The sequence below is a fragment of the Lepidochelys kempii genome, chromosome 8, assembly GCF_965140285.1.
Source record: "Lepidochelys kempii isolate rLepKem1 chromosome 8, rLepKem1.hap1, whole genome shotgun sequence".
NCBI lineage: Eukaryota > Metazoa > Chordata > Testudines > Cheloniidae > Lepidochelys > Lepidochelys kempii.
Window position 1 is genome coordinate 97,475,735 of NC_136387.1, and position 576,716 is coordinate 98,052,450.

Here is a 576,716-nt window from a genome sequence, read left to right on the forward strand (position 1 = left end):
CCAGTGGCACCTTAAAGACTAAATTGCATCTGAAGAAGTGGGTATTTTATCCACAAAAACTTATGTCCAAATAAATCTGTTAGTCTTTAAGGTGCCACCGCACTTCTTGTTTTTGTGGATTCAGACTAACACGGCTACCCCTCTGATACTTGACTCCCTTCAATAATTTCTTATGTCTCATCTAATAAAATCAAAGAAGACCGCAAATCTCAGAAGAATGAGGATTTAGAGAGAAGGAAATCACAGATCCACATATCTTTCATGAAAAAATTCTTATAGGAGGATAAATGTTGAAGGGATTCTTGATAGGGGGATCCTGTGCTGGAAAGAACTATTGCATATACCCATGAGAAAGATGTAGTGTAAGAAGGGGAACTAGATAATTTCCATCCCAGAATACTGAAAGAATTGGTACATGAGACTGCTAGTCTAGTAGCAAGGGTTTTTAATAAATCCATCTATCTTGGGGGGGGAGGGGAGGGTACCAGATGACCAACAGCTACTGTCATATCTATATTTAAGAAAGGGGAAAAAAGTGATCTGAGCAATTACAGACCTGTTACTCTGACCTTAATAGTAAGCAATGCTTTAAAACAAATCTTGAAGCAAAGAATAACTAAATTAATGGTGGCAAATGATAAAGGGGACATAATGCAACCTGGGTTTACCAAAGATAGATTATGCCAGTCTAACCTGATTTCCTCCTTTGAGAAAATAAGTGGTTTTTTAGATATGGGAAATGCAGTATATCTAATATACTTAGCTATCAGTAAAGCATTTGAGACAGTACCACACAGGAAATTAGAAGATTAATACAAGAATTGTAAGGTGGCTAAGGAACTTGCTGAAGGGGAGACTGCTACAGCTTTTGCTGAAATGTGAACTATCAAACTGGTGGGAGGTCATTAATGGAATTCCTCAAGGATCGATCTTGGGACCAATCCTATTCAATATTTTTACTAATGACCTTGGCACAAAAAGTAGGAGAGTACTAATGACATTTGCTGATGATACAATGTTAGGAAGCATCATCAATACTGAAGAGGATTGGAATATTATGCAGGAAGATCTGGATGACCTTGAAGACTGGAATGACAGAAGTGGGATGAAATTCAATAGTACAAAGTGCAAGGACATACACTTTGAGTCTAATCATAAGAATTTCTGCTACAAGCTGGGAGCTCATCAGTTAGAAGCAACAGAGGAAAAAAGGCACCTGGATGTATGGGTCGATCACAGGATGGCTATGAGTCACCAATGTGCTGAGGCTGTGAAAAAAAGGTAAATGCAATTCTAGTATATATCAGGCAAGGCATTTCCAATAGAGATAGAGAAGTATTAATCCCATTCTACAAGGTTCTGGGAGGACTTCATTTGGAATACTGTGTACAGTTTGGGTCACCCAAGTTCTAGAGAGATGAATTCAAACTGGAACAGGTACAGAGAAGAGCTACTAGGATGATCGGGGTGGAGGGCCTGTCTTATGAGAGGAGACTAGAAGAGCTTGGCTTATTTAGCGTAGCAAAATAAGGCTGAGGAGGGATAAGATTGCTTTCTATAAATGCATTAGGAGGGTAAAGACCTATTTAAGCTAAAGGACAGTGTTGGCACAAGAACAAATGGGTTTACACTGGCCATGAACAAATTCAGACGGGAAATTAGAAGGTTTCTAACAATTAGAGATGTGTTTCTGAAACAACCTCCCAACAGGAGTTGTGGGGGCAAAGAACTTAATTAGTTTTAAGAAAGAGCTGGACAAATTTATGAGTGGGGTTGTATGATGGTGTTGCTTATGTTGGTAGGGTGCAGGGCTCAGCAGCCCTGGGGTTCACTTTCAGTTCACCTCTTATGTTCATAAAAGCTCACGCTTCATGGTTTCAGCCAGCTACCTACAGGGGTCAGGAAGAGATTCCTCCCCCACACACACACACAAAAAAATGTATTCTGGGATGGAGGTTGATCTCCTTCCTCTGAAGCATCAGGGATGGCCACAGCTCGAGATGGGACATTGGATGGGGAAGGCCAGAGCTCTAAGGTGGGACTGAGCATTCTCTCGCACATGCTTGGCTGACTGGTTCTTGCTCAAATGCTCAGGGTCTAATTGATTGTCATATGTGGGATTGGGAAGGTATTTTCCCCAGGTCAGATTGGCATAGACTTTGGGTTTTTTGTTTTTGCCTTTCTATGTAGTGTGTGTGGCCGTCACTTTCTGGGATTATCTAATATATCCCATGTAATCATTTTCTTGCATTGCAGGCTCCTCAGGCACGGGTGCACCTCAGTCTCTCCTATTCTCTTTGTCACACATAGTGGACTAGTCTCCTGTGGACTGTAATAGTTTGGTCCAATATTGATTGTTGGGTTTAGTTTGTGGGTGCTGAAGGCCTGCGCTACACAGGAAGTCAGATTAGGTGATCTGGTACAGGGAAACTGAAACCCACTGAAGACTAGAACTCATGAATGGAAGCTCTCCATCCTGTACTCTGACCACTAGGCTACCCTACATCTCAGAGGTGAAAGTTTATCTCAATGCTGAATATTTAATTTAATCTGTATAACCAAGAAATGAGGCAAAGGTATATGACAAAGGCATAAAATGTTTCTCTTTGCAAGGAAAAGGTGTATGTCTGACTAGAAAAAGACATTTCCTTTGCTGTCTCTTCAAACATTTTAGCTTGTTTCCTTTTTGGAATCTCAGTTCTGTTTAACTATTTTGTGGGGGGTGAAGCCATTGAGATAAAGTAGGAACTCACCTAAGCCTTCACCCCCCAAGCCAAAACTGTTATGAAGTTTGAACACATTTCCTACAAAGTCAATGTTACCGTGATGTTTGTGGTATCTTCTTTACTTGGGAACAAAGGCAATTTAGCCCTCTTCCATAACCCCTGAAACAAGTTGAAGATAAAGAGGAATAATACTGGATCATTAAACTATAGTCATGTACACATCCTTAAAGAGTCAGATAAATATCTTTTCTCTCTGATTGTGTTCTCTAGCCTATTTCTACACCAGTCGAAGCTTTGCTTTATGCATGTATGCAGAAAGATTTAATAATTTCATATTCAAGTTTAAGTAATTGCTGTTCCTGTTCTTCTCCTCCTCTCACTTTGTAGTTTTGTTTTTTTTTTAAACAGCAGCTTTTTGCATATCATGTCCTTTTTACACTATAAACTCTGAAGGGCTGGTACTGTCTCTCACTACATGTTTTTACAATGCTTTGCTCAATGAGCCTTGAACTAAATTGTGCCTCTGAATACTATTTAAAGATAAATAATAGGAAGAAAGGATTGTTGTGTAGTTAGGTACCAGACTAGGACTTCAAAAGATCTGGATTTTAGCGTGGATCTGCCACAAACTTCTAATGTGACCTTGAGTAAGTTTCTGTTCTCTATCAGTAAAATAATGGTAATAAGAATTCCTTTGGTTCTTGCCTATTTAGCATAAAAGCTTTTGGGGCAAAGACTCTTTCTTACTGTAAACTTATAAAGAATTTAGGAAGATGGAACCCTGATCTTGGCTGGGCCTTATAAGTACTAAAATAATACAAATCATAAACATTTGGATAATTTTTGTTCTCACTGTTTATTTTCACACAAGGAATTTACACACGCTGACTGGGGCTGGAATTCCGAAGCACTGTATGGTTCTGATGGTACTCCTGGTCCAGCCAGAAGCTGGAAGTACTGGCAATTTTTCACAAAAGCATTTTCTGCAGAACAAGGAAGTTCAGATAATTCTGATTAGGCTCCAGATTAGTATGGTTATGCTGAGTGGTATGAACACAGGACTTGGAATTAGGAGACACAGATTCTAGTCCCATCTCTAAAACTGATTTGCTGTGTGACATATAACCTGTCTGACCCAATTTCCCCAACTGTAAAGTGAAGATAATATTTACTGCCCTGGCAGTGTGACACTTAATGTTTGTAAAGCACTTTGCGAGTGTCATATGAAAAGTGTGCTAAATATTATGATTAAGATAATTTTCATATTGCCTGAACACTTGGGATACTTATCTCACTGAAACTATGAACCTTTGAGTTTGAAATTTAACTTCAGATCTTCATCTGCTTAAAAATGCTCTAAGCCCACTTCACACTTACTCACATGCCATTAGAAGATCTCGAAACACTTTATAAGCGCAAATTAGCATAGCCTCACAGCATACTTTTTACAGACAGGCACAGACTCTCAGTTCAAGTGACCTGCTCAAGGTAACTTGGGAAATCTGGCTAGAGCTGGGAATAGAACTTACTTTTATCCCCTGATTCTAAGACCTATATCTTATATCATGAGCACAAGCCCATCCTATTTACTTAGTCAAATAAAGCCTTTCCTATGGCTAGGACTGCAAGGCCTAAAAAGATAAGAGTATGTTAGAGTAAAGGTCAGCTGGAGTTGCAGGAGAGTGAAGGGGTCTCTGGAAGTTACAGATTCCATTACTTCTGTGATTGCCGTGACATAACTGTAGCCTTATTGATAGGTTGTCTGGAACTGAACTGTAATCTAGGTGAGGACATATCAATTTACAGAATGGCATCATCATTTTTTACTATAATTTCTATCCCATTTTTGTACATTCCAACATCTTTTTTTTTTTTTTTGAATAATTGGAGTACATTTAGCAGATGATGTCATTAAGCTGTCCACTCCACAGAACTGCTCAGGTCTTTTTCCTGAGTGGTTAAAACTGAGAACTCACACTTCATATAAATTCAAATTATTTCTTCCAGTTTGCATTACTTTGCATGTTATCAGCATTATACCATTTATTGTGTTGCCTATTTACCCTGCATTGCTAGATCCTGCTGGAATTCTTCTCTAGACTACTGTAGTATAAATAATAAGACCTCACCTTATAAAGTACTAAGAGTGCGCAAGTACACAAGGAAGATTGTGATGGTATGGGAGCAGAGTTACGATACATAGATTGTTAAGGCCAGAAGTGACCACTATGATCATATAGTCTGACTTCTTGCATGACAGAGGCTATAGAATTTCACCTAATAATCATAGAATCATAGAATATCAGTGTTGGAAGGGACCTCAAGAGGTCATCTAGTCCAACCCCCTGCTCAAAGCAGGACCAATCCCCAACTAAATCATCCCAGCCAGGGCTTTCTCAAGCCTGACCTTAAAAACTTCTAAGGAAGGAGATTCCACCACCTCCCTAGGTAACGCATTCCAGTGCTTCACCAGCCTCCTAGTGAAAAAGTTTTTCCTAATATCCAACCTAAACCTCCCCCACTGCAACTTGAGACCATTACTCCTCGTTCTGTCATCTGCTACCACTGAGAACAGCTGAGCTCCATCCTCTTTGGAACCCCCTTTCAGGTAGTTGAAAGCAGCTATCAAATCCCCCCTCATTCTTCTCTTCTGCAGACTAAACAATCCCAATTCCCTCAGCCTCTCCTCATAAGTCATGTGTTCCAGCTCCCTAATCATTTTTGTTGCCCTCCGCTGGACATTTTCACATTCACAATTTTTTCACATTCTTCTTGTAGTGTGGGGCCCAAAACTGGACACAGTACTCCAGATGAGGCCTCACCAATGTCAAATAGAGGGGAATGATCACGTCCCTCTATCTGCTGGCAATGCCCCTACTTATACAGCCCAAAATGCCATTGGCCTTTTTGGCAACAGGGGCACATTGTTGACTCATATCCAGCTTCTCGTCCACTGTAACCCCTAGGTCCTTTTCTGCAGAACTGTGCTGAGCCATTCGGTCCCTAGTCTGTAGCAGTGCATGGGATTCTTCCATCCTAAGTGCAGGACTCTGCACTTGTTCTTACTGAACCTCATCAGATTTCTTTTGGCACAATCCTCTAATTTGTCTAGGTCCCTCTGTATCCTATCCGTACCCTCCAGCGTATTTACCTCTCCTCCCAGTTTAGTGTCACCTGCAAACTTGCTGAGGTTGCAATCCATGCCATCCTCCAGATCATTAATGAAGATATTGAACAAAACCGGCCCCAGGACCAACCCTTAGGGCACTCCACCTGATACTGGCTGCCAACTAGACATGGAGCCATTGATCACTACCCGTTGAGCCCGACAATCTAGCCAGCTTTCTATCCACCTTATAGTCCATTCATCCCATACTTCTTTATCTTGCTGGCAAGAATACTCTGGGAGACCGTGTCAAAAGCTTTGCTAAAGTCAAGGAATAACACGTCCACTGCTTTCCCCTCATCCACAGAGCCAGTTATCTCGTCATAGAAGGCAATTACATTAGTCAGGCGTGCATCAAGCCCACAACTTCTGGTTGAGTTAGCACATATCTTTTATAAAGACAACCAATACAGGGAAGACTGTTCCAAGACCATAAATATGCATTTTCATACCTTCTCATCTTTTTTTTCTTTTCTGGGAGGAAGGCCGGTTGACAATATAAATTAACCTTGTTTTAGAATTTCCTTATTTTTGAATGTCAGGGGGAGATAAAAACCCTGAAAAGTAAATTTTAAGTTCTTTTACATTCTGCTACTTTCTCAACTGTAACTCTAGGTTAATGAAGCTTTCTGTTCAGAATTATATAAAAAGATGGGCCTTTTTCAACAGCAACAGGAACCCAAAGCATAGCTAACTTAGTAGGGAGTGGTAAACATAGCTGGGTTCACTTCTGTTAATCACTTCCTTGCTTTGTTCAGCTGGTGTTAAATGGTTGCTAGCTATACAAGGAGGCACGTGGCTGTGACCCTGGCTTACGACTTTTTAAAATTGTGTTACTAGAAACACAGTAAATGCAAACCCCGAGAAAGGAGATTTTATTTTCCAAAAAAACTCTATGACAGGGGACTCTTCAGCAGCCCTGTCTTGGGTCTGCTTAACCTTGCATCCCAATTCCTATTATCCTCTATGCATTGGGAGAATGCTCAGCATTCATTCAAAGCATCACACTTTGGGGTTAATTTTTTTGGTTTTGTCCATCCTAAAACACTCAAGGCATTTAAGAAATTCCAAAGCTTCTTTTTAGTTTTAAATACTGCTCCACGCTAATCCACATTATGAGATTGCACTCTATATGATTTTATGAAAATATGCTAATGAGTGTGAATATAATGTAACTGGAATATGCTTCATGCAAAAGGTCTCTTGTAAGGTATCATTACAAAGCTTATAATCTACTGAGTGTGGTCATCCAATTTGTATAAATGTAACATTCTTGTATCTGAAACTAGAAATATGAAATATAACTCTGAGGTCCTACTGTAATTATGCAAAGTGTGGGCCATTAAAGGTGGCTTGGAATCTTGATGGCTCTCATTAACCAGGACAATTGGTTGTAAATGGCTCTGTTTACTTGTAAGTCTTCTTGTATAGTGTGTGCTGACAAGTGGGTAATGAAGTCTTATAGTGACATGTGATCATGTCACCTGAACTAGAATCCATCATAAACCTGGGGCTTTTCCATTTAAAAGGGTGGGTGGGAACCCAAAGAGACAAAAGATTCCCGCCTTGTGCCAAAGCTATATAAGGGGGTGGAACAGAACAATGGAAGCTGCAGTCATAACAAATCCCCTAGCTACCACCTGAGCTGGAACAGGGATTGTACCAGGGGAAAGGATTGGGCCCAGACTAGGAAGGTGTCCAGTCTGTGAAAGAAACTTATTGAAACATCTCTGAGGGTGAGATTTTATCTGTATTTGGTTTTCTTACTGTATTTGGCTTAGACTGGCGTGTTTTATTTTATTTTGCTTGGTAATTCACTTTGTTCTGTCTATTATTTGGAACCATTTAAATCCTACTTTTTATATTTAATCAAATCATTTTTACTTATTAATTAACCCAGAGCAAGTATTAATTCCTGGGGGAGCGAACAGCTGTGCATGTCTCTCTGTCAGTGTCAGAGGGAACAATTTATGAGTTTACCCTATATAAGCTTTATAAAAAGAGTAAAACAGACTTATTTGGGGTTTGGATCCCATTAGGAACTGGGTATCTGGGTGTTGGAGACAGGAATACTTCTTAAGCTGTTTTCAGTTAAGCCTGCAGCTTTTGGGGGACGTGGTTCAGACCTGGGTCTGTGTTTGCAGCAGGCTAGTGTGTCTGGCACAACCAGGCAGGGCATTGAAGTCCCAAGCTGGCAGGGAAAATGGGCTCAGAGGTAGTCTCAGCACATCAGGTGGCAGTTCCCAGGGGGGTTTCTGTGAGCCAACCTGTCACACACCTCTTTCCTGGAATTAAAGGAAATCCCACTTGTACTTTTGTTTCTCTTCTCTCTCAAAGAGCAGTCCATTACAAAGTATGCATGGCTCTTCAAAATATTCAACAGCAATATCTCAGTTGCAGAGTTCAGCACTACAATGTTCTGGTATGCTAGATGTTGAATAATAGAGTGGTGAGCGTGCTGATGACACGAGCACAGAGGAGGGCAGAATTAGAATCGAGAGAGACCTTGAGAAGTTGGAGAACTGGTCTGAATTCAACAAGATGAAATTCAATAAATATAAGTGCAAAGTACTTCTCTTAGGAAGGAAAAATCAAATGCACAACTACAAAATGGGAAATAACTGGCTAGGTGGTAGTACCGCTGAAAAGGATGAGGAAATTACCTACCTTTAACTGGCAGTTCTTCAAGATGCGTGGTCCCTATTTGTATTCCCAATGCGAGTGCACATGCACGCCATGTGCCGGAAGATTTCTGTAGCAGTGTCCATTGACCTATACGTGCATCATATATAGCCCTGAGTTCCAGGCAAGGTTATATGAGGCTGCACAGTACAATGCCCCTCAGTGACCCTCTTACCACTGAACAGTACAGTCCGCAGCAGAAGGGATGGTGGGAGGGTACTGGAATTCAAATATGGACCACACATCTCGAAGAACCACCAGTTACAGGTAAATAACCTCCTCTTCTTCTTCAAATGATGGGCCCTATATGTATGTCAAACGGGTAAATAGCAAGCAGTGATCAGCACAAAGGTGGATGTGAGGATGCAAGAAGTATCACAGTCTGCAGGACAGCACAGCCCATGGCCGCATCATCTGCCGCCCCCTGGTCAATGGTGTAACGAGCGGTGAAGGTGTTCATGGAATGCCAGGTCCCTGCCTGGTAGATGTCATGCCAGGATATGTCTGCCAGGGAGGCAGAGGTGGTCATGTGTGCCCACGCTGAGTGCACCGTAATCCAGTTGGGTGGCAGGGTGTTACACAGCACATAGCACTCGCAGATGCATGTAGAGACCCTCTTCAAGATGCACTGGGAGGAGAGGGCTTGGACCCAGGACCTGACCGCAATGGCCACAAACAAGCATGGAGAGGCACAGAAGATGTGGGTTCTCTCCAGGTAGAATGCAAGTGTACGATGGACATCAAGCAAGTGCAGGGTCCTGTCTGCATGAGTGGTGTGCGGCTTAGTATGGAAGTCTGGGAGTTGAATCGACTGGTTGAGGTGAAACTCCGAGACCATCTTTGGGAGGAATTTGGGGGTGAAGGCATAAGGAAACCTTCTCATTATGAAAGACCATATAAGGGGAGGAATCACCCATCATGGCTGCCAATTTGCTGACCCACCAAGCGGAGGTGATAGCTACAAGGAAGATGATCTTCATAGAAAGAGATCACATGGCCGGGGGCTTGAAATGGGGGTCTGGTGAAGGTGGACAGCACAAAGTTGAGGTCCCAGAGGGGCCAAGGTTTGAGAATGGATGGGAAGCTGTTTAACAGCCGCTTCAGGAAGCAAGCGGTGGTGGGGTGAGTAAACACCGAATGTCTGTCCACAGGTGGGAGGAAGATACTAAGCGCCACCAAGTGGACCGGGACACAGCTGAGGGAGAGGCCTGAGGTCTTAAGTTCCGGGAGGTAGTTCAGAATGATAGGGATGGAGATGACGTTGAGGGGGAGGCGATGGTGCTAAGCTCAGAAAGTGAAACATGTTCATTTCACCGCTGCGATGACCATGAAAGCATTTGTGGTTCTCATGTTTAAGTCTGTCCTGCACTGTCTGTACTGCCGGATGCAAGGCACAGGATGTGCTAGGCAGGATACTTACTGCCAGTGAAGGGCAGTGCACCACCAGGTCCGACAGTCCCAAGTTGGACTGTGCATGTGGCCTGAGAGCCTCCTCCATGAAAAACTTATGGAAGCGTAGCAGATGAGCCTTGCGGGTCTGTGGCGAGAAAGACCTACAGAACTCACAGAGAGATGTACTTCCCGAGGCAACAAAGGAAACATTGGTGGCTCGTCACTCACTAGGAAGCAGTGAGGGTAAGAAGCACAATTTTTGAACCCCAGAATGTGGGGCATAGTCCCCAGAAGAAAGTGGGGCTGGGCCCCAAGCAGGGTGAAAGGAAACTAAATACACTACCACCACCACCTATACAAGCAAAACAAAAAAATTATGCACAGTAACAAACAAGAAGGCTCTCACAGTCAAACTACAAGCACAGAGATTCTGATTCCGAGCATGCAGCAGTAAGCGGTAAGTAAGAGGGCATCATCATACCACAGTCTCATATAACCTCGCCTGGAACACAAGGCTACATACGATGCATGTGGGGGTCAATGGACACTGGTACAGAAATCTTCTGGCTCCAGCACAGGGTACATATGCACACCTGTGTTTGGAATACATATAGGGACCATCACTTGAAGAAGAACTGGGGGGTATACTGGATCAAAAATTGAATATGAGACAACAATGTGATACAGTTGTGAAAAAAGGTTAATATCATTCTGGAGAGTATTGACGGGAGTGTCACATATAAGGCACGGGAGTTAATTGTCCTGCTCTACTCAGCCGTGGAGGACTGCATCCAATTCTGGGCATTTTAGGAAAGATGTGGATAAACTTGAAAAGGTTCAGAGGAGAGCAACAAAAAGATGAAAGGTTTAGGAAAACCTGACCTATGAGGAAAGGTTAAATAAATTGGGCATGTTTAATTTTGAGGAAAAACAAAAAGACTTGGTGGAACCAGATAGTCTTCAGATATGTTAAGGGTGGTTATAAAGAGGATGGTGATCAGATGTTCTCCATGCCCACTGAAGGTAGGACAAATAGTAATGGACTTAATCTGCAGCAAGGGAGATTTAAGTTAGCTATTAGGAAAATCTTTCTAACACTCAGGGTAGTTAAGCTCTGGAACAGTCTTCCAAGGGAGGCTGTGGAATCCTCATCAGTGGAGGTTTTTAAGAACAGGTTGGACAAACATCTCTTAGGGAGGGTTTAGGATTACTTGGTCCTGCCTCAGCCCAACGGGCTGGAATTGGTGACTTCTTAAGGTCCACTTCAACACTACATTTCAAAGATTGTTATGTATGGGGTGAAATGATGATTGAGTTGCAGATGTCCCTGTCACTGAACTCATATCAGCATGTCCTTCACTAGTAAAATATAAATGGGGCCAAATCCAAAGTGTAATTCCACTTGAAGTCGCTCCAGAAACTAATTTGACATTTGTTCTGCAGGCATCAAAAATGGCTTTGTTTTTTCAAATAATTTATTAGATAGCCAACTGTACTGTCCACCAGGCCACATGGGTCACTAAATAGATGAGCAACAGGCCTTTGCCATCTCTTAGAGGAAAGATGGTTTGTTCACACCACACAATTTACCATAACACCAGTTGCCTTCACAAATCCATGGAAGGTGGCAAGATGTGTTTAGCAAGGGGAAATTTTTGTTGATTCCATTTCCACTTCTGTCAGGAACAGGTGGGTTTTTATTTTCTTACAATTACTATGATCTGAAAATAACTCTAAAAAGGTAGTGGGAGGGCCGGGGAAACATATATACAACAGCATGAGAGTGGGTTTGTGTGTGTGTGTGTGTGTGTGTGTGAAAACCTGGATTTGTGCTGGAAATGGCCCACCTTGATTATCATACACATTGTAAGGAGAGTGATCACTTTAGATAAGCTATTACCAGCAGGAGAGTGGGGTGGGGGGGGGAGAGAAAACCTTTTGTAGTGATAAACACCCATTTTTTCATGGTTTGTGTGTATAAAAACATCTTCTATATTTTCCACAGTATGCATCTGATGAAGTGAGCTGTAGCTCACGAAACCTTATGCTCAAATAAATTGGTTAGTCTCTAAGGTGCCACGAGTCCTCCTTTTCTTTTTGCGAATACAGACTAACATGGCTGCTACTCTGAAACTGGACAAGTTATGATTTAAATATAGAAATAGTGCTTGAAATGCTGCAACTAGCACATGACTTGATTACATCCTGCCTTATGACTGGCCTTCAGCTAGTTGCTATCATAAGGTTAAAACACTAGTTTGCCTACAGCCTGTATTCAGAGAAGCTGCTTTCTTGTTAATCAATAGTCAAGCTGCAAACAGCACACACATTTTAATACTCTGAAAAGTAAAGCAGTCAGCAGTAATGACATGAAACACCCTACATTATAAACTAACCAGGGAGGCAGTTATTCATGTATATTGCTCTCTGTGGGACACATTATTCATATGACAAAAACAATCTTTGTGCCTTAGGTGATTTTTACCTCAGTATCTACTTAAAACAGACTATCAGAAAGGGCAAAAGCTTAGTGATGGTATTCTGTACTCCTGTTCATGAGGCCGCTGTTCAGTTTTGAAGCCTTTCCCCAGGCCACTATGGAGATCCATAGAGGTAAGGTGGTCAAGTTCAACAATAAGCCATTCATCTAACTCCAGAGTACTACACAGGCTCTGAAGAATGCCTTAGGTAGACCTGCTAAGGTGAAGAGATGCTGAGGTAAGCTTAACCAACTGGCAGTTTAATTACAAAATTTATGACTAGAGGTTGGGATGGGGGAAAATAGGGATGGTTCTGAGTGGTTACTGAACATGTGGTCACAGGTCACTTTGTTTGGAAAGGGCCTCCACAGTTCAGGAGAGAGAGAGTCAGAGTTGTGCCCATGCTTGCTCTTCACTCCTCTGATATACATCACATAATGAGTGTGGGATGGCTGATCTGAGCCCAGACTCTGCCTCATGGGCCTGAAGCAAGGCTTCAGATCTGCTCAGTCCTAAGACAACCTCCCATTGTCCAGTGACAGAAGGCAGCAATGGAGAAAGGGATACTGGATGGGAAGGAGGAGAATGGGGCAGTCTCTTTTCCTTCCTGATTCCCCAGTTCCCTTTCCTCCTATCTCAAACAGAGGCTTCTTCTAGTCATCCCGACTGTTACTGTTCCACTCACCTCAGCTACTTTATGGTGCCATCACCTCAGCGGTATTCCCAGGCCCCCTTCCTCTCCACTCCCAGCCACTGCTACTGTCCCTGCGTCTCACACAGCCCATGTGGGGGAACTTCATGGTGTTTGCTGCTTCTCTGTGCACCCTCTTCCCCCACCTTCCATGTCACTGTCCTTCCTCTGCCCTGTGCACCCTTATGCCTTGCCCCAATCAACCTGTTCTCACTGATAGAAACAATGTATTTTTATAAAGAATTTTTTTAATACATATAAATAAAATTGTAAGAGAGGATGAAAGAAGGATTACTCCGAGGGGGGCAAGAAGTGGGAGACGACAGGGACACCACTTGTGTTTGAAGCAGCCCTTGAGAGAAACTGACAAAACAAATGCCCCAATATGCTATCAAGCTACCCTCTAGAATCAGAAATGAAGACTGCACAACCAATCTCAACAACAAGGTCTTGTTCTTTGGACCTGTCCAAAACTATCCAGAAAGGAAACTGATGACAAAGGAATGGCTTCCTTTATAGTTTGCAAAGAGTCAAGGACATTGATGGTGCTAATGAACCATAATGGACAGAATCCTGGAGACCTTGCTCTATTTTACCCGAATAAAGATTGCATTAAAAATGAGTAAGAACTTTAGAGTTTGTTTCATTTAGAAAAACATGGAAGTTTTTACCTTGGTGGTGAGCAATCTTGAGGAGGAAAAGGATAATGAGAAAATGATCCAGAAAATCCAGCAGGAAGGCAGTTCTGGCTATGGTAGAGGGTATAGAAGATGGTTTGATACTTGAGGACCATGGAACAGAAGAGGAAATGAAATGGGAATTAAAATTAAATGTGGAACTGAAGGCAATTGGTAATGCCACCTTTAAGACCAGCACAACCAGAGTGATGATTGATACATGTAGTGATCAGGAGAGTGGCTGCAGAAATTAGGAAGATAATAAATAGAGGGTGTAGTATGAGTAAGAGACAAGATATCCAAGGTACTCTTAATAATAAGGTTGAGAGCAAGTGTTTACAATTAGCAAGAGGATATTGAGGATGGTGAATCTGAATTATGAGTAATGAAAGGGAAGCAGGTGGTCAGTGAAGTGTAGGGACTCAGATTGCACAGATCAGAAACACCTTCAGCAGAAAGAAAAGGAGGACTTGTGGCACCTTAGAGACTAACCAATTTATTAGAGCATAAGCTTTCGTGAGCTACAGCTCACTTCCTCAGATGCATATCGTGGAAACTGCAGCAGGCTTTATATATACACAGAGAATATGAAACAATACCTATTCCCACCCCACTGTCCTGCTGGTAATAGCTTATCTAAAGTGATTTCCAGCACAAATCCAGGTTTTTCCACCCTCCACCCCCCCACACAAATTCACTGTGAGTGAATACTGCTCCTTTGGGTATCTTAAACAACCTGCTTCCTAAAAGATGGATCCACAGGCTTACAGACTTCCACTTACTGGTTATTTAGGTGTTTTGTTTAAACTTGGATTCTGTAATGAGAATTTCAGCCCACTGAAAATGTCATATTAACCCCTCAGAAATTACTAGAGTTGAGCAAATAACTTTCAGCAAATAGTGTTCAAATTTCCATGCTTTTTTGTTTGAAAATTTTTCAAGCAGTCTGATTTTTCAGTTATTTGAAATGATACATTATCTGTGAATACAAAAATACCTTAATCTCCGTTTATACTTCTGCCTTTTATCGGTTGTAGGGAACAATCCTGCATTGGCAGGATGTAATTATCTGCCTTTTCCATCTCTGAGTTCTTACAGTTTATCTAATTACTTTAAAATAATTTTACAATTCAACTGTTCCTCCCCATGTTTTGAAATGGGCTAAATTTTCCAGAAAATATTTCAGCTATTATTTTCCTTGTAAAGGGAACATCAAGATTCTAATGGATAGATTCTAGCCATAACATTTCGAGTCCCACCTACCCCCACGTAGTTAAGACTATGTTCAGAAAATAAATAAATGCATATACCCATTCTACCTGCACGTTAGGTAGACTGTATTTTGCTGGTAGGGTCGATAGATTATAGAGGTGTTGCATAAAATTGCACTGAGACATTAAGCACAGTGGTGCCTGTAACAGGAAAGTGAATTTTCTACATGGGATAGCTTGTTCCTTGAAGCAGAGGCCGTTCAATGTAGATGTACTATAAACACCCTGGCTGCTGGCATTTTTCCACTATGAAAGCAGGCCCTTTCCATAGTTTTATCTGCATAAGCATTTTACAAATTTTGCATTAAAATGTTTGACATAAATTAGAGCTAAACATCTTTTATTGTTTCCTTAATGGTTCAGAGTACCACAGCCGAGCATGTATCCTTGGTCCTGTGTCATGACTGCTTATCTCATCCTGCTTGCCTTCACTGTAAACAATGTTACTCACTGACAAAGAGACAGAATAGTTGATTCTGGATTGAGTGATGATATGGGATGCACTAATTATTTCAAACTGTTTGAGTCATTAGACTTACTATGATTTCCAGTGGCCAGTTCTTGTCTGGCCAAGCAAAATCTTCCTTCAGTAACCACTATGGACTATTATCAATTCAATGCCAGGCTTTTCTTGCCTTGAATAATCAAGATGATGATTTAGTAGAGAGGTAAATAATCAAAACATATCCATGGAATCTTTGTTAGAATTTGAAAATGAACTTGCTTTGATTCCGTTTCTGACCTGTGTTTTGCTTCTTGCAATAATTTTAGAAGTTTAAGTTTTACTGGTAAAAAGGTTAACAGGCATCGCATTTCAAACTTATCCATTGGAATGTTTGCAACAATTAAAGTGGAAGAAACATTTTTAAAATGTCTGAATGATAAATCTGAGCAAATTGTGATCTGCTGAGATTGTCGTAGGGTTGGTGTTGCTTGGTGGATGTTGAGGCCATAGCAGGGTAAGGCTTCCCAAGTTTTACTTCCCTTGAGACCCTACAAAACCTACAGCATGCCCCTGTGATTTTAGCAATGAATAAATAAGCCTGTCTCATAGAAGTAATTATATTGTACTTTTGTTTATTAATCTGGTGCCTCTCTGTTCTGTTTTTGCAAAGTTAAAACATCACCCCACAGCAAAAAAAAAGATTTTTGCAGTGCTACCAAGTTCGTATGTGTAATAGTGACCCTGACCTATGTACATATACTTGTGCCCACATGCTTAATAGTGAGTGAGGTTTGTCCACTTCATGCATCAAAACAAAACTGAAGTCCTCTGAGCTGGCAGTTATGACTTCTGAAGACTCTGTGTTCACCACCCCTGTTGACTGTTTCATAAGATATAGTCTGTGCCTGCATATCTGTCTAGCTTTCTTGTATTCATATTTCATAGTGGAAGGGAGATACGGACTGGAAAAAAAAATCATTGCATAAATACAGTTGCCTTGGCGGGGTTAATTAGAGTGCCTCTACTAAGTGAAAAGAAAAGGAGTACTTGTGGCACCTTAGAGACTAACCAATTTATTTGAGCATGAGCTTTCGTGAGCTAGAGCCCACTTCATCGGATGCATACTGTGGAAACTGCAGAAGACATTATATATACACAGAGACCATGAAACAATACCTCCTCCCACCCCACTCTCCTGCTGGTAATAGCTTATCTAAAGTGATCATCAAGTTGGGCCATTTCCAGCACAAATCCAGGTTTTCTCACCCTCCCCCCCCCCCCCCCCCCCACACACACAAACTCTCTCTCCTGCTGGTAATAGCCCATCCAAAGTGACCACTCTCCCTACAATGTGCATGATAATCAAGGTGGGCCATTTCCAGCACAAATCCAGGTTTTCTCACCCATTCCGCCCCCACACACAAACTCACTCTCCTGCTGGCAATAGCTCATCCAAACTGACCACTCTCCTTACAATGTGCATGATAATCAAGGTGGGCCATTTCCAGCATAAATCCAAGTTTAACCAGAACGTCGGGGGGGAGGGGGTAGAAAAAAACAAGGGGAAATAGGCTACCTTGCATAATAACTTAGCCACTCCCAGTCTCTATTTAAGCCTAAATTAATAGTATCCAATTTGCAAATGATTTCCAATTCAGCAGTTTCTCGCTGGAGTCTGGATTTGAAGTTTTTTTGTTGTAAGATAGCGACCTTCATGTCTGTGACTGCGTGACCAGAGAAATTGAAGTGTTCTCCGACTGGTTTATGAATGTTATAATTCTTGACATCTGATTTGTGTCCATTTATTCTTTTACGTAGAGATTGTCCAGTTTGACCAATGTACATGGCAGAGGGGCATTGCTGGCACATGATGGCATATATCACATTGGTGGATGTGCAGGTGAACGAGCCTCTGATAGTGTGGCTGATGTGATTAGGCCCTTTGATGGTGCCCCCTGAATAGATATGTGGGCACAGTTGGCAACGGGCTTTGTTGCAAGGATAGGTTCCTGGGTTAGTGGTTCTGTTGTGTGGTATGTGGTTGTTGGTGAGTATTTGCTTCAGGTTGGGGGGCTGTCTGTAGGCAAGGACTGGCCTGTCTCCCAAGATTTGGGAGAGTGTTGGGTCATCCTTCAGGATAGGTTGTAGATCCTTAATAATGCGTTGGAGGGGTTTTAGTTGGGGGCTGAAGGTGACAGCTAGTGGTGTTCTGTTATTTTCTTTGTTAGGCCTGTCCTGTAGTAGGTGAGTTCTGGGAACTCTTCTGGCTCTATCAATCTGAGTATCAAGCAGTATTCTGGGTGCTGTGCATTTGCAAAGTGGTGTAAAAGTTGGATCAGAAGGATGCAGAAGCAAGGATTACACATTTTTTCCCCAAGTACATGTAGCAGGGCAACTCCTTCATATTACAAACTTGCCTTTACTTCACATCTGATCACCTTCCTCTCAGGTTTAAATGGCTGTTTAAAAATACCTGTTAAACGTTCTAAGAAACTACAGTTGTTAAAAATACAGGTTAATGTGTTATAACAAATCACGTCAGTTTCTAATGTTTTCCCTCCCCCCATCTTGGTTTTCAGTGAATGTAATGCTTGTGAAAGGTGCCAGACTGATAGCACTAGAGTTGCAAGTGCTTTCCTTCTGCATAGATTAGGTACAGCGTAGGCAGCAGTGCAAGCGTCCATGTGCTGTCCTGCCAAGCCAGTATGCCTCAAATGTGTAGCGAGCACCAGCAGGGATAAGATTCAGGTTCCAAGTTCGATTTCTTCATTGGCCTCTCTCCTCAGGCTGCCAAAAGGGAGGTCGATTGCAATGCAAACACTTCCCTACTGAACGGAAATCACCAATTCATTTCACATCAGTAACCAGCCAAATATCAAATGAAAATAGAGACTAACACCACAGGTTCTAATTCTGCAACATGCTCTGCATGGGTGCACCTCTCCACCCATGCAGAATGAGTTGTGGAAACCTTAGGTACAGTGTCCAAGTCAGAGACTTATAGATTCATAGATATTAAGGTCAGAAGGGACCATTATGACCATCTAGTCTGACCTCCTGCACAATGCAGGCCACAGAATCTCACCCACCCACTCTTGCAAAAAACCTCTCACCTATGTCTGACCTATAGAAGTCCTCAAATCGTGGTTTAAAGACTTCAAGGAGCAGAGAATCCTCCAGTAAGTGACCTGTGCCCCATGCTACAGAGGAAGGCGAAAAACCTCCAGGGCCTCTTCCAATCTGCTCTGGTGGAAAATTCCTTCCCGACCCCAAATATGGCGATCAGCTAAACCCTGAGCATATGGGCAAGATTCACCAGTCAGATACCCAGGAAAGAATTCTCTGTAGTAACTCAGATCCCACCCCATCTAACATCCCATCACAGGCCATTGAGCTTATTTACCATGAATATTTAAAGATCAATTAATTGCCAAAATCATGTTATCCCATCATACCATCTCCTCAATAACTTATCGAGTTTAATCTTAAAGCCAGATAGGTCTTTTGCCCCCACTGCTTCCCTTGGAAGGCTATTCCAAAACTTCACTCCTCTGATAGTTAGAAACCTTCGTCTAATTTCAAATCTAAACTTCCCAATGACCCGTTTACATCCATTTGTTCTTGTGTCCACATTGGAACTGAGCTTAAATAATTCCTCTCCCTCTTTGGTATTTATCCCTCGGATATATTTATAGAGAGCAATTATATCTCCCCTCAACTTTCTTTTAGTTAGGCTAAACAAGCCAAGCTTCTTGAGTCTCCTTTCATAAGACAGGTTTTCCATTCCTCGGGTCATCCTAGTAGCCCTTCTCTCCACCTGTTCCAGTTTGAATTCATCCTTCTTAAACCAGGGAGACCAGAACTGCACACAATATTCCAGGTGAGGTCTCACCAGTGCCTTGTATAACGGTACTAAAATCTCCTTATCTCTACTGGAAATACCTTGCCTGATGCATCCCAAGACCGCATTAGCTTTTTTCACGGCCATATCACATTGGCGGCTCATAGTCATCCTATGATCAACCAATATTCCGCGGTCCTTCTCCTCCTCCGTTACTTCTAATTGATGTGTCCCCAGCTTATAACTAAAATTCTTGTTATTAATCTCTAAATGCATGACCTTACACTTCTCACTATTAAATTTCATGCTATTACTATTACTCTAGTTTACAAGATCATCCAAATCTTCCTGTATGATATCCCGGTTCTCTCTAAATTGGCAATACCTCCCAGCTTTGTATCATCTGCAAACTTTATTAGCACACTCCCACTTTTTGTGCTGAGGTCAGTAATAAAAAGATTAAATAAGATTGGTCCCAAAACTGATCCCTGAGGAACTCCACTGGTAACCTCCCTCCAACCTGACAGTTCACCTTGTACTGAAAAGACTCAGTATTCCATTGCCAATCCCCAGAAGCCTCAAACCTGCACTTACCTATGTGTATCAACATTTTGACATTCCCAGCCTAACACATGGTCTTTAGAATAGATGAGATGTTCTCAGATTGTAGCCTGTGCAGCGCCTGCTGGTGGTCCCTGGAGAGCTGGTCACATGGCACTGGCTCTTCCTTTTTCTCCAGATGCTAAATTGCATTAAAAAGAAACTAGAAATACATTAAATACTTTCTAATATTACTTTTCCACATAACCAATTGCTCTAGTATCCACAAAGATGTTGCAAGAAACAGAGAAGCCGTGTGACAAAGTTGGAACACAAAGTTTGGAAAGCCCTAGAATAGATCTTGATTAGTTACATTAGTCTTGTTATTTTCTTGTTATTCCCAAGATATAATTATTTTTAGGAAAATAAATGAACTCTCTTTAAACGAGGTTCAGAGGGACACGTTCCTCTATCATGCGTGAGAGGCTAACAGATAGTCATGTACCAAGACAGAATCACGTGTAGTAGAGAGGGTTCAATGTAACAAGCTGTAAACAGATAGACTTCTAGGATAAATACTGAGAAGACTTTGGTTTCTGAAACAATTGTGTTTAACTGTCATGTGGAACTGAAACAGCTTGTGTAACATTTGCACTTCCTACAGTACCTTTCACCCAAAAAAGTCTCGTAGTGATTTATATATTATCTGAGCCCTGCAGTACACCCAAGTGAGACAAATAGGTAGGAACGCCAGTTGTACAAACAGGAAAACCAAGGGATTGAGAGGTTACAAGACTTCCCCCCAAATTTACAGTGAATCAATGCCAGAGTCAGAAATAGAACCCAGTGTCCCAGCACTCTGCTCTATCCAGTAGCCCACATTCCCTCACAGCCTACCAGCAAGACCTGTTTAAGAATCTGTCTTCGATTGCTCTACTTGGCTACCCATCTGTTGATGGGCAGAACTACCCCGTTGTTTCTTTATAAATCCACGAGGTTCTTCAGTCTCTGCAAACTGGTGTTTGAGGAGAAAAAATACGTTACTTAAAGGGAAAGTTGCACATACTAAGAGCTTTTCTGTTTTAGCAATTATTTCTGTCAGTTGCCATCACTGGTTCTGGCTATTGTCATGATGTGCTTCCATTCTGCATCCTTGAATTTACTTAGGCAGGATTGTTTAATTAGTATAATCTTGTTCCTCAGAGCCATCTGTTTACTTGTTTAAGACAAAACAAGAGTGCTATCTTCAAATGATAGCAGAGCAGCCAGCCTGGAATCCAGCCAATTTCAGTAATAGAGAACTTCAGCTTCACCTATTCTTAGCCCTTCAAAGGTGACAGAGCCCCCCAATGACTAAAGGAACCAAGAGCAACCCTCCTCCAATTAGAAGATTGGTTTTACAGTAATTCACCTCTGGTGTAATAGACTTCCTGCATTGGTGATATACCAGGAATGAATTTAGTCCATTGTTACAAACAGCAAATGGATTTGGCTCACGTCCATTTTCTAATTTTAAGACATCATCTTGGTGTCACACTTTAATCTCCTTTTTTGTATAGTATCCCTTTAATATCAGATACGTTATTGAGCCCAGGAATATGCTTGAAGGGGGACTTAAAATGTTCTATGGAACTTTGATTGCTTCCAATGCATGCTTTTAAAGTAGTTAATGTTACTGCTGCACCTTACAAAAGAAGAAGATGAAAACCGTGTGAAATGGTCCTTCAATTGCAGAGTCATATTTTTCAGTGACATATACAGTTCGTGTTGCATTTGATGTAGCTCATGCAATAAAGTTTGTCAACATGAGTTTGGGATGACCACATTACTCTCAAGATGCATGGCAGAGACTTACAAAACATGTCAAAAGCAAGGAATTAAAAAAAAATAATTTTTTTTAATAAAATGCCAGTAAATGTCATTCTAAGCTCTATGTTCTGATTTACAAACCAAACCTTCAGGAAAACTAGTGAATATTACTAATAGATAGGTCCAATTAAGAAGGAACCCTCAGGAGACAAAACTAAGAAATATCCTTTAGATTGAAAAATTGAAAATCAATTGTGACAAAATCAAAATACAACTCCAATTTTTCATTGCATTTAAAATATTTTATATTTTTAGTAACAGCAGTATATGCATTTTGTATTTATTTGAAATCAGGTGTATTATGCATTTAGTTTGCCCAACATATATGTCGCCTTAGGCTGGGGGGCAGGGACCCTTTAGCAGTGGGAGGGCTTCCGCCCGCCCACTTCCTGGATCCCAATAGGATATATGTCGTCAGTTGTCATCAGTGATCATGTAGACTTTGTCCAAAAGATAATCTTTATTTAGCTGACAATATTTATCAAACAAAATTCCACTTTTCTTTTTTTCAAAAGCACAGACTACATTGCGAGGTTTCAAAATTCCCTTACTTGCTCAAGATATTTGATAAAATACCAGTAGCAATACCTACCACTTATGTGTCTGATGATTTCAAAGTAATTTTTGAAAATGTACATTATCCCCATTTTACAGCTCTAGAAACTAACAAAGAGAGGTTAAGTAAATTGGTCAAAGATGCACAAAAAGCAAGTGGCAAAGTTAGAAACAAAACCCAGATCTCCCAAGTCTCATGCTCTAATCATAAGCAAACACTGCCTATTCTATTACCACACATGATTGGAGTTTTTCTTGTTTCTTTATTGGTCAGGATTTTGAAACTTCACTAATGCAGTTTTATTTACCATAATAGTGTATTACAGCTGGTAAGATATGCAATAAGCCAGTTAAAAAGTTCACTCCTAAAGCACACATTATTGCAATTGCTAGAAGGGTTACTCACCAATCTGGAACCAGAAGTCTCTCAGTTATCTATGGTATTAAATAGCATGAAATGGCCAGGTGCAGTAACCTTTTTGTACGAAACAATGAAAAGCATGTAATTGTTTGGACATTTAGGATTAAAAACCAAGATCAAGACTGGTATTATATGCCATGGAAAAAATTTCAGGATACTGGTAATTAAATAAGCCTGTGATAGAAGCTCTCACTCATTCTGTACAAAAATGAGCTGAATATGGAGTAGATTAGCTATGAAAATCCATGAAATCCCATAGCACGTATTGCAGACTGTGTACACTCTTTTCCATTGCATACAAATTCAGGGGTAGCAAACTAGTAATATATCTCAGTCTTCAGTAGTAAATCAGATGAAATTCCAATGTTTTATTTGTCCAGGCCTCAGGATGTTCCCAGAGCACTCAATAGCCAACAGAGTATAAACCTAAGATAAGTATTTTTGGGATTTTAGATTGTTAGTAAAAAAAACATTTAAAAATATATTTATCGTTTATATTTATGCACATGAAATCCTAAAATACAAGAATCCGGTTTAGAACTTCTCCCTTGAACCTGTCAATCCCCATTCATTAATTTTTCAGTGATTACTGTATATTTAAGATTACCTCATATCAATTGAATGTACAGCTAAGGGAGTGTTGGTACTTACATCTTTTTCACTTCCTCATTCAATACATGATAAAAGCCTCACTATTGCCATCACAAAACAAAAATGCCAAATTCACCTTTTCTCATTGCTGACTGTAATTTGGCCTCTGTGTATTATTTTACATGCCATCACATATGTAGTGATTTTTTTTTTTTTGGCATGGCCTGGTAATTCCTATTTTAGGTCACTGATGTGCCATCTTGCCTTAAGGAAGTCAACCTCTCAAACCATTTCCTGCCCTCATCTGGAAATGGAGAAAAATATTAATCTACTTTGTCCAAGCTGGCTAGACCACAGGGGTTGCATACCTCTATACAAGCGCTAAGTATTTATCTTTCAGTCATCAAGATGCTTCACTTGGTTTAATTTTGATCATCCTCCTATCTAATTTTATAGAAGGCACAACTATCTCCAGCCTACATTTCTGTTCTGCCTTCTTGGTGTTGTTTCCAACCCTTCTTGGTATTGTTTCAGTCTTTAGTCATCTATGAGCAAGTACTAAGTATTATATGGTCTCTTTAAAACAGAGAACATGCCTGCACCTCCTAATGATGTAAAAGTTCCTTGAAATGAGTCACCAAGCTTTGCTTCACCTCTTCACCTAATATTCTTGCTTTAATAATTTCTTGATCTTTTATTTTTTTCACATTCAAACTGACATGATTTTGGTCTTCTCCATGTTCATCCTGATTTTAATATTCAGCTCTTCTGTGATTATTTCAAAGATGATTGTCATCTCCAAATTCTTGATTTTATATTAATGCCTTTTACTTCTCATTCAAACATCCTGAAGGTAATCTCGAGACAGGAGACAAGACTCTGGAAAGAACACTTTGCCTACCTATACAGAACAATTAAGCCCCTGTATATACAGATTCAGCCTTAAACCAAAATTTCTTTGGTTTTTGCGGCTTTAAAAATTAAAATCTTCATGTCAGCTGAATTTCAATTTTTATGGTTTAACAGTCAAATAAAATTAAGATGATTAGATTAAGTCTAATTTCAAAGAAGAGGAATATTTTGGACAGCATAACAACATGAACCATATAATTCTTTAAAGGTGGTGGGGATCAAAGGTCAACAGCATAAGGGTGTTTTTTTTGTTAAAAAAGTTAAAGAACAACCCTTTTGTAACACTTTGGAAAGTAATGAAATCTTTTATATTGCTGATAACTGTGCCCCAATGAAATGGGTTATACTGTGAAATGCTATGCCTCATGTGCATGTGTGTGGGGATTTTTTTTTTAAATGCGTACATGCAACGTGCTGCAGGTCGCATGTGATGCAACCAGGATTCATTACCAAATTTGGTCCACTGGTTGGATCATTAGCTTCCCCGGCTTGGGCCAGGTACTGATGGGGTTCCAATATCTAAAAAGAACCCGTGAAAAGCTAAATGGTATTTTATGCTAATTAAAATGAACAATTATAATTACAAATGGAAAGTATGTGTGGCAAGAGCCAAATTACTAGTTCTAACAAGAGCTCCTTCATCACAAACTACATTTAAAATTGTTTTTTAAAGAAAATTTGAGGCGAACTTTCTTCTATTGTATATTTTGTTACAGAAATATATTAATTGAAGCTTGGTAATTTTATGACTTGATGCTTTATTTCAAGACCCAGTATAGCAAAGGAAGCATGTCTATCTTCCCTGTAGACAAACATTTGCGTTGGGACAGGTCAAAAAGTAAACAACACAACCTCCCAGTTTTCTTAAAGACTAGCTGAGATCAGTGGGATAAAGCGGAACCTAGGCAAAATGGAAATGATGCTGGAGAGAAATGGAGAGTGATGTCAAGGACTTGCCTCCTCTTTAACATCCTCCAAGACTAAGGGCATCTGCCCACAGATTGTTACATCAGTTTGTAGCCTTCAGATCCATTTAGATGCTTTACTACTACTTGACAAACAGCCACAGCAATGAAAAACTGGCCACTTCCATCTTTGGCGGGCCAGAAGATTGCATAATTTATTGGGCACAGAATTAGCAGTGGAACACCCACTTACAATCTCCAGCTTGATTATTTCAGTTTATATCTAGGAGTAAAGCCACACCTCTGATACAGCTTCAGCTGGTATAAACCACAACAGCCCATCTACAGACCATCTCAGGTCACCACGAGCACATAACCCAATGCTTCGAACTCTGCCCTAGCATCCCATGAATAGAGTCCAATTCAAGGTCAACTTTCCCTCCCCATCCATACCTTTTACAGCTATGTTCACTGCAACACCACAACTCTCATCCAGAAGCAGAAGATTCATGAGCACAGTTTTCTCAAGAGTTGGATACCACAACCGTGTAACTCGCTCCCAAAGAACTAAGCTAATATTGGCTTATGCAATCTAGATTAGCAGGTGCTGTAGTCTACCTAAGCAAGGAAAGAAAAGGGGTGTCATGTAATTCAACAATGATGTCTTGGTCAAGGGAAGTAATGACTGCGTTCTTAAATAGTCTTGTGTAGTTATCCTTCAGAATGGACCACTGAAATGAGTTGTAAAGAGGAAATCCTCAGGGCTCCAAATGGAGACACTGGATCCCATAGTGTAAAGAAAACCACACACCTGGCACCCTTTATGTAGTATTCATACATCTCAAAATTAGGCACCTGTATACTGCACATTCAATTTTCTATACTCCTGTCTGTGTGCACCAAGGTTGTTCCAGTCATTTCCTAGCTATATTTAAAGGAACATTAGCTATTTTCCACAAGAGCCTTGGTGGGTTATTTTCAATTAAAATCAGTTTAATGGATTTCTATAAGCTTTAGCATTTCAGCAGCAAATCAAAAGTGGTCAACAGCTTTTGGATACAGTAAAAAAAAAAAAAGTGTTTACACAGCCCATATAGTTTGCTGGTTTCCAAACATTGGTAAGCAATGATGGTTACAATGACCAAATAGCAAGAATTAAAAAGATTCTCTTTTGCGCATGAATCAGTAAGTCTCATTACAAACTTACCAAATCATTTTTACCCCAGATTCTTACTGTTTTTACTCTTCCAAATATTTTTTACCACACTTTCTATTCCAGAAATCAATGCTTTATACTACAATATGTGGATTTTCAGTAACTAAATGATTGGTAGTGAAAAAATATGTTGGATATCTGTAAAGTCAGTGCAGTTGCAACTTTTAAATGTTCTTCATTCATGCCACTTAGCTAGTGGAAGTGCTCCGCAAAGCTGAAAGATTGTTTCCTAGTCTCCTTTCTTTGCTCACTGGGCCAGAAGAGGCATTGGAAGGGCAGTCTGCTCAGTTTGTATGCGTGTGAAAGAATAAGAGATTTTCATTAACCAAGAGCAACAATCTGCAGAAGGTTGGAGTAGCCATGAGAATGAAGGGAATCCCATCTAGTACTAACAGGAAAAGGGGAGGAGAAGGTGAGAATCCTCAGGGCTTTCTCAGAGTATTGCAGGATCTATCCCAATCCAATAAGCTATCATGTTAGCTATCAAACGCAACATGACAATGAATGTAATGCTATTTAAAGCAGTAGCTGCATCAACACATTCCTCAGCAAGTGCTACTGGGAGAAGGAAATGACACACAAGAGGGAACATTTCCTCTTTTGTATTGTTGTTTTATTTTGTAGTAAGATCCATGTATTATATAAAATATAACAGGAAAACTGAACAAGTCTATAAAATAAATTGAGTCCAGATGACAAACCACAAGAGCTCTGCTTTTGCAGTTTACGTTGATGTCACTAGAACTCTCATATACTGATAGCGTTGTATTTTACAGTTATCTAGTGTATGAACCTACGTAGAAAGCTGATATGTCTCAGAATTAAGCTATATTTAAGATGACAGATGTAGAGAAAAATGGCTTTCCTAAGCCACAGCTGCCCTTGACACAGGTTAACAGTGATGCCAACTATGTTGTAATGCAAGTTACATCAAGCACCTTCAAAGAGCCTCTGACAAAGGGATTCACATTGAGCATTTTGAAGGAAGGTTCAGAAAATACTGCAGTATACCAGTGATACCTCCAAAGTCCTCTGCATGCCTACAAAAGGTTTGTGGTATTTAATAAGCTACTATAGCCATGACACCAAACCAAGAGGTAGGTTATAGGCAAAGTTAGATAGGCCAAAAAAAATCCCTTCAGAGTCATTGCACAAACTGCCCAGCAGGAGGCTACAGCAATATGATCAACGACCTCTTTCTCTCACATTAAGTATTATCCGCAAGACACTCCTAATTTCTAGTGCCCTGGAGAATGACAGTGCCGTGTCAGCTCCTAATGGCTGCAGTTATGGCACTGGAACAGCTCAAAGTCCTTTAAGCAACAGTATGTTACTGTGCAAAAGTAATGCACAGAACTGTTACCAACTGGATGTCCAAGTTCAAGAACTGACTCAGCCTAGCTCTTCTGGATGGTAGAGAGAACTAATCTCTGAAAATTAGCAAGTAATATTCCTGGGAAGTACACCCACATAATCAAGAGGAGAACATACTGCTCAGTCTATGTGGAATGGGTTGAACAAACATCAGTTCTATAATAAGGGACTCGAAATGAAGGCTGATAGAGTTGGCGAAAGTTAGAGGAGGAGTAGAGGGAGACAGCGAGAGATAAAGGAATTTTAAAAAGGAAAATAAGCAAACTCTTCTAGGTCTGATTTTTAAAAATGTTACCATACCAAACAGGCTGTAAATATCCTGTCTTTGGTATCATTTGGAATCAACATGAGGTTGATAGCAAATAGCATGTGAACATTTTCAACATGGAAGAGATACATATTTGCAAATACAATAGTTAACACAGCAAATTAAACCCAAGTCTTAATGGCAGAATGCCTTGAATTAATGAAATGTGGACAAGTAAGACTTTCACTTTTCACTGCTTTCTGTGCACTATTTGGTGGAAATAAAAAGTAACAACTGTAAAGATTTGCTTTACTTCTACTTCTGAGAGCAAAGGGAAGGTTAAATAGAACTGTTCTCCAATTTGTTCTCCACTATACGTACACCCACACCATACACATACGCACATGCACACACCCTCAAACTGCACTGACATTTCTTATATTTTGACCGAAAAAGTAGATCCTGGGAGTAAGTGCAAAATGCAAAATCAACTGACAGAAAATGCTGAACAAACAGCATAATTAAAATACAAAATATTTATATTACTGAACTATTAACAGGTGATGTTCTCTGTTTCTGTAAAACTTTGGAACCACATAGCTGATTTCTTAAATCTAGTCCATGCCAGCTTCCAGAACTATTGATGATTTAATTCGCTTCATTCTTTGATGCTTCATCAAAGTTTTCTACGAGATCTGAAAGAGATGGAAATATTTAATAGTCATTTCCCCAATAATGCTGTCTTCATATTTTTTAAAGAAACTATGTAACTTTATCTAAGATACCGAATATTTATTAATTATGCTTAATGATTACATAGTGTTTTTCACCTAGAGATTTCAAAGGACTTTGCAAAAGGGGTATCATTTGCAAAGATGAAGAACTTGAGGTACAGGAAAGGCAAGATCTAAATTTCTAAAACATCCACTAACTTTGGATGCTCAACATAAGATGCCTAGATCTCATTTTCAGAGGCGCTCTTGCTGACTTCACTTGGACTGTTGAGGGCTTAGCACCTTTTAAAATTAGGATCTAGGTGTGAAGTTGGGTAGAAACTTTAGAATAGACCTATAGACCATCAAGGTCACACAGCATGTCAACTCCAGAGACAGAATTTTGGTCTCCTGACTACCTCTTTAGATAATAAATTACACTGATGAATAGAGAAGATAATTGTGTTAAAAACACAAATTAATAGTTTCCAACAATTTACCCCCAAAAGAACAAGTCTAAAAACAATGGCATATGGCTATAAGTTCCCAGTTTAAGATTCTATTTTTTTTCCTTTAAGAGAATTTTCAGAACCTGGAAGTAGGTGGAGCTTAGTACCTCCTATTACAGATATGAGCATGCATTTAAACAGTCTGATCTGAGAAGGTAATCCAATGATTACTACTGAAAATTCATATAGTATTTTACATCCTGAAGCCACTGTACAAATATTAAATAGTTAATCCTCCCAACCTCCCTGTAGCATTTATCCTTATTTTACAGATGGTAAGACACAGATAGGTTAAGTGATTTGCCCAAGGCCACACAGTAAGTTAGTGTGAAAGCTGCAATTCAGGAGTTCCTTATCTCAGTTCCATGATCAGTCCATTATACAAAACTGCCTCTCTAAATGCAAGAGAAATACAGTTGCACAAATCTAAACATGTATCAGAATGGTAACTAAATCTCAAATTGAAGAAATAGAATGAGCTAGTGAACCTACCGGGGACATCATCATCTTCTTCATCAATGTCTTCAGATTTTGTTGCTTTGCTATCCAACACTATAAAAAAGTTTTGTACTAAGTATATGCTTTAACACAACAGTTAGTCCCATTTATACAATACTTGTCTCTCACAAAACAAAAGCCATAATTTACAGGTTAAAACAGGAAGTGGATATCTTCTGATTTCTCTTGGAGGTTACTACTGCAAGGAGAGAACATTCTGAAAAATACAGCATTCCCATTCAGGGGTCCATAAGAAACCTATCATTCCCCTGTAAGTTCTATTTAAATAAAACTACAGCTTTAAGACTACTGGAGCTCTCAACATATAGCATACCTGTCAAATGTACTCAAAAGTGTGAAAAACTACAGAATAGAACAATTCCTTCTTACCAGTTTTCCTTCCTGTTACTCAGATGAATTCTGTAACATCTTAAGAAGTGTCCTAAATGTGGACTGGTTGCAAGGATGTTTAATGTATCAGAATGGGCTCATGTCTCCATTTGAAATTTAGACAAATTGGATTTTTTCTCTTTATGGCTACTAGTAACATAGAAAATTATTTGGTGTTTCTGTCTTGACTTGAACTCTTGGCTCTTCTAAAACTTAGGGAAAATAAGGAAATTAAAATATACATTTAAATTGTCTTGGTTCTCTTGGGGATGGGTAAATTTGTTGGACCTTAGAACAAGTAGTAGGTATTACCTAGTGCCATTTTACATCTATATATTTTTATGCTTCCTTTAGAGCATGTTCAAAAATATTTTAAAAAGTATGAATAAAAAAGTTTGAAATTAAGAACTGGATTTCTCTGTTTGAATGAGTGTGGCAGCAAGGACTCTAGTTTCATCAATGCACAACATGAAATGAAAAACTATAAACTCCAATATGGGAGTTTACAACAATAATGACAATAGCATTGTGCACAAAGTTAAACTAACTACTGTGCATGCTCAGCCTCTGTTTTTAAAGCTTAAGCCTCCAATATTTTAATTAGAGATGATGAAAGAATGCTCACTGTTGAAAAAGTGACTCCCCATTTCCACCTTTTTTTCCTAAGAAAGTTGATTGATAGCCTAGCAATTGTTAAGCAAGTTCAAAATTGACAGGATTTGAAGAGCTAAGATGCATTCCCCCAAATAGAATGTTCAATTCAAAACACCAGTTCCTGCCCCCTTGGCCACACATACCCCTTCCGGTATTCCATTGTGATGCTACAATACAACTGCATCAAGTACTGTACATCTTTCAGAAAAAAAAAACCTTTAAACTGTTACCGCATATCACAGTTCTAAAGGTTTTACAAAGTGATGAGACACTGGGACATTAAATATGTGCAATGAAAAAAGGAAAAATGTAATTTAGTTTCATTTTTTGATGATCTGAGAGTAAGTTTGAAGTGTATGGTTGCTCTTTCAAGGAAGATGGGAGGAGAGGTGGTGAGGAGAGAGGGGGAAAAACATTTTATATAAGCCTATGATTACCTCAAAATGAATTGCTAAACAGAAGAAACTGAATCCTACATCCAGGTGAGCCTTGAATTACTGTTAGTTTTATGTATTTAAAGCAGCATTTTAGGTAAACATCTCACTACAGTAAGTGTTCAATATTGAAGTGTAGCATTATCAAAGAAAAAGATGTTTAAAAGTATCAATTAACTAGTTTATTCCAACTGTTATACTATGCATTCTCCTCACCTGATTTTATGGCACCAGCATTTTTATCTGTATAGCTATCACTAACCTTTTATTCTGCCTATAGAAGTTACTTCAACTCTTGCAGAAATTTCTATCAAGTTAAAAGTTTCAGTTTAGAAATAATAATTTATATCAATCTACCTTTTTTATATTTCATTCTATATTCCTAAAAATAGAAGACATGCTTCATCAAGTCATGAAACCATATACTTAATATTGCAAGGTATTTTAAAACACAGTACTACTGACAAACATGTCTAACTTGTAACTGAAAAAATGTGCCTTTTTTTCACATAGCCGGGCCGATGTAACAGAGTCTTGAAACAGACTGAAAATAGGCCTTTCATTACATTACAACAACATTGTTAAGTGGATAGCAATATTAAATGAAGAGCAGAACAGTTTATATCACGGTGATATTTATGAGAATAGAAAGTGGGTTTGGAATTTATAAAAATCCAACATCTATCAGCAAGCCAAACAGAAAATACATGGAAAGCTAATGATCACAATGTTATAGTTCAGGGGGATTTAAGGTGCCTACTCATATCATAAAGTAGTAAAGCATAAAGTCTAATGCAGTGATATTTAGTTTCAGATACACTGTGCTAGTCAAGATGTTAGGAAAAGTAGTATAATTAATATAGAAGAAAACTGTATTGCATGAGAAAGTCTTCTCTCATAAGAACAAGTGAAGTTTACTGTGAAAATAGTTTGGGTGATTTATTTGGATTAGTAAAACACAAAGTATTAGGCCAAGTATAAAGTTTTCCAGAGAGCCTACATCACACTAGCCCTTTGGAAAATTTTACCCCAAACCTTTTCCAAAAGGTGATACAACTTTTTAAACATCTTCAATAAGATGATCCAAATAGGGACACCCACCTTGTCTTGGGAACTGTTCAGCTAACTTCCTGAGACTTGTTAAACTGTCAGCACCAAGCTGGCTTAAGATTCCCGGGAGCATTTCTGTGATCGGTTTAGCCTCTGCATGACCAGTAATTGCAAAAGTGTTAGCGGAAAGGGAAGCTTGGACCTTGGGGTTGTTGAAATGAATAACTGTTCCATCATCTTTTATCATATTCACCTATTTAAATACAGAACAATTAGTACATTTCATGCATTTCACTAATATACTCTAATAGTTTTGTCTGTACAAATGCTGCAAAACAACATTGTTTATATTAACATTTTTAAATATTCAAGCCTATATTTAGAGAATTTAGAAAAGTCTCTACAATTCTTAGAGAGTAATAAAAATGAATTAAAAAGTTATAATTAGCCAAACCTGTAATGGAAATGGAATATAGGTTTATAGCAGAAGGACATGTACATTGAATGGAAATGCAAAAGTTGAGAGCTGAAGTTCCTTTATGAAACTAGTATTCAGATAAACACGTGGCAATGGATTACTGTGTTCTATTGTGTTATCATACAGTTAAATTAATTGTTTTGGTTAAAAAGTGACCTGCCAAGGACAACAATTTATATAAATCATCATGCTCCAGAGCATAAGCCAATTATCATCTGGGAAGAGATCAGAGGGAAAAATAAGCGTCTCCTACTTCCATGGTAAATACTTGAAAACTTAGGTCCAAATACTGCAATACGATGCACAGAGATGGATCCCTATACCTGTACGAAGTCCTACTGAAGTCAAAAGAATCCATGAGAGTGCAGGGGTCCACCCATGCACATCATAAGCCCCTTACGCCTCAATTCTCCCAGCACCGACCTCTATGCCCACACAATCACACCAATGTCTTGACCATAGGTATGATGAAGATTTTCACTTGCTTCTAAATCATCTGGAATTAGCCACTGCCAGAGGAAGGATGCCTGACTAGATGGACCACTAGTCCATTTCTGCCTCTAAACAGGAACAGTATATCTGGGTTTTGTCATGTTTTGTTTTAAACTAGATGGAGAAGGAAAGAAAATGAAAGGTATTTTTTTCTGAAACTGAGAAAGAATGAGTGTAAAATAAGAGTGTTTTGGAAATGTCTTTATTTTAAATAAGGAAAGAAAAAGTCCTGGTAAACATAGTCAATGGCAGCATATTTATAACATTGTGTTTTTTTGTTTTATTATAGTCATTCAATTTGTTTTTAACTGAGATGTTATGGGGAAAAGGCAGAGACTAAGCTTAAAAACAAATACTGAAGATTTGAGTGCCTAGGGAATGTTCCTACACAATAAAGATTAATTTAAAATAATTTAGAATTAGACTCTAAACCTGTTTTTAGACAACAGTCTCATAAAGCTGCATGATGTCCTTTATGCCTGGAACTTGTTTCAGATCTCAGTGTGCATGGTGATCATTCTTACTTAAACAGTTCATCATTCTCAACCCACCTTACTGATAAGCACTCTCACACCCAGGCTTCAATCCTGCAAGCTGTCCTGCACAGATAGAGCCCTCTAAAGTCAATGTGGGTCTGGCCAAGAGGAACAACTTTCAGGAGTGAGGGCCTAGTCATTAAAATGGAAGCCAGCAGTGTCCAGATAACATCCCTTCAGTTTCCCAGAACAGTTTGTATCTAAAGAGTTTTGGCTGTGCATTAAGATTTTAAGCTCTGGGTAAAGGGGAGCAAGGACTGTGTTTATCTTTGAGTTTTGTACAGCACAGAGCACACTAACTGTGCTCAAACAAATAGTCAAAGAAAATTAGGATAATTCATAGTCACCCTATGAGAGGCACTAGGACCTCTTGAAGGAGCAGGCCTCCACATACACAATACAAAATTTAAAATTAATCGAATGTTTTATGTTTCTTCAGCCAAATACTGCAATAACTTTTAATTTATGGTCACTCCCCTCTACATATTATCTCAGCATTCTCTTCATTTGTACACAGTGGCACATGGGAAGGTCAATTTTCTTAGGAAGGTCAATTTAAAAATACTCCGACTTTCCTGTAAAATTTGTATTTTTAAAAAAGATATTCTAAAAACATCGAAGAGGTTCCATTACTGTCTAGTTGGGCCAGATTCAGCTAACTGGGATCATAACTTATATGTAGAGAGAGAGTATTTAGTGTCTTTGAAAATGTAAAAAAAACAAAACAAAACCCACAACTGCTCCTTGTGATTGTTAATCAATTCTGTTTGTTTCCATATAACAATATAGTAGCCAAGTCTTGAAATCTAGAAAGAGGTCCACATTATGTTTCTCCTTTACATTTTGTACAGCATCAGGCACGCTGTTTTGCTTACCAAGTAACTTTAATTTAAGAGTCAGAAATGTTTAACTGTAATCAAATTCAGACAAACCAATTTTACTAAGAAAAAAAAATCATTTGAGCAGATTTTGTTTTTAAGCGATTCAAAGGTATATGCAACACAGGCAGCCAGCCAGTTTCCAATACCAACAGCTTAAAGTAATTAGGGTGCAAAATCTGTTACCATTTACACCAATTATGTAAACCTGGAGTAACTTCACCGAAGTCAGGGAGTTACACCATGTGAGATGAGAATCAGACCCAACTTTTCTTAGCATTTCAACGTCTAGCCAGCTGTCAATTTTAAAGTGAACAATTTTCAGAGTAACAGCCGTGTTAGTCTGTATTCGCAAAAAGAAAAGGAGTACTTGTGGCACCTTAGAGACTAACCAATTTATTTGAGCATGAGCTTTCGTGAGCTACAGCTCACTTCATCGGATGCATACCGTGGAAACTGCAGCAGACTTTATATATACACAGAGAATATGAAACAATACCTCCTCCCACCCCACTGTCCTGCTGGTAATAGTAAAAAATGGTAAAAGTGAACAATGTAGACAGGGCAATTAACTTCTTATACCACTATACCTCTTCAATGCCAGCGATATTATTTACTGCCAATTTTTTGAGTGAACTCTGAAGTTTTTTGTCATCAGCTGTCGCTGTCCTGTGCACCACCTTCTTCTTTCTGCGAGCTGTACCCTGAAAAAGTCAGACAATGCAAGAAACATTAGTCAGCAACTCTGAAGATCGGACGCTACAGTCACATGTACCATAATATCAACTAACTAATTTAAACAAAAAGAAGTTGCTGAGTACTGCACTTAGATTGTCAAAGCTGCTCTGATAATTATCAAGCCTGGGTTGACAACCTGGCCCAGTTTTCCAAAGTTCACAGCAAATGATACAGAGCTGAACAATTCTCTCCCAGAAGATACACTATTCCACAAATTTAAAATCATACTACCCCAGTATGCTCCATCTCTCATTCGCTCTAGAATATAGAGAAGTCCCATGACCCAAAGTTCTTTACAGTTTACCCTTTATAAAATTTTAGTATGTTAGGCTTTACTTGGACAAGCTTGTTCCTAGGGTTTTTTTAAAAGCATAAAGTCATTGGATAAATTAATATCAAAGGGTCCAGTATAAGAGATTTACACTGGCTTATTTACAAATCAAAGTGTTTCACAGCAAGTTCTCAATAAGAGGAAACATTTACATTTTCCTTCTTTTTTTTTCTTTCCTTTCTCAAGATGTTCTCTTTCTTATTTTCCAAAAGTTATTTTAAGAAAGGCACAAAGTTTGTTTTACCAGAAAGACAATTCATCAAGTATCTTAAATATAAGCAAATCTTACAAATATGGCAAAAGTGTATTTTTCATATTTAATTAAGTTTATATGCTACAAGCTTCTACAAACACCCTTCTACCCTTAGGCATTAAACTGATGTACACTGAAAAGATTAAGTCACCGAATAAAATATCCATGTATTGGCAACCAACTGTTTTGGGTTTAAAGAAAGATACTTTCCAGACTCCAGTGTGCTATGAACCTGATCATAACAGCAGTATTATTTCAGACCACTAAAATATACAATGAAAATAAAATACGGCAGGTCTCTCTATGAATTTAATGTTGTTTTCCTCTTCTTACCTTTCCGCCTATTCGGACCTGAGCTTGAAGCTTGGCTAACTTTTCTTGATTCATGATGCTGTGTCTGAAGAATAAGTATACCGACCATATTAGCATGATGTTAAATTTTAAGTTTATTGCACAAATCAGCTCAATTTTTATATGACACTACCTTTACTTAAAAATATTTTTAAATGTACATTATAAATTTTCAAGTTCATAGTAATGTCCTTTAAAATAATATCATAAGCAACAAAAACATTCGCTAACAAGAGCTCAAGACAATGTAAGCCGTATCATCTAAATCAGTGCTTCTCAACCAGGGATCGGGGGCCCAGAAGCAGGTTTTGGGGGTCCGCCAAAAAAAAAACAAAAAAAACAAAACAGAGTAGGGCCGGTGTTCAACTCACTGGGACCTGGGGCTGAAGCCAAAGCTTTAACAACTTAGCTTTGCGGGCCCCCTGTGGCATGGGGCCCCAGGCAATTGCCCTGCTTGCTACTGCTAATGCCAGCCCTGGCTTTTAATCTACTGGATATGCAGAAAACGAGTTGTGGAACAGGCAGGCTGTGGAGTTTTTATAGCATGGGGGTGGGGGGGGTGTCTCAGAAAAGGTTGAGAACCCCTGATCTAAATGACATAGAATGCAGAAGAAAATATATGTTAGGAGAAGGGACGGCATTCTGATACAAACTGACAGAAACCAGGAAATTCAGTCACAGTTAACATATTATTCTAATTTTAATATTAATTTACCATCCTATCAGTGTATTTGTCGTGTCCCCCCCACAAAAAAAAACCTCTAATAAACTTACAATACAGCTGAGTGACAGGCAACTCAATTTACTTTCTAAAACAGCATGCATTTCACAAGAGTCATTTCTAAAACTACTGCACTTTAATAAAGTAAAAATGGCAAGGTGACATTGGAAAAGGAAGTCTTTCATAAGACTGCTTTAAAATGTAAGCTTTCTTTGCCATTCCCATGATTAATCTCAATCAGTTCAGTAATATTGCAGTACATTTTGAATGAATAAATTTTATTAGGTATTCAGGCTACACAAATACCATGGTCTCACAACACCCTTCACACAATAAAGAGCTATGATATTCAACTCATCCATTATGAAGTTAAAGTATCCACTGCATAAAATGGGATGATTACTGTTTTTTCTTAAAACCAAAACCACCACAATTAGAAGGAGAAAGCACCCAACACCTTCTGCATACAGTAATTTTGGGAGTCTTTTAGCTGGTCTGCCCCAGGAAGTCATTAATGTTTCACTGTTCAGCAAGGAGAAACCCCTCACAACTTCCATACTTGGCAAAGAAAGAAAGGTGCTAGCCTCAGGTGGTAATGAGGGGGAAGGGATGCCAGAGCCTCCAAATACATTCACAGGAAGGAGTCCCTATAATGGACATGTCCTGAGATAGGGGCTCCCCACAAAATCCAGCTGGAAAAAAGGAGGTGGGAGAAAGATGTTTGTTTTCTACAGGAGAGAATTCCCCATCATTTTCAGCAGGAGAGGGGGTGCAGAAGAGATCCCCACAATATTAATTGCCCCCGACACCTGGAGGGAAGCAGGGTATGCCCCTGAAAAGGAGAAGGGGACAAAATCCAGCCTTGGGGAGTTGGGAACTGATTATAGCTAAGTGGAGCAGCACCCCCTCCCCACACAATATCCAGTCCTGGGGAGGTGGGAAGCGATTATACCCCCAGGAGAGCAGCACCCTCTCCCCACACCATATCCAGTGGGTCCGTGCCTTGGAAAGGAGGCGGCCCTCCCAATATCCAACCCTGAAGCCCACGGGGTCTACGGTCGTGGAGAAGACCCCCTCCCCCACATCCAGCTCTAAGGGCGGGAAAGGTCCCTGCCCTGGGTCGCCCCCCATGACTAGCCCTGAAGGGAGGGGGAAAGACTCCGCAGAACAAGCCGAGCTCCCTTCAGGCAGCGGGGCAGGCCCATGCCCCTCACAGCACGGACCGCTCCTCTGCCCGTGCGAGCCGGGCCGAGCCACTGATAGAAGGGGGGGGGGCAGAGGGTCCGGTGCGAGGACGGGGGGATGGAGAAGCGGTGGAGGAGGGGAGGAAATAGAAAGTTCTCACCTGAGTCCGGCAAACCCTCCGCAGCCAACACGCGGCGAGAACAAGATGGCGGCCACGCCAAGCAAGGAAAGAGACAAGGGGCACAGAGAAAGCAAGGCCGCGGACCACGGGACCCTGGGCCCCGCCCACTCACCTCCGATTGGAAGGAACACCGAGTTATTTGCATAACATGGAAAGTTGTAGGTAGCTTCCTCTTCTTCCCTTTCGCTTTGCACACACACGCTGCAGGGGGAAACTACAAGTCCCAGCATGCAATGCACACACACACACAGGGACTGTAGAACCAGGTCGAGGTAGTGCATCCTGGGAGCTGTAGTTTCCGTAGGAGGAGACGGGGGTGGAGGTTGTTGCGAGCCTCTGCCTTAGTCCTATGTATTCTATTACGGACTATCCTCGTGTAGAATGGAGGAGGGTATTGGTTTATTTCTGCACTGCCGTAGGCAAGGAAATTGCTTTCTCTTAGGTGCTGAGTTTGTTTGTTTTGTTGCAAAAAAGAAAAGCCGTGGTGTTTGCAAAATGGGAAAGTGCCCAGGGTTGCAAACCGAGGAAGTGTTTCCCAAGAAGATACCAGTCGCTAATTGAGCGGAGTTAGCAGCATGTTGGGATAGTTCTCAGGATTTCAGGTTTTAGAGGCTGGCTGGTCAGCATTTGTACAGTAAGGCAGACTTTAAGAAGCAGGTTTTTAAAAATGTAAGAGCTCTTGGAATCCCACAGCTTCCAATTTGTAAAACATATAAATCAAGATCTGCGATAATCCAGCTTTTACTTTCTCAGTTTGCAAACAGCTAGGCGTTAAATGTATCCAACCCCGAAGATCGTTCCGCTTTGAGCATAGTGATATATACGCTCCACTTTTTTTTTTAACAGAATAAAATAAAACTGAAATCCACCCCCCGCTTGCAGGTACTGAAGAGCAACCAATCAATTTCGATCAATTCTCTGTCAATTGTCCAAGACATATGTAGACTGGGTTAGTTAAACATTAAATCATGCTGGTAACAATTATAGCTTTAACCAAAATCTGGATTTGAGCAATATTACTACTCCTCATGAGGGGCTGGCGGTAAAACCAGTTTGCATGTGTGAATTGGATGAGCTCCCCTTTCAAATCTAGATGAAATTACTATTTAAAAGCCTCCCCCACCCCCAAGGCAATGTCTCTTCTCGAAAAGTGGCCAGTTTGGAACCAAATATGCAGAGCTGAAGCTATAGATCAGAAATAATTTTGCTAAGTCTCTGATTCAGATTTTGGGGGATCTGTTCCTTTTATTATTAACCTGATACAGGACTCTGAAGCACCACCCACATCCGCCTAACATCACTTCCTGGGTTAAAAAAAAAAAACAACACCCTAAACCTGATTTGATCTGATCTTGCTGACTGTGGCCATCGAGAAGTATTCATTGTGCTGCCGAGGATCCAAGTTGACACCATGAAGATTCAATTAACAGCAGCACTCTCCAATCTCTTTTTTTGCCTGATTTTCCTGGTGCTTACCACATCCTCTGCTGGAGAAGGGCTTGGCAAGGGTTTGGCATCTCTCTTATTTTTGCTTGTATTTAAGCTTTATGATTGCTATAAATAAATAAGTAAATAAATCCCTAAGCAGGAGGGTCCCTTCCGCGCACCCCAGAACTGTATTTAATATTTGCAATAATGCATTCAAATAGTAATCTTGATTATTTAGGTAAATTTCATCGGTAGGGGGAGTAAGGAGATAATCACTTTAGTGGTAGAACTGAGACTGAAACCTACAAGATATTATGGTGCCAGGCCATAAATTGATTATGAGCAATAGCAATGCAGCTGTGATACAGTAGGAAATGCCTTAATGTTGTGGAGTGGAGAAGAGGGGCTTAGCAGGTTTATTCTTTTTCAAAACTGTCAATTGCTGGTTGTAGCAGACCTGCCAAGTCTCATTTTCATTTAGAAGAAGATTTGTTAGTTCTGAGATAGTTTTAAGGCAGTTTTTAAAATTTCTTTGCTGTTGAAGGATTTTGTAAATGGTCTGTCAATGAAATCTCAATTAAATTTTTAATTTCCCCTTCAGATTGTCCCATTTTGACATCCCTACAACTATGCAACATAAGCACACTGGGTTATGGCTAGTAAATAGGTGATCAAGTAGATATTGTATGGTTTGTCCTATAGTTTTTATCTTTCACTACTGTTCAAATTCCAGTAAACTGTACTTCCACTACCATCCCCTCTCTTGTCACTTGTTCTGACTCAATCCCTTCTATCCATATTATCTTACCTATTTACATTATTTACTGATTTCAGCTTTTCTTAATAAACCTATAGTTGTTCGACTATCCTGTACCATGATTTGGATTTATCTTTCCCCAGCTCTGTTCAGTCCACCTTACTTTATTTCCCTATCTTTGTTCTGAAGTCTGGAATTTGAGGAGCAGGTTTAGTCCATTTATAAATGTTCTTGACTATGTTCTTCAGTGACAGGGAAGAAGTATCTTCATTATTACTAGTTATCTTTTTTTGATAGTTGAATTTAAACTCTAGAGGTCCCTATTTTTAAAAATAAGGTTATTTCATAAGCTGTTGATTGTTGCATTTTGTTAGTAACAGAATTCCATTCATCGTGGAAAGGTAGTTCTTAATTTTTTTGATAATAAAACTATTAATATTAATCAGGTCATGGGAGCGAGGGAAGATTGTAATGATTTTATTTTTAATGAATGTAGTCATCCTTGCTTACTAGAAAGAAATGTGATCTAATGTATATTTAAATATCATTGATTACAAGAAATAATGCTCCTCCTCATCCCCCTGAATATTTTATGTAAGGTTCCCTTGAGCTAAATGTACCCCATACCCCCAGTCTTGTCCCCATTGACATCAGAGACTTCTACTGCCTGTTTACAGCCTGATTAAGCTAAATGCTTAAGCACGCATATACTTAAATCACATTGAACTAGACTTAAGCATGTACTTAAAGTAAAGCACACAGTTAAATACTTTTGCAGAAAAGGGACTTTAATAGGCAATAGAATTTGGTCCCATACAGAAATATATTGTACCAGTACGGTTATATTTTTAATAAATGGCAAAGATGCCTGGACGCCTGGATAGGCACACTTATGTACTGTTTAACTCTAAATAGAAAAATAGCATAGTGATAGGTGAAAGCCATGCTGTTGTATGGGTGTAATTCATAATGTGTAAAAAAAAGCAAAAAAAAATGGCTGAGAACTTAAACATTGGACAGTAACAGGCTGCGAATCCCAGTGGTGATTGAACCTGGTGATATTCTATACAAAAAGAGCTCTCAGCTCTGTTTGTATCTGTTTCCATCGCTTCACACTGACTTAACAGACATTCTAAACTTTAGAGTGACACAGACAATCCTGCTATCTTATTCGATGGATAGTGCTGATAGCAGATCTTGGTGCCATTCTGCATCCTCTCCTTGTCTTCACTTCAGGATACACAGCTTACATTGCATGTCTGTTAATTACAGAATTGGTGGGACTACTTGTATGAGTAAGGGCATGCAGAACTGAGCCCCCATGTTCTTTAATAATTGACCAAAATATTAATATTGGAATTTTCCCCAGTCTTCTTAGACCTTGCATTATTATGAAAGAGGAATATGAAAATTAACTTTACCCAACAAATCCAATTATGAGCAAATCTTGCCTGTGCCTGCTGTGTGTCAGCTCCCTGACTACCCCAGCCTCTGGCAGTGTTCCCCGCCAGGGCTCTGCAGACAGCAATAGGCACACCCGTCTCCTAAGCCCTCTGAACGCTCTCTGTAAGGTCCGGCTGCTTATTCACTGAATTACTTAGAATTACTAGGCCTGCTGTTTCTAAAGGAACAGTACCCTATAGCTTACTAGTTATATCTTAGAACACAGCTCTGCTGAATGCACAGCACGTAGGTATATGTATAGTGAAAACAAGAGTAAGTTTATTATCCAAGAACAGAGATTCAAGTGATAGTGAGTATGAATATTGAAAACAAATGGTTACATATAAAAAATGCTTGCTAAAGAAGGGAAATAAAACTAGTTGATAGTGTCAGAAAATATATTTATCTGTCATTTGACATTTTAAATTATGCTACTTTTATAAACCTTTCCCTTTTCTAGGTTTTGGAGATCACATTCATTGGAGGACACTAGAAGATGGGAAGAAAGAGGCGGCAGCCAGGTATGTTATACAATTTAAGTTCACAGGGTGGCTTTACATTAAAAAGAGAAAAAAGATTCTGCATTGATCCTATATTTAATCAGAGCTAGTTATGTGTAAAAATATCCAGGTGGTATAGGAGAACCTACAGACCCAGATAATACATCAGAGAGAAAATATTTAACATTTGAGAATGATAAGCTTTGATACTGCAATCAGATCTTCCAGGTAGATACATCCTTGAGGCCGTGTAGATCTTCATAGGTTTACATAGATCTACCCACAGATCCATTTGCTGGATTGAGGCTTTATTGCATCATTGAGCTGAAAAGAAAATTCTCATGCTTTTTGACAACCTACTACAATATAGAAAGAGACATGGGCCCCAGTCCTGCAGACATTTAAACTAGTGCTTAACTTTACATACATGAATAGGTTTTTTGGAACTCAGCAGGACTACTTGCAGTTGCATGCATAAATGTTTGCAGGACTGAGGCCATAGAGTTAATTGAAAAGATTATTTTATATCTGTGACACCAATCTGGAAGTGTAAAATATTTCCTTATTTTAAAAAATATAAAAATTACATACTAGATTTTTATGAAAAATATAGCTAGAATTTGAATTTTGCATTCAAACTGATCCATCTGTTTTCTCCCACTCACAATATGAGAATGTGTAGTGAGGACATAAAATTAACATAGCAGGTGCAGTTAGAGAATTCTAAGGTGGCACTTAACTGTACGTAATGGTATCCATGCAGTATGCCTTTCCAAAAACCACTTTACTGCAGTATTTGTGGTAATTACTGCACTATTGTTTTTCCATAGAAAAGTATATGTGACCTTACGCAGTTCGCCTTACATTTAGTGAGACAACAAGCTAGTGGGAGGGAGGTTGTCAAGCCTTGGCAGTGAGATGTCTCTTCCTTAGTCTTGGCTAATGCAGTGAATGGTCAGTCAGTGAATTTCACAGCCCCATCTTCCATTGCTGGAAGGGCAGACCCAGGTGACATATCTAGCCAGATTCTGTAGTATCTGAGTGCCTGTGAGTGGCAAAGCTTGTATGAGACCAAGGAGTACATAGGTGAGACAAAACCTTGTGTGTAGGTGAGACAAAATCTTTGTGTGTGTGTGCGCGTGTGCGCTATGGGGTGGCTGAGCGCTGTGGCCTGCGGTGGCACCATGGGGTGGCTGTGCACTATGGAGAAGCTATGTACAATGGCCCGGGGTGATGCGCTGTGGGATGGTAGTGCCCTGCAGGGTGACTGTGTGACCTGGGGCGATGCCCAGTGGGGTGGCAGTGCCGTGGGGTGGCTGGCTGCCGTGGCTGGTTGCTATGCGGTGGGGCGCTGTGGCTGGGCCACACTGTGACGTGCTTCCCTCGCCCCCAGCCCTCCCCTCCCTGCATAGGGGCGTTAGAGCCTGACATCGCCTCGCGCTGAGGGCCAAGCTCTCTTGTGGCCCTGGGGCCGGGAGTGACGTTCGTTGCCCGCCCCGGATGTGCTTGCGAGGGACTTCCGGGTTATAATGGCGGCGTCCCTGGCTGCGGCCGGAAGATGCCGCTCGTGGTGCTGTGCGGGCTGCCGGGCAGCGGGAAGAGCCGGCGGGCCGAGGAGCTGCGGGGGGCGCTGAGCGCGGAGGAGCGGCCGGTGCACGTGGTGGGGGAGGCCGCGGGGGGCCGCGCGGCGCTGCGGGCCGAGGTGGAGCGGCGGCTGAGCCGGCGGGACGTGGTGATCGTCGACGCGGGGAACGAGTTGAAGAGCTTCCGCTACGAGCTCTACTGCGTGACCAAGCATGCGGGCACGCCGCATTGCCTGCTGCACTGCTCGGGGGGCGCCCCGCATCCGTCCGCCGGCCCCTTCGAGACCCCGGACTCGCGGAACCGCTGGGACCGGCCCCTCTTCACCGTGCACGGGCAGGAGCCGCTGCCGCTGGCGGAGATCCGCGCCGCCCTCTTCGAGAGCAGGCCGCCCCCGCCCAACCAGTCCACCCGCTCGCAGCCCCTGCAGTCCGCCGGCTTCCTCCACCAGCTGGACCGGGTCACCCAGGAGGTGCTGGCTGCCGTGCTGGCCGCCCAAAGGAGCGGGGCCCAGCCTGGGGAGCTGATCCAGGTGGCTGGGGCCAGCGAGGGGCTGGTGCTGAGCCGGCCCCTGGGCATGGCTGAGCTGAGTCGGCTCCGAAGGCAGTTCATCAGCTACACCAAAATGCATCCCAGTGAGGAGAACCTGCCCCAGCTGGCCAACATGTTCCTGCAGTACCTGAGCCGCAGCATCCAGTGATCCCTGTAGTCTCCCTTGTCCAGTGTCTGAACAGGAGGGCTGGCTAATGGGGTCCGGTCACCGAGAGCCTCCACATCCCCCAAAATAAGAGTCTATGCCAATGGGAAGTTGGCTCTTCCTAGTCCCTGGTCTCCAGTGCCTGGACCAGAAGTCTGTGCTGATAGACAGGAGGGCCCTGCATTACCCATCATCTGAGCAAGAGTATCCAACTAGAGCGAGTATGGAGAACTAGCTGCGGTGGTCCACGATTTCTGCTAACCGGAGTAGTGGGTGTGCACACCCCTCTCCCCCCCCCCCCAAGTAGCAGCCTCAGCATCTGAGTAGGAATGCCTAACAAGGGCAGCTACAGGCAGCTAGCCATTGCATCCTCAGGCATCCCAAAAGTCTACTAATGGGGGCTATGGAGAGCCAAACCCCATTAACCGTATAGTCTCTGCAGTGTCCAAAGAGGAATGCTACAGGGGAGCTGAGCTCTCATGCTGCTGCAGCATCTTGAGGAACGATAATCTTTCATCTGGGTTTTTTTGTGCCTGCCCTAAATAAGGCAAGGATAAAATGGATTCATCAGACTGTACAAAGGAGGCCTTGCTACTCCAGGATTGGGACTTATAGCCTTTTTAAAAACTGGGGGTGTTTTCAAAAGTTTTTCTGAACCCAGGAAATTAATCTTCAGTTTGGACAGTGGAAATATGTTTACTTTGTGAACTCAAATGTCTGTCTCTCTTTTTGAAATCCTGTGCCTGGGATGAATTTACTTTCAAAACAATTATTTCAGCAACTTTCTGTGGCTTCCTTTCCAAAGTCATTGGCAGATCCTGGGCTAAATACACTAATTGTTCAGTTAACAGCAGGTGCTCTCACAATGAGGATGATCTGAATTGTACTTCATTATTACAGTATCTGCTCTGATTGCATACACCCCTTGGAACTCTTTTATATGCCTTAATTAAGAGATTATATGGGGAGTTAGTGCATGGCAAGCTGGGGTGTAAATCTACATGCTGTAGCATGCTTCCCAGTACCTGTCTGCTTGCACCTCCTGCTGTGCACTAAAATTTCCTTAGTGCTCTGTGAACAGTAGTAGGTTAAAAGCACACTAGGTAATTTTTAGTGAGCACCAGCATGGGCCACACAGTCAGTGCATGGTATACTAGAGCGCTGTAGATTTACACCGCGGCTTGCCATGTACTAATTCTGCTGTGTAGACATACCTGCTTGCTAACTCAGTTTTGGATCCTGTCCTTCTGTTTAACCCTAATCTTAGTATGAACCCTCTCTCTGCATATGCATACCTGCTTCTCTTTGCCTTTTGAGGAAGGCTTCCCTCCCTGTTAAACATTCATTTATTTGTCTGGAATGATGGCATAAAGTGGGGGGCGGGTCACTTCAGTGAGTACAAAAGTTCATATGCTCTGACTACCCAATAATATATACCAGTCAGTACGTGGATTTGTATATTGTGAGACTGAAAAATGACTATAGCTGCTATGTAAAGAGACCCCACTTTGCCCCCTGTGGGCAATTAAATTGGAAAGAATAAAAGCTGGGAAGTGTGTGGTCAAAAGCAGTAAAACATCTCTGATACCTGATTTGCTGAGAATTCTATTTTAGTAATTATAAACCCCTCAATTCAAAATCTGTCTAGAAAAGTTTGCCCTTGATAGTAGTGTGTGGTACTAGACCAGGTGCTGGCTGGCTGGACTGTGTTCACTTATTAAATGGGAATCATTGATACTGTTATAACTTCAGTATATCTTTTGGATAAATCTGTCACCCTACTGCTGAAGAAAATTTAAAGAGCAAAATCATGTTGGGCTACATGAAAGAAATCAGTGAGGGTGTAACATTCTATTTTCTCAACATCCCTTAGTTCGTTTGATGTTCTAATATTAGTTTGGGCAGGAAAATGTGTGCCCATGTTCTGTGTATGCTACAGAGAAGCAGCTTCTATGCTGATAATATATTTCTGTGGTTAAAATTGGAATTGACCGTATATGCATCTCTTAGCACAATTTCCCCCCTTTCTTGGTACTCAGGACTATAATTGGTTATAACTGGAAGGACGCTTCCATTCATACCTCTCATTCTTTTCTATAAATTTAAGTAATTCAATGCCGTCATCCACTGCAAGTTGGAACAATATAATGTAAGGAACAGTCTCGTTTAAAATGAATCAAGCATTAGCACTGCCACCACTGCCCTGGGAAGACTTTTACAGTTTTATAAGTTTAATTGGTAAAAATCCCATGCCACACTCCTCTAACATCCTGGCTCCTTGCCTGCATCTATTGTGTGCTTTCTCTGGTGCCAGATTGCCTTCTGTGCTCTCCATGTATCAGCTGTCCCTGCAAAGATACTGTTACTCTCCACATGGGAGTATTTCTTGCCCCATATCCCTCTGGCTGCAGCAGCCTCTGGCTCTGTGAAGGGATTTGGGATCTTATCTTACTAAGGGTGTGTGGCCATTGTGATGTGGCTTTAAAAATCCTTCTGTTACATTTTTCCTTTTACATGCCACTCTCTTGTTAGAAACAGACTATAAGGTGCAAAGAGACACTGTCAAGACTCTTAGAGGTGTGAGGTAGAAAAAACCTTAATGGATCAGCTCTCTGCTAATGCAAACCTGTTCTTGGCAGAGCATTTTGTTTTGTCCTGTCTTCAAGTATCCGAAGTGATGGTGTGCACTACTTCATTTAAGACATTATTTCCACAGCTTAATGTATCTAACTACTGGAGTTTTTTCTCCCTGATATTCAGATAAATTGTCCTTTTCTCCATCAGATTATTCCTAGTTATAATTCCATACTTTCTTGCTTAGTTTTTCTTGTATGCAAACAAGATCTGGATGACCCTATACAGCTGATAGACTTGCATGACTTTTTTTAATTTGTGTAAATAGTTTTTATAAAATTTCCTTGCAGTGATAACAGGCCAAATGTTATAGCATTATACTGTTTGCATGAAAACCTGAAAGTGATTATAAATAAAAGTGAAACACACTTTCATCTCTATAGTGAATCATCCAAACTGAGGTATCTGCAGAAAATGAACAACATGAGTGGAAATGTTGCCCCTGACTGAAGTAATGAGCAAGAAATTCAACTTCTGAAATTCTTACTTTTAATGTAAGGTGTCAAAAAATGCTATGTAAAACTTGTTTAAAAAATTAGAGTCCACCTTATAGTGACCCCCCTGTACATTTTTCCATAAAATTTTGTTTTCAAGAAAACAAAGGTATTTACTTTTATTTTCATTAGTAGTAGCAGCTAGCCAGTAAACTTACCTCCATCAAAGCTGTTTTGGACTACCATGATTCATATTTAATTAAAAACTTCATGCAGTGTAACTTCTTACTCTTGTTACCCAATCACAATTTGTGTCTAAATTGACATTTCTAGCGGCCCTTTCCTATGTTCTGCACAGCATGATATGAGATATACATAGCTAGAAATCTAGATACCACACCAGGCATACTCCCTCCCTAAGGCTAACGCTTTCAGGTTCTGTCTAGAATGGCTTCATATTCCTATACCCAAAACAACTTTAAAAAACAACTTGGTGACTTAAAATGCAATATTTTGAGGTAAAGGGAAGTCAAGGCTTAGCTGATATACAAATCTTGGGGGAAATATTGTTTGCCTGCATATTTTCAAAAAACCCCTAGTTTACTGAAATAATCCATTCCAATCAAATCACATGTGTTTGTTTGTTTTTTCAATTCTACCTGTAATTCTGCCAATTTCTGATCATGTGTTAGACCATGTCATTCAGAAATATTTTAACATACTGCTAAATTTCATACTTCCCAAACTGGAGAAAATAAAGACATATATTAAACCCCCAAAAGTCTACCCTAGAGACGGCGGCTTTCTAGTGCGGTAGAATCTTGCTGTCTGGAAAGTGTTTATATAATTGTGAGATGTTAGTGAAGAAACAGAGGTGCTTTCTAGGACAAGATTTTAGAAGAACTTGTTTGCTTGGAGTTAATATATGAACAGGTATTATCTTTGTATACAGAATAAGTAGGACCTTTACTGGAACCCAGTGTCCACACTTTGGAAAGGGCTCAAAAAAGAACTACTAGAATGATTTGATGTCTAGAAAACCTGTCTGACAGTGAAAGACTTAAGAAACTCTATTTAGCTTATCCAAGACAAGGTTAAGAGGTGACATTATCTACAACTACCTGCATGGGAAGAGATTTCTGATAGCACATGACTCTTTAATCTAGCAGACAAAGGTATAACAAGATCCAGTGATCTGAAACTGAAGCGAGGCAAATTCAGACTAGAAATAAAGTGCAAATTTTAAACAGTTAAGTAATTAAGTAGTGGGACAACCTGTATAGGGATATAGTGGGTTCTAAATCACCGGAACTCTTTAAGTGACTATGAGATGTATTTCTAAAAGATATAAAATTTTTATTAAAGTTAATGTTAAAAAAATATATAGGTTGGGAAAAGAGTGTGTACATCTGGGTATAGTGGTTAGATTATTCACAAAAATGAAGTTAATTTTTAAGTCACATGATACATAGAGTACATAATCAGCAATAACCCAAATTTAGGTGAATAGATTTAAGAATACAGTTTAGATACTCGAATCAGAGTACTCAGGTACATCACTCATGAAAAGTTGCACAGAGATTTGGTTGTGGAAAGCAAAATATATCAATGAGTGGAGATTGTCCCTCAGTAATTGAGAATTGGGTTGGTTGTCCACTTAGAATATACAATCCATGAGGAAAGTATTCGTTACGTTCCTGACTGCACTTCTCATTGGCACTCCAGCTCATCCCTCCTGGTATTGCCGATGTCCAGTGATGTGTTCTATGTAGATGTCCCTCGACCACCTGATTGTGTCTGACACCATGAGTTGCTGCATCAGCCAAGCATAGTATTGACTGATTCTGCATTCTAGCTCAAACTGAAATTATGGGTTTGATGTAGAAATTAGTGGGTGTGGCTCTGTGACCTGTGTTATGTAGGATGAAATAGACTAGAAGATCATAATGGTCCCTTCTGGCTTTAAAATCTACAAACATAGGAGAATAACGTTTCTACTTTTTCTTGGGAGTCTTGTTTAGTAATAAGTATACATGAAGTAACTGGCAAATCAATATTTGGACTCTTCCTTTGCAGAAAGTTTCAACAAAAACTTCTAGTAGTTGATTGTTTAAAATAGGGGTTCCCTCAATGTCCTTCATATCATGAGCCCACATCCTGCAGCTCTCCACACTTCCTCCTCAAGTGGGCCCCAAGATACTTTTGGTGATTCCCACAGTGCTTCATAGAAAGGAACATAGAAATCAACACTGGTTTATGGAATGCTTCTGATAGTGGACTGCTGCTTCATCAGAAAGTCTAGAGAAAGGGAATGGGAGTGGGCTCGTGAAATTATCTTTTGATAACCTTTTGCCAGAAGCTGAGACTGGACAACCTGATGATTGCCCTGTTCTGTTCATTACTTCTGAAGCATCTGGTACCAGCTGTTGTTAGAAGACGGGATATTGGGCTAGATGGACCATTGGTCTGACCCAGTATGGCCATTCTTATGTTCTTACCATTCTGTTGCCACGACATCATTCCTGTTATAGTAGATGATTGATAGATTTTTAGGATCTGACAGAGTGACCAGCTGCAATGTAACTATACCAATAGCCATCATTACCACTTAGAGAATGAGATTGTTCTGGGCTTCAGCCATCAATCAGCTTATTCATTACTATTTTTTAACTGCTTCATAGTTTGTTTTTTTTTTATTATTTTTATTTTTTAAACTGTCGGCAATAAATAGAGTTTGCCATCTGTGTCTACTGAATTCCTGGATTTCCTATTACTGCTACCACTGGTAGCAGACACAGTGAGCATGTTAGTGAAAACAGGGCTCCAGGTGGCTGTTGGCATAGTAAGCACTATGTCTGCTAGCCTTTCTCAGAGCAGAGCTGTGTGACATGGTGGTTAAACGTCCTACATGCATGCCTGTTATTATTTTTTCCTAGCTAGAAATGTGAACATCATATTTATTACCTAGCTATAAATGTGAACATCACATTTAAAATGTAGCAATGTCTCTTTTGCTCAGGGCAGTTTACTGTAGTGCTCCTGCCGGCCCTACCAGGTGCCTCCTAGAAACTGGGAAACGTTAGGAAAAATCTCTAGTGCACTCAAGGTCCTTCTGTCTAATTGCCTAACAGATTGAATTTAATGCAAAGGAGGTTAGAGAATTTGAACGCTGGAAAAGTTGTTGGATGGCTGTAACATACCCTGAGGCTACAACCTGGAAAGGATGGACCACTGTGCCCCCTTAACACTCCTCCCTGGGCTGTCTCTTACAATGCCGTGCTAGTGACAAGTAGCAAACCCCTTCAGGTGCTCTGATCACTCTGCCAACAGCATGCAGAGACATGCCCAGCTAAGTTGCATGAATGCTCTCAAAGCTACTCATGAACTATACAGAAAGAGAGACACCAGCAAATCTCTCAGCTCCCAAGCCTTCCACCCCAGAAATGTAACCATCTTTTGCTGTTCGAGACCTTCTCTTGAATGATGCAAATTCATTAATTAGTACACTACTTTGTCAAAGGATAGTGGATGTGCCCCAGCCTTTGTAATCTGAGCAGATTCCCCAAGCACTTCAAACAAATTCACTGGTAAGGATAAAACATTAAAATAAGTTTATTAACTACAGAAAATAGATTTTAAGTGATTATAAGTTTTAGCATAGAGGTCTCAGAGTAGCAGCCGTGTTAGTCTGTATTCGCAAAAAGAAAAGGAGTACTTGTGGCACCTTAGAGGCTAACCAATTTATTTGAGAATAAGCTTTCGTGAGCTACAGCTCACTTCATCGGATGCATAAAGTGGAAAGTACAATGAGGAGATTTTATACATACACACAGACCATGAAAAAATATACATTGTAAGGAGAGTGATCACTTAAGATGAGCTATTACCAGCAGGAGAGTGGGGTGGGGGGAGAGAAAACCTTTTGAAGTGATAATCAAGGTGGGCCATTTCCAGGAGTTAACAAGAAAGTCTGAGGAACAGTCGGGGGGTGGGGGGAATAAACAAGGGGAAATAGTTTCACTTAGTATAATGACTCAACCACTCACAGGCTCTATTCAAGCCTAAGTTAATTGTATCCAATGTATCTCTCGTTGGAGTCTGTTTTCGAAGTTTTTTTGTTGAAGGATAGTCACTTTGAGATCAGAAATCGACTGTCCAGAGAGATTGAAGTGTTCTCCGACTGGTTTATGAATGTTATAATTCTTGACATCTGATTTGTGTCCATTTATTCTTTTGCGTAGAGACTGTCCAGTTTGTCTAATGTACATGGCAGAGGGGCATTGCTGGCACATAATGGCATATATCACATTGGTGGATGTGCAGGTGAACAAGCCTCTGATAGTGTGGCTGATGTGATTAGGCCCTATGATGGTGTCCCCTGAATAGATATGTGGATGTAGTTGGCAATGGGCTTTGTTGCAAGGATAGGTTCCTGGGTTAGTGGTTCTGTTGTGTGGTGTGTGGTTGTTGGTGAGTATTTGCTTCAGGTTGGGGGGCTGTCTGTAGGCAAGGACTGGCCTGTCTCCCAAGATTTGTGAGAGTGATGGGTCGTCCTTCAGGATAGGTTGTAGATCCTTGATAATGCATCGGAGAGGTTTTAGTTTAGTTTAGTTAACTGCTAGTGGCGTTCTGTTATTTTCTTTGTTGGGCCTGTCCTGTAGTAGGTGACTTCTGGGAACTCTTCTGGCTCTGTCACTCTGTTTCTTCACTTCAGCAGGTGGGTATTGTAGTTGTAAGAATGCTTGATAGAGATCTTGTAGGTGTTTGTCTCTGTCTGAGGGGTTGGAGCAAATGTGGTTGTATCGTAGAGCTTGGCTGTAGACAATGGATTGTGTGGTGTGGTCTGGGTGAAAGCTGGAGGCATGTAGGTAGGAATAGCGGTCAGTAGGTTTCCGGTATAGGGTGGTGTTTATGTGACCATCGCTTATTAGCACTGTAGTGTCCAGGAAGTGGATCTCTTGTGTGGACTGGTCCAGGCTGAGGTTGATGGTGGGATGCAAATTGTTGAAATGATGGTGGAATTCCTCAAGGGCTTCTTTTCCATGGGTCCAGATGATGAAGATGTCATCAATATAGCGCAAGTAGTGTAGGGGCGTTAGGGGACGAGAGCTGAGGAAGCGTTGTTCTAAGTCAGCCATAAAAATGTTGGCATACTGTGGGGCCATGCGGGTACCCATAGCAGTGCCACTGATTTGAAGGTATACATTGTCCCCAACTGTGAAATAGTTATGGGTGAGGACAAAGTCACATAGTTCAGCCACCAGGTTTGCTGTGACATTATCGGGGATAGTGTTCTTGATGGCTTGTAGTCCATCTTTGTGTGGAATGTTGGTGTAGAGGGCTTCTACATCCATAATGGCCAGGATGGTGTTTTCAGGAAGATCACCGATGGATTGTAGTTTCCTCAGGAAGTCAGTGGTGTCTCGAAGATAGCTGGGAGTGCTGGTAGCGTAGGGCCTGAGGAGGGAGTCTACATAGCCAGACAATCCTGCTGTCAGGGTGCCAATGCCTGAGATGATGGGGTGCCCAGGATTTCCAGGTTTATGGATCTTGGGTAGCAGATAGAATACCCCACGTCGGGGCTCCAGGGGTGTGTCTGTGCGGATTTGTTCTTGTGATTTTTCAGGGAGTTTCTTGAGCAAATGCTGTAGTTTCTTTTGGTAACCCTCAGTGGAATCAGAGGGTAATGGCTTGTAGAAAGTGGTGTTGGAGAGCTTCATAGAGGTCAACGTTGGTTACATAAGAAATTTAAAAGAAAATTGCAGTCTAAATTTGACACTTTATCAGACCAAGATTTGAATCCAGCAGTTTTTCTCACCCCATTGGATGTTCCAGGCAGTTTACAGTTCTTATTACACAGGCTGAATTCTCTTCTCAGCCTGTCAATCTCCCCAGTTCCAAGTCTTTGTTTTCCAAACAATCTTCCAGATGTTGAATGGGGGAGGAGAAAGGCACAGTGGTGATGTCATCGACCCTCATTTATACTTTCTCCAGGTGCTAGAAAGATCCTTGCAGGGACATGGGGGTTAAATAGCCCCCATTGTGTACATGCCCTCTCTGAGGAGTCACTGGGAGAATGGATTCTTCTTAATGGGTCATAAACACATCTGACTGGTCCTGATGTAAATCTGTCTTGTCAGTGTTAGTTGCTTCTTTGTTGCCAATGAAAGACTAGCAGTGGGCGTTTCCCAGATACAACATATTTCAGTAACACACACACAGCAAAACTTCATAACTTCAGATACAATGGTAACACATATAATTCAACAGAATAGTAACGTTCAACCAATCATAACTTCTCAAAGGATACCTCACAAGGTATACTTTGTACAAAATATAATCCGATCACAGTGGTGATATGGGGGTTCCAGAGTGCTATTTTGAGGTACAGAGTATCACAAGGCATTTTATTGGATTATTTGGTGCTGATGGTTATAACTTGGGAAGACTTTAGCAAGGAAATGAAGCTTCGGGAGCACAATAGAATCAGTTTACATCTATGACTTTTTCCAGTAGGTAGGGCCTTCTTTAAAAGTTTTAATTACTGGAAAGTGCATTTTCAGAGTTTCATTCAGGAATGCAGTCTTGTTAAGTGTCTTAGAATTGATGTCAGTTGTGCTTTGTTTTTTTTCTAAAGTGGTTTGCCTCTAATGATTATCATCCACAAGTCCTGGTGTGGCGCTTGCAAAGGTATGTGAATTTAATTCTAGAGCACTTTAAAATCCTTAATGGAAGGTTTCTTTATACAAGTCTATTATTATTTACATTTGAAGCATAGCATGTGTAGTATTTTGCTTTTTGCTCAGATCAATATAGTAGTGCACAAATAGAAATCTTCAATGCAATAAATTAATAGCTGTCCAAATCCATGCTATAAATTGGTTATTAAAAAAACACACCAAATGGGAGGTACTTTCCATTTCTATTGAAGGCTTAATCCTTGGTATGGAAAATTATAAAAGTTTGAAAGAACAGTAAACTTGCATATTCCAAACTGGACTTTCTCAGTGGATGGTTAGATTTTTGTCTTGTTCAATATAATGGAGCTGGCTAACCATAATGACATAGGTCTAAAAATTTAGGTGAGGTGGTTTGGGTGACTGGTAATGGGACAGAGAAAGGTTTTTGCTTCTGTACCATTGGTTCAAAAATTACCCATGTGACTATTTTTGGCCAGTATTCATCATCTGACTGATCACTGAGGATTGGGCTGGTTAACTTTCACTCTGTGTTATGGGTTCAGTAATTTAAGACAAAGATTCAGTTACTTACTATTCAGAGTCAAGCACCTAACCTCTGGAAGAAGGGATGGAGTGGTGATTTTGGTGTAGGCCTGAATTATGATTTTTTTTTTCTTACACAGTTTTCTCTTTTCTCCCCCACCCTTCTTTTTCTTCTTAGCTTTAAAGCCAAAATTTGCTGAATCCAAGGAGATCTCCGAACTTGCCCATAATTTTATTATGGTAAACCTTGAGGTAGGCTTCCCTACAGTTCATGTCCATACTACTATTTTGTAACTGAGCATTTCCCCCTTATTTCTTATAATTATTTATTTCTCTTGACTCCATCCCTTCCTAACTAAATTCTTATAATTATTTAAGAGATACAAAGTATTGACTGATATAACTGATCGTTTAAAAAATAAAACCTTTACTGTATTGTTATATGGTTTTATTCATGCAGCTGATTCCGTTCCATTTTTTTTAACAACAATCTGTACATTATACTATTCCCTAATAATAAGAAAGGAAATTGCTTTTCTATACAGATTTATGACCTATAAAACATTCCAGATACCTATAAAACTCCAAAATAGTGAGTCCATTTAATGTAAACTGATGAAAATATTTGATTTACAGTTATTTTTAAAACTGTTACTTGTTGGGTGACCTTTTTACTTTGTTGGCAAAAGTAGAGGATTTTGCACTCATTTATCTTCTTTTCAAGCTGTTCATGTTAGTTAAAACTACCATTTTATAACAACCATTGGAAGAAAATAGCTTTAAAGTAAATGTTACATTTTGTTAGATCCCTTGCTTAGAAAGGAGAATTTTGTCTTACATCTGTCTTGCACCCATAGGATGAAGAAGAGCCAAAGGATGAAGCTTTTAGCCCTGATGGTGGTTATATTCCCAGAATCCTTTTCATGGGTAAGGCATGCTCACTGTTGTTACAACCTCTTATAGGACTACTTTGTCATCTTCACCACTTACACATTTTAATCACTTTCTCGTTTCACAGATCCCAGTGGGAAAGTCCATCCAGAAATTATTAATGAGAAAGGAAACCCAAGCTATAAGTATTTCTACATCAATGCTGATCAAGGTATGCGAGAATGAGCTCTAAATTTGAATTGAGTGGGAGTGCATTGCAGGTATGTCATAGGAATGGCAGCTATTGTGAGCTTGTTTTTTGAGTGGAGGTAACCTATAGTTCACAGCAGTTGTGAATTATACCTGATACGTCACGCGCAGTTCGAGTCTAGGTTGAGGCACGTGAACCAAGTCCACAACTGCAGAGTTCCCAAAGATACTAAGTTTATTATGCTCGAGCGTGGTGCCCCCCTGCTAGTCAGAAGGGGACCCCGAATGCAGGTTATACAAAGATTATATACCTTGTAGCAAAGCATATTGCCCTCGTGCATCGGAAACCTTAGCCAATAGACAAACCGTTCCCTTATCTACCACCTATCCCTGCTAGGTACATTCCCCGTGTTAAACCATTACTTCAGCTACACAACATGGTCCTAAAGCAATGCATCAGTAACTTTTCTTATCAGGATGGGAGGCCCACATCACAAGGCCAGGAGGCAGGGAGTTAGGAACAGACAAAGAACAGAAACCGGGAGTTGAAACAGGCTGGAAACAAGGGGGAGGTTTTCACAGGAATGCAGTATCTAAGGAACACTCCTCCTGGTGCATGATGTGCTTGCTTTTAGACAATGGTGGGCCCCAAACCAAAATGGAGTCACATATGCTAACTTTTCCTTAACACAGCACAACTGGAAGCTGTTACAAATAAGGTGAATGAGTGGCTTTTTTGCACCTTGTGGGTGGATGGATTGACCTCTATTACAGAATCATGATGTAAAATAAAAGCATTTCTGATCATTTAAAATTCAGCCTTTGATGTTACATATCCATCTGTGACTTCTGATGTAAATGTGGACGCTTCTCCATTTGTGTGCTTTCCCTTTTCACACAACTGTAAGACGACAACCTCATTTAAGAAGAATTAATTTACCTTATGTTTTCTATCTCTTCAGTAAAGTATCTAAATAGCCATTAGGACCAGGTGCTAGCTGTGAGCAATGTGGCCCTGTTATGTGTGATATAAGCTGGTTAATTAACAACGCTGTTCTCAAATCAAGAAATGTCTAATTGTGAATCTTTTGGGCTCTCTCTTCGCTATGGAAACTTTTTCCAAAAATATCTTGCCAGCCCAACTCTACCAGTATAAGCAACCTTCAGAGCCCTAGTATAGGCCAGTTGCTGCTAGAATTTTAAAAATCGTGTCATCTAACCATGTTAAGAGCGGGTCTGATTGGCACACCTTTAATCAGTGTCAGTCTATATTATGGAGTACTTGTGGCACCTTAGAGACTAACCAATTTATTTGAGCATAAGCTTTCGTGAGCTACAGCTCACTTCATCGTGTAGCTCACGAAAGCTTATGCTCAAATAAATTGGTTAGTCTCTAAGGTACCACAAGTACTCCTTTTCTTTTTGCGAATACAGACTAACACGGCTGTTACTCTGAAACCTGTCTATATTATGACTTCCAAAATTGCTAACACCAGTGGAGATGATCTGGTGGGAGATTGTAGACATGGCCCTAAAATAATCAGTTGGGAAGAGTAGTGATTCTGTTTTTTGGAGGGTGATGAAGAGGAATAATAAGGAAAAAAAGTGACCTCTCTAAGGGTTTGCCAGTCCTATAGTCCATCACATCAGCATCATACCTGATCTTAAGGAAAACTAAGCCCCACTTATAGAACGTACTTAGCTCATCATGCAATTTACTGGTACATTTCAAATAGTGGTGTGTTGGTTGTCTTGGATACTGAATCACCGGTATCCACAAAACAGCATGTAGAGCAGTGCAGGCTTCCCCATGCCGGCTCCCTTGTTTACCTTGACCCTGGAGAGGCCACCTGCCTGTGAAAGAATAGTTCAGGTTCACTGCTCACCTTGCTGTTGAGAGAGCCAACAAGGCCGAGAGCTGTGACACTGTGTTTTGTGCATGGTAAAGGAGAGGGAATCTTTCTAATTATATTCTGAATGTAAAAATCTCAATTCCTCTTAATTGTTCTGGTAGAGATTTTTTCAATGGCGCCTGAGAGAAGCATGCACGAAACTGCCATTGAAGTAACGAACCACAGCAGAATGGCTTAGGTGTGCTGATGGGGATAGATGCAGGCAAAGCTTTGTTCTGTTATATTAAAGGTGACCCATAAAAGAGAAAAATAGGTTTCTGTTGAATTTTGCGGCTGTGACTTTTTAAAAGAACAAAACAAAAACACTCTCAGGCTTTATACAAGATTTTTTTTTTAAATTTATCTTTTACCTTAGAAATATCAGGAATATCAAAACTTGCCTTTCTTGGTAATACTGGAGAGGGTCTTAGAGATGTGGATTGTTAGGGGAGTGCTGAACTTTAAATACAGATACCCAAGTGTATTTCAGCCATTTAAGTTGTGAGCAAAAAAAGTGATTAAAAATTACTTCCCTCTCAAATTATCAGGTTTCATGTGCCTATTATCTGATGTCATAATCCTGCTAGTTCTTTCTTTGTCCATAGAGTCTGCCAACAAAAATAGGGTAGATGAGGCATGAACTTAAAAAAGGTATGGGAAAGGGAAGAGAGTACGAGTGGGAGATATTTAATGCTTCTTTATCCATCAAATAGAAGCCAAAAAGAGCATAACTCTAACTTTTTTCTTTTGCAGGCTACTTCCAACGGGTTTATTCTATAAGATTGCACCATTGGTTGATAAAAATTCTTTTCATTATGCACTTCCTTACTTGATCCATATCATGTGTAGTAATGATCCAGCTGATATTCTATGTATTTAATTTGACAGTTATCCAAGGAATGAAGGAAGCCCAAGAGAAGCTGACAGGAGATGCTTTCAAACAAAAACATCTTGGAGATGAATTATAATATATATATTGAACGTTCCTTTTCCATCACCCTGAAGCTCTGAAACGATAAATAATTTTTTTTTTTAAACCTTTAAACGTACCAAGAAATATACTGCACTGGAAGGACGTAATTCTCCTCTCACTATCTGATTTTTCACACACCTCCATCAAATACAGTGTTATCTTCTCCTCCCCGTCTAGTTTACACTTCAGTGCTTATTTATAGCTGATGTACTTGCATACACAACCTCATCTTGAATGGATATGTCAGATCTGTCCGTGTAAACAATGACCACTAGTATCCAGAGGCCTAGATCTTACCCTCTTAAGAGGAATGATTTTTACGTTTTCAAATTGCCAACACTTGGTCTCCAATCAGCGCTTGCTCCCCCACGTCTGACTGACATTGTCATCCCTTTGATTTCAGTGGGGAAACTCATGAGTAGGAGGATGTGACTCAAGCCTGCTCTATTCTGAAAAGCCAAAAAATATCAAACCAATAATTTTGCCATGAACACTAACACAAGTAGAGTTATTTTCATTAATATCTAAGAGTCGCATGTGGAATATTCACTCTGAACATTTTTTTTCTTGTAGGAACTCTTTGTGACTTGACTTTACTTGCATTCAGGTTGAAACTCCACCTATCTATTGTATGTTCATCTTTCAATTGTTTTATTAAGAGAAGATGGATTATATCGAAGCATTATGGGGTTCTCCCCCTTTTTGCAGAATGTTTTTGGAGAATGTCTTGCCATCGCATTGTACTGTATTTTTGTACTACGGTGAAAAATAAAAATGAAACTTTTTAAGAATAAAATGCATGGTGAGGTTTTTGGGGGGAATGGAGTAATTTTCCATTCCTTTTAGGAATTGGGGGACTTAAATATGTTTAAACTGTGGTAGTGCTGATGTTGAATGTCACAGATTAAAAAGATTTTCACTTTTTTATGAAAAATGACAATCGCTGCTGCTTTTCAGTGGTTGAAACAGGCCTATTTTCTCAACGTTTAATTATTATCCAGCCACTTTTATGCTATTTAAAAGAAGTTGGGAACAGAAAAGTACCAAGCAATTACCTATTGGAACTGAAAAGAAAATGTTTTTTAATGTATCCTAAAAATATATATCGCTTACCCATTTTGCATAGAAACATTTGTTGAATGAGTTACCATTGTTCTTGACCTGAACACTGTGTGTTTACTGACTGGGGAATTATCGAGTGAATCTATGGCCAGGTCTGTCTCTTTTAAAAGGCCGAAGGAAAGAATGCAAGAGAAATGTGTTGTAGAACTATGCTTTGCTAAGGCCTGGCTTGTCACGGTTCGCATAACAGTACATGGGATTTTTAACACTGTTAGTGAAAGAACTCCTGAGCAGGATTGTCCTGTTGAGTCACATAGCCATCAGCAGCAAGTACCGTTTGTGTAGCCTGCGTACATTCCACATGCTGCTATCCCCTGTGTGCTGCCTACCAGTTGTGGAAGGGAAACTGCTCTTATACCCACGGAGACTGTGCCTCTACGACAGAGTTACCATGTGTAACAGCTTGAGTGTTCCCATCAACTTGACCCCTGCCCAGACCCAAACCCCTCTGTCATGTTTGGTGGTGGTAGTAACGCCAGTTGGCAGGCATGACCAGGGGTATAGGACAGTTCTTGAGTGAGCTGCCCTTGTCAGCTGTCCATGTAGCGTGAATGTAGGCTGGAGCTGACACAGCTGAGGGCCACGAGTCCTCCAAAGCCTTCCCACAATTTCCGCAGGGCCCTCTACGCTGTTGTCTATTGTGTCCATCAGTGCTGTTGTCCGTGGAGTCTGTCAGCTCTACACACTCCCATCTAATCTGTCTTGGTATTTATAACTGCACTCATCACTACAGTATGTCAGTGCCTGGGCTTTGTTCCTCTTGCACACACACAGCTGATTGGATTTCATGTGCAGAGCTGAGCAACCACACTTGCATTTCATATTTCATATCACAGTTGCCTCTATATATTTCACAGTCAGTGCTCTTTTCTAAAATGTACCATCTGGTTTACGTCTATGGATTTATGTCCAGTGTTTTAAGTCTAGGGGTTTTTTTTTTGAGTATTAATGCAACAAAACCCAACTGAAGCAAAAATAAAATATGTATTGAAAATTCCTGCAGTGTGGTACAAATTATTTCTAGAGAGCTGTGGTGGACCCTAAAATTTTCCCTCACCCCATACATACTAGGAATTCAGCTCTAGGAGTGCAGGGCTGTAGAGTTGCCCAGCAGGCCCTAGAAGTCTCACACTTGCCGGGAGTTCATCATAAAGAGTGAAGGGGCTTGGAGGGGCCTTTTTTTTTTTTTTGGTAATGCAAATTATTTTTAAGGACTGATTTTATAAAAAAGTGTTTACTCCTTAGAATGAGTCAGTTTACCTAAAAATAAACAGCAAAACTTAGGATCTCTGCAAATAAATACATAAATAGAACTAACAATATAAAAAAGACCTGAAGAAGAGCTCTGTGTAAGCCCGAAAGCTTTTCTCTCTCACCAACAGAAGTGGTTCCAATCAAAGAGATTACCTCACCCCACCTTGTCTCTTCAGTATCCGGGTCCAACAGGGCTACAATAACATTGCATAGAGTACAAGAAGTGTGGCTATGCTAATGAGACTCTACTGCAAGCCCCATTCCACAGCCTGGCAGCTCTGCTCAAACAATGCCATCCAAGATCGCTTGGTCAGAGCCATCCCACCACCTGTGGGGAAGGTTGCTATGAACTCAGCCATCCCTGGAACAGACAGCCAACTGCGACTGGACATTGTCATCACCAACGAGGAACAGAAGAAGATCATCATCAGTAGTTCCTCACAGTTCCCTTTGAAAACAGGACCCCGGCCTTCCACGATGCCCAGTCTTGAAAGTTGGAGAAATACTTCCCTCTGGCAGACACCTTGAGAGCTAGGGGCTACAAGGTTCAAACTTACCTGCTGATCGTCGGAGCCCTGGGTGCATGGGACCCCAGGAACGAGTGAGTTTTGTGAGAATGCAGAATCAGTCAACATTACGCTCGGCTGATGCGGCAACTCGTGGTGTTGGATGCCATCAGATGGTTGAGGGACATCTATCTCAGCACATCACCAGACATTGGCAATACCAGGAGAGCTGAGCTGGAGTGCCAATGAGAAGGGAAATCGGAAAGTAACTGAAATACTTCTCAGGTTGTCCCTTAGTAGATATAATCCATCAATCTCAAGTGCTCAATTACTGAGGGACAGTCTACACTCATTCCTATATTTGCTTTCTACAACCAGCTCACTGTATAACTTTTCACGAGTGATGTACCTGAATACTTGGATGCTAATATCTAAATTGTATCATTAAATGTATTAATCTTATTTGGGTTATTGCTGATTATGTACCGTATATATATATTGTATTACTTTTAAACCACGCTTTGTACTTTGGGATAATTTAAGCACTATACCCAGATGTACAGACACTCTTTCCTTAACCTTTGTATTATATAATTTTAATATTAGTTTTAATAATTTTTTTTAAATCTGTTCTAAAAAATAAATAAATAAATAAAAAGGTGGCTTGCAGCTTTCCCAACTGCCACCCGGGGGAGCAATCTGCCTGTTCATTCTAGCTGCAATGAGTAGCTTCAGTGAGATAGACTTCAACAAGTTAAAATGCAAGTTTTTAAAAGATTGCACAATCTTTTGCCCCTCTGCTATTGTGCACTTTAATGCGCAGCTTCTTTTCATAATCACAAACAGCCATCACACATTTCAGGATCCTAGTAATGGCTCAAACCATGGTTCCTTATGGTTTGTCCCACAAATGTTGTAGTGGAACCCACAGCAACCCTAGCCTCTTTTATTTTGACAGTGAAGCCACAATCAATGTGATATGAGACAAACATTCCCAAAGACCTGGCTTTTCAGGATGTCCTGAGGTCAAAATAATGTGGCCACAAAGTCATTTTAACTGACTTCTCCAGCCGCTCAGTTTTCCTTTCCCTGGCAGGTGTGAGGAACTTGCTTCAGGCTAAGATAGTTGTGATTCAAGGTGGTCTCCATCTCTCTTTCTCTTTCCTTTGCTTGCTTTCCTTTGTCACCCTGGGCCTTCCAGCCATAATCCAGTTACTTAAAGAACACATGCTTTCTTTGACCTGCTTTCCCTCCTACTATTTGTTGCTTTCTCTCTTTGCATTAATTGTCAACAACTCCCTATTCTTTGGTACCTACTTAATCTCTTTCAAATCTGCCCCAGCGACCTTCTCTTAATAAAAAAAAAACCACCTTGACCTGCTCCCTCTTCTTCTTGCTTCCTTCCTGGACAGGCTTCTGTCCCTATGTGTCCCTCTACTCATTCCCTCTGGTGGTGTACCAAGAACCATCTCCTTCAGTGCCACAAAGATCAATCTTTGGCCCTCTGCTTTTTTCTCTCTACGTAGTCTCTCTTATTTTACGACTACCTCTAGATTTAACAACCATCTTTATGATGCCGATACTCAATTGTATGTATCTTTTGACACCTTTAATTACCTGGCCATACTCACTCTCTGTATTGAGCAGGTAAAATTTGTGGATTTATCTCAGCTTGCTTCATCTAAAGGTGTTGAGTATGAAATAATTTTTCTTAGGCAAAAGAAGTACGTATTGTAAAACACAGCTCTAGACTTTCTTCATCTCTCTTCTCTTTGAACATGTATTTTCTCCCTATATCTCTATTATTGGTCTAATACCTCAGTGCTTTTATTCATTCCCCACACAATTTCTATACACCATGGTACTTTACTATTTATATCCAAGAGTGGAGGATGTTTGGTATTTAATTCCATAAAGAGAGGGACACATTTTGAAAGATGATCTGAAGAATAAGACCCTGATTCCACAAATGCTTGTAACATGAGTAAGTTTATGCATGTGAGCAGTCCCATTGAATTCAGTGGGGCAATTCAGGTGTATAAGTGTTTGCAGGACTAAAGCCTAAAGTTGTATGATGTGCTGTGGCAAGTGGTTAGCTTTTTGGTCAGCCCAGCAGTGTACAAAAATTAAAGCCTCAGAATTGTTTATCTGTCATGTTTCTTTGTGTGTCTCTCTCTTTACTGATGGTTTTGGTTTTGCTGTCAGGGCAATGATGATTTTTTTTTTTTGAAAGCTCAAAAAAAGTCTTAATAGAATACGGAATTTTCTTTAGCATTTTCCCAGAGATCCTCTGGGGTCTCCAGTTTCCTCTCTGTTGTATGAGTGGAACAAATACTCCAAACTCCACTCCAGACTCTTCAATCTTGATCCAGTGAAGTGCCCCTGGTAATCAACCGCCCTGAAAGAAAGAAACAAACATGCTGAAGAAAATCCAAAAGTTAATTAAACAGTAAATCAACTGCAGCTTCCCATCTGGCAGGCTGGAACAGAAGTTGCTCTATGCTTCTGGGGATGAACAGACTTTTGCTCAAATAAATGTGTTAGTCTCTAAGGTGCCACAAGTCCTCCTTTTCTTTTTGTAGATACAGACTAACTACTAACTAACTAACTAACTGCTACTCTGAAACCAGACTTTTCAGTAGGTGTCAACTACAAATACTGAAATTCCTCCTTCTGAATTACTAAACAACAGGAACTAGCCAGTGAAGCTGGGACAAATGTGCAATATACAGGAATTGTAATAATATGGGCTAAATCTATAATCAATTTTTTATAATGGCCAAAGCTGTGATAGGTGTTCACTGCAGAGGGAAAGACAAGACCCTAACCCCTTCTCAACTAATATTAGACAAATTGCAAAGAGGCTGTGAGGGGGGAGGAGGTGGATGAGGGAAAAAGAGTGGTAACAACATAATCACAGGGTTACTCAATGAAGGCTAGTTACAGCATGGCAAGGGGAAACACTATAAAATAAATAGGGTTCAGAGTAGCAGCCGTGTTAGTCTGTATTCGCAAAAAGAAAAGGAGGACTTGTGGCACCTTAGAGACTAACAAATTTGAGCATAAGCTTTCGTGATGAAGTGAGCTGTAGCCCACGAAAGCTTATGCTCAAATAAATTTGTTACTCTCTAAGGTGCCACAAGTACTCCTTTTCTTTTTATAAAATAAATAGGTGTCGTAGATGGCTAATTTCTTGTTGGAATCACAGCAGGGTCTTATGGAGAGACTGGAATTAACAGACTGATTTCAGTGTGGGTTACATCTGCTCATTGTCTTCGTGCAATTAATAGGGAAATCATTACTGTCTTTTATCATGGAACCCAAAGGTTCGATTTACAATGGTGGTTAATAGCCTACAGCCACACTTTTGAGTGAGCCATCTCTAAAACTGATCAAACTCTCTCAACACTGGATCCTAATCAACGGCCCTAAGATTCTAACCCTGGGTTTAAATTTTGCTATCTAAAATGAACTCTCTCTCTCTCAGATTTTCTATCTTCTTCTTGAGTGCATCCCAAAGGACAGCAAACATGGTGCGAGTCCAGGAACAATTGTGGCCTGGTGTAGTAAAGTGCTATTTTTGTGTCATAGTGTGATATTAAAGGTATTATGCAAACTTAATTTGTAATGAATGACATACTATATATACAAATCAAAGGGAATGAAATTCACAGCTGGGTTGGGGGCCAGCATGAGGCCTACGTGGCTCTTAAGTCTTCCTTGAAATAGGGCTTTGTGCTGGCTCTCTGCATTTTTTTCCCCCTGGCAGTGGTACATTTTCAAAGAACTTTGTCTAGTGTGGCTTCGGTGTCAGGAATATTTCATCTAGTTTGGAGTTCTTAATGGTCCTGCCATTTTAACTTGTGATTATGTCTTCTGGATGGATTGACGCTATACGTGCACTGGGGAACAAATATACTTAGGTCTAGCTGAGGTAATAAGCTGACACTACTAACTAGTGCGCAAAACCTGCTTATTTTACCATTGCCTTGCCCGCCCACTTCTACCCTCTGCCACATTTGTTCTGTTGTTTCTTGTTATAAGCCTAGACTATAAGCCTTTTGGGAAAAGGGATGGTCTTCTGATTCCTGCTCTGTAGAGCACTTAGCACAGTGGGGCCCTTAATTGGGACCCTGAGGTGCTATTTTAACACAATAAATAAAATAACAATAATAATATATTCCTTTAAAAAGAGTTAGCAAAATAAAAGATTAAAATAACAATATGAAATTAGTGTCTTAGGTCAGTTGTAATATGTAATAATGCAATTAATTAATTAGCCAATTTAATAAAATCAAATTAAAATACGTAGGAGTATTCAGTATCTTCCGCTTGATACACATGCTCACAGGACTTATGCACAGGCATTGAAAGAAGACCCGACACTATATCATTAAAAAAAATCACATCTGGATTTTCTGCACACTTCCTGTGTGAGCTTGGGGAAATTTCTTCCTTGCTTTGTCTGTTTGCCCATCTGTAGTAATACTTAACCAGCTCACAAGGTTGTTGTGAGGGGTAATTAATACTACTGTACAGTGCTTAGAGATTCTGGATGGAAGTACTATAGATAGTACTCCAAAGACCTATAGAAGAAAGTAAAACCTTGGCCAAGACAAATTCCCATGTTCCCTTGATTTAGTTTAGTAGTCCACTATACCCTATAAACTTCTTGTTCCACTCGCGCTATCCCATCCCCCCCAGTTAAGCCCTGAGTCACACAAGAGTCTAACAATAGAGACGCTCTAGTGTGGTTGAATGTGAATTTTGCAATTCCAGCAACTTTGTGAATACGCACAGTCCCTTTGGGCTGTTGGGCTCTACAGTGGCACAGTGCTCATGTGCTATCAAGAAGATTATCAGGGGATGTTTGGCAGGGTTGACTTGGAGACAGTGCCACTAGCCATACTAGGTCAAAATGTGCCCTCTCTGAAATCAGAGATAGAGACTGCGTGTGCTTCAGAAGGCTGTCTGTTTGGAATGCCTTCCTAGCCTGAGTATCTGGATCCTTGCCTTGAATTAATGCAAGCCAGTGAGAGAGAGAATATTAAAGAACAGCAACGCCAGCTGTGATGAGACAAAGCAGCAAACACCCATTATGTACATTGGCTGTTCTGGAACGTAGTTTTTGGAGAGGGATGAGGTGGGTATGCTTCCTCGAGCCAGAGGTGGATTAGGGATTTGTGGGGCCCTGAGCCAGAGCAAGTGGTGGGCCCCCTCTCCACCCCTTCTGCCTGCAGTCGTCTCTCCTTCCCCCCTGGCACTCCTGGTCTTCTAGTCTAGTCCCTTGCACTCAAGGCAGGACTAAGTATTATCTAGACCATCCCTGACAGGTGATTGTCTAACCTGCTCTTAAAAACCTCCAATGACGGAGATTTCACAACCTCCCGAGATAATTTATTCCAGTACTTAACCACCCTGATAGTTAGGAAGTTTTTCCTAATGTCCAACCTAAACCACTCTTGTTGCAATTTAAGCCCATTGCTTCTTGTCCTATCCTCAGAAATTAAGAACAATTTTTCTCTCTCCTCCTTGTAATAACCTTTCAGGTACTTGAAAACTGTTACGTTCCCACCTGAGTCTTCTCCAGACTAAACAAACCCAATTTTTCCAATCTTTCCTCATAGGTCATGTTTTGTAGACTTTTAATCATTTTTGTTGCTCTCTGTCTCTCTGTTTTCCACTCTTTTTATGGGCCAGATATGAAATGGTCCTGATTTTAATGTAGAGCTTTTCTTCATCGAGCTTAATGCCAGAAGGGAGCACTGTGATCATCTTGTCTGACCCCGTGCGTAACACAGACCATTTAGAAGTACCATTGTTTTCCAGTCTGCTGCAATGGCTTCCTCAAGATATATAGATATGTCTAAGGTACACAGACTCACTGTGTCCCCCAAGTCCTAACAAACATCCACTTTTCTACAAGAAGGATATAAACGGAGACCAGATTAGCTTTCCAGGAGAATCCTGAAACCAGAATCCATCAGTAGCAAGATATGTTTCCTGGCGCTAGAGACACTGTGGGGCAGATTCACCACCAGAACCTAGCAGAGCTCAAGTGCAGTGGGGACACAGGACCATCAGGGCACTGGTTGTGGCTCCCTAATCTGAGCTGCCTGGCCCTGGAGCAAGTTGGAGCTCTAATGTCATCATCATCGGCAATCCTTCGATAGCTCTAATGTATGGCACTGATGGAAGGTCCTTTAGGGAGTCTGCTCCGTCAAACCCCTTTCTCTCCCCAACCCTGGCACACCCCTAAAACAACTTCTTCCCCCTTTCTGTTGAGGGATGGCTCGTGCAGGATGTGGCAGAGCCCTCTTCGCCAGCTTTTCCTGGCTGCAGGTTCCTCTGCACAAGGGGAATCCTCTATCCGCCACCTCTGCAATTTTAAATTCACTTTGCACCAGCCAGTCCAGCCCTTAATTTTGTAAATGAAAACTGAGGTGATGCAGCACGAGATGGCAGCCTTTATGGGCCAGTCTACACAGGGTATAACTACAGAGGTTTAAACTCACATCACACCTTACATCATAGTGGTCAAAGTCCTCATGTAGACAAGCCCTAAGATAGGTACTGATTTGCAAAGCTACTGTGCAGTGAGTCAGAACAATCCAGGTCTGGGGAAGGGAGAAACTGTCAATCTGCCATTCATCTGGATCAATGTAAATGATTCCTTCTCCTCTTTGTACCTCTGCAGCCCTCTATTTATGGTAAAAACCACCTTTGGTCTGCAATGTTCCTATGGGAACCATGATTCCCCTCCTCTCCCTGGCTTGGGTAAGCAATCCCCCCTCTTCCTCAGCTGCTGTGGCAAGAGATCCCCCTGATGTGTAGGGGTGGAATATGAATGTGGATGTGAAGGGGCAACAGAGAAGGGGGAAGACACGCAGTTGTAATGGGAATGTAGGAGATACATGAGTGTAACGTGTGTGTGTCCAGGTATGCCTGCGTATAATTGGTATGTGTGTGTATGTGGATGCTCACGTTCACATGGGTATGGTGGGGAGCAGAGAAATGCATGGGTATACCCTGGTATAGTAGGGAATGTAGCTGGTGTGTGTACAGGAGTAATGGTGGTCTATGGCTGTACCTAATGCTCACGCATGTAGAGAGGGCATGTAACTGGAGTGTGTACAAGTATATGAGGGTGTATGTGTGTAACTGATGTGTGGGTGTGCACAAGTACACTGGGAGGGTAACTACTGTGCTTACAAATATAATGGGGGTGTATAGGTATAACTGGGGCATGTGTGTTTGTAGAGGGGGCGTAATTGGTGTGTGCATAGGTATAATGGGGGTGTATGGGTATAGCCAGTATGTGTATACTGTGTGTGTACTGGTATTGCAGGCATGTAATCCGTGTGTGCACAAGTGTAATGGAGGCGTATGGGGGTAACTGGTGTGTGTGTGCATAGAGGTATAATGAGGGTGTGAGGGTATAATTGGTGTGTGCACAGGTATAATGAGGGTGTATGGGTGTAACTGGTGTGTGTGGGTGTGCTCACAGGTATAGCCCGTGTGTAACCAGTGTGTGTGTGCGCGTGCAGGTATAATGGGCTTGTGGAGGTGTACCCGGTGTGTGCGCGTGCACAGGTTTAGTGGGGCTGTGGGGTGTAACCCATGTGTATGCACACAGGTGTAGCTGGGGTGTAACCAGTATGTGCACACACAGGTGTAGCGGAAGTGTAACTGGTGTGTGTGCACACAGGTATAGCGAGGATGTGGGGATGTAACTGGTGTGTGTGTGCTGGGGTGTAACTGATGTGTCCACAGGCGTACTGGGGTGTAACTGGTGTGTGTGAGTGTGCACACAGGTGTAGGAGAGGTGTAACCGGTGTGTGTGTGCACTCACATGTATAATGGGGTTGTGTGGGGGTGCACAGGTTTAGCGGGGGTGTAGCCTGCATGTGTGTGCACACACAACTATAGCAGGGCTGTGGGGGTGTGACCCATTTGTGTGTGCACAGGTATAGCGGAAGTGTAACCAGTGTGTGGGTGTGCACAGGTATAATAAGGGTGTGGGGGTGTAACCAGTATGTGTGCACACAGGTATAGGGAGGCTATGGGGATGTAACCCATGTGTGTGCACAGAGGTGTAGCTGGGGTGTAACTGGTTTGTGTGTGCACACAGGTATAGGGGGGATGTAACTGGAGTGTGTATGCACACACAGGTATAGCAGGGGTGTAACCGGGATGTGTGTGCGTGCACAGGTAGGTATAGCTTGGGTGTAACCAATGTGTGTGTGCACACAGGTGTAGTGCAGGTGTAACCAGGGTGTGTGTGTGTGCACCGGTGTAGCGGGGTGTACCCAGGGTGTGTGTGCACACACAGGTGTAGCGGGGTGTACCCGGGGTGGGTGCGCGCGCACAGGTGTAGCGGGGTGTACCTGGGGGTGGGTGCGCGCAGACAGGTGTAGCGGGGTGTACCCGGGGGTGGGTGCACGCGCACAGGTGTAGCGGGGTGTACCCGGGGGTGGGTGCGCGCAGACAGGTGTAGCGGGGTGCACCCGGGGTGGGTGAGCGCGCACAGGTGTAGCGGGGTGTACCCGGGGTGGGTGCGCGCGCACAGGTGTAGCGGGGTGTACCCGGGGGTGGGTGCGCGCGCACAGGTGTAGCGGGGTGTACCAGGGGGTGGGTGCGCGCGCACCGGTGTAGCGGGCTGCACCCGGGGTGGGTGCGTGCGCACAGGTGTAGCGGGGTGTACCCGGGGTGGGTGCGCGCGCACAGGTGTAGCGGGGTGTACCCGGGGGTGGGTGCGCGCGCACAGGTGTAGCGGGGTGCACCCGGGGTGGGTGCGCGCGCACAGGTGTAGCGGGGTGTACCCGGGGGTGGGTGCGCGCGCACCGGTGGAGCGGGGTGCACCCGGGGTGGGTGCGCGCACACAGGTGTAGCGGGGTGCACCCGGGGTGGATTTGCGCGCACCGGTGTAGCGGGGTGTACCCGGGGTGGGTGCGCGCGCACAGGTGTAGCGGGGTGCACCCGGGGGGTGGGTGCGCACGCACCGGTGTAGCGGGGTGTACCCGGGGGTGGGTGCGCGCGCACAGGTGTAGCGGGGTGTACCCGGGGTGGGTGCGCGCGCACAGGTGTAGCGGGGTGTACCCGGGGGTGGGTGCGCGCGCACAGGTGTAGCGGGGTGTACCCGGGGGTGGGTGCGCGCACCGGTGTAGCGGGGTGTACCCGGGGTGGGTGCGCGTGCACAGGTGTAGCGGGGTGTACCCGGGGTGGGTGCGCGCGCACAGGTGTAGCGGGGTGCACCCGGGGTGGGTGCGCGCGCACAGGTGTAGCGGGGTGTACCCGGGGTGGGTGCGCGCGCACAGGTGTAGCGGGGTGTACCCGGGGTGGGTGCGCGCGCACAGGTGTAGCGGGGTGTACCCGGGGGTGGGTGCGCGCGCACAGGTGTAGCGGGGTGTACCCGGGGGTGGGTGCGCGCGCACAGGTGTAGCGGGGTGCACCCGGGGTGGGTGCGCGCGCACAGGTGTAGCGGGGTGTACCCGGGGTGGGTGCGCGCGCACAGGTGTAGCGGGGTGTACCCGGGGGTGGGTGCGCGCGCACCGGTGGAGCGGGGTGCACCCGGGGTGGGTGCGCGCACACAGGTGTAGCGGGGTGCACCCGGGGTGGATTTGCGTGCACCGGTGTAGCGGGGTGTACCCGGGGTGGGTGCGCGTGCACAGGTGTAGCGGGGTGTACCCGGGGTGGGTGCGCGCGCACAGGTGTAGCGGGGTGCACCCGGGGTGGGTGCGCGCGCACAGGTGTAGCGGGGTGTACCCGGGGGGTGGGTGCGCGCGCACAGGTGTAGCGGGGTGTACCCGGGGGGTGGGTGCGCGCGCACAGGTGTAGCGGGGTGTACCCGGGGGTGGGTGCGCGCACCGGTGTAGCGGGGTGTACCCGGGGTGGGTGCGCGTGCACAGGTGTAGCGGGGTGTACCCGGGGTGGGTGCGCGCGCACAGGTGTAGCGGGGTGCACCCGGGGTGGGTGCGCGCGCACAGGTGTAGCGGGGTGTACCCGGGGGGTGGGTGCGCGCGCACAGGTGTAGCGGGGTGTACCCGGGGTGGGTGCGCGCGCACAGGTGTAGCGGGGTGTACCCGGGGGTGGGTGCGCGCGCACAGGTGTAGCGGGGTGTACCCGGGGGTGGGTGCGCGCACCGGTGTAGCGGGGTGTACCCGGGGTGGGTGCGCGTGCACAGGTGTAGCGGGGTGTACCCGGGGTGGGTGCGCGCGCACAGGTGTAGCGGGGTGCACCCGGGGTGGGTGCGCGCGCACAGGTGTAGCGGGGTGTACCCGGGGTGGGTGCGCGCGCACAGGTGTAGCGGGGTGCACCCGGGGTGGGTGCGCGCGCACAGGTGCGGCTGAGCGCAGAGTCTGGCCCTGCCCCTGCCCGTACCTGCGGGCTGCGCCCGGGTCCCCGCGCTGGGTTTCCCGCAGCAGCGCAGCTGGCGGCTCCGCGCGGGGGACCCAGCAGCAGCGCCCCCCCCCGTGAGCTGCCGCCCAGCGGGGAGGGCAGGCGGCTGCAGCCGCCTCCAGCGCCCCTAGCTCCGCCCTCAGGGCCGTCCCAGGTGGTCCGGCTCTCGGCCTGGGCAGGAGCCGCCGGGAGCCTCTGCTCAGCTCAGCTTCACGCAGCGCCGGGGAGCCCTGCACGGCGCTGGCTGGTGCCTCCGCCCCGCCGGGTCGCTGTGCTCCTGCCCCCTCTGAGGCTGCACCCCTGCGCCCAAGGTAAGAGCGATCGCGGCTGGCCGGGCTGCTCCAACTTTCCCCGGGTCCTCCGAAGCTGGGGGCGCCGGAGAATCCCATCCGCTCCTCTGGGCGCAGAGCTGGGGCGAGGCTGGAACCCTCCCGGCAGCTCCCAGCCCCTCCAGGCAGCCTGGCATGGTCAGCGGGCTCGGGCATGGCCTGGAGGTGCTGGGTGTATTTCAAACCTGGGGCACCGGCCCCTGCGAAACGACGAGACGCTTCCAAAGCTGCCACCGCCCCGCAGCAGGACTGCGGAGTGCGAAGCCCCCCGGGGCTCTCTGCTGCAGGAGGCGCTGGGACCCTGGAGAACTGAAGCCAACGCGCTGTTTGCTGCCACTGACCCCTTTTCTGAACCGAATGGCTAAAAATCCCCAGTGACTCCTGGCAGCCGCTGTGTGTATTCGAACAGAGCTGAAAAGAAGAGTGTGATTTAACTTCCAGAGTTCTGAAAGGAGGTTATGTAGCCTCCTCCTGCCTCCTCGCTCTCTCTGCCTCGGGACAATTTTTAATTTAACGCGGACCCTGTGTATTTCCCGTTCTTCAGGTACTATTATTATTTGTCTGGTAGTGTCCACACTGTACTTAGTTGCTTTCCTACAGAAAAGCAATCACTGTATTAGACGTATATGGAGACTGCCCCATTCCTATAAAAGAAGGCTTTATCTTGATACGGTGAAAATGTACTACTAATAATGCAGATAACAAATACTAGAGTGTAGACTTTGAGCAGGATTAAGAGTAAAGTCTGAGTTATTTTATCAAAAGGAAAAGCAGTTTAGAAACCCGCTATATGGTGCCAGGTTTTGGGATTGTGCAGCGTTACTCTGTGTGTGTGTGTTTGTTTGAGAGAGAGAGATCCACCATTTGGGGCTAAATGAAGGATGAATTAAAGAAGTGTCTGCTCTAACTCTGACTTTCCTTGCTTACTTGCCTTCTACTGTAAACCTGATTTCCCCCCATTTTAAAATTAATTTGCTTCATTTTGAAACAGTTATAAAGAGAGAATGGGGAAAGGAAGGAGTGAAAGGAAATCCAAGGGTACCAATGTCACTACCTTGTGCTTCTGTTTTAACCCATGCTATAGAGATGTTGTGATGTGTATGGAGAAGCACTGAGATTTGGTACACCTGGATGATGCCCCTGTTATCAATCCCAATGTGCTATGGTGCTGATTGAAAGTAGGTTCGAGAAGGATTAACACCATACATTGTGTCAATGACACATCCTTTGGGCTGAGAATTTCTATGCCAAGTTTAAAACCCAGGTGAGCATTTTTGAAGTTATAAATCGTAAACAAAGGGGTAGTCTGGGAATAATGTAACACAATACAATGTACTGAATTAAAAATAAAAAAAATATATAATTCTTTAAAGAATCCTTAGAGTCATGGTGACTGATGAATTGGAATAAATACAGCTAGGATGACTTGCAAATTTTTTTTACAGATATTGCTTGATCAGTTCTATATTTAAAATTAATCTTTAGATTTAGTCCTGTAGTCCTTACTGCAAGCAAAATTTCTATTGAAGTCAGAGGAAATTTTGCCTGATTAGGGACTGTGGGATTGGACTATTTATAATATTCTGTAATACTTATAGTATTAAGGGGGAAATCTCAAAAGTGATGTAGAAAAAATAGTGTATTTATATTCCAAAATGGAAAAAATTGTATTCCGAAATGGAAAAAAGAGTGAAGGCTGAAATAATATACTTCAAAAAATTCCAAATATTGGAAAGTCAGGAAACAAATAGTTAAGAGCTCACTTAACTGCTTTCCCATTGCTGTGTAATCGTTCAGCAATTTCTGTCATGCCACATGATTTTCACTCTTGTCCAATCTTAACGTCCCCCCTAAAATTTTCAAAAAATGCAGAAGTGAAAAACATCAAACTACTAAGAGATGTAAAATCATTTTTCCTGTTTGAGAGGAATAGACTTTCTCTCACTGTTGCACTAATAGGATTATTATTATTCGCTACAAAACATATGTATGTACACCATTACACAATACAGTTAAAAATAAAAACTTGTAAACTCTCTGTATCTGCACATTAATCTGCAACAGCATGTAATCAGCAGACTGTATAAAACAAAACAGATCAATCATTCCAATTCTGTTCATAAAAATACTCTTCTATTCTGCCAACCATTTGATCAAAAAAATGTATGGCACTCTGCCATGGCTAAATGCACTCTGGAACTATATTCCTTTCAAAATCTTTGCATTTAATATACATACATAAAAATCAGCAGTAGGCATCCAGCAACATTTTTGCGTTACTGAGCCAAACAAGGGAAGAAAGTTACGCTTGGATGGATGATGGAAAGCATGGAGGATGATAAAGTGAAGAAGAATTTATAGATAGTAGGGAAGAGTATGGATCTCTTTAACTGTTCATTTCCAGACAACTGAGTTTGAAAACTGGGTTTACAATGGGAAGCAACTTCAGCTTTAACTATGGGGTGGCTACTGAAGCTTCACTTCATGATCTACCGGCCTACACAAATGAACTGAGAAACTACCAGTTTTCTTGTGCAGCTGCCATTTCACCCGGTCCAGCTAATCACCTGTATTGGAGACATGCAACAAATCAAATGCAATCAAATGCAACAAATCAAAATGCAACAAAGCCGCTATTTTTCAAGTTTTTTCACCCATGTATACCACCATCATGTTATCATGTCATGTCTGATGCCAATATTATTTCCTGTAGGATCAAAGGCAATGTCACACTAAAATTAGAACAAATCTTCTAGTTCTCTTCTGGATAAAATTAACAAATAAGGCCCAGTTCTGCAAGGTACTGAGCACCTTTTGGGAGGGCAACATAGTCTCAAATCCACTGAATTTCATAAGAGTGGAGGAGGCTCAGCCCCCTTGGCTCAGAGGCCTGATCCTGCATCCAAAAATTCAATGGGAGTTTTGCCACTGGATTCCAATGGCGCAAGATCAGACCTATATACCTCTATGTGCAGGAAATTAAACAAGCCTTTCTCCTCTTTATAGTTATTGAGGCTCATTACCATGTAAGGTGCAGTATATGTATTTACCCTGACCTTGGAGTAATCGCTGTCTTTAAGAGGCTTTTATACTAGGGCAATTTATAATAATGATTTAAAGCAGATTAATGTAATTGTCAGGTAATCCAATTTTATAATCAAGTTTGTCTTGTAATTTTGACAAAGCTGTACTGCACTCTTTGCTTGAAAACGTATTAGTACTAAATTGTGATGAACTGATGCCACATGGTGCTTTAGTTCTTAGTAACACAGCCATAGTTCCTCCTCCTGCTTCCAAGGCATACCTTCTTTCAGGCATCACAGTCCTTGTAGAATACTGTCTGTTAATATGCAGTGTACTCAGTAGCAAGGCAATTGCCATTTTAGGTGGGATTTCATAACATTCAGGTCAATTGATTGTTCATGTTGTGAAGTAGGCTGTTGTGTTGTGATTGTCCATCAGATTTTCTTTAAATAGTTCAGGCTTAGAAATTATGGTATTAAATATTTTGGGACATTTCTCAACATTAGTCAGTAAAAGCCGGTATTAAACGATAACCCTGCCCTTTAAAAAAAAAATGTATACTGTGGCCAGAGTCCCAGGGTACTCAATGCATGTTTTCAAAAGCTTGTTCAATTCACTGTAATTGAGTTGAGTCATCATCGCCCAGTGTCAGGAAATATTTGATCTTTTGTATCAAGCAGTGAGACTTATTCATCCCCTATATTTGGGGGGTATTATATTATATATTTGGGGACTAATCGAGTATGGGAGGTGTCAGGATTCCTGGACTTCTATTCTCATCCTGTCATTGGCTTGCTGTATGATTTTCAACAAGACCTATAATTTCTCTGTGCCCAAGTTTTCCAGTCTGTATAAAAGGGGAGTATAATTTTATTGTCCTTGCATGTTTGTGATTGGTGTGTTTAGTGCTGATCAGTCCATAGAGTAAGACTCATCTCAGAAGACAAAACTAATTAACAGTTCACCTCAAAAGCAGTAGGTTAGCATGTCATGGAGATGCAGAGTGGTGCAGGAGATTAATGTAGTTCTTGTTTTTAGCATTTAATACATCATAGGATGGGACTCTTGAAATACGTGCCTTTTGCTCAAGAGTAGCATTTTCAAAAGTCCTCTCAAGTCCCATTGGCCTTTGTGAAAAGTTTAACTCCATGCCTTCTAGAAGAAGTAGTATTTTAAGAGGATTCTCGTTCACTATATACACTGAACATCTGTCCATACCCTTGAGTACAAACTGTTCAGTGTTAGAAACAGCCATTCTTCTAGACTGTTTCACCCAAGATAATTCCCTGTCAGAAGGGCCAATGATAGTGCACGGGGTCAGTATTTAATACTGTTTCTTTGCACCACTTAGTGATAGGACATATTGTACAGTTTAAAAGCCTTTCAGGCTATGCTACAGGTCAGTTCAATGATGAAGATCTCAGATTGTAGCGCAAGATGTTGGAACCCTTGCTGTGTTAGTTAGAGAAGAGATACATTCCGCAAAAGTCCTGAGGGATGATCCTACAAGCCAACCTTTCATAATCAGATGGCCAAAAGTATATATGTTGTAACCCCATGATAATTCCAAATGTAAAAAAATAATCCCCCATTAGTCCATTCTTTGCAATTTTTGGGTTTTGTCTCTGCTTGTCTATTCACCATACTACTTCTTGAAACACACTTCTGAATGACTTTTTTTACACGTTGTGTGATTTCTGTTGTCATCGCTGATGGAAAATGTGGTTAGCACATGTGACTGTATCAGACTGGGATAATGCAGCAAAAATATATAATTTCTCAAATTATACCCTACTAAAGAAAAGTTATTGCTCTTCCAAATATACAAAGGATTCTTACAAAGGGATATTTGTGAAACTAACTCAAATACACCTTAGATTATAATAATATAATAAAATAATCTATTCAACAGCTGGATATTGCACCATGCAAACAAGTAAAATTCAACTCCAGGTATGATTTCTACCTTTGACATGTCTGACAACAAGGCATGACAACAACAACATGACACCAACGGCTGAGGCCAGGAGATGTCACACTAATGTAGCTCCAGTCTAGATCCCCACCCCTGGGAAATTGCTGGGTAGGGAGCAGTCTACCCTTTAAAGACACCCTCCACCCAAGGCTGGATTAAGGCCTAGGCATTATAAACCCATGCCTAAGGCTTCAGTCACATGATGAGGTCAGAATCCCAGTTTTCAGTGGTTTTTTCAACTGAAAGTTTCGAGACCTCATGATTGTGAAGAAAAACCCTCAAATGTGACCTGAGTGTAACTAAGCAGTGTGAACTATCCTGTGCATCGGAATGGAGTATTAATCCTATGACCCACTGTGTTGGGAGGTACTGCCAATAGGGCTCTGGGTTAAACGTCTGTTGTAACGCAACTCTTTTATCTCAAAAGTCAGTGTGAGAATTCTCGGGGATATAATACGTAGCGCTCATATAGCACTTCATCCCTGGAAATCAAAGCCCTTCACAACAGATCCTAGATTGGAACTTTTGAAAATTAGTCAGTGATTTAACAAACCCCTCCTAGCTCTGAAGAGCACCGCCCAGGGCCAAAACCAAAGCTGGAGGGCTTCAGTCCTGCGCGGCAGGGCTCAGGTTGCAGGCCCCCTGCCTGGGGTTGAAGCCCTTGAGCTTCAGCTTTGGTCCCCTTGCCCAGAGTGGTGGGGCTTGAGCTTTGCCTCCTCTCCTGCCCTCCCCTCCTATCTGAGGTCGTGAAGTAATTTTTGTTGTCAGAAGGAGGTCGCGGTGCAATGAAGTTTGAGAACTCCTGAAGTAAAACCAGGTAGTGGCAGTACCAGCCCCTCTGCCCGCTTCAGTTAAACACTTTAAAAAAAGAAATGGTAAATGTAGTTTAATACAGATTAACGTGAAATAATTCATCCAGAAACAAGGATTTGTACTAACACACATTTTCTAAATGCGGCTACTGTCCAGCACATGGGTCATGATAAAGATTTGGGAGCCTCTGTGGGCAAACTGGAACAAATTCAGACCAGGAATAAGTAGGTGCAAATTCATTACATTTTACATCAGGTCTGAATTTGCCCCCATGTTAAAAGTTTTCCTACTGCACAGGTACAGTATAAAGTCAAACAAGATATTAGGGGGATGGTGTCTTTCCCTTTACTCCTGCGGAGTTGCATCAGAGATAAATTTGGCCTCTAGGTTTAATTAGAAGTGAGAGAGGGCCAAATTCTGGTCACTACCACTAGTGTAAATCTGTAACAATTGACTTCAAGGTATTATTTTATATTTAGACCTTCTGTAAGTGGAGTAACAACTACTTTTGCCAAGTCCTACTACATTTGGTCCTCGTAGCAGGGTAACGGATTAGAATTTGACCCAGATAATGTACAAAACCAAAGTTAAATATATATGGATGTGTTTCAAGGTGTTTTTTTCTTCTTGGTTCAATTTGTTTCACTGCCTGTCTGCAAGAAACATACCACAATTCCCCTTACAGATGTCAAGAACTTACCTGGAGGGTCAGATTTTTGGTTATACAACCTAGACCGTGTCCGTCTAATCATGTTATGAACTGGTATCCCTAAATAGATATTAACTGAATATCTATATGAGAGTCTATAATTCAGCCTTTGGTCCTGTTTTATTTAAAATAAATGGAAAATTTTCCATTAACTTCAATGAGACCAGGTTCAGGCCCACATACAGAAATGTTTTCCTAGTATAACTTGTCCATTTATTGCAGTTGATCTATTCTTATATAATATTTTCTTTATCTATCTTTATCATATACATTGTAATCCTTTTGCTTCTACATCACAGGTTCAACAGTGTGACCAATCTTGATTCATACACTCACAGCAAAGCCTCCATCTGTCTCATGGATTATAGATCTAAATTGGTAACTATCATTTGCTTGCAGTAATTATTACCAATTATGTTAACAATTCATATGTTTTCTGCTTTTGCTAAGTTTCCCTTAAAGTACTATATCATTTGCAAAAATTTGCTTCAGGTTATGGTATTCTTTTTTATCATGAACTTTATTCTTTAGGTTACATACCTGGGCTGTAAAAATCCATTTTTGATTGAAACTTGCCATTCAGGATCTGACCAGGATTGAGCTTTATTCCTGAGAATGAGTAATTTAAAGAAAGATTATTTTTCAGTTGCTCCAGTGCCTAAGACTCAAATTTATATAACTGAAAAATGATTTAAATGTGAGGGGTGTTTAAAATAAATTACCTAGTCCATAACATGGATGAATTTTTGGATGATTTTTGGGAAAAAAGTAGACATATTTCACTTTTGAAATGTGATTACAGTACTTGTGATTAACATTTTCTCATGGATTTTTACTAGATTTGTAAGTCCCAGGAAAAGGAAGGAATCTCTTGGGTTATATAGTCCATTTCCGCCCCCCCCCCCCAATTGCTTGACTACAAAATAATTTTAATAACTTCCTTGTAGCTCCAGTAGCTTCTTGTATAGTCTTGTCTTGAATATCTCCAGAGAGGTCAGAAATGCAGCCTCCCTTGACAGTTTGATCCATTGTCTACTTGAACTTAGAGGTGTGGGTTTTTTCCTAGCATTCAGTTTTCCTGCTTTAGTTTAAATGATTCTGCTTTGACAGTTGACAATAACCCTTCCTTTCCCCATCATTATTTACAGATACCCAGAAGTCAAAATGGTAGGACTCTACTCATCCCCATGTCCCTTCCCTTGATAGCTGCTGCTAACTCTTTCTCCTTCCCATCATGGCTCCCCGTCCCTGGTGACAGATATATTTCTTTCCCCCTCTTCTCTGTTGGCTCACTTTGAGCCTTAGCCTTAGCCTAGGAGTAATTGGACAAAAGTATATATAAAGAAAGGAAACTTAGGCTGGAATAAAACAGGAACAGCTGCCTAACAGTGACAGCTCTATTAGGCTGCAGAAAGTTTCTCAAGAAGAGGGGTGGAGGCTCAACTGTTTAGAACATGTAAAACTAGGCTGGACAAAGCACTCGAGAAAATACTGTTGTAAAATCTTTGCGCAGCCTCAAGGGATGTATAAAATGCCCTAATATATGTCTCTCATCGCTACCTTTTGAAATCTTAGCCAGAATAAAAATGCAAATCATCTGGGTGATAAAAGGTGAAGCAGTTAACTATGTTGACATTTAATTTGTCATTATGGTTCAGAGTCAATATCCCATAGAGATATGGGGGCAATTCACACCTCTCAGACCCATTGTTTCTCATTATCTGTTTGCACATTTAGAAGAACATCATTCTGTCAAAAGAAGAAAAGGAGTACTTGTGGCACCTTAGAGACTAACCAATTTATTTGAGCATGAGCTTTCGTGAGCTACAGCTCACTTCATCGGATGCATACCGTGGAAACTGCAGCAGACTTTATATACACACAGAGAATATGAAACAATACCTCCTCCCACCCCACTGTCCTGCTGGTAATAGCTTATCTAAAGTGATCATCAAGATGGGCCATTTCCAGCACAAATCCAGGTTTTCTCACGCCCCCACCCCCATACACACACAAACTCACTCTCCTGCTGGTTACCAGCAGGACAGTGGGGTGGGAGGAGGTATTGTTTCATATTCTCTGTGTGTATATAAAGTCTGCTGTAGTTTCCACGGTATGCATCCGATGAAGTGAGCTGTAGCTCACGAAAGCTCATGCTCAAATAAATTGGTTAGTCTCTAAGGTGCCACAAGTACTCCTTTTCTTTTTGCGAATACAGACTAACACGGCTGTTACTCTGAAACCTATCATTCTGTCAGTTTTTATTCAGACCACCTTTCCACCCTACAAATGTTTTTTTAAACACAGTCTTATATTATTATTTGGAAACTAATAGATCCTCCAGAGCAGTACACTAGTAGAATTCCATATAGCTCATACTCACATTAACCCATGTAAATAATTTAACCACAGGGTCCCCCCCCCAAAAAAAGTTGGCTTTTCTCTGTATAGGGGATATTCTAAGCCAGGCATTAGATTGGGTGGGCATGTGAGATGCACAATACTGGCATTTTCCTGGTGCCCCAGTCAGCTTCTGCATTGCTTTTTGCTGTCTCATACTTGCTTTAGACAGCAATAAGAACAGGAGTACTTGTGGCACCTTAGAGACTAACAAATTTATGAGAGCATAAGCTTTCATGGGCTACAGCCCACTTCATCGAATGCATAGAATGGAACATATAGTAAGAAGATATAGATATATATATACACACACACACAGAGAAGGTGGAAGTTGCCATGCAAACTGTAAGAGGCTAATTAATTAAGATGAGCTATTATCAGCAGTAGAAAAAAAACTTTTGTAGTGATAATCAAGATGGCCCATTTAGACAGTTGACAAGAAGGTGTGAGGATACTTAGCATAGGGAAAAAGAACAGGAGTACTTGTGGCACCTTAGAGACTAACCAATTTATTAGAGCATAAGCTTTCGTGAGCTACAGCTCACTTCTTCAGATGCATATCGTGGAAACTGCAGCAGGCTTTATATATACACAGAGAATATGAAACAATACCTATTCCCACCCCACTGTCCTGCTGGTAATAGCTTATCTAAAGTGATTTCCAGCACAAATCCAGGTTTTCTCACCCTCCACCCCCCCACACAAATTCACTCTCCTGCTGGTGATAGCCCATCCAAAGTGACAACTCTTTACACAATGTGCATGACAATCAAGCTGGGCTATTTCCTGCATAAATCCAGGTTCTCACATCCCCCCACCCCCATACACACACAAACTCACTCTCCTGCTGGTAATAGCTCATCCAAACTGACCACTCTTCAAGTTAAAATCCAAGTTAAACCAGAACATCTGGGGGGGGGGTAGGAAAAAACAAGAGGAAACAGGCTACCTAATAGCCCAGCTTGATTGTCATGCACATTGTGTAAAGAGTTGTCACTTTGGATGGGCTATCACCAGCAGGAGAGTGAATTTGTGTGGGGGGGTGGAGGGTGAGAAAACCTGGATTTGTGCTGGAAATCACTTTAGATAAGCTATTACCAGCAGGACAGTGGGGTGGGAATAGGTATTGTTTCATATTCTCTGTGTATATATAAAGCCTGCTGCAGTTTCCACGATATGCATCTGAGGAAGTGAGCTGTAGCTCACGAAAGCTTATGCTCTAATAAATTGGTTAGTCTCTAAGGTGCCACAAGTCCTCCTTTTCTTTTTGCGAATACAGACTAACACGGCTGTTACTCTGAAACTTAGCATAGGGAAATAGATTCAATATGTGTAATGACCCAGCCACTCCCAGTCTCTATTCAAACCCAAGTTAATGGTATCTAGTTTGCATATTAATCAAGCTCAGCAGTTTCTCGTTGGAGTCTGTTTTTGAAGCTTTTCTGTTACAAAATTGCCATCCTTAAATCTTTTACTGAGTGGCCAGAGAGGTTGAAGTGTTCTCCTACTGGTTTTTTGAATGTTATGATTCCTGATGTCAGATTCTTTTGCATAGAGACTGTCCGGTTTGGCCAATGTACATTAGACAGCAATAGATGTTCTGAAATAAACAAAAAAATTGCTTTTTTGTTTATGTTCAGTACAACATTAATCCACATTATGAAAAGGTAGTAAATATCTATCTATGCTACAGAACATGAGTTCAGAGCTATTGCTTTATTGGGTATGTATGTATGTGTAATATATAATGACTTCATGAGGGACTAAATAATTTGGGAATTGAGATATAGAATCTTTGATTTGTATCTTGATAGTTCAAATCTAATCTGAGTCAATAGTAACTGAAAGTTGTTACTATCTGATGGTGTGATGGCTGCCATCTTGGTGGACACTAGGGGTTGAACCAGGGACCTCTAGAGCTAAACACATAAGCCTTTACAGATTGACCTGAAGAGCCAGCCTTTGTAGCTGGGCAGTAGCAGACTTGCATACACTGTGGATCTGGTGCAGAGCAGGACACACAACACACACTGAGCCTGACCAGTAGTGGGCTTAATGGCTCTGTGATCTATGTGAAATGTATATGGCTGTTTCAGTCCAATTCCCAATGAACGGACATCCATGCTGGGAAAAACAACACTACAGTTGACATTGTTGCTGGCACTCTCAGTGGAGATGGCAAGAACTGAATAGATGATAGAGACAAAATTACACTCTCACCCTAGAGAGGATTAATGCACATTGATAGGGGAGAGGTGAGGAAGCTGTCACTGCCACTAGATTTTCTGAACTTCTGATGGAGAAGATAGAGGATTTAATTCCCCAGAGATTTCCATTTGCAACTTTTCACTAGCACTAAATTCACCTGGACATTATTAGTATGAACCACTATGGCAATTCCTACTCGCTTACTGGGAATCAGGGCACTTGGCACTACATATGTTCCCTTAATGCCAGCTTCCATCCTAGTTGGGATTGAATATAATTTGTGCTGCAGCTGTCTGACGTGCTTTGTTATTGCAGATTCCCCTGTTGTTGTGCTTGGAAGAAGTTACTATGGCTTCCCACACCAATTAATTGTACACAGCTTTTCATTTGACTGATCATTCTGGGCATGGCTCAGAATGTCTGAGTATTTTATTCACAGGAGGAATAACACTGAGTGATTGTGGGCATTATACTAAAAATATCATGGCTCCACAACACAGTATCACACAGACACACCATAAGGAGTAATCTTCACAATAACATGGGCAGATCATATCTTGAGAATCTTCCCATTGCTAATGCATTTTTCTAAAATAGGCTATCTATGCTAATAATGCTTTTACCTGAACAGAAGTGGCTGGTTTGGGCGAACAGACCACACCTCTTGATTTCTTTATACGATATCTTTGATGGCATATGACTTTCAACAACTTTGCTTCTCAGGCACAATGAAAATTACTACAAGGGTAAAGCTCATCTGTGTGGGAGACATTTCTCAGGGGCTGCTCCTTGACTGTGGAACAAACTGGCAAAGGAACTAAGGTTCAAGACAACCTTCACCACCTTCCACTGCAAGTTGAAGGCGCATTCCTTCGACCTTGCCTTGTCTAAATGTGAAGCTCTGTGTGTGTGCGCGTGCACGTGCATGTAATTAAACGTTTATGTGAGAAGATCAGGTGTGTTTATGGAAAAATAGCCAGAATGCCCAGGGATTTTATAAAAGTGTTTCCTTTGAAAGGGCCATGGTGCAAAATGTAGCCCTCTGGTCAGTATGTATGCCCAATCCGCAAAGGATGTGGATTTGTTGCAGCCTCCAGCCATAGAGCTTGGATCTTTAGCTCAGCCTGTACAGACTCATGCGTTTCCCTGGTATCAGCCAAGAGGTGGCCATCACACAAGGATGGACCAGATAGTGGACACCACTTACTTGCCATGTAACCAGGGTCAAGTCCTCTAACCTCTCTGTACTCCTGTGGTTCACTCATAAATGGAAGAAGGTATAACACTTACCTTCCTCACATGGTATTCTGAGGCTTAATATTTATATTAACTCTAAGATTCACAGCTGAAAAATCATAGAATCATAGAATATCAGGGTTGGAAGGGACCTCAGGAGCTCATCTAATCCAACCCCCTGCTCAAAGCAGGACCAATCCCCAATTTTTGCCCCATATCCCTAAGTGGCCCCCTCAAGGATTGAACTCACAACCCTGGGTTTAGCAGGCCAAAGCTCAAACCACTGAGGTTCAGTACAAGCCTTTGTTTACCAAGTTTACTACTCATTAGTCATGAGAATTATGGACTAAATCCTGCAGTCCTAAACCAAATCATATTGAAGTAAATAGACAGATATCCTTATGAATCCTTATAAATCAGATGGTTAGAGTCTGTTTTCATTTACACATGTTTTGAAGTGTCAGAGTTACTCCAGGTGTCCACCAACTGGGGTAAAATGAGATTAAAATGTAGTCCATTGTTTCTACAGGTTTCATTATGAGCTTTGCTTTTTTAGGATTTAATCTCTTACCTGTTTCAAATATTAAGTTATGAGATCAGATGCATTTTTTTAAATTGCAAAAATTATTTAAATCTGAGTTCTTAAGTAGCAATTTAAAAAAAATTCTTGTTTCAGATTCTCTTCTGCCATGCTTTGAGCCAAACATGGTTTTAGTTAAAAAAAAAAAAATCAGATGGAGTCAATTCTGAATATGGATTATATCTTTATCTGATTTTACAATTTAGAAAATAGCATATTTAATGGCACTGTAAAGGGAAGGAAGATGTGACATTTGGAATCATCCTAGAGAAAAGTGTGTAAGGTTTCTCTCAGAAGGGGAGTAAATGTTTCCTCAATTAATTCTGCTGTCTGTTTCTGATATTCGTGGTCTGACAGATGGTATTGCATAGGAGCACTTTGGGAAAGTAGACCAAGCTGGTGCATCTACGTGTGTTCTCCTATGGTAGCTGTCTGCAGTTCATACTTCTCATTGCTTCTGCCTTCTACAATAAAAGTGAAATTCCCCCTTGTGCTAAGGGCCAGCATGAGGCCTACACACCAGCTAGGCTGCACTTAAGTGCCAGTCTGGTTTACAGTTTACTTCTTCAGGGAAACATGATAGTTGAAGCAAACAGGCACAGGCTTTGCAAAAGGGATTTCTAAAAACAATTAGATAGCAGAAGGGATATACGTATCTATGTAAAAAGCAATAAAACACCTCATCACAAGATGGCTGGCCCCTTTGAGGGAAGATGGAGTCAGCCTCACAATTAATGAGATTCTTCCGGGCCTGAAGAGATGAAACTGAGGAGGGTCAGGTAATAGCTTAGTGCAGTAATCCTCAAACTTTTCACATTGTGCCCCCACCCTTCCACCCCTTCGGGAGCCGTGGTCAAGAGCTGGGGCTGGAAGTGGGGCCATGGCTCCTGGGGGAGGGGAGGGAGGAGGGGGCTTGTCAAGGTTCCTTCCCCACTCTGAACTCTAGAGTACAGATGTGGGGACTTGCATGAAAGACCCCCTAAGCTTATTCTTACCAGCTTAGGTTAAACGCTGCCACCACCAAAGTGTCTAACAATAATAACATGGGAAGTGCCCACTTGGAAATGTCTCCCTCCCCCAAAATCCCCCCAAGCATTACACCCCCTTTCCTGGGGAAGGCTTGATAAAAATCCTCACCAATTTGCATAGGTGAACACAGACCCAAATCCTTGGATCTTAAGAACAATGAAGAGCAATCAAGTTCTTAAAAGAAGAATTTTAATTAAAGAAAAAGTAAAAGAATCACCTCTGTAAAATCAGGATGGTAAATACCTTACAGGGTAATCAGAATCAAAACATAGAGAATCCCTCTAGGCAAAACCTTAAGTTACAAAAAGGTACAAAAACAGGAATATACATTCCATTCAGCACAGCTTATTTTATCAGCCATTTAAACAAAACAGAATCTAATGCATATCTAACTAGATTGCTTACTGCCTTTTTACAGGAGTTCTAAACTGCATTCCTGCTCTGGTCCTGGCAAAAGCATCACACAGACAGAGAGAACACTTTGTTTTTCCCCCCTCTAACTTTGAAAGTATCTTGTCTCCTCATTGGTCATTTTGGTCAGGTGCCAGCGAGGTTATCTTAGCTTCTTAATACTTTGCAGGTGAAAGGGATTTTCCTCTGACTAGGAGGGATTTAAAGGTGTTTACTCTTCCCTTTATATTTATGACAGGGCTGGAGCTGCAGCCAGCCAGGAGCTAGGGGCCAAGACCAGAGCTGCAGATCTCGGGCTGACATTAGAGCTGTGGCTGGATTGGGGATGGCAGCCGGGGCTGTGACTGGGTGCAGATCCGCAGCTAGGCTGGGAGCCAGGGGCTAAGTCCAAGGATGCAGGTGGGGGCAGGGCTGGGGCAGAGTGGGGCTGGGTAGTGCTTCCTCCCTACTTCCTGTGGGGGCTGGCCCAGACCCTGCTGTGCCCCCTGGAACATTCCTCTGTGACCCCTTGGGGGGCATGTCCCACACTTTGGGGATCACTGGCTTAATGGACACCCAGGCCTTATAAAAGGGCTGAGAGAGCTCCAATTAGGGTGACTGGACAGCAAGTATAAAAAATCAGGACAGGGGGTGGGGGGAAATAGACACTATATAAGAAAGTGGTGGGGGGAGGAATAGCTCAGTGGTTTGAGCATTGGCCTGCTGAACTGAGGGTTGTGAGTTCAATCCTTGAGGGGGCCATTTAGGGCCATCTGGGGCAAAAACTGGGGATTGGTCCTGCTTTGAGCAGGGGGTTGGACTCGATGACCTCCTGAGGTCCCTTCCAACCCTGATACTCTATGAAAAAGACCCCCAAAATCAGGACTGTCCCTATAAAATCTGGACATCTAGTCACCCTAGCTCTATTCACACCCTATTTGAGGAGTGAAACCACAGAGAGTGGGTAGGTTCCTATGGAAGGCCTTGAGCCAGCGTCTGCAGGAGGCCAGGTACTCCAGGGGAACCAGCTTTGGGGCCCAGTGCTCTATACCAGAGCCAGGAAGGACACAAGGAACAGAGTCCAGGAAGGACTGAGAGTGGTACTGTAGGGGAACCAGTCTGGGGGATGACTGCTCTGTCCCAGAGCCAGAAAGACTCTCAAATGTAGCCCAGAAAGTGACTGGGAACAGGGCCCAGAAGGCAGACTGAAGAGAAGCCCCAAAGAGCAGAAAAACCTTTTTGTTTGCTGCGACTTCTTAGTTGGACTTTTGTAAAAAAGGGGTTAAGTTTTGTTTGTGACTTGGCCAGAGGTCTAAACCACATCTCCAGCACGGACTGGTGTGTGGAGAACTGAGGGAGCACCGGGAGTGCCACAGTTGGCCAGCAGTGGTGGTTATGTTGCAGCCACACTCTGACACTCATAGACCATAGCCTGCCTGAGATTCCTCACCACTCCTGAGTGTTCTTTGGGGTTTGGGAAACCTTGGCACAACAACAAATGGGTATAAACTGGCTATGAAGCAATTTAGGCTGGCAATTAGAAACCTTCTTCTAACCACTAGAGGAGTGAGGTTCTGGAACAGCCTTCCAATAGGGCAAACAACCTATCTAGTTTTAAGATGGAGTTTGATAAGTTTCTGGATGGGATTAGAGGGCAGGATTCCCTGCAATATCTGGAGACTGGACTTCATGATCCAGAAGGCCTCTTTCAGTCCTATATCCTCTGTTCCTATGATTTAATCAAAGTCTTCTAAAGGCAATGTTTCTCGATGACCGGTCCTTGGATAGGTGCCAGTCCCTGAGATCTCCCTGACACAGTTTTGGAAGACCGCAAGCTGGTCACTAGTATCAAAGAGGTTGAGAAACATTACTCCGAGGTGGTAGGATTCTCTTCCGCCCCCTTCCCCCTGGTAGCTCTTGGCTTCTTCTCTGGACCATGGAGTACCGTCTCTTTGACTCTTTCAGTCAGTGTTTACAGTGATCTGAAAAGAGTGGGGAGTCTTTAATCATCCCCACATCTGCAAGTCCCCCTGTCCAAGAATTTAACCTGCCCATCACCCCCAAATCAATCCTGTCCCCCCATCAATTTGGCTCTCATTTGCCTCAGCCTCACTTCTACTGCTCCTGGGGTTCTATGTCTCCTCTCCAAGGCCTGATGGAACTGGAGCAGAGTGCCCTCTGCCCCTTTCCAGGCCAGGTATTGCAGGGAGGGAGAGGGGAGAAGTTGTCCCATGGTTCACATTGTATGGGAGAGGGAGCAGAGCTGACAGGAGCCGCTAGGCTCTTTCTTCTCTCTCCTCCTCTCCTCTCATGTGAGAATGGTATCAGATTCTCACATGGGGGCTGGAGAGATTAAGAGCGAGTGCTGTCTGCTTCCTGCGGGACCCCTAATTGGTGGCGGCTCCTCTCCAGGAGGTGTTAAAGTAGCAATCAGAGGGGAGTTCCCGCCCCCCAAGGTAGAGCTAAAAATGTACACTCCCTCAGTGACCCAGCTTGCTATTCAGACATTTCATTTTGCTACCCCTGAAACCGATTGTGACCAGGTCCATTTTAAGCACTGCTTCCAGTCAGTGTCCTTCTGCTCTCTAAAATGGCCAGGGACAATACCTTCCTCTTACAACATTCAGACAGTCCCCTCTGTCAGGTGACCCCCTTGTCATCCTCAAATACCAGCCTTCTTCCTCCGCCCCCAGTCAGATGATCATTGCCTGGTTAGCGGGTCACCTGAGTGCGCTGGTTTTTCTGAGTGCTAGCTAGCTCATTGACATAGGGTGCCTCCATTTGAAGAGAAAACCATCAAAGTTTAATGACCCTGCCCCCAATAAATATAGAGAGTACGTAATATCAAACAGAACATGTAAGTTGCACAAAGATAGCTTTCCCAAACTGTCACGGGGGGCAAAAGTTTAAGCAAGAAAGTTGAACTTGAAAGAGTTTTTGAAACTTTGTGACCCCCCCCAACACTGCTGTGACTTTTAACTCCTCTTATGATTGCTGTGGTTCAGCTAACGGATCTTGAGTCCAGCAAAATCTCTGTACAACCCATCTAGAGTTGCTCTTCTGTGAAAACAGCAGAATGTACTTTCCAAGAATCACTCACTTTTTATTTTTTAAGGTGTGCTTCAATTGAAAGCTATACTGGCCAGTCACATTCTGTAATTGCTTTTTTAACAGAGATTTGAAAGTAGCATTTGTAGCTGTTTGCCCTTTTGATTATAACAATCTGTGGATCCAGGGATAGCAGCAGTACTTCATTTTAAAAACCATGTTGGATTTGGTGAATGGATTCCACAAAGGTGAAACCTGACAGAAGAGATTGATTCAGATTTAATCAGTGGGTCACCTGTCAGTTGAAGTCAAACTATAATTCTAGAAATGACCAGGCTTTAAGTGATGATGGTGATGAATCTGGTATGCCAAGTGCGTATGGGTAAATAAATAAAAGATATTACCTCACCCACCTTGTCTTTCTCTGAGTGAATATGAAATGAAGAAAATGATCTCCTGCCCATCAGCACATGTTCCCATTAGCACTGGTGGTGATAATGTGTATCAAGAAGAGTAGGTACTTTTAAATGTGAAGCCTCTGACTTTCTTCCATCGTGGGGATAAGTACACAGTGATTAAGACAGAAAAATTGGTGCATCTTCTTTGGTGTATAATAAATGACCAGATTTCCAATATCAGAAATTGGGGCGCTGTGTGTGTGTGTGTGAGTGAGCAGCTAGTTAGAACCTTTGATTTAAAATTCCGACTCGGATCCAAAAGTCATGAACAAAAGAATATTTTCCCGTTTGAGAAGAAAATTCATACTGTGTCTTGTTGGTGAGTTTGCAAAGGATCTTGGCCTCATTTAATATTAAAATAAAAATATATATAATGTGACAGAATCTCAGCCTCTCCTAGGGTAATTGTGCAGAAGTTTTTGCTGCATGCAGCGATATAACTAAGTGTTTAACTGTTGCTTTAGGTGCTCTTGAATAAACTGTACTCAATGTATAGTCTGTAAAACAGGTAGGCCTTGTAGTCCAGATTGCATTAGTTTAACTAAAGATTTGATTTTAAACTAATGTAATTAAACTGATGCAAACCCTTTCATGGACACTTACTTTGGTTTATACTAGGTTTATTTTGGTCTTGCATTTTGCTTAATTCCATAAGAAATTGATATAATCCTGGTTTAATTGGATGGGTTTGTTTAATTGGTTTTAAATGGATTTTAGTAAAACTGGTGGAATTCTATATGTAGATGAGGTCAAGTACCTTAGATCAAGTACTGGATAGGATTCCTCTGCTCCATAGCGCTCAACCTACCTGGGCCCAAATGTGGGTAGCAGTGTGTGACAAAGTTCCAAAAGAGCGGGAACACAACATTCTTCAAGCAGGAAGGTAAGATGCCATGGGATTCACTCCATGAGAGTAAACAGTCCTTTCTATCACTTCAGTGCAATGGTTCTTTATTTATGGTGTCAATAACTTTCCACAATAAATGGGAGGGGACACCAAAGGTGAATAGAAAGTAGGGCATTGTGGGACTAAAGGGAGTGACTTTTCTCTTGAAATGTGGGATGTTTGAAAGAGAGGCCCTGACTCTAGTCCAGCCACTGGGATTAAAGGGATTTAAGGAATCCAGGTTACAGGGGTAACTGGATTAAATTTAATGCTCTGTAATATACAGGAGGTCAGAACAGATATTTAATGGCCCCTTCTGGCCTTAAACTCCCTGTACCAGTCTTGGTTCCTCGCCTTGCCTCCGGCTGATAGGCAGCAGGCTACAATGACTTTTAGGGGAGTTGTGAGTCTTGAGGGTAGGGAGAGTTTAGTGCACTACGCCTAGCTCCTTTCACTGCCTCCTTTACCTGGCAGCAGGTTCCCTCTAGTGGTGGATAAGCAACAACAGGCTTCCTCATCCTGGGAGTAATAGAAGGGGAAGGCAGCATGATAGTGACCACTGTGGCAGTTTAAAAAAACCGAATGCTCCCTCCCTGGGGATCTGACTCCCAAAGACAATTTGTGCTCTGTACTATATGCTCAGGAATACAATGGGATAGAATAACTTTCTGGGATGAGTGGGGAGTTCTGTCTGTAGGGCCATCCAGTCCTTGACCTCTCTGACCCTGCCAGCAAGAAGAGGGATGTTAGAAGATGGCTGCCTCCACTCAGACTGTCTCATTTCACATAAACCACTGAACAGTCATCAACTGCCAGTCACTGTTGCCCCAGGCTAGATTTGAACCAGTGGTCTAGAAATGAAATACTCCACGTATCTGTCACAGGGCAAACTACTCCAGGCCCTCTTGCCTCTCCTCTCAGTGACACACACACAGTCCATAAATGAAAATGTTCCCCTACCAGGCTACACACAGCAGGGACATATACAACTTTTTTTCTTCAGGAGGTGGTGGCTGTAATAGCTGTTGAACATTGCTTTAATGGGTAGTTTTGCACCACGACTACATTTGTCCACTTTTGATAAAGTGAGACAAACAAACTTCTGTTCCAAAGTCACTGTTTCCTTTATTGATGCAATCCCTAAATTTGTGGAAAGGCTAAAGCCTGGCCCACATCCCCAGCTGTCTACATGAACAGCGATGAAAAGATAAACAGAAACCTCTTTTCTGACTGAGTCCCACAGTCTCCTTCTCTAGTCAGAGCATCCCCTGCCTGTTTTTTCCCGCCTTATGCAGTGTTGTTGTACCTGTATTGGTCCCAGGAGACCTGAAGAAGAGCTCTGCGTAAGCTCGAAAGCTTGTCACTCTCACCAGCAGAAGCTGGTCCAGTAGAAGGGATTATCTTTCCCACCTTGTGTCTCTTTTCCTGCCTTGTAAGTTAAAGCAATGAGCTATGGTTGCGTGATGAGTTCCAGCTACCTTGACTTTTCAGATAATTTAACCTTTTTCTGCATGGTCACTAAATCCTACCAAGGAGCACAGGAGAGGGAGGGAGTTTTAAGTAACTCTTCTCAGTTGGCCCCAGGGCCTGTATCCTCTGGAAACCCAGAGGGGTAGTATAACCTGTCACAATGCCATTGACAGTTCCTCTGAGCCATTCCATTCCACACACATGCCATTTTTATTAATTACTATTTTGAAAGCAGATAAATAATGGATGGACTTAGTGAGACTTTTTTTTTCTTCTTCAGTATTGATAGGAAACTTTAAAAGATCCTCTCGAGTGATAGACAACCCGCACACCTAGCACAGTTTGGTATTTAGGAAATGCTAGTTTTCTCCAGTAGTCGTTACTGAAACTATTTCTCTTTACCTGCCCACTGTAGCTGCCTAAATGAATTGTCCCAGCTGCCAAAGCTAGTGCATTGTAATGGAGATTTCACTTCTCAGCAGCTTATTGAAGTACGCTGTAATTTGAATAAGAATGCTGTTTCTCTGTTAATATTTGAAAAACCTAAAATCACCAATTTATTCCTTTGATGAATCCAGATCTGCACATCACATTTATAGCCTGGGCTTGAAAATTACACATGCTCTCAGCGTCGGTGCTGTGCATAAGCAGATTAAGCAATTACTTGGGGCCCCACGTTCAATTTTTTAGTATGAGTTGTGTGTAGGGAAGCCCCCCTCCCCCCCAATATTCCTGATTAAGGCCTCCAGCAGTGGGCTAGAGTTGCCTCTATATGCACTGGTACATGTTGGAAGCTAAAATTAGGCCCCACATAAGTGATTTCAAAGTGTATTTTCCCCCACTTAAATAAAATACTTCAGAAAGAAGGGATACATGCTAAGCATTAGGTGCTGAGTTGAGGACAGTTAACACTAAACTACTCTTAAATTTTCTCTCTGTCATTGTCATTTTCTTAGATGGCTTCAGTAACAGATACCAGATACAGACACAACGATGCTTCAGACCAAAATTTCGATTACATGTTCAAACTCCTGATCATCGGCAACAGCAGTGTGGGCAAAACATCCTTCCTCTTCAGATATGTTGATGATACTTTCACACCAGCTTTTGTTAGCACAGTCGGAATTGATTTCAAAGTGAAAACTGTTTACAGGAATGACAAGCGGGTGAAATTGCAGATCTGGGTAAGTGCTGGAACTTTCCAAATATTCTATTTAAACCTGAGCAAAGATATACCAGAAAAAGTCATCATAAATGCTAAGCGCAAAATAATTTGAAACATTTGGCTTTTTGAAAGTAAATTTTGGATTATTCTAGGTTGATTATTCATAGGGTTTTGTGTGGTTGTATCTTTTCCCCACCCTTGGAGACTCTAAATCTGATCAGCTCATATCCACCAAATATATTTGCATCTTCCTGCAATATTGCACCACTGAGCAGAAACAGGTGAGTTCACTCCAACTACTGAGGGTCCTCCCACAGATAGCTACAGGGCATGAGAGTGTGTGACACGGTGTACCAGGCTCAGAGGCCCCCTGCTGGAGGCCTCTGGGTCCTATCACTGGGGCTCAGTGTCTGTCACAGAGGTCGCGGAAGACATGGATTCCGTGACTTTTTGCGACCTCCATGCTTTCTGCAACTGCCGGTGTGGCTGGTCTCAGGGACCTCCTGAGCAGTGGTCCAGGGGCGGCCCCCAGCAGCTGGGGCTGCTGGCCCTCTGGTCCCCACCCCCAGCAGCAGCTCCCCAGCTCCTCCCAGAGCAGCACTCCCCCAGGATTTAGTCATGGATCAGTCACGGGCCATCAATTTTTGTTTATTGCCCATGACCTGTCCATGGGTATTTTTAGTAAAAATACCCATGACTAAATCGTAGCCTTACCTATCACACCTGTCACAGAAAAGGAACAGTAGAGAAGCCGTCCAAGTGCCATAGAGAGACTGCGCGGGAAGCAGCCATTGGCCACTGGGGAAGTGGCCTGAATATTTGACACACCACTGGAAGGGGTCCTGAACTGTTAGTGGCCCAGCTGGAGAGCTGGGGCCAGAAAGTACCAGAGTGGGCAAAACCATTGCCTCCAGAGAGGAAGGCCTGGGGGTACAGCTCAGAACCAGGCCTGGCACTGTGTAAAGACTGAGAGGCCTTGTGATAGGTCTCTGTTGGATTGTCTCTGTTCGTTTTGTTTGTATTACCCATAGATTGTGTGGGACTCAGCTGGAGGGCTGAGTCATTGAAACTGCTGACAGGGTCATAAGAAACTGAAAGAGAGTAAAGGCACATGCATGTGGCCAGGGGGCACTCGCGAGAGGTGGGTGCCACCCCATTAAAGGGTGCTAAAAGCCATCTCTGGTGAAACCACATCAAATGTTAACTGGCAGGAGAGATTCATACAGAAACCCTGTCATAGAATTTCTGCAATGAGCCAGAATTTCACTGACAAGTCAGCAAAAGATCTAAGATTCCTGAGCAACAGAGTACAGCACAGGGCTACATCTAAGCAACCATGCTAGGAGTTCATCATGTTTCTTTTATGAAGGGCAAATGTTTTAGAAACATTTTTTATTACACGTGACAGATGACTTGAAAAGCATTTATGCAGCAAAATTGATCCTGATAGTGTTTAACCCTTCAAATACCCCAGAAAATTTGCATTCAAACTGTGTTGGAAAGCTGTGCTCAGGCTTTTGTGTTCTGAAGAATTACAAAGCACCCACTTGGAATTCCCTAGCAAAATACTCCCATTTGTATTAAATACATGAAAAAGATACCAAAGAGGGAGAGATAAGAGCAGCTATCAAACCAACTTCCAGAAAGCCAGCTGCAGCAGCTTAAAATGGTTCTCTGTATAGCTTTGTCTCCAGACTAATTAAACAGAGGCACTGGATATAAGGTTTTAGAGTAGCAGCCGTGTTAGTCTGTATTCGCAAAAAGAAAAGGAGTACTTGTGGCACCTTAGAGACTCGCAAATTTATTTGAGCATAAGCTTTCGTGAGCTACAGCTCACTTCATCGGATGCATTCAGTAGAAAATACAGTGGGGAGATTTATATACCACACAGACTATGCTTACAGCTTGTGCCACACACTCTCAAAGAAACTGCGGAACCACCTGATCAACATCCTCTACAGTAAACAGGGAAAGATTAAGAATGAGCTCTCAAAACTGGATACTCTCATAAAAAACCAACCTTCCACCCAAACTTCCTCGTGGCTGGACTTTACAAAAACTAGACGAGCCATTTACAACACACACTTTGCTTCTCTACAAAAGAAAAAGGACACTAAACTATCTAAACTACTACATGCCACAAGGGGCCACAACAGTGGTTCCCTTAACCCACCCAGCAATATTGTTAATCTATCCAACTATACTCTTAGCCCAGCAGAAGAATCTGTCCTATCTCAGGGCCTCTCCTTCTGTCCCTCCACCCCCACGAACATGATACAGTTCTGTGGTGATCTAGAATCCTATTTTTGACGTCTCCGACTCAAGGAATATTTCCAACACACCTCTGAACAACATACTAATCCACAGAGACCTTCCTACCAAGACTACAAAAAGAAAGATTCTGGGTGGACTCCTCCTGAAGGTCGAAACAACAGACTGGACTTCTACATAGAGTGCTTCCGCCGACGTGCCTGGACTGAAATTGTGGAAAAGCAGCGTCACTTGCCCCATAACCTCAGCCGTGCAGAACACAATGCCATCCACAGCCTCAGAAACAACTCTGACATCATAATCAAAAAGGCTGACAAAGGAGGTGCTGTCGTCATCATGAATAGGTCGGAATATGAACAAGAGGCTGCTCGGCAGCTCTCCAACACCACTTTCTACAAGCCGTTACCCTCTGATCCCACTGAGGGTTACCAAAAGAAACTACAGCATTTGCTCAAGAAACTCCCTAAAAAAGCACAAGAACAAATCCACACAGACACACCCCTGGAACCCCAACCTGGGGTATTCTGTCTGCTACCCAAGATCCATAAACCTGGAAATCCTGGACGCCCCATCATCTCAGGCATTGGCACCCTGACAGCAGGATTGTCTCGCCATGTAGACTCCCTCCTCAGGCCCTACGCTACCAGCACTCCCAGCTACCTTCGAGACACCACTGACTTCCTGAGGAAACTACAATCCATCGGTGATCTTCCTGAAAACACCGTCCTGGCCACTATGGATGTAGAAGCCCCTCTACACCAACATTCCACACAAAGATGGACTACAAGCCGTCAGGAACGGTATCCCCGACAATGTCACGGCAAACCTGGTGGCTGAACTTTGTGACTTTGTCCTCACTCATAACTATTTTACATTTGGGGACAATGTATACCTTCAAATCAGCGGCACTGCTATGGGTACCCGCATGGCCCCACAGTATGCCAACATTTTTATGGCTGACTTGGAACAACGCTTCCTCAGATCTCGTCCCCTAATGCCCCTACTGTACTTGCGCTACATTGATGACATCTTCATCATCTGGACCCATGGAAAAGAAGCCCTTGAGGAATTCCACCATCATTTCAACAATTTCCATCCCACCATCAACCTCAGCCTGGACCAGTCCACACAAGAGATCCACTTCCTGGACACTACGGTGCTAATAAGCGATGGTCACATAAACACCACCCTATACCGGAAACCTACTGACCACTATTCCTACCTACATGCCTCCAGCTTTCATCCAGACCACACCACACGATCCATTGTCTACAGCCAAACTCTACGATACAACCGCATTTGCTCCAACCCCTCAGACAGAGACAAACACTTACAAGATCTCTCTCAAGCATTCTACAATACCCACCTGCTGAAGTGAAGAAACAGATTGACAGAGTTAGAAGAGTGCCCAGAAGTTACCTGCTACAGGACAGGCCCAACAAAGAAAATAACAGAACGCCACTAGCCGTCACCTTCAGCCCCCAAGTAAAACCTCTCCAACACATCATCAAGGATCTACAACCTATCCTGAAGGACAATCCATCACTCTCTCAGATCTTGGGAGATAGGCCAGTCCTTGCTTACAGACAGCCTCCCAACCTGACGCAAATACTCACCAGCAACCACACAACAGAACCACTAACCCAGGAACCTATCCTTGCAACAAAGCCCGTTGCCAACTGTGTCCACATATCTATTCAGGGGACACCATCATAGGGCCTAATCACATCAGCCACACTATCAGAAGCTCGTTCACCTGCACATCTACCAATGTGATATATGCCATCATGTGCCAGCAATGCCCCTCTGCCATGTACACTGGTCAAACTGGACAGTCTCTACGTAAAAGAATAAATGGACACAAATCAGACGTCAAGAATTATAACATTCAAAAATCAGTTGGAGAACACTTCAATTTCTCTGGTCACTTGATTACAGACCTAAAGGTGCCAATTCTTCAATAAAAAAACTTCAAAAACAGACTCCAACGAGAGACTGCTGAATTGGAATTAATTTGCAAACTGGATACAATTAACTTAGGCTTGAATAGAGACTGGGAGTGGATGGGACATTACACAAAGTAAAACTATTTCCCCATGTTTATCCCCACCCCACCCCCCACCGTTCCTCAGACATTCTTGTCAACTGCTGGAAATGGCCCACCTTGATTATCACTGCAAAATGTTCTCCTCCCACCCCCCGCTCTCCGCTGGTAATAGCTCACCTTAAGTGATCACTCTGGTTACAATGTGTATAGTAACACCCATTGTTTCATGATCTCTATGTATATAATCTCCCCACTGTATTTTCCACTGAATGCATCCGATGAAGTGAGCTGTAGCTCACGAAAGCTTATGCGCAAATAAATTTGTTGGTCTCTAAGGTGCCACAAGTACTCCTTTTCTTTTTACTGGATATAAGGTTAGTTGAAACAATGTGTTATCATTTTCCAGACATTTCTGGCCAATAGAAAAATGGCAGATGCACAGTGTTCTAATTAATCCATATGCAATGGATTCATAACTAATCCTTTTGTTTCTAGATTAAAATATACCACTGTACAAAGCACATCATTCTGAACTACTGCCTTCCTGATTTGCGAGTGGAGGATTTTTTTTTTAACTATAGCATTTTCCTTAGTAAATAATTAATTTGATCTCTTATGTCTTCAGGTGCAAGGTACAACAGATTTAATAGCAACACAATCTTTGCCATGTTGCTAGATTCTGGTAATAAAATAAAACTGATATATAGGTTGGCACAGATCTAGCTGTGAAATAATTTGATTTAGTGTTTGGGTTATGAGGATATTTCAGAGTTTAAAGCCATTACCAAATTAAACATGTTTCTCCTCCTGTGTTTGACTTTATTACAGGACGTCATGTCCCTGCTGTTAATGAAGTCTGTAAAAGGAAGACAAACTCAATAAAGTTATGTGAGGTTTATCTAGAACATTCTAAATAAAATTTTGAATTAATCAAAAGTTTTAAAAATATGTTTGAAATCTTCTGGAAAAGCCTTAAACCTGAAAAGAGATAATATACCACTTTTCAGAGAGAAGTCACTAAAATAGCAGGATTTGTAATATTAGAGTATTAACAACATTACTGTATGTTGACTTAAAAGACTATTTTAGAATGAAAAATTAAGTACTTAACAATTCCAAGGTGACATGCTTTTATTTGTATATCCCTTTCACAGATCCATAACATGAACCATGACTTAAGAGTTTTAACAAAGATTTTAAGTAGGTACCTTTTAAAACCACTTAATATTTCAACCTATTTTGAGCTCATTTGCTCATGTCATAAACCTGAATCTGTAATCTGAATGTAAGCATCAAACTAAGCACGGTAGTGGTGGCTATTAACAGACCAAAAGCTGAGCCCTTACAAGGCACAAAATGCAACTGAGTGCTCGTAGGTGGATGAAAGAAATTGTTTTCTTATAAATGTATCTCCTGGTGTTAATTTTACTACTTTTCTTTTGAAAAGTGATTTATAGAGCCTACATTAGGCTCTAATCTGCTTAAAAACTGATGGTACCACTCCCCATTGATTTCAATGGGACCATATGCAGAGAAAGGTACTACTCAATGTGAATGAGGGAGCAGGGTCAGGCTTTTCTTTGTATTAGTGCATGAGAAGCAGAACAATGAGTGAAACTGACTATAAACAAAATGAAATTGGCTATTAGCTATGAAGGGCAAAAAGTAAACAAACAGTTTACATCTTGAAAAATAATTGGAAAATTCTTTGTTTTAATAATGCAAAGTGTATTAGCAACAAAGGAAATAAGATATCTTATTTTGAAATTTGTGGGACCTGATTTTCTAGTGCCTTGAATCTTGTGCAGTTGTCTACATCTTTGTGAAGTGGGATGTAGATGTAAGGCAAAGGAGAATTAGGCCCATGACTTTTTACCTTGACAGTGTCTTTGGATAATGATGGGTGAAATTTATCACTGTGCAGAGTCGGCACAAAACCTACACACAGGGTGACTAGATGTCCCAATTTTATAGGGACAGTCCTGATATTTGGTTTTTTTTCTTATATAGGCTCCTCTTACCCTCCACCCTCTGTCCCGATTTTTCACACTTGCTGTCTGGTCATCCTACTTACACATGACTTAAATCCTATTTTGAGGGTGTAAGTAGGATGGGACTTAAAAGGTGCCCAGCTCTTGTGCTGGCCTTCTGCACGGGAATGAATTTCATCCTAAATGCGTTAGCTGTAAAAGTAGCCCTTGACTGATTTGGGGCATCAACACCTTCGACCACTTAACTTGAAAGAGCACATTCACTATACAGATATGTCTACACCAGCAGCTCTCCACTGGTGCAGGTGCACTGGGTTAGAACTAATAGAAGCTTAATAAGGCTTTGTTGGAGAGTTAAACAACACAGTAGTTAAAACCAACTGAGCCCTGCTGAAACTAGAGGCTTCTGGCCCTGTGGATCTGTTCCAGGAGAGGATTATGGGTCTGATGTTGGATAATATAAACAATGGCCAGGCATGTGGTATTCTGGATTAAATGAAACCCCATTGGAAATTTAACTGTTTTACTTTGTGGCTTTCCGGACAAGGTCATGCTAACTTTTTTCTTTTTATTTATATTATGGCCAATGGAACTTAGCAGCAACTCTTACTTGATCAGTCTTAATACGTTATTATTTATTGATTTATTTACTTAATTATTTATAATTTATTACTTAATTATTTCCTACTGTAAGAAGGATGATGCAATTATTTAAAGAACACTTTGAGTTTCCTTTGTGCGCGTGCGCACACACACACAAAATTTCATGGAGCAACATTGTTAGGGACTATGATGTTCTCTGCTTTCCCAAGGCTACATCATTCAATAGGGCTTCCTGACTGTCAAACTGAAAAAGATGGCAGACTGGAATTGTAGTGGCACTCGAGTGGCTATCTATAAAAGTTTTATCTGCTATCATGTGGGACATGGGGGAGGAAGAAATCCAATTGTAGTGAGTGTACCTCATAGTGATTATTAATCACTATGAATCAGAATTATTAGAACCTAGAACCACTCCCTCTTGGTGCTTATGGGGTTTGCCTTTTGCTTACATTGATCAAAACAATGGAGAATTTGGTGGGAAGCTCACTTTAGCAGTAGTTTCTTTGATTTTTCTTTTATGTTTTCAAAGATGAGAGAATTTCATACCTTTTTTGAGTGCCAATCAGTAAAGACCGTAAAAAGCTTGCCAGTCAGAGACCATTTTAACCTGGCTAATGTGCTTTGGCATTAAAATGTCTAGTAGAAATTGATCTGTGTTTGCAAGATGGAGATCTTATTTCTGTGCATGTTTGTTTTAGGAAGTTCACATTTTATGCACAAAGATTTAATGATTAGTTAGGTGTAATGATCAATAAAGGAGGGCCCTTATCAGTCTTTATAACAGGATTCCCCATAGCTGTTCTAGTTTGAGACAAGAATTTAATAAATGCTCCTATTTGGAAAATATTTGAGATCCGTGAATAGTGTTTTTACTTTTTGGGTTGGGAATAGGAGGAAACATATTAAAGAACAAAAACATCAATAATATTTTTAAAGACAAAATTGCTTTGTAAAACTTCTGTTACTGGAGTGCAAAATGGCTTATTTTGCCCTGAGAGGGAATAAGAAATGTAATCATTAAATTCAGTAAAAACAAAAAAAACCCCCACACCTCTGTGTACTTTGTTGTATGCACTGTAATTTTTACTCATCCAGCATATTGTTCTGCTTTTATTTATGAAGGTCGTTTTGTACAAAGGGTGGAATAAATTGCTTTAAATCAAAATTTTCCAGAAATGAATTGAATTGGTGAAGGATAATGAATAAGCCATTTTGTGTTTTAGGATTTCTCTATAAACACAAAAAGAAAAGGAGTACTTGTGGCACCTTAGAGACTAACCAATTTGTTTGAGCATAAGCTTTCGTGAGCTACAGCATCCGATGAAGTGAGCTGTAGCTCACGAAAGCTTATGCTCAAATAAATTGGTTAGTCTCTAAGGTGCCACAAGTACTCCTTTTCTTTTTGCGAATACAGACTAACACGGCTGTTACTCTGAAATCTATAAACATAGTTCATAAAAGCTGGTTACTGTGTATTCATTTATACCACTGGCATTTTTTAAAAAAAACCCCGCGTATCAGAAAGAACCTCATCTACTGCATATTTGTAAGAAGCTAATTTATAACCTTGCCATAAGTGTGTTTCAGGATTACCTGTCTCTTGACAAACAGTTCTGTATTCCCAGAGATATTAATTACTGATCAGAAAGGAAAGCCATTCTATTTGCGGTTATGGTGTTTCCTCATTATTTAAAAAAATAAATAAATCACAGGGGTAACTTTGTACATTCTTAACAAACATAGACAGCTACTATTTAGTACTGTGTTCAGGTTGCCTAGCAGCCAGTAAAAGGCATATTGTATAGATCCAGAGGGATGTCGCATGAATGAATGGAAGTAATTTTGATTTTAGGAAGGGATGGTGCAAGAATGGTTTTATTATTCTTTAACTGGTTTCCACATGTTTAATATGTTTATGTGACTATTGGTTTAAGTCACAATGGATATGTGATTCCTTGGGTTAATGGCACTTAAATGGTATGTAGGCCTGTGCTAGCAAAAGAACAGGTGAATTTCACTCCAAGTGCACAAACTGAAATTTGTGTGTGTGTGTTTGTTTTTTGCTGATTTTTCAGTCATGATCATCTTAGATGTTGCTTGTAACTGTAGTAAGTACAAAGTTTTCATATAGAAATGTAATTTTAAACTTGATGGTGTCCTTCTCAAAATTAACAATTCTGCCTACCAATTAATAACCTGTTATTGTTACAAGTAATACCTAAGATTATCAGATAAGAAAGACATTAGAGAAAACATTTTTTTTTAAATTCAATGTGTTTATTTGTGCATTGGACAGCACCTTGTCTTCATTCAGTTAGTCAGTTTCCCCAACTCTTTATGTGGATCTTTCACACAGCAGCCAGGGGAGAGAGGGAAAAAGGTCGTGTGTTTTAAAAACAAATAATTGTAAAAACCACAAAAATGATGTGACATTAAATGTTATCCCTTTCCTCCCCCCTTTGTTTGTCTTGTCTATTTAGATTGTAAACGCTTTGGGGCAGGGATGGTCTCTTGCTACGTTTTTGTACAATGGCCAGCACACTGCCATTCCATTCTCAGTTGGCTCAATAAAAGTGGTTAATAATAATTATAAGCACGATAAAATGAGCTAGGGGATTCAGCAGTTGATAATATAACTGAGGCTCTCTATACTTAAAATGCTGCAGTGGCATGGCTGCAGCGCATCAGTGAGACACATACAGCGATGGAAGGGGATTTCCCATCGCTGTAGGTAATCCCACTCCTTGAGAAGTGGTAGCTAGGTCGATGGTCAAATTCATCCATCAATTTAGCATGACTACACCAGTGGCTAGGTCGGCTTAACAATGTCTCTCAGAAGTGTGGATTGTTCACACCCCTGAGAGGCATAGGTATGGCAATGTAACTTTTCAGTGTACACCAATCCAGAAACTATGTTTAACTCTCCCATTGAAGGAACGGTTAGGTCTACCCTCAAAAGTTAAGTGGACCCAGCTACATTGCTCAGAGGTGTGAAAAATCCACATGCCTAAACGACATAACAGAGCCGCTCTAGCCCCCATATAGACAGTTTTAGGCCAATGAAAGAATTCTTCCGTCAACCTAGCCACTTAGGGTGGTGGGTTAACGACGCTGACAGGAGATCCTCTTCTGTTGCTGTAGTGAGGGGCTATGCTGAAGTGCTACAGTGGCACAGCTGTAGATTTTAAATTGGGCATCAGATTAAAAGGCAAAAAGGACTTGATATTCAGATGGACAAAGGATCTTTAGACTCCAACATGATTTCAGGATGCAGACGAACAGACTCTGAGGGTTCTAGAAAGTTTACAGTTTATTCCATTAGCAGAAGTTTTCCCAGTGCTAAACTGGCGAGACCTTTAGTGGGTATTAATAGCTTTGATGAATGTTAGGGAGAGACGCATTCTCCAGCACTCATGCACAGCTGTGAATAAGGTGAAAAGTAACGTCGTTCTGTTTTTGTGGAAAGGGTGCTGGCAAATCGAAACCTGACAACCACTAATTAAGCTGAATAGCTGTTTCCGTTTTTTAAAAAAGCAATCCAGCTGTAGTTGCCCGGAAGGCAAATATGTAATATTTTAAAAAGCCATTTGCATTAGTTGTCACTTGAATGATAGTGTTACTATGGAGCACACCTGATGGGGAGGAGACTTCAAGAAGTAATGCTGATAATTAAGTTAATTTTTCTTTTTAAAGAGGTACAAATAGAATGTCATAGTGCTTAATATAATTGTAAACTGTAATATTTTAATGTTAATTATACACTTCCCCAAGAAGATAATTATGCATTTTGGATGAGAGAGTCATCTGTTTCCACAGCTTCAAGTTCCCAATATATTTCTGATAAATTCTTATAAAAACCTACTCTAGATTAAATGCTGCTATCAACTTGTTTCTCAAAAAGATGCAATGATTCTCTATTTTAACAAATGTATGCAGTATTATGAATGACTCTAAAGATAAACTGGGCCTGATTCTGCCCTCGTACCACTATATCTGAGCAGGAACTCCATTGAAGTCAGTGGTGTGACAGGATCCCCGGGGTGCAGCCTGGAATTGTGGGACCGCTGTGCCCCCTTAACTCTCCAGCTTGGGCCGTCTTTCACAATGCTTTGCTAACCCCTCCAGGTGCTGTTATAACTCTGCACAACCACATGTGGAGCCCCACACCCAGCTAGATTTCATGAATGTTCCCAGAGCCACTCAGGAATCTCAGAGAGAAAGGCACCAGCTGAATCCCCCCAGCTCCCAGCCTTGTACCTCAGGAATATACTATCTTGTAAGTTTATTAATTGGTTCACCACTTCACCAATGGAAAGTGGATATACACCAGCCTTTGTAAACCTGAGCAGCTTTACCAAACACTTCAGGCAAAGTGGTAAAGATAAACAGTAAAACAAGTTTATTGACTACAAAAGATAGATTTGAAGTGATTATAAGTGATGGCAAAAAGTCAGAATGGTTACCAAAATAAAATAAAATATAAGCACGGAGTGTAAACTTTCAACCCTATTAGATGGGGCAACATCTAGATTAAGCAGTTTTTCTTACCGCACTGGATCTTGCAGTTCATAGTACACAGGTTTCATCCTTGAAACCTGGGCCAGTCTCCTCTGAGTGTCTTTGTTGCTTGCAGTGTAGGTGCGGGGAGGAGAAAAGGGCCAAGCATGGGGCCACTGTGTTCTGTTTTATACCCTCAGTCCCATGTACTTGGAGAACATAGGTCCAGGCATGTTTGGGTGGGGATTGCTGAGTCCCCAGGAAGGTTGAGCAATTCCCCTGGTGTGGCCTTATGCAGATGAGTCATTGAATTGTAATTCCCTTGCTTGACAATGGCTGTTGATGGTTGTTTAACACCCACCCAGACATTGGTTACTTTTCTTGCTGTTGTCTCTGGGGAGCTAATATCTGGCTGATTCCCCAGCTTACAGCATGTTTTAGTGACAACCATACAACACAAGTCTCATAACTTCCTACGCACTAATGATATACATATTTAGATAGAACAGTGACTTTCAGCAGATCATAGCCTTTCCCCTCATACCTTACATGGCATGCTTTATATGCAATATCACAATTATATATACATTAGGAATATGGGGGTTACAGGGTGCTCCCCTAAGATATAGAATGTCACAAGTGGATTTACACCAGTTTAACTCTAGTTATCAAAATCAGGCCCCTCTCATTTAATATCCAGAGAGAGAAAATTAAAATGGCCAAGATCATGACTGACAAAAGAACAAATTGGCCTACATAGCAGAAGGAAAGGATTTAAAAAAAACCCCACATCTCATTGTTGCAGCATTAAAAACTCTTTGGGTCATGAGAATGAAAAACATCTAGGCTCCATGGACATAAGAAAGAATAACCATGTTTCTGATTAAATATAAATCAAGCCAGTAGTTTTATTAAACAAATAAGCTAAGGCCTTTCCTTAATGGTAGTGTCCCAAATATTGCTGTGGCAGGAAAGAACCTGATAGAATTAAAATAACAGGCAAAAATAGCCTGGTAAATGTCACAGAGAAAAACACATTCACGTGTCTTTGAAAAATGATAAACAAAAGTGCTAAGTATGAGTAATACCTACAATTAGTGAAGAGAGAGACCTTGTATGCTGCCCTGAAAGGTAAGCTAGCTACTAATGAACACTATATAGAATTGTTCCTCTTCAAAACACAGCATAAACTTTAGCTAATGCAGCCCCACAGCATGCTAGTGAAGTAGTTAAATAATGTTATACGGATTTTACAGAAGAGGAAAGTGGGGAGGAAGGGAAGTTAAACGTCAAAGAGGAAGTTAGTGGCAGAGCCAGGCTTATTATTTTATTCATACTCTGTATTTTATTGATTATTTATATAGTATTATCATCATCCATAAGCTGTGTAGTGGTTTGTATAGTGACAGTGGATGTAGAAGAGTCACTGCCAACAGTTTGTAAGTAGCTATTCTAGTGGCTACATGTGCCCTCCAGAGTGAAGGATGGGTGTTTGAGAAGAGCCAGGCTGATTTCTGAGGTATGCCATTTCTCTGACTGTACTGTGAGTGAGTGAATGGTCAGAGTATTGATAACCAGTCATCTTCTATAAGTCACACACAACCCATTTCAATCACACTGCAGTTCAAGGAGAGTCCCACAACTTCTACATCTTAAGTAAATCCCTCAGGGAAAGCTAACATGGGCTAAGCTGCTGAGCCAATGCAAACATAGGGTGAAGAAGCAGGTGGACCCGTAAATCAGCACCTTTTTACTCCTTCTTCAGGAAGCAGCATTGGCATTTTCTGTGCAGAGGTATTTGTTTCATTGAACCCTGCCTAAGGAGTACCCGGCATGGGACAGACAGCGAAGAAATAGTACAAAACCAATTAAATCTGAGTATGTAGAGTACAACAGGGGTTTTCCCTTGTAGCTGAGTCCTTTCTTTGGTGCTGTGTATTTTTGTTAAATCAAACCTGTAACTTAAGACCTCTGAGGACTGGGACCCAATTTTTTAAATAGCTTTTTAACACACACATCAACAGAAACAGAGAGAGCTTCAACATATAGCTTCCTCAGCTGTCTACACTGAAGTTCTCACTGGGATGTTGTCTGGGCAATCTCTGAATTTCCTCTCTAGTCACACCCAGGCAAGGGCAGCAGGTTAAGTAGACCTAACTCTTCCACCTTCCAAACAAACCCCACTTCTTTAACCACTGATGAATCACTAGTGGAAGTAGCGATAGCAGAATTTCTTCCTCTGGCTCTGAAAGTGTTCCCAGTCCAGAAAGGTTCCAGGCCTAGTTCTCTTCATCACCTGGACTGCCAATCATGAGACTGGCTTATGTACCACAAGATTTTTAAAAAATAATTTTGAGGGTCTGTCCTTTTTTTGGTGTTTTCTGGTTTTTGAGCTTTTATGATTCACGTTTACAAGCTTTTTCACCGCAACCATGAGAGTTAGAAACATACTTTTTAAAAAAAAATTACAGTTGAAATTTTCACATAATAAAATAGCTATAGGAGCTGGAGCTGGAGCTTACCTCCCCCCCCCCCAGATTTCAAAAGACTCATAATAAAATTGCGAGAGTTGGCAACAGTGCCTCACATATATTAAACCCTTCTAAGTAAATGACATAATTTTGAATGACTATATATAAAATGTAGTAAGGGATATAAACTAAGAAAACAAGTCAGAACTGGAAAGTAGCTTTGTATAGTTTGTATAGTATACATTAGGTGAAAATGTAAATCTGTGGGTCTGGGGCCAATCTGTATAAATACTTCTGTTTACCCTGAATATTGATATTCATTACCGAACTGCCATTAGTTAATGTTTGTTCAATGCTTTGGAAATATAAAGTGTTATCTAAGTAGCGATGGGCTGAGAAGGTTGTATCTGGACCTGAAAAGGTCTGGGCTGAGGTTCCGGGGGTTGGTCTGAGACTGATTCAGGGATATGGGTGAGGTTACAGTCTAGCTGTTTTCATGAGATTTCAATCAAAATTGGCAGAAATATCATAAAATCCGCTGATCATGTAATATCTCTGCCATTTTGGGCTGGTCTCATGCGATTTAGACTGCATCCAAACTGGAACAGGAAAACAGTCCCCTTCAACTTAGAGTCAAAACCATAGAGACTGATTAGGACCGGGTTGGGCAAACTTTTTGGGCCGAGGGCCACATCTGGGTGGGGAAATTGTATGCAGGGCAGGGAGTTGGGAGTGTGGGGTGTGGGCGGGGATGTGGTGTGCAGGAATGGGGTCAGGGCAAGGGATTGGGGGAAAGGAAGGGTGCAGGGTATATGAGGGGGCTCAGGGCAGGAGTCCAGGAGGGGTGTGGACTGCGGGAGGGAGCTCAGGGCAGGGGGTTGGGGTGTAGGAGGGATGCGGGGTGAGATGGGGCTCGGTGCAGGGACGGTACAGCAGGGGGCTCAGGGCAGGGAGTTGGGGTGCATGGGGGTGCAGGGTGCGACGGGGGGCCCAGGGCAGGGAGTTGAAGTGCAGGCAGGGGGCTCAGGGAAGGGAGTTGGTGTGCAGGAGGGGTGCGAGGTACAGGCAGGGGGCTTAGGGCAAGGAGTTGGGGGGAGGGGTGCAGGAAGGGTTCGGGCTCCAGCCTGGTGCCACTTACCTAAAGCATCTCTGGAGTGGCAGCGGCATGCACTGGGGCCAGGGCAGGCTCCCTGCCTGCCTGCCTGCCTGGCCCCACGCTGTGCTGCTCCGGGAAGCTGCCAGCACCATGACCCTGCGCAGCCCCTGGGGGAGGGAGGGGGGCACAGGGCTCTGTGTGCTGTCCTTGCCATGCCTCCAGGTACCTCCCCCGAAGTTCCCATTGGCCATGGTTCCCCATTCCCAGCCAATAGGAGCTGCGGGCAGCGGTGCCTGGAGGCAAGGGCAATGCACAGAGCCCTCTATTCCCCCCCCCCCCGACCCCCAGCCCCAGGGATGTGGTGCCGGCCGCTTCTGAGAGTGGCGTGGGGCCTGCGGCACCATGGGGGGTAATCCTGCAGGCTGGATCCAAAGCCCTGAGGGGCCGGATCTGGCCCACAGGCCGTAGTTTGCCCACCCCTGGGTTAGGATCTAGGGATCTGAACCCAAAGCCCCTCAAAATTCAAGAGGATTCAGATTAGAGATTCCAGTTTTGCCCTATCTTGGTATGTAAGTGCTTAGTATTGTCATTATTACTATATTTCTTTAATAAAAACACAAAGATGTAGTTTCATGTGGAATGATCACAAAAAAAATTATAGAATGTATTTTTTTTCAGAAGCAGAATAATCCCTTATGTTTAATTAAATAAAATACAATATCTTCTTTTACATAAGTTAACAGGCTTTGTCTTTACATTAAGATGTATATAAAAAAACTTGCAGGAAAAATAAAAGTGAGTACATGTACAAAGCATGGATTTTTTTACAGTCTTTCAGTAAGAAACCCTGTAAATTAATGGTTTTGCATCAACTATGCAATTGTCCTATTTTAAATATGTATCTGCTTATGTTTTGGACGCTATTGTATTGATCTAACAACTTAAGCTTGCTGAGTAGGGCACTTTTGTGTATGCACAGTTAAGCAGTTGGCCTGCAAGATTTATTTCTGTTTATAGTTAATTGCCCCAATCCCTTTGCTATCTCATTATAAGCCTCATGCTGTAGTGCACTGAGAAGTATGGGCCAAATTAAACCCTAATGTAAGCTCTGCTGACTGCAGTGAAGTTGTTCCTGCTTATACCAAGGTTGTTTTTAACCTTATTACAAGCTACAACATCTTTTGCCTTGCTACTTTGACTATCTCTTTGCATGGTGAATATGAATGCAATATATTTGCTCTTTCTTGGTTCACTTCAGTACAATGACTCTTGTAAAATCATTCCAATATCTCATCCAGGGCCATATAACAAAAAGGGGGAAGAAGCAGAATGCAGATTCCAGTACATTATTATTTTATTGAAGAGGTGCTAATTGACTAAAGGTACAGACCTGTTCTAATGAATATGGTCTAATGTTAATTAGCTGCCCAATAGGAAAAGAGCTCTATTGAAAATTTTCTGTAAAAAATCTCTAGTAGGTTCCAGTTGGACAACTTGACTTTTGAACAGAACAATTGATCTACTGGCAATTGGGGTTAGTGCTTCTACAATAGAAACCAGGAGAGACCATGAAGGATTCCAATAGAGTTGAGTGGAATTTTCACGAGGGAGTAGATAAGGGAGTAGATATGTTTTTTCCATAGTGACTGGCAATTCAAAGTCTCCAAAAATATTTTGCTATCATTGACGATGATTATATTGTGTCTGGTGGTGGGTCTGAACCAAACCTCTCAGATCCCAGTGCTCTCCCTACGTTGTTTCAGAGTAGCAGCTGCGTTAGTCTGTATTCGCAAAACGAAAAGGAGTACTAGTGGCACCTTAGAGACTAACCAATTTATCTGAGCATAAGCTTTTGTGATCTACAGCTCACTTCATCGGATGCATTCCGATTCATCAGATGCTGTAGCTCACAAAAGCTTATGCTCAAATAAATTGGTTAGTCTCAGGTGCCAGAAGTACTCCTTTTCTTTTTGCGAATACAGACTAACATGGCTGCTACTCTGAAACCAGTAATTATGACCTAGTTGCAGGAAGACATCTGTGTCAGCCTAGGCTGCTGGTAAGGTAGACACTTGGTTAGTTCCCATGGTTATTAAAAATATTAACTATGTTGTTTGAGGCCACAGACCATGTTTAGGACCAATTATGTTACTAACTGGTCACAAACTCAGTAGTACCATTTATAAGGTAGACATGGCCTTTGGAGCCGCTGGCTGTCTCATTGGGCTCCTTGGCTTTTGTCACAGGTTGGGCTTTGCCATGTTCCCGCCTAAGAAATTTCCAGATTGGAATTCCCCCCTTCAGATGGTATCATTGTTCCTGTGACCCACACATTGTATTCAAGTGACCTCTGGCATGTATTGTGCTTGTCAGGTACTTTCACCTGGGCTGATAAGTCCATCAGCTCATTGCTAATTGTACTTCAGATACCCTTTGGCTCATTACTAATTTATGTTTTGGAAATTGAAATGAAACAAAGAAGGAATGAACATTAGAATTCTCAGAGAGGGGCAGCCTTCAGGGGAACAGAGGGATCTGTTGTGTTTTGGGGCTGTGGTGTTTTATTCATGTAACAAACTTCATACTACATACCACTCAAAATGACTGTGCCCACTATGTTATGAAAGGAAGGGCCAATGTTGTTGGATTTCCTCATGCCATAAGGCCAAATTCTGACTGTCCCTGAACAATGGCAAAACAACATACAGATTTGCACTAGTGCTAGAGTATAAAGTGACTGATTGTCATCTCAATACTGTCTTCTCCAGAAAATTGCAGAGAGATCATTCTGTAGTTCCTTTGGGACAGGAGTGATGGAAGGAAGTGGGCAAGGGGTGTGTGAGAGAGAGAGAGAGAGAGAGAGAGAGAGAGATGTACACATGTGAATTACCAATATGTATAAAAGAATATTAACTACAGGTTATTCTGACTGCAGGGAATGAGAGAATAAAATGCACAAAGTGTCTGTGTGTAGGACTGTTTTTGACATTATATTCATGTTAACTCTGCTTTTGCAGTGTATGTCTGAGTCTGAAGAAGGATCTTGTTGCTTCTTCCCCATTTGGCCCATAGATTGGTGGTAGTCCTCTGGGGTGCTGGACAAAGTAGAGGATATTCTGAAGTTTCTGCATGTTTTAGTGCCATGGTAACTGACTTGTTCTCCATTGACTACCAGTTGGGTGTGGAGCTCTTCCCAGATGTATAGGGAAAGAAACATTCTGAGAACCAAGTAGTGGTGGATTGGCATCTGTGTGAGGTCTGATGGACCCATGCAAACTTTTCCTTACCAAGTGGTTGTCTCTTTTTTTTTATTATTATTATTATTTATTTATTTATTTATATATTATTCTGCAGAACTCTGTTTGTTATGCATTTCCAGTCTAGAAATTGTTTTGCCTTTTGCCTTATTTGGTGATAAAAAGGACACTTTTTTTCCCATTTGACTTTACAACCAAGTGCCAAGTTGCTTGTTTACTGTACATCCCACTCTCGCTTTATGAATCCCTTCTATAGTGTTGTCCTTTCCTGTAGTTTTTACTCAGATTGGTAGTATCCATCCTGAGTGAAATGATGTACCACCTGTATAAACATTTTTGTATGAATTGTGAGGAAAGCTCTTGCAAACAGTGGCATTAGCAGAGTTTGTATTCGTGAGTTTACATAGGAGTGAGCAAGATAAAGAGAGCGGAAAATATAGAGAGGAAGTCAACTCATCCTTTTGATTCTGTTGTTCTGACAGTAATTTTAGGCACCTATTTCTGGTCCGTCCATAATCAGATTTATTTTTATAGAGGACATTTTGTGAGTGGAAAATTTTCTGATAGCTCTGTGTCAACTGATTGCACAGAATAATATCACTGGAAATTTACAGCTGGGCAAGGCTAATTAAGGAATTTATTTTCTTTAAATGGAAGCTATACCCATCAGTTAATATCCAGAGCTCCCTCTACAATCATAGATTGTCAGACTTTGGGCCTGGTTATACTCTTATTTACAGCATGACTGACTATATTGATGTAAGGTTGTAAAACAGGTGTAAATGAGAAGACTCAGACCTGCTAATGTTTTTATTTCTTTAAAAGAGTGGATCCCACTTCACTCCTGTTGTAACTCCGTTCATTTCAGTGCAGTTACAATAGGGATGAATCAGGCTCATGGATATTAATTTACAAAATGCCCAAGTCTGACCTGTGGTATATAGAAATAATGCTCTACGTGCTAACACTCTATTCTTTTTGGAGTAACCCAGCTGTGCACCATCTGAGTGCAGGGGAGAAATGGAGGAGCAACACGCTGTGTTTGTTTCTCCATTGTTGTGCACCTTGTGCTGTCTTGTGCACCTGTATAGAGTGGGTATAAAATGCTAACTTCCTGCTTTGGTAGCATTTTACACCCCCATGTACTTACTTTTGAAGGTGTAAATGACTGACTGACAGATTAAAGGCAATGGAGAACCAGGTCTCTGCTTTGCAGGAGCAGGTGTGGAGCTGCTTAGGGACTGGTGGGAGAGTTTATTTTCCCTGCAGTTACATGAGCTAGTGGGGACTGCCTCTCCATGTATGCATGTTAGTGATGATACTAACATGAAGAGCTGGTTTCACAGTCCTAGTGTGTGTACAGTAACTCCCTTATTTCTAGGGTGCTGTAAAGGAGCCCCCTCTCACAGATGTGCCTCCTTGTGGCTAGATCTGGTAATTAGGGGGCACCATACAGGGTGAAAGCTGTCAATGGCTGCTCACACTATGGTGCCCCCTCTCTTTGTGAACCTCCAACCAGGTCGCTGTACAGTCCCCTCCTTCTGCAGTATCAAACTCCCACCAGATAAGCTGCCCAGCTGCTACCTCAGACATCTCTCCATTTCACTTCTAGGTCCTGTGTCATTTCCCAGTGGGAAACCCTGGACTGCCCACAACTCCTGGGTTCTAGCCCTGGGACCCCTATGACTAGCAATCCAGGTCTGCTCAGTCTCAGTCCCTGTTTTCCGGGGCTCCTTCCTACCCCACCTCTCTCTGTCTCTGGGTTTACCACCAGACCTTCCTCAGGGCTACTTCACCGCTCTTGATCTCTTGCCAGACTCCCTAGTCCAAGGCAGACTCTAAGGGCTTACTCTCCCCTGTATTGCCTCTTTGTCCCTGACCAACTCCCTATCCCTCTGGAGAGTGACTACAGACCCCTTGCTCTCTGCTTCCTGTCTTTATAATCCTAGTCCAGCTCCTCCTTCAGTTGGTCTTTGTCTGCAATTAGACTTTATCAGTCCCTGGCTCCTCTTCAGGTCCAGCATATAAGGTTAATTGGCCCCTTCTGACCCACATTAACCTGCTCAGGGCTTGTGTGGGGTGAACACCCATTCACAGGTGCCCATGGCTGAAGGCTTCTGCTATGCACCTATCATCATGTTCCAGGGTGCAATCCACACCAGTGAGGGGCTGTGTCACTGCCTGGCCTGCAACCTTGGGTGCCTCACAATGCTTTGCTGTTGTAACTCCCAACTTGGTCCACTCACAAATAGCCTGCCAGCATGCAGGTCACACTTTGAGTGTTGGTGTATAGCTGCAGCCCTGGTCCAGCAGCTCTGGCCCCAGTGGCCTGTCAGCAACACACCAGTCATGCTCTGGCTTTCACCAGCCTGGGTTACTACTTGCAAGGTGACCCCAACACACTCCTAATCCTGAATTTTCTCAAAAACATGTGTTCTGCACTGTCCAGCCCTTTTCTGGACAGTTCAGATATTAAAAGTCTGTTGCCTCTGTAAAGAGCCAATATTCAACAGCTTGCTACTTTAACTGGACTTACCAAACAGTTCAATTTAAACCCAGCACTGGATTGTTTTAGATTAAAAAACAAAGCAAGTTTATTAAAAGAAGATAGGGTTTTAAGTGAATTCAAGTACCAGGTATTAAAGTCAGAAATGATTACAAGAGAAATAAAGATAAAATGCTTTCTAGTAGCTAAAACTTAATAAGCTAGACTTAGATCAAGGCAAAATCCTTACCACATGATCCCAGCAACATCGCTTACCAGATTCTCAGGTCAGGATCTCTCCCCAAAGTCAAAGGGCTGGTTCCTTTGTTGTCTTAGGGGTGTGTGTGTGTGTGTGTGTGTGAGAGAGAGAGCGAGCGAGCGCTTGGGGTTTTCTTTTCCTGTCCAGTTAACCTTTGAACTGGATTTTTTTTTGAGGATTACCTCTCAGAGCAAAGTTTATTCAAACAGTAAAGGGTGCAACATGGAGTCTCATGGTGAAGGAGGCTCCATGTTTTTTCTTCTTGCTTGTGTTGCTGAAATGCAAATTTGCTTTGTTGCCTGTCATTTCTTCTCCCTGCTGTCAGGAGGGCCCTGTTTACTACGTTATATGTAAATTGAGGTAAACACACCTTTCTTCGTTCAGGATGCTTCTGCCTGGGTATAGTTTGGAACATGTGCTAAGAACATCATACAGGAGGATTTCATAACTTTACATTTCATCATGATATTATCGACTAGTGAGTTATTAGTTTTCAAATGATACCTCACATGGCATATTTATTATAAAGATTATTGCATTAGTGTGTAGTTTATGAATATAGGGGTGCTTTTGGTCACAGAAATGTTATACTACTTACAAAACCACAGTTTTAAAGAACTGGAGGGAATTGTTTGTGGTTGTCAGAGAAAAAGTTCTGACTGTGTGCACCCTGTATATAGAGAGAAACTAATAAAATACTTAAAATGATCTAAGATGAAACAATATTGAACAATTTTATTTACTGTGTGTTTCTCCCCTCCTCCAACTCCAGGATATTGCACCAACAGTATAATACAAAAAATTAAAACATTATAAAATACCTGGGGCTGATTCTAATCTCTGATGCTGGTGTAAATCAAGAGTGACTCCATTTTACTTAATGGAATTACATCAGTATTAAACACGTGTGGAACCAAATCATGCCTTTTATATTTTACCAGGATTTTATTCTAAGATAAGCAAAGTATTATTTTTAATAATGGGGTGTGGGAAAGTTGAGCCTTTATACACAAGGCTCGATGTTGATTAAAATGGATAACAACTCAAGGAAGATATGCCCTTCACTGTTGTTTTCAAAGTGTGATGGGATGGTTTGACTTCCCTTCAGGAAGATCCGAGTCCTACACTACCAGGGCCAGTGTAGAGAGAGCTTGGTCACCTGCCTTTGTAAGGCATGATGCTGGGTTGCAGGGTCAGTGATATCTGAAAGCAGATGCCCACTGGCGTGAGGCTGAAAGTGGGGAATATTATAGACTCTGATTCAGGATAGCTCTTAAGTATGTACTTAAGCACCTTTCCTGACCAGAGATGTTTTCCTGAATGTGGGCCTTGGTTTAAAGTTTCTCAGGGACTTTGTTTGGCTTCTAGTGACACAGGCTAGTTGACAGTCAGTACTTAGTGCTGAAAATAACAATGTTTCTATGCTGAAGTTATTTCCAACTGTTGTAGTATAATTATGTTTCTCAGTCCTTTTGTCTGTTAAAGAGCCACTTATCCATATTACTTAAATTGGTCCACCTTTTATTGGTGTTGCCTTCATTTTGAAATTTATATTGCCGGAAAACTAGACATTGCAAAAAGCTGTAACTGGGGTAAGCTTGTGAGGGCTGCCTAGTCTCCATGAGGTTTTGAGGCTTTGAAATGTACTTAGAGCAGTTTTCTTTTACTTGTCTTGGTAAATAATTTATTGGGGGCAGTCATTTAAACAAAATCTTCAAAGGAGAAAACCTGTATAAAGTATGTTTTCCCATATGCTGTGCTTCTGTTTACAATGATCAAACTTGTTCATACGGTTTACTGACTAAATGATCTTATGGTTCTCATTGTAGACGCTCTCTTGCAGATATTTAAGAATTATTTAAAGTAATCTTGCCAGGCAAAATACTGCTTTATTATGCGCATGGATAACCCTACTATACCATCAAGAGACCCTGGCAGAAATCCAAATAGAACAAATATTTCTTCGGTTTAAAATCAAACTCATATCTTCCTTCTTTTTTAAAATATAATTTTCAATAATCTTCCACGTAAATAGGGAAATAGCATTTTCCAAATCCTTACTCTCTGAAAGAAAAATTTTGTCTGAGTAAGTAAAGGCTGCAAAATATGGGCTATAAAATATACACAGCAACACCGCTGTGTCATTGCATCACAGACTGACTCAGTGTCCCTTAGAGAGACCAGGGCTGAGGTAATATCTTTCACTGGACCAACTTCTGCTGGTGAAAAAGAGACGGTTTCAAGCTCCACAGAGCTCTTCCTTAGGTCTGGGTCAGTGTCACTTGGCACTCCTCCCATCTCTAGGACTTGGTGTGAGTACGCTCTTTAAACAGCCAAGAGACTAGGAAGCACTGTTGTTCCACTTGTGTGTCACAAACCAGCTAGGGTTGCTAAATGACAGTAATGTAGTTACCTAAAGCATCATTTATGAAATCCAAGCACTTAAAAGTGAAGAAATAAATAGTTAAGGACATCATAATTGTTACAGTGAGCACATAATTTTACTCATTAAGAATGGCATGTATGTTTGTTCACCCCAGTGCTGAAGGGCAGCTTAGGGCCTATATACCCCTTAATTCCCACTAAAGCCCTCAAACTTCAGAAGTTCATGGGGTTGCAGCCATTTATGCTATCTGAAGATCTGCCCTGCAAGTTAAATCTAACATTGCCCTGACATTCCATTTGAGGGTGAGTGTATGGGGCCAGGGAGCACAGTGTTTGCACTGTTTGTTGCACTACACAATATATGTGAAGTCTGTCTCCCTTCTGATGATACTTTAACCTTTGCCTATATTCCGAAGGAGATGTGCAGTAGGTAATTGAGATGCTTCTGTGGGTGTGTAGGAAGGAGAGACTAAATTCAGACTGTTGTGTTCGCTAAACACTTTGGTTTTGTTACTGGCGATGGGGTTGGCTAGGGATTTTCAAATCTGAGTACCTATTGATGTATAGTAGAAATCCAATACAAATATTTAATTGCCCTCATATTGCAGATGAGTCATGCATATTCTTCTGAAATCTGTCTCATAAGTAAAGTATTTTTTCAAAATAGTCTCAAAAGCAGACACGCAGAAATTTATTCAGAATCATGACTCACTGGAGCTCAGTTTTTTAATGGTGTAATTCCCAAGATGTTAATTTAAGATCTCATTTAGTAATTTTTTGATTATTATAGCAGTATCATTTGACAGTGTCTTAACACTTGTGAGATTTGTGTAGCTCAGGTTACTATGCTGGTTACTGTTTTCAAAGGAGGAGGAACGGTTCCGATTTCACTAGTGATGAGCTTACGCTGCAAACCTTGGGTCTAGGTTTGGATTTTGGTTTGACCTGATATAAAGATAACTTCTGTTTGAAGAATTCAGATGCTGATTTAAATCTAGGTCTGAGTTTTGAAGAAACCCTTGGCATCTAACTGATCTGATTTAAGCCATTTAAAATTCCTAGAAAGAACACTGGAGCAGAAGTGTTGTGCAACAAACTAAGTGCTTCATTGAATCAGGGCCTTAAGTGTGTGTTTAAGTCTCAATGAATTCAATGGGATTTAAACACAAGCTTAAAGTTAAACAAGTATTTTGTTGACTTCAGGCTTAAATAAGCGTAATGGGTGAACCTTCCCTTATACCTTCTGGCTCTCATAGAAAGAATATCTTACAGCAGTGGCTTTCAACCTTTTTTCATTTGTGGACCCCTAAAAAATTTTGAATGGCGGTGTGGACCCCTTTGGAAATCTTAGACATAGTCTGCGAACTCCAGGTTGAAAAAGCCCCATCTTACAGTAATTCAGGCTTTAGCTACAGTTCTCATATTATTGCTGTTTAGCCACATTTCATCAAGCCAAGCAATCTTTCTTTATTCCTCTTGAATTGCCATGGTTTCTCAGAAACTCTTCTTAAATTACTACTCTTCTGTTACTTTTGATTCTTGTTTTTCTTCCTTACATTTTTGCTAACCATAACTGACAATGTTGTTAAAGTATGACGTTGTGGATGATCTCTATTCTATTATTATTAGAGTTGGAGCACTAGACACGGCTATAGTTAAGGTTGTTTAACTCTTCCCATTGTAAAACCCTGCTTGGTGTAGCTTATAACTTCCCAAGACTTGCACCAGTGAAGTGTTGCCAACTCTCATGATTTCATCACAAATAACATGACCTTAGCTCCAGCAGGGGCCAAGATCATGTTTCTGGATGATGCAAGGAGCTACAACCTTTAGGAGAATTTCAGCTCTGCCAGAGGACAAAATTACTCTGATTGGCTGCCTTCCCCACTTCCCTGCCTCTGGGGAAGAGCAGCCAGTCAGGGCTGCTGTGTGGGAAGCAAGCAGAACACTAGAGAGGAATCTATGGATAGGGGAGGAAGGACACCATTCTCACAGGTGAGGAGGAAGGAGCAGAAAGAGTACAGAGCAGTTCTGCTCCTTCCTCTCCCACTGTGAATAATGGATCAGTCTGCTCTCTGCTCCTGCCCCTTCTCTTCCCCATCCCTGCAGCACCAGGCCTAGAGAGGGAGTGGGGATGAAGAATCCTGCAGCTACAGGAGGTGCAGAAGTGTCCTGAAGGGCATGGGGCTGATGTGAGGCTGAGGAGGCAGAATTGATGTGGAGGGCTGCACAATTAATTGCTGGGCTGGGGGAAGGGCAGATGTTAGTCGGGGCAGTGGGCACAGAATTAATTAGAATTGTGGGGTTTGGGGAGGAGCTGCAAACTCTGCCCTCTCAGGCAGCATTTTGTATAAATCTTTGTTATTTGATCTTAGTTGATTAGAGGTTTGGAACGAGTCCCATATGAGGAGAGATTAAAGAGGCTAGGACTTTTCATCTTGGAAAAGAGGAGACTAAGGGGGGATATGATAGAGGTATATAAAAACATGAGTGGTGTGGAGAAAGTGAATAAGGAAAAGTTATTTACTTGTTCCCATAATATAAGAACTAGGGGCCACCAAACGAAATTAATGGGCAGCAGGTTTAAAACAAACAAAAGGAAGTTCTTCACACAGCGCACAGTCAACCTGTGGAACTCCTTGCCTGAGGAGGTTGTTAAGGCTAGGACTATAACAAGGTTTAAAAGAGAACTGGATAAATTCATGGAGGTTAAGTCCATTAATGGTTATTAGCCAGGATGGGTAAGGAATGGTGTCCCTCGCCTCTGTCTGTCAGAGGGTGGAGCTGGATGGCAGGAGAGAGATCACTTGATCATTACCTGTTAGGTTCACTCCCTCTGGGGCACCTGGCATTGGCCACTGTCGGCAGACAGAATACTGGGCTGGATGGACGTTTGGTCTGACCCAGCATGGCCATTTTTATGTTCTTATGTTCTTAGTGGAGCTCTCCTGTGAGGGATTCTGCAGTGGGGGCAAAACACAGTGTACTGCATAAACCTGAGAGAGTTGTCAGCACTGTAATTGACCCACCCACACGCTGGGGGTGCGCAGAGGGAGTAAAATATCAAAAGACAAACCAAAAATATGAGAGAATCTTTTTTTATTTATTTTGGGGTATCACGAACGGGCTGGCCCTTTTGGGCAAGCCAGGCTCAGCCTTGCTTGTGACATACTAGCTCATCCCCAGCTGATGGTGATATGGCAAATCAATGATAATTAATGATCGAAGCTGTGAAAGGGTCAGGAAAAGACCATATAAACAGAGCAGAGAACTCAGGCAAGAGAGACCGAGGAGAGAGGAACAAGGAGAGGGAAATCTGCAAATCAGTTTGGAGTCAGGAAGTCCACCATTGGGGCTGCATTAACACAAGTGTGCAGGGCCGTTACTTGCCTCCTGCTGCGAAGGACTGTGACATAGCAATGTGCGCAAAATAGTGGATGATTTTGCGGCAACGGGATTCCCTAATTGCAGTGCGGCGATAGATGGCACGCGTATCCCTATTTTGGCCCTGGACCATCTTGCAACCAAGTACATCAATGGAAAGGATATTTCTCTGCGGCATTGCCGGTGCTTGTGGAATCACGGTGGGCGTTTAACTGACATCAACGCAGGATGGTCCAGGGAAGGTGAATGACGCACGCATCTTCAGGAACACTGGCCTATACAGAAAGCTGCAAGCAGGGCCTTCCTTTCCAGACCAGAAGATTCTAGTGGGGGATGTTGAAATGCCCATAGTGATCCTGGGAAACCCAGCATACCCCGTACTTCCATGGCTTATGAATAAGGCTACAATTTTGTCATGGAGGTCACAGAAGTCACAGAATCCGTGACTTCCAAAGATCTCCGTGATTTCAGCCCCAGTGGCCGGGAGCTTCAGGGTCCCCCACTGCCTAAAGCAGCGGGCCCCCAAGCTCCCAGCTGCTGTGGGCAGCGGGGCTACCCCACCATTCCCAGCCGCTGCAGGCAGGGGGGTACTCCGCAGCTCCCAGACTCTGCGGAGGAGAGGGGGACCCCGGCAGCTCCCCTGCACCACAGGGAGGATTAGGGGGACCCCAACAGCTCCCCACGGTGGTGGTGGTGGTGGGGATTCCCACAGTTCCTTATTGCTGGGGATGGGGCAGAGGGACCCTGCAGCTCTCCACCACCACTGGGGGCAGGGGGACCCTGGAGCTCTGAGTATCCACAGGTGGTGGGGGCCTCAGAGCTCCCAGCCACCCTACATCTGCCTAGTCCCTTCCCATTTTATTATGTATATTTTTAGTAAAAGTCAGGGACAGGTCACTGGCTTCTGTGAATTTTTCTTTTTTGCCCATGACCTGTCCCTGACTTTTACTGAAAATATCCATGACAAAATCTTCGCCTTACTCATAAAGCCTTACATGGGAAACCTGAACAGCACTGCATCTTATTAACAACCTTCCCTTTGGCTGAGGGACAGTGTAGTTCCTTGAGTTGCCTTCAGGAGTCGCTAGAGGATGACATGCCCTTCCTCTTCCTAAGGGATTGACCAAACATACTGTCTCTGCAGTGTTCCCAGACCCCTCTACCCTGGAAGCCAGATCTTTAATTTCTTAGGTCCAATCCTGGACTCAAGCACACAGCCTAAGTAGCGTGTTTGTGCTCTGAGGGTCTCCAGAGGGGCTGAGGTGAAGGGAGTCATCCCCTGATCCACTGCCATTCTGTGATGTGCTACCCTTGTTTGAGGGAGAGTGGATGGCAGGGATTTGCTTGTGTGATATCTTCTGCTTACCCCCTTCTTCAGCTGATATTTCCAAGGTGCACACTTCTACACAATGCAGCTAACACTTTGAATTCATACCTTGCAAGAATTTGTAATTGGGAGTTATTTCCAGCAGTGACTTCCGTTCCAGAAGAGTCTTTCCCTTAAATCAGATGTATTAATCTTACGTAAACAGTGCTCTTAGCTTAGTTATATAATGGTCTGTATGTACAGTTCAGTGGTCCCAAGAAAACCTTTTCCACTTACAGATGGGCTGCTACAAAACTGCATCCTTTTAACATGATTTTTTATAGCTGACCAGTCACTTCCGGTAATGAATGGAACAGAAAATGGTGTTTCTCTATTTTATTGCACAGCATTTCCTAAAAATAGGATATGACTAGTGACATTTTCTTTGACTTTTCTTTGTTCTTTTACTATATTAAATGTAAAGTAATCTTTTTTTTTTTCCCCTTTGGGTTTTTTCCACACATCTGTCATCTTGAGCCTGTAACACAGATTTTAGTGAGTCATCTAAGTGTTCTTTGGAGGTCAAATTAAGTAGATAGTGGAGAATGGATTCTCAAAAGGTTGTGAATGGGGATGATGTAAATTAAAGATTGAAATAATATGGAAGTCATGGCTGACCGCTTCTAGGGGCAGGAAATGTAAGTTACTTACGCTAATGCTGTTGGTGGAATAGTGACTTCTGCTTTTCATAAATGACAGCAATAGCCTCAACTGAAGCTTTAAGAGACAAGTTCATCTTAATTACTAGATAGTCTGCCGCTTTCATATCCAGTGCTGAAATCTGCCATCAGCAGATTCAATCAAACCCACTTGGAAGTGATTAAAAATGAATGGAAGCATATTTTCTATTTTCAGATCCACTCACTATGGAACTCAGTTTTTTAAATCTCCTTTTGCAGCATTTTGTACAGAGCATCCTTCAAATTGGCATTGCAAGGCACTTCGTTTAATCAACGGAAGACTCTGAATTTATGCAGAAATTTTTCTTGATTGTACATAGGAGAAAATTGGATTTTGAATAGGTATAGCAGGAAGTCATGAAAGTCAATGTGTCTTAAGCATTATTTGGAAATGATGCATTAATTTTTAGAAAGTAGTTAATGCGGCTTTTGAAATCAAAATGTATGCAGTTGACATTCCCATCTTGATTTGAAAAGGTAATGGAATTTATCTTCCTACAGAAGTAATAGGAAAAGCTTCACAATATTGCTATTTGTAAATGTTTATAGCTGACCAAAAATAAACAGTATGGTTCTTAATGCAGATTTTACCTGAACATTGAAATAGTCTGTCACAAGCCATAGCACAGGCTATCCATTAAAGGTCAGTTTCTGATGTCAGTATTTACACTTGTGTACTTCATTAACTTCACTGAAATCAATGGATTTACTCTCGATTTTATACTGATGATCAGAATCTGATCCAGAATGTTGCATATACATTCATTTTTATTTATTATTATTTATTATGCTAGTTTCTAAGAGCCAACAGAGAATTTGGTCCCAGTGTACTAGGCAATACAAAGCAATACAATCTCTACCCCAAAAGAGCTTACAATCAAGAGAGGCAAGACGGACGAAGTGGGGGAAGAAGGGATGTAACATACAAGCAGAATGATGTTTGGTAAACATCTTGTTAGGTTTTCTGGTGCTTTGTTATGAATGTCTATTGTAGGTAATCGTCTGCATTGGCAGGAGGGTAATAGATGACTCAACAAGTCTTTTCCATCTCTAAAAAGCTCTTTGGGGCAAGGACAATGTATTTGTTCTAGCTCAGTGGTTCCCTTCCTCCTGCTTTTCCTTCTTTCTGTTTCTCCATTCTCATCTTCCTTGACTTGTCAGCCACCTTTGACACAGCTGGGCATCTTTTCTGCTTGAAACCTTGTCCTCCCTTGACTTCCATGACCCTGTCCTCTTCCTGCTTCTCCTCCTACTTCTCTAATCACTCCCTCAGCATGTCCTTTGTAGGATACCCCTTGTCCATCCCTCCAGCTTTCTCAGGGGGTTGTGGTTGAGCCTCTCACCTTTCAATGTCCACCTCCTGGCTAAGCATTTGATAACAGCAGCTTTGCCTCTGTTTCCCTTTTTGTATCAGTTCAGAAGCATGACCTATAGTACTTAGCCTCTCTTTATGGCTCCAGCCTTCTGACTGGGTTGTTTGAGTCTCTCCCCTTTCGAGGTAGTAAGGGGTCTCAGTCCTAGGTCCTAAGGGCCCTCTGATGGGCTTCCAATCACTAGCACAATATTTCCCTCTCCCTTGGTCATTAGTAGGGGGGAAAAGGGAAGTCAAAACAGGGACAAAAATTAAGTCTTGTAGTCTTATATTAGAACTACCACCCCAAATCTGGGCCTTCGGCAGTCTCTGACCCGCTTTGGCATTGGGGGCTGGTAGTTGGATCCAGGCCTAGCCTCTCCTCTGGATTCCTACCTAGAAGTATTGTGTTAGGCAGTCAAGGACTGGCCCAGATTTTTAAGGCATTTAGTTATTGCAATGCCTAACTGATTTAAGACTCTAAATTTCATTTTCAAAAGGGATTTAGGCACTTAGGAGTCTAAATCCAATGCGTCTAAGTACCTAAATGCTTTCTGAAAATGAGATTTAGGTGTTGCAACACTGAGTGTAGCAGTACCTAAATGCCTTTAAAAATCTGGGCCTGTGTGCTTAACTCTTGTGCTGCCCCCCTCGGATGCTTCCTACCTATGGTCTTTGCAGGCATCTGCAGCCATCCCTGAATCCTTCTGCCAGGAAATTGGTCTCTCTGGGCAGCTTTTTTTTTTCCCCCTCACCCCCTCTCCCTCCCCCCATGCTGTGAAGCTCCTCCATTGTGGCTTTCAGCCTCTCCAACAGCCAGCCAGCTCAGTCTGGGTTGCAGCTTTTTGTCCCAGCTGTCGCTAACCAGTCATTTCAGCTGCAGCTGGGGGAATGACTGCTCTCTTCATTAACTCCTTGGTATCTTCTGTGGAGTCTATATACCCTGTCGCATGGTTCTGCTAGCTCTGTCCTTGGTCCCCCTCTGTACCTTATCGCTGGGTAATCTCATCTGCAAACACAAATTCAACCACCATCTCTGTGCTGATGACTCACAGTTCTGCCTCTCTGTTCTAGACCTGTCTCCTTCTGTCCATGATAAAATCCGAGCCTGTCTCTCTGACGTTCTCATGGATATCTAGCCATCAGCTCAAGCTCAACATGGATAAAACAGAAGTTTTAATCTTCCCTTCAAACCAGCTCTGCTCCCTTTTTTCTCAATCCCTGTAGACAACACGACCATCCTGAGGGTCACTCAGGCCCATATCTGGGCATCATCTTTGACACAGACCTCTTTCTAGGTCCCCACACATCCAGGCTATGTCTTAATCATTCAAATTCTTTCTGCATAACATCTCTAAAATGTGGCCTTTTGTATCTATCCATGCAGCTGACTCTCATCTAGACTTCCATGATCTCATGTCTCAGTTATTGTATCATCTGTCTCTCTGGCCTTGACAAATGTTGTCTTGCCCTACTCGTATCCATTCAGACTGCTGTTGCAAAGATCATTTACCTAGCCCTTCACTTTGACTATCTCATCTCTCTTTTTGTATCCCCTCATACATAAATGTTCTTTGTTGAAGGAAATTTGCTCAGCATTGCTGCTGGATATACAAGATAAGCAGGCTTTCTATAGAAATGTAATGCTGTTTTGGTATATGCTTTAGCCAGCAAATGGGGATTTGGATTGACTTGATTGGTTTTGATTACTAGGATGAGACTATGGGAATGAGAAACAATCCATCATGTATTAAAGATCCTCCTAGTTAATAGCATAGCTGTTACAGCGCGGTAGTGTGACATGCATGAAAATTACAACAAAATATTTGACTACTTTTAAATGTATTGGTTAATCCTGGATGAACTGTAGGACACACATTATACCACATGTAATTCGATAGCATGCAACTCTGAACCAGTACAAATAAAAATGTGTCTGTAAATATATTTCTTTACCTTAGGAAACTGACCACTTATATTTATTATGACACAACATATTTATTGAATTCCTTTACAGCCTTTGACTTGGGGTTTTTTATGAGAAGGTGGGGAGAAATCAATGTGGAAATATTACAAACCAGAAATATTGATCCTTTCATCTGACATCATTCACTGATCTTCAAACCAGGTTTCCTTTTCATGTATCCATTAAGAAATCTCTTTCCCCGTTGTAGCTGTCTACATGAAAGAAGTTTGCATAGAGATCAAAAGGAGGAGAAAAATGGAGTCAAAGAACTCAGCTTCTCCCTTTCAACCTTCTCATTTCATTCCGTATTGCAACCACCAGGAAATGCCTTACTGCAGTGAACACTGACCTAAAAGCTCGTGCGTGCTCAAGGTTTGAAATCCCTTATTTTATCCCAGCTCTAAGTCTCCAAGTTTACCTCATTGGGATACATCCTTTTGAAGTGGCATTTCTCTCTAAGTAACTTGTTACTCTAAGTTCCTGAATACATGTTACAAATGTACCATCAAGGCTTTCTTGCACAAGACACATGATGGCACAGTGTATGTGCTATCACTGGAATCTTTTGTTTCTTTAAAGTTCTTTTTAGGCCTTGTCTACATTAGGAATGGGATGCTGGCATAGCTATATCAGCAAACCCTCCTAGTAGAGATGCGGCTTATACAGAAAGACTTTTTGCCAATATAACTCCCTCTACACACTAAGACTTTTGCCAGCATAGCTATGTTGGTTTGGGAGTGTGTGATTTATTTTTTTTTCTCTCACCCCAATTAACATAATTATGCCAGCAAATCTTTTAAGTGTAGACTGGGACTAAGAGAATATATTGACTGAACAAACCACTAAACTAGCCTGTTTTTTATTTTATCAAAAAATAAAATATGGTAGAAGTTCTAGTGGAGATTTTTTTCAAAGGCACAAGAGGCAGTTAGGCATCCAACTCCTATTGAAAGGGAACGAGAACTGGGCACCAACTCTCATCTGATAGGACCTATTTCCTTATAGTCATTTCACACACAGTGCCTCTTCTAAATTCACTGACTTTTATAAAGAGATGGTTGATGGAAAAAGTCATTTAAAAGAAAAACAAATTCTGTACTGGAGAATATTCACAGAAAGCAGTTTTTTAATTCAGAATCACAAATGTTGTTAACCCCAAGAACCTGATTCTAAGAGTTCTGCTTTTTGTGAGTATTCACTTATACTTGTGAAGCCCTCCCTTGGTACTGAACGGGTTTAAATCAGGGTTGGACTTGACCCAGTGCATTTTTCTAAAAAAAAAACCAACCAACCGACCAACCTGTAAATATCATGTAACCCCTTTGGAGCCTCTGGGGACTTACCCCTGGACTACAGCAGTAGTGGTGGCAGAGGCTCAGGACTCCAGTTCCCAATTTGACTAGCGTCCAGGGTAGAGATGGAACAAAGCTGGAAGCTACTGCAGGAACCAATCACAAGCCTGAACTCAGAGAAAAAGGGTTTGGGTTTACTTTCAGTTTCGGCAGTTGTTGGAATGGATTGAGAGAGAGAGAGAGAGAAATACTGCAGCCTGGGAAGGTCCCCATTAAACTTTCCATTCCTACCAAAGTGAAGCTTTGAACTCGGTTGATAATCACTGGGCCAGTGAAGAGTGGCAGCCCAGCAGAGACCAGCAATGCGGGAGGCTGAGGAGCGATTCCAGGTCAAGCTACCAAGAACAAGCCGAATGTGCCATTGGACTGCAGATCAGGGAGCCTCAGAATGATACTAACCTTTAGGGGTGAAGACCTTGTAAGAAGTCCTATGTCCATTTATTTTGTTTTGAGTTTTAAGCCAGCCAATGATTACAGCACTACATCACCCCTCCAAGAACTGATTGTCAACTCACTATCTGTCTAGGTAGGTCCTGGGAGGGAGTGGGGTGACTTGGGCCCATTGTAAATATTGATTGGGGGAGAGGTTAAGGTATTGTTGCTGTTTTATTATCCTTTCCTTATTCTTTATCCCCTGCACCTAATAAAGTTCCCCCTGTTGTTGTATTGTTACTATGGGGATTGTGATAATTTTATTCCTTGTGTAATGGACTACACTCTTCATATAATATGTGATGGTAAACGTTTAGCTAAATACAGCATCCCTTGTGTTCCAGGCACTAGGAGGGGTCCCCTTGTGGGGGCAGCAACAGGTGCCAAGATAAAAAACCCAGAGCCCTGAGGGGAGAAGCCTCTCCAAGCAGCAAGCAACATGGGGAATGCTTGAGTCACACCTTAAGGCTGAGGTTACAATCGTGCTTTCTGACTCAATATAGCTGCTTTCTGTATGTCTTCAAGGCTTAGGTCCCAAACTCGCAAATACTTAAACATATGCATACATGAGTAGTCCCTTTGGCTTCACTGGGGCTACTCACCTGCTTATAGTTAAGCATGTGCTTAAATGTTTTCAGGATCACTGACCTAGTGACTAACACAAAATACCTGGTTTCTGCTCTGTCAAAATATTTCAGACATTTGTGCCTGAGAAACGCAGCTCCTAGCACCAAAATGCAACAAAAGACAGGATGTGGCACTGCACTACAAATTAAAACCCAAAAACTCAAACATACTTTTAAATAGAAAGTAAATAAATTATTAGCTAATATAAAATGCAATAGTTACCATAGAAAAGACCTAGCTAATGTTTGGACTTCAAAGTAAAATACAACCAAGGAGGTAAAACCTAATTTATATAAGCGCTTTAGCTAATAAAGCAGCACAGAATCATTAATACCAACTGATGTCAATCACTTATAGAAACAGTGACTAGAGACACAATTGTTACAGGAGGAGAAGAAAAAGGTGGGCTGTTTTACAAGAATCTCTGAACAGTGGTTTACATGCATGCAACAGTGCTGCCTGTGTGACTTAGGTGAGCAAGCGAAAATTAAACTAGTCAAGAACCACCATTATGGACTCCTCAATAGAAAGGAAGTAGGATTATGCATGAGTTGTTGTCTTAGATGGAAGTGTTAAGTTTCCATGGCAAAGGTATATAATAAAGGATCAAGACAATTGTGATCAACCTATATATCTGCATAAAAATGAATAGCTGGAAACATGATTAGCTAGGCGAATCTGATGTTTACGTTACCTACAGAGTCCGGGCTATTGATCTTGAATAGTTTTCCTGTGTGTTAGTGGTGCAAGTACGTGTGCTGTGTTATAAAGAGGATCTCAGCTGAATCAATTGATGCTGAGGTTCTCTCTTTACAAAACCAAGTTCCCAACCCCAAGTCTCTAGCAGGATTTTGTAAAGTTAGCTTATAACACAATTCATATCTGTGCTGGCCAGAGGCAAAGCCTATTAACACTCTGCTAGCGAGAGCCATGTTTAAGGATCTTTCTGGATAATATTGTTTAAACTCTAACATAGACAGGGTTATCTTATTCTGCCATGTGATCTAGATACATTGGCTATGTAAGCAGAGAGGAGCCTGGCATATATCTAGTTTGGAATTGGTGAAGGGCAAGAAGAGGCGAGTTCTGCTTCCATGGCTTGCTTCTCCTTCTCCCCAGTGGAAGTCCCTCTATGTGAGTTCCGTGGGCTTCTAACTCTGTGCCTCAGGAAGGGGATGTGGCTGGAAGGTAGCAGTGCATAGGGGTTGTAAGTCTCCCCCAGGTTCTCCTCTCTGACACCTTGGGGGCAGGCAGTACATATTACTACAGTCTGTAGCTACTTTCCATGGTTGAGGGAGCTCCTGCAGGACCATGCTATTCAGGAGCCACTGGGTCTAGGCAGCTGAGTGGATGCCCCGTGCTAGTATACTGATTGTCTGTGAATTTAGGTAATGGAAACCCCAGCCTCTTGTACAAAAGGGAGAACTACACCCCTGGATGGAATACAACTACCAAGAAACCGAGTTGGAACTCAAGGAGTTTCCATACCCCGGTGCAGGAACAGTGTGCATAGAGGAGACTTTGACCTATCTAGAAGGTGGGATTCAAATGTGGGAGAGAGCATTTCAGATCATGGAATGTTAGATCCTCTCAGCAGAAAAACTTAACTTCCCACACTCGCCCAGCACAAGATGGACAGACTTTTCTGGTTTTGCTGGATGTTCCATGTTGACACATAAGACACCCTTACCTGGTATGAGGACAGTTATGGTCAAGATTAGGTTTGGTGATAATTAACGGGACGTTGAATATGCTCATGTCATAAAGTGTGGTTGCTTCTTTTTCTGAATGTAGCAGATGACACATCCTTGATGCTTCCAGGGTATAAATTGTAGATCTGATATTTGAAAAGTAAATCTCATACTCTTACATCTGTGGTCATGCATGCACCTGAGCATGCAAATACAGACACTAATGATGAATTAAGTGCATTTACTTTCGTAAACATTTGTGACCTGATGTGTCTCCTTAGAAAATTAATCTGTATTTCAATAGATGTGGAGCAACTGGCATCCTGGTATTGCTTTGATTTATATGTAGTTCCTTCATTGAAGGTGACCTGCAAAGCCAAAAGAAGTATTGTGCTTCTGCCCTTTTATGATTCTTTAGGAAGTGTAAACACGGTCTAAACGTGTTTATAAAAATACTTCACCCTGCTCTCCCCTCCTCCTTTTGTTCTTTACATTAGAAATTCAGGGCTTGTCTGTTGTAAGACTGTGGACAACTAGAATGCAAATAGTTTTATGACATCACAAGTAGCCAGAAAGTGAAACCTGATTAACTGAGGTAGGAGGTGAACTGTATTTAGACTGTTTTTAAAAGTGCTCAAGCAGTTGTGAGAAAGACTTTTGCTGTTAAAGATTCAATGCTTCTGTCCCTTCAGTTAAGAACTGAAGCACTCCCAATCACATTGAAGTAAATGGGAGTTTTATTATTGCTTTCAACAGGACCAGAGCTTGTACTTATTATATCCTTTCTTCCTCACTCTCTTAGTAGTGTCCCTCATGTGCAGTTTACTTGGATGGACAAGGACTTCCCTAATAGTTGGAAGTTTTCTGCCTCTGTTCAACACTCGAATAGATAATAGGCCAGATTCTCCTACCAGCCATGCTGGTGTAAATCCAGAGGAACTCCAGGTTTTACACTCATGTAACTGAGATCAGACTCTGAGCCATGTATTTCAGATTTATCTAAATTGAACCTGAGAGAATGTGGGTAGATAAAATTAGGGCTGTCAAGCTATTAAAAAAATTAATTGCGATTAATCACGCTGTTAAACAATAATAGAATACCATTTATTTAAATATTTTTGGATATTTTCTATATTTTCAAATATAATGATTTTAAATTACAACACAGAATACAAAGTATACAGTACTCAGTTTATATTTATTTTTTATTTCAAATATTTGCTCTGTAAAAAACAAAAGAAATAATATTTTTCAATTCCCCCATTGCAAGTACTGTAGCGCAATCTCTTTATCATTAAAGTTGAATTTACAAATGTAGAATTATGTAAAAAAACCATGTAAAACTTTAGAGCCTACAAGTCCACTCAGCCCTATTTCTTGTTCAGCCAATTGCTCAGACAAACAAGTTTGTTTACACTTGCAGGAGATAATGCTGCCTGCTTCTTGTTTACAATGTCACATGAAAGTGAGAACAGGCATTCACATGGAACTGTTGTAGCCAGTGTCACAAGATATTTACGTGCCAAATGCCCTAAAAATTCATATGTCCCTTCATGCTTCGACCACCATTCCAGAGGACATGCATCCATGTTGACAACGTCGGGTTCTGCTTGATAACCATCCAAAGCAGTGTGGACTGATGCATGTTAATTTTCATGATCTCAGTCAGATGCCACCAGCAGAAGGCTGATTTTCTTTTTTGGTGGTTCGAGTTCTGTAGTTTCTGCATTGGCATGTTGCTCTTTTAAGACTTTTGAAAGCTTGTTCCACACCTTGTCCCTCTCAGATTTTGGAAGGCACTTCAGATTCTTAAACCTTGGGTAAGTGCTGTAGCTATCTTTAGAAATCTTCTTTACATTTTGTCAAATCTGCAGTGAAAGTGTTTTTAAAACAAACATGCTGGGTCATCATCCAAGACTGCTATAACACGAAATATATGGCAGAATGCGAGTAAAACAGAGAGCAAGAGGCATACAATTCTCCCCCAAAGAGTTCAGTCACAAATTTAATTAATGCGTTATTTTTACGAGTGTTCTCAGCCTGGAAGCATGTCCTCTGGAATGGTGGCCGAAGCATGAAGGGGTATACGAATGTTTAACATATCTGGCATGTAAATACCTTGCAATGCCAGCTACAAAAGTGAAGGTGACATAGTAAATAATAAGCAGGTAGCGTTATGTCCCGTAAATGTAAACAAACTTGTTTGTCTTCGTGATTGGCTGAACAAGAAGTAGGACTGAGTGGACTTGTAAGCTCTAAATCAGGGATCGGCAACCTTTGGCACGCTGCCCATCAGGGAAATCCGCTGGTGGGCTGAGACCGTTTGTTTACCTACAGCATCTGCAGGTTTGGCCGATCGCAGCTCCCGCTGGCTGTTGTTTGCTGTTCCAGGCCAATGGGGGCTGCAGGAAGTGCAGCTAGCACATCCCTCAGCCCATGCTGCTTCCCGCAGCCGCCATTGGCCTGAAACGGCGAACCGTGGCCAGTGGGAGCTGTGATTGGCCGAACCTGCAGATGCTGCAGGTAAACAAACTGGCCCGGCTCGCCAGCCGATTTCCCTGATGGGCAGCATGCCAAAGGTTGCTGATCCCTGCTCTAACATTTTACATTATTTTGTTTTTGAGTGTAGTTATGTAACAAAAAAAAATCTACAATTGTAAATTGAATTTTCATGATAAAGAGAGTGCACTACAGTACTTGTATGAAGTGAATTGAAAAATACTATTTTTTTTGTTTTTTTACAGGGCAAATACTTGTAATAAAAATTAATATAAAGTGAGAACTGTACACTTTGTATTCTGTGTTGTAATTGAAATTAATATATTTGTAAATGTAGAAAAACATCCAAAAATATTTAATACATTTTACTTGGTATTCTATTGATTAACAGTGTGATTAAAACTGCGATTAATTGTGATTAATTTTTTAAATCACTATTAATTTTTTTCAGTTAATTGCATGAATTAACTGTGGTTAATGGGCAGCCTAAAAATTAGAAATAAATGAATTTCTGTTATGGAAACCATGTTATCTTTGGAATGCAAATGGGTAATTGTCTTTGGATATCAAAATCTATAAGGTGTGCTCATATTGAAGGGCTTTCCATGGAAAAAGATTAATGTGTTTGCAGAGCTGAAAGCCCAGATCAGTATTGCCTCTAATCTATTTGGTTTGTGTTGAAACATAAAGCTGGGAAGAACAATGGTACCATGGTAACTGGTGGTGCTTTAAATCTTTCTTGTGAGACTGAGAAAACTGACGACCATGGCAATATCATGTTAATATAGCACAGGTTTTTTGAATCACATGTTTGCATTTTATTATAATTGTGTATTTATAAAACTTGAGTGTTTGTCTATAACGCTATTGAAGTTTTATGACGCACTGAGTAAAGCACTGATCATAATTATAAGCATTTTTATTGTACTGCTAAGTTGCGTTTTTTCTTTCCCTTGTTCATTTTAATGTGATAATTTAGACTAAATGCAGCCTAATTCAGACACATTGTGAAGTATGTAATTGAGTCTGTTTTAGTGATTAAATTTATTACTTGTGTTCTCATAATTTTTTTTTTGAAAATTTCCTGAGAATTGATACCAGAAAAGTGACCTCTCAAACGTTAATTGCTCAGATTCAGAGGTGGCGATGGCCTGTTGTTTCAGTGTGGGAGAATCCTTTATGTTGCAATTTGTGCTCTAAACCTGTACTACCTTATTATGAAATTGTTGTCTCACAAATGACAAAACAAAAGAAGCTCCAAGTTAACACTCCCACACGTTGGAAGCACGTGTCACAAGACATTGAGTTGTGATATGAATCTCTTGTTTGTTTGGGCACACAGCACAGGTTAAGAGCATCGTATAATCCTTAACTTTAAAAGTCTTGAGTGTGGTTAGTTTGTGACACCATTTTAACGGGCGCTTTTTACGACTGAGTTAACCCGACCTTTGAGAAACAGGATTTATAGTGGAAACCCTGGAGACAAAGGTAAAAGTGTTGCATTTCCAGCAGAAGTGGAGAGTCGTACTCCACTTAATTAAATTAAATTAAGGGTTTTTTTTTCAGTTGAAAAGAAGAGTATGATATAGACCACATCCTGGCTCTAGTGAAATAATTTGGGGGTTTGCTAAACCATTCAATATGACAAGGATTTACCCTGGAGGTTAGAGGAAACACTAGGTTCAATTGTGCCATCAGAGCCTTTGGCCCATGTTGGGAGTGGTGCAAAGCTGCACATCCCTGTAAGAGATCCAAGAGGTATGGAGCCTCAGAGAGGCATAACGTCATCCTCCTCTGGAGATCCCTTAAAAGCGGCGCTGCATATGCTGCTCTCTCTGTGGTTGGCAGGACCAGGTACATAAGGGACAATGGTCCTACTTCCCTCCAGCCCTTTTGGGATGGCTTTCCGGTGATCACAAAGACTGGAAATATGGCTGCCCTCTGCATGCAATGGGTGCAAGGGGGGAGGCCACTTGCACTCTGCCTACACTTGTGCAAACCTGAAGGGTCCAGCCACAGTGCGTCCCATAACTTTTAATAAAAGAAGAACAGGAAAGGAAAAAGCAAGTTAACTGAAGGGTTTGAGTGACCTTCGCCTGCAGTGTCCGCTCCTGCTTTGCCACACAGCCCTCGCACTCTGCTGCCTAGTTCAGACCTGAGCAGAGCTGCAACATTACATTTTCCTCTTGCTCCCACAGAGCATTGCTTTGCACTGAAAATGGGAAGCCCACATTTTACTGCTATTCCCAGTTGGTAAATTAAAATAACAACTTGATTCTGTTTTTGTCCAAAACACAACTGTCTTCCTAAAACCCTGTAGCAGGCCATTTAACTTGCAGCTGTGCCTCCTTTTAAAAAGGAAATCTCTGTCTGTACCATGTAGTTTCCATGTGGGAAATTTTTAAAAAGGAAAAATAAATGAGAAGTAAAAGTCATAGGTTCAGATCTATCCCTAGTGGAACTCCGTTGGAGATAGACCAGGCATTAATTTGGACCAGTAGTTTTTCTGAAGTTTAATGCAAAACATAAGCAGGAGCTAAGGGTTTTTAGTAATTGTGCTACAGGCAAAAGACACTAGATTTAATCAATGAACAAATTGTCTTAAGAAGAGCTGATCAGAAATCTTCTTTGAGGTGCATGAGGCAGACTGGGATACAGTCAAACTGGGAAATGTATACTTATTACTATCTTCTTGACAGTATCCTACTGGGCTTTGGTAGTGTTTGTTGTGATTTTTGGATCTGTATGGCAGTCAAGGGCATTCAGAACTGACCAAAATGCATTTGAGTTGGAGCGTGCAGCACCATACATTTCCCTGGCATATGAAAAGTACAGATTCCATCTTTGAGTTCTAAATCTCCATCCACTGGAGTTTAGTTATTTAGAGTTCTACAAAACATTTAAAAGTTCCTATCCAGAGCTCTACCCACCTCTGCAATATATTAAAACTATTAAGCCATAAACAGACAGAATAAATGCAGCAAATGTCCCAGGGCCAAGAAGGGAAAAACTGAATTGGAGCAAGTCCTTTTAATAAATTCTTAAGTTCAGGGTACTTCAATAGCAGAAATATGTTGGAAATGGAAATGAGAGTAACAAAATGAAGGAACTGTCATTGTGGACAGCCTATTTTAGAGAAAAAACTGTCTCAAGATTTGGATTGGGGTCCAAACTTTTCCAGCATTACAGGGAGTTTGGATCCAGGGTTTTGGTTCTGATCCTTCACTAAAGTTATTGGATTTTTGGGATGTGCTTGTAAAAAAGGAGGGATTGATGTATGAAGAATGATTGAAAGAACAAAATGAGGATAGTTCAGTGTGGAGGTGTATGGGATGGATATAACTGTATACAAGCGTCTGAGGGTGGAAACATCAGAGATGGAGATGAATTTGTTTAGAGTGGTTCTGGGAGATACAGCTTGGAGTAATAGGATTACATTTAGCAAAACAAAATGTGGGATGTTTCCTAACTGTGAGATCTATTATGAAGTGACATAATCTTTCAAAGGAAATAACAGGATCCCCATCATTTAAGTAATTGATAACTAGACAAGGCACTTGAGAATATTCTCTAGTGAACAATCTTGCATCAGCCAGGATGGGATAGACTAGATGGTCTCTTCCATATCTAACTTCTGATCCCTACTATACAGTCAGCATTGGTATTGACTGTCTGAGAGGAAAACAAACTAGGGTAGATAACTCAGGGTATGTCTAGACTGCCCTGCAATTTAAACTATGGAGTTGTGAAAAACAGTGCACACCAAAGTTCTGCACTGACTCCCCTGTGTGGGCGTTGCGGGTACAAACTGAATTTGCATTAATGTAGTTCTATTTTGCATTAACCTGTTTGTTTTGTTTTGAAGATGACTGCAGATGGGAACTAGAAACCTTGTTTTTTGTGCCGACAGTGTACGCACGGGGGAGTTATAGTGCAACACTTTGGTGTGCACTGCTAGTCACACCCTCGCAGTCGGAACATCAGGGTAGTGTAGACAGGCTCTTAAACTCTACCAGATTTTAAAGGAGTTAAAAATATCATCCCTTATTCTGTTGATATCAAAGAAATTAGAAATCGAAACAAACTTTGGGTCATAACCCATCCCATTATCAACAAAGGAACAGTCCTTAAAAATATGCTATTGCTTTCTCCAGTCTACTTTTAATACATCAAGTAATGGGGATTCCATCTTTCTTTCACTATATCCTACCGCCTACTGTCACTTTCAGGAAGCTTCTCCTGATGTTCAAGCCAAGTCCCTTTCTCACTTCTAGCCTGGTACATCTATTCACCTAAATAATTCCTCTCCCTTCTGTTTACATCCTTAGATATTCACAGATTGTTACTTGACGCTGAGGGTGTGTCTGCACTCCAGCCTGGTGGTATAATTTCCATCTTGAGGGCTGACCTTGTGTGCTAAAAATAGAAAGGGAGCCACAATGTCATGAGCAGTGGGAGGGACTAGCCACCCTGAGTATGTACCCATCAAAGACGTATTTGGGGTAGCTAGCACCTTCCACTGCTCTCACCAACGCAGCTACATTTCTCTTTTTATCTTGGTAGCTCGATCAGAGCCAGCATGAGTGTGTCTCCTTGAGCTGGAAATTACTCCTCTAGCTTCAAGTGTAGACATACCCTTAGCCAGTTTATACACATTTCACCCTTTTAATCTTTTTCTAGCAGGTCAGTTCCTCCAGCCCCTAATCATTTTTGTTGCTCTTCTCTGCACTCACTGCAGTTTGTCAGTATCTTCCTAGTAATGAGGTGTCCAGAATGGAACACAATCACGTTGATTAACTCATGAAGTACTTCCAGTATTGTCTTTCCCATTTTCATTAATGGCCTCAGAGATCATGAACCTACATGTTGGCAAGGTTCACAATTCATTTCTGTTTTTTTTGCTTTCCACAGATAATGTTTATGCCTGTTGTATTTTCAGAACTGTAGCGTGCGCACACATTAGAAGAGCAGTGAACACATCATCCAAACAAGGATGAGATGAAATCAAGCCAGGATAAGCTCCAATAAGCTGTTCAAAGAGTTAGGACAGATGTGGAGGTGGTTCATGTTTATAACTCATTCCCTGAGATAAACTCTTTCATCTCAGCAAGTCTGTTCATTAATTAAAATGAGGTAAACATTGTACCAGCAGGGCACCAGTTTTTATCTGGGTAAGTTTACATAATATTGGCAGTAGAACTATCCTAATCAACGCAGGGCTGATTTGATGCAATATCACTGTTGAAATCAAAGGATATGTCTAGACCAGAATGCTGAAGCTAATAGTTATTTGAAGTTTGTTTGCCCTCTAAAAAACATACTACCAAGCACCAAATTCTGTCCTTATTTACACCCGACTTCAGTGAGATTGCACAGGAGTAATGGAGAGAAGAATTAGGACCCAAGAGATTTCTAGCCACTAAGTATTATGAATGTTGGCATAATGTAATTATTCAGTACTGAAGCTCCACTGTGAGGATAGGGATTTAGAGTCATACCCTGGAATTAATGGAGGGAAGTGAGCTCATGGTGTTTACTAACACATGGTGTTCCAAGGCAGACTGCTGCAGTGTTTCTTCTGAGATTCATTGCAGTGGAGGAAACAGGGTGGCTGGGCCTAGTAAATGAATTAGGTCCAACTTCCCTGTGTGCCATATCAAGTGCTCCTGTTTGGCCAGTTGCTGCCGCACCCTCTTAAGGGCCAGGGAGAATCAGAGACAAGAGTGAGACCCAGTGAATTGGGAGAGACCTGGTGAATCAGAACTGTCTGAATGGAAGTCAGGGGCAGAACTGTGAGAAACTGCATGTTTGGAATCTTGAAGAAAACTGGAGGGGTTTGCTGGCGGATATCCCCATGCCTGAGCCAGGGCTGAAGGCAGGAGGAACAGGAGAGGGAGATACCTGCTGGCTCTAAGCCAGAGAGCTAGAGCCAAGGGCCAGAGTTAGCCAAAGGCAGGGAAGCAACAGACACACTTATCTGTTGACGTCTCCAGGGCCAAATAGCTGGATCCAGAAGAACCCATGATTGGGCCAGGAGGGAGCAAGGGATGCTCCCATGGTAAAGATGATCTCCCAGCAGAGACGCTGTGGGGGTTTCTGCTGGGAAGAGTGGGATTATACTCCAGTAGGAAGGGCTGGGATGGCTGTCCTGGTATGAGGACAGGGGAGGACTACCAGAGAGTCTGGGCATGGTCAAAGGTGCCGATGTGTGATGTGGGGCTTAGTAAGACAGTTTGTCCATTGATCTTAATGATTGTCTGTCTGCACTGGGGTGAGAAATGAACCATATGTGTTTGGGACTTGTGTTTTGCATCATTTGCACAGTGTCTCATATTAATTCAGCCTTAACGAGGCTGTGATGGGGCGTGCATATCCCGCACTGGACAAGAGAGGGTTAACCCCACACTTTAGGCGGCGGAAGTCCCGTCCCTCGGACCATGCTGGGCATGTTCCAACTACTGCCTCAGTATAAAAGGGAGCAGCCCAGTTAATTCTAGGTGGACCGCTGGAGGGGAAGGACCTTTGGTGGAGGCTCCAAGCTCCAGCTGAAGAGCCATTAGAGCTTTTGCCTGCGGGAACTGGAGACCCTGAGAGCTGGACTGGAGGTCTACGGCCGATGGAGCCTCAGGGAATCACCCGCACTGATCCCAGAAACCCTGATGCTCAATGGACTATGACACCTGGAAACGCGGTAGGAAGTGACCCAGGGAGGGTGCACGAGTGGTCCCTCCCACCTGAGTGAAGGTCAGCGTGTTTCGGTGGGATTCCCTGCTGACCCAGTAGCTGACCACTCAGACACTGTCAGGGCCCTGGGTTGAGGCTTGGTGAAGTTGGATGGGTGTGGTCCACCATCCACCTGGTGGTGACCACTGCCTCCTCCCTAGGTACTGGCCATTGGGCCACACTGTCCTGCATCTAGGGGCTGCTATATTGACTCCAGCCATTCGGTTGCACTGCTCTGTACCCGAAGGCTGCTATATTGCCGCTGGCCAGTGGGCCTCACTGCCCTGCGCTTAGGGGCTGTGATATTGACTCTGGTCATTAGGCAACACTACCCTGTACCAGAGGGCTGTTATATGGTCCCTGGCCACTAGGCCATATTGCCCTGCACCTGAAGGCGGTTATATTGACTCTAGCCACTAGGCCGCACTGCCCTGAACGCGAGGTATGCTACACTTGACTCTGGCCATTGGGCCACACTGTCCTGACCCCAAGGGCCATTACACCGTCTCCAGCCTCTGGGCCACATCGCTTTTGGTCTAAAGACTGTCAGGGAGACTATAACGGTGGTGTCACAACTCTGCCCCACCCCAAAAGGGGGACAGGGTGTGCATATCCTGCGACAGAGGGTATTATTGTATCAAGAGAGATCTCATGGAGTTACTGGGGACTCTGAAAGGGAAAAATGAGGCAGGTGTTCCAGGTGAGAGCTGCGCAAGGACACCTAGGTTTGGAAATAATTTCAGGGTGTGCGTGCACTCTCTTTTTAAGCAAATTTACTACTTGTGAAGAGTGCCACTTGACAGCTCTGTAAAATGAGGTCTTCTACTTCAGTCTTAAGCCACCATCACTCCATCTAGTTCTGTGTTGTGGAAGCAGCGAAGAACAATATCCGGTCAAAGAGGATTAGAGATGATTTTTGATTCTATCAACATCCTTCTTAAATTGACCAGCACAGTGAAGAGAAACCCACCGGGAAAAACTCCCCCCCTCAAGAAAACTGGATTGAGTTGGAGGGGTTTAGGTGCAGTGTTAGCGGTGAAGCTGATGTTCCCTCTCAGCTATCTGAGCATGCTCTTATTGTACCTGCTCATCCTGGGAATAACCATTTGGTTCTCTATCCCCTCTTCCTTCTGAGGGCAGTTTGTGTGGTATAATTCCTGCAGTGGAGGGTAGATTAACAAGTAGCCTCCTCCAAGATCAAACATTCTACTTCATGAAAGGGCCACGTTTTCATTATCTTTGTCGTTCTCTCCTACCCTGGTCACGTGCGTTAGTATAAGATCCAGATTTCCAACAAAATAGCTTTGACTGCTGCTACCAAGCTCGAACATCAGGCTGAATTGTGGCTTTTTCATAACAAAGATGGATAAATTAGGAGGAAGAAAAATAACTGCACTCTTCATAATTGTGTTTTATTTCTAGTGCGAAAAAGTCATGCTATTGCTGAAGTCATGTCTCCCACACTGTTGTAGGTCTTTACCTCATTGCTGAGTCTAATTCTGCTCACTTACTTCTTAAGTTCCTCCCTACAGGCCTGATCCTGCACCATTCAAGTCAATGGGAGCAGGATCAAGCCCTGAGAGCATTTATTTTTTCACTCTGATGTAGTAAATAACTCATATTTCTCAAGGCAGCTCAAAGATCTTTGTCCTCCATCTATCCAAGTGAAACATGTATCTTCATACAAAGGCAAGAAGGGGAGCTCCCAGGAGTTTACTCTTGCTTATAAAAGGCACTTTCTTATTATAAATATTTCAGTGTTTTTCCTCAATGTAACATGACAAATTCCTCAGTTGCGAGTGTTTCTAAAAGTGTGATGATAATGGAACACAGAATTGCCCAATGCTGGTTAAAACCAATGATCCATCTAGTCTGGTGTCATGTTTCTACAAATTTTGGGCTCTATCTAGAGAGAATTGCTTTTGTCTAGTTACGTTCTTTCAAATCTTAACTTAGAAACTCGTTTAGCACTACTCTTGCAAATGAGGCCATTGCTATTTAAGACATTGGGCTCCCAAAAATAATAAACAATAATTCTCAATAGCTCACAAAGAAGTGGTAGGTGTTTTATGAAACAAAAACTTATAATCTAGATTTGATGTGATGCAAATGAGGGTCAAAAGCAAAGGTGGGGAGGGGACAATCTCTGGGGCAGAGACCATCTTTTTTTTTTCTAGTGTGTACGGTGCCTACCACAATGGGTTCCTGCTCCATGACTGGAGCTCTTAGGCATTACTGCAGTAGACAAAACCAATAATTATAACAAGCAAGACAACAGTAAGATCCTGTAGTTATGCAGAAATGTATTTACATCTCTTGATGGTTTCTCTGAAGATTGTTTGATTCAGTTACCTTTTGTGTTACAAGTTTCCCCTGTTTTACATGAATCAATAATGTTCATATAAGAATCCACATTTCCTTTCAACTTTATATACCATAGATTATGATGATCCATATACAAAGAGCAATCCTGTACTTTCAGTCTGAATGGCTATTATTTAAAGGTAAGGGAAAACATCTATCAAAGAAGGAACAAAAATGAAGTATCCATGAAAGAGCAAAGTGTGTCTGCCCTTTGTAGCAAATTGCTTCCAACCTGAAAACAATATGGCAGCTGCTTCCAGCCAACATCTAGAAATGTAAGGGGCAATATACAAGACAAAATTGTGATAGTAAGACATCTGCATATTATTTATTTATTTATTTGTATTGTGGTAGCACCTAGGAGTTCCAGCTATGGACAGTCCCTTCCCTAAAGAGCTTACATTGTCATCACATGGAAGGATATTCTATCTGCCATACATACCACTTGAGGGAAAAAAGTACTTCATAAAACATTTGTTTATATATAGTTAATATATAGTTTGTTAGATTTTAAGCTGTTTGGGGAAACCATAGTGATACAATACTGCATTAATGGAGTTACACCAGGGTAATACCAGAGGCACATAGTAACGAATCTGGCCTCACATCTCTTATTAATCTGTAAAGGGCCACACATTTGCTTTGTGCTATACTGTCAAGGTTCCTCCCCGACTCTGAACTCTAGGGTACAGATGTGGGGACCTGCATGAAAAACCTCCTAAGCTTATCTTTACCAGCTTAGGTCAAAACTTCCCCAAGGTACAAAATATTCCACCCTTTGTCCTTGGATTGGCCGCTACCACTACCAAACTAATACTGGTTACTGGGGAAGAGCTGTTTGGATGCGTCTTTCCCCCCAAAATACTTCCCAAAACCTTGCACCCCACTTCCTGGACAAGGTTTGGTAAAAAGCCTCACCAGTTTGCCTAGGTGACGACAGACCCAGACCCTTGGATCTTAAGAACAATGAACAATCCTCCCAACACTTGCACCCCCCCTTTTCTGGGAAATGTTGGATAAAAAGCCTCACCAATTTGCATAGGTGACCACAGACCCAAACCCTTGGATCTGAGAACAATGAAAAAGCATTCAGTTTTCTTACAAGAAGACTTTTAATAAAAATAGTAGTAAATAGAAATAAAGAAATCCCCCCTGTAAAATCAGGATGGTAGATACCTTACAGGGTAATTAGATTCAAAAACATAGAGAACCCCTCTAGGCAAAACCTTAAGTTACAAAAAAGATACACAGACAGAAATAGTTATTCTATTCAGCACAGTTCTTTTCTCAGCCATTTAAAGAAATCATAATCTAACACGTACCTAGCTAGATTACTTACTAAAAGTTCTAAGACTCCATTCCTGGTCTATCCCTGACAAAGACAGACTATAGACAGACACACAGACCCTTTGTTTCTCTCCCTCCTCCCAGCTTTTGAAAGTATCTTGTCTCCTCATTGGTCATTTTGGTCAGGTGCCAGCGAGGTTACCTTTAGCTTCTTAACCCTTTACAGGTGAGAGGAGCTTTCCCCTGGCCAGGAGGGATTTCAAAGGGGTTTACCCTTCCCTTTATATTTATGACATATACAAATAAATCTCAACCAATTCAGGCTGTGTCCATGAGTTTTACTCATTAAATAATGCAGTTTATACACATAATTCACAGCTCCAACATCTGGGAAATACGCTCGTTTTAAAGCTTTCTCTTCTCCCATCCAGGGTCTATTTTGTATCTTGAGAAATAGGCAAAGGAGAGAGCTGGAGAAGTGCAGGTTTTCCCCTCACTCCATCTCATAGGAAAGCAGAGATAGGACTGTAATTAACATAAACAGGATTTTAGTCAGACCATTGGACACAGACAGGACCCTCAAGTTCTCCATCTCTGTAGGCTCACTGTAAACCAGAATGAAGTTACCACCTGGGATCCTCATATGTCCTGGACTGAATTGAACACTCACAGAAGGGATTGCTGTAGGATGACCACCTTTTCAAAAGACAAAAGCAGGACACATTCAGGAGCTCTGCTCCCCTTGGGCCCCACACCTGCTCCTCCTCTTCCCCTGAAGCCCCACCCCCACTCCTTCTCTTCCCCCTTTGGGCCCCGCTCCCAGGCCAGGCTGGAAACCAGAGTTGGGCTGTGGTAAGAGCCACCCAGGGAGCCTGGGCCACTGTTGGTGTGGGGCTAAGCTGCCCGAGAGCAGCCCCCAGCCCATGTTGCTGCCCAGAGCAGGTGGAGGATCCGGGGCTCCTAACAGCAGCCCAGGCTCCCTGGGCAGCTCTTACTACTGCCCGACTCCGGCTTCTGGCCTGGCCAGGGAGTGGGGCCTCAGGGGACAGGGCCTCGTGGTAAAGGGGGGCTAAGGCCCACCTCAGCCCCACCGGAAAGAGCTTTGGGCAGGCATGGAGCAGCACCACAGGGAATCCAGAACAAATGCTGTCCTGGAATCACTGGGACCAGGACTTGAATCGTAGGACTGGAAGGGACCTCGAGAGGTCATCTCGTCCAGTCCCCTGCACTCATGGCAGGACTAAGTATTATCTAGACCAAGGGTGGCCACATGCGGCTCCTTGTCTAGGCACCGACTCTGGGGCTGGAGCTACAGGCGCCAACTTTCCAATGGGCCGGGGGGCTCAACCCCTGGTTCTGCCACAGGCCTTGCCCCCATCCCACCCCTTTCTGCCCCCTCCCCTGAGCCTGCCGTGCCCTCACTGCTCCTCCTCCTGTCCCTCAGAGCCTCCTGCATGACGCGAAACAGCTGATCAGGAGTGGGGGGAGGGACGGGGAGATGCTGATCGGCGGGGCTGCCGGTGGGCGAGAGGCGCTGAGAGCTGATGGGGGGGCTGCTGCTGTATTAATGTGGCTCTTTGGCAATGTACATTGGTAAATTCTGGCTCCTTCTCAGGCTCAGGTTGGCCACCCCTCATCTAGACCATCCCTTGACAGGTGTTTGTCTAACCTGTTCTTAAAAATCTCCAATGACGGAGATTCCACAACTTCCCTGGGCAATTTATTCCAGTGCTTAACCACCCTGACAGTTAGGAAGTTTTTCCTAATGTCCAACCTAAACTCCTCATTTCGGGACTGTCCACCCAATTCCGGATTGGCCATCACCCTAGACTGCTGACTACTCTGCAGACAGTATGCCTCACTGAAAGCCTGATTCAGCTCCCATTAATGTCGATTGACTTCAGTGAGAGATGGATCAGGCTCTGAAGGAGGAGGAGTGAAAATGCTAATACTGCAGCAAACCAAATTGTTTTTCCTTGTAGCAAACACATTTCCTGTGAGGATGGTAATTCTCCCTCCTTTGCCTCCTACATGCATGCACAAACATTAGCCTAGCCATGAGCTAGTTTGATATGGTCTGTGGCTTTTGTGCCTCATATTGCTTAATACATCATTAGAGATGTGATTTAGATATGCAGCAGTGTTTTTCATGTCAATATACAATCTTAGCTGGTGGGCATCATTGTGTGAAACTCATGCAGTTGTGAGCATCCATTAGTGCTAGTTTTCAAGCTAATTATACACAGAGGCAACATACGCTGAGCCCAGTTCTGGCCTTGGTTACATCTTTGCAACCTCATTTTGAGCCAAGATAATGTACACTGGGTTAAAACCTTGTAGTCTGATATTTAGAGGTGCTGAGTTTTGTCATTAATATCAGTGGCAGTTATGGGTGCTCCACACCACTGAAAATTGCCTCTGGTTCATAAATACACTGCGGTTAAGCAAGCTACAGCCTTCTCATTAAACTGTTTAAAACCTCCCAAAATTGAGGTTGGAAAATATTTTTGGAATGGGCTTCTCCTACCGCACGAGATGGATTATAGGTGCATTTAGTTTGAGAGAGAGAAGGGTGGGGTCGAGAATTGGGAATGGCAAAGCTGTTCTTGTGGGTGAGGCTGCCAGGAACCAGGGACTGCTGGGATGGGGCTCTGGCTGGGTTAAAGTTTGTTGGCTTTTTAGACAATATGGTCTCCCCTCATTCCTTCTAACACCCTGTTATTACATTATTTTTAACCTGCAAATTTCATTGTGATTCTTCTCAATCTTTCTTGAAATGAAAGGTGAAAGTATGTATTTAAATAATAAGATACTGTCTGTTCAGACAACACATTCGTTTGAATGCATGCCACTGGAGCACAGGTGAACGGGTGAGAGTATGTGGCTGATGCCCACAAGGGCACTGAGGGGGGGAATCCTCTCCTGTTGGCCTCCGAGCTGCTTGGTATTGCAGCCTCAGGATGCTATTGCTCACAGTCAATGTGCTGGCCTCCTGGAGAGAATGACTGGAGACCTATGAAGTCACAGTTCCAGTAGATCTCTTTCCCTCTCCCTGGATCTATTCTCCTCCCCCATAATCAGCTGTATCCCTGAATGCCACTCCTGGGGCACAAAGATCACTCATGAGGCAAAGCTCTATCCAGAATAGGCTTTGCTGACCACCCCTTTGGCAGTGGAACTGTACTGGTTTTGTTAGGTCAAAATCTTATATAGCTGAAGATAGCAGGAGCAGAATTTGTCTCTTCACTTTTGTCCCCACTCTTGCCCCCAGTATGCAAGTTTAAAATAAGAGCATTCAGGGCACATTTCCAGGGTAATGAATATGCAGTTGAACTGAGAGGGAAACTTTTTTTCAATTCTGATTCTAAGAGCAAGCTCAGAACTGCTTGCATCGAGGTCAGGGCTCATGCCAGTACCTGCTGGCTCAAAGGCATGGATCTAATTTTCTAAAGAAAACGTGTGCATAGGAAAATAGTGCTTTTCAAAAAGTGAAAAAGCCTGCATATAAGTGTTGGAAAGGATTTGTTCAACCCCTTTTTTAAATAGGAAAGAAAGAGAGAAATTGCTTCAGCTCAAAGCTGAATGAACCTAAAATAGCATGCAAAAGGACAGATTCCCAACCCAAAAAGCTCATAGGCAATATAATTGCACAAAAACCTAAAAGTAAACTCAGAACTGTTATTGGACTGTCTCAGGAGTATAAAAGCACCAGCTGGAATTACAGCATAATATATCTCATGGTTTAACATCTGGATCCTATAGTTAAAATAGAAAATATTGCAGTAAATAACAGCAGATTATCTTTTTTTATTTGTCTTATGCTATTACTGAATATCATTGCACTAGCAACGCTGTAGTTGACAAAGCACTTTGATTCTAAGCCTCTATTTTAAGGTGCTTATAACTACAGGAAAATCGTGGTGCTTTTGGCTGAAACGTTGCCTGTTTATTCTTAGCTGAGACAAGGATTTATTCTGAAAGTTTGAGAAAATTCCATTTGGTTGTGTTTGGGATCTGAATGTAAATAAATAATTTTTTTTCACCAGTTAAACTCTTAAGTAATCTATCAGGTGTGTGTGTGTGTGAGGGTGTTATATTTTGCCTGAGTGGTCTGTTTTTTTCTTTTTTATAAAAATTAAATTTGGTATGGAATTAGTATCTCCAGCCCCAAACATGAAAGATCATGCGTCAAGCCCCAAAATTTTATGAGATTTAAATACTGTAAATTAATTTGGAGTCTTTTTATCTGCCTTCTGGTTATTGAGCCTATAGGGTGCATTTGAGTCATGTTTTCAGGATTTTCTCACAGCCATGAGGGCTAGAAACTTACTACTGTGCATACACGTTTGTAAGCCGAATATATTTGGTAAAAAAGTGACACATCAAAGAGCAGGGGTCGGCTTATAAACAGGTCTACACCAAAATTTGATGATTTTAAACTCTATGAAATCATTGAATTGAATATCTAATACATTGTCATTTTGTTTACCTGGAACGTCTGCAGGAATGGAGCCCCTCAATTCCCTGTGGCCGTGGTTCACCGTTCCCAGCCAAAGGGAGCTGCGGGAAGTGGCTGGGAACGGCAAACCGTGGCCACTGGGAGCTGAGGGGCTCCAGGTCAACAAAATGTCTCGATCCGCCAGCGGCTTACCCTGATGGGCTGGGAGCCAAAGTTTGCCAACCCCTGAAATGTAAGGTCAGCTTTTGAAAGGGTCATACAGTTTTTACTATTTTTACCTATCCATCTTGGGGGGTCGGCTTATAAATGAACGGGTTAATGAATGAGTATATACGGTACTTTTTTTTTAAATGAAAGAGGAAATGCTGTCATATTAAAGTGGGTCCAGGAGTTGGAATTTCAAGAAAAACACCAAATACTGTGATAAAAATCACAAGAGTTGGCAACACTGCTTAGCTCCTAATGACAATAGCCCATTTAAAGGAACTGTGAATTAATTCTTGGGGATGCATTATGAGCTGCCTTCAGTTGGTGCAGGCCACCAAGGGAATTCTCCTCTAGCTAGAAATGACATTTTTTGAATTTCTTAGTGAAACAAAAATGTAGAAAATTGTTTCCAGTCAAAGAAAACATTTTGTTCCTTCTGTGTTTTTGATTTTTTTTTTTAATATAAAATTTAGGGACAGTCCAAAAATGAAACATTCCAACGTGAAAGGTCAAAACATTTTTTTTACATTTCTGATTTTTTCCCCTTTTTAAAAACTGAAATGATTCAGCAAAATCAGCTCAAATTTGTGAACTGTTTCAGTTGCCCTGAATCTGCATTTTTGGCAAAAAACTATTTGTGCTTAAAATTTGGCTCAGCTTTATGTAAGAAGACAGTTGGCCCCTTACTAAAACTTTGTGAGTTTGTTTGTTTGGCCCTTTCCCCTTGCCAAGAGAGAGGGGAGGGGTCAAGGAGGAGTCAGCATGCTGGGACATGTTGGATAAATCAGAGACCTCCAAGACCAGAGCCAGTGGGAAGTAGCTAGCACCCCAAGTCAGTCTAATTGACCAGTCAGGGAGCACCAGCTCAAGTCCCGGTCTCCATGTGCACTGGGGGCAAAAGAGACAGCGAGAGCAGCCCCAGGTGGAGTGAGGAGTTGTGGCCAAAAGACAGGAGCAGAAGAGCAGGGTGAGAGGCTGGAGGGGAGCTGCCTAAAGCCATAGCAACTAGTGTGAGAGAGCCGGTGTGTGGGGTGACTGTCAATACACAAAGCAGAAAACCTTCCATCAAGAGGTGTCAGACCCAGCGGAGGGAAGAGAACAGCAGCACCAGAGATGGGGTGGGGAGGCCTGTAGATGTGTCCTGGGGAATCAGAGACAGGCTGTAAGGGACCGTGAGACAGTCACAGAGACCCCAGCTAAGGAGAGTGAGTGGAGCAGCCAGGAGTGATCCAATCTGTGGGAGCCCAGTAACTAGGGTTGCCAGCTTTGGCTGGTTGTATTCTGGGAGGTTTTGTCAGATGACATAATTTTTAATTAAAGATTCATCTTTAATTCCTGGAGACTCCAGGACAATCCTGAAGGGTTGTCAACCTTATCAGTAACCACTCCCCCACATGCTGCCTCGAGACCAGCCAGGCAGGGAGCCGTAACTAGCACCGGCCTGGAGAGTTCCTGGCAGCCCCTGAGTCCAGGGAGAAGGCAGCCAGTCCTGTGGGGTAACTGCAGCTGGTTCTTTGAAGGCTTGTCCAGTCCTGAGGCATAGACCTGCATGAGCGGTGCTCAGCACTGGACAAAGGTGGCCCCCTTGCAGCAAGCAGGGGAGTCCTGAGGTCAGATGAGGACAGGTTTTTCTTTTCTTTTCTCTTGTATTCTCCTTTGCAGTTGACCCTTAACTATGGGGTAGGGTGGGGGAGTTGAGCACTTCTCCCTCTGGTAAGTACTCGGCCTGTGCATTCACTCTCTTGAGAAGTGGGTCTTCACTCACACAAGCCTACTGGGGAACATCATCTAGTGATCTTTTGAACCTGGGTCTCTGTTGTAAGGGAAGATTTGGGGCTTGCACAAAACAAGAAAAAAGCGGGATATGGACATTGCTGCGTTAATTTGTATGGAACTCTGAGTGACATTATAACCTAGTGGGTGGTGCATTGTCCTCACCACACACCTCTTCTGCCACTCAGTCTGAAAAGCCAAGGTTCACCACCAACAGACTGTTATTGTTTAAAGTGTTTTTTGTGTATATGTATGTGTGTATATATACAGAATAAATAGTTTAGTGTATTTTAAAACCTTTCAACTGCTTAGTATATTTTGAAACCTGCTAATACATTTTCTCCCATTTTTAGGCTGTTCCTGAGAAAAATAAACCTGTTTTGTTTGATTTGGTATTTTCTGTGTGTGCCCTTTTTAACAGTCTAGTTCAGGATAAAGCTATTACCCCAGTTAGGGGTATATGAATGATTGGGAATCTATCTGGTAATTGGGTGGGAGCACTCCACCTCTCAGATGGACCTGATGTGGGTAAGCGGAGCAACTGGAGAGGACATACTGTGTTGAGAGGGCGAGGCAATTTGGAACTTCCTTCACCATAGTCTCCAGTGTTCAGGCTCAGTCCCAGGGTCTCATGAGCAGCTATGGTGTCCCTGAAGGGGGAGGGTATTTGGTAATTGCATTGCAGCCTTAAACCCAATCCAAGAGTGTTCCGAGGTCACAGCAGGCAAGGCCCTACTTGCATCGTAGCCTTGCTAGGTAGATTGGGAGAAGGATGTCACCTGGCGTTATTAGTGTCCCACCCATTCCTACAGGCAAGGAACCATGCCCAGCCTGTTCTTCTGGGTGACTCTGGGGATGGTGAGAGACAGGTTGCTTTCTTGTCCCACCGAGATAAGTTAGTGGGGTGGGGGGCGAAGTCCCATTTTAAAATACCTCTGCCCCTAACCTTGCTACATTTTGGCATCACAAATAGGAATGGACTAGACCCTCCCTTAGTCTGTAGAGACTTGTAAGTCTTGGCTCGTTGCTCAGTCTCAATAAGGAATGGTGGCACTTGAGTGAAGACCATGGAAGAGATACGTGAGCAGTTAAAAGAGCTCCAGAATAAACTGAGCGAGCAGGAGCAGGCCAGGTTCTTGCAACAGGCCCTAGAAAAGCAGAGAGATGCCCTGTATCTGGTCAGAACCATTATTGAGAAGCAGTCAACATAGCCAGCTGTATTGTATATACCCTGCGATCACCTGATCCCTGATTTCACCAGACATCCCATCAAACCGGCTGTTGTCAAACAGGAAGAGTGGTTAGCTGCTGCCAAAGCTGCCCTGAGGATCTTGTAAGTTCCAGCAGAGGTTCAGGTTGAGTTAGTCAAACAATATATCATAGCCAAAATCATGCTAGAGCCCTGGTTCACTCCTCCACATCTGAGAGTGGCCAGAGGGATCTAAGACTGGACAGTCTGAGAGAGGCTATTTGACTACTGGCCACACGACAGGAGGAGTTATTCCAACTCATAACAGCACAGAGCAGTGGGGCAGTGAGTGTGAGGGAGGGAGCTCCCATGTCAAAAGACCAAAGTGAATGGTGGACTTCTTGCATGGATGAACAGGGAAGGTACATCTGTTTTTTCTGTGAAGAGCTAGGGCATACAGCTTTGGAGAACAAGGGTTCTCAAGGGGAGGCTCCAACCAAGACTCCTCCAGTTAAAACAGCCTGACTACCATGGGGGATTAAATGGCTGCTGCTGGGCAAGAAAGTTTACTGGAAATGACTCTGACAGAGAATTTAAGGAGAGAGTGTTTGGCACCTGTCCGGTTGTGGAATTGAGACAGGCAGAGTGCCTACCCTTTGTTTATTGGACACAGGTTCAGAGGTTACCACCATGAGCGAGGCTCATTTCAGTGGCACTATTGGGATTGTATACACCGATGAAGAATGTGGATTTTGTAAGGTTAACTGAAGCTAATCGACTAAGAATCCCAATGCTTGGATGCCTTGATGTGCCAGTAATGCTGTTGGGACAGGCTTTTCCAAACAAAAGTATGTTTGTCATCAAGGATGCAATTACCACAAGCCCAGGGGAGAGACTGATCCCCAGCATTGTTGGCATGAACATCCTCAAAGCGCTAACTGGACTAATGCCTCTCTTTATATGGTTTGCCTTCACTTAGGATGGGAAGGCAATGATGGCCCTGGTTCAAGCCAGGATCGCATGTCAAATAAATCAGGCAAATGAGGAGGGCAGAGTGGGATTTCTGCAGGGGGCTAGCAAGAAGCCTGTTATCATTCCGCCACTTAGTGAGAGACTGTTGGAAGGACAGCGTTTTGCCTTGTCAAAGCTGGAATAGGGCTCTGTTCTAATGAAAGGGTCCCATAAAACAGATTTGCCCAATGGAGTATATGTGGCCAATACTTTGCCCCGAAGTAAGGATGGACAGATTCCACTAAGAGTGTTAAATAGTGGTGAACGGACCATCCTACTTCACCCAGCGGTTCACACTGCTGAGGTCTACTTGCCAGCTACAGTAGTCCCAATGGGAAAGGTTGTGTTCAGTGAAATCAGGTATTATACATCCACAAGGTTGAGGGTATGACATCTCCAGGCTCAACCAGTGGTAATCAGCAATAGGAAGTTCCAGTACAGATTGACCAGGAGGACCTGACTGAAGAACGGGTACAGCAACTGGTCAAGTTATTGGAAAAACTTAAGGATGTCTTTGTTCTCCAGAGAAGACACCGATTTTGGGAATACCACCACAGTCACTCACCGAATCCCCCTGGAGAAAGCAGAACCAATTAAACAGAAACAGAGGAGGGTGTCTGTCATAAATATAAAGGGAAGGGTAACCACTTTTCTGTATACAGTGCTATAAAATCCCTCCTGGCCAGAGGCAAAGTCCTTTTACCTGTAAAGGGTTAAGAAGCTCAGGTAACCTGGCTGGCACCTGACCCAAAATGACCAATGAGGGGACAAGATACTTTCAAATCTGGAGAGGGAAAAAGGCTTTTGTCTGTCTGTGGGATACCTTTGCCAGGAACACATCAAGGATGCAAGCCCTCCAACTCCTGTCAAGTTAGTAAGTAATCTAGCTAGGAAATGTGTTAGGTTTTCTTTGTTTTGGCTTGTGAAATTTCCAGTGCTGGAGGATATGTGTATTCCTGTTTTTGGTGTCTCTTTGTAACTTAAGGTTTTGCCTAGAGGGATTCTCTGTGTTTTGAATCTGACTGCCTGTAAGATTATCTTCCATTCTGATCTTACAGAGTTGTTCTCTTAGCTTTAAAAGAAACAGCGATCTGTTCCAATGCTGGAGAAAAACTGGCTGTGTTGGACTTATTGAGAGATGGTATGTTGGTCTCCAACGTGGCACATAAATATGGCAGCAACGAATCTTGCATCCATGCCATCAAGATTAGAGAGAGAGAAATTTGTCAAGCTGTGGCATCAAGTGCTCCAGTAACTGTTAAGGTGACGAGCCAGGTGTGTGATAAGACTTTAGTGAAGACTGAAAAGGCATTAAACTTATGGCTGGAAGACATGAACCGTAAACGTGTGCCTATCGATCGCAACACGTTGCGAAAAAAGGCTCTTAGCCTCTATGCACTGTTCAAACCTCCCGCCAAAGAGGGACAGCCTTCTGATGAAAAGGAATTCAAAGCCAGCCAAGGTTGACTTAACAGTTTTAGGAACCGCTTCAACCTCAAAAACGTGCAGACTACTGGTGAAGCTGCATCTGCCAATGAAGAGGCAGCAAAAGCCTACCCCGAACAATTAAAGAAAATCATAGAAGAAAAGGGCTATCTTCCAGAACAAGTTTTTAATGCTGACAAGACTGGGCTCTTCTGGAAAAAAAATGCCCAACCGCACTTACATTTCAAAATCAAAAAGACAAGCCCCTGGCTTCAAAGCAGCTAAAGACCATGTGACTGCATTGTTTTGTGGCAATGCGGCTGGGCGTTTAATAAAGCCGAGCTTGCTCTACAGGGCTGCAAATCCCCGTGCCCTAAAAGGCAAGAACAAAAATCTCCTGCCCGTGTTCTGGCAATCAAATAAAAAGACTTGGGTGACGGCAGCATTATTTCTGGATTGGTTCCACAAGTGTTTCGTTCCGGAGGTCAAGCGGTACCTCGAAGAGAAAGGACTTGACTTTAAAGTATTGCTGATCGTAGAGAGTGCTCCTGGCCACTCTGAGGCACTCCAGTTTGCGCATAACAACGTTGAAGTTATCTTTCCCCGCTCACCAATATCACCTCCATCCTCCAACCTCTTGACCAAGTCGTGATTCGCTGTTTCAAGGCCACATCCATGAGGCTTACGTTCTCATGGATACGTAGCACTATGGATGCTGATCCCAATCTTAATGTGATGGAGTGCTGGAAGTCCTTCAACATTGCTGATTGCATCACTTATATTAAACAGGCAATGGATGCAATCAAGCCTGAAACAGTCAATGCATGTTGGCAAAACCTATGGAAAGAATGTGTGAATGATTTTAAGGGTTTCCCGACCATTGACAAAGAAGTGAAACGCATTGTTCAGGTGACCAGGCAAGTGAGTGGCGATAGCTTCGTCGACATCCTTGAGGAAGAAATTGAAGAATTAACTGAGAGCTATAGAGAAACACTGACTAACGAAGAGTTAGAGGAACTGATAAAATCGTCTACAGAAGACAAAGATGATGATGAACAGGAAGAGCCCGCAAGTTGGAATCTTCATAAATTTGCTGAAGTGTTCCAAACAGCGAAACACTTGAATGATTTAATTTCTGAATACGATCCCTCTATGGAACGAAGCCTCAAAATCACACGTAGTATTACGGACGATTTGAGACCGTATCAAGAAATGTTTGAGCAGCTCAAGAGACAACAGCGACAGTTGCCGATCACCATGTTTTTCAAGGAAAAACAACCAGCAGCAGATGAGCCTACGCAATCAACTTCTCGAACTGAACCAGAGCCAACCACTTGGTCTATGACTCGCTCTCCGTCACCTCCGTCTCCTGGATTGACATCAAGCCCTGACGACCCCCGGTAATTTCCCCCGCCGTAATTAAAAATACAGTACTGTAAAATTATATTTTGCATATGTACTCTTTATTAGATACTGTACATTACTGAATACATTGTACATTTATACATATTACTGTACAGGGTTGTACAGTATACAGAACCATGTACAGTCTACTGTACTTTATGGGCAATTTAAGGGATTTTCAAGGGTAATTTTGACTACATGCAATTTTCACTTTATGCGCTGACTTTAGAACTTAACCCCCGCGTAAGATGCGACTCGACTGTGTAATGTTGCTCTGAGCTTTTAAACAGCTGCCATATTCCATCCCAGTGGTAACTGCACTTCAGTGTTGGATTAACGGATCCCTATTTATATCCATTACATTGGTTTACTTAGGAGTATAAAGTGCTTTGCATGTCTATAATTATTCTAAGTCAAGAACCTCAGAGTGTATTATTAATAAAACAAATGTTTATACTGTAGCAGTAATGATTTCATCATTTGTACTCAGTGCATAGTCCTGACAATGCAGTGGACCTGTTGAGTTTTATTCCAGTATTTATTTGCTAGTAAGGAAATGGAAGTTGGGAGGAGATATGTTATGGAGTTGCCTATATTTTTGCACCCCCATGCATTTCTTGTTTTTCCTTCCAAGTAACAGTATCAAGAAAAAAATCAAACTGACTGGCATTTTAATTTGTGTGCAGACAAATGAAGATGTTTGAGCTAGCTAAAAGATATCTGTGAGACATAACCACAATGAACCTAATCCTCTTTTTTTCAGTGTACATCTTTGTCTAGTTTTTCTCTTTTGCAGGCACTGACTTGTAAATGTCACAAAAGGGAAACCTGACCCATACAGTGATAAGCAGGGGCAGATATGTTTGTGAAGCAAGCAGCCCTATTCCAACCCCACGTATTGTTTGACTGGTTGAGTAGATCAACTGCTGCTAATCCCTTGCTGTGATCTCAAAGCAGTGAGGAAAAGGAAAATCATTTATTTTAACTCCTTATAAGCAGGAGTGCTAATCACAGTATCTTGATTTGATTTCACTTTGGGTAATTGCATTCTGCTGACCAAAAACAATGCCTTGCTGTGTCAGTTTTTCACTTCTTGACCTAAATTGTTGTGTAGAGTTGCTGAGTGATGTTAGTCGATTGCTTTTTTTCACCCCAGAAATGGCTGCATTTGAATGGTGGGGTGAAGTGAGTCCAGTGTCTTTTATTCCCTATATGAGTTTTGTTTGTAAGGTGCTTTTGGGAGGAAAGGCAGTATATAAACGTAGGACTTTATTATTATTTGTAGTAGTACAAGTTTGCCCCGGGGGCATTCAACGCATCAGTTACAGGAAACATAGTTAACAATAAGGGGAGGAAGGGAGTTTAAAGCCTTGTGCCCACTTGCTGACTAACTATGTTTTGCAAAACCTCTTAGGGCTTGTCTGCACTCTAAACACTGCAGCAGGACGGATGCGGTGCTGATGCTGCGCCACTGTAGCATTTCAAGTGTAGACGCTACCTAAGCCGATGAGAGGTGTTCTCCTGGCGGCAAAGGTAATCCACCTCCCTGACAGGCAGCGGCTAGGTCGACGGAAGAATCCTTCAGTTGACTTAGCACTGTCTACACGGGGACTTTGGTTGGCTTAACTATGTTGCTCAGGGAGGTGGATTTTTCACACTCCAGAGCAAGATAGTTAAGCCGACCTAATTTTCTAGCGTAGACCAAGCCTTTGGCTGTGTCTATACTAGAAGTTTTTTCCTAAAATGTCCTACTGGCGCAGGTCCACCCTAGGTAGCAATGCTGGGAGTACTAGGCTAGACGGAGCTGCATGTGGTTGTGTGGTCTAACCCTGCACAGAGCAGGCCTACAAAACAGGGTGGCTGAAACACTGGCATGTCCCTGGCACTGTGTCTACACTAGGACTCCCATCTTTACTATCACTATTGGAGCTGAAGTGATGGTAGCCAGAGTTGGGAAACTTGAAGGAAAAAATCCTAGCATAGACAAGGCCTTACAGTAAAGTTATTTTTTCCTATGGAATAATTTTCTTCCGAGTTGCTAATATAACATATATTGCAACTAGCTGATTACAGTTTAACAGGGTTTCATTATATTGTGAGTTCACTCAAGTAGGTTCCAGTGACTCATGGTCAATGGGAATACTAGGTAATGAGAGAGAAATAACATGGTTAATTCTGTCTTTTGACCTGGAATGTTTTAATGGGAGCTAAACTCCAGAGTTAATTTGCTCCTGCCAGCAGGTGAAATGAGAGAGAACTAAGCTTCACAAGCATTTCATGATGTCATATCTCCTCCATAGTAACCAGTGACTCATCTTGCTCTCCTGTTTAATTCTATTTTTGGATGCCAGCAGGAACAATAGGATCAATGCTCATCAACATTATTACTTTTATTGTTAATTTCTTAGTGATTCATAGGGCAGCCTGAGCTCTCTTCTCTCACTGCCTAATATTTTCGAAACTTCCTTTTTGTCTCAGCAGTGACTTTTGCTTAGCACCTTTCTTGATGCCTTTAACACATAGTATCCTTTGTAAAGAAAAAAAAATTATATAAATCTTATCCCATCATCCACCATGCTGAAGTGCAGAAACTTCTAGAGTGGAACACTGCAACTATTTAACCGTGTACACCAACACTACATAACAGTTAAGACAAAGAAAATAATTTAAAAATCATATCCAATTAAAGCTACAGAGGGAATTTAGGTGGAATGAGTTAAAATTCCTATGTAAGTGCTAATATGTATAAGAAGATAATATACTGCATATAGGGTAATGGCCACTATGTGATAAATTGCACAAACAAAATACTTGTTGGGAAGAACTATGTAATTACAGCTATCTCAGATTCATGCTGATAAAATCTGTATATAACCCTATGAAATATAATGTGTGTGTGTGTGTGTATGTATAGGTGTGTGTATATTTACATATATACACACACACACACCCATAGCACAGAGGTACATTTAAGTGTGTTAAGGCCTTTCAGTGTTAATTTTTTCCAATATGTTTAAAAATTTAAATTTGTTTTCTTAGGGGTGTGTGTGTGTGTGTGTGTGTGTGTGTGTGTGTGTGTGTGTGTGTGAGAGTATATAAAATACAGTACAATACAATACAAAGGACTGCCATAAATAGCCACCAAGTCCCTACAGATCAGCCAACTACTTTACTCTCTTCATGAAGAAGATGGAAGGTCTGCAGGGATCAAATCAGCATCAGCAAAGAAACAAGGTTAAAAGCACATAGTTCCATGGTGGTAGTGTCAAGTTGCTGAGCAGGGAAGACTAATGGCGGTGGATCTGCTACAACCAATAGCCCTTTTCCCCCGCACCTAAAAAAAAAAAAAATCAAATCTGGCATTCACAGTTAAAGATAATTTTTCCTGGGAAAAGGAAAAAAAACCTTGGCCCATGATGATTTTCAGTCCCTGAACTTCAGCAGCACAGTGGGACAAGACACAGTTTAAATTTCCAGCAGTGGAGTTGTCATGGTTCCTCATTCCATAACTTTATGGAGGACATTCATTCCAAGATGTGACCTCAAAGAGCCTGTGATGGATGAGAACCCCCTATTAATGTGGCTGGACCAAGTCACCATGTCTGTGTGAATATAGTTGGGTCAAATTCAGATTTTGTACAAGGAGATGAAATTTCACAGATGTCAACAGAGTTGCTTCTGCTTACAGCAGGTCTGAATTTGGCCCATTGTGCCTGAATATAAGGACAACAAGTAAACAGTGTCCCAGAACCCCATAAATAGTGACTCTATAAGCCAGCCACTTGTTTCTGTTTGGATATCGGTATGGAATCGCCAAAGGGCTCACCCTTTTCCACAAACTCAGTTTGCCTATCTTGAAAGGATTAGGGGCTAAGGGAACTCTTCTGGGAATCAAACTATGATTTCAAGGAGTCAGATGTTTCACACCAGATGCTTAGATGTCAGATAACTTGTCACTCGTGGCATCGCTGGGCCATACAATCCCTTATCCTGTCTCCAACAACAACAACATTGAAAGGAAGGTGTAAAAAGCCATATTATAAATCTCACTATGTGATGCTATCCAGTTGGGTGGGGGAGGGCAGAAATCTCTTCACCCTAGCTGGAGATCAGCTGATGTCCTGATGCAGTGATGACTGTCGTTGTTGTGTGTTAAGCACCAACAGTGTGCTTTGTGCTAAGACACAGTCAGTCCCTGCCCAAAATCTCTTACAGTCGAAGACAGACATAGAGTGGACAGAATGTGCTGGAAAACCCAGAGGAGGGAAGAACTAGCATTTTTGTTCTAAAAATATATTTTATATTATTGACTCAAGGCAGAAGTGCATCATTGTGAGGGATCCAAATGAAGAGAAATCAGTGGGTTAGTGGACTGGAAATGTAAACATTTGTGATTGTATCCAAGCAGTTGAACTGCTGATCAATCTTTTATTCATATAGATGTCTGATCCTTCTTTTAATTTTTTTTTTACTAAGCTGTTTGTCACATGCTCTAGGACAAAAGTGATGTGTGTGCTTAGATTAGATTGAGCCTGATACAGATGAGAAATTGCACTTTTCTTTTAAATTCTTTGTGGTCAGAAATAGTTGTCAAAAGAAGAAAATCAATGAGAATTCTCACTTTCAAACCTGAATAAAAAAGCATGAAATTGGGGCCTAAAACTTTAAGCATGATGACCCTTTTAAATGTTGTCCTTGGCTTTCTATTTCTGTTAATGCAGGTTTAAAAAATTCTGGATATGCTAATGTTATCGTGAATAGTTAAGAATTGGATCATGTGAGTAGTTGGGCATCTGTCACAAGAACTCCATGCAAACGCATTTGGGTCATGGGTCTTTCCCCGTGACTCATGCTCAACTTTTGATGGCACAGGTATTGTAAGAGCCTTCACATTTTTGTTCGAAGGTCCCATGTAACAGGATTTTTTGTTTGTTCTTTTGCATATAGCAAACTTAGTTGAATGTCAAGGGAAGGTTCATGTGTTATTGCAAGAGAACCCAGACATGTTAGTTATTAGCATTAATGTGCCTTGCTAAGACACTTCTTTGCCTAGTTATAAAAAGCTATCTGATTCCTAGTCAGGGACAGCCAAACAGACTTCTGGACACTGAAGGCTCAGGCTGTTCTTCCCAGGCTGTTAATTAGCGCTACGACATTGTTTGTGCTGATCTCTGCCTGTACCTCATGTACTTGCTTCCCTTGTCTTTTAATCTGCTTAGTTATATTCCATCTAAAGGTCTTGCAGGCAACTCAAAAAAGCAATCAGTATTCATTATTTTGTCCCTTCATTAGAAGACTCTCCCAAACAATAAACTTAGGTGCTTAGTTACATATAAGGGCTTGCTGTGTTTTAAACTCAGGGTGCGGCGGGGAATTGCTACAAATGCAGAATAAAGAAATCCAATTATGATAGATACTGCATGCAGTATCTTGGGGGCCATTGTATTAGATTTATGAATGGTTTATGTATGATTGTGTTCTACTCCATGGGGGAGGGTTACCAGCGGGGGATGGTTAAGGTGAGTCACTGAGGCCATGTCTATCCTACAGCCACAGCGCCGTAGTGTAGGTACTTCTCACATCGACAGAAGGGTTTTTCCATCCATGTAGTTAATGTAGCTCTCTGGCAGGTGGTAACTAGGTCGACAGAAGAATTCTTCCATCTGTCGACCTACCTGCATCTATGCTAGGGGTTGGTTAGTTCGACCTAACTACAGCACGCTGTATTTTTTACAGCCCTGAGTGACATAGCTAGGTTGATATATAATTTTTAAGTGTAGACTAGGGCTGAGACTGAACAACTCTAGAGAGGAACTGCCTCCTGGAGTGGTGACTAGGAGACAAAGAAAGGGCTTTTGGTCTAAAAGGATGAGCTTTAACTGACACAGGACCTTCTTTCTGATCCAGTAAATGGACAGGACCTCCTGTCCAAGGGGGGGCCCCAACCCTTGCAGAAGAGGTGGAAAGACTTTGGCCTACTAGGGCCTCATAAAACGGGTAGGTGACTCCTGGTAAGCTTTTAGCATGCGTATAGGGACTTCTATTGTTTTCTCTGTAATGCTTTTACCTTAAGGATAAACATACCGGCTTAGGAAGAGGAGTCTGGCAAGTTGTAACTGCTGGCAATACACTGTTCATAGCTCTTGGAGAGAAAGCAAAGCACAGGGACTGGCCTTTTTCGGCAGACTGGCTTGCTGGGGACATCACAGCATTAGGCAGGGAACTGTGCAGCCTTCTACACACCACTGAAAGAAGCATGCAGTGTAGACTTACCCTTAGGGGGAGAGAAGGATCCTCTGGTGTAGCTTTCTCCACTGAGGAGCTATTTCTGGGCTAGGACTGTAGATATTCTCATGGACTGCATGGCTCCGTGGGGGAATGCCAAACACCATCGGGAAGCTGCAAGGAACTTGTTTAAATGAGCCTTCCTCCTCCAGAGAACACCCTGTAACACCCTGGTGAAGAATACCAGTGGTTAATGGTTTTTGTTTACCCTTTCACAGTAAGACTTGCGTGCTAGGCAGCCAGCATCTTAGCCCTTCCTGAGCAGATGCAAGCACCACGGTTGTGTATATTGAAATTATGGGAAGTGGGACTTCAAAAATGTTGGGTCTGATTCTGATCTCACTTATAACAGTTATATACTGGTGTAACTCCATTGAACTCAGTGGAGCTCTTCCTGATTCAAATCAGTGCTAGTGAGATTAGAATCAGGTCCTACATCTCTGAAGGAGTTCTGTACAGAGGGATTTATTTGCCTTAAACTATATTCTGCAAAGACTCTTTCAACCAGTCTCTGAATTTTTCTGCTGAAGTTGCAGAGTTGATAAAGCCCTTTTAGGGTACATCTGCATTTCGCTAAAAGACCCGTGGCACTGAGTTTCGGAGCCCAGGTCAGCTGACTTGGGCTTGCAAGGCTTGGGCTGCGGGGATAAATATTGCAGCGTAGACATTCAGGCTCAGGCTGGAGCCTGGGCTCTGAGACCCTCCCTCCTTGTGGACTGTTGGAGCTCAGGCTCCTTCCTGAGCCCAAACATCTGCACTGCAGCTTTGAGGCCCTGCAGTCCGAGTCCTGGGAGCCCAAGTCAGCTGACCTGGGTCATCTGTGGCCATGTTGTGGGTCTTTTATTGCAGTGTAGACATATCCTTAGACATTTTTCTCCAAGACTAAGGGAAGGAAACTTTGCTAATCATGTTTTAAACCAGTGGCATAAAAGGCCTTTTTTAAAAGTTAGAGTGTGGAGGCTGAGTACTGTACCCCACCATTCACTTAAGAACTGCTTATCCATAAGAGTAACTGCAGCAATCAATATATTACACTGAGTGTGTGCTTTGAAGATAAGGCTCTTGTCTCCCTACAGCTATTTCGGAGCATCTGTTTGCTGAAAGATGGATGAAATACATTTGTGCAAATCATAGATAATACCTCCCAAATGGAAGATATTTTATTTACTTGAGTACTATACCTGCTTCATCCGAAGGGATGGAATATTTAGTAGGTTGGTAATTATAGACCTTTTCAGCTCGAGGCGCTCAGTTAAATCTAGGCCACCTCAGTGGTGAGTAAAAGTTGTTACACTCACCTAATAGGCATCAGATGGTATGGCTGCCTGCAGTGACTCAAGAGTATGAGTACCAACTTCAGGGCAGGCTTTTAGGAAACAGGGCACAAACCCCAAACTGGCTGTGAGTTCTGTGTTTAGATTTCACCAGTGAATTATCAAGTGTAAATTTGTTAGGCACTAAAACAGCCTTAACATCAAGTAACAGACAGTCTCCTTGGGTACCCTGGTCTGTCTTGACAGGTTTCAGAGCAACAGCCATGTTAGTCTGTATTCACAACAAGAAAAGGAGGACTTGTGGCACCTTAGAGACTAACTAGTTTATTTGAGCATAAGCTTTCGTGAGCTACAGCTCACTTCATCCGATGCATGCTGTGGAAAATACAGAAGATGTTTGTTTTTATACACACAAATCGTGAAAAAATGGGTGTTTATCACTACAAAAGGTTTTCTCTCCCCCCACCCCACTCTCCTGCTGGTAATAGCTTATGTAAAGTGATCACTCTCCTTACAATGTGTATGATAATCAAGGTGGGCCATTTCCAGCACAAATCCAGGTTCCCCCCCCCAACAAACCCACTCTCCTATTGGTAATAGCTTATCTAAAGTGATCACTCTCCTTACAATGTGTATGATAATCAAGGTGGGCCATTTCCAGCATTTCCCTGGTCTATCTTATCACCCAGGTAAGTTTATTTTTGTGATAGATGGTCCCTTACACCAAGAGTGACAGCAATATTCAGGTTACTCCCAGTTCCAAAGGACCAGTCACTTACCCCAGGTCCATTGCACCTTAGATATCACCATGACAGAATACGCCCCTGTATTCATACCCTACATACTATTTTAATAATCTTTGTACAAAGCATGCATTGTAAGGTATCATTTGGAAACTCATAATTTCCTGATCAGTATTGTCCTGGTAAAATATGTGTAGCAACATTCTGTGTGAAGTTACAAGATTATCCTGTATGCTGTTAACACATGTTCCAAACCCCACAGCCCTACCCAGGCAGAAGTCAGGTTTATCCTAAACAAAAGAAGGAATGTGTGTTTGCCTTAATTTGCATTGAAGCAGTAAGCAGAGTCATTATGCAGGGAGGGCAAACAAAGGAAGTTCAAACAGGTGAAAAAAAAAGCAGGGAATATCCTTCTACATCGTCTCTTTGTCTCCCGGTTCTCAGCTGGAAATGTTTTTCAAGAGGGGGACTGAAACTATAAAAAGGAGGGACAGTCACTCCAAGACACACACCCCTCCCTACCCATCGCATTCACTGCATCTGAAGAGACAAAGAAAGCAGCTGTTAGACCAGGCGTGGGAACCTTTTTTCTATCCGGGCCACTGACCCACAGAAAAAAATCAGTCACGGGCCACACACAGCCCCGCAGAGGGGCGCAGACGCTCGGGTCTTGCCCTAGGCTCCAGGCTGGGGCTACAAATGAGGGGTTCAGGGTGTGGGAGGGGCTCCAGGCTGGGGCAGAGGGTTGGGGTGCTGAGGGTCTCGGCAGACCACTTAATGATCTTTCCAAATGTTGTTTGTACCGTTAGCTAACTATTGTAAAGCACTTTGGATAAAAGCGCTATATAAAAAAAAGTAGTAATAATTAACTTTTTTTGTTCTACAAATAAAAGCACACAACTCGTATTTTAATATCAGTAGTCTGACCTTTCTAATGAGATGGATGTGTCCTCTCTCCCCTGCTGCGGCAGCCCCTGAGCTGGGGCTGGGAAGGAGTGGGGTCTCTCCCCGGAAGCCACAGCACTCGAGCTGGGGAAAGTCACCTCTTTTTCTGGCCACCGCAGCCCTGCACATCCCAAATTCTCCCCACCCCGTCTTCTCACCCCACTGCCCCCAATTCCCCGCAAGGCCACCACCTCACCTTACATGTGCATCTTCTCCAGGGTCCAGGCACCTAATTAGTGGAGCCACGCCTGCACGGCTCCACTAATTAGGTGGGTGGCCCTTCATTCTCTCGCGTGCAGCTGCCCAGGTGCGCACCTTAGAGGGAACTACCTGCAGACCACCTGAGTGGAACTCGTGGACCACAGTTTGAGAACCTCTGCACTAAAGGTTTCCTAGTGTGTTTTCACATAGTACAGTTTTAAACAGCACTTTCATAAGAGGCACTTGCAGCATCCACTTTGTGGCTAAACCGAAGATTTCACTCTCTCATCAGTGCTAAATTTGTATACGCTCTTTACACAGAATAGCCCTTGACTGCTGTCCCGTTTCCATCTGCTTGGAAGTGTTGACATTCAATGAACTCTGCCACATTCTGCTGCTGCACAGAGCGTGTGGCAGGGAACAGCAATTAAAGGGTTGACATTTTCCCTTATTTTTTTAACAGGACACATGTCAAAACACAACTATCAGAACCTAGTTAATGCAGAAACATAATTAATACTAAAATATAAACAGAAATCAATTACTGCAGTGGGAGCTGTTGGGTACTCAGCATTTTCAACTAATTTAGTTGCCTAAATATGGGTGTAGCACCCTAACTTGTAGTTCTTATTTCTGAGACCCGGGCCACAAAGCCTAACTACTTTTATTTTGTATTTAGGATACTGCTGGACAAGAGAGATATAGGACTATCACTACAGCCTATTATCGAGGCGCGATGGGGTTCATCCTGATGTATGATATCACCAGTGAAGAGTCGTTCAATGCAGTGCAGGACTGGTATGGAACAAATTATTGTTATCCCTCTTTTTAATTTTTGTTAAGCCAGTTAGCTCTTCACCAATGCCTGTTGACTGTTTCATGTGGGTTGGGAGTAATTTCTTTACCCCCCCTGCAATTGCTTTGTATTACTAAGTTCTTCATCATTCATTTGAAATTCAGAAGAAATGTTTCACTGTGTAATTGTGCTTGAGGAAAAGTTGCACAACTCCACTAGCTAGTCCCTTTAGGGTTTTTTTTTTTTAATTTTTGTAAAAGATTTTATTTCCAGTAGTAGATTTTTAAAGCTCTTGTTCACAGCAAAGAAATATATACATTAATACATGACACTTATGGGTTATTGAGGTTCTTCCCTATAAAGCCAATTCAACCCAGTTAAATGCTGCTTTTATAGGCCAGTTTGACACAGCCAAATGTTGTTATAACCTGGGTAAAAACTAAAGAATAGGGGTAAAATTTTCAAAAGCACCTAATCCCATTTTCAAATGTGTTTTAGGCATTTAAGAGCCTAATCACTTTTGAAAATGGAACTTGGGTTCCTCTGTGACATAGGTTTTGAAAACTTTAGCTGAGGTTTTCCAATTAACCTTTATGAACTCTATGGAAAAGGTTAATTGGTCTTACCAATTTTCAGCTGTGGTGCCTGGTTCAGTTCCATTACACTCACTGCAACCTTAGTGAACCATTATCATTGCTGTACTGAGTGTGCATGTGGTTAAAGTTGCCTAAGACCCAAATACAGTATTAATGGGGGAAAAATAATACTGAACCTTTCAATATATGCTTCATGGCAATTTGAAGCACCTTAGCTTAGCTGGGAAGGGAAGAGTCCTGAAAGTGTAACAGAGTAGAGTATAACTTTCAATACTTTCACAAGGGGCTCTCACAAAAAATATCTTTAGCCTTTAATAGGCCTTATGTACAAGGAATGCATGTGTTGCAGTGAGCAGAGTTAGAGATTGGACAATCTCTTCTTTTGTGTTCCTTTGAAAATGTTTTTTCACAACCAGGGAAGGTGACAACAACTTGTGGCAAACAAACTTATATTCAGGAGGAGGCAACAGCACAGAGGAGACAAATGTATATTACCTGCTCCTGTTGGAGCTATTTTATTGCTCCTAAAAATATGCTGATCATTCTGAGATGGCCCAGTGTTAGGGTTGCCAGGTGTCTGATTTTCAATTGGAAAGTGCAGTCAAAAGGGAACCTATACAATATCCGGTCACTGCTGGGGATGGATGGGGTGCCGGGTCATCAACCCATGCCAGGTCCTGCCCTAGGGGAGAGGGATGGGATGCCTTTGTGTGTGTGTGTGGGAGGGGTGCCCTGGGAAAGGCCTCAGTGTGTGGGAGGGAGTTGCAGAGCGAGCCCACCTCACACTCAACCCATAGCGGCAACTTCTGCGGCTCTTGTCCCATGGGGCTGTCTGGACTTGGCCCTCTAATCCAGGGGTTGCAACCTGGTCCCTAGTGCATGGGGCTGGGGGTCAGGCCAAACCTGAACAGTGCTGGGTGAGCACGTGCGTCGCGGTCAGGTGGCAACTCCCAGGGTGGGGAGCCAAACCCAGCCAGCTCTGTGAGACAGGAGCAGCTTCAGCTGGGACAGGGGGGTTTGTGGGTCAAAATGGGAGAGTCCCATGAGACCCGGAACTGTTGGGGGTTGTGGTCTGCCAAGGGTCTGTCTAGTCCAATAACTTGACTGAAAGCAGCAAGTGCTAGATGCTTCAGAGGAAGGTTAAAAAACCTCTTGGTGGACAGCTGTGGAATAATCTGCTCAGTTTCTCCCTAACCCCTCTCAGATTGCTTGGTTTATGCCCTAAAGCATACAAGGTTATATCCCTTCTAAAAAATCCCAACACTATTTATACACCACAACATAGGGTTTGGTGAGGCTCGAGTGAATGGAGACTTATGAACATTGGCATCAGGAGCCCAAACAGCTCCTTCATTTACAGCTCCTCAGTGACCAGTTCAAGGCCTTTTATTTGCAAAGTGGCTGAGAGCAAGCTTTGAAAACCCAAGGCACTGACTGACTAATTGTCCAGTGCTGCCACATCCTCAGCAAAGAGCCCAGGTAAGATGGTGCTCAGCTGTATGGAGGATTTTTTTTAAATTCTGACTTAAAACTGTATTCAGTGTACGGTGGAGGGGAATGGGGGAATAATAAATTAGTGTTGTTGGGGAATGGGAGGGTTTAACTCTAAAACTAGTTTCTGGGCCACATCTTCAACAGGTATAAATTGGTGTAGCTTCATTGACTTCAGTAGAGCTACACCGATTTACATCTGGCTCTTTAATTATAAACTTTGGAAATAGTTCGGCTTTTGCAATGAAAAATATAAAGGCATTGGTCAATCACATTTTAAGCTCAAAAATAGTATCTGTCTTTGGGCTTGCAAGTTGAAACTGACATTGAGAAAATGCTGATTTTATTTCTGTCTTCTATATAAATGGCTGAAATATAATCTGGTACTAGAATGTATACCCAGCTCAATGTTAGAACAGCTTTCACTCAGAAAATATAGAGCTTGACAATAGAGCTAGGTCTTTTCCCTCTTCAGAGAGAGCAAGCCCAAAGAATCTCTAAAACAGCTTATTGTAATCACTCCTTTTTCTTCTCTTACTGCTTATGGGTCATATAGTTGAAAGGGTTTGTCAGTTTGCAAAAAGGCAGCCCAAAGATTTAAGGAATCTAGAATGATTTGCAGGGCTTTTAGTGACCTTGCTGAAGTCGGATCGAGACATGTATGTGACTTTTACAGTTTCCCTAAATGATCACCATTAAAGCACATCAAAACTTGTTCTGAAATTATCTGGCAGTGGAAATATGATAGTTTTGGTATTAGCTGTCAGAATCAAGTTCAATTCACGTTTCTGTTGAATAACAGTTCTCTTTAATAATGAGTGTTTATGAGATCTCAAGGTCATTATAATTATTCAGAAAGCACATGTATTACTAGAAGCTATTCATCACTTTCCCATCTGTATAACCGTATGTTGTCCAACCTTCAAACACTAAAGAATCATTTCCATCAAGGCACGTTAAACACAATTTTGATTAGAAACTACGGCTGATTTATGCCTAAATAATGAGGAACTCCTTACTTAATTACTTGTGTTAAACTCAGAAGCAGAGGTATGAATCATATCACTGGAAACGTGTGGAACCTTGAGCTAATAGACAGTTCCTCCCATTAATAGTTTCACTTTTGCATTCTCAGGTGACCACTCACAGCTCCAAACGTCTAATGGGCATCTTGGGCAACTAATCCCAACTACCGATATTTAGAGAATTTCATTCTGGAGTTGTACGCCCACACTTCAGATCTCCTTAGGTCATCTGTAGAATCATACCACTGCATATGTGTCCCACAATGCCCCACACTGACCATTCTGGTCACCATTGTGAACTCCACTGCCCAAAGGTCATGAGGACTGAAAGACCTCCCTCCCCTTTAAACCCCTGTGAATTTTTGAAATTCTTTTTCTTGATCGCCCAGCTTGGCAAACATACCTGGCAGATCTCCATTGTTGAGTGCAAGTCCCCAGCTGACCATGCTGGCTACATGCTCCAGACGTGCTCCTGCCTGGAGTAGATAGGAGATACTGCATCTCCTGGGCCTGCTGGGAGAAGAGGTTGTACAGGCACAGATCCGAACAGAGCTGTACAAATGTTGACATCTATGAGAAGATTGCTCAGGGGATGCAGGAGAAAGGGGTATGATAAGGGCTATCAGCACTGTCGCATGAAAGCCAAGGAGCTGTGGCAGGCATACCAGAAGGCCAAGGAGGCCAGCAATATATCTGGTGCGAAGCCACTGACCTGCTGCTTTTACAAAGACCTGCATCGCATCCTCAAGAGACCCCACCACCACACACATCTGCACCACGGATACCTCTGAGGAGCCCGAGTCACTGGCCTCTGCCATGAACCGTGAGGAGGAGGTGGTGGTGGACAAGAAAAGAGGGGTATGGGGGCTAGGCTTTTTTTTGCTGGAACTGAGTCAGCACCAGGGGTTGGGCTGCACCCTGTAAAAAGTTGTTAACAATCCTTACTCAAGCATTCGCTTTCCAGTGCCCTGGAGGAATTCTGGCTGAGTCAGCCAGGCTGCCTCTAGAATGTTCCTCTTTGGCATCTCCCAATGTGGGCTGGAAGCTAAAAGCCACAGTATAGTAGTTTGTCTTTAATACTTTGCTTTCCCCCAACTTGTTTGGTTTTAGCCACCATTTTATTCTTGATATGGCTGAACCCCTCGCCCCCATCAGGCAGTCACACATCGTTTTTCCCTCCACGTGCACCTCAAGAACCACCTCCCAAACCATGACATCACTCAGTAGTCACATAAACCTCACCCACTCTCCCGAGCCACCCTCCAGCAACTAAAAATCATTTCTGTAATGCTAGCCCCTTGGCAGACAAATCTAAAGGTTCTGCCAAAACCTAATTCTTCTGCATAACCATCACGCTCTTTCCATCAAGCCAGTGGCCTTCTTTCCATTAATCACAATTTGTGTGTAGCGACCTTTTCATATATTAGTGCAGATGTGAATTGCGGTATCTTTCATTAAACTAGAAATACCTTCTTGTGATACATCTCTGTGCTACCAGTCTTAAAGTAAGGGTGACGTGCTTAATGCTACCCCATAGTGCATATGGACAGGTTTATTAATGGAGAAGATTTCACCCTTAATAGGATCGGAGGTCATGAGCAGAACATGCGATATGATTTGGACTGTATCTGAATTAACTATATGGCTAAAGCATGAAGCAGTTATAAGGCTAGCAGAACAATTACCAGGCTTCTTAATCTGTGCCTTCCTCATTGTAGGCATCTTTAGTCACTGGTTTCCCAAATAATTTTCAGGGTTACTGTACTATTGTAGCCATGGGCCATGGGTACAGTAGGCTGGGGAGGCTAAGCCTTCCCTGGCGCAGCTGCTGCTGCCAGATGCCTGGGCCGTGGTGGCCCCTTTGTGCTCCGCCTATTCCCCTCCCTTCCACAAGGCACCTGCCGCTGTCTGATGTGTCCCTCTTCTCCTTCACTCTACCCCTTACATCCCTCAACACACCGCATCCCTCCTCTCCTCCCCCCTCATCCCCCAGGAGACCCCCCCGCCCCCTGTGTCCTCCGCTCCCCTCCCCTGCGAGAACACCCCCCGGCCCGCCGCTCGCCACGTCCCTCCTCACCTTCCCACTGGATGGAGGAGAGGAGGGATGCAGAGGGATGTGGAGAACGTGAGTGGCGGAGGTCTCGGGGGAGAGGTGGGGTGGAGGAAAGGAGGGACGCAGAGAGCGCGAGTGGTGAGGGCCTCATGAGGGGTGGGGGAGAGGAGGGACATGGGGAGTGGTGGGCAGGGGTCCTCATTGGGGAGGGGGATGAGAGGAGGGAAGCACCAAGCAGTAGCGGGGGGGCCGAGTGGAGAGGGGACTGAGTGGGGGAGGGTGGGGCCTGGGGTGGAGTGTGGGGGGGCTGCAGGAAGAAGAGGTGGGACAGGGAGCTAGCCTACCCAAGGAGAAGCTTCACCACCACCCCCGCCCATAGCTGTAGCTAAGAACTGTGAAGCTTTCTTCTGACTCAGTTACATCAGAGGCACACAAATTATTAAAATGCCAAGTATATCAGAGGACAGCTTCTTTCACTATTCTCCAAGTTAAATGTCATGTATTTTGAGTACTCTTGAAAGCAATTTACTTCAGAACTGCAAGTTGCACACTCTGAATAGATCCTGTGCAATCTGTGATCAGAGGAAAGAATGCTTTTGGAGAAAGCATAGTGAGAATTGCTAGTCTTAGGGTACGTCTACACTACGAAATTAGGTCGAATTTATAGAAGTCTTTTTTTAGAAATCGTTTTTATATATTCAAGTGTGTGTGTCCCCACACAAAATGCTTTAAGTGCATTAACTCGGCGGAGCGCTTCCACAGTACCAAGACTAGCGTCGACTTCCGGAGCTTTGCACTGTGGGTAGCTATCCCACAGTTCCCGCAGTCTCTGCCGCCCATTGGAATTCTGGGTTGAGATCCCAGTGCCTAATGGGGCAAAAACATTGTCGCGGGTGGTTCTGGGTACATGTCGTCAGGCCCTCCCTCCATCCATGAAAGCAATGGTGGACAATCGTTTCGCGCCTTTTTGCCCGAGTTACCTGTGCAGACGCCATACCACGGCAAGCATGGAGCCCGCTCAGCTCACTGTCACCGTATGTCTCCTGGGTGCTGGCAGACATGGAACTGCATTGCTACACAGCAGCAACCCATTGCCTTGTGGCATCAGACGGTGCAATAGGCCTGATAACCATCGTCATCATGTCCGAGGTGCTCCTGGTCCCCTCGGTAAGGTCAGCCAGGAGCGCCTGGGCAGACATGGGCACAGGGACTAAAATAGGAGTGACTCGACCAGGTCATTCTCTTTAGTCCTGCCGGCAGTCCTATTGCACCGTCTTCTGCCGAGCAGCCAGGAGATGAGGGTGGCTAGTAGAATCATAGAATCATAGAATATCAGGGTTGGAAGGGACCCCAGAAGGTCATCTAGTCCAACCCCCTGCTCAAAGCAGGACCAATTCCCAGTTAAATCATCCCAGCCAGGGCTTTGTCAAGCCTGACCTTAAAAACCTCTAAGGAAGGAGATTCTACCACCTCCCTAGGTAACGCATTCCAGTGTTTCACCACCCTCTTAGTGAAAAAGTTTTTCCTAATATCCAATCTAAACCTCCCCCACTGCAACTTGAGACCATTACTCCTCGTTCTGTCATCTGCTACCATTGAGAACAGTCTAGAGCCATCCTCTTTGGAACCCCCTTTCAGGTAGTTGAAAGCAGCTATCAAATCCCCCCTCATTCTTCTCTTCTGCAGGCTAAACAATCCCAGCTCCCTCAGCCTCTCCTCATAACTCGTGTTCCAGTCCCCTAATCATTTTTGTTGCCCTTCGCTGGACTCTCTCCAATTTATCCACATCCTTCTTGAAGTGTGGGGCCCAAAACTGGACACAGTACTCCAGATGAGGCCTCACCAATGTCGAATAGAGGGGAACGATCACGTCCCTTGATCTGCTCGCTATGCCCCTACTTATACATCCCAAAATGCCATTGGCCTTCTTGGCAACAAGGGCACACTGCTGACTCATATCCAGCTTCTCGTCCACTGTCACCCCTAGGTCCTTTTCTGCAGAACTGCTGCCTAGCCATTCGGTCCCTAGTCTGTAGCTGTGCATTGGGTTCTTCCGTCCTAAGTGCAGGACCCTGCACTTATCCTTATTGAACCTCATCAGATTCCTTTTGGCCCAATCTTCCAATTGGTCTAGGTCCTTCTGTATCCTATCCCTCCCCTCCAGCGTATCTACCACTCCTCCCAGTTTAGTATCATCCGCAAATTTGCTGAGAGTGCAATCCACACCATCCTCCAGATCATTTATGAAGATATTGAATAAAACCGGCCCCAGGACCGACCCTTGGGGCACTCCACTTGATACCGGCTGCCAACTAGACATGGAGCCATTGATCACTACCCGTTGAGCCCGACAATTTAGCCAGCTTTCTACCCACCTTATAGTGCATTCATCCAGCCCATACTTCCTTAACTTGCTGACAAGAATACTATGGGAGACCGTGTCAAAAGCTTTGCTAAAGTCAAGAAACAATACATCCACTGCTTTCCCTTCATCCACAGAACCAGTAATCTCATCATAAAAGGCGATTAGATTAGTCAGGCATGACCTTCCCTTGGTGAATCCATGCTGGCTGTTCCTGATCACTTTCCTCTCATGCAAGTGCTTCAGGGTTGATTCTTTGAGGACCTGCTCCATGATTTTTCCAGGGACTGAGGTGAGGCTGACTGGCCTGTAGTTCCCAGGATCTTCCTTCTTCCCTTTTTTAAAGATTGGCACTACATTAGCCTTTTTCCAGTCATCCGGGACTTCCCCGGTTCGCCACGAGTTTTCAAAGATAATGGCCAGTGGCTCTGCAATCACAGCCGCCAATTCCTTCAGCACTCTCGGATGCAACTCGTCCGGCCCCATGGACTTGTGCACGTCCAGCTTTTCTAAATAGTCCCTAACCGCCTCTATCTCCACAGAGGGCTGGCCATCTCTTCCGCATTTTGTGATGCCCAGCGCAGCAGTCTGGGAGCTGACCTTGTTAGTGAAAACAGAGGCAAAAAAAGCATTGAGTACATTAGCTTTTTCCACATCCTCTGTCACTAGGTTGCCTCCCTCATTCAGTAAGGGGCCCACACATTCCTTGGCTTTCTTCTTGTTGCCAACATACCTGAAGAAACCCTTCTTGTTACTCTTGACATCTCTGGCTAGCTGCAGCTCCAGGTGCGATTTGGCCCTCCTGATAACATTCCTACATGCCCGAGCAATATTTTTATACTCTTCCCTGGTCATATGTCCAACCTTCCACTTCTTGTAAGCTTCTTTTTTATGTTTAAGATCCGCTAGGATTTCACCATTAAGCCAAGTTGGTCGCCTGCCATATTTACTATTCTTTCGACTCATCGGGATGGTTTGTCCCTGTAACCTCAACAGGGATTCCTTGAAATACAGCCAGCTCTCCTGGACTCCTTTCCCCTTCAAGTTAGTCCCCCAGGGGATCCTGGCCATCCGTTCCCTGAGGGAGTCGAAGTCTGCTTTCCTGAAGTCCAGGGTCCGTATCCTGCTGCTTACCTTTGTTCCCTGCGTCAGGATCCTGAACTCAACCAACTCATGGTCACTGCCTCCCAGATTCCCATCCACTTTTGCTTCCCCCACTAATTCTACCCGGTTTGTGAGCAGCAGGTCAAGAAAAGCACCCCCCCTAGTTGGATCCTCTAGCACTTGCGCCAGGAAATTGTCCCCTACGCTTTCCAAAAACTTCCTGGATTGTCTATGCACCGCTGTATTGCTCTCCCAGCAGATATCAGGAAAATTAAAGTCACCCATGAGAATCAGGGCATGCGATCTAGTAGCTTCCGTGAGCTGCCGGAAGAAAGCCTCATCCACCTCATCCCCCTGGTCCGGTGGTCTATAGCAGACTCCCACCACTACATCACTCTTGTTGCACACACTTCTAAACTTAATCCAGAGACACTCAGGTTTTTCTGCAGTTTCGTACCGGAGCTCTGAGCAGTCATACTGCTCCCTTACATACAGTGCTACTCCCCCACCTTTTCTGCCCTGCCTGTCCTTCCTGAACAGTTTATAACCATCCATGACAGTACTCCAGTCATATGAGTTATCCCACCAAGTCTCTGTTATTCCGATCACGTCATAGTTCCTTGACATCACCAGGACCCCCAGTTCTCCCTGCTTGTTTCCAAGGCTTTGTGCATTTGTATATAAGCACTTGAGATAACCTGTTGATCGCCCCTCATTGCCAGTATGAGGCAGGAGCCCTCCCCTCACAGACATTCCTGCCTGTGCTTCCTCCCGGTATCCCGCTTTCCCACTTACCTCAGGGCTTTGGTCTCCTTCCCCCGGTGAACCTAGTTTAAAGCCCTCCTCACTAGGTTAGCCAGCCTGCTGGCAAAGATGCTCTTCCCTCTCTTGGTAAGATGGAGCCCGTCTCTACCCAGCACTCCTCCTTCATGGAACACCATCCCATGGTCAAAGAAACCAAAGCCTTCTCTCCGACACCATCTGCGTAGCCATTCGTTGACTTCCACGATTCGACGCTCCCTACCTAGGCCTTTTCCTTGCACGGGGAGGATGGACGAGAACACCACTTGCGCCTCCAACTCCTTTATTCTTCTTCCTAGAGCCACATAGTCCGCAGTGATCCGCTCAAGGTCATTCTTGGCAGTATCATTGGTGCCCACGTGGAGAAGCAGGAAGGGGTAGCGATCCGAGGGCTTGATGAGTCTCGGCAGTCTCTCCGTCACATCACGAATCTTAGCCCCTGGCAAGCAGCAGACTTCTCGGTTTTCCCGGTCAGGGCGGCAGATAGATGACTCAGTCCCCCGGAGGAGAGAGTCCCCGACCACCACCACCCGCCTTCTCCTCTTGGGGGTGGTGGTCGTGGAACCCCCAACCTCAGGACAGCGCATCTCATGCCTTCCAACCAGCGGAGTCTCCTTCTGCTTTCTCGCCCCAGACATATCATCTGGTCCACTCTCCGCAACGATACCTGTGGAGAGAACATGAAAGCGGTTAGTTACCTGTGTCTGTGTTACTGGAACCCGGACATTCCGCTTACCTCTTCTGGAGGTCACATGTTGCCAAGCTTCTTCACTGGCCTCTTGGCTCCTCTGTGCAACCTGCTCTATATCTGTAGAGCTTTGTGCCCCTAGAAGCCTATCCTGAGTTTCGTCCAGGAAATCCTCAGTTTCCCGTATGCAACGCAGGGTTGTTATCTGTTGCTCCAGACCTTCAATCTTCTCTTCCAATATGGAGACCAGCTTGCACTTTGTACAGACAAAGTCGCTTCTGTCCTGTGGAAGAAAGACAAACATGGCACATCCAGTGCAGGTCACAACAGCTGAACCCCCCCCTTCCATATCACCTTCCTACTATGAGCTTCCTCAGAGCAGTTTGCAAGACGTAAGCCTCACTGGGCTCCCTCCAGGCGAACTCCCAGGCAAACTCCTGCTGTGTGCTGCTCTGCTGTCCCCGCTGCTCAGCTGGTTCTCCGCCGCTCAGCTGGTTCGCGAAGCTCTGGCTATTTTTAAACAGCCAGGCTTCCCTGTCGCAAACAAACAGACACCCTACTGCCCGCCCCCTGCAGGCTAGCAGCCAATCAGACACTCACTCAGGCTCTCACACTGCCCCCCCAGTAGTCCTATTGCACCTTCTGCTGCCAGCCAGAGATGTAAAAGATAGATGGAGTGGATCAAAACAAGAAATACACCAGATTTGTTTTGTATTCATTTGCTCCCCCCTCCCTCCCTCCGTGAAATCAACGGCCGACAATCGTTTCGGTAAGGTCTGTCAGGGGCACCTTGAAAAGTTCAATGGAGATTCAGTCCTGCCTGAAATACCAGAGGGAGGGATAGCTCATTGAGTTGAGCATTGGCCTGCTAAACCCAGGGTTTTGAGTTCAATCCTTGAGGGGGCCATTTTGTGTGACAGTTGTTTTTATTTCTCCTTGATGTAAAGCCACCCCCTTTGTTGATTTTAATTCCCTGTAAGCCAACCCTGTAAGCCATGTTGTCAGTCGCCCCTCCCTCCGTCACAGCAATGGCAGACAATCGTTCCGCGCCTTTTTTCTGTGCAGACGCCACACCACGGCAAGCATGGAGCCCACTCAGATCACTTTGGCAATTAGGAGCACATTAAACACCACATGCATTATCCAGCAGTATATGCAGCACCAGAACCTGGCAAAGTAAAACCGGGCAAGTAGGTGATGTCAGCGCGGTGACGAGAGTGATGAGGACATGGATGCAGACTTCTCTCAAAGCACGGTCCCTGGCAATGTGGGCATCATGGTGCTAATGGGGCAGGTTCATGCGGTGGAACGCCAATTCTGGGCCCGGGAAACAAGCACAGACCGGTGGGACCGCATAGTGTTGCAGGTCTGGGATGATTCCCAGTGGCTGCGAAACTTTCGCATCAGTAAGGGCACTTTCATGGAACTTCGTGACTTGCTTTCCCCTGCCCTTAGGTGCAAGAATACCAAGATGAGAGCAGCCCTCGCAGTTGAGAAGCAAGTGGCAATAGCCCTGTGGAAACTTGCAACGCCAGACAGCTACCGGTCAGTTGGGAATCAATTTGGAGTGAGCAAATCTACTGTGGGGGCTGCTGTTATGCAAGTAGCCCACGCAATCAAAGATCTGCTGATATCAAGGGTAGTGACCCTGGGAAATGTGCAGGTAATAGTGGATGGCTTTGCTGCAATGGGATTCCCTAACCTGGGTGGGGCCATAGTTGGAACCCATATCCCTATCTTGGCACCGGAGCACCAAGCCGGCGAGTACATAAACCACAAGGGGTACTTTTCAATAGTGCTGCAAACACTGGTGGATCACAAGGGACGTTTCACCAACATCAACGTGGGATGGCCGGGAAAGGTACATGACGCTCGCATCTTCAGGAACTCTGGTCTGTTTCAAAAGCTGCAGGAAGGGACTTTATTCCCAGACCAGAAAATAACCGTTGGGGATGTTGAAATGCCTATAGTTAGCCTTGGGGACCCAGCCTACCCCTTAATGCTGTGGCTCATGAAGCCATACACAGGCACCCTGGACAGTAGTCAGGAGCTGTTCAACTAGAGGCTGAGCTAGTGCAGAATGGTGGTAGAATGTGCATTTGGACGTTTAAAGGTGCGCTGGCGCAGTTTACTGACTCGGTTAGACCTCAGCGAAACCAATATTCCCACTGTTATTACTGCTTGCTGTGCGCTCCACAATATCTGTGAGAGTAAGGGGGAGACGTTTATGGCAGGGTGGGAAGTTGAGACAAATCGTCTGGCTGCTGGTTACGCTCAGTCAGACACCAGGGCAGTTAGAAGAGCACGGGAGGGCGCGGTGCGCATCAGAGAAGCTTTGAAAACCAGTTTCATGACTGGCCAGGCTACGGTGTGAAAGTTCTGTTTGTTTCTCCTTGATGAACCCCCCACCCTTGCTTTACTCTACTTCCCTGTAAGCTAACCATCCTCCCCTCCTCACTTTGATCACCTCTTGCAGAGGCAATAAAGTCATTGTTGCTTCACATTCATGCATTCCTTATTAATTCATCACACAAATAGGGGGATAACTCCAGGGGGTTATGGAGGGGTGGTGGAGGAGGGAAGGACAAGGCCACACAGCACTTTAAAAGTTTAAAACTTTAAAACTTATTGAATGCCAGCCTTCTGTTGCTTGGGCAATCCTCTGGGGTGGAGTGGCTGAGTGCCCAGAGGCCCCCCCACCGCGTACTTGGGCGTCTGGGTGAGGAGGTTATGGAACTTGGGGAGGAGGGCGGTTGGTTACACAGGGGCTGTAGCGGCAGTCTGTGCTCCTGCTGCCTTTCCTGCAGCTCAACCATACGCTGGAGCATATTAGTTTGATCCTCCAGCAGCCTCAGCATTGAATCCTGCCTCCTCTCATCATGGTGCCACCACCTATCAGCTTCAGCCCTCTCTTCAGCCCGCCACCTCTCCTCCCGGTCATTTTGTGCTTTCCTGCACTCTGACATTGTCTGTCTCCCCGCATTCATCTGTGCTCTTTCAGTGTGGGAGGACAGCATGAGCTCAGAGAACATTTCATCGCAAGTGCGTTTTTTTCGCCTTCTGATCTTCACTAGCCTCTGGGAAGGAGAAGATCCTTTGATCCTTGAAACACATGCAGCTGGTGGAGGGAAAAAAAAGGGACAGTGGTATTTAAAAAGACCCATTTTATAGAACAATGGGTACACTCTTTCATGGTAAACCTTGCTGTTAACAAGAAAAGGAGTACTTGTGTCACCTTAGAGACTAACCAATTTATTTGAGCATGAGCTTTCGTGAGCTACAGCTCACTTCATCGGATGCATACCATGGAAACTGCAGCAGACTTTATATACACACAGAGAATATGAAACAATACCTCCTCCCACCCCACTGTCCTGCTGGTAATAGCTTATCTAAAGTGATCATCAGGTTGGGCCATTTCCAGCACAAATCCAGGTTTTCTCACCCTCCACCCCCCCCCCCCCCCAAACCTGGATTTGTGCTGGAAATGGCCCACCTTGATTATCATGCACATTGTAGGGAGAGTGGTCACTTTGGATGAGCTATTACCAGCAGTATAGTGAGTTTGTGTGTGTGGTTTTTGGGAGGGGGGTGAGGGGGTGAGAGAACCTGGATTTGTGCAGGAAATGGCCCAACTTGATTATCATGCACATTGTGTAAAGAGTTGTCACTTTGGATGGGTGTCACCAGCAGGAGAGTGAATTTGTGTGGGGGGGTGGAGGGTGAGAAAACCTGGATTTGTGCTGGAAATGGCCCAACCTGATGATCACTTTAGATAAGCTATTACCAGCAGGACAGTGGGGTGGGAGGAGGTATTGTTTCATATTCTCTGTGTGTATATAAAGTCTGCTGCAGTTTCCACGGTATGCATCCGATGAAGTGAGCTGTAACCAAATAAATTGGTTAGTCTCTAAGGTGCCACAAGTACTCCTTTTCTTTTTGCGAATACAGACTAACACGGCTGTTACTCTGAAACTTGCTGTTAACATTACATACATAGCACATGTGCTTTCGTTACAAGGTTGCATTTTGCCTCCCTCCACCATGTGGCTAACCCCTCCCCCCTCCCTGTGGCTAACAGCGGGGAAATTTTCTGTTCAGCCACAGGCAAACAGCCCAGCAGGAACGGGCACCTCTAAATGTCCCCTTAAGAAAAGCATCCTGTTTCAACCAGGTGACCATGAATGATATCACTCTCCTGAGGGTAACACAGAGAGATTAAGAACGGATGTTGTTTGAACGCCAGCAAACATACACTGCAATGCTTTGTTCTGCAATGATTCCCGACTACATGCTACTGGCCTGGCATGGTAAAGTGTCCTACCATGGTGGACGGAATAAGGCTGCCCTCCCCAGAAACCGTTTGCAAAGGCTTTGGGAGTACATCCAGGAGAGCTTCATGGAGATGTCCCTGGAGGATTTCCGCTCCATCCCCAGACCCATTAACAGACTTTTCCAGTAGCTGTACTGGCCGCAAATGCCAGGGCAAATTAATCATTAAACACGCTTGCTTTTAAACCATGTATACTATTTAAAAAGGTACACTCTCCAGAGGTCCCTTCTCTGCCTGGCGGGTCCGCGAGGCAGCCTTGGGTGGGTTCGGGGGGTACTGGCTCCAGCTCCAGGGTAAGAAACAGTTCCTGGCTGTCGGGAAAACTGGTTTCTCCGCTTGCTTGCTGTGAGCTATCTACAACCTCATCATCATCATCTTCCTCATCCCCAAAACCTGCTTCCGTGTTGCCTCCAACTCCATTGAAGGAGTCAAACAACACGGTTGGGGTAGTAGTGGCTGAACCCCCTAAAATGGCATGCAGCTCATCATAGAAGTGGCATGTTTTGGGCTCTGATCCAGAGCGGCCGTTTGCCTCTCTGGTTTTCTGGTAGGCTTGCCTCAGCTCCTTAAGTTTCATGTGGCACTGCTTCGGGTCCCTGTTATGGCCTCTGTCCTTCATGCCCTGGGAGATTTTTACAAATGTTTTGGCATTTCGAAAACTGGAACGGAGTTCTGATAGCATGGATTCCTCTCCCCATACAGCATTCAGATCCTGTACCTCCCGTTCGGTCCATGCTGGAGCTCTTTTGCGATTCTGGGACTCCATCATAGTCACCTCTGCTGATGAGCTCTGCATGGTCACCTCTGCTGATGAGCTCTGCATGGTCACCTGCAGCTTGCCACGCTGGCCAAACAGGAAATGAAATTCAAAAGTTTGCAGGCCTTTTCCTGTCTACCTGGCCAGTGCATCTTAGTTGAGAGTGCTGTACAGAGCGGTCACAATGGAGCACTCTGGGATAGCTCCCAGAGGCCAATACCGTCGAATTGCGTCCACAGTACCCCAAATTCGACCCAACAAGGCCGATTTCAGCACTAATCCCCTCGTTGACGGTGGAGTAAAGAAATCAATTTTAAGAGCCCTTTAAGTCGAAAAAAGGGCTTTGTTGTGTGGACGGGTGCAGGGTTAAATCGTTTTAACGCTGCTAAATTCGACCTCAACTCCTAGTGTAGACCAGGGCTTAGGGCTTGACAACATGTAAATTAAACCAGTGTAAATTAAATCAGTTCATTCAACAGATTCCGCTTTTGTGTGTATGTTCTTGTATCAGTTTAAAATGTGGTAATAGTTTAGCTTGTGCCTGTATATTTACCCAAGCAAGGTAAACTGATATAAGCCAGGTTTAAACTAAGTGTCCACTCACAAAGTGACAGTGTTTTAACTAAATCAGTACAAAATCACACCTTTAGTCGAACAGTACAACTGTGTGTATAGACCAGGCCTCAGTTAGGCGTCTTCCCATAGGAACAATGACAGAGAGACACAGACACAAAAAAACTGCATACAGAATACGAATATACAAGTCACGCTACCCTGTCCAGGGTTAACTGAAAGGAAAACAACTGTGTGATATGAGCTTTCCGCTCATTCATTTTGCCCGGACCTTAGGTAATAGGCACCTTTATAAAATCCTGAAAGAGAGAGGAAGAAAGAATCATAGAAATGTAGGAATAGCAGGGGCATTGATGGTCACCTAGTCCAGTCCTCTGCACTGAGGCAGGACTAAGTATTATTTAGACCATCCCTGACAGGTGTTTATCCAACCTGCTTTTAAAAACCTCTAGTGACAGAGATTCCACAACCTCCCTAGGTAATTTGTTCCACTGCTTAACTACCCTTACAGTTAGAAAGTTTTTCCCAATGTCTAATCTGTATCTCCCTTGCTGCAATTTAAGCCTATTACTTCTTGTACCATCTTCAGTGGTTAAGAACAATTTATCACCCTCCTCTTTGTAATAACCTTTTACATACTTGAAGTCAGGAGTGCCTAAAAGTGGGGGCCAGCAGTTCCCGAACCATAGCCCTACCCCCGCACTCTTCCTCTTCCCCCCTCCAAAGTGCTTGCAACCCATCCCAGCTTGGTATGGTCCAGAAACTTTATATAAGAGACCAGGGAGTAGGCAGTCCTGCCCAGCGGTCACACCTGGGCTGAGGTCTGCCCATCAGTGACAGTAAGTAGGTCACCAGGCAGGAGTTGGAGGAATTGCAAGAGTCAGGGTCAGAGTCAGGCCAGGACTGGAGCCTGGAGAGCAGAGGTAGTACCAGGCTAGAATCAGGAGGCAGGAATCAGGGTTGCAGTCAGGCTGGAGTTGGAGATCAGAGATCAAGTAAAGTCTGGCACTGCAGCCGGCCAAAGTCTGTGTGATTGACCAGACAACTTCCTCGGGCACCCCCTGAGGTTAAATATGGCACTTGGCCAATCAGAGAGCTGCAGGGTACTGCCACTCAGGACCTTTTGGGCAGTACTTCCTGCAGCTCATACTCTCCATAGTGCTCCCTGGCTGTGCCTTTGCATGGCCTTCTGGTTGCACTGTGTGAATATCAGCTGTCCCAGACTTTGCAGACCTGGCTTCTAGTTCCCAGCTCCTTATACTTTATAAGTGTGTACTCTATGCCATTATCCAAATCATTTATGAAGATATTGAATAGAACAGGACCCAGGACAGATCCCTGAAGAATCCGCTTGATATGCCCTTCCAGCTTGATTGTGAACTATTGATAACTACTCTCTGAGCATGCTTTTTCAACCAGTTTTGGGCTCACCTTATAGTAGGTTCAGCTAGGCTATGTTTCCCTAGTTGGTTTATAAGTAGGTCATGTGACACAGTATAAAAAGCGTTAGGCCTGGTCTACACTAGGAAATTAGGTCAGTATAACATCACCACTCAGGGGTGTGAAAAATCTACACCCCTGAGCGACACAGTTAAACTGACCTATCCCCCAGTGTAGACAAGTTACCACCCTTTGGGGAGGTGGATTACCCACACCAACAGGAGAACTCCTTTCAGCATAGGTATTGTCTTCATGAAGTACTAGAGCTGCACATCCGAAGCATTTTAAGTGTAGATGAACCTGTACAGAAGTAGAGATATATCACATCTACTGCTTTTCCCCGTCCACAAGGCTTGTTACCTTGTCAAAGAAGGATGTTAGGTTGGTTTGACATGATTCTGTTCTTGAAAAATCCATGTTGACTGTTACTTACTGCCTTATTAGCTCTTAGGTGCTTAAAAATTGATTACTTGATTATTTGCTCCATTCTCTTTCCAGTACTGAAGTTAAGCTGACTGGTCTATAATTCTCTGGGTTGTCCTCATTTCCCTTTTTATACATAGATCTATATTTGCTCTTCTTCAGGGTTCTGGGATCTCTTCCATCCTCCATGGCTCTCCAAGATAATTTCTAATGGCTCAGATATCTCTTCAGTCAATTCCTTAAGAGAGAGAGCTGTTTTTAGTTAAAGGGATTAGTTAAAAATTGTACAGTAGGTTTTTAAAAAAACTTGGGTGCTAAAGTTTGGCACCTAAACCCATATTTAGGCACCTAAGTCAAAGTGGCCCCATTTCTGGAGGCGCTGAGCACCAGTGGCTCCTATAGGGCCTCACTTTCCACTAGCTTGCATCTTGTGTAGCTGTTTAAACCTGTGCAAAGTGAGTGTGCAGCAAAACCAGATCTGAATTCCCCATTCCCTCAGAGCCATGGAACCACCTTACACACATTTTGCATAGCTGGGCATGAATTTGCAAGGTGCCACGTCAGGGCCATTGACTTACACGTGAGCTACCGGAGCTCTACATCTCTGAAAATCAGTCCACTTTCATTTAAATGTCTAGCTTTAGATACCCAAGTCTGAAATTTTCACCATATATTTAAAAAAAATTATGTATCATACTTAACATTACTAAAGATTCAATAATTTTAAAAATCTCATTTATTTTTAATCAGATAAGCTTTTTTTTACTTTTTTATATTTCTGCCAGCTACGACAAAGCAGAATAGTCATTTTCATTCTTATTTACTATCATCCTTTCCAGGGTGCAATCCTGCTCTTACTGAAGTCAATGATAAAGTACCCTGTCAATTTCACTGCCAGGTCCTTATGCCCCAGAATACTGCTGCAGTGCTTTGCTTACAAATCTTGTAGGGAGAGTGTTTGTTTGTTTGTTTACAGAAAATCCAGGGGAATTTTTTTTCAATCCATGAAAATATTTTATGGAACCTAATGTCAATAGAAATATTATGTTTGCCAAATCTAAATTTGGGTCAGATTTATCCTGAGTGCTTCTTTACCTTTCAAAATGTTTTTTGTTCTATTTTTTTTCTTTGCCGTCTTTCCTGAAACCTAATGTAATAAAGATAATGGGAGTCACTTTGCTGATTAATCTGACGCATGATTAAGCTTAGAAGATTAATGTCTTGTTGCTGTAACTCTTCTGGATGGAAATAGCTGTCAGATGGAAATATCAGTCATTTTTATAGGCAGGTACAATTTGAGCTAAGTGGCCTATTAACCCATAAGTGAAAACAAATAAAACGACTGCAAAGCCTCAAGCTTATATTACTGCACAGAATTTCAGTTTCTTGGGCTACATTTTGCCCTGAGGGTTGCAGAGATGTAATTTAGAGCAAACTTGAACCCCGAGTATCTTTAGCAGAAATAGTCTAACCCATTTACTGCAAAGCAGGTGGGGCTGAGGGTGACACGAGAGGGAAGAGGTCAGCTTTTATATTCCAGGACTTACATCTGGGTCTGTGTAATGGTTCTTGGGGTACCCAAGACTGTGAGTCACCTCCTTACCCTGTCTCCAGCATGAGGCTATCTTGCCTGTGGTAGCCCTCTGTCAAGGTTCCTCCCCCACTCTGAACTCTAGGGTACAGATGTGGGGACCTGCATGAAAACCTCCTAAGCTTACTTTTACCAGCTTAGGTTAAAACTTCCCCAAGGTACAAATTAATTTTATCCTTTGTCCTTGGAATATCCACTGCCACCACCAAACTCTAACCGGGTTTACTGGGAAACGTAGTTTGGACGCATCTTACCCCCCAAAATCCTCCCAACCCTTGCACCCCACTTCCTGGGAAAGGTTTGGTAAAAATCCTCACCAATTTGCGTATGTGACCACAGACCCAAACCCTTGCATCTGAGAAAAATGAAAAAGCATTCAGTTTTCTTACAAGAAGACTTTTAATAGAAATAGAAGTAAATAGAAGTAAAGGAATCACCCCTGTAAAATCAGCATGGTAGATACCTTACAGGGTAATTAGATTCAAAACATAGAGAATCCCTCTAGGCAAGACCTTAAGTTACAAAAAAGACACACAGACAGAAATAGTCATTCTATTCAGCACAATTCTTTTCTCAGCCATTTAAAGAAATCATAATCTAACACATACCTAGCTAGATTACTTACTAAAGTTCTAAGACTCCATTCCTGGTCTATCCCCAGCAAAAGCAGCATGTAGACAGACACACAGACCCTTTGTTTCTCTCCCTCCTCCCAGCGTTTGAAAGTATCTTGTCTCCTCATTGGTCATTTTGGTCAGGTGCCAGCGAGGTTACCTTTAGCTTCTTAACCCTTTACAGGTAAGAGGATTTTTCCTCTGGCCAGGAGGGATTTTAAAGGGGTTTACCCTTCCCTTTATATTTATGACACCCTCTAATATCACCAGCCTGCCAGCCACTAAGCACTCTCTTCTGGGCTATGCCAGCCCTTTCTTTACATCACAGATTAACAAGAGGTATGCCCGAGTCCCTTGACGCATTCCCCTGTGATATCCAGCCCCTGACACTGGCTACACACAAAAATCCCAGATCCTCTGCTCCCAAAGGAGCAGTGTACCCCAGTTTTCCAGTTTTACCCAAATCACCACACCTGTATAAAGCACAGCACTTGTGAGCACTTATAATAAAAGAAGAGAGGGTTTATTTAAGAAAAAAATAGAGGCTCCACTAAAAACAAGAGGGAATGATGGGAACAAATGGTTACAATATAAAACAAAAGCATAAAAACATGAACTTGGCCGTACACTTATTGTCTTTCCTTTCCAATAAAGTACCTTCCTCCCACCCCCCACACACACCCTGGGTCCCCAAAGTGCAGTCTATTGCAGAGCTGACTGGCTTCACAGGAACCAAGATCCAATCTTTCATGAAACACCCTTGTTCAAGCTGTCTCCTCAGTAAATGGGTGCACAGTGGCTATCTCTGCCCTGTGATATACTGAACCAATCTTTTGTGTTTATTCACAAACATGTTCCCCAGTCTGTTATAACCTTCCCTTTTTATCTCCAGTTGGTTTTGATCGTTTGCGGTTATCTTTGATGGTTTTCCATTGACTGTTTGGAGAGGGGGCAAGGGTAGACAATTGAGCTTTGCATTACATCACTGGCTAACCATGGATGGGGTGAATTCCCTCCTGCTTGCGTGGGTCATAACTGAGACAGATGATTTCCTGGTGATTAACTCTTACTCCAATACCAGATAAGGTATATTTTTCAATATAGTTATTTTATTCCTTAAATACTACTCATCAACACATCTTACAGTGATTATGAATATTGATAAATTACAAGCTTTCAATAGAGACCTCACATGCTACCCTTCAAGGGTCAATACCATGAAAGCGGTGTATTAGATGCAGTGAGTTTGTCAGGTCTGAGACAGGAGTTGCTTGTAAAGAACAATGAATGTTTTGCCCATTGGTACCAATGGGCCTCTGTGTCACAGTATGGTAGGGCGATATCATTAGAACCTTTGGTGGATTAAATCCTTCTGGCAAGGGACAAAGGTCAGGTTTCTATGCTGATGTTATTAGATTTCTCAATAGTTTTTTTCCTGCCATGGAATGTGAGGTGCTGTTTATGTGTCCAAATGATCTAGCGGGGTAGATGGTCTTCAGTAGCTCCATTCCTTCCTTTTTGAGAGAGTTCAGAGTCCAGTGACAAAGCTTCTGAAGACAGGCAAATCACTCATATTTAGACAGGGAGCTGGAATTAGAAACCTTTCCCTTCAGCTGTAAAAACATAGGCCTCTAACACCTGAGCTAAAGGAAAGTTCCTCTCATTTTTATTCTCTGTATAGGCCAGATACTAGAGAGGGACCTTGTGTTCACTGATAAACACAAAGTCAGTATCTTACAGTCCTGCATCGCTTCCTTTTCTATTCAGCCTTTGAGAGTGAGGTCCCAGGGGAGGCTGGGAGGTGTCACAGGTGGCAGTGCCCATCAACTAGGGTGATCAGATGTCCCAATTTTATAGGGACAGTCCCGATTTTTGGGTCTTTTTCTTATATAGGCTCCCATTACCCCCCACCCCCGTCCCGATTTTTCACACTTGCTGTCTGGTCACCCTACCATCAACATCCTCGTCACATTCTGACCTGCTTCTTCTTTCCAGTAGATCTGGATAGTGTAGGTTTCCTGCTTTCCCAGCAGCTGCCTGAGATGAGGACCTGGATAAGAATGATAGGGCAGAAACTCATGCAGGAGATGATGGAAATGATACTGGTGCAGACTGATGAGTCAAGAACCTATGACAGGTTTCAGAGTAGCAGCCGTGTTAGTCTGTAATCGGAAAAAGAAAAGGAGTACTTGTGGCACCTTAGAGACTAACCAATTTATTTGAGCATAAGCTTTCGTGAGCTACACCTCACTTCATCGGATGCATTCAGTGGAAAATACAGTGAGGAGATTTATATACACACAGAACATGAAAAAATGGGTGTTTATCATGCACACTGTAAGGAGAGTGATCACTTAAGATGAGCTATTACCAGATTTCTGACCTAAAAGTGGCTATTCTTCAACAAAAAAAACTCGATTTCTGACCTAAAAGTGGCTGTTCTTCAACAAAAAAACTTCGAAAACAGACTCCAATGAGAGACTGCTGAATTGGAATTAATTTGCAAATTGGATACAGTTAACTTAGGCTTGAATAGAAACTGGGAGTGGTTGAGTCATTACACAAAGTAAAACTATTTCCCCTTTTTTATCCTCCCGCCCCCCCCCCCCCGTTCCTCAGACGTTCTTGTTAACTGCTGGAAATGACCCACCTTGATTATCACTACAAAAGGTTTTCTCCCCCCCCCCCCACTTTCCTGCTGGTAATAGCTCATCTTAAGTGATCACTCTCCTTACAGTGTGCATGATAAACATCCATTTTTTCATGTTCTGTGTGTATATAAATCTCCTCACTGTATTTTCCACTGAATGCATCCGATGAAGTGAGCTGTAGCTCACGAAAGCTTATGCTCAAATAAATTGGTTAGTCTCTAAGTTGCCACAAGTGCTCCTTTTCTTTTCAAGAATCTATGGAGTTCTTCTTCCAGGAGTGTCCCTGTGGGTGCTCCACTTGAAGTGAGTCTGTGCCCCTGCACTTGTAATCAGAGACTTGTAGTATAGGTGCCTGGTTGGGCGCACATGCGCTGTCTTGCACCGCCTCAAGGGGTTACATAGCGCCGTGCAACCAACCCCCCCCCACTTCCTTCTCTACCACCCTTGACTTGAGATGGAGCACATAGCAGTGCCTCTGTAGTTTAGCTTTATTTAATCTAATTTAGGGTTCCAATTGCTTAGTTAATAATTAAATAGTTACTTACCCTTCCCTGTTTATTTTAAAACAAACAAAGAAAAAGCCCTCTCTTACATGAGGAAATTAAATTTCAATTGTTAGATACCCCTTAGAGTAGCATAGTTACCCTCCCTCATGGGAGAAAACCCTTCTCTGAGGGGCATGTCTGGCTCTCCGGGTTTTAAGCACTGCCTTATGTGCAGATTGTCTATCCCGGTCGCTGATGGGCATTCGCAGGGTGCCTGCTGCCTTGGCAAGACACACATTCCACAGAAGTGCTCACACTGACACAACTTGAAAGCCCACTGCAGGAAGGCAAGGGACCTGCAGTTAAAGCTCCTCATGATGGAGAAGTTTCTGTGCCTGGTGTCCGAGCCCAGATCACGGATCCTCCCTGGACACTGGTTTCCCAGGGCAGCCTCCAAGAGAGGTTCCCCTCCCGCCTCTTAGGTAAAAGAGCATTCTACCAAGAAGGTGCAAAGAAGCAGGCTCCAACCTCATTTCCTCAAGAATCCTCCAAAAAGCGGCGTTTTCTGACTCTGCAGACCCCATCAGTACAAACCGCATCAGGACCTTCCACCACTGAGGTAACAGGACCATCCGGTACCGTGGGTACTGTGCGAGCAAAAGACCCTGCGTGGGCTTGCTCAGAAAAAGGCCTCAAAGGGAAACCTAAAACCTCTGCCACAGAGCCAATAAAGCATACGGTGCCGAGCAGCTCAGCACTGTTACAAGCTATAGCACCACCTTCTGCCTTTACAGCACATAGCACGCGATCCTACTGATTGGTACTGATGCTCTTGGTACTGCAGCAATTCCTCCGCCACAAGGATCTTCTGGGCACCTCAGTGCCAGAATCTCTTTTCCTCGATACTGACCTCAGTCCCGCATGCTCAGTACCGAGCCAACTCGCCACACCGCCCAGAACAGCTCCTCCCTTGTCTAGTCACAAGGACGATGAGGATGAAGGGAAATCTACTCCTATATATTTCAACCTCCTCCAAGACTGCCCTACCAATTAACAACCTCTCATGGCCCCAGCCAAAACCATCTGGCAGACCTTGGCAACAATCCCACCCATCCATAGAAGGATGGATAAAAAATATTACGTTCTTTCTAAAGGAATTAAATTTCTGTTTTCGCATCCCATACCAAACTCCCTTATAGTGGTGGCTGTGAATGACAACCTCATGCCAGAACCACCCTGTATGACTAGAAGAGATTAGATCTTTTTGGACGTAAGGCCTACTTGTCAGCAACCCTACAAATTAGGATCACCAACGACAAGGCGTTGATGTCCAAATATAATTACACAAACTATTCAAAATTATCTGAATTAATGGGTGGCGGGTATCATAGGCTGGGGGAGGCAAGCCTCCCCAAACAGCCCAGCGTGGCCCTGCCCATGCTCTGCCGCCAGGCCGCCTCTGGCTTCCCACTCTTCCCCCCGCTTGGGGATAGGGTGGCCTGCGGATGGGACTTGGAACATGTGGGGCCGATGCTTGCACCACCCGGCACTCCAGAGGTGGGGGCACTGGGGTTGGGGAGGGGAAGGTCTGCAGCTGCATTGGGGCAGCTCTGGGCTTCGGTGTGGGAGGGGCAGAGCCATGCCACCCATGTCTGAATTTACATATTTCCTTCCTGAAGACAAAAAGTCTTATTTCAGAACAACCATCTTAGCAGGCCACCCCCTCGCTCGAACAGCTTTGGAAGCCTCACTGGACTCAGAAGACATGGCATGTTCCACATGTTGACATCCCTGCAACCTCCTTCCAAACAACAATTTTGGGGGCTTGGTCGAGAGCCTGAGATACCTCTCACATCTTCAAGTGCTGGAAACATCCACTACCACCTATTTTTTCAGAGACCATCTAACCCTATTCCACCCAGCTTGGCAGACCTTCACATCAGATAAATGGGTATTAGAGATCATCGAGACTGACGAGTCCACCCAGTTTACCTCCATTCCCCCGACACACTCTCCCTCTCTGTCCCTTTTCTGGACCCTTTCTCACAAACATCTACTGTGACAGGAAGTAAACCATCTGATACCCCTGGGGCAGTAGAAACAGTACCAACGCAACACAGAGGGCAGGGTTTCTATTCACATTATTTTCTAACCCCCCAAAAAGTGGAGGATGGAGGCCCATTCTGAACTTGAGAAGACTTGACAAATTTGTGAAGACCCAGTGATTCAGGATGGTCACACTAGCAACCATAATTCCAGCACTGGGAAGAGGGGACTGGTTCTCGACCTTTGACTTCCAGGATGCATCTTTTCATGAAACAATACATCCCTCACACAGGAAGTTCCTGAGGTTTGTTCTAGGAGCAGACCACTTCCAGTACAAAGTACTCTCTATTGGACTGTCCATTGTGCCCTGGGTGTCCTCGAAAGTTCTCATGGTGGTGTCTGCCCACCCCCGCAGACAAGATAATATTCCCCTATTTGGATGATTGCTTATTCAAAGCATTGATGCGAGAAGAGGCACAAGAAGCTACTTAAAAGGCAATAGTTCTCTTCACATGTCTTAGGCCTATAAATAAACAAACAGAAATCAACATTCACAACTGTCCAGAGACTGGAGTTCATCGGGACCTACCTTGACTCTCCAGAGATAACAGCCTTGCTGCCATGACACCTATTTACAACTCCAATAAATCTAATCACCACGACACTAGTCAGTCCCCAGAATTAACCATGTTATTTCTCTGTCTACCTAGTATTCCCATTGACCATGAGCCACTGGAACCTACTTGAGTGAACTCACGATATAATGAAACTCTGTTAAACTGTAATCAGCTAGTTGCAATATATGTTATATTAACAACTCGGAAGAAAATTATTCCATAGGAAAAAATAACTTTACTGTAAGGCCTTGTCTATGCTAGGATTTTTTCCTTCAAGTTTCCCAACTCTGGCTACCATCACTTCAGCTCCAATAGTGATAGTAAAGATGGGAGTCCTAGTGTAGACACAGTGCCAGGGACATGCCAGTGTTTCAGCCACCCTGTTTTGTAGGCCTGCTCTGTGCAGGGTTAGACCACACAACCACATGCAGCTCCGTCTAGCCTAGTACTCCCAGCATTGCTACCTAGGGTGGACCTGCGCCAGTAGGACATTTTAGGAAAAAACTTCTAGTATAGACACAGCCAAAGGCTTGGTCTACGCTAGACAATTAGGTCGGCTTAACTATCTTGCTCTGGAGTGTGAAAAATCCACCTCCCTGAGCAACATAGTTAAGCCAACCAAAGTCCCCGTGTAGACAGTGCTAAGTCAACTGAAGGATTCTTCCGTCGACCTAGCCGCTGCCTGTCAGGGAGGTGGATTACCTTTGCTGCCAGGAGAACACCTCTCATCGGCTTAGGTAGCGTCTACACTTGAAATGCTACAGTGGTGCAGCACCAGAACCGCATCCGTCCTGCTGCAGTGTTTAGAGTGCAGACAAGCCCTAAGAGGTTTTGCAAAACATAGTTAGTCAGCAGGTGGGCACAAGGCTTTAAACTCCCTTCCTCCCCTTATTGTTAACTATGTTTCCTGTAACTGATGCGTTGAATGCCCCTGGGGCAAACTTGTACTACTACAAATAATAATAAAGTCCTACGTTTATATACTGCCTTTCCTCCCAAAAGCACCTTACAAACAAAACTCATATAGGGAATAAAAGACACTGGACTCACTTCACCCCACCATTCAAATGCAGCCATTTCTGGGGTGAAAAAAAGCAATCGACTAACATCACTCAGCAACTCTACACAACAATTTAGGTCAAGAAGTGAAAAACTGACACAGCAAGGCATTGTTTTTGGTCAGCAGAATGCAATTACCCAAAGTGAAATCAAATCAAGATACTGTGATTAGCACTCCTGCTTATAAGGAGTTAAAATAAATGATTTTCCTTTTCCTCACTGCTTTGAGATCACAGCAAGGGATTAGCAGCAGTTGATCTACTCAACCAGTCAAACAATACGTGGGGTTGGAATAGGGCTGCTTGCTTCACAAACATATCTGCCCCTGCTTATCACTGTATGGGTCAGGTTTCCCTTTTGTGACATTTACAAGTCAGTGCCTGCAAAAGAGAAAAACTAGACAAAGATGTACACTGAAAAAAAGAGGATTAGGTTCATTGTGGTTATGTCTCACAGATATCTTTTAGCTAGCTCAAACATCTTCATTTGTCTGCACACAAATTAAAATGCCAGTCAGTTTGATTTTTTTCTTGATACTGTTACTTGGAAGGAAAAACAAGAAATGCATGGGGGTGCAAAAATATAGGCAACTCCATAACATATCTCCTCCCAACTTCCATTTCCTTACTAGCAAATAAATACTGGAAGTTGACCGCGAATAAAACTCAACAGGTCCACTGCATTATCAGGACTATGCGCTGAGTGCAAATGATGAAATCATTATTGCTACAGTATTTGTTTTATTAATAATACACTCTGAGGTTCTTGAATTAGAATAATTATAGACATGCAAAGCACTTTATACTCCTAAGTAAACCAATGTAATGGATATAAATAGGGATCCGTTAATCCAACACTGAAGTGCAGTTACCACTGGGATGGAATATGGCAGCTGTTTAAAAGCTCAGAGCAACATTACACAGTCGAGTCGCATCTTACGCGGGGGTTAAGTTCTAAAGTCAGTGCGTAAAGTGAAAATTGCATGTAGTCAAAATTACCCTTGAAAATCCCTTAAATTGCCCATAAAGTACAGTAGACTGTACATGGTTCTGTATACTGTACAACTCTGTACAGTAACATGTATAAATGTACAATGTATTCAGTAATGTACAGTATCTAATAAAGAGTACATATGCAAAATATAATTTTACAGTACTGTATTTTTAATTACAGCAGGGGAAATTACAGGGGGTCGTCAGGGCTTGATGTCAATCCAGGAGACGGAGGTGACGGAGAGCGAGTCATAGACCAAGTGGTTGGCTCTGGTTCAGTTCGAGAAGTTGATTGCGTAGGCTCATCTGCTGCTGGTTGTTTTTCCTTGAAAAACATGGTGATCGGCAACTGTCGCTGTTGTCTCTTGAGCTGCTCAAACATTTCTTGATACGGTCTCAAATCGTCCATAATACTACGTGTGATTTTGAGGCTTCGTTCCATAGAGGGATCGTATTCAGAAATTAAATCATTCAAGTGTTTCGCTGCTTGGAACACTTCAGCAAATTTATGAAGATTCCAACTTGCTGGCTCTTCCTGTTCATCATCATCTTTGTCTTCTGTAGACGATTTTATCAGTTCCTCTAACTCTTCGTTAGTCAGTGTTTCTCTATGGCTCTCAGTTAATTCTTCAATTTCTTCCTCAAGGATGTCGACGAAGCTATCACCACCCACTTGCCTGGTCACCTGAACAATGCGTTTCACTTCTTTGTCAATGGTCGGGAAACCCTTAAAATCATTCACACATTCTTTCCATAGGTTTTGCCAACATGCATTGACTGTTTAAGGCTTGATTGCATCCATTGCCTGTTTAATATAAGTGATGCAATCAGCAATGTTGAAGGACTTCCAACACTCCATCACATTAAGATTGGGATCAGCATCCATAGTGCTACGTATCCGTGAGAACGTAAGCCTCATGGACGTGGTTTGAGAGGTTGGAGGATGGAGGTGGTATTTGTGAGTGGGGAAAGACAACTTCAACGTCGTTATACACAAACCGGAGTGCCTCAAGGTGGCCAGGAGCATTGTCTACTATCAGCAACACTTTAAAGTCAAGTCCTTTCTCTTCGAGGTACTGCTTGACCTCCGGAACGAAACACTTGTGGAACCAATCCAGAAATGATGCTGCCGTCACCCAAGCCTTTTTATTTGATTGCCAGAACACGGGCAGGAGATTTTTGTTCTTGCCTTTTAGGGCACGGGGATTTGCAGCCCTGTAGAGCAAGCTCGGCTTTATTAAATGCCCAGCCGCATTGCCACAAAACAACACAGTCACACGGTCTTTAGCTGCTGGAGATTACATTGTATGTCCTCTATCTTAGATACAGCAATTTTCTGAGAATGCTCCTGAAAAGGTTGTGGATCCTGTAACAGAATATTATAAGGGTTGAAAATATTGCCTATCTTCATACTATCAGCCAGATGCAAGAACAGGGCACTCAGGAAATTCCAGGAAGTCTCTCCCAAGGCACTGCATCGATAGCAGTATCCCCTTCTGCTAGACTGTCAGCCTGGGCGTCCTTTTAACGATTAATCATCCGATGAAAAATATGTTGCAGGTAGGAATTAGCTGTACAAACGCAGACTACACCAAGAAAAGAGTTAAAACAACCTGCAATATAATAAGAGAGTAAAAGATCATATTAGTAAAGAGCAAACGTAAATCAGGGTGTTAATTTCACGTTGCAGGCTAGGAAATGTCAGCCTGAAAATACATCATGCTGTATAATTTTTGCATTTTGAAAAATCTGCCTCTACTCAAAGAAGGGCCTTTGTTTAGACTAATTTCCTCATCGACAAATCAAATGTGCTGTTTATTTATTTAAGGCAATTTGCACAATAAAATGAACCCCTGCTTCACAGATACTCATGGACAATGTAATTGACATTTCTGTGGGAGAGGAGAGCAGGCTGTTTACAATTAACTAAAATTATCAAGAGTGAATCAGCATTGGAGGTTCTTTGTGAATCAGAAGCTGAAGGAATCAAGCCCCATGTTGTTAAAGGGAGAGCAATGTAAGCAAACTAAATAGAAATAAAAACTTGGGTAGAATTCTGGCTCTCTTTTGGCAAATGGGTGAAAAATGTTGTTAATGTTGTTATGCTGGGGTTGGGTGAAACTTTGCTGAAGCTGTTGGGTGTACCAGATGCCCTTCATTCACAATAAATGTATGAAGTAATTATGCTCCTTTATGGAATAGACAGCTGAAACAACAAGAGCCACCACTCAAAACATTTAAAAATGTGAAACTTTATTGGTACATTAACTTTGTATACAAAGTATTGGGATAATAAAATAGAATCTACCATAATTCATATACTTTAAAATGTTGCATTGCTGCCTTATATATGTTTGGTAATTTAACTTTTAATCTACAGCTGATCTACAATTGGAATTGGGTTTAATGTTTATAAGTATTTATTTTCATTATAAATTAACATATAACATTCTTTGGCACTAGTGACAATACAGTATCGATTTTCTCTGTCCTGCTGTAGGGCCACTCAGATCAAGACCTATTCCTGGGATAATGCTCAAGTCATTGTGGTTGGAAACAAGTGTGACATGGAGGATGAAAGAATCATTCCTCTGGAAAAGGGTAAACATCTGGCTGATCAGTTAGGTACGTGGTAAAGTTTCTCTTCTTTTCTCTTTATAATGTGTTCCTTTTTACTTGTATATTAAAAAAAAAAATCTTCCAGCAGTAATAATGTCAGTGCTGCAAAGATGATAATGGTTTAGTGAAATATTACATACTACTCTGCTGAGTACTACAGTGCCATTTTCAGAATTTAAAGTTGCTTTTACACCAGGATTTTTTTTTTTTTTTTTTTGCAATTTATCAGAGATTATAAATTGTTCTTTAGAGTGGAGCAAAAAAATCGAGCAGTTACTGTGACTCAAGAACTCCTTAATGCCAGCTAGCAAGGGGGATACAGGAGTGTCCTGGTTCTCGTATGTACCTTAATGTTCACCAAAGAAGCTAATGTGAAGACTTAAATGAAAGCCAGGGTCACACTGGTCATTAATATTGTAGTGAATTGTATGTACAGCTACTATATAAGGAATTATGTGTTTATACTATATACTGAAAATACGTTTTAAAGTCTGTATCAAGGCAGGGTTGACAAAAAGGCTTTCTCTCAGACAAGAAATGTTTATTCATTTGTTTAGAGTTGTAAATTAAGCATTGGAAGCTAACACAATGGATACCCATTTACGTACAAAGTCAACAGAGATATGTCAAGTCAACAAGGAAGAACACACAGGAAAACAAACAAGGTGGGAGGAGGGGAAACGGTTATATTGTCTCTGAGGTCAGACAATGAACTTTGGGGATAGAAGTAGAAGGCAAAAATGCCCCCCCCCCCCAATCCTGCACCCAGGAAGTAAACGTGCGATGCGTTTAGATTCATGAAAATGGGATCACAACCAGCCTTGGTTGCAGAGGCCTTTGGGGGGATGAGGTAAACTTCTTTAGACAGCTGGTAAGCCTGTTAAGTTTAGTCCCTAGAAAATGAATTATGATTTTGTTTTATATCTAACCTTTTGTGTCCATTATCCTTACTCGCTATCTCTTGAATCTTTTATAATAATCTTATCTTTGCTTTTGCTGTAAGTATATCTAAGTGCTGTGATATTAAGCAAGGTTCTGATCCTGAGCTGAATCGTACAAGCTGGTGTGTACACTGTTCCCTTGGGGACAGCAGACATGGTATTTCTGAGAGTGTTCAGTGGATAAGGGGCTGGACGCTACAGAGAGACGCTGCAAAGGGGCTCTGGGACTGGGATGCACCTATTGTTAACCTGCAAGGCAAAATGAGGGCAAGCATGGCCCAGAGGAGAGTGGTTGACTGGCTAACTGGCTGGTGGTGTCAGAGAGCTGCCACCCAGCTAACCACAAGCAAGTCTCCCTCATGCTGGAGGCAGAGGGTAACAAGGTGATTCACCGTCCTGGGTACCCCGAGAACCATCACTGTTACTTACTGGTCTTCTTGCCCATGTATAGAAGTAACATCACCTGATTGCTAGAAAAAAGGGACCAGTTTCTTCTGGAAGAAGTAGAGATTGGAATAAATATCTTAGAATGAACACCAGAATGTAGGATATGCATCCCAATTTCTCATCTATTTAGCATTGTTTCCTATATCTCTACTTAAGACAAGGAACGTATTATAGAAAGTTTCAGAGTAAATGCTACAAGGCATTATGGGTAAAATATACAAGAGGCAGTTACACGAAGGCTCCAATTCTGCAGAGTAATGTGTGTGCTTAACTTGAAGCATGTGCGTAGTCCTACTGAATTCAGTGGAACTACTTACATGATTAAAATTAAGCATGTGTGCAAATCTTTGAAGAATCAGGTCTTATGTGTGGTGATTTAACTACATCACCATTGTCTCATTAGGATTTCTACTGATCTGATAAATCTTGTTAAAATTGACTTCAATTAATGCTGTTTCCCAGAGACCCTTGTAGAAGGGGTTACTGTAAATATTTATTTAGGTTTGCAGGAAAGAGAAGGTTCTTTGGGCACTTACGGGAATTGTCATAACCCCAGTTTTATTAAAATCTCCTACTGTACTCAATTCTCAAATCTGTAATGTTGGGTTCTATTATTATTTGGAGGGATAGTATTGTATTGTTAAAAGCAGGGGGCTGGAGCCCAATTGCATATCTAGCTCTATCCCTGGTTCAATGTGTGGCCTTGAGGAAGTCACCAGTTGTGGACAAACCTCAGTTTACTGGTGTTATTTATAATTTGCATTGTGGTAGGGCCTAGGAGCCCCAGTCCTGGAGCGGGAGCCCATTGTACTAGGCACTGTACAAACACAGAGCCCTACCTCAAACAGCATACAATAATTACATTACTCATATGAACAAAACTAAGCATGGATATAATATCTCCAGGATAAGGGCCTTGGACTGTAAACTCTTTGGGAGAGGGACCGTATCTTAAATATGCTTGAACTGTACTTAGCACAATCAAGATTGGAGCCTTCGGGTTCTACCATAATGAAAATAATAGCTGCCTTTTCCTATAATTATAATTACTTTTTAGTAGTAGTCTATTATTAGGGCTTCTGAATTTCACATTGGTATAATACCCCCAATACAAAAAGAATGATATTGGTATTTATCCAATAAACACCAGAAAAACTCTGGAAATAGTTACTTGCATCTAAGGGCTTGTCTACACAGGGCTGTGATATGGACTACAAGGGTGTGATTTCTAAAGCGCGCTAATATGTTGCACATTAATTGGTCCACGTAGACCCTGCTGGTGCTCACTAATGGGTCCCTAGTGCACTTTAATATAGTGGTGTATGAAACAGCTCTACATTAAAGCACACTAGGGAACATTACAAAGAGATTACTCATTACAGTATATACTAATATAATGAATAATATATTTACTATACTTTAACTCATTACAGTTTAATAAAAGAGAGAGCCCTGAAATCCCCTGATTGTGGACATCTACATAAAACTCAAAAATTGCTAAAAATAAACACTGAAAAACAGAAGCCCTATTAAGTATGGTACTAATGAAATAAACAAACCCATGTTTAGTTTGCAAAAGATGTAATGGGTCCTTTTCTCACACAAGCACCCAGTATGCACCTGAGAATATAAACATTTGCAAAACAGATACCTAACTTGCATTCACAACTGCATGTTTTACATAGTTTGCATGGGTGCGTGCATATTTTTCAAGAGAAATTTAACTTTCAGTGATTGAAAATTTGGACCCTAATGCCTAAGCGTATTACAACCAAACGTGAAGTTCTGTTTGAGCTACTATCCCATCTTCTGTTTTTTTTCTAAGATGTTCATTTGTTTGTTTTCATTACCAAAAAATTCCTTATATCTTGAGTCTAAATCCTTATGTCTGAGATATTTCAAAGGGCGTCTTGTCTGCATGCATACATACACACTGCATGTTGTCTCCATAACAACTGATTACATCAGTACAAAACTACTTTAATGAAGAATCCACACTTGCACCTCTTGACCTATCCCTGACCTTGTCAAAGGCATCAAGAAGAAATATATCCCCACTGGTAGAAGAAAGCAAAAGCTAATTATGTTTCTGGAAGCTCCTGGCACTTCCACTCTGCTCAAGCCTCATAATGTATGAAACATTGTCTATTTTAAACTATTTCAGATTTTATCAGGCAGCTTTTCTAAGTGATGATGTGGCATTATCTACAATGTTATCTGAAATTAATTTATGAGGGGAAAGAAGTTTGATTAATTGGTTATTGCCTGCTTAAACTGTTAGCTTTCATATTAATGCCTTCATGTAAAGGTTATGCCTATGCATGTTTCTCTAACCATTTATAGGAGCAATAAAATAATCTGAGATGATGTTCTTGGTCAATGTCTGCTGGAGGTGAGGAGTCTGCATTGATTAACTTAATCAAGTTATCAATTGGAGGCTCATCTTGCATCCTTGGCACTACTTTTGACTTCAGTCATGAACAGGAATTTTGATATTTAATATTTTTAGGACAATAATTATTGATCCTACAATAGGAATATATTAAGGTTATAAACTTCCGTGCATCAAGACATGCCTGAAGTTAGGCCAAAAATTCCCTTGTGGGTGAGTTATGCCATAGGTGGTTCCCTGAACCTTCCTCTGTATGCATCCATTCCTGACCACTGTCAAAAACTGAATACTGGTCCAGAGGTAATGGATCTGGTCCATTACAGCAGTGCCTATTTAGTAATAAGCAGAATTTCTATTAATATTTTCCCTCAACATCTGTGACGAAAACATTTGAATTGGTCTGGATGAAATATATCAAACTGCAGACTCCTGGGCTGATTTCAACCCCAAATCGGGTGTGTATAATATGTATATGCATATTCCCCCATCATAGAAGTACCAAGTGTTATTGTTATGCTTATAAGAAGCACGCGGGATCTTTTTCAGGGGAAAAGGCAAAACGCCGTGTTTATTGAAGATACAACAATTAGCATATGCATTCAATTACACACACACTCTCCTCTCCCTCCCTCCTGCCACAGTCCGGATCAATCTAGCGGCCAGCTAGGTTGATCACGGGTAAGTAGGAGCTGGGTTCTGTCGGTCGTGACACGATGCTCCGAAGAAGTCTTTGCAGGACGAACCCAAAGTTTCATGGCAAGGCCCCCTGTTTATATAGTGATTTTCCTTCATTGGGACCAATGAGTTTTGCACCGTCATGCTGTAATCAATTGTTGTTTGACGAGTGTTTGTTTTCTTAAATTGTCCTTCTCATTCTTTATCTTGTTCTTTCATTAAGTCTCCCAGGGAGTTACCCCATGCTGGTTTTGATCACAGCTATCTTGTCCCCATTGATAGGTGCCTGTCTCATCTTTAGAGTCGTCAACCTGTCCTCCTCTGACATCTCAATAGGGGCTTGTTGCAATCGTCTGGTGCCCTTACGTCTGTCCTTGGTTTCTCCCTAGAACATCCAGTTCGGTGATGCCTCCACACTTATCTCTTAACACACACATTCCTCATTCACACGCAACACAGAATTGATTTACACGGAGCATTTGAACAGGAACATCAAATTGCAATGCAAGAGAAAACAATCATTGCATTCTTTTACTTATTTTAAAGTATTAAATCTACAGCAAAGTGGTGACCCTAAAAGGTCTGTTACTGCCTTGAAATCAGCTCAGATACGGATTCTGGCTGATGCATCTTTACCAATGGCCCATTAGGCCATTCCTTTCTGCTTTCAGAAAGAGTGGCTGGCAGGATATGGTCAAATCATACACCAATACATTTAATACATGCTACATTATTATTATTTATCCTTCATTTTAAATTATACAAAATACAAACATAAAATCCTCCTAATACACTATGAGGATTCTAGGCTGCAGGACAGTCCATGAAGATAGCTTAAAATTACCTTTGTCCCCTTTGTCGTCCCTGTTCTGTGCCTTTCAGGAATCAGCCCCCCAGTGACTATAAGTTAAACAAGCTGAGGTATTCTTGATGGCAGAGATTTATCTGGAGTCTCTTGTTTTTTGTTAATAGGTTATTATATTACTGTCACTAAGAACCCATTTTAAAAGTTGACCTCTTCAAATTGTCTGATGCAGGAGTTCTCAAACTGGGGGGGTTGGGGCCCATCAGGGGGTCACGAGGTTATTACATGGGGGGGTCGCAAGCTGTCAGCCTCCACCCCAAACCTTGCTTTGCCTCCAGCATTTATAATGGTGTTAAATACGTTCAAAAGTGTTTTTAATTTATAAGGGGATCGCACTCAGAGGCTTGCTAAATGAAAGGGGTCACCAGTACACAAGTTTGAGAACTACCAGTCTAATGATTCAAGTTGCATAGTTACAGCCAATGGCTTAGTGTTGGTATTGGCGTTGCTAGTTATTTTATCCTGTTAAAACTGAGGAACCTTTTCAAAAAAATGATTCTGAAGTGATAAAAGATTTTAGAAACTTACTTGTTATTTTACAGATTGAAACAATGAGACTTGTAGTCACAAAATGAAGGCAAACTAGTCAGTTAAATGGGCTTTTCTTTTCCTTGGTTTAGTAATGGGACATGAGAGCTGATGTGCTACAAAAGCTCATGATACAAATCACCATGGATGGTAATTTATTGCAAAGCAGATTATTTATATGGTAGTTTGACTTCTTGCTGTAGGCAATATAATAGCAGGAAGAACAGAACTAACAACATAATTCTTGTAAATAACGATTAGTCTCCTAGACTTCTGGGAATGGGAAGATAAAGAATTGTAGGAGATGACAGTGTGGGTTCAGTGCATTGATATTCTGCTCATGGCTGAGGCACTGGGCTGAAGTCTCATGCAAGAATTCAAATTCGTAGTTAAGGAGGGGTTAAGCTCCTCGATTTGTTCTGAGTGGGCAGGAAGGTTGACCTGGGTGGTGTCATGGCTGACTGCTTCATGGGTGCAGGATGCCAATGGCATGCTAGAAAAAAAAAAAAAAAGCAACCCTGGAATCATCAGTAACATCATATAATTTCCAACCTTGCTGTTCTCTGATCAGAAGGGAGCAGTGCTTTAGGGGCCTGCTCATCAGCACTGCTTAGAAAGCTCTTCGCCATGGTAGTGTTAAGAGTGGCCTTGCCCCTTAGACTCACTCAGCTGAGCCAGGACAGCTTCAATCTGCTTGGACGTCCTGTATTTCTGAAGTGTTTCTTGGCTACCGAATGAATACAAAACAAATTGTTGGTGTTTTAAACAGATCATTACACTTACTTCAAGCATTCTTTATATAATCAGACTTATTGATTTTTTTTTAATTTATTTTTTGCTTCCTTCACAGGTTTTGATTATTTTGATGCCAGTGCCAAAGAGAACATCAATGTGAGACAGGTCTTTGAGCGCCTAGTGGATATAATCTGTGAAAAGATGTCAGAGAGTATAGAGTCTGACCCATCCAGAGGCAGTTCTGGGAAGAACATGCGACTCACAGACAACTCACCCTCTTTGCAGCAGAACTGTTCCTGCTAGTGATTTTAATCTGTGTGAAATCTCTCTCTCCCCTTCCCTGAACACACTTTATCTTTTCACATGTGATGCTGTATTACCATATCGTGTAAAGGCTGAAGTTTGTTATAGTGGAAATGGATGTGGCTGTTAAATGTCCTGGAAAGTTTAATGTTAAATACATCTAATACACCTAATATTGTAAAACAAACAAACAAAACTAAATATATATTGTAAGTGCACCTAGTGTTAATGGGTGAATTACACTGAACTGTAAGACTTTTATAATACTATAAATGTATGTTTAGATTATTCCCATAGAGAATGTTGCTTTGTTGTTATAGGCCCTTTTGCTGGGGAGAGAGCTCTATACCAATATGCAGCTCAACCACTGATAAAGAGCACTGAACATAAAAAAGATCAGAAAGGAAAAGATTTTAAAAAACAGAAAAGAAGAAACCCAGAGTCCCCTCACAAAACAGGAAAGTAAATCCTGTCTTTACATCCCAAAAACCCAGAACATCTCAAGACTTTGGGGAGGAGATGACCATGCTCTTTGATGTAAAACTCTGCTGTTTTGTTTGATGCAGCAGGACTGGGTAGCAAGACGGATCCATTTCTATTCGATACACTCGGACCACCAAGAAAATCAAGAGAATGGGAGTTGAATATTGTGCCATGCCTCTTCAGAGGTTTAGCATAAGAATCAGAGCCGAAGCAGAGAGCACTTCCCTAATTCTGGGCTCATGCAGGGCCAAGTGTAGCACATTTAACCTTGAATGCCAATATCTCAGACCACATTATTGGGAGCCAACATGTGAGTGTTTGTAACCAGTCTGTCTTGTGGCTCTTAAACTAAGTGATCTACCAGAACAGCTGTTATATCTACTTTTATTTATTATTTATATTGCCATAGCACCTAGAAGCCCCAGTCATGGACCACAACGTCATTGTGCTTGGAGCTGTACAGATAAAGAACAAAAAGGCGGTTCCTGCCCCAAAGAGCTTACAAGCTAAGTAGTGAAATTTACCTGCAAAAAGGTCCTGCGCTTGTAGTCAAGGTTAACTCCCATGATATATTTGTGGGGGCTTTGGTTATTAAAGGGAAAGAATAATTAATTTTGTTTTATTATCAGAATAATTACTTTTCTTCAGCATGATAATTGAATGAATTAAATATAGATTTATAGGGAAATCTATATTTAATAGATCTCAAAGGGACAAGTAGTACAGTGCTTTATATAATACAACCAACCCTCCAGCAAGGAAACCTGGGGAAGGATAACCTGTGCATGCAAAACTAGAGTTTAAGTCCAAGGCAAATCTCACAGAGCTTCTGACATACCTACCCCTCGTGAGGATGTGCTTGAACTCCGGCATAAAAGAAAGAGGGCATGACACTCTTAGAAGTCAGCAGAAAACTGTGCAAAGTCCAGTTTATTCCAAAAAATGATCATCCCTTTTGCATGGCTTTCAAAGTCCCCTAGCAAAATGGATCCATTTGGAGTCATGCTGCTATTAAATCCCACTTTCACACCTGTACAATCCTTCCCTATTCCCTTTGAGTTGCTTCATGCACTGGAGGCAGTTACTGCAGCCAGCAATATCTAATGCATTGATTTCCATTGGAAATCAGCATGGTAGTTTTTGGTTTGGGACCATCTCCAATTTTACCTAGAAAGAGCTTCTAACTAAGGCTTCTAGAGACACTTTCTTAAAACTTAAATATATGTTTTCTAGGTAATTAAGGGCCCAATCCTGCTCCCACTGAAGTCAGTAGGAGTTTGGTTGCAATGGGAACAGGAACCAGCACTCTTGTGACTATTAACATTATCAGAATGGTTCTAATTCTACAGTGGTTAATTAGATAATGTTAGAAACATGGAGGAGAAACACCAAAGGCTGACATATGCACATGTATGGTTTTATGGAATGACAAGTCTATTTAATCATCAGACACATATATAAGAACATCCATACTCGGTCAGACCAATGGTCCATCTAGCCCAGTATCCTGTCTTCCGACAGTGGCCAATACCAGGTGCTTCAGAGGGAATTAACAGAATAGGTCATCAAGTGATCCATCCCATGTCACCCATTCCCAGCTTCTGGCAAACAGAGGCTAGGGACACTTCAGAGTATGGTTTTGCATCCATGCCCATCTTGGCTGACAGCCATTGTTGGACCTATCTTCCATGAACTTATCTAGGTTTTATTTAAACCCTGTTATAGTCTTGGCCTTCACAACATCCTCTGGCAAAGAGTTCCACAGGTTGACTGTGCGCTGTGTGAAAAAATACTTCCTTTTGTTTGTTTTAAACCGGCTGCTTATTAATTTCATTTGGTGACCCCCTAGTTCTTGTATAATAAGAGGGAGTAAATAGTACTTCCTTATTTACTTTTGCCACACCATTCATAATTTTATAGACCTCTATCATATCCCCACTTAGTCGTCTCTTTTCCAAGCTGAAAGTCCCAGTCTTATTAATCTTTCCTCATATGGAAGCTGTTCCCTACCCCAGTCATTTTTGTTGCCCTTTCCTGTACCTTTTCCAATTCCAGTATATCTTTTTTGAGATGAGGTGACCAGATCTGCAAACAACAGCATGCATACAGCTCAGTTAAAATGATCAACATGGATCTTAAAAGCTAAGATGTTCCTCCTATTAACCTTGATCAGCCTAGCTGTTCTGCCTTGCAAAGGAGAACTTCTCCTTTCAACTTGGTCAGCTGACAGAACAAACTCTGTGGAGAGATAGATATCAAGTTGTATGCAACCCTAAAATTAAATGGAAAAATCCACCAGCAGGAGGGCCTGTAATGTGTATAACACCACAGTTCCAATCCCCAGCCTGGTTTATGTGTTACATGTATTTCTTGTTTTCACATTGTTCTTGACTTTTAAAAAAATTTGTGCTAGAAGGTTGCACTTAGGATGACGTTATTTCTTCTAGTTTCAGACTTAAATACAAAGTAAAAAAACTTCAGAGAAGAAGGAATTCATAAAAATAATGAAGGCATAAAAATGGCGACAGTGAACAACAGATGACTGAGATCCTGAAAAACTGAAATATCAACATCCCATGGCCTGCTTCTTTCTGGGATGCAATTTTTACAGTTTAGATATAGCATGCCTTTAAACATCCAACATTTCTGACACTAAGGGTATTATATACAAAATATCTATATGAGTACAATTTTGTGTGGATATATATGTAGTAGCCAGATTTGTAGCGTGTATATATACACAAACATATGGGAGGCTACTTTCACAGATCTCTCAAACTTTCTAGGCCACATGTCTATTCGCTCATATAATTATTTATCATAGGATCATAGGACTTGAAGGGACAATGAAAGGTCGTCTAGTCCAGGCCCCTGCACGCATGGCAGGACTAAGTGTTATGCACACAGACTCAAATGTGAGAGTACAAATGGCATTTGTACATACAAATCAGTGATGTCAAATTAGCCTATTTTTTTTTAACACAAAATTGCAAATTTAGGCCAGAGTTGTGCAAGTTATTCTGTGCAAGTGGCCGTGGCATCTGTGTGAGACCCCACTGAAATTGGTGGGGTGCCGTGCAGGGATCGGTCCACTGCAATGTAACTAGCAGGATTAAGGCCTCAGGCTGCCTTTGAAAATGTGTCCTGTCATACCTCAAATGCTTTTAATACGAAGGCTAGTAATTTTCTGGCATGGAAAACCAACTAGACTTAATGTAGCTTCTATATCTATCGTGCTAGTGAATCAAAGCCTTGCTATAGTGTGTGTTTGGATATTGCTAATTCTTGCTCTCAAAAGTCGTCTCTCTAAAATAAATGCTCTCTTTTGTGGGGTATTTCTAATCAGGTGGTGACCATGCAATTTGTGCAGCGCTAGGAGTGTACATATTGTATCTATATTTATGAAGCTGACAAAATAAAAAGACATTATTTAGTCTCTGAACATGGCCAGAGACGGCTTGAGTGCGAGCTACGTTACTTATCTCAACAAATAGTAAGGATGGAGTCATCTATGGGGGAAGAGGAGGTCTTTTTCTGAATCGTTTGGAATTAAACTGAACTGCTTGTGCCTTTTCTGCCAGCTAGTGTTCCTTGGGCAGCAGTTATCATTAGGAACCGCTGTGGGGAAGGAGTTGCTGTAGGCTGAATGGTAAAGCAAGCATTAGCAGGGTAGCGGGGTAACATTTCAGTGGTGACAGGCAGGTTTTAGGATAACTTATTTAACTAGTAACAAAAAATAACTTGATTGAAAGGGTTCAGAGCTGAGGGTGGTGGTCCTCAGCTGTGAAATTAAAGGAAGAAGAGGGTCTCTCATACTGGGTAGGGTTGGGGTGGGGGAACAGGAGATGCATCTCTGAACTGGTGAGGGTTGGATTGGAAGGAGATGAGGGAATTTGAGGGGTTCTAAGGTGAGACGGGGGATAGGCTGAATGCAGGGAAGAATGGAATCAACTGGTGACTGAAGATGTGGGTGACCTGGTGGTGTGTGCGGCAGGGTTGGTGGGAGATAGCAGGGAGAGACGGGGGCTAGTAGAGCACAGTGACAGGTTTAGAGGGGAAAATACTGTTTTCTCCCATCCTACCATTTGCAGTGAAGTGTCATTTTCCTGGTAAAGATGGGGAGGCAGAGGGAAGAGATGCCTCTTTCTTTCCTGTTTGCCCACCAACTTTCTTTATCCTCCTCCTCCTAGCAGGGTCCTCATTTTTCCACTTTGAAATTATGACCCACCTGAATGGGAGGAGGCAGCTTGTGACATTCAGCCTCCTCAGTTAATCTGGGCACCAGCCATCTCTGTAGGGTGTCATGCTGTGACCTACTTTCCGGTAAAGGTCAGTACAATTGTTGCTGTAGGCAGCTATTCATTGGCCAGTATGAAAGCACCTGATGGTCTCACACCAGCATTCACTGGACAGGTGTCCACCTCATCAGTTGCCCAAGGTGGCAGTATTGAAAGAGAGAAAGGCCATGAATTGCATCGGCACAGAGGCTGAACCTCCCTCTCTCCCCATAGTAGGTTATATCTCTTTAGCATCCCCTTGGCGAGAGGATGGGCACTGCTCTTGTCAAAGAGTCTAGGGCATGGCCTTCTGGCTGTGCTGTTCAGGGCCTCCACCCCATAAGCGCCAACCCCGTGAGTGCTGCAAGGCTGGAGCACCCACAGCAAAAAATTAGCGGGGGCTTAGCACCCACTGGCAATCAGCTGACCCCCAGCCCCCAGCACCTCCTGCTCACCAGCGGCCCCGCTGATCAGTTCCTCCCGCTCCCTCCCAGTGCCTCCCACCTGCTGCCATCAGCTGTTCCACAGCATGCAGGAGGTGCTGGGAGGGAGGGGGAAGAGTAGGGATGGGGTGCACTCGGGGGAGGGAAGAGGCAGGGTAAGGGTGGAGCAGGGGCAGGAAGGGGTAGGGGTGGAGTGAGGGCAGGACCTGGGGCTGAGCACCCCCTGGCAAACAAAAAAGCCGGCACCTATGCTCTGCCCTATTACAGGAGGGTTAAAGTAGTCCAAACAAAAAGTCAATATTCTTTCATAGCCTACAAAAATCAAGAGTTCTAGGTTTTTGGGAAGCCAGAAAAAGAGAGAGAGAGAAAGTACCATCCTGTTTCCAAGGCTCTCAAGCCATTTCCCTGGTCAGCAGCCCATGCTTCCAGGGGCAGGGGAGCTCTGAATTGCAGTCGCTGCAGAGCAGGGATCCTCGCTTTTAAGGACATGCCTGACCAGCCTTAGTGCAAACTAGCAGATCCCTAGCAGTAGATACCAAGTTTAGGGAAGAAGGAGTGTGGTCTGTTTCCAGACCATCTCTACTGAAAACTGAGGAGGATAGAGAACTACCTCAAGGTGCTCAATAGATTTGGTAGTTATGGAATACTTGCCACACTGAATGCGGATTCCTAAATGAAAAGCTGTATGTCCCATGGAGAGAATGAGCTCCAGGTAACATGTGCTTTGGGGTCCATCTGGTGGCTGAATAAGGCAGAAAAATATTGTGTCAAAAAACTTCTGAAAGGTGACACCTTCTCTGTTTCTCCCCCGCCCCCAGACATCCCATGGAAGGATCCTCCTCATTTGTGTAATCCTCTGACCTCTTAGTTTTGCTCCCCCTGACCTTTTTTGCTAATCTCTGTGGATTTTATAAAGTCTGCATGGACCTGTGCAGCTGGGGTAACTTCCTCTGAAAGTTGTAACTGTCTGGAAAATAAAAATAATGAGGAGTCCTTGTGGCACCTTAGAGACTAACAAATTAATTTGGTCATAAGCTTTCCTGGGCTAGAACCACTTCATCAGATGCATGGAGTGGAAAATACAGGAGCATGTATAAATACACATCACATGAAAAATGGGAGTTGCCTTACCAAGTGGGTGGGTGGGTGGGAGGGAAATCAGTGCCTATGAGGTCAATTCAATCAGGGTCAATGTGGCCTATTCCCAATGTTTCAGAACAATCCTTTGAAAATATGTAAAAGAAACACCCCACCAAAACAAGAGAAAAAAATACCGCAGGACGATCTGCCCTGAGTGAGACAAATAGAACACGCACACCAAGGATATATAAACGGGGTGTGATGACCATCTAGAGAGTAAACTCTTCAGGGAAAAAATGCTGGATAAAATGTTCAAAAGCAGCTGAGTGACTAGGAGCCTAAGTTTAAATCCCACTGACTTTCAATGAGATTTTGGCTCCTGAGTCACTTCTGAAAATAGTACTGATCTGGAAAGCACCTAACACTCTTTTGGCTCTACATAAATAAAAGCATAGTAAATTACCCTTGAATATAGATTTAGATTACTCCACTGTTGCATTTGGTTCCTTGAAGATTTCTTATCTTGCTACTATATTACGATTTAAATTTTTTCACAGGACTGGCATTACTATGAGTTCGGAGCTCTGAAGGCTTATGTGCCAAAACCTTACCAAAAAACCTGCTTCCAGTTTCTACACTCCCCACTGAGGATGTGCAGCAGGCTAGGTGGCTCAAGGAAACTTGTCTTTCCACTTGCATTGCCCATGCAAAGGACAGCCACAAATTGCAGGGTCTGCTCCCAAATATGCATATTGGATAGAATGTTCCTCTGCTCACATTTGACATACAATTGCAATAATCTTTGTACAAAGTATGCCTCGTGAGGTATCATCTGAAAACTCAGTTTATTGGTCACTATTGTCCTGGTAAATTATATGTGGCAACACTGTATCTGAATTTATAATATTTCCCTGTATGATGATATTAACACATGTTCACCCACAACCCTACCCAAGCAGAAGTTGGCAAACAGGTCTATCCTAAACAAAGGAATGTGTGCTCTGCTTCATGTGCATTTAAGCAGTAAACAGAGTTATCATGGAGGAAGGGGAGAGAAAGGAAGCTCAGACAGGTGAGAAGCAGCAGCAGGGAACATACTTCCACATACTTTTTGTTTCCTGGTACACAGCTGGAAATGTTTCAGTGGAACTGAAACTATAAAAAGAAGGAACAAATACCCTAAGACACCCCCTGTCACCCTGTCCAAATGGAGCACCATTTGGGGTGGCAAGTTATATGCATATTATTTCTATTAAAGAAATAACAGACTTTATAATAACTTGTATTGTCCAAGAAAAGGCTGGACAGCATACTACAAACATTTCTGGGAGAAACTCTAAGACTGGGAGTGCGTTGGGGTCACCCTGCAGTATAACCCAGGCTGGTAAGAGCAAAAGTGTGGCTGGCTGCAGCACACACATGCAGACACAGCTTGGAGTAACTTGCATGCTGGATGCTATTTGTGAGCAGCCCAAGCTAGAGGATACAGCAGCAGAGCACTGTAAAGAGCACCCTGAGAAAAAGGGCAGGAGTGACACAGTTAGGCTGAATTGAACCCTGGTATCTCATAGCATATCATCCCAAACAGGGTAGGAAGGGGGGGTACACCTCCTTCCTTTACTGACAGGATGTGCAGCCTGAACACCTGCCATGCACACAGGTGCATTAGAAACCTGTGAAGACACAATTCCTCCTATAACACCCTGGGGATCTCCTTATGGTTCTTGTGCCACGCCTGAGATCCCTTTTCCAATTCCTTTGTGACATGCCTCTAATTCCAACTTCAATTTATGGGCTCCACATGTGGCCATGAAACAAACAAACAAACCCAACACACCCAATTGCAGAAACAGAACCAAACCCACAAACAAGCATTTTATGACAGATGCAGTAGAAAGGGAACACGTGCATTGACACTGATCTGGCCTGGCCTTCAGGATAAATGCTGCAGGGAACTTCAGACTGACCTGCGAGGGAAAAGCTATGCTGGCCTCCTACCCCACACAGGAACAACCAGAGCTACATGATGCTCTGTTCCCCCTCCTCCTCCCCAGCTCTGTTACAGGGAAGCAAAAACTGGGACCCTCTCCCAGGGTTGCCCGGTGTCCGGTTTTTGACTGGAACACCTGGTTAAAAAGAGACCCTGGTGCCTCCAGTTAGTACTGCTGACAGGGCCATTAAAAGTCTGGTTGCGGCGCAGACAGGCTATCTGATGCCGCGTGGCTCCCAGAAGTTCCAAGGCGCCGGGGCGGCCCCCCCCAACCCTGAGTGCTGGCAACCCTAGACCTCCCCCTTTAAACTAACCAGAACCTGGGGGGCAGGCTCCGCCACATTCATGTGCTCTGTGCTGCCTCTAGCCCCACCCACAAGCCAGGGCTAGCCATTAACGAAGCGTTGGCAGGATCGCGCTGCGAGGATCCCCATGGGAGCCCAGGAGGGGCAGGGAGCTCTCTCCGGACACAGCACTTTAATACTCCCAAAAAGAACAGGAGTACTTGTGGCACCTTAGAGGCTAACAAATTTATTAGAGCATGAGCTTTCATGGGCTACAGCCCACTTCATCAGATGCATAGAATGGAACATATAATAAGAAGATATATATATACACACACACACACACACACACACACACACAGAAGGTGGAAGTTGCCATACCAACTGTATGAGCTATTATCAGCAGGAGAAAAAAAAACTTTTGTAGTGATAATCAAGATGGCTCATGTAGACAGTTGGCAAGAAGGTGTGAGGATACTTAACATGGGGAAATAGATTCAATAGGTGTAATGACCCAGCCAGTGTACCAGTATCCCCGATAATGTCATGGCAAACCCGATGGCTGACCTTTGTAACTTTGTCTTCATCCACAACTATTTCACATCTAGGGACAATATATACCTTCAAGTCCGCAGCACTGCTATGGGTACCCGCATGGCCCCTCAGTATGCTAACATTTTTATGGATGACTTAGAACAACGCTTCCTTAGCTCTCATTCCCTAATGCCCCATCTCTACTTGCGCTACATTGATGACATCTTCATCATCTGGACCCATGGAAAAGAAGCCCTTGAGGAATTCCACCATGATTTCAACAATTTCCATCCCACCATCAACCTCAGCCTAGACCAATCCACACAAGAGATCCACTTCCTGGACACTACTGTGCTAACCACCCTATACCGGAAACCTACTGACCGCTATACTTACCTACATGCCTCCAGCTTCCATCCAGGAGGCACCACACGATCTATAGTCAAGCTCTAAGATACAACCACATTTGATCCAATCCCTCAAACAGAGACAAACACCTATAAGATCTCTATCAAGCATTCTTAAAACCACAATACCCACCTGCTGAAGTGAAGAAACAGACTGACAGAGCCAGAAGAGTACCCAGAAGTCACCTACTTCAAGACAGGCCCAACAAAGAAAGTAACAGAGCGCCACTAGCAGTCACCTTCAGCCCCCAACTAAACCCTCTCCAGCGCATCATCAAGCATCTACAATCTATCCTGAAGGATGATCCCTCACTCTCACAGATCTCGGGAGACAGACCAATCCTCGCTTACAGACAGCCCCACAACCTGAAGCAAATACTCTCCAGCAACCACACACCACACAACAAAAACACTAACCCAGGAACCTATCCTTGCAGCTAAACCCGATGCCAACTCTGTCCACATATTTATTCAAGTAACACCATCAGAGGACCTCACCACATTAGGCACACCATCAGGGGCTCGTTCACCTGCACATCTACCAATGTGATATATGCCATCATGTGCCAGCAATGCTCCTCTGCCATGTACATTGGCCAAACGGGACAGTCTCTAAAGAATAAACAGACATAAATCTGACGTCAGGAAACATAACATTCAAAAACCACTAGGAGAACACTTCAACCTCTCTGGCCACTCCGTAAAAGGTTTAAGGGTGGCAATTTTGCAACAGAAAAGCTTCAAAAACAGACTCCAAGGAGAAACTGCTGAACTTGAATTAATATGCAAACTAGATACCATTAACTTGGGTTTGAATAGAGACTGGTAGTGGCTGGGCCATTACACATACTGAATATTTCCCCATGTTAAGTATCCTCACACCTTCTTATCAACTGTCTAAATGGGCCATCTTGATTATCACTACAAAAAAGTTTTTTTCTCCTGGTGATATTAGCTCACCTTAATTAATTAGCCTCTTTCAGTTGGTACGGCAACTTCCACCTTCTCTGTCTGTATATATCTATATCCTCTTACTATATGTTCCATTCCATGCATCTGATGAAGTGGGCTGTAGACCAGGAAAGCTTATGCTGCAATAAATTTGTTAGTCTCTAAGATGGGGCAAGGACGCCTGTTCCTTTTGCGGATACAGACGAACCCAGCTGCTTCTCTGAAACCTTTAATTCGCCAACCTGTCTCTCACTTTAGCCTGGGTGGGATCTTCCTCGCCAGCTGATTGGTCCAGCCAGAAGTGAGCGACATGTCAGAGAACCAATGGGAAGAGAACCACCGTCTCCAGACGGCTGTTGGAAGCGTCCAACGCACGAGCGGGGAGATAGGCTTAATTTGTCAGCCCGAGCCCTGAAAGGAGGGGGCGGGGAGAAGCCGCGCTAATTCCCGCAGGGAGCCTGACACTCCGCTCTATCCTGCTCCCTTTTTTCGCCGCTGGCTGGATTCCGCGCTTTTCCCCTTTGCCGAATCACTGCGGTTTGCCGGTCCCTACGCCACAGGCGTCTTTTCTGCCAATCAGAGGCGAGCTGGCCTGGCTGGGGCTACGATTGGGTCGTCCTGGCCATGTGATCTTGAAGTCGGGTGCTGATTGGCTGGAAGGGGAGGCCTACGTGAGAATCGCTTTTGCTGCCGCGGCCGCTCGTGGGGGGAGTGAGGCTGTGGGCCCGGGAGGGGGCGGAGCTCGGGGCGCGGCCCGGCGCGCGGGGGGACTGGACCGGTGGGTGTGGAGGGCCCTAGGTGCCCTAGCGCGGGGGAGGCCGGGAACGAGAGTTGGTGCGGACCAGGCCTTCCGAGGCGCCGGCCACAGCTGGCCCCTGCGAGCCGCCCCGAAGCCGCCGCCGCCGCCTCCCCGCAGCCAGCAGCTTCGGAGCTCCCGCGCCATGCCCGGCAGGAACAAGGCCTCGTGCAGTTGCCCGGACCTGCCTTCGGGGCAGCAGGTCGGGGAGGGCGGCCGGGACGCTAAGGGCCGCCCGTTCCAGGAGGAGTCTGAGGAGGAAGGAGGGGACCGCAGGGCAAAGCCCAACGTGGGGGACCCCGACGTTGTCAAGTCCCCCAGTGACCCTAAGCAGTACAGGTGAGGGGGACGGGAGCCTCCCTCCCGCACCGGCTGGAGGCAGCGCGGGGCGAGGGCGCCTGCATTGCGGGACCCGGGGCGGGCTCCGAGTCGTGTATAAGATGGGCAGGATGCCTGTAAGGGAATGCTTGGGCACCTTAGAGACTAACCAATTTATTTGAGCATGAGCTTTCGTGAGCTACAGCTCCCTTCATCGGACGCATGTAGCTGTAGCTCACGAAAGCTCACGCTCAAATAAATTGGTTAGTCTCTAAGGTGCCACAAGTCCTCCTGTTCTTGTTGCGAATACAGACTAACAGGGCTGCTACTCTGAAGCCTGTAAGGGAATGGAGACCTCGTTAGGGGGAAGGGGAAGAGAAGTGCCTTTGAGGAGGGAATCTGAGTCTGGAGGAGTGAGCAATAAACAGTACTGGAGTGCATGTGGGGAAGGTACTGGGGCTGGGTCTCTGAACAGTGCAGGGGTGGCGTTAGGGCTTTTAATATTAGAGGTTTGGTGTCCGGGGAGGAAAAGAGGCTTTTCGACGAAGTGAGTATTCAACCCACGAAAGCTTATGCTCCAATACATCTGTTAGTCTGTAAGGTGCCACAGGACTCTTTTCCGCTTTAAATTATACCAGTTTTCTATGTGAAAGAGGATATATGGGCAAAAGCAGTTTTATGCAGTTGTAAGTGCTTCTCCAGTAGGGTTTTTGCAGGTATAAAAGTGTTGCCTGAAAAATCACTCCACTGACCAACATTGCTGAGCTGGCAAAAGTTTCTAATAAAGATCTGGCTTTAATTTTCCAGCTTGCCAATGACACACTGAAAACTAGTTCTGTCAAGCAAGAGGGAAACCAGTCTGGGGAGTATGTGACCTAGCACCCGTGTGCTTTAGGCCCTAAGTGAGCAAGGCGCTTACCTAATTTTAAGCACGGGGGATGGGGTGGCTACTTTTTTGTTTAAATATGCTGTGAATTCAACATGGCATTTGCTTCAAGAAGGAGGTGGAGGCAGATGCAGAATAATTCAGTGGGAGTGGATAAATAAGACGGAAATAAGTGACCCATCTAATGGTGGGACATGACATCTGTTTGCTGTGATGAGTAGCTTCCCTGTTTATACAGTTTAACATCTTTAAAATCAAGTTAGCTAGTGAAGGGGTGTCAGCCAGCTAACAATTTTAAAATTGTTAATCTGCATTTTACACAAGGGAGTCAGTGATGTTTCAAAGGGTGCTAGGTCCCACACTTTTTAAAAAGTCCATCTCTCTTCCTAGTTTAGATAACACCTTGGGTACTTACAAAGTTAATTTTGGCAAAGAGTCCTGTGGCACTTTATAGATGAACAGATGTATTGGAGCATAAGCTTTCGTGGGTGAATACCTTCCTCGTCAGATGCATGCCACGAAAAGCTTATGCTCCAGTACGTCTGTTTGTCTGTAAGGTGCCACAGGACTCTTAGTCTGGATCTGTAAAAGCGGCAAACACGGCTACCCCTCTGAAAGTTAATTTTGTGGGTTGAGAGAAAAATGAAAGTGAGAGCCTCGCTAATGGAGTCCTTAGCGAAAGTGATATGACCACATGATAGAGTGGTCTCTGCACATACATCTTCCTTGAATACAGCTTAATTTTATGTGCCACTGGGAGCAGTTAGCCATTTTTGCCATTGAGTGCATGTAGGCTCTGTCCCAATGAACAATATATGGTAGCCATTTTTAAAGAGGCCAGTTAACTGGATTTCTCTTAGGAGATTTTTGTGTGCCAGCCTCTGTTTAGTGCTAAACTTTCAGTCTTGAAGAATAAAGGCCAAAAAAATGACACTGGTGGTGAGGGCGGTACTCCTTCAAGTAAGGAGGCTTACTTCTGTCTGTCCATTTCAAATTCAAAATTTAATCTTAAATTTATTACACAGATTAACAAAAGTGCTTTTACCTGCTGGTTAATGGAGAGGACTCTATACCCTGGAGTAGGAAGACTGCCATTCTATCACACTTTCCTATCTTTCTTACCTCTGTCCTGATACTCCTTGGCCCACTCACATTTTTCTTCATGCTTCTCCGTGAGCATTACATCTGTGCATAGAGTTTTGTTAGCAAGAGTGCCTGTGGGTATGCCAGACTTCCCCTATGATGATGTCATGGGGAGATTGGGAAGTTAATTGTACATAGACTACAATGGGCTGCTATTCTGAGGCAGGAGGATTCCAGAGATGAAGAGAACTGTGGACTCTGAATTTGCTGGTGAATGTGGCGTGTAATAAGCATGGAGGGTGGAATTTTTCAAAATGTTTTGGAATTACCCTAAGTCTTCTCTGATGGAAGTAAATGGTTAAAAGTCACTGATTTCTGGGGGGTGGGGGGAGTTAGGCTGGCACTTGAATAGTTTTTGAAAATCTCACCCTTAGAACACAACTTTGGTGTTGCTATATGACATATCTGACTACTCATAAGCAAAATATTCAAAAAGCAGGCAGTCTAACTGTATATGCCATCTACTTCTCCTCTCACAGACACACTTAACCACTACTGTACACCACAGACTTTACACCATAGCCTTAATTCTGTGCCCTAGGGATGCCAGCGTTCCACCATTACCTCTTGCCAAACTATACCCTTCAAACATCAAAACAAAGTCGCTGTGCCCTATAGTGACACCATAATGGAGTGAAAAATTTTAAATTGGTTAACTGGGACAAAAATATCCATGTATTAGTCATAATAGCTGGGCCATAGGGTCATTCAGTTGCCTTAACTGTACATTTCCATACCATTAATGTGTGTGTTTGGAATTCTTTAAGTTTAACCTTATCCAAGTTTCCTGGGTTTATAATATTTGTACTTGGATAATTACAATATCCCTGTAATGTTCCTTAACCTAAATTCATATGCATCTGTTGTTATTAGTTATAAGAACAAATGTATCAGAATATCATTTAAGTTACCTCCAAAATTGCTGTGTTTGGAGCATTCTCACTTTTATTACCCACAAATACTCTCTGGTATGTTCATCTGTATATCTGAAGCATCTTATATCAGCATTAGGATTTTAATTCAGTAAATGGAATTTCCTCTGCTGGATGGAGCAGAGGCTCTAGCCAGATGTTTTTTTGACTAGTTGACATGTAAAGAAGTACCTTGTCACAAGAATAAGTCTTCTGTTAATGCTAGCCATGGAGTTTACATTTTATATCCCTTTTAAAAAACAAAATCCTGGCCATTCTGTGGCCAATGTCTAGTCTGAACAAACACTAATGAAGATTTTCTAAAAAGCAACCAAAATATACACCACCCTTGTTTGTCTTCGTGTTTTAGGTTCATTGATAGGAGTCCTTCATCACTCCTACCTGCTGCTCAGATACTAGCAGTAACTAGTGTTCAGTTATAGTTTGATTATACGTCTCTCTTTTTCCAGCTGTGACTAAAACATGGAAAAAGTGAACAACAACTAGCTCAACTAGCATCTCCGCTTAACATTACCTAACTCTGTTTTAGATTCTTGCTAGCTGTAACCAAAACGCCTTCAGCAGTTTCCTAGTTCATCCACAGCCTTGTTCAGGGAATCTGTTTCCCTGCCTTGCTACTTAACATCTTCAGTGATGATCTGGAGGTTGGGAGTAAATACACAGAAGTATTATCTGCTCACTTATTTATAGGGCGAAGTGTGGTGAGGACAGAAAAAATAATGAAGACTTTAAAAGATAAAACTTGCCAAACCAGCATATGGCATCTGTCAAATCTTTCTTCCAAAACAATAGGGAAGCTGTGTTGCTTCACCTTCACCTTCATATTGATCACTAGCAAATGAGTACCCATTGTGTGGCCATGAAAAGCTGAAGAAGCTAACTATCTCCATCAGTGAAGAGGACAACTGATGCCGTTCAGTTGCAGACATCCTGAAGCTATTCTGAAATTACATAAGATGAGGATTGTGCTTTGAGTTCTGCGGGATTCGAGTAAATGTTATAGGCAGTATTTGGAATTGTGTATGTATAATATTTATGCAGTTACCATTGTAAATAATTTTCCAAATTTGTATGTACGGTATAATTAAGATTCAGTGTTGGTGGAAGAGGTGTAGCTTTATGGGCATGGAGTGGGATTGTCTCAAAAGTTAGTTAGTTCTGCATAACAGAGAACTATTTAAAAACTATTGTCATGATACCTCCAACTAATAATGGTTTGGCTTTTCCCTCCAGATCAAGTGAAGGGTGGACTTCTCCCCTATTGAGTAAATGTGATCCTCTTCCTTTGCTGGGCTAAGGATGATAAATTGCAAAGAGAGCCAGTAACTTGAGGTGGTGACTTGGACCTCTTGGCCTTTTAGATTGGTTTTGGCCCTGTAGAATGTTAAATCGTAACTTCTTAACTTTATAACACTCAGTAGAACACAAATGAGAATCAGCTGGGGAAGAATACACAGCTAACTTTTTTTGTGGAAGTAGCTTCACCCTCCACTCATGTATGCACACTGGATAAAGCTGTAGTACTGAGAAGAGTTGTAGGATGACACTGGGCAGCGAGTTACATTTTTGTGCTGCATTATAACAGCAAAGAAAGCCAGTTATTTTCTTTAGGCTGTAGCAGTTTAAAGTCATGGAGCTGAGAAGTTCTATCTTCTCTCTGTTGTGAAGAAGAGGCGCATCTGGGAAGAAATTCAGAGCAACAATGATTAGGGGTCTTGAGAAATTGACTTAAGGAAAGATTAAGACCCACTCTTACAAACTGCTCTGAACAGGCAGTGTAAAGACCCATGTTCACATCAGTGAGCTTTCTGGGTGCAAAGGTCTGTCTGCATAAAACTAGTTGCACTTACAGGTGTATTTGCTTCAGGAAACTAATCTAACATACTGTTTATGAAGTTCTTTCCCTAACTGCAGCATTTGATGTGCTTTTTTTTTTTTTAAAAGTTACATAAGGTAGTAAAAGCTCACATACTTTCCACTGACCTTATCTCACTAAACATTTCATACGGCTTCTGCTAGTGCTTTGAGCTACTTCCATTTCTCTCCATTAAATCTTAAAATGCTCCTCACATATAGTCTGCAACCAACAGGTGTACAATAACACTGGATACCTCACATTCCTGTCATACTTTGATACCTGTAGAGCTTTTCATATAATGTACGCTACCATGTCAGCCTGAGCACTTAACAAGCAAATATTTTGCATCTGTGTGGGGAAAAAAAAAAGTTGGACCAATAATTCACTCATATAACGATTAATTGTCAAGTAAAACACAATGAATCTTAATCATATTACACCTTCCTTTCATACTTTGTAAACCTAGATCTGGAAAATCTAAATTGGGGATTGGGCCTTGTTATCCTTAACTGTATGTGACTTTAATAATGTAGGAATTAATGTATGTGCAGACTGTTTTATAAAAGTTAAGCCCATGTCAGCTTATAAGGCATATTTAATTAAACAGTAAAAAAATGTACTGGTAGATTAAGTTCTGGTTTTACTTTTGCATGGTGAAATTATTCATCTTGCTTTAGATCTTCAGTTGTTTTGATTTAGAGGGTTTGACTAAGGAACTTCAGTTGAAGAGCCCAGAACAATTGTGGCAAATCCAGAAACACTCAAACTCTCTGTGAGGTTCAGAGGTTTTAGGAAACAAGTGAAAAGTCTAAATAGTCGTATAATTATTCTTATAGGTACATCAAATTACAAAATGGCTTGTGTGTGCTGTTGATTTCGGATTTAAATAACATGGACACTGCCCCTTCTGTGGTGTCTTCGGAGGGGGAGGACAGTGATGAATCTGAGGATGCAAGTGATGAGGATGACGACTCTGGAGCAGAGATTGAAGATGACAAAGAAGCTGATGACGACGATGACTATGACGAAGATGATGATGGTGGAGATGATGAGGATCTCCATGACCCTGATGACAGTGAATTGGAAGAACTAGCAGAAAAGGAAGAGACAAGAAAGAGGGGTTGTACAGAAAAGCAGGTATGTACTAATTCTATAAAATGAAAAATTGTTAAACGGAGGACTCCTGCCTAGGCCCAAACTCTGAAGTGCTGTGGTCAGACAAGTGGGCTAGTTTTCTATGCCTGTGTCCCCCCTATCTAATTTATCTTTGTATTTATATTGCCTTCATCACATTTATGTGAGACCCCATATTTTGCCCAGGTTTGAGCTTGTACTGTTACTCATGGACACAGTGCTTACCCCGTGATTGCAGCAGGAATAGCAGCAGAATGAAACATAGTATAGTCCTGGTCCATTTTCCTCTTTTATTCCTGGGAGGAATAGGGTAACTGCTTGGTTGGTGTGGGATTCATTGCTACCAGATAAAATTTTGAAAAATGACACTGTGGTTCATTTTCTAGTCTGCAGCTGCCCTTTGTGTTGCTGTTGGCAGCTTCTCTGACCCTGAAGACCTACCTGGATTAGCACACTTTCTGGAACACAGTATGTATCTGCTTATATTTCACATTTTCCTATTTCAGTGAAAAATGTGTTGCCAAGTGGTTTGAGTTTATATAAGACACTAAAAAAGCAGCGTTCTAGACTGCAGAATTAATCTTTTCCCATTTCAAATCTCGTGTGCCTGAGATTTTTCCCCACTGAACTCCAACTAAATGTAGAATACTTGATTAATGACTGTTTGCATACAAAATAACTCTTCCTATCTAAAATGTTGTGATAGGTTGTAAGTGGTATAAAATGTAGTTGAAGTTCAGTTTGCTTCAATTTTAAAGTATGGAGGCGACTGTTTTGGAATAATACAGTTTAATAAGGGAGAATGCAAAACATATAATAAAAAGATGTATACATGAGTCATGAGAATTAACTCCTTAACTTTGTATTTTGTAGATTTTTATGGCCTTAAGTATTGGACAGTATAAGTAACCTAACTAAGTCTAAATGTAGCTTTTTGTATCTGTGTGACCATAGTGCTGTGTGTGTATATATCGCCCCCCCCAAACTCTGCTTTCTAACACTTAATCTGTTGTTAAATGTGGACCAGGCCTTTCTCAGAGAACTAAAAACATGCTTGATTGATTCTGATTTTTCTGGTTAGATGTGCAGGTCTCTAGCAAAATTTTGAATTCAGCTGTTCTGTTTTCCCTGATCCTATTTTCATTTGATTCAATGAATTGCTCCTTTGCAAACATTGTCCAATAGCAATTCTAAAATTTTCTTTTGAGAGCCTTAGTTTAGTGGTGGATTTTTCTTTCTTGTTGTTGGTTTTGAGTGGTTATTTTTTTTCTGTGCTCTTGTAAATTTGAGGGGGTGTCTCCCAAAACAAAGCAAGATGGGTTTTTATTAAAGTGTATATTAAAGGTTATCTTGTAAGCTTTTCAATATTCATGGGTAGTCCTAGGAAATACACATGAGAGAGAAGGCACTTTAAAAAACAACAGCAACAAAAAAAACCTAAAACCGTTGGTCTTGATTTGCACACTCTTCCACTGCTTTTGCACCCATGTAACTCCATTGACTTCAGTGGAATTGTTCCTGATTTACATCAGTGTATGTGAGAGCACAACCAGAACCTTTGTTTTTATTGTTGTGCCTCATGTTTCCCTCAGGATAGGCTTCTTGCTTGTTCTTTAAATCTTGACTTTCCTGTCAAACAGGCTTGACTAGGAGGAAATTTAGAGGCTTTGTCCCATCAATCCTGAATTTTTTCCCTTTTAGTTCACCTCTCTCTCCTTTTCTGTATGCAGTGTAGTTGTAGCCTTATTGGTCCCAGGATGTTAAGGACACAAGGTGGATGAGGAACTTTTATTGGATCAGCTTCTGTTGGGTGATGCTGGGCGTACCTTTCCCAGACCCGAAGAAGAGCTGTGTGGGGCTTGAAAGCTTGTCTTTCTCACCAACAGAAGTTGGTCCAATAAAAGATATCACCTTTCCTTAATGAATACACCTGCAGATGAGCCCACAAATGGCTCATGGGAGGTGGTGATCGATAGCTTGCATGTTTGGCCTTTGTATAGTGACCACTAGGGCCGAATTCAGATCAGGGTACTCAGTCAAGTTGTGGCTTAAGACATACTTGAGAACAAGCGTTTCATATTCCTGAATTATTGAATGATGTTAGGTCCACAGTAACTGACCAGCCTGCTTTTCATGGTACAGTTGTTTGTCTGTGGCAAGTTGGTGTAAAATGCTACTATTCTTATTTGGTAGCATCTTACACCCACTTGCTACAGGTGTAAATGACTACATGAAATGCAAGGCAGTGGAAAATCAGGCCATCAGTATGTAATTACTTCGTGTTCTAGGTGATGCCTCTGTCTTTCTGCAATCAAATGTTTATAAAATCTCCCTAATTTTGATGGATTGTGTTTCAGTGGTGTTTATGGGCAGTTTGAAGTATCCAGATGAGAATGGGTTTGATGCGTTCCTGAAGAAACATGGGGGCAGTGACAATGCCTCAACTGACTGTGAGCGGACAGTCTTCCAGTTTGATGTACAGAGGAAATACTTTAAAGAAGCACTTGACAGGTAACTCGATCATACCAAAAAAAGGATAGGTTAAAATAGACTAACATGATCTCTATCTGCCTGAGGAGACTGTGTGTAACTTTGCATTGCTTTTATCTTGGCCTGATTGAAGGGAACCTGCGGTGGCTTAATTTTTAGCGGTCTCCTTATTGCAACAGATGACATAGATGGAGGGACTGACTATCTTTTGGATCTCTTGCTATCTTTTGAGATTGCAGCTGTACCTCACAGTTGTGTTAATTCTCTTGCGATTAAGGTGATTTGTGCACCTGCTACAAGATGAGGCAAGACTTCAATGGGTATGTCTACACAGCCTGTGGCAGTGAGCTTTCCAGTCTGAGTGGACGGACTCAGGCTAGTGCTCTAAAATAGTATGTAGACAGTGTGATGGGTTCGGTCACAGAGACCCCCTTGGGACTGTCACCTGATGTGCTGAAATTACCTCTGAGCCCGTTTTCCCTGATGGCTTGGGACTCCAGAACCCTGCCTTGTTGAGCCAGACACGCTAGTCTGCTGCAACACAGACCCAGGTCAGAACCACACCCCGAATGCTGCTGACTTTAACCAAAAACTGCTCAGCAAATCACCTATCTCCAGCACCCAGACACCCAGTTCCCAATGGGATCCAAACCCCAAATCTGTTTTACGCTGTATAAAGCTTATACAGGGTAAACTCATAAATTGTCTATCCTCTGTAACACAGAGAGAGATGCACAGCTGTTTGCTCCCCCAGACATTAATCACTTACTCTGGGTTAATTAATAAACGAAAGTGATTTTATTAAGTATAAAAAGTAGGATTTAAGTGGTTTCAAGAAATAACAGACAGAACAAAGTAAGTCACCAAGCAAAATAAAACAAAATACACAAGTCTAAGCCTAATACATTAAGAAACTGAATACAGGTAAATTTCACCCTCAGAGATGTTCCAGTTTCACAGACTAGACTCCTTTCTAGTCTGGGCCCAATCATTTCCCCGGTACAGTTCTTGTTAGTTCCAGCTCAGGTGGTAACTAGGGGATTTCTCATGACTGGCAGCCCCCTTTGTTCTGTTCCACCGCCTTTTATGCCTTTGGCACAAGGTGGGAATCTTTTGTCTTTTTTTGTCACCTCTCCTTCTAAATGGAAAAGCACCAGGTTTAAGATGGATTCCAGTATCAGGTGACATGTTCACGTATCCTGTGAGTCCCCAAGCCTCCATTTTTTCCGGCTGACTCACAGGAACACAGGAAGGCTTACAAGTAAACTGAGCCATTTATAACCAATTGTTCTAGTTAATGCAAGATCTTAAGCCACCATTGATGGCTCACACTTTGCATAATTACAATAGGACCTCAGAGTAATACTTCATATTTCTAGTTTTAGATACAAAAAGGATACATGCATACAAATAGGATGAACACACTCAGTAGATTATAAAATTTGTAATGATACGTTAGAAGAGAACTTTTGCATGAAGCATATTCCAGTTACATCATATTCACACTTATAAACATATTTCCATAAAACATATGGACTGCAATATCACAGACAGCACTTTGAAGTTGTGTTTCAGGATGGAGTTTGGGCTCTGAAGTCTGCCCTCTTTGGCTTCAGAGCCTGGCCCCCAAAGCACTGTCTACGTGCTATTTTTAGGGCATTAATGCAAGCCCCGCTAGTCCAACTCTATCAGACTGGGCTGGGAGGCTTGCTGCCATGGGCTGTGTAACTATACATTCACAATGTGTGTTTACTGCAGATAACGTGTTGGCTATATTTTAGGACTCTATAGTAAAGCCTCCTGTTGTTGCCATTTCTAGTTCATTCCATTTATCAATTACTCAGGAGAGCTGCAGCTAGAATCTTTTAGTGGCCTGTTCCTTTTAAATATGTGCCCCCTGAAGCTGTTTAATTTTTGGTTAAGTCTCTCTTCAAAAAAGAGAAAATCTTCAGTCTTACAGAAACTCTAGTTTATGTGGTACTATTCAAGAAAGTACATGTTTAGTGCCATGAAAGATCATTGAATTTGTTCACACCAGGCCATATGATATGGTAGCACAATAAAGCTCCACCATTCTAACTGGATTCCTGCCATAAGGAGAAAAATATCCTCTCCTTTTTAGAAGTGCAAGTTTAATATTTTTAATACAGGTATTTCCCACTTCTTGCCCCCCATCCTCCTGCAGGAGGAAAGTAGTCTGCACAGCAATTGTGTGTTTTTTATCAAAGCCATTAATATGTTGATTGAGCTAAAGTTTGCGAGAACGTACACACAATGGGAGTGCTACTTTTATGGGAGCTATGAGCAAACATTTAAGGCAGGGGTTCTCAAACTGGGGGTCAGGACCCCTCTGGGGGGTCACAAGGTTATTACATGGGGGGTCATGAGCTGTCAGCCTCCACCCCAAACCCCGCTTTGCATCCAGCATTTATAATGGTGTTACTTCTTAATATATGGGGGGGGTGGGGTGTCACACTTAGAGGCTTGCTGTGTGAAAGGGGTCACCAGTACAAAAGTTTGAGAACCACTGATTTCAGGGCAGAATTCAACCCTTTAAGCTTGAAGGGGTCTAGAAACTAGCAACAAAAATATTTAGAGGTATGTTAAGATTTTTCTTATACAGAGAGATTGAAAAGAATGGGGCTATTGAGACACAGAAAGGATATGATAGAGTTTGTAAAGTAATATAAGGTATAGAAAAAGTAATTTGTTAACCTTACTCATACAAGAATGACTGCAGCTAATGAATGTGAAAGGCAACAGATTACAAACTAATGAAAGGAAATATTCTTTAGCTCAATGGATAATGAAGCTATGGAACGCTTTGCCGCAGGATGTTAAAGCAAAAAGCTGAATAGGATTTTAAAAAATAATTAGACGTTTATTTTCATTGTTTTCTAGTCTCCAATAAAAGGTCACCTATCCAAAGCTCTTGCCAGTCTCTAAAAATGTACTTATACATAAACAGCTTGTCAATTACTCCAAGATCAAATCACCTAACAACTGCATTGATATTGTCCAACTTAATTTAAAAATTCAATGCTTAATCCCTTATACACTGAAGCATCTGGTATTGGTAGCCCTGTTGGAGACTAAAATTAGGCTCGATGGACCACTGATATGATCATTCTTGGGATGTAAAGGCAGATAACCATGCATCCTTTGGTACCATGTCCTACCAATGCACTTCCACTCCAAAGACTAAGGGCCTTTGCTTTTTTTAGTTTTTAAGAATGCTTAATTGGCTTTATATATTTTTCTATAAAGGCTTTAAGAACTGGTGAAAATGTAGTTTAGAATAAAACCTTTCTGACTTAATGGAAATTCTAAATGTAAAAACAGTGGATGTTGTTGTTTGTCACAAAAACAGGGTTTTTTTGTTATAGAAAATCTTTTTTTGTTCTGCTCACTAGACAGTTGGGGGGGGGGGGGGAGAATGAAATTTACCATTTTTCTTTATTTTTTAGGTGGGCACAGTTCTTCATTCACCCACTAATGATCAGGGATGCAATTGACCGGGAAGTTGAGGCTGTGGACAGTGGTGAGTGTAATGTTCTTCTCAGCAGTATTCCCCACCCCTGCGCCCTCCCCCTCCACCATTATTCTTTAGAATGTTTGGTGCTTGTTATAACAATATATTGCAAAACTCCCCACTTAAAGTACTGAATTTATTTAGATACTGTTTCCCTCAAATATGCTCCACTTCTGATTCACCACATGTTCTAGTAAAGCCCAAAGTAGTATCTAATTGGGCAGGGAGTACCTAAGTTTTCTGACAATAAGGCAGTACATATACCTGACAGAAGCACGTCTGAAAAACTTCGCTAAATCAATAAAGCAAAACAAAACTGATGTACAGAATGAAAAAGAATTAGGTTAGAGGTAATCTGCAAAGAGGTGAAAATGGTTGCTGCTGCTTTTTGATGCTCTGATACATAAAGAAGACCTGAAAGGGGTGAGTTTTTAGGGAAATATTAAAAATATTTTTTCTTCGTTTTTTAAGGTAGGAATTATAAGTATGGTCTTCCCTGATTTTGTTAGAGGACATACTAACGGCCCCAAATGTGTATTGTGAACTTTCTCATCCCTTCCACTGAATATGATCTTTAACAAGGACGTCTGTTCTCTGAAGTGCTTCTCAGGGGGCTGAGTTAAATTTAAGTTAACTAAAACAGAGTTTAAAACAGTCTAAGAATCCCTCATGCTTCAGCAGCTCAGTGTTCAATCTTGATTTCTTAATCCTGCTGGAGTTCCAGGGTAGATAAACTTTTGCTATAAATTACAAGGGATAGTTCTATTGTACTTTCTTTTTTAAAGGTCCAGTTCCGCAAGGTGTTGCCGGTTCTCCATTCCCAGTAAATGGAAGTTGAGGGCATGCAAAACGTTGCAGGATTGGGCACTAAATGTCTCTCTCCCCCCTCACCCTCCCTTGGTTTTCCCTTCCCTCCCCATACTTGGCTTCTCAGCAATGAACTGAGGTTTTGTTCTCTTCTTCGTCCATTTTGAGCCGGGGGGGGGAGGGGGGGGAGAAGTGATGTAGTTCAGCTACTTCACTGCTGCTTCATGTGCCTGGCAAAAAATGCTCCCAGTGTTGCTCCATATAATGTATCCCCTTTCAAGGTTAGTATTAGTTACATAGCAACATTGCCTCACATAGTGATGTTTATACAGTGCTAATGCTTTAAATTAACAGAGTATCAACTAGCAAGACCCTCTGATGCAAACAGAAAGGAAATGCTGTTTGGAAGCCTTGCCAGGCCTGGGCATCCTATGAAGAAATTCTTTTGGGGTATGTTCTTTTCTGACACTCTAAGATTTCATTAAACATGTGGTGTTAGAAAAGGTAGTAAAATGTCTTAACGATATGGGATTATTTGTAGTATTGCACTAAAATCTGGTGGCAGTTGAAATGCGTGAAAACAGTTCTTCATTCTGAATACAGTAAAACACTTTGGGATAAAAGGTGCAACATCTATTTAATATATTTTCAATATTTAGCTGGTGCTAGTTAGACTGGCTCATGGTCAGTTTGTGTTAGCGTACTGGTGATGCTCTTTAGGGAAGCCCTGGTTTGTATAACCTCTTGTCTTTTTCCTTTAAAAATCCTTGGGAAAATAAGGTTTGTATCTGGACATAAAAGAAAAAGTACATGTGGGCTCACAAGGACTGAGTCTAGGAAGGTATTTCAGAAGAGTTGGTTCAGTCTCAGGGCTGCAGTAGCAGATGAAGAGTTGCTTCTCTGCCATTCCACAGCCTTGTGGGTGGGAGAGAATGCACTTCATATGGTCCCAGGAGAGCCCTTCTGCACCAAGTCCCAAGTGTGCTGCTGTGCGTAAGTTACAATCTAATGCTTGTGTTAAACCTTATCAGCTTTGAAATCTAGTCAGGTTAAAAAATGGAGTGTAGTTCCATGTGCTACATCTACAGCTGAATCTCTCCTGACAACTGGTTCAGTTTTACAATCACATTTTCCTTTTAAATTAGTGGTGCAATAGGGGAGAAAGTGTTGCATAAATAGGGGAAACAAAAAGGCCATACACCAAGAGCTGTCCACGGTGCACAAAGTGAACAGACAGAAAACACTTTTTCCTGAAATATTTGTTACTTGTTACAATACTAAGTAAAAACTGAGTGAAGTGTAACTTCAAAGTTGATGTTCCTTTAACTCTCAGTTTTCTGGCAATTGTTTTTGTGTGTTAATACAGAACCTTAACATTAGTTTAAACAGTCCTGTGTATGTTTTCAGCATTTCTTTGTGTATTTATGCCATTAGAACACTCTGTGCCAGATCCTGCATCCCTTGCATGTACAGAATTCCTGTTGGCTTTACTGGGAGTTTTTGGTACTCAAGGAGTCCAAGACTGGGTCCTGTGATCTTATGTTATATGAGGCTGTGGCATATCAGTATCCAGATAACTGACCATTTTTTGAATATATTTACAGGCAATGCAGAGACACTCAAACATGAGCCTAAAATGAATAATATTGATACCTACACCAGGCTGAGGGATTTCTGGCAGCGCTATTACTCTGCTCACTATATGACTTTAGTCGTCCAATCTAAAGGTAACAGCAGCAGTTGCTTATATACAGTCAGTTATATACTGCTTTGAAATAGTGGTCTGTTTTAAGTCTCAGCTTAGCTCTAGCCCCATCTGCTTACATAGTGCTTCACGTCTGCGACTTGTATTGTTCTACAGGCTTGCTGGGCAAGCATCTATGTGCATAGCTTTTAAACATTTAAATTAGTTTTTAGGAATGTCTTGGAGTTCTAACCATCAGTTGTGAAATACCTAACCAGGGAACCACAAGCTTGAATCCTGACTTGAAACTCTCATCTGTCTTTGATGTCCTTATGTTGATTTCCAGCAGCTTGCTTTTTGTGTGTTTTCAGGTGAGATCTTCACACAGAAGATCCGTTTTCTCTGTATGGAGACTAGAGATTCTGTGACTTTTTTTTCAGTAGGAATTAGGGGTTTGTCCTGGGCAAAACTGCATGGCACACACCACAACTGAATGCAGGTGAAAGTGACAACATTTCAGTAGTGAAATGATTTTGTACTTTGGGCTGATACATTCTATAAATGACATCCTGATGGACCTTGTGTTAGGTCTCAGTTCAGCAAAGCTCTTAAGCTTGAGGTTGAAGGGAGTTTATCATGTTCAGTTAAGCATGTGTTTGAGTCCTTTGCTGAATAGGGATAGACTTAAGCAAACTCTTGAAGTTAGGTATGGGCTTAAGTGCTGCTTTTGAGCCTAAAATTCTCTGTGCCTCAGTTCTCCATCTGTAAAAATGGGGATACCACCTTTTCCTTTCTGACCTTTATTTTTCCTATCTAGACTGTATGCTTTTCAGGGCAGAGTCTGTGTGTTACCAGACTTTTGTACAGTACCTACCAGGTTAGGGCTTCTATAGATGCTACTATAATAATGGAAAACATGCTAAGTTGGATGCATTGGCCTTGGGTAGTATTTGCAAAAGGCAGATTACATTGATAGTAGTTCTGTTGGTTTTGCTTGTGATTGGAAGAAATGCATGGGAACCACTAGCCCTGCATCTCTGTTAGTTCCATCTCTGTTAAAAAAGTGATGTTTGCACTCCAGCACTTACCAATTTAGAGAGAACTGGCCTGCTGTCTCCCTAAATTAACTTGGGCAAATGGGGCAGGTTTAGTAACCTGCCCTTATCATGAGAATCTGCCTTTGTCCTTCAGTAAGGTGTATTTTTTTTCTCTCCTTACTAGAAACTCTGGATACTTTGGAAAAGTGGGTGACTGAAATCTTCTCAGCGATCCCAAATAAGTAAGACTCTTTTTTGGTTACTTTCTTACATGGAAGCTGTGAAATTACATTGAAGACTTACAAAATTCCATGCATGCACTGTTCAAAACTGTTGCGATTTTAAAAATGGCATTTCTCCATTATTGAGGAAATTATCCTCTTCTGACTGAATACTGTTTGACTTTGGAGGTTAAAAGTTAGGTTTTATTTTGGTTAAATATTTCTTAATGTTTTTGCATAGCAAGTTTTAAGCATTTAAGATGCTATGGGGTATCTGCCTGAAGTTGGAGCATGATTGGCATCTGCTACACCTGTGCTGGTGCCTTGTTGCCAGCTGTGGTTGGATGGTAAATTATAATCTGCAGTTACAGCATTCTAAATCTTACATCACTGCTTTGTGTTAGATAAATGGCAGCAAGTTACAGCTGAATAATGGTTTGTGGTGATTGTTAGCTGCCATCTTTATAGCTACAACAGATTTTAATTGTGGCTTTCCAAACTAATACAGTATAATCCACTGTAGCATGCTGTCTAAAATGGGCACGTAATCCAAATGTTGTCTTAACCTTAAAATTGCTGAATTTATAGGGCGTATCCCCTCAATTAACAATAAAATAATATAAATAAAACAATCTTACCAATTTGTGGCTGAAAATGACTGTTTCCCCCATCTCATACCTGGTGTGAACACTTCTTGGTGTGTTACAGAACACTGGGTGACTTACACACTCTTCCTCAAACTGCAAGTTCCTGCTGACAGAATAATCTTTGTTTAAAGATGGCACCCTTTTGTTTACTTATTTATGTCAATATCTCTATTAGAAATCAAAGAGGGATAGGGAAACAAGGGGCTCTTACAACCTACCAGGCACTTAACAAGGTGTGGTGGTTTTTGTGATATTCTTGCCTGCACCTGCTCCAAACTTCTGTTCCATGCTAGCTTTGGGAGGTTTGGTGCCATCGGTGGAGTGATATGCCCAAAACTTGGGGGGCAGGGTTTGTGGAAGTACTCAGAGGACTGGTGAATGTAGTGTTTCCTTTTATTCGGGATGTTTGTAGCTCTTGTGCCCTAATCCAGAGTCACATCAAAAGACTAGACATTTTGGTTCTCTAGGGGCTTGAGGTGATCATCACTTCAGGACTGTGGGCATAAAGCAGCTTGTACATGCCTCTGTGAACCTGGATCATGACAAGTAAACATCATGCTACATACTTCTATTTTATTTTATTTATTTATTTTTTTAAAAGTGGCTTACCCAGGCCAAGCTTTGGTCACCTGACACAGCCTTTTGACACACCAGAATTTCACAAACTTTACAGAGGTGAGTGAACTGATTTCTTCTTTCTGTATTGTTAAGTGTTCTAAGTTGGAATTGTATATATCACTGTGCAGATTCTTATTTCTTTGTTTTAAAATGGACAATTTATTTTTGTTTTAATAATGTAGGGTTATATATTTTTCCCATTACTTTCTGCATTAAATACAATATTTTGCCCACTTCTGATTTATCAGACTTAGAGACAGGAGTAGTACTGTATTTGCATTTAATTAATACATTTCTTCCTGTTCAGTTGTTCCAGTCAGAAAAGTTCATTCATTGAGCATCACCTGGGCACTTCCCCCACAGGATCAGCATTACAGGTGAAGTTGGACAACATCTTATTGATGACACATGCTTGACTATAGGAAAAAAAAATCCTCTAAATAACTGAGGCTCCTAAGATTTGTTCATATTGCAAGTTGTGCTGGCTTAAGTAAAGGTGTGTTAAAATTAATCTAAATAAACTAGTGCAAACCCCTGTGTGGACACTCTTAAACTGATTTAAATCTGTTTTATACAGATTAAGCTTAAATTGATGATCAATAAACGAGCTGTTCATCTCAATGTCCTGATTTATTTTCAGTTGAGTCATTATGTTCTGTCTACCTAAATTCCACTTCTATTTTCAATTTGATATCTCTTTATAGAGATGCTGTTTAAAGATGACACTTGTCACGGGTGAATTGGGCAGTGTATAATGGAGTTGTTTGTCTGGTGATTTGGGATCTTCGCATAAAAGATGGTAGTTTTACCTCTTGTCATTGTAAACTTTTTTTGTTTTAGGGTAAAGCCACTTCACTATATCTCCTGGCTAGTGGGACATGAAGGCAAAGGCAGTGTTCTTTCCTTTCTTAGGAAAAAGTATGTATCAGATATCAATACTGTCCACTGTAATAAAGTGAAAAATAATATTCTAAAGTGAAAATATTTGGGAAAATTGATCTAAGATTAAGAAGAGGCAACTTTTCTTGGTAATTTCCTTTCAAGTTTGTGGCAGCAATGTTATTTAAGTAGTTTAGGATACTCTGAGAATTTACTTCCTTCTTGTCTTGGTACCAGAAACAAAAAATGCAACCAGAATTGGAGACTGACACTTGGAGCACTCCAGCTGAAAAGTTGTATATGGAAACCTCTGTTTTTGTTAGAGTTGAGGATTAAGCTGGTAACACTACTTTTAAACATGAACAAAATGCTTGTTGTTAATCGGTTTTCAAATCCCAAACGTTGAGAATAGAGATGTTCTGTGAATTCAGAATTGCAAATTTATATGTAAAGAAAATGAATTATTTTTCTTACCTATCATGGTCCTGAAAGTTCATTGCTTCCCTTACAGAGTATTTGGATAACACAGTGTAAGAAGCACTGTTCCTACAGTGTAAAAACCAGGCATGTAATCAGCACTTGTGGGAAAACAAAGTAGTCATGATTTGTTCCAGCAGCATATTTGATCTTTAAAAAACATTTTTGGTTCATGCTAAATAAATCTCAAGAGGGTGTATGCCCTTCTAGAATGTCCTGTTTTTAATTTTTTATTTCTCAGAGCTTTGCACTGTGTTTTGTGAATTGGTAGAAAGGTATCTTCTAGCAGTCAGTTTTGGTATCTCTGCAAGTCCTTCAGGCAGTCCTTTCATTATGCAAGTCTGAAATAAGCGTACTGTAATTATAGCCGTATTTCAGGATAGCTTTTAACTGGAATAATGGATACTGGGTTTAATTCTTCAATAGATTTTGGGCCCTTGCGTTATATGGAGGAAATGGTGAGACAGGATTTGAACAGAACTCCACCTACTCTATCTTCAGCATTTCTGTGACTTTGACTGATGAAGGTTACAAGCACTTCTGTGAGGTAAACCTTATTGCAACTTGGATTTCTGACCATTTTGGTATTTCCAAATGTCAAAAAACTTTATCAGTTTGTCTTTGTCTTCAGGTTGCACATGTTGTATTTCAGTATCTGAAGATGTTGCAGAAAAGAGGGCCAGATAAAAGGTAACCATTTAAATCCTTTGTAGTGTGTTGTATTTTTTTCTACTTTTTGATAAATATATATATGAGAACAGATGCAAAGAATCAGTGGTGGTAGTGGTGGTCGGGGGGAAGCTTTGGTTTAAAAAAAGCCCCAGGAATTGTAGGTCACCATAAAAAGGCAATATGATAAACTGCAGAGGAGCAGTAACTGTCACCGACTGGGGTTTGCTGACTGCTCTTGTATGCTTTAGGGAAAGGGTTAGTGTTCAGAGAGCACAACCATATGTGCTCTTACCTTAAGTCATTTCCATTTGAATGACCCAAGTGCTCTGATTTTAGGGCTGGAAAAATAGCACCGGTTTACCTTAAACTGTTTTTTAAACCAATATAAACTGGTGCTAGCTCCTGTTTATGGACACTTCTTTCTGTCTAAGAGCAGTTTATTTTGGTTTAACTTAAAGTTGTTCCTAACAGACTTAAGGTAGACCAAGTAAGCCTGAAGTGCAATAAGTATCCATGCAGCCTTTTACACTGATTAACTAAATTTAGTTTAAAATAATACTGCAGTTAAACTGATTCAGCTCAGCATGTAGACATGCCCTTAGTGGGAGACAAAAAAACAAGAAGTGGAGAATTCTGTCCTAGGGACTTGCTAAAGACATCCCTACATGCCACATCCTTCCCAAATAGTAAGCTCAAGCATTTCTGAATGTGGTGTAGTAGTTGGAGCCTGAGACTAGAAGTCATGAGTTCTGGGTTCAGTTTTCAGTTCTTCCACTAACTTGCTGTCTGATCTTGACTATTTTGTGATTCACTGTCTCCATCTATAATAAGGGGATGATTATTTGTAGGAATAATGTGGGCCAACTGACAAGGGTAAACTGCTTTTGAGATTCCCAGATAAAACGAGTTGTATGTGTATTTTGAGTGCACCTCTCACCTGGTCTCATAGATGTATGAAGAATTATTGCAGAGAAGCTGACTTGAATTTCCACTCTGATATCTTGCCTAGAAATAGTGTTTCATTCGTGTCTTGGTAATAAATGTTGCAACGTAATGGTGAAACTTTTTTCCTCCTACAGAATTTGGGAAGAGATCCAGAAGATTGAAGCTAATGAATTTCATTACCAAGAACAGGTACTAGTTAATCTTCATAGTTGTTTTCTGTGTGTAGCTTGTCTGTCAGAGGATTTGCAAAATTCTGATCTCGCAATACTTTGAAAACATAGATGAGATAAGGCAGAACGAGAATGTGTTAGAATTCATATTCTAGGTAGAGAAATGTTGGACTTTGACTTGTGAAATTGTCCTTTAACAAAACCAAAACACAACTCGAATTTTTTGCATGTGGTGTTCTTCCAAGGGCTGTCATCCCTTTCTTCACTTTTTGATCATCTTTCCTTGCTTATAATGGTCAGTTTCTCTTTATCTTCCGATCTATATTGTGAAATCCTTGCAGATGGAACCTTGTCTTGTTTACCAGTAAGGTGCTATGAATGCTAATGTTGCCCTCCCCGCCCTCCTTCTCCTCCCCCAAGCATTTCTGCATACTCTGTTTTGTGGAGAAACAGCTCTTGGTACTGTGACACTTCGGAGCACTTAACACATCAGCGCTGCTTTCTGTAATAAGGGGTGGAGGGTGAGTTTGGCCCACAAGTGGTAAGGTGTTAATGCAATCCTTGTTCGCTATTAAAGCATTAAACAGTTAAGTGTGGTCTGTGGTTTTGTGTCAGGTTATCACGGGCTTACTCCCATTGTAATAAAAGCTTTTTAACCTTTTAAGAAAGATACAGGAAAAGAAGGAGAAACACTTAAAAGCATTTAAAATGGAAAGTATTAAGGCTTTCGTTGTAACAGTATCCCATTATTCCCTTTCCCTTTAGCTAGTCTCTTACAGGAAAGATGCCTGTTTGACAGTATTTTCGATGGTATTAACTGTCTCTTTTGAGGAAAAGAGAAAAGGTTAGTTTAGATCAGTGGTTCTCAAACTTTTTGTATTGGTTACCCCTTTCACACAGCAAGCCTCTGAATGTGACCCCCCCCCCAAAAAAAATTAAAAATAGGGGTTTTTAATTTAATTTAATGGGGGCTTGGGTTGTCAGCCCCATGCGTGGTTGATGGACAGCTCACAACCCCCACGTAATAACCTCGTGACCCCCAGTTTGAGAACCCCTGGTTTAGATGGTTTGGAGCTGTTGTTGAAGTCCAACTTTGCTTCCTTTAAGACAAAACAAGACACAGATACACACTAAGTGGGAGAGAAGGATAGCAAAGATAACAAATGCACCATGGGTAACTTCAGAAAGTAAGGCATTTTCTGAATTGTGGACTGGAGTTAGGCTAAATAGCTGAACTAGTGCAGCTGAAATCACAGCTTCAGAGTTCCTCTCGGGTGTGATTACCAGGTGGTACAACTGGCACTTGTTAAAAAACTAGGGACAGCTACTGTTTGTATATGCCAGTGGTTCTCAACCTATTTACCATTGTGGGACACACATGTGGGCTGCATCCAATACTGCCTGTATGACACTGAGGATCTCACATGGGCTGCAGCTCTGTGCTGATTGGGCTGCAAGTGTCCCATGGGCCGCAGGTTGAGAACCTCTGGTATATGCCTTGCATCCACATGTTCTAACTAGTGGCATCTTGCAATGCCTTTTTTTCCTAGTGTAAACAGACCCATAATTGTAGCCAGGATAATACGGTTATTCTTTTTGCTTTTGTAAAAGTACAATCCGATCTAACTTCTCTGCAGATAGTCACAAGATAGGGAGAAAGTAGAAACCTTTTCATTCATGTTTCTTCTTAAGGATGAGCCGTCTAATGTTGCAGGGGTGGGGAGAAGTGGGTGTTTGAGCACCATGAGTAAGGATTTGTTTATGAATTGCATTTAGGCTCAGTAACCAAAACTAAAACTCAACAAGTGCAGCACACAATAAACTCTATTTAGGAAAAAAAGTGAACATTACAGATGTCTGATGAGTGAAACACCATTTTACTTGTTTACAGACTGATCCAGTTGATTATGTGGAAAGCCTTTGTGAAAATATGCAGTTGTTTCAGAAAGAGGACTTTTTGACAGGAGACCAGCTTTTGTTTGAATACAAACCTGATGTAAGTAGCACTGTAGCTCTGAACATGTATTTGAGGTGTAAAAGTTTGGGAAATTCAGACCTATTGGAATGGGTTTTCTAGGTTACTTGCATCACTTCTGAAATGAAAAAAAATTTAGAAAGCAAATCGCTTGGTTACAGATCTACTCTTAACCTTTTGTTTTCTGGATTTTCAGAATAATTTTAAGTTTTACAGCTTGACAGACACAGCTAAAGTTGCATTTGAACTCAGATATTGGTTTATCTTTGTAGGTCATTGCTGATGCCCTTAACCAGCTCTGCCCTCAGAGAGCCAACCTGGTTCTGCTGTCTGCTGCCAACGAAGGAAAATGTCACCTGAAGGAGAGATGGTTTGGGACACAGTACAGTGAGGAAGGTAAAATGACCGTTTGAAGTATCTGAGGTGACAGAGGCTATTAAACAGGGTGGCAATACAGCATGCAAGTACACAGGAGTGGGAGGATGATTTCTCAACTCTGATCTTGACCTTATTATGAGTCAGTAGAGGCTTAGGTGCTTTGTCCTATTCTATAGCTACTCTTTTCTGTCTGTGACATGGGCTGAGTCCCCCTCTCTATGCCTGATAGGCAGGTCCTTTTGTTACAGGGTCTTTTTTGGGAGGTGGAGAGTCATGGTGAGTCTTCCAGTTCCCCAAGTCAGTACTGAATAGAGATTAAAACTTACATAATGAAGGCTAAGGCAATATGTTTTTGGTAACGTGATGCTAATGCACACAGCCTTGCGTTTAAAGCATGACTATTGTTTATAAGTTTGCTTAAAGTGAGGTTTGAGCAGAGGCTTAAGAGGAGACAGGAAAGGTGAGCCAAATGGCATCAGGAAAGGATACCCAGTCTTTTGGCTGACAGGCATGGAGAGAATCATCTAAAGGAAAGAATTATTATTCAAAGAATCTGTAGCTAGATAGCTTATCTGCTTTCAATTTAATGTTTTTCACAGATATTGATAAATACTGGAGTGATTTATGGGCCAGTGACTTTCAGTTAAATGAGGACTTGCACCTACCTGAAGAAAATAAATATATAGGTGAGTGAGACGCTAGTATTTAGTGGACTCTGTCATTTTTGTCTTCCCTGACATTCCCTTTGAGGATAGGGGTTTTCCTAGGACATGGTCTTTGTTTTCCTTTTTCATGAATGTTTAGTTTATTTAAAAACTGTTTCTACTGAAATAGATAAAAATTCAGAAACAAATGTTTCCATATTTTCTATTACAGACTCTTATAAGTTTAAATTTTTGGCCAAATTTGACCTGACAATGTCTCTTATTTTAAAATACTCCTTAGTACAAGGACCAGGTAACCAAGCAGAGCAGCCATGGTGCACTCGTGAATCGCTTGCATACAGCTATGAACAATGGTACCTGGATTATTGAGAGAGCAGTGTAAGGTTATTCCCTTCTCTTCTGGGAAGGGAAACACAGACCCTTAAATAGCATCTGGATCTGTTAATAGAAGCAAAAAAACCCAACAAACTTCTCTTGAATAGGCTATAAAAGGCCTCCTCTCTTTACAGTGCAATGACCCATCCATTCTTCACGGAAGGGCAGTGTGCAACTGAATGTACTATAGTGACATGAGAGAGGACAGCAGCCTGCCTACAGTTTTGAAATCTGCACACTTGTGTTAATGGCTGTGGTATTGAGATACAGTAACCCACATATTCTGTTTTTACATTAGCCACTGACTTCGCTCTGAAAGCACCTGATTGCCCGGAGTCGGAATATCCTGTCAAAATACTAAGCACACAACAAGGCTGTCTGTGGTACAGGAAGGATGATAAATTCAAAATTCCCAAAGGTAATGCCTATTAACTGATATATTACACACAATATGCAAAGCAAAACTTTTCATATGCAGTAGTAGTCATCTAAAATAGTTCTAGACATTTATTTAGAGTTAGGACTTGTAGCTTCACTTCCATCTGATTTCCAAACAGCACTGAGCATCACTCTAGTTGCCATTGCACTTGTAACCCCCCTTTTGTGTTTAGCTCCTTGTTTAGGTGGCTTAGGGTTGGAGCTTGGTGTTCAGATTTTTGGCTAGGGAGTTATAATCCTTCACGACATAATCCTCCCCCCCCGCCCCCAGCTAGTTGTTCAAAAATCTTGCTTCTGCTCCTCTTCCCTACCATTCCTAGTTTCAGTTGGTGTTGCTGTCTGAGGTTTAGAATGGGAAGTCTTGAGGACATCCATTCCTCATTTGGACTGTTGTTTCATTGGATTTTGCCTGACTATTGTTTATAAGCCTACTTGAAGTGATTGTTGTTAAATTCTAGGTGCCACTTGCTTGCGTTTGGCCTAGAAATTGTGGTAGTCCCTAGAGGCCCTAATCAAAGTGACTGGGTTCCATTGTGTGAGGCACTACACATACATATCCACAAACCCCAAAAAGACCGTTCCAGCCCAAGAGTTTACAGTTTAGGTAACTAATTCAAATGTGACTTGCAGGCAGCAGCATGTGGTCTCTTTAGACCCTTCATTTTTGTTCATGTGCTGGCAATTTTCTCCCTGTCTGCTATCACTGTTGCATTAAAATATTGTATAATTTCTCTGTTTCATTAATCTCTATTTTGCACTACTTTAAAGTAATGTGTTCCTCTTTCAGGGCTTTGTGTCCCAAAGGCAAGGATTCCACATCTTTCAAAATTGAAAAGACACAATTTCATGCACGTCCCGTCTATGGAGAGCTGTCCGGCACAGCAGTTTTTACTAACTAAAATACCAGATCATGTTGTCTGGGGATTTTCTTTAGGGCTACCAATGGGATGATTCATTAACACACCTTTTGGTTTGTGTTTTTAAGGGACTGTTAAGGAAAAGTTAGCACATGTGACTCCATTTTGGTTTGGGGCCCACCATTGTTTAAATGCCAGCACATCATACACCAAGAGGAGTGATCCTTAGATACTGAATCCCTGTGAAAATTCTCCTTCTTGTCTCCAGCCTGCCTTGACTCCCAGTATCTGGTTTTTGTCAGTCTCTAACTCCCTGTCTCTTGGCCTTGATGTGAGGCCTCCCATCCTGATAATAAAGGTTATGATGCATGGCTTTAGGACCAGGCTGTTTAATTAACATACTGGTTTAGCGCGAGGAATGCACCAAGCAGGGATAGGTGGTAGATAAGACAAGGGTTTGTTTATTGGCTAAGGTTTCCGATGCACGAGGGCAACATGCTTTGCTAAAAAGTATATAACCTTTGTATAATCTGTAATCAGGATCCCCTCCTGGCTAGCAGGGGGGCACCACGTTCGAGTGTAATAAACTTAGTGTCTTTTGGGAACTCTGCAGTTGTGGACTTTGTTTATGTGCCTCAGCCTAGATTCAAACTGTGCGTATCCTACCAGGTGTAATTCGTAGCATTTGTGTGCGTGTCCTACCAGGTGTAATTCGCAGCAGTTGTGTGCGTGTCCTCTCAGGTGTAATTTGTAACAGGATAACTCTTTTGCTTAGCGCTAAGCAGCTCTAAAGGCCAATGCTAGAGCCATGTTTTAAGAATCCCTAAAGACTCAGTAAAGTATATTTCAGGACTAGGCACCAAGAGTGCAATTCCTGGAGCTGGGAAAGCACCTAATCTCTTTAGGTCTCATTTCACCATATGTAAAATGTAGATATGTAGATGATACTAATGGTGAAATGAGACGCTGCTTCACAAGATTGTCGAGTGGAACCCGTTAATGTTTGTAGAGAGCTTTGACATTGTTTAATGGTTAGTGCTATATAAGTGTAGATTGTTGTTATACCTCTCATACAGTGAGAACCATGAAAACAAATATTTATTATTTACTACTCAGTGGCACTATAGCTGATGTATAGGCTTGGAAGGATTAGATTTTTATCAGTAAATGTCCATTTCACTGTACATATAAACTGACATCAATGATAATCGAAATTTACTGATAGGTAAAGTAAGAAAATTGCTGCTTGAGAACTTATTAAAGTTTGATGTAAGGATATTTACTTTATATATTTTGACATGTGACATTGACAATTTGTAATTTAATGGTTATAAAGCTTTATCTTTTTGAACCTCAGTGACTACTGTCATTAAATAATTGTTTCCTCTCCAGTTGTCTGACCCCCTTCTAATTACCTGTAACAGTGAACATTTAAACTGATTTAAAAAAAAGAAGGAAGTGCTTAAAAATAAACATCAATACTATTCATCAACATTTTTTTAAATCAAATTCTGCCAAGCCTACTATAATCTGATAGTTATTTCCCATTCTAAGTACTGGGAAATACTGCAATATTTCCATTACCACACTTTAATAACTGCTTGACAAATGGAGAGTTCTTTTGACGGTGTAACTGAGGGCAGAATTTTTCAGACAGAGTATCTTACTCTGGAAAGGAATCCACTTTGAGTTTGCAGGCTTGGTGGTTATAAGAACTGTAGGTTTTTCCCTTTAAACTGAGAAAATGTGACTTGGAATCCTTGAGACTCAATAAATGTGGAAACAATGTTGCCATTTTTGAGTTATGTTTTCAAGCAGGATGGCATTTCAGTTTTCAGTTAGTGACGCTCTTTTAGGGTTTGTATATTTTTAGAAATTGTTGTTGTGCAACCTTTGCATTGCTTTTAAATAAAAGTATAACATTAATTTTTGGCAAATATAATCCAAATGCGTAAAGATAAGGTCTCTGCCTCAGTCAGTTTACAATCTGGTTATGTACTGTCTGTTATCAAACTAAAATGCCTCTTAACTCCCACAGTATAAATGTGTTGTCGTGTCCCCCCACCCACCAAAAGTTCAATTGTTACCCAATATTTTGAAGTGAAGGTTTAAAGAGTAAGTGGGGACGGAAGGGAACTACTTTGGTGATTTAATACAGATAAAAATGTTCTCAGCTGAACAGACATTGTCACGTGGGGTTCAAATAAAATAACTGACAGGAAACAACAAATGGGGTGAAGGAAAAAACAGTTAAATGTTTAAAGCTGCATGTGTTTCTGCAGTTGCTCATTTGTGGGTTTTTGGGTTTTTTCCAGCTTATATACGTTTCCATCTGATATCTCCACTGATTCAGCAGTCTGCAGAGAAGTAAGAATTACCTTTCTCATGCTTATCTTGCAGAGCAGCCAAAATTCCTCTATAGGGTTAAAAACAAACCCCGCCCCTCCAATTAACTTGAAGATAGAGGAAACCCAATTGTTATGTTCTTTCATGTTCTTTACAGTTCAGTAGTTTTAGGGGAATGGTTTATTGGGGAGGGGAGAAGTATTTGTGTAGGAGAAGGGAAGTGTGTAAGATTTTTGGTACAGTTTTCCCATGGCAAAGGGCAGGGAAAATTAAAGTGACAGAATAGTAGCAGTGCATCTGCTCGAACAGAACGTTTCTGCAAAGGCTTTGTGCTGAAAAGATTTGCCTGTTGTAGACACTATAGCCAACAACTTGGGGAAAAGTGTGTAGGTGAGGAAAGAGACTGAGAGCACCAGTTGGAGAGCTATAATATGTGAGCACATTGGATTACAGTTCAGCATGTGCAACTCATCCTCCCATTCATGGCACCCCTACTATCCCCGAGGTCAGACTATCAGTTGTAACAAACAGTATAGTGACTTTATCATAAGACCACTAAGGAGCTGCAAGGGAGGAGTGGGCTTTTTATATATCTTTGTAAAACTATATTTTTCTGAAGGTATTGGTCTGAACTTTTAACCAGAAGCACTTGGTTCTAATTCTCTTTGGCACTCAGAATTTTTAACTGGCTTAAAAGGACTTTTTCTTAAAGTAATCTTTTTATACCTATTAAATCCTAATCATAGCAACTACCACTTCAAATAAAGCTCTCTCTCTCAAATTCCTTTAGCATATTTTCTATATTAACATCCCAATATTCAACAAACACACTTTACTATGAGCTGATGTTGCTTGAAATATACATTATTTATTCCAGTTGGATTTTAAACCACATATAGTAGGGGTTGCTTGTGTACTATCCTGATGTGCCTTGTAAAATAAATAACTTCTCTTTTCTCATCTGATGCAAAAGTATTTTAATTAATGCCAAAATGACCTCTAGGTAGCCCTGTGTTTTTTGATAGAGAGAAATTCACAGCTCTGTGTTTGTAGACTTCTGCATTACCCAGGACTAAATTTCTTGCAGAATACAAGTCCGTTTTTTAAATTGGATTTTGTGATTTAAGTCTTAAATGTCTTTAGCTATTTAGTGAAATAATTCTCTAGGACACTTTGGCATATACCCTCAGACCCACTGACTTTATGGTGGTTTGTGTTTTTTCTCTTCCTTTTTGGGTTCCCACTTTTACCCTTTTCTCCATGCAGTGTGGTGCTTTTTGATACTTTTGTAAATATTCTCACCCACAACCTTGCCGAACCAGCATATGAAGCTGATGTTGCTCAACTGGAATACAAGCTGGTAGCTGGAGAGCATGGTTTAGTCATTCGAGTGAAAGGATTCAATCATAAACTACCAGTAAGTACTAGCAGTCTGTTTTCACTACTGTTAAGTCAACCAGCCATTTGCTGGGCATCATTTTCTAAACTATTCACAGCTCTGTCGTTAAATATTGGTGTCTATTAGTGGTCTTGCAACCCATTAATGGTTTTGTATACAGTTTAAAAAAAAAATCAGTCTTCCTGTTGTGATGCTCATAAATCTGCAAGAGCAGAGAGACTGTGTAAGTTTCCAGGTTGGCAGGAAGGCATAGTGACAGGGATCGATGCTTGTGGGAGTGCAGGGGGGCATCACACCCAGCATGAAGTGCAGGAGACATTCAAGAAATCTGGGTGTGGAACAGTGTTCCAGAGGTGATCAGATGAATTTATTAAAGGTTAACAAATTCTTCCCCCACACCACCCTCCTCCTTCCCCCCGCTGACTTACTCAGGACATGGCAGCCTCAAATGCTGTTGCTCTCTGGAGGCTGATGGGATGAGGAAGAGTAAGGGCTTGTCTGCAGTACAACTATTACTGGGTCAAGGGACTTGGTTACAACACGGTTAACACTTGTAGGGTAGATTTAACAAGGTGAAAGCCTTGGATAGTTCAAATTGCAACTGGGTCCTTTGACTTGATTACAGTTGTAGTATCTATGGGGCCAAAGTGTATCCTTTGAAATATACACAGCAAAATCTTCAACATGAGGGAGAAGGAAAATCATGGGTGTGGAGAGTATTGAGGCGCTGATCTGTACTGCATTCTGCAATTATTTAATGCATTCTCAGCTTCCATTAGTATACATAATTTTTAAAATGCACTCTTCCCCCCCCCCGCCCCCTTGTAGAGATACAGTAGTCAAAATAAACAAATGTTCTGCTGCCTTATTAAAGGAGACCTGCAAAGGAGGGATAATAGATTAGTGCATGCATGCAACAGGATTTGTTTGTGCTTATCCTTTATTTTAGAAATATCAGGAATACTGAGTCTTGTCCTCCCTGTCTTTTTGGGGGACGAGAGAACTGGAATGGGGACTTTTGCAGCCCCCCCATTGAAGGGGCGTGGCTGTTGAATCTTTCACAAGGAGAGATTTTTTTCCCAACTGTTTAGAATGCCTAATAATCAAAATAGACCCTGGAGATTTAAACAGTCTTGACTGAATTCCCTTTCCCTTCTGACTTGTTCAGGTATTTTGTGATGTCATCCTACTAATTCTCTAGTTGTCCTAAAAATAGAGAAGGTTCTGAATTTCTAATATAGGAAAAATGGTCTAGATTTCACATTCATCCTCTTCAGCAAATAATGTTCTCCTATTTGGTAAAAATAGCTTAGAAAACAACTTTTTTTTTCTTTCCAGCTGCTCTTTCAGCTCATCATTGACCATTTGTCTGACTTCAGTTTTACTCCAGCGGTTTTTGAGATGATAACAGAGCAGCTAAAAAAGACCTATTTTAACATCCTCATAAAACCGGAGACCCTGGCCAAGTGAGTGTCTGTGGAGAGATTAAATGTGGATGGGCTTTTTCTGGTTTAGGTGGAGGTATAGTTAGAGTGGAGTTTTCTCTGCTTTCATTATGTTGTCATGCAGCTGCAGGAGTTCCCTGTTATAAGGATAAATTATTGTGCAGTATTCTGCATAGTCAGTGAATGCAATGAATCTTGGCGTCCTCAAGAATAGAGCACAGAACTTAAATGGTAACATTCTGCTTTATGGTAAGTGCTGGTGCAGCTGATTACATGACAAAGCAGAGGTATTTTTTTCATTCATATAAGGGGATGTGTATTGAGTAAATTACAAACCAACAAAAATCAGTATTAAACTCTTGTCATGCCATCTAATCTCAAGAGAGGATGGTGTGAGTGGAGGAGAGAGGTGATTTGAGACCAGTAGAATCAGGCCAAGCAGAGCTAATTTTACATACTAATATTAAAGGAAGTTGCAAATCTATTTCACAGTGGTGAGAGGGGTTTGTAAAAAATCTCCGCTGACAAGGGCAGAAGTTAAAAAGAATTCTTGATAAAGCTCATGGACATTAATCTGACACTATTTTTATAAAAAGGCACATTTAAGACACTTACACGGGTATGTGCCTGACATCATCATTTGAATTAAGAATTGGGGGGGAAAAATAAACCTCTGATTTTAGTCTCCCCCAAACAAAATTATTTCTTATTTTTCTGAAAGCTGCAGTGGAGACCAGTTTGGATACTCTAAAGCGTTTTTGTCTGCTTATAATAACCAATACAGTTCTTATCCTTTTAAGATGAGACAGAAGTGAGCAGGAAAATACCCATCTCAGAAAGAAGATACAATAATTGTCTGATGTTACCTTAGAGACCACAGATTACCCTACGTTGATTTTACTCCGCAAGCGATAAACATAACTGTTAACTGGGAATCATGTTTAATGTCTAAAACTGCCTCTAAAATCATATAAGCCTTGTACCTCCTGTTCCAAAACACACATGATGCACTTTGTAGAGACAAAACTCATCCGTTTCCTGGGGTTTGGCTTTATTAATTAAAGGAATTAGTAATAAGAATGCTCAGTCCATGCCCTTGGTCTGCTCTCAACACAGCTCGGTACAGAAGCCTGCCTCTTCCCTCTATTGCTGGCTGATGGAAGGTGGGGCAGGACTGGCTTCAGCCCTTTTTGGTAGGACCCTGTAACAACTGTCTTGTCTTGATTTCAGTGTGAGGTTTGCCAACCCCATCACATTGGATGCTCTTTAATAAATGAAGATGTTTCTTACAACTAATTTTATGGTGTAACAGAACTATCACAGGCTAAAGCCCAAGCCCGGCAGGCTACGCAGCAGTGAAACAGCCCTGTAGCCTGATCCCCATGAGCTCAAGTTGGCTGGCACAGGCCAGCCGCGAGTTATCTAGTTCGTGTGTAGACATACCCATCTTGTCACAGCTAAATACAAGGTCTAACAGATAGTTTTAGCATAAGTAGTTGGCACATATTCTAAGGGACCATTTAAGCTGAAGTGGGCTGTTAACACTCCTATAGTCATAGGACAAAATGGGGGAGTTAGTGGGTTACAGATTGTTGTAATAAGCCATAAATCCAGTGTCTTTATTAAGACCATGCTTTTTAATGTCTAGCAAAATTATGAATTTAAGCTCCCAGGTTTGTCTTTTGAAAGTGTTATGAAGGTTTTCTTTGAGGATGAGAACTGATAGGTTAGAAATAGAATCATTGTTTTGTTAAGAGTTCACCCACTGGTGATAGGGTGTTTTTGTCTTTTTATCATTTTCCTATGTGAATTCATTTGAGACATAGTGATATTTGTCTGGTTTCACCCACATAGTTGTTGGGGGCATTTGTTGCACTGAATGAAGTACACCACATGTTGTGATAACATGTGTAGGATGGGACCTATGGATCTTTAAAGGTGTGTTGTGGGGGGTGTTGCTTGTTGATGTTGCAGAGGAGATATGTCTGCAGGTTTTGCATCTGTTCTGGCAGGGTCTGATACTGCTTTGATTTGGTGTGTCCTGGTCTATGGGGAACTTACTTCTGATGATGGGGGAGGGGTGTTTGAAGGCTAAAAGAGGGGGTTCAGGAAACTTTTTTTTTTTTCCAGGATGGAGACCCCATATGATTCCCAGTTTGGGATGGTAGGTGAGAACTTAGGGTGTGAGGTCAAAGGAGATTCAATTTCTGTATTTAAGTGGGTTCTCAAGGTATTTGGTTGGCCTGTTCCATGATGCAGTTTGTTTCTCTGGGGGAATGTCCTTATTTAATGAAGGCAGTTTTAAGTGTGTTAAGGCAGCAGTTCTCAAACTATGGGGTTGTCAGGGCTGGCATTAGACTTGCTGGGACCCACGGCTAAAGCTGAAGCCCGGGGCCCAGGCTTTGGCCTTGGGTGGCTAGGCTCAGGTTACAGGCCCCCCACCCGGGCAGAAGCCCTTGAACTTCAACTTTGGCCCCCACCACCACCCGGGATGGCGGGGCTCAGGCTTTGGTCCCTGCCTTCTGGGGTCATGTAGTAATTTTTGTAGTCAGAAGGAGGTCGCAGTGCAATGAAGTTTGAGAATCCCTGCATTAAGGTATATATCCTGGACTTTCTCCATGGAGCATGTTCTGTGATGTATCAGTTCCTGGCTGTATGTAACAGACTTCTTGATGTATTTGGGATTATTAATGGATCTACGAAGGTAGGCGTGGTGATTTGTGGGTTTCTTGTCGATTGTTGTCTATAGGGTTCCATTGTTGAAGTTGATCCTAGTGTCCAGGAAGTTGATGCCAGTGTGGGAGTGTTCCGGAGAGAATTTAATGGGCGGGTGGTGGTTGTTGAAAGTGGTGGTGTAAATCTGTGAGGGAGTTCGTTGGTGCGGAGAATGAAATTTCATTGTGTATCGGGTATATCATTGGTTTTGTGGGTTGTCCCCAAAAATTCTTCAATCTATAATCCACTTCTGGTCCTATGACTACAGGGGTGTTAATGGGCCACTTGGCCTTGAATGTTCCCTTAGAATACGTGCTAATTTATGCTAAACTATCTGTTAGACCAGGGGTCTCGAAGTCCTGGCCCATGTGCCATCTGCAGCCTGAGAACCTCCCCACTGTGGCCTGCAGAGGAGAGACGCATGTAGGCACCCTGCTAGCAATGTCCCCCGCAGCTTCTGTTGGCTGGGGGAAAAGGGATGGAGATACCATCACTAGTTGCCAGGCAGAGTCAGCCATGGAGGCAGCGTCACTTTTTTACACAATGAAGATAAACAAATCAAAATACCGAACAGAACTCTCTGGTGCCCACCTCGCTGCAGTTCTGAAGGTTTCAACTGCTCAGTCACTGAGGCCAAACATCAATAAACTGACCGAACTGAAGCGTTGCCAGGTGTCCAGCGAACACGGAAAATTCTCGGGCAGGTGAAGAATTGTATAAAGTTGTACGAAAGTTTTATTATTTCTAAGAAAGTCAAAATAAAAAATACAATAGAAACGTTTTCTTCTCTGAACACCATCTGCAGTGACCTTATTGGCCTGCTGGGAGGATTTGAGGACTGGCACTGGCCCTAAGGTAAATGGAGCTTGAGACCCCTTTGTTAGACCTTGTACGAAGCTGTGATGCGCCGAGCACCTTTCTCAGACCTGAGGAAGAGCTCTGGAGCTTGAAGGCTTGTCTGTCTCACCAACAGAAGTTGGTCCAGTAAAAGGTGTTACCTCGCCCACCATGTCTCTCGCATCCTAGGACTGACACCACGAGGAACACGACACTGCCTACTACTTTCATTTAATAGCCTATATTACCACATGCAGCTCTGCTTCTGAGAGATCATGGTGTGAACCCTTAGAGCTGTTTGAGTGATTTGTTAAAACTCCTGCAGTGGGGAAAAAACAGACCTATATCAGTGACCTAGAGAAGAAAGGGTAGTCTGTGCATCACAACACACCCCAGCAAAAGCTGTTTAAAAAGGTTATTGTGGGAAGCAGGCTTTAAATCTTTTACCCCAAGGACAGCCCAAAGCAGTTGGGCTGCAGTGATCCCAGGGTATCTGAGGCATTTTGGAGCTGAAGCAGGGCTGAAGTCCCTGGGCAGACTGATGGGTACTTGATATTTCTAGTTAGGATTAGCTGAAATTCTGCTAGTCACAGATCTCGGATTTAAGAAGTTATAGGTTCTAAATCCCTGGTGGGTAACATATTTTGAATTAAATAACATTTTCTCTTGTTACAGAAATGTGCGTCTCTTAATTTTGGAGCATGGCAGATGGTCTATCATAGATAAATACGAGACATTAATGAAGGGCCTTTCCATCGAGTCTCTCTCATCCTTTGTTAAGGCTTTCAAATCTCAACTCTTTGTAGAGGGTCTTGTACAAGGAAACTTCACAAGCAGAGTGAGTACTAACCTCCGCAGCTGAAGCATACTTTCTTGAATTTAGAAAGTGATTAAATGCAGCTGGCTCAAACCCTGTTTCACCAGCCTATGCCTTTGTCTGTACTAGCAGTTTTGGGGATATCTCACATAGGTGCAGGTCCTCCGTTAACACCATGGGACAGCGAATGTAGAACTGGCCACTGGTGAATTTATCCCTGTGTTATCTAAACGCACTCAGTAATCTTCTAAACTCCAGGTATTGATGACATGGTGATTTAAACACTTCAGTGCTGGTGCACCTGTGGAAGAGTTACCTAAAGCAATCAGTGCAGATACAGCCTGTGTGTGACAGGATATCATACTGTGTGTCTAGGGCCCAACACTCCTATTGTTACTCTCTCTCAGCTGCTACTGAAGTCCAGTGAGGACTGTCTGATCCAACCATAGGCCTGACCTAATCTAGCAAGCTTTTTAAAACTTGGCTACAGCAGGGTTTGTCCCCATCCATGCAGTGTCACAAACCTATGGCCACTGAGGAACAAACTTGCAGTCTTCACTTTGTACCCATCAGTTTGTACTTGGTCTGTCAAGCCTTTTGGGAAATTCACCAGGGTATTGGTGGGGATGGGGATTCTTGTAAGGACAAAAATAGCCATATGGGCTGTTGGATTGTAGGGGACGCTGAGGGTTAACCAAGATTCTTATGGAGTCTTTGTTTGGTGCCTAAGCTGCTCTGACATAACATTCCCACTTACCTAGTACTACTTTTGTGCACATCCATTGCTGTGAACATCTGTTAGCAGATTCTCGGTAAGACATTTTTCTCCTTTAGTGTCCTCTTTCCTGGCTTCCACGTTGCCCTTGCTGAGAGGCTACAAACTTCCAAGGAAGAGACTGGATTGGAGATGTCATTTTCCTTCCACAGCATAACACAGATCACACTGTACTGTCACGCTGTAGGGGAGGAAGTGACTTGGTGCTGGGTTAACCTCTGGCCAAAATGTTGTAATGTGTGGCAAGGCTGGGGAGGATTGGACAGTTGTGTGTTTGCTGGTTCGTTTCTGGATGGCTGTACTATATATTGGGGCTGATACCTAAAGGGCTAATAATTCCCTTCTCCAGAGTAAAACTGTTTATGCTTTCTCTCTTAGGAATCAAAGGATTTTCTGAATTATGTTGTTCAGTGAGTATTTCTCTTTGACACTCACCTTTTTACAAGTGGGAGCTATAAGTATATTACAAAGTTACGAACCTTGGTTAACGGGGGCGGGGGGGTGGCTGGGAAAGAACATTGTAAACAGTTGGAATTTCCTTTTTTCCGAAAAATGTAACTGTATTGTCACTATTTTCCAGAAATCTGGTTTTGATGGCAGTTAAAGTAAGATGTGGTTCTAGTTTGTGGGAGTGGGAGGGGATTGATGCTAATTTGACTTGAGGCATCTGGAATATGAACATTGGTTCTTTGTTTTGGTTTAAGGAATGGGAAGTTAAGTATTTGATGCTTTGCTGTTTGGACTCTCTTTAGAAAGCTGCAGTTCTTTCCCCTACCGCACCCGTGTCCTGTTCAATTTCGGGTGGTGGACCTGCCCAGCACACACCTACTCTGCAAAGTGAAAGCCCTTAACAAAGGTGATGCCAACTCTGAAGTGACAGTCTATTATCAGGTAATGTGTTAAGCATTTTGAGTATTCTCATTTATTTTCCTTGTGGTGACTGCTGGCTTTCGTAATGCAGACTGCACAATTCTCCAACCATTATTTTCTAGAATATGTTCTGAATTCTAGTGAGCCCATCAACAGAATCCCCATGAGCAAGACCCAAGTTACTAAAACCTTCTTAATGAAGTTATAGTCCATATTATTTTGTGTGAGAGTTCTAGATCTATTGTGCCTTGTGCAGGCATATTCCATGCTCTTCCATATTGATATTGCCTTCCTCCCCCAGATTGTGCCTGCCTGTTCTTTGATTACCTTGAAATAGTCTTTTCAGCCATACAGTGATCACTGTCCCATGAAGAGACCCTTGTCTCTCGCTCAGGGGGCTGTTTTGAGCACACATCAGAGGCCAGAAAGTCTGATTTCTTTTTGTTGCAAATTGCAATGCTTAGTGCTGAAATCCATCCTGAATTGTTTGTTCTCTTAACGAGGTCATTCTAGTGACTTGGACCCATAGCTCTTCTCTTTCCATGAGAAACTCCTAAAGTGTTTTCAATTAATTTTTTTCTTTTAGTCTGGGGCTAGGAGTTTAAGAGAATACACCCTCATGGAACTGCTTGTGGTAAGTTTTTGCTCCTTTCTTAACAAATCTTGCGTACTTATTAACATGTGCCCTGAGAAGCAAAATTTCTGTCCTGCCCCTGGCATTGTTTGCGGTCAAGAGAATGCTACAGATGAAAATGAAACAAAGGTGAGACACACACATGCCTGTGATCTGCTCTGATTAGCTTTTTACTTCCTTTCTGGATTTTGTGGATACGTGTGTGTTAGACTGGTACCAGGACAGCCCAAATGAGCCATTTCATTCCTTTCTGGGATGTGGGGGAATCACTGAGGCTTTAGGGCTTGTCTTCAGATTACAGTACTGCAGTGGCACAGCTGTAGCATTTTAGTGAAAAATGCTACTATGCCAATGGGAGAGATCCTCCTGTCAGCGTAGTTAATCCACCTCCCCGAAAGACAGTGGCTGTGTCAACTGGAGAAGCTGTTCTGTCGACAGGCTGCTGGCTGTACTGGAGATAGATCGGTATAACTGCATTGCTCAAGGGGGTGGATTTTCAGTTGTTCCAAAATAACTTTGTCGTGTAGACCTGGCCTTAGTGTTTCTTGTTTTGATCTTTGATCGTGCTTTTGTACCAAGCCTAAACCCAAGCTGCTGTAAGTAGCCATGCCTTCTGACTGAACTACTGCTGTATTTCAGATGCACATGGAGGAGCCTTGCTTTGACTTCCTGCGAACCAAACAAACCCTTGGGTAAGTTCACTGCATTGGGTACAGCTCCTTTATCACACTTGAGTCCCATATGTACGATGTTACCACAGAAACGCCATACTGCATGGTGGCTAACTCCTGCCATGGTGTGGCTGAAAGGACAGCGTAACATACCACAACCAAAACCAGCAGTGTTCTTTGACACCATCTTTAACTTAATTGCTTTGGTGCCCTTTGAAAAATGGCAAGGTTATGCTTAGTAAAGCTGCTGTCAAGTTACTGGCAAAAAAAAGTTTGCATGCAGCAAGGTCTTGTCGTCCAAGTTTGAGTCCACAACCGGAAGTTAATGTAATTTGTCTAAGCAGAAGATTTTCCATCTAGCTTGGTGATCACCATTGACTTGGACTGTGGAGCTAGACTTCCTCAAAAATAACCTCCCCTCACTCTCTCCCAAGTAGCAACTACTATAGCTTCCCCACAGCATTTATGTGAGGGGTCTGCTGAGCTGGAATTAACTCCTGTCACCACTGCGGGTGCATCCCTCTCTGTTTAGGCCCTTTCATGAGAACTAAGAGACTCCAGTAACCCTGACCGCACCATACCCGTTTTATGGGGATTGTTTCACATTCACAGATCTGGGTTGCAGGATTTCTCAGTACATGAATACTCTGCTAAACATCTTACAAAGCCCAAAAAAGGATTTGCTGAACAAAAAAGGCCAAGACCATTTGATGCAAGAGATTTGATTTGTTGTTCCAGAGTGAATCTTTTGCATTGATAGACACCTCTTTGCTAATAATACCTTACGTCCAAGTATTGACAATATTCTGATTTCATAGCTATGGATGGTAAATGTAAAATGGCTTGTACTAGTGGAATGACTTTCTCCTTTTGGTTTAAGCTACCATGTGTACCCGACCTGCAGAAATACATCTGGGATCCTCGGGTTCTCTGTTACTGTAGCAACACAGGCAACAAAGTACAAGTAAGTCTCTTACGAATTTAATAGGGGAGGGCATGTTAATGATTCCATCTTGTGGCCCTTTGAATTCTGTGGTTCTTCACAGCTAACCTCTGCAGATTTTGGCTGTAGTAGTAGTTGCTTACAACCATGCAAGTGCACAGCCAAATGGGCTATCAAGGTCTCCTGAAGGTCAACCGAGCACAAATAGAAGAAGAAAATTTCAGAGATGAGGATCTCCTCCTCCACTGAACACTCTGGGAAGCTGGTACACAGACCGTGTTCAAAGCTAGGGCTAATCTGAAAGCATCCCAGATGGACTCAACTGTTATGGTGGAATAGGTGCTCTTTCCTAAACTCAGAAGTTGGACTGAGTCTGATTCAGCATATAGGGCTTTAAAAAACAAACACAATATTTTGAAATGCACCCAAAAGCTACTTGGAAGCCAGTGGAGTTACAGGTGTAATGTGTTCCAGACAAGAAACCTGGCTTAGCAGGTCGGGTCACTGCGCTCTGCCCTGTAGTCAAAGCTTTCCGGTGTAGCTTCAAACACATTGATTATCTAGATCAGTGGTCCCCAACCTTTCTGTGGGAATAGCATATTCCTATTTCCCAGAAGACTGGGGCAGGCACCAGACACCCCGCTGCTGAAATGCCGCTGAGAAACAGCAATGCTTCTCTGCGGCGTTTCGGCAGGCAGTTCACCGGCGGCAGCATTTCGGCGGTGCGGTGTCCTGCGGGTGCACGCATCTGCCCCGACAGACGCCATTGTGCCCGCGGGCACCGCGTTGGGGACCCCTGACCTAGATCCTCATTCAGCAAAGTAGTTAAGTATATGGCATAAGTTTAAGTATGTGCTATTACATTTTGCTGAATTGAGACCATAAGCAGGAGCTGATAAAGAGACGGCCTAGATAACCACAACTCCTTGCTAGCAAAGGCAAAGCAGCACTCCAAATCAGAATTCAAACTAGGATGCAGGGAGGGATATTAACACTGGTTTGATAGAACTACTGCTAGGAATAACAATCATTTCTCTATTTTTGATCCCTTCGTTGAATGTATGGGGGAAAGTTCTTGAAGAATTTAAATATTGCCACTATTGAAAATAACGGTGGAGGATTTATTTATGGTAATGTAAGAAGTAAATAGGATGTGATGGAAAAAATGGAAAGATGGAGCTTAAATGTAAAGAAAAAATTTCATGGTGGTGAAATGTACATGGTTATGAAATAATATCCTAAGGAAAGCAGTGGAACCCCCATTGTGTGATTTCATTTAAAACTAAATTGCACAAAGCACTAGAGAATGTATGATAGGTAAGGCTATGTTTATGTCATGGAATTAATGGAAGTCTCAGAATCTGTGACCTGTGACATTCTCTGCTTTAGCCCCATGGGCTGCAGGACTCTGGAGCTGGCAGTCAGTGGGGCCCTGGCAGGGTTTCAGTGCCAGGCAACAGCCCCCTGCAAGGTTCCAGCAACTGCCAACCTGAGAATAGGTCTCAGGCAAGTGGCTAGATTTCCTCCAAATCCCCTTTTCTCTTTGGGAAATATGGTCACCCTGCAGCTTCCAGCTGTGGCAGGCAGAGGGGGAACCCTACAGCTCCCAGCCACCATGCTGGTGGGGAAAACCATGGAGCTGCAGCAGCAAAAGTCAGACAGGTCACAGCTTCTGTGAATTTTTGTTTATTGCCTGTGACTTTTTTACTAAAAAATAACCATGACACAATCTTAGCCTTATTGATAGGGAACAGTCCTAGAGTAGCAGGGAGATGGACTGTGTGTGGATTTAATATATCTTTTTATCTCCTATTCTAAGAACAGTTAAATCAAGATGAAAAAAGGTGACCTCATGACTGGAGCTACATTTGATTTGACTTATGACAATAGGTAGCTTTCACTGAATAAAACAACAAATCTAGTCTCAACTATGAAGTACACTTCTTTGAACTACCATAGAGATAATAGTTTATTCTTACAGAGCAGCTCTGCTCTGAAAAAGAAACCTGAAAAATAATTGTGTGGTGATTTTTCTGGTGACAATTTGGCCACAACTTAAGGCAGCTGGATAGATTCCATGTTTAGAAATTGCCAACCCTGGAGGGCTTATTTTACAGGTTTTTGAGCTGGCTCAAGAAGGTGAGAGGAGCTGCATATTAATATTCTATCTCAATAGTTAGACAGCTGGTAACAGTTGTCTTTCTTCTCATCTGCTTCACTGTCCCCATCCGAAGTACAACTATATTTGGTAATACTGTTGGCCCTGACAGATGATGAATCAAGCATTAATAATCTCTTGCTTGATATAGGAGTAGCACTGTCTTCCAAGTTCTTTCCTAGCTCTCTCTACCTTATTTCTTAAGGACTGGAAGAAACTGAAAATGGAAAGGTCTTCACATTGCATGTACCACAGCAAGGAGGGGGATGTTCTCTTCCACTAGGCCAGTGTGTTTTTCCCTGTCAGTGTATAATTCCTCAGGCAATGCTTTGCTGTTGATGTTAGTTCCCAAATTCAAAACTGGTTACTTATTGGAGTGCTATATATTGTGTTTCTATTCTTCTTTTTTCCAGCTCTGAATTGGTTGACAAGAAGATAGAAGATTTTCTTTCTTTCTTTGAAGAAAAAATCAAGCATTTAACTGAAGAAGCATTCAGCACACAGGTAAAGGGGACCGATCAACTACATAAGAATACCAATTAGTGAAGGAGTAGAGTCAAAACAGAACATACAATCTGTTTGCAGAAAGTGGAAGTACGCAGCTACATTAATATCTGCATCTGCCTGGTTTCTAGGAAGTGGTTGCATTGTACAGTCGCATCTCCTGAGGGTGCCATCTGAATTTAAGTACAGGACAGATTTTTCTCTTTTGTGAATTTTTACTCCCACTTGTCATGGAACTTTCACTGTTTTCTGGAAGTGGCCTTAAGGGGGACATGGCCTCATACAATGGACTCTAGGGCTGTTTGTAATTCAATAAACAGCCCAGATATAGACTGATGCCTGTTAGATTTAGCACATTCAGTGTTTGCTTTGCATTAGAATCCCAGCTCTCAAGAAATTCTAAGTGGGGTTGTCTTATACAGGTCACAGCTCTAATAAAGCTTAAAGAGTGTGAAGATTCCCATCTTGGAGAAGAAGTGGATAGGAACTGGAATGAAGTGGTGACTCAGCAGTATCTGTTTGACAGGCTTGCCCGTGAGGTAGTGAATTTGTTAATACTGCAAATAAAGTTTCTTGAATAGAAGTTTTAACCTCTTCGTAGCAGGTGCTTTAAATCACAAAATAGCAATGATTCAAATAAATGTTTGTTAGGTTGTATACAGATAATAGCCACATGGAGCCCTGATCCTTGAGGGCCCCAGAGTTTTACAAGATGTGAAGTTACTGTGCTTAAGAATGAGCTCCATGCAGAAATTAATGGTGACACTTGAAACAGAGTGTTGTAACAAACTTTATTTTCAGAGATTGTGGAAACTTAAACATGTTAGTGTTTCCACCACAAACTCTTGCTTTCAAGGCTTATAAATTTGGCTGCAAATAATTGCTGTTAAATGTTGGGAATTGGAATGCTTTTGAGATAGTGTTCAGCAGTTTGAAAAGTGTGCTCTTGTGGATTTTAGATTGAAGCTCTGAAATCCCTTACGAAAGCAGACCTGGTGGACTGGTTCCAAGCTCATAGAGGCAGTGAGAGCAAAGTACTCAGTGTACATGTGAGTATGGGTGGATGCAGTTCTAGATTGGACTAGATTCCTTCTGATAACTTACTCTTGTCCAAGCTCTGTATTTAAACTTGTCTTGCACTGTGTCCTATCATCATTTTAGAAAGACTTACATGAATTGAAACTAGTTAAATTTAACTAGGGTCTAGAAATAGTGTAACTGCCTTAAATCCATCTCAGGAGAGAACAAGCATAAATTAATGTGCTCTGAAAATTGCAGGGGAAAAAAATCACTGCCTAGGTTTAGTCTTCTACTAGCATATCAAGCTTCTGGGGGGGGGCAGACAATTGAAACAAACTAATGCTTCAAGACCCATTCATTTAAAATATTAGTCTTCCTGCTTTCTTTATAACAAAATCTGGCCTTTGGCTTTTCAGGTGGTTGGATTTGGAAAACATGAAGGGGACTCAGAAGTACCAGCTGTGTCTGATGTTCAGAACTCCTCATGTGGTGAAATACCTCAGCTAACTTTCTTACCTCCTTCCTCCTTGATGACTAACACCACTTCCATCAAGGACATCAAAGCTTATACATCAGCTCTGAATGTTCTCCCTTACCATAAAATATTAAAATAAATGTGTCATCTTGCCCCGCTGTAGTGTGTAATTTAAGTTATTTACTGTTTGAGAACTACAAATCATTTTGTCTCACCAAACTAATGTGTAAGATTATTCCTTAGCTTTTAAAATTAACCTTCCTTACCCTCTTGAAAGCTGGAACAACTTAATTTTTACAGCTGTTACAAGGAAAATGTTCCTGATATAAAACAACTGCCTATTCTTAAATAGCCTTTCTAAGAAATAGAATAAAGGCAAAAGAGGGAGAAGGTTACTTTCTGTAGCTGCATGGTGTTAAGTCTACACAAAGTATTAGTTTAAAAGTTTACAGATGGTTCAGCATGAATGCTAAAGTGAACTGTGCAATAATTACTGAAGGAACTGGTTAGTTGTCAGATACCTACAATGCACGCTCCTATTAACAAATGTGTTTAAATAAAAATGTCTATTTTCTATCCAGGCTGCTGTATATTATAAAAGACAGTCTTATCACCTTTTTTCAGATCTATTACTGCTGTGTGTAGTGAATGGGCCACTTAAGCCAGTTATAAAGTAACACTAACTCAAATCTTAAACACAAGTATTTAAATTTCATCATTAGCATTAACTGAGTTGTTGCTGATTTTTTGCCCCCCTCTACTAAAGCATTAAATAGGGTTGTCAGTTGTAATCTGGCAGTATGCTAATATAGGTTTAGACTGTAATTTATCAATTATTGTAGGATTAACAGTGTGTGGTCTAAATGCCACTTTACTGTCTACCAGTAGCTAGGGGCTATAAGGATGTGGTAAGGTGAATCTTATTTATCAATGCTGTTAAAAATGTAAACTTACTGCTACAAAACAGAGTGCAACAGACTAATACCAGTTGGAAATTGTACTTTGTCTTCCCCAGAACACTCACTCACTCGTTACCACCCCTGCAGTGATGGAGAGAGGTGAAGGAAAAGCATCTCTTTCTCCTCACTGCATCCTTGTGGTGGGGAAAGGAGAAGCCTCCATGATCATACATCAGGTGGCAAGGGAAATCCAAGGCTAGTAATACAAAAGACAAGTAGTTACTCTCCGTCACAGAAGAGCTGTCCTTGTTCTGCTGAGGGAGTGGTCCCTTCTAAAGCTTTTCTATCAGCTGCTGTTAGATTTCTAGTAACTTTCAAGCCTTTATACAAGTCTACAATGATGTCTAGTAATACAGTATGACTACACAAGTTAATTCAGGAGGGGATAAATCTGACTAGATTCTATACAGCACCAGAATAATCATTTTGAGTGAGTTCATCACTATCCTATTGTTTCCTCAAAGCTTAAACACTGTTCAACCCTTACACAGTTAGCAAAATTTTGAGAGCATATCTGGCTACGGCCAGCTTCCAGAAAAGTCCTGTTACTTCTCACTGCCCCTGGCTGATTCACTCCAGTGCATGGACATAATGAAGTGAAAAATCTATCAGTATTCTCACCCTAACACAGTGCACACTAAGCAGCAAATCAATGCTAGGTAAAGCTTTCAAAAGTACTTTACATGACTTAGGCTACAAAGTGCTTTTATCACTTGAAATGGGATTTAGAAAAATGTACTGGATTTTTATAAAGTGGTGATTTTTCACATACTGAACATTGGGAAAGTAATTTTTTTATCGTAGCAGTTTCAAAGCCGTGTTGCTGTGAATGGTTTTTATGAAATAAATACAAATCCAGAAGTTTGAAAAATCTATTTTATGAAGCTTTAAGATGCACTGAGTATTTCAATTGTAGTCTATGGTTACATTTTAATTTCTAAAATAAAAAAGTTTTGGGGTGAGACAAATGCCAAAAGGTTTGATTTTTATCATACAGGTGGTAAATAACATTTATGTAGATTTCTAACAAACTTTCCAATCAAAGGAATCCTCATATTTACACATCAAAAATGTTAACTGGATTTAATTAAGTGAAGTCTTGCATTTATATATATATTTATATATGTAGAGCCCCAGAATATTATGCAACTGGTACCAACTATGTCCTTTACAGTGGTTATACCAAGTGTATGCTTCCCATAACTTAGGCCCAGGTTTCATTGATGCTTCTGAAGCATGGGTGAGGGCTCAGCCATCATGTCTCTGAAGCTTGAATACACTATCTGAATGGTAAAGTCCAAAGCTACTGTCAAATAGTTAAGACATTTCCTGCTTTAATTGCTCATCTGCATTATTAAATCCAGTATCCCTGAGATAGGAACCACTGTAACTGGAGGGGACAGGATCTCCAAAATAAAGTACTTGATCATCATAAATTTATCATGTAGTTGTAAAATTCACTAAGCCAAGACCTGAATGTTTTAAGTTTTTATAACCACTTAATGTTTAGTGGCAGCAAGTCGTTTCAATAGTGGCTCGTCATAAACCCAACATTCTCCATCTTCATGGAATAACTAGAAGAAAATAAGGGGATAATTAAATGTAAATTTTTATGGAAAAGAATGAGGTAGAACACAGGTCGGGGTGCTGATGATAGAAACCATATATTCGGTGTTTGTTATCACTACTTCAGTTTAAAGGATAAAAGCCTTTCAGGTTTACATTATTTGAATAAAAGCTCACCCTTGTTTCCCACGATGTCTCTTTCTCCTTTCTGGCTCTAGCTTCAGCTCTTTGTCTTTCTTCCAGTCTGTGCTTTGCATCTGTGGCTGCATCAATGTCTCTGATTTTTAAGTTGTAGGTTACATCTTTCCATAGGCTAAAGAAAGAGAGGCTATTATTTTCAGATGTTGATTTAGGGGAGGAAGCAGTGCTACCAGGCTGTAGAAACATTTTTACTGAATCTTATTACTATAAATAAATCTGTAAAGCCTTTAACATGTTTAACTAAATCAAGAAAATTCTGAGATCCAAGTTCAGGTTCGTTTGTACTTATTTGGGAAACACTAATTTAGTTCAACGACCAGTTCCAGTGCTATCAGCTATAGCCCCACAGTGCTGATTAATCTGTATAGTTTGGGTACATTTAACTCTCTCAGTTTTTACAGAAGTTCTATTTCTAAAAAAATCCTCAGATCTATGAACAAGATAAGAAGCCTTCATCTGTCACTTTAATGAAGCTCTTACCAGCGGGATTCATATTCCTCTTGGTCTTCCAGTTTCTTTACCTTCTTCTTAATTGTAGGCATTTTCTTGGTATCTATAAAGACTACACTCTCCTAAACAGAGAAAGTTATTCTGCTGTTAATGTGTTTAAAAATAAAGAAAAAAGTAAAGTTTAGTCTAGCCTTTGTTCATACAATATGTACAGAAACATTTCCCTAACATTTATTGGCAGAGGACAGATAAAGGTCTGTTTCTTGCTTTAAGTTCTTACAGATTTCTGTAGCAAAAGCCTACAGAGTTCAGCTACCCTCAGAGCAATTTTAATCCAGTGTGAAAAAAATTATTCAACACCTACTAACTTTCAGGCAGCTTCACAGGAGCATTCTCCCTGTGCTTTTAACATCTAAACTACTGAAGTAAAGGAGTTTAAGGTGCTCCACTCTTCACTTTACCAGATCCTTAGTTTGACCTAAAGCCACCATTTACAAAAAGCAGGTGTGGAACTTTTACAGTAGTCCCTTAGTATACAAAGTCAGTATTTTCCATCCACAAGTATATATACATACAAAATGCAATGGCGTATTCTGACTTGCCAGCAACACAAATACCTAAACACACAGTTTCTGATAGAGTAAAAACAAGGTAAGTTGCTTTACCCCTGTTGCATATTTTGCATACATGACACCATTCCATTCACCTTCAATTGAGCAGAAGGATTTCTTGTCATTAGGAGAACTAAATGAAAGGAAAAGTAAAATAGTTAAATTCATTATTGCACTAAAAAACCCGCCTATCAGGTCCTTCTTGTCCTAATTACTATACATATAAATAGTAAGGCAGTGCTTGAACTAAAGAACAGAAAGTGTCAATAGAGATGGGAGAAAAATAGTATTATCTCCATTTTACAAATGGGAAAATGGGTGCAGAGAAGTGGTTTTTTTTTGTTTTTTTTTTGGTGTAACTGCACTGGTGCAAACTCTTAGATTGGCTGAGCCAGTGTAAAACAAGGTTTGATCCGGAGCAGAGTGTCTACCCCAGTGCACATTACCCTAATCCAGACAAGCCATACGTTACTAAATTCAATTCACAAACCTACAAACAAAAAATTTGTGGAGAACTACTAACACAGGGCAGGATTTTCAGAGGTGAAGATTGAGTGAATGTGTCCAAATCCCACTGAAATGCAATGAGATTTGGCTGTCTAATGCTTGTAGGCCTACCATATGAAAATCCCAGACAGCCTTAAAGTACAGCTAAGAGAATGAGGCGCATTAATATAGATGTTGCTGTAAACAGTCTTACACTAACAATATAATGTACAGCCCTTTGTCAGCCTCCTTCCCTCCCCTTAATTATTTGTATTACAGTAAAGTCCCCAGTCAGGATTGGGGCCCCCAAGGTCAGGGGTGGGCAAACTATTGCCCGGGGGCCACATCTGGCCCTTCAGATGTTTTAATCTGGCCCTCGAGCTCCCGCTGGGGAGTGGGGTCTGGGACTTGCCCCGCTCCCGGAAGCAGCAGCAGGATGTCCCCACTCCAGCTCCTACACGTAGAGGCAGCCAGGAGGCTCCACATGCCACCGCAACCCCCACAGCTCCTGTTGGCCAGGAACGAGAGCCAGTGGGAGCTTCAGGGGTGGCGCCTGCAGACAGGGCAGAGCCGCCTGGCTGTGCCTCCTCATAGGAGGCAGAGAGGGGACATGCCGTTGCTTCCGGGAGCTGCTTGAGGTAAGTGCTGCCTGGAGCCTGCACCCCTGACCCCCTTCTGCTCCCCGAGCCCCTGTCCTAGCCCTGATCCCCCTCAGCCCCACCCCAGAGCCAGCACCCCCAGCTGGAGCCCTCACCCCCATACACACACCCCAACCCCTTTCCCCAGTCCAAAGCCCTCTCCCAAACCCTGAACTCCTCATTTCTGACCCCACCCGAGAGCCCTCACCCGCTCCTGCACCTCAATTTTGTGAGCATTCATGGCCCGCCATACAATTTCCATACTCAGATGTGGCCTGAGGGCCAAAAAGTTTGCCCACCCCGTGCTAGGTGCTGATTTAACACTAAGTAAAAGACAATGCCTGTATTGAAGAGTTTACAATCTAATTTAAGGTGATGCAACAAATTATTATAACCAATAGGGGAAGGAAAAACGAAAGTATCAGTGACGGGATCATGTGCACAGACAGTCTCTAACCACAATAAGCGTGAATTCAACTACAAATCTAAATTTTATTAGACTCCCCGTACAGAGGCCCAGGCTGAAATGGAGATGCTATTCTATGTCAGCAACATTACAGAAAAGATCTTTTAGGAGTGGAACTAAAGCATAATCATTTCTATAATAAAGCTTTTGCTGCTAGGTACGTAAAATATAATTAACTATTCTGGCATATGGGCAGGATCCATCTATTCCTGCAAAAGGAGAGAGGAATATTTTTGCAGTAGGGCATGATAGATCCTGCTTCAAGCAGCTTTCCTTCCATCTTAATGCACATCTTCTGACTTGATATGCCCAGACTAATCTGGTGGCCCACAACTGGGAGCAATGACATGGATGTAATCTTTTGCTATAAGAAAAGGAGGACTTGTGGCACCTTAGAGACTAGCAAATTTAGTCTCTTAAGGTGCCACACGTACTCCTTTTCTTTTTGCGAAGACAGACTAACACGGCTGCTACTCTGAAACCTATCTTTCGCTATAGTTGGAGATATTGAGTACAGCCATCTAAATTACTCTTCTGAAAAAACAATTGTGAGCATTTACACAAATGGAGCAAGACTGAAAGAGAAAAAAAGCTTACAAAATTTCAGCTGTAACTCTATGCTTCTTTCCTCCATAAAAAGGTTTTGTGTGGAAGATGATGCTAGCATTGTAGCCTGTTTTTGAGCAACTAATACTGCATTCTCCACCCAGTTCTATCCATGGCACTGTGAGAATAGATCTGCAATGATAAACAATTGCACTTTTCAAAAACTTAAAAAGAAACAGGTGCTCACTGCCATCTCAAAAAATTTTAAAGACTAAGAGGTATAGCATTTACTTGCCTTCCATAACCATTGGGGAAAGTCAAAATATAGTGCTCATCATAATCTAGGCATGTCACACAACCTGTCAGAAAGAAAAAATTACTACTGTACTAATAATCAACAGCACTTTTAGAGGACATTTCACATAGAAATCTCAAAACACTTGACAAACGTAAGCATTACAAAAATAAAGAGGTTAAAGGCCTGATTTTTGGAGGGGCTGAGCACCCATCATTCCTATAGCTTTCAATAGGAGGTGTGGACATTCACCACCTCTGAAAAGTAGCTCACTCAAGGACAAGCGGTGTCCGTGATGCACTGGAAATGGATCCTGGGTCTCTAGCCACTGACAAGACTGCTACAGCAGCTACTTGGTCAAGTCATCAGAAATTTTATTGAGCATGAGTAATACATTGCAGGAAGTTTGTAGAAATTGCTTTTTCTACACAATTAAAATTGAGTTAACATTAGTTTCTTAATGCTCAAGAGTTTACCTTTTAAACTACATACACACACTTACCTTGCCCTATATTATGAACACCAATGGACATCCCCAAGAATTTTGACTTGGTCCAGATGTGAGCATTGAATTGTATTCTCTTGCTAAAACACTCGGCATAAAATGCTGAAACTTAAGAAAAAATGTAATACAACAAGACATTTATAATAATTAGAAACAATTTTTACATCCAGATAAATTACAAGATATTGCAGGGGAGGTGAAAGGGATGGAGAGAAAGAGCGAGACTTTGCAATTTACTTTCCAGAAAAATGATCTAAGGAGAGAGAAATGTCAGACTGAAAATTCATTGTTAAACAGAAAATATTGATTCAAGGTCAAAACTTAAAAACTGACTTCACTGTTACTCAGTTCCTGTCCAATAGTATAAGACTCCAGTAGCATAGCAACTTACTTGGAGGGTGGTGAGAGACCTGCTCTGCTACAAATGTTACACTGTTTTTGGTAACCCAAGGTATTGGTCCCTCTGAAACAGGCTCCTGCAAACAAGTTAAGAGTTGCCTTCGTTTGACATGGTACATACAGTTTTCAAAAATATCTAGGACATGGTCCATTGAAGTAGCTTCTATGAAAACTATCCATCTCTTAACACAATTTTAGAATCCTAACATGGTGCAGCTTCCACATAGTTGTCGGTTTGCTGGTTTGAAGAGGAAAGGTATGTACCCACTGATACCGGGCCTTTTAGAGAACATCCCAGTTTCTGGAATCAATTTGATTACAGATACATATATAGTGTTTGGAAGGTGCTCAGGGATTACCGTGATCGTGCATAAATATCTAGGATAGATGACTTCTGAGTTCACACCTTGCTACCTAAAACCCCTATGATACATTTTATATCTTCCCAGGCTGGGGAATTCTGAGTGAGCTAGGAGGGTCTGAGAAGCTGGCACTCGTGGAACCAGATATGCTGCATTTTAAACTGCTGCAGCCTTTCCTCTAGCAGCAGAAGGGAGTCCTGCTGCCTCTGGTCCATCCACACAGCTGACACATCCGAATGCTTCAAGCTGCGCTTCTCCAGCTTGCCCAGGCTTTGACCGGAGAACAGAGGGCTCGTCTTTCTGTTTGTGACCAGAGGAGTGCTGCAGTTCATGACCTTTATCTGACAGCCATGTCTGAGCAGAGTGCAGGAGGAAGAGAGAGTGCCGCAGAACTGGATTTCTGACTCTCTCTCTCCCTGTCATTTAATCTCAGGACCTAGATCTTTGGAAAGATTTTAAAATATGAAATGCTCTGTCCTTCAAAATCATGGGTAAGATTTCTAAGAGGAAAATGAATCCAGTTTAGGGTCAAAGGTTAGTAGCAAAGAGGAAACCCTGTTAAAGCTGCTGATCTAGACTTCAAGGAACTAGAAAAAGGACTATATCTGCAGTAATTAAGACCAAGAAATGTATCCCCTTGGGACTGGACAGAATTAACAGATTACTTTCTGCATGTCAAAGGATTCTTAAGAAATTAACTATTGAAATTACACATTGTTTGTAAAATAACACACATTTGAGAAGTCTGCCCTAAAAAAGAGGATGGGAAAACTTCCATTAGGAAAAGAATCACAGTATTTTACACGGTTTGCTTCTGGTACAAACCCCATGCCATTCTAGTCAGAGATTAGGGAAATTATTAGCACACATTTTAAGCAGTAAAAGACACCACCACAAAACTAACCGTATTATCTTCATTTTCAGCATTTGGTAATATCCAATGACACCGGAAGATCTCGCCCAAAATCGGATTGTAAGGCTTTTTAGCGACAGATCCTTTCCTTCCCGCATGAAAAGCTGAGAGGTACCATCTCACCACTTGAACCATTCGGTCTTTTGGATCCTTTTGGTCATTAATACTAGAGGAGGGGGAAAGTATAGTTACTAAACACTGAAATAAGTCACTGCTGTTTGAAACAGGCGTAAGACACAAAATTACTACTCCAGTGTTTTTTTCTTTAAACTCAGATTGAGAAGAGCTTTTTGAAAAATGAAAGACAGACTAGATGGTATATAGATGCACTTTGCATAGTTTGGATAAAGATCAAACATTCCTCAAAACAGTAAGCATATACTCTTGAAACTGCACAAGGCAATATCAGAACTGATTAATACTGTACTTAAATCAAATACCTCACAAATAAGTCCGGATGTGCAAAAAAGTCAGCATACATCTCCAAAAGTGATCTTCTTTCCAGAATAAAAGTTGGAAGAACCACCTGAAGAAAGAACAATACCTCAAAACTCTTAGAACGATAGTATGTTAGTATCTAGAGAACTCCAACTCCACAGCATACTTGGCTTTCTGAACTGTCAAGACTTCAATTAGCATTCAAAAAACACTTTGAAGATATAAAGCACAACACAAGGGGTGAATACTATTATTATTGAATGAATATAACTACAAGAAAAGCCCTATTATCAGACAGTTACTAAATAAAAAACCTTAAAGTTTGTGATGTCTAATGGAATTGCAGTTGCTCTGTAACTACTTATGGACATTGTATGCTGACCAGATTATTGGGATGTTTACTGTATGAATGCTGGTTTAATTTAATGAGGGGCTGTAAGGAAAAACAAGGAGAAAGGGAAATAAATGCTCAAAATAAGTGTTTACTGAGGGTTGGCTTAAGGGTTGTTAAAAGACAATGCCCAAGTTATTAGCTTTGGAAGATTCTACCTTCCCAGGCAGCGCTCCAGACAATTAACAAAACTGGTTTTATTGAGAAGTACCAAAACCAGAGAACAAAAAGGACTACAGCACTTTTAAAAACTATCACTCTCTCAAGAGAGGGATGGGTTATTTGGGGGGAAACACACTGACACACTGACCAGCCATAGAGGAAATTAGGCCTGTATAGATCACAGCTAAGGGGATGGAAAGCCTACAGAAAAAGCAGACATGTAGAATGTTTTAAAACATTCCTTCTCTAAACGTTTTGTTCCTACAGTTAAAACAAAAGTATTTTGTTTTAAGAATGCTGTTTAGTCACCAGATACCATTGGTCACAGGCCCCTGAGAGAAAGAAAGACAGAAAGAAAAAGACAGACAGATCATTTACCTTACAGTAAATGGAGTTTGAGATGTGCGGTCTCTATGGGTATTCACTGTGGGTGCTCATGTGCAGTGCGTGCCTGGCACCAGAAATTCTTCGATAGTGCCTATTGGTCTGTGCCTGCACCTCCTTGTGCTGCAAACAGAGGGCGTAAGGGGCGGTGTGGATCAACCACCTCTTCTTCATTTCCTACTCTACCCTGAATCACATGAGGATTTGACGCAGAAGGAAAGGAAGATGGATCATGACTATCCATAGCGAACACACATCTGAAAGAACTCCAATTACTATAAAGGAAGTATCAGAGTAACAGCCGTGTTAGTCTGTATTCGCAAAAAGAAAAGGAGGACTTGTGGCACCTTAGAGACTAACCAATTTATTAGAGCATAAGCTTTCGTGAGCTACAGCTCACTTCAAGTGCTGATCCCTATTGGTACTCACTGTGGGTGACTCCCAAGCAGAGACTAATAAGGAAGGGGGTGGGAGGACGAGCTTTGAATCACAGTTGGAGGATCACTGAACTGAAGGAAGCATCCCTCTACATAGGCTTGAATCAGGGATAGTTCCTGGTAAACATGTGGATGGAGATCCAGATTGCAGCTCTCCACATCTCTGTAAGTGGGATCCTTTGCATGGATGCCACTAAGGCTGCCTGTGCTCTGGCTGAATGAGCCCTAAGAGATTGAGGAGGAGATCCTACCTTTTTGTAACAGAGAAGGATGTAACTGAAAATCCATGTTGTAAGTCTCTGGGAGGAAACTGCCTCTCCTTTCATCCTCTCTACTATGGAAACAAAGAGATGGCAATCTTCTAAAAGCCTCCATCCTATTAAGACAGAAAGCCAGCGCTCTTTGCACATCTAGGGAGTAGAGTTTCATGTGCTCATTCTTCTGAAGCTTCAGGTAAAATACAGGTAATTGGACTGTCTGGGTTAAGTGAAAATCAGAAGGAAGCTTGGAACTGAACTTGAGATGCAGTCTCCGGGATGGCATACAGCAGATCCACCATAAGAACATCAAGTTGCCCTACCCTTCCGGCCTAGGTGACAGCTGTGAGGAAGGCCACCTTCACTGATATACGTAACAGGGAGCAGGAGGTTCAAATAGTGGGTTCACTGAAGCAGAGAGTACCAGGTTCAGATCCCAAGCCAGTGTTGTGGGAATCTTCTCATGATACTTTATTTTGTGGGGTGAGTAAAAATTGATCAGTTTTCCACCAGGGAATGGAAAGCATTAATGGCTGCTAAATGTACTCTCAGTGAATTGAGTAAAAGGTCTGAAGATTTCAGTGAGAGGATACAGTGTAGGATAGAGGCAATTCCGGCCCCCTCTGGAAGCAATTGATGCTTGTGGCATCACAGGGAAAAGCGCTTCCATTTGGCAGCATAATGCTACCTTGTAGACAGCTTCCTGCTATTGAGAAGGATGGCCTGGACTTTTTTTCAAGCAGGATTTCTTTAAGTCAGTTGCCCATCCAAAAGTTAGGTTGTCAGAGGGAAGGATGCCATGTTAGGAGGGCTGGTCCTGACCCCGTTCTGTGACAGTAGGTTCAGAAACATCCATAGGAGAATACACAGATGGAATACCATTCATAGAGCCTCAATGCCCCTCAATGCAGTGCAGAAAGGGTGATCTGATGTTGGCTGCACCAATTCCAGAGCTGTACAACCTTCCTGCAGAGTAGTGTGGGTCTTGCTCTGCCCAGTTTGTTTATATAATAAACAGTGGTCATACTGTCTGAGTGGATCTGGACTTGAGTGGATTGAATGAAAAGCAGCAATTGCTTGCATGTTCTTTATACTGCTTGAAGCTTGAGGAGGTTGACATGTAGCATGTATTCTTGTGGAGTCCAGGAACCCTGAGCAATATCATTGTTCAGGTGCATTCCTCAGTCCAGAAGAGATGCACCTTTGCCGAGTGTTCTTGTGGGTGGGCTGGGAATAAAGGGAACTCCTACATTGTTTCTCTTCTTCCACCAAGTGAGAGGTGCCTCGATGCTTGGAGTAAGTGAGAGTCTCTTGTCCAAGAAATCCCTGGCTGCAATGCAGACCTTCCTCAGGCAGGTTTGGAGGCTGCACAGGTGAAACCTGGCGAAGGGGGAGTCACATATGTGCAAAATACCGTTTAGCGTAGGACCACCAAGCAGGCCCTGACTGTCATTTGACAGCTGAGTTGAAGTTGGAAACTGAGTGTCATAGTTCAGGGCAACTGCACCTGTATTTCTTCATCGTGATCAAGGATGGGCACCCACTCTCAGGCTTCCGGCTCCCCAGCCACCATCTCTCTTGGGTGCCAGATCCCTAGTTTTGAACCTATGACACCCCCACTCCTGACCTTGTTATTCCTTAGTTGTCCCACACATTCAGCTGGATCCCAGGTCCAGTGGCTGCTCCTAGAAAGCTGGAGGAGGAGCCTTTAGATGTCAACAGGCATCTGCCCGCCCGCCCACCTCCCAGAATTTCAATTAGGCAGGCACACGTCTCTTTCTTCCCTGACTGCATTATTTCCAGACTTCGCAGTCCCCTGACTACACTGCGAATTCCCCACAAAGTCAGGCTGCCTAAGCAGGCCTGCTTTACTTTTCTCCTCAGACATGATAAATAATGCAACTGCCAAAGTTAAGCTACCGCACAGCTCTATCTAAACAAGCACATTTATTTTTCAGGTAAGAGCACTGCAGAGAAAAAATAAAACTCACACATATGCTAATAAGCTTACTAGAGGTCTCCCCAACTCCAACAAGGGCTCTGGCCAGCGAACAGTCCGTCAAACCCCATCCAAAGGTTTTCCTGTGGTCACAAGTTCAGAACACTTGTTCGCTCAGAATAACCTACCCATGGCTCTAAGAGTCACTCCTTCATGCAAGCTAGGTCTTTGCCTATTTGTGGTCACTTCAATCAGCCAGATATAAGGTCCCCTCCCCAGGGCAAAGCTTCAGATGGCGGAGTTCTTGCATAACCAGAACAGTCAAATTTGCATACCTCTCCTCCTAGAGATGTCCTGGGAAACCCACTTGATTCTGAAGTTTTACATTGTTTCAAATAGTTCTTTGAAGCTCATAACATTTCCCAGTGTTTACATTTAGTCAGGTTTTCTCCTTAGAGACATTACATACAGTTCCACAATAATACAAAAACATTTCCATTTTAATCCAATGAACTCCCAAGATACTTAAACTTAATTCATTACGGTTTCTCCAGGATATTGCAAAAATTGCCATATCTGCCACACTGAGGTCTTCCATCATGAGGACTGTGTCTTGTGTTAAGTAAGTCGTGGGCACAATTGAGTCCAGGACTGCTCCTATAAATTCTATAATTGTTATAAGTGTTAACATGGACTCTCCTGGGTTTACCTGAAGACCCAAGGAGTAGAAAAAGGTTGAGCAGGACAGTGAGCATTACCTGCACTTCTCCATTTGATCGACCCTTGAGGAGCCAGTCATCCAAGTGGGGCAACAGATGGTAACTGTAATGATGCTGATGTGCTGCTACTATGGCCATGCCCTTTGTAAATACCCTTGGACCAACTGAAAGGCTAAAGCGAGCACCTTGTATTGGAAGTGCTCCAAATGCACCATAAAACACAGGACATTTACTGTGTGTGGGGTGGATATCTATATGAAAATAAGCATCCTTTAAATCAAGAGCCATAAACCAGCCATTGATGTTCAGAGACAGGATTATAGCAGTTAAGGTAATCATCCTGAGTGGCGAATGAAGACATTCAACAGCCCAAAATCAAGAAAACCTGTCGTTTTGGGGATGAGGATATATTTGGAGTAAAAGCCCTTTCCCCTGTGTGGAGGAGGTAGCAGCGCTATCACCCCTAGTCAGACCGGGGAGTCTACCTCCTGTTTGAGAATCCTCTTGTGAGATGGTGGGGCAAGTACTCACGGAGTGGAACAGGTTACACCAACCTAGATCTACTTTGGACAAGGATTCCAAGAAGTCAGATCTCTTTGGCAGAAAGATCTTTTCCTCAGCCGGCCTACTATTCCATATTGCGTACTACCAGGAACATATGTTAAGTATGACTTTATGAACTACAGTAAGTTACCGGAGTTCATAAATAAATTACCATAGGATTGAAGACCCCCACTTCCAGGCTATCCTTGATGATGGGAAGTTAGTAGCCAGATCATCCCTTCAGGCATTACTTGATGCAGTTAACACAGCATCTCGTTCCATGGTGACCTTGGTGGTCATGAGACAGGCTTCAAGGCTGCAGTCAGCAGGGTTTACCGAAGAAATTCAGGTAATGTTAGAGAATCTCTTTATTGTTTCATGATTTCTGTGTGTATATAAAGTCTGCTGCAGTTTCCACGGTAAACATCTGATGAAGTGAGCTGTAGCTCACGAAAGCTCATGCTCAAATAAATTGGTTAGTCTCTAAGGTGCCACAAGTACTCCTTTTCTTTTTGCGAATACAGACTAACACGGCTGTTCCTCTGAAACCTGTCATTATGCAAGGCACTGCATTTAGCCGTATGGAGTGGAAATCTATCAACTGCATGAAGAAACTTGTACAGATACAGACAGACATCATCTTTATTGTTTCATGATTTCTGTGTGTATATAAAGTCTGCTGCAGTTTCCACGGTAAACATCTGATGAAGTGAGCTGTAGCTCACGAAAGCTCATGCTCAAATAAATTGGTTAGTCTCTAAGGTGCCACAAGTACTCCTTTTCTTTTTGCGAATACAGACTAACACGGCTGTTCCTCTGAAACCTGTCATTATGCAAGGCACTGCATTTAGCCGTATGGAGTGGAAATCTATCAACTGCATGAAGAAACTTGTACAGATACAGACAGACATCATCTTTATTGTTTCATGATTTCTGTGTGTATATAAAGTCTGCTGCAGTTTCCACGGTAAACATCTGATGAAGTGAGCTGTAGCTCACGAAAGCTCATGCTCAAATAAATTGGTTAGTCTCTAAGGTGCCACAAGTACTCCTTTTCTTTTTGCGAATACAGACTAACACGGCTGTTCCTCTGAAACCTGTCATTATGCAAGGCACTGCATTTAGCCGTATGGAGTGGAAATCTATCAACTGCATGAAGAAACTTGTACAGATACAGACAGACATCATCTTTATTGTTTCATGATTTCTGTGTGTATATAAAGTCTGCTGCAGTTTCCACGGTAAACATCTGATGAAGTGAGCTGTAGCTCACAAAAGCTCATGCTCAAATAAATTGGTTAGTCTCTAAGGTGCCACAAGTACTCCTTTTCTTTTTGCGAATACAGACTAACACGGCTGTTCCTCTGAAACCTGTCATTATGCAAGGCACTGCATTTAGCCGTATGGAGTGGAAATCTATCAACTGCATGAAGAAACTTGTACAGATACAGACAGACATCATCTTTATTGTTTCATGATTTCTGTGTGTATATAAAGTCTGCTGCAGTTTCCACGGTAAACATCTGATGAAGTGAGCTGTAGCTCACGAAAGCTCATGCTCAAATAAATTGGTTAGTCTCTAAGGTGCCACAAGTACTCCTTTTCTTTTTGCGAATACAGACTAACACGGCTGTTCCTCTGAAACCTCTCTGAGGGTAACAACCTTTTCATTGAAAAGACCAATGAGTCACTTTAGTCACTCAGACTCCCATGTCACTCTCTGTTCCATAGGAATCTACTCCCCAGCGCGTTGCAGAAAGTACTCGAAGGCACTGCAATATAGATATTGGCCAGCCCTGCAGCTGTGAAACACCGAGAAAGCACCAGAGGGTATAGAACAGCAGATACACTACCCCACCCCTTCTTCAGACCCAGCCATCTACCAAAGGTAGGATTTTGACAGGACACTTGAGAGCTGTCAAGCAGTCGCAGTACAGCCAGCTTCCCTCATCCCGTTTGGTGGCTGCCTGACCCATTTCCTTCCAACGTCTCAACATCTAACTTTGGACAAATTCGTCTTGGATATCCTCTCAACCAGCTACATGATAGTTATAGAATCAGAGAAATATAGGGCTGGAAGGGACCTCGAGAAATCATCAAGATCAGACCCCTGTACTGAAGCAAGCTCAAGTAAATCTAGACCATTCCTGACAGGTTTTGAACCTATTCTTAAAAACCTCCAGTGATGAGAATTCTAGAACCTCCTTTGGAAGCCTACTCCAGAGTTCAACTGTAAATAGTTACAAAGTGCTCTGAATGTTGGGGAAATAACATGGGGGGAGGGAGGGCGTGCAGAAGAGCAGGAAACCCAATACTCACTAATTAAACTACAACTATTAACATTATCTATGAAAAATGGATTTACAAAGCTAGAAGTTATGGAGGAGGGTTCCATCCCAAAACAAAATAGTAGAAAAGGAGTAGAGGAAGCTCTCAGTTGGCATCACCCCTTATGCACTCTGTTTGCAGGATGAGGAGGCGCAGGCACGGACCAACGAACACTGCTACTGAAGAATTTCTGACCCTGGGCACATGGTATGCATGTGCACTCACAGTGAATACCCATAAGGACCAACACTCAAAGAAGAACTAGAGGTGCCAGAACTAAGTCAGACCTGCTAGGTAAGCATGGTTGAGACACAAGGTGGAGTAGCTCAGATCTTAGTCTAGCAGTAGGAGAATGGAAAATTTCCAACCCAATAATTTCCTTTCTACTAGCAGCGCCTCCCATAATTCTGATACGTATGAGCCATTTCCCTTCTGTCTGCATTTTCCAGAGACAGTTCAAAGCTACAGCACAGACTGTACTAGGCATGCTGTCTTGCTGCCAGATGATTAATTTCAAAGCAGTGAAAAAACTCTTACAAAATGATTAGTAACAATAACTTCCGTGCCAAGTAATTAGGTACCATAGGCCACTGCCTATGTGGCAACTATCCAAATAAAACTCTGACTTATGGCTTTGAAGGCAACCAGGGTTGGCAGAACTGTAGAAGACGCTGCAAGTAGAAAGGAAATTATTGGGTATATAATTTTCAGTTCTGCAGGCCAGCATCTCCCACAAGTCTGATATGTATGGGAAGTATCAAACAGTGAGCAGAGTAGCAGCGAGGGATGTAAAAGTGAACACAAGAAATAGGAAGACACCTCCTCCCCTTTTTGAATTGTTCAAATGTCAAAGTTATGTCTGGACCACAACCTGCAGCCCATTCCTGTCTATGCACTCAAAATTCACTTTCCAGCCTCTAATAGAGGTGGTAGCTGGTGACCATGTGACTTCTCACAGATTTCTGCAGTGGAAGTGTGTGCTCTTTTGGCCCAGGAGGTGGCCATGTAAGTTGAAGAATGCACCTCAATTCCTTCTGGAACAGTGCGTTGAATGGCTTGTATGCCTCCAAGATGCGTAGTCTGATCCATCTGGTAAGGGATAGGCTGTATACTATAAGCACCTTGGGATGAAAGAAAGAACAGGGAGCCCAATCTCCTTGTGGATTCTGCATGCTTGAGGGAAGTCTTCAATGCTCTTCTTACATCTAGGGTGTACCACTGTTTCTCAGTTGAGTGCTATGGTCATGGGCAGAACAAAGGAACTCAGAGGCTCAGGTGGTTAGGGCTTTCAACATCAGCAACAGGTCCCATTTAGGAAAGATCTGGCCAGTGATTGCTCTGAAAGATCTGGATACCTGATGGTTCTTCCAAGGAGCCAGAGGATCCTGTGAATAGGACACTACTTAGAGCTGATACCTGGAGCTATGATAATGGGCTGAAGGCCCTTATCAGCACCTTCCTGAAGGAAGTTCAGAGCGGCCTGAATACCAGTATCCTTGGATCTGCACTGCATTCTTGGCACCACAAACTGAATTTGGTCTCCACAGAGGAGCAGATTTTTAGTGTGAAAACTCTCCTGGATGAGAGCAGAATCCTGCTCATTTTGGAAGATAGTTGAAAAGCCTAATGATTGCTTTTCAAGAGCAACACTGTCAGTTGAAAATTATCTGAGTATTGATGGAGGAATGGGCCTTGGAAAAAAGATGTCTTGTCTCATTGGAAGCTACAACAAAGGTTCCAGCTTCAATTCTATCGTATGACAGAACCAGGGCCTTCTTGGGCAGTACAGAGTTAGCATGGTCACCCTTGCTTCTTCTCATCTTATCGTTTGGCTCACCTTCCCTAGGAGAGGGAAGGGAAGAGATGCATATAGCAGGTTTTACAGCCAGCTATGCAACATAGTGTTTGTCCACATGGACTTGGGGTCCACTTCCTGGGTGAAGAATTTTTGCCATTCTGCATTCTTGCAATGGGCAAAGAGGTCAACTGGGTGGGGACCGAACATCTGCAAGATCAGAGTGAAGACTTTCTGGTTCGGCATTACTCATTACACCTGCTGAGCCAGTCGTTTGTGGGTACTGACTTTAGGGAAGGGAGAGTCTTGTTTGCCCATTCCATTTTCTTCATCATTTCTGATGTAGAGCTATGCTTTTTCTTCCCCCTTGGTTGTTTATATATGCAACCTGGTCGTGTTGGCTGGCTGGACCAAGATGTGGTCACCCTTTAGGAAGCTCTGGAATCTTAGTAGAGCTAGCCTAGCAGCTGCAAGATCCAAGAGCTTGATGCTGCAGTTCTTTTCCCTGTTGCTCCAAATACTGTATGTCATTCTGGGTCACAGAAGTGCACCCCATCTCTCCAGTCTAGGGTCTTTTGTGAGAACCTGAAGGTCTGGAAGGCATATGGGAAAACCCCAATAGATGTTGTCTTATCTTTACTGTCCTTTGTTGCCCCAGGACTTACCCCCGGGTCACCTGGATGAGGTCCTCATCTTCGGAACCTCTCCCTGTTCTGCTCTGTACCTCCTGGTTGGTTTTTTCCATGGTGAAGTTGAGGCTCCTTGGGTGGACAGGGAACCCAACATGCCTGTACAAATTTAGAGCCCCTTGCCCTAGCAGAGATAGGGTTGGCAGGGTGCAGGGTAGGCACCTTTTACCTTCTGCTGAGCCTAAGAAAGCTTCCTCATATACAGAGCACTTCTGGGGTTTTGCCTGGTACTTGTGCGTCTGCTCTGCCATGTCTGAAAGGGGGTAGAGGAACTCAGCACAAAGACACTTCAGTGGAGGCTCCAGGCAGCTGTGACCACCATGTTGCTCAGACCCCAGACCAGGAGGCAGCGAGAGGGCTTGAAAACAAATAAAAACACATTAGCTGCCCAAAAAAACAGCTAAAAATAACCAATCTAGAAGAAAAGCATGGGAGCAAAGTGAACCAGCATTTGACTGCTGCCACAGAGGCTGGTAGCAAGCAGGAGAAGGGGACATGGCTAGCACAGGTTGTGCTGTAGCTTTGAACTGCCTCTGGATGCTGCAGACAAGAGGGGACTAGCCCACACATCAGTATAGTGGGAGATGCTGGACTGCAGAACTGTGAAATTCCCTTCCAGGAGCGGTAAGGGTATGTGGCCTGACATGAGGGTGCACTCACAGGGCTTGTCTACACTACTGCTTAAGTTGATGTAATTTAAGTTGCTCAGGCATGTGAAAAAGCCCTCCTCCCCACTCCCTTACAGCGATGCAAGTTACATCGACTTAAAGCAGTGTTCACATTGTGCTACGTCATCGGGAGACGCTCCCACTGACATAGCTTCCGCCTCTTGTTGATGGGAGAGCACTCTCCCATTGGCATAACTCATCTTCATCAAACACACTACAGCGGCACAGTGGGTTGTAGTGTAGACTAGCTCACAGACTAGAAAGGGGGACAGTGGTGCAGCTAGACCTGTAGCCATAACGAGGTTTTTCTTCCAACAAGAGAATTTAGAAGTAGCAACAAGTCTTTGGAAAAAAAAAAGAAAGAATTCCACAAGTAGCCGGCCTAGTGACTCATAACAGACAAACTCAGAGGAAACCAATATTCTTTGCTAACAAGAGTAGCAGCTCAGCACAGTTTCCAGAGCTGTAATCTCTGACAGCAGTTCAGTGTAAAGCTTCTGCTGACAAGGCAAAGCACTGCAATCCACCTAGTGACCGATAGCACCCTCTTTCCTTCTTTTCTATCTGAGAAAGGATTTCAAATATCGCCATGTATTGACATATTGCTAAAAACCCATCAGGTTCAGGGAACTAGAGAAGAGAATTAAAGATGAACCAACATTAATGACTTACTGAGCAATAAAGGTAACTAAAGTGATGTACAGAAAGAAATAAAAGCAAAACAGACTTCTATATATCACTAGTAAATGGAGATTGTTGTTTAACAAACACTAACTTACATACATGTAGACAGTTCACATTTAAAGGGTAACTGCATAAATTTATCATACGTCATCTATAAAAGTTTAAATATATGATCCAAACACACACTTGAAGCTCAAATCTGTGCCATAAAACTATGGCTATATTAACAAAAGCATCTGAGGATAAACTGCTTCTCTACTCCACTCCCATGCTGTGATTTGAGAGACAGGAAATCATGGATTACTTAAGCATCTAGTCAACATTTGGTGTTACGTAGAGCTGGTTGGAAAAATTCAATTGAAACACTTGTCAGAATTTGCTGATTTACTGAAATCAAATCCTTTCACAGAAACAGATTCTAAGGCATTTCCAACAGACCTAAGGCAGGTTTCTATCAGAAATTGGATTCCTGTCAGCTTGTCCACTGGCTCCTCAGCTGCTAACTAAGATAGGAGCCTCACAACTTTGCAGCCAGTTTTCCCAGACTCCCCTTCAGCCAGGAAAGCAAGCTGCTGAGGATCTTGGCTTCCTGGCACATTGCCAGGGACCCTGGAAGGCAGCTCTCCCAGGGCTTATGAGCTACTGAGAACTCAGAGCTACCCAGGTCCTCAGTAGTCCCCCTGGCAGGCTGTCATGATGCCACAGACTGCAAAAGTTCTGGCAGCAGCAGACTGACATGGACATAATTCTTGTTAGTTTCACAGTTGCCCAAAACTGAACAGCAATGGTGAAACTGATCAAACATTTGTTAATTTGACAAGGACACCATGATCTTGTACAATGCAATTTGCTCATTTCAATCCCCTAGGTCATTTGTGATCCCCTAGACTACCCATGGAGTTGGGATAAGAGAAGTAAGATCGCTAGAGGCAGTACTCTTCTTCCTGCCTCCTCTTCTTTCTATGAAGACAAGAGGAGGCAGGAAGAAAAGTACTGCCTCTACAGATCTTCCTTCTCTTATCCCAACTCCATGGGTAGTCTAGGGGATCACAAATGACCTAGGGGATTGAAATGAGCAAATTATCACTTTTGCTGGTAAATTGCTTCCCCAGCTCATGGGATTTAGCAATTCAATCAGTGTTGTCAGCATTAAACTTATCCACTTTCCCACCTCTACATTGAGAGAGATCCAGAAAAGGAATAGCACGAAGAGTAATCTATAGGGAGGCTGAAACAGTTAAAACTTATCAGAACAACAAATATACACTTGCAATAGTATCAGAAGTATAATATCCTAATAAACACCCTCATTTATTAAAATCCTCACCTAATACAATATTGTAGCAATATTTCATTTACACAGCATTCAGATTTTTCAAGAAGTACGGCCTTCGAGTCTTACCTTTGTTAGATCCATTCCTAGTCTAACCTGTGATAAAAGATGCATAATAACACTCTTATGTTCTTCCACTGACTCTCCTTCACCATCATCATCTCTATCATCATGAGGATCAAAGAGATCTAAAAAAGAAGTCCACTCTGTCATTATGTTTCTTAAAACACCCACCCCCCCAAATACAACATTCAAAATCGAACTTACATCAGTAAGTCCTAACAGAGCACATATTTTATTTAACATACAGATGAATTTTCTTTATTGTTTCATTGAATAAAGCCTTGTTGAAAAATACAGAGATCACAAAAAATATTTTAGGATTTAACCATATAAATAAAAAGGTAAACTTTCACAAGTACTGAAACACTCACCTACTCTTAAGATTATGAGAGAGACTGAACCCTCTACAAACAAGCTATTAGAAATTTTTTATTAAGCACTACATTAAATATACCTGGATTCGTACGGAAGAACTTTCTAGAAAAAGAGCTAATGCAATTCTCTTACCAGCATCATTTGTCCCATTAGACATGGAAGAATTCAGGGATTCTGTGGTGTCTGGGCGTTTCAAACTACTTCCTGTGCTGCTGCGAGTCAGGACTGCTGCAGATCCTGAGGAGCTACAGAAAAGTATCAAGTTCTCACGATTCAGAACATTTATTTCAAGGCAAAATATTAGGATTTAACTAAATTAAACATTTACATGGGGGCTGATTAGTCGAGAAGTGCATTTATGGAGAAATTACAAGACACTGCAATATTCAGAAGCGAAGATGGTATATACAGCTTCACATAATATAATACTTCGAGTGGTATGTGGCCTAATGATTGGGTAAAACCTCCAAAGTGGGACTCAGAATGCAACCCATACAAAAACTCTAAATGCACACACAAAAGCGATAGTTTCAAATACATTTATTATTCCTCAAAGGTGAATAGCAATAATTTTAAAAAGTTAGTTTACTCTCAAAATTCCCCAAATGGCAAGAGTAAATTGAAACAGAAATTATTCAAAAATTTAAAAAATATTGAGGTGTATGGAAAAGAGGGACATTGGCTGTCTACCAATTGCTGCAATACACCTCAGGTTGAGCATTTAAGCAGTCCAAAAATAACTTGTCAACTGACAAGTCAAATATTGGTCAAATAATATAAAAAATGGTCAAATATTTTAAAGCTTTAATTTATTAGAACAAAAAAGAGTAAGACCTTATGGTCTCCAATAGACTTAGTCTTAAATCTGTATACCTAATTAAAATAACTCAGTTAAGTTTTTTTAACTCAGAAAAATGCAAAACACAATCAAATTAACTTCTAAAAAATGAAAGAATAGCACCATGATGCAATCAAGAAGGCAAGCCACTAGCTACGTCAGGGCATTCTTGCTGGAACATTTGGCAGTGATCAAATAATAGTCAGTCAATCAAATGACTAGTCCATTGGCCAGCTTGCCAAACCTACAACAACACCATGAACCCATTATTAGGAAACACATCCAGGTTTTCAGGATTACTCCCGAACACCCACACAGATAACTTCTCACACTTCTAGAAACTGTTCAATAAGGCACGGTGTTCTTTCACTACTTACTCAATGCATCGCTTTGGGGAAGAACTGCTCTGATAGAATTCATCAGCATCATAGAACTCATCTTCACTGCTTGAGTAAGAAAAATCTGGAACTGTATTTGGAGACAGATTGACGTGGCTTGGAGAGGTTAAACTGCTGCTGGGTGCCGACTGCCCACTTCCTATGAAATTGAAGAAATCTGAGCTTTGAAAAAGCTTTATTGATTTTTAAACCAGCCATTTCTAATCTATTAACTGGATTGACTAAGACATTAGCAGAGTTTAGAAACTAGGAGAAGCTATAAAATTAAAAAACAAAACCAGTAAGGTACACTAACAATTTCACACAACAGATAATACAAAATATGTTATCAGGAATGACTAGTGAGGTAGAGTACAAGGCCAAAATTTCCCAAAACTGTGCGGCTGAAGTTAGCCTCCTGAGTCTATGGCTAGCCTCCTAAATAAACGAGGCCTAGTTGTCAGAGGTGGTGACAACTTCAGCTCCTAAAGAAATCTCAGTGAAGTTTTTGGGAATTGCAGGTGCTCAACACCTTTTAAAAAATCAAGTCACATTTATTTAGGAACCTAAATATGGATCTGGGAGCCCAACTTTAGGCACTGACATTCCTAATAAAAGATATGAAAAGAGGGGCTAGCTGAGACAAAGAACAGCCAATGTAAAAATAGCCACATATGTAGGGGCTACCTAGCCTTCTGTTCTTAAAACATTTCTAGGTTACCAAGAATGATCAGACCTGCAATTTTATTACAAAATTCAAAGGAATTAAAAAAAAAATCACTGTCATAGGTAGTTGAAGATATAGAGTTAGGATGGAAATAATTACCTTCACCAACCGCAAAGGAAGTGTCTAGTCACTTCTATTGTTACAATCCTAGAATCTTGAGGCTACATTACAAAATTAAGCCAATGTACATCTCCTTGTGTTGACCTAGTTGTGCATGTGCTGACACTTTTAAATTAGTTTCCCCAGATATAAGCTCTCCATTAAACCAACACAGGAACACCACCTCCTGAGCATGAATGTTTACACAGCATTACCTGTGTCAACCCTAACAGTCCTCGAGAAGCTGTCCCACAATGCCAGACACTGACAGCTCTGGTCACAATTGTGAACTCCACTCCCCAGAGGTCATGGAGAACAGGAGCCCCCAATCCCCTCTTTAAAACCTTGCAAATTTTTGAAATGCTTTTTCCTGATTGTCCACCTGGGCAAACCACCTAGGCAGCTCTCCACCGTCACCTGCAACTACCCAGCTGAACATGCTGGCTACAAGCTCCAGCCATGCTCTGGCTTGGAGTAGAATGGGCCTGCGGGGAGGAGACTGGGCAAGCACAGCTACAGACCAGTTGTAGAAACATGGACATCTATGAGGTGATTGCACAGGGGATGCAGAAGGGGATCAGCAGCAGCAATGCATGAAAGTAAAAGAACTGTGACAGGCATTTCAGAAGACCAGGGAGGCCAACAATTCATCCAGTGCTGAGCTGCAGACCTCCCACTTTTACCAAGAGGTGTATGCCAAACTGGGTGGAGATCCCACTCCCACCTCACACACCTCCTCAGGCTCTTGCCATGAACAGTGAGGAGGTGATGGAGGAGGAAGAGGATGGGGACATGTGATAAAGGGGTCCAGATATGCTGCAAGCCGGGACCTGTTTGAGTCTCCACCACAGTCCACTTAATCCCAGCCTGATGCAGGGGAAGGAACCGCAGATAAGTGTGTATATTTATTTTGCATTACAGTGAGGGAAGGACAAAGATATAGACTTTTCATTAATTTGCTCATACTAGAAAAGATACTGGTACAACAAAGAGAGGTAAAGTTATCTGCTTTTCATTCCTTTGTCAAGTGAGGCAGGAGAGCCGGGGCAGCAGTTTATGTACATGGGTATGTCCCTGAATCCTCCTGAGAGATCTCAATGAAACTTCCACAGAGGTACTCTGCAGTCCTCTCTCCCGAAGGTTTCTAGGGTTGGCAGATTTATTTCATCCTCTGCTGTAGTGATGTGGTAAAGTAACTTGGGCAGAAACCATTCCAATAAACGGGCTCTGGGACAGCAGCAGCAGCTGTGCTCTCTGTATCTTTGGTACCCTTTGGCGTGAGATATCGGCTAAAATCACCACTACTTGTGGAAAATGGTGCCAATATTCAGTACTATTGCCCAATACTCTTAGTTTCATGCAACTGAGCAATTCCCTCCTCATCTCACCCCTGGTGGGTCATACTCATCATGGCTGGTACTATGAATGGCACCGTGCACAAGCACTCTGAAGCAGAAGTGTCAATAAGCATATCTTGCTTCAAAGTTTAGGGGAACAAGGGAAAGGGGTTCTGAATCTTAACTTTCACTTTCCATTGTAACTATACTGATGATACCTCTGTGTGTTTTATCTGTCGCTTCTGCCACTGTGGCTTTGTGTATGCCCCAGCTGACCTGTGGAATGCCTGAGTCAGATAAAGAGGAGCATTTGGGATGACATTCCATGAGACCCTACAAGCCAGTACTGCATAAAGACTGCAAACAGAGGGCCTAAAGCAATGGTTTTCCAACTTTTTGTATTGGTGACCCCTTTCACATACCAAGCCTCTGAGTCTGACCCCCTTATACATTAAAAATGGGGGGGGGAAGGGAATTTAATTTAATGGGGACTTGGGGCTGTCAGCCCCACAGAGCTGATAGCTTGCAACCCCTGAGGGGTCATGACCCCCAGTTTGAGAACCCCTGGCCTAGAGGATGAATAGTGCAGACTGTATGGAGAAGGAAAGAGCGGACAGGAGAAAGGCAGAGGAGGAGAGGGAGATGCACCAGGACATAATGGGGCTTCTCCAGCAGCAAACACAGATGCTGCAGATTCTTGTGGACCAACTCATTCAACAATTATGGGCTCACCTCCCTTTGTAATCCATGGAGAACTCCAGGATAGCACCTCCCTACACCCCTCCTTAACATTCCATGTGGCATCAGGGGCCACATCCCTACCCCTACCACTCTGTACTGGGGACAAGGACAACCAGCTTCATATGCACTGATCTGCGAGTGCCATGGTCAATGTATGTGTAGCTAAAACGGACATGAACCTTCTTTAAGCTCTGTTCCAAAAATTCATAAATCTTTTAATTTATTTGCTTTTAACTTGCACAGAATTTTTTGAGGTGTTTTTGTTATTCAATAACATTCTGTTTGGAAAATATCTTTATTAGTTCCCAACAACTGCTGCAAAATGCCTGGCGGAAGTGAAAGCACCCACTTACTTGTTATTGTACACTGTGACAACTCATAGGATCAGTGAAAAACACAGAGTAATAATCAAATATACACAAGCACCACAAAATTAATTGATACACTGACAGTGTTATAGTCCTATATTTATGCCAAGCACAACAAAATTCCTAACAGGCCCCGAAATTGTGGAGCCAGGCAGAGCACAGTACACCACAACACATTCCTGTGGGGCGCTGTTAAACAGCTCTTCCAAAGCCTCCCTGAGCCAAATATCTCTGCAATGAGTTCTTCTGATACCCCTTGTGTCAGGCCATTCAAACGCAGCAGACAGATGCTCCAACTCTGCCCTCCACGCCTGCAGCAACTTTTCCTCCTTTACTTCCCAGATATTATGCAGGACACAGCAGACAGCTCTAGCCATCGTGATATTTTTCTCACTGAGATCCAATCTTGGGAGTAACCACCACCAGTGCACCTTCAAACTTCCAAAAACACATTCAACTGTCTTTCTGCACCTGCTCGCAGTTTTCTGAACAGTCCTGTGTTCTAAAAGACGCAAGCATCATGTATCTTCCCTGATCAGCCAACACTGACGTCAGTGAAGTGTCCCCAGAGATCCACCAGCACTTGGATAACCATAGAAAAAGAGCCTTTTCTGTTAACGTTCTCTGTGGCAAGGTGGTCTGGAGCCAAAATAGAGATATGCGTGCCATCTATCACTCCACTGCAGTTCGGGAAACCCATTGCTACGAATACATCCATTATGTTCTGCACGTTGCCAAGAGTCACAGTCCTGTGTAGCAGGAGACTATTAATAGCCCTGCAAACTTGAACAACAATAGCCTCCCAGTGGATTTTTCAACTGCAAAATGGTTTCCCACTGACTGGTAGCAACCCAGCATTGCAAGTTTCCACAGTGCAATTGCTACTTGCTTCTCCACTATCACTGTAGCTCTCATTCTGGTGTCCCTGCGCTGCAGTGAGCTTGGTACACAGATCCAGAAATGTGGCCTTGTGCATTCGAAAGTTCTGCACCCACTGCTGGTCATCCCAAGTGTGAATCACAGTGCGACTCCACCAGTCAATGCTCATTTCTTGGACCCAGAAGCGGAACTCCACCATCTGCAGTTGCTCCATGAACACCACCATCATCTTGAATTGGTTCTCGCTAAGTCCCACTGCAATCTGAACTCCAGGAAATTGCCCTGCGCCACATGACAATTATTGCAGCTCTGCAAATACCAGAGGATCATGCATCCTGTGCTTGCAATGTTCATAACAATAGTGTAGAGCTGCACAGGCTCCATGTTTCTTTGAGAGATGGCAGACCGCGAGAAGTCCCATGCGGGTTTGTGGGATTTTTAAAATAGGTGTGCAAATTATGGGATAGCCATAATATTATGGGGTAGAGAAAATAGCATGATGGGAACTTAACCCCGCAGTCCAGGTCACTCATGTGACTCAAAACTTACCAAAAAGACAGTGCACTGGATAGTGGTGAGTTGCACAATGGGCTACCTACCTACGGTGCACCACCTTGTGCATAAAAACAAGCATTCCTGTCAAGCACGTGCAGTGCTGATGCAAGGGGCCAAGTATGCACCTTCACAAGCGATATACTAACTGCGGCAGCCACAGAACAATGTAATTTGTGTCAGCAAAAGTTTGTAGTGTAGATATGCCCTCAAAAATCAAAATGTGTGGTTGTTGCTGCCACACCCATTTCCTGCAGAATCTAGCAAAGCAACTGTGCTAACACCTATCTTAGTACATCTTTTACCAATCAGAATAGTAATGAAATGAGGGATGGTTGGCCTAGGTCCCTTATATATCCTATGGCCTAAATATTCAATTCTGTAAGGGGGCATGATGACCTCCTGATCTATCAATGCTTTCTAGAGTGCTCCAACTGGATGTCAGGGACTCTATATGGACCATTTGATCAAGATGGTACTGGCTTCTCTAAGAGGTCAGATCCAGTTCCATCTCCTTCCCTTAATTATGAAGTGGCTGAGCTATCAAATATATGCCACTGTTTCAGAACACTGGAGGTTAGCAAAAGATGTACCTAATATTTAAAAAAGGCTCTGAGGTGAGATCCAGGGAAATACAGACCAGCTAGCCTTACATTTGCACCTGGCATATTGATTGAAGAGATTATTAAAAATAGAACAATTGTACACCTGGAAGATCATAACAGAGTCTAACCAGCATGAAAACAGTCTCACTAATTTACTGGAACATCTCAGCAAAGTAATGCATAAAAGAGAAGTAAATCGTATAATTTATTTAGAGTTCTCAAAAACCTTTGACCTTTATCTCACAACAGGAAGGTAAGTATTCATGGGGTAAAAGGCAGCATACTCTCATGGATCAAAAACCGGTTAGAAGATAGAAAAAAAAGAAGTAGGATTAAATAGACAATTTTGACCATGGCAAAATGTTGAATCAGTTGCCTCAAGGTTCTGTTCCTAGAATCATAGAATATCAGGGTTGGAAGGGACCTCAGGAGGTCATCTAGTCCAACCCCCTGCTCAAAGCAGGACCAACACCAACTAAATCATCCCAGCCAGGGCTTTCTCAAGCCTGACCTTAAAAACCTCTTAGGAAGGAGATTCCACCACCTCCCTAGGTAACCAATTCCAGTGCTTCACCACCCTCCTAGTGAAAAAGTTCTTCCTAATATCCAACCTAAACCTCCTCCACTATAACTTGAGACCATTACTTCTTGTTCTGTCATCTGCTAACACTGGGAACAATCTAGATACATAATCTTTGGAACCCCCTTTCAGGTAGTTGAAAGCAGCTATCAAATCCTCCCTCATTCTTCTCTTCTGCAAACTAAACAATCCCAGTTCCCTCAGCCTCTCCTCATAAGTCATGCGTTCCAGCGCCCTAATCATTTTTGTTGCCCTCCGCTGGACGTTTTCCAATTTTTCTACATCCTTCTTCTAGCGTGGGGCCCAAAACTGGACACAGTACTCCAAATGAGGCCTCACCAATGCCGAACAGAGGGGAATGTTCACTGATCATTGATCTGCTGGCAATGCCCCTACTTATACAGCCCAAAATGCCATTAGCCTTCTTGGCAACAAGGGCACACTGTTGACTCATATCCAGCTTCTCGTCCACTGTAACCCGTAGGTCCTTTTCTGCAGAATTGCTGCTAGCCATTCGGCAGTCCACAGCTGTTTAGCGTATTTATTAATGATCTGGGGAGAGAGGTGAGTAGTAAGAAAGCAACATTTGCAGATGACAGTTACTTTGAGTAGTCAGGACCAATGAAGACTGCGAGGAACTACAAGACCCAGGGTGAATGGGCAACATAATGACAAATGAAATTCAGTGTCAACAAATGAAAGCAACACACACTGGAGGGAAAAATTTAAACTACTTGTACACCTTAGAAGGTTCTAAATTAATCAGGTAAATGTATCATCTCAAGAAAAGGACCCAAGAGTCAGTGTAGATAGCTTGGTAAAGACCATTACTCAATGCACAGTTATGGTCAAAAAAGTAAATAATACATTGAAGCTTGCATAAGGAATGAGATCACGAACAGTACAGAGAATATTCTAATATACTCAACTGTACAGCCTCATCTGAAATACTATTTCATCTCAAAAAGGATATTGCAAAGTAAAGGGATTTCAGAGAACGGCAACTAGAATGATCAAGGGCCTGGAAAAACTCTCATATGAAGAAAGATTGAAAAGATTGGGACTGTTTACATTATAAAAAGAGATGAATAAGAGGGGACATAAGAGTTTATAGAAGGTAGATATATAACTTTGTTCCCTCTGTCTCATAACAAGAGGCATTTAATTAAATTTAAAAGGTGGAAAATTCAAAACCAATACTTTTTATATAAAACACATAAAACTGTGGCACTCACTGCCACATTAAGTATCTGAGGCCAAAAATTTCAGATTAAAATAGAAATTGTGTATTTGTATGGATAAAGAATAATTCACAACAAAAAGTTGGCGAAGGAGGGATATCAAACCTCATACTTCAGGGTTTAAGCCAATCTCTACTGGGGATCAGGCTGAGACCTAACGTGGAGGACAGATCTGCCTACTGCTGGGTTCTAATACCTTCCTCTGAAGCAAATGGTGCTGGCCACTGATAAGAGTCTAGACTAGACTGGACTAGATAGGCATCATGTCTGATCCAACAAGGCAATTCCTATGTTATTCCCATTTTTGGGGGTCATACTGGAGACAAAAGGGAGAAGTACAAGAGGGACAAGAGAGGGAAAGGGGCGGGGGGAAGGACTGGATATTAGTCATCTTTTAAAGCTCTAAAAATAAAAAAGTTCCATTTCTCCATGAAGTCAGTGATAGCATGGACATTCACTTAACCACATACCACCATCCCAAATTTAAAAGCCTAATTAGGCATTCTTACAAGACCATAATTCCTTTTTTGAACTAAAAAGTCAACACTAGTGCAATTTTTAAAAACCCTTATGGCCAGCTGTTGGCATTGTTAATATTATAAATGTGAATTGGGCTATATTTTTAAGTGCTAGATGACTGTGGTTCTGACCCTGCCTTCAATCCTTCAGACACACAGAATAGATGGTTTTAGGTTCTTGGGAGGCTCACAATAACAGTGCTGCAAAATTCTAGAGAGATTCCTGCCTGCTGAGTTACATCAAAGGTCTAAAATAGGTCTAAAATAAAGTAATGAAGCACAACTGTTAATAAAGGCAGCACTATTTACTGAGCAGAAATACACTACTTGTCTGAAAACTGTTTTTTGACTACCACAAATGCACCACATTTTCCTTTGTGTCTAATATGCTAGATGAATGTCTTAAGTCTCAGTCTAGTAATTCAGAGTTGAAATGTTTTATACATGAAGGGGTCAGATGCCCAGTACAGAAGCAGTCCTAACCAAAAGGCAAGTTAGATTCTGAGTGCAAAACAACTAGATCACACTTCACTAATCAATGAAGACCAGGCAAACAACAACAGTGGTAAATGACAGTCCGAAGCTATGTTTGAGGCAAAATTATATTATTGTATTTGTAAAAAGAACACTATATATTTAAGATATAAACCAATGCTCACTCTTAAAGTTCTTTCAAATACTGTAGTGCTGGGCCATTAGTACTGTAATGGTTATGAAAATAGAGAAAATATTAATTCTAATGCTCCGTTAATAAAGAATTAAAAATTGTAAAGGACAACTTAAATAGTTACAACTCCAGCATTTTGTTAGTTATGAATGTTTAATTTTAGCAGCTAGAAAGCTACAATGCTCAAGAAAAACCTTGTACATTTCATGAAAAACATTGATTTAGATATCTTTCATATCATTAACACTTTAATTTTGCAAATTTATCTTTTATATACATACCTTATCCCAAAATAGTTTACAAGATTAAACAATTACACAGTTAATATCTAGCTATTATTTAAAAAGGTACAAGCACTATTTGCTGTCCTCTGACATAAAAGGAAATGGAGGAGTCCATGAGGCATAAAGACAGAGGGGCTGTCTCGGACAGCTGAAACAGCAAAAATCTCATACCAACAGTAGCAAGAATGTGGAAGGGATAGAGATAAGCAAAGGAAGGGAGTATGTAGAGGTATGGCCCCTCAAATAGAGTGGAGCAAAACTGATTTTAAACACACCCTGAAATGAATGTTGATCTCATGGAGCAATTTAAAGCTGAGGGTGATTTGAACATAATCCTTTATATATTTGAAAAGGTAGGTAGGGGTAGTAGGATTACAAAGATGTTAAAATTTGTGGGTAAGGTGAAGAGAACTTTAGAGGCCAGAGAAAAGGAAGGAAGGGAGGTGAAAGCATGTTTGAGGATTTCAGTAGAATCAAGGTAAGTGACAGCCAGGCAAATCACTACAGAGATAGACAGATCTGCATGTGCAGGAGCTATGGAATGAGAGTTCATTATAAAGTATGGCACTAGGAGCAATACAAGCAAATATAGTCTATGGGCATGTGCTGAATGGGCTCCTCTTGCGTAAGTGACACACTTAAGATAAATTCAGTTTAAATAATCCTTGAAGTTTACTTGGGTAGGACTAGCACAGGTAATTTTAAAAATTATGACCAATTGAATATCAGCAGCATTAAAATGGTAGCTAAGGTGAAAGTTCAAGATAAGGGGAAACATAGCTAGAAATGGCTTTTCTTTTATACTTACATTATACAATGTAACTTTCTACCTAAGGACTATATCAAATATAAATTCTACAAAATTCAGTTTACATTCTTAAAAAATGTAATACTTTAACATGAAAGATAGTCACACAGAACTATACCTGTACTATTTGGTGTTGGAATCTGATGGTTTCCTAGTGATGTTACTACAGGCCCAACTGCCAAGGACGAAGGTCGCTGCTCTGATTTCAACAACTGAGAAGATTCTAGAAGGTATTTCAATATGTAAAAAGAAAGCAAACACATATAAGCAGCGGACTCCTGCTTTCCTGGAAGGAAACCCCTAGTAGTTTTATAATACCTTTGATAGCCATGATCTAGACAATTGTTGCCATTCTTCAAAGAGAAATATATATTATTTCCTTCTTTGCTGTTCATCTTTTTGTATTTATTAATCCGTGAAGCTGGTTAGAAAGTCTTACTTCCCCCCAGCCATAGGAAAAAAACGTTATAATTACTGGTTTATATATTTTCATATTGTACTGTTCCTGCAATATAACATATCCAAATAGGGGACACAGTAAAGGGACTGCCATAGGGAAAAGGAGTAAAGAAAAAAGGAATATACAGAAGGAAGTTAACTCTCTAATTGATAGCTAAGTGTTCTCCGCAAACTTTTTAAAAACTGAGATGTATAGTCTCTAAAGACCCCCTTTTTTTAAAAAAAAACGAAATGAACAAAGCCAAAAATGCACATCAGTGAAAAAGACTAAAAAATGTATATTTTTGGTTAAGAGTCAAAGTGCCATAGTTACATGGACTACATAACCCAGTTCACAAGCCTGAAGATGTATGCTGATGATAGAACTCATTAAAGAATAAGCCTTCATCCTTTTTTGCAATTGTATACACTTTTCATTCATTTATAGCAAATATGCTAAAAAGAACAAGCCAGTAGCTTAAACCAGCTGAATGTAAACACTACATGAATATTTTTACTGAACCATCTGTCTGTGTACTGTACCTGGAGGTAATACAGTCTGGGTGGGCATTGTAGTGATCACTGTAGGTTCCAAAGGACTAGGCTGATATACTGCATCAACCGGGTTAATAGTACTCTGAGAAAAAGAAATAAATTAAAGCTTTTTATTTTTTAAATACAGTAAAACATGTTCCATGTATGAAGATGCCCGAATGCAAGACAGCAAAGTCCTGAGAGAGACTTGACATACAAATTGACAGTTGAAGACATGAATTATTTTGCAAGTGTAAATACTTTTTACAAAGAATGCTAAATTAAAATATTCTAAACTGAACTTGATGTAAACCTGAATTCTCCTGTAAAGAAGTCTAGTTTTCCAGCTTTAGTTTCTACAATTCCCTGCAACTCCCATTAACAGCCATTGTGTGCACAGAGGAGGAAGTGAGCCTAATTTTTCATGAAGACCATCAGATATGTAAATTATAATTTAGAAAACAAAATATTGTCCAGACTACACTAAGGAACTACATAAAACTGTAAAATCATCACCAGATTATTGGGCATACCTTTGACAAAAAGCATTTTTCATGGATTTACAGTGTTCATTTCAACACAGGCACTCTGACCCCAACCCAACTTCCATTAAAGTCAATGGGAATCTGTTGACTTCAGTAGATACTGGATCAGGTCCTAGCAGAACAAGCATCTCAGAAACATACAATGCAAGGGCCTTTGAGCCAAACAACTTGTATGATTGTTCCTCACTTCACTGTTCTTGTATTTTGTTATATAATATACCTATGGCTCCCTGCCTCTTTATATGCAAATGTCTTGGACTGCTATATTTAGGCTTGGAAGGATTGGCTTTTTATCGGTAAATATCAGTAAACATCAATCTCGTACACACAAACCAATGAAAAAATATTTCTATCGATAATAACTGAAATTTAAAAGATAGAAAAAGAAAAATGCTGCTTGAGAACTTAGTAGAGTCAAAATCCAGTGATTTAGACTTTTGAATTAGGATGGTTACAAATGGACCAGTTAATGAATAGTAAAAATAGGTTTGGTTTTCCATATCTAAGGATATTTACTTTGTGTATTTTGACATGTGATATTGACAATTTGTGTTTTAGCAGTTTAAAAAGCTTTACCTTTTTGAATTTTAATGTCTACTGTCAAATATTTATCTGACAATTTCCTGCAACTGAAAACCCTTTTTAATCTAATTAAATTTTCAAAGAATACTTAAACTTTGATATCCTCAAAATTATATATATATATATATATATATATATGAAAATTGGATTCTGCCAAGCCTAGCTATATTCGTTTTTGTTATTAACTAGGTATGTAAAGGTAGATCCTGTCCCTACCCCAAATATTTTGCTATTTAAGGTCTTGCAGATTTTATACCCACAAACTCTGCATGGATGTGCTAGAAAATCCTGATGCCAGACTGGGGTCTAACTAAACAAGGACTAGGGACAGGAGCCAACATGAGATTTCATCCGTTACTATTTTTCTTGCTTATACATGTTTTTCATCCTTTCACCTTTATTAATTCTCTCTCTCTCTCTTTTAAAAATCTACACTGCTTACTTTCTCTCACTTGAGTCCAGATTTACTTTTAACCCTGCGCTATTTTCAGACCATTTTCTTGGCCCTTAGTGGTGTGTGTTGTGGTGGTTGTGTTTTGTTTTTACAAATGCCCTATTTAAAAAGAAAGATGTTAAAAAAATAAACCACTGCCTATGCTCATTGCATTTTTTGATGCAGGCTAAATGTAGTAATGGCCTCCCTCTCTTCCCTTTTCCTTATCTAGTGATAAAGAGTTCGAGGAGTATTAGTTATGTTAGGTGGCAGTGGACTACTGAAAATATGAAAGTTATTCATATTGAGTTATTTGACTGGCTCAGACTGAAGCTGCTCTCCTCCTTCTAATGTTGAGAAATCTGCAGCTTCTTTAGGTTCTGAGAAATTGCTTCTCTAATGCTAATGTAACACAGAATCAGTTTATATGTGGTAGTTAAGAATCCACTGCTACTTTTGTTTACTCAGCTCCCTCTTTGCATTAGGGACACAAAACTATCATTCCTTGAACAGTTTTAAAAATTAATATAACAAGACCTTCTGGGTATGTTTACGCTGCAATTAGACATCCGCAACTGGCTTGTGCCAGCTGACTCGGGCTTGTGGGGCTTGAGCTGCGGTCTATTTAACTGCATGTAGACATTCCAGCTCGGGCTGCAGCCTGAGGTCTGGGACCCTCCCACCTCGCAAGATCCTAGAGCCTGGGCTCAAACTCAAGCCCAGATGTCTACACTGAAATTAAACAGACCCACAGCACAGACATACCCTCTGTGTACATAGGAGCTCACTGGCAATGCATTTGGCTGTAATGTGGGAGAACAAAAAGCAAGCATCTAGTTTTCAACACTTTTTCATCTTTCCTCTTCCTCTCATTCAACTAACTTTCCAATTTCTATATGGAAATCAGTAGCGTCAATAACACACTTTTCTCCCCTTTCAAACAGGCTAAATCTAAATTCAAACCTCATGTTAGATAGAACCTTTAAGAAGCTGTAGCACTAAAGTAGAAAATTTAACCCAGTATCTCCAGTGTATTTCCTAACTATGAAAAAACTACTGAACATTATCAGTAGCAAATTTTTCAAGTGAATATTTTGACTGTCACAAAGACTCCCCACCCCAAGTAATAAATTAACTATTTCCAGGACTGAACACCTGTAAATTTTCATTAATTATTCTGCTCTCCCCCAAGAAATCGTATCACAGCACTGAGTATTTGACAGCTCAGCAACAAACACGGCCCACCGGATTGGAATTTTTATATTAACACACAAAATTTCCATATAGGCTGACAACTGGGTCACATGCCAGCCCCATCTGTTTTTAAACAAGTAAGATATTAAAGCTCAATAACCAAGGTTTGTAACAGAAAGCCTTAATCTGAGCAAAAAAGGTACTACTGCACCACTATAATGCAAAAGTTGTTCTCAATAAAAGTCTTAGTGTTCATGAGACAATGCTTTATGTAGATATTGCTAAAAAACTACCACAACTCGGCAGAAGATAGAAGCTTTCAAAATGAATGATAAAAAAGTGCACTGACAGTTTGTGTTAGGCTTTGGTGGAATACCCATTACTGAAGCCATTTATGTAGAGTTAAATAAATTTCTGAAATTACATTAGGCTGAAAGTTCCTTTTCAACAGGTCACACCAGTTGCACATATGATTAAATGCAGAAGTATTATCAGTAATATATTTGTATATTATACACATATTTTAAAGAATCAGAAGTATTTTTACCACGGAATGTTCCAAACAGAAAACTAAATTCAGCCTATAACCAGTGATTTTTAACTTCTCAATCTGAGTTACTCATTCTGAATTTCTACTGTTTCACATAGTTGTTTAAAAGTTTGAGATCTTATGTTGGTCTCCATCAAAGATAATCGACATACAATTAAATTCCATCGTGTGTGTTATTTCAGGCACACTTAAATCTACTCCTCTACCATAGTTACTGGCTCTCTGAAATACTGCTCCACCCAGTGTTCACAGAGAGGAAGGTACAGTGAAACTCATGACGAAATTGCATGATATGCCACATCTGCCATTAATTAAATATTTGCTTAATCCACTATGTGGTCATCTTCCCTCACATTGCCTGTAGTGGATAAATTTACCAGGTGAGGGATTCACAGTACAGGACGCGTGGTGAGCTTCATGGTCTGCAGAGAAAGTGATGAATAATTACCTTGTCTCAGACCCCACTCAACGTCAACCCCGGTTTGATTTACTGCGAAGGCAATGGAACTTTCTGAACTGGTTTCGTACCAGATGTGGAATTTGTCCTACAGCATAATTTCGGTGACGTTTTAGAAACAATCCACTATGTTGATGTGGCCAGCCACATATCATGACACACATTACTCCTGGTGGAATTCTGAATCAGAAAATTAAAAATTCTCACCCAAAAATAAAAAATTCTGCAGACAATATTTTAAAATTCTGCAAAATTCTGTACATTTTATTTGTCAAAACAACAAAATAACACAACATCAGTTTCAATTATTTTGGTAATTTATTTCAAAATACCTGTCACTAAGTATGTCTGCAACAATACAGGCAAAAAAAAAAATAGATTCAGGAAATGTTGTTGGGTGCGGGTGGGAGAAGTATGGAACAAGTTGGTTTTTGTGTTTTGGGGTTTTTTTTCGGGAGTGGGGAGGAGAGAATGTTAGGGAGTTGGGGAGCTTCCCCCATGCACACCCTGGCTGACCCCAAGCCTCCCCCATTCAGTCAGGCACATCTGCTCCCTCTTCCCCATATGTCCCTGCAGCCCCCTACCCTGTCTCCATGTGGCCCTGCAGCCCCCTACGCTGTCTCCATGTGGCCCTGCAGCCCCCTACCCTGTCTCCATGTGGCCCTGCAGCCCCCTACCCTGTCTCCATGTGGCCCTGCAGCATCCCTCCCGTTCAGCCTCTGGCTCAATGCTGTTACTCCACTAGCTCCTGAGCCCGCGCCCCAGTCTGTCCCACACACTAGCCCTTCTGAATCCCAGTTTGTGATGCCCCCTCCCCCCCGCAGCCCTGTGTGCCCCACCTCTGTCTGTCCTAACCTGGCTCCACAGGCAGGGTGCTGTAATGAATGCAGCCAACTGCTGGCTGTTCTAGCGCCACAGTGGCCGCTGGTGGGTGAAAGGCAGAAGTGAAGCACTTCTTGGGTAGAATGTATTTTCTGCAGAAAAGAAATTCTGCACCAAACATGAACTCTGTGCATGTGCAGTGGTGCACAATCCCCCCAGGACTAACATATTGTTGAGGACTGTAAAATGACTGAAATTCCTGGAGTCTTTGTGCCTTGAACATCACTGATTAGAACACTGTGACTTAGCTTGACCAGATTGCATATGCCAAATAATAATACATCCCAGTTCTCTGTGGACCAGAATAGTACCTGGAATAAAAGGAGGTCCCAACGACTATTAACAAGCTAAATTAACTGACACTAACTATCCCAACTACAATACTAAACTGAGGAGAACTGGCATATGCTACACACCCTATCAGGCTGAAGCTGGCTGAGAAGGAACTGAGGGCAGTTCGGCAGCACAGCCCTATTTGTCCTTACAATGGGGCAAAAGAATGTGTAAGGAAACATGCATGGACTGAACGAGGACTGTTACCAAGAACCTCCAATCCAAGTGGAGAACCCATAGGCACACTACTCGAAGACCTATTACATGGTGTAGGTCTGCAAACAAGCAATTTAAATATTTATCCCAAAGAGTATAACAAATTGAGAAACCAAGCAATTTAAAAATGTCATTTTTCATTATTTCCCTGCCTATCCATTATTGTAAGCAAAAATACCAGATGATAGCGCATCACCAGTGTTCTACATTCTATAATAAATAAATGAAACAGAATGGCTCCGCATTTGATTCTGTATCCTCTTCAAAGTGCTGACCATAATCTTTAAGGTATTTCATGGGACAGGCTTAGCTTTGAGTCTGCCTCTACATTCACAAACGCTATCGTTGATGGTACAGTGGGTGAAACTTCCAGTTGGCAGAGACAGTGTTTTTGGGTGTTCAACTCCTTACCACAAAAGTGATCAGAATGAGCCAAAAACCTGACCATTTCCAGAGCACAATTTAAAACCTACTGCCGGTGTTTTTTACTGAGTCAGGGAAAGGCTCCAGCAGTGGGGACCCAGGAGGACACTAAATTGCTAAAAACAGTAATGTAGATGTGAGAGGCGCTGCTTGGACATGCAGAGAGCCATGTAGAGTATTTAAGATTCTGGCATGTCTTTACTTGCCTAAGCAGTAGCTCACCATCTACACTACTATTTATATCTGTGCTAGGGAGGCATACAATCTATGTACCCTACACACCGCCATAAGTGTAGACCTAGCCTTAGGGTGAAAGCCTGCTCTCACTAAAGTCAATGGGAGTTTTGCCATTGACTTCAATGGTGTCAGAATTTCACCCTCAGTGTTCAACAAGGTGTTTGTTAACACATTTTCTAGTTTAAACTGCCCACACATAATTGGGACAGCTATTACTACCACCTCAGACTACAAAGAAGTTGTTGATGCCCCTACACTATACCTATGTTGGAGATTTTAGCCAGTGGAAATGCTTACAGACCCAGGGTCCACATCTCCAAACCCTCGCAAGTACTGCAAAGAGTACTGCTATACGATATTGCTGCATGTCCTGTCTCCTCCACCCCATATAGCAGAACCGTTCTGCTACATTTAGAGCAATATCCCTCCCATGGAGATAGGAAAGAATTTCCTAAGCATATGTACATATTTAATGTTATGCCATATTTACAACAAGCATTAAACAAAGTCTGCATTTACACTCTCGCTGCAAAGTTCAAATAGACACTTGTCCATGTAAGAAAAACATTATACAACTGACACACTTTTAGCACACAAAAAACTGAGTGAGCATAAAAGCTGGTCTACCCTCTCACCCCCAGGTCTCTCCACATTGGAGAGGAAGTGTGAGCAAGCCTGCTTTGCTATCATGCCTGACCTGTAGAGGGGAGCCTCAAGCTCCTGTGCAATCAATTCGGCACCTTTTGCTAGCACTAAATTCTCAAAGTTTAAAGGAAAAACTAATTTCACCTTCAGATCTAGATCTTCATGATAAACATTTGCTTTCACAATTAGAATAACTCATTTTGTTGGACTGCAGCTGCTCTTCATTGTCATGAGATCAAGTCCCAAAAAAGGTTCAAAGTTCTGATGAGCTCATATATAAACACATTTCCAGATCTCAAGCATGTTAACAAGGGTGGGTCTCTACAGTTTTTGAAAGTGCTACAATAGAAGAAGAAAAATATATAACTGTATAAGTTCTACAGCTTGTGTTGATGTCTACTTGAGAGATTGCCTCGCCCCATGACATGTCTACCATGGCAGATGAGGTGTTCATTGTGAGGGTCCCTTGGCTCTGTAATTCACTTCCCACTTTGGCTTGAAATAGCCTGAGTTTTTAAGCCATCAGGACACACTACAAAAGCCATCAATTTGATAAGGCTTTTGGGGATGGCTGAAGGGAGGGACTCTAGGTGGAGTGGAATGATGTATACTTTGCTACTTACTTAAGACTGGTATGCTAAATTTTTCTTGTTGAATTATGCTGTTCAGCGACATTCCTATTGCTTGGAAGCATAACTTTTGTCAACTCAAGCTTGTGCACATAATTTTTACATGTTGAACAGAAATATACATTATATCAAGAGTAGAATCCATGGAAGGAACAGATTAAGGGATCAGAAATTACACTGTAGATTGTAACGAAAAGAATATCCAGTTTTTAGGAAATTAAGTTCTAGAGCAATCAGTTCCCTATCAACACAGATGTGATTCATACTCAAACAATGACAAACACAGAAAGAGGAAATAGAAGTCATGAAGGACTGAAAACAAAGATAAACGGGCAAAGTTATATTAAAAATGAGATGACTGAAGCAGACTTAATAACAAAATCTTTTTTTCATTTCTGTGTGTCAGATGCAAAATACCATATTGAAAACACCATCCCCTTATAGCATGTGGACAACAAAATATACTCTATTTATAAAGTATGTCAGATTCAACATAATACGCTTATTTTTATCCCAACCATTTCCCCTTACATCTGGTTCACATGCAGATTTTAATTTGTTTAATTAAGTTTAAATAAACAAGGATACATTCACAATACGGCCACTTAAAAAGGTAAGTAGAAAACCTGGAAAATATTTTTCCTAATGGTAATGATGGATGGCCAACTGCAGAAGCTAAAGTTTCAACAGATAAAAAAACAAGGTAACTGAAGCAGTGAATAAGAGAAAGAAGGAAGTTTGTTGTAAATGAGTGGAAATTCAGGTCTCTGTTCACATGTTCTGCAGAAATAAAGGGAGATAAAAGATTAGATTTAAACTTACTATAAGTCCATCTGCGTGCTTCTCCTCATTACTTTGGTCCTTAAGGAAAAATGTTAAAAATATTAACACATCAATCTTTTATATTTAATCAGTTATGTATTGTGACAATTATACATACTGTATGTTTCTCTTAGGGATGGTTCAACTTGTTTTTAAAAACCTGAAGTGACTTTTGAAATTAGGACTTAAAAGCGTTTGAAAATCTTACCTATCACAACTACAATACATCATAGTTGTTGCCAGCAGGCTTTTAGCATGGCTTCCCTTACTAGTGCAGGTGAAACTTTTTGCCCAGGTCTATAATATAAAGATGAGTCTCGGGGAAAAAAAAAAAAATCCTGTCCTCACAATCAGGGGAATCACACTAGCAACAGGCACACACACACCATTTTAGCTTGCAGTTCTGCTCCCTATGTGGGTAGGGTTTACCAAAATTATCTAGCAACAAGTATTGTAATATCAGCCAGCACAAGCAGCTAAATTTAGTTTTAACTTTTTAATGTATTGTAAGTCATAGTTTTATTTAGTATAAACCTAAAAAGGCATTTGCAGAATATTAAGTAATAGGGTGCCTTGATTTCAATATCTGACAGTTGGCAATCTCTTACATACTGTTTTTACATACTTAATGATAAGATACTAAGGGCCATGAGTTTCCATTGGTTTTAATTTAAAAAGAAAACAAAAACAAAGAAAAACCAAACCTCAGGCACTTAATATGACCCATTCCTTTGACACAAGAGATTGTTCAGTTTGCTGTTGCCATCTCTTAACATTACGTTTATAATGTTCCCCTCTATTCGACATTGGTGAGGCCTCAACTGGAGTACTGTGTCCAGTTTTGGGCCCCACACTACAAGAAGGATGTGGAAAAATTGGAAAGAGTCCAGCGGAGGGCAACAAAAATGATTAGGGGACTGGAACACATGACTTATGAGGAGAGGCTGAGGGAACTGGGGATGTTCAGCCTACGGAAGAGAAGAATGAGGGAGGATTTGATAGCTGCTTTCAACTACCTGAAAGGGGGTTCCAAAGAGGATGGCTCTAGACTGTTCTCAATGGTAGCAGATGACAGAACAAGGAGTAATGGTCTCAAGTTGCAGTCGGGGAGATTTAGGTTGGATATTAGGAAAAACTTTTTCACTAGGAGGGTGGTGAAACACTGGAATGCGTTACCTAGGGAGGTGGTGGAATCTCTGTCCTTAGAAGTTTTTAAGGTCAGGCTTGACAAATCCCTGGCTGGGATGATTTAATTGGGGATCAGTCCTGCTTTGAGCAGGGGGTTGGACTAGATGACCTCCTGAGGTCCCTTCCAACCCTGATATTCTAGGATTCTAAAGAAGTAAAATACATAGAATAACCTATACCTCAATAAAACAGCATAGCCAATACCATTAAATGGAGGGGAAAAGATTCTACGAGGCTCGACAGAAGACATTTTGACCAAAAAAAAGCGGGGGTGGGGAAATACAGAAAAAACAAATAAACCTTGTGCAGTAACTGCAGTTCTTCGAGATGTGTCCCCCTGTCAATGTTTCACTTTTTACATGCATGTGCCCTTGTGCCTTTGATTGGAGATTTTTCGTAGCAGTGCCCATTCTGCCCGCACATGCGCCCTACACATCTTCATGCCCTGTTCTGAGGTTATATCAGCCTGGGTGGGCAAGCCACCCTCCGTTCCTTCTCTACAGCAAAGTCCACAGAGGCAGCTCCAAAGCACAGGAGAGGAGGGCGGGTAGTGCAGCACCCACAGGGATACATATCTCTAAGAATTCCAGTTACTGGGCAAGGTGAGTAACCTCTCTTCCTTCAAGTAGTGTCCTTGTGGGTGCTCCACTTTAGGTGATTCCCTAGCAGTAATACTTGAAAGAGGTAGAAGTTTTGGAAGAGTCCATCACTGAAGAAAGAAATGCAATGCCTACTGCCACATCTGATCTTACAGCATGAATTAGGGCACAGCAGTCAGAAAAAGTGTGCACAGAGAATCATGTTACAACCCTGCAGGTTTCAGCAACAGTAATATCTGAGCAGAGCTATCAAAATAGACTAGTAATGTGCAGTCAATCTTAAGGGAGGTGTAACCTCAGTGAAACCATAACATAACAGGCAATAATACATTCAGAGATCCATTGAAGAAGTCTCTGAGTGGAGACAGGCGCTCCCTTGTACATAACTGCAATAGAAACAAGGAGACTAGGGGCCCAGTAAAAGGCTAACACCCTCTTAACATCTAGTCCAGGGGTAGACAACCTCTGGCATGCATGCCAAAAGTGGCACATGAGCTGATTTTCAGTGGCACTCACACTGCCCGGGTCCTGGCCACCGGTTCGGGAGGCTCTGCATTTTAATTTAATTTTAAATGAAGCTTCTTAACATTTAAAAACCTTATTTACTTTACCTACAAACAATAGTTTAGTTATATATTATAGACTTATAGAAAGTGACCTTCTAAAAATGTTGAAATGTATTACTGGCATGCAAAACCTTAAATTAGAATGAATAAATGAAGACTCGGCACACCACTTCTGAAAGGTTGCCGACCCCGATCTAGTCTATGAAAAGCAGACTCTTGAGCAGACATGCGGCTTAGGAAAAAACCTCGAAGGCGAGTAGTTTGTTTGATATGATTCAGAGGACATCTTACGTAAGAACTTTGGATGAGGTCATAAAGACCTTCGTGGATAACAAAGTAAAGAGAGGATCTGCCACTAAGCCCTCATCTCTCCAACCCTTTGAGTAGAAGTGATAGTCACCAAGAAGGCAGCCTTCATAGATATATACAAGTTGAGAAGTAACTGAGGGTCGTTCGCCCATGCAGCCCTATATAGCCTTGGCACAGGCCACAAGGATGTGTAGGGCGCAGGTTGGGGCAGAACAGGCACTGCTACCAAAAAATCTGCAATCAAAGGCACAGGGGCACATGCGTACCTGAAGTGCAGCACCCACACCGACACTACTAGCAGAAAAAGTCTAAGTTTCTAGCTACTGAGAGCGGGTATGCTTAGTTAATAAAAGCATAATATCTGCTTTCCACATACAAGTGTAGTTATATTACATATTATTGCTAGAACACAAGTTATGTAGATCCATTACACGTGCAAGAAAAAGTGGGGCAATTTCAGTCTTTATTTATACAGAGGGCTCTTCAATCTAGCAGAGAAAGGTATAACATGATCCAGTGGCTGGAAGTTGAAGATAGACAAATTCAGATTAAAATAAGGTGTAAATATTTTTTTTTTTTTTTAGAGTAAGAGTAATTAACCACTGGAACAATTTACAGGGAGTCATGGTGGATTCTCCATCACTGGCAATTTCTAAATCAAGATTGGATTTTTTCTAAAAGATCTGCTCTAGGAATTATTTTGGAGAAATTCTATGGTCTGTGCTATACAGGAAGTCAGAGAAGGTAACAGGGCTCCTTTCTGGCCTTGGCCCATGAATCTACAAAAAGAAATTAGCCAGATTTTGCCTCTGTGGCTTTGGAAAGAGAATAATGCTGGAATCTCAAATATTTATAGAATAGAGAACTAAATGGAAGCATAATAGTGACATCAATAAGCAGTTTCAGGGCTACCAGTTCAGACACAAGACAATAAACTGTCTTTAAGTAAAGGATAAGAACATGAGAATGACCATACTGGGTCAAACCAATGCTCCATCTAGTTCAGTAACCTGTCTCTCAACAGCAGCCAATGCCAGATGCTTCAGAGGGAATGAACAGAAAATGGCAATTATTGAATGATCCATCCCGTCATCCAATCCCATCTTCTGGCAGGTAGAGGTTTTGGGACACCGGGAGGATGGGGTCGTGTCCCGGACCTCTTGGTTAATAGCCATTAATGGACCTAGCCTCAATATGCAATGCAATGCAGTTGTACAAAAATCCAAGTGCCATGAACAGGACTAATTGCTAACGTTTGCATCAGAAATTAAACCAATTCAAGAGAAGATCTATGTAGCTTTCTAAAGGATTCAGAAGTACTGTGCAGCCACAAACTATATGTACACGTGAAGGGCGTTTAAGATGGCGGAGGCAGGAATTAAAACGGTGAGGGAGGACTTGTAGGGAATATGATATTTTCTCTATGTTCAATTAACTTTTCCCAGTTTGTGTATAAACCGAACATTAAAACAAAAAACTTATCTCTGAATTATTTACAGAAGTCCTAAATGAGTATAAAAAAAGAGTACATGCTGGCAAAACTCAAAATCTACAGTAATTCTCTTATTTTTTTAAATGAGCAACCAGCTAGTTACCGGTGCTAAAGGAAGGACTTGAGGGAACACTGGTCCAATTCAGTAAAGGCAAATACTACATTTGTAAGCTCACTGGGGCACAAACTGTGTAGAACTCTACACCTGTACGGCACTTAGAACAACAGAGCCCCAATCACCATGAGGGTGCTGCTACTTCAGGCTTTTCCACTTACTAAAACTCAAACGTTTGTATCGGTATCAGTTGAAGATTATAGGCCACATCTGTCCTCCTTCCCCATAACCCACCCTGGTCATGAGAGAGATCTGGAAATTTTATATTTAACAGGGACAAAGAGCCAACTCAGTCAAGTTGTGACAGACCTTGAAGAAGATTAGGTTTCAATGCCTCCTAGGGAGAATCTGCATTAGGAAACGTTGCCCATTTTAGCAACTACAGTGCAGCTGCACTTGTGCTATTTACAGTGAAAATTATAGCATAAGCCAGGCATAGACGTTCATCACAATGTCAGCTAACTCTGAACAGGATTCGTTGACATGGGGCTAAATATGCCCGTGCACGCTCTCCACTCGACCTTACACCATTGGCAGCAATGGTACAGCTACACAGGGATGAAAACCAGGTACAAAATTTTGTATGTACTGAACCTATGTGACAATAGCAAACTACCTTAAATTATGCTTTAACAATTTTAGCACACAGTATTTAGTTTTGAAACTAAAGACCAGAAGGGGACATAAAATACTGTTTCTCCAACAGATACCTTAACACTAAAAGCTTACATTTCTTCATAAGGAAACTGGCAAGTCAAGATTTGGACTAAATTTAATCTACAAATAAAACCCCAAGGAATAGGCTTTTCTAGCTCCAGGTTTACATGGAACAAATTTTACATGGCCTTTGAGACAATTACTATAAATCCAATCTGAATTGTAACCATGTTTTTAAATACACAAAAGTTGCATTAACACATTTGATCTATTTTTTAACTTTTAAAATATTGTTATTCCATATAAACATGGCAGTTAATGCAATTTCCCCCCCACACCAATTTCACAGTTTTCCTAAAATTAGTTTGACTGTATTTTGTCTAGTTAGCAATTAAGGACATGCTCACTTTATCTCCTCTACAACAGAAATCAAAGCTGTTCATACATTACCCTTGAAAATGATTTGGAAAAAAAAAAGTTAACTAAGACGACAGTTGAGCATACTGAATTTCACATAAATCCTGAACTGACACTAAATACAGAAGGATCTCATCCTGCGAGGTTCCAAGTGCTCCCAATTCCCAGTGGCATCAATGCATCACAGGATGTACTTGGCACTACAGGATTAAGCCCAGGAGCACTATCTTTGAAAACTTTTTTTAAAATATTTTTAGTCTAGAATACAGCCGATGCTTTCTTAAAAGCATTCAAGAGCTCCATTACAAGTTGGTGTGCTTAGGTTGCCAAGGCCTCAGTCCTGCAAATACTTATGCAGATGCTCAACTCTTTGCAGAACAGGGGCCTGTGTTTAGTAGCACGTAAAACAGTAAATTGGACAGTGTTGTAATTAACAATCTAAATAGAGCAAGTAAGTCCCAAAAAACTACAACTTTAAGAAAGAACACTTTAAATACTCAAACAGAATTTAAGAGGCATACCGAACACTTTCCAAAGTGGTGTGGAAAAGCCAGAGTGCATTTCCTGTATTTTATTTTCATATAATATAATTTTCTACTTCAAAAAGGCCCAATGTCAGGTTGGGAATAAAAATGTTTTAAAATTCCTTATCTATGTTAATAAAATATTAAGGTCTTATAAGAACCGTGTTGGATCAGAATTTAGATATTAAAAGGGATTTTTAAAAATATGCTGTTTTCATTCTTGTCCGATCTGTGTGAAGTGCAAAGTAGAGTGCATTTCATTTACTTTTATTTACTTTTCATTTACTTTTATTGCTAATTTCACTTTCTGGGTCCTGCATGACTAATAACACTGCATTAGCCAAACTGCAAGCCCTCTTCACTGTAATACTTTTAATATAGAAGTTGGGTGGCATTTTAAAAGGTTGGGTTTTGTAAAACCTACATTTTGGGCCTAAACTACCTGAAAATACCCTTTCAAGAAATTAATATATTGGGAGGAGGTGTCCTGTTCACTTGTACCCCAAGGCAAGTATAGAGGACAAATAAAGAGTATCCCAGGTTACATGCCACTCAGAAGCAGGTTCAAAGTAACATCAGTGACAGTCAGTAACCCAGGGCTGCAGCAGGTCACCATACATTCTGTTCCTATTGGAAGCAATGCTGGTAATATTACAGTTATTGTGCTATGACACTCTAGCTATCAATTTTATAATTTATAGCGGGTTACTTTGAGTGAATAACCCATCAGGTTCTTCACCAGGGACAGAGAATAAGCTAACACTGGCAGACAAGTAAAAAACCATCATTGCTACCATCCTGCTTCTTACCAGACATGAAAATCTGAACTCACCACAAGATCATCTTAACTGTACCTCCTTGATCTGCTGGCTACATTGCCATTATTACTTTTATTAATGCATTCTGAGAATCAACTCAGAAACAGGAAGCAAACTTTGTTATAAAAGCCAAGCGTGACTTTTCTTGTTTTATCTACTCAAGGAACCTTAAAAGTGTTCAAACTTAGGAAGTGCTTTCTTCTTACAACATAATAGACTTTACCCACATATCTAAGAACATTTGCAAGTTATTACAAAATGAAACTGTTACATCTAAAAGCTTCAAAATAAATAACAGTTTATAATTTTATAAGTATGATTTATTGGCAAAAAGCAAAAAGACTAGAGTAATGTCTAGTTTTGAGTATGAACTTCACACACATTTATTTCCTATAGAACTCTCTAATACAGTAACAAAAGTTAAAATCAGTCAGCACCGTGAACCAATTCATCACAATCATATTTTAAAATATAACCAGAATTGTTTCAAAAGAGTGTTGACTTATATTTTAAGCAAATGTAAAAAAGAGAATACAAGTTTTCACAATTGTGAGAGTATCTTACAATTTAAAGTTCAGGATAGCAGTATACTTACTTTAGCAATCTGCAGCAACACAATGCAGTGTTTTATTGATTCTACCATACTCTAGGAGAAAGAAATAAAACATTTAATATCTTTCTCTCACAAATGCGGTAAAATACAAGCTATTATCAAAAATGTATTGATCATGATGAACATTAACTAAAAGATTTTGGCTAAGGAGTTAAGAAGGGCCACTCATGGCTGGTAGAGTCCCAATCTATTGTTCTCCTTTTCCTATTTACAACAGAACATGCAAAAAAAACGTGTCAATATGGCATGTTGAAAGAAACTATACAAGCAACATATAACACAACACAAGAGCAAGAGTGAAGGGAAACCAATTTAAAACTTAAGAGAAACAATTTATGAATAAGCCTCCATGTAAATGTCATACCAATGCAGGTAAAAAACCACCACAACCAAGATATCCCCTAATCCAAAGCCATAACTTAAATTATAGAGACAGAGAAGATTAAGTTAAGAGGGCAAGGAAGGGAGGGAAAAGAGAAAGGAGGAGCAAGTTCTAGATAATGAGCAAATCACGCAAGTTCTGATATTTTTAAGGAAATTCTGAGAGACAGGAACAGGAGAGGAGCAGACTGTACCAGAGAGGGAGTCAAACCTGGAGAGCAAGGTGAAAGAAGTGGGTTTGAAGGAGTGTGAAGAAACTTATCACAGAAAACAGGGCTGTTGTCTGTATTGTAGAGAGCAGCATGTTAAAATGGCAGGAAGGTGAGACGGGGGAGGAGATGAGGATAATACAGATTGGCAGTGGGGAGTGATGGGAGAGTGCGTGTGTGTGTGCAGGTTTCAGAGTAACAGCTTTGTTCGGGTACGTCTACACTACGGAATCAGGTCGAATTTATAGAAGTCGGTTTTTTAGAAATCGGTTTTATATATTCGAGTGTGTGTGTCCCCACAGAAAATGCTCTAAGTGCATTAAGTGCATTAACTCAGCGGAGTGCTTCCACAGTACCGAGGCTAGAGTCGACTTCCGGAGCATTGCACTGTGGATAGCTATCCCACAGTTCCCGCAGTCTCCGCTGCCCATTGGAATTCTGGGTTGAGATCCCAATGCCTGATGGGGCTAAAACATTGTCGCGGGTGGTTCTGAGTACATATCATCAGGCCCCACTTCCCTCCCTCCCTCCATGAAAGCAAGGGCAGACAATCGTTTCGCGCCTTTTTTCCTGAGTTACCTGTGCAGACGCCATACCACGGCAAGCATGGAGCCCGCTCAGGTAACCGTCACCGTATGTCTCCTGGGTGCTGGCAGACACGGTACGGCATTGCTACACAGTAGCAGCAACCCATTACCTTCTGGCAGCAGATGGTGCAGTACAACTGGTAGCCGTCCTCGTCGTGTCCGAGGTGCTCCTGGCCACATCGGCTGGGAGCGCCTGGGCAGACATGGGCGCAGGGACTAAATTTGGAGTGACTTGACCAGGTCATTCTCTTTAGTCCTGCAGTCAGTCCTATTGAACCATCTTATGGTGAGCAGGCAGGCGATACGGACTGCTAGCAGTCGTACTGTACCATCTTCTGCCAGGCAGGCAAGAGATGAGGATGGCTAGCAGTCGTATTGTACCATCTTCTGCTGGGCAGGCAAGAGATGACGATGGCTAGCAGTTGTACTGTACCATCTTCTGCCGAGCAGCCATGAGATGTGGATGGCATGCAGTCCTTCTGCACCGTCTGTTGCCAGCCAAAGATGTAAAAGACAGATGGAGTGGATCAAAACAAGAAATAGACCAGATTTGTTTTGTACTCATTTGCTTCCCCCCCTCCCCTGTCTAGAGGACTCATTCCTCTAGGTCACACTGCAGTCACTCACAGAGAAGGTGCAGCGAGGTAAATCTAGCCATGTATCAATCAGAGGCCAGGCTAACCTCCTTGTTCCAATAAGAACAATAACTTAGGTGCACCATTTCTTATTGGAACCCTCCATGAAGTCCTGCCTGAAATACTCCTTGATGTAAAGCCACCCCCTTTGTTGATTTGAGCTCCCTGAAGCCAACCCTGTAAGCCGTGTCATTAGTCGCCCCTCCCTCCGTCAGAGCAACGGCAGACAATCATTCCGTGCCTTTTTTCTGTGCGGACGCCATACCAAGGCAAGCATGGAGGCCGCTCAGCTCACTTTGGCAATTAGGAGCACATTAAACACCACATGCATTATCCAGCAGTATATGCAGCACCAGAACCTGGCAGAGCGATACCGGGCGAGGAGGCGACGTCAACGCGGTCACGTGAGTGATCAGGACATGGACACATTTCTCTGAAAGCATGGGCCCTGCCAATGCATGCATCATGGTGCTAAAGGGGCAGGTTCATGCGGCGGAATGCCGATTCTGGGCCCGGGAAACAAGCACAGACTGGTGGGACCGCATAGTGTTGCGGGTCTGGGACGATTACCAATGGCTGCAAAACTTTCGCATGCGTAAGGGCACTTTCATGGAACTTTGTGACTTGCTTTCCCCTGCCCTGAGGCGCATGAATACCAAGATGAGAGCAGCCCTCACAGTTGAGAAGCGAGTGGCGATAGCCCTGTGGAAGCTTGCAACGCCAGACAGCTACCGGTCAGTTGGGAATCAATTTGGAGTGGGCAAATCTACTGTTGGGGCTGCTGTGATGCAAGCAGCCAACGCAATCAAAGATCTGCCGATATCAAGGGTAGTGACCCTGGGAAATGTGCAGGTCATAGTGGATGGCTTTGCTGCAATGGGATTCCCTAACTGGGGTGGGGCCATAGACGGAACCCATATCCCTATCTTGGCACCGGAGCACCAAGCCGGCGAGTACATAAACCGCAAGGGGTACTTTTCAATAGTGCTGCAAGCTCTGGTGGATCACAAGGGACGTTTCACCAACATCAACGTGGGATGGCCGGGAAAGGTACATGACGTTCGCATCTTCAGGAACTCTGGTCTGTTTCAAAAGCTGCAGGAAGGGACTTTATTCCCAGACCAGAAAATAACCGTTGGGGATGTTGAAATGCCTATATGTATCCTTGGGAACCCAGCCTACCCCTTAATGCCATGGCTCATGAAGCCGTACACAGGCAGCCTGGACAGCAGTCAGGAGCTGTTCAACTACAGGCTGAGCAAGTGCAGAATGGTGGTAGAATGTGCATTTGGACGTTTAAAGGCGCGCTGGCGCAGTTTACTGACTCGCTTAGACCTCAGGGAAACCAATATTCCCACTGTTATTACTGCTTGCTGTGTGCTCCACAATATCTGTGAGAGTAAGAGGGAGACGTTTATGGCAGGGTGGGAGGTTGAGGCAAATCGCCTGGCTGCTGGTTACGCGCAGCCAGACACCAGGGCGGTTAGAAGAGCACAGGAGGGCGTGGTATGCATCAGAGAAGCTTTGAAAACCAGTTTCATGACTGGCCAGGCTACGGTGTGAAAGTTCTGTTTGTTTCTCCTTGATGAAACCCCCCCGCCCCTTGGTTCACTCTACTTCCCTGTAAGCTAACCACCCTCCCCTCCTCCCTTCGATCACTGCTTGCAGAGGCAATAAAGTCATTGTTGCTTCACATTCATGCATTCTTTATTCATTCATCACACAAATAGGGGGATGACTACCAAGCTAGCCCAGGAGGGGTGGTGGAGGAGGGAAGGAAAATGCCACACAGCACTTTAAAAGTTTACAACTTTAAAATTTATTGAATGCCAGCCTTCTTTTTTTTGGGCAATCCTCTGTGGCGGAGTGGCTGGTTGGCCGGTGGCCCCCGCACCGTGTTCTTGGGCGTCTGGGTATGGAGGCTATGGAACTTGGGGAGGAGGGCGGTTGGTTACACAGGGGCAGTAGTGGCAGTCTGTGCTCCAGCTGCCTTTGCTGCAGCTCAACCATACACTGGAGCATTCTGGTTTGGTCCTGCAGCAGCCTCAGCATTGAATCCTGCCTCCTCTCATCACGCTGCCGCCACATTTGAGCTTCAGCCCTGTCTTCAGCCCACCACTTACTCTCTTCAGCCCGCCACCTCTCCTCCCGGTCATTTTGTGCTTTCCTGCACTCTGACATTATTTGCCTCCACGCATTCGTCTGTGCTCTGTCAGTGTGGGAGGACAGCATGAGCTCGGAGAACATTTCATCTCGAGTGCGTTTTTTTTTCTTTCTAAACTTCACTAGCCTCTGGGAAGGAGAAGATCCTGTGATCATTGAAACACATGCAGCTGGTGGAGGAAAAAAAAAGGGACAGCGGCATTTAAAAAGACACATTTTATAAAACAGTGGCTACACTCTTTCAGGGTAAACCTTGCTGTTAACATTACATACATAGCACATGTGCTTTCGTTACAAGGTCGCATTTTGCCTCCCCCCCACCGCGTGGCTACCCCCTCAACCCTCCCCGTGGCTAACAGCGGGGAACATTTCTGTTTCGCCACAGGCTAACAGCCCAGCAGGAATGGGCTCCTCTGAGTGTCCCCTGAAGAAAAGCACTCTATTTCAACCAGGTGACCATGAATTATATCTCACTCTCCTGAGGATAACACAGAGAGATAAAGAACGGATGTTGTTTGAACGCCAGCAAACATACACTGCAATGCTTTGTTGTACAATGATTCCCGAGTACGTGTTACTGGCCTGGAGTGGTAAAGTGTCCTACCATGAAGGACGCAATAAGGCTGCCCTCCCCAGAAACCTTTTGCAAAGGCTTTGGGAGTACATCCAGGAGAGCCGCGAATGCCAGGGCAAAGTAATCCTTTCACATGCTTGCTTTTAAACCAGATATAGTATTTTAAAAGGTACACTCACCAGAGGTCCCTTCTCCGCCTGCTGGCTCCAGGAGGCAGCCTTGGGTGGGTTCGGGGGGTACTGGCTCCAGGTCCAGGGTGAGAAACAGTTCCTGGCTGTCGGGAAAACCGGTTTCTCCGCTTGTTTGCTGTGAGCTATCTTCTTCGTCCCCAAAACCTGCTTCCGTATTGCCTCCATCTCTATTGAAGGAGTCAAACAACACGGCTGGGGTAGTGGTGGCTGAACCCCCTAAAATGGCATGCAGCTCATCATAGAAGCAGCATGTTTGGGGCTGTGACCCGGAGCGGCCGTTCGTCTCTCTGGTTTTCTGGTAGGCTTGCCTCAGCTCCTTCAGTTTCACACGGCACTGCTTCGGGTCCCTGTTATGGCCTCTGTCCTTCATGCCCTGGGAGATTTTGACAAAGGTTTTGGCATTTCAAAAACTGGAACAGAGTTCTGATAGCATGGATTCCTCTCCCCATACAGCGATCAGATCTCGTACCTCCCGTTCGGTCCATGCTGGAGCTCTTTTGCGATTCTGGGACTCCATTGTGGTCACCTCTGCTGATGAGCTCTGCATGGTCACCTGCAGCTTGCCACGCTGGCCAAACAGGAAATGAGATTCAAAAGTTCGCGGTTCTTTTCCTGTCTACCTGGCCAGTGCATCTGAGTTGAGAGTGCTGTCCAGAGCGGTCACAATGGAGCAATCTGGGATAGCTCCCGGAGGCCAATACTGTCGAATTGTGTCCACAGTACCCCAAATTCGAGCCGGCAAGGCCGATTTAAGCACTAATCCACTTGTCAGGGGTGGAGTAAGGAAATCTATTTTAAGAGCCCTTTAAGTCGAAATAAAGGGCTTCATCGTGTGGACGGGTGCAGGTTTACATCGATTTAATGCTGCTAAATTTGACCTAAAGTCCTAGTGTAAACCAGGGCTCAGTCTGTATTCGCAAAAAGAAAAGGAGTACTTGTGGCACCTTAGAGACTAACCAATTTATTTGAGCATAAGCTTTCATGAGCTACAGCTCACTTCATCGGATGCATACTGTGGAAAATACAGCAGATGTTTTTATACACACAAACCATGAAAAATGGGTGTTTATCACTACAAAAGGTTTTCTCTCCCCCCACCCTGCTCTCCTGCTGGTAATAGCTTATGTGTGTGCAGTATCAAAGTTCAAATGTCATCTTTACTTATGAGCCAGTGTATAGATCTGTGGAAGAGGGATTTTGACATGATCTCAAAGGGGATATGGGGAGGGAGCAGAACACAATTTTAACTGCTAAACCTTGGGTATACTGAACACAGGAGAGTCAGGGAGACTGGGGAAGGGGTGAACCAGTGATTCAACAGCAGGGATATAGAGAGGGGGACAGACTTCAGAAACTTTAATAGAAACAGAAACAAGATTTGCTGAAAGCCTGGATATGATATGAGAAGTGGAAAGGGAGGAAATGAAAGATAACCCCACAGCTTGACAATCAGAGAGGGTGGGAATATTGATAAGGAGACAAGCAGGAAGAGATGCCCAGAAAGAGTAGGAAGAGGTTAGGAACAGACAGGTACATTTGAGTGTCGGAAGAGTCACAAAAAGAAAAGGAGTACTTGTGGCACCTTAGAGACTAACCAATGTATTTGAGCATAAGCTTTCATGAGCTACAGCTCACTGCATCCGATGAAGTGAGCTGTAGCTCACGAAAGCTTATGCTCAAATACATTGGTTAGTCTCTAAGGTGCCACAAGTACTCCTTTTCTTTTTGCGAATACAGACTAACACGGCTGTTACTCTGAGAAGAGTCACAATGAGAGATCACTATGCACAAAATAAAAAACTATTTTCCCTTGTTTATTTCCCTTCCTACTGTCCTAGTAAATTGCTGGAAATGGCCCACCTTGATTACGACCACAAAAGGTGTCTTCCCCCTCCCCACAGTAATAGCTCACCTTTCCTGATCACTCTTGTTACAGTCTGTATGGCAACACCCATTGTTTCATGTTTTGTGTGTATACAAAATCTCCCAACTATATTTTCCACTGTATGCATCCGATGAAGTGAGCTGTAGCTCACGAAAGCTTACGCTCTAATAAATTTGTTAGTCTCTAAGGTGCCACAAGTCCTCCTTTTCTTTTTATGAATAGCTGAGTTTACCTGGGGTAAGTGCAAGAGGAAAACAGGAGGGATAATAAGGATAGACCCACAGAGAACAACAGAACAGGAAGAAGGAAGACAACCTAACAATGGTATCTCTGAATGAAGTGTCAGCAAGGTTGGAGGAAAACCACAAAAGGATCACATGAAAAAGCCCAAGAAAGATCTGGAGAAGTGGGTTCTCAATGGCATGAAAGTTAAACAGAGATACCCTTACTGGCCCTTTTTAGAAAAAGACAAACGCTTGCTAACAAAACACTAGTGCTGGTCACACAGTTTCTGATGGAATGTTCTTCCCCTGGAAAACACTGTTCTTTCAATTCAACCTTTTTTTAATGGACAGTCTCAATTTTCTGTTTCTAAGTGACATTTTGTTTCAAGTTTTTAGTTTTACTATAAAAATATCAAAAAGTCAAAATCTGAATGAAACTTTTAAAATGTCCTGAAACAAAAATTTTCCAAATGTTTGTTTTCAGGAAATGTTTAACATTTTTTCTTCCATTCTGAAATGGAATCTAAGGTTTCAAAATTGTGAAACTCCCCACGAAACAAAATATCTGGTTCCTGCACAGCTGTAAAAGCAGCAAATTCCTTTTCTGCTGTCATACTTTTTAGAACTTTAAAGATTTAAACAGGATGAAATATAAGACTTTTCGCTGTGAAGTCTATATATAATAGATGCAAAAGTTAAAAGAAACTTACATTGGTTGTTTCTTTGAGATTTTCTATTTTCTGTGAAAACAAAACAAATATTTTTAATAATGTAGCTAAAACAAGAATTATAGCCCCCAGTTTCACCCTTATTACATATTGGACTAGAACACTACAAGTTTTAAATACCTAAAGAATTAAACAAAATATGTTAACTTCTGTATGTGTAGACATGTACGAAAAAAAGCATATTATTTGTAATGTACTAGAGAAAATCATATTAAGAACTAAACCAGCAACATGATCAGGTGAGAGCCATCCAAGCACTATACATCCACCATTCACAGTAATTCCTCAGTCTTAATGCTCAGCTGACAAGACTTATTCACTGAAATACGTGATACTGAAAATTTTAACCTGAAAGGGCATTGTTATGTAGCCTATAGGTATAGGTACTGGCTCCAGGTAAAGCATAGGTATAAGGTAAAATATATGTATAAGTTACAGCTGTAATGCAAGAAAGCCTGTAAGACTATAGCTTAACGCAGTGATATTCAGACCTCAGTGGTTCAGGACCCAAATTAGCGATCAACATTACTCAAAAGAGCCACAGGAGTGTGATTCATTGTTTCATTTACCCGCCAGTACTATATATTCGTTAGGGCTGTCAATTATTCTCAGTTAACTCAAGAACTTAACAACCTCAGCCTGGACCAGTCCACACAAGAGATCCACTTCCTGGACACACGGTGCTAATAAGCGATGGTCACATAAACACCACCCTATACCGGAAACCTACTGACCGCTATGCCTACCTACATGCCTCCAGCTCTCATCCAGGACACACCATATGATCCACTGTCTACAGCCAAACTCTACGATACAACCGCATTTGCTCCAACCCCTCAGACAGAGACAAACACCTACAAGATCTCTATCAAGCGTTCTTACAACTACAATACCCACCTGCTGAAGTGAAGAAACAGATGGACAGAGCCAAAAGAGTACCCAGAAGTTACCTACTACTGGACAGGCCCAACAAAGAAAATAACAGAACGCCACTAGCCGTCACCTTCAGCCCCCAATTAAAACCTCTCCAATGCATCATCAAGGATCTACAACCCATCCTGAAGGACGACCCATCACTCTCACGGATCTTGGGAGACAGGCCAGTCCTTGCTTCCAGACAGCCCCCAAACCTGAAGCAAATACTCACCAGCAACCACACACCACACAACAGAACCACTAACCCAGGAACATACTCCTTGCAACAAAGCCTGTTGTCAACTCTGTCCACCTATCTATTCAGGGGACACCATCACAGGGCCTAATCACATCAGAGGCTCGTTCACCTGCACATCTACCAACGTGATATATGCCATCACGTGCCAGCAATGCCCCTCTGCCATGTACATTGGTCAAACTGGACAGTCTCTACGTAAAAGAATAAATGGACACAAATCAGACGTCAAGAATTATAACATTCAAAAACCAGTTGGAGAACGCTTCCACCTCTCTGGTCACTCGATTACAGACCTAAAAATGGTAATTCTTCAACAAAAACACTTCAAAAACAGAGTCCAACGAGAGACTGCTGAATTGGAATTAATTTGCAAACTGGATACAATTAACTTAGGCTTGAATAGAGACTGGGAGTGGATGGGTCATTACACAAAGTAAAACTATTTCCCCATGTTTATTCCCTCCCCCTCCCCACCCCATTCCTCACACTTTCTTGTCAACTACTGGAAATGGCCCACCTTGATTATCACTACAAACCCCCCCCCCCTCCTGCTGGTAACAGCTCACCTTACCTGATCACTCTCATTACAGTGTGTATGGTAACACCCATTGTTTCATGTTCTCTATGTATATAAATCTCCCCGATTGTATTTTCCACTGCATGCATCCGATGAAGTGAGCTGTAGCTCATGAAAGCTTATGCTCAAATAAATTCGTTGGTCTCTAAGGTGCCACAAGTACTCCTTTTCTTAAAGCAAATTAACTATATTAAAAAATAGTCACAATTAACTGCAGTTTTAATCACACTGTTAAAGACTAGAATACCAATTTAAATTTATTATAAATATTTTTGGATGTTTTTCTACATTTTCAAATGACACTTTCAAACTGATTTCAATTACAACCTAGAATACAAAATGTACAGTTCTCTCTTTATATTTTTCATTACAAATATTGCACTGTAAAAAAAAGATAACAGTATTTTTCAATTCACCTCATACAAGTACTGTAGTACAATTTCTTTATCATGAAAGTGCAACTTACAAATGTAGATTTTTATTTTACATAACTACACTCAAACAAAACAATGTAAAACTTTAGAGCCTACAAGTCCACTCAATCCTACTTGTTCTGCCAATCATTAAGACAAACAAGTTTGTTTACATTTACGGGAGAGAATACTGCCCTCTTATTTACGTCACCTGAAAGTGAGACCAGGAGTTTGCATGACACTGTTGTAGCCGGCATAGCAAGGTAATTATGTGTCAGACATGCTAAACTTTGGTATGCCCCTTCATGCTTCGACTTTTTCATTTTTTACTGTGCAAATATTTGTAACAAGAAATATGAGCACTGTACACTTTGTATTGTGTTGTAAGTGAAATCAATATTTGAAAATGTTGAAAAACACACAAAAATATTTACATTAAATTTAAATTGGCATTTTATTATTCTTTAACAATGTGATTAAACCTGTGATTAACCACAACTTCTTTTAATCTCGCAATTAATTGCGATTTTAAAAAAATTGTTTGACAGCTATAATATTCATATTTAAACAGTATGATGGGGGATTTTATAATTCTCACAGCAAAATGAGTATTATTTTATCAACTACAATTGGTTAATAACTAAATCACACAGTGTTTTAATACCATGTGCTACAAGGAGCCGCAGGACACACATTAAAGAGTCACTTGCAGCTCGCAAGACTCAGATTTTTCCCTTAGTAGTGTCTGTAGGGTCGGCCTGGGCGCCCCATGGAATTGCGCCTTCATCGCGCCCAATATAGGGCCCTGCCAACCCACCACTCCCTCAGTTCCTTCTTGCCGGCTACTCCGACAGAGGGGCAGGAGTGAGAGTATTGGAATGGACATGAACACCACATCTCGAAAAACAACAGTTATGAGAAGGTGAGTATCCGTTTTTTCTTCGAGTGCCTGTTCATGTCAATTCCAATCAGGTGACTGACAAGCCAAATTCTGGAGGTCTGGGCGGAGCTGTCCACTGATTGGAGCACTGCTCTTCCAAAGGCCGCATCATCTCTGGCTTGCTGGATAATCGCATAGTGCATGGTGGAAGTGTGTATGGAGAACCACTTTGCTGCTCTGCAGATTTCCTGGGTGGGAACCTGTGCCAGGAATGCTATTGAAGAGGCCTAAACCCTGGTGGAGTGCACAATGATCGAAGGAGCGGGCACCTTTGCCAAGTTGTTGCACTCCCAAATGCATGACGTGATCCATGACGAGATACGCTGAGAGTAGACAGGAAGACCTTTCATTCTGCCTGCCACTGCCATAAATAATTGGATGGACCTTCGGAACAGTTTCATTCTCTCGATGTAGAAGGCTAGTGCTCTGCGGAAATCCAATGAGTCACGCCTTTCCTCCCTGGCACTGGAGTGTGGCTTAGGGTAGAATACAGGAAGGAAGATGTCCTGGTTGATGTGAAATTGGGAGACAACCTTTGGGAGAAAAGCCGGGTGAGCCTTGAGCTGAACCTTGTCCTTTTAGAACATGGTGTAGGGAGACTCTGATGTTAGGACCCTGAGCTCAGACACCCTCCTAGCTGAGATTATCACTACCAGAAACACCACCTTGTATGAGAGATAGAGCAGGGAGCACGTCGCAAAGGGCTCAAATGGCAGCCCCAGAAGTCTGGACAGAACCAAATTGAGGTCCCAAGCACTCGAAGAAGAACTAACTGAAGTATATGCCAATAAGATTAAGGTAATTAATATACTAACTTGTAAGGAGAGAGCACCCCAACAATATCAGGGTGAAGAAGTCTAGAAATGGATGGAGGAGGCAAGACATCCTTACAAATACTCACGAGGCCACAGAACCCTATATCAGGGCTAACCATTGCCTAAGCCACTGGGATCTTGGCATGCCAGGGACACGACAACCACTCACAGAGTGCCTGTCTCACCTCCTTTGGGGTCTCCGCAAGGGATGGTGTGAGTATATGGACAATTAAATGTACTGACAGTCTTATATCATCTCGATCTACTTTGATGGATTAGAGCAGGGGGCGGCAACCTTTTAGAAGTGGTGTGCCGAGTCTTCATTTATTCACTTTAATTTAAGGTTTCACGTGCCAATACTACATTTTAACGTTTTTTAGAAGGTCTCTCTCTATAAGTCTATATGTTATATAACTAAACTATTGTTTTATGTAAACAAGATTTTCAAAATGTTTAAGAAGCTTCATTTAAAATTAAAACAAAACGCTGATCTTACACCGTCGGCCCGCTCAGCCCGCTGCTGGCCTGGGGTTCTGTTCACCTAGGCCGACAGCGGGCTGAGCGGGGCCTGCGGCCGGGACCCTGGCTGGCAAGGGGCCAGCAGCCAAAACCCCAGACCGGCAGTAGGCTGAGCAGGGCCGGCAGCCGGGACCCCAGACCAGCAGGGGATTGAGCGGCTCAGCCCGCTGTCAGTCTGGGGTTCCGTCTGCCAGCTTCTGCCAGCCAGGGTCCCAGCTGCTGGCCCCGCTCAAACCGCTGCTGGTCTGGGATCCCAGCCCTGTCCACACAGAGTAGGTACCTACTTTCTCCCTGGTTCTGGCCCATTCTCTTCCTCTCTCTGCACTGAGCTGAGGGTGGGAGTGCACTGAGCACAGGGCTGGGGGTGAAGGAGCAGGCTGGGGGTTGGGGTGTAGGGTCTGGCCAGGAACTAGAATGAGGGAGGGGGCTCAGGGTTGGGGCAGGAGGTTTGGGTGTGGAGTGCTTATCTGGCAGCTCCCATTTGGTGCGAGGGGTGCAGGTAGGAATGTGGGTGTGTGTGTGCAGGAGCTCCCGTTTGGTGCTCAGGGTGGGGGTGGGGATGTGGAGGTGCAAGAGTCAGGGCAGAGGGTGTGGGGGTGTGTGAGAAGGGTGCCGGAGTCAGGGTAGGGGGCTGGGTATGTGGGGGGGGGGGGATGTGGGAGTCAGGGTAGGGGGCTGGGTATGTGTGGGGGGTGCTGGAGCCAGGGCTGAGGTTGTGGGGGGCTGCAGGGGTCAGGGCACGGGGCTGGGATGTGTGTGTGTGGGGGGGGTGCAGGGGTCAGGGCAGAGGGCTGGGTGTGTGTGAGGAGGGTTCATGGGTCAGGGCAGAGGGCTGGGGGCGTTAGCTGGGGTTGTGGGGGTGCTCCCAGCCCCCTGCCCAGAGCAGCTCACAGCAGGGGGCTGGAGGGAATATGCCAATTCCACCCCCTTCCCCAAGGTCCCCGGAGCAGAGAGCATGCTGCGGCCCCGCTTTTCCCTCTCCCACTCCGTGGCAAGGGCAGTCAGCTGATTGGCCGCAGGGAGGGAGGGAGGGAGAGGAGGAGGGGCAGGAACCATGCACACTGGGGAAAGAGGCAGGGAGAGGGGGACGCTTGCCTGCCCTGCAAGGAGAGAGCGGTGGGCGGAGAAGAGCGGGCCGGGCCGGATTTTTAATTGCGCACTGCTGTCCCCAGCAGACAGCAGCGTGTCATTAAAAATTTGATCGCGTGCCGTCTTTGGCATGCGTGCCATAGGTTGCCGACCCCTGGATTAGAGTTTGTACTTTTGCTAATTGTGCTAATAAAAATATTACAAGGACAGAACGCCTTTCCAAACTCTGACTGTCTCGCTCGTGCACACCAGGATTCTTGTAATAACTAATATTTCTGGGTCTGGAAATGGGGCAGAACCTGCTAAACTACCAAGTGTTCACTGGATTCTCTAATCAATGTACTAATACAGAATTGACAGACTAGGCAACAGTTCCTTTCTCTGGTAATACCACCACTAAGATTTTGATATTGATGACCTGGCATGTTCTTACATAACAGAACAACAACATTTGCTCTTATACAGTTGTGACGTTATCTGATTAAAATATGACCATGTAGATCACTGTTGCTACCACTGTTACATAATTGCAACCAATCTTGTAAAAAGGTTGTCAAGTAAGGTGCCTATAGAAAGGATATGATTTGCTGAGAATGATTATGCTATTTGTATGCATGTATCATTTTTGAATTTCAAATTTTGAGTATTGGCTCTAAACTTGTATTTCAAATGTTTGCTCCTGGGGTAATGCCCACAAGGTATTTAGCCTGCACATCACGAAGGGACTATTCAAATTAAGTGGCTCATCAAGGAACACAACTCATAATGGACCATGGGAGACGCCTATTTACACTTAATGGACTTTCCTGCTACTACTAAGTGAAATCATGCTTGGACATGTGACTTGCCCATGTGACTCCAAACTCCATCTTTTACCTGCAATTTTCCACTACCTGTGCTGAAGGCTTTGTTTGAAACAATGGATTTTCCTCCACATGGCAGAAGCTATAAAAGGGACTGGAAACACCTCCATTTTACCTCTTTCCTGCTCAAATCTCTGGATTATGAATTTATACTAATGGGAGCATTCTAACCAAAGGACTGAGGACCTTCCAATGATTTGGAAGCAACCAGAGACTTGACTTAAGCCAGCAGTTTATTCCATCACTGCTACAAGCCTGAACCAAGAACTTTGCAATTATAGTATGTATTGGATTCCTTTAACTAGTTTTAACTCTCTCACCTTTCTTTCTTTCTTTTTATAAATAAACCTTTAGATTTTAAATACTAAAGGATTGGTGTGAATTTTGGGTAAAATCTCAGTTATATATTGCCCTGGGTACGTGGCTGATCCTTTGGGATCAAAAGAACCTTTCATTTGATTAAATTGGTTGTAAAGAACCACTCATCTTAAAATCTAGAGTTTTTGGTGGTGATACAAGGACTGGAATGCCTAACGAAACTGCAGCTCTAACTTCTTGTTAGCCAGTGTGGTGAAACAGAAGTTTACTCTTGTTGCTGGTTTGGTATATCCTAAGGGAGAATAACCACCAGTTTTGGGGTGTATCTGCCCTATTTCTCAGCAGTTTGTCCTGAACTTGATATTCTCAGTTGTGACCCATGGAGGCACGGTTACAACAGTGCTTTCATCCACAGATCTCAAAACTCTTTATTAAAGAGGTTAATGTATCTCTACCCCCATTTTACAGATGTGGAAACTGAGGCACTGACAAAAATGATTTATGCTAGGTCACACAGCAAGTCAGCACTAGAGCCATGAATAGAATCCAGGTCACCCGACTCCCAGTCCTCTGCCCTAATTGCAGGACCCCAATCTTCCTTATTATGCATTATGCTGACCCCTTGCAAACAGGCAAACTGCAGAAGGGACTGGCTATGTACACTTCTACCAACTTTTTCCCCTTTTACATTATACTCCCACACCTCCCCGGCTGTCCCTCCACACAGAGTACTGGTTAGAATCTCTTATATTTTAAGAATATAAAAAAAGAAGGTACTGTTTATTAAGACACCCCTCTTCTTAGTCCCTAAAAAGAGGCTGTAGTAAGGGCATTAATTCCATTCCTTATGATCATATGAATAAATAACCTTACTTGTCTAAGGCTGTGTCTACACTGCCACTTTCGTCATTCAGGGGTAGGAAAACACCCCCCCCTCAGCAACAAAAGTTATAGCACTGAAAAAGGCTGGTATAGACAGAGTTTTATCGCTGGGAGCCATGCTCCCATGGGGTGGGGTTTTACTTATTTATTTATATTTTATTTTAATTAATTGCCAGGAGAGCTCTCCCCTGGTGATAAAGCGTGTCTACACTACCCATGTCACAGCGCTGCCGTGGCCGCGCTGTAACATGGGCATTGTAGACATATCCTAAGTCTGAAGCTCTAAAGAGAAAGAGATAGACCCTAGGGTAAGAGACAAAACAAGTTCTCAAGACTTGTTTGTTTTTAAGAGGTTATCTATTTTTAACCAGACAACATGATATTGTAGCTTCATTTGTTTTGTGACCCAAAATAATGGTAATTTGTAATCTCTTCAGAGCATTCCTATTTGCCATAAATCCATACCAAAAAGTCAATTAGAAAAAAAACTTTACATCTATAGCATAGCAGTAAAATCCCAATTCCCAACAGAAAGAAAGGCTTTGGGGACAGAACCTACAATAGCTGAAACTAAAATGAAGAGGCAACTGCCATTTCAGGGTTCAGTTACAGAAATAATTGTAAGAACTGGTACATTACTGGTTAACCCGAAGACAGACAAAATTAGTTAAAGATGCCTTCCAAAATAATTATTTTTAGACTCTCCACTAAATTAACAATTAGGATACATTTAAATTAGGGCTGCCAAGTGATTAAAAAAATTGCAATTAATCGCACTAATAATAGAATACCATTTATTTAAATATTTTGGATGTTTTCTACATTTTGAAATATACTGATTTCAATTACACAGAGTACAAAGTGTACAGTGCTCACTTTATATGTATTTTTATTACAAGTATTTGCACTGTAAAAGAACAAAAAATAATATTTTTCAATTCACCTAATAAAAGTATTGTAGTGCAATCTCTTTAACATGAAAATTGAATGTACAAATGTAGAATTACATTAAAACACCCTGCACTCAAAAACAAAAGAATGTAAAACTTCAGACCCTACAAGTTCACTCAGTCCTACTACTTCTTGTTCAGCCAATCACCAACACAAGCAAGTTTGTTTACATTTGCAGGAGACAATGCTGCCTGCTTCTTTTTTTACAGTGTCGCCTGAAAGTGAGAACAGGTGTTCTCATGGCACCGTTGTAGCCAGTGTCAAGATATTTATGTGCCAAATGCACTCAAGATTGATATGTCCCTTCATGCTTCAATCACCATACCAGGTGACATGCGTCCATGCTGATGACCGATTCCACTTGATAACAATCCAAAGCAGTGTAGACTGACACATGTTCATTTTCATTATCTGAGTCAGATGTCACCAGCAGAAGGTTGATTTTCTTTTTTGGTGGTTCGGGTTCTGTAGTTTCTGCACCGGAATGTTGCTCTTTTAAGACTTCTGAAACCATGCTCCACACCTCATCCCTCTCGAATTTTGGAAGGCACTTCAGATTCTTAAACTTTGGGTCCAGTGCTGTAGCTATCTTTAGAATATTGGTCCCTTCTTTGCATTTTGTCAAATCTGCAGTGAAAGTGTTCTTAAAATGAACAACATGTGTGGGACCATCATCTGAGACAGCTATAACTTGAAATATATGGCAGAAGGCGGGTAAAACAGAGCAGGAGACGGGAGATACCAACTGAGCGCCTGCGTCCCGACCAGGCACTGCTATCAAAAATCTCTGATCAATAGCGCCGGGACGCACCAACACCAAGAGTGGAGCACCCACAGGGACAGCACTCGAAGAAGAACAATAACTATCTGACAACTATTTGTAAAAGCATCCTAGCTACTACCTATCATATTATCATAAAGTGATTGCCTGGCAGTACCGGAAAGAGACTTTTTCCATCTGAAAAAACAGGTTGTGCTCAATTGTTTAGGAGGTCATTATTTCATGGCTCTTTGCAATACTAAACAATGCTTCACCCAGTGCTCAAAGCTAATTAGTTTTGGTTCACATTTCCAATCCTGCCCTGCATATAAACACCATATTGAGTTTCAGAAGAAATTACAGGATACTAAAAATGCCTGACTTTGGTCTGCTGGAACACAACAGCTAACTTGAGTTCAAACAGTTCATCTTGAAACAACACTTTCACTCTGCTTTGATTCCAACTGAAAAGAAAACCTGTCTTCTGATTGCCCATTTAAACTTATGAATCGTTCAAGAAAACATGGAAAGAAAAACAAACAAACAGGCTTCTGCTAGAATTTTTAATGAAGACCTAGCGGGAAAGAGTGTAGAATGGATTTCCAGCTGCATAACTTTCCCGCAAACAGTATCTCTGTGGAACCATTGCTTAGCCAAAGTATAGTGAAAAGCTTAATCCTTATCTAAGGAAACAGAAGCATTAAGCTGCTGCCAAAGAATTCCTTACCTGTTTTAGCCCAAAGGGATAGGGAGGTTCAATTTAAAAAAAAAGTGATGCTTTTTGTTTGTTTTAAATGGGGAAGAAGTGGAATCTGTAGTAAAAACATTATTGATACAACATTTAAAAACAAAAATCTCTGAAGAAGGGTAAACTGGCCTCCTCTTTGAAATCATAAGTCTTCCTGTTCCACTGATGTATGCCTTGCTCAGACTAAATATGAAAATGCATCCTCTAGCTATAACACAATCCTTGAAGAAGTCTCCAAGGATTAAAAAAGTGACTCAAGTGCTTCTTACTGTCACAGGGAAGGCTAATGTACTTCCTGAGCTGCATGAGCGCAGCTGGACAGAGGTAAAAAGTGAAGGAATAATTTTCGAGTTAAAAAACAAACAAAAAAAAAATCAGTTCTGTTCTTGCAGTTGCTTGTTCAGAGACTAGCCAAGCATGTTTGAACTGAGCAACAAATACATTTTAAAAACTGTACATGCCACCAAGAAGTGGACAGAAAGCTCAACACATAAGATTGCTAATCTGCCAGTATGACCATCAGACATGAAGAGGAACATATACAAAGTCACATCCTTTACATAATATTATGCGAGGAAGCATCAAACTGTACTCAAACAATAATACTGAATAGAAGAAGCTTTACTTTTAAATACAAGGGAAAACTCGGAGAAATAGGTACAAAACACACAAAAATTCCCAAATCCAACTATTTTAACGTTACAGTGACAGTGCAATAATTATAACTGAGCAATAGCTTTAATTTTAATTCCCTATTTCCAGGTATTAAAGTTCACAAGCTAATTTTTTTGTTTTGAAACATTCTTTCCTTCCCACTCTCCCAAGAAAAAAAAAGTCTGATAAAACATTTGTCTTTATTAAAAATAGCAATTTGTGACACTTTGTTCTACTGCCATGCTTCCAAAAATGACACTGGACAGGAGCAAGTATATTCATCAGCTTTTGAAGTGAGCAATAGCCTGTTTCATGTTTTGTATTCCCTGGATGACATATTGCATTCTGGAGCATACAGCCCCAAAGCATGTGAATATGTTATAGACTGCACATTTACACAACCCTCCCTGACCAAAAAATCCTTTTGTTGGGGGTTGGGTAGCAAGAGAAGGGGGAAAAGAAATAAGTAGAAGACCACCAGAAAGGATATACTCAGAGTGATCAAATGTAAAACTGGCTAGTCAGACTTTTCACTAGGTCTCTCTTAGCATATGGAGAGCTCTAAATACGTGCAGTGCAGAGCTCCAAATATGTGCACTGCTTAAAAAAAAACAAACTAAAACCCCAGTGTGCTCCTTACGTGCTTTTCCACTATGCTCGTTCAACCTATTACTTTCAAACATTGATGAATGAACCAAAATTTGGTTATTTTATACCAAAATTTCTTCAAATACATCAATGACAGTTATGCCAGAGGAGATGTGGGAGTTTTAAAATTATGCTATGTTGTCCACACATCTATAAAGGTATAAGAACCATTTCTTAAAAGAATGAAACTTTGTTTTAAAGCTTTAAAGGTGATATCTTAATGTTATAAAAATCTCATCCTATTATATAAAGTTATATTCCCCCAGTTATTCAGAATATGTAACTCCTGTAAAAAGTTCTAAACAGACAGATCAAGAATTTATTTTTATCAACTGTAGATTAAAATCACACTTAAAACATGATTCATAATTATATGAGATTAATGAAAAGGGAAACAAAATAATCAAAAATGTCAAAAAGGCCTAAATATCTATATAAGATAAAGTATACTTGCTTTTCTCTGTTCATCATCTATGCAGTGCTGAAGCTTCTCATCAAATAGCTAAAAAAAAAAAAATTTGTGAAAATACTGCAAGTGCTGTTTTTTGTACATCAAACAGGTTGAAACTACAAAAAAAACCCAGAGTTATTAACCTTCCATAACTGCTGTTCTTCGAGAGGTGGTGCTCATATCCATTCCAATATAGGTGTGCGCATGCCGCCTGCACCACCACCGTAAAGTTTTCCTCACTGGTATCCATCAGGTCAGCTCTGGTGCCTCTGGAGTTGCACCCTCATAGTGCCAGTATACACAGTCCTGTCATCCCGCTGCCCCCTCAGCTTCTTCTTGCCGGCTAACTCCTACAGAGGGGTCTGAGGGTGGGTTTTGAAATGGACATGAGCAACGCATCTTGAGGAACAGCAGTTACAGAAGGTCAGCAACCATTTTTTCTTCAATTGCTTGCTCATGTCCATTCCAACGTAGGTGACTCTCAAGCAGATGTAGGAGGGGGGCTTGGAGTTCAATGACAAGCAGACTGTAGAACCTCTCAGCCAAATCTGGCCCGCTGAGTGACAGCATAATGAGTTGCAAAAGTGTGGACCAAAGACTATGTTGCCACTCTACAGATACCCTGGATGGGAACTGTGACGTTGCACTCCATATGTTTTATGGAAATATGCTTATGACTGTAAATACAATGTAACTGAAATATGCTTTATGCAAAAGGTCTCTTGTAAAGTATCATAACAAAGGTTATAATCCACTGACTATATTCCTCCTATTTGTATGCATGTATTATTCTTGTATCTGAAGCTAGAAATATGAAGTATAACTCTGAGGTCCTATTGTAATTATGCAGAGTGTAGGCCATTAATGGTGGTTTAGAATCTTGATAGCTCCCATTGCCTAGGACAATTGGTTGTAAATGATTTATTTACCTGCAAGCCTTCCTGTGTAAGTGTGGGCCAACCCAGGAAGAATGGAGTCTAGGGGGTCTTACAGTGACATGTGACCATGTCACCGGATAACGAAATCCATCTTAAACCTGGTACTTTTCCATTTAGAAGGCGGGGTAGGGACCTACAGAGACAAAAGATTCCTGCCTTGTGCCAAAACTATAAAAGGGGGTGGAGCAGGACAAAAGGGACTGCAGTCATGAGAAAACTCCTGCTTACCACCTGAGATGTCTGCTGGAACTAACAAGAACCCATACTGGGGAAAGGACTGGGTCCAGACTGGGAAGGAGTCTAGTCTGTGAAAGAAGCTTATTGGAACATCTTTAAGGGCGAGATATTACCTGTAATCAGTTTCTTAATGTATTAGGCTTAGACTTGCGTGTTTTTGCTTTATTTTGCTTGGTGACTTATTTTGTTCTGTCTGTTATTATCTGAAACCACTTAAATCCTACTTTTTATACTTAAATAAAAGTGATTTTATTATTAATAAGCCCAAAGTAATTAATACCTGGGGGAGCAAACAGCTGCGCATCTCTCTCTGTCAGTGTTATAGAGGGCAGACAATTTATGAATTTACCCTGTATAAGCTTTATACAGAACAAAACAGATGTATTTGGGGTTTGGATCCCATTGGGAACTGGGTGTCTGGGTGCGGGAGATAACTGAAAACAGCTCAGCAGGTTGCCCAAGTCTGGTAAGAAGGAACTAATGGGGTGGCAGAGCAGCAGGACCCTATATACTGGCGCTATGGGCACGACTCCATGGGGCACCAGAAGAGACCCAACGGATAGCACTGCAGGAAAACTTTCTGGGGGTGGTGCATACAGCGCACGTACACCTACACTGGAATGGACGTGAGCAAGCACTCAATGGAAAACTCTAGGATTTTGAAAACAAAACAAGTACAACCCAAGCAATATGACCCCCAACAACAATTCATTCATATTTATTTTAAAGTATTTGTGACATGGTGCCATTGTCATTCACATTCCACGGTTCCCTGCAACACTCACGCTCAGTTACTGAGGGCTCGTCTATACTGGCACTTTACAGTGCTGCAACTTTCTCGCTCAGGGGCGTGAAAAAACACTCCCCTGAGCACTGCAAATTTCGGCACTGTAAAGTACCAGTGTTGCTGCAACTACACAGCCAGATTAAAGCGCTGCTGTGGCCAGCTCTTTAACACTGCTAGTGAAGACATGCCCTGAGGCTCAGTCTTTCGATTCCCATGCTGTCATTGTTCTGCAGTTGATTAAAAAGGTAGAGTTGATGAGATACATAGGGAGTTCCATTCAGCACTCTTTGGACAAAGAAGGCTGTTCTGATGTCAGGTTTTATAGGAAGAGTGAGTTACCATTTAAGAACAGACACATTGTTCAGAACACCTCCAGCAAACAGGCTTATCTGTTCTTTTCTCTTATCTGAGACGGATAGATATTTGGAGTAAGGACCCTATTTAGCACTAGGTCTCTACAGAAGCTAGCACAATGGAGTCCCCAATCCTGATCAAGCATTCTGAGTCCTATCCTGATATAGATTTAGTATTAATAATTGCTGGTGCTTGTGCATCTGTCCCATAGCAAAACATTACATAATGATTTCAAACTTTCCACCGTTCAAAACAAGTCAGCTCACATTTACTTTTATCTTTAATACAGAAGAAAAATGAAATACAGGATTAAGATGAGAACAGGTAAAATTACTGGACAAACTTCATTGACAAGTTATTTTATTACAGTCTTAGCTTAGACAAATACACTAAATTACATTTTGAAAGCAGTCAAAAAGGCAGGACACATTTAATAAGTAGGTGTGGTAAGCAATTCAAGATATTTGTGAAAGTAATTTTCCCTCTGTTGATATTCAACCCTTCTTGTCAACTGTTGGGAATGGGCCACTTCCACCCTAATTGAATTGGCCTCATTAGCACTGACCCCCCACTGGGTAAGGCAACACCCATCTTTTCATGTGCTGTATATTTATACCTGCTTACTGTATTTTCCACTCCATGCATCTGACGAAGTGGGTTATAGCCCATGAAACATTATGCCCAAATAAATTTCTTAGTCTCTAAAGTGCCACAAGGGCTCCTCGTTGTTTTTACTGATACAGACTAACACAGCTACTCCTCTGAAACCTCTGACCCATGGATATACTACTTCCCCCCTACCCCCCCAAAAGATCACCGAAATTAATTTATAGAGTGTAAGTCTGATGGTCTGTGTTATATAGAAGGTCAATCTAAATGATCACAATGGTCCCTTCTGGCCTTAGACTCTATGACGACGTGCCAGACCAAAAAAAAGGGATTTTGGCCACTAAACCTCCCAAATTTGATTTATGTGAAGGAGGAAAAAAATCTCTGAAATCTATTTCAAGACTCAATGACACTTCACAAATATAATTCCACTTACAGACAGACAATTCTGCTTTAGTTTTTTAACTTTTCTGTTCATTACCTGGGACGTTTGCATGACCCCACAATTTTAGATCCTTAAGCATCGATCTGCTCCTACTAATTCAAATGCTGTAAAGGCAGCCAGTTTATACTGAGGAGCCCAACCGTTGACATTGGGAGCCATCCTAACATCTTACCAATAGCCCAAGGGCTGCACCTAATTTGAATACAACCATAATTTGTCCAAATTAAATGTAAAAAAAAAAAAAAAATAGTAGTCTGAATTTGTAACTCCCTTGAGAGATGAGTTAGAATTCACCATCAATAAAAACTAGAGGTTAATCAGATTCGTTCTTGCCCTGCAGAGAGAGGGTTAAGTGGGACAAAGGGTGCATTTTCTCTCTCCACAGATCTGTTTGGTTCTCAGACTGCATGTTGTGTACCACGACCATACAGTAAAGATTCACACATACACACACACGCTTTTTCCCTCCAAAAAAGAGGACAGGGGAAGCAGAGGGGAGAGTCTGAAACATTTTAGTGCTTTAGTTTGCTGAGGCTATGTCTTCACTACCCACTGGATCAGCGGGCAGCGATCGATCCAGCGGGGATCAATTTATTGCGTCTAGTCTAGACTCGATAAATCGACCCCTGAACGCTCTCCCGTCGACTCCTGTACTCCAGCGCCGCAAGAGGCACAGGCAGAGTCAACGGGGGAACAGCAGCAGTAGACTCACTACGGTGGAGACATCACGCTAAGTCGATCTAAGTACGTCGACTTCAGCTACGTTATTCACGTAGCTGAAGTTGCATAACTTAGATCGATCCCCCCCTCTAGTGTAGACTAGGGCTAAGTTACTTTCAGCTACCAAATTTAATAAGATATTGCAATGGAATAAAAAAAACCTCAAATGCTAGCTCCTCTCCAAAACTCAGCAAGTCACTTCTCCTATCCTTTCTTCTCTGGTGCCATACTTCCCATTCCTTGAATGCTGATATCTTGTTCTGCAAAACCCCATGCCTTAGTTTCCGTAAGTCTCTCCCCATCCCTTGTTTCTACTGTCCTCTCTCTCAACTATTGGTTTCAATCTTTTCTTCAGTCAGTCTCAGGTGACTGCTTAAGAGCACAGTTAGGCATATCCTTTCCTCCAGAGATGAATGCTGCCTGGGACGTTCTCCTCACCCCGCTGACATGACAGCAAGGGACAACGCTGTGTCCTAAATCATTAGGCTGTGGGCCAAGCTCTTTATTCTGTATGCCTCTCTCACTCAACTCCATCTTAGTGCACATACTCCTTTCCCACCAACAAGACCAAATTTGTGCTGATGCTCCCACACACAGTGCTTGCCCAAGAATATCAGCAAGAGAAGCAGAACATAACTGTAGAAGTCTTAATCAGTTTTAATCGGCTGGGTCAGGGGAAAATGTTGTAGGCAGAAACTGCCGAAGTTGGATCTTCTGCTGTTTCCAATAGTGTGATGGGAGATACGAGCTTGTCATTCCTCATCTTCCCCACCTAACCCCAAAACACATAAGCAGAACAGAAAAGTATTCCATTTTAGCTGCTCCTACAGAGCGATTTATCCATGGTCAAGTATCAGATTCACACAAATACAGCAGCAAAATTTCCTCCGCTGCCAACAACCCCAGCCAAGCACTATGTGCAGGAGCAACAGCACAGGATGGATTCCTCTTCAGGGGGAAAAAAATTAGATGTCAAGAGCAGGATGATAATTTTAAGGATTCCATTACAAATTGAAATTCATTTATTTAACCCATCTCTGCCAATTCCCCAAGGTTAACTCACTGAATATAACAGAAGGCAAATTCTCTTAATGTTTGATAGAAACCCCATTTTGAAAGAAGGCATATATTTAAAGTTACTCTAATTTTCTAACTCAATTTTACTTGAGTGATACATGCTTCCAAGATCTCCGTTCATCTCAACACAGAATTCTCTTCTCAAATTCAACATAGTTTTTAGTCTGAATTTTCATTGTTACTTTTTGTAATCGTCTCCTCATTTCAATATTCTTTTCTATGGTAGACCCAGAGAGCAAAGAAAAGAAAAGGATAAAACTGTCATTGGCAAACCCCAGGGATGAAAAATACTTAAGCGTTTGACAGGCTTCTCATATGGTCACATCTGCCTTAACTAATTCATTCTCTCTCTTCTGCTTTTACTGTGTCAAATAATTTCTTCTCTGACACTGGATTGTGGCTCTGAAATATGGATGATTCCCCACCACAGCTGCCCATAGAACAGGGCCTGAGACAAGTTCCAGAGAAGACCCAAAGAGCACCTGACATTATTTACTATCTCTGTAGGTGCACAAGTGTTAGGTCAACATACCTTCAATTGGTCTATCAAGATCTGTAAATAAGCATCAGCCTCTGTAAGTTTCTTATCAAAATCCTGAACACTGGGAACAAATCCTGAATCCACACCCTACATATATTAAAAAAAAAAAAAAAAGAGAGAAAGAGAGACAAACAAATCAAATCTATAATAGTGTTTTTGAGCAATTTACTTGACTATATTTATTCATAACTGATGGGTAGTTAATAAAGGCTGCCTTATTTCTTTATATCACATTGCATGTACCTAGATCAGAGGTGGGCCACATCCGGCCCACAGGACCGTCCTGCCCGGCCCCTGAGCTCCCAGCTGGAGTCCCCAGCCCCTCCCCTGCAACCCGAGCGCACCGTTCTGCCAGCTCTCTAGCCGGCCGCTTTTGCTGGGCAGCACAGCGGTGTGGCTGGCTCCAGCATGGTAAGGGGGCAGGGAGTCCCGGGGCAGCAGTCAGGTGACAGGAAGCAGGAGGCGGTTGGATGGGTCAGGGGTTCTGGGGGCAGCGGGGACAAGTCAGGGGACAGGGAGCAGTTGGATGGGGTGGAGGTTTTGGGGGGGGCAGTCAGGGGATGGGGAATTGGGGGGTGGGGGGTTTGGATAGGGTGTGGGAGTCCAGGGGGGGCTGTCAAGAGTCGGGAGTATGGATAGGGATTGGGGCAGTCAGGGGACAGGGAGAAAGGCGGGGGTTGGCTAGGGGGTGGGGTCCTGGGGGGAAGTTAGGGGCAGGGATCCCAGAAGGCGGTGGTCAGGGGACAAGGAGAATGGGGGTTGGATGGGTCGGGGGGAGAAGTGGGAGGGGGCAAATAGGGGCAGGGGCCAGGCTGTTTGGGGAGGTACCGCCTTCCCTACCCAGCCCTCCATATACTTTTGCAACCCTGATGTGGCCCTCGGGCCAAAAAGTTTGTCCACCCCGACCTAGATACACGTCAGAACATTTTAAACACAAGATGGTCTCCTGTTGTATTACAAGCAGTGCATACCGTGACATCCACAAATTGCCAGTAGTCTTCTTTGGTGCATGTATAGTTACCATACACTCATACTACCAAAGTTAATTATGATTATTAAAAGATTACTTATTTATTTTTCCATGTAGACATTTAAATTTCATTTGAAAGAAAAGTATAAATGAAATAATTTTCCTGTTTCAGTGCCAAACAACTATCACCAAATACCATTACACTGACGATGCCAGTCAACCAGCGCAACTGTTGGATGACTGCCCTTGTAACAGCTGAAGAAGTACTTTCATCAACCAAAAGCCAGCTTGATTCATAGACAAGCGGCCAAAGAATGAACAAACATGAATACTGAACTAACCTCTCACTATTAGAAATGGTCCCTCCTGTAAAGGATTTAAACCTCAATAGGGCAGCTGGGAAATTTAAATAGATGGAAGTCCAGTTATTAGCGCCTTCTGAATGTGTACTCATTTGTATAACTATTACGGTATATAAAAATTCTTATCTCCATACGTACATGTAAAGATTTTTATTTTTCTGACTTGTGCTTTTAAGTTCTCCACTATAAAGCTGAATTAACATAGGGTTTGTATTTAATATTTTTCCTTCCTAAACAGAAATTGTCTGTGTTAAAATAACTGTTCCAGACTGGAACACCACATCTTTAATGGGAAAGGAAAATGGTGGATTTGTGAAGTTGAGTACTTCTCTTTTTATGCACGTAGCAGGTTTATAAAGCATGGGTTTCTTTTTTTTTAAGTAGAGGATAAGCTCTTTCAGCATATTAAAACAGCTACAACTAGCAGATTTGAGGCTGAAGGGTGTTATTTCTGACCATACCCAACGTAGAAAATTAAGCCTCTCCCAAACTATTATTTATACAGTATCATCAATGCAAGCAGCAGTTTACAGATCAATAAGAAAGCATTCCTGACTTGAAGAACTTTAAAATGTATATCAAGACACATGACAAAATCAGATAAAAACCTGGAGGGAAGCGGCAGAAGAAAGGACAGACAAGTGTTACAACAGTAACATAATATGGAAGTTTTGAATACTAATGAATAAGGCCCTACCAAATTCACGGCCATGAAAAAAGCATCATGGACTGTGAAATCTGGTCTCCCCCATGAAATCTGTTTTTTGGTGTACCTTTACCCTCTACTATACAGACTTCACCGGGGAGATCAGCATTTTTCAACCTGGGGGTCCTGACCCAAAAGGAGGTTGTTGTAGGAGGGTTGCGGTATTGCCACCCTTACTTCTGTGCTGCATTCAGAGCTGGGTGGCCAGAGAGTGGCAGCTGCTAGCCAGGTGACCAGCTCTGAAGGCAGCATGCTGCCAGCAGCAGTGCAGAAGTAAGGTTGGTAATACTGCAACCCCCCTACAATAACCTCGTGACCCTCCCCCAACAGTTCCCTTTTGGGTCAGGATCCTTACAGTTACAACACCATGAAATTTCAGATTTAAATATCTGAACTCATGAAGTTTACTATTTTTAAAATCCTATGACTGTGAAATTGACCGAAATGGATGGTGAATTTGGTAGGGTACAGTAGGGGACGACTAAGGAATGGATATATAGTGTAACAAATAAAGGTTCCTCATCTGTAACCAGAGGGGGGCTTTGGTTGGTTGGTTGGTTTTTAGTTGACCTCTTCACATTCAGACTCTTGGGTATGCGTCAACAGCGTAGCATGGACCATTGGTACACTCCCAAGAGTCTGAATTTATCAATGCCACTCAAAAAAAGCATTTAAAATATATTCTTGGATTTTCTGTGAATGCCATAGGCAAATTAAATTCTACATTTTTATGTAATTCTCTCCCACACTGCTAGTTTTGTCAACACTGGTTGGTTCATTTTTTGTAGAAGATTGGTCTAGCACATAAAAAAAAACTTTGTTGGTGTCCTTAGAGAGGACGGGGATACTATTATATGCAATGTAAAAATGACTCATTTATATCAGAATCTGCAAAACTGATTATTTGTTATGCAAACACATTCTTTCATGCTAATACAAAAACTAAAAATACTGATTTACGAGAGATCATTTTTTATCTGCCTGCCAAGTCTTGAACTGAGCTACAAAATGAGGCCCTGATCCTGCACACTGTTCTCACAAGGATCTACCCAAATGGTACAGCTTGTAAGATGAGTGCATTCAACAGCCAGACAATCCATACTGGCCAAGTTTAAACACCAGCATTTTGAAGCAATGGCTGAAAATGGGGGAAACACTTACTGATCATTGCTCCAATAAAAAAACCCAAATCCTCTTAACACCCTGATGTAACAACAAGGTATACAGAGGATCTAAACTAAGTGAGCCAAGTAATTCTTGGTGAGGGATTTACTTGTGATAGTGATCTGATATACAGCTACAACTACATAAAAATGAGTATAGTAAAAACTTTTATCCGGCATGTTGGGAGAATGGGGGGTGCCAGTTAGTCAAAAATTCCGATTAACTATGAGTTATACTTACCAATGGAGGGAGGGAGTTTGAGTGCAGGAGGGAGCCCAGGGCTGGGGCGTGGGAGGGGTTTTGGGGTGCTGGATCTGGGTGGCGCTCACCTCAGGCAGCTCCCTGCAAGTGGTGACATGTCACTGCTGCTCCTAGGCGGAGGTGTGGCCAAGCAGCTCTGCGCACTACCTCCACCTGCGGGCGCCCCTCCCCCCCCCCCCCCCACAACTCCCATTAGCCGCAGTCCCTGGCCAATGGGAGCTGTGAAGTCAGCGGTCGGGGCAGGCTGGGGGCAGCACACAGACAGAGGTGGGCAAACTACGGCCCACGGGACCGTCCTGCCCGGCCCTTGAGCTCCTGGCTGGGGAGGCTAGCCCCCAGCCCCTCCCGTGCTGTTTCCCCTGCCCCGCAGCCATGCTGTCACGCAGGCAGCACGGCTTTCTCCGGCTGGTCAGCGGGATTTGCGAGCTCCTGCTACTCTGAGCTGCATGGTAAGGGGGCGGGGACATTGGTTAAGGGGCAGGGAGTCCTGGGGGGCATTCAGGGGATGGGGGTGGTTGGATGGGGCAGAGGTTCTGGGGAGGACGGTCCGAGGACAGGGAGCAGTTGGATGGGGTGGAGGTTCGGAGTGGCGGTCAGGGGACAGGGGGTGGTTTGATAAGTGTGGAAGTCCTGGGGAGTCTGTCAGCGGGTGGGGGTGTGGATAGGGGTCGGGGCAGTCAGGGGCGGGGAACAGGAGGGGTTGGATAGGGGGTGGGGTCCTGGGGGGCCTGTCACCAGGCGGGGGTGTGGACAGGGGTCGGGGCAGTCAGGGGACGGGGGGTTGGATAAGGGGCAAGGGGTCCTGGGGGGCAGTCAAGGGACAGGGGGCGGTTGGATGAGGCGGAGGTTCTGGGGAGTGGGGTCAGTCAGGGGATGGGGGGGCGTTTGGATAGGCGTGGGAGTCCCGGGGGCCTTGTCGGGGGTGTGGGTGTGGACAGGGCAGTCAGGGGACACGGGGGGTTGGATAGGTGGTGGGGGGTGTTGGATGGCTTGGGATTCTGAGGGGGGCAGGAAGTGGGAGGGGGTGGATAGGGGGCAGGGGCCAGGCTGTTTGGGGAGGCACAGCCTTCCCTACCTGGCCCTCCATACAGTTTTGCATGTGGCCCTTGGGCCAAAAAGTTTGCCCACCCCAATCTAGGAGCAGCAGGAACATGCTGCCGCTTGCGGGGAGCTGCCCAAGGTGAGCGCTGCCCGGATCCAGCGCCCCAAAATGCCAGTTTCTAGAGCTTTCCGATTGGTAAAGTGCCGGATAACACAGCTTTTACTGTACTGTGCTTCATGGCTAAAGGAAGAGAACACTATCTAGCAGACAGTGACACCATAACTGCTGCAAATGGTCTAGCACTCTCAGATAAAAATTTCTGCTATACCAGTACAAGTAAGACTTTATGTATCAAACCTACTTGAACTACAGAAGATTCCTGGTGAAGACGCTGCACTATGTATCATTAACATGACAGCACAGAATACTGTGCAAGCACAGGTTTCAGAGTAACAGCCGTGTTAGTCTGTATTCGTAAAAAGAAAAGGAGTACTTGTGGCACCTTAGAGACTAACCAATAAATGGGTTAGTCTCTAAGGTGCCACAAGTACTCCTTTTCTTTTTGTGCAAGCACAGTCTTTATACTACCTAAAACTGCTAATTTTTTACTGCAGTCACAAGCCAAAATATTAATACATGAATGGCAGGGTATTTATAGTGGTGAGTTTAGGATAAAAGGCCATTTCCAAGTACCAGGCTCTTAGTGCTAAAAGAAAATCCCATTTATATATGATTTATTTTTGTATGTTATATAATATTTCTTAAAATGTTTAAATATACAGTAAAACTCACAAAAATAATTTTATAAGAAAAACCAACTCACCACCAGCAGGGGAAAAATAATAAAACCAAGTATAGAACCTAGCGAGCAAAGAGAGAGGGTTTTATTTCTAAGCATAATTAGGAGTTGGTTTGGAGAGACCAACAGATGCATACAAAGCTGCAGTATTTCACCAACCTGCTTTTGGTTTGTCTATTCCAGGGCAATTAAGATGCAGCCTGATAATCTGACAAACAAACCTACTGCTTTGTTCATGAAATACTGCTAATTTAGATGGGATTGTTTTAAAGGAAGAGTGAAAGATGTTTAGAAAATTATAAACTCAAGGTCAGCAATTTCCACAGCAAGATTATTATACAAGATACTACAAGTACAATTCAATGGTTCAGGTTTGGTTGTTGTCAGGCCATATTTGCAGGGCACAGTACACAAACAAGACAGACTTGAGTGGCAGGATTATTTTAATGCTTCTTGATTTGGCTATTAGAGAATATACTGGGAGAGGAAAGTCTCTCTCTTTCTCTATGTGTAAATAAGGCTTCACAAGAAATAAATTAATGAAAATCAATGGAATGTTTCAAAAAGGTTCAGTACGATTACCAGAGGTTGCAAGATGCTATATAAAAAGATGTTTTGTCACCTGAATTTACAACCATCACCAATGATTTTTTTAAGATGCTGGTTTTGTTTCTCCATTTACGTACATTTTCAGATTATGGAAGTCTTTTAATAAAAAAGTGAGCTCAACAAGATGTTTTAGATCTTTAGAAATATGCGGATTCAGATTTTCAATTAAAACCCTTATCAGTTGAGCAAGATGTTAAAAAAAGTGTATACATTCCCCATCCCCCAAATAACCAGTACTGATTATGTTGTAATTTAAATTCAGTTTAAGGAAGCAACGTACAGTATTTGCCAGATATAGAAGGGGAGATGGCAGAAATGACAGGACTGCAATATACAGAATAGTTTTAAAAGGTGGAAATCTTCCATTAAAAAAATACTATTCCTCAAACTTTCAGTTTTGTTTCCTAACATTCACAGGGTGAATGGAAAGAAATTAAACTAGTCTAATATTCATTGTACTGATACTTTGTGTAGTCCTTTTCTATATATCAACATATACAAAAGTTTCTAGTAATATGCTTGAAAAAGAAGAAACCTAGAACTTTTATATATCACACATGAGATCCTTTTCCTTACTTCTCTAGTAACTTTTGATCCCCAAAATTGCTTTTAGACCACTGAAGTAGAAATCGGAGCTTCTCATTCTGCCTGCCCCAAAACACAAGATTCGGTGGCTGGAAGTTGATGCTACACAAATTCAAACTGGAAATTTGGCGCAAATTTAAAGTCATGGTAATTAGCCATTGGAACAATTTACCAAGTGTTGCAGTGGATTCTCCATCACTGGAAATTTTTAAATTAAGATTGGATTTCTTTCTAAAAGATATGTACTAGTTCAATGGTTCTCAAACAGAGTTGCAACCCCATTTTAATGGGGTCGCTAGGACTGGCATTAGATTTGCTGAAGTCCAGGGCTGGAGCCCCACCACCCGGGACTAAAACCAAAACCCGAGGGTTTCAGCCCTGCGCGGCAGAGCTCAGGTTACAGATCCCCCATCCAGGGCTGAAGCTCTTTGGCTTCAGCCCCGCCGCTCGGTGCAGCACAGCTTGGATGGGCTCAGATATCTATACGACCGTCCTGGGGTTGTATAGTAAATGTTGTTGTCAGAGGGAGGTCGTGTTGCAATGAAGTTTGAGAACCCCTGCACTAGTTCAAAACAGAAATTAATTCAAGAAGTCCGATGGCCTGTGTTATGAAGAGTGTTCAGAGTAGATGATCACCCTGTTCCCTTACGGACATACAACCTATGAATCTATGAAGAACTGACCATGTGATGTACCTAAAAACAGACTGCAAGAGATGGAAAAAGTTGCGTTTTTTACCTTTTAAAACTATATTTGACATTATTTGGGAAGGTAGAAAAATTACTTAAAATTACACACAAATAGGCAGACCTGCTTAGACATTCAGAAGCAGGGTGGCCTCCTACTACTTCTCATGGTTCTGATCAGGGGTCTTCTGCTCTGCCCTCCCAGGACTGCAACCTTCTTCACAACTAGTGCCTGCAGGGACTGGGTTTTACCCACCCCACTCACTCACCAGCCAGGAGCGTGGGAGCCATCAGAAACAGTTCAGCAGAGAAGTCGGTTCCCCCACAAGCAGGGGCTCATCCTCCTCCATGCAGCCTTGGCTGGGGTTCTGTGCTTTGCCAGGCCAGAATGATGCAGCCTCCCCCATTCCTTGTGCTTGCAGGCATTGGGTGTCACTGGCCCAGCAGGCATGCAGAGAGCCCTCTACAGCTCCACTGTCACAGCCCTGCTCCCTCATTCCTGTGATAGCAGGGCTGCAGAGAGCTCTCTGTGCTGCTGGTGACACCCAATCCCTGCAGGTGCATTGCAACTGTTAAGTGATTTTTTCCCCCTCCATGATGTAGCACGAAATTATGAATGTATGAAATTAAAGAATTAGATTTATCTTAAGTTTTGTTAAGGAAATGTGTGCATGTATGTTGTAAAGATAGGCCCCTAGTAGAAAGTAGAAAGAAGGCCTTGAAAAGTATAAATTATAAAGCCAGAAGGAATGAAGTGGGGAGGATGTTTGGTTTAAAGAACTAATGCAATAAGGGAAAGTTTTTAAAAAGAAGGCTCCTGACCGACAGGGGTGACTGCAGATTGTCTTAAATAAGACAGAGAATCTGCCTTAAAATGAACCAACATGGCCCTTCCCAACCCTCACACCACTGTTAAAAGTCCATATGAATCCATGTGCAATAAAAAACTGTTGGACAGAAAGAAGAAGGGGAGGAAAGGCCTTGGGAAAAAAGGAGATCGTAAATCTAATCTGGATTAAGACTGGAAATAAGGGTCTCAAAATGAAGTCAGTACTTGGCAATGACTTTTTTTGTTGAAAGGTATAAAAAAAAGTAAACTCTTACAGGGGTTCTCAAACTTCACTGCACCACGCCCCCCTTCTGACAACAGAAATTACTACAGTACCCGGAGCGGGGACCAAAGCCTGGGCCCGCCACCGTGGGGGGTTGGAATTGAAGCCAAAGCCCGACTGCCCCAGGCCGGGGGGCCAAAGCCAAAGGGCTTCAGTCTCAGGCAACCCTAGCCCCACTGCCCAGGGCTGAAGCCCTCGGGCTTGGGCCCTGGGCCCCAGCAAGTCTAAGCCAGCCCTGGCAACCCCATTAAAATGTGGTCCCGACCCACAGTCTGAGAACCGCTGTCTTAAAGGGTTCATTGCTAACACCTGCCTGACCACACTGAAGCCAACCAATATGGGTCTAAACACCCCCTAAGTTTAGCCCATTTGTAAGTACCTCAATCAAATGCTTATAAATGTTTTCTTACTGTTTGGATGTAGTAAATTACTTATTATTTAGGTATGTTTAGAATAATTGTATAAAGCCTTTGAATTTAATAAAGCAATTTATGGTCAACTTCATGTTTGGTGGTTTCCCATATTAATATTTCAAATATTATTAATAATTCTGAACATGTGCATTTCAGTGTCATCTGAAATCAACATTTACCAACAGTTACAGATTAAAAACAAATCCTGCCAAGCCCCTCTATGATAGCAATATGGAAACATGCATCCGGTGTATATATTTGTGGGGTGGAAGTGCTGAAGGGCGTATGAGTTTTTAGTACCACTTTCTCAAACACTGTTGAAACTATCACAGAAATATTCCAACAAGATGTTGGAAAGGAACTTCACAAGAATGTAATACAGTATAACTTCAGAGTTATGAACACCTCGGGAACAGAGGTTGTTCGCAACTCTGAACAAAACATTATGGCTGTTCTTTCAAAGGTTTACAACTGAACATTGACTTAATGCAGCTTTGAAACTTTACTATGCCGAAGAAAAATGCTGCTTTTTTTTTTTCAATAGTTTACATTTAACACAGTACTGTACTGTACTTGTTTTTTTAATTTTTTTCTTTTTACTCTGCTGTTGCCTGATTGTGTAATTCCAGTTCCAAATGAGGTGTGTGGTTGACTGGTCAGTTCACAACTCTGGTGTTTGTAACTCTAAGTTTCTACTGTACATATGATTTTAAATTATTTTGTTTAAAGTTAGTTGTGCACTACAAAATTAAGAGTTAATGGAAAAGAAAGCTCGGGGGGAGACAGCATGGGAATAAAATGGAAAGTTATTTTAAAGTATAAACACCATCTTTACAAAGAAGAACTGTAGCTTTTAAGGAGTTTTATTTTTTCTTCAAACAGAAGGCAGAGTTGTAACAGTATTAGAAAAGTCAATTGTGCCACATTTCAGGAAAGATGTGGACAAACTGGAGAAAGTCCAGAGGAGAACAAAAATGATTAAAGGTCTAGAAAATATGACCTTTGAGGAAAGCCTGGAAAAACTGAGTTTGTTTAGTCTGCAGAAAAGAAGACTGAGGGGGGACATAATTTTAAGTACATAAAAGGTTATACAAGGAGGGAGAAAAATTGTTCTTGTTAACCTCTGAGGATAGGACAAGAAGCAATGGCTTAAATGGCAGCAAGGAAGGTTTAGACTGGACATTAGGAAAAACTTCCTAACTGTAAGTGTAGTTAAGCACTGGGATAAACTGCTTAGGGAGGTTAAGGAATCTCCGTCAAGTTTTTAAGAGCAGGTTGGACAATCACCTGTCAGGGATGGTCTATATATAATAATTAGTCCTGCCTTGAGCGCAGGGGACTGGACTACAAGACCTCTCAAGGTCCCTTCCAGTCCTACAATTAAGGAAACATATTATATAATAAAAAGGAGTACTTGTGGCACCTTAGAGACTAACAAATTTATTTGAGCATAAGCTTTCGTGAGCTACAGCTCACTATAGGGTGCAAGTGAGCTGTAGCTCACGAAAGCTTATGCTCAAATAAATTTGTTAGTCTCTAAAGTGCCACAAGTACTACTTTTCTTTTTGCAGATACAGACTAACATGGCTGCTACTCTGAAACCTGACATTATATAATGTGTGTGTAGGTAGGTAGGTAGGTGTGTGTATACATATATACACACACATACACACCCACCCCTCTTCTCCACACTGGGGAAAAAAACGAATCCAGCTTTGCAACCTGAGCTAGTTCCCTGTTTATGTAAGGGCATCTGACTGAGATAGTTTTACTGGGCCCTGTGTTCATTTGCATTATTTCCAAAAAATGTGTCATGTCCTTTTCAGCCAGCATGACAATAACCACTGCTAGCTCCCAATGGCTAATCTGCTGTAACACTCTTGGCAACAGTAGGCTACATACACACAGGGTCAATCCTGCATCTGGGTGACCGATGTCCAATTTCCTGGAATGGAATTTTCTTATTTCACTATTTGCTGGAGAGGCACATAGATCTATCTCCAGAACTCACAAGATACAACTCAATAGTGTTTACCTGATGATTTATGTTTAATTTGTTTTGATCCTTCTCACTTCAACTGGAATACTCCATCTTGTACTTAGCTCCCCTCTCAACAGTGAAGTCCAAAATGAATCTAGGGGTTTTTTTCCAGCCAAATCAAAGAATGCTTTCTCTCCTCTACTGTATCCTCCTTAGCTTTTGCTCATGTAGCTCTGAAGTCTCTTCTGGAGAACCTTTTCAACTAGCCCTGGCATAAGGAGCCTCTTGTTCTAATAGTAATTTTTATTACAGTAGTTCCTAACTATGCCAGAAACCCCTTTTAGCATCTAAAGGGCATGTTTGGCTTCTCACTTTTTGGTGTCTGCCACTATCTTTCTCCAACCCAGGGTGGATAAAAATCAATGATTTAAAAAAAAGAGTAAAAATAAAAATAATTGGATTTTTTTATTTAAATCATATTTTTTGATAAAATGCTTTCTGAGGAAAAAACCTATCTAAAGATACATTATAGCTCAAAGATATCTCATTATGGAATAGGGATTATAAATTCTAATTCTATAGTATGAGACAATATATTCATGTAATTTTAAGAAAAATTTGTAAATGAGTTCCAATAGTTCAGATTAGGGACCCAATCTTATTATATAGTCTATAAAATCATGAGTGGTATACAGAAAGTAAATAAGGAAGTATTATTTACTCCTTCTCATAATACCAGAACAAAGGGCCACCAAATGAAATTAATAGGTAGCAGGTTTAAAACAAACACAAACAAGTATTTTTTCACACAACGCACTGTCAACCTCTGGAACTCCTTGCCAGAGGGTGTTGTGAAGGCCAATACTATAACGGGGTTCAAAAGGAAGCTAGACAGATTCATGGAAGATAGGTCCATCAAAGGCTATTAGCCAGGAATGGTGCCCCTAGCCTCCGTTTGCCAGAAACTGGAATTGGGTGACAGGGCATAGATCACTTAGATTCATAGATATTTAGGTCAGAAGGGACCATTATGATCATCTAGTCTGACCTCCTGCACAACTCAAGCCACAGAATTTCACCCACCACTCCTGCGAAAAACCTCTCACCTATGTCTGAGCTATTGATGTCCTCAAATCGTGGTTTAAAGACGTCAAGGAGCAGAGAATCCTCCAGCAAGTGACCCGTGCCCCATGCTACAGAGGAAGGCGAAACCTCCAGGGCCTCTTCCAATCTGCTCTGGAGGAAAATTCCTTCCTGATCCCAAATATGGCTATCAGCTAAACCCTGAGCATATGGGCAAGATTCACCAGCCAGATACCCAGGAAAGAATTCTCTGTAGTAACTCGGATCCCACCCCATCTAACATCCCATCACAGGCTATTGGGCCTATTTACCATGAATATTTAAAGATCAATTAATTGCCAAACTCATATTATCCTATCATATCATCTCCTTCATAAACGTATCGAGTTTAATCTTAAAGCCAGATATGTTCTTATAGGATTCCACATGCTTCTGTATAGATTATTTAGGTTAATCTTTCTGTCTACCCAATGGGATTCAGTGCTCAGTCTAGAAGATACCATCAGAGTTGCTCAGTTTTGCCGTTCTCAAACTGTGGATTTGTGTCTCCAGATGTAACATGCTTGTTAACAGCAAAAATGTTTTTAAATAAATAAATATATAGAGGTGAGAAATAACAGACCTCAACTCTATTGTCCCTCTGCAAATTTGTGTACACAGAATCAATCCCTTACCTCTCTCTAAAATGTAAAGTTTCAAAAAGTCCAATGAATAGAAGATTGGTGGGGGTGGAACAGATCTGGACAAGGAGAAGAAGTCTGGAGATAAATGTGAGAAGCGAGGGACACATGCTTTTTTGTTAAAATATTACATGTTTGCTGTTGAAGAAAAAAATCCAGAATACTTAATGTTGTTATTTTAGTTAAATAAAACAATTTAAATGTCTGTCTGGTGATGTTCTCCTCCTAATACAGCATGGCAAGAAAATCCTCCAAATATTAATGATTAACCTGTTGAATTGGAGATAGTTCACCTCCAAATGACTTCATAAATATCTGCTTCAATTACCTTTGGTAAATGAAATAACCAAACAATCATTCATTTTCTGATATACCTGTAAAACTAATCTGAAAAGTTTTCAAAATAAATCACTTTTTAAAAATGTAGTACCTTCTAAAAATGAAACCTACATCTATCTCTGAGTTATGAAGAATATGTATTAATGTTATAACCACCACCAAGAATGCACTTTTATGCAGAAAACTGTGATTAAATTGAGTCTTCCTGACTAGTGATTTAAATCAATCCACTCTGCTCCACCTCTTCAAACACAACTTGCTAGCTTTAAATGAAGCCAGGTGCTGCATAGCCTTGGAATCTCCAGACCAAATACATAGGTTACAGGTTCTTCCCAGATACTGTGTTAGCTTTCATCACCAAGGAAGCTCTCTGATGGCAACTATCAATGCATTGCTATGAAGGAAATGGACATCACTGTTTTGTCAATTCGACTATTCCCCAAAGACAAGAAAATTGTCAGTCATTTCAGTTCCTCTGTCCATACAATGACTGCCCTGAAGAATTAAGTAGATGCTGAGGAAGCCTGGAACATTACTGAACTGGCTTTGTACTTTCTTCCAAGGGCAGTCCCTACTTTACAATCTGTGGCATCTTCGAGAAAGAAGCCCCTTCCTTCAGGAATAAGTGTCTTTGATGTGGGTTGCCAGTGCCACATCCACTTTGGATAGCATGAAAGATGGCGCCCACTTATATATTCGTAGAATTTAGAGCATTGCTTATTCAGCTGGAGCACTGCTAATTGTACTCTTTTTGAAGGACCTTTCAATGAATGCACTCAGTGATATTTTACAGTAGGCTATCGCTCTCTAGCACCCCTTGGCAAAAGGGTGTGTGCCGCTCCTGTCTCAGCAACTGGGAAACAGCTCTCCAGCTGTGCTATTCCAGGTATCGACCCCCTTGTGCAGGACAAGATTAAAGCAGTCCAAACAACAAAGTCAGTATCCTTCCCCAGGCCACAGAAGCAGAGTCCTAGGCTTTTGGGAAGTTAGAGGGGAAAAAATAAGAAGAGAATTACCAGCCCTCCTCCTTTCTAAGAGGGCCTCAGCAGCCAAAGTTCTCTAGCCATTCCCCCAGTCAGCTACCCCTGCTTCCATGGGCTGAGGAGCTCTGGCATGCAGTCCTGCTCCTGCAGAGTGCTGTCCTGCACTGAGCAGGGATCCTTCCCTTTAAGGACCAACCCCTCTCCAGGCTTCACAAGCCTTACATGTGGATGGGGGGGGGTTAAGGCTGACTTTGCCCAGAAGAGCTCTTTAACTCTTTCCTGAGGAGGATGGGGATCTGCCCCACCATCCATATCATGGCCTATGTTCCCTTTAAGGTGCATGCCTGTGCAGGAGGCCACCAAGGGCTGCACACTTAATTAGCAGAGCTACACAGGCATGCACACTGCACTCAGTGAGTGGGTCCAGGTGGGCCTGGAAGATGAGTCGGGTAACGGGTGGGGGGCCCACGATGGGGGAGCTTGGGGGGCAGGGCACCTCTCCCCTGGCCCCCAGAGCTGCTGCACGGAGAGAAGGATGGGGGGTCCTCTCTCCCCGTCGCAGACCTGGGGCCGCCTGGACCCCAAACCCTCATCCCCAGCCCCACCACAGAGCCTCACCCCCAGCCAGAGCCCTCACCCCCCATACCCCAACCCTCTGCCCGCTCCCACACCCTGAACCCTTCATCCCCAGCCCCACCCCAGAGCCCTCACCCCTGCACCCCAACCCTCTGCCCCAGCCCTGAGCCCCCTCCCACACCTCGAAAACCCTCAGCCCCACCCCCACCACACAGGTACACAACAAAATTCATTCAGCACACAGATGGGAAAAATTAGAGAGAACATTGATCATGGCTCTTGTGCAGTACTGGGTGGGGTGAGAATATGTGAGCACTGTGTTGTGCTTCCTCTCACTCCATCTGAGGCTTAGGGACAGAATGACCATATAAGTCTAGATGGAACAAAATTTGGCAGAAGAAAGAATTGTATTAGTCACTCTCCCCTTCCTCTGACTGAGAAACATCCAGTCATCTTAAGGGAAGAAGGTGGTAAGACAACAGGAATTGGCACCTGCCTGAGGGAGAAGACAAATGATTGGATGTGTGCTTCCATTAGGCCTTCCAGAATACTTAAGTTTATTCCACCTATTTCCATGTCCCCAGCCTGTGGAAAAATAGAAGAACAACCCTCTGATGTTTGGACAGTTTCAGTGTGACTTTTTTTTTTATTATCATTAGTCTGATACTTTGTATTCTCATGGTCCACACCTCTGCTTCTTAAGAGAGTAAGGAAGCCACATGCCTGGTTTCTAAGCAAGGGAGAATTCCTGATTGATTGTTCCACTGAAGCATTTATGAACCAAACATCTCCTGTGGAATTCTGCTGGGTTGGTGACTTCCAACCACTCATGTCTACAACATGCCAGAAATAAGTTTCTTACTCTCTTCCTGTGCCTTATCTTCCTCATAGCCCAACCATGCTGCAATTTCTCCTTCTCACCTGATGCAGAGGGAAACTAAACAGCCTTTTTTTCTTTTAGGCCCTGACACCCTTCCCATTCGCTGCAGGTCTCTGCTCTGGGGATAAGAAGCAAGACTATTTGGTCCTTCGATGGGCCTTGCCAGTTATTTGATCACACCAGTCCTTGCCTGACTAAGGGACAGGTCTACTTTTCAACATCAAGCGCCTGTTGTCTGTTTCTTGTCCATTCATTCTCTGCATAACAGGGGAAGAAGTAGTGATAGGCCTCCACACAGCTGAGGGCATACCACTCCGGCCAGCAACAAAGTACTGGGAAGGAGTAAGACGCTAAAGGGGAAAAAAATGAACCATGGTCCCAAAGAGCTTTAGAAAAATGGCAGGGTACTCAGGAGAACTCTGAAATGCTGCTATGGAGACAGGAAGTTCTAGGGAGCCCGCAGCTGTCAAGTCCTTATGAGAGGAGGAACAGGTCACTGCTGAGTTCAGCTCTGAACTTCCTCTAAAGATTATGGTCCGTACTCTCGGTAAAGGGCATCTGAACTATGAATAAGTGGGCTTGGAGAGATTAGATTTTTATCACTAAATATCAATTTCACCATAGACACACAAACCAATGACAAATATTTCCATTAATAATAATAATAAAAATTTACAAAGAGGCAAAGAAACAAAAATGCTGCTTGAGAACTAAGTCTGATTTAATATTTACTTTGTATATTTAGACATTTGATGTTGACACTGTTTTAATGATTAGAAAGCTTTAACTTTCTGAATCTCAACATCTGTCATTAATTATTGTGCGAATCCCTCCAGTTTCCCACAACTGTGAAAATTTAAATATTTTTAAATGCTTAAAAATAAATATCAATATCAGTCAAAATGATAAAAAATATAAATTAAATTTGGCAACGCCTATGGACAGGCATTCAATGTGGGACAGAACTAAAACCCAGCAGTAAAATACTTAACATCAATACAAGAAAGCTCTGTAAGAAAAAGCTAGTCAAATACTAAACACATTCCTAGTAACATTATAAAAAAAAAAAAAAAGAGGTGTAATGCTGCAAAGGACTGGCAAGGAGAATGGACTTCAGTTTTAAAATTTATAGATTTTAGGACTAATTTTAAAAAGAGAATCAGAGGATATACAATGACAAGATTTGGCTATGGTCCAATAAAAGGGTAAACAGAGAGCCTGAACTAGGGAAGAATTGAGCCACAAACAAACAGAATAAACAAATTCCATCCTGTAGTGTTAGACAACGAGTAATACCTTGTTGGAAAAAAACAGAAGGGAGGAGCTTACAACATTTTTTATATACATGTTTTTTTCATAAAGTTTACAGAAAAAATTCCCCCATAATTTGTGCTCAAGTAACATATTGTGCAAAGGAAGGTGAAAAAAAATTAAACTAACAAGACTAAAAAACAACAGTAGATAATGTTCAGGCCAGTTTTACACTAGCAAATTATGCTGGAAAAACTACGTCACTCAGGGATGTGAAAAATTCACACATTCATTACCGCTGTGTAATGATGTCAACCTAAATCCCCATGTAGACGGAAGAACTCCTCCATCAACCTAGCTATAGCCTCTTGGAGGTGGATTATCTACGCTGATGAGAGAACTCCTCCCATTCACATAGGTAGTATCTACACCAGGGTTCTTAAACCATGGGTTAGGACCAGTCAGGAGGTTGGGAGGTTATTATATGGGGGGGCTGCAAGCTGTCAGCCTCCACCCCAAATCCCGGTGTTAAATATATTAAAAAGTGTTTTTAATTTATAAGAGGGAGGGTCGTACTCAGAGGCTTGCTATGTGAAAGGAGTCGCCAGTACAAAAGTTTGAGAATCACTGGTCTACACTGAAGTGGCACAGCTGTACCACTGTAGCATTTTAAGTATAGACAAGCACTCGGACACACTTCCTGGTCTCGTCCATCCTTTTATGCTTGCTTCCTTTTGCAGGTTTGTGCCACGAAAAGACATTTCACACCTCGCTTTTACTGTTAACTTTTCAGATCTCTATAACAGTGACTGATTTTCTTCAAACGTTGCACACAAAGTTCACTTCTGGCCTGGCAAACTTGAAGAATCCTAGGTCAAAAGTAAGTAGGAGTTTTTGTTTGTTTTTTAAGGCAAGTAAATTAAAAATTGGATTTAGAAAGGATTAGAACAGGAAGTGTCTTGTAGACTTAAAGGAACACTGTTGGGGGTGGAGGGGAAACCCATTCCTAAAAATAAATTTTATAAAAAAATCTAAAGTAGTTCCACTTTTGATTGTAATTTCAACTAAAATACTTCTACAGCAAATCAACTCTCTTCTGCAAGCGTTTGAAAGCAAAACTGTAGAAGAGGAGAAACCTAATTTTCCATTGTCCAAACTGAAAGAAATGCAAAATGAAAATCCAACCGTATTAAACAATGAAAGAGTTTTAGATGCTCACTAAGCGAAGACATTACTTGTAAGCAAACGTTTGCTACAACATATACCCTTGAAGTTCACAGAATGCCCCCTAAAATACAGAATCGCCGCAAAAGCAGCCCGGTATTGTTCGAGCAGGAAAAGAAAGTCATTTTCCCAGGAGGTCCTGCGAACTCCTCGAGCGAAGGAGACGCTGGAGCCCGGTTTTTACGCCCGCTCCGTGCGGGTCCAGCAGCGCCCGCCGCTTGCTGTGAGCGCCCGGGCTGAGTTCCTCCTCGCGGAGACCCGCTGCTGGGCAGGGCTGGCGGAAGCCTGCGCGCTGCCAGCAGGCGAATCACCGCCACTCGCGGGCCGTGCGCGTGGACTGGCGACACGAGCAGCGCCAGCCCGTCCCGGCGGGTCTCCGCGAGCAGAGCGGGCCGCCGAGACGGGGGCGGGGGGGCGGGGGGAGCGGCGCGCCGGCGAGCGGGACCCAGGAGCCCCGGCACCTGCAGATCCTGCGGCGGGGGCAGGAGGGACGAGGCGCGGAGGCGCGGAGTCGCGCCCCGCGGATACCCCGCCCCCCCCCCTCCGTACTCACACCGGCCATTCTCCCCGCCGGCAGGGGAGGTCGCTTTTCGGCTGGGCCCCGGCAGCGCCGCCTGCCGCTGGGAGCCGGGTGGGGAGCAGCCCCCCCCCAGGACCCGGCCGCCGCGACCCGCTGCTCGGCGTTCGCCTCAGAACCACGCCAGCTCCCGATTGGCTGTGGGTCAGACGCCTTCCCCCACCCCGGAGTGAGCGGCGGTTGGAGGGGGGAGGGCGGAGATGGCCGCTCACCCCCTCCCCGGGGAGCCCCTCCCCCAAGAGGTGAGGTGACATCCGGCTCCCTCCAGGCTCCCGCTGCGATTGTGCGGGCAGCGGCCGGCGGCCCCGTCGGACTGAATCCGCGGGGGCTGCGGCTGAGAAGGCTCAAGGCGGAGGTCAGGCGCGTGTTCCCCGGCGGCGGCCAGTGACCGGGCGGCGCGAGCCGCTGCCTGAGCGAGCGCAACCCGCCCCGCGCCGCCCCCTCTGTTCTGCGAAGCCCCGTGACGCGGTGACACAAGGGCGGCCTGACTCCAGCGCATCGTGGGGCGGGCGGGGCTCGCTCTGGCTTGCCGCGCACCGTGCCGACAGGAGTCCGGCCTGGTCTGCCCACAACGGGCCCACGCGGCCGAGGCCTCCTCTCGCCCCCGGCCTGCTGCTTAGCTACCGCGTCTCCGGCTGTTTCCCGTTCAGATTGCGGCTGCTGTCCCCGCTCCCTGTGCTCGCCAATGGGGGCGGCGGCATCGGAATGCTCAGGGGCAACCACGGCTCAGAAACCAAGAGAGCCCCCCACACATCCCCCAAATTCTTAAGAAAACGACTATATAACTGTCCATACATTAGGTAAGCATGGGGGGGGGAGGAGAGAGACCCTGAATTGTGCACGTAACACAAGCAAGGGAGTAGGTAGGTCTTGAAAAACCACCCCAAAATGTGTTATAGAATGTATGGACAGCCCCCAACTCACTAGCGATACCTCAGGGCTTTGCCACAACAACAAATATGAGCTTTGGCTAGATTAAGATGTAAAGGTTTGTTCGATCTGGGAGCTACTTTGATCAAATTTAAACACACCACTTGAAATTCTGGTCAAGAAAAGGCAAACTTTACTTTAGCAAATGCTAAACTGGTGCAGTTGAAGTGCTTGATAAAATACAGCATGCCTTGTCTTGACCAGTTTTAGGAGGTGTTCCTTAGAACAAGCTTGCTAATATGACCTAACAAACCTTTAAATCCTAGTCTAAACAAAAGCTTTAGAAAATCTCTTCTTCACTGACTTATATAGGTACCAGTCAAAACTAGTAGTCCTCTTAAAGCAGCAGCCCTCATGGTGGTTTTCAGTTGAAATAAAATGCTAACTTCTTAAAGGTTAGACTCAGAGGTAGTATGGTAGAAAAAATATTTAAGATGGGCTTTTCAGTGAAGTCAAAGGGAATTAGACACATCTCAACTCCCAATGAATTTGCCTGACTCCATTAGACTCCAATGAAAGTCTCAGCTGTAATCACTATTTGAAATCTAAGGATTCAATCCTACAGGATTCATATGCAATCCCACAGCTGTTACCTATGCCGATACCAAGATGTTTGAGGGTAGTTTAGAGAACTACTTCCAATACACTGGCAAGGAACAAGTTCTCCCAGACTCAAAGGAAAAAAGATTATATCTGAAGATAAAAAAGGCAAGGTGTATACATTATTTCCATATCACCTTGATATCTGCTCAACAACTCAGGCTAAAAGATGGAGCTGACAACACTGAAGTTCTTTGATCAAGAAGTCTAAATTGATGTTACGCTGGGCAGTCTTTAACAGTGTTTTATGGCATTTTAAAATTGGAAAGAAGGTTTTTGAGAAGATGACTGCTGAAAACAGACCACAGGTCCAAACAGGTATCCCTTTCAATACTTGCACTGGGGTGGGAAAGAGGGGAAATATTACATTGCACCTTGTTTCCTGACAGTCAAATATTATATACACACACATCTTCCTTGTTAAAATGTTTAATATAATGATTTATCATTTTCTTACAAAAGCTTAGGCTCAAAAATTGATTAGTCTCTAAGGTGCCACTAGTACTCCTTTTCATTTTACTTATCTATATAATTTTAATTTGAAGGGCACTTTGAACAGGAGTGTAGTTTAATCAGAGTCAGATCTCAATATCCACTACTTCTGACGCTTACAAGAAGTCTGCCAACAAAACAATGGCTAAATTTGGTAATGGGGGAGAAAAAAATCTATGGTAACACCCATTGTTTCATGTTCTCTGTGTATATAAATCTTCCCACTGTATTTTCCACTGAATGCATCCAATGAAGTGAGCTGTAGCTCACAAAAGCTTATGCTCAAATAAATTTGTTAGTCTCTAAAGTGCCACAAGTCCTCCTTTTCTTTTTGTGGATACAGATTAACATGGCTGCTACACTAAAACCTATCTTTTGATAGAGATTGAATATATTGTTAGTGTTTCACTGCCCTGCCACCCACCTCTCTAATTTTCTTGGACTATAAACACTTACAGATAGAGACTGTATCTATTTCTGCATAGCACCTTCCCTTTCTCACATCTCACCAAATCACTGTCATCTTAATATTTTCTCCTCCTCCCTTGAGATTAAGGTTTTTAAGTAAATCCTTAGTACCTAACACAATAGCACTCTAATCACTGATGTATATGCATTGAGGAGGCACAGTCTAAACCTATTTTAAAATATTTATTATTTGTATTAAATTTTATATGTACTTTAGGAGGCCTAATAAGGGACCTGGGTGCCATTGTGCTAGGCACAATACAAATATAGTGAGAGAAAGTCCCTGCCCTAAGAACTTACAATCTTAGTAGACACAAAAAAGTGAAAGAAATGAAGCATTAGCCCCATTGTACAGATAAAGAATTCAGGCAAAGATTAAACAGCTTGCTTAAGTGTGGCACACAGGACGACTGTGAGAAAGCCAGGAATTGAGCCTAGATTTCCCCAAGACCCAGTCTAATACCTTCATTTTAAAGCCAGCCTACCTCTTTCAAAACCAAGAGAAAATTATTATTTCAGCGGAAGATAAACAACAAATCATACTAATACAATAAACTACTCAAGATACAATCTAACAAGTCAGGAGACCTTGCCTAAATTTAGCTGGATACAAACAGTAACCTCAGGTACCAGGGCAGATATATCACTATGTACTGTATCTTGTACCATCAGATAATCAGCTGTTTACAAGCTACACTGGAATATTTGATATCAGAAGTTGGGTCAGTCAGTTTATTTAGTTACTCTGAAAATAAAGGAGCTTCAGGATCAAGAGTAAAGGTTAACTTACCTGAAGCTGAAGAGTATGACGGAGGATTGTTTCCTCTAAAGCATGAATCCACTTCTCTCTCTCATCAGCATCTCGAGCTGAAAAAAAAAAATTTCAATATTTTCTTAAAATCTGCCATTTTTTCAAGGTTTTTAGACTGAAAACCATGTTTTGTGTCCAGACTAAAACTTTTAAATTAAACCACACTACCTAAAATGGTTATCTGGAAGAGATATTCAGCAGCAGGTGAACTCTGATTTCAGTTTAGGAGTGGCTAACTTTGGTTTATGTTAAGCTGATTAACTGACATTTTGATTTAGTTTAAGAGTATTCACACAGCTTTATACTTGAGTTTAAGATGGTTTAAAAACCACAACTTTAGTTAAATGAGTTCAAGTTTCTCATGTAAACAAGCCCTCAATGAAGAATCTGTACATACTTTTGCTGAATCAGATGCTTAGCTTCTCACTTCTATAAACTACATTTGACCAGCTATAGAGAATACACCAGGCTTTCCATTAAAATCTCAGCTCTTCAGGGTTTATAGTTTAGCTGTAAAAAAATCACTCCAGATTCAGATTAGCATATGCCATGTCAACATTAGTGCTATTTATGGAGAGTTAAATGGGGAGATTTTGAAAAATTGCCATTGCACATTTTAAGAGCTGTTCAGAGAGATTTTCTACCCTGATCAAGGTATTTTAAAATCTAACTACATGCTTGCATAAATCACATTTCTTGATCAGAAGGTGCACTTACCTATGCCTGTCAAATCAGTAGCATGTGATGAATTTTTAAAGGTCTAATCTTCTAGAGCCTTTGACAAATACTGTTTAAAACAATTCCTCTGCTTTACCGTTTTCTAGGGGACATGGTAAACATATGCCTTTTATTAAAGATTATTTACATGAGAATAGGATCTTTACTGTTTGAGTTCATCAGCTCCCATGAACATTCTTCATTAAATGGAATTAGTTAAATAAGACACATCCTAATCATTTCCACAGCAGCTATACATGGTATCACAAAGCTGTACAGTGCCTGGTGAGAAATAAGGTATTTTTTCCTATGTAAAATATATACAATAAAAAATGTAAAAACAGAAAATCTATGACATCAGCAGACTTGTATCTTCACAGAATATATTTTTCAAATTTTTCTGAGTCACCAGAGGCTCCAACCTGTAATAAATTACTCCTAATTTTACTTCATTATGGATGTATCATAACTTAGACAAATAAAGAGAGCCTGATCTCTTTTTCAGTATCTTTCAATTTTAAAATAAAGCAATTATTATATTTATTAAGACAATCCTGTTTAAAAAATTTCTTCTATAGAACCAGGACTCATACAATAGCAAGGATATACACAAGATGATCCACCTATTCCCGTATCACACAGCTATAAAATTTTTATTGAGAAACAGAAACTAGGTTCAGGTGAAAATGCGTCATTTCGCAGGCCATGGTGATCAAGGAGGGGCAATATGAAATGCAAAATGATATGGCAGGGCTTTGCGGGCAGGAAAGAGATCCAGAAACTGACTGAGGGTTATCACTACTCTTTTCTTTACCCACTTTCTAATACTCTGTGTTTTTTCCAGTACAAAAGCTTCATTGTACTTTGCTAGCCTGAAAGAGTTCCTTGCTGGGGGGGGCATGGATCAGTGTTCACATCACTCTCCCTGTCAGTACCCAAGCAAGCTAATGATCCAACCAGTGGACCAAATTCCATGATGAATCTTGGTCACGTGCCACCTGAGGAACGTTGTGCATACGCTAAAAAGTTCATTGCTGTGGTGGAATATCACAGCAATGGTACAGGAAGTGACAAGGACATTAGAAACTGGGTGAAGAAAAAAGGGTGATGGCCACTGGAGGCATTTAGTGAATTTGAGGGAGAAGAGGAGAAAGGAACACTGACTTCATGCCAATTACTACTCCCAATTGTTTCTAGTTCCTCATCCAATAAATAACACAAATAGTGCGCATGACGAATAAGACTACTTGAGGGAGCTTCCTGTTTACAAGGGAACAATCAAAGTGGACTAATTATACAAAGATTTTGGTCTTCAAAGTTTGATTGTGTATGGTATGCTTATTACTCAACTCAAAGAGTATATACTGAAATGTATTCTCCATCTCCACCTGTCCTCTCATTGCTTATATCCCTCTGACCTCTGTATCCACATGCCCACATCATGGCTGCTTCGACTTTCTGTCCTCCAATCCCACCTAAAAATCACAAGACTTGTAAGGGAGGAGTAGCGGAAGATGTTGGGGAGGAAGGTTTATTCAACCTATTCCATTCAAACTGTATAAAGGAGTGCTTCCTTTGTCAAATATAAATTTTATTTAACATCAACGTTTAGAGAGGAGACAAGATAGGGCTGAGATATCAGAATTTGGATGCCTTGTTTCTTGCAATTATATGGACAGGGAATTCTGAGGCCCTCAGCCAATCAGTATAGAGATTTGCATGCTGTATTGTTACTAAAATAGTCATGTTAAACAACACGCGACACACCCCTAGCCAAAGTGCAGGAAATTGCATAACTGAGAAATAAATGTACAGCAGATTGTCTTTTTAAAATCAGAGTTTGTATAGTGTCTAGCACAATGAAAAACTGAAAGTTGCAGGGCAAAAGCAACAATAATAGATTCAGAGTTAAATATAAATTTGAAGTTCAATTTTGGTTTAAAAACTGGCTAATTACTGTACCTGCCTCAACTCTTTATCGACCTGTTGTGATATTAATCACATTTTCCTGTTTTTAAAAAAGTTTCTCTCCTCTGTTACTTTGTTATGGACCTACACGGGGAAACAAACTATAAAGTATTGTCAAATGCACAAAGTACACATGTTTTTACAGTAATTACAGTAATACTAGGTTTTACTTGCAACAATAATAGGTAAATAAAATTCCTACAGGAATAATGTTTAAATTGGGTGGATGGACTTTTTTGATCTCTATACAATGCTCTGGAAAACACAATAAATACAACTTTAATGTATAGGGAGGGCAAGCTAGTAGGGCTCTAGATGCCTTAAAAAAAACCAAACAAACCCAAAAGGACTAGACAAAATGTTAGTCCAACAATAGATTGATTAAGTCCTTGCCTCTTCACCCACAGTCACCCTTTAAGGAGTCTGATTAAGTGAAAAGAGAGTGTTCAGAATACAGCAATACAGTTTCAAAAGCTGAATGTTTCAAAAGCTGTAACTTTCTAGTTTTCTCTTTTTAATTTAAATTCTTAGGTGTTTTAGACACACTATCATTATACATTTGCTTAATAAGCTAAAGCTTACAGAACTGGCTGGGGCTGCAACAACTCAGGCACACAGTTTCAATACATCCGGATGAATAGCAACGGGTATCCTGAAAAAGGTTCTAATGTTATTTTGTTTCTGTCCTTCAAAGGCAATCCTAGTCATTCTATACTTGGGTTTGATCATCAGATACAATACAAAAATACTAATATATTTGAGTAGATAACTCAATCTCTGTCACTGGATTTCTTCTGAATTAATTTAGAGAGAACAACTGAAAATGTACAAGAAAGCAAGCTTCTGCAGACAGCAGCAGAATGAATTGGATGCCCAAATAGATCATTTCCACCTTTGGTGTCAATGACTTCTGAAAAGTTCTCTAGAACTGTTGCACTATTATATGGTGATGGGAGCATATAAATACCTAGACAGAGGTGCTTGCATGTCAAATTCTGAAAGTAAGTGCTCAAAGGTTATTTCAGCTACCAAAAAAGGAATTTAAAGAAGGTAAATTCAACAGACTACCAGAAAGATAAGAACACAGCCTTAATGTTTGCTAAGGCCCATAGGACTACTATGATAATTGTATGGTTCAGCTTGTAGTTTATTGCTATAGCTGTCCACTTTGTTTACCAAGTGTTTTAGTGGCCTGGGTAGGCTGACCATCAGCTTCAGGTGAGCAGAATGAAAATAAATTTAAAAAAAAATTAGGTGAATGAAAGGAGTACATTTCCTTCCCCCAATTCTGTCACACCCCCCTCTGAAAGTTACTTCCTCAAATGTCTCCCCTCTCTCTTCTCACCCCCCCCCACCTTTTGGGGGGGGAGGAGGGGAGCTTTTGGTCAGAACCAAAGCATGGAAAATTTCAACACAAATAAAAATAATTTAAGAATTAAATAACCTTGTGAAACAGAAAAATCTGCATCATGCTAATGCCAGGGTATGCTGTGCATGCACAGTAGCCAGCTGCAAAAGCTGCCCTGCGGCTTGTATTATGGCCTGTTTGAAGACAATTCCAGTCTTTAGGAAGGGGCTACATTCCAAACCATCTGAGTACGTCTGCATGCTAACCACTAATATAGGGCAGAGTTCATACCATTTGGAGGGGGTAGGCGTGACACTGAGCCAGAACATATTGAACAACTAGCAAGGTAAATGACCAAATTCAACCTTTAAGGATATATTTTAAAAGTATATAAATGTTAGATATTGATAAGGAATGGCCCTAATTACCAAAGTCACGTTAGATAGACTACAGCAGTGGTTCCCAAACGTGTTCCACCACTTGAGCGGGGAAAGCCCCTGGTGGGCCGCGACAGTTTGTCTACCTGCCGCGTCTGCAGGTTTGGCCGATCACAGCTCCCAGTAGCCATGGTTTGCTGCTCCAGGCCAATCGGAGCTGCTGGAAGCAGTGCGGGCCAAGGGACATACTGGCCGCTGCTTCCAGCGGCTCAAATTAGCCTGGAGCAGCAAACTGCAGCCACTGGGAGCCATGATCAGCCGAACCTGCGTACGCGGCAGGTAAACAAACCGGCCCGGCCCAGCCTGCCAGGAGCTTTCCCCGCGCAAGCGATGGAACAAGTTTGGGAACCACTAGACTAGAGCTTTGAAATGCAAACTGGTATTTTTAGAGAATTGGAAAAAGATACTAATTGTATTTGTGTTTACCTATCTCTTTTTAGATGTTATGTAACCAGTCAGTCTCTGGTACTATCTGCTATTGATTCAGAGCTCAAAAGGGAATATTAGCATTTAGATGAAACTTCATGGAAGTTTGTAGTAAATTTTCTATGAACTAATTAATGGATAATTACTTTATGCTGATGAATGCATCTGTATATACGTAGGAAACAGAGGTTTTACTTCAAAGTCACAATGCTCTTCACCTAAGGAATGCCTGCTGTCAAGAGGCTATCAATGTTTTGCCAGAGATCTATAAAAGAACTAAGGCCCTGATCCTGTTATCTCAGATCTGCTTAAGCTTGGTCAGTGGAAGCTTGAGACGCAAAACTGAGGTCTCCAGTGCCAGTCTGGATTACCCTATTTTTCATGGAAGAATTTATACAGACTCTGCATATGGACTTGCCTATTGGATTATAACCTACAGAACTGATTCTGAAAGAACTTTTTGCAACTCAGCAGCTCACCATCTCTAACGTGAAATTGACCTAAAAACTTTATAGACATGTTATATATGAATAATGATCTTTTAACCACAATACTCTCTTTTCTTTTTAAATAAAACTTAGTTAATAAGAATTGGCTGTAAGCATGTATTTAGGTAAGTTCTGAAATATTCATTGACCTGGTGGGTAATGTATCCCATTCCTTGGGATTGGTAAAACTTTATATGTGATCAAAAAGATTTTCAGTAATCCTCATCATATTTGAGTGGCTGTCTGGGTGGGAGCCCCAGGTTGGATTGCTTTAAGGGAGTTGTGGTTTTGGCTTCTGGGACACCAGTAAGGTATAGTAGAAGCTGTTTTGTTGCTGGCTTGGTGAACCGAATCATTAGAATAACCACCAGTTTGGTGGATAGTCTGCCCCATTCTCTGCAGTTTGTCCTAATTAAGCAATCTCAGTGTGGCCCCTCCAGGCAACAAGGGTCACAATCTGTCTCTTATTTTAGTTAAATTGAATCTTTCCCTCCTCTTCCCCGACAGCACAGACAGATGAAGGGTGAGGGCTGCCCTATAATATTGAACGGCAAGAAGAATTTACTAATTGGGTCTGATCTAACATTAAGTGTTAATATGAAGAAGCTGTTGGGGACAGGTTTATAATGCAACAGAACTAAAAAGACAGCATTTCCAGCCTCCATGACCTCCAAACTAAGCAGATGGTTGCAAAACAGATTTAGTTTAATGCAACACACAAATGACTCAAAAAGAAAAAGGAGGACTTGTGGCACCTTAGAGATTATTTGCGCATAAATAAATTTGTTAAATTTGTTAGTCTCTAAGGTGACACAAGTCCTCCTTTTCTTTTTGCGGATACAAACTAACACAGCTGCTACTCTGAAACACAAATTACTGTTCCATATACCTGACTAACAAGATCTGTTATGAAAAAAAGTATACCTTGAAGTCAGATGGCATAAGTCTAGTTTCAAAATATTATATCCTTCATTTTGACAGTAGCATATTGCTTAATTATATTTTTCCTAAGAAATGTCTCTGGTCCCACCCCAAGAATGAGATCCGATTGTCTGGCAGAGCAGGGATGTTTCACACAGTTTACACTTCTTAAACAAACCACTAGTGAATAACAGAGACGAGGTGGGTGAGGTAATATCCTTTATTAGGCCAACTTCTCTTGGTGAAAGAGAAGCTTTCGAGCCTACAGAGCTCTTCTTCAGGTCAAAGCTTCTCTTTCACTAACAGAAGTTGGTCCCAGGGCCGGCTCTAGGTTTTTTGCCACCCCAAGCAAAAGAAGTTTTGCTGCCACCCCCCCCCCCTTTTTTTTTTTGGTTTTGCACTTTGCAATTTTGTTTTGGTTTGGGTTTTTTTGACTGTTTAAAATTTAAAAAAAATGAAAAGAGAATTTGTAGTTTGTTTTATTTCACTATTTCCTAGTAGTGTATTCATTTAATTTTAACAATCACAATTACAAACAATTTGAGTTCATCTATTCACTGTAATGAAAAAACAGTCTTCCAGTGTGCCCAGTTTCTCATAAATTAAAAGAATTTATATGAACTGAATTTTTCTGGTTTTTATACTTGCATAGTCTTAATAATTCAGTGAAATCTAAATTTTTTGCAATGGTACTTTCAACTGAAATTAATGAGAGTCCTGACAAACAATTTTGAGACATGGTGGACCTCAAATAATTTTTTAGTAATTTCAGTTTTGAGAAACTGCACTCACCAGAAGCCACTGATACTGGTAATGTTAAAAGAATGTGTAATGCTATAGCAGTGTTTGGAGTGAGGTGCTCAGGGCTGTACATACCGCCCATGGGCCCCCAGCCTGATCTCAAACCCGGCCCACCCCCGCAGAGGGGACAGTAACCAACAGAGCAGCTGGGGGGCGGGTCAGCCGTGGGGAAGGGGGCAGACCAGGGGTGCCCGCCCAGCACCAAGCCACCCGGGGCAATGGGTCCTGTCCTGATTCCAGGCTCCACTCAGGCTCCTCCACCGCTTGTGACACATGCGGCGGGGTGAGAAGGAGCAGCGTCGCCCCGCTCCCCCGGCAGCAGGGGGCCAGGGCCGGGCCCGTCCCCAGGCCGGGCCCCCCGCGCTGAGCTCAGCGCCCTGCCCCACGCAGGGGCTCATTGGTTGACTGAGCGGGGCCAGGGGGAAAAATAAAGGATGGCCGGAATGCTGCCCCTGGAAACGTGCTGCCCCAAGCACGTACTTGCTTTGCTGGTGCCTTGAGCCAGTCCTGGTTGGTCCATTAAAATATATTACCTCACCCACCTCATCTCTCTAATATGGTGGAACCAACATGGCTACAACAATGCTACAAACACAAATGAATTATCAGCAGTGATATATATTGAACTTGTAATTCTTCTCATTCTTACCAACATTTCAAGTGTCTATGGAGTTTTTCAAATCCTTGTGTACTAAAGGATAGTCTTCAAATACAATGTGGTGGCCATCAGACCTCCTCCCTGAAAAAAAGACTACTCATTTCGTCGACAGTTAGGGCTTGTCTACACTGGCAATTAAAGCGCTGGAACTTTCTTTTTCAAGAGTGTGAAAAAACACACCCCTGAGCACAGCAAGTTGCAGCGCTGTACAGCGCCAGTGTAAACAGTGCCCCAGCACCCCTTGTTGAGGTGGGTTTTTATATCCTTATTGAGGTTGGTTTTTTATATCCTGCGCCATCACCACACATTGGTCAGTGTAGACTAGCCCTTAAAATGAAGTGCAGTCAATGCCAAAAGATTTTAAGTAGCTCAAGGCATACCAGGACCCTCTGCCCAAGTTGTTTTTCTGTGATCACTTTACTCTAAAGCGTACAGCTAGGGTTGTTTGCTGATTCATCTTTCTGTTGTGTGTCTCATATCCTCCAAATTGATACTGAAGCAGGATTACAGTGCTCAAGGTAATATGGTAAGATTTGCTAACTACTCCCTATAGGACTTGTACTCAAAACTAAGGATTTGTAAAACACAGAGAGATAAATTGGGATGATTGGGCAGAAACTTAACAGCCACAGACAGTAAAGTTTATTCAGCAGCAAGGAACCTTTATAAATACAAACCAAACAACACAGTCCAAAGAATGAACAAACTTCCGCAAGACCAAGCATCAATCCAAGCTTCAGAACCTTCCCTACATACACGCTCCTTCTCCTGTCCCTCCAGCAGCATTTCATATGCCTTTTCCAAGGGTGTTCAGTGGATGGGAAAGGAAAGATAGTGTTTCTTTGTGTGTACTGGGGACTCAGTAGTGACCCTGCACCCAGTCACAAAAACAGATATGCTTACAGCATGAAAAAAACACCCATGACTCGACTGTTGGTCAAAGTCACTCAGCTTCATATGAACTACAGCTGTAATTCAGGAATCACATCAATACTCTTGGTACTAAAATACTCTCCTCTACCATTGTAGATCCTGGAATTACTACAATGTGAAGATTATTTACTGGTGGTTTTAGTACCTACTGCCAATCAGCAGCCTTATGAACCTATTGCCAACCAAGAGACCTACATACAGACACTTTCTAGCCAATAGTGACTCATCAGCCATCTGTCTGTTCAGTACCAACCTCTAAGAAAAGCTCAGATACTTCACTAGCAAGCAATTTTCAGGAACAACAAGCAGAAAGGTTAAATATAATCTAATCAAAATGACTGTTGAGAGATTAAATGCAAGGAAAAGCTTCCTAACAGTAAGAGCAATTGTAGAATGGAACAACAGCCAAGAGGTCATTGAAGCACAATCTATGGAAACATTCAAAAAAGGATTAGCCAAACACTCAGAAGAACAATTTAGGGGAAAACCTGCACTAGATACTAAGTGGGAAATTGTAACTTCTGACCAATCTTTCTGGCAAGCAGGTTAGGTTTATTATGCACCTTTTGTTTTTAAGAGGGAAACTGACAAAAGATTTAAAGTATACAATTCTGACATCTTGTTATTTTAAGAAGTTTGTAGCACACACCACACCGTATTCACTCAACATGAGGAACAGTCCGGTAAGGTTTCGACATTGCAGATCAGGCTGAGCACGATAAAAACAAGTTAACAGTGTTGGGTACTTCCAGATGCAAAGCTGCCTCCTTCCCCGTGCTCTCCGCCCTTTTTTTTTTTTTTTTTTTAAGTTAGTTCTACTGTGCTGTTCATGGAGCAACAGTATCACCGGAAAGGTCAAATCAGAAATAGCATCAGGACCTAAGTTCCCTGTAAGCTGTGCAGCCGTGCGGCCAGGCAGCAGCTTATTTAGCACCGGACAGGCACTCAGGCAACCTACCCGGGAACCTGCATATCGTCCCCTGGACCCCAACCTGCCACGGCTGGGGCGCCCCTCCCCCAACTCAGTCTGAGGCCTGGCCCCAGGCCTGACCTGACCCCGGAGTGACCTGGACCCAGGCTGGGGCTGCAGCTGGGGGAGGGGCATCTATCCTGCAGCCCCAGCCCCAGCAGTAGGGATAGGCACCTCCTCCCCCCAACCCAGATGCTGCGGTGGGGAGTCTTCTCTCCCCGCCGTAGCCCCAGAGCACCCTCCTGCACCCCAAACCCCTCAGCCCCACCCCAGAGCCCACATCCCCCGCCGGAGCCCTCACACCTCTGCACCCCAACCCTCTGCCCCAACCCTAAGCCCCCTCCCACACTCCGAACCCCTCGGCCCAACCCCACCACATGAATATTGTTATGTGTACCAATATGAAGGTGATGTGTCACACATCACCTCCATATTGGTGCATATAACAAAATTCATTCCACACATGGGTGGGAAAAATTAGAAGGAACAGCGATCAGGACATTCATGTGAAAAAGATGCATCACCTATTTAAAATTTGAAGTGTGAATTCAGTTGCTTATAAACGTCTCTTCACATTTTAGACTAGAGACGGAAAATGAATATGCTCTAAGAACCCTATCCACTGTGTAAAGATATACTATGGTCATAGTCCAACTGATTAACCTGAGAGTTGTGCAGACTGACTAAGCTCAGCATACACAGACTGTCAACTAGGCACAAAAATACAGACAAAATTAGACTGTGAGGTAGTTCAGCGATTATGATCAATTTGCTGGTCTCATTTTTAAAATAATCCATGACAGATATTAATTACATTTTTTCCACTAAGATTTGCTAGTGAAGTTTGTACATAAAATCTGGTAAATCTACCCTCAGAGTCCTGATTACTTCAGTGAACAAAATTGAGTCTATCATAATAGTTGAAACATATCACATTTACCATGAGTAGCTCAATGAAGCATTCTTCAACTCATTAGCAATAGAGCTGATATTGGATGTAACAGATTAGGATTTGTTCCAATATGTTCAGCCTTTTCAGCATATGCCTCATTTCTATCAACAGTACATCCATAGGAAGTTACATATGTAATCTATTATGACATCTCAGGTGTGTCAAAGGGTATGTCTACAGAGCAAAGAAAAACCCATGGCTGGCCAGTGCCAGCCGACTTGGGCTCGTGAGGCTTGAGCTGCAGGGCTGTTTCATTGCTATATAGACTTCCAGGCTCGGGCTGGAACCCAGACTCTAAGACCCTGCAAGGTCGGAGGGCCACAGAGCCCAGGCTCCAGCTCAAGCCTAGAAGTCCACACAGTAATGAAACAACCCCAAGGCCAGTGAGCCTGAGTTGGTTGGCCTGGGCCAGTTGCAGGTTTTTCTTTGATGTGCAGACATAACCTTTGATACAGCCTCGGAACACTGAAGGACTGTGATTCACTATCTATGACTAGAGTAGATGGACACATACAAAATATGTAGTGACATGCAATTACAAATGTAAGTAATATCATAGCATCACAAGTTTTCTGAAGACAAATCATAAATATGGAGCGCAAGTGCACTGAGAGATCACTAAAAACCCACAAAACTTTAGAGCCTATTTTAAAAGTTGCCCTTTTTTCCTCTTTATGTATTAAGTCAATCTGAAATTCACTCTCTGCCATTTCCTCATCTCACAGGGGAGAGATGAAGAAGAAAGGAAAATTAAGCTAGAAGGTAAATTGTACAGCCACTCTAACAGGAGAAATAGTAAAGGGAGAGAAAAAGCTGAAAAACCAAGAAAGAAAACCTGTAATCAGAAACCATGATCTTTGTCAATCCAAAACAGGAGAGGCTGTCTCAGCACTGATTCAGCCAGGCATCATGAAATTAAGGCATAACAAGGGCTGAGTCAGACACAAGAAGGGAATACAAAGAAGAGAAGTCTGGTTTTTGTTTGATGAAGTTAGATAGATGATAAAAAGGAAGATAAAGAAGGGGTCACATTTCTTTTGGTATATGAATGCTCTCAACCAGTATCCTTTTCCATACTGCAGAATGATTCAGTAGTTTCATCTTCAGAGTCACCATTGTATTCTAGCACTTTGTTTACTCTGTCAGTGAAAAGAGATTATGTATATTTATATAAACATGTATGTGGAATGTGAAAGTATTCCACAACAGATTACTCTTCCGAGCAAAGGCTCGATGGCATCCAAAGGCGAGACATAAATATGTTCAACATGTCTTCTAGTTTACACAGCACTAAAAGCTAGCATTTCTAGGTCATACAGAGCAGTACATGAGAACACACTGCACAAACCCACCATCTCAAAATTAGCATCCCTGTAAAAAAGCAGCAGCACAGGAATATGAAAAGGAAAAACTAGAGAATCAGTTCTAAAAAAAAAAAATCACTGTTATAAAAACACACATTGTCTCTTAGGGAGAAATGCAAGTCTTATTTTCATTCATTTTGACCTACTTACCAATAGGCTGATCTGTCTGTAAGGAATGTAGTCTCCCTAACCAGGAGAAAAAGTCCGTCCCACCCACTGAGACAATGGGGCTAATTATTCATTCTTTATTCAGGCAAAACTCCCACAGACTTTATGAGAGTTCCTGCATTCTTTACTCTAGCAATATCAAGCCCTATGCACTGTGTTTATTTTAAACATAGCCGAACTGTTGGTGTGAAAATCTGGCTCCACTGAAGTCAGTGGTAAAACTCCCACTGACTTCAGTGGGAAAAGTATTTCACACTCAGTGCCAGGTAAAGTGGGAAAAACGTCAGACCTCACTGTAGTAACACCAAAAGGGCTATTTCATGGCTATGACATCCTAGGGAGAGGACTCTTTAAATTGGGAGGAAGACATTTTAACCATAGAACTGCAGCATGCAAAATGAACTGAAGTTAATATATGACAGTTCCACTGCTCTCTCTCCAGTCAGCTCCCTTTCCTTGCCTATAGTCAGGCTGAGGATATTCAGTCTTCTTACCTCCTAGGCTTTTAGTCAAGGCAAACAAATTCCATACGTCTGCTTGGACAGAGTATAGCAAGAGTGAAGTTAAGCTGTTTCTGCCATCAGTTAAGCAGAGGGCAGGTGAAGGATACAGAAGAGATAAAGCTACTAGGGCTCTCAATTAAAAAAAATAATCGTGATTAATTGCAATTAATGGCACTATTAAAGAATAACAGAATACAATTTAAATATTTTTGGATGTTTTCTACATTTTCAAATATATTGATTTCCATTACCACACAGAATATGAAGTGTACAGTGCTCACTTTATATGATTATTATAACAAATATTTGCACAGTAAAAAACAAAATAGTATTTTTCAGTTCCCCCATTACAAGTAGAGTAGCGCAATCTCTTTATCATGCAAGTTGAACTTACAAGTGTAGAATTATGTACAAAAAACCTGCATTTAAAAATAAAGCAATATAAAACTTTAGAGCCTACAAGTCCAATCAGTCCTACTTCTTTTTCAGCCAATCACTCAGACAAACATGTTTGTTTACATTTGCAGGAGATAATGCTGCTCACTTCTTGTTTACAATGTCACCTGAAAGTGAAAACAGGTATTCTCATGACACTGCTGTAGCCAGCACCGCAAGATATTTACATGCCAGATGCGCTAAAGATTCATATGTCCCTTCATGCTTCAACCACCATTCCAGGGGACATGTGTCCATGCTGATGATGGCTTCTGCTCGATAATAATCCAAAGCAGTGCAGACTGACATGTTCATTTTCATTATCTGAGTCAGATGCCACCAGCAGAAGGCTGATTTTCTTTTTTGGTGGTTTGGGTTCTGTAGTTTCCGCATCGGACTGTTGCTCTTTTAAAACTTCTGAAAGCATGCTCCATACCTTGTCCCTCTCAGATTCTGGAAGACACTTCAGATTCTTAAATCTTGGGTCAAGTGCTGTAGCTATCTTTAGAAATCACTCTCCTTACAGGTTCTCACCCCCCCCGGAAACCTGGATTTGTGCTGGAAATGGCCCAACTTGTGATCACCAAGGAGAGTGATCACTTTAGATAAGCTATTACCAGCAGGAGAGTGAGGAGGGGGGAGGTATTTTTTCATGCTTTGTGTGTATATAAGATCTTCTAAACTTTCCACAGTATGCATCCGATGAAGTGAGCTGTAGCTCACAAAAGCTTATGCTCAAATAAATTGGTTAGTCTCTAAGGTGCCACAAGTACTCCTTTTCTTTTTGCGAATACAGACTAACACGGCTGCTACTCTGAAACCAAAACAAATAGGTTGCACTAAGCCCATTCAATCCTGAAGTTTTTAATAAAAGCTGCTCAAAGTGAAAAAGAAGGGAGTTAGGGGGATGTCAACAATATCTAGTGTTAAGTAATGCAAACTGCACCATATGCACCCTTCTCTGATACCACCACAGAGACAGAATTTTACCAAAATATTCTGCCACTGTTAGAAGTTCATCCAAAAAGGTATTTAGAAGTTGTAGAAGCCTGTAAAAAAAGCTTTTCATTCAGAAAAACCTTCTCTACCAGTATTATAGTGTAATTAGTATAACCTTATACAGCCCTGTCTACATTACAGACCTTTGCAATTAAAAATCACAGCAGAGAAACAGTCAAAATATCTAGGAGAAAGCTTCAAATAGATAGAGGTCTCTGACATCAAGATAAGACTTGTGAACATCTTGGTTGAATTTCTAGACTGAATTCACAGAAAGAGGTTGTTTACTTGGTACAGTAACTGGAATTTGAGATTTTTGCCAATATGGGTACTCCATTTCAAGATGTGCATGCACCAGTGCACTCTGGATCAGATTTTCCATCAGCCATGTCCACAGGTCCGCACCCTACACATTCTTGTGCTCTGATGTGAGCATATTTAGGGGAGGGTGGACTCACTGATGCTCCATTTCCTTCTTAACCATGAAATCCAGACAAAGACTCTGAGGCAGAGGGGAAGGAGGATGGATAGTGGAGTATCCATAGGGACAAAACATCTGGAAGAATTCCAGTCACTGTACAAGGTAAAAAACCTCTCCTTCTTTAGTTATTATCCCTGTGGGTGCTCCACTTCAGGAGATTCCAGAGCAATACAGAGCAGAGTGTGGAGGCAGCAGATTCAGTACGCACTACAGAACTTCACTCAAAGCTGTCTCGGCTCTGGAAACAGGCATGAGAGCATAGCATTGGGAAGATGTGTGCACTAGAGACGAGGTGGTAGCCTTGCAGATATAATACATTGCTGCTCTGTTGCCTACCATTATTCTGACCGAGTGGCCCCTGACATGGTGGGGTAGGAAGTGATGGCAAGCATAACAAGTCACCCTAAGCTTTAATACATTGATGTAGAGGGTCACCTCCTGCAGCGACCATTTACCCCAAGCTATGAAGTCCTGAATGCATGTGCCCTAGCTTAGAAGGGATGCATCCGTGGTGATGGTCTTTGTGAGGGAAGGTTGCAAGAATGGCACTCCTACACAGACCTCTTGGGGAGCTTTTCACCAACTGAAAGTGTGGAGGACCCTCTGAAGTATAGGCATCCATTTGGACTGACTGATTGTTGGGGATGTAGACTGTCCTCAGCCAGGCTTGAAGATACTGAGAGCAGAGTCTTGCTAAGGGTGTAACAAATGTGTAGGCTGCCATATAGCCCAGCGGTTGAAGACAAGCCCTTCTGTGGTTTGTGGGTTTTGGTCTGTTGTAGAGATGAAGCTGAACATTGTGGTGAACCTATCCATGGGCAAGTATGCTCTGGTGGAGGAGTCCAGAGCAGCTCCAATGAGGTCTGTTCATTGTGTGGGTATAAGTATAGACTTTTCCACTTTGCACCGAGATGCACTGGACAGAAAAAGGAGCAGTGAGAAGGGAGGAAAATGAGCGTACAGTATTGGCTGCCTGCTCAGATGTTCTGGGAGTAGCCTCTAGAACTAGGAAGAGGAGCTGAAGAGGAAGCCTGCTCACCGCCTGCAGCCTTATTTATGAACCACACTTCACCTACCATGAGGGGGCAAACGTGCAACTGCCACTCCAGATTAACAGAAGCTGGCCAGAAGACTCCAGAACAACATAAACCATGCTCAGGCCCATTCCTCCTCCCCTTCTCTGTGCACACACGTGCCTGTCATTGCTGCCATTTCAGCTCTGCTCCTGCTGGTAAAAGTCTCATAGAGGACACTAGCAGGGTATGAGTCATAGAACTGAGCAGCAACAAAAAAAGCCCTAGTAAAAGTCGCTACATACAAGGTATAAATGCTAGAAAAATAAGGTCTCTAATCTGGTAACTTTTAACAGTGAGGGTAATTAACCATTAGAATAATTTACCAAGGATCGTGATGGATTCTCCATCACTGGCAATATTTAAATCAAGATTGGATGTTTTAGTAAAAAGACATGCTCTAAGAATTATTTTGGGGAAACTATATGATCTGTGTTCCACAGGAAGTCAGACTAGATGGTCCTTTCTGACCTTGTAATCTATGAATCTTCCAGCTGCAGCCATTTTGTGTGTTATTTTGTCCTCTGGGCCCTTATCCTTAATATGTCACCTCTACTGCTATAATCAAGTAAGGAAGCCCCAAAGGAAGAGCCCTGCATGAGAATCTAGAGAAGACGGCAGAAGCTGGGTGAGAAGCCAAGCCATGGAAACGTAAGAGAGATAGGTGAGAATGTACAGCTCCCTCCCCCAGGATAGAATGTGCTTGGGCCAGAGAATCTCCTCTCGGCCCCCTCTTGGTTTGCTAGGCTTTTCACAGAATATCAGGGTTGGATGGGACCTCAGGAGGTCATCTAGTCCAACCCCCTGCTCAACCAGGACCAATCCCCAATTTTTGCCCCAGATCCCTAAAGGGCCCCCTCAAGGATTGAACTGACAACCCTAGGTTTAGCAGGCCAATGCTCAAACACCTGAGCTATCCCTCCCCCCCCCCCAAAGAGATGCTGACCATCTCTCCTGAACCAGGATGCTGGGGTTGCCTCTTCTATTATCCAAGCTTCTTGCTGGTCCTTCCAGGATCCCCTCCCTCCATTTGCAAGGACTGGCCTCTCCTCCCACTGTCAGAAGCTCTCAGGCACTCAACCCTCCAGGGCTCTGAGCCCACCCTTTCACCCTGCCCTTACTTACTGGTGCTTCAAGCCGCCACATTAACACTGGCTATATGTGCCCCATCCACCAATTGCTGGTGTTGCGTGCTCTTCCCATGAACTGAGACTGTAAGTCCCCACCAGCACAAATGTTTATTAGGGCCCATAGCCTCACCCCATACTAAAGAAGTACTCTTCCCCTATGCACTAGGACTCTGTGCCTGGCTATCCACTCCCTTTACCTTCCAAACTGTGATTGCAGGCAGCCAGGAAAGGAACTGATTGGCGGGGAGGCAGTAATCTGCTTTCCCATCTCTCAGTGCACCTACAGAAGTAGAAGATGTGCACAGGTGCATTTATGCTTCCTTCTGATGGCAACATTGTGACACTTTGTTGAGGGAGGGATGGGAGAAGAAGAGGTTAAGCCCTGCTGTTCTCCATGGCTAGCTGCCAGAGAGCAAGAGCTACCTCAAGTCCAGCTCAGATCAATATACAGGACCATCTCTGATCTCTCAGCCCTTTATTTACACAGCAGCAGTGAAGCATGGCTGGCAAATACCTGCTATGAAACGATGATGCCCCCTTAGATCCACTTTCAAACAAAACATTTTCAGATGGAAGTGAGAGTGTGTCAAGTCGATGGTATCTTTTCCAAGTTAAAAAAAATCCACAATTCACTCATAAACTCACCAAAAAAAACTCAACCCCCGCCACCACCCACAGCGCGATTGCAAGTTGCAGCAGACATCAAGTCACATATCAAGAAGGCAAGACTGCACCTGGAACACTGTGTTCTGTTCATTAGATTTGTTTCCAAAACACTAACAATCTACAGGGCATTAAACGGAACAAAGTGATGGAAGGGGATGAAAGATTGACTTTCCAAAAGAAAAAAAAAACTAAGTATGTATAGCTTGGCTAAGTGATGAGCTAAATGTGTGGTGGGCAGAGGAAAAACACTCTGCAAGTATTTCAAGGGTCTGAACACTTAGGGCTTGTCTACCCTTGAAATGCTACCACGACAAAGCTGCAGTACCCTAGCGCTTCAGCGTAGATACTACCTATGCTGACAAGAAGGGTCCTCATCAGTGTGAGTAAGCCACTTCCCCAAGAGGCGGTAGTTAAGCTGACTTTCACAAATATCCTGAACAAACCTGGGCCTGATCCAAAGCTCATGGAAGTAAACGGGAGTCTTCCTCTTTACTTCAGTGGGCTTTGGTTAAGGCCCTAGAACAGGTCATACTGTAGGGCCAAACGATGCCTCATTCAAGCAGAGAAGGGATGAGCTAGATTACTTTTAAGTCTTTTCCCATCTAGTTTCCCACCCCAAAGTAAATAGATGGAATGTGCAATAACACTTACTGAGAAAAAGAAGAAAGGAGCAGAACTCTGGAGTAGGAAAGTGGAAATCTACTGTTAAGTAAGTGCCTTGACAAAGTCAAATCTAACTGAAAATAAATTTATCCCGTGGCAAACATTTATTCCACTGCCGTTCTTCTTTTATACCAAGTGATTAAAAAACATTACTTACTGCTCTTTGGCCTGACTGATGTTGATGCAATCATAACAGTTGCTTATTGAACAATTTTTGAAAGCCTGTATTTCCCTTCCATTAAAGAACATGGATGCTCCAAGCTTAACCCAATCAGAAGACAGATAAAGTTTTACATCACTGTTCTGTAATTGAATGATTGGTTGTTTTTGACTGGCTGAAGGTTTTATATTTAGATCAGTTTACTGGGGACACCGATCCAGGAATTAAGTTATCTGACCTTGTATCACGTGGTATAAATTACTGATGTCAGGCAAGGTACAGTAAGCAACAATTCTTATACTGGATAAGTTGCATAGTGATCTATGGGGCAAAACCCAACAAATTTGTCCTGAGGATGGTTAGATTTATACTCAGGGCTATGTGATTTACAGAATGCCCCTATGTTAAAGCCATGATGTGTGGAGCCCTGAGCTGTTGGAAAGAACAGACAAAGACACTAGGATGACTTTCAGTATGGTCCTGCTGTTGGAGGTTGGGCTGGGGTCATCACAGAATTTATTGTTCCTCCCTCTAGTCCCAGTGCTGAAGAGGAAAATATTGACAGACCATGATTTACAAAGCTTTCAAGTACCCTTTCCATCAGACACAAAGCAGCCACTTGCTTTTTGTGTGCTCCAAAACCAGACCTGAAACTGGCTAATCCTAGAGTGCCTTATGATTTAAGTAACTGACCAGTTTCCAGCACTCAGATAGTCACTAACGAGTGCTGTGGAAAAGATCTATGGCTGTCAGAAACAGCCAGGTTGGGAGTCTTAGCAGGAGCCAGTGCCCAGCTAACCACTGCGAGGATTCAAAAATGTTTTAACACCTCCCTTTGGTTTCAATTGGAGTTGCTAGATGCTTATAGCACTTTTGAAAATCTGGTCCAACACACACAAAACACATGTACACACACGTAACACGGGAAGGCAACATCCACATGACAAATTGATCAAAGGGCTCTGCAATTTATCATGCATCTTTGACTGTCTCACCTACCTCTCTAGATATTTTAACTTTCCAAAACACAGGTAGAGCTTGAAACAGATACCATATTACAAACTAAAAGTCAGCCTGTCCGGGCGGAAAACAAAAACAAAAAAAAGAGTTTCATCCTCCTTCCCCCAAATGTGGAATTCCATATAATACATCAAAAAAACTGCACCTAAAGCACAGGATGGGAAAGATCAGCCCTGGGCCACTGTTGGTATTTCTACACCTAACCGACCTTTACACTGAGGGTGCTTTTAATTCAGGGCCAAAAGTGGGGGGGGGGGAAGGGGAGAGAGAACCTGTCCCATCAATAATGGGAGATTCCCAATGGGACTCCAAAGTACTGGATTTTAAAATCACGAACCGTTTAGGTTTAGAAAATATTTTAGACTTTTTACATATATGTTTTATATTTACTACTTTCTCTTCCTCTTTCCCTTCTCAATTCAACTCCAGCTGATTTGGGCACATAACTGTATTGTCTTTATAGGTGGAAGAATAAAGATCTCCCCTCATTTTTTTTTTAATATATAGAAAATACAAGGCATTCCTAGAGTAGCTCTTCTGTAGCATGTGGGATTTTTATTTAAAAGGTCACTACAAATACTGATAGTGTGCATCTTACAGAATAAATTCTTGCTAAGCAATGCGTTCATGTATTACATATACATACATTCATATATGATAAAATCTGATTGTATTAAAGGTTTTATCAGAACTCATTTAGAAAAATCTGCATTACTCAGTCATGGCTTCACCACTCAGGAGTGATGCAATCATCCCAAATTCATTCCCAATAAAACCTTTATGCCATAATAGTCCAGGCATTACACAATTTATGTTTTATAGGATATGTAAAACCTTTAAAAATATAACTTTTAAAAAAGAAAACTTCCACAAGTCTAAATTTGTTTTACATTGTAACCTCATAGCATTTCAATTTTTACTGTAAATTTAAAATGCAGAGTCAGCAATGTACATTGATATTTTTTCCTAACATTAGTACAATTTGCTGGCTATAGGCCAAGTTACAGACTTCAGCGAATTAATGTAAGCACCTTTAAAAAGTGGTTCTAATAAAGAAATTGCTGTATTGGACATAGATCCTAAATTAGAAAACAAACAAGCAAGATAACTGTTTAAAATGTACACATATTTTTTAACATCTTAACGTTCTAAAGCATGGATATCTATCTACCTGAATATGATTGACAGAATTAGTACTTATGGAGGAATTGTTTAAGTATCCTACCAGATATAGTTTATTATAAGCAAGACTAATATTTGTATCAAATGACTGTCTTCTCTCGAGAGGTTTTGGTCCCCTTCCATAGGGAAACAATACAGCAGATGAGGAACTACAACAAGAGGAAACTGCACAAGAGTTATTTCCTTAGGAACTGAAAACAAGAGAATTCCAGGTTTCACCCTTTACCTGCATCAAACTCTCATACAGAAATATTTATAAATATTTAGCTCTGTAGCATTGAAGACCAGTGTTTTGTATTCAGTTGTCTACATTAGAAATTAGCTTACCTTTGGGTTTTATCAGCTATCCTTGAGAACAGAGGAGTTAAGTGTTGCTGTCAGCAGAGCTTTATAAAGCTTAATGTAGTGAAGCTAGAGTACAGCCATATCATTTAGGAGGTACTGTAGCATAGGAAATACATATGCCAATGAAAAACATGGTGCATGACTAATGTTTATCATTAGATATTATAGAAATACATTCCCAAATACTGCCCGTATTTCACCTGAATTCAAAATGCACGCTGATTTTGAAATATTAATTTGCAAATCTATACAGCACAATGAAGGTTATAGATCTATTCTAATTTTATACAAATGTAAATGCTGACTGTCACATTCACAGCCCTGAAAGATTTACTTAAAACTTTCCAACTCCATAAGACAGTTATAAATAAAATTCTTCCCTCACTCTACATTTCAGAGAAGCAGTGGGGGTGGGGGAGTACAGGGAGAAGGACAAATAGATGTTAATTGAAGGTTTTAACTCAAGAGAGAACTACATGATTTTAACCGTACGACAGGAGAAAAGAGGTACTTTAGAACAAAATGTCATGACAATGTTTACCAATGCTGTGGTTAAAGATATTTAAGGGTTCTGTAGCAACCATAATGAGAACGATTATACAGTACCTTACCCTTTCTACTGGTGAACCATAGCATGCAATGACGAAACATAGCAGTGGCAGATGGCATTGGAGTTAGTAAATATGATTAAAAGGATAAGAGCAGAGAAATGGTGATTGGCAGACAACACACAGAAATGCAGATGAAATGAATGCAAACTTGCAGCTCTTGAAGCAAAGATCCAACTTTAAGCCAAATGTTGCCTCTAGTCTCCTCAAAACTGAGTTTCAAATCCAAATGAACACAAATTGCAACCTTCACACAGGTCTTGTGACTCTTCATGCAGAAAGGCTTAATCATATATCCTGACACTGAAGATTGACAATGTTTTGCCAACACTACCCATCAGCAGAAACCCATTATGACTGATTTAGCCTTTAAATTTTTAATCCCCAAATCCTGCCAAAGATACAGTCTTTTCTAGCACATATGTATCTACTGCAGATATAAATCCCTGCCTAACCTTGCAGCACCTCTGGATCCAGAATGTTCCCAGGGTGCTCATTCATGCAGTTCAGTAGCCAAACATTTAAGATCATCCATCAAACACCAAAACAGGAAGATAGATAGTCGCAGACGGATCTATTGCAAGAAAAAAGAACCTCATCTTTCAGCTCACCCTGGAAATGGAAGGTTTTCTGATCAACAGTTATTGTGAAGGTGCTGTCGTCCTCATCGTCTATACCAATCACAGCTCCCTGTGAAACAAAGAGCAAAAATCCTGATAAGGCAAGCAGTGACATCAGCAGCACACACTATCACTACACTACCAGAATGTAAAAAGCATTGACAAAATTGGAAGTAACCTGGATACTGCAAAGAGGAGGGGGGGGGGGAAGGAAGATTTACTGTCTGTATTTAAGTATAAGAATTAAACCAGATACTTGGTGAAAAGACTGCACCTTGGCTGTAGAAAAAAACCAATGGCTATTTCTACAAAGGCTTCATAATTTTCTAAATAAGTGTATACATATTTTGTTTTTGAGATAGACTTAGCATTTACCACAGAACCATTATAAAGCAAATAGTACTCTATTTTGTATTGCACACCAAGAAAAGTAATGAATATCATTAACACTATCATGTATGAAACAATAATAGTTTTCAATACATAATCAAATGAAATCTCTCAGGAGATCTTATTCAGTCTCTAAACAAGATTAATAGTCAGTCATTAGTATATTCTACTAGTACTGTAGTGGTTAACTTTTGCCTTTGTTTTCTCATGTGCTGAGTTACTAGAAGGAATAGACAGATATTTTAAATGTATATATACTCAAGTGTTCATTTCCACATTTGTTCACAGAAAAACAATTATATATGCCTGACAGAGGATGACAATAAGGAACATTCCAGTACATTCAGCATCCAGTTCAAAAGGCTTTTAACTCATCCATGGATTTACTCCAACCTCTATTCTCCTTCCTCAAGTCATCTAGAATAACCTTCCTCTCTGCCCTATCCTTACAATTACACCCCATGCAAGAGCCTTCTCCGGTGCAGCACATAAGTCTGAAACTATCTAGGTTTCTGCCTCACACAGTCTCTCTCATTTTAAGTAGCAACTGAAGACATCTTTTCTGCCCTATCTATACTTAATTTCTCTATTACTCATTAGATCTGATTTTAACACTAAAACAGAAATACAGTTTATATGAAACCTGGTAATACAAAATGTTATTTTGTATGATGAGATCTCTTTTCCTTTTCCTGAAAGGCACAATATTGATAGAAATAGCTGTGCTTAAAATATTCTGAAAAAGCAGACAGAGGTTCTTACAAGCTTCTTCGATGTACAGCCCAAATACCGTCACCTCAAGGACAGAATTACCCCAACACTACCTTTGCCTGAAAGTCTGAAGAAGCCAGCTATTTGTTTTAAATTACTTAATAAGCCAGTGAAACCTGGATTCACTGGAGCATTCAGCAAACCTCAATGTGCAGAGATCACGTTACCTACATGTTTGCAGCAAGTTAATCTCACACTACATCATTCACATAAAACGTGTTCACTCTTGCCTGACAGCTCAGCAAACTGAGTTTCCACTTTGAAGTTTGCAGTGTTGTTGAAGACATGTTGGTCCTAGGATATTAGGGAGAGACCAGGTGGGTGAGATAATATCTTTTATTTGACCAACTTCTGTTGGTGAAAAAGACAAGCTTTTGAGCTAAACAGAACTCTTCCTCAAATCTGGAAAAGGGCCTGATCCACACTAAAAAGTTATATCTGGGTCAGCCTATCCTTCAGGGATATGAAAAATCCACATGTCTTGAGCAGCGTAGCCAACCTCCGGCGTAGATAGTACTAGGTTGGTGGAAGTTACCACCTTCCAGGGAGATGAATTACCTATGCCAATGTGTCAGCGTAGGTAATGTCTATGCCGAAGCACTTTAGCGGCACAACCACAGCTATGCTGCTGTAACATTTCAAGTGTAGACAAGCCCACAGAGCATCACAGCTAAATACAAGGTGGAACAGATTGTTTAGCAAAAGTAGTTAACACATACTGTAAGAGACCATTCAAAGAGAAGTGGTCTGTTATCTTTGCAAAAAAAGGGGAGGTTACTGGGTTGCAGATTGCTGTAATAAGCCATAACTCCAGTGTCTTTATTAACACCATGTTTTTTAATGTCTAGCAAAATTATGAATTTAAGTTCATTGGCTCATCTTTTGAAGGTGTTTATGAATGGCTTCCTCTGAGGAAAAGGACAGATGTGGAGTGATCATTTTGTGAAAAGCATTATCAAGGAGACAGTTTTAGATTCCAATCCAGTTTACAAATTCAAGGGGCCTCAAGAGATCATTAAAACTAGAAAGACAGTACCCAAAACCAGTGTTTAAATAAAACTAACGTTATGACTCTCAAACCAACATAATAGCAGGACAGAAACCAATTAGAATTTGACAGTTTAGTTTTCATAGTGCTGATCATAGAATCATAGAATCATAGAATATCAGGGTTGGAAGGGACCCCAGAAGGTCATCTAGTCCAACCCCCTGCTCAAAGCAGGACCAATTCCCAGTTAAATCATCCCAGCCAGGGCTTTGTCAAGCCTGACCTTAAAAACCTCCAAGGAAGGAGATTCTACCACCTCCCTAGGTAACGCATTCCAGTGTTTCACCACCCTCTTAGTGAAAAAGTTTTTCCTAATATCCAATCTAAACCTCCCCCACTGCAACTTGAGACCATTACTCCTCGTTCTGTCATCTGCTACCATTGAGAACAGTCTAGAGCCATCCTCTTTGGAACCCCCTTTCAGGTAGTTGAAAGCAGCTATCAAATCCCCCCTCATTCTTCTCTTCTGCAGGCTAAACAATCCCAGCTCCCTCAGCCTCTCCTCATAACTCATGTGTTCCAGTCCCCTAATCATTTTTGTTGCCCTTCGCTGGACTCTCTCCAATTTATCCACATCCTTCTTGAAGTGTGGGGCCCAAAACTGGACACAGTACTCCAGATGAGGCCTCACCAATGTCGAATAGAGGGGAACGATCACGTCCCTCGATCTGCTCGCTATGCCCCTACTTATACATCCCAAAATGCCATTGGCCTTCTTGGCAACAAGGGCACACTGCTGACTCATATCCAGCTTCTCGTCCACTGTCACCCCTAGGTCCTTTTCCGCAGAACTGCTGCCTAGCCATTCGGTCCCTAGTCTGTAGCTGTGCATTGGGTTCTTCCGTCCTAAGTGCAGGACCCTGCACTTATCCTTATTGAACCTCATCAGATTCCTTTTGGCCCAATCTTCCAATTGGTCTAGGTCCTTCTGTATCCTATCCCTCCCCTCCAGCGTATGATGCCATCCTAGGGGCCACAACCCAAAAGGTGAGAAGTGTTCATATTAATAAAAGTTCACTCGTCTCAAGTAGAGTACAGATATTACACGAGCAGCACTGTTCCCCACATAAATTTCTAAACCACTGGGCTATGCACAATGAGTTTTGTTTTTAGATAAAACTAAATATAGCTAACTGAAAGATGTTTTTTAAATGACTCCTCCTACCTCAAGAAAACCAAGTGGATGTTCTGTTAATATCAAAATGTAACCTGGGCTAATTGGTCTGATGAAAAAGGCAATCAAGCTTATTGCTGCATAGAAGAGAGATGGAGAAGACTGTAATGTGTCCACTTTGCCAATGGTGGGGTGGCGGCATTGAGACCTGTGACTGGGTGAACCCTGAAGGACAGAAAACCAATTAAGCCAAAAGGACAGGGGACGAGAGGACGACAGCCCTCACTGAGGCGTTGCCTATTTTACCCTTAAAGGGGTTTGCCGAACTACTCTGGGAGAGAGAAACTGGACTTAGAAACACTTAGAAATCCCCTACATCATGGGGATTTTTTCTACTGTGAGAAATGCCTATTACCGCCACAGAGCGGTTGGCCGTCTGGGCAAATCAGTGCCCTCTTCACCTCACTGCACTAAAGTGCCTTCAAGCCTGCAACGACTCATCAAGGTACATGAGTTCCTCTAAGTTCTGGAGCCCCCAAGTGTGGAATAAACTGGACTTACGAATCCCAGGAAATCACCCTGGGGACAGGGTTACTTGTAGGTTGTATCGTATTAGTGATGTTGCCCATTTCCCTTTATATGCTGCCTCTTCGTTTCCCCTTGTAAATAATGTGTACCCTGTTTGTGGGTTCATCCATTACAGAGGTGTCAGAAGAGGATATGTTCATGGTATCAGGTTAGTCAGAGTTCCTGACTACCTTAGCCAGACAGGTGGAGATGCCACCAGTTAGTAGCTAGGAGCCCAGGCTGTTGAAACCTACTACAGCAAAAGCAGAAAGACAATGGGTAAGGGCGCCACTTAATGATTAGCTGCTCTTCGGGGTACAGCAACCCATAAAACCCCCTTAGAAAAAAATTTTCTGTGAGGACCACCAAGATGGAGACCAGTTTAGAAAATAAATGTTACAGCATGAAGGCTGTTTAGTCTATGGCTGGATTTGAATGAGATTATAAAGAGATATTTTGCCAGTCAGATCATTTGGTTGTCTGAACACTTTCAAGCCTATACTCTGAAAGATATGGGAACAGCTTCCACAGCTGTGGTTCCGTAGATCGTTCTGGATTGGAAAAGAGGAGAACTGCAAGTTTGAAAAACCATTGGCAATATTTTAATGTGTGTTTCACAGTGCTTTTAATAACTTCTGCACAATCCCCTTTGTTTTCCTTTAATGTTGTCAGAATAGTGCCAAATAACTTCACACTTCAGTCTCAACAGTGCCCAACGCCCTCACAAGGCAGTATTAACAAGGCTATGTTGTAGTCAAATATTACAGACCTTATAGGTAGATTATGCCCCTTGTGTATTCCATGGCAAATTAATATCAAATTAGAAATTCGGGTATTTTCTGACCTTAACCACTCATAATTGGAAAACTAGTGAAGTGACGCACCATGAGAATCAAGTGAGTGAAATCTGATCAGTAAGTGGAAAGGATTTCTGAACAGACTGTTTAAAAACACTTTTGTTTGTTTTTGTTCACACCTACTTAACTACAGTGATTAATGAATAATTTAAATAAAGGACATCTTTGCTAAAGATTCAGATTTACACTCCCCCTGCTCTAGACTTCCTTATAAACCACTGTCATATGCCATAACAGCAGTTTAAGTGACACAATAGGGAAAGACTGGGAAAAGAAGACCTAAAAAAAAACCTACACTCAAAAAAATGAAAGGGCAATGAACATGGCAACTCAGTAAAGCTCCAAAGAGTAACCTAGGAAATATCAAGCTAAGTTAATGTTCTTATTATGCTTTTTTAATAGTAGCTGATACTACAAAGTTAATCAGATTGCAATCAACTGCCACTCCTTCGCTGGAAGAGAACTTCACATGTTCCACAAGGGGGCAGGCTTTGCTGAGACTGGCCTCTGCATGGAGAGCTTATGACAGCACCATGTAGGGTATGTGCAGCTACGTGCCACAGTGAAAAGCAGACTGTCCACACTGCGATGTGTGGTTACATATGGCAGCGAAAGGCTTTGGCAGGGGGAAGCAGTGGGACACTACATTGCTAAAAATAGCAGTGTAGACATCTGAGACACTGCTTAAACACAGACAGCCATGTATGGTATATACCTTAAGGTTCTGGCATATCTTTACTCGCCTAAGCAATACCTCACCATCTACCATGCTAGTTATGCCCACACTAGAGGGACTGTGATGAGGTGGATAAACCCCACACTGGAGAGACAGGGATGCAAGAACAACTCTGGGCCCAAGAAGCCCCACCACAGCAAGCCTGCTGAGTATGTTCTAGTTGGAAGAGTTTAAAAGAAAGTCTGTTCAGCACAGCATGGTAGTGGGTGGAGAGAGGCAAGCCTGCACTCACTACTGTGGAAAGACTACAACAAACAGGAGGGGACTGCTGCACGAAGCCAGTACTCCCTAGTCTGCTGAGGCCCATGGTCCAGATTGCAAGGAACAACTACAAGCCACAATGCCCAGAGTGGTAGGAAGAGGCAAAGGGTATTAGTCTGACTGCTGATAGGGATATCTTCCTTACAGTGCTCCAGAGAGCCCATCGATCAGAACTCTGGGGCAGCTCCTCCTACGCCTTTAACAGCTAGACACAGCTGTCACCGCAGACTTGAGACACAGAGCAGGGCTGCCACCACAGACTCTGACCATTGGGTGGGCCCCCACCTGGCTCACAAATGATGGAGAATGATGACATAAGGGCCCAGTCCTGCTGAAGGACATAAGGAAGGGCAACTGAGAAGCGAGGAAGGAAGAGGGGTGACATGGATGTGGTGAAGCTGCTGAAGTAGGTGGTGAAGAGCCAACAACAACAGGCAATCCAGCTGCAGCAACAGAATTAATTACTGCAATGGCTGGCCACCCAGAAATAGCAGCAATTCATCTGGAAGCTAACCACACAGCACCAAGAACAAAAACACCACCATGTCCAGCAGATGGCAGCACAACAAGCTCCAGAAGCCACTGCTAACCCAGGATCAGGGTCCCCTAGGGCAGTGCTTCTCAAACTATCTGATGTGGGGGACCGGCAATTTTTTTTTCCAATGTGCGCGCAGACCGGCAGCCGATGGCTCGCGGACCGGCACTGGTCCGCATACAACCGCTTTGAGTTGTACTGCCCTAGGGTGATCCTGATGCCAGGGATCCTAGCCAGGCTGATGAAGACAGGCCCAGAGGATGACCCGGAACCTTCTTGGTAACATTTGAACATTGTGGCCACCATGGTAGCATGGCCACCGGGCCATACTCTTGACTCCATATCTGACAAGGCCGGCCCAGGCAACCTATAGGGTGCTAGATACGAGGATGCCTAAAACTATAATAAGGTCAAGGCAGTCATTCTTCTCGGAGACATACCAACAGTACTTCCAGAGGGAAAAGCACCACCAGGGGCCTGCCATCAGGTAGTGGCCTAGCACCTCAAGGATTGTTGATCATGGATTATAGCACATGGTATTCTGAGGCCATTCCGCTTCACACAACCAATGTGGTGACCACAGCTATGGAACTCATGATAGTCTTTGTGAGGGCAGGGATCCCCACAGAAACAGACCAGGAGATGAGCTTCATATCACAACTGATGAAAAATATATGTGAGCTACTGAAAAATCAAATCTCCAGGTCATCTGTCTACTACCCCCAAAAGATAGACTAATCTAACACTTCAACAGGACCCTGAAAGGGATGATAAAGTTTGTGGCTGATGAGCCTCACCACAGGGATCACTTGTTATTGCTCCTGCTATTTGCAGTGCACAAGGTTTCACAAGCGTCTATGGGGTTCTCACCCTTTGAGTTGTTATATAGGAGACAACCCCAGGGGATTCTACATCTAGCTGGTAAACCTGGGATCTTGCTCCTCCCAGAGTCACTGCACGAATAAAGCACATTCTCCAGCTCTGAGAGAAGCTGAAGACACCAGGGACTTTTGCCCCTTACAGGCCCAAAATTGTCAAGAACAAGCCTATAATAGGGGCGTCCATCCACACAAATGCCAACCTGGAGACAGAATATTGCTGTTGCTGCCTAGCTTGGAATCAAAGTTAATGGCAAGGACCCTTTGAGGTAGTACACCAGGTAGCAGCAGTGGATTACGAGATCCGACAACCTGGGAAGAACAAAGAGACCCTGGTTTATCATACAAGTCTTCTGAAGCCCTGACAAGACAGCAAGAGCTTATTCATAAACCCATTACCCCCTGATCCAGAGCTAAGTCCCCATGCACCATTATCCCAGGGCCAGAGAATTCCCTTGAGGGGGGGAAGGGCTTCAGCTGCCCCAATGGACTCATACATTGCAGATGGTCCACTCTTTACCTTCCACATTCTAGTCACAACCAAGATGAACCCATCTGTTTTGTCAACCTCACAACAGAGCGCAGACAAAAGGTCTGTGAGAGTCATCATCCCCTGTCCAGAAAGATGCAGGAAGGAAACAAGTTAGATGATTTTGGAGTCTGGCTAGCTACTATATGCAGTTCATACCCCATTCCATCACAATAACTGCACCCCTCACTCACTCAAGTGAAGAACTCTATCTCCAAGATGATCACCTGGTCTGAGGTCTGTAACAAAGCCTTCAGGATCTTGAAAGACTGCCTGAGCAGTGAACTGGTCCTCTTCCTCCCGGACTTCATGTGATTGTTCATACTCCACATAGGCATTTCAGATGTGGGGCAACAGTCACTGCTATCCCAAGACTTTAATGAGGAAGAAAATCCAATATGCTACATTGACCAGAAACTATTCCCACAAGAGGGCCTACTCAATCATAGAAAAACAGACCTTGGCGGTCATAAAAGCATTGTGGTATTACCTACAGGAAAATCCCTTCCTCCTGATAATTGATCATGCACCCCTCCACTGTATAAATACCATGAAAGACACTAAACCCACAAATTATGAGGTGATATTTGGCCTCACAACCTTATGCCTTCCAGATAGCCCATAGGCTAGGGAACAAACTCCAGAATGCCTGATGGGCATGCTCCAGTTGGAGAAGAAGTTTAAAAGGGAGTCTCTTCAGCACAGCAGGGTGGTGGGCAGAGAGAGACAGGCCTGTATTCATGGCTAAAGAGGGACTACTGCAGACAGGTATCCCCAGGAGGGAACCGATGCACAAAGTCAAGACTCCCTAGCCTGCTGAGGCTCGTGGGCTGGATGACAAAGAACAACTGCAAGTCACAATGCATCCTGAGGTGGTACAGAGTGGCAGGAAAAGGCACAGGAGAGAGTGTTAGCTGGACTGCAGATAGTGGGTGCCTTCCTTAGAGAGGGCCCCTGAGTTAGAATTCAGGGGAGTCGGAGGAGCTGGATTCCTCTACCCCCTTAACTGTTAGGTGGGGCTGATGCCACAGACTGACCATAGGCAGGGTGGCCCAGCATAGTCCCCCTTTTCCACCCCACTCACAGGTGCGGGCAGTGTACTTACTCTACATGCTGCCGTAAGCATAGACATAGCCTGATAAATTTACAACTCACCCCCACCAGGGCTGAGAAAAGAGAGAAGATGGGCATAAAAGGCTTTTCAGAGAATAAGTGCTTTCTCACATAGGATAGCATTTCAAGACAAAGATTTGTCAAGATGACGTTTACTTTGCAGAGAGTGGTTCGAGTGCATTTTGCCTTTAAAAAGGTTAGAATTAAAAAGCCAACAGGACACAAAACACTAAACACGGAAATATGGAGTTGAAGTTGTTTCTCTCAGTCCGATGACCTCCCTGCATGAGCATCAGGATACTGGGACTCCCCAAATCCCTTTAGTGGGCTCTCAGGAATCCACCTGCAATCTTAGACACAAAGGGAATGGAACAGAAGCAAGGAGCAGAGCTCTGCTCCAACACAATGGAACAGTGTGTCAGAGTACAGCTCCCCTTCGTCCACTTCTCTAACTCCAGACCCTCAGCATGAAACCCCCTTTGCCCCATGCTCTCCACATAGCTTCACAGGTTCCTTCACATCTCTGTTCACTCTTCCCTGACACATCTGCTCACTCCCCCTCAGCTCCCCATGGTATGACTGCATTTGCACTAGGTGTACCAGGAGGGATGGGGATGAGTACAAATGGAGAGGTAAGGGAAGTGGTTTTGCTTGTTGGGACTGAAGGTTGGGGAGAGAACTTGTGAGAGGTGGAGGGGAGAAGCTCAGTGTCTGCAGAGAATTACAGATGCTCGAGGGTTCCCCTCAGCACAGCGGCCTCACAGCACAGGGAGTCCTTCAAGCACAAATGCCTCAACACAGATACACTCAGATTCTCTGATGCAGCTAACTGGGTCTCCCCATCTACTCAATTCACACTGCTCCCCATCAGCTGAAAATTCTTTCGTTTTGCCTGCTGTGCTCTTCCTTCCCCCACACTCCTTTTTTCTGCTCAGCTTTCTGTTTACCACCTCAGATCAATAGCTGTCTGATGCTGTGACACTACGTATAACAGCACTGTCGAGAGGCAGGTATTGTTGAATGGCATAAAAAAGGGCAGAAAGACAAAGTGGCAATATTACAGAGATCATGTCAGATCAGAATGACAGAGAAAATCATTTTTAGGTAGATAGTGTGAGAGTTCAGCAGGCATTTTGGGCCTAAGCTCACTCTCTCAAACGATCTAAAAAGTAAAAACCAAAAGCATGTGACTTTCTCATTGTACATGGTCAGTGGATCACAATACTGTCTAGTTCTTATACAGCTCTTCATCCATAGATCTCAGAGCATTTGATGAAGGAGGTAAGTATTGTTATGCCTGTTTTACATATAGGGAAACTGAGGCCAAGGAGGGGCCAAGTGATTTGCCCAAGGTAAACCAGCAGCCCTGTGGCAGAGTCAGGAACTGAACCTAGGTCTCTCAAGTCCCCAGTCCAGTACCCTATCCAGTAAAACCACATTACCCACGTTGTAAGGTGTTAAGAAACATAAGAGAAAATACTTACTCTGAGTCTAACACACCCTCTTCGTGATCCTCTCATCATTTTGTCCTTTGACTGAAAGAGAGGACAGATTAATTCGATTAATAATCTTACTAAGAATTCACATAAAAAATTATTCAAGACAATCTGGAAAGAAGTAAACGTTTTGGAGTAAAGTTTTATGGACTGGTGAAATAAAACTACCGCTATGACAGAGGTTGTACTCCATATAGCACAGGAAGAAAGAAACCATAACACACAACAGTCTGTTTTCGGGTGTTAAGTATGTTAGGAGGTAATGTCATGGCATAGGATAGTAGCTCTTCTAAAGGTGTCACACAATAGAGAGTCAATAAAGCACACATCAAACCACATATAAAACTTCTTGAAGAAAGAGACTAAGGGGTCCATATACTCATCCACTAAATCAAGTGGAGAGGAGCAGACGCAAGTCGAACTGAGCATGAGGATATGAGAAAAGGCAAAATAGTGACTCCATAACATGGTCCTTTCACTCCCAACAGTCTCACGAACGACCTTCCACCTAACATCATAAAAAGCCCCACCTTTTAGATGGACTGTACAAAAATAAAGGCTTGTCTACCTAGGAAACTTACAGCAGCATAGTTAAACCACAATAGTTATACCAGCATAACCCCCTGTGGGCACTTTTTCTGAAACAAGAATGGCTTTTTGACTTAGCTTAAACTGCTTCTGAAGTGACATAAGCAAAACTGGAAAAGGTTCCATCTTATCCTGGAATAAGAATGCCCACAAAGGCAATTATACTGGCATAACTATACCTCTTTAATTCACAGCTTAGCTAATGGTGGTATAAATTTTCCACATTGAGAAGCCCTAAATAAGCTCCCTAGATAGCCAAGGTACACATGCAGCACAGTCGACCTTCGCTCCAAATGTCAGTAATCTAGTCAGAGCAATCTGAACGTCAGGCTCCTGACCAGAGCCCACATGGCTTGCTTTCATGTCTACCTACTAGGCTACCCTGCCTCCCAACCAAGTTATTGAACCTTTATTGTTTAGTATCCCCATCTAGAAAAGGGACTGGTACACTCCTGTCATAGATCAAGGAGCATTTATATGGGGAATTCAGGTGGAAGCATAATTAACAGATCAGGGAGCAGAGGTCTGGTTTGAGGTAAACAAAGAAAATATTCTCTTACCTTATCTGTCTCCACACTCTCCCTCCCCCCATTCTACATTTCATTGACAGAGACTCATGTCTAGTTTTCAAATAGAGTCAATGTCAAACATTTTACTAGTCCTGGCACTGGCTCATGCAGGAAGCCATTTACAAAAATCTACCGAGGTTTCAAATACTGTGGTGTAATATGGACAGATCAGGGAGCACGAAGAAACATTAGACCCTTGAAAAAATGTCCAGAAGGTTTCTTTTTTTTAGTACTTAATTGTCAAAGAACATTCTAGTCATCAACAGGAATTAATCCTAGAACTATGAAAGCAAGGAGTTTTTTTGGAAGGTGGAGCTGTAACAGGGCTGTGGTTGCAACCTGAGCTACAGAGAGGCAGTCCCTCTCATTTAATACTCCTTAGAGCCAAGCCTGAAACCCTCATCTTTCCAGTCAAGAATTCAGGCATATATTATTACTTGAGCCAGAGTAAGAGGTTCAATAGCTGTCAGCTATTGAAATAGCCCTATTTTCTTTCTAAGCTGCAACCAGGCAATATAGTGCAACATGCTCATATATATTAGGTTCCCCCTTAAGTCAATAGCAAAGAAATCCTATCGGCATCAATGAGAGAAGAACTGGGCGCCAAACCATCCACTACAAGAATCACTAATAAATTACAACCTACTATCTCTAAATACCAAGGCATGAGTTTAAGGAGATTTAACTATACAGAAAGTATGAAGGGATAGTTAAAAGTGCTTTTGAGCTAGAGACAGACCAAGAAGTGCTAGAGTCAAAATTTCAAGTCAGGTCAATGTTTTGGGTGAGTGGGGATGAGTTTTTAGTTTGTTTTATAACCTGTACTCAATCTGTCAAACAGCTTTTCTTCAAACGTAGGAGAAGCATCCTTTGCCATCAGAATAAATATAGCAGTTTTCAAACCAAACTAGGTTTCCAAGCCAAAGTTTGGGGAGCAAAAATAGGTTTGTTTATTTAAAAGAGACTGTTTGCAACGTTAATTACACGAAGACAAATGCTTAATCTAGAATGTATATTAAATATACATTTTCTGTGCAGATTTCCTTGAAAGCACTGCCACTTTGGGGCAAAGAAGAAAGGCACAAGATAGGGGAATAGAGCAAAGGGATAGTATCAGCTGCTGAAAGAAGCTGTGTTAGCCCCTATATTTGAAAATGTACATAGAGGGACTCCCCTCTCAGGCACAGAAAGTTAGAACACAAGCAATGCTGCATTGCAGACAGACAATGCCTGAGATCATCTGACTAGGTTGCCCTGGGGGAATCCAAGAGCTTGGATCCTAAACTCTAGGCCAGGAGATGGGAAAGCACTATGGAGCTTGTATCTCCCTCTGTTGGATGCAAGCAGCAGCAGCTGCAGGCTGCAGAAATCCCATCCAGCCCATAACTAGCAATCCAAGTCCCTTGATTAGTAGGGGAATGACATAAATAAGAGGGACTTCTTAAGATCACCTCACATTGGAGGGAGAAAAAAAAAGTGTAACTGCATGAGTCACTGTTATAAAATAAATCTTGTGAATCGATGGATCCAGTTACACTGGCCTCAGGCTGAGTCTGGGACAGAGGGTTGGGGTGCAGGAGAGGGTGAGGGGTGCAAGCTCTGGGAGGGACTTTGGGTGCAGGAGGGGGCTCCAGGTTGGGGCAGAGTGTTGGGGTGCTGCCTCCAGGAGGGGGGTCAGGGCTGGGAATTGTGGTACAGAAAGGGGTATGGAATGCTGGCTCTGGGAGGGGGCTCAGGCCTTGAGCAAGGGCTTGGTGCAGGAGAGGGTTCAGGGTGCGGGCTCTGGGAGGGGGCTCAGCGCTGGGAGTGCAGGAGGGGGCATGGGATGTTGGCTCCGGGGTGGGGCTCAGGGCTGGGGTGTGGGCTCCTGCCAGGAGGCACTTACCTCGGGCAGCAGCGCAGTGGGGCTAAGGGAGGGCTCCCTGTCTGCCCCAGCTCTCCGCTGCCCCCAGAAGGGGCCAACACACCCCTGTGGCCCCTGGGGGGAGGAGGAGGGAACATGTGGCTGCCCCCCTCTGCAGGCGCTGCACCCACAACTCCCACTGGCCACAGTTCCCAGCCAATGAGAGCTGCGGGGGCGGTGTTTGCAGGCCAGGAGCAGCACACGGAGACCCCTGCCTCTCCCCCACAGGGCCACGCTGGCTGCTTCTAGGAGCAGCGTCGGACCCACAGGGAGCCTGGCTTAGCAGCAGCCCCACTACACCCCTGGACATCGCGATCAACTGGGAGAGTCTCCAGGACTGACCAGTTGATCGGGATTTACAGACTGGTGACCACTGCTATAAGGAACTTCACTCACTTCACCAGGACTCTGATTAGAGGACTCCAAAGTCGCACATCTATTTGCAGAAGAGGTCCTTAACACTTACGCAAGTAGTTAACTAACTTTGCAGGGTCACGACCTCAATACTCTCTTGCTTGTGTAGAAAAACAAGTGCTTTACGGTTTCTCAATCACATTTCCCAAAAATCAGCAGGGAGACTCAGGACCAGGCATAGAAACAGCAATTACAGTTATGTTACGAAAAATAAAACTACTTCAAGTTGGTCATGTCCCTTTAGTGTCTGCTCTAATGTTATAAGTGACACATTTGTATTAATATTTCCAATGAAAACAAGTCAACAGTTAATATTAACCAATTAATTTCTATTCTGTTCTATGCAGAATGTTATACCACATTCATCACTATAGTATCTCCTTCCAGTAGTAGTCCATCAAATGTAGTTCACTCTCTTTCATTGAAGTCCCACTCTTGCAAATCTAGTTGTTCAGAGTAACCAATAATTCATTTGGCATACTAAATTCCCTCCCCACTCCAATCAAAGATTTTATAAGAGCAATGATTCAAATAATTTATAATTGAAAAACCATACAAGAAATTTAAGTTAAGAAAAAGAACATTGGGTCTTTGGCCTCATGCCTCACAACATATTAAGAAGTGTTGATATCTGGATACTACCACACCTTGCCAAAATGTTCTTCTATTAAGAAAGCCACCTTTAAGTTGCACAATCAGTGAAATGGAGCCCCTCCTCATGGAACACAGCAGAAATATATACCCACAATCCAGATACCACAATGATTTCTTCCTAGAGAGAATTAAATAGCATTTTGAACACACTACTATTTTTGCAGATGTTGTTACATTACTTATGAGCTGGTTAATCCTGTTTGTTCCTTGTCAATTTTTGGTGCTCTTTGTATTTTATACATATTGCAGCAATGTTCTTTCACTGAGAAAAATGCAAATTTTATAGCCAGCCAAAATAATATTTTCACTACATGGAGACCAATTTTTTCCCAAGCACAATGTAGTTATTTTGAGGCAGATGTAGTGACAAGGAAGTATAATATAAATTAAGCTGCAGCTCAATCAGAATTTATAAGAACCAGCAGTGAGGTAAGACTTTTCATGCAGTGAGAGTGCAAAAGTGTCTTCCAGAAACATCCTAACTGCGTACATATACTGTAAAGCTCGCCTTCCATTAAGTTACTTTTGACCTGCACAAAATGCAACTCATATAGTACAGAATTAGGCTAATTTCTGGCATTTTTAGTAAGATGCAACTTCATAAGATCAAAACTTATGCTTTGATCCATTTCAAAATTGAAATAACCTCTATGTATAGGGTCACTGTTGATTTCACTGGGGAAAGCTGAAATACTGTGTAGAAAGCTAGACTTCTGTACAATACTCAGCTGCTAAGTACGCCCCAGGCCAGGTCTACACTTCAAACTTTTACCAGCTCAGGTATGTCACTCAGGAATATGAAAGAGTACAATCCCTTAATTCACAACTGTGCCAGCAAAAGCCCCTGGTGCAGACACAGGTACATGGGCAAAACTGTACTTTGGCCAGTTACAGATTATTTTGTTTCGTGGGGCTGTAATAAGCTATACTGGCAAAAACGCAGTGAGTTTTGCCAATATAAGCTGTGCTCACACTAGGACACTAGCATACTAGCAAGTACTTCACTACTGAGCAAAATAGAAGTGAGACACTTTTTCCAAAATAAGAACATCCACGCAGATTTGCAATAAAACAAAAAATGTTAATTAAAACAAGTTCAGGTATTTCAGTGCAAACCTGTATGTAGGCAAGCCCCTAAGTGAGTCCACAGAGCTCTGGTCAGTGTTGAAGACCCAGACCCAGGATATGTGCAAGGAGGTGGGGGTTAGAGAGAGAGAGAGAGAGAATATGGAAAGGGAGAAAGACAACAACTGACTGCTTGGGGTATGTTTCCACTGAAGAGTTAACCTGTATGATTGGCAGAGAGCCCAGCTTAGCCCAGCCCAGGGGTGAGCATCCCCACAACAAAACCATACCCACATTACTATGTCACCACTGTTTCTGCACTTGCCCGTGTGTGCGCGTACGTGTTGGAAGGGAGAGGAGGGGAAGGGGAAATATCCCACAGTTCTTTCTGTTGAGACTCTCTAGAATTCTTTTCCAATCAGTTATGGAAGAACTTGTCCATCCTTTGGGGAGAACTGTGGAACGGGACTATCAGCACTCAACTGATTTTTGCCTGTGCCCTCACAGCAAAGTGAGTGGGTTGCAGCCCAAGTTAGAGCATAGACCAGGTTATAAATAAATCTCTCCTCTCCCACCTTCCCAAAAGCTGGTAAACTAGCCCAGGTTTAAGGCACCTCCAAACCCAGGTCCAAGGGTTTTCTGTGCAGATGGTTGGACGGATTGGGTGAAAACTCAGGTAAGAACTGGAGTTAATTGTAAAGCAAAGACTTACCCTTTTAAGTCATAGACAAATAAGCTTGTCTATGCCGTCACCAGACATACTCAGTTGTTTGTGTAAGCAACAAACATAGCTAAAGCAACAACTGCTACAGCTAAAGTTGTATTATGTTCTAAGTCCTGGTCTTCAGACTCTTGACTTTTCCAAATAGCGATCTTTAGAACAAAAGCTTTCCAGTCTTAGCCTTGCCCAAAGACAACTTTTTTTGTAGAAGTCTGAAGAGAAACATTTCAGCCATTTGGGAATAAAACAGAGAGTGAATTCTGTGCGCCACAGGTAGTACCCACTGGAATTCTGCATATGGGGTCCCTAAAGTACATAGTACTTAAATACAGTACATATAGACCACCACCATCAGCTAGTTTAATTGCTTCATCCACCTGAACTGCACCTAAGGAAAGGTATGCAGCTAATTGAGAATATGTAGTATATGGCCTCTAAGTCATTAAAATATATATCATAGAAAAGAGAACTGATCACAAAGTTCATATTTTTATCAATATTGTGTTTTGCAGAATAGTTACAAAAACTAAGATCAGCAATAGTTAGGGTTCGGTTTTGTTTGTTTTTAGCAACAACTCAAAGTGAATAATTTAATTTGAAAAAAATCTAGAATTCTTAATTTTTATATTTAAACAGTAATTTTGAACCAAATTATTCACTGATTTACATCTGTGTAAATCCATACAAACTATCTGAGAATGGAATTACTTCACTGTCTCTGAAAGTAGATTTTGACGTAAGTGCACAGGAAACACAGGAAAATGCAACCCAACCACATTTGTTTCCAGGAAGTAAGGATTGCCCCATTATTTGGGCGGATACAGTCCCCCAGGAGGCAGCTACAGAGCCCAGAATGACTACCTTAGACATTCCAAACTAGGATTTAAAACTAAACTAGTATTTTCAGGGTTTGTTTGTTTAACATAATGAATGCTTCTGCAGATAAACTCACTTACAACTGAACATGTTAGTATGTTGCATAATTACCCCTGAGAACGGATTTACATATTGCTTGAAATTTGTAAGGTATGTTTTCTTTCCGCAGCAAGAAAACTCTGTAAAACTGTCCAAAATCTAAAGTAACCCTTTTGGAAAGTGTCGAAAACATCAATTTAGAAACATGACATGATAGATAAGCTGAAAAGATCAACACAGGAGGTTGAACAAACACGGAATGATATTTGTGACTGAACTTCAAGGCTTTGTTCTAGTTTAAGATTTAAAGATGTGTAAGACAACACAGTCTATAATAGACCACTTAGAATGTGTCAGCTAACATTGCAACACCTCATCTTGAAATCCAGATCTAGATAAGCTGAAGATGAGTGAAGCCACACTACAAAAAGTGTTTTCTTACCATGTTAGCAAACAACTGATAGCAAACAGAGGTAGAATCCTAGTGAAAACAAGGCAATTTGTCTTTAACTAGCTTTCTACTGCGTTTTAGTTGCCACATTAACTAACCGTGTGGTAAGAAAACATTTTCCCCCCTAGTGTGGACAATGCCTAAGAGCATGAACAGTGGATTTTATCATGTTCTGCTAATGATCAGGAACTATTAGACAGTTAATATATATGAGAACTGCTAGAGATTTAGATGTCAGGAGACACTAAACATTTCCATCACCTTTTCTTTAATAAAAATTATTTACAAAAGATACCGTTATTTTAAAGTGGAAAAATGATGTATCACTGTTAAAGGAAAACACCAGAAAAGACATCTGTAAATCTTAAAAAGGAAATGTTCTTTAGGGTAGTACATACCACACACAAGACAACCAACAAGGACAAGCAAAGATATTTGGGGGCCTAGGAAGAGAATATGAGAGTGGGTCCCTCCCTAAAGTTTATTAATAAAGATACCCAAAGACCCCAGAAATATATGTTCCTGCTCTGGATTTTGGAGGGTACACATCACTAGTTTATATGCATTTTTGAAGATTTACAATTCAAGTATAACAAAGTGTGACATACAAAATACTGGTTTCAAATACTATTTTATTCACGGACTTAAGTGCAAAAAACGTTAAAACATTCACCATCTTTAATTCTTTTTGCATTTACATTACTTGGATCAGATTTTAAAATACTACTTGCTTCTTAATCTTGCACATTGTTAATAACGTACGAGTTTGTCCATTTATTAAACTCATTCTCTAAGAGGTCGCAGGCAGTGAAAACAAAACTTTGAGTTTATTACCAGCAGAGGGAGAGTTCATTATGTCATCTGAGAATGGAATGCAGTGACCTTTAAAGGGGTTTATAAAGCAGTTTTGTTTTCCTGCTAAGCTGGGACTTCTGAGATTTACTTAAGAAACTGTCTTAAGGAGTCAAAGTTGTATTTGAGCTGACAATTACAGGTTTTTCTATATAAGGGGACTCTAGCTACATGTCTAGTTTCAGAGGCTTCATATGCAATAGGTCAATATTCTTCATCCAGTCTTCAGTTTTGCCTCCTCAGGCTCATATAACCACACAAAAGCTTGGGCACTTCACCTGTAGCTCACGAAAGCTTATGCTCAAATAAATTGGTTCGTCTCTAAGGTGCTACTAGTACTCCTTTTCTTTTTGCGAATACAGACTAACACGGCTGCTACTCTGAAACTTCACCTAGATTTGCTTCTTCAACAAACAGTACTTTCAATTATGCACAACTAGTTTCTCTAAATAAACAATTATTTGGCAATTAGCAGTTAATGCTTTCTGCTCATTTAGAGTGGAAATACAGAAGAAATTTTGTCCCAAAAGCAAAAAAATCTATTTTGCCCCCATTTTTACAGAAATGTGGCATTGTTAGATTCCTGTTGTGAAACACTCACCTCCTATTCAACAATACCTCTGCGCTCAGGTTCTGTAGGAACCATATCCCTGGGGTACAATAGGTCCACATGACAAAATACAAGGGGTGGGGATGGTCAAAATTGTAGCTAGCTAAAATCATACAAAAGAGGGTGGGCGGGGGAAGAAAAGTTTTAAAAGCAAATACTGCTTCCTTTCCTCCATCTGCTAAATTTCACCTGCATTTTGCTATTAACAGATTCCAGAAGAAAGTGTGGATTTTTTGCATGTGTTACATTAAGTAAAATCTGATAGTTTCTAGTAATTGTTTCACACTCCCACTATGCCTGAATTCATTGCCGATTCAAAATATGAATACATCTGTAACCAATTAGTGATGATAGGATTGTAAACCTACTGGAAGCTACTGAATTTTACTTAATGAACACATGAAAAGTGTATTTTCATATATAACTACATTGACATATGCTGCTGACATCCTGTCTGGCCCTTCAGTCACTATGAAAGGCTATTGTCTAATTAGGTCTGCCACAGGAAAGGAGTGTTGCTGATGGGTTCATGAAAGATATACACAAATAATATTTAAATTATACCATTTTGAACTTGCTTCAATTTTAGGGAGTGGTATTTGGAATAAGAATTAATCAGGTGCAGAACTTCTGTAATCCTCTAAAAATCAGCGTCACACACACAGATTCATTTATAAAAATTAGTTTACAATCTCACCTACTTATTATGGTTTTTACAGGTCTGAGTAACTATGCCCATCTATCAGTTTTCATTACACTGCTAAAACATTAATTTCATTTAGTACAGCGATACCCAAAACCTAAAATGTTTAGACTAAACTATTACATGAACTAATCTGAGTGTTTCAGAGTGGCAGCTGTGTTAGTCTGTAACCGCAAAAAAGAACAGGAGTACTTGTGGCACCTTAGAGACTAACAAATTTATTTGAGCATAAGCTTTTGTGGGCTACAGCCCACCTCACTGGATCCACAGAATGAAACATATAGTAAGAAGATATATATATACATACAGAGAACATGAAAAGGTGGAAGTAGGCATACCAACTTCCATCAACGTGCACAGGCTGAAATAGTGGAAAAGCAGCATCACTTGCCCTATAACCTCAGCCGTGCTGAACACAACACCATCAACAGCCTCAGGAACAACTCTGACATCATAATCAAAAAGGCTGACAAAGGAGGTGCTGTTGTCATCATGAATAAGTTGGAATATGAACAAGAGGCTGCTAGGCAGCTCTCTAACTCCACATTCTACAGTCCATTATTCTCTGATCCTACTGAGGAATACCAAAAGAAACTACACCATCTGCTCAAGAAACTCCCTGAAAAAGCACACAGATCTGTACAGACACATGCCTACAACCCCGACCAGGGCTATTCTGTTTGCTACCCAAGATCCATAAACCTGGAAATCCTGGACGTTCTATCATCTCAGGCATTGGCACCCAAACAGCAGGATTGTCTGGCTATGTGGACTCTCTCCTCAGGCCCTATGCTACCAGCACTCCCAGCTATCTTCGAGACACCACTGACTTCCTAAGGAAACTACAATCCATCGGTGATTTTCCTGAAAACACCAACCTAGCCACTATGGATGCAGAAGCCCTCTACACCAACATTCCACACAAAGATAGACTACAAACTATCAGGAACAGTATCCCCGATAATGTCACGGCAAACCTCGTGGCTGACCTTTGTGCCTTTGTCCTCACCCACAACTATTTCACATTTGGGGACAATATATACCTTCAAGTCAGTGGCACTGCTATGGGTACCCGCATGGCCCCACAGCATGCCAACATTTTTATGGCTGACTTAGAACAACGCTTCCTTAGCTCTCGTCCCCTAATGCCCCTACTGTACTTGCACTACATTGATGACATCTTCATCATCTGGACCCATGGAAAAAAAAGCACTTGAGGAATTCCACCATGATTTCAACAATTTCCATCCCACCATCAACCTCAGCCTAGACCAATCCACACAAGCGGTCCATTTCCTGGACACTATTGTGCTAATAAACGATGGTCACATAAACACCACCGGTTTTTATGGTCACTGGAAATCTACTGACCACTATACTTACCTACATGCCTCCAGCTTCCATACAGGACACACCACATGATCCATTGTCTACAGTCAAGCTCTAAGATACAACCACATTTGCTCCAATCCCTCAAACAGAGACAAACACCTATAAGATCTCTATCAAGCATTCTTAAAACTACAATACCCACCTGCTGAAATGAAAAAAACAGATTGACAAAGCCAAAAGAGTACCCAGAAGTCACCTACTTCAAGACAGGCCCAACAAAGAAAGTAACAGAACACCACTAGCAGTCACCTTCAGCCCCCAACTAAAACCTCTCCAGCGCATCATCAAGCATCTACAATCTATCCTGAAGGACGATCCCTCACCCTCACAGATCTTGGGAGACAGACCAGTCCTCGCTTACAGACAGCCACCCACCCTGAAGCAAATACTCTCCAGCAACCACACAACAAAAACACTAACCCAGGAACCTATCCTTGCAACTAAGCCCGATGCCAACTCTGTCCACATATTTATTCAAGTGACACCATCATAGGACATAATCACATTAGCCACGCCATCAGAGGCTCGTTCATCTGCACATCTACCAATGTGATATATGCCATTATGTGCCAACAATGCCCCTCTGCCATGTACATTGGCCAAACCAGACAGTCTCTATGCAAAAGAATAAATGGACACAAATCTAACATTCAAAAACTGGTAGGAGAACACTTCAACCTCTCTGGCCACCCAGTAAAAGATTTAAGGATGGCAATTTTGCAACAGAAAAGCTTCAAAAACAGACTCCAGTGAGAAACTGCTGAGCTTGAATATGCAAACTAGATACCATTAACTTGGGTTTGAACAGAGACTGGGACTGGCTGGGTCATTACACATACTGAATCTATTTCTCCAAGTTAACAATCCTCAGACCTTCTTGTCAACTGTCTAAAGGGGCCATCTTGATTATCACTACGAAAGTTTTTTTCTCCTGCTGATAATAGCTCATCTTAATTTATTAGCCTCTTACAGTTGGTATGGCTACTTCCACCTTTTCATGTGCTCTATGTGTACGTGTATATATATCTCTTCTTACTATATGTTCCATTCTATGCATCCGATGAAGTGGGCTGTAGCCCATGAAAGCTTATGCTCAAATAAATTTGTTAGTCTCTAAGGTGCCACAAATACTCCTGTTCTTTTTAATTTGAGCGTGACATACAGGAATTTACTGTACCTTGCATTTTGGATTCAGCTTTAAGGGTGATTTTAAAAGTCATCAAACTAGATTACTACAAAGTACAGAAAATGCAGTTGAAATAGCATATGTAAGTAGCCGGATTTTGTAGAATTAAATTTTAATTTTAAAACACTAACGTTACTGGGGGGAAAAAAGAGAATGCCAATAGAACTGAACATTGGCATAAAGTGATGGATCTATTAGACCAGTGGTCCCCGCCATGACGCGCGACGGGGCATTTACGTGCGCCCACCTACTGACAAGGGAGCGCTTCTGCCAGATGACCTGCCACCAGGGAACACAGCCGCCGAACAACCAGCCACTGAAATGCCACCACTTTTCGGCGCCATTTCAGCAGCAGCACTTCTCGATGATGCCGCTTCTCAGCAGCATTTTGGCGTCAGGTCGTCCAGCACCCGCCACACACTTCTGGGAACATGAATATGCTATTGCAACAGAAAGGCTGTGGACCACTGTATTAGACCAATATTTATTGATGTTTTAACCTTTACTTCTGGTGAAAATGCATGAGCCAGAAAACATGGTTTGACTTTCTGATCCCAACTTGGCTTTCGCAGGGTTGCCAGTTAGAAACGCCACCTTGTTCTTTGTACACTAAGCAAATCTGAGATATCAGTGAGGGGGACAGTATTCCACCATGACTTTTACAGAATAAGTAATCCAACAAATTTAAGTGATAGATCGCTTCGTTCACTAAAGGTAAAGTGGGGGGGGGGGGAGAACAGATAAACAACACTTATTTTAAAAAAAAAAAACTCTATTATCCCACCCTCCCCAAATTCACCGTTTTTTTAATGTACTGGTTACATAAACGTTTTTTGGTACTCCACAAGTGGCAGCTAGAAATCTAGTCAATCAGCAAGGTAAGAGCCTAAAGGGGGGCCACGCGTTCTTGGCATGGGGTTCACACAGACACTAGTGCGACTCTGAGATCCCTGGAGAAAGGGGGCTACAGAAGAGCCAAGTGCTTCACAGATGCGTAGAAACTCAGCCGCGCAGCACACGCGAGGAAGGGAAAACGCCCCATTCTCCAGAGAGACGCCGAGTCCCGGAGGGAGGGCCAGCCCCTCGCGGTGGGGCACGGCCGCTGGGGACAGGAGCCAGGAGCGCGGGCAGCACCTCTCACCGAGTGCTCTGTGCAGCCGGGGCCTGCCGGCCAGCAATGAGCACCCCCCCCCACACACCCCCCAATTCAAGTCACGGGGAGCCCGGCGCCTGCCTTCGCAGGGAAGGATCCCAACCCCTTTCGCACGCCGGGCCCAGCGACGGGTTAGCAGCGCCCCTCTACGCTGGGGAACAGGCGGGCCGAGAACAGCGCGTCAGACACTGGGGGCGCTACCCAACGCCCTTGCGAGGCAAACCCCCCTCCCGCCCCGCATCCCTGCAAGCGGCTGCCAACAAGAAAAACGCTTCTCGCCCCCCGTCTATAAATCTTTCACAGGGCCCTCCCGATTGGCTACCACCACCGTCTCCTCCCTCCCCATTGGCCGCCCAGTGACCCCCCCCAAGCCCGCTATCCCCCCCCACACACCTCTCTCCCGAGCTCGGCCCACCCGGCACCTCACCGTGTAGTAGGAGAGCAGCCCCGCGTTATAGTCCAGCACGAACCAGCGGTACTGCCAGCCCTTCATCACGTTGGTCCACTTGCTCAGCGGCCCCTCCATGATGGACGCCATCTTGGGAGCCAGCCCGGCACCACAGAGCTGGAGGCTGGGCGGGGATGGGGGAGACAGCACTGCGAGCGGGCTGGGGCCGGGCACGCCGCGGGAGGGAAGAAGGGACCGGGGACTAAACAAACGGAGGGGAGGGGCAGTCGGGAGACCAGAGAAACAGTCGGGGGCGGGGCTTGCTCACGCAGCAGGGGGCGGGGCTAAGCCGCGAACAAAACAACCGGTGGGGGGGGGTGGCGGGAGAGAGAGAGGGACCTTTGCCTGGGCACGCGGCGAGGGGCGGGGTCAGGGACGAAACGCCTCGGCGCGAGCTGGGGAAATAGAGCGGAGGGACTCGGCAGCCCACAGGAAGTGGCGAAAAAAAAGAGGGCGAGGCTCAGGTCAGGGGGGCGGAGCCATGCCCTGGCTCCTCACCCCGGGAAGCTGTGAGGTCGGCAAGGGGGCGGGGTCTAGTTTCTCCCTCTGGGCGGGCAGCGTCTCTGCTGCCCAGCGCGGGACCCGGCCTAGAGCAGTAGGCGGCGCCAGTCGCTTCCCCCCGGAGCGGGGCTCAGGGCAGGGCCTGGCTCCTCAGGCGGGGCCGGGCGCCTGACTCTCCCAGGCCGGGCTGGGGCTTGTAGAGGGCGGCAGGTTGCCCAGCAATGACTCAGGTGCTGGAGGAGCCAGCGTGGGCACTGTGTGCTGCGCGCCAGGGCTGGGTGCGGCGGGGAGTCAGAGCTGAGTGGGGGGCAGCCGGCAGGGCATGAGGGCTGAAGCATGTATGAGGTCCGGCGCGCTGGGCAGCGTAGGTCCTGGCACTGGGGTTGCTCCCCCTGTCTTGAAGTAGTAATAACCCAAGTACGTGGTTTCTGCCTTCAGCACCCCCGCCATAAAAATTGTTCCTTCCAGCACCACTGCTGGGCGGTGGGGCCAATTTCGAGCCTAGAGGGAGGTGAGTGTAGGGGCTTCAGAGTGGGAGGGGCAAGTGTGCAGCTGGGAACAATGGGCATGAGCTGTGACTGCAGGGCTTGGGCCAAGGCTGCAGGGGGTGAGAGCTGAATGCCATCCTAGCCATGGATGAGGGACAGGGCCAGAGGTGGGGAACGCGGGCAGGGTGCTACATGCATTCCTGCAGCATTCTGCTGGCACCTAGTGCCTCGAATACTGCGGGGCCCACTAGCCCCTTTCTGATTCTGTACTCGCTGGTGTAGTTTACAGATGTGGCATTGCATGCACTACCAATCTCCATCAAGTTTCATTTACATTCATTGTGCAAAACTTTCCCTTCAGGTTTCTTTTGTACCTACTTCCTCTTGTACATTTCCCAGACGGTGAGCCCGGTTGAACCCTAGTATAAGCTACTCACTACCCTGCTGCTGCTGGAACTGGTGTTTACATTACACAAGGGCTGCACTTGGTCTAAGGTCTCAGACCAGAAAACTGGTTGAGTTTAGTCATCCACCCACGCTTCTCACACCACTTTTATATCAGAGTAGCTCTAATGACTACAGGGAATTACTCCTGATTTACAGTGTTGTGAAAGGAGAATCAGGCTTCATTAATACTCCTCTCTGTAATGCAAAAACATTCATCTTTGACCTTAGCAGAGAACAATTACTTTCCTATTTGTAACTTATCCTGCCATTTCACATCTGACTGCTCTAAAATCTCCCAGTAGTTGCTACTTTTTTTCCAACTGCAATTTAAGGAGTTTGCTGTAATATTTCTGGTAGGCACCAGATGGTGCCCTTACACACAGTCTTACAAGTACTGTTGTGATGATGTACAGGTCGTTCAATCTTGCAGAATTTTTTGTCAGTTGTAACAATTTTTTTTTAGCTGTACATGTCTCCACTAAAGTCTGTTTACTGCTTTAGTATCTCTAAATGCAGAATTGTTGCATATAGATTATACCAACATAAGCAAAATAAAACATTACACAATGTCAAAACTCTAGTTTTATCATGTAAACCTTTCATTAGTTTGGATCCTGGTTGTCTCAGATCATTTGTTTCACTGTGTCATATGACAGCAATTGAGACCCTCCAAAGAGCTCAAGTGAACATCTGTCTTGTTTCATTGTGAGAGGGCTGGAGGCAACACATTCTCAGAGAGGTATCCTCCACTGTGGAATTTGCACCAGGGCTTTGGAGCGGAGCCTAGAGCTGGAGCCCGGAGCAGCTCCGGAGCAGTGGAGCTGCAGGTTTTTTTCCCTGGAGCTGGAGCGGAGCCGGAGCACAGCTCCAAAGCCCTGATTTGCACTTCCTCTTGGTTTGGTGGAGCCTGAAATTCAGGTTCCAAGGCCAGAATGGACCACTGTAATCATTTAGTCTGACCTCCTCTGTAATACAGGTAATAGAATGTCCCCAAAATAATTCCTAGACCATAGCTTTTAGAAACATAACTTTGAAATCAAGATTGGAAATAAGGTATAAATTTTTAACAGTGAGAGTAATTAACCATTGGAACAATTTACCGAGGGTTGTGGTGGACTTTCCATCATTGATATCAAATCTAAATTTATCTAGCTTCAGCTTCTAGCTTTCTCCACTAGAGCCACATAGACTGTGATCAAGTCACCCCTTCTCTTCCTCTTTGATAAAATCAATAGATTGAGCTCCTTGAGTCTATCACAAAAAGGCATGCTTTCAACCCTTTAATCATTCTCGTGGCTCTTCTCTGAACCCTCTGCAATTTATCACCATCATTCTTGAGTTGTGGACACCAGAACTGGACACAGTATTCCTGTAGCAGTCACACCAGTACTGAATACAGAGGTAAAATAACCAGTCTACTTCTACTCAAGATTCCCCTGTTTATGCATCTAAGGATTCCATTAGCCCTTTTAGCTGCAGATTTGCACTTGGAGCTTCTGTTGAGCTGATTATCTACCATGACCCCCACATCTTTTTCAGTCACTGCTTCCCAAATTAGAGTCTCCTGTCCTGTAAGTATGGCCTATGTTCTTCGTTCCTAACTGTATACATTTAACCCTATTAACATGTATAATGTTTGCTTTTGCTCAGTTCACCAAGCAATCCAGATCTCTCCATATTAGCAATCTGTCCCCTTCATTATTTACCACTATCCCAATTTTTGTCATCTGCGAACTTTATCCACAATGATTTCTCGTTTTCTTCCAGGTCATTGATGAAAGTGTTAAATAGCATAGGACCAAGGACCAATCCCTGTAGGATCCCCCTGGAAACACACCCCAATTTACAGCAATTGAAGCCAATTTAATGTGTACCTATAAATTGATGTTCTCACTTTTAGGTTACCCCCTCGTGCCTGGACATGGCATTCCAAGTGATTTTGCCTCATGCATCTCCTCTGGTAACCACTTTCTCAGTCATAGTGACCACTCAGCTGGTCTCTTCCCCAGACTCCCTCAGTGGGTCTTCTGTGGCTCAACCCTCTGGCCAGGTCAAACACTCATTCAGTCCCCTTGTAGGGTTCAGCTCGGAATAAGAGATTCTTTACCACTCCTAGGCTTGACTTCACAAACAAAGAGTTCTTTACCCCTTCTGGATCCGACATCAATTTGTTTTGCCCTTGTAGGCCCCAGCCCAGGGTTCCCACATAGAAGCCACTGTGCTACTTGTGGGTTGCTCAGCCTCTTCCCAAAGCATGACTCCCCTTGTTCCTCCCTACAGAATCCTCCTCTCTCTACTGAGTGCTTAGCTCTATTTAAGGTTTCAGAGTAACAGCCGTGTTAGTCTGTATTCGCAAAAAGAAAAGGAGTACTTGTGGCACCTTAGAGACTAACCAATTTATTTGAGCATAAGCTTTTGTGAGCTACAGCTCGCTTCATCGGATGCATACTGTGGAAACTGCAGAAGACATTATATACACAGAGACCATGAAACAATACCTCCTCCCACCCCACTCTCCTGCTGGTAATAGCTTATCTAAAGTGATCACTCTCCTTACAATAAGAAAAGGAGTACTTGTGGCACCTTAGAGACTAACCAATTTATTAGAGCATAAGCTTTCGTGAGCTACAGCTCACTTCCTCAGATGCATATCGTGGAAACTGCAGCAGGCTTTATATATACACAGAGAATATGAAACAATACCTCCTCCCACCCCACTGTCCTGCTGGTAATAGCTTATCTAAAGTGATCATCAGGTGGGCCATTTCCAGCACAAATCCAGGTTTTCTCACCCTCCACCCCCCCACACAAATTCACTCTCCTGCTGGTGATAACCCATCCAAAGTGACAACTCTTTACACAATGTGCATGACAATCAAGTTGGGCTATTTCCTGCACAAATCCAGGTTTTCTCACATCCCCCCCACCCCCATACACACACAAACTCACTCTCCTGCTGGTAATAGCTCATCCAAACTGACCACTCTTCAAGTTTAAATCCAAGTTAAACCAGAACATCTGGGGGGGGGTAGGAAAAAACAAGAGGAAACAGGCTACCTTGCATAATGACTTAGCCACTCCCAGTCTCTATTTAAGCCTAAATTAATAGTATCCAATTTGCAAATGAATTCCAATTCAGCAGTTTCTCGCTGGAGTCTGGATTTGAAGTTTTTTTGTTTTAAGATAGCGACCTTCATGTCTGTGATTGCGTGACCAGAGAGATTGAAGTGATCTCCGACTGGTTTATGAATGTTATAATTCTTGCAGATGTCAAGAATTATAACATTCATAAACCAGTCGGAGATCACTTCAATCTCTCTGGTCACGCAATCACAGACATGAAGGTCGCTATCTTAAAACAAAAAAACTTCAAATCCAGACTCCAGCGAGAAACTGCTGAATTGGAATTCATTTGCAAATTGGATACTATTAATTTAGGCTGGTAATAGCTTATCCAAAGTGACCACTCTCCTTACAATGTGTATGAAAATCAAGGTGGGCCATTTCCAGCATAAATCCAGGTTTTCTCAACGCCCCCCCCCCCCCCAAAACACACACACACAAACTCAGTCTCCTGCTGGTAATAGCTTATCCAAAGTATGTCTACACTGGCAGCATTATAGCACCCGCAGTTACAGCGTTGCTCAGAGAGCGCTGAAGGGAAACCGCTGTTGTGCGTTCACACTGTCACAGGGGTGGGCAAACTTTTTGGCCTGAGAGCCACATCCAGGTTCCAAAATTGTATGGAGGGCCAAGTAGGGAAGGCTGTGCTTCTCCAAACAGCCTGAGCTCTGCCCCCATCCACCCCCTCCCACTTCCCGCCCCCTGACTGCCCCCCTCAGAACTCCTGACCCATCCAACCCCCACTGCTCCTTGTCCCCTGACCGCCCCCTCCCGGGACCCCCCACCCCTAACTGCCCCCCCCGGGACCCCACCCCCTATCCAACCTCCATGTTCCCTGTCCCCTGGTGGCCCCCCACCCATCCAACCAAACCGCCCCCTGCTCCCTGTCTCCTGACTACCCCCTGGGACCCTCTGCCCCTTATCGACCGTTGGACTTGTGTTGACAGAAGCGTGCAGGGCCATTAATCATATCCTGCTCCGAAAGACTGTGACTCTGGGCAATGTGCTAGACGTTGTGGATGGCTTTGCACAAATGGGCTTCCCTAACTGTGGAGGGGCGATAGATGGCACACGTATTCCAATTCTAGCACGAGACCACCTAGCCATTGAGTACATTAATCAGAAGGAGTATTTCTCTATGGTTCTCCAGGCACTTGTGGATCAGCGTGCGCATTTCATGGACATTAACACAGGTGGTCTAGAAGGGTGCATGACGTATGCGTCTTTCGGAACACTGCCCTGTTCAGGAAGCTGCAAGCAGGGACTTTCTTCATGGACCAGAAGATCACCGTCAAAATGCCCATTGTGATCCTGGGAGACCGTGCCTACCCCTTAATGCTGTGGCTTATGAAGCCATACATGGGGAACCTTGACAGCAGCAAGGAGCAGTTCAACAACAGGCTGGGCAAGTGCAGAATGCCTGTTGAGTGTGCTTTTGGCTGTTTAAAAGCCCGCTGGCACTGCCTATATGGGAGGCTGGACCTGGCCAATGACAGTATTCCTATGCTTATAGCCGCATGCTGTATGCTCCATAATATTTGTGAAGGGAAGGGTGAAAGTTTCACTCAGGGCTGGACCACTGAGGCTCAGTGCCTGGAGGCTGAATTTGAACAGCCAGAGACCAGGGCTATTAGAGGGGTGCAGCATGGGGCCATAAGGATCAGGGATGCCTTGAGGCAGCAATTTGAAGCTGAAAGCCACGAATATTTCTTGCTATGCTTGGTAGTGCAGTGCTTGTAATACTAGTAGGTGATTGTGATTGGTGCAAACGATGCACTGTGAAGGTTTAAGAAAACTGCCTGTTGCTTTGAAGGGCTCTGTTTGCTTTCAATTAGTTTCAATTGCTTTTCAATTCAATTGCTTTTAATAAAGATTGCTTTCAAACCAAAACAATTCTTTTATTAAAAACAACAACCGGAGGAGAGAGACAAACAAAAAAAACACATCAGCACTGTGGGGAATGGGGGAAGGGAGGGTCCCTGGAAGATGTGGAGTCCCGGTACTGTTAAAGATTTGTGTATGTCCAGGTATCATATGCAACCTTCTCCTTTGGAGTACGCTGCAGTGGGTACTGTACTTCAGCAGGGCTAAACTGCAGAGGGATGGGTGTTGAGTCCAATGAGCAGTGGGAGTCCACAGGGCTGGACTGTGACAGGGCAGGAGTGCAATGCAGCGGGTACAGACTGGAGCCAGGAAGTTAATAAGAGTGTTCTGGCGATGTCTGGGGGGCACATGGGATAGAGTTTTGTGACAGCAGCTGCAGGGGAGGGTGGGCGCGGAGCTGCTCGGTTTGCAGTGCTAATAGCGCCTGGAGCGTGTCCACTTGGCGGTCCGTAATGTTTAAGAGCCGCTCTGTGGCTTGGTTCTGGCATGCCACATTCTCCTTTCGGTCCCTCTTCTGACTGTCCTGCCACTCCTTCAATTCTTGTTTTTTGGCGGCGGAGTGCATCATGACATCACAAAGAAAGTCCTCTTTAGTTTTTCTTGGCCACTTTCTAATTCTGCGCAGCTGTTCAGCCTGCGATAACAAAGAGGGAGGCTGGGATCCCAAGGTCATACCTGTGAAGCCAAAATGCAACAGTTTACAGAAGAAGTATTGTTTTCAACACAGAGACCACTGATTCAGTGATTTAAAACACAGTGACAGGTATGTGAATAGCGGCTAACTGGCTGACCCCAGGCAAGCACACCTGAGCCACAAGACCCCCAAAATGGTGAGTAACTGCAGGGGTAGGGGAAATCAGTGTTCTAGGACCATACTGCACACTGGGCAGATGGCTCTTGGGGAGACTCAGCACTGAAGAGGAGGCCTTGTAATCATTCCTGTCCCCACATTTTCCACTGGCTGTGTTCATTATGGAAGATATCTCGCTGCTGAGGGTGAGCAGGGAATCAAGGGAGGATCTTCTCCAAGACTGCAGCTTCCATCCTGGCCTGTATGCAGCTTGCCTGTGTGCAGCAATGGTCCCCACCCCCAGTGACGGCAGAGTGGTGCAGGAAAGTTACTCTTAATAGGGCAAGAAACAAAGCAGCTCTGCCAAAGAACATGTGACAGCAGATCGCCCAGTATCTCCATGAGAGTTTCATGGAGATCTCTGAGGCAGATTCCCATGAAGTGAGGGAGTCAATCAACACTCTGTTTCACCGCTCAGACTAGGCATGTGGTGGTACGTGCATCATACAGACACAAGCATGCTTTCTGCAACCCTCCTGCCCTCAACAACTTGCTTCAGCGATTCCCAAAAGCCAAGCCACTTGCCAGGACCTCCTCTCCTGTTTGCGCTTCGCCAATCTCTGACAGCTGTGACCGGCTAGCCTCCTCTGGGGTAGAGAAAAGCTCCTGGCTGCATGCATCTCTGACCTCTGAGTCATCCTCTACCTCTGGATCCTGCTCCCCCTCCACATCGTCAACCAAGATTTCTTCCTCCTGGCTCGGTCCACTCTCGACTGACCACCAAAGTATCCACAGTGGCCTTCGCAGCGGAGGTGGGGTCACCACCAAGTACTGTGTCCAGCTCTTTGTAGAACCAGCAGCTCGTGGGTGCAGCACCGGAGCGGCGGTTTGCCTGCCACGCCTTGTGGTAGGTGTTCCACAGCTCCCTCACTTTGACCCTGCACGGCAGTGTGTCCTGGTCATGGCCCCTTTCTGACGTGCATTGTGAAATCTGTCTGTAGGTATCATAATTCCTACGGCTGGAGCGCAGCTGGGACTGGACAGCCTCTTCTCCCCAGATGTGGATGAGGTCCAGTAGCTCATCATTGGTCCAAGCGGGGGATCGCCTGGTGCATGAAGCAGGCATGGCCACCTGGAAAGATGCGCTGAGACCACTGCATGCATCACCGAGCAAACAGGAAGGCGACTTTCAAAATTCCCAGGAATTTAAGGGTTGGGGCTCACGGTTGGTCACCTGAGGACAGGGCTGTAGAGGTCAAACCGATGACCAGAAAGGCGAGAACAGGCTCTGTGGGACACCTCCCGGAGGCGAATTGCAGCGCTGTAATCAACCAGGGTGTCTAAACTGGCACCATGGCACTGTAGCCCCGGCGCAGAAAGCTCTACGCCGCTTGTCAGGGTGATTTTTTTACAGTGCTGCAACTGCACAGTTTCTGCGCACTAAGTGGCTTGGCAGTGTGTGTACACCTCGGGAGTCACAGCACAGAAAGCCGCTTTACTGCGCAGAACCTTGCCAGTGTAGACAAGGCCTAAGTCAGGGGTGGGCAAACTTTTTGGCCAGAGGGCCACATCTGGGTATGGAAAGTGTTTGGCAGGCCATGAATGCTCATGACATTGGGGGTTGGGGTGTGGGAGTGGGTGAGCACTCCGGCTGGGGATGTGGGCTCTGGGGTGGGGCTGGGGATGAGGAGTTGGGGGTGCAGGAGGGTGCTTTGGGCTGGGACCGAGGGGTTTGGAGGGCGGGAGGGGGATCAGGGCTGGGGCAGGGGTTGGGGCATGGGAGGGGGTCAGGGGTGCAGGCTCCGGGCAGCACTTTCCTCAAGCAACTCCCAGAAGCAGCATCATGTTCCTCCTCCGGCTCCAACATGGTGGTGCGGCCAGGCAGCTCTGCACACTGCTCTGTCCACAGGCACCACCCCTACAGCTCCCATTGGCTGCGGTTCCTGGCCAGTGGGAGTTGCAGGGGCGGCACTTGGGGCGGGGGCAGCATGTGGAGCCCCTTGGCTGCCTCTACGCATAAGAAACAGAGCGGGGACATGCCACTGCTTCCGGGAGCAGCTTGGAGCAAGACAAGCCCCGCCCCTGCTCCCCAGCTAGAGCTCGAGGGTCAGATTAAAACGTCTGGAGGCCCGGATGTGGCCCCGGGCCATAGTTCACCACCCCTGGCCTAAGTCGTGCTCTCCCTGCTTCACCAACACAGCTGGGGTCAGTCTCTCTAATTAAGCCCCATTACATCCAGCTGGGGGTCATTATTAGCCATTATGTTGTCAGCTCATCAGTGAGGCTGAGGGATAAAGGCTGAACCCAGCTTGCTTCAAAGGGCCAGATGCTCCATGACAGTGCATGTTAATTTTATAGGTTTCAGAGTGGTAGCCATGTTAGTTTGTATCAGCAAAAAGAACAAAGAGTACTTGTGGCACCTTAGAGACTAACAAATTTATTTTGGCATAAGCTTTCGTGGGCTAAAACCCACTTCATCAGATGCATGGAGTGGAAAATAAAGTAGGAAGATATATATATATATATATACACACAGAGAAAATGCAAAGGTGCATCTTTTCATGTTCTCTGTATATATATATCTTCCTACTGTATTTTCCACTCCATGCATCTGATGAAGTGGGTTTTAGCCCACAAAAACTTATACCAAAATAAAGATGTTAGTCTCTAAGGTGCCACAAGTACTCCTTGTTCTTTCTGTTAATTTTATATCATTCTAGTTTTTCTAATCAAAATATCATGTGGTATCAAGTCAAATGCATTACAGAAGCCTAAGTATATTACATCAATACTATTACCTTTAACAACCAAACTTTCAATCTCATCAAAAAAAAGATACCAAGTTAGTGTGACAGAATCTATTTTGCTGCATTGGTTGGCATTAATTTGTTGATCTTCAGCTCACACTGCAAAGCCCACTTTTTGTCACGGGCTTTTCCTAAGGAGAAGTGGGCTGAGGGCTCATCTAGACATGGATAAAAAGTGTATTTTTAAAACATGTTAGCTAACCCATTTTAACTAACATTTTTTAAAACCGTAGGGTAGATAGGCAAATTAACATATTAGGTTGTAGAGAAGAACCCTAGACTCACCCTATTTTTAAAACAAACTTTGTATCCTAATTTAGGCATGTCCTGAGAATCGGTGGCCAATATGGTAGGATTTAGAGAGTCATTGTTGTTTTGTGCATTTTTAAAAACTAAAAGGAAACCATAAAAATCTAAATAAATAAATATCAAATGTTAATGCACTATAAGTAACATTCAAGTCTCAGCACCTTACATCATTTTTCAGTTTGATCTTTGTCATCAAATTGGTCCCATGTTCATTCCCTACCCTCTTTCTTAATATGCCATAGGATGAGTTGTCCTTTTTCGTGTGTGTGTGATCATTTCATTATTTAGCTGAGCGTCTTTGGTAAGTATATTGCCACGGTAATTGAATTTATTCAGCTGGATCCCACTGACAAAGATTATAGGTGCCACGTAGAATTTACTTCAAAAGATTGGTACAAACACTTCATTCTTTTTTAATATATCAATAAACTGAAGTCAGCCACATCTGCTGTATGACCCATCCATAATCATTTGCATGTATGTCTTCAGTTTTGAGTGAGCAGTTATTAGATTAGTTCCTTAATTAACTCTGCTGTTTCCCTTTCTGTGTTTGCGCTTTGCTCAGGTTGAAAGTGTTTTTAAAAGTATGATAGTTTATGCATCTGCAGACTGGTTTCTTGTGATACAGTCCTCCATAAATGCAAAATAGAGACTAGACAGACAAGCACACCACCCCGTTTACATCATTAGGTAAAGTGTTATTTTATTATCATCAACATATTTTAGAGAAATATAAACTGTGGGGGTCACTACAATTGGGGTGGAATACAATAGCCAGTATAATCTTGCTGCCCTTGTTTCAGGCAGAGACCCATCAATATAAACACTTCCTTACCTTCCATCATGCATTTGGCGCACACAGTTAACATATATATTTGCAGGCATCCAAATTCTGTAAGCAGTTTCCATAAACAAGCTTGAGTCAAAGTAGCAAAGACCTTCATAGAGTCAACAAGATAGTATGCAGGTTTTAGCACTGTACAAGATTATTTTTCTTGCTATTGTCATGCTGCTAAGATAGTATCAACAGCACTTCGAGTTTGAAAACTAGATTGTGGGCCCAATTCTATATTGTGCTGTGGCCTTTTTACACCACTCTGACAATGGAAAGGAGCCAGGAAGCTGGCAGAGCTGGCCACCCAAGAATTCCCTCTGTAAAGAGAATCCTGAGGTAGTGTAGAGTCATAATGGCTCTATGCCACTCCCTACCCCGACTTGCAGTTTGACCTCCAGTCAGGGGTGAAGGGAACTTAAAGGACTTACCCGTACTCCGGAATCCTGAGCGCGTGGGGGGCAGGGTGGTGGTGGCCTCAACCGGAAGAGGCGGGGCCTTTAAATACCTGGGCCCTTTAAATCAAGATTTAAAGGCCCCGGGGCTCCGGCTGTGGCTGGGAGCCCCCAGGCCTTTAAATCACCCCCAGAGCTCCCAGCTGCAGAGGCAGCTGGGAGCCCCAGGGCTAAGGGGTGATTTAAAGGCCTGGGGGCTCCGGCCGCCTCTGCTGTCGCAGAGCTCCAGGCCCTTTAAATCACCGCCGGAGCCCTGCTGCCGCTACCCCAGAGCTCCGGCAGCGAGGCTCGGGGGGGCATTCTAAAGGGCCCAGGGCTCCCTGCAGCAGCTCTGCTGCCACTACCCTAGGGGCTCCGGCAGCGGGGCTCAGGTGGCACTTTAAAGGGCCCAGGGCTCCTCACAGCGGCCGGAGCCCCGCGCCCTTTAATGCGCAGCCAGAGCCTTGACACCGCTACCCCAGGAGCTCCAGCAGTGGGGCTCGGGCAGCAGGGTGCCAGCTGCTGCAGGGAGCCCCGGGGCCCTTTAAAGCACCAGCCTGGGGAAGCCGGTCCGGTCCAGCATGACGTACTGGCTCTTGCCAGTATGCCGTACCAGACTGTACCGGCTTACTTTCACCTCTGCCAGTTTAACAAAACCTTGGTTAAGTGAAGGTTGTTTGTATTATCTCATAGCAAAGCACCAAACATATTCAAGCCCTGTATTTCAAAGGTTTCTGAAGTCTCTCAAACCTTATGGAAAGGTGGAGTTGCAGTGTTGCAACATGAGTAGTGAGGTGCAAGTTAGAGCAGCCTTATGCTGGAGGCAGAGGAGCTGGGACAGTTTGTATAGTGGGGGTGCTGAGAGTCATTGAACCAAACTGTAAACCCTGTATATGCTGGCAACCACTTCAAGTCAGGGGGTGCGGCAGCATCCCCAGCACCCCTACTTCCAGCACCTATCCCTGAAGGGCAGGCAGGAACTCCATGGACCACCTTTGGATACTACTGTGCTAGATACATTAGAAAAGCTGATGAAGATGGATAAATTTGAAGGGTATAAACACCAAGGAGAGAGAAGAATTGTTTAGGTTATTCCAAGGTGGTAAAACTAGGAACTTGCGCAAAAGATATTTATGTTGAATATCAGGAAAAATTTCCTAGTAATATTACTAGACAGTGAAATAATCTACCAAAGGAAGTAGCAGAAACTCCTCTGTTAACTGTAAAGCGGATTGGACAGACCATTGAAAAATGTGCTATTAGGTGTATCATATATGCTCCCTTTCCTGCAAACACTTACACAATTGCCTAACTTGAAGCATGAGTAGTCCCACTGGAGTCAAGCTAATAATGGTTACTGTAAATAGTAAAGTGCAACTCCAACTTTCCCTAAGGTTTGAGAGACTTCAGAAATCTTTCAAATACAGGGCTTGGATAAGGGTGATGCTATGCTATAAGACAATACAAACAACCAAGGTCTTTGTTAAACTGAAGGTCAAAACAGTGGGGTATAACTGACTGATTCTGCCATGGATTGCATCCATCTTTTAGGCACCTGTTTTACTCATCTGACTACTGGTTTTGAAATCTACAGTACATGTAGATTTAACTGCCCAACTTTAAGTAACCCGATCTGAAAACTGCAGCTCCCCAGATATTGGTGACACATTTAACTGTTTAACTTCTTATTTCTTGATGCTTTTTCTGCAAGTTTTTGTGTTAACATCCCAAGTTATTAAAATATAACTTATTAATTTTATTATTAATTATTATTCATAAACAAGTATAACATACACTATGAGGTCATGTTTAAAGCACCGTTTTGTGAGCTGACACTTATCCAGTTTCTGCTAAAAACAAAGCACCATAAGACAGTAACATTTTCTGTACTAGACCAAAGCTTCTGTGCCTTTGAAACCCTCCTCCACCAGTTAGTATTTCCCTTTTTCTGTCCTCCCTGCTCCTTTTCAAGATGGCCCACTGTGTGATCCTTTTTGATTGGCCTCTGTGGCTTAATTATGCATCATTTCTAGCAAATAGGAAGGAGCCATCTGTTCAGAATGGGTACTAGTGTAGGGACCCTAGTGGCTGAGGAGAAGGATATTGAGGCTCTGTAACAGCTCTGAGGGGAAGCTGCTTTGCCACTGAAAATCTTTGTGTAAATTCAGCTAAACTAGTTCAGTAGAACCTCAGTGATGAAGCTATTTTGCTTGTGGGTCTTTGAGATAGGGATGGTGGTTGGAGCCTGATTGGCAAAAGTACCAGCTGCCACCCCAGCCCCTTGGAGCAGATGTAACATCCTGTGGTACTGGGGTATTTCAGAAAACAGTCTGAGGATGGGGCGAGTGACATTTTGATTCCCTTTCATCTCTCTCCTCAGGAATGTGGTGGCAGCTTCATCTGGTTCTTCCTCACTCTACGAATCATCTCTGTGTGTGAAATAATACTAACAACCATTATAACAACCCCCACTGTTCCTCAGACGTTCTTGTCAACTGCTGGAAATGGCCCACCTTGATTATCACTACAAAAGGTTTATCCTCCCCCTCCCACCCCACCCCACCCCACTCCGCTCTCCTGCTGGCAATAGCTCACCTTACCTGATCACTCTCATTACAGTGTATATGGTAACACCCTTTGTTTCATGTTCTCTGGGTATACAAATCTCCCCACTGTATTTTCCACTGCATGCAGCCGATGAAGTGAGCTGTAGCTCATGAAAGCTTATGCTCAAATAAATTTGTTAGTCTCTAAGGTGCCACAAGTCCTCCTTTTCTTTTTGCGGATACAGACTAACATGGCTGCTACTCTGAAACCTGTCATTATCATTAGAATTATACAAGGGTATTTTACGTCTGTCTGTGGATGATGTTTTGATAAATAGTAACTACATATATCAATGTCAAGTGGATTATGAAGGAGCCTGCTGCCTCCCTTCTCCTTGCTGCCCTGTAAGGACAGAGTGCACAGGGAATGGAAGGGTGAGTAGGGTCAGAGTTTCAATTTTTGAGGGTGTGTGTGAATATTGCTTCAGAATGACATTTGTTGTAGGAATTAGTGAGGGGGCAGATAGATGGATGACAAACACCTTCACCCTTCATATACATTTTGGGAGGAAAGAGGAAAGTGAAATCCTTCACCTGCTGGCACGTGTAATAATATCTTGTGATTTTTTTTGTACTAGTTATTTAAATATACAAAATGATTAAACAAATCAGTCCTCACAGTGGAGAGGAGAATAGTAATGGGTCCTGTGTCTCAGTTTTGACGCAAACAGATAAAATATCATAGAACTTTTTTTCCAATGTTTATTGCTATATGTTCCAAATAAATAAAAGGCATCAGCAATAAATGTCCCCCACCCATCCCTTCGCCCTGTACTCCCTTCCTTCCCTTTCCTAACTAAATGTGATTTATTCCTCTAGGACCGTGGTTTTCAGCCTGGGGTATGTGTACCTGAACTCTCACTGGGGGCACGTGAGACAAATCCTGTAATGGCAGACAACACATTTTAGTTAGTGAGATTTGGCAATCTAATTATAGGTATATTATGACCCTATCTCAGATGAGCGTATGCAGTAGACTACGTATTTGGAAAGGGGTACACAACCTAAAAAGTTTGAAAACCACTGCTCTAGAGTAAGCGTTTATATCTGTCTGGACTAGGTTTCTTAGGAGAGGCATAAAAGGGAGGGGGGAAATCTTACATTTAGAAGCCAGAGTTATGAAGATTTGAGTCTTCTTCTGTCCTAGCGGCAAAGAATCCTGTGGCACCTTATAAACTAATAGACATATTGGAGCATAAGCTTTCGTGGGTGAATACCCACCTCGTCGGATGAATGACATGCAATATCCATGAAGTGGGTACTCACCATGAAAGTTTACGCTCCAATACGTCTGTTAGTCTATAAGGTGCCACAGGACTCTTTGCCGCTTTTACAGATACAGACTAACACGGCTACCCCTCTGATACTTTCTTCTGTCCTGTTATCTCCCATCTCCAGGCCTTCTCCTCTGCTCATATGTCTTATCCCATGGATATTTTTGGGGTGCATGGCTGAGCAGTAAGATATTCCCCTCCTTTTGCTTCCTTCCCCAGGAGATGTGCTTTTACACAGGGAATTTATTCTGGAACAAGGTGTTCCTTTTTATGAAAAGGTGAAATGCTTTTGTGGTATTTAGCACTGTGACTGAGATGCTGCTCTGAGAATGTTTTGAGATCTGGTTGATTCATCAAGTTATTTATTTAGCCCCTTTTAACAGTGCTAGTCCCATGTCCAGGAGGATAATCATGTAAAAAGGCAGACAAATAACTGAACATAAACCAACAGCCACTGGTGATCCTTTGAGGACTAAGAAGAAATTGTCTGGTGTTGTAGTGCGAGTTAAATGCAGAGTATGATGATGCTCAGTTAAACATTCTTGAGTGGCTCTCTTCTTTACCAAATCTAATTACAGGTCTCAAGGGAAACACATTTAAAGGGAAACTGTAAAGTAGTTTAGCTTTATAAAATTTGCATAGATTTAAAGATTTTTTTTAATGGCATTTAAAAGGAGGAATGTGATTGACTTAAGATGTCCTACTTGATTGCACATTAGCTAGCAGATACAAGAAATGTAAACATACATTTTATTAAATCAATAACCCATTTCACAAAGTGCACTTCTCAGTTTGCTGAAGTGATTTGGCATTCAGAAATTCAGGGATCTACACTAGGCCTTTCACTTGGACGAGGGCCAAGGTGCTCGTGCAAAACTTTCATCTGCATACATCACATTGCACAGTTGGGATCTGATACTGCAAGACCTGCCTGGGCAGATGCCTAAGTCAGTGGGAGTTTTTTGCACACAGTTTGCAGGACTGAATTATTTAGGGAATAAAATTAAACAAAACAGAAAGATCACTTATTACCAAAATGCAATTGAGACAATATCAATTATAGGAGCATTCTACAGTGTGCTTGTATTTGGACTGAACTCAAATCTGATAGCCTAGATTTTAGAATGCATGCACAGCCGGTTGTATTCATTCATTGATGAAAATGATACAACACAAGTCCAAAAATGAACATATTCCTTAACAATATCTGGACACTGTACTCTGCTCTGCTGCACACTAGGCAAGTCATTCTAGGCCAGATCTTCAATAGGAGGAGGGCCTTAGCTTCTCTCAATACATCAGTTTACTCATCTGCAAAGAGGGAACAATAAAATGTACTTGCCTCACTACTGCAGTGAGGATTAATTAGTTAATGTTGTAAAGTACTTGTTAGATAGAAGTCCAAAATATTATAAATGAAATTGATCTAAGCTTGCAAAAATCATCCACACACGGGCCTTTATCAACAAGAATACAGGTCCAAAAGGTTCATATGCCTCTGAAGAAAAAGAGATATAAATAGTTTATCTGAAGGCCTTTTCTTATAAACAGGATGCATTTTTAGGTGTTTTTAGAAGAAGGTAAGCCTGTGTGACAACCTGCTCTCAGGAGACTTGTATCTTTAATAAAAATACATGGGGACAATGCATTCCTTGAATTGTGTTATTGTACATAGAGTTCTCAGTTACTTTTGCTACATTAGAACTCGTTTTGAGAATTTTCCAGCCAAAGTTATTTTTTTTCTTACTAAAATAAGTTTTTTAACTGACCGGCATCTTACATGAGTCTGGGGGTTGTATGTCATACCGCTTCTTAAATCTTTCCTGGATTGCCATCGTCTCTCGTCACAACACATATATACTATACAGCTATCCCCTACAGCAGAGATTCTCAATCTTTTTCTTTCTGAGGCCCCCTCAATACACTATAAAAACTCCACGGCCCACCTGTGCCACAACAACTGGTTTTCTGCATATAAAAGCCAGGGCCGGCATGAGCAGGTAGCAAGCAGGGCAATTGCCTAGGACCTAATGCCACAGGGCCCCCCCCCCCGCATAGCTAAGTTGCTCTGGCTTTCACTTTAGCCCTCGGTGGCAGGGCTCAGGGACCCAGGCTAGGGTTGCCAACTTTCTAATCCCACAAAATCGAACACCCTAGCCCTGCCCCTTCCCTGAGGCCATGCCTCCTGCCCTGCCCCCCACTGACTACATTCCCCACACTTGGTGGCTCGCTCTCCCCCACCCTCACTCACTTTTACTGGGCTGGGGCAGGGGGTTGGGGTGCAGGAGGGGGTGAGGGCTCTAACTGGAAGTGTGGGCTCCGGGGTGGGGCCAGAAATGAGGGATTCAGGGTGCAGGAGGGGGCTCTGGGCTGGGGCAGGGGGTTGGGGTGCGGGATGGGGTAAGGGCTCCAGCTAGGGGTGTGGGCTCTGGGGTGGGGCTGGGGATGAGGGGCTTGGGGTGCAGGAGGGGCTCCAGGTTGGGGGGTGGGGCAGAGGGGTTCAGAGTGCAGGAGGGGGCTCTGGGCTGGGGCAGGGGGTTGGGGTACAGGGGGGTGAGGGCTCCATCTGGGCGTGCAGGCTCTGGGCGGGGCCAGGGATGAGGGGTTTGGGGTGCAGGAAGGGGTTCCAGGTTTTGGGGGGGCTCAGAGCTGGAGAAGGGGGTTGGGGCTCGGGGGTTGGGGATTGGGCTTACCTCTGGCGGCTCCCAGTCAGTGGCGCAGTGGGGGGCTAGGGCAGACTTCCTGCCTGTCCTGGCACCGCAGACTATACTGTGTCCCGGAAGCGGCCAGCAGGTCCGGCTCCTAGGCGGAGGCATGGCAGGTGGCTCTGTGCACTGCTCTCGCCCACAAGCAGTGGTCCCGCAGCTCCCATTGCCCGTGATTCCTGGCCAGTGGGAGTGTGGAGACAGTGCTTGGGGCAGGGGCAGCGCACTGAGACCCGTGCTCCCTCACCCCACAAAAGCCGGACCTGCTGGCTACTTTCGGGGCACAGCGCTGAGCCAGGACGGGTACGGACTAGCCTGTCTTAGCGCCGCAGCACTGCTGACTGAACTTTTAATAGCCCGGTCGGCGGTGCTGACCAAAGTCACCAGGGTCCCTTTTCAACTGGGTAGTCTGGTTGAAAACCAGACACCTGGTCACCCTACCCCAGGCTTCAGCCCTATGCAGTGGGGCTTTGGCTGTCTGCCCTGAGCTCCAGCAAGTCTAATGCTGGCCCTGCTTGTAGGACCCCCTGAATCCTGCTCCCAGCCCCACAGGGGGTCCTAGATCTCTGATTGAGAATCACTGCCCTATAGCATATCTTTGTCACATTTTATTTTTGCCAGTGCTCTTGGCAATTGTCCACTTGATACCCTATGTTTACTTTCATTATTGATTTTGCCATCTATGAATAAAAATAAAAATAATTACTACCTTAGGGCCCATTCCTGAAGGCCTTACTCAGGCAATGCTCTCACTGAAACCAATGGGGCTTGATTCTCCTCTCACTCGTCTTCACACCAGTATGAGAGGCAAATAAAACTGAAATTTGCAAAGCTGTGAATTCCATATACGTCCAACATCATGGGCTGACTTCCGCACTTATTTACACTTGAATAAATCACTTAAATAAATACACCTGAATAAATCAATCGTAATGAGAGGCAAAAATTATCCTCGTGTGTGAGACCAAACAACAATTAGTTGCCTTCATGGTGCAGAGATGGATAAGTTAATATCAGGGTGCTTCTTAACAAAACCTGTGCCTTGAAATAGATTAAATTTCTTGTCTGATCTACCTATATAAGTTCCTTTAATCTGGGATTGAAGAACTATCTTCTTACTTTGTGGATAGGATTGGAAGGCATGAGTCACTATAGCCTTATTTGGTGGCTTCTATTGTTTTAATATTTGCACCATATTTTTATAAAACTACATGGTAACTTTATCTTTATAACAAGTACATGTTGAGGGGGGTGTTGCTTTTGTTTGTTTTGTTTGTTTTTTGGTTTTGTGGTTTATGTAAAAGTGCACGGTTGGTAACATCCTGTGTAATGTTTTACACTGCACAAGCTTTTACCTCAGTTTCTAATTTCATATTAATAATAGTTTAGTCTAATGAGTAACATCTTTGTCATTTGTTCTAAGTATTTGCTCTTCTTTTTGAAGTTAGTCTTATTAGTCCTCTCAGCCACAAATAGGTGTGTGATTTTTTTTATGCCTTGGTACACACAGAGACATACAGAAGACACAAAGGCATATTATTCAACTGGAATTTTTACTTCAGTGCAACCTGGCTGTGCTATCCACCATTACAAGGGGAGGCAAATGGGCATAATTTCCTTAATCCCTCCCACCATCACCCCTTCTCTTATGTTTAGCATTTTAAAATGTTTGGAGAATGTTAGCTGGATGGTACACAACTTGCAGCTGACATGGGTTTCAAAAATGTAAGAGACACATTATTGTCTGCCCTTAAACCTTTTATTGTTTAGAACAATGATTTGGAGCATTGCAACTTTATCAAGGGAAAAGGCTGAGAAATGATCCAATGTTTCAAAGGAGTATTGTCACTAATAGCTAACCACAAGCATCACATCCTGTATTTTTCCACAGTGATTTCTTTATTTGTTGAAAATATTCACTTTGTTCAGATCTTAACTGATTCTGCAATATCAATTTTTTAAAAAAAGTTGGCCCACATATATAAGTGGCTTCCAAAACACTTGAATTTTATCCAGTTGATATTCACAGTTGGTGGGGCTAAGCTTTAGCGGTTTATTACAATTTGGAAAAACCTAATTTTTGTTTCTTTTTTCCAGTTGGATGGCAGAAGCGACGGACTAAATCTAAGCATAAATCTGATTATGGTAAATTTCAGCTCACAGCAGGAAGATTCTGAGGAGATGAAGAAAAGTATAAAGGTAAGCTATATAGCATTTTATGATCTGAACAGACTAAAAAATTATATTTCTAGGGATTTAGCCCTATTCTTTCATTGCATCCTCTATTCTTTTTCCTCCATTGCTCACAGTAACAAAAATGTGCCTGTTAAAATTAAATTTCAGTCGTATCAATTTAGGCCTTGACTACACTTAAAATAGATTGACCTAGCTATGTTACTCACGTGTATGAAAAATTCACACCTCCTAATGCCATGGCTCATCCCACAGCTCTGACCTAGGCTCCGCCCCCACTCTACCCCTTTCCCCAAGACCCCACCCCTTCCCCACCTCTCCCCACCCCCACTCCACCCCCGCCTTTTCCCACCCAGTTCCCCCCATCCCCTGAGCACATTGAGTCCTCGCTCCAACCTCCCAGCTTCCTGCACGTGGGGAGGGAGTTGGAGGCACTGATCTGCAGGGCCTGCTGGTGGGCGGGACGCACAGGGGTGGGGGCTTGAGGAGAAGCTGTTGGGGGGCTGCCGCTGGGTGCTCAGCACCCACCATTTTTTCCCCATGGGTGCTCCAGCCCCAGAGCACCCATGGAGTCAACGCCTATGACTGTAGCGCTTTAGAGAAGATGCTATCAACGCCAGCAGGAGTGGTTCTCCTGTCAGCCTAGGTACTCCACCTCCTCAAGAGGTGGTAAGTAGGTCGACAGAATTCTCCCATCATACTAGCGCGGTCTACACCGTGGATTAGATTGGATTAACTGCGTCGTTCATGGGTGTGAATTTTTCATATGCCTGAGCAACATAGTTATACCGATCTGAATTTCCCAGTGTAGACTGGGCCTCATTGACCTCAGATGGTGTTGTGGGTACTCAAAACTTCTGAAAAATAGGTCCAGATATGATGTAAGACACAAGGAGGGTTCTAACTTAACTTCTAGACAGCAGTCTGTAGAAACTAGACTTTGAGGTCCCATACCTCATTCTGAAAGATGAAACAACTCAAAGAAACAAGAAAAGTTAGGACTTGCTGTTGCTCTTTATAACCTCCAGAGTAGAGAGCACTAGGTCAATGGAAGAATTCTCCCATTGACCTAGTTACCATCTCTCAGGGGGGTGGATTACCTACACTGACAGGAGAATTCCTCCTATCAGCCTAGGTAGCATCTTCACTGAAGCACTACAGGAGTGCAGCTGCACTGTTTTAAGTGTAGACAAGCCCTTGAAAGGAGTTAACTCAAGTGTAGATAACTCAAGTGAAGACACAGCCAAGTGTTAGTAGTGCCTGCAGGAAGCAAGTACTGCCTCAAGGCATTAGAACGAGGAAATGTATCAAAGAGTCTCTTGCTGGTGTATCTTGAAATATTAGCAGGTGAGAGAAGCATTCATGTGGCTTTGTTTAGGTAAGTGTATTTCCATGTGCAATCATTAAATTTCATATTCAATTCTATTTCTGAGTGCTCCAGTATGGCTAATGCCAAGCATGCAAAAATCATGAGACAGGTGCCAAAAGATCATGACATCATCTTAAAAACGATGAGGTGTTTTAAAAATATATATATATTTTGAATTATTTTTGTTAGCCTTCTGTTTTCTGATCATTTAGGGTTCACTTGGGTCATGTTTTCAAGTTTTTCTTCACAACCATGAGGGGTAGACATTTATTTATTTATTTATTTATTTAAATTAAAGCTCAGATTCTCATGCAATCTCTTGATTCCCAAAGTTGGAGCTTTACAAAAGAATATCACAAGAACTGGCAACACTGGCTGCAGAGTCACATGCCTTAGGGCGGTTTGCCCTTTAGAGCAAGCAAAATTTGCAATGGATGACTGGAAAGGGGAAAAGAAGAGAAGAGAGGTTCCCAAGATGACTGGACCCATTGTCATCTGAAAGGGTGTGTGGGGAAAACTTTCATTCCACTTAACCTTTACCTTTCGGGTAGCATCTGAACAGGCCCAGTGGGTCTGGCAGCTCTTCTGTCTATGTCAAACAGCATGTGCTCAGAAGGACACACTGCATTCAGGGATATGGCTTCCCAGAGCACATGAAATTTGAATAGGATGTGCAGTTCAGTGATCTTAAATACAAATGTAATGATTGCACATTCAAATAAACTCAGCTAGTTTATTTTGCATAGTATGAAGCTTGCACACAGCTTGATAACAAGCAATGTTGAGCCAGTAAATGCACAGAGAGTACTCAGCCAGATTCACTGTCTGAGCAGTGCAGAGTGAGAGGAAATCACCCAGTTTCCCCAGGGATTCCTTCAGCATACAGGGGAGTCCCTAGTAGACATAGAGCTGGTATAGCCACCAGCTCTGCAGCCATGGTGTCAAGGATTTGTTGGGGGTGAGGTGAGGCAGAAGACCTTGGAGACTACCACAATCTCTATATCAGTGTTGGAGTAGAGCTGGCTAGAGAATCTGGGATCCGAACCAGCTCTATGATGGCTCCTCCTCTCTTGCTGAGCCAAGTATATCTTGGTCACAGAAGAGAATCTGGCCCATAAACTTTAGTGGTGTGTTAAATAAAAGCTTTGCTTTGTTTTTAGTGTTCTGGTGGCATTTCCCTCGTCTTCCCATGCTAATGGCTTCACAGACTTTTTTTTTTTTTAAACTACATTTTTGGTTGTTTATGTGGTGTTTGTTGTCTCTGCCCTTCTTATTCCCTCCCTATCCCCATATCTCCTGCTCAGTTACTTTTATGTTTCAGCCAGTTTGTGGGCATTAAGTAAATTCTTTGTCTAACTTTTAGATTAGAGTGTAACTTCCCTCTTGAATTGACATCATCATTCTGTGGCTCAGTAGCTACTGTGCTGAATAACAACATCCTTGGCTGGAGATGGAGTATCTTTAGTTACCAATACTTACAGACATATGGCCACATCCTCCTCTTCTCAGTTATTGAACTGATGTAAGTGAGAGGGGAATTTGACCCATACAGGGCAGTGATGGAAGTGGTAAATTATTAAGAGCCAGAAAGGACACTAAAGGGGTAAATGTAACTTTATGTAGAGGTTTTCTATATTTATATGTTTGATCTTACTGTATCTCCTCGTTATTGGTCTTCAGACTAGTCAAGATGCCAGATTTTATGCAAGATTTGAGCCCTTTAGTAATGACGGTCAGATTTTAGTAATTCCATTTACCGTAAAACATAAACAGAAGATTGACTGTGCTGGCAGATATATTAAACAGTTTCCTGCAGAACTTAACCAAGAGGATGTGCATGGAGAGTCTAATATTACATCATGTTTGGTAAGGTCTCTGAAAATTCTATGTCTGTTAGAAATGCTTGATAATGTCCATTTGATAAAATAATCTTATAATACATGTGAGTGACTGTAATCACATAGTTCACGAAATTTAAATTATATAATAACTGTCTATTGTCCTAGTACTGTCTGATCAACTAGGATCAATTTGGCCCTTAGTTAATAATTCTGTTGCTGCCTCAGACAGAATAGAATCCAGCACCCTCTTTCCTAGTTGTATTAGCTCTGTAGAGGTGAAAAGAATACAAAGTAATTTTTGTCCAGTCCTTGAGGTATGTATGTGTAACTCTGAGTACACAAGGAGCAGATCTGTTGCATTAAAAACATGCCATATTTATATAGTCATTTTTCAAAGCAGCACCACACTTTAAAAGAAATAACAGTGCATAGATTGATTAAAAAGTGACAAGGATGAATGTTACAGTAAAGTACAAAGATCTGAATGTTGCAAATTCCAGTGAAGGAGAAGAATTGTTTGTAGTGGTTCAAGGGGGTATAATAAAGAATAATTGTTTGAAAATGAGAAAAGGAGAATTTGAGCCGAATACCAGAAACCTTTTTCTAACAATGAAGTTACTTAGATTGTGGAATAATTTCTCAAGGGAATTGGTGAGAACCTGCATTACTTGGTCTGTTAAAACTGGATTGCATCAAGCATTGTGTATATACTGCAAGAAACAATCTTGCTTTTGCAGTTACATGGAGTAGATGAGTTAATAGCTTTTTCTACCCCTAAGTTCTCTGCTTCTGCGTTTTGTTTCTGAGTCTTAAAAATCTGACATTTTAAAATTAAAACCAATATTATCATTATCCAATGTTACAATATATTGAAACAAGAACTATAGGGCTATGTTCTAAAGCCCTTTCTCAGGGCCATGGTGTGCTCTGTGCATGTACAAAGGCAGGGAGGGCACAAGAAGACAACCCTGTGTTGCAGCTGACCAGTGTTGTCCTCTCTGTGTACCCTGAACACTGGGACTGTCCATGAATTGCCTGAGGTACAAGACACCCAAATGGGATGGGGAAGAGTGGGAAGAGGCTGGAAGGCCCTGCTCTCTATACATATACCCTGGCACTGAAAGGAAGTAGTTACAGGCACATTCCTCTTTGTATTGCAGAGCTCCAGGATCAATTCTGGGTCCCTGAAATCCCTGTGGGTAGTATTGCTATGCATCCTGCCAGCACGGGGCAGTGCCTCAATGCACATATGAGCGCTCATTGTTTACTCAGCCCTGACTCTGGCAAAACACACAGGGCTTAATATGGAGAGGTGCTGAGTAGCTGAAACTCTCACTGGGTCAAACCTTCCAGTCCTTAACTCTGGTAAACAATGAAACTCTATTGAAACTCCCCTTGGCTTCGTTATCAGGGTCTGGCCCATAGAGAACAAAATCTTAGGAACCTAATTTAACAGTTATCACAGTCTAGTTGTGGTTCCTCTAATTAGACCAATGGGGGATAAGCTGCTGCTCTTGTTTCTGATCCCATCATGCCAATCATTTATAGGGCATATTGATCTTCCAGGTACACCATCATTTTGCTTGGTACAAAACAAATCATCTCATGATTTTATTACAAATTTTAAAAGTATGGTTAGTTCATAACACCTCTACGTACACCTCTACAAGGCACCCAGCAGGCACAGTGATTTAAAATAATGCTATATCACATAACTAAGATCATTAGTCAAGCTATGAATGGCTAGGTTTACATGGGAATGGCTTAGAATGACAAAAGAAAATGTATGTTATATGTTTTTTCTGTGTATTTTCTGACTTTTGAAGTTAGTTTTTCTGAATGGCTATATAACAACTTATATAAGAATGCTTTAGCAATCACACGTGCTTTCCCTATTACATTATATATTATTTCCATTGCACTAACAACCAAAAGTACACACATACATATAGGAAGACACAGGGCTTGATCCTCCTTTTGCTTACAACAGTTGTGTGCCATTGGACCTGCATCTCTACTGCCTTGCACCTTGGGCCAGATCTTCAGCAGTTCAAACTAGTAGCTTCATTGACTTCAATGGAACTATGCCAGCTTGTACCAGCTGAGAATCTAGCTACTTATGAAATCATTTAGACATGTGCAAAGTGAATGCAGACTGAGTGCAAAACATTATCAATTCAGAATTGTGTAAGGCAATGGAGAATCAGGCCCATTGAATATAGGGGAGGTGCAACTGTATGAGAGCAAAATCAGGCACAGAGTCCTAGCTTCAAAGAGTTTAGAGTATAAGATGAGCAAGAGATTAAGGGTTGGGGAAAGGGAAAAAATAATGTGCAAACAGGGCCCCCAGACTTTAACCTTTTGATCTGCAGTCAGGTCCATTCAATTAGTATATTGAATATAGGCTTGGCAGAATTTGATTTTTATTTTTTATAATTTTGATAAGACAAGATTGATGTTTATTTTTAAGCTTTTTTTATTTTTTCAATTTAAATGTTCACAGTTGCACAAAATTATGGGTTTTAAGTATGTTTTAAAATGTATTGATTTAAATTTTCACAGTTGTGGGAAATTATATATGGTCAGACAGTAATTATTTAATGACAGTAGACATTAAGATTCAAAAAGTTAAAGCTTTATTATAACTGTTAAAATACAAATTGTCAACATCATATGTCAAAACATACAAAGTAAATATCCTTAAATCAAAATCTAATGCGTTCTTAAGCAGCATTTTTCTTAATTTGCCTATCTGATATTTTGATTATTGTTACTGGAAATATTTTTTCATCAGTTTGTGTGTATAGTGACATTGACTTTTACTGACAGTCACCAATAAAAATCTATTCCTTTCAAGCCTAGATATAATGCTTTTGTTTATACATTTAGAACACTAATGCAAATTGCTTGGATAATTGAAGTTTTGTGACATCCTTTATGCCAGATATATGTGGATCTGGAACAAAGAAGGTGCAGGTCATCTTTAATTACAAAAGACAAGAACCACTTAATCAACAAAGATATCAGATGCAAGGTACAATAAGTGTATTCTAGTATTAAAGAGACACTCCCAACTTGCAATCTGTTTAATTTTTAAAAATGGATTAAAAGTAATTTCAGGTACTATTCCTGCCCTAAGTCCTCATGCCAAATTTTTTGATTTTACATTAAAGTTTCCTATTTTTCTCTCTTCTATTCCTTTGTGAACAACAGGGTAAACCGTTATGTAAAGGATAGATTGTGCTTTTGGCACAGCCCTGGATATAGAGCAGAGTATACCTGCATTGCCTCAGGAGGAGCACCATGAAGGCATTTACCTGAGAGACACCCTTCTGAGAGAGTTCCTCCAGAGCAACCTTTTTACCCCACTGTAGAGCAAGTATGCTGAGTGAGCCCTTTACAAGACAAAGTACACTCCCTATAGAGCCATACTGGCCCAAGTCAGCTGACTCAGGCTCACAGAACTTGGGCTGCAGGGCTAAAAATTAGTGTAGATGTTTGGACTTAGCTTGGAGCCTGGGCTCTGAAACCCCTCGGTCTCAAAGCCCAGGCACCAGACTCAGTCCGAACCTCTACACTGCTATTTTTAGTCCTACAGCCTGAGCCCCACAAGCCTGTGTCAATTAAACCAGGCATTGAGACTTGGTGCCGTAGGTTTTTTATTGCAGTGTTGAGTACCCTAAGTCCACCTTTGCACCCTTTCCCCCTCCTAAGCCGCATGGGGTGCAAAAAGCCAGACATCAGAAACTGACAGTGCTGTCAAATGCACAAGGTAAACACTCTGAAAAAATAGAAAAATCTCTTTAATCTTTCTTGTATAATAATCTTAGGTTTTACTTGTAACTTAACAGGTACAAAATTTTCAGACAGAAGTGTAATTTTTAAGTTGACATTGTTCCCTTAAGGGTCCAGTTTCTGTCTTCAGTTTCACCTGTGCAACCCCACTGAAGTCTTGTTTGAGTTAAGAAATTTAATCTACAGTGACATCTACCAGTGTGTGTACAAACCCCACACTGGGCCTGAAGGGGTTAACGGACAATACTGGGACCAGGTAGCCCTGCCTCTCCAGACCTGCAGAGCATGCTCCAAGTGGAGAAGATGTTGAAAAGGGAGCAACAGAGCCCAGAAGGGGAAAGGCTGGGGAGGAAGACTGACCTACCCTGAGGGCTCCTGGACAAGGGTATTGGACAAGCCTCCCCACGAAGAACAAGACTGTATGCTGACCCCAGCTGGGTCTGAAAGTTTAGTTTTCTTTTTTCTTTTCTTTTTTTTTTAACCTTATTTTGGACTTGGAGCTGGGGGAGAGAAAGAGAGGGTAGGAACTGACCCAACTCAGGGCACTCTGCTGACCCTCTTTGGGCCCTGGGTTGGAGCCTGGTGGAGTAGGAGGGCCCAGGCTCCCCTACCAACTGCCCCTACTGCAGAAGGGGCATCAGCCTTATGCCCACCTCACTCTGGTTTTGGTAAGAAGAGGGACTGAATTGAAAGACCTCCCAGCTGGGAGCCGGCACTAGGCATGCTAATCACTGGGCCATCTAGCCCACAGAGGACTCTTATGCAGTGAACATTAAATGGGAAGCTGAAGACAAGTGTTACATTTCCTTTAGGGCTGTCAAGCAGCTAAAAAAATTAATCACAATTAATTGGATGATTAATTGTGCTGTTAAACAATAATAGAATACCATTTATTTAAATATTTTTGGGTGTTTGCTATATTTTCAAATATATTGATTTCAATTACAATGCAGAATACAAAGTGCATAGTGCTCACATTATATTTATTTTTATATATTTGCACTGTAAAAAAAACTAAATAAATTGTATTTTTCAATTCACCTAATACAAGTACAGTAGTGCTATCTCTTTATCATGAAAGTTGAACTTACAAATGTAGAATTATGTATAAAAAATAACTGCATTCAAAAATAAAACAATATAAAACTTTAGAGCCTACAAGGCCATTCAGTCCTACTTCTTGTTCAGCCAATCAGTGAGACAAACAAATCTGTTTACATTTGTAGGAGATAATGCTGCCCCCTTCATGTTTACAATGTCACCTGAAAGTGAGGATGTCGTACCAATAAAATAAAAACCAGCAGGATCTTATTAAAGGGAAAAAAGGCAAAATACCACATTTATTGTGAATACAGGAAGAATCATAGTAAGCAGTTAGTTATAGCTATAACATTCCATTCAATCTCATATTTATTCTCACATTCATTCATACAAACACACACACACACACAGGTTCTGCAAGGTTGTTATCATAGTTACCAGCCTTAGAGTTGCTCATGCCAAGTCACTGGCCAGGTGGCCTGGACATGAGGAGGGAGCAGGGCCTTGTCAGATGCTCATCTGATGCTCCTGGAAGTTGGTTTGCAGAATCAGACCCCAAAGTTCTCACTTTTTAGAGTCTATTTTTATAGGAATTTCTTCCTATGCCAGTCTATGGGAATTGCTTCATCATGCTGTTGCTGAATCAATCAGCAGATAGCACATTCCTGACGGCTCCAAGATGTTATCTTGTTCTTTGGTTCTCCCATTCTTGAGGCTGTTGGGTGGATTCCAGTCTGCCCTCCGGGTGGGGTCCTCTGGTTATTTCCACTTGACACCTTCTTCAGCCGATGGACACTGGATTCTTAGGCTGGCACCTCCCTGATCATTCAGTTATTATCCACACCAAGCATCCATCCACATACATCCTCTATCTCTATTTTAATCACAATTGTTAATACAACAAAAGGGTGGGGAGTCTCTGGGTGCTGTTTCTGTTGTTAGAGTATTGCTTTGAGTCTCTCTCTCTTGTGAATTGCTTTGAGAACAGACTCTGTCTTAGAATGTACTAACACAGTTAGCAGCTTGCAAGTTTCACACATAGAGGGAGAGAAACAATACCAAAAACCAAGAGACCTCTTAATTAGTAATACCCTGGAATTTAAACTCTGGGGAATCAAACTCATTTGTGATTTTAATACAGAACTTCTTTAATATGATCCAACAAGGACAGGAATTCACATGACACTGTTGTAGATGGTGTTGCAAGATATTTACGTGCCAGATACGCTGAAGATTGATATGTCCCTTCATGCTTCAACCACCATTCCAGAGGACATGCGTCCATGCTGATGATGGGTTCTGCTCAATAACAATCCAAAGCAGTGCAGACTGACGCACGTTCATTTTCATAATCTGAGTCAGATGCCACCAGCAGAATATTGATTTTCTTTTTTGGTAGTTCGGGTTCTGTAGTTTCCACATCGGAATGTTGTTCTTTTAAGACTTCTGAAAGTATGTTCCACATCTCATCCCTCTCAGATTTTGGAAGGCACTTCAGATTCTTAAACCTTGGGTCCAGTGCTGTAGCTATCTTTAGAAATTTCACATTGGGACCTTCTTTGCATTTTGTCAAATCTGCTGTGAAAGTGTTCTTAAAATGAACATTTTCTGGGTCTCAGAGTAACAGCCATGTTAGTCTGTCTTTGCAAAAAGAAAAGGAGTACTTGTGGCACCTTAGAGACTAACCAATTTATTTGAGCATGAGCTTTCGTGAGCTACAGCTCACTTCATCCATTCATTCATTCTTTCTGGGTCATCATCCGAGACTGCCATAATACAAAATATGTGGCAGAATGTGGGTAAAACAGAGCAGGAGACATACAATTCTCCCCCAAGAAGTTCAATCATAACTTTAATTAATGCATTATTTATTTAATTAGCATCATCAGCATGGAAGCATGTCCTCTGGAATGGTGGCCGAAGCAAGAAGGGGCATACGAATGTTTATCATATCTGGCACGTAAATACCTTGCAACACCAGCTTCAGAATGCCATGTGAACGCCTGTTCTCACTGTCAGGTGACATTATAAATAAGAAGCAGGCAGCATTATCTCACATAAATGTAAACAAACTTGCTTGTCTTAGTGATTGGATGAACAAGAAGTAGGACAGATTGGACTTGTAGGCTCTAAAGTTTTACATTGTTTTGTTTTTGAGTTATTTAACAAAAAATCTACATTTGTAAGTTGCACTTTCATGATAGAGATTACATTACAGTATTTGTATTAGGAGAATTGAAAAATACTATTTCTTTAGTTTATCATCTTAACAGTGCAAATGTTTGTAAAAATCAAAAATAATAATAAAGTGAGCAGTGTATACTTTGTATTCTGTGTTGTAATAAAAATCAATATATTTGAAAATGTAGAAAAACATCCAAAATATTTAATAAATTTAAATTGGTATTCTATTGTTTAACAGATCGCGATTAATCACTATTAATTTTTGTGAGTTAATTGCATGAGTTAACTATGATTAATCGACAGCCCTAAGTTAATTTGTAAAACACTCAAAGTAAATTAGCATTAAGACATGAAAGAACAAATTTTAGCTATTTGTGTTGACATTCCGTATATAAATGGGTCAAGCTGGTGGATAGACTGGTGTTTTCATGCCCATGTTTTGTATTTCCTTAAGATTTACATTTTGGTATGATGGTGAAGAGGGCCAGCCAGCTATTTGGAACATTGCACTAGAAAACTGGCACCTAGAGCCATATTATAACTTTAATGTACTTTCCTTTTTTTGTTCTGAATGATGTGTACACACAACCGTACTCTGATCATTCATTCAGATGGTACTTATGAAGTAAAGATTGATAACCAAAAAAAAAAAAAAAATGGAATCTGGTCATCTAGAAGAAGACTGGGAATTCTCACCTTCTAAAAAGATAAAGATCCTGATACAAAGAACCCTGAAGACTGGGATGAAAGGGAAATGATTGAGGATCCTGAAGACAAGAAACCAGCAGTAAGGGAATAATGAATAGCCATATTTCACTCTGGATATCATGACTATGGTAATTATTACCTTGAGGTCTCTTAATTTTTCTATATACATTTTAAAATAACCTGGTCTAGACTGGCTGATCTATATTAAACCTACCAGGCAAATTACATCTTTGCATACATTCTTGCTATTTTCACTGATGTCAATGGGACTTGCAGCTGTATGTCTGACTGCTGAATTTGATTTATGGGCACTCTTAGCGTATTTTGCTTACACTTTTCTCTTAATTTGTGTAGGCAGGATGGAATCCTAGACATCAATGATAGAGAAGATGAATCATTTAGTCCACCTCCTGCTTATAAATATGTAATAACAATTCATTAATTCACTAATTCTGGCTTGCTTACAAGATTTAAGAAGGGATAGTAAACAAATGGCACATAAATGGTCATGATCAAACCCAGTGTTGCTTGAGTTTCTCTTTAGCGAAACTGCTATTTTAATAATGTCACTGCTTTCATTTTGGAATGAGTCTATATTTTCCAGGAGAAAATTAAAAGTTAAATATTGTTGTGTTAGTTTCAGTTTGGGGTTCATAAGTCTTGACTGTGTCTGTGTTTGTGTGCAGTTATTACAGGTGATTACGAAGGTCAAATGTTAAATGTAGAATAATGTAACAAAATTCAAAGTGACTTGCTACTGTGAAGAAGTCTGTAGGACAGACCAGGAAAAGCATGACCTTGTTGCAGGGCTTCATGGGGCCTGATTTAGCCTTTGAGTTCTATTGACACAAGCCAGTAAAACCCGAATTCCAGGCCCCCCAGTGGCGGAAAGTCTACTAGGAGCAGAGATACAGCAGCCCAAGCTTCCTGAAGTTCAGGCTCTGCTGGAGGACTGGGGCCAGGCTGACCTGAAAACGTACTGACTGAGGCCCTCTGTTGGACAGCCCATGCTCGCAGCACTCTTACAAAGGCCTGGCTGCCATTTAGCACTACTAGTTTCTTGTGGTGGTACCACCGCATGCCCGTCACTAAATTGCAGTCCCTCCATCTCAGCTGCTTCCATGGTTTCAGGGAATCAAATAGCACCTCTATTTTACCTGTAGGGGTTAATCTGACTCAGATTTCAGTTAATCAAAACTCAGGATATGGTGGAGGAAAGTGGCACCTGTCCAGATAAAAATATGAAAGGTAATGAAGTTACTGGTTAACCCAGTTAGCAAACAAATCTTTATTATGAACAAAGGCACACATTTGAGAGAAAATTGGGTATTGTGTAAATCTGTTCCCATGTGAGCAGTAGCATTCATTCATTCATTCACAACAAATATATTTTTAGAACTCTTAGCCTGACACGTAAATATAATTTCAGGACTGGGACCAGCCAGAACACTTTCCTGGCCCAGATGTCAAGAAGCCAGATGACTGGGATGAAGAAATGGATGGGGAATGGGAACCACTGATGATCTCAAACCTGGATTATAAGTAAAACATTGTTGCATATCCTTACTGTGATTAAGGAAAATAATAGATTCAATACGTAATGGAAATAATATCAGGTCCATAAAACTCTAATCCTTAGACTGTGGAAGAGACAGTACAAGTTTTTCTAAATCTCACAGTTAATGCTTAATAAATATTGAATCTCATTTGTCTCATTTGTATTGTGAACTCCTTGGGAGCATGGCCTCTGCCTTTTCTACAGCCAGACTCTGTCATCTTTACTCATGTTAAAATCACCCAGTGATCTGTAAAGCTAGCTGAGTTCTTTCCTATTTGAATATCATCATCAGTAATTTTGACCCATCTGAAGTTTATTATCTGTAGGTTAAAATTCACCATGCTCTTCAGTTACACCTTAACTACACCTCATTAGTAGTAGTACACCTCATTTGGTTCAAGGTTACTTGTGATAATGTGTAAACAGGTAAAAACTCACCCTGATGTTCAGATCCCAGGGTGAGTTTTTAGGGACAGAGAATTTAAAAACACTGTTTTACTTGTAAGCTTAGGGAATTGGATCTGAAAGCTATCGTGGGACAGTGAACATGATGCTCCATGGCCTGGTTTTCACATTGTCACTTTTCAAAGTAGAACCATACTTCAAATATTTTTTCCTGTGTTTGCCTTAAAACAATTAGAATGCTTTTACAATTGCCTCTAGAAGTTCATTCAGGAAAGGATAAATAAAGTCATATTTTATGAGTGGCCTGATCTTTACGGTTATAGCTGTTCAATTCCAACTGTGAAGTCTGGTACAATCTTTGATAATTTTCTTATTTCAAATTATGAAAATTTTGCTGAAAAAGTTGGAAATGAAATATGGGGAATTACAAAGGCCCATGCTATTGAATGAAACTTAAATTCCAGCAATTGAATCTAATCAGCCATGTGTGGCCTTCAAATGGTCCCATAAAAGACTGAGTCAACAGGTATATTGCTGAATTCCTTATGCTTTTAAATTAATTTAGAAAGAGAAAATTAAGCAGACATGCAAAAAGCACATTGTTTTTCCTTAGAGGCCTCCCATGTTGATCCAGTTGTGTAGGTGTGTGGACCATACAAGGAATAGACATTAAAATGTTAGCTAGCCATGCATACATTTCTAGAAATAAGACAATAGTGCCTATTATTCACCCCAGTCTTTGAATTGCAGCAGAAATATTTGCTACATGAAAAGTAATCATTTTCAGCCTCATAAAAGTACATTTGTTAGATGCCCTCTTGTCTGTCAGATTACCTTACTGGAAAATCGTATGATGTGACATATAGTAAAATGACTATTAATTGCACTGAAAGAGACAAGGTGGGAGAGTTAATATCTTTTATTGAGCAAACTTCTGTTGGTGAAAGAGACAGAGACAGGCTTTCGAGCTCCACAGAGCTCTTCTTTAGGTCTGGGAAAGGTAATCAACCCTGCCTTAGGTAAATACGAGGTGGAACAGATCCTTAAGCTTAAGAAGGGAACATGTGTGGCAAGAAACTATTAAAAATGAAGTGGGCAATTAACACCTCTGCAGTCATAGGACAAAGGAGAGTTAGGCTTTGTTTACACTACCTCGCTTTTAGCCACGCAAATGTGCCCCTACAGCTGTGCCATTAAAAGGCAAGCAGCGCAGTTGCCGTTTGGCAGCAGGAGAAAGCTCTCCTGTCCACAAAAAACTTCCACCCTGCACGCGCAGCAGGGGCTTTGCCAGCAGGAGAGCGCTCCTGCCGGCAAAGCACTGTTCACACCGGCACTTTTCATTGGTAAAACTTTTGTGGTTCAGGGTGTGTGTGTTTTTTTTTAACACCCCTGAATGACAAAAGTTTTGCTGATGAAGTTCCAGTGTAGACAAAGCCAAGTGGGTTACAGTTTGTTGTAATGAGACATAGAACCAGTGTCTGTTGAATCCATTATTTTTGGTGTTTAGTAGAGTTCTGAATTTAAGCTCCCAGGCTTGTCTTTTGAAGGTCTTGTGCCGGTTTCCTTGGAAGACAAGGATTGAGAGGTCAGATATGCAGAGATTGTTTTGTGAAAAGTGTTCACCCACGAGTCATAGGGTGGTTTTGTCTTTTATCGTTTTTCTGTGTGAGTTCTTTCAAAAGCATAGTGATTGTTTCACCCACATAATTGTTGTTGAGGTATTTGATGCACTGGATGAAATACACCATATGTTGTGATAGGCATGCCTGAGACCCATGGGTCTTGAAAGCTGTATGGTGGGCAGTATTGATCATAATAACAGTGGAGATATGGCTGCAGGTTTAGCATTTGTTGCTATGGCAAGGCCTGGTGCCACTTTGAGTTGATGTGTCCTGGTCTATGGGGTACTTGGTTTTGATGATGAGCCTAGTGAGGTTGAGGGGTTGTTTGAAGGGCAGAAAAGGGGGTTCAGGAAATATTTATTTCAAGATGTGGACCCCATCTAGTATGGCTTGTAATTGTTTGATGATACTCCATATGGGTTATAGTATGGGGTGCTAGGTGACAACTAGGTGTGGGTGGTCAGTGGAGAGCTTACTTGTATTATCAATTTTGAGAAACATTCCACCTTTATTTTTAAAAAAGTAGAAATACATTGTTTAGGATAGTAAACTATATGTGGGCAATGAGGAATTATGGGTCCCTTGTGAACATATCTACTTGGGCCACAAGTGATAGTTCAGTAGTTGAGGGGAGAAAAAACAGATTTGGGGGCAAAATTCCTCGCTGATTTATACCCTCTGAAGTCCCAGTGATATGACTTGGGTTATGTGGTTGTACCTAAGAGCAACATTTTGTCCACTGATGTTTTGCAATAATTGACCACATCATCAGCCAGATTTTTTCCTCTCTTACACTGGTGTACCTCCAGAGTAACTCCATTTAGATGATGTTTTTCATGTGTTTACAGACATTGGATTAGATTGTGGCTTTGAGAAAGAACAGTGCAGTGGAAAGAATCCCTACAGGAATTCTGGTGGACGCAGCCAGAATTCCTTAGGTCTCTGGGGAGAGCACCCTGCAACAGGAGCTCTGCTGGAGTTTTACAAAGTGCAGTCTGCACTTTCCCCTGCAACAATTCTGCTCTACCAACTGGTGCAGATGTGAGTGGGTCATGGCCCTGCCCTCACTCACTTGCTCCCTATTCCTAGTGGCAGCAATTTCAGGCCTTGTCTATACCAGGCAAATGCACTATGTTAACTAACATGTTTTAATTAGCAGAATGTTAAACATAACTTGAATCATGAGTAGCTAACACAGTTGTTTTTGTCCACACTCAGGCAAAATTATGTTTAACATAGTGCTAGTTAAAATGCATGTGTTAACACATTTTCAAACATGATAAAGGCTTTACACTTGCATAATGATTGGTCTCCTCACTATGACTGTGTCAGAAAAGGGAGGAAAGGCTTCTTGTGTTCTTGTCCCTCACACACCAGTTCAGACCCAGCCATAGTCTGGCCTAACAGCTAATTAATTGTCACAACACCCTCTGAGGTAGAATAGTTAATATTAGTTTTACAGATGAGGAAACTGAGGTAAAAAGTTTGTGACTTACAAAGACCACAGAGGAAATCATGGTTGAGATAGGATTAGAACTCAGGAGTACTCAAATAACTAAACATGCTTTCTTTATGAATTTATATTCTTTTCTAAGAATTTAGGCCAGAATTTGCAAAAATGACCTCTAATTTAGTATATCTCCGTTGTTAGGTTCCCAACCAGAAATGCCCAATCCTGATTTTTCAGAAGTACTGAGCAGCCACACTCCTTCTGAACTCAATGATCTATCATCAGTCCTCTATAATCCTTACTCCCAATAAGTAATATCTTACACCACAAATATTCCTGTCAAGGCCAAGGGGATCACTTACAGAGTAAGGCCCAAATTCAGAACCGCATTTGAGCACATGCTTAAAGTTCAGCACATGATAAAGACATATTCTGAACAGGGATGAACTTGAGCCTGTGCTTAAGTACTTTTCTGTCTCTGTGCCTGAGGTATTTCTCAACATGAGTAAAGGATTCATGTGTTGGATTATTGTGATCTTGGAGGGAAAATAATGATTTATCATATAACCTATATTAATTGCACTGACATTTATGACACTATTTTATCTTCACCATTTCAAAGTTGTTTTGAAATTCTTATTTGATAACTAGGAAGCGGAAAAGAAAATGAAAGAAGTACAGGAAGACTAGTGTAAGAAAATATATAAAGAAAAGAAGAGAGAGAAAAAGAAGAGCCTGAAAAAGACACAGATTTCATCATCAAACATGAACTCTAATGGAACAAAAATAGTGACACCCTAGTTATAGTCACCAGACTGTCTTAAGTATGAGAAGTACACCATTCAATAATGCACTCTTTTAACTAAATACGTGTGGTACATTACCATTTTGAAATGAATGATCATACTTTCTGACGTACATAGAGAAATAGTTTTAATTTAGGTCTGCTCTGAAAATTCAATCCATACTACTCCCTAGCTACTTAAAAAAAAAAAAGTTGAATTGATTTCTTGTTGTTTTAAACAGGTCAGTTACGCATTTCCTTGATTGATAAAGCCACCAGGCACTTTTAACATAGACAATATGCTTAGGAAAAAGGGAAATAGAAGAAACTGTTGATAAAAGCCTTTCAGCACAGTATTTTGTAAATGTGTTAGTTCTTGACCCTAATTTTGGTTGAATAATTATATAGTACAATGCTGACATATTTAATTTATAATGAAGGCTGTTGTTTCAGCATCAGTATCATTGCTTTCTGTATTTCTGTTTATGTACATGCTGGGTAGTGCAAGTGGTGGCTAAGCCTTTAACAGTTATATCTGTCGAAGGTCCCATTGAATAAATGTTTTAGAGACTTCTCCGGTTTAAAAAAAGTAATCTTATGATAAAAAAATAATGTTCAGTATGAAAGACTGTACTGCTATATTCCCTCAGGCTGGCTTATGAGGAATTAATTTATCTTTTATATATGTTTGTACAATAGTTGTGGGGTATGAGATGCATCAAATTAGTGAAATTTCTGGAGAAATTATGACAGGTTTCAGAGGAACAGCCGTGTTAGTCTGTATTCGCAAAAAGAAAAGGAGTACTTGTGGCACCTTAGAGACTAAATAAATTGGTTAGTCTCTAAGGTGCCACAAGTACTCCTTTTCTTTTTGGAGAAATTATGTTTACAATCTTCAATGAAAGGTTAAATCTTACTTTGAAGTGTTTTTGGATGTTATAGACTCTTTTATTGCTGTTGCATATCCGGTTGCCAGTACTTCCATAAAACACATTTGTTTTGAAGAGATTTACTTCATTTATTTTTAAATGTCACATTCCCAGTTCCTGCCCAACAACACAATTTGGCCAACCTCTTATTTTTCAGGCTCTTGTTCATTTTCAAAAGTGAAGTGTTATGAGCAATCCATAATGTACTCTTATTACTTTTGATATTTGGATTGCCTAGTGAAGAAATTAAACTTCTGAAATGCTCAGCCATAATCTGGAGTGCAACTGAACTGCAGAAAGCAGAGGTCAGCAGTGTAGGTGCAGAGGTAGCTTAAAACTCACCTTTGTGCTTCCCTAATCCTGCTGTTGCTTTGTGCAGGTCTGGTCTCCATAAACCATGTTAAAGCAACTGCAGGGCTGCACTAACTTTGACAGGCAGAAAAGGGCCACAAGAGGAAAAATACAGCAAGGACTGGTATAGAGCAGGAGCATTCTGGACATATCCCCTTTCCCTCTGGTCATTTTCTCTTTTTCTTACTTAGGCAGCAATAGTGAAGAGAGTAGCATAAGAGCCCCTACATCAACTGTATGACATTGGAGAATCAACTTTATGCTGCGGTAATCCTCCCTGAGTGAGTTTGACCACCTTTAGGGCTAGATACTGCTGTAGTGAGATGCAAAGAGGCTGTTCCTTAGGACAGGATCTTGTCCACAGGATCTAATTTTGAAAAGAGCTTACTCTCCATGAACAGTGTTTACTTAGCAATGTTAGTTAATAAATGAGCAATGCTGTGACAGTTCTCAGGGTATCTAGGGCTGTGAGTCACCTAGTTAGACCCTTGTCTCCACTGTGAGGGAATCTTGCTTGTGGTTAACTGGTGTCAGTTCCCTGACACCACCTCCCTATTAGCCACCCAAGCACTCTCCTCTGGAGAATGCTAGCCCTTCTTTTGCCTTGCAGATTAACAATAGTTGCACCCCACTCTTTGAATCCTTTTGAAGTGTTACCCCTGTGATGTTCAGCCTCTTAGTCATTGAGCACTCACAAAAATACCAGGTCTGTTGTCCCCCCAGAAACAATGTACACACCAGCTTGTATGATTCAACTTACGATCAGCACCTCACTTAATATCATAGCATTAAGATTAATTATCATGAAAACTAGAATCAGTTTATCAAAGATTCAAGTGATAGTAAGAATATTGGAAACAAATGGTTACATATAAAACAAAATCATAACACACTTTCTAGAAACTAAACTTAACAGGTTAACCTCCTCTCTAAAGATGTTTATCTCATCCCCAAAGTCTTCTACAGCATTTCAACCAAGGTGGGCTGAGATACCATTTTCACAAATGTAAATGCACTGTCCATTTACTTCCTAGGTGCAGGAAGATGGGATGTCTTCTTTCATTCATAGATATACCCCAAAGCTTATTGTCTTTGCACACAGCCAGAATAACCACCTGTGATTTGTTTTTCCTATGTGCTCCTTCCTTGTTGACTTCACATCTCTTAGTTATCTTCTGACTTCATATGTAAAGAGCATCCAGTGTGTTAGTTTACAATGCTTAATTTACATTCTGACAGAGAGACACATTTCTTACCTCCTGTTTGGAGGAAATCCTGTTTTTCATCCTTGCCTTGATATAGACATTAAAGCCATATTATCAGTATATAAACATAACTCCTCATATACTAATAACCAGTTTCAGAATAGCAGCCGTGTTAGTTGGTATCTGCAAAAAACGAACAGGAGTACTTGTGGCACCTTAGAAACAAATTTATTTGAGCATAAGCTTTCATGGGCTACAGCTTCAAGTTGAAAAGTATGCCTTTCATAGCACTTATAGAGCGTCTACCTTATGTACTAAGTATGATGTACTGTGTTTTGTGACTAAAACTGTGCAACAACCCATTGTAGTATTATTGTGGGCATGTTATTGCTTGTATTGTTATTTGGTTTAGGTCATGTTACTGTTGTTGTAAAGGACGTAATAATAATAATACTTTCCATGTCCACACTAACCCTGCATTGTCATTGTATCCAATTAAAACCCCTAAGGTTGAAGTATTTGATGCAGAGTTTGAAATACAAAATTTAATGAAAATGGAAGTTTAAAATTGATAGTTGCGCTGGAAGCACAAAAGGGGGGAGGGTGGAAGTAGATAAAGGGAATTTGGATGCAGGCCTCTGAAATGAGCAGGAGTCAGGCTAACTCTAGCTTTAATAACACGAGATTTGTAAAGCGGGGATAGTGCGAAGCGAGTGGAAAACAACTGTGAAAGAGACTGTTGTGACCTTGTATTAGATAAGAATAAAATGCAGACTATAAGAGAAATGGTAAGAAAAATAAGGTATCATGAAGGAATATGTATAAATATGCAGTTGTTGCTTATTATTGTCTGTAATAAAGGTATAAATACTTGCTCAAATTGTTTATCTGAGAGACACCTGCCTAGGTGGGGGAAACCCTGTGTCCTAGTGCACTCTCTCCCTCTGTGCAATTGCTAGAGATAATAAACCGTATCTGACTTGCTGCACCCTACCTGAGAAGAGAACTGTGTTTTTCTCCAACAAAACATAACTCCTCATACACCAATAACCAGTTTCAGAGTAGCAGTTGTGTTAGTCTGTATCTGCAAAAAAAGAACAGGAAGACTTGTGGCACTGTAGAGATTAACAAATTTGAGCAAAAACTTTCATGGGCTACAGCCCACTTCATCGGATGCATAGAATGGAACATATAGTAAGAAGATATATACATATACAGAGAACATGAAAAGGTGGAGTAAGAGGCTAATTTAATTAAGATGAGCTATTATCAGCAGGAGAAAAAAAAACTTTTGTAGTGATAATCGAGATGTGATAACCAGTATGACTCCAGCTTTTATTTAAGACCTCAAATGACATTCTTTGAGGAACCAGATTGTACATACCAGAATCAAGATATTTCTGTATCCCCTGCTTACCAGTTGGCATTAACAGGTTCTTGGGTCACAAATGCCTCAGCATGTTGTTGTCTCAGGTTGTATTGATGGAGCCCGCAGAGGGAAGTGTAGTATTACTGGGATGCAAAGACAGTATGTAGACTCTTCAGGGTGTGGGAGCTGACAGTGGAAGGAGGCAGCTGGTTTTAGGTTAGACTGAAAGAGTGATCTGAGTTAAGATGGTCTGTATATATGTTAACTGTATCTAATAAAGACTATTGTTAAGTTATTAGCAATGAATTATTAGGACTAGTGGATTACTTGAATATAAACCAAGAAAATAAACATTTCAAAAAATTAAAAGTCTTTAGAGTTTGCAGGTACCAAGTCAGTGGAAGTTGAGGACATGGAGGCACTCATGCCCAGATCATAGAAGGTATTTGGCACTTAACGTGCCTTGAAATCAATGGGAATCGGCACCTAACTAACTTTTGAGGATTAGGACCTTAGAACCTTACACCAGTGGTTCTCAAACTAGGGCCGCTGCTTGTTCAGCAAGCAGGCTGGTTTGTTTTCCTGCCACGTCCGCAAGTTTGGCTGATCGCGGCTCCCACTGGCCGCGGTTTGCCACTCCAGGCCAATGGGGGCTGCAGGAAGGGTGGCCAGTGCATCCCTCGGCCCACGCCGCTTCCCACAGCCCCCATGGGCCTGGAGCAGCGAACCGTGGCCAGTGGGAGCCGCGATCAGCCAAACTTGCGGACGTGGCAGGAAAACAAACCCCCCTGGCCCACCAGGGGCTTTCCCTGAACAAGCAGCGGCCCTAGTTTGAGAACCACTGCCTTACATGATCAGGCCATTACTGAGCATTGCCTGTAATATATAAACAGGAGAAAAACTTCTTCTTTCACACTGTTTGGTAGTCTTATCAATTTAAATCCTCTGAAGGAGAGGGGAATTAGCAAAATGGTCAATCATATGTCTCCTTTCATAATCAGCTTGGTATATACTCTCATAACTAGATATCTGTCTAAAAGATGCGCTATAGCTCCAATAGGCCTTTTCGTTTGGAATATGGCCAGGTTCAATCATCACTGGGATTCGCAGTCTATTACCATTAATTTTTTAAGTTCTCAGCCATTTCAACTTTGCAAATTATACCCAAGTGACAGCACAGGCTTTCAGCTATAGTAAGGCATATATCTATGCCATGCCAAGAGTCCTAAACGATTGTAATGTCAGCAGCAACTCAATCAATCACCATCCTTACTCTACAGCTAATTTGCATGCAACAATTTCATTGCTTATATGAGGGAGACTACACAGATGGTGGATTACTTGGCCCAACTGCCACAGCTCTTCAAAACTGCCCACACAACAACACACACAATAACTGTAAACACACTCAGCCCCTTTCTGCAGCACCCAGACCCCTCCTTCACCATCTACACAAATCTTCCAGGAGTGCCACTCTGAAGCCTAGAATATCTGTTGAGTCAGTGTGAAGTGACAGAAACAGCTACAAACATGGCTGAGAGCTCTTTTTGTTCAGAGCATCACAAGGGTCAATTGTCATGGGGCCCTGTGACAACCAGATGAAATGTTGGATCCAAAGGTTCTGTGGTGGCTGGAATGTGACAGTTGATCAGAGAAGGTGGGAATAGCAGCAATGTGGGGTAACAGATGATTGTGCCACCAGCCCAAGGGCAGCTCTGTACACAAACTTTGGGAGACATGTACAGAGAGCAACATTGCTCACTACAAGCCAGTGCATGGAAACAAGAGCCCCTATTTTCAGCTTTTTTACACACATGACTCCACAATTTCCACCCACACGACAGCACCAGCTTTCAGCTACTAATTACTTATGTGGAACGATTTCTCATCAGCATCTGTGATTGTCTGTTTCCCCCTCTGAAAAATGGGACATTACTTACACAGCCTCAGAAAGTGCTCTGTGACAGGTTCCATGCACCGAACTAGGGAGCCCCCGTTGGCCCAGTGCAGAGTTGGTGCACCCAGTCACTTGGTAAATAGTCCATAGTCTCTGGATGGGTAAAACAGACAAACCATCTGAGGCCCTGGAGCCCCTTGGCTAGGCAAAACAAACAAGCAGTCTTGTTGCCCTGCAGCCTCTGGGCTGGGGCAAAGCAGACAAACCATCTTATGGCCCTGCAGCCTCTGGGCTGGGGCAGGCAGTTACACTGGAGAATTAGCCTCCTAGGAGGAGCAATGCAGTAAACAGACTACAACCCCTGGGCAGGCAAAGCAGACAGTCTACAGCCTAGCAGGCTCCAGGCTGGGGCAGGTAGTTGCACTGAGGAGTTAGCCTTCTGGACAGGGCAAGATATCAGACTATGACCCCTGGCTGGGGAAAACAAACCAGCAAACTATAGGCCTTACTTCCCTCTGTATTGGGACATAGAACAGGCAGTAGCTTCCTCAGCAGGAGGTGGCTGGGCTTCCCTGGCAGTCTCCACCATCAGCAAGTCATCTGGAGAGTAGTTTGGGTCTTCAGGCACTACCTCCAGGAGCATCACAGGAGTCAGCAAGGTACATCCTTGCTCTTCTATCACCTACCCCAACACACGTGGGCTGCCTTCTTTTATGTGGCATCTCCATCTGGAGCATGTGCAGCAGGGGAAGAGGGGTGTGGTCGCCTGGGCCCACAATGATTGGTCCGCCCTCAGCAGCCCAGTGCGCGGTTGGTGCACCCTGTCACATGATCCTTAGGTAAAAGATGCTTTTGATGCAAAGTATTAACTAATATTGTTTTATTATTCTCCTCCCCATTCCCCAGAAGTAATCCTTTAGTAACTCAAGTATGGTAACATGTCCTTGCCCAGTAAGAACAGGGCTGGCTCTTGGCTTTGTGAGACCCTATTCAAAATAATACAGTACCCTCCTCACTTATAAGCAAATTCCCTTACATCTCTCTCTATGTGCCCATAACATCTCTCCAGCTACTTCTTGCTTGTTCCCTCCAGTGGTTGCAGTCCTCCCGTCTTTTTGTGAGGCTCTGTGGCCTCTGGCTACCATTGTATGTGGACTGGAAAACCCAGAGGTGGAGCCAAATACAACTTGCTAAGCAGAGGAAGAACAGGAAATTAAATCTCTGCCATGGTCAGAAGTCACGCAGGACTCCTAAATGGTAACCAGAAATGGCTCTCTGGCTTCTGAGCAGGTTGTGTGCATGTGGCCCCAAATTAAACATCATGTTTGGGGTGGGGGTGGGGAGATGCAGCTGCAGATATGGGACAAGAATACCAACTGCCACTGATTTAAATGAAGGTAGATTCTGCCACCTTTACAGTGAGCAGTTCCTCTGATGTAGGCTACTCATAAAATAAGATACTACTCAATGTGATAAAAGGGTACAGCATCTGGCCCAATGAGAGAAGAATTAGACCCAAGCTAATATTTTGAGGTGGGGGTGGGGTGGGGAAGGTACTGAAAAAAAGCTGCTGAAAAGTAATGATTACAGAATAATGATATATCACGGCTTTGTTTATATGAGACACACACTGAAACTCCTAATCCTTTCATTCATCTATACTTAAGGTTTTTTATTTGTAGTATTTGAGTTGTTAATCTGTTTTTGCTCTGGAGCTGAGCACTAAAAGGACTCAGTTCATCCATACAGCTCGGTAAAGCATACCACACACAGGCATGCAGGAGTGAATCATCTTTCCAGTTAGCCTGCTGAATGCCAGATAGTTTTAATAGTCCTTTTGCCCACAATGAGCAGGACCAGTCATACCAAACATCTAGGTGTAGCCTTGGAAAAATAATGAGGTTCGTGAGGCTGGATCCATGGCATAAACAAAGCTATCATAAAACAAAGGACAGTTATTAAAGTTAATACTTCCTGGGAGACCTGAAGATATCATACAATATCATTAACTCTATTAAAGCTATTTTTTGAGGACTCATGAATATACTGCTAAAATACATGGGGACATAGGGACCTGATTCTCATTTCCCTGCTCCGTTGCTTTGGTGCTGCACAGGGTATCAAGTTGGTGTAAGTTGTGCTGATGCAAGTTGCTTCTTACACTTGTGCAGCACATCTATCCTAGGGGTCTGTACCAGTCGAGTTATGTTACATTGGTGCAAAGAAGGCAGGGTAGGCAGGCCTCGGGTTACTTTACCTTACCAACTTTTATTCTCAAGGCACTTGTTTTATTTGTCCTGTGAAAAGTTAGCATGTGCATACACTGGTGATTTGTATATCCTAAACTAACAACTCATGAACCAAAACCCCAGAACTAGAGCCTCTCCCTCACCTCCTCCCCAAGACAAGAGGAATGTTCAGATCTGGATCCAAACTTTGCAGGTTAGACCTATGTATACTACAGTGTTAATGAAAAAATCCCACAGAGTAATTCTTTCATACTCTCAAACAATAGCACACCAACTCTTGTCTCCATGTCCATCACGTGATGACACTGCATGTCCGCTAATAGGTAAACTTATACTGTCCTACTGCAGTTGTTATAGAAAAAAGGTTTCAGAGTAACAGCCGTGTTAGTCTGTATTCGCAAAAAGAAAAGGAGGACTTGTGGCACCTTAGAGACTAACCAATTTATTAGAGCATAAGCTTTCGTGAGCTACAGCTCACTTCTTCAGATGCATATCGTGGAAACTGCAGCAGGCTTTATATATACACAGAGAATATGAAACAATACCTATTCCCACCCCACTGTCCTGCTGGTAATAGCTTATCTAAAGTGATTTCCAGCACAAATCCAGGTTTTCTCACCCTCCACCCCCCCACACAAATTCACTCTCCTGCTGGTGATAGCCCATCCAAAGTGATAACTCTTTACACAATGTGCATGACAATTAAGCTGGGCTATTTCCTGCATAAATCCAGGTTCTCACATCCCCCCCACCCCCATACACACACAAACTCACTCTCCTGCTGGTAATAGCTCATCCAAACTGACCACTCTTCAAGTTAAAATCCAAGTTAAACCAGAACATCTGGGGGGGGGGGGGTAGGAAAAAACAAGAGGAAACAGGCTACCTTGCATAATGACTTAGCCACTCCAAGTCTCTATTTAAGCCTAAATTAATAGTATCCAATTTGCAAATGAATTCCAATTCAGCAGTTTCTCGCTGGAGTCTGGATTTGAAGTTTTTTTGTTTTAAGATAGCGACCTTCATGTCTGTGATCGCGTGACCAGAGAGATTGAAGTGTTCTCCGACTGGTTTATGAATGTTATAATTCTTGACATCTGATTTGTGTCCATTTATTCTTTTACGTAGAGACTGTCCAGTTTGACCAATGTACATGGCAGAGGGGCATTGCTGGCACATGATGGCATATATCACATTGGTGGATGTGCAGGTGAACGAGCCTCTGATAGTGTGGCTGATGTTATTAGGCCCTGTGATGGTGTCCCCTGAATAGATATGTGGGCACAGTTGGCAACGGGCTTTGTTGCAAGGATAAGTTCCTGGGTTAGTGGTTCTGTTGTGTGGTATGTGGTTGTTGGTGAGTATTTGCTTCAGGTTGCGGGGCTGTCTGTAGGCAAGGACTGGCCTGTCTCCCAAGATTTGTGAGAGTGTTGGGTCATCCTTTAGGATAGGTTGTAGATCCTTAATAATGCGTTGGAGGGGTTTTAGTTGGGGGCTGAAGGTGACGGCTAGTGGCGTTCTGTTATTTTCTTTGTTAGGCCTGTCCTGTAGTAGGTAACTTCTGGGAACTCTTCTGGCTCTATCAATCTGTTTCTTTACTTCTGCAGGTGGGTATTGTAGTTGTAAGAAAGCTTGACAGAGATCTTGTAGGTGTTTGTCTCTGTCTGAGGGGTTGGAGCAAATGCGGTTGTATCGCAGAGCTTGGCTGTAGACGATGGATCGTGTGGTGTGGTCAGGGTGAAAGCTGGAGGCATGCAGGTAGGAATAGCGGTCAGTAGGTTTCCGGTATAGGGTGGTGTTTATGTGACCATTGTTTATTAGCACTGTAGTGTCCAGGAAGTGGATCTCTTGTGTGGACTGGACCAGGCTGAGGTTGGTGGTGGGATGGAAATTGTTGAAATCATGGTGGAATTCCTCAAGGGCTTCTTTTCCATGGGTCCAGATGATGAAGATGTCATCAATATAGCGCAAGTAGAGTAGGGGCTTTAGGGGACGAGAGCTGAGGAAGCGTTGTTCTAAATCAGCCATAAAAATGTTGGCATACTGTGGGGCCATGCGGGTACCCATAGCAGTGCCGCTGATCTGAAGGTATACATTGTCCCCAAATGTGAAGTAGTTATGGGTAAGGACAAAGTCACAAAGTTCAGCCACCAGGTTAGCCGTGACATTATCGGGGATAGTGTTCTTGACGGCTTGTAGTCCATCTTTGTGTGGAATGTTGGTGTAGAGGGCTTCTACATCCATAGTGGCCAGGATGGTGTTATCAGGAAGATCACCGATGGATTGTAGTTTCCTCAGGAAGTCAGTGGTGTCTCGAAGGTAGCTGGGAGTGCTGGTAGCGTAGGGCCTGAGGAGGGAGTCTACATAGCCAGACAATCCTGCTGTCAGGGTGCCAATGCCTGAGATGATGGGGCGCCCAGGATTTCCAGGTTTATGGATCTTGGGTAGTAGATAGAATATCCCAGGTCGGGGTTCCAGGGGTGTGTCTGTGCGGATTTGATCTTGTGCTTTTTCAGGAAGTTTCTTGAGCAAATGCTGTAGTTGCTTTTGGTAACTCTCAGTGGGATCAGAGGGTAATGGCTTGTAGAAACTCGTGTTGGAGAGCTGCCGAGCAGCCTCTTGTTCATATTCCGACCTATTCATGACGACAACAGCACCTCCTTTGTCAGCCTTTTTGATTATGATGTCAGAGTTGTTTCTGAGGCTGTGGATGGCATTGCGTTCCGCATGGCTGAGGTTATGGGGCAAGTGATGCTGCTTTTCCACAATTTCAGCCCGTGCACGTCGGCGGAAGCACTCTATGTAGAAGTCCAGTCTGCTGTTTCGACCTTCAGGAGGAGTCCACCTAGAATCCCTCTTTCTGTAGTGTTGGTTGGGAGACCTCTGTGGATTAGTATGCTGTTCAGAGGTATTTTGGAAATATTCCTTGAGTCGGAGACGTCGAAAATAGGATTCTAGGTCACCACAGAACTGTATCATGTTCGTGGGGGTGGAGGGGCAGAAGGAGAGGCCCCGAGATAGAACAGCTCCTTCTGCTGGGCTGAGAGTATAGTTGGATAGGTTAACAATATTGCTAGGTGGGTTGAGGGAACCATTGCTGTGGCCCCTTGTAGCATGTAGTAGTTTAGAAAGTTTAGTGTCCTTTTTCTTTTGTAGAGAAGCAAAGTGTGCGTCTATCTATTGTACAAAGAGAATTAATATTGAATGGGGAAAGTTGTAGAATCAACCTAATAATAGAATAGTCTTCATGTAGTTCATGGGCATTCTGACTCTCTTGCTGAATTATCTACCATGTGTCAGATTCCACATATAATACCTGCAGAGTCTGTAATTTTTAGATCAGCAATTGATTCCTAATTTTATCCCTATAGCATACTTCAAAGCTTTCTGAGAGGGACAGTAGTACTTGGCCCTGATTCTTCATTGCTTTATACATTGTGTAGACATATACCTGAGCTGTGGGGGAGTCTAAAGTGGCTGTAAAATGCTACCAAACCAGAATGGTAGCATTTTACTATCACATTGCCTGGTATAAATGACTGACTACACAATGGGCTAAATCCTCACTTGTGCCAAAGGAAGGATGCGGATGATACTAAACTGGGAGGAGTGGTGGATACGCTGGAGGGGAGGGATAGGATACAGAAGGACCTAGACAAATTGGAGGATTGGGCCAAAAGAAATCTGATGAGGTTCAATAAGGATAAGTGCAGGGTCCTGCACTTAGGACGGAAGAACCCAATGCACAGCTACAGACTAGGGACCGAATGGCTAGGCAGCAGTTCTGCGGAAAAGGACCTAGGGGTGACAGTGGACGAGAAGCTGGATATGAGTCAGCAGTGTGCCCTTGTTGCCAAGAAGGCCAATGGCATTTTGGGATGTATAAGTAGGGGCATAGCGAGCAGATCGAGGGATGTGATCGTTCCCCTCTATTCGACATTGGTGAGGCCTCATCTGGAGTACTGTGTCCAGTTTTGGGCCCCACACTTCAAGAAGGATGTGGATAAATTGGAGAGAGTCCAGCAAAGGGCAACAAAAATGATTAGGGGACTGGAACACAAGAGTTATGAGGAGAGGCTGAGGGAGCTGGGATTGTTTAGCCTGCAGAAGAGAAGAATGAGGGGGGATTTGATAGCTGCTTTCAACTACCTGAAAGGGGGTTCCAAAGAGGATGGCTCTAGACTGTTCTCAATGGTAGCAGATGACAGAACGAGGAGTAATGGTCTCAAGTTGCAGTGGGGGAGGTTTAGATTGGATATTAGGAAAAACTTTTTCACTAAGAGGGTGGTGAAACACTGGAATGCGTTACCTAGGGAGGTGGTAGAATCTCCTTCCTTAGAGTTTTTAAGGTCAGGCTTGACAAAACCCTGGCTGGGATGATTTAACTGGGAATTGGTCCTGCTTCGAGCAGGGGGTTGGACTAGATGACCTTCTGGGGTCCCTTCCAACCCTGATATTCTATGATTCTATGAAGGGAATGTGGCTCTTAAAGCCATCCTCCCTGATCTAGGGAGCCATTTTGGACCTGGTGTAACTTGGAGCAGCCTAAGGACTGCTCTAAGTTACAGTGGTAGCAAGTGATCCTATAGGGACAGCTGTTCCAGCTGATGACTGGGCAGAAGGCCACGTGCTCCAGCCTCATCTTGGCTATGTCCCAGCCTGCCTCTCCTGTGCTACACCCCCGTTTTTAAGTAGTCCTTTGGAGGTACCCATGAACTCTGCCCAGAGAGTCCAACTGAGATAGACTCCTGTTCAGAGACTTTTTGCCCTCTTCAAGGATCAAAGCACCTCAGGAAGTATTCACAGTGACACCAGGCAGCCTTTTCAAAACAGAGTAGGGATTATTAGTCAACTGGCGTTGACCCACTGGACGATTGCCCTAGCCAGTCTTCTGCTCAACTGCCTAGTCTGTGTGACTTCCCCTGTGGCTAGTAGGGCCCCTGGGATGAAAAAGTAGTGGTCAAACCAGGTCCCCCTACTAGCCATTGGGGAAGTTGCACAGACGAGGCAGTGGAGCAGACAGTGCTTAGGACAGTCATTCAGTGGGACTTTGGTACCCTGAAAAGGAAGGACTATAATGACCTGCCTGGAAGGCCAAGCAATGAAAAGAGAGCACCCTGAATCACACAGAGAGAGGCTTTTCATCTGGCAGCAGGACATGTGAACTATTGATAGAAGAGGGTGCCAGACCAGCAAAGAATTAATCGCCAGAGCAGCAAAGAGGAGGCAAGAGTGAGTGTTTCCTGTGACAAGACTAAGGATTAAGACCAATATGTAAATCAATGGAAAATCAGACCTCCCTAGTCCGTCTTGTGCAGCTCTCAGCCAATCACTAAACAGGCTCTATACTTTTAGCTCCGGCTGAGATGGTTGCAGGTATACATCTCACAGTTCACTTTTCAGACACTAATTTTTGGATGTCATTCCATTTTGTTCTCAAGAGAGGATAACCAAGGTAACTAAGGTTTCAGAGTAGCAGCCGTGTTAGTCTGTATCCACAAAAAGAAAAGGAGGACTTGTGGTACCTTAGAGACTAACCAATTTATTTGAGCATAAGCTTTCGTGAGCTACAGCTCAGTTCATCGGATGCATTCAGCTGTAGCTCACAAAAGCTTATGCTCAAATAAATTTGTTAGTCTCGAAGGCTCCATAAGACCTCCTTTTCTTTTTAAGGTAACTAAAGAGATACTTATACTTTTAGGGACTTTGTTCAAGAGGAATGGAGTACAGAAAGGTTAAATACAAGGAAGCTTGTCATTGGCTGATGGTGTTCAAAACTGTGTGAATAATTACTTATAATTACATTGTTTGTGTTCTACATTCTTTCCTCTCTCAATAATTTCTCCTTGCTGTTGCTGTGGCTGAGACAAATCAGTAAAGCATACTTCCTTATACTAGTCACAAGGTATTCAAAACAAAATCTAACTGCCATATTTCCATTCATCTAAATGTGCATTTCATGCTCCCTGATCCCCTCACAGTGCCAGAAAATTAGTCTATACTGATCCCTCCTGCATACATGAACACCAGACTGAACCCCCCCCCCCCCATGGTATTGTACAAAAAAGAAGCAGAGTGACTCTGAGTTGTATCAAATCTGCACAGCAAAAATACTGTTGCTGTAGGGTAGGCAGTGGAACACAATAGAAGTACTGAAGTGCCAAGGGAAAGTTGATAATTATGGTTAAGGTAAACTGCAAATCCATTACTGAATTTTCCAGGATGGAGTGGATGGTGCAAAGCTAACAAGATATTTACATGGAGTTTATATAATTATATTCCTCTTCTGCAACAAGCAGATGCCCTTTGACATAAAATGAGTGGAATGAGGAAACCTGAAGATTTCGTGGCAATTAGGAATGACATTTGGAACTTGGCAGCTGTGGAATGATAGTAGGAAATTCCATTTGGGATTGGCAGTTGGGAAAGGCAGTTGGAACCAGGCAGTTGCAATAAAACTGTTGGGATTGGTAGTTGAGAAATGATAGGATGGGGATTTGGAGTATGACAGCTGGGATGAGCATACTCAGTGAAGTGAAGAAAGAAAGAAAAAGGGAGAGAGCAATAGAAGAAAGAGCAGAGGAAGGAAAAAATGGACTGTGAAAACCCTCTGGCAGATAAGCGCAGGTTTTGGTAATTCTCTCTCACTGCACTGAGTGAATGAAAGATTTCTATTGGAGTCTGATCCATCTTTGGTTAAAATCTAAAAATAAGAACGATTTCTATTCGCTCTCCCCACTGAATGAACTCTGCAACAATGTCCCAACACTCTGGTGGTGCAAAAGTGCAGGAAATCTGTTTAAATGACCATTGTTGGGGCAGTGAGCAATGGTAGCAAGAGTACCTTGTGCCCGAGCAATCCCTGCTGCTGGGGATTGTTGTTATCAGCAGGTGAAAGACAGAGCAGCCCTTGTATGCCCCCAGGAGTTGAGGGAGGGCATGCACAGAGGTACCCCATTTCCTGCCGGTGACAGACGGAGGGAGAAAGAAAGAGGTAGGAGGCTGAACTCAAAGACTATGTCTGTTGATGATGAGAGTGCGGGTAGGATGCTTCACATCAGCACATTGCATTGGAGCCTCCTGTGATTTTCTCCTGGTTCTGTTAAGTTTACAGCCTGCCTTATGTAGGAGCTCCAACTTACTAGACCATCATGATGGTCCCTTATGGCCTTAAAGTCTTTGAAGCCCTTACCTAAGCCAGCAGCATATTGGGAGCTCTCCAGGACATGGGGAACAGGGGCTGAAATAACCAAGACAGAAGGAGGGTTAGGAGCATGGGACCAATGGAGATTTCACTGCAGCGAATGTTACAAGTACAAGGGAAGAAAGGCTGGCTGATTCAAGTCAAATACTCCAGCTCCCGGTTTAGAGGCAGCTGCCCAAGTGCTGAGGGCTGGAGGCTCCAGATCAGGGGGGCAGGATCCGGCGCCAGGTTTTGCAGTAGCCGCACGGGACGGCTGGAGGCGCCGAGTCAGGGGGGGAAATCCGGCCCGGGTTTTGCAGTAGCCCTAGCACGGGAGGGCTGGAGGCGCCGAGTCGGGGGGGGGGGAAATCCGGCCCGGGTTTTGCAGTAGCCGCACGGGACGGCTGGAGGCGCCGAGTCAGGGGGGGAAATCCGGCCCGGGTTTTGCAGTAGCCCTAGCACGGGACGGCTGGAGGCGCCGAGTCGGGGGGGGGGAAATCCGGCCCGGGTTTTGCAGTAGCCGCACGGGACGGCTGGAGGCGCCGAGTCAGGGGGGGAAATCCGGCCCGGGTTTTGCAGTAGCCGCACGGGACGGCTGGAGGCGCCGAGTCAGGGGGGGAAATCCGGCCCGGGTTTTGCAGTAGCCCTAGCACGGGAGGGCTGGAGGCGCCGAGTCAGGGGGGGAAATCCGGCCCGGGTTTTGCAGTAGCCCTAGCACGGGAGGGCTGGAGGCGCCGAGTCAGGGGGGGAAATCCGGCCCGGGTTTTGCAGTAGCCCTAGCACGGGAGGGCTGGAGGCGCCGAGTCAGGGGGGGAAATCCGGCCCGGGTTTTGCAGTAGCCCTAGCACGGGAGGGCTGGAGGCGCCGAGTCAGGGGGGGAAATCCGGCCCGGGTTTTGCAGTAGCCGCACGGGACGGCTGGAGGCGCCGAGTCAGGGGGGGAAATCCGGCCCGGGTTTTGCAGTAGCCGCACGGGACGGCTGGAGGCGCCGAGTCAGGGGGGGAAATCCGGCCCGGGTTTTGCAGTAGCCGCACGGGACGGCTGGAGGCGCCGAGTCAGGGGGGGAAATCCGGCCCGGGTTTTGCAGTAGCCGCACGGGACGGCTGGAGGCGCCGAGTCAGGGGGGGAAATCCGGCCCGGGTTTTGCAGTAGCCCTAGCACGGGAGGGCTGGAGGCGCCGAGTCGGGGGGGGGGAAATCCGGCCCGGGTTTTGCAGTAGCCGCACGGGACGGCTGGAGGCGCCGAGTCAGGGGGCCGGGATCCGGCGCCAGGTTTTGCTGCGGGCGGGGCCTGGCTCCGGATCGGGAAGTTGCTGAAGTTGGCGAGTGAGGGTCCGGGCCCCGCGTCGGCTCCGGCTTCTTGTTGCCCGGCCGGTGCATGATGGAAGCAGCATGGCCTCCCATCTCTCCCTGACCCAGGTAACTGCCTCCGGCCCGGCCGCTCGGCACTCGCCCTGCCGAGCCCCGGGATCCTTCCCCGGCGGGGGCCGAGGCCTGCAGTGCCCCTCGCGGCGGGGGGGTCGGGGCTCCCCGGCCTGCAGTGTCACTCAGGGGCTGGCGGCGCCCCGACCTGCCTCCCGCTCCGGGGGGAGAGCAGCTGAGTCCTTCGGCTCCCCGTGCCGGTAACCGCCGTCCCCCCGCGGTCCCCCGCTAACCCCTGCGCCCGCCCGTCCCGTTCACCCCCGTCCCTCCGCGCCCTCCGGTAACCCTGAGTAACCCCTGCCCCACCGCGCCCCCCGGTAACCCCTGGCCCCGGGCCATGCTCTCCCCGCCCCGGGAACCTGCGTCCTGCCATGCCCCCCTCCCCCACCCCGGTAACCTGAGGTAACCCACGTCTTCTCCCTCCCGTAACCCCTGCGCCTTGTTGCACCCCAGCCCCACCGCGCCCCGGCCCGGTAACCCCTGGCCCCGCGCCCTGCCTTGCCCCCCGGTAACCCTTGACTACTCTTGCCTTAGTTCTGTGCCCCCTTCCCTTGTTCTAGGCCGCCAGTAATCTCTCCTCTCGCTGTCTCCTCTGAGGAGAGGCCACTCCCGAAGTCCAAGCCCTGGTGGTGCCGGGGAGGTGAATGGTGGACCACACTGGCCCTCCCTGAAGCGCTGCCCTCGGTGTGGACTGTGCTGTGCCCTGCTCGCTCTGCAGGGCATGGGCCGGTCGGCGTTGAGCCGGGCGGAAAGGCCTCCGTAGAGCCGTGCTTCTCGAGCAGGGCTCCGGGGCCCCTGGGAGGCCACAAGCAGGCTGCAGGGGGTCCACCAAGCAGGGCCAGCATTGGACTCCCTGAGGCCCAGGGCAGAAAGCCAAAGCCCCGGGGCCCCAAATCCTGCCAACTGGAGCTGCAGCCTGAGCAGCTTAGCTTCACGGGGTCCCCTGTGGCACGGGGCCCTGAGCAGTTGTTCTGGTTGCTAGCCCCTAACTCTGGTCCTGGCTTTAATATGCAGAAAAACAGTTGTGGCACAAGTGGGCTGTGGAGTTTTTATAGGATGGGGGGGGGGAAAGGCCTCAGAAAGAAAAAGGTTGAGAACCCCTGCTGTAGATAATAAAGTTGAAGTGTTCAGCATTGGGAACAATAATAGGAGGGGGGATGATGTATGTGATTGGGGGGATTTGTGTCTTCATCTGAAACGTGGAAAATTATGATAATTTGATGAACTAAAGCAGTTCTCAGACTGTGGGTCATGACCCTGTTTTAATGGGGACGCCAGGGCTGGCGTTAGACTTGCTGGCTTCCAGGGCCGAAGCCTGAGCCCCGGGGGCCGAAGCAGGAGTTCCTCATTGCAGGAGTCAGACGGGTGGTGGCTCTTGTACTGAAGTGACTCTACAGTAGCATACTCCCTTGAGTTATCACAGTTACCAATGTAGTTCAGTAATGATAACCTGCTGCCCCCTCAGACTGCTACATGGCATAACATTAGACCCAGTGTGTTGGTCTACAGGTTCCACTTCATGCATGTTGCTCAGTTCTTAGAAGCAGTAGGCTCTTAAAATCCATCCTGCTCGCAGAATTGTGGAGAGATGGTGTGACAGGCATATGTATGCCTAAACCAAAGAGAAAGTAGCAGTGACCTGCCTTAATTCTTGGTGAGTTGTTTTCCTTTAGTAACGTAACAGCCATAAACATATATTTAAGGTAGGCAAGAGATTGGGGTTCTAGCATTTCAACCTTTAAAAAAAGGCTGCTCTTTGTCTTGTAAAAAGGCCCCGGTAACATGTTCAAAATTAGCACTTTCCACTGATTTTCAAGGCATGTAACAACCTTTGATTCAATGCGGGGTGGGGGGTGGGCAATGACTGAATCATATGCCTTTATGTTAGGTAATTGTGCGTGATCTTTCAAGCATGGACCGATCTCTTAAGCTGACCCCATTTATTAATTTCTTCTTTGTTTTCAAGCTATTACAACTCCTCTCTAAGCAATTAGCAGGTAGCTTGAGACTATTAGACCTTTAAAGGGTAGTATAAAAGTATTGACATAAGTTGAAATATCATCTTAAGTATTCTTTAAATTAAGATAAGAACATGAGCATATTACCGAAGAATAAACTCTCTAGGGGGATTGACCTGAAAAGCCTATTTTTTTTCTTATGAACTGTATTTTATTTACAAAGATAGCAAGATGATGTTGGACTATTCACTTCAGGGTGAAATGGTTGGAAGCTGTTGTGCCTTTTGGTCTGGGTATTTGGAGTGGTGGTATTTGTGTTGTATACTAGTTGAATATGGATAGCTACAGGAGATAAAAGGCTAACCTGATGAGAGCATAGGAGCTTTGAGAAGTTTGGCAACTTTCAGGGTTTAGACAAACTTCTGATTAATGTTTTCATCTTCTAAATTTATTGCCTGAATATTGGTGAGAATTTCCAGTATTAGCAAGCCCTTGTATGGAGTAATGAATACCGTTGAGACTATCTTATTTCCTACTGAATAAGATATGTATCGGAACTACTTGGCTTCTCTTTATTTTATTGGGACATCTGTTCACCCTAGAAGTGACTAGTGATTTGGGGTACCTCCAATTTTGTGGTAAGTAACCTTAAAGATATTCGGAAAGTTCTGAGCTCCTACCCTCTGAGAATCAGGCCTATTTAAGGTGTCCTAGGGTGGGGACTCAAAGATCACTATTTTTGAAAAGTAAGGCCACTGTTTAAGTTAAAGTTTAAAAAGTGTCCTATGTGTGGTGTCACTCTGGGAATGGGAGGGGAGGAAGAGAGAGAGGAGGAAACTTGGAGTGGGTTGGAACTGGTTATTTAGTGAGAGAAACACAAGTGTGTGTGTGTGGGGGGGAGAGCAACATTTTAAAAAGGAAGTACGTTCAAATATTTCCTTTGCAGAAGTTAGTAAATATTTTTCTTTTAAAAATGACATGGCAAATGTGATTGTCCTGTATTGTGCCAATTTTGGAAACTATATTAAATTATGATGTGAAACGAGATTTTGTCCTACTTCAAGTGTAAATCTCAGTATAAAATTAAGTATGGTGTCACTGTTGCATTTATAATTATACATACACTTTGTGGCATAAAGCAGGTCTCTGGATAGGCCTGCTGAGTACAAACGTGGATGTGTAATTATAGAACCCTTGGATACCCTTTACTGTTGGAACACATAAGCAGTAGATTTCATGTTAGTATATTTCAACGAACTAGGTATGTGGTAACATGCACCTGAGGTACAGCTAACCAATCAACTTACTTTTTCTGTATAACTCTCAGCCATGTCTCTCATATACCCAATAAATCTGCAAAATGACAAAATTCAGAATTTTGCTTTACTATCTGGCATTAAGACTGTGTCATTTTGGCAAGAGTAAGGGAGAACCTTATCAGTGTGTGTCTCAGTGCAAGTGCTCTGTGTCCACTGTGGAAAACTGCAAATCTCTAAGGTTCCCCCCCCCCCGCCATTAAAAGGTAAAATAGCCACTTAAAGTAGATTGCAAAAAGAAAAGGAGTACTTGTGGCACCTTAGAGACTAACCAATTTATTTGAGCATGAGCTTTCGTGAGCTACAGACAGGAAAGCAAGTTGCTGAATCAGCCAAAGAGGAGAGGGAGCGGTGTCTCTGCTTTTAGTGAGCAGGAGCTGTGCTCGCCAACACACCCCTTACTTTAATCCCTGAAAACAATATTGAAAACTTTAGAACTGCTCAATATTAAGTAACATTTAGTCCACTTTTTCATTTTAGGTGGGCTTTATAGTCCAGCATTGATTATCGTGGTGGTATGTATGGGGGATTGCATAACAAGAAATCAAAACATGGTTACCTTGTGTAAAAGAGATGAAGAATGTCATTACACTGTCTAAATTCAGTTGCAGAAATGCTCTAGTGTACTGTTCTGTAGGTGTACAGTTGAGTTACAGTGAAGTAGAATGAAAGTTTCAAATCTTTTAAATGCACTGTATATTGACATTGTTAAGGTTATAGTGAATCTTTGCTTTGAATAAAATTTTCTGGATTGGTTTGGTGTTGAGAATTACCTCTGGCCTATAAGAGGATTCCACTGTAACTTTTTTTAACCTTTTGTATGTAGCATAAAAATTAGAGAAATGGGCAAAAATCAATAAAATGACTGATTAGGAAAATGCAAGTGAATATATTTTTAGGAAAAATTAATTGAAGAAAAACATGTATGAAGGGAACAAGAAAAATGGAAAGCAAAAATATTAAGCTGCCTTTCCCTAAGCCTACACAGGACTAAAGAACATCTTGAGGGTGGGGAAAATGGCCTACCCAGTCTACAATACTGTTCCTCTGTTGCTACCACTGATAGGGCTTCACTGATGCAAAAAAACAACAATTTTTTTTTTTTCTGATGTAGACAAGGTCTCTGAGAGGATAGTGGACACCAAACTAGACATGTGTTGTCTATCATATGACAGCAATAAAAGACAATCCTTCAGATATTCGTACAGTGTTCTCCAGACTATATCCAAGCCAGACATTTAAATATTTGTAAATATCTTACAAGCACCTAAAGTCTGAAGAACCCTGTACAAATACTTGAATATTATAAGAGTTGCAGGCAAAGTGGAATTATGTAGCATTATAAAAAGGGGGGTCTAACTAGGCTTAATAGGATGAAATTAGGAAGGGAAAATTTTAGGCTGAAAATCAAGAAAAACATCCTGAAGCTGCGCTGTACTTGGCTATGGTAAGGGAAGTGGTGGGAAACCTTTTCTCTTTAAACGCTTCAAACTACAGTGCAAAACAGTAGAATAGAGAACTGTCCTACGTTGCCAAGGAGAGAGAGGGGCTGACCTAGTGTTTTTTTCCCCCTCTCAATTCTATAAACCTGTACAGAGTTGTACTAGAGAAGCCCAATAGAGTGTAAACACTTTTTAAAACTGATTTTTTTGGACTTGCAGTTAATTTTGTGTGAAGATTCCTCAGTTTTCATGTGTCCTTCACTTGTATTGAGCCTAATTAATCAGTGCATCACTATGTGTGAACAATCCACCACTGTGGAAAAGATATCTCAAGGGGGAGAGCCACTGAGAGGTTAATTCAGAAGACTAGTATATCAGGCCCCTTTCCTGAAGTTTAATATGGAGCCCAATGGAAAGGACAGAGAATCTGACTGCAGAACTGGTTCTTTCTTCCACTTTTCCCCTACGTCATATAAATGGAGAGCTGGCACTCTCACTGTTCTTTAGGGAATACTACTTTAGTGTTCTGGGTCTCTTTCAGCACTGGCAAAAGTAAGCAGTGTTTGCTCATTTCTAGATTATGCAATCTTGGAATGATGTGGGTCTGGAAGTACTAATATTAATCTCGCATGCCTTCACGTGGAGGCAGAATATAGTATTTCAGTCTCACATTGAGATAGATGGAGAAAACTGCAAAATATTAGCTTGTTTAGTTTCTTTTCTTTTCTTTTTTCATGGGTAGATGGTGTTGGTGTTTCTTTGCTTCCTGTTAGACAGAGGCTAAAGGGGAAAAACTGTTTTAATGACTTAAAATACATCCCTATGTAATAGTGGGGGTGATAGTGATGGATTAAAAACATGAAAGGATATAATGGGCTGATTGACTGAAGCCAGAAAGACAAAGAGACAGATGGCTATAAAGCTGGCCTTCATTTCCTAGGTTAGGACTCTGTAAGGGCCAGACATTCTCAACACAAACTGTAATCTTTGCAGGGTAATTACTGGAACAGATGTTAATGTTAAAGTAATTAATTTTTAATGGAATTTACAATGGTGTATTTTAATTTTTTTATGGGCAGTGGAATCTGACTATTCACACTGAAAATGAGTCCACAATTTGTACTCTGCAACTGTATGTGCAAATTCCAGTTATGTGAAGAAGTGTTACCCGTCAAAATTCCTAACTGGCACTCAAGAATTCAAAATACTCTTATAATATATTGATGTAAGGAAAAAGTTACTCAGGTCATCTTCTGTAACTCACCTTTATTCTCAGTATTCCTTTATGGGAAAACTATGAAGTCTGTTGCCAGTAAAATGAAACTGTCTTCCAAACTATCCACTTTCACGGGAAATTTCATTGTACTGTGGTTGTACTGATGTTATAATGAAAATGAGCCCCAAAATCGGATATCTAGAGAGAATTTTTGTTGGCTTGTACTATGAGTGTTGAATAAAAAGTTTATTTTGAATTTGTAAAGTATTTGTAGTTCCAGGACCTGAACATGCATGTGTTTCCTGTCCAAGACTAACAATGATAGGTTTGGCTGGAATAGTGTTTTGCTGAACAGAAGTATGACTTTGTTTTGTAGTGCATCTAGATGGCAGATTAATGATCCCTCTCTTGGGGGAGGGAAAGGGAAGATGGGACAGGAAAGGCAAATGTAGACTTGATGCTTTAAAACACTTTCAGTTTTGTGGCTTTTATTTCTTTGCACTCACTAGCTAGTTTTGTTCCAGAATTTTGTTTGTAATTTTAATTTGGCTGTATTTGCAAACTATTTTAGGGTTCCTGTGGGTTTGACCCAAATGAGATAGTAAGATGTTTAAGAGGGATGTCTCTGTATTATAAAGTGTTTACTTGAAGCAACACAAATGTAGCCACCCAGATTTTAGGCTTACTCATTCTGACAATGGGGTATTTAAAATCTTTACAGGCAACATTTTAAGCAGTCTGTTTGAAACTTGACTAGACTAGAAAACATTGTATATGGAATACAAATATAACACCACATTTTTTAGCTGCAGTTAGCAAGAAAGATCCAATTTAGCTGTGATCAGTGTGGAATAGTGAAAACTTTTCACATTACTATATTCTCTATTAACATAAATACTAACCACTCTACCCGCCTGTCATGCTGACCAATATTGTCTCATTGTTTACCTGTACTCCCCATCTATCCATATCCATCTGTTTGTTGTTTTGTACTTGCATTGTAATTCCCCTGAGGCGGGGACTGTGTTTTGTACAGCATGTAACAGCGGCGTCTTGGTCTATGACTAGGGCTCCTAGATGCTACAGTAATAAAAATAATACACTTCTGTAAACATTGTCAAATCTCACAGCAGTGAAGTTCTCTGAGCATTAGTTCAGAAGTAAACTAGGCAAGCTTTCATTAAGCCGATAGAATTAACAAACAGTTTATAAATTGCTTGAACATGGTGCCCCTTTTTAGATATTTGGTAGCAGATTAAGTGGGAAAGGAAATTCATAGTAAATAACATCAATGATCTAACACCAATGTTCTAAAAACATTCCTTAAAGAAGTCAGTGTAGCAACATTCTCCTGTATGTGTTGTCTTACATTCCCTAAGTCAGTTTTAGATTCCTTGAGTCAGTTTCACTTAAATCCTAATGGGGAACCTGGCCATAAAAAGATCTGAGGTAGTGTGATACTGCGTGACAACTCTGGCTATTGCTGCAAACACCTTCAGTCCAAACCCAGTGGTCTGAATTCAACTCCTGCTACAAATAGTTGGGTTATGGAAAAGAAAACAAATATTCAAATGTTAATACAGAAACTCCTCACTTAACGTTGTAGTTATATTCCTGAAAAATACAACTTTAAGTGAAACGATGTTAAGTGAATCCAATTTTCCCATAAGAATTAATGTAAAGGGCGGGGGGTTAGGTTCCAGGGAATTTTTTTTTTTGCCAGACAAAAGGCGTGTTATACACGTTAATCAATTTTAAACGAGCAATTTAATACAGGTATAAGTTTTAAACAATTTTAAAGAAACAATTTAATACTACAGTCGTCATTGCTGAGTATGAAGCTTGGTTGAGGTGGTGGAGTTAGAGAGTGGATTGTCTTGCTGCTCCTCTTGCTGTTCTTGCAAGCACAGGCATCAGCTTTTCCGGGGTTAGGGGGCTCAACTCTTGGCCCGCCCACTCCAGCCCTTCCCCCAAACCCCCACCCTTAACCCACCTCTTCTCCCCCTCTTTCTACCTCCTCTCCCTTTACTCCGCATGCCACCACGTCCTTGCTCCCTTCCCCTCCCTCTCCTGCCTGTGGCGATCAGCTGGTTTGTGGCGTTCAGGAGGCAGGGGAGGTGGGGGGGAGCCTGCACGCGGAGTCCTCGCTCCTCCCTCCTGAACGCCGCAAACCAGCTGACTGCTGTGGGCAGGAGGCGGGGGCAGCAGGGGGAAGGTGCTGATCCACGGGGGCTGCCAGCTGTGGACAAAGCAGGCAGCCAAACAACTTTACAGCGGAGTATTGCATAACTTTTGAATGAGCATGTTCTATAATGGAGCAGGGACATAAGATAGAAACAACGTTAAGCGATAGGACGTTAAGTGGGGAGTTACTGTACTTCCCAAATAGTTTGCTTAGTAACTCAATCGTTTTTATTGATACAATGTTCTCCAGTTGTCTACTTCTATTTGTTTTGATTCCTGAGCCTCACTTTTTGGGATAGCATAGGTGGTCCCCAGTAGTTGGATTTCTGAACAAGGAAACTTTGTCCAGTCATCTGTTTCTACTGTGGTCAGGAAAAGTGGACTTTGCATATGTTCTTCACCAATAAACAGCAGTGCACCAAATAAATTCTTTACTCTTTTAATCAATTTCTCCTTCCAATGGAAACAACCCAGCAAGGCCCCAAATATTGGCTAACCACTGGGCCAAAGAGGCTACAGTATGAAGTGTTATTACAAGAGAAATAGATTTAAACCTATAATACCCATCTTGTAATATACTATAGTAAAATATTTCCTACAATTGCTTATGTATTTTTGCCAGTGTCCAGTTTGTATGCAAGTTTACAAGACTTTTAAATCTGAAATTAGAAATAAATGCTATAATTATACAATATTTGGGTCAAGTCTTAACTCTCATAAGCACGTATTTGAGGTTGCAAGATCAGCATTGTACATGGAATGAATAGTATTTATGGTTTGTGTTCAGAGGAAATGGCTTTTTGCTTTCTTACTGATTTGTGTAGGTGCTAGATTCACAGTGTAATCGGCACGCCCAGTTAGGGGTAGCAAATATAACCCATTATCCCTTTGTTGATAATACTAGTCGTACACCTTACAAAAATGTGCTCGATCAGCATGTCTTAGGGTATGTCTACAGAGCTGCAGGTGTCTAGCTGCTGACCAATGCCAACCAAATTGGGCTTGCAGGCTCATGCTGCGGGGCTGTTTTACTGCTGTGTAGACTTTTGGGCTTGGGCTGAAGCCTAGACTCTAGGACCCTGGGAGGTGGGAGGGTCCCAGAGCTGGGCTGCAGCCTGAGCCTGGAAGTCTACACAACAATGAAACAGCCCCACAGCCCAAGTCCCTTGAGCCAGAGTCAGCTGGCACCGCACAGCTGCAGGTACCTAGTTGCTGTTTAGACATACCTTTCAGGGCATAAACATCTAATAAAACCTACAGTTTTGCTCCTTTCTTCAGGATAAAGGGAGGGCAGTCCCCAAAACATAATAGCCCTCTCCTGCCTCCCCAACATGTTTCAGACAACACACAGAAAGAGATTTGCTTTGCCCCAGAACCAAAAGTCACACAACTCAGACTTTCTTGGTCAAGTAGGGGAGGTGAATTGAAGGCCTTTCTCTGAGAGAAAAAAGAGAACTGGATAAATTCTGGATAGTTTCATGGAGATTAAGTCCATTAATGGCTGTTAGCCAGGATGGGTAAGGAACGGTGTCCCTAGCCTCTGTTTGTCAGAGGGTGGAAATGGATGGTAGGAGAGAGATCACTAGATCATTACCTGTTAGGTTCACTCCCTCTGGGGCACCTGGCATTGGTCACTGTCAGTAGACAGGATACTGGGCTGGATGGACCTTTGGTCTGACCGAGTATGGCCACTCTTATGTTCTTAGAATATCATTTTATAGTTTGTCTTCATTGTGGAGTTCGCTCAGGCCAGCCTAGCACAGGTGGAGCATACCCACTGTAAAACCCTGCCTGTGTCAGAAGTGTGTAAATTATACGCACAGTGGTGCTGTACTAACTTGTGTACTGGGATAGATTTCTGTTGGGGTATCCTGCAGTTCTGAGGGTTGCGCAGTTTAAATGCGTCACTATGTACTCTGACAGGTTTCAGAGTAACAGCAGTGTTAGTCTGTATTCGCAAAAAGAAAAGGAGTACTTGTGGCACCTTAGAGACTAACCAATTTATTTGAGCATAAGCTTTCGTGAGCTACAGCTCACTTTGTCGGATGTTTATGCTCAAATAAATTGGTTAGTCTCTAAGGTGCCACAAGTACTCCTTTTCTTTTTGCCTATGTACTCTGTGTCTCTCATCTAGCGTGGAGCTGGTGTCTGTGTTACTGACATGAGAATAATATTTAAATAACTTCCAAGTGGGGTTACTTATTAATGCAGACAGTTCGGAAAGTGAAAGCCACTAGCATTTAATATCAAGAACTTTTAAAGAGAATGTTGTTAAGGAATTCAGTCTGCAAACCATAAAGTGATTCATAGCACATCTGACTTCTCTGCTTTGTATTCTGAGACCAAGACAGCTACATCAACAGTGTAAACTATCTTATAAGTTGACAGAAAAAGCCAGTTTGACATGTATAAAATGTCTAGTTTTCCATGTTAAATTATGCAACTTGATCATATAAAGTGAATTAAATGGATACAATTATGCATATTAATCATATAATTTTCTGTATCTTTCTTCATAGCTATCCAGTGCAAATCCTGTGTATGAGAAGTACTATCGACAGGTAGGAGTTTTTATTCTCTTGCTCTAAATTTCTGATTCAGTTTAAAAACTTCTCTTTTTGCCATAGTCCTGTTAAAGATGAAGATTGAATATTTTTGTCAGACTGTGGAGGGTGGGTTCAGTATTGTGTAATTTCTTCATGGACTGTCAAGGAAAATCACTGCAGCCTTAAAATACTTTGTTAAAATGGTAAAGTTCATGGGGCAGATCCACACTTAAGGGCCCAGATCCTAACCTGACTGATTGATTTTTTTTTTTTTTTTGGTAGTACCCTCAGTGATTTTACATTGGTGTAGCTACGCGTGTGGGGAATGTGAAAAATCCATACCCCTGAGAAACATAGCTATACCGAGCTAACCCCTGATGTAGACAGTGCTAGGTCCATGGAAGAATTCTTCTATCAACCTACCTATGGCCTCTCCGGGAGGTAGAGTACCTACATGGATGGGTGAATCCCTCATGTCGGTGTAAGCAGTGTCTGCACTGAAGAGCTCCAGTGGTGTAGCTGCGCTGACATAGCCTAAGTAAACTCTAGGTTGAACTCGTTAAATGTTACAGTTCAATAGAATTTCCGGTAAATAGAGGAACACATCATCAGCAGGCTAACACATTTTTTCCTCTTCACCTGGGATATGTCCCTGCAAATCAACCTGAAATGAAATTGGGTTATCAACTGCCCAGTTGATGGCTTTTAAAAATGGGGACAATTTTGATTTATTTAATTGTTTTGATATGAGTGCATTAGAGGGTAAGATAAATTGTTGCCATCATCTGGCAGAACTACTACAGACCTCCTATTAAGAAACTCAGTCCTGAATATGTTTCAGCTGCTCAAAGGAGGGCGAGAGCTGATTGATTCCTACTAAGGTGCTCTTTGGACCCTACTTAGGGGCTCAGTCTCTTCTTTTAGCCTCTGATTAGTATTAGTCTGATAAATTTCAAATGAAGTCCCCTTATCAGCTGGAAAGGGGCAGCTTTCTATATTTTCTGCCCCCTGCCTTCTTCCCCGCAGCCCCAGGGTTGGGGGAAGGTCTCCACTACTTTACTTTCCCCCCAGACTCTGTATTTTGGATCCAGTAGTCAGACGTTGGCCATTAAAGGAGAAGAGGTCCACCAGATTGACAGGAGCAAGGATGGACCCTGACGTCAACTTTAAGGAGACGACGCTCACATCTTCGTCATAATTGAGTCATGCTCCCCTTGTCAGTCCTGTGTTGAGGGACAAATCCAATGTGTGTACATCTATATGAATTGAGTCATACTAAAGAGAATTTGATGTTCCTTGCAAGAATCCAGTGTCATGGAAGACATGAGATCCTGAGCAAGACAAGAGCCATTGTCTGCATGTGTTACATTGATGTGCAAAACTTAGGTTGATTTTACCACCAAGCCCCACAACAGCTCAGGCAAGAATCTGAGAAGTGGTGGGTTTCCTAGTTTTAATCCTGGGGCTTGGAGATCAGGTGGACATGCTTGAATGGATCTCCCTCTGAAGTGGGGACAAATTACATCTGAGGCCAGATGCAAACCACATGATTATTCTCTCTTCCCAGTTCTTAAGCATAGGCTGTCCTGAATAACCTGACAGACAGACTTGCTCCAGGACAGTCAGCTAATTTACGAAGATTGTGCTATTAAATGAAATCAAGATGGAATGCTTTATTTGTAAGCTCATGGATAATGCTGATTTTCTTAATGATTTGTCACATGTTCAGAAGCATGAACTGAAATTTTGCCTAGTGTCCTGGACTTCAGAGACAGCTCTTCAGATGGAGCCAGAGGAGCATACATTAAGAGCCTGAATATTGTTAGTCTTTTGCCAAATGTGGAAGAGTTGCTGCAGATTCCACCCTCTCCTCCCCTGCCCCATTCTTGAGATATGTGCAGAGCAAGAAATCAAACTACACCGTATTCATTGTGCGAGCTGGGCACACCTCCAGTGTGCGCGCACACCTCTAATTCCTGGCTGAGTCACCCAGGCATATCCTTTCAAACTTCACTGGAACATCTTTGGCATGATGTTGTTGGGTAGAGCATCAGTTCCTACTCATAGCTTTCCTGGCCAGTCAAAGACAGAAAAGGGGAACCTTCAAATGTGACATCACTGTCAGGTAGGTTGCTGGGCTGGCACACCTGCTTACTGCTCAGTTCAACAGGTTTTTATGTCATTATCACCAAGAATAATGGTGGAATGCATTTACTTGAAAGATTTAGTTGTATTTGTCATTATTTTCTGAACTTAGTTTGGAGGGTTTATGTGAGCATTGCTTTTTTTTTTTTTAAAGTAATGTCTAGAATTCCCAAGTTCTCATTTGTCTTTTTCATTTGGTGCTGATAGAGTATCCTTTATCCTTACACATCATAGTAGCAGTAGTTGAGAGGACTCCAGCTGAGTTGAAAAGAAGGTCATCATTTGCTTTTGCTCAAACATTTAATACTCTCACAGTGGTAAGGAAAACTCCAGGAAAAAAGATTTCATCCTATATAGCATGCGTTGTGAAATGAATATGGTCTTTAATCTTGGTTCAGTAATAGTATGGAGGATACCTAATTTCATAATACTAGATCTAAGGTATTTTTCAAGAATATATGACTGAAATCCAGTTAAAATAATTTTTAGGATTTTTTTTTTTCTAAAAAAGGCTTTTCTGCATTCTGGCTTTGATCAGTGTATCCTCTAAAAATACAGTTATCTGACTTTTCTCTTCAATTTGTGTAAATATATTTTAAGCATTATTTACAAAAGATGAATTACATTAATACAGATCTATAGAGATTCAACAATAGTGAACAGGAAAATCCATTCCAAATGGAAACTAATACTATATGGAAGATAATATTGTAATTGGATAGCTTCTCTTTATCATAGTCTGAGTTACTGAATTTGGGTTCTCTTAAATATGATTATATAAAGCTACTTCATGACATAAGTACTTGCTGTATTTTGGCTTCCTTGAGGGGTTTACTTTGGCATTAGTGATAGAAGAATCCAAAAATGCCTTCAGATCTGTAAAACCCTCAGCTGTTCTGAGATTCACATTAAGAATCTTGCATGGGAATCCCTCACTGAACTTGTTCTCACAGGTGTTCAGGGCAAATGGCTCCCATTAGTGAGATGTAACTTTGAAATTTAGAAATTAAATTTTTTTTAACTAAATCCGTAAAGTAATGTGATTCAGCATAATTTCTAAGCAATGTCTCTGAGCTTCTAGCTGAATTTTTTTTTTGAGGTCCGCATTCCAAGTACTAATTTCTGCATTCTAACTAACTAAATCAGATGTACCTGTATCTTTCTAAATCTAAAACATTCCTTTTTAACATTATTGAAGACAGCTTTGATAAACTTGCTCTCAGGACTCTCAACTTGGAAACAAGGAGAGCAAATCAGGGAAGGTAGTCAAGACAGCTGAGCAATAAAGGCAGCAAGTCCTAGCAATCTAGCCTCCATGATCATACAGGAAACTGCCTTAAATGTGACCACTATAGTGGATAGTAAGTTTTCAGTGTTTCAGTTTCTTCAATTGTTTGTTGACCAACTAATTAAAAGGAAAGGCTGATTTCAGAATAAGCTAACATTGGGGAACAAAAATGTAGCAGTGTCAGAATCAGCTCAAATAACAGCCACCTGTCTGCAGCCCCTCGAAAAGTCACTGTCCTAGAGGATAAAGTTGAAGATTTAAAAATAGACACTGCTGACTCAATATGACTCTGGGGTTTCCCTAAAAGTGGAAAAACACTGATCCAACAAGCACTTTCCTGAATGGATGCCAAAACTACTAGATCAAGTTACAGATTGGACCCATTGGGTATAAAATGGGGCTGTGCTTGACAGTACAGTTGCATGTAAATTATAAGGAGCTCTCTGATATGCCCAACATACCTTTTTTTTTTTTAAAGGCAGCCATAAGCTTGCAAAAGTGTACCATCCCACTAAATCCCTGACTGTTGAACCCACTATTGTAAGAAATAAAAGTACTGATGATAAAGTGAGAAGATATTTAAAGTTCTGCTAAAAACTTTATTCACCTTCAGACTCTTACTAAATCACAATAGTTTTTTGCAGACTCTAAAAATCCTGCTGATTTGCTAGAGAACAAAAAGTACCACTAGAAGTGGAAATATCAACAGATTAAGGTGAACCTGCTCCAAGGTACCTGCCAAATGGCAAATCTCCAGGGCATTTTTATCAAAGCTTTTATCAGTGAATTCTATTCATGTCTTCAGGAGTGTCTAGTGCTCTGAATACCTCAAATGTTCTGTTACTTCCTTGAACAGGGAGAATTTTCCAATTTCTGTTTGCAAGACAGTATAATTGTACTCCTGGTTTTAAAAGAAAATACAAAAGACCGTAGATATTTACCAATATAAGCAAGAACATACTAGAGAGGGTTTTTTTGTTTAAGCAAACTATTGAACTTTCTCTAGCATCACTTCTTCTTAGCCATTCTCAATTTATTTCAGAGAGAGCTACAAATCATAATATTCAATTAACATTACACTTAATTGATCAACTAAACAATGGATTAAAAAAGACTTTGGGATTATTAAATGCCCTCTCTGCCTCTGGGATTATCTTTTGAAGTATTGGCCAAATTTAATTTGGGACATGAATTGAATTCCATCACTCACCCATTCTTCAATTTTCCATTTTCATATTTTGTTTGAACAGCTCCCGATCAGTCTTTGTCTTTAAAGATTGGCTGAAGGCCAAGTGTCCTCAGTTATATTTGTTTTGCTCTGTCCTTTGTAATGCTTGTAATAGCTGTCAAATCCTGCAGAATTTCAGGGCATTACAATCCATGATAAAGAACATGAAGTTGTTTTTGTTTTTTGAAGTTGTTTTTGTCCTGCTTTATATGTGAAACACAAGACTGTATTTGATCCCTTACAGAATCCTTGGAGGCTTATACAGCATACTGTTTGGTATACATATAAATATGATATTGTGTATGCACCCATCCATTGAGAGTTTAACTAATTTTTATGTTTTAGTGGTCCTCTGGGGGATTCAGATATCTGAGAAGATGGTGCATACAAATTTTGCCTAGCTTAACTAAAGTAATCATGCTAAATGTGCAACAACTTTTTATATACCTTTACTTTAAGATTTTCAAAGATGGCATAACCTTCCATTACTTAGCTGAGTCAGCTTGATTAAGTGAATGTTTTCCCCTTAATGTTGTACTTTCTTGTAGTTCTCCCAGTACTTCTACCTGGTTGGTATAAAAAAGAGCTAGGTAAAATTGTCGAGCTGTCTAGAGTAGCTCATGAGCATGAGTGCCAACCTCGAGGCAGACTGTCAAGGAAAGAGGCATAAACCCCAAACTGGTTGTATGTTCTATAATTAGATTTCACCAACCAAGTAACAAGTGTGAACTCTAAAGCACTCTGACAGCTTTAACATTAAATCAGACAATCTCTTTGGGCTCTCCGGTGTATCTTGCCACCCAGGCAAGCCTGCCTTCATAGCAGAGAGTCCCTTTCACCAGAAATCACAATAATATTCACGTTACTCTCTGTCCCAAAGGATCTGTCGCTGACCGCATGTTAGTTGTACCTTAGATCTCTTACCAAAGATAACACTTGTAGCCAGTCCTGTGATAACCTAGAAAAAAAGAAATGTTTACAAGATTAAAGCAGGTGCACGCACTCACACACACAAATGAGTTAGTCGTAGGTTGCAAAAGATAATAGAAGCTGCTATAATGTGGAAGCTCTATATGCCTTTTAGGGATAAGCAGCTTGGGGGATCCCTTGCTTATGCTTGGAAATGTTGTCCTCTCCAAATTCCAGGCAGCATAATGATAAAAATTTCTTCTTGACAGGGATTTTTATGCACTCCACCCCCCCACCCCTCCCCGCAGTGTCCAAGCTATGATTGGATAAGTGCTTTTGCACATGTCCTCTTCATGGATGTGGGGAAGCAATCAGTGATGTCTTTTGTCCACTTATGTTTCTACAATTGTTTGGTGTCTATATGCCTTCTTTTGTTGGGGAGTGGAAGACATCTCTTGTGGCAAGCTAGTATTTCACATTTGGAAATGCTTCTCTCCTGACTGCTGGGTTTTACAGTTTTAGCCAACACTTCTATAGTTGCAGAGCAAACACAATATTACCTTTATAACATGGGGTACAGATATTATAAGTAAGATTTAATACATGGAGAATCCTACAAACATAAAGTCTAAATGCATTCCTATAGTTCTGATATTAGTTTTAACAATACTAATACGCAGGTGAACCAGGATAGTTTCCAGCTATGCATTTCAGTGTTCCGTGAGGCCCATGGGCCTTGGCATGAGCTGGCACTTGGTCTGCCCAGCCTCGCAAAAATATACATCAGTCAAAAGAACATCAATAATTGTCTTGTCAAAGACCAAACAAAAGGAAATACTAACCTATTCAACTTGAATGTTTGTAACCAAACATCTATAATTGCATGTGTTTGAAACTTTACTACTTTACAGAAACTCAAAGTAGCACATTGCTTTCAGTTGATTCTTTACAATCTGATGTATGTCTTTTGTAGATAGCAAATCTGAGGAATTGTCACAGGCTGAAGTGTCACTAGAGGAGGCTTTGGAATTAATTGAGAAACTTAACAGTAACAAGTCACTGGGGCCAGATGGCATTCACCCAAGAGTTCTGAAAGAACTCAAATGTGAAATTGTGGAACTATTAACTATGGTTTGTAACCTGTCCTTTAAATCAGCTTCTGTACCTAGTGACTGGAAGATAGCTAATTTAATGCCAATATTTAAAAAGGGCTCTAGAGGCAATCCCTGCGATTACAGACTGGTAAGTCTAACGTCAGCACCAGGCAAATTCGTTGAAACAGTAGTAAAGAATAAAATTGTCAGACACATAGAAGAACGTAAATTGTTGCGCAGAAGTCAACATGGTTTCTGAAAGGGAAATCGTGTCTTACTAATCTATTAGAGTTCTTTGAAGGGGTCAACAAACTCGTGGACATAGTGTACTTAGATTTCCAGAAAGCCTTTGACAAGGTCCCTCACCAAAGGCTCTTACGTAAATTAAGTTGTCATGGGATAAGAGGGAAGATCTTTTTGTGGATTGAGAACTGGTTAAAAGACAGGGAACAAAGGGTAGGAATAAATAGTAAATTTTCAGAATGGAGAGGGGTAACTAGTGGTGTTGCCCAAGTGTCAGTCCTAGGACCAGTCCTATTCAACTTATTCATAAATGATCTGGAGAAAGGGGTAAACAGCGAGGTGGCAAAGTTTTCAGATGATACTAAACTGCTCAAGATAGTTAAGACCAAAGCAGACTGTGAAGAACTTCAAAAAGATCTCACCAAACTAAGTGACTGGGCAACAAAATGGCAAATTAAATTTAATGTGGATAAATGTGCGTCACTTTACATTGGAAAAAAATAACCCCAACTGTACATACAATATGATGGGGGCTAATTTAGCTATAACTAATCAGGAAAAAGATCTTGGAGTCATCGTGGATAGTTCTCTGAAGACGTCCACACAGTGTGCAGCGGCAGTCAAAAAAGCAAATGGGGTTTTAGGAATCCTTAAAAAAGGGATAGATAATACGATGGAGAATATCTTATTGCCCTTATATAAATCCATGGAACACCCACATCTTGAGCACTGCATACAGATGTGGTCCCCTCATCTCAAAAAAGATATAGGCATTAGATAAGGTTCAGAAAAGGGCAACTAAAATGATTAGGGGTTTGGAACGGGTCCCATATAAGGAGAGATTAAAGAGGCTAGCACTTTTCAGCTTGGAAAAGAGGAGACTAAGGGGGGATATGATAGAGGTATATAAAAACATGAGTGGTATGGAGAAAGTGACTAAGGAAAAGTTATTTACATTTCCCATAATATAAGAACTAGGGGCCACCAAATGAAATTAAAGGGTAGCAGGTTTAAAACAAATAAAAGGAAGTTCTTCTTCACTCAGCGCACAGACTGTTGAACTCTTTGCCTGAGGAGGTTGTGAAGGCTAGGACTATAACAGGGTTTAAAAGAGAACTGGATAAATTCATGGAGGTTAAGTCCATTAATGGCTATTGGCCAGGATGGGTAAGGAACGGTGTCCCTCGCCTCTGTCAGAGGATGGAGATGGATGGCAGGAGAGAGATCACTTGATCATTACCTGTTAGGTTCACTCCCTCTGGGGAACCTGGCATTGGCCACTGTCGGTAGACAGGATACTGGGCTGGATGGACCTTTGGTCTGACCCAGTATGGCCATTTTTATGTTCTTATGGCTATAAGATTTTGCTCCCTCAGGAGATTAGGTGACATCCTGTCCTAGGGACCTCTCTGTAAATGTGGAAGAATGCAATCTTGTACCTCAGTGTGCTGCCAGAATTATCATTGACTTCCTCGATGTGCAAATTACCTCCGTTTCCTCCAGGAGAGGAAAAGGCTAACTCTAAAAGCTGGGATGGCCAAGGACCAGTTGACCATTGCAGACTTTTCCAGGGCTTATTAATAATGAACTCTGAACTACTCAATGAAATTTAACCTGTCTCTTGAAGATTCCTGTATCTACATAGAAGCCAGATACTTTGGAGGCATAGTTACTGAAGGAGAAAATATACAATTAGGAAGAACTCATTAGAAGAGATTCAGGTGGTGGTCTAACTCAAATAAGATCTCTACTGTACAATTTCTTTTTTGAGTATTGCTCAGATGTATACTTGAAATCCTATAACTTCTGCTGGAGACTTTAAAACACAACCATAATCAATGGTAGAAAACTCTTGAATGCCACCCTTAAAGCTTTTATTTGTAACACTTACAAATAAATGAGGTATTTCATGTTGGATGCATGTTACTATCTTCCTTCATTTCTTACTAGAATTATTCCAATCTATATTTAAAATAAACTGTGAGAGGAAGGTGATCTAGTGGTTAGGGTGCTAACTTGGAACTAAAGGAGAGCTGAGTTCAATTCTCTGAGTATCTTCAATGTAATGAAAGTTTTATGTTAGCTGTTTGATTTTAAATATTCTGATTCCTGTGTGGCTGTTCCCTTTTTTTTTTTATGTTGAATATAATAAAACTGAATCTGTTGTGTGGTTAAATTCCTGGAATGAAGTTTAGTATTTTTTTTGTCTGTCTCTAAATAAAATATAGTTTTAATAGACTATAGTAGCAGCATCGTGATAAGTTATTTCTCAGATCTTCTCTGTAAGTCTGTTAATATTAAATAGATTACAAAACGTATGTATGATCATAAATAAAAACTAATGTAATATTTAAGTCCCTAGTATTAACTCTTAAGTACAAAGTGTGCATAAACTTAGCCTAAAATGTTAACCTCTGGGGCCTTGGCAGTGAAATAGTGGATTCATTTTAGCACCCAGATTAAAATGCATCAGTTCTAATGTAAAATGCATTCATTTTGAAAGGAAGCTGTGGAAATACACTGGAGAGAACTTGGTCACTTTAGAGTAGAAAATATGTGCACTCTTCCCTGGTAGCCTAATGATGGGGCAGGTGTATGTTGCAGCAATTCAGAGTGCTAACCTGTGATGATCTCTCTTACAGGTTGATTCTGGTAACACTGGAAGAGTGGTGGCTTCTGATGCTGCTGCTTTCTTGAAAAAATCTGGGCTGACAGACTTAGTACTTGGAAAGGTATAATGAGTAATATTACGCCTTTAATTATGCTGCCTATAGCTGTTGTCAATTTCATTTCAGAATTGAATTACTAGTGTATATATATTTCATAATCTCATTTTATTTTTATATATATATACACACACACACATATACAATTTGCTTTTATATATTGCACCTCTCAACCAAAGTACCTTAAAATCACTGATACAACCTCTGTGGATAAATAGTATTGTACTTACTGTGCAAGTTATGCTATGAGGATTAAGGTTTGATCCTATAAAGTACTAAGCACTCTGAGGGTGCTCTGCACTTCCTATGTAGTATGTTACTTGTGACCATATAACCAGTAAATGACAGAGCCCAGGTACTTTATTTTAAATGGTAGAAAATATATATTCTAAGGACATTTTGGTCATTTGGCACTCTAACATGCATTTTATACTAGATACAAACCTACATTATAGAATTTTATTAGGTAAGTTGCGCAGGTACTTTAGTTATAAAATGTGACTTTTCCTTAAACTATAACTGATCAAAATTTTCTATAGTACATGAAAAATGAGGACGGAGTGGTGACCTTAATTCCATGATTTATAAACTATTGACAAATTTGCAGCTAGCCTAAAAATTGTCATGTGATTGAGTAAATAAATTGAACTCTGAGTTTGTTTAAACTTTTAATTTGTAGACTGTAACAGATTGTAAAAATTTATATTTACGTTTACTTTAAAATATTGAGCTCCGTGACCTTAACGTGTTTCTCTGCGCTGCTTTGTGGGCTCCCCGAATTTGATTTTCAGTTTTGCTCTTTCAAAGAATAAGGAATGCAATTCTTGGATCCCCAATTACTTTTTAATCTTCAGAAACTTAAAATTGTTGGTTTTTTTTTTTTTTTTTTTGGGGGAAACTGGTTATGGCAATATAAATAAAACATACAATACCCCTTACAGTAGTGTGGTGTCCAAAAGGGATTTTTTTCCACTTTGAAATGTATATCTTGTGTACAAAGGTACGTTAAAGATTTAATGGTTAAATTACTGGATTCTGTTTCCTTTGTGTATTTAATAAGAAATCATTAGGCATGATTAGCAGATTCTGTGGAAAGTGGAGTAAAATTACTGAAGTAATGTAAAACAAGCAACAGTTGAAGAATGAAGTGCATTGGGCCAAATACTCCTTAACTCTCTTTCGATGGCTTGCTCGGTGTTTTTTGACAATTGGACAAATCTAGTTAGCTAATGGATTCAAGTTCCATTGTCTCTTATCTTTGCTCTTCAATTTAACTATTAGTTGCATAAAATTATAAGAGTATTTACATTTGTCAACATAAATGAGTCATTATTATGAAGAATTTGCAGTCCTAGGATTAGAGATTTATACTTGAGTTACATTCCTTGTCTAAGTAGGATGAGGATTTGTCAGTTAGCAACAATTTTGCTGGCACAACTATAAACCATGTTTTTTTAATTCTTTTTTAATTTAGATTTGGGATTTAGCTGATACGGATGGCAAAGGTATCCTGAACAAACAGGTAGGATTATTTTAACTGTTTCATTAAGGGAATAAATTTGTTTGGATGAAAAATTTCTTGTTTAAAATATTAGCAAACAGATTTTTTTTAAACTAGAATTCAGAGGAATACAGAATTTCCTTAAGAATGCAGTAGTTTGTTTTGTTGGAAGCAAGGATAAAGGATTTTTAAACCGAATGCTTCCTGTAAAAAGGCTAATATTTCTAGTTTGAATGTCCCTACAATGAATTTGAAAAACACAATTCACTGGTGTTGATTTCACCATTCCTACTTGGCCTCAGTGTCACTATACAATATAATACATTGAGAACCATGATGCTATACTCAGGAATAAGTTAAAGTTCTTCTTCGAGTAGTGTCTCTATGGTTGCTCCATTCTACCTACACATTTTGAGCAGCGATTTCTCATAGCAGTGTCCATTTGGTCCACGCATGCGTGGTAGTCAGTCGTTCTTGTGCCCCCTTCGATTGTGTTATAGCACTGCGGGGGCGAACCGCCCTCAGTTCCTTCTCAGCCTGAGACGGAGCTTTAGCAGTTGTCCTGCTGTGATTTCCTCAACTCTGTTTTTCTCTCTGACTGATGGTTAGTAGTAGTGTTAGTGCTAGCTTTGCATAGTAAGGAAATGTGAGAGAGCTTCTTGCTTTAAAAAAAAAGGTTCATTTTCTCTACGTAGTTTCTACTTCTTACTGAGAGGGAATGCCTGGTTCTCCTGGCTTCAAGCGCTGCCTGTCTTGCTGGGAAGCAATTCTGGTCCATGACGGACACTCACACTGTATCTGTTGTCTTTGAGAATTGCATGTTCATCAGAAGTGCAACTTTTGTCTGGCATTGAAATCAAGAGCCAGAAAAAATACAGAGAAAGCTCCACCTTCTCATGATGGAGAGCTCTCTACATCTGGCCTCCAACCCAGGCCAAGGGACACCCCCCCACCCCCCCATATGTCGGTCCCCACGCAAGTCTGCTGCCTCAGAGCCCCACAGTTCCAGGGCATCTAAGAGGAAGACAGGACTCCTCTCGTAAGCCCTTGAAAGAACATATCCTGGATTCGCCAGCTAGAGCACCCATCTCTAAAAAGCTGAGGTCATCAGTTTCCTCAGCTACCCCAGCATCACAATCAGGTACTGTTGAGCCTCCTTATTCCTTAGGTACCCAGGGCACAGCTAGACTGCAAGGTGGCAAAGCCATGGGCCCAGAGAGACCATCTGGACTGTTATCAGATCATGGTGGCAAGAAGAGCTCTTCCTCGGTACCCAAGAAGCCCACTTGGGCTCTGACCATGCCTCCCTTGGAGCACACAAGACCTTCGGTACTGTCAGCAACTGCGCTTCCCTCTGAGCTCCCAGTCTCTGTGGTACTATAGCCAGCCTCAGCCATGACTACCTCACCTCAGACTTCAGCCTCAGTACCCATCACCCTTGCGGTACAGCAGGAGTTCCATTTTCCCTAGGACCTGGCTTTATCTGACATACCTGATTCTGTGCTTCTGAGCTCCAAAGGTGCTGTTGGTACCGAGAACAACCAGCTTACCTGAACTTTGCCCAGTACCAGCTATTACCTCAGACCTCTCCTGGTGCTCCACCATTCCTGAGTGAACTTGAGGAAGAGGATTCTGATGAAGACCTTGCCTCGGTCTCCTAGGTGTCGGTTCAGGGCTCTCCTCCTCACTCCTAGAGAAGTCCCTTCCCAGACGCCTCTGCTGAAGCTGCAACTGTTCATAGCCCACATTTACCACCAGGTGCCTACTCCCATGCCGTATGCACCTCCTCCCTGGCCATATTGGGACCCATGGGTGGCTTATCACCAACAATTTTTTAAGTGCCACCCACCATAGAGAGGCATCATCTACTCCCTCTAGGAGGCTAGGGCCAGAGAAGGGATCTACTCTATGGCCAATATCTTCTCTTCATCTCTTGATGAAGCAGTCATGCTTCCTCCTCCAACCCTGGCAGTTTATTTTAAACTTTTACAGGACCTGGTCAAGAGGATTGCAGATTCGCCTCAAGGCGTTAGAGCCTCATCATAAGCTCCTCAATCTCCTCCACTCACCCTCATCGGCCTGTATAGCCTTGCCTGCTAGTGAGGCACACCCCAGCTTCTATTCTGCCTACATGCAAAAGAGCAGATAAAAAGTATTATGTCCTAGCAAAGGAATCAGGGTTATTTTCCCATCCCTCACCTAACTCCTTAGTAGTAGTAGGCAGCACCATGCTAAATCCACACCTTGCGACAAAGACCACAAGTGCCTGGATTTACTCGGGAGAAAGTCTTACTCCTCAGTCTGCCTACAATTTAGAATTGCCAATAGTCCGGCCTTGATGGCAAAATACAACTATGGGAACTATACCAAGCTGACCTCATTCGTTGACCCGCTACCAATACAACACAGAGAACAGTTCCAGGCTATTGTTGTGGAGGGCCAACTTCTTGCCGGGACAACCCTACAAGCCTGCTGTGACGTCACTGATATTTCTGCTTGTTCATTTGCTACAGTGGTGGTGATGAGAGGAGCCTACTGGCTCCAGCTCTCTGGATTCCTGAAAGCGTTCAGAGTTCAGTTGAGGACCTTCCTTTTGATGGGTCTAAGTTCGCACATAGCACAGACTAGTCTGTGCTAACATGGAAGGACTCTAGAGTGACCTTGCATTCACTTGGTATCTATACTCCCATGTACAAGAGAGAGCTCAGCAAGTCTCAGATGGCCCAGAGACCCTGCCCCGTCCAATTCCCCGCCTGCCAGAGGTTATATGAGTCACACTAGAGAAGGCAGAGATTTCAGAGAAGGAAACGGTCCTCTTCTCAGCTTTGCTGCTGTCCACCTCCAAGAAGTAATTTTGATGGATTGGTCAAGGGTTTGAACTGCCATCCTCGTCCCCTTCTGCTGCACTGATTCACCAGCCTTCTTCCCTTCGGTGACCGCCTCCATCATTTCACACGAGCCTGGGAGTTAATCACTGTGGACAATTGGGTTTTGGAGATCATCTCCACCGATGACACCATCCTCTTTACTTCATTTCCACCAATGAACCCCCCCTTCCCCATCGCTCTTCAGGGATCCCTGTCATGAGAGTGTGCTTTATCAAGAAATAGACTCTCTCTCTTATGCTTGGGAGCTATACAACCAGTCCCCATGTTGCACAGAAGGAAGGTGTTTTATTCAATGTACTTCCTGTTACCAAAAAGGTGTGGAGGTTGGAGACCCATCCTAAACCTGAGACTACTCAACACCTATGTGAAGGTACAGAAATTCAAAACGATGGTGCTAGAGGAAAGGGATTGGTTCTCAGCCCTCAACTTTCAATGTCCTTATTTCCACATTGTTATCCACCCATCCCACAAGCGGTTCTCTGCTTTATTCTTGGCCAGGTTCACTTCCAATACAGAGTGCTCTCCTTCGGCACATCATTAGCCGCAGGGGACTTTCTCAAAGATCGTGGTGCTGGTAGTAGAGCAGCTCCACAGGAAAGGATGACTGGTTGCTGAAGGGTGGCTCACTGGAAGTGATGTCTCAGGCAACTTTTGAGGCCATAGACTTCTTCCTCGAAAGGGGCCTACAACCGAATATACAAAAGTTAACCTTGACCCCTGTGCAAAACTTAGAGTTCATAGAGGCACATCTCAATTCAGTGATAGCGAGAGCCTACCTTCTCTGCACAGGTTTGTGGCTCTTTCCAACATAAGAAACACAATTCATCTCAGCCCCAAAACCACTGTCAGGAATTGCATTCAGTTATTGAGACATACGGCAGCCATTACGTACATTACAGAACATGCAAGACTTTGAATGCCCTGCCTTGAAGGGTGGATCAGAACTGTCTAGTCACTCACTAGACAGTCTAAATATGCTTTTTTCCATACCTACCTTTTGTAAAACAATCCTTCAACTGGTGGAAAGACCATCATAATTTGTGCACAGGAGTTCCATTTGCAAGTCCTCCGCCAATGATCATTATGATGACATATGCCTCTCTGCTACGGTGGGGAGCACATCTAGACGCTTACATGATCCAGGGCAAGTGGATGTCGCAAGAGATGATGCTACATATCAATCTGCTGGAACTCAGAGTACTTGGATATGCCTGCCTCCAATTCCTACTACAAAACAGGGGCGCAAACACAAAGATTATGACAGATTATCATGTATGTTTGATATCAACTGCCAAGGAGGAGCATGATCCCCCTTCCTTTGCACTGAGGCTGTCAGGCTTTGGAACTGGTACATATGCAACCAGATCATCAACACAGCAGCCTCTCTCTCAAGGATTCAGAATGTGACTGCAGATGCATTCAGCAGACACTCCTTGTGAGACCATGAGTGGGAAACAGACCCCAGCATATTATACTACATATTCTGTCAATGGAGCACCCCTCAGATAGACTTGTTCACCATAGAATCAAACAAGAAATGCACCAACTTCTGCTTGAGGGGTGGATTGGGTCACCAATCCTTAGGGGTTGCTTTTCACCTTCAGTGGTCATCAGCCTTACTAAATGCATTCCTACTGACCCTCCCTAATAGCCAAAGTTATGCTCAAAATAAAGATAGAGGCCAGGGTCATTCTAATAGTTCCAAACTGGGCCAGGAAAATGTGGGTGCCTTACCTTCTACAGCTGTCTGTTTGCTCTCAAATTACTCTCCACACTGCTCCCCATCTCCTTTCCCAGGAGGGTGGGAAGATTTTTCATCCTAATCTCTTAATGCTTCGTCTCAAAGCATGGTTGGTCAATGGCTCATGGGATTAGATACACCCTGCTCGAAAGACATAAAAAGAGTACTATTACACAGCAGGAAACCATCTACTTGCTACACATATTCTCAAAAATGGACATGCTTTTCCACCTGGTGTGACTGCAGACAGATTCCACCAACGACTGTATCACTTCAGGAAATCATGGAATACACCCTAATGCTGAAAATCTTGGGCCTGTCTATGAGCTCTAGAAGAGTCCAGCTGGTAACCATCATGGCTTTCAACCACCCAATAGAGGGTTATTCTGTCTTCACCCACCCGACCACAGCAAGATTCTTTCGAGGTTTGGGAAACCTTTTATCTGCCAGTCCAACTTCCTACTCCAGTATGGGACCTCATTCTGTTCCTTAAATCCCTTACAAGACAGATGTTTGAACCTTTGGCTATTTGCATGCTGCTCCATTTGTCAATTAAGATGGCATTCCTGATAGCCATCATGTTGGCGTGACATGTTGGAGAATTAGGGGTCCTAATTGCATACCCTACTTGAAATGATTTTTAAGGACAAGGTCATGCTGCGGCTTTGCCCCAAGTTCTTACCTAAGGTTTCTTCCAAGTACCATCTTAATCAACACATTCACCTGCCTGTCTTCCACACCAAATTGCGTCTAAATCTCCAGGATGCACTGCTGCACACCCTGGCCTTCTACCTAGACAGAACAAAGCCCTTTGTGAAGTGATGCATCTCACTAGCAGATAAGTCAAAAGGGTCAGCAATCTCTAAACAGAGACTTTTTCCAAATGGATATCAAGCTGCATTAACTCTTGTTAACAGTCTTGCAGTGTTCAACCACCTTCGGTTATACGCACTCATTCTACAAAGTTTATTGCTACTTCTACAGCCTTCCTCAAAAATATGCCAGTTATTGAAATCTGTAAAGCCACTACTTGGGCATCTGTTCATATGTTCACTGAACACTATGCAATAACTCACGACTCTGCCTCTGATACTGTGTTTGGCTTGGCTGTGCTATCCTCCATACTGGACTTGACTTAGAAGCCCACTCCACTTTAGAGTATACTGCTCAGTAGTCACCTAGAGTGGAGCACCCATAGGGACACTATTTGAAGAAGGAATGGTTATTCACTTTGTGCAATAACTGTGGTTCTTTGAGATGTGTGTCCTTATGGGTGCTCCCCTATCTGCCCTCCTTCCCCTCTGCTTCGGAGTTTTCTGCCATGGGGCTTTGCAGTAGAAAAGGAAATTAGGGCAGTTTGCCCACGCAGTACTATGTAACAATAGCTCAGGGCATGAGACTGACTAACACGCATGCACGGGCTGAACAGATACTGCTGTGAGAAATCTCTGATCAAAGCCACTGGGGGTGAGCACCATTGAGAGAAGAAGTTATACCAACCTAACCCCTGGAGTAGCTATCACTGTCAGTGGAAGGGGGTCTCGCGTCAACGTATCTGCTGCCTCTCGTGGAGGAGAATTAACTATGCTGACGGGAGAAGCTCTCCCATTGTCGTAGTAATGTCTTCACTAAAGCCCTACATCAGCACAGCCGCTGCAGCAATTTAAGTGTAGCCTGCCCTTAGTAATGTTAAAGAATAGACTGACACATACCGAATACATTTTTGAGCAAATGTCTCTTATATTAGTCAGTCAGTCAAAATATCAATTTGAGATGGTCCTCCAATCCAGTAAATATGTGGTGATAAACAGGCAGAGACCAAGGCATGGAAAGAGAATGGCTTATGGAGGAAAATATTTTCATCTGAGAACATTTGTCCCACCTTCCTGCCCCAAAGCTGCCTCATATCTGTTAAGGCTGTGGGTTGCTATTTGTTGCCTCTCAAGATAGATTGCTATGTTGTTTGAGCCCTTTCTGAGGCTATTAAGATATTTCTGAAAATGTGGTACTTCCCATTTCCAAGAATATATAGTGTAAAAAATGAGTCATTCTCTCTCTCGGCATGAATGCAATAAAACTTGGTGACTGGAGCTTCATTTCAGTAGACCAGAGTTTTTTGTTTTGTTTTGTTTTTTTTTCCCTTCCTTGCTGCACCGTTAAATATTTTGGCAAACCTTTCAGTAAGATGTTAAGGTTTTCTAGAGTTGCTACTGTGTAATGGTTGATACTTTTAATGTTACTGTAAGTCATTTGAAATAAATTAAGGCTTAATAATAAAGTATATTAGTTTAACAAGATGAATCCTGTTAAGAAATGTGCCAATTTAGAAGAAATATAAATTGTCAGCTCTCCAGTTGAATTTAAATTACTTTTGTATAGTAAATCCTTTAAAAAATCTGTTTTTTCTCCATAGGAATTTTTTGTGGCTTTGCGACTAGTGGCCTGTGCACAGAATGGATTGGACGTTTCCCTGAGTAGTCTTAATTCGCCAGTTCCTCCACCTAGATTTGTAAGACACTTTAAAAAAAACAAAAAACTGTGATGAACTCATTAACGTTAAGTACTTTAAGCTACAAGTTGTGAAGGTTTAGTGTTTTATATTCATTATCTTCACTGGGAGATTTTAGTGCTGTTGAAAAATAAAAAAATGTACTTTTTGTGCAACAGTGAGTACATTAATCTTCTAGCCCTACTGGAGACTTGGGTCACAAGAGAAAATGTTAATTTAGACCATAGTAAATATTTTTTGTTAGCATTGCCATTGAACTTTTTCTAGTTTAAAAAAATCCTAAGACAAGGATGTTAAAGGCAACAGTGAAGTTTCACTTAGAAGACTGAGTGGGAAAGCTTCCATGGCACCGGGTCACACTATGCCCAACTCTGGTGCTAGTCTTCCCTCATTTTCATGAGCACCAGTTACAAAAATTAACAAGTGATATTTGTACTATTTATAACCCACAAGGTGTGTAACAGGTTTTACTATTTATTTTTCTTCGGATTGTTAAAAGTGGAGACAATTAAAATGTTTCCTTTTCATTGAAGGAATATGGTATAGCTATAAATTAAGGCTTACTTTTATTACGTTTTGGTGCTTCTTTGAGTGTGGAGAGAACACGCCACTTTGAATTTCTTATCCTAAATTATTGTACCTTCATTAGTTGATTAATTAAAATGTGATTATGGATTTGTATAGCAGGGCCCATTCAAATGAGCGGAAAAGTCTTGCAACTCAAGTTCTCTCTTTGCAAGTAATATATTTTTGTTTGATCTGTTTTTCATTAGACTGATGCCAGTAGCCCAATACTAATCAGTGGAACAGCATCAGCCGACATCCCATGGGCTGTTAAGGTATGTTGAGAATTGTAAACAGTCAAAAAGCCTACATACCAATATCTGGCCATTTTTATGACTGCAGTTTCCAAGAAAACTTACACTTGTTTTAGACATGTAGTAACTGCTATAGCTTATTTCAGATTCTCTCCAAATTTAATGTCTTCTATATTCCACGCTTCATATCTGATATTCTTGAAACTGAGTCTTATTGTGCCATCTTTTATACCAGAAAACAAAATCTTTTGGAAGTTGTGAAATATTAAAGTAAAAAAGCAATTAATTCTAATTCTGTATTTTAGAAATTAGCATATATTGGTAGCTTTGAGATTTTATAGAGATCCTGTCATAATCAGGATAATTATAAACCATACATATGTTCGTTTCAAACATTATCAGCTTCTTCATCTGAATTGTACTGCTGATGTAGGGGATGGTTGTAGGGGATAATCTTGGCTCAAGTGATCATGAGCTAATTCAGTTCAAACTGAATGGAAGGATTAACAAAAATAAATCTGCAACTAGGGTTTTTGATTTCAAAAGGGCTGACTTTCAAAAATTAAGGAAATTAGTTAGGGAAGTGGATTGGACTGAAGAATTTATGGGTTTAAAGGTAGAGGAGGCCTGGGATTATTTTAAATTAAAGCTGCAGAAGCTATCGGAAGCCTGCATCCCAAGAAAGGGGAAAAAATTCATAGGCAGGAGTTGTAGACCAAGCTGGATGAGCAAGCATCTTAGAGAGGTAATTAAGAAAAAGCAGAAAGCATATAGGGAGTGGAAGAAGGGAGGGATCAGTAAGGAAAGCTACCTTATTGAGGTCAGAATATGTAGGGATAAAGTGAGACAGGCTAAAAGTCAAGTAGAGTTGGACCTTGCAAAGGGAATTAAAACCAATAGTAAAAGGTTCTATAGTCATATAAATAGGAAGAAAACAAAGAAAGAAGAAGTGGGACCGCTAAAAACTGAGGATGGAGTGGAGGTCAAGGATAATCTAGGCATGGCCCAATATCTAAACAAATACTTTGCCTCAGTCTTTAATAAGACTAAAGAGGATCTTAGGGATAATGGTAGCATGATAAATGGGAATGAGGATATGGAGGTAGACATCACCATATCTGAGGTAGAAGCGAAACTCAAACAGCTTAATGGGACTAAATCGGGGGGCCCAGATAATCTTCATCCAAGAATATTAAAAGAATTGGCACAAGAAATTGCAAGCCCATTAGCAAGAATTTTTAATGAATCTGTAAACTCAGGGGTTGTACCGTATGATTGGAGAATTGCTAACATAGTTCCTATTTTTAAGAAAGGGAAAAAAAGTGATCCAAGTAATTATAGGCCTGTTAGTTTGACATCTGTAGTATGCAAGGTCTTGGAAAAAATTTTGAAGGAGAAGGTAGTTAAGGACATTGAAGTCAATGGTAAATGGGACAAAATACAACATGGTTTTACAAAAGGTAGATCGTGCCAAACCAACCTGATCTCCTTCTTTGAGAGAGTAACAGATTTTTTAGACAAAGGAAACGCAGTGGATCTAATTTACTTAGATTTTAGTAAGGCGTTTGATACTGTGCCACATGGGGAATTATTAGTTAAATTGGATAAGATGGGCATCAATAGGAAAATTGAAAGGTGGATAGGGAATTGGTTAAAGGGGAGACTACAACGGGTCCTACTGAAAGGTGAACTGTCAAGTTGGAGGGAGGTTACCAGTGGAGTTCCTCAAGGATCAGTTTTGGGACCAATCTTATTTAATCTTTTTATTACTGACCTGGGCACAAAAAGTGGGAGTGTGCTAATAAAGTTTGCAGATGATACAAAGCTGGGAGGTATTGCTAATTTAGAGAAGGACAGGGATACCCTACAGGAGGATCTGGATGACCTTGTAAACTGGAGTAATAGGAATAGGATGAAATTTAATAGTGAGAAGTGTAAGGTCATGCATTTAGGGATTAATAACAAGAATTTTAGTTATAAGCTAGGGACGCATCAACTAGAAGTAACGGAGGAGGAAAAGGACCTTGGAGTATTGGTTGATCATAGGATGACTATGAGCTGCCAATGTGATATGGCTGTGAAAAAAGCTAATGTCATCTTGGGATGCATCAGGAGAGGTATTTCCAGTAGGGATAAGGAGGTTTTAGTACCGTTATATAAGGCACTGGTGAGACCTCACCTGGAATACTGTGTGCAGTTCTGGTCTCCCATGTTTAAGAAGGATGAATTCAAACTGGAACAGGTACAGAGAAGGGCTACTAGGATGATCCGAGGAATGGAAAACTTGTCTTATGAAAGGAGACTCAGGGAGCTTGGCTTGTTTAGCCTAACTAAAAGAAGGTTGAGGGGAGATATGATTGCTCTCTATAAATATATCAGAGGGATAAATACCAGAGAGGGAGAGGAATTATTTAAACTCAGTACCAATGTGGACACAAGAACAAATGGATATAAACTGGCCACTAGGAAATTTAGATTAGAAATTAGACGAAGGTTTCTAACCATTAGAGGAGTGAAGTTTTGGAATAGCCTTCCGAGGGAAGTAGTGGGGGCAAAAGATCTATCTTGCTTTAAGATTAAACTCGATAAGTTTATGGAGGAGATGGTATGATGGGATAACATGGTTTTGGTAATTAAATATTCATGGTAAATAGGCCCAATGGCCTGTGATGGGTTTTTAGATGGGGTAAGATCCAAGTTACCCGGGAAAGAATTTTCTGTAGTATCTGGCTGATGAATCTTGCCCATATGCTCAGGGTTTAGCTGATCGCCATATTTGGGGTCGGGAAGGAATTTTCCTCCAGGGCAGATTGGAAGGCCCTGGAGGTTTTTCGCCTTCCTCTGTAGCATGGGGCACGGGTCACTTGCTGGAGGATTCTCTGCTCCTTGAGGTCTTCAAACTACAATTTGAGGACTTCAATAGCACAGATATAGGTGTGAGGTTTTTTTTAGGAGTGGTGGGTGAAATTCTGTGGCCTGCATTGTGCAGGAGGTCAGACTAGATGATCATAATGGTCCCTTCTGACCTAAATATCTATGAATCCTATGAATCTATGTAAGAGGCAGACAGCTGTTGTATTTTCAGATCATTAAGGTTTTTTGCAGGGCTGTCACATTTAATTTAAATTATTGAGAGGCTAAATATGGGAGTTGAGTAGTTTTAGTCACTATGTAGATTACACACCAGTTATGTTAGAAAAATATTAAGGCTGCAAAGTCAAGCACTCAAAAGTTAGCAAATGCCAGAATTAAGATTCTTCTTTGTACACATATATATTCCAATTTGTGTGTACCTGTGCTGAGTGCACTCAAGCTGGAGATATTTGGTCAGCAGTACCTGTTGGGGAGGCACATGTACCCTGAATGTCCTCATGCTCCCATGCACAAAGAACTGGGCTGTCCCAACCCAACTCAATTCCTTCTCGTTGTCTGTGGCTGAAAGATTACACTGATGCCTCACAATTAACTGTTCAGTGCTCTGTTGTATATAGTTAACTTGGTTCACATAATACTCATAGGGTTTTTGATAGTGTTTCCTATTTTCTCTCTAAGTCTGAGAGAAGTGTCTTTTTTTTTTTCTCTTCCCTTGGGGTGGTACTCTTGTATCACCATTGTTTTCCTTTGTTCAGGATGTCAGAAAATCCCAAGGCTTTTAAAACTGTCCTTCCTGTCAGGCAGTCATGCCTCTAAACAATGGGCATGGAATATCTTGGGTTTTGTTTGTTTTTGTTTGTTTTTAGTTTAGGAGAAAGTCACATTCTAGAAGCATGCATCATATGTAGATCCTTTTACAGACACACAAAGAAATCTAGAGAAAACAGACTGAGAATGTACCTCATAGAAACATCCATGCACTTGGGTTTGGATCCAGGTTGCTCCAATATTGTGTACCTTGACTGTTTCATTGAAGAGTGTGCTCTCAGCCTCTTCATCTTCAGTAGCTGCTCTGGTACCAAAGACCTCATCCTCTGAAAGCAGAGAAATCCCTAGAAGTTTACTAGAGGGAAGAGGCTTTGTTTATTGCCCCCACGGCCATCATCTAAAACCCTTAAATTTTCTGATCCCTCAGTAGGGGAAAAGTCTCTAGGAGAGATCTCTCAAATACCTGGTTAAACCATAAACATTGAGAATTTACCTGAATCCAGCTTTGAGGACCCAGAACCTCTATGTTCAACAATGGTTCTGCTTTCTCTGGTACTGATAATCCCGGTACCAGTGACTTTGGTACCGGCCAGGTTGATGCTGAGGACTCTCTTATCCCAAGGACTCTCTTATCTCCTGTCTCCTCTCAGCTGAGTGTATGTCAGTCGAGAGTAACATTACTATGGTTCCAAGTTTGTCTAATACGTTGGTGAAGACTTTACAGCTTAGACCACAAGCCACACGTACTGGCACTGCCCATCCCCTACCTGAAGAATAATCCTTTTCATTTTCCATCAGGGAGCAGCAAGTTACAGCTTTTGCCTCCCCTGACACCTTGTTGTGATTCCAGAGCGAAATCTTACTTTATTTGACATAAATCCCTCTCTTGGGATATTAACCCTTGAGGGATCCCCATGTTGACCTCTGGTATTATATTTATCTACCCTAGCCATACTGGGCATGTTGGGATATTCCCCATTCAACGAGATCCACCTCAGTTGCACAGTCAGGACCTGGATCTCTGCTAAAAAGATCATGTCTGCCGGACCATCACCTCAGTGTCCTGTCTCTGGCACAGGCAGAATTGGAACTTGAGGACGAACCTCAGTAGATTCTAACTGACATCTCATCCTCTTCCCCGGTGAAGCTATTGTTCTTGACACTATACTACCTAGGCCTATGTCTGACTACAAATTATTTCAGGAGCTCATGAGGAGAATGGGCTCTGCACTGGAACTTCCTGTAGAAACAGTCCGGGAGAACCATCACAGGTTACTGGACTTGTTGCACACTGTGGTCCCTGATGAAGTGGTACTTGTAGATCCTGCTGAGTTGTTATGGCAAACCCTGACCTCCATACACCCAGATCTAAAAAAGCTGACTGTCACCAAGTTCCAATACAATGTTTCGAACAATTCTTCTCTCACCTGGTGCCAAGATCATTGGTAGTGGCAGCCACAAAGGAGCGGTCTACACAGCAACAACGGAAGTCCACCCTTAGGGACAAGGAGTCTAAAAATCTCGACTTGCTCGGCAGAAAAAGCTACTCCATAGCAAGCTTGCAAGTGAGAATCCTAGACTACCAAATATGATTTTCTTAATTAGGATTCCCTTGTGAAATTTATGGACAAATTGCCCAATGAGCTAAGAGAGGATTTCAAGTCTGTTGCATCAAGCTGGCCCTCGGCCACTAGAACATTCCTTCAGGTGGTGCATCACGTAGCATCCTGATCCATGGCAACAGCCATAGTGACGAGAGGGTCCTCCTGGCTTCGTGCTTCTGGTGTCCCTAGGGAAGTACAAATAACGAGAGAGGATCTTCCCTTTGAAGGGTGAAAGCTCTTCAGTGATGAAACTTAGTCCTACCATGGGTGTAGGGGACTGGACTAGATGACCTCTGGAGGTCCCTTCAGTCCTACAATTCTCTGAGGTCTTGCGTGCCCTCAAGGATTCTCTTGTGACATTGAGATCGTTATGAGTTCGCATACCTCCTACTTATAGGAGGCAATAGAGGCTTCAGCTTTGATAGACTATTCTTTTTTCTACCTAGGCAATTTAATTCATCCAGGAAAAGTCACAAATTTATTAGGCAAAATATCATCTGCTTCTGCTGCAGCAGCCTCTTACTGGCAGTCATAGTCCTTGAAGCAGCAGATTTGACTGCTTCCAGAGGAGCAGAGTCCCAGTCACAACAGATCATCTTCTTGATTCATCTTCTACCTTGGGAAATCAGTTGTACCATTTCTTCAGTGTCTGGAATGCCTTAATTTCAGATCGTTGTGTTCTAGACACTGGAATTGGGATACACCATTCAGTTTCAGTCAATGCCTTAAGCTCCATCCACCTTCTGTGTCCCCCTCACAAAATTATACTGCTTCAAGAGGTACAATCTCTTCTTGATCTAAGAGCTATAGAGGAGGTCCGTCTGCAGCACAGGAAAAGGTTTTTTTATTTTGTAGTTTCCTCATCCCCAGAAAAAAGGGGAGTCTGAGGGCCATCTTAGGTCTAAGGGTACATCTATACTGCATCTGGGAGCATGCTGCCCAGCTTGGGTGGGTAGATGTGTTAGCTCTACTTGGCCGCTCAACTACATACCCGGGGGTCTGGGTGAGTTTCTACTCTGACATCTAGTCCAAGCTGCTGCATGTGCTACCCCCAGTTACTCGGCTCTTTCTAGTATGCTAGTTGAAGCAGAGCTAGCACATGTCTGTCTACCTGAGCTGGGAAATATGCTCCCAGATGCAGTGTAGACGTACTCTGAGAGACCGGAACACCTTCATCAAAAAGATGGAGTTCAGGATGGTATCCCTTGCCTCCATTATTCCTTCTTTTTATCTGAATGACTGGTACACCGCTCTCCATCTGCGGGATGCCTATTTTCATATGGCTATCCACCCAAGCCACAGAAAATATCTAAAGTTTTCAGTGGGGACTGTAACTACCAATATATGGTCCACCCCTACCCCGATATAACACTGTCCTCAGCAGCCAAAAAATCGTACTGCGTTATAGGTGAAACCATGTTATATCGAACTTGCTTTGATCCACTGGAGCGCGCAGCCCTCCCCCCCCCCCCTCCCCTAGCACTGCTTTACCACGTTATATCAGAATTCGTGTTATATTGGGTCACGTTATATCGTGGTAGAGGTGTATTTCCATTCAGCCTGTCATCAGTGATCAGAGTTTTTACCAAGTGTGTGGTGGTCTTAGTGCTTTACCTAACACACATGCATTCAGATATTCCTGTATCTGGATGGTTGGTAATCCATGGTCTCTCCGGGCAAGAAGTCACAGGCAGCATTCATCAGATCCAGTCTCTCTTCATGCGGTTATGTCTGAAAATAAACATGGACAATCAACACTGTATCCATTTCAGAGAATTGAGTTAACTGGAGCTGTTTTTGGCTCAACAACAAGAACTGCCTGTCTACTTTAAGAACGGTTCTGGTCCATTTTAACCCTGTGCATTAGGCTAGGCTCACCTGAGAACGAGATCCTGCCTCACCTTGCTTAGACACGTGGCATTCCACGTGTGTCTTAGCATGCCAGAGTTTGCTTGCAGTGCAAGCAAAGCTGATTGAAGTCCACATATCACCGAAGCAAGCATCCTCTGGACAGGCTGATTCACCTACCTGCTCAAGTCCTAGTATTAAGCTGGTGCATGAGTCTGGAATATATCTGCAAGGGGGTACTTTACTCTCTCTACCCCACCTCCACTCTCTTTCTATCAGAAACGTTAGTGATGGACGTATGCACTATTGGCTGGCTGAGCACACCTAGATGGGGTACAGACTCAAGGTCTCCAGAATCAGCCGTATAAATGTCTTGGAACTGAAGGGCTGTAATTCATGCATGCCAAGTCTTTCTGCTATCTATCATGAGCACTATATTTTGAAAGATGATTGACAGTACAACCGCAGTGTTTTACTTCAACTAATAGGGTGGAGCAAGGTCAAATCTCTTGTGTCAGGAGGTGGTGCTGCTCTGGAACTTGAGCATTGAAAACGACATCACCCTTAAACCTCATACCTTCTCAGGGTAAAGAATGTTCTAGCAGATTGCCTCAGCAGAATCATGAATGTATCACGAATGGTCCCTGAAAATTTGAGAAAAGAAAAGGAGTACTTGTGGCACCTTAGAGACTAACCAATTTATTTGAGCATAAGCTTTCGTGATGCATCTGATGAAGTGAGCTGTAGCTCACGAAAGCTTATGCTCAAATAAATTGGTTAGTCTCTAAGGTGCCACAAGTACTCCTTTTCTTTTTGCAAATACAGACTAACACGGCTGTTACTCTGAAACCTGAAAATTGAGAGTTAGTGTGGTCAAAGTTCCAAAAATAGGGGTTTCCCGGCATAGACTTGTGACCAGAAACAAGAAATGCAGCTATTTCTGTTTCAGGGCTGGTCAGAACCTGAATTCTGTGATAGATGCATTCCTGTTCCCCTGGGAATTGGAGCTTCTATATATGTATCCTCTGCTTCAAATGATTGCCAGGATTATCAGAAAGCTAAAGCAGGAACATGCCAGTATGATTCTCCTAGCCCTGGCTTGACTGAGACAATACTGGTCCTCAGATTTGTGAAGCTTATTGGTTCAACTTCCAGTTATCTTGTATGTTATCCAGGATATATCACAGCATTACAGCCAGGTTCCAATCTGTGCATTGTCTACCCCATGGCATAGATGTAGAGTGGCTACTCTCAGAGAGTCTGTTCTCAAGCCATTAAAAATATGTTAATCAGCAGCAGGAAGCATTCCACTAGACAGATTGGCTAAGTGGAAAAAGATACCCATCTGGGTACACCATCAGTTGTCTCTAATCACACTGCAGATTCAGAACATTTTAGAAGAATAGGGCATTTTTATGAGTTAAAAGTTCACCTGGCAGCCATCGCTACCATTCACCCACCTCTACAAAGGCAGTCTGTGTTTTTCCACCCTATGGTTGAGAAGTTTTATAAAGGATGTGAGGGTTTATTCACCATTAAAGCTCTAGTTTACCCTTGGGACATTTCACCTGTTTTTTTCTTTTCAGGTTTTATGTTTTGAGCCTTTTAGCCTCCTGCTCTTTCTGTTGTTAGCTAAAATAGCTTATCAAGTAGTAGTCAAATCCACTAGGAGAGCTACAAGCTTTGGTGAGGGGGGGACCCCCCAACACAATGTTCTGTAATGTTAAGACCTCATCTGAAATTCCCATCAAAGGTTGTATAATTTCTTCTAAATCAGGTGATACATCTACCAAGTTTCTTTCTAAAATGTCATAGTCAAAAGGATGAAGAGAGACTACACACTTCAGATGTCTGTAGAGGTCTTTCATTCTGTATTAATAAAACTAAGGAATTTTAGATCCTCTGCAAGACTCGCTATAGCATATGCAGAAAAAATGAGAGGACAGGCTGCAACAGTACAAAATTTTTCATGGTATTGATCTCCTAATATATTAGGACTTGTTATGACCTCACAAACACCACCACAAATTACTGCTCATTCTATCAGTGTCCAGGCTACCTCTGAGGCTTTCTTGAGAAATGTTCCAATCAGAGATGCTTGCAGAGCAGCGCCTCTAGACTGTACACACATTTGCACAACGTTACACAATTGTTGAAGCACCCGGAACAGATGCTAATTTTGGAAGGAGAGTCCTTCAGTCTCTGTTAAAGTAGACTCAGAGTTCCCACCACCAGAGGAGCACTGGTTGGGATTCACCTAGAGTGGGATAATACATGCACAAGCACTTGAATAAATGGTTACTTACCTATACAATAACTGTGGTTCTCTTGGGTTATGTGTGCTTTGTTCTAACAGTGTTCCCATTACCAGAATTATAAATCTGTTTATCTTCTACTCTCTCAGGTGGAAGAAAAGGCCAAATATGATGCTATCTTTGACAGTCTGAGTCCTGTGAATGGATTTTTGTCGGGGGATAAGGTGAAACCTGTACTGCTAAACTCCAAACTTCCGGTGGATGTCCTAGGAAGAGTAAGAATATCATTCCAACTAAAATTAATGGGCCACTGACTTGATTTGTGAATCATAAATAATAAAGATAACTGTACTAATTAGAGAAATGTTTGGGTATTCAGATTTAATATCTTTAGTAATAAAAATGTAACTAATGAGTAAGGCTACATTTTAGTCATGGGTATTTTTAGTAAAAGTCACGGGTAGCAAACAAAAAATCATGGCCCATGACTTTTACTAAAAATACCTGTGACTAAAACTTGGGCGGGGGGCGGTCCGGGGAGGTCGTGGGTGCCGGGGGAGGAGGCTTGGGACCCCACTGGTGCTCGTGGGAGGGGGCAGACCAGGACCACCACGTCCTGGGAGTGGGACCCGTGTGGTGGTGCGGGGAGGGCTGGCTGGGGCTCCCTACCCAGCTCCATGTCCCTGCAGTTCCTAAGCAGAGGAGGGTCTGGGGGCTCGAGTGCGCTGCTCCCACTACAAATGCTTGCTGCCACAGCTTCCAATGGCCAGGAACCTTAGCCAATGGGAACTGCAGTTGCAGGGCCTGTGGGTGCCAGAAGTGTGCAGAGTGGAGGCCCGATCCCTCCGCCGCCTAGGAGCTGAAGGGCCATGCCAGTGGGAGCCAGGGAGTGCCCCCCTGGGTAAGTGCCCCCCACATCTCCAACCACCTGCTCTGAGTCCCCTCCGACACACCCAAACTGCTGCTGCTGGCCCAGGGGCTGCCCAGCTCAGGCAGCCCCTGAGCCAGCACCAGCCACTGCAAAAGTCACAAAAAGTTATGGAATCTGTGACCTCCTTGACAGACTCGCAGCCTTACTACTAAGGTATTGTAAAATGACCACACTTCCCTTTACAAAATTAATTGGTATATTTTACTGGTAGGTTTCTGTATTTAAAGATTATTTAATAGTATATATGTAAAACACTTCAAATAATTTTTACATGTGGTGTGTAGTTTTTTCCCTGCTTCTAAAAAGGTAGTTACCGTACTGAGGAGTAAAACAAACTGATAAATGTATATTTTGTTTCAAAGGATATCTTTGCAGTTATTCTGTAAAACTGCCACATTAATCTACCTTTTAATGTATTGGGCCACTTAATTATGTATATTTTAACATTTACTTTGAGGGAGAGTGATGTAATCCTATCCTTTTTCTACACCTTCAGAAAATAGCTTTCTTACACAATTTTATCCAAGTGCACATTGCTGACTGAAAACTAGTGCTGAGGGAAACTTTCAGTATCCTGTGGTCCCTCCTGTTTGAGAGGGTTGTTGGGTATTTTTAAAATCTGAAACCAGATAGAAGCTTTGATTCTGCTGGTTGACACTGCATGTATGGGGTTTGGGAGCCAATCACCTATATATTTTGATTCTGTTTAGGTTTGGGAATTAAGTGACATTGACCATGATGGAATGTTGGATCGAGATGAATTTGCAGTTGTAAGTACACAGTTTCATTTAGTTTCATAATTCTGCAAACCTAATAACAAAAACCAAACATTAGAAGTGCTAGGTTTTTAGACTTCATATCTGTTCATTCACTTCTCCTCTATTTCTCTTCGTTATCCTAGCTCGTGCCACAGTGGCAGTCTAAATTCCCATCAGTTTCCATTGCTTGTACTATTTTTGCTCTTCTGCCTCCCCCACTTGCTAAGTCAGTGTCCTCTTTTTGTATAGAAATCACTTGTGAGAGTGAACTTCTAAAGGTTTTATTAGCATTTGAGATGTTTGGTCATATTCATAAATCTAGTATAGGTACCCATTAATTAAAAATATATTTTTTTTAATTCACAAACCATGGGACAGTTGCTTCTAGTTATCAGGTGAGCATACAAGGTTGTAGGTCCATTTCAAAGGGCTTTTTTAAATGTTCTTTTCAAAGGACATTGCATCCTTGCTGGAGTTTAAGCTAAGCTTCCCTTCTTCAGTTAGAAACCATTTGAACATAAATTGCTTCCTTCTCTTGTAGAAGGTGTTGGAGTCTCATTCCAGGTCATTTTTTTCTTGTCTAGGATTTCTGTAGTTCTGTTTGGAGAGAGAATATTATATATGGTGCATTTTTTATGTATTGTAACTTTCACCAGTAGGTACACATACTTGTCACAGCAAGAAGTCCTTATCAGATTTATCTTTTTAAGACTTGTATGTAACTCTAACACTTACGTGAATTCCTATCTTCTTTTCATTAGACCAGGCTTTAACAGCATATGATATTAAATGCTGCTACCTCAAATGGATAAACAGAAAGCTTTTCCTTGGGAGGCCAGTGGTGAAGGATCTAGCAATCTTGAAATGTGATAGGAAACACAGAATTATTTTAACCTCCCCATATTTTTGTATTGGCTCTATACATACTGGACAGGAATTGATTCCATTTAGGAACAGAGACACTGAAAAATTGTTTTACAGGTCCAGCCAAATATCCTAATACTGGCACTTGGGGTGAGGATGAGTGCTCTCAAGGTGGATATGCAATCAACAACACCATTCTTAAATTCAAAAACATATTCTGCATTGATATTTAGTGACCAAATTCAGCAACTGGAAAAACTGATATAAAAGAACGAGCGTAAAACACTGACTCTTCATATTGCTCATTTGTCATCTCCCCCTGTTTTGGGGTCAATCTTTTGGTTCTGCTTTTAGTTTCACTTCAGTACTTGAAAAGTTGAATTTACATGGATAAAAATGAGATTAAAAAGAAGCTCACTCTCTCTTTAATTTGAAGATGAAGAGTAAATAAAACCTGTTGAACTCTTGCTCTGATGATAAATTAGTCAAGGGTGTGTGTTCAGCACTTAAGTCAAGTGGAGAGGAAGGAACCATGTAATCAGGGTGGAGGAAATGTTTGTTTTTCAGTTAGAGAAATTAATAGTATTAATAGTACAAAGGTTCGAACATAAGTGTTTATTAATACAATATTTTAAAACTCATTCGTCTGTGTAAGCCTTTTGAAAAATGAGGTAAACTTTCAGAACTGTGTAAAGGAAACTAGTAGGTATGCATGCCAAAAGCTTGTCTTTAATTTGGTCTTCCAGAAACTGACTCAATAATAGCTCTTCCATGTTAGAGTCAGATACTGGGAGTTTAGCAGTGACTTCAAAATGGTATAAAAATACCAATAGGGAAAACTCTGTTCGTTCTTCATCTTATTGACAAGCATCAACATTTTGAGGTATGGGTATTTAGGCAGATTTAAGAAGACATGGGTATTTAGGCAGATTTAAGGGGACAGAAATAGGAATATCCTTTTGGCAGATAATCATAGAATATCAGGGTTGGAAGGGACCTCAGGAGGTCATCTAGTCCAACCCCCTGCTCAGAGCAGGACCAATCCCCAATTTTTGCCCCAAATGGCCCCCTCAAGGATTGAACTCACAACCCTGGGTTTAGCAGGCCAATGCTCAAACCACTGAGCTATCCCTCCCCCCAGATGAAGGAACCCACAAAATATTTTACTTGTCACTGCTCCGTCACTTTTCACCTATGCTGTCACTTGTTTCAAATTCTTCTAAAATCAGCTTTTTAAATCTCCAATTAACTGTAGTGGTGGACATAATTTCATGTGCACTGTAATAATTCACCTGTAGAGTATTCATCTTTGCCATACTTATAACTTCTATATATGTGTGTGCTGTAATTTTCACATATTTAGCTGAGTGCTAAAACAGTTGATTCATGAAGTTGAGGATTGAATATAACATACTAGGCAAGCAATGGGATGTTAATTAACGTAATGGATAGTCTATAAAATTTTGTGGAATAGTACATCTTAAGTGACCCTTTCTAAGATTTGAACCTTCCTAAAGTATAACCCCACAGTAACCCCTTCCTAAAGTATAACCCCAATTTATTTGAGCATAAGCTTTCGTGAGCTACAGCTGAGCTGTAGCTCACGAAAGCTTATGCTCAAATAAATTTTAGTCTCTAAGGTGCCACAAGTACTCCTTTTCTTTTTGTGGAAGAAACCAGTGAATATGAACAAATGCCACCCACCTGCCTGAACAAGTGGGGGATGTTGAAGAGGCTGGCAGCGAAGGGAGACCTCCCCAGCAGCAAGGGAGGGAGAGGAAGTCAGCTAGCTGTCCCCCTGTCCCCCCACCATTGGAGTCTCTGGCACCCACTGGCCATTTGTGGGGGGGAGGGATACTGATTGGCCCACGTCTGTCCGCTCCAGAGATTTAACTTGGAGCATAGGCTATGTGGAGCCTCTTTTGGCTCCATTCCATTGTCAAAATTTGTGCTCTTGGCCTGGAATTTAACTACTGAAATTGTTTCCTAATATGCAAACCCACAAGTGGTGATTGCTGAATCATCCCCCAACTTTTGGAAACTAATCTAAAAGGTGTTAAACTCCTGCAGTGCAGGATTTGTTTACTTGGCAGTGAACTTCAAAGGAGCCTTCAAAGGCTAATGTTTAATGTGGCAAGCCAGAGAGAACAGAAAGATAGACTTCAGTTTTAGAGGGTTTGGGGAGAGAGAAAAATGACTGTCAAAGGATACTACCTAATTAAAATTTATGAAATATTTCTCTCCTAGAATAAGGAGGGCTGCTTGGTGCTTGATGTTTTGGAAGGCGATGTCTGCTGCTCTCCCTTGGGATGGGATGCATATACAGTTAGGGGGCAGGAGAAACCATAACTGGGCCCTGCCTCTTTGGCTAATGTTCAGAAAGCATTTCATGTCTTTTTAATGTAGATTTACCTTGATGGTCTCTTGTGTTTAAATACACTTCTAATGAAAACATTGAGCCTGACGGTTATACTTGTTTATTCATAGGCTTTTCTATGGTGCTCATTCCCGTGGAATGAATGCTTCATACGTTAATGAATTTATCCCTGTGAGGTAGGGATATATGATTGTCTCCATTTCAGACTTCAGAAACAAAGGCACAGAGAGATTAAGTGACATGTCCAAAGGTCTCTCACAGATCCTGTGGCAGAGCCAGGAGCAGAACCCAGATCTTCAGATCTTTCACCCAATCCAATGCTTCAACCTCAAGGCTATCCTTCTTCTCCTGGTTTGTGAAGTAGTTCGTGAAGTACTGAGTTTAAGTAGGTGGTTGCTGCCTTTCATCGCTTCTGAAGAAAATAGAGGAAAGGGAATTAATTGCTGAGTTGCTGCTCTAACAGTGAGGTGACACTGGGACTATGACCATCCCCTGAAATTGGCAAGACAGGATAGGAATATAAAAGGCAAAAACCAAGAGGGGAAGACCATATTATCCTTGAAAATCTTATTATAAAATGTATCCAGAATGTGCTAGATAACTGTCACCTCTGAGTTATAGGCTGCTTCATTCTTTTGAAAAGATTCTTAAATTTTAGATGGCTTCAAAACTACTGTAGGTCATATCTTAAAATGAAGATAAATCTTACAACCCTGGTTAATGCTGTAACCATCATATCTTGTTTTCATGTTCAGGCCATGTTCTTGGTGTACTGTGCTTTGGAAAAGGAACCAGTGCCAATGTCCTTGCCTTCAGCTTTGGTGCCACCTTCCAAGAGAAAAACTGTCAGTATTCCAGGAGCAGTGCAGTTGATCCCCTCTTCAACATTTGCTAACGATGCTCATCGATCCTCGTCTCCTGTAGGCATTTTACCTGCCAAAGCACCACTAACACAGGTATAGTCCTAAAATTGGCTTGTGTTAAAGTGTTTTCTTTAGTCACTGCTTGTAATGAAATATTATGCAGATGGGTCAGGTCATACAGACTACCTTGATCTATTGGCTGTTTTTGTTTTGTTTCTGTCAATATGTTTATAAAGTTGGGGTAACTGGTGATTGGGAAAGGCAAATATGGATTTAACCATCTGTGAAGATGTTTACTGGAAGTGCTTTTTAGAAGTCTTCTACTATATAAATTTGGCTTCAGGAAAAACTTAGTATACATTTTTAAATTTCAATCAAAAAATGCTTATTTTAAAGCATATGAGCCTTGTGCAAAGGTCAAAACATTAAGAAAACTGTTTTAAAAAAAATCCAACAAAATAGTAGCCCAAGCACACAACCAGATAACATCTGTCTGATCTGGCACAGAGACAAATCCAGTAATCATCAGGCAAGCAATTTACCAACAAATTAATGGTGTGTGTGTGTGGTCTGAGGGGGTTAGTGATAGTGGACTGGATAGCTGATGTAAGTAACTGAAGTGAGACAAGGCCAGGAATATATACCAGTACTTCAAATAAATAAGCCCTGGGGTATGTCCAAAAAAAGCAGCCATTGAGACAAAAAGTCTTACCTGTTCTGACCATGACAGAACCAAGCAACAGGGAGTAGATCTTTCCAAGCTGTCTCATTGCGGTTGGTTATTAGAAAGACTGATGTAATTTGAAGAGATTTAGTACTAGAATTATGTTGTTCCTTGAGATTAAAAATACATTTGTCTTCAAAGAGATTTACCTGTATTTTTTCTTAGTGGGTTGTATCACCTGCCGACAAAATCAAATATGATGAGGTGTTCCTGAAAACTGATAAAGACATGGATGGTTTTATCTCTGGTGTGGAAGCCAGAGAGTTATTCTTGAAGACAGGACTGCCTTCTAACATACTTGCACACATCTGGTAAGAATTTTTCTCTATCACCTTTTTAAAAAATAGAACATCATCTTTTTCTCTCGACACATACTGTTTATGAAAGATGCCACATTGATATCTCTGCAGCCCGAAGTCCTCTGGTTAACTGTGGGACAGGTACAGTATCAGCAGTATATTTGCTTCTACCTTGACCTGAAGGGACTATACTTAGAGGTGAGAGGCTTAGTGCACTTCATGTGGTCATTTGGCCTTTGGCCTCTCTGCTTGGGTTTAATCAGTTCCATTATAATTGTGATAATACTGGGTGTTTTTGATATCCATGTTAAATGTCCAGCCTGTCTTCTACATGATATGGTCCACAGAGCTGTTACAAAAGATACTTTAGCCTGCTTGCAACTTGGGGGCAAAACCTGACTTGTCACTGGCAGCTGTGAATATCTCACCTCCTAAAGTTCTCTCCAGTTTTCTATTCCTGTACAGCAACAGGCAGGCTGAACCAGACTTCTCTGCTGCAGAGATTTTCTGAGGGCAATTCCAAAATTTATTTCAAATTTTTAGACGAGCAAGTTGGTTCAATAATTTGTCTGTCTGTGATTTCTAGCCATGTCCCAAGGCTGCATTTGATTTTTGGGGAGATTTTCTCCTCAGCTGTGTTTCCCCTTCTGAGATGTATGCAGCTTTTGGCACTCCTGTAGGCTTCAGGGAGGGATGGAGAGAGCACAGGCAAGCACTGAGAAAAGCCAGAGGCAAAAGGAAGGGTCTATGTTTATCGCTCAACCTCCTCCGCAAATAGTGTCTAGCTGGGGGGCTTTACCAGCTCTCTGGTCAGAAGATAGTTTTCTCCTCACAGCCCAGGCTGGGTGGGGTCATCTTTCCTGCCTGGGGAAGAATTGGGGAAACAAGCAGGATTGGAGGGCCAGCTCTGCTAGGCAAGATGCAGCTCAGGCCAGGTGTGGGTCACCTTAGCCCCTCTCCTGGCAAGAAAGGAGGCAGGTAGGATTGGTAAAGAGCTAGCCCCCGGGGCAAGCAATCCATCTGTGTGAAGGGACTGAAGCCAGAAGGGCAGCATGCCAGATGGAAAAATCTCACTTCAGTCACTTCTCTCTGGTGGTTAGAGACTAGGGGTTTCTACCTGGGAGAGAGAGTGAACCGGAAGAGTGGCCTCTTCATTGCATAGGCCCGTCAAAGGCAGCCAAGTCCAGGCAGGCATATTCTTAGCCCCTTCCTTTGGTCATGAAAACTTACAGGTGACTTATACATAGGAGTGTCAGAGGACTGTTCATATTTCAGTGCCTCCGCATTCTTTCACAATCAGTGCTAACACAGGTGGACAATGTTGCAGGTCTGTTCCCTCTCAACAGAAAAACCGCATGGCCTAGGGGCTTTTCTCTGGATAGGAAAGGGGAAAATAGTGGGTTTCAAATCTCTTTCATGCAGGAAGAGGGGCTATTGTCTGAGTATCTGATCCCAAAGTTCCCAGCTATTTTAATGATATTGATAATGATATTGAGACTTTATGGAAAACTGAGACTGTTCAGAGTAATTGTAAAAGTCAGCTTGCAATATTGACTCCTGGCAGACACTATAGAAGGAAATTCATGTCATATATGGCAAGTTAAAGCTATCTATGAAGTGTAACAGGAGCAAATATCTCTTTGCAAGTGGTAGCTAGAACATGTTCAGGGTCTGTAGCTGCCCTCTATTGCCCCTGAGCTATCTGCAGGTCTCCCAGACCTATCTGGAATTAGACCCCTGATTAATTCTAGGATCTTTCATTTTGGGAGCGAAAGGGTTACATATAGTTTTGATCAAATGAGATCATTGGATATTGTGTAGCGGGGTGCCTGATGGAGCTGTGCAAGGATTTTAGGAACAGCTTTGTCTTATTCTCCATCTCAGAAACCCATGGATGATTTCATTCAGGTTGTGGCTTTTCCATCTGCTTCATATTGGAACATTGCAATCCACTCCATCCTATTTCTAATCTCAATGAATCAGGGACAAGCAGAACAGGTATCCCCTGATACATCTATCTTTCCTAATGATGGCTGTCTTTAAAGCATTCCCATTTATCCATCCTTGGGCAATTCTTACGCTTTGCAGAAGGAGGGCAGCATTTTTTGTTTTCCTGCTTTTGATTACCATTTGATCTTTATTATGGCTGTTGATTAATCACACTTTTAATCGCACTGTTAAAAAATAGAAAACCTATTGAAATGCATTGAATATTTTGGATGTTTTCTACATTTTCAAATATATCGCTTTCAATTACAAAACAGACTCCAAAGTGTACAGTGCTCACTTTATATTATATTTGATTACGAATACTTGTACTGTAAAAATGATAAACAAAAGAAATAGTATTTTTCATTCACCTCATACAAGTACTATGTAGTTTGATCTTTTTATCATGAAAGTATAACTTAGACATATAGATTTTGTTTGTTTGTTCTATAACTGCACTCAAACAAAACAATGTAAAACTTTAGAGCCTACAAGTCCACTCAGTCCAACTTCTTGTTCAGCCAATCGCTAAGAGAAGTAAGTTTGTTTACATTTACTGGACATAATGCCGCTCATTTTTTATTTATAACGTCACCTGAAAGTGAGAACCACTATTTGCATGGCACTGTTGTAGCCAGTGTTGCAAGATATTTACGTGCCAGATGCGCTAAAGATTCATATGCTTCTTCATGCTTTGGCAACTGTTCCAGAGAACATGCTTCCATGCTGATGATGCTTGTTTAAAAAAAAAAAAAAAAATGCATTAATTAAGTTTGTGACTGAACTCCTTGGGAGGGAATTGTATGTCTCCTGTCCTGTTTTACCCGCATTCTGCCCTATATTTCATGATCTAGCAGTCTGGGATGATGACTCGGCACATGTTGTTCATTTTAAGAACACTTTCACTGCAAATTTGACAAAATGCAAAGAAGGTACCAATGTGAATTTTCTGAACATAGCTACAGCACTCAACCCGAGGTTTAAGAATCTGAACTGTTTCCAAAATCTGAGAGGGATGAGGTGTGGAGCATGCTTTCAGAAGTCTTAAAAGAGCAACATTCTGATGCGGAAACTACAGAACCCAAACCACCAAAAAGGATAATCAACTTTCTGCTGATAGCATCTGACTCAGATGATGAGATTGAACATGCGTTGGTCCACACTGCTTTGGATTGTTGTCAAGCAGAACCCATCATCAGCATGGACGCATGTCCTCTGAAATGGTGGTTGCAGAATGAAGGGACATATGAAACTTTGCCACATCTGGCATGTAAATATCTTGCAATGCTAGCTACAACAGTGCCATGCAAATGCCTGTTCTCACTTCCAGGTGACATTGTAAACAAGAAGGGAGCAGCATTATCTTCTGCAAATGTAAACAGACTTGTTTGTCTGCATGATCAACTGAACAAGAAGGAAGACTGAGTGGAGTTGTAGGCTCTAAAGTTTTACATTGTTTTTTATTTTTGAATGCAGTTTTTGTATACATTCTACATTTGTAAGTTCCACTTGCATGGTAAAGAGATTGCACTGCAGGACCTGCAATGGGGGAGTTGAAAAAACTTATTTCTTTTGTTTTTTACAGTGCAAATATTTGAAATAAAAAAATAAATATAAACTGAGCCCTGTATACTTTGTATTCTATGTTGTAATTTAAATCAATATATTTGAAAATGTAGAAAACATGCAAAAATATTTAAATGGTATTCTATTGTTTAACAGTGTGATCAATCATGTGATTAATCACGATTAATTTTTTTAATCGCTTGACAGCCGTAATCTTTATACATGCTCCCAGGGATCCTCTCCAGGATTGTGGTAGCAATAATATATTGGCTTTTGTGAAGAAGGAAATTCGCTGGTCACTTCTTGGACTGTTTTCAATCTGAGTTCTATACAGAGAGAAAGCTGAAGCGAACATGCAGTGATGTGGTTGCTGGAGTATGTTGGGTTCAGGGCAGACGTGGTACCAGGAAAGTCAGTCATAGCCCTGGCCTGAGGATAAGGACTATGATGTACATTATTTCAGAAGAATGTTAACAGAAGATGAAGATGGCCATAAACAAGTGGTCACAGAAACAAAAATCCAATTTTTTTTTAACGTATTGTGAATCCTCATCTTAAGCACAGCTATGCTTCAGTGATCAAGTACATATGATACCTAGCCAATAAAACCTTGTATCCACTCCATAGCTCACCCTATCTCATGTGCTGGCAGAACTCTAGCTTGAGTGGTATATTCTCTGCTCCCTCAACTGGTGAATGCAGAGAATCAGATATATATATATATATATATATATATATATATTTTTTTTTAAATGGAATCTTCCAGTTCAGCTCAGGAAATGTGTACCAGAAACAGAGAGCACAGTACCCACTAGCTAGAACAATGATTGATTGAGGTCTTGGAGCACTGTTCCTTCACTGGATGACAGACCTGTTCTGGAGGTGACAGTGAACGTGTTCGATAGGGTTTTCGTAGTAACTGGGAAGAACATGATCAGCCTATACCCCAAAGAAATTCTCCTGCCCTGTGTGGAGCAGAGTTTCTTATCTCCATGTGCACAGCCCATGAGGGGGAGATGAATACCAAGACTTACATGGCAGAAGTTGGATTAGCAGTGTGGCTGCAGCATCAAAAAGTATCTTACTCATTGTAAGTTAGTTTGGAGGGCTGGTGATTGATCTCTTTGCAGCTGAGAAAAGTAAAGTGCTCTGTGGCACATTTGTGTTGGAATCTAGGGTATGAGGTAGTGAATGACATCTTGCAAAGGTGGACACGGTCCCTCTATATGTCTTCCCACTTTTTCAGCTGTGCCCCAGGATAATACAAATATCACTGCTGCTCTCTCATTCCTGTTTCTGCCTTTCTAGTTGAGGAGGCTATGTCTCGGTCTCACAGAGCGGTCCTCCATCCAGGGCCAGACATGTTTAAAATGAATACTTGAATGAAGTCATTATTGCTCTTGTGAGCCCCAGTGAAAAGTCAACAGATGGAACTTATTATATTTACTGGTGCAAAGTCCACAGTTTAACTATCCTGTTAAACCAGTTTAAAAATAGCTTTGAGTTCCCCCTTCATTTTGAGTGTTCAAGGAAGAAGGTCAAAGTCTCAGTAGTATAATGATCTCATCATATTCAAGAAAAGTTCTGTACAAATCCCAACATTAAATACTTCATTAGGGCATCATCCTTACTCTAATGCTGTAAGGTCAGAGACCACTACCTTAGAACCGTATTATGCTTCTTACAGCACTACTCAGATGGAACCCTGGCAGGAGGTGTCATTTTACATCTCTACTCTTTGGTAGCTATTAGGAGGCCTACTCTATATCCAGTTGGCTGAGGCTTTTTATCTGAAGTTGGGAGCTTTACTCAAGATCCAGAATCTTACTTTTAATTGAATAGTCCTCACAATGTCATAGCATTCATTCTCTAGGTAAGATAAAGAAATGTTTCTCCTACAATTCAGCATTAAAGTCCAGTCTTTAGGAGCAGTTGACAATCTCAGGGCAGAGTAGTCCTGTCTCCTGTATTGAGATCTGCTAGACAGCCATTATTTCACCAAATTATGCTTACTGCTCATCTAATTTTAGCTAATGCCACTTCCTTCCTTTTGCCAAGAGTTTTCGCCATGCCTTTATATCTAGGAGAGGATATTAAATCATAATTCACTTTTGTTTTGGATATGTATATTTACCCTTCTTACCCTGCAGGCACGCTGCTATGAAAATCCATTATAATGGATCTGTGGCCCTTAGCATGAAGAAGCATAGGAAAACTTATTTGTGCTTTCCTGAATTTCCTTTATTCACGTAATAAGATCCACAGATCTGGTCCACCTTAGCCCTGGTCTACACTTCGAGTTTAGGTCGAATTTAGCAGCGTTAGGTCGATTTAACCCTGTACCCGTCCACATGACCAAGCCTATTTTGTCGACTTAAAGGGCTTTGAAAATCAATTTCTGTACTCCTCCCCGGTGAGGGGTTTAGCGCTAAAATCTACCTCTCTGGGTCAAATTTGGGGTCGTTGGATGCAATTCGACGGTATTGGCCTCCGGGAGCTATCCCAGAGTGCTCCGTTGTGACCGCTCTGGACAGCACTCTCAACTCAGATGCACTGGCCAGGTAGACGGGGAAAGCCCCGGGAACTTTTGAATTTCATTTCATGTTTGGCCAGCGTGGTGACCTGACAAGCACAGGTGACCATGCAGTCCCAGAATTGCAAAAGAGCTCCAGCATGGACCGAACGGGAGGTACTGGATCTGATCGCTATATGGGGAGAAGAATCCATGCAGGCAGAACTCCGTTCCAAAAGACAAAATGCCAATATATTTGCCAAAATCTCCAAGGGCATGATGGACAGAGGCGACAACAGGGACACAGAGCAGTGCCGTGTGAAAATTAAGGATCTCAGGCAAGACTATTAAAAAACAAAGGAGGCTAAACGGTCCCTCTGGATCAGAGCCTCATACATGCCGCTTCTATAATGAGCTGCATGTAATTCTAGCGGGAGTTCCTACAACTTCCCCACTGCTGTCCGTGGACACCTGCAAGGGGGGAGTCTCATGCAACAGGGATGAGGATTTTGTGGAGGAGGTTGAAGATAGCGCACAGCAGGCAAGCGGAGAATCCCTTCTCCCTGGCAGCCAGGAACTGTTCATCCCCACTGGAGCCAATACCCTCCCAAGGCAGGCTCCCGGACCATGAAGCCGGAGAAGGTACCTCTGGTGAGTGTACCTTTGTAAATATAATACAGGGTTTAAAAGCAAGCGTGTTTAATGAGTAATTTGGCCTGAAGACTTGGGATGCATTTACGGCCAGTATAGCTACTGGAAAAGTCTGTTAACGTGTCTGGGGATGGAGCGGAAATCCTCCAGGGACATCTCCATGAAGCTCTCCTGGAGGTACTCTAAAAGCCTTTGCAGAAGGTTTCTGGGGAGGGCAGCCTTATTCCGTCCTTCATGGTAGGACACTTTACCATGCCCAGGGGACATTCAGAGGTTCCCATTCCTGCTGGGCTGTTTACCTTTGGCTGAAAAGGAATCATCCCCGCTGTTAGCCATGCGGCGTGGGGAGGCCCGTTCATGCTGGTATGTTCACATTTGGCTGACAGGGATCTTCCCTTAGACGCGTGGTGGGGCGGGAAGGTGAAGTGATCATCCCAGAGAATTGGGTGGAGGGGGGATTTGGGTTGTGCTGCACATTCACCCTAAAACCGCAGCCCCTCCTTTTAAATGGCCAACCCAACGGGCTTTGCTTGGTATGGGAAAGGAGGGCGCTGCTGTTTGAAACCATTCCTACAAGTTATGAAGGTTGAAGAAGCTGAAACCCTTTGACTTACCATGGCTGCCTGCAAGCCAAATTCTGTTGCCCAGCTGAGCATGTGTGATGTCTCACACCAAACCGGCAGGTACTCAATTTAAGAGGCAAAATGCGACCTTGTACCAAAAACACATGTGCTGTGTAATGTGAATCACTTGATTCAGTGTGAAATGGTCTTCCCTTTGTTCTCCAAAATGTATCTTTTTAAATACTACTCTCCCTTTTCTTCCTCCCGCAGCTGCAAATGTTTCTATGCTCCCCCTATCATCTCTGTCCCAGAGGCTAGCGCAGATTAGAAGGCGAAAAAAACGCACTCTTGATTACATGTTCTCAGAGCTCATGCAGTCCTCCCGCACTGAAAGAACTCAGCAGAATGCGTGTAGGCAAACAATTGCAGAGTCCAGGAAAGTGTTAAATGAACGTGATGAGAGGAGGGATGAGCACGATGAGACGAGGCAGGATGGAATGCTGAGGCTAATGGGGGAGCAAACTGACATGCTAAGGCATCTGGTGGAGCTGCAAGAAAGGCAGTAGGAGCACAGACCGCCGCTGCAGCCTCTGTATTACTGCCTGCCTTCCTCCCCAAGTTCCATATCCTCCTCACCCAGACACCCAAGAACACGGGGGGAGGGGGAGGCTACGGGCACCCAGCTACTCCACCCCCAGAGGATTGCCCAAGCAACAGAAGGCTGGCATTCAATATGTTTTTTGAATTGTAGTGTGGCCTTGTCCTTCCCTCCTCCCCTCATCCACCACCCCACCCGGTGCTTCCCTCCTCACCCCCCCCCTCCCGGGCTACCTTGCAAGTTTTCACTCTATTTGTGTGATGAATTAATAAAGGATGCATGATTTTGAAACAATAATGACTTTGCCTCTGAAAGCAATGATCAAAGGGGGGAGGTCCGTTGGCTTACAGGGAAGGAGAATCAATCAAGGGGGTGAGTTTTCATCAAGGAGAAACAAACAGAACTGTCACACTGTAGCCTGGCCACGGCCAGTCAAAGCTGGTTTTCAAAGCTTCTCTGATGCGCAGGACACCCAGCTGTGCTCTTTTAATCGCCCTGGTGTCTGGCTGAGTGTAATCGGCCGCCAGGCGATTTGCCTCATCCTCCCACCCCACCATAAACGTCTTCCCCCTTACTCTCACAGATATTGTGGAGCACACAGCAAGCAGCAATAACAATGGGAATATTGGTTTTGCTGAGGTCTAACTTAGTCAGTAAACTGCCGGCGCGCCTTTAAACGTCCAAATGCACATTCTACCACCATTCTGCACTTGCTCAGCCTATAGTTGAACTGCTCCTTACTACTGTCCAGGCTGCCTGTGTATGGTTTCATGAGCCATGGCATTAAGGAGTAGGCTGGTACCCAAGGATAACTCTAGGCATTTCAATGTCCCCAACGGTAATTTTCTGGTCTGGGAAGTAAGTTCCTTCCTGCAGCTGTTCAAACAGACCAGAGTTCCTGAAGATGTGAGTGTCCTACACCTTTCCTGGCCATCCCACGTTGATGTTGGTGAAACATCTCTTGTGATCCACCAGTGCTTGCAGCACCATTGAAAAGTACCCCTTGCGGTTTATGTACTGGCTGCCAAGGTGGTTCAGTCCCAAGATAGGGACCCATGGTTTGAGAGAAGCCTATGTCCGTCTCCTCATCACTATCGTGATCGCTCTGTCATCGCCTCCTTGCCTGCTTTTTGTAGGTTCTGCACATGCTGCAGGATAATGCACGAGGTGTTTACAATGCTCATAACATCAGCGGTGAGCTGAGCGGGCTCCATGCTTGCCGTGGTATGGTGTCTGCAGGAGAGCAGAGTTGCAGCGGGAAGCGGTGGATGATGACGGATGCCACGAGAATAGATACTTATACATAACAACAAGAGGACCTGCGAGGTGGATTCATGGCACCAGGAGAGCAGAGTTGCAGCGGAAGTGGTGGATGATGACAGCGGTTAGCAGTCCTACTGCGCCATCTGCTGACAGCAGTATAGCGTCTGCATGGAAAAAAGGCACAAAACGATTGTCTGCCGTTGCTTTCACAGAGGGAGGGGCAACTGACAACATGTACCCAAAACCACCCGTGACAATGTTTTTGCCCTATCAGGCATTGGGAGCTCAACCCAGAATTCTAATGGGCAGCAGAGACTGCGGGAACTCTGGGATAGCTACCCACAGTGCAACACTCCGAAAGTCGATGCTAGCCACGGTACTGTGGATGCACTCTGCCGACTTAATGCGCTTAGTGGGGGGACACACAATCGACTGTGTAAAATCGCTTCCTAAAAATCGACTTCTATAAATTCGACCTAATTTCGTAGTGTAGACATACCCTTAAAGACAAACATCATTCAGAATAGAGATGGAAATTGGCATCCCAGGATTTGGGTTGGTGGTTAGGTGGAATTTACTGTGCTCAGCAGTATGAGAAATTGTGGTGCTTTTTCCTCCAATTATATTTAATTTAGGAAAGTAGATTTGAATTATCCTCACTGTGGAAGTTGTCAACTGAAGGGAACTTGATGAGGCATGGCATTCCCCTGCTGCCAGTAATGGAGAAGTCCGGTTCTGTTCCCAACTTGAAAACAGGCTGAAGTACCCTTTGTAACAGATCTGTGGACCTTATAACTTGAAGAAAGGAAATTTTTCAGATAAACATGGATACATTTTCCTATTTTGAATCTTGCTAAGTTCTTGGCCTCAGTGACTTCCTATGGCAATAAGTTTCACAGTTTAATTATGAATTGTATGAAAATTTTTTTTATCAATTTTGAATTTGCCAAAACTGATCTGTATGATATGGAGATTTGTCTACTAAATGTTGGAATGAGAAATAGAATATCCTACAATATTTACTTTTGTAATGCATACATTTACATTAATTTGTTTACATTTAAACTCTTCAGACTTTCACTTCACCTAGTGCCTTTTTGTAGTACAATTTTTGTAAGTACTAGGTAAAAAGGTCCTAGGTAATGTGTTTCAGTTCATATCTGAGGCATCATCTAGTACCTTGAGGATAGGTCTAGGACTGATTTCTTAACCTGCCTGTGTCACGAGTTAGTTGTTTGGCTTTGAAAAAGTTAATTATGGCTTGGTTTTCCAGCTTTTGAGTACTGGTAAATCCTCTGAAGTGAAATGGTGCTTCAGGTGCTTAGCATCTTTGAAAGTCACTTCATTTTTCAGGGCTAAGTTCCACAAATCCATCACATTGGGGATCCAGCTGGCTTGTGTCTTGGACAGAACCAGACCAGTCATATTACTGGAATGAGTGGAATGTCCTGCCTGCTATAATTCTCCCCAGTTTTTTCTGTCTCTACAGTGACAGGCAGACTTAGCTAAACCTCACATTTGCAGAATTCTTCTGAGGAGAATTCCAAAACTTTATTTCAGATTTCTATCAACTTGGTTCAGTAACTCAACATTTCAGCTGTGTCCCAGGGCTGCATTTGTGTCTTGAGCTTTTTTCCTCTCAGCTTTTCTTCCTGAGGTGCTGCAGCTTGCTGGTGACCCTGCAACTGGTCAAGAAGAGAGCAAAACTAGAATAAAACAGGAAAAAGTCTCTCTTTTTCTCTCTCTCTCCTGCTCCACCTCCCTTATTAAGCATCTTGACAGTGATCTTAGGCCACTTGAGTGAGCACAATGCACCCCACTCCCCTTAGCAACTCAATTTTGGTAAATGTCCTCTGTTGCTCTTTCTCTGGGCAGAAAAGGGTTCTCTAGAGGCAGATAGATAGAATCAATTCTAATGGCATGTATCCTTCAGCCTTTTGTCCCTGAGGGCAGCAACATCCGAAGAGCAGTGTGCCCACTAAAAACAAAAAAACCGTCTTAGTCCATTGCAGCTGCATGAGCAGCCATCTGCTCCTAACTGATGCTCAACCATTTCCGCCACTTGGGCTATGGATGAAAGGCTTTGGACACAGTATGAACATTGCAGAATCTGGAGCATGTGGTCCTCGCTGCTGTCACCATATAGTAGACATCAGGGCTTCCTTCATGGTAGCTCACGTTTGGACCCCTAAGAGAAATGAGCATGTGTGGACCCCATGTAGTAGAGAGGTGTAGAACCATGGGACCTCCCATCCTAGATAAGCCCATTAATTTCTGGGGAATCCAGTTTGAAACCCCAGTCTGATCCTTGGGAGATCCAGAAGTTGTCCTATACATGTGTTCAAAATAAAGGGGGGTGACAGAGAGAGGGGAGAAGAGGAGCAAGAGAGGAGGATGATATGCACTTTCCTCAGTGTTGAGGATTAATTGCTGTTTGTAAGGTGATTTGAAGATATAAAACAGTATGTGACAGTTGCTGTCATAATTTTCCACTGCCTGCGCATGCACTCCTAAACAATATTGTACGTGTAGAAATGAGGTGTTGCACCTAATCAGTTATTCTGTGTCTGTGTGTTTTTGTATACAGGGGCCTCTGTGACACACAGGACTGTGGAAAGCTTTCAAAAGAACAATTTGCCTTGGCTTTCCATTTAATTAATCAGAAGTTAACAAAGGGCATTGATCCTCCTCAGATTCTGACTACAGAAATGATCCCTCCATCAGACAGAGCCAGCTTACTGAAGGTAAGGATTTTACAGAAGGCTTTTAAGTAGAAACCTCAAAAATACTAAACAAACTCTGAATTCAAGTGCTATTAAATAAAAAAAAAAAATTAAATCCAATTTTTAAAATCTAGACATGGTGGTGCTATCAAGAAAAAACAAGATTAACTGCCATGAACAGATGTACTGTTTTTGTCAGTTTACATCCATAGATATAATGTCTGCATAAATGCTTTCTTAGCAAACTTATTTGCTACACCAGCCAACCAAGCAAAGACACCATGCTGTTGAGGAACCATGAAATCAGCTTGTCGAAAGAATAAATCTATTCCTGAGTATCCAAGGATGAACTTCATTGTGGACCTGAAATATTATATGCACAAATTATCCTTTTCCTTAATATTGAGACAGAGTTTTTAAAAGTGGTATTTTCACATTTCCCTCTTTCAAGAAGTCAGTCTCTACTAAAATAAATTAAACCCTTTTTCAGCTCTGTGATTAATTATTTAAAAGAGCATGTTTTAAATTTTTTAGCTATCCATTTGTATTCATAATAACGTTTCAGATGTCCTCAGACCCCTTTGGCCATTAAACCATCCACTGCTGTATTGACTCTGAGGCTTTTAATTGCTTAAAGTTTTATTTATTAGAGAAACAGTCAGATAAGATTTTGTTGTGACCTCTTATTTGTGTACGATGCATTGTAATAGCTGTGATTACTAACATTTTCTCTTGGTTGCGCTGAATATTGACGCAGCTGTGCTATCTTCATAATAAACAGAATGAGAAATTCTCACCTGAAAATTGCTAAACTTGAAATTTTGCATGCCTTTTGAGTTTTTTGCAATTGGTATCTAATTTTTTTATATTCAGTTTAAAAAAAACAAAAACAAAAAACAACGTGCTTTATTTGTGCCTTTACTAATTTTTTTGTGTGTTTGCTTTCTTTTCTGTCTTTTCCAGTTTGGACTATTTTTTCCATTCTGCACCACTCTGCTTTACATCTTTATTATTCTGTCAGTTTCTTAACTCTGCTTTCTCAAGGTTAGAGGTTCTTCGCTTTTTCTAATATATAATATCTGTTGGCTTGGTAGTGAACATTTCTAAATATCTCTTCAGTAGTCTTTGAAATAGCATAGCATTTAGGTAGATATTGAGTTATGCTGAAATCTGAAATTATTGCTGTTTTAACTAGCCTTGCATCTGTAAGGCTCCCATGTTGCTTTGCAAACTTAAAACATTAAAAACTATTAGTTTACTCTATTTATCAATAAAGATTGTTCCAGGTATCAGAGAAATTCAGCCATCTTTGGGGCGGGGGCAAATGTTGGTTTTGTGTGCTGCTGAAGTTCAGAATAGGAAGTGACATGTTTTATCCCATTGAAACTGCAGAGAAAACGCTAAGACAGAGTGTAAACACCCTGAATCTGATAACTGGCACTATCACTGGAGCGAATATCCATGCTGTTACAGAAGGAGTTGTGAAACATGTAATGTCCAGACTTTGATTTGTACAGTAGCGGAGATCAGTATTGCTTGCTACTTTTTTTTAGTGCATCACGTGATATCTTCTTAGCATTCCTAAAATACTGAGATCAACTGAGATTTGCAATGAGTTTTAACTTCAGTATACAAAATGACTAAGAAATTATTTAAAAGAAGGAAGGAAATGGGTTTCAGCTGGTTCTGTAAATCCCTCCCATACTTTTGAACATTACTAGGGAATTTATGAACACTTATTAATCTGTTCAGCTGACTGAACATGCAGCTCTTTGCAAAAGAGGTGCTCTTTTATGCAATAAAATATCCAGTATAGACAACTACATGCCCCTACTTGGGATTTATACGGGACGGCTAAAAATCAAGGTTGGCGGGGGGGGGGAACAAGTGCTGCTGACAGCCACTGAAGTGGTATCACATACTGTGGCTTGTACAGAGTGAGAACTGTTGAGCTGCACCATTATTCTTTTGATTCCCTCTGCCAGTGTGACGACATTTTTTGCTACGAGTATGTCAACAGGCATAATCATAAAGCACGACTCACTGTTGGGGTAGAAGAAAGGAATGGGTTGACAAGTAATCATTTTCCTGGGAGAGTTCTACCTTTACTAACGTCGCTGTCATTAAGAATTAATATAATTGGTTTCTTGGGGGAAGAGAGTAGGTGATGTAATAGGTTAATTTTCTGCGATCTCTCCAATTTTTCAACTTCCTTTTTGAGATGTGGGCACCAGAACTAGATGAAGTATTCTGGTATTTGTCTCACCAATGCTGTATGCAGAAGTAAAATCACTCGCTACCCCATTGTTTATATATCCAAAAACCTCATTAGCTATTTTTGCCACAGTATCTCATTGAGAGCTCCTGTTGAATTGCTTGTCCACAATACCCCCAAATCCTTTTCCATGATACAGTCCCCCGTTGTGTAGGTATGGCCTGAATTCCTTGTTCCGAGAGGTATAACTTTGCATTTGGCTGCATTAAAATGAATTTTGAATGTGTCCAATTTACCATGTGATCCAGATTGCTGTATTCGCAAAAAGAAAAGGAGTACTTGTGGCACCTTAGAGACTAACCAATTTATTTGAACATAAGCTTTCGTGAGCTACAGTTCACTTCATCGGATGCATAAAGTGGAAAATACAGTCAGGAGATTTATACACACACAGACCATGAAAAAATGGGTGTTTATCATACACATTGTAAGGAGAGTGATCACTTTAGATAAGCTATTACCAGCAGGAGAGTGGGGTGGGAGGAGGTATTATTTCATGGTCTCTGTGTATATAATGTCTTCTGCAGTTTCCACAGTATGCATCCGATGAAGTGAGCTGTAGCTCACGAAAGCTTATGCTCAAATAAATTGGTTAGTATCTAAGGTGCCACAAGTACTCCTTTTCTTTTTGCGAATACAGACTAACACGGCTGTTACTCTGAAACCTGTCAGATTGCTGTATGTGACTGCCCTGTCCTTCTCAGTATATATCTCTCCACCACTCTGTCTCATCCTTAAATTTAATCAGCAGTGATTTTATATTTACTTCTAGATCACTGATGAAAATATTGAACAGTATTGGGCATAGTACTGATCCCTGCAGAACCCCACTAGAGTCACCCCTACTTTGTGACAGTTCCCCACTGAAAACAGCTTTTTGAGATCTGTCAATTAGTCAACTCTTAATATTAGAGGAGGATTTTGTTCTTAGAGGGGATCTCAAGAAGAGACTCGATGGAATACTGTGTCTTGGAGAGAGGCGAGTGCCTTTCAGGATCCATCATCTCCTCAGCCATTTCTAAAAAAGCCTTAAAGGTCTTTTAGCAGGGTGGATCCAGGCCTTTAAACATCTTCAAACCTCTAAAGAGGTCAGAGATAATGGAAGGGCTTTTGAATTGATTGCCCCCGTGGAGAAAAGGCAAGTAAAGCTCTGATCCTGCCGTGAGTTCTGTGTGGGTAGATCCCTGGGGCTGATCTAATTTACAGCAGACTTACATGGCTACCAGTGCGCTGCTCTGCAGCCTAAAAGAACTGTTTAAAAAGTATTCATTTCAGTTTTTGAATGAGTTCAAATGCCATCAGAAATCCTAGTTCACTGGGAATCCTGATCTGTGAAAAACAATTGTGCATTTTGATTATGACCAAAAGTCTGGATTTGAGAGGCAGTAGTCTTAGAGCTGCAGGGGCCTTGCATGTCCTTGGCTAATGTGACGCCAATTTTTAAAAAGGGCTCCAGAGGTGATTCTGGCAATGACAGGCCAGTTAGCCTGACTTCAGTACCGGGCAAACTGGTTGAAACTATAGTAAAGAACAAAATTGTCAGACACGTAGATGAACATAATTTGTTGGGGAAGAGGCAACATGGTTTTTGTCAAGGGAAATCATGCCTCATCAATCTGCTAGAAGTCTTTGAGGGGGTCAACAAGAATGTGGACAAGGGGGATCCTGTGGATATAATGTACTTAGATTTTCAGAAAGCCTTTGATAAGTTTCCTCACCAAAGGCTCTTAAACAAGTAAGGTGTCATGGGATAAGAGGGAAGGTCCTCTCATGGAGTGGTAACTGGTTAAGAGATAGGAAACAAAGGGTGAGAATAAATGGTCAGTTTTCAGAATGGAGAGAGGTAAATAGTGGTGGCCCCCAGGGGTCAGTACTGGATCCAGTCCTATTCAACATATTCATAAATGTTCTGGAAAAGTGGGTAAACAGTGAGGTGGCAACATTTGCAGATGATACAAAACTACTCAAGATAGTTAAGTCCCAGGCAGACTGCAAAGAGCTATAAAGGGATCTCTCAAAATGGGGTGACAGGGCAACAAAATGGCAGATGAAATTCAATGTGGATAAATGCAAAGTAATGCACACTGGAAAACATAATCCCAACTATACCTATAAAATGATGGGGTCTAAATTTGCTGTTACTACTCAAGAGAGATCTTGAAGTCATTGTGGATAGTTCTGTGAAAACATCCACTCAATGTGGGGCAGCAGTCAAAAAAGCTAACGATGTTGGGAATCATTAAGAAAGGGTTAGATAATAAGATAGAAAATATCATTTTGCCTCTACATAAATCCATAGTACGTCCACATCTTGAATACTGTGTGCAGAGGTGGTCGCCCTATCTCAAAAAAAGAAATATTGGAATTGGAAAAGGTTCAGAAAAGGGCAGCAAAAATGATGAGGGGTATGGAACAGCTTATGTATGAGGAGAGATTAATAACATTGGGACTTTTCAGCTTGGAGAAGAGACGACTAACGGGTGATATGATTGAGCTCTATAAAATCATGACTCGTGTGGAGAAAGTAAATAAGGAAGTTTTATTTACTACTTCTCATAATGCAAGAACGAGGGGGTCACTATTAATTTCATTTAGCCATCAGGTTCAAAACAAACAAAAGCAAGTATTTCTTCACATGATGCAGTCAATCTGTGGATAGGTCCATTAATGGCTATTAGCCAGGATTAGCAGGGATGGTGTCCCTAGCCTCTGCTTGCCAGAATCTGGGTATGGGAGACAGGGGATGGATCACTTGATGATTATCTGTTCTGTTCACTCCCTCTGGGGCATCTGGCATTGGCCACTCTTGGAAGACAGGATACTGGGCTAGCTGGACCTTTGGTCTGACCCAGTATGGCCGCTCTTATGTTCATGTCCTGTTTGAAGTGAATTGCCACGTTTGTGTGGCCAAACCTGGACAACACCACCATTGTACCCTGCCTGACTCTACCTAATACTGACTCTACCTGACTCTATTCTGTAATCTCCAAATTTATAAGCATTACAAAAAGTGTGTGCAGTTAGAGTGTAACAACAGCACTGAAGGGTTCTGAATTTCTTTCACTCGCTCTCATACCAAATATGTGCAATTTAGAAGAAAAAAAGAGGTTTGCTTTTCGAGCTGCCAGGCCAAACAGCTCCACTTGGGAATTTGAAAGTCAAGCTGGATTACACTTCAGTTCAGTTACTGGTATAAACCAGGTTTCAGAGTAACAGCCATGTTAGTCTGTATTTGCAAAAAGAAAAGGAGCACTTGTGGCACCTTAGAGACTAACCAATTTATTTGAGCATAAGCTTTCGTGAGCTACAGCTCACTTCATCGGATGCGTACTGTGGAAAGTACAGAAGATGTTTTTATACACACAAACCATGAAAAAATGGGTGGATTATCACTACAAAAGGTTTTCTCTCCCCCACCCCACTCTCCTGCTGGTATCTCTCCCCCCACCCCACTCTCCTGCTGGTAATAGCTTATTACCAGCAAGAGTGTGGGGTGGGGGGAGAGAAAACCTTTTGTAGTGATGATCACCCATTTTTTCATGGTTTGTGTGTATAAAACATCTTCTGTACTTTCCACAGTATGCATCCGATGAAGTGAGCTGTAGCTCACGAAAGCTTAGCTCAAATAAATTGGTTAGTCTCTTAGGTGCCACAAGTGCTCCTTTTCTTTTTGGTATAAACCAGGTATAATTTAGCCTGCAGAATCTGTGTAACGGCCCTGCATGTCCCCTACAGGTTTAGGTTTTCTTAGTTGGTTGGTTTGTTGCAGTTTTCCCAGGCTTTACAAATAATGTACATTGAATTTTGTTATTTATATGGTATTTTCAACTTGTGCATGTATTTATGTATGTTTTGTTTCGTTACGTTACATTAATATTTTATATGCAAAACAATAAAAATAAACTTTAAAAAAGGAATCTCTATAACTGGTGATGCATGAGAAGGTGGGGGTAGGGAGGGGGGCACTACCAGACCAGAGTTTGTGAATTTAGAAAAAAACACTTTTCTTGTAAGTTTAGCATGTTTGATCTGGAGTCACTGGAACACAATGAACAAGGAACTACACAATGCTGTGTTAAGTCCCTTTTCAGAATAGAACTGAAATTAAACGCAAGCTCTTATTTTCTCAATTTAAAAAAAAAAAATCATACACGCAAGAGAATGCATTCTAATTGCCATAATTACAATTCAAAATTTCATGCAGTTTTCATTTCTTTATAGAAAATATATTTAGCTAATGCATGGTTCCAATTTTACGCCAGGGGCTATTTAGATTTATGTACACACTTTTTTCCCCTGCATATATGATTGCTTTTGCAAGTTACTGTTGTTCAGGACTTTATGTAATGTTAACAAAGTGAACATCATTTTATTCTTTCTGGCTCTAAAATATTGAGAGTCCTAAAACTTCAAAGCTAAAAGTTGCCCTATTACTTGTGTTAGGTGAGACTGCACTTAAAAATGACTCTTACGAAGTTACACTTCACAGCTTTGTATTTGTTCTTGGGCAGAAAATTTTATCCTTTGGATGAATAAGGAGATAATCCAAGCCCTGTTTAAGGAAACCAGTGGGATATGTAGGAAACCTCCATATGCAAATAGGGTACCCTAGAATTAATACAATGTTTGCTAAAGCATGGCTGCAGTCTTTGGTCTCTCTAGTCCAGCGTTTTCCAGATGGTGGGTTACAGGGAGGTTCTACAGGGATTAACCTATCACTGGGTCCTGGCCTAAGCAAACATCCTCTTCTCCTGGCCTGGTGCAGAGAAGGCCCTGGGGGCAACAGAACTCACTCAGATTTGGTTCAGCAGCTCATCCATGATGACAGAGATTGGCAGGGCAAAGCTGAGTGACACTGAGATCACATGTGCCAGGTCACAATTATCAAAGTGGGGAGCCAGCCCCAGCTCCTCAGGACAGGAGCCACCACTTCAGGGTGTGTGTGTGGGGTGGCCTTGCTGTCCAGCTCAAAGCATCATGCTTTGGGGTTTGTCTGTATCGAGACCCTCAGAAAAATCTGAATTAACTGAAAGTGTGAATTTAAAATGGATTTGTTAAACTGCATTAAGCCAATGTGTGGCGATACTTATTCAGAATTAAAGGGGCCTTAATCCACTTCATTTTAATTTACTTTCAAAGTGAGTTAAGATTAATCTAATTTAAAATACTGTAATTCTGAATAAGTATGTTCACACAAGGGCTTAATGCAGTTTAACCAATTCACTTTAAATTAATACCTTTAGTTAGTTCAGATAAATTTTTCTGAGTGTCCCTGTATGTATAAGCTATTATACAAATTTCAATTATCCTCCAAGCAATAGTCTTCTGTAAACCTTAAAAGGTGAGCCGGAAATATCGTTTTAAATTAATAGCAAAACTAAAATCATTAATAGAAAACTAGCTCAGCATTAATTATCAAATAGCTTTTTAAAAGTAAAGTATATGTGAAGGTTTTTGCATGTCAAGGCTTAAAATAAGGGTTCTGAGCTTCTCTGGAAGAGTTCATGCAATAACACACTTTTGCAGGAGAAACAAGTGTTTGAATTATGGCAGATAATATAGTTTGACAGTAGTCGTATTTTGTGAATAATGTAGTGTTTTATATTTTTTTTATTTAAAGCCTTTGATCTTTAAGCCTTTATATATTAGAAACAGTTGCTAATTTTTGTATTGGCTTGGGTTGTGTTAATTTGTAATTCGGAGACATCAATCAGAACTTTGACTTAATTATCATGATAGTGCCTTTGGTTAGACTGATAGGTCCCCTTGACATCACCACCATCTCCTCCTCCTTGCCCAAACAGGAGTGGACACCACTTTTTCCTGAGCCTGTCATTGTTGCTCCAAAATTTACTGGTAGTTACTTAAGACTGAGAAGCATTTTCTCTAGGTCTGTTCCATTGCCAGTACAGTGGTAGTATTAAGCATCTTGGTCATGGAATAAAATAGGTCTGCAAAATGCAGTACCATTTGTACACCCACTACATTTTTATTTCAGCCAAACTTTGTAATAGCAAGTTGAAAGTTCTGGTGGTTTTCATAAGAGTTTCACTGTAGTGGTGGTGGAGAGGGGCTGTTCTATAAGAATAGGCTTAGAATTAAGTGTACGTTTTATTTGTTAGCTAGAACTCAATACTAAGTCAGTCTAGTTTATATTCTATAAATTAAATTAAGGTATTTATTTTCTATTTTACAGAGCTCTCTAGGACTGACTCCGGTGGCAGATTTTTCTGCAATTAAAGAGCTTGATACTTTAAACAATGAGATAGTTGATCTGCAGAGGTAGGTAAAGGAGAACTACATCAATCTTATATCTTAGTTACTCACAAATGGTTTCTTTAGAATTTGTTAACAGAATTTAATATTTTTAAAGCCTAATTGTAATTGAGTAAACTATTAGCATATGCTGTTTTGTCTGTTAGATTCACTATGGTCGCTCTTTGTTGAAGTGCTGGCATCATATTGCCATGGTTTTCTGTTGGGTCTAAAAGGTGTTAGATTCATTTGTGCAACATAAGATTTTAACTATTACTGGTGTGTGGAAAGGGGAATTATAATCTTCCTTTTTCTTTCTGTTGGCTAGTAGAGGCTTGAGCATAGGCATATTGTCTTGTGCTGCTTGATACTTGTCCTTTCAGTAGAAAGTAGGATACATATGCACCTTTATTAAGATGATCGCCTGGAATTTGTACACTTAATCTGTAGACAAGCTCTGAATTTGTGTGAACTTCTAAGCTGACAAGTTTTATTATAAATACCACAGAAGAAAAGCAGATGGAATTCTTTGGAGAGGTGTGTGTGTGTGTGGAACAGTTGTTGTAATGATAAAGGGTTTCTATCAAGATTTTAAGAAAAGATTGTAGAAGTAAAGAGGGTGGGCAGAATTACCAGGCAGTCTTTGTACATAACCCCAAGATTGGAGAACTTGTGTAATAGACCGTAAGTGCTTATTTTGTTGGTAGTATCCAGACTAAGTTAGTGGAGAGGGGAGGATTCAGGAAAGGGAGTGTAGTTGTGGAATTAAAAAAGTGTGTGTGTGTGGGGGGGGTAATGGGACCACCACCAGTGAGGGATTGGAAACAACCTGTTGCTGTTAATTAAGGCATTCCTTTACCTCGTGGGTAGATGAGTTTATCTAAAATATCTGGAAGGAGCACTGGGGTAGTGACAGACCCAGCCATCACCGCTTCTTAACATGGGCAGGGGGAGCTGCCTGAGAAGCCTCCCCTTTTCTCCCCATCCACATGTGTGGGAGAAGCAGAGCAGGGCCTCCAGGGGGTGGAGCCATTCTCCAGGTGTAACAGAGACTTTCCCCACTAGCCATCAGGAGTATAGTCATGCCCTGTTTTGGCTCCTGTTTTTTGACTACTTTCTCCAGTCTCTGGCAGAGTTGCACAAACAGACCACATATACTCTCTCTCAGCCTCTGGAAGCCACAAGATGAGATGTCTGGATATTATTTTCTATAGTCTGACCTAATGGTTTGCCCCAACTTTTTCCTGCCCCTCTTCCTGGCTCTCTTTCTCACTGCCATCCTTACTCTTTCTGTCATACATGATCCTCACAATCCTTCTCTCCTTTCCTGCTGTTTTCCTCTCTCCACCTTCACCTCATACTTACTCACCATCTCGTCCTTGCCTGTTTACTAAAATTAATTTTTAAACACATTAGTAAAAAAATAAAATAATAAAATGCATGCCAGATCATCCTGGACACTTCACTCGTATTTTGTAGTCCTTTCCCACATGCTGTTCTTTGACTGTTCAGAATGTTAGCTCCTCTGGGGCAGGGACTGTCTTGTGTGTTGTGCTTCAGCTGGTAGAATCAGGTCCTGATCCTGAGTGAAGTCTCTAGATCAGTGATACTGAGACCTTGGTGGTTCAGGGGTCAAATTAGCCATCAGCATTACCCCAGAGAGCCACAGTAGTGTGAATTCATTGTTTGATTTACTGTAATACTATATATTCATATTTAAACAGTTGATGGGGAAATATACAAATTCTCTCAGCAAAATGACTGACCAAGTATTATTATTTTATCAACTACAATTGGTTAATAACATAGTAAAAACATCCTGATTGTCTAATAATTTAGACTGGTTAATAATTAAATCAGTGTTTTCATATCATGTGCTGCAAAGAGCTGCAGGCGCCACTTTCAGCTTGAGAGCCACAGTCTTTGTATCACTGCTCTAGATGCTGCCACAATATAAGTAATCACAATTTAAAAAATGAATCACAATTAATTGCAGTTTTAATTGCACTATTAAACAATAGAATACCAATTGAAATTTGTTAAATATTTTTGGATGTTTTTCTAAGTTTTCAGATATATCTATTTCAATTTCAACACAGAATCCGAAGTATAAAGTGAACACTGTACATTTAGTTTTACAAATATTGCACTGTAAAAATGATAAAATAAATAGTATTTTTCAATTCACCTCATACAAGTATTGTAGTGTGATCTCTTCATCATGAAAGTGCAACTTACAAATGTAGATTTTTTTTTACATAACTGCACTCAGAAACAAAATGTAAAACTTTCGCGCCTACAAGTCCACTCAGTCCTACTTCTTGTTCAGCCAATTGCTAAGAAAAACAAGTTTGTTTACATTTAGGGGAGATAATGCTGCCCTCTTCTTGTTTACAATGTCACCAGAAAGTGAAAAGAAAAGGAGTACTCACGAAAGCTCATGCTCAAATAAATTGGTTAGTCTCTAAGGTGCCACAAGTACTCCTTTTCTTTTTGCGAATACAGACTAACATGGCTGTTACTCTGGAAGCAGAAAGTGAGAGCAGGTGTTCACATGGCACTACTGTAGTCAGCGTTGCAAGATATTTACATGCCAGATGCACTAAAGATTCATATGTCTCTTCATGCTTCAGCCAGTGTTCCAGATGACGTGCTTCCATGCTGATGATGCTCGTTAAAAAAAAGAGTCTGTTAATTAAATTTGTGACTGAACTCCTTAGGGGAGAATTGTATGTCTCCTGCTCTGTGTTTTACCCGCATTCTGCCATTTATTTCATTTTATAGCAGTCTCAGATTGAACACCGAGCACTTGTTCGTTTTAAGAAAACTTTCACTGCTAATTTGACAAAATGCAAAGAAGGTACCAATGTGAAATTTCTAAAGATAACTACAGCACTCGACCCAAGGTATAAGAATCTGAAGTGCCTTCCAAAATCTGAGAGGGAGAGGGTGTGGAGCATGCTTTCAGAAGTCTTAGAAGAGCAACACTCTAATGTGAAAACTACAGAACCCAAACCACCAAAAAAGAAAATCAACTTTCTGCTGATTGCATCTGACTCAGATGATGAGATTGAGCATGCATCGTTCTGCACTGCTTTGGATCGTTATCGCACAGAACCCATCATCAGCATGGATGCATGTCCTCTGGAATGGTGGTTGAAGCATGAAGGAGCATATAAATCTTTTGTGAATGTGGCACGTAAATATCTTGCAATGCCGGCCACAACAGTGCCATGCAAATGCCTGTTCTCACTTCCAGGTGACATTGTAAACAGGAAGGGAGCAGCATTATTTTCTGCAAATGTAAACAGACTTTTTTTGTCTGCATGATCAACTGAACAAGGAGGAGGACTGAGTGGAGTTGTAGACTCTAAAGTTTTACATTCTTTTTTATTTTTGAATGCAGGTGTTTTTTATACATTCTACATTTGTAAGTTCCACTTTCATGGTAAAGAGATTGCACTGCAGGACCTGCAATGGGGGAATTGAAAAATATTATTTCTTTTGTTTTTTACAGTGCAAATATTTGTAATAAAATATAAATATTAAGTGAGCTGTGTACACTTTGTGTTCTGTGTTGTAATTGAAATCAATATATTTGAAAATGTAGGAAACATCCAAAAATATTTAAATAAAAAGCATTCTATTATTGTTTAACAGTGTGATTATTTGCGCTTAATTTTTTAATCATGCGATTTAATTGTGCTTAATTTTTTTATCGCTTGACAGCCCCAATAAATAATTGCTCAAGCCTACTCCAGTGTTCTCTGTGATTAAAAAAATAAGTGTAGGGAGGTGGAGTGAAAGGTAAGCTTCTGTTTTTCTTCTGTTTGTATATGTGTTCTAGAATTAACAAATGTAAAAAGAAAAAATCCATAGAGTAAAAATAAATTGATCTATTGAGGAAATAACTTAATTTGTACACAACTTTAACAAAAACTGCTTTGTTAAGCCTGGGATGTCACTGTACAGCCACAAACAAAAGGAGAGTTGCATTTCTCGCTCAGAAATAAACACTTGCTTATATGTTTAAAAAGGAAATATTTTGTCTGACTTGGGTTTTTTCTATTACTGTTGTTATCAATGATAGCTATGAATTTATCAGTGATCATTGTCCAGCTATCAGTAATCACTGTTACTCAATCTTGAATATATTTCTATAGAAGCAGATTTGATGTGACACAGCACATATCTGTATGGGGTCTCTGGGTTCATCTGGTTAAAGTCAAACTAGCATTTTTGCTTTGTCTCTAAACTTCTCAGTAAATGGTACCAAAAACTATTTGAGTACAGCTAAACTTACTAGCTGATGACTTGGTTCCCTGGTGCTGTGAATTGTTTCCTAGTTGTTTTACCTGTGTTTCCAAGGGTTAAATGTATGGAAGCTGATGCAATCCCTCCCACTTTTCCCAGCAGTCTTCATTAGACAATTGCTCCATGGCAACAGTGAGATCACTGAAGACAGTATTTCATTGATTCCCCCCCACCCTTCCTTTTTTGAGCTATTCTTTTCACCTAACCATTTTTCAATGAGAAGGCTTTTTTATGCTGGGCAGATATATATAATCATCTGCTTTGTAAATAATTTAAGGAACAGAGACACCCTAAATTTTTTTCTTTATTTAATGTTTCACTATGTATTTAAAAAGAGAGACAGGATTAGGGGGCTGGATAAGTGTACCTGCTGTAACTGATGTTCTTAAGTATTCTTGCATATTTTGTTGGTCTTCTAGGGAAAAGAATAATGTGGAACAGGAACTGAAGGAGAAAGAGGATACTATCAAACGGAGGACAAATGAGGTCCAGGTAAATGAGCTGTAGAATTTCTCATATTTCACTTCTGTTTTTTGGTGCATGTGTTCATTCATTCTTACAGAAATATAATAATTGAGTCTTTAAGCCAAATCATGTACCGTTTACTTGGTGTTGGCTAAAAAATAATTACCTTTAAAAAAAAAAAAGTGAGAGCGTGAGAATATATGCATTTCACAAACCAGTGAAGATATTTCAATGCCATGCAAATTAAGACTAATAAACTGGTCAAATTAAATGGATTTGTACCATATAGTACCACTTCATGACAGTCACAGTAAATCCCTAGTTGGGGAGATTTTGTTGCTCCATGGTGAATTTTTTAAAGTCTAAATATCCTTTTAAATAGTTTTACTTTAAAGGGACTATGACAATCTTTCCATAGGATCAGCAAATTCAAATGTTGTTGCTGTTTCCTATGAATAAAGACCTAATCTAGGCAGTTTAAATGCCAGGATTTAAGGTGCTTATAGTCAGCCAAGACCTGTATTAAATACTGCAAAGCTATTTTTCAATTAAGTGATAAGTTAAGTGAAAAGCAGCTTCAGTTGCTGCATTTAAAAATCTGCAGCATGACTCCTGATAATCTAAATACTTTTTGGATTACCAATGGACAGTAAAAGCTTAGTTGACATTTGATAGAGAATAAATAGTGGAAATTTTTCTTACGTTTTCTGAACTGAAGTAAAATGTGGCGTGTCTTCCTAACAACTGTCTTATGAATTTTTGCTTACCTATTTTATGTTATATTCCTTGTGACTGGGTGGTAATTAATTGCATGACCTTTCAGGAGATAATTCATATCCTGTCTCTTCAGTAACACTGACAGCCAAATGAATATGCAACAAGATGTCAAATAGAAGTTTGCTATACCAAATACGTTAATTAAATCTGCCTACTCACGTGAATGGAATCAAATTTTAATAATCTAGTAAAACTCTCATGAATATTCATGTCTGACACACATCAGGAATAATTTTGTATGGTGTGTGTTGGAATCTCATGGTTTATTTGTGTGTGTGTTTGCTCAAGATTGAATTCCTGGCGTTGTTTGAAAAGGAGGCAAATAGTGCTAAATAAAACTGTTTGATCTCTTAATTCCAGTTAAGAAAACAGAATATCACACTACTTAAGTGTATTATGTGCATCTAGTATTTGAGGTCAAGAGGTAATGCAAGACAAATGTAATAACTGACATTGTCTAAAGCAGTCGTACGCAAGCAACTGCTTTGAGATTCTGTCAATGTAAAGATCAAGTGGGCCTGCATGGTGGCTTATTCGTTGTTCCTCCTCTGATCAGAGGCAGCCGTTGTGATTGTGATATGAATTTTAGTGCTGTTGAGCTGGTGTTTGGGTTTTGATAAAGTTTGTGTGCCAGTGTTTCTAGAGCTCCATACAACAAAGGTAACAAATTCAGATTGTCACTAAATTGTCATGCCTGTTTTGTGTTTTGGCTCCTGTATTGCTGTTTACCAAGATATTTGACTGTGTACCAGAGCTTTTTTACTTTCTAATCTGTCTTCTCTCTGACTCATTTCATAATATCACTCTCCAATATTTGTGCCACCAAAATTGTTTCTGTGGTGACAAATTATCTCACAAACATCCCCAATTTCTGCTTTGGCTGAATGAGGTGTGGAGAAGTCTTGGGAAATATTGTTCTGCAGTAAGAATCCATTTTTTATATAAAAAGATGCTAAACAACAATAATGGGAATGAATTTTAGATCAAGTATCAATAAAAACACTGTTTTGCTGAAGTGCAGCAATTTAAAAATATGAAGAACTAGACTGAAAGGCCAGAAGGGTCCATTAGATCATCTAGTCTGACCGCTTGTATAATACAGGCCATAGAATTTTTAATCCAGTTACTCCTGCATTGAGCCTAGAAACATGTTTGATTTAAAGCATGTTTTCCAGAAAGGATTGCAGTCTTTATTTGAAGAGCTCAAGGGATGCCACTGCTTCTCTTGGTAGTTTGTTCCAGTGGTTAATTATCCTCATTGTTTAAATAAAATAAATAAATGTGCCATATTTCTAATTTGAATTTGTATCTCTTTAACTTCCAGCCATTGTTTCTTGTTATGCCTTTCTTTTTCTGATTTGCACTGAATTTGACAGATTAATTATCCGTAGAATCCAGCATAGTCAGAAGTATTAATATATATGGGCAGAATAACTGTCCACTTCTCCCAAACAAACAAATATGGGATGTTTGTCAGGATAGTTCAAGGGAAACATTTGCAGTGCTAAAAGGCTATATGATTTGTCAGACCAAAGAGTCTGTGTCAGAGATGGGAGTAGAACAAGTTTCAAATTTAGTCTGCTAGACCAGTGGTTCTCAAACTGTGGGTCGGGATCCCAAAGTGGGTTGCGACCCTATTTTAATGGGATGGCCAGGGCCAGGTTAGACTCACTGGGGCTGAAGCCGAAGCCTGAGCTCTGCTGTCTGGGGCTGAAGCCGAAGCCTGAGCACTTGAATCTGGGATGGCCCAAGCCCCACCACCCCATCCCACACATGATGACGGGGCTTAGGCCCTCTCCCGCCTAGAGTAGTGTAGTAATTTTTGATGTCAGAAGGAGGTCGTGGTGCAGTCAAGTTTGAGAACCGCTGTGCTAGACTACACTTCTCTTCACCACACTGACCACCTTTTCCATGGCCAGATTCCACATTGGCTTCTCAACAGAGGAGCCAGTTTAGCTGGCTGAGAAGCAACTTACGTTTTGGCCCTAATACTATCACCAACATTCTGGGCAGCTACCCAGCCTCCAGGGTTTCCTTTCAAAATGGAGAGATCCCTGACTTGTGGTCTTCACACACCCCTTAGTGCCAGCCCTGGGTTGTTGTGATGGAAGACTGACTGTTAGGAAAAAAAACTGAGTCAGGCTTCCAGATGGAGCAATCAGTTTGTTTTTAAGGTTTTCAGCAACAAAAATGGCTAGTCTTATATATTTAAGGAAAAAGAGGCCCATGACAATGAGCTTCCAAAATGGGTATATCCTTCCTGTGTATCCCAAAGGCCAGTCCTGAGTGTACCATGCCTTTTATCATTCAAAGAAAGGCCATTTCCTGTAGAATAATGCAGTGAAATCTATAGAATGTTTGTACAAGATTTCATTTCATTGCCCATGCCTTGAATAGTTCTCTGGATTTCAATTTCCAGAACTCTGAAACATTGCTTTTTTAGTACTGCCTTAGTTTTTTAAATGTAAGGAAAGGTGTAACTTCTGATGACCTTCTGTCTTGGCTTCCCCTTTTAACACTAGAGGAGAAGTATATGGTGGTAATTCTGTTTTTTTAATCACCTGTATTAGAAGTGTACATAGTGCTATAAATCTACATGGCTCTTTACAAAGAGTTAAGACAAATGCCCCGTCCTGAAGCTGTTACGGTTTAAATACGATCACAGTTCAGGACAGGGAGCCTGTGGGAATTACTGATGAGAAAGGGAAGTGATGGATTGTTAAGAGAGGAAGTTCTGTGGATGAGGGTAGGAAAGTGTGTTCCTAGCATGAGGGCAACATGATTGAAGGCATAAAGCCTATCACAGGAGAAGACATGAGGAGAGAAGATTGGAATCAGCAGAAGGAGTGATAGGCATTAGTGAGTAAATGAGTCTGGTGTTGTAGGAGAGGATAAGGAGTTTGAATTTGAAGTAGACAGGAAGCCAGTGCAGACATTTGGGGCAGAGGAGGATGTTAAGTAGGGAGGAAACAAACAACAATGGAAAGCTCCAGTAATCAGTGTGAGACTGAACCACACTTCAAATGGAATTTGAAGAAATCAAAAAGAATCCTTATCTATTACTGAAATGGTACTGCTGAACTCTATTCATTTGTGTACGTCTCATCTCCCTTCGTTTGTTCTTTCCCCTCTTTTATGGCTTCTCTGTCTGGCTGCTCTACTTTTCTGTTTCCTCCTTAGGCCCTTAATGCATTCCAGCACATGAAGACTGGTACTGTGCTGATTCACTTTCTGGAGCTAATAGATCACTCAGTAAAGACATGTGTCTTGTTGGTTTGGGAGGTTTGGAAAGTGCTGATTTTTGCACTGAGGAGACAAGTTCCTGATGCTAGGGTTCATGCACGCTTGAGGGACAGGCTCCACAGAGCATGTCTAGTGTTTCTGATAAATAATGTCCAAGAGATTTTCCATCTTGATTCTGAGATCACAAGACAATAGGTATCAATTGCTAGGAGAACTTGTCACTGAACCATCTGATGTAACAAACTAGCTCAGTCTCTGAGCTAAGAGTTACAAAAATAAAAGTTATTTCAAATATTGTCAAAATGCACAATTACATCTTTGTATGAAAATTGCATTGCTTTGACTATGCATCATACATGTGTGACTTTGAACTCTCTACATGTAAGTCAGACTGTTTGTTCCTGCAAAATAGATGGAGATACGGAAAAGTTAATTTTTAAGTATATTTGTAGCTGATGTGTAAGTGATTACATAGAACTGTCGCTATTAAAATTATTAAAGCATGTAGTAATATGTGAATTGGTGGTGTCCCTTTTTGAAAGGACTGGGATGGGAATTCTGCTCTAGTTTTAAATAAACATTTTTCTTTGTCACATTAGAAACGTTAATGCTTACATTTCATTTATTTAGAGCCATACATATTTTTGAGCCATACATATTTTTAGTTCTTGATCAGTAACTGTTCAGAGCAAGCACTGTGAGTTTACATTCTGTGCAGCTATGTGCTAATTTTTGTTGCATCTAAGCAAAGGCATTGTTTCAGAGGTTACTCTTGGGGGAATTCTGCACCACATGTGCAGAATTCATATCCTCTGCAGATTTCTTTGCTTCCCTGCAGAAAAATGACTTTGACAGGGAAGCAAAGGAAAGCTGCGAGAGCAGTCCTGCACCACTCCCTAGCTGCGCGGGTACACTGTTTCAGGCACCCAGAGCAGCTGGCGGAGAGGTAAATCACCGCAGGGCTGGGGACACCTCAGCCAGTGGCTCCTCCCCTGAGCCGGGATCAGCTGCTAGTCCCAGCTGGGCTGGAGGCAGGAGAGGATGGGACTTCCTCCTCCCCTGCAAGGAGTGGCTGTGGCAGACCCATCCCCAGAAACTTCCCCCACCTGCAGGAAGCTCAGCATCCTCCCCTGCTTCCTGCCCCCATTGCTCCTTAGCTATGGGGGGAAGGGGTCACAGTATGGGGAGCTGCTCCCCGATCCGCCCAACCCCAGTGCATCCAGACCTCCCATACCCAGACACTCCTGCCAAACCTCACTCCATACACCCAGAACTGAGGTTTTACAACTGCAGGATTGGCCGGTTTCTAGCATTTTGGTGAGTCTCTGAGAAGCACAGTGGGGGCCAAGGATATGAGGCAGGGTTTTGCGGAGGAGCAACTTCTAACCTGACTGGCCTCTCAGCCTGGGTCCAGGAAGTAGACTAAAGCTTGCAGCAGCACTCTGAGTCTGGGGGCAAGGAAGAATCAGCTCGCAGCTCTCCATGTGGTTCTTAAGAACAGAGGAACATAAGAATGGCCATACTGGGTCAGACCAAAGGTCCATCCAACCCAGTATCCTGTCTACCAACAGTGGCCATTGCCAGGTGCCCCAGAGGGAGTGAACCTAACAGGTAATGATCAAGTGATCTCTCTCCTGCCATCCATCTCCACCCTCTGACAGAGGCGAGGGTCACCATTCCTTACCCATCCTGGCTGATAGGCATGAATGGACTTAACCTCCATGAATTTATCCAGTTCTCTTTTAAACCCTGTTATAGTCCTAGCCTTCACAACCTCCTCAGGCAAGGAGTTCCACAGGTTGACTGTGCGCTGAGTGAAGAAGAACTTCCTTTTATTTGTTTTAACCCTGCTACCCATTTGGTGGCCCCTAGTTCTTATAGTATGGGAACAAGTAAATAACTTTTCCTTTTTCACTTTCTCCACACCACTCATAATTTTACATACCTCTATCGTATCCCCCCCTTAGTCTCCTCTTTTCCAAGCTGAAAAGTCCTAGCCTCTTTAATCTCTCCTCTTATGGGACTCGTTCCAAACCCCTAATCCTTGTAGTTGCCCTTTTCTGAACCTTTTCTAATGCCAGTATATCTTTTTTGAGATGAGGGGACAAAATCTGTACACAGTATTCAAGATGTGGGAGTACCATGGATTTATATAAGGGCAATAAAATATTCTCCATCTTATTATCTATCCCTTTTTTAAGGATTCCTAACATCCTGTTTGCTTTTTTGACTGTCACTGCACACTGCGTGGATGTCTTCAGAGAACTATCCACGATGACTCCAAGATCTTTCTCCTGATTGGTTGTAGCTAAATTAGCCCCCATCATATTGTATGTATAGTTGGGATTATTTTTTCCAATGTGCATCACTTTACATTTATCCACATTAAATTTCATTTGTTGTTTTGTTGCCCAGTCACTTAGTTTGGTGAGATCTTTTTGAAGTTCTTCACAGTCTGCTTTGGTCTTAAGTAACTTGAGCAGTTTAGTATCATCTGAAAACTTTGCCATCTTGCTGTTTACCCCTTTCTCCAGATCATTTATGAATAAGTTGAATAGGATTGGTCCTAGAACTGACCCTTGGGGAATACCACCAGTTACCTCTCTCCATTCTGAAAATTCACCATTTATTCCTACCCTTTGTTCCCTGTCTTTTAACCAGCTCTCAATCCACGAAAGGATCTTCCCTCTTATCCCATGACAACTTAATTTATGTAAGAGCCTTTGGTGAGGGACCTTGTCAAAGTAATCCCCCTTGTCCACATGTGTGTTGACCCCCTCAAAGAACTCTAATAGATTAATAAGACATGATCTCCTTTACAGAAACCATGTAGACTTTTGCACAACAATTCATGTTCTTCTATGTGTCTGACAATTTTATTCTTTACTATTGTTTCAACTAATTTGCCCGGTACTGACGTTAGACTTACCGATCTGTAATTGCCAGGTTACAATCACCTCTAGAGCCCTTCTTAAATTCTTGCTAGTAAGAATGAGTCTTATGGAGGTTAGGAATGGCTATAAATCTAAATCTAAAAAACCCCCATGAAGCTACTCATCTGCAGCTCAGGAAGAAAATTTTATGTCTGGGCTTTTGGAGTCAGTTACTGAAAGGAAACTGGCCCTTCAGTCAAAGGAGTTCAGCTAATTAGCAAGAGGGAGATGTTGGCAAACTGGTTTGAATTACCTGACACGTGAATGAAAACAGAAAGATTCACTAATCCAGTTTGCTGTTAAAATGAGTGTACCATTTACAGTAAATTAGGCAGATGAGCATAGAGTTAGAGTTCAGACAGTTAATTGAGCAGATGAAGGCGCAATCTCAACTATACTGAGCTTTTTCTTAATGATGGAGAATTGTTCAATCATCTTCCTGCCACCTAACCCTGACCACATCGCCCCCATATTTGTATCACTCTACTCCCTTCTCCTCTGCATCAAACACCTTTGCTTTTATGGTATTTCACCATTTAGCCACTCTTATCAGATCTATCATTTTATTGAGCCACCAACCTTTACCTTTGCTCTTTCAAAAATGCAAGCCTAGATCGTCTGCTTGTTGAAGCACCTTTCCATTTTTTTCCATGACAGCTCTTTGCAAGCAAAAAAAGCTTTCCCATCAAAATTTAGAGTGATCACCAGATCTTCCTTCAACTCCTACTTGTAGGCTCTGCTCTGCTCTCCTCTCCTCACGTACCTACAGTACACTGCCATCTGATGAGTTAACTGGGCAGTGAACTGAGATTACTGTTACACAAAAAGTGCTCATTTTAATATGTAAACTTAAATAATGAATTCTGGGCTAAGGCTGCCTTTTTTTTTAAACTGCATGTTTGTACTGCACATAGCACAATAAGGTCCTGATCCTTGATTGAGGTCTCTATGTGTTACTGCAGTATAAATAATTATGGATCAGAACTAATATTTTTATCGAGGGACTTAAATTGTGGATAGCCTTCTTCAGCCACTGAAATGGGAATCTTGAGATCTGGGTTCTAGTTTTGGTTCTGCCATTCTTGTAATGCTGGGTAAGTCACTCACCCTTTCTGCCCTGATTTCCTCACCTGTTACATTGAGATGGCACTCTTCTGCCACTTACGGGCAGTGAGGGTAACTTTCTTCTTTTTGTGAGGTGCACAGAAATTACAGTGATGGGCACCACAGACATACCTATTAGATAAATAATAAAATAAGAAATTAGAAAAATCCATAAATGTAACATACAAAAAGGTGAGGAATAGATTGAAGGCAGAAGTAAAATTTGTAAATTTCTTGGGGAAGTGCCTGACTTTTTTTACTTTAGAAAGTACTATATGAGCTGCTTGTAAAAGAGAAAATGCTCCAATAGCATATTGGATACTAGATACTGTACGGCAGAGCAATACCCTTAAAAATACAGCATATTTAGTAGTCTAGTGTTTATGGAATGAAAGTAATTGTTAACTGTAAATGCAGTAGTAGAAAAGGGTAAGATCTATGTACAAGGCAGTTCTCAGAATTTCATATACAGCAGGCTGGGCTCTGTGTAGGTGCATGGGTCTTCTCACACATAGTAACTCAGAGGTAAACTTCATTTCTAAAAGCCTGGATGTGGGATTGATCTCTGATATAAAAACACTTTTCCTTGCATAGCCAACAGGATTTTGTATTTTAGCTCTATTAATCATAAGCTAATTTTGACAAGACAAAATTTGTAAGTCAGTTTACAGCAATTCTGAGTAACTTCCCACCATCACTAAAAATGACATTATTTTCAAGCCTCTCCCCATTACATCCTAAATGTCCGCAGTTCCTTTCTCCCTTTGTTTACCCCTGATTTTCTAGCCTTCGTAATATTACTTTAAACAGGTTGATTTCAGACAGCCCTAGCCCTTCCCTTTATCTTGTACTGTTTATCTCATCCCCCTTAGGAGTCTGTTGTGTAGGCCAGTGGTTTTCAAAGTTCTTTTCTGATGACCCAGTTGAACAAAATTGTTGATGCCTGTGACGCAACGGAGCTGGGGATGAGGAGTTCGGGTGGTGGGAGGGGCTCAGGGCTGGGACAGAGGGTTGGGGTGCGGGAGAGGGTCAGGGCTCACTGTAGCTTACAAAAGCTTATGCTCAAATAAATTGGTTAGTCTCTAAGGTGCCACAAGTACTCCTTTTCTTTTTGCAAATACAGATTAACATGGCTGCTACTCTGAAACCTAATATTAAATATGCTAACTCTTTCTGTAAACTGAAATTATTACTTGGTGTTGATCTAGTACGATTTCCATTATTACCAAGAAACTAAATAAATTAGTATATTAGAATATAATTAAACATCAGAGGGATGTAATCTAGTGGTCTGAGCAGAGGAAGGTTCTAGGTTTTAAATTCTGATCCAACTGTTTTTTGGATAAACCAGTTAATCTGTGTTGCCGCAGATGGACGTTACCTTACTAAAATGTTGAGGATTCATTTATTTTGTGAAAGTGCCTTGAAGATAGAAAATAATAATTCTAGAATCATCTCATAATTTTTTAAAATAAATGTTTTACTATATTTCAGTTGTGGCTATAATTTTGGAATCTCTGCCTTGACTTTTTCATGTTTTTAAAAAGTTAGCCCTCAAAAGATAATAGCATTTTGACTCTATCCCTTTGTGGCTCTAGCTATTGCTCTGCAGTGAGAGGAATACAGTTACTACTTTTCAGTGGCCAAGGAAAAGAAACTGACAAAAATGTTTCTCTGCAGGATCTTCAATGTGAAGTGAAGAGGGAGAGCAGTAATCTGCAGAAGCTGCAAGCTCAGAAACAGGAAGCACAGGAAATCCTTAATAGCCTCGATGAGCAAAAAGCCAAGTTAGAGGAGCAACTTAATGATATCAGGCAGAAATGTGCTGAAGAGATCCATTTGGTAAGTTCTGGTAGTTTATATCCATAGTAGTCCCTCTTTTCAGTTGAGACAGTTATTGATGGGAATCTGCTCCAGCCCGCCACTGGAACAAAATAGCCCTTTTAATGAGGGACTATGGTTGGGAGAGGAGCATAGTTTGGGTAGGAGAAAACAGTGAGATACTTAGGTCTGTGTGAAGAACAATAAGTGGGGAAAACATCATTCAGTTCAGTGATTCCCTGTTACATATAGGTCCTGCCCATGCTAGGGTTGAAAACATGCTGAAAATCCTTGTTGTTGTAGTTGTAGCTAGCAGCATTCTGACACTGTTTCACTGAGCAATGTAGACAGATGCTTTTTCTGTAAACTGTACTATAGGCTATCAACTCTAGATAATCTATAGCAAGAATTTAAACTATCCCCTCTACATATAGCATCCTAACAGTGTTATCAATATAAAAATCTGTCCATGTTTGTCAAGGAAACCATGCTAAAATCCTGTTAGCCATGATGATATTTTAACCCACTTGTGGCTACCACTGCTTTAATCTTAGCGTAGATATGGCCTTAAATCTCCAGTGGGAAACATACAATAATTGCAGCTGGGATTTTTCCTGATTATTTTTTGGTATTTGAAAGTAGCTTTTGATAAACAGATCATATTTTCATTGGATTTGGTTTTTTATTGGATTTGGTTTTAATGAATGAAGTTTTTCTTCATTCTGCAGATTGCCTCACTGAAGGCTGAAGTAACGAGTCAGGAATCCAAGATCTCAACATATGAGGAGGAACTGACCAAAGCTCAAGAGGAGCTGAGTCGCCTGCAGCAAGAAACTGCTGAGCTAGAGCAATGCATAGAGTCAGGGAAAGCACAGCTGGGACCTCTTCAGCAGCATCTGCAGGATACACAACAGGAAATCAATTCAGTAAGGCATTGTGGAAATTTATCAACAAATCTTTATATCATAAGAAGACCCCCCTTTTGGGGGGGGTTTTCTTTACTTTGCTCATTTTTCTTTTGGTTCCTTATACAAATTTTGTTTCCTACTAACTGGTTAATATTACTGGCGTCTGATATTCATTATCAGGTGATGCTATATGAGTTATGGTATTTCTATTATTAAAGTCTCCAAGGTCAATGAGCTTCTGTTTTGGATGATACAGGGGCCTCATTTATATTACAATGTACATTTTACTTAAAAAATTTAATAATTTTATAAGAAAATTTCTTCAAAGTGAGGAACTAGCAGCTGCCTGTACTATACTGAGCTCAAGTCAGTGCTGCTATCTATGCTTTGTACTCCAGCCCTGACCCAGGACAGCCTTTGCTCTTCTGCTCATTGATTCATCTTGAGTAGAAACTTCAAAGGTTTGTGTTCGTATTGTGATTTGGAGCATTGTCACTGGAGATTAAGAGCAGGTTAAACAAAAACCTGTCAGGGATGGTCTAGATAATACTTAGTCCTGTCTTGAGTTCAGGGCACTGAATTTGAGGTCCCTTCTAGTCATATATTTCTATGATTGCATAAATGGGATTACATTGAGAACCATTGAATGTATTTTCATTTGTGTTTGAGACTAGTTATCCAGAGATAAAAAACTGGTGCAGTAGCCACCATGCACACACGTGCTCCATATAGACCATATTTATTCAGTGTTCTGTTTAAAAGAGCATTGTAGCTCCTGTTTGTAACCACTGAGTTGAATTAGTGCCCCTCTGGTTATACTGTAGGTCTGAAACCTCTTTTCTTTCTCTGCTTCCCCCCACGCCCACACTCAACTTTATTTTTGCTAGTGGTTGACTCTGTTCCCCTGGGCTACTCCTGGACAGCAGTGTAGCTAATATGCATCTTTGTTTTTTGCTGTTTTTCTTTCTCTTGAATGCCTTACCAATTTTTAGCAGGATACTTCTCATTTGATTGGAACGGTGAAGTGCACCTCTAGAGGCCACTGTTAATGCGGCTTTGTTTTTCATGCTAGAGAGCACTGTGATCAGGGTCCTTCTCCCTGCTTGGTTAAGGCACAGTCACTTCTGCTAATATACAAACCAGATCTTTTTTTATTTTGAATTCCACAGGTAAGTCTGTTTCGTTAGCTTTGAACCTAAAAATCTTAATTTAGTTTTTTAACCTGACGATTTAATGTTGGGAGTTTTACAGCCATCATCGGTATGTTGTTACTGTATGCTTACATTTTTATTTTTGGTGTTAAGCCTCACTTCATATGAATTAATTAAAAAATTATATTTCCTTTAGAGATAAAGTACAGTATATCCACACTCCTTGATTTCAGCCATAGGCATGCAGTTTAGAAGCTGAGTAGCAAACAAATGTATTTGGCATTGTTGCATCACAGGGTATGTGAACCCAGGTTGAGAGAGAATGTCTTTGTCTCCAGCTGCTCATTCCTTTTCTTCCATTAGCAAAGAGGTGCTTAAGACAGTATCTGTCCCTCAAATTTATTCTTGAGTGGTTAGTTGTATTTTTCTTGCCGTAAGTAGCAATCTTCTTTGTTTTTTAACAGATTCTTGAATTCATATTTTCTCTTGATCTTCCTGATTTCCTGCTCTTCCCACACTTACAAATAATGTACAGAAAGTACATTGGTGGCTGTGGCAGGATTGTCCAATGGTTAGGGTATTAGCCTGGGACTCAAAAGATGCTGGTTCAATTTCCTACTCCTCTGCAGGATTCCTTTCTGACCTCGGACAAATGACTTAGCCTGTCTGCCTCAGTTCCCATCTGTAAAATAGAATAATACTTCCCTACCTTAGAGGGTGGTTATGCGGATTGTGAGATGCTGTGATGCTAAAATAATGCATACAAGTGTAACAAATGGTACAGATAGATAGTAGGTAGATGTGAATATAGATCTCCTTATGGTGACATCCCATGAGCTTTTTGGTCTCAAAAATGTCTATTAACTCACCTTTGGAGAAGATGACTAACGTGTAATTTTTGTTCCTTTAAAGCAGGAATTCTGATACATTTTTTTCTCGTTGTTGGCTTTGCAATTTTGTCTTAACTTCGTTAAAAACAAAAACTACTAGTTGGGGCCTAATGCAGCTTAGCTGTGCTGATGGACAATGGGATCTGTGACACTGCTGTATATCTTCAAAGTACTTTATGAATGTTAATTGCTCCTCACAATACCCCTATGAGGTAGAGTGGCATTTCCCAAGTGGGGAAACAGTGTGAGAGAGATTGTGACTTATCCAACTCTACAGACTAAGTTCTCATCAGAAGTGGAATTAATCTGAGTTCTCAGCATCTAGTTCTGTTCTTAGGCCACATTGCTTCTCCTCTTCTAAATTTTTTTTGTGCTAATAATGTTCTGAACGTCACACCTGAGGCTGAAACCCAAGAGTGTGGCTCTGTTATTCCTCACTTTCAGAAATCAGTAATTTCAGGTACATACTGCATTCTCTCTCTCGTGTGTAAGCAGAAAAAGTATGTACTATGTTCTCCTGCTGCTATACTAATATATGTATTTATGCTATCTCTTTGCAGATGGAAACAAAACTGTTTGAGCTGAAAGAATTGGAAAATAACCAATTTAACTGGCACACTCATCCACACAACCTACTCGTTAATGGAACTGCAGATCATTCTAGCCTTAGCAACAGCAGCAGTGAAGCTGCTAACCTTAATGAGAATGCTGAAGGGGAGAGTTCAGCAGAAGCTGAACAAATAAACCACGAGTCTCCAGTGAGTAAAGTGTTTTGATTGCCTTCTTAGTTATTATACAGTATAATAGTGAAATCTGAGTGAGTTAAAGATGTATTAAAGCTGAACTTGTTGTTTAAAAAAAGAGGCACAACAAATCAATGTCATTTTATCAAAGATCATATTTCATTTTGTTGGAAGATTAGTATCATGAGAGCAGGCAATTTTCATTTGGATGACAAGTGACTTCGTAGTAATTTGATTTTGTGCAATACACAGTTGTCACCAAAACAAGTCTCTCATAAATTTAGTGATCTGAATTGATATTCCCTGTGTGCAAAAGAACAATAATCTTCTACAACTTAGGTAGTATGTACAGAATGAGAAATAGTACTGAAATCTAAAGCTGCTCTGCTTGCTGAATTTCCTTTTTTTCTTGGGTTCTTGGCTTTCACTGCATCTTCAGAGTTCTCTAAGCATTTAATAATGTTACAAAATATAAAGATGCTCTTGGTGCATAAGGTATATGTTCTCTTTTTAGGTATTTGAATAGGCTACGGTATGTTTGTGTCAATTTGGCATATGGAAAATCAATATTCAGTAGATCTGTTCCTTTTTAATAGGTGTGTTTTACAATTATATAGTGGGCATAGTCTTTTGTTGAAGCATATTCCATCTCTGAAACAGAAACCCTTTCATATTCTAGAGGGTAGAATCTTATCATATGTGAACGTCAGTGTTCTTGTTTGTTGTAATAGGTAAGGAATAGCCCTGAAACAACAAATGCTGCTATTGGAGAAGAGAAAGAGACCCTGACTACAACTGTTAACAAAAAAGTGGGTTTGTACAGATGTAAAAACTGAATATAGTAAGAAATCTTTACATTGTTTGAGATGGATTATGTTCACTTCCAATCACTGAGTCGCCCCATGACCATAAAACACTTATTGTCATAACTTTGATTTCTATAGTTGCTTTTAATTTTGGGTATGAATGTATGGAAAACTTTTTTTTCATTTCATCTGGTATACTGAAGATTTCTGTTGACTGACTTTTCATTAGTGAATTAAGTAGAATTGTAGTTGGTCTTTTAACTTTTAGTATCCTTATTTCTCTAAACTTCAAAAGGCAAACATTTTATCTAATTTTCTGCCTAAAACATTTCATACTTTTCCCCCTAGGAAGATCCATTTGCTACAGAATCTCATCCTCTGCCTGATCAAGTTACAGAAGCCAATTTAGACTTCTTCCAGTCTGACCCTTTTGTTGGCAGTAAGTAGATTTTTCTGTTAGCATGAATTTCCTGGAAGAGGGTTAGTTGTATTAATGTGTCTTAAAAACTAGTGTGTATTTGGACTGGAATTGAGTTTTATAGTAGAAGAATGGTTTTCCATTGACTGCAGTTGTGATGGGGTCTCCGAAATCTACCGGTGCATTGTGAAGGTTTTAGTCCAAGCACCAGAAGAGGGTAGCCATTAGTGTCTCAAAAACTGAATGTGAGAGGAGAGGTTTGCTTTTGTAGTAGCCATGGCAACTGCTCCTTCATCAACACCTCTTCTGCCTCCTCCCAGAGAGAAGTTTTATGCTGATACCTGTTCTGCAGAGGCTGTCTTTCTGTGTTAAAGAGGAGGGCAGATTCAGTCTGCTCTATTTTATGGAAAGTTTGGGCCTAGTCCTGTAAATCTAACTCAAGGGAGTAGTAACTTGCACATTAGTCGGACTGCACTGGTCCTATTATTAAAAACTCAGGATTTTCCAATAGATGTTACTGCTGTGATTTTGTATTCTAAGCAAATATGTAGGCAAATATTGTGGTATCTAAGCATTTACTATCAGTTACCACAGAGTCATCTTGGAGATCACCACTTTGACTATATTCCTACTACTAGGAAATAGTGGTAACAGTTATTTGTTGGCAAATGTTGACTTTAATGCCAGCTATTGTAGTCCCACTGAAGTCGATGGAAATACTCCGACTAGTAAGGGTTGCAAAATCCTTTGTAGCTTGCTAGGAATCTGCAACGAAGTGATCCTCAGTTGAAAGCATCTTTTTGCTAAAAGATTTCAGTGCTTTTTCCTTTTTTCATTACTTTTAAACAGGTGATCCTTTCAAGGATGACCCTTTTGGGAAAGTTGGTAAGTAGATACTAAAGCTCTTAAATTTAAATTTAATACTTTGTAAATATCTAGTGTGAAGGACTAGCTGCCTCAAAGGATTGGTAATAGATTATGTAAAAACTTTCACATCTAAATCACCTGTGAATCTGAGCAAGGCAGTAATGACCTGAAACAGCTACCATTTGCTTTGTGTTAAATATGTTTGGGCTCAGTAGTTTTAACTCAGTTGTCCACATCAAATTAGCCCCATTAATACCGGCAGTAATTGGCCCTTGGATGTGAGTCTGCAGAAAGGCCAAGGACTGAATAGCATTGTACACCAAACTACTCTTTCACCATGAGAAATAGCCAGAGTTGGGTTTGAGGCGCATTGATAGTGGTGTCAGTGACACTGTGCTGTAAGTGCCCGTTTAGTACCTGTCCTGTAGCTAATTGGGACTTTAATCTTGAGGGCTATCAATCCGCACCTTTCTCTAGCACATCAAATTAGAATGATTGTGCAGACAGTGTCATTGCATTGCCAGACCCTGACCTAACTTAAAGGTGATTATTCTCAGTGGACTAAAGTCTCTAGATGATGATAGCATTTTTAGCAGAAGTGGAAAACAGAGCCAGTTTGATCGTTATGATGACACATAAATTCTGAATTTTTAAATGTCACCATTTTTATATAACTTTATATGATACTATTTCAGTATAATAGGCTGGCTAATGCATTTGTTTCAACTTGTAGAGTTTTTTTGAAGTGCCTTTCTGCATGCTGTGTGATCCTGTCCAACCTCTGATGAACTGGAATAGTGTGATTCTAGATCTAACGTTTTTTGTAAGAATTGCCTGTCCATATGACTGTTTGCCAAGAGTTAGCACATCAAACAACTTTCCCTTCCTCTCTTAATGGGAGAAAATCCTAGGTTTGCTTTTACATGCTGGAATTTTGAGTAATTACAGTCAAGAATATAAGGATTCTCATTAGCAGGTAAGATTTCTAGAGGAAGTTGTTATGGAGTGCAGAATCAAAGGAATTTGGGAGCAATTGTTCAACTTGAAATGTTCCAACAATACTATCTCTTGATGCAACTTTTCTAATGTTGACAAATGATAAGTTCGATAAAGCAATGTTTCAATTTAGCTGAGAAATGCATTTAAAAGCAGTGCAGGCTATTGGAATGAGCTGCCCTTGGTCGCTTATCCTACTGAACATTTACACCGAGTCTTTATTCAATGAAGCATTACCCCTCATTTTCTGCCACCCTGTGAAGTTTTCAGCAACATACATTGTAGCATCTGTAAGGGTAAATTGTTAGTACTGTATGTGTGGTGTTGGCGTGTTGGGGCATAGCTCAAAGAGGGCTGAGTTAAATTTGCACGTACTTGTAATTTCTGGTTTTCCAAGTTTTAAATTTGTTCGTTTTTGTTACGGTTTGTATGTTTATTACGGTAGTGGCTAAGGGCCAACCAAAAATTGGGCCCTATTGTGCTTGGCACTGCACAAACACAGAACAGCAGACAGTCCCTTCCCTAAAGAGCATACGATGTAAACAGATAAGACAGAGAAATGATCGGGGAGTGGGGTAGAACACACAAGCAGAGTGACCAAGATGATGGGAGCAAGCGTCATGTTAGTGTCACCATTTAATGTTTTCAAGTTGGTATAAGTAGGAAGGGATAAGATAAATGGAAAGAAAAGTGTAGGGAGAGAGGACGCTGAAGGGAACTGAGGGAGGGCAGAGGATAAGAGGGGCATGTATGGAGTGAATCTAAGCGGGAGAGACTGTGAAGGGGAGAGAAGGGGAGAGGGTTGGAGCAAACAGCACATGGCAAAGAAAGTCCAGTAAAAACTGTAGCAAGTTTTCTGAATGTCTGAAGGTCCCTGCTTTGGCTGCCTCTGCAGCTGCCCTTAGCAGATGGATTGTGGTTTGTCCCTGCAGTTTTTCCTCAAGACCATATGGTGGGGGGAGGGACGGGAAAGGCACCACCTGGGTCCAAGTTTCCCCATAGTGTGTACAGGGGGAGGTGGAGATGTGCCTCTTCAGAGTTCTGGGTCTAGAGGGTACTTTGGGGAAAGACCTCTCCAGTTGGGCCCCATTTTACCCCTTGACTCCGAGTGCAGGAGTCACTGCTTTGGCTGGTTCTGTTACCTTAACTCTTCATTTCATGGTTTACAGATACTTAAATTAAACACTCTCCACATTCTGGAAGGGCACAAGGCACAACTGGGCAACCTTGAATTCCCTTGGTTTTAAAAAAATAATTCTTGGCAACCTGTGTACCCCAGCCCAGGTGTTTCCCTCTGCTGCCTCTGGCTCGCCGTGCCTCAGTTTCCCCATCTGTAAAAAGGGAATAATAGTACTGCCCTACCTCAGTGTTATGAGGATAAGCACATTAAAGAGTGTGAGGCAGTTAGATACCATGGTGATGGGACACCAGAGATGTACCTCTTATTGATTCATTCATTCATTCATTCATTCATTGGAGATGGATGCAGGGATTTGGGGGGGCAGATCTGAAATCCCTCCAGCATCCCCCCTTCTGCATAGTACTGCTTCCCTCCTTTGAACTCCACTCTTCCCTGGAGTGTTCCAGCATCCCTGTTCTGACCACACCATATTTTCCCCAGCTGCTCAGACTCCCTTACCGCTGCTCTTACTTGTCCAACATTTCATCTATCAAGCCCATACACACGTCTCTGCTCCTTTGTGTCTGCCCTCCCCCCCACACACACCCACCCACACACCCCCCAGCTCCACCCTCTTCCTTATCACTCTGTGCACCTGGTAAGCTTGGAGGGGTTTTGGAGTGGTGGGGCTGTGTAACTATCCCACTGCGTAGGAAAGATAGGAAGTATAGAAAGAGACCACTCTGGTTCAACCAGGAGATCCTCAATGATCTAAACATCAAAAAAGAGTCCTACAAAAAGTGGAAACTAGGTCAAATTACAAAGGATGAATATAAACAAATAACAAAAGTATGTAGGGACAAAATTAGAAAGGCCAAGGCACAAAACGAGATCAAACTAGCTGGAGACATAAAGGTTAACAAGAAAACATTCTACAAATACATTAGAAGCAAGAGGAAGACCAAGGACAGGGTAGGCCCATTACTCAATGGGGGGGGGGGAAATAATAACACGAAAATGTGGAAATGGCAGAGGTGTGTAATGACATCTTTGCTTCAATTTTCACCAAGAAGGTTGCTGGTGACTGGACATCTAACAAAGCGAATGCCAGTGAAAATAAGGTAGGATCAGAAGAGGCTAAAATGGGGAAAGAACAAGTTAAAAATTACTCGGACAAATTAGATGTCTTCAAGTCACCAGGGCCTGATAAAATGCATCCTGGAATACTCCAGGAGCTGACTGAGGAGATATGAGCCATTAGCGATTATCTTTGAAAAGTCATGGGAGACTGGAGAGATTCCAGAAGACTGGAAAAGGGCAAATATAGTGCTAATCTATAAAAAGGGAAACAAGGACAACCCAGTGAATTACAGACCAGTCAGCATAACTTCTGTACCAGGAAAGATAATGGAGCAAATAATTAAGCAATCAATTTGCAAACATCTAGAAGATAATAAGGTGATAAGTAACAGTCAGCATGGATTTGTCAAAAATAAATCGTGTCAAACCAACCTGATAGCTTTGCGGTAGACGTGGTATATCTTGACTTTAGTAAAGCTTTTGATACGGTCTTGCATGACCTTCTCAAACAAACTAGGGAAATGCAACCTAGATGGAGCTACTACAAGGTAGGTGCAAAACTGGTTGGGAAAACCATTCCCAGAGAGTAATCATCAGTGGTTCAGAGTCATGCTGGATGGGCATAACGAGTGGAGTCCCACAGGGATCAGTTCTGGGTCCGGTTCTGTTCAATATCTTCATCTATGATTTAGATATTGGCATAGAGAGTACACTTATAAAGTTTGCGGGTGATACCAAGCTGGGAGGGGTTGCAGGTGCTTTGGTGGATAGGATTTAAAATTCAAAATGATCTGGACAAACTGGAGAAATGGTCTGAAGTAAATAGGATGAAATTGAAGAAGGACAAATGCAAAGTACTCCATTTAGGAAGGAACAATCAGTTACACACAAACAAAATGGGAAATGACTGCCTAGGAAGGTGTACTCCGGAAAGGGATCTGGAGGTCATGATTGACCACAAATCAAATATGAGTCAACAGTGTAACGCTGTTGCAAAAAAAAGCGAACATCCTTCTGGGATGTATTAGCAGGGGAGTTGTAAGCATGACAAAAGAAGTAATTTTTTCCGCTCTACTCTGTGCTGATTAGGCCTCAACTGCAGTATTGTGTCCAGTTCTTGGTGCCACATTTCAGGAAGGATGTGAACAAATTGGAGATTAAAGGTCTAGAAAACATGACCTATGAGGGAAGATCGAAAAAATTGGGTTTGTTTAGTCTGGAAAAGAGAAGACTGAGAGGGGACATAACAGTTTTCAAGTATGGAAAAGGTTGTTACAAGGAGGAGGAAGAAAAATTGTTTTTCTTAACCTCTGAGGATAGGACAAGAAGTAATGGGCTTAAATTGCAGTCGGGGAGGTTTAGGTTGGACATTAGGAAAAACTTCCTGTCATGGCAATTAAATACTGGAATCCAGGTTTTCTCACCCTCCACCCCCCCACACAAATTCACTCTCCTGCTGGTGATAGCCCATCCAAAGTGACAACTCTTTACACAATGTGCATGACAATCAAGTTGGGCTATTTCCTGCACAAATCCAGGTTTTCTCACATCCCCCCCCACCCCGAAAACCTGGATTTGTGCAGGAAATAGCCCAACTTGATTGTCATGCACATTGTGTAAAGAGTTGTCACTTTGGATGGGCTATCACCAGCAGGAGAGTGAATTTGTGTGGGGGGGGGGGGTGGAGGGTGAGAAAACCTGGATTTGTGCTGGAAATGGCCCACCTGATGATCACTTTAGATAAGCTATTACCAGCAGGACAGTGGGGTGGGAGGAGGTATTGGTTCATATTCTCTGTGTATATATAAAGTCTGCTGCAGTTTCCACGATATGCATCTGATGAAGTGAGCTGTAGCTCACGAAAGCTTATGCTCTAATAAATTGGTTAGTCTCTAAGGTGCCACAAGTACTCCTTTTCTTTTTGCGAATACAGACTAACACGGCTGTTACTCTGAAACCTATAGAGGAGCTGGTGCTCTGCTATAATATGAAGGAAGCTGTACAAAATTACATTTGTTCTTAAGACATCAGTCTAAAAAGAACTAGCAGGAGTATTTAAAAGAAATGTTCCTTAAACAGGTCCATTGTTTTTTTTTTCTGCAGATCCCTTTGGTGGTGATCCCTTCAAAGATTCAGATCCTTTTGCAGCTGACTCTTTTTTCAACCAATCCTCCACTGATCCTTTTTTGACTGCAGCGACTGACCCTTTCAGCACAACAGGCAACAGCAATAATCCCGCAGTAAGTTCGATGGGAGGAAAGGGGAGGGGTAGTAATAGTTTGTTCAAAATTAGATGACCTTGTATATTTGGATACACTCAAACACATGAGGTATTGGGTATTTTGGGTAGTACATGGATATTTTTCTGGTAAGTATTAATTTCCACTGGAAAATAGTTTAGTGTTTTTTTAACTCTGCACGTACAGCCCGCTGCTAAATGCTATTCCTAGTCAAATTTCTACTAGAAAATACAGACACTTCCTGGGTTAAGCAAATCCGATTTACACAAATCTGAGCTTATGGAAAAACTTCCGTAAGCTAGAAATAGGAGGGGCTGGTTTGTTTGGTTGGCTTTTGTTTTGTTTTGTTTTTTGCGTAATAGCCGGAGATACGTTTTCAACTTACACAAGGCATTCAGGAACGGAACGCTTGAGTAAGTCGGGGAGCGTCTGTAGAGGGTACTGGGAAAAGCATGTAAAATTATGATGTAAAATATTAAGATGTCATTCCTTAGTTCTACATTTTTTGGAAAATAATGCCCCTAAAAAATTAAATAAACTTTGCTAAAAATCCTGAAACAACACCTCTATTGCGAATTTCATTTAATTGAAACTGCTAGTTTAACTAAAGGTCACTTGTGTCCTTGGCATAGTCCCCAACTCCATTCCTGTGTTGTGCAGGCAGCAGAAGCTCTCCTAAATTTTGTGGGAATGTCATGCCTCCTTCTATGGAGCTATAGGTACCTCATAGAACCAAAACTTTCAATTATTTAAAAACATGACATAAAAGATTTTAAGTTTCTGCTTCCTGCCCACCAGAGTCATAAATCAGAGTTTTACAAGCAACATGGTCTAGTGGCTAGAGTTCCAGATTGGAGTCAAACTCTTGAGTTCTGTTCTCGAGGAAACATTAGTCAGGTGCTTTTAACAGACAGGAGTGGGAACGAGGAGATCTAGATTCTATTCCCATTTTTTGGCACAAACTTGCTGTATGATCTCTGTCATTTAACCTCTTTACAGATGAATGAACACAGGCAAAATGAAGAACATACATACATATTTTACTGTTAGAATGTTGTGATGCTTAGCCACTTATGCTTTCTCCATAAAGCTGCTATATGAATGTTAACATTTCATCTTACAAAATAAAAATTGACAGTGATAGCATTGATCAACAAACATATTTTGTCCTGAGGTGAAGCTCAATTTTTTGCTAGAGATGGGATTGGGGAATGTTGCTTTCTGCAACTTGAAAAATAATCGAAAATCTTCCTCAAAGGAATTTTCTCATTTTTAGACAGAAACACTGAAGAGCAATGATCCTTTTGCTCCTGGTGGAACAGCTATTCCTGCACCAAATGATCTAGGTAAAGAAGTGAGATTATATACATCCTTTTAATTGTTTTAATTTGTAATCCATTTTATTCTTTCTTAGTTTTCTAGGCTTTAATACTTGATTATGAATTCACAGCAACAGTAAATTATAGACTATTCCTAGCTACATTGTATCTAAAGCTGCTTCTTCAAGTAATTACATAGGTCTATTCCACTGTAGGTGTGTGCATCCCTCCTGCACAGTTGTCAGAGATTTTTCCATCAATGGTACCCCTCAGGGTACCACTGTGCTGAAGTATAAAGGATGGAGCCACGCCCAATGACTCTCAGTTCCTTCCTGCTGCCCATGACTGTTGGAGCTGCTGTCTTTGCATTTGCTAGTCCTATTCTCTTTAGTGTAAATAGCACCTGTTTTGTACATTTAGGTTAGTCCAGTCTCAGATACTGTCCAGTGTGGCCACTGTACAGTCCACCTTTGATGCACTGTGACCTCTGATCAATATGGTGAAATCTACCCTGTCTCCTGTTCAGAGAACAGGATTTAATGGGGCTGTCCTGGATTCTACAAAGGCCAAAGCTTTCCTGCTGGGGTTGAGATTCCAAACAATGTGTGTGTTTGCTTTAGATACAAAGACATGTCCTGTCACTGGAGTACAAAAGTGCCTCAAGCTTCAAGAGTACATGGCAGTGTGCACTTAGGTGTGCAGCATACCAGGCTGCACTTCAAAGAGACAGAGTTGTTCATCTTACTGTATTTACTGGGCTGTCATCATATGAAGATGGTGATTCAATTGCCTACTCAGGTCCCATCCTCCTTGGACAGGTGGACAGAACCTTTGAATGTTTGCATGAGGGTCCCCACTGCTTCTCTGCAAGAGACACCCTAGTCATGGATGTGTTAGGCTCTAGACTGGGGAGCTCACTTAAGTTCTTTATAGACACAAGGTCTTTGTTCTGTGCAAGATCTAAAGATCTAGATGTCAGGGAGCTTCAGGCCATCCATTTGGATTTTATGCTTATCTAGGGTCAATGCTCACAGACAACACAGCAGCCATGTTCTATGGAAGCAAACAAGGGAGGGACAGGTTGACGAAATTATGCCAAGAGGCGATTCTGCTTTGGAATTTCTGCATTGCCAGTTCCATCAACTGGAAGCTGTTTACCTTCTAGGGGTTCAGAATGCTCTGGTAGATGACCTAAGCTGGTCATTCACAAGTCACCATGAGTGGTCTCTTCATCCAGATGTAACCAGGTCCATTTTCCAGCTGTGGGGGACTCCCCAAATGGACCTATTTGCAACAAAAGCAAACAAAAAATCATCTTTTTTTGTTCTAGAGTGTGCCACAGCCTGGGTATGTTGACAGATGCCTTCCTGCTACCCTGGTTGAAGGGCCTGCTGTATTCCCTCCCTCCAATTCTGCTCCTGTCCAAAGTCTTGTTCAAAGTCAAACACAGTTATTCTAAGGGAGTGCAGAAGTCATTCTAAATAGTAGAAAGCCTTCAATTTAGGACTGCTTATTTTGCACAACGAAAAAAATTCTCCATTTGTTCCAGACAGAAATGTATTTCCCCGGCTTGGGCTCCTATTCAGCATACAGTGGACTATCTCTTGTTTCCACAACAAGAGGGGTTAGCTGTTAGTTCCATCAGAATCCACCAAGCTGTTATCACATCTTTCCACTCTCCTGTGCATAACCAATCGCTTTTTTCCATTCCAATGTCTATTGGGTTTCTGAAGGATTTGGACAGATTATATCTAGAGGCACATGGCCTAGTCCCCCCGTGGAACTTAAATTTAGCTCTAGCAAATGTGATGGCTCTCTCCCCCTTCCCCCCGCCAAGCTGCTGGCTACCTGTTGTGTTACACCTTTCTATGAAGGTGGCTTTTTTTGGTTGCTATTACCTTGGGCAGGAGAGTGGGGAATTGCTAGCCTTAGTATCAGAAATTCCTTATACAGCCTTTAGAGATAAGGTTTACCTTCGACTTCACATGATCTTGACTTAAGTGGCTTCCAGTTTTCATATTAACCAAACAATTTGTGTACTTTCTTTCCAAAGTCTCATTCAAATAAAAGTAAAGACAAGCTTCATACTCCAGATGTTAGAAAAGCTTTGGCTTTGTACCTTTATTGGACTCTGCCATTTAGGTTTTCCACTCAACTCTTAATAGTGTTTGCAGACAAACTATAGGCCCATCCAGAGTCCTCCCAAAGGATCTCTGCTTGGATTTCCAGCTGTATTTGTTTATGCTACTGATTGGCTTATGTTGCACCGCCAAGTAGAGTGTTGGCCCATTCAACTGGGTCTCAGGCAGCTTCCATAGCCTTTCTGGCACATATGCCCATATTAGACATTTGTAAGGTGGCAAATTGGTCATCAATCCATACTTTCCCTCTCACTATGCTATCTCTCATCCATCCAGAGTGAGTGCCAGATTTGGAAGGGTTGTCCTGCAATCTCTGTTCAAGTCGACTGAGTCCATCTCCAGTTTGAACTGCTTTCTGAGTCACCTATAGTGGAAAGAACATGTGCAATCATGCGAAGAAGGAATGGTTACTAATTTTTTCAGTAACTGTTGCTCTTTTAGATGTGTTGCACATGTCCATTCCACTACGCTCCCTCCTTCCCCTCTCTATCAGAGGGTATCCAGTTGGAAGGAACTGAGGAGGGTTCGGGCAGCTCTGCCCATTATGCCTGTGCACAGTGGTGAAAGGTAGCAGAGCGGTCTCAGAGGGGAAAATCTCCATCAGCTGTGCACAGGGCACACTCACACCAACAGTGGAATGGACATGTGCAACACATCTCTGAGAACAACAGTTACAATAAAAAGTTTAGTAACAGTTTCTTGTCTAAGTGTGCTAGAAGAGGTATAAATGTATGAACTTCCCTTTAAACAGTGTCATCAGCTGCATGTAAATGCACACGGGCTTTGTGAAGACCTTACTCCGTCCTAGCACGTTAACAGCTCAGATATCTCGATCGAAGAGTTTTGGTACTTGGAGCAGTACATTTGCCAAGCAGTACATTTGCCAAGCAGAACACATCTTTTGATGCACTGGTCTATTTTTTTAAGCAATGTGAGGAAATATCTCTGTATTATAATGAGAGAGACTAGAATAAAATAGCTTTGCTTCATCAAATTATTCTAAGCATTGGTGAACACTGATGCTGCTTTGCTTGTCTGTAACTCTCTCTCATATGGGGTTCTTACAGAGGAATATAAAGTATTGTATGCTGTAGGTGTGGGGATCAGCACAAGTACAATATGGAGGAGGAGGATTATTAAAATTATATATATATATATATATAAAAATAAAATATGCACACAGGAATGATTTTACATCACTGGTCTGTCCAGTTTAACTGCAGCCAGGTGCACTTTTCTGGGAAGCACATAAGGGAGGGTATTAAAAAGAAATGTTAAATCTTACGCAGCTTTTGAACAGCCACACTTGCCCAGACTGTTTCAAAGCACCTACTTGTGAAAAGGAGACTGTTGAATTAGAGAATCCAAAGGGATAGGGAGATTCAAGGTGAATAATAGTGAGGGGGTTGCATTTTATTCACACAAAAAAGTCACTGGAAGCTTGCTTTTTTAAAAAAATTCTAAACTTACTATCTCTTTTCTGTGTTAAAATATTTTGCTGCAAAATGTACAGGGCTTAGGTTATTGATGCTATAGTTTTGAGTATTTCCATTGATAGACTTGGATTCTGCTTTCTCTGCATAGAAAACTGGAGTATCGCAGTGCTATTTCCTGAAAAAACTGTCTGTCCAGAGGAATGAGTATTTATTCAATATTGGTAAATAGCATTTGCTATTTTTATGAAAGTACAAATATTTCTACTGAAACAACTCTAGCAATAAAAGCATTCACCTTTTTTAAAAATATTTTATTTGAAATAGTTACAGAAATATTAAATATACTATTTGTGGAGCTTTTTAAATGGTTATACAATTTGGGAAATCCAGTTGGGACTAAACATGGCGCGTGTCTTTCATGTTGTTTTTGTCATTGAAACACAATGTAACATTTGGCTTTTCTGTACTGTTCTGTTTGTTCTCTGCTTATTTTAGCTACAGATCCCTTTTCCTCTCTATTTGGAAACGAGTCATTTGGAAGCAGTTTTGCTGACTTTAGCACACTGTCAAAGGTAATCTGAAATGATTAACGTATGTGGAAAAGGCATAAAATGCTGCAGTAACTGAAACACAAAGAAGATCTAGTGTCTTCAGTTATAGAACTGTTCAACTGGTATTCTGTTTTTACTCTCCAATAAAAATTGACAAAGGTTGATTTTTTCTGAAAGGGGTTCGAACAGTAATGTGCCCTGCAATACTCCTGTGATTAATGCTGTTGGAAACATTTTATTGTAGCAGTTCAAATTGTTGCAACTTTAAAAATAATTTTTTTTTCTATGTTAGAAAACTTCTTTTTTTAACCACATCTCTCCCAGTCTTAGCTCACAGGCTAGTTACCTTCAGCTTGTTTGGTTGTGTAGCTGCCTCAGTTGTTTGCAGTTGTCACATTGATACTAGTCTCACTGATTTTTTTTTTTTTTTTTTTAAATTGGTTCTCATACAGACATCCATTTTGGGTATGTCTGCATGGGGGATGGAGGGAAAGTGATGTACATTAAAATGTAAGTGCTAACATGTTTCAAAATCCTAATGTAGACAGCGCAAGCTGTAGTTTTACCATATATTACTGGTTTGCCCAGTCTACATGAAGGATGAAATACTGGCCCATTGAAGTCAGTGCAAGTTTTGCCATTGATCTCAGTTAAGCCAGGATCTCATCCCAGGATTTTAAAATGTATTAGAGATCCTGTTTGTAAAAACACACCTTGTCTTAGTGTAGGCACCACCTTAGTGTCCTACCTCTGGGTCTGAGAAGGAATCTACTAATTGTATGCCCATACTGTATGCGTTAATCACAATGCAAAAAAACCCTCCATGTTGTTCAGACAGTGGAATCTTTGAGGAGATGTCCCTTCATAATGTGCTGTGTATGAGTTCTAACAATGAGTTAGTGGTACATGAGAGGGAGTGGTTGATTAGACAGAGAAGCTGGTGCCAGGATTACCTTTGTAGCTTTTTGTAGTCCGGAGTCATGAGTTCTGTTTCACTCCCATGCACAAAACATTGGCTTCTTATCTTACAGCAGACTTGTTGTATTAACCTGGTATTTTCACCAGTAGTGTATGTTGAGATTATTTCTTCAGATAATAACCTGAGGACACTTCGCTGGTTTTAATGGAATTTTAAGATTCTCTTGTACTTTCATTTTGAGCTGCCACTTGTCTCACTAACTCTTAATCTTCCTTATATTGTGGACTGCTGTGGTAACTGTGGGGAAGTAGATTTATCTTGTAGGCACCTTGCACTGTTTTCTGGCCCCCTTGTCTTCCCTCTCTTTGTACCAAATAATTGAACAAGTCATTTTTATATGGAGCATGCTGTACTATTCTCCATATACTGAGCTCTTCAGAGCAGGGAGTCTCTTTTTTTCTGTTTGTACAGTACTCTGTGAAATGGAGCCTGATTTGGCCTGTTGAGTGTTACCATAATATAAGTAGTTAATAATACTAACCTAGTATTGTGCACCACAGAGAAATTATGACCACATTCCCTGATTTACTTGAATCTTCACTGTTTTCTCTAATTGTGGTAAGTATTGCTTTATGGAAGAAAGGAGGGGGGAGTAGAATTTCACTATACTGAAGAAAATTGTAATATAGCATTCCCCCCACTCCTTTTTTTTTAAATAGGCCAACAATGAAGATCCCTTTATTTCCTCCACATCAGGCTCTGTAAACAATGTGGTCATAACTAAAAACGTATTTGAGGAACCACCAGCGAAAAATGAGGATATTCCTCCTGCTTTGCCCCCCAAGACCGGAACTCCTACAAGACCCTGCCCTCCACCACCTGGTAAAAGCTAATATTTGAGGTTCCAGTAAAGTTTGGTTCACCTGCTTCTATATTGCTAGTTGTGTAATGGTATGAGGGTTGTAAGAAAACATGGTCTGAATTTCTTACTGAACTAGAATAAAAGTACTTAGGAACTGTCAAAATGTGAAAGAATCCTGCCCCTGTACTGCTGACATCTCCTCTGATGTTAAATTCCTCATGGGTTGTAGGTCAACACTTTGTTTCGAGAGAGCAAGGAAATGGAAGAAGGGGGAAAACATAACTTCAGATTTCTACAAGGAAATAGTGTGGCTACAGAGAGCTTTAAGAGGGTGTTGATATATCGCAAATCTTATGAAGTTCTGTATTGAAAGCAAATTACCCACTTTTGTACAAGTACCGTTGAAAGTCCCTAGTTTTCAAAAACGTCTCCTCTTTTGAAGAAATTTTAGAAGTATTTGTCATTATCTCCATTTCACCGTTGGAAAAACTTCATCTCTTTCCATCCAAGTGACTTTTCTAAGGTCATGTAGCATAGTCAATGGGAGAGTTAGTAATACAACCCAAGACTCCTGACTCCTAGTTCTATACCCTAAATACTGGACCATGCTTCTGCCTCCCCCGCACCCCACCACCAAAGGAGCATGGTTAAAGAAGTTACAACCACTGTAACATGGTATCAATTAAATTAAAAAAAAAAAAAATCTACCTTGGTAATAAAATTTTGAAAAGATACTGCTAGGATTAAGTGCAGTAGTAGTGTGTGTGTGTTCCTTTTCCAGCTCCAGTCTTTATTCCACTTGCATTCACTCTTATGTGAACACTACTGCATTATTATGGAGTATTACATTATAAGAGTTTTAAGGTGTTCATGAGAACCATATCATAAAAATTAGGCTGCCAGAAGATAGTATAGACAATAGTAATATAAAAAAATGGAACAGTTGGTTTGCTGCTGCTTTTGGAAAGGGAGGAACAAGCTAAATCTGGCACTATTAACAGTAATTAAAGCTTTTAAACTTTTAGCTCTAATAGTAACATCATTTTGGTGAAATTCAACCCTGCTCTCTCCCTGCCTTGCAAACAATTGGTTAAAGCCCTCACTTCCTCTCCTAGAAACACTAAATTGGCTCAGTGACAGAAGTGACCATATTTCCATGGCTGAAATGATCCCTTTATAGCCTGTAAAGCAGTTTGAGATCCTCTGGATCAAAAGTATTGTTTGAGAAGGACCACTTTTGGGCTATGAAGATGGCCTTAATACTTCCTTTTTCAACACAGACTTATAGTTCCCAAGGTAATTTATCTAGTCGCAACACTTCTTATTAATAAATGGTTTAATAAATAATGGAATCTCCTGGTGATGGATAAACTTATCAGTATTAAAAATTATACCTATGGAAATAGCTGGATAACTATGCAGGGAAAACACACAATTTATATAAATAGTTAAATAACTTTTTCACTGGCTCAGTGTTAAAAGCTGTTCTTTTTGCTTTATTTGATATTAGCTTTATTTTTAATATGCATGTTGTATGTAATTTTTTTGACAATTTAAATATTTTACTATTTTGCTATGTACCTGTGTCTGCTGTACATGTCAGTTCACTTCTTGGCTCCTTGTCCAATTTACATGGGGTCAGAGGTGCCCATGATTCTTCACCACGTCTTCCAGTCCATGGCACAGGTTTTTCTCTTCAGACTTCTCTTGACAGCCTTTCCATCGTATCCTTAGACTTCCATGTCCTTACTTGCTGTCCTCTTCATCCCATGTTTTCTTTCTGCTTGTTCTCTCCCCCATTCTATTACATGTCCAGCCCACCTCACATGTGCTCTCTAGGCTATCACTGAGAGTTCCAAGTTCACCTTCCCATTAAATTTTTCTGTGCACACTGTCTACCCTCCACTTGCCTGCCATTCTCCTCAGTATATTATTTCCTACTACCTGTATTATTTCTTGGAGATCCACTCTTTCCAAACTGTAGAGCAGTCAGGGACAAGGGCATACACTTTTCCTTTCAATTTGTTACTTAATTGTCGGTCCCACAGTTCTCCTGCCACCTTCTTCACTGCCACCTGTGCATATTGGGTTGTGTTTTTCAGTTCTCCAGATCTGTCTCTGATGGTACTAAGTGTACCTCCCAAGTATACAGATTCTTTCTTCTGATTCAGCTTTTCTTCTGAGTCTTCAATCAACAACTCTTCCACCTTCCCTCCATGCACCACTTTGGTTTTCTTTGAGTTTACTTTCAAATCATGATACTTTCAAATCAAACACAGATGCCCACTCTAATACCATATTTACCAATTCCTCTGTGCTGTTAGCTAAAAGGGCCAAATCATCAGCATCCATTAGTTTTCTCTGTCTCCCCAGAGGCTCCGTTCTCCTACTAATTAACTCCATAACTAGGATGAAGAGAGGTGGACTCAGCACACTAGATCAATCCCAGTCACTATATCCCATACTAGATTAATCCCGGTCACACACAACTCTCCTAAAATCTATATATTGTTACCACCTTCATTCTTGATACTGCTCTTCTATCATTTCCACTCTGAACACCAACTCCCAGGGAACAAGTCATATGTTCTCTCAAGATCAGTAAATTCTACATAGCAGCTATACCATTCTTTCAGATTTGTCTCATTGCAAATATTGTATCTATAATACTCCTTTCCTCCTAAAGCCATGTTGCTCCTCTCATATATTTTCCTCCACCTTGCATCTCAACCTTGCCTCCAAAACACTGTCTCAAGGATGTTAAGGGGCCGACTTAACAAGGTGAGGCTCCAATAGATGTTTGGATCATATGCATCACCCTTACCCTTCCAAATAGGAAGTCAATCTCACTCTCGAGTCATTTGGTAGCCTAGCTTGATCCCAGCAAATACGTAATGCTTGTCTACACTTACCAGAGGATCGATGTGTGGCGATGGATTCATTGGTGGTCGATTTAGCGGGTCTAATGAAGACCCACTAAATTGACCGCAGATCGCTCTCCCATTGACTCCTGTACTCCACCTGAATGAGAAGCGCAAGAGGTGTCGACTGGAGAGTGTCTCCTGTCAACATAGCCCAGTGTGGACCCCGCAGTAAGTAGATTTAAGGACGTCGACTTCAGCTACGTTATTCATGTACTGAAGTTGCGTAACCTAGATCAAGCTCCTCCCGTAGCATAGACAAGGCCTGAGTCTATGAAGCCACTGTACTCTGGTATTTCCAACTGCTTTGATTTGGTCAACAGTTCTCATCTTCATCAGCTGCTTTATTATTGTCTAATTCAATCCTCCTTCTGCCTCCTCTGTAGAGATCAATACCTTTTGAGGCTTCCCCATAATTGTCAGCAGTGCTTGCACTTGCAACGCGCTCTCCTAATATAACAGCCTTTGGAAATATTTTTTTTCTATATCTTTACCACCTCATTAGGGTTAGTCACCATGCAGTTTCCATCCTTCACATACAAAGATTTCTTCATATCTTGTGTTTCCTTGTTCCTCGTTTTTGCCACCGCAAAAAACAATTTCCTGCCACCTTCCTTCAGCTTTATGTATAATTCCTCTTCAGCCTCCATTCTTGCCTTAGCAACTGCCTTTTTAGCCTCTTTTTTTGCTTGTATCTACTTTAATTACAAAAAATTAATAAAAAGGAGCAACAACATTTGAGGTTGGCTCAGAAGGAAGAAGTGCTTAAAGAAGGCTTTCAGTACATCCTTGTTAAAATTCTCTACTGAACTATGGAGGGAGTGCTGGAGTGATTTCCTTGCATCTGATGAAATTCACTTCTTCTCTGGATACAGATAAATCATACCTATCAGAGAGATACTGGGACTCATGATACTTTAGAAAAGGAATATTTTTGCCTTTGAAATGAGACTTTTGTGTACTCAAAATTCTTGCAAGTATTTATTTCTCTTTGGCACAAATAAGTTTACACAGATGTCATTTGCGGCTGTTTTTCCTGTGTTAATTTAAGAAAACTCAAGGAATTTGCATTTTTAGATAGTGATGTGGGCACCAAAATATTTTTTGGGAGGTAGCCTAGGTACATAACATAAGACAATGTAAACCATTACATATTCCCCAATGAATTTATATAAAACAAGTCAAATAGTTACTATAATGCAGTCCCCTGAGGATTATGGAAGTAAGTGAGACTGACTTGCAGAAATGATTCCCAATAAACTGAATATGAACAAACATATAGATTTAAACCAATCTAAAATGATACTAGTAAACAGGTCAATAGTAAATTCTAAATGGAATAACTAAGTTGGCCCTTGCCTGTGTCAAAAATCAGCTTCAGGACAGAAGGATTCCCCAACTAAAATGCATCGCAGCTGAAAGATTAAAGGTGTTAGACTCACATTGCTACCCCTATTAACTGATTGCATATACAGAAAAGGAAATTTAAAGATGGGATGGATGTTCTTGGAAGACCTGGGTCAGTGTCCTCAAAAATATTGAGAGCTGACTGAGTAAGATGAGAAAAGAACAAGATAGGTGAGACACAGATCTGATTCTGGTATGTTTGCTGCCATTTAGGCAAGAATCAAGAAGACAGGGTTAGCACTTAGCATCTGAATGCTTGTTACCATCATATTGTTTGTGAAAACCTGAGAAGTTGCAGATGGCAGCGAAATCAAAAGAACATCAGAACTCTGCAGAGCACAGTAAAATGTCTTTTGCCTTGATGTACAAGTAATTAATTTTATCCATAAAATAATAAAAGGAATCTCACTAGAGTTCTATGGATAATTGGTGAGTGGTTGGGGGGACAACACCAAAACTATGCTGGCTATAGGAGGGTGGAAATTGTTTTAACCTTTTTTTAAGGGTTCTTTCTCAGGGTGGTGGCATATAATTAATACATGGACAGTATGCTTAAATCTTGAATCCACTTGTAGGCTATTCCATATCTGATTATGAACTAAATGTCAGACTCAGATCTTTGGCTATTGTAAACTGGCAGAGCTGATTAACATGAGTATAGGATGTGATCCAAGTAGTTCTTGTTTTCTTGTTTTGTTTGTTTTTTGCTTAGTGTACGCTTTCTGCTATCTTTGTGGTCTCTTGAGTTGACTTAGATTATCTTTGATCCAGGGAAAAGACTTATTAACAAACTGGATTCTTCAGATTCCTTTAAACTGAATGATCCATTTCAGCCATTCCCAGGCTGTGACATTCCCAAAGAACAAGATGATGATCTATTTTGTGACCCATTTGCTCCCAGCAATATTGGTAAAGAGACAGACACCAGCAATTTTGCAAACTTCAGTGCTGTAAGTAGGTTCTTTTATATATTTGTTTCTTGAGGTGAGGCGGCATTTAATAAAACTTACTGGAATGATTCAATCGTAGTAAGATCTTCAGATTTATTTTAAAATTACTAAAACTTGTCCACAAAACTCCATAATCCTTTTTCTTAAGGGCTATAATTAACTTTTAAAAGGCTCAAAATATTTTTAGAGCTGTTACCTACATAAGGTATCTTAATACATGAAGCTTATAATTAAGGCTGGTGTAATCCATTCATTAAGATAAAAATGAAACAATGTAGACTATTGTTGGTATTGTTCAGGTCATACTGATTGCATAACTGTGTTAAGGTTTTCCCTGAAGGTTTCCTGGCTTTTACAAAGTAGTCATCAGATAATTTATGTATATTGCCTAAGTGTTCTAGTTGACATCTATTTAAATATTCACAAGTTTGAATCATATGGCATAATGCTATCATTACACAATTTAAAAATAAAATAAAGGTTCTGTTAACATTTTCTCTTAGCTATCTCGAAAATACTTGGTCACAATCTCAATATTTCACAATAGATAAATATATAAGATTGGTGTTTATAAAAATATAAATTGTATTTGAGTGAGTTTTGAATGGTTTGTAAATTCAAGGCACAAATACAATACAATTAAAAAGTCGCAAGTATTTCTTCATAACCAGGAATCCATTTCACATAAATCCCAAGCATTAAGAGCAAACCTAAAGGTTTGAGCATGCTTCTGTGTATATGAAGTTATTTTTTTTGTGCTTTGCAATTAAGAATTGTGGAAGACTTTCCTTCTTTTCCAGTCAGGTTACTTTTGCTGTCTTCAGTTAGTCCTAGTAAATTGTATACTTAACTTGCGTAAACACTGTTCCAGTTTTTAAATTGACAGGCTGTGGTGATGTTAATTTGGGTTGTGCTGCTGCAGGGCGGATAAAAATCAATTATTTAAAAAAAAATAAAATATTTATATCTGATTTTTTGATAAAAATCAGGTTTTTTCCCCTCAAAAATCTATCTAAAGAGTTTTAATTAAGATACATTATAGCTCAAAAATATCTCATCATGGAATAGGGATTATAAATTCTAATTCTATAGTATGAGACAATATATTCATGTAATGTTTAAGAAAAGTTTTGTAAATGAGTTCCGATAGTTAATAGATTAGGGACCCAATCTTCTGGGGTTCCAGGGGCTTCTGTATAGAATATTTAGGTTAATCTTTCTATCTACCCAATGGGACTCAATGCTCAGTCTAGAAGATACCATCAGAGGTGCTTAGTTTTGCAGTTCTCAAACTGTGGATTTGTGTCTCCAGAGATAAGATGCTTGTTAACAGCAAAAATGTTTTAAAATAAATAAATATATAGAGATGAGAAATAACAGAGCTCAGCCCTATTGTCCCTCTGCAAATTTGTGTACACGGAGTCAATCCCTTACCTCTCTCTAAAAGTGCAAAGTTTCAAAAAGTTCAGTGAATAGAAGATTGTTGGGGGCGGAATAGATCTGAACAAGGAGAAGAAGTCTGGAGATAAATGTGAGAATGGAGGGACAGGCAGTAGAAACAAAAGTGAAACTGTTTGAGCAGCATATTCCAGAAGTGTTGAGGTCTTTGAGTGTAGCCTTCATTGATTTGAGATCTACCATACCATTCTCTCACTAGAAGGGAAAACCTATAATGGCAGCAGGCCGTAAAAGGGACTTGGTTTGGGAATAAGAACTATTCAAGAAATATGTTCGTTGATGATGATGATTTAAAGAAAGTCACACCGTGAACTGGTGGAAGTCACTTAAGCACTTGGATACAGAGATTATTGAAGTGCTAATCTCACTTTTAACAGCAGTAGCTTTTTCTGACTGTGTAGAAAGAATATTTTCTTCCTTTGGACTAATTAATTCCAAATTGAGAAATTGTTTGGGACCTGAAAAAGCAGGAAAGCTTGTTTTTCTTTTCCAGATTATGAACAAACAGGAAAATGAAGGTGAAGACGACTGAGTTAGCTGCAGAAGCCAATATTTTAAGTTTCTCATGTTGACCTGGCTGACATAGTCGATTTAATTTTTGTTTTTGTTTTTTAAATATTTCATTAACTATTTTAGTTAAAAACAATTTTAACAAAAACGTGATTTTAAAAAACTTGAATGTTTAACTAAATTTATATGCTTGTTTTGTTAAAATATTATATGTTTGCTGTTGAAGAAAAAAATCCAGAATACATAACGTTGTTGTTGCTTTTAGTTAAATAAAACAATTTAAATGTCTGTCTGGTGATATTCTCCTAATATAGCATGGCAAGAAAATCGTCCAAATATTAATGATTAATCTGTTGAATTGGAGATAGTTCACCTCCCAATGACTTCATAAATATCTGCTTCTATTACCTTTGGTAAATGAAATAACCAAACAATCATTCATTGCCTGATATACCTGTAAAACTAATCTGAAAAGTTTTCAAAATAAATCACTTAAAAATATATAGTATGTACCTTCTAAAAATGAAACCTACATCTATCTCTGAGTTGTGAAGAATATGTATTAAGGTTATAACAACCAACAAGAATGCACTTTTTTATGTAGAAATCCATGATTAAATCAAGTCTTCCTGACTAGTGATTTGAATCATGATTTAAATCCATTTGATTTTAATTAAATCCACCCTGGCTGCTTAGTGTATTCTGTTCATGGCCATGGCAATCTCTAAAATGCTGCTCTTGTTCAAATTATTTCCTAGAAGGGCTAGGATGCAAACTTTCGCAGGGGGAGGCAGAAAAGAGAATGAGGAAAGGTTTCCTTTAATTTCTGGGATCTTTTTGAGTATGGGGTACAGAAAGGAATCAAGACATTTCTCAAATTGTGTTCACAAAAATCTCAAGTTTAGAAACAGCAGCTAATAGAGAAATTAGCTTGTTGATTAAAATAGCCATAACACACACACACAAATATTGTGGCTTTATGTAAATGATATTGCATTCTCTGCATGCTAAATAGAAGTGTGTTTGGCATTAATTCTTGTACTGTATTTAAGATATTTACTTCCTGTTCCTATCCGCAGGACCAGCTCTAGGCACCAGCAAAGCAAGCATGTGCTTGGGGCGGCACAATTCCAGGGGCGGCGTTCCGGCCACCTCTTTTTTGGTTTGGGCAGTTGCGCTCTTAGAGCTTGGGGAGGCAAATTCTTTGCTTGGGGTGGCAAAAAACCTAGAGCCGGCCCTGCCTATTCGGGATCATGACATCACACTACTGTGATATTAGAGCATCTCACTTCATGTTCTGTTTGCATGCATACATACATGTGCATACACCTTTATCTTGTACGCTAGTCCCCTTTTTCATTTCAGGCCAGGTTAGCAGCTGCAGAAGCATTTGGCTAGTACTGTACTCCTCTGCAGAAGCATTTTTTGATGACACTATCTGCTCAGTTCATTCTGCAGTCACTGCCACTGAGAAAAATATCTTTAAAAGAGCACCACACTGTTAAATGAGGGTAAAGCTTGCTGTCCCACAGTGCCAGATGTATCCTGCAGTATCGAGGGACTACCAATTTGTTCGCATCTGATTCAAATTATATAACATTTATTGTATAAAAATAGTTTGCAGTGATTGCCACAGTAGCATTGTTCGTTCTGTCCAAATTTAGGACTTGGTTTTGTTCAGTAGGGTTGCTCATGTGCTTAAAGTTAAGCATGTGCTTGAGTACTTTGCATAGGTCAGTGTGTTCAGCAAATTGCCAGATTGTACCTTTAAACTAGTATTAATTGGTGGTAATTGAACAGGTGGTATTTTTCATCAAACAGTTAATCTTCAGGACTGTGTTAGTGCAATTCTTATTTAAACTACAAATGAAATTGTACCAGGTTACTCTTAAAACACATTTTTCAGCACAGAGGCAAATTCTAAAACTACAATAAATCCATATCATATTTTGGAACAATGCCCTCAAATTCTGAGAGACTTGAATCGTGCAGTTACATTCTGAGTAAGTCCAGATATGTTTATCTTTTTAAAATTGCAGTATCCTACTGAAGAAGACATGATTGAATGGGCTAAGAGGGAAAGTGAGAGAGAAGAAAAAGAGAGACTTGCAAGATTAAAACAACAAGAGCAAGAAGACTTGGAGCTGGCTATTGCACTCAGTAAATCTGAAATATCAGAAGCATGAAGATTAGAATAACCGTGTCTTATGTCAACTGTTTTGTCCCTTTTCCTGAATACTTAACCTATTTAAAATGTTAATCAGAAGCCACCTATGAACAGGGAAGTACAAAAGGTTTTAAATTCCTGCAAGTGCGATTGAATATTCACCTTTCTATTTTTGTCCCATTCTGATTTGTAAGGTTCCTAAATTTCTTTTTTAAGCTTAGCAGACAACTAATAGAGTGCTGCTCCCATGTGAATTCTCCTTGAGCTTTTAGCCTGTGTTATTTTTATTCTGTAAACCCAGGACACCAAAGTGTCTTTATGTAATACAGAAAGATAAGGCAGACTTCATCTCCTTAAAGAAACTGGTTGTCATTCTGGTGATGCGTGAAGATACCTTCATGAACACTTGTAATTCTGTAAGACTGAAGTTCAGAGACAAGCAGATATTGTCTCAATCAAGTTCCTTGGTGAAAGGGGCACAGTACTGAAGATAAAGGTGAATGCGTGCATTTCTATATTTTGTACCCTTTGTGTACAGGGCTGAGTCATTTATAAAAAGAAATGTTAACAAAAAACATTTTAGGTTCTGTACAGATTGTGTGCTGTCTCATAAAGAAGCTTGAGCCTTTTACTATATATTAGTGTATAAAAGGTGTGTGGACATTTCTGCTGAATTCCATCTTTAGTTATTTTTGGATTTGAATAATCCACTCATTTTAGCATTTATCCTCTCCCAGAAGACATGTTTCAGGAAAGTAAAGCACATTTCCTACCTGTAAATAAATCCGTTTATAATGCAGGCAATGAGACTATGGTTTAAGTATAATCTATCAGCAACTATGATTGAGCAGAAGATGAAAATGGCAATTACTCTGCCTCACTGACCCCTTCCCACCAGGGTGTTACAGTTATTTGAAACCTTTTGTACTTTTTCAGAGCAGACTTTAGTAATGCTGGAACTGTAGAGTGCTTTATTTTATATGTATACATATGTATTTTCTTTTTAATGAAGGTTCTACTGCTGGACTTGAAATTTAATTGATAATATTCAGCGTGCAAGTGGGAAAGATTGTGTATCTTATTGAAACCTTAATTGCTTTTTTGCATGGTCATGAGATTGGCAGACAGATCTCACATTCTGGGTGGGTTTTTGTTGTAACATAGAATAACTAAATGGATAATTCACATGAATTTACTGCTGGTCAAAATGTCTCAAATTCTGGAAGCCCCACTGCTAATTGAGCCAATATACAACGAAACTGGCAATTTGACAAGGTTGAATTTGAGGTAGGATAGAGAAGAGAGTAGGATGCATAAAGGCATAGTTTAACTTTATACAACAGTCTTTTTCTTTACATGTAATTTATTGAATGCCAACTGATAGTTGCACCTTATTAAAAAAAAAACCTGATTTATAATTCTTTATGGTCACTGAGTCAAAGTAGGTTGATAAAATGTTAATGAAAGTAACTTATTGCCTGTTGTGTAAATGTAATCCATTCTGCAGAATGTCAGATTCATTTAAGTCATTCCCAATGATGCTTCTTTCACTCTATACACGTACAGCTTGACTGCAGCAGCATACAATCCATTTTCTTTCTTGCACTTTTTAATTTGGTGTATTTCTCCCTGAGACTAGAAGTGTTTCAAGACAAAAAAAACTTGTGTGAAGCAAGGGATGACTCATTAGCCACACTTTGAGTTTGTTTAAAGAGTTCCAGTTAGCTAGGGTTGCTGCTGCAAAAGCTTTAGAAGAGGGCAGTTTTCATTCTTTCAGGAAAATGGGTGACTTGACTTGGACAACTTTTCTTTTGCACTGGGAAATGAGCATTTGAAACACCCGCTCAAAAAAGTATCTTAAAGAAACCTCATGCAAGTATTAAATATCCATATTTATCTGTACGACCTTTGTAATAAGTGTACACTAATCTTGCATATTGTATGCTTAACTGGACTACACAGATTCTTATCTTTTGTTAAAAATGTATACTCAGTGGACCAATACAATATTATGTGTATATATTATATATATTCATGCTTTCCTGTGTGGAATTTAAAGTTTTGAGTCACTTGATGTTACATTTCATGTTACTGACTCTGACTACAGTACCTTTATTTGAAGATTACCAATAAACCACTGCTGTGAGCTAAATGGCATTACTTGTGAAGTTTAACTAGCTTTTTAAAACTTGGCCATATGGGGTTAGCCTCTATTTATAGACTTTTCTTTTGTTTAAAAATTCTAACAGTAGCCTGTAATTATGAAGAAATAAAGTTTAAATACATAAGTAAATTGTCTCTGTCTCTTCAAAATGATGGCAATGAACAGTACAATCCGTTGTAGACAGAATATAAACTGTTCAGATCTATTGTGTGAAAGGAAAGTTTGAACATTTTGACCAAAGGTTCAAACTTCGGCACCTAAAGTTAGTCTCCTAAATCTGTTTAGGCACCTAAATAGAAGCAACCTGGCATTTCAAAGCTGCAGTACACCACCTATTGAGCTCCAGTGCAGGTTGAGATTGATCAGCACCTCAAAGTCCACGCCACTTCTATTTTTCTGAGGTGCTAACCAAGCCCAGCCACCATGGAACTCAATAGGAGCTGCAGGTGTTCAGCAGCTTAGAAGCACCCTGATTTTCAATTAGGTGTCTAAACCTATTTTAGGTGACCAAGCTTGAACATTCACCTGCTAAATGTTGTAACCTGTATCTGAGACCCACTGAAAGTGGAATATATAGACCAGCAGAATCATAATCAGACTTTTGTTTTTGACCCAGTTCTGTTTTGGTTTTTTTAGTTATTTACTGTCAAATGGTTAAAGAATTGTTGAAACAACTCCACTGATAACCTTTTTTTGTTGGTGGCAGAACTCTGAAAATAAATATGATACAAGTAAACATCCCAGATGCCAGTGAAAGTCACAAAGGTCCTTGGACTAAAAAAATCTGGAGAGAGGATTTTGCTTTATCTCTTTGAATTGGACTCATGACAGTTTCTATCACGAAAATGATCCGGAGTACCATACAATGAGCCAGGCTCAGTTAACATGCCTAGGAAAGACCTTACAAAATGAGTTGCAGCAAGGCTGAACATTCCTTTCCCATTCTTAGTCTCTAGTTTCTGGAAGACTAAGTGGTTTTCTACTGACCGTAATACATAGATACAAAGAGAGGTATTGCAAGTTGTATGTGGCTTTTAAGGTAAATGCGAAAATATCTTCCTTGACATAGAAAATGACAGTCTGCCTGAGTGCATCTCCTAAAGATTTGACAAACGGATGATAAATCTGGTGGCTCAGTGGAGATGGCTAAGTGGAGAAAGGAAAAGGAAGAAGACGTGTCATCTTATTTGCATGGATCTGCCAAACTGAGGATATCAAAACATACAAGGACCTTGGAGAATTTTTGTGTCATGTTTTTAACTTCCATTAATATGGATGAAGTGTCTGGTTTTCTGTTCCTACTCTGTACTGTACTCAAAGGCAAGAAGGCATGTCTGCAATGTGGATTCTATCTAAAGTTCTCACTTAGTCCAGCTCCATCTAGCTGTTGGAAGAAGTCTGCAGCACACCAATCAAGAAAGGAGCAGTCTAGAGTAAGTTGCCCATGCTTATACTGTTTATTTAGAGATTTGCTCCAACCCTTTTGCTCCAATAGGGCTGGAGGTAGAGATCAAAGTCCAAGACTATTTGCCCCCAAAGCTTAATGAATCATAGAGTATCAGGGTTGGAAGAGTCCTCAGGAGGTCATCTAGTCCAATCCCCTGTTCAAAGCTGGACCAACCACCAACTAAATCTGGGCCTTAAAAACCTTCGTGAATCAGTCAGTACTGACAGCCCAAACTGTATCTACAGACAACTAAAAGTCTTGCCATCTACCTTTTATTAGCTCCACAGAAGTCCACTCAGATCAGACTGTTAGTTTTCTTCCTTTTATTCCTCCACACTACTAAACTTTTTCTATCCTTCCACCCTGGTGAGCAAGCCTTGCCTACAGTGCTGCTATTCAGAGACTCCTACAGATGATAAATAGAACACTAAGATTTACTTAGCTCGTTTTCTGCCTGTCTCTCCATAACCAGTCAGAGAAACTAGGTTAAAAATAACTTTATTTAATGTTATTATAAATTGTCCACCCCACTTCCACACCCAAAATATTGCACTTGCTTGTGCTCTCTCACACTCTCTCTCTATGTATATATATGTATATGTACATGTATAGAAATACACTAAAACCGAAGGAAGTGGCTAGTCACCTTACGTGGCTTGATACCATTGTGTTTTCAATGCCAACCTCCTTCCTCCAAGATTACTTGATAGGGTTTACTGGATTCAAAGAAAAACACAGCATTTCTTTGACCTCGAGGGTCAGAAATTCTTATCCAATGCCTGGATAATCATTGGTCACTAGCCAGTTGAGTTTCAGATGCAATGCTCCTGTTTATAGAGAAGTTGTTTCATCATCAAGAGAACAGTGGTAATAGTCAGCTATTAATACCTAAGTTTTCCAAGATTAGGTGGTCTCTTATTTAACTTTGATGCATGGGATCCCAAAATCAGCACAGGGAATGCTCACAATTCAGTGACTACCGCCAAATGTTGACAAGCTAAGGGGAGTGAGAAAAATAGCAATAAGTGTGCTTTGTAAAAGAATTAACTGGTTTGCAGTGCCTTCACTTTGCAAAAGTAGTGAAAAACTACTTTCATAGTTGAAATTGTTGCAGCCATGACATCTTGGAATACGGTCTTGACAGATCTCACAGACTAAGGAAAATCAGGCCTCTTTCTTCAAGCATGGTGTGGTCTGTGCTGTGGGAGTTACTTTCTTGTGTCTAAGGCATAAAACCAATATCCTCTGACCACTTGTAATGAAAAATTCCACAACAATACAGTGTGCTGACCCTACCTGTAGCCAAATTCCAGTTTGCATCATTGTACTGTCTACTTAGGCAGGCAGTGTTTTAAAGTGCGTAGAGCAGAGGACTTAGTTTATCGTCAGTTTCCACTGACTCACTGATGTTACCAAGTCACTTTAAATAACTATTTTCATTTCCACAATTGTAAAATGGTGATAAAACCCACCATTTGTAAAGCAAGTAGAGATCTGTTTAAAGAAAAGTGCTAAAGGACTAGTTACGACTACCTGTGATTTCCTTGTTTCAATTGTATACATTGTTTTTGGAATCTTTGCCTATGCTGTTGTCTAGTGTTGCTGTACACAGTAGGGTGTTAAACAGCTGCTGCATTCCATCCTAGAAGTGGCTCCATTTCTGTGGTGAATGAAGCAATTCCTGAATACGCAGTTTGGTAATGTGTTTTGGGGGTAAATGATAAATTATGTATGTAATGTAGTCTTATGCCTCCATATACATATAAAAAGAAAAGGAGTACTTGTGGCACCTTAGAGACTAACGAATTTATTTGAGCATAAGCTTTCGTGAGCTACAGCTCACTTCATCGGATGCATACGCTCAAATAAACTGAGAAGGAGTACTTGTGGCACCTTAGAGACTAACCAGTTTATTTGAGCATGAGCTTTCGTGAGCTACAGCTCACTTCATCGGATGCATACCGTGGAAACTGCAGCAGACATTATATACACACACAGATCATGAAACAATACTTCCTCCCACCCCACTGTCCTGCTGGTAATAGCTTATCTAAAGTGATCATCAAGTTGGGCCATTTCCAGCACAAATCCAGGTTTTCTCACCCTCCACCCCCCCCACACACAAACTCACTCTCCTGCTGGTAATAGCCCATCCAAAGTGACAACTCTCTTCACAATGTGCATGATAATCAAGGTGGGCCATTTCCTGCACAAATCCAGGTTCTCTCACCTCCTCACCCCCCTCCAAAAACCACACACACAAACTCACTACCCTGCTAGTAATAGCTCATCCAAAGTGACCACTCTCCCTACAATGTGCATGATAATCAAGGTGGGCCATTTCCAGCACAAATCCAGGTTTTCTCACCCACCCCCCACCCCCATACACACACAAACTCACTCTCCTGCTGGTAATAGCTCATCCAAAGTGACCACTCTCCCTACAATGTACCTGGATTTGTGCTGGAAATGGCCCACCTTGATTATCATGCACATTGTAGGGAGAGTGGTCACTTTGGATGAGCTATTACTAGCAGGGTAGTGAGTTTGTGTGTGTGGTTTTTGGAGGGGGGTGAGAGAACCTGGATTTGTGCAGGAAATGGCCCACCTTGATTATCATGCACATTGTGAAGAGAGTGGTCGCTTTGGATGGGCTATTACCAGCAGGAGAGTGAGTTTGTGGGGGGGGGGGGGGGCGGAGGGTGAGAAAACCTGGATTTGTGCTGGAAATGGCCCAACTTGATGATCACTTTAGATAAGCTATTACCAGCAGGACAGTGGGGTGGGAGGAAGTATTGTTTCATGATCTCTGTGTGTATATAATGTCTGCTGCAGTTTCCACGGTATGCATCCGATGAAGTGAGCTGTAGCTCACGAAAGCTCATGCTCAAATAAATTGGTTAGTCTCTAAGGTGCCACAAGTACTCCTTTTCTTTTTGCGAATACAGACTAACACGGCTGTTACTCTGAAACCTGTCATATACGTATATACGCTGTTTGAATAGCCAGGCTTTTCTTATCTCCAAGTTAAATCTTGAACTATCTGAATAATGTATTTTCTAGTCCTCTTCATCAGAAATTTCAGACAGTGACTAAAATACCAGACACCCTAATTCAGTGCTCAGAGTTTGAGCCTCCTCCCTGAAACAGATATATATTTCAAAGTGACAGTTTCATTACTAAATGTTTAAATTTAAGTTTAAATCATACTCATGCCTAAGCGCACTGAACAATCTGACTAGAACAAGGAAGCATAGACTCATTCACATGCTATTTCCATGTCTCTTACAACATGGGTAGAAGAGGAGAGCTTAAGTTTTTCAGAGAGACCATTCTAAGGGAGAAATAGGTGAATTTATACAAGTTGATGAAGTAACAAATGAAGTGATTTGTCATCCATTTGAAACAATTACTTGTACCTAATTTTGCAAGCTTGCTTTTTTATGATGTGTCATAAAGTCAATTGTATAAGTTACTAATAGACAAATTTTGGGATGTATAAGTAGGGGCATAGCGAGCAGATCAAGGGACGTGATCGTTCCCCTCTATTCGACATTGGTGAGGCCTCATCTGGAGTACTGTGTCCAGTTTTGGGCCCCACACTTCAAGAAGGATGTGGATAAATTGGAGAGAGTCCAGCAAAGGGCAACAAAAATGATTAGGGGACTGGAACACATGAGTTATGAGGAGAGGCTGAGGGAGCTGGGATTGTTTAGCCTGAGGAAGAGAAGAATGAGGGGGGATTTGATAGCTGCTTTCAACTACCTGAAAGGGGGTTCCAAAGAGGATGGCTCTAGACTGTTCTCAATGGTAGCAGATGACAGAACGAGGAGTAATGGTCTCAAGTTGCAGTGGGGGAGGTTTCGATTGGATATTAGGAAAAACTTTTTCACTAAGAGGGTGGTGAAACACTGGAATGCGTTACCTAGGGAGGTGGTAGAATCTCCTTCCTTAGAGGTTTTTAAGGTCAGGCTTGACAAAGCCCTGGCTGGGATTATTTAACTGGGAATTGGTCCTGCTTCGAGCAGGGGGTTGGACTAGATGACCTTCTGGGGTCCCTTCCAACCCTGATATTCTATGATTCTATGAAATGGGGTACCCATGAACCTAATTCTGTAGTTTACCTTCTTAACGAGACAGCAGGCATACAGACAAGTTCCATTCATCATAATTGTAATAAAATTGCAGAGATGTAACCCTCTGTAATTATGAAACTCAAGCCTAAATGACTAAACAATAATAACCAGAGCTGTCATTTAATATATCACTAGTAGAACTAGACAAGATCTTTCACAAATAGAAGACCTTACCTGTTTCAAGACTGCAACTCCATTCTTTTGGTACAGATATTATTGGGTCTGGTCTACACTGGAGTTTTAGCCAGCAGTGTAATGCACACGTGCAAACCACTAGTGTACATGTGATTTACACTTGTGTAACAACTTATGCTAGTGTAAATGGTGTACTTTAGGGATTTGCAGTCATACAGCTACACTGCTGGCTAACCATTGAGGGTAGACAATGCCCAAAACATTAGAGCAGGTTGGAGGTGATTAGAGACAAAGCTGTCTAGTGGGGAGAAGAATGGAGTGGGGCTCCTTGAGACCCTAAGACTCCTGGATTCTCACCCTGTTGTACCAATGGTTTGTTGTATGACCTTGGGCAAGTCATTTTTAACTTAATTATCTGTTAAATAATGACAGTATTTCCCAATCTTCCAATAGCATTGAGGCTTAATGTTTTTAATTTGTTTGTACAACACACAGCACAATGAGGCCTAACATGGTTGTGGCCTTTAGGCACTACTGCAATACAGATGTTGTATAATAAAGATTTTGAGATCCTCAGGGCACTGTGGAAGTGAAGAGTATTTTATTACTATTATTTGGCCTGGTTGGACATGTTTCCAGTATGAAGTGTGGTGGTATTTGCATATGCCAAATAGTTTAATTTTTGAAACCTAACTACAGTCGCTGGGAAAAGAGCAAGTTTTTGTCCAGTGTTACAGGAATTTTACCCCATTTCAATGTGAAATTAAAAAGATCAATTTTTAATTCAATATATATCATGGGCAGGAGAGGTATTATACTGTTTGTTGTCTTCTATCTGTGTATGCACCCAGTATCGCAACAAAAAGAATACTAAAGTGCTATTTGAAAAAATATTACTTTCAGATGCCTTAGGTAGAGAGTTGTCTGTCAGGAATAGTGGGTGAACTCCTGACCCTATTGAAATCAATTGCAAAACTCCTATTGACTTAAGTCAGGATTTCACCCAGTAGCCAGGGGTAGGGCTGTAGGGCACGGGCCCTAACCACTCACTTGGCAGACAACTTTTAGGGCTTGTTCAACAAGTCACAGTCACTGAAAGAAAACAGATATTCTAACAGTGTGTTTTTATAAGTGAGTGCAATAAGTGGTTTTATTTTGCTGAAACTGCTAGTTTTTCCATTACATGGTTTATTCTTGCTTTTATTGTAGCAACAACCGAGCGTTTCTTTCTGATGACTGTATCTTTAAACAATAAATGTAATGCAAATATTAAATACCATAAAGTGATTTAGCTTTCACGCTCCACTCTTTGTGCTATCATCCGGAGGTCTGAACGTTTGTCTCTATCAATAGTGGCCTTTTCAATCTAGCCTCAGCTGCACATGGTGTTTCCATCTTACAAGGATAAAATTTATGATTCACTTCTATGAAGATGCTCATATGAAATTAATTCATCCTAATTTATTCATACAAACAATTTTTGTTTCATCGTTCTACGTTAAGTATTGTTGTGTAAGGGGAGTAGTGTTGTTATCTTTACCCTTGATATCGCTTTGGTGTCATTGCTAAGTTAACTCTCTGGGGCAGAGAAAATGTAGCATTTGAACTCCAAGATATGTGTTGCACTTTTGAGTTCTGTAAAATAAATAACTCAAATCCTGGAGGTCCTAAAAAAGTTTACACTTAACTGATGGCTATTTCTTCTTCTAGAAGACCCAGGCTATTTACTAAAAGGGAGTGAACAAAAGCTGCATCATAAGTGTGCTTGAACTGAACATAATTCCATTACAGTGCATACAATATAGTGCTAGTCTGCTAAGGATTAAAAATAACACTGGAAAGGTGAGATACTATGTCTAATGGCTTTGAATACTGTTTATGGATTTTTCTCTTTGTTGCACGAAGAGTTGGTAAATTCACTAACTCATATTAAACGAAATTATATTATTATATTTAATTATATTATATTAATTATATTTAATATTAACTCATATTAAATGAAAATGTATGAGGCAGAAATATCCCAGAGGGAAGCTAACATTGATTTATTACCAATACATTTGGTTACATGTCCAGGAGTCAACACAAAAACTCCACCAGTATTAAATATGCATTCCAGTACGGTTTCTGTCTAGTTTAAAGAATTTACACACTGGGCTATTTATATCACCTTTACTGTAGCAGGCTGGTTTGAAAAATTCCATGTATCTGCATAGCCTAATATATTGAAATATTCATCTGATCCCAAAAAAGTCAATACAGAAACATTTTCACAGCTCAGAAATTACCTTTGAAATAAATTTGCTGAACTGAAGTTGTAATACCAGTTTAAGAATAAGGGGATGATTATTTCAATTCTCACTTGGATGATTTTTTTTTCTTTTTGTGTGGGAGGGAGGGGAGAGAATCTTCTGAAGTCCTTTTGGAACCCTGAGGTTCTCTACGCTTTCCCCTATTTTACAATTTCTACTCTTAAAGCCCTGCATTGCAGTTACTATATGTGTGGCCAACAAGGACTAGATGGGGCTCTCTTGCAATCTTTTGCTTCTTAATGGTCAGGTGGGATATTGTCAGCATGGAACTGCTACTGTAGCAATGCCTAAACCAGTGGTTCTCAAACTTTTGTACTGGTGACCCCTTTCACATACCAAGCCTCTGAGGGCAACCCCCCCCATAAATGAAAAACACTTTTTAATATGACAGGTTTCAGAGTAACAGCCATGTTAGTCTGTATTCGCAAAAAGAAAAGGAGTACTTGTGGCACCTTAGAGACTAACCAATTTATTTGAGCATAAGCTTTCGTGAGCCACAGCTCACTTCATCGGATGCATACTGTGGAAAGTGTAGAAGATCTTTTTATACACACAAAGCATGAAAAAATACCTCCCCCCACCTCACTCTCCTGCTGGTAATAGCTTATCTAAAGTGATCACTCTCCTTACAATGTGTATGATAATCAAGGTGGGCCATTTCCAGCACAAATCCAGGGTTTAACAAGAACGTCATGTGAGAGTATTGGGTCATCCTTCAGGATAGGTTGTAGATCCTTAATAATGCGTTGGAGGGGTTTTAGTTGGGGGCTGAAGGTGACGGCTAGTGGCGTTCTGTTGTTTTCTTTGTTAGGCCTGTCCTGTAGTAGGTGACTTCTGGGAATTCTTCTGGCTCTATCAATCTGTTTCTTCACTTCAGCAGGTGGGTATTGTAGTTGTAAGAATGCTTGATAGAGATCTTGTAGGTGTTTGTCTCTGTCTGAAGGGTTGGAGCAAATGCGGTTGCATCGCAGAGCTTGGCTGTAGACAATGGTTTGTGTGGTGTGGTCTGGATGAAAGCTGGAGGCATGTAGGTAGGCATAGTGGTCAGTAGGTTTCCGGTATAGGGTGGTGTTTGTGACCATCGTTTATTAGCACTGTAGTGTCCAGGAAGTGGATCTCTTGTGTGGACTGGACCAGGCTGAGGTTGATGGTGGGATGGAAATTGTTGAAATCATGGTGGAATCCCTCAAGGGCTTCTTTTCCATGGGTCCAGATGATGATGTCATCAGTATAGAGCAAGTAAAGTAGGGGCGTTAGGGGACGAGAGCTGAGGAAGCGTTGTTCTAAGTCAGCCATAAAAATGTTGGCATACTGTGGGGCCATGCGGGTACCCATAGCAGTGCCGCTGATCTGAAGGTATACATTGTCCCCAAATGTAAAATAGTTATGGGTAAGGACAAAGTCAGAGTTCAGCCACCAGGTTAGCCGTGACATTATCGGGGATAGTGTTCTTGACGGCTTGTAGTCCATCTTTGTGTGTAATGTTGGTGTAGAGGGCTTCTACATCCAAAGTGGCCAGGATGGTGGTGTTATGCTTTGTGTGTATAAAAAGATCTTCTACACTTTCCACAGTATGCATCCGATGAAGTGAGCTGTGGCTCACGAAAGCTTATGCTCAAATAAATTGGTTAGTCTCTAAGGTGCCACAAGTACTCCTTTACTTGTTAATATATTTAACACCATTATAAATGCTGGAGGAAAAAGCAGGGTTTGGGGTAGAGGCTGACAAGCTTGCGGACCCCCCCCATGTAATAACCTTGTGACCCCCCTGCGGGGTTCTGACACCTAGTTTGAGAACCCCTGGCCTAAACCATTAGAGGGACACAATTTCCTCACTTACTCAGATTCTCTCACCCTTGTGGATTAGCCTGGATTTGTACTTACTCTTTCAGCACTGTCAAGCATCCAACTTTGTGGGTGATGTATTTTAAATACATAGACAGACCCAAGAGGAAAAGCACTTTAGATTTACCATAGACTAAATGTACAGTCTTCCTCCAGATGTGAATGTATAACAAGAAACTTGGTATGTATAGGGTTAGCTATGCAGAGAGAGATTTTCAAAGGCACAAATATCTCAATTTTCATTACTATTAACCCTTCCTAATTCTTAAATATTCGGTGTATTCTGAAAGGTGTAGAGATAGTCAAAGCTTCAAAATTTGGATCTAGATTCCATACACCCTGCCGTTCAGGGCTTTTTCTATGTGAGGTTTTGGCTTGGCCATTTACAAATCATACAATCCCTGTGCAAAATGTAGGTATTTGAACCCCAAAATTCAAAGGAGTTTTGGATTAGTAAATTTGGTTTGGGCCTATCTCCGGTAATAACTTTGACTGAAAAACCACTTGGGTTAAATTCAAACCTATGAACTTATCTAATTCTTTTGTGAACCCAGTTATGCTTGTGTCTACACAACGTTCCCTGGCAACAGGCTGACTGTGTGTTGTGTAAAGAAGCACTTCCGTTTGCTTGTTTGTTTTAAATCTTCTGCCTATTAATTTCATCAGGTGATCCTTGGTTCTTGTGTCATGTGAAGGGGTAAATAACACTTCCTTACTAATTTTCTCCATACCATTCATGATTTTATAGACCTCCATCAGACATCCCTTAGTAATTTCTTTTCCACGCTGAACAGTCCCAGTCTTTTTAATCTCTCCCCATGTGGAAGCTGTTCCATACTCCCTAATAATTTTTGTTGCCCTTCTCTGTACTTTCCCCAGTTCTAATATATATTTTTTTTGAGATGGGGTGACCAGAACTGCACGCAGTATTCAAGGTGTGGGAGTACCATGGATTTATATAGTGGTATTATGATATTTACTGTCTGATTTTTCTATCCCTTCCTAACATTGTTAGCTTTTTTTTTTGACTGTCATTGAACATTGAGCAGATGTTTTCAGAGAACTAACACCAATGACTCCAAGATCTCATTCTTGAGCAGTAACAGCTAATTTAGACTCCATAATTTTGTATCTATTGCAGAAATTATGTTTTCCAATGTGTATTACTTTGAATTTCGTCTGCCATTTTTTTGCCCAGTCACCCAGTTTTGTGAGATTCCTTTGTAACTTTTTGCAATCTGCTTTGGACTTTTCTATTTTAAGTAATTTTGTATCATCTGCAAATTTTGCCACCTCAATGTTTACCCCTTTTTCAGATCACTTATGAATGTGTTTAATCCATATCAATCCCAGTATAAATCCTTGGGGAACCCCACTATTTACCTTTCTCCATTCTGAAAACTGACCATTTATTCTTACCCTTTGTTTCCTGTCTTTTTTTTTAACCAGTTATTGATCCATGAGAAGACCTTCCCTCTTATCCTATGACCGCTTACTTTGCTTAAGAGTCTTTGGTGAGAGTCCTTGTCAAAGGCTTTCTGAAAGTCCAAGTATACTATATCCACTGGTTCGCTCTTTTCCACATATTTGTCCCTCTCAATGAATGCTAATTGGTGAAGCATGATTTCCCTTTACAAAAGCGGTGTACACAACATATTGTGTTCATCTATGTGTCCAATAATTCTGTTCTTTACTATAGTTTCAGCCAGTTTGCCTGGTACTGAAGTTAGGCTTACTGGCCTTTAGTTCCCATGATCACCTCTGTAGCTTTTTTAAAAAATTGTCATTACAATCAACGCATCAATCTGGGGACAGTTCCTCAGACTTGTCACCTAAAAAGGATAGCTCAGGTGTGGTCATATCCTTTCCAATGAAGACTAATGCAAAGAATTCATTTAGCTTTTTCACAATGGCCTTGTCTTCCTTGCATGCTCTTTTAGCACCTTGATTGTCCAGTCGCCACACTCATTGTTTGCAAAAAGAAAAGGAGGACTTGTGGCACCTTAGAGACTAACCAATTTATTTGAGCATAAGCTTTCGTGAGCTACAGCTCACTTCATCGGATGCATTCAGTGGAAAATACAGTGGGGAGATTATATACATAGAGAACATAAAACAATGGTAACGAGAGTGGTCACTTAAGGTGAGCTATTATCAGCAGGAGAGCGGGGGTGGGGGGACCTTTTGTAGTGATAATCAAGGTGGGCCATTTCCAGCAGCAGTTGACAAGAACGTCTGAGGAACAGTGGGGGTTGGAGGGTGGGGGGATAAACATGGGGAAATAGTTTACTTTGTGTAATGACACATCCACTCTCTCCATTCAAGCCTAAGTTTATTGTATCCAGTTTGCAAATTAATTCCAATTCAGCAGTCTCTCGTTGGAGTCTGTTTTTGAAGTTTTTTTGTTGAAGTATTGCCACTTTTAGGTCTGTAATCGAGTGACCAGAGAGATTGAAGTGTTCTCTGACTGGTTTTTGAATGTTATAATTCTTGACGTCTGATTTGTGTCCATTTATTCTTTTACATAGAGATTGTCCAGTTTGACCAATGTACATGGCAGAGGGGCATTGCTGGCACATGATGGCATATATCACATTGGTGGATGTGCAGGTGAACGAGCCTCTGATAGTGTGGCTGATGTGATTAGGCCCTGTGATGGTGTCCCCTGAATAGATATGTGGGCACAGTTGGCAACGGGCTTTGTTGCAAGGATAGGTTACTGGATTAGTGGTTCTGTTGTGTGGTGTGTGGTTGCTGGTGAGTATTTGCTTCAGGTTGGGGGGCTGTCTGTAAGCATGGACTGGCCTGTCTCCCAAGATGTGTGTGAGTGATGGGTCATCCTTCAGGATAGGTTGTAGATCCTTGATAATGCATTGGAGAGGTTTTAGTTGGGGGCTGAAGGTGACGGCTAGTGGCGTTCTGTTATTTTCTTTGTTGGGCCTGTCCTGTAGTAGGTGACTTCTGGGTACTCTTCTGGCTCTGTCCATCTGTTTCTTCACTTCAGCAGGTGGGTATTGTAGTTGTAAGAATGCTTGATAGAGATCTTGTAGGTGTTTGTCTCTGTCTGAGGGGTTGGAGAAAATGCGGTTGTATCGCAGAGCTTGGCTGTAGACAATGGATCGTGTGGTGTGGTCTGGATGAAAGCTGGAGGCATGTAGGTAGGCATAGTGGTCAGTAGGTTTCCGGTATAGGGTGGTGTTTATGTGACCATTGTTTATTAGCACCACAGTGTCCAGGAAGTGGATCTCTTGTGTGGACTGGACCAGGCTGAGGTTGATGGTGGGATGGAAATTGTTGAAATCATGGTGGAATTTCTCAAGGGCTTCTTTTCCATGGGTCCAGATGATGAAGATGTCATCAATGTAGCACCAGTGGAGTAGGGGCATTAGGGGATGAGAGCTTGTTTTTCCCCCCCGCTCTCCTGCTGGTAATAGCTCACCTTAAGTGATGACTCTCCTTACAGTGTGTATGGTAACACCCATTGTTTCCTGTTCTCTATGTGTATAAATCTCCCCACTGTATTTTCCACTGAATATATCCGATGAAGTGAGCTGTAGCTCACAAAAGCTTATGCTCAAATAAATTTGTTAGTCTCTGAGGTGCCACAAGTACTCCTTTTCTTTTTGCAAATACAAACTAACACGGCTGCTACTCTGAAAACTGACTGACTGGCAGATTTCTTGCTTCTGATGTACTTTGAAAAATTGTGGTGTTAGTTTTTGTATCTTTGCTAGTTGCTCTTCAAATTCTTTTTTACCCTGCCTAATTATATGTTTACACTTCATTTTCCAGAGGTTATGCCCGTTTCTATTTTCCTCAGTAGGATATCACTTCCAATTTTTAATGGGTGCCTATTTGCCAGGAAACACCTCTTCTACTCTGTTGTTTATCCATGGTGGCTCTTTTTTGGTCCTCTTGCTATTTTTTTAATTTGGGGTATACATTTAATTTGAGCCTCTATTATGGGTGTTTTTGAAATGTTTCCATGCAGCTTTCAGGCATTCCACTCTTGTGACTATTCGATGAGGTGAGCTGTAGCTCACGAAAGCTTGTGCTCAAATAAATTGGTTAGTCTCTAAGGTGCCACTAGTACTCCTTTTCTTTTTATTATTATTATTATTATTGTTTTCTATTTTTATAACCTCTTTACTCTCTCTGAGCATGTCACACTCATGATCACCATTCTGGTCAGAAGGCTGGTAGTATGTTGCTACTCTTGTATTATTATTCAAGCATAAAATCTCTATGTATAGCAATTCCATGGTACACTTTAATTAATTTAAGATGACTTTTTTTGACTCTGTTCTCTTTCACACACAGCACCAGTTTTCAAACACGCACCTCATGAACTCTTCCCCCGCCCTAGTTCTGCTACTGCTGTTACTTCCACTTTCCTACTTCTCAAGTAAGAGGGAGAAATAAAATCCAGGGGGGCACTGCTTCCTTGGTGAACAGAACCCTTACTCTTCTGCCCTCTTTAATTTAATGGACCTGACCTTTGAATGTGGAAGGGATCCTGGGGGCGCAGGGAATTAAACAGCGCCTGAGCCACACACCCCCGTACTACAGACAAAAGACCTAACATCTAGCAAGCAAGTTTAATTCTGCATTATTAATTTGGCAGCAGGCTGCACCTAACTTGCACGGTGCTCGTGAAACCCGCCCTCTGCACCCCTGTGCGGTACAGTCAGCTGGGCTCCTCCTTCACAATTACCTTCCAGGAGCAGTCGTGTCAGCTCTCTGCCCTGGCGGGGTTCCCCTGGGCCAGGCCTGCACCCCGCTTTCTGTGGTGCGGGCGCCCCCCCGGGGCTCTGCGGGCGCGCGGCGGGCCAGGGGCCTCAGGGGCGGGAAGGGTTTCCCCTCGACAGCCGCCACGAGCGAGCCGGGCCCTCTTCAGCCCCAGCGATGCGCAGGGCCGCCGCTGGGAGCAGGGGCCGCCACTAACCTGCAGGGGCGGCCCGGCCCAGGGCCGAGCCCGACCTGCGGCCGCCGCCTGCT

The 576,716-nt window shown here is 42.0% G+C and overlaps 8 protein-coding genes, 1 long non-coding RNA gene and 1 pseudogene across 29 annotated transcripts; 6 read left to right on the forward strand and 4 right to left on the reverse strand.

Annotated features, from left to right (window-relative positions):
• Window positions 1-22,221: 22,221 nt before the first annotated feature.
• BTF3L4 (basic transcription factor 3 like 4) lies at window positions 22,222-38,481 on the reverse strand. Of its 2 annotated transcripts, XM_073357718.2 has the most exons (6): window positions 38,373-38,480; window positions 36,289-36,352; window positions 35,224-35,337; window positions 32,301-32,502; window positions 29,716-29,775; window positions 22,222-28,696 (listed from the first exon to the last, which is right to left on the reverse strand). In XM_073357718.2, the coding sequence occupies exons 2-6, from the start codon at window positions 36,340-36,342 to the stop codon at window positions 28,650-28,652; spliced, it is 477 nt and encodes a 158-aa protein (XP_073213819.1). In that variant the 5' UTR covers window positions 36,343-36,352; window positions 38,373-38,480; the 3' UTR covers window positions 22,222-28,649. The 2 variants fall into 2 exon arrangements, with proteins under 2 accessions (XP_073213819.1, XP_073213820.1); XM_073357719.2 differs by lacking the exon at window positions 29,716-29,775 and having other exon boundaries at window positions 38,373-38,481.
• A 1,229-nt stretch (window positions 38,482-39,710) lies between these two features.
• On the forward strand, window positions 39,711-61,146 carry TXNDC12 (thioredoxin domain containing 12). The gene is made up of 7 exons (XM_073357721.2): window positions 39,711-39,901; window positions 42,482-42,542; window positions 54,505-54,557; window positions 55,269-55,342; window positions 55,948-56,017; window positions 56,109-56,192; window positions 58,951-61,146. Exons 1-7 carry the CDS (start codon window positions 39,805-39,807, stop codon window positions 59,028-59,030), a joined length of 519 nt encoding a protein of 172 aa, XP_073213822.2. The 5' UTR covers window positions 39,711-39,804; the 3' UTR covers window positions 59,031-61,146.
• KTI12 (KTI12 chromatin associated homolog) lies at window positions 43,838-51,825 on the forward strand. Its single transcript, XM_073357720.2, has one exon. It carries the CDS (start codon window positions 44,080-44,082, stop codon window positions 44,800-44,802), a length of 723 nt encoding a protein of 240 aa, XP_073213821.1. The 5' UTR covers window positions 43,838-44,079; the 3' UTR covers window positions 44,803-51,825.
• An 11,107-nt stretch (window positions 61,147-72,253) lies between the features above and the next one.
• Window positions 72,254-205,962, forward strand: RAB3B (RAB3B, member RAS oncogene family). Of its 5 annotated transcripts, XM_073357743.2 has the most exons (7): window positions 72,254-72,626; window positions 73,729-73,908; window positions 79,465-79,543; window positions 93,827-94,054; window positions 164,715-164,833; window positions 195,033-195,157; window positions 201,850-205,962. In XM_073357743.2, the coding sequence occupies exons 2-7, from the start codon at window positions 73,889-73,891 to the stop codon at window positions 202,035-202,037; spliced, it is 759 nt and encodes a 252-aa protein (XP_073213844.1). In that variant the 5' UTR covers window positions 72,254-72,626; window positions 73,729-73,888; the 3' UTR covers window positions 202,038-205,962. The 5 variants fall into 5 exon arrangements, with proteins under 5 accessions (XP_073213844.1, XP_073213846.1, XP_073213848.1 ...); XM_073357745.2 differs by lacking the exon at window positions 73,729-73,908; XM_073357746.2 differs by lacking the exons at window positions 72,254-72,626; window positions 73,729-73,908 and adding an exon at window positions 72,891-73,188.
• Window positions 199,498-213,011, reverse strand: LOC140916298 (uncharacterized). 2 transcript variants are annotated; one of them, XR_012160490.2, is made up of 4 exons: window positions 212,496-213,011; window positions 212,034-212,147; window positions 201,665-201,726; window positions 199,498-201,492 (listed from the first exon to the last, which is right to left on the reverse strand). It is a non-coding gene; the product is annotated as an uncharacterized LOC140916298 (long non-coding RNA). The 2 variants fall into 2 exon arrangements; XR_012160489.2 differs by lacking the exon at window positions 201,665-201,726.
• Window positions 213,012-213,345: 334 nt separating this feature from the next.
• On the forward strand, window positions 213,346-256,181 carry NRDC (nardilysin convertase). Of its 2 annotated transcripts, XM_073357722.2 has the most exons (31): window positions 213,346-213,621; window positions 219,256-219,556; window positions 219,940-220,021; window positions 221,911-222,064; window positions 225,511-225,584; window positions 226,737-226,832; window positions 227,987-228,109; window positions 229,288-229,345; window positions 230,573-230,646; window positions 230,897-230,966; window positions 231,430-231,507; window positions 232,372-232,492; window positions 232,577-232,635; window positions 233,697-233,751; window positions 235,624-235,728; window positions 235,980-236,103; window positions 236,685-236,771; window positions 237,424-237,543; window positions 240,736-240,787; window positions 242,033-242,183; window positions 243,504-243,631; window positions 247,838-248,000; window positions 249,133-249,164; window positions 249,507-249,645; window positions 250,211-250,258; window positions 250,898-250,950; window positions 251,810-251,893; window positions 254,444-254,534; window positions 254,957-255,073; window positions 255,494-255,583; window positions 255,971-256,181. In XM_073357722.2, exons 1-31 carry the CDS (start codon window positions 213,428-213,430, stop codon window positions 256,166-256,168), a joined length of 3,321 nt encoding a protein of 1,106 aa, XP_073213823.1. In that variant the 5' UTR covers window positions 213,346-213,427; the 3' UTR covers window positions 256,169-256,181. The 2 variants fall into 2 exon arrangements, with proteins under 2 accessions (XP_073213823.1, XP_073213824.1); XM_073357723.2 differs by lacking the exons at window positions 243,504-243,631; window positions 247,838-248,000.
• On the reverse strand, window positions 255,312-397,348 carry OSBPL9 (oxysterol binding protein like 9). Of its 9 annotated transcripts, XM_073357739.2 has the most exons (24): window positions 397,076-397,348; window positions 383,461-383,511; window positions 373,169-373,247; window positions 351,121-351,197; window positions 329,549-329,644; window positions 323,853-323,900; window positions 312,030-312,059; window positions 304,453-304,503; window positions 297,173-297,211; window positions 289,234-289,327; window positions 288,371-288,475; window positions 278,847-279,006; window positions 277,764-277,876; window positions 277,263-277,381; window positions 264,867-264,952; window positions 264,418-264,592; window positions 263,144-263,228; window positions 262,750-262,860; window positions 262,248-262,311; window positions 262,004-262,144; window positions 259,871-259,949; window positions 259,236-259,327; window positions 258,732-258,867; window positions 255,312-258,562 (listed from the first exon to the last, which is right to left on the reverse strand). In XM_073357739.2, the coding sequence occupies exons 1-24, from the start codon at window positions 397,184-397,186 to the stop codon at window positions 258,488-258,490; spliced, it is 2,217 nt and encodes a 738-aa protein (XP_073213840.1). In that variant the 5' UTR covers window positions 397,187-397,348; the 3' UTR covers window positions 255,312-258,487. The 9 variants fall into 9 exon arrangements, with proteins under 9 accessions (XP_073213840.1, XP_073213841.1, XP_073213833.1 ...); XM_073357740.2 differs by lacking the exon at window positions 297,173-297,211 and having other exon boundaries at window positions 397,076-397,347; XM_073357732.2 differs by lacking the exon at window positions 329,549-329,644 and having other exon boundaries at window positions 397,076-397,276.
• Window positions 307,767-310,133, reverse strand: LOC140916296 (uncharacterized). The gene is made up of 3 exons (XM_073357742.2): window positions 309,680-310,133; window positions 309,199-309,583; window positions 307,767-308,615 (listed from the first exon to the last, which is right to left on the reverse strand). The coding sequence occupies exons 1-3, from the start codon at window positions 309,755-309,757 to the stop codon at window positions 308,095-308,097; spliced, it is 984 nt and encodes a 327-aa protein (XP_073213843.2). The 5' UTR covers window positions 309,758-310,133; the 3' UTR covers window positions 307,767-308,094.
• Window positions 397,349-409,292: 11,944 nt separating the features above from the next.
• On the forward strand, window positions 409,293-429,973 carry LOC140916640 (calreticulin-like; annotated as a pseudogene).
• A 20,697-nt stretch (window positions 429,974-450,670) lies between these two features.
• EPS15 (epidermal growth factor receptor pathway substrate 15) lies at window positions 450,671-561,972 on the forward strand. 6 transcript variants are annotated; one of them, XM_078854126.1, is made up of 25 exons: window positions 450,671-450,847; window positions 461,486-461,527; window positions 471,062-471,151; window positions 472,620-472,667; window positions 479,689-479,784; window positions 480,558-480,623; window positions 490,101-490,226; window positions 491,593-491,652; window positions 495,637-495,837; window positions 496,634-496,779; window positions 508,497-508,653; window positions 517,104-517,189; window positions 521,896-521,968; window positions 531,679-531,840; window positions 532,548-532,745; window positions 535,329-535,526; window positions 536,243-536,320; window positions 536,666-536,756; window positions 537,585-537,620; window positions 542,902-543,038; window positions 548,083-548,155; window positions 548,430-548,506; window positions 550,124-550,286; window positions 555,366-555,544; window positions 557,496-559,544. In XM_078854126.1, the coding sequence occupies exons 1-25, from the start codon at window positions 450,821-450,823 to the stop codon at window positions 557,532-557,534; spliced, it is 2,649 nt and encodes an 882-aa protein (XP_078710252.1). In that variant the 5' UTR covers window positions 450,671-450,820; the 3' UTR covers window positions 557,535-559,544. The 6 variants fall into 6 exon arrangements, with proteins under 6 accessions (XP_078710252.1, XP_073213829.2, XP_073213830.2 ...); XM_078854124.1 differs by lacking the exon at window positions 557,496-559,544 and adding an exon at window positions 559,552-561,972 and having other exon boundaries at window positions 450,673-450,847; XM_073357724.2 differs by lacking the exons at window positions 548,083-548,155; window positions 557,496-559,544 and adding exons at window positions 544,315-544,384; window positions 559,552-561,972 and having other exon boundaries at window positions 450,674-450,847.
• The last annotated feature ends 14,744 nt before the right edge of the window (window positions 561,973-576,716 follow it).

What these genes read in the sequence shown, in the direction of transcription:
- OSBPL9 (XM_073357739.2), bottom strand. Translation starts at nt 397,186, where the DNA reads ATGGCGTCCATCATGGAGGGGCCGCTGAGCAAGTGGACCAACGTGATG. An exon ending in CATCCGGACTTATTTGTGAG is followed by an intron (nt 264,593 to 264,866) that starts GTATTTGATTTA and finishes CCCCTCCTCTAG; the next exon opens with TATTAATGACCAAAAGGATC. An exon ending in TGTTCATAATATAGGGCAAG is followed by an intron (nt 262,312 to 262,749) that starts GTAAGTGTGTGT and finishes TCTTTCTGACAG; the next exon opens with GTTGTGTGACATGCCTAGAT.
- EPS15 (XM_078854124.1), top strand. Translation starts at nt 450,821, where the DNA reads ATGGCCTCCCATCTCTCCCTGACCCAG. An exon ending in ATGAGAAGTACTATCGACAG is followed by an intron (nt 461,528 to 471,061) that starts GTAGGAGTTTTT and finishes TCTCTCTTACAG; the next exon opens with GTTGATTCTGGTAACACTGG. An exon ending in ACTTTAGCACACTGTCAAAG is followed by an intron (nt 548,507 to 550,123) that starts GTAATCTGAAAT and finishes TTTTTTAAATAG; the next exon opens with GCCAACAATGAAGATCCCTT.
- TXNDC12 (XM_073357721.2), top strand. Translation starts at nt 39,805, where the DNA reads ATGAAGATTCAATTAACAGCAGCACTCTCCAATCTCTTTTTTTGCCTG. An exon ending in AAGAAAGAGGCGGCAGCCAG is followed by an intron (nt 42,543 to 54,504) that starts GTATGTTATACA and finishes TTTTTTCTAAAG; the next exon opens with TGGTTTGCCTCTAATGATTA. An exon ending in TCCCAGAATCCTTTTCATGG is followed by an intron (nt 56,018 to 56,108) that starts GTAAGGCATGCT and finishes CTCGTTTCACAG; the next exon opens with ATCCCAGTGGGAAAGTCCAT.
- LOC140916296 (XM_073357742.2), bottom strand. Translation starts at nt 309,757, where the DNA reads ATGCAGAGCTCATCAGCAGAGGTGACCACAATGGAGTCCCAGAATCGC. An exon ending in CAGCATGGACCGAACGGGAG is followed by an intron (nt 309,584 to 309,679) that starts GTACGAGATCTG and finishes AAAATCTCCCAG; the next exon opens with GGCATGAAGGACAGAGGCCA. An exon ending in AGGCGGAGAAGGGACCTCTG is followed by an intron (nt 308,616 to 309,198) that starts GTGAGTGTACCT and finishes TTCCTCCACCAG; the next exon opens with CTGCATGTGTTTCAATGATC.
- KTI12 (XM_073357720.2), top strand. Translation starts at nt 44,080, where the DNA reads ATGCCGCTCGTGGTGCTGTGCGGGCTGCCGGGCAGCGGGAAGAGCCGG.
- RAB3B (XM_073357743.2), top strand. Translation starts at nt 73,889, where the DNA reads ATGCCAAGTTTAAAACCCAG. An exon ending in ATGCCAAGTTTAAAACCCAG is followed by an intron (nt 73,909 to 79,464) that starts GTGAGCATTTTT and finishes TCTACATCACAG; the next exon opens with GTTCAACAGTGTGACCAATC. An exon ending in ACATCTGGCTGATCAGTTAG is followed by an intron (nt 195,158 to 201,849) that starts GTACGTGGTAAA and finishes CTTCCTTCACAG; the next exon opens with GTTTTGATTATTTTGATGCC.
- NRDC (XM_073357722.2), top strand. Translation starts at nt 213,428, where the DNA reads ATGCCCGGCAGGAACAAGGCCTCGTGCAGTTGCCCGGACCTGCCTTCG. An exon ending in AGCACACTTTCTGGAACACA is followed by an intron (nt 220,022 to 221,910) that starts GTATGTATCTGC and finishes ATTGTGTTTCAG; the next exon opens with TGGTGTTTATGGGCAGTTTG. An exon ending in AAGAAGCATTCAGCACACAG is followed by an intron (nt 254,535 to 254,956) that starts GTAAAGGGGACC and finishes TGTCTTATACAG; the next exon opens with GTCACAGCTCTAATAAAGCT.
- BTF3L4 (XM_073357718.2), bottom strand. Translation starts at nt 36,342, where the DNA reads ATGAATCAAGAAAAGTTAGCCAAGCTTCAAGCTCAGGTCCGAATAGGC. An exon ending in TGAACAGTTCCCAAGACAAG is followed by an intron (nt 29,776 to 32,300) that starts GTGGGTGTCCCT and finishes ACTTTTTTATAG; the next exon opens with TGTTGGATAGCAAAGCAACA. An exon ending in AGAAGATGATGATGTCCCCG is followed by an intron (nt 28,697 to 29,715) that starts GTAGGTTCACTA and finishes CATCTCTTTCAG; the next exon opens with ATCTCGTAGAAAACTTTGAT.